Below are 576,716 nucleotides of genomic sequence, written 5' to 3'. Positions count from 1 at the left end.
CCCTTAAGTCCACAAGCAATTGTAACAACGACTGTATCGCTTCCGTGAAAGTGCATACAAGTCTCGTGTTGTAGAAACACTCCCGGGGACCAGTGTTCGGAGATAAGATAACCATCCCCTGTTAGTCATCACTTCAAACTTAACTGTCGTACTTGGGGGGGGGGGGGGGGGCTTATCGCCTGTGGACTTTCGTTTCGCATTTCTGCCTTCTAACTAACATCCTAAAAACGAAAAAAAGGTTAACTCCTATTTACTCACCATATAACTTAATTACATGTTATAATATAACTATGTTATATTATATATAACTCATTATTTACGAATATTCTTCAAACCAAGAAATACGCTGTGATGGTAAAATGAAATTAGATCGCACTAAACAAACAATTGAAATTGTCATTTTCTTGGTTTTTACAAACACATTTCAGGTTAAGGCAAATCTCCTGTTTTACGCGTCCCTTATTTGAATGAATACGAAGTCATCAACACCTCATTTACTTGAATCTCCTGCAATTTTTGACAAAGTGAAACATGTCTTCAGCGCCTCTGAAGTTTCTCAAGTCTAGTCAATAGACTAACATAGTTTCGCCTGAGTAAAATCCTTACTTTTAAAGTTTAAGTTATATAGATAGCATTTCCAATTCATTTCACTTGGATGTTTGTCTCGTATGGCTTTAGCTGAACTACCTCGAGTTGTTCCAGTATTGCACTATGAAGATTAGGGCTTTCTCAAGAGGGATTTATATCCAGATTTATCTCCACGTTAATAATAAAATTGAATTAGACTAAAGTAACTGATAATATCACCCTCAAAGGCATTTTGCAGACAAATAAATTTCAAATTTTAAAAAATGTTCTTTTCATCTACGAACCAACAATTTAATCTGCTTTTCTAGTCACGGTAAAAAGTCCGAGCACATACTCCTAACATCACCCCGTAGAGAGGTCTGATGTCACAATAAAACTTTGTCGTGACTTGCTTCAATGATCAACTAAAATCAATATCACGAAATCAGATCTAAACAAAGGCCCAGTAACTCTGCTTTTCTGATGAAATACATCAGAACAAACCAAATAATAGCAATATGCGTCATACTATTAGCTTATTATAATTGGTTGTTACATACATGTATAATAGAAATAAAGAGAGCATCCAGAAACGCAAGTTACGTTTTAGACGCATGTGCAACTGATAAAAATGTTAGTAATAAGTTATAATATTTTGGTCTATACACTTCAGCAAATGTGGATGCACACATGATAAAATATAACATATATGGGAAAAGCATAATTCAGAATTATATATTATTTTTGTTCACGCTATTGTCGATCCTGTACGTAACTGAAAATGGCCACATGTGATTAAATGTGTATTTGGAGTAGACTGAAGTTTGCAATGGGAAGAAAGTTAAACATATTTGACAACTATCCGGAGGATCTCGGCAAGACAGCATACAGACCAACGTTGCCAAAATAATTTGAAAGAAATCTACCTATCATCGCGTGGAATGTCGATTTGATACTTAAGAAAGATATAAAAGAAAGCTTATAATATGTAATAATTAGTCAACTAATTATTACGTATTATCTCTTGGCTTAAATATCTAGACACAATTCCGCACTCGATCCAGGTCACGTTAAAACTGTGCCGTACCAAGTCATCAATCAGAAAGTAAGATTGAATGCAATACAAAAAAAAAGCTATATTTCGCATTTTGTAAGATATATTTGTATAAAGATCTACAATATCATCTAAAACAAAATAATTCCGAAACCAAATCTTTTACTTCACATCCGTTTCTCACAAGCTAAAAATAAATAAATAAAATAAAAAATGTTATTAATAAAGCAGATAAAGACGACAATACTGTCATTATTACAGTAATGTCGTAAACGTCAATAATGGAAACGTTATGATGTTTTGTTGTGATGACAGTAAACGTCATCATAACAAAATACCCTAAGATGTCAATTATCTCAATACTCATAAAAAAAATGATCAGTCCCTACTCCCGACATTATTAAATTAATCGAAAAAATTACTAAATCAGCTTAAAAGTGAAGACAAAATACATAAGTACACAATAAAAATCACTCCCATATACCAACTGACTTGACACTATTTTTGGACAAGTGAAAATACATGAAGGCAGTTACCTCATACGTCCCATAATCTCATATAAGCACCACAACGCCGTTCTTTCCCAATATAATCTATGAAGAGATCAGATTGTCAGTCTTCCCTTGGACCAAAGTATCAGCGGTCAGTTCGCTGAACTTCTCTTTCATGTGGAGTCATATTTCTAAATCTTCCCGCGTCCTTCCATATCAGCACCTCTTACTACGGTATAAGCTGACGATGTCTTGTGTACTGGTAACGAGAATGCGATATAAGAACTATTTTAATTTTTGAACTTCTTTAGTTCAAATATTAAAATTGTAATCCACAGATTGCAATTCTCCATCGAACACGAAGAGAAAAAAATTCTTTTTTTTTTTTTTAACTCTAACTAGGCCAGATTATCATTAACAAACCGGTAATTACATTTTCTTCGTATCGTGTTCATTTATATTAAAAAATCTGTTATATTAATACAGTTCCTTTAAGCCTGCAAAGAATCATCCTAACCCACTGCTTTAAACGAAAAAAAAAAAAAAAATATCACACCTTATCTTCGTAACAGCTAATAGATTATGCGATTATTCATTTGACCAAACGTCATGTGCCCTCATTCCACAAAAATCAAATACCCATACCATTTCAATAATTCCCATATATTCATAACATCCACAAAGCCATCAAAAGATATCTTTAAATATTCAAATTGCAAAACCGTATTTACCACAGCTAATAAACCACAAAACTTATCAAAATCATAACAACACAGATCGACGTAAAATATGGCATCACGTTGTTTACAAATTTACCTGTCAGCCCGGATGCAATACCTTTTACATTAGATCCACTATTTGTTGTTTAAAATCGCATTTATCTGAACATTCCTAAGATGGTAACATCCCCATACATGACTATCTACATCCCACTAAAACCAACTCAACTAATTAAAGATGTCGCACACCACACGGCAAGCTCTCAATAGCTTTATCTGACGACGATCAACCTAAACGGCCAGCACACCGTCAATAATGCTTGGTGGTTTTCTTTACTTCTTGTTTTGTGTGTTTGGCTCATAATTTTAGATATTATAATCTTTAAATCCATCCCCTTTTAAAATTTATTCTGTTTTTATATCTATCTTTTGATATATCGCTATTTATGTGTTTGGTTTTCGCTTTCATTGTTTCATCTAAATATCATCATCCTAATCTCCATCTTACAAATTAGAAGTCACACGACAGTCTTCAGAATATTTCCAGGTTTCATTGTGATGTTTGCCGACTATTTCTTACTGCTCTACCAACAAAATGAATTGCATAGTTTTAGTTTCAATTCCTGTACTGATAAACTAATATTTGTTTGTCAATCCTGCATAGTTACTGGCATATTTTGAAAGTCGTTAAACACGAATAGATCAATGTAATTAAATGCTAAAACATAAAGCAAGAAAAAAGTTGCTTAGCGGTGAACTAGAGAGCATAAAAAAGCCATATTATTATTTATTCCGACCCTAATACGCATGTGTGGATGTCATCCATTAATTCATCGTTTTAATGATTCCACTCATATTCCAGGTCTTCTATTAAATTTAATATATAACTTATTGTTTCAGAAATCATAAATTAAAATTTTAACGACAAATTTAGTCCATATGTCAATTTTATTTTCCCTTAACCTACACATTGCAACACTTGGGGTTGTGTGTTTTGGTTATTAATTACTGGCCATGTACAGAAACAGAAGTTAATTGCCAACCAATTACTCGAACAACCTTAATCTGGCGTGATATCAAATGATATCCAAACACTCAAATTATAGACGCTATTAATTTTATGGGTTAATAACCTTTCTCGGGTCAACTTTCTCCTTCCCAATAGCTCAGAATCTATTAAATTTATTTCTTAAACTGAATTTTCCTTCAAATGAAATTCTGCGGACTATTTGCAATATCTGTGATTTAAATGTGAAGGAAGAATTATTTACCATTTGGCTAAGCTGATAATATTTAAAACTAACCGAACTCACCTTTAATAATCTTAAAATGTTATTTGAAATTGGAGCAATTAGAATGGGAAGAATACATTTCAGATCTCTCCATAGATGAGAAGAGAGAAGCAATAACATAGTCTGACAATTTTCGAAGAAAAAGAAATCCTAAGAATGAAAGAAATGAAGACAGTAAAGGCATCCGCGTCAAGGTGACATTCATACAACGAAAAAAGCCCTTGAAGAAATGTAATAGATGATAAGAAGGTTTAAGTACATTTATGAACGCAGGTATTGCTGTCAAGTCAGGAATTTCATCTTCAAAAACATCCGGGGGAAAAAAAAGGGGGGGGGGGGGAATTGACTATAAAGACTGCAATAAGCAACAGAAAACTATAAGAATTATATCGGAAAGAATAAAAATAAAGAAAGTTGAATGTGGATTTATGAAAATTAGAGAAACAAGAGGGAGTATCTTCAATATCAGAATTATGCCAGAAAGAAAAAAGAACATGCAGAACGATACTGTATGGATTGCTGAGAGAGAAGTCGTGAAAAATAATAGAGCAAATATACATGCGAAAGACAAATAAATATATATAGATTACATTAAATTTCAACTAGTTACGATGGCAAGTAGATCAAAAACATGCCCCCAAGTTAAAAATTATTAAAGCGAAATAATCGAACAGGTCAAATCGTGTATGTATTATTATATATAATCGTGTATTACTATTTATTCAAAAGGAAGAATAGAAATTGCAACGTCGTCCTGTAATAGAATGAAACTATGCTAACTTCAAGATAATAAAAACTAGTCCAAAAATGGCTACATACAGTACATATGTTTTGGAAATGTGGACATGAAGAGAATTTAAAATCTTGTGTGTCCACACAAAAAAAAAGAAACAGAGAGAGAAAAGAAAAAGGCTTATATGAGACATGAAAGTTAAAAAAAAAAAAAATCACAAGGAAGAATAGATGGAAAGCAAAACGGCACTTGCAGGTTCATAAAATAAAGAACAAGCTCAGCCAGAAAACTACACAGAGAGTAAAGAACAGCCCAAAACAGCAAATCCACGATGGTCACCTTCCTAGATATTTGGAATATCTACACCGTATTTGCATCTTCTTTTTACTGCATTTGGATAAATGCAGTAAAAAAAGTATTTTCACCAGGGTCATAGTTAACTTCGGTCTTTTTGCCTCCCAGTGACACCTCGCAAAATTATTAGTGCATACTTTTCTATATCACCCCCTTTTACACACCTACACACACACGAGAGGGCTTAGAATTCCTACAGCAAACTGATGCCGTTTGTCTGTGTGTGTGTGTGAAGAAAATAAGAGAGGGGGGATTTCTTTTTCTTGAAGATCTGAGAATTGTAGTTCTTATGGACTACGTCATGGGAAAAAAAAACTGTTCCAGAAAAAAGAGGTAATTGCAATGAAAGATAAACGGGGTGACAGGCTTGGTGGGTCAATTTACAGGTCAATGGCTTTATAGCCATTGACCTGTAAATTGATTAGACATCTATTGCTCGTGATAATGTAGATTTAGCAGAATTGGCGGAAGGGTAATGGATGCCCTTTCTGCCTTTCAGTGCAATACAGAAGTAGATCGTCTGTGAGGCAAGAGTTGAAAAGTCTATGAGGTAAAGATCATCGATTAGCCGATTGTTCCCTTTCGGATGGTGGACAAAAATTTTTGTCGTTTTTTTTTTTTTTTTTTTTTTTTTTTTTTTTTTTTTTTTTTTTTGTACGCCATTCCATGTTATCACGTAAAAATACAATAAAGAATTGGTTGACGGTCACAATATGTGGCCAATAAATTTGCCAATGTACATTTACACCCTAAAAGTGGATGTGTCACGTGTAGCAGAGATGAATCAAGGTATACACAGCCATTTTGAACTTTCCTCAATATTTATCTATTTTTTTTAGTTCTCTTTGACTAGAAAGTCAAGAATTTCGTTCTACTCCATCCGAAGGCAAATATGCTTCAGTGTACGCACTTGTAGCTTTGGAAACAGTCTGCCTTCAATGCACTTTGTGGTGCATTTATTAACAAGCACATGGTGAGTAGCATTTTAATTCTATTGTGATCGTTCAGCGAGATACATATTTAACAAATCTTACAATTTTTACGCCCCATCTATATGACACACTCACTGCAATACATTGCAGATTCTTTGTTCAATTCGCGTATTAAGAAAAAAAAGGTCCACTCATAAGGAAATCCCGCTACCTAGAGGCAAAACGTAATGAAGACAAACTGCGCTGTTTTAAGAGATAACAGACACTCCCACCACCAAACGACTTCTACCGCATTCACCAGGGTAGCAATTTCACTCATAAAACAATGGTCAAACAGTTAAGTTCCATTATAGCCAATATTATTGGCAACCTACCTACAGCAACTCTTTTCTCTACTGCGTTAGACAATCATTGACTTTAAGTCCGTAATTTTCAAACACGCCAATAATAAACTCGATGGATTTCCTCTACAATCAATTTTATTTTATGACCATTGAAAACTGTTATTTGGCCATCTCAAATAATATTTCAGATTTTTTTTTTAAAACCCAATCGATGATTTTTTTTTTACGTGCGAGCTTCCTATGAGAAAATCTAGGACGACGAACAAAACTGCAAGCGCGCACACACGTAAGAAAAGGATTGATGAAAACAAGCAGTCGTAGAAGATGGAGCCAGTAACGTGCCCTGTTCTGATAATATTCCGAATCATTTTAAGCTGAATTGCGGACTGTGCAAGCAGATATTGAACACACTAAACTTTACCTGAGAGTGCTTAACCGGCTAATCTCAATATATGCTGATAAATACCTTGAACAGATTTATTTCTCGAGACAGTTATCTAAGAAAGCGGTTTATTTTTATTCCTAAGACAGTTAAAAAATTCTCATGTTTATTGAACACGACATCCTCAGGATTAACATTCTTAACTCAAGAGAAAGACAAGTCAGTCAATGTTCGTGATATCTGCATTGCCATGAGTCAGAAGTACCATGACAAACATCCGGGGAATCAGACTCAAAAAACGTCAACTCACAACTCAAAAAAGAGTCAACGAAAACCATAGTGTGAGGAACAAACAGCCATGGCTGTTTGATCCTCACACTATTGGACAAACAGCAATGGCGCCCACCTTAATACGATGTAGGACCTCCTTTCGCTACGATGATTGCAGCAGTCCGACGGGGTAAATTTCCACAAACGTACGATAGCGATCAGTGGGAATTTTGGACCATTCTTCCTGTAAAAATGTAATGAGGTCCTGGACTGTTGTGTCGCGGACGTCTCTTGTCAACCGACGCTCCAGTTCATCCCACCCATGTTCAATAGGGTTGAGATCAGAGCCCTGTTGAGGCCAGTCCAGTGCGGTGACGTTCATGTCTTGCTTAAAGAGGCGATAGTTAGCTCTGTACAAACGCCACAAGGTAGGAAGCATTGCAATATCAATATTCTTTAGATAACGCTCGGAGTTCAATGTTCGTGGCATCACAAACAGAGGTCTGAGGCCAAACCACGAAAAACAGGACCATACCATCACACTGCCACTTCCGAATTTCATAGCCGGGGTTACGCACTCTGGCAAGAGACGTTCAGCGGACATTTTCCCCACCCACACCCGTCTATCTGCTCAGTAGGAGTGTAGCGTGCGTGAATCATTACCCAGCTTTAGAATCTTCCAAGTCCCACTCTACACGCTCTTTGCACCACTGAAGACGATGCTGCATGTTGGTTCGGGTAATGTGAGGCTCGCATATGGCGGTTCTACCATGGAAATCCATGTTGTGAGCCTCAGTTCTGAATGTTTTTGTGCAGATTCGTGATCCAGTCGATGCACGGAACTTCGCATTCAACGTGTCTCCCGACGAATGGCGATTTTTGCATATTATCCTTCAGAGCACCCTACGGTCACGTTCGATGACTGTGGTGAGTCGTCCACTGCGGATAGCAATTGCAATTTGACTCCCTGCACTTCCATTTTTGTATGGTATCGCTGATTGTTGACCTAGAATGACCCAATTAGTCAACAATTTGCCGAACAGACAGGTCTGCAACATGGCATCCTATCGCAACGCCTCATTCAAACTTCGTCAGTTCCCTTCTCAGCCATGCCACTTGGACGCAGTTGCACTGACTTGGGTGAATCATATTTCTCCAAACCGGCTACAAACACGCGTCACGTTTTCGTAGCCGGTATAAAAAGGGAGATAAAAAATTAATCATTCTGGTATTATTTCTGGGAAGATTCCCGTTAATCTTTGTGAAAAGATGGAACAGCAGCACTGATTTGGAAGAAATCTGGGTCCAACACAATTTGGCACATAATAAATAATAACTAAATAAATAAGGGGATTGCTTAGGACTGATAAGGTGGGGGGGGGGGGAGATGACACAAAACTTTATGATCACCATTTCGCCTCAACCTTATAATCAAACCAGCCATGAGACTCATTCAAGTAATCTCTTCGAAATAACTGCGCTTCTGTTTACTGAATTTATTAAGAGTGTTTTCAAGTTGATCAACAAATACTTGACATATTTACGAAACTGAAATTTTCGAATAATTAAAATATTGTTGTTTCCTAATTCAGCTAATCTAGACCTTGAAAAGAACTGTTTATCAAATGATCATTCTACGGTGCGATGGGTTTGACATACGAGCAACGGTATTTTGCACCTATCTGGAAATTTGAGCTTTATTTAAAATTATCAGTTTTTTTAATCTGACGTAGTTTTAATAATTATATTCAAGCATAATGCCTGCGTATTCATGTGGTAACTTTTTAAGACTTTGGGTCCGCAAAGAAAGAAAGAATAGCACACTGGATTCAATTCAAGTACTGTACAACTCCAAATCACTATATAAATCCCAAATCTGCTCACTCTTGGAACATGTTTTCGCATTTCGGGATGGTGTAGGATGAACTTCTCTAAAAATGCTTAATAGTACATCTAAGAAGACATTCTGCCTAATAGATTCACTCCAATCATTTTCTGACAGACGACGCTATATTTCTACGTTTTGTCATCTTGAAGGTATTTCCTGAATGCAACGTAAAACATTAAAAGAGCTGCTGATTAATATCCTTACAGTCTACCCAGCTGAAAGTTACTTAGCCGACTTCTCATTCTACTCTTTCATTTACGTTTGTTCACTCCTAAGGGCTTTCCCTCAAGATTAAGTATTTCTGTTCAAGAAACAAGAACAGAATTTCTCCTTAACCACTTACCTACACATGTCACGGGAGTTACAACCCCTCTTTGGCAAATTGATTAAAAAAATTGGACCAACTGTGTTCAAAGCAGATTAGTGCTGCTCATTCGGTAGAATGAATACTAAAATTACGTAAATATTTTCATTGGGTATTCTGGATTGTTAATAATACTAAAATGCTCTATGAATAATGACGGTTAAATGATGTTAGTTGAATAATGATGGCATTCATTGCAACGGCATCCATGGGACGAGTAGAAATGCATCGAATAAATTCGGTTTACTCTAAATTTTCGTATTCAAAACGACGTGTTGATCTTGTACACATTTCAGCTCCACACAGGAAAGATTGTTAAAGCTCTTGCATATTGTTGGCCTGTGTGGGGAAGTGGTCAGGAGAAAAGAATAAATTCTGTTGATGTGCCAAGGACAGACGGTGTGGGAAAGGCAGTCCAAAATGAAAAATCAATTTTTCGTTTTTGGAACTGCCTTTCAAAATTTCTCAGTAGCAACAGAACACAAACTATTCCGACAATCCAAACTTCACCTCCATCTTACTCGCCATATCCATACCGGAGGAACAGCAAAGACTTGCGATATTTCTGTGGTATTCTTGAGATGTCAAGTCAAGCGACATTTATCAGCAGGTGTGGAGAGAGGTTATTACATTCTGCGATTAAATAGTGTTAATATGCATTTAGACAGACGAGCCAAGAGCTTCGCATCAGTCAAGACTGGTACCGTGAATGCTGCTCTACAAAGCAACTTAATTACTTGTAAATTATCGATATACTTGTAATCTTAATTTTTAAGTTTACAAATATAGCGAACGTATATTTAGTTACCAAATGAAATTATTGACAACAAAACAATAACTATTTTTCCAATGCAATTTACAAATTCATCTTTGTATTCTGTGCCAAACGACTACATACTCCAAGTTAAAGAGTATGCGGACTAACGAGAAGGATAAATTCTATTAAACGCGTCTGTAAGAAGGCCCGACGTAAAATGAGTTCCAACGCAGGTGAAGTCATTTGGTGTTTTGCTTGTTTATCGTGCATGTACGTACAAGCATTCATTGCAACGGCATCCATGAGACGAGTGGAAATGCATCGAATAAAACACAACGTAATACATCGTACAACATTTGCGGAATTTCTGTCTCTATGGGTGTGTGCCGTCATTTGTCCTCCAATCTGCTCTGTCACCTCGTTGACCTGCACGATTCGGCACAGCAAAGTCAAAGACCGTAGCAGTATCTTCCTGCCTCTCAGAATCCCTCACCTAGCCTCCTGGAGCATCGATCATCATCAAAGTCTCGTTACGTTTTCATTTATCCCCCGATGCCGCTCGCTTGTCGCCTCCGGAGCTGGCTGCACACTTAAATTACCTGCTAGCTAATGGGCCCAGAGTTTATTCAATATCGCACCCTTCTCTGCCAACTGCTCAACAGCAAGAGCGACCAAATTAAATTTGTCCTCTGTATTTTTTCGGATAACATTTTCCATCGGGCCTTCTCTGCTGCACATCTCACTCTACAAGATGGCCTAAAAGATAGTAGTTGAACGCAGCGACATCTAGCGAACGTTCTCGAAAGGCACTTGACTGAAGTCAAACAGGCTTTTCTTTGGTATCAATTGGTCCGTGAGTGTTCAGTTTTCGCCGGTAATTTAAATATAAAGGTGTGCTGATATTAAGAGATAACAGTACTGGGATTACATATTTAAAAAGCAATTCCTAATGATGCTTATTTAGCAAAACTAAGTAACTGTATGCGAAGATGGCGAACCGTCATGTCCAAAGTGGTGACAGAGATGATTATATAAAATGATTTTAGAGATAAATATTATTACAATTATTCATAACAAACGAATGAATAGCATAATCGCTCTATTGACATAGAAAGGGACAATATATTTTGGTTAGCACGATTACTGCAGAATTTTAAAGCTGGATTAAAAACTGCTCAGGGCTGCACGTGCATTACAACTAAGTTGACCGGATGAATACCGAGACAGCAAACATTAACTACTATAAGTCTACTGATTATGTTTCGCTATGAGGGAGAAAATTCTATAAGACAAACTATTCTAAGTACCCTAAGAGTGGATGTTTGTGAATAAGTCTTTCAATGGTAGATGATTTTCATTACACGGTGCGATACAACCACATGTCGCTTATTGGAAGCCTGAAGTAACGTGAAAAAAATTCCACATTTGGTCTCACCGCTTTGTAGTCCAGTGTATTTAGATTTAATTTAAATCGGTAATGTTCGGCGTGAGATTTACAATATATATTACAAAATGGGAAAACACCCTCTCTCTTGAAGTAAGCATTGAAAGAAACTTTTAGAGAAAACTAAAGTGCACACACACAACAAGAGCGTATCAGCCCTCATCTGCATCAATTAAACACTTTTCGCCTATCTAGATCAACTTGCTACTAGTTTTGAAAATAACGGCATGTTATGATGTGCTAGCTTCCTCAATCGTCCTGTGCGTTTCTTGGTTAAGATGTCGACGTCATTATCAGCCGATAAAAATACGACATAGCTGAGGTATACATTTCCATTGGCTAATAATGTCTGAATACATTTATATTTGAAAGATAAGAATGTTTTGCCAAACTGAAGAACAGAATAGGCCTTTGTTATGCTTTCTGTGATAGCATCTGTTTAACATTCCAATAAGTTATTCAGCACTTGCAACTGATAGGATACAACTAAATAGTGAGCTGTAGCGGGGGAATATCTGCCTGCCTTATAAAGCAATATTAATCACATGCGATGACTTGAACATACCTTTACGTATCTATCAGTGTATGTCTCACTATAACACAGGAGATATTTCAATACTTATTTCAAAGGCTGTATATAGTACATTACTGATAAATTCTGTAATATATTTCTGTCTTTTCCACCAAGAACGCGCATGCGTAACAAAATATAAACCGACAGATCACAAGTGACTTGTTTGATCATTTATGTACTCGTGTATCGTTTTTGACTTTTTATTAAGTGTAGAATGTTATGTAATCAAACATGCTTGATATCGTGTCATAATAAACAAATTTACTTTAAGATTTTATCCAATTATATTAAAAAAATACGCGATATTACGCACAATACTTTTATTAAATAATAGCTGCAGCTTTTTTTCATCCCATAAACCTTAAAAAAAAGGGAACTCATCTATTAATGCAAATTAAAATAATTAATAGCTTCTGTATTCTAGTTAGGCACACCGCAATCGTCACTTGAGGAATCTGATTATGTGAATATGCTTTGTGTTCCTATAATTCATGAGAGGGCCTGCATCTAGGACCCCGCAAACATCTTCGATCTAAACCAGGACATTTTTACCAGAATTTTTTTCCTCACAAATGGAGAAATTAAAGCATTTGGTGAACCCACTGAAATGGATGATTGGCAGGTCACAAGTTCGAAAAACTGTTGTCGTAGTTATTTGCGTAATTCACACAATTCTACGAGAGGAGGAGGAGACAGAATTTTAATGACGTCAATACGTAAACTTCTGCATACATAAAATCTGAACATGCTTATAATCAATGTTTGTTTCACGCTTCTTTTCGTCCCAGAAAAGTTCACGGAAAGTCCCAGAGACTTTCCGGGAACTTAACTTTATTTTTCTTGGCAGTTAAAAATTGGGGGGAGGGATTGCTTAAATACGATTACAGCGATGAAAACAAATATTGACATTTAGGTATCAGGTAACTCTAACGTCATAGTTTCTAACTTGTGAAAGTTATAGATTATTAACAAACAAACCAGATAAACTGACTTCTGTGTGTTGAAACCTTTCATGAGCGACTCGAAAGAAACATTTTACCCCTTCCTATCCTAAAAAAAAATTAACAAATAAATAAATATTAATTTTAATGAAATTTTGAGCATATCGTTTTAAAGTTGAATCTTTTTACACTGACGTTAGCGTTTGTTTCAAAATAACTTATAAAACATTCGGAAGAATATTCTACTACTAATCTTTTCAAGTGAAAAATTTAAATGATTCGGATACTAAAAAATCAAACAGGAATATTCATAACCAGTCAATATTTGAACAGATATTTTGAAACGCTCTGTGTATATTTTGCTCCCACATCTCATAATATGGCTACTGAAGTTGTCGTATGATGAGGGGATACGAACAAGACATACGTCTGTTATATTATCTGACACTGGTTTCGATTCTTCCTCCATAATGCCATTTGTGTGTTCCAGAGGTAAGAATGAGTCTTTCCTCCAACTGCGGGAGGCTGCTTTCTACCCCAGGGATTTAGCTTAGCATACTAGGCCTTACCTAGTATGCTAAACACACACACACGGAAGAAGACAATGACTGTATATAATTTACTAAATAAATTTTATGAAGATGGGACACCCGGGTCGGAAGGTATCGAAATGGCTACAGGGGAGGAGCAGAGAGGCTGTTCCAATGAAATTAACAACAATAGTACTATTTTATGAACTATTTACATAAAATAATACCATAGAAAATTGGAGCTGATAAAGAAAGAAAACGGGGAATTCAAGATTTAAGGAATTAGTGAACCGAGATGGACAGGAATGAGTCACTTTGATGCAGACGATAACCGTGATGCGTTACTTTGGACATGAAATTCTTAGAAGAAATATGGAAAACGCCATTTGGGTTACAACGCAGTGTGTGACAGGATGATCCTAATGAGAATAAAGGCATCCAAAGAATGTCACACTCATACAGGTGTAGGTGCATACTACAGATGCAAGTGAAGATGAAGTTGAAGAATTTCACAGTAGATTGCGAGTAGTAGCATTGATAAAACAGATTTTCTCTTGATATTAGGTGATTGGAATGCAAAAATTGGAGAAAAAGAAATACGAGGCATCACTGGAAAATTTGATTTAAGACTGAGGAATGAAGCAGGAGAAAGGATGTTGGAGTTTTGTGTCGAGAACATTTCTTTATTGCAAACACTCATTTGCAGTGACATAAAAGAAGATTGTACACATAGCATTCATCACATGGAGAATAAAGAAATCAGATAGATTATATTGTTGCCTGTAGAAGGCGGAGAGGTGCTATCAAAGCAACAAACATACTACCTGGTGCAGACTGTGGGACAGATCATGAATTACTGATAGCTGAAGTTAAATTGAAAATAAGGGCTAAGAAAAAATACAAAATGATAATATCAAATTTTATTTAAATCATATAAACAACGCATTTAAAGTAAAATTCGGAAAGAAATTAAAAAGTTTGGAGAGGACAGGAAGAGCTGTGAGAAGAAACGAAATACACAGTACTTTAAGAAGAATTGTAAATAGCTCTCACAAGAATTCAATTAGGAGAAAGAAGAAAAATGAAACTTAAGAGAAACAAAGAATGGTTAGACAAGTACAGATTTCCAGAGACAGGCTAGGAAAGTTTAAAGAAAGACATCTAAAATAAAAGATGCTTACAGGTAAAACACGATATCTGTTTAGAAAGACAAATGAAGTTATAGGGAAGCTTATCCTTAGACTAATAGTAAAAAGTAATTCGGGAATAAGTTTGATGGAAGAAGTTGAAAGGACAGAATTTGTTGAGGAATCCATGATAATGAAAAGCAAATGATATCAGAATGGAACAGCTGCGAAAATGAAAAATCTTGGAGCTGGAGTGTCGGTGGATTTATCGAGAGCAGCGGGGGATGAAATAGTTGTATACATTGACTGAAATTTGTCAACGGGTTTGGAAGAACATACACTGGCCTAGATATTGGAAAACATAAGTATTCACCCCAGTATCAAACAAATCTCGAGGATTGTGAGAATTATAGAACTATCTCTTAAATTTTACATGCAAGTAAAGTTATGCTGAAAGTGATCCAACAAGGTTGGAGCCATATGTGAATTGAGAAATGCCACAAGAACAGGAAGGCTTTAAGAGAGGTCGAGGAACTGGAGACTAGATAGCAAACATGAGATGGATTATGGAAAGAACAAGAGAATTTCAGAAGGAAATATTCATATATTGTTTTTTATTATTATTATAAGAAAGATTTTGATTGTGTGGATCACAACAGATTGTGGATTGTAATGAGATCAATGGGAATATCTGTGCATCTAATTCTCTTGATAACACAACTGTATGACAATGAAGAAGCTTCAGTAAAAACAGTCTTTGAAAAAACAGTGTTCGAATAGAAAAAGGGGTGTAGCAGGGTTGTTCTCATAAAAATATATTTTGAGAATGGCTGATTTAGATGAAGATCCAGCTGGAATTAATATTGGTGGCAGAAAAATAAATAATTTAAGATACACAGATGACACAACTCTCATAGCAGAAACTAAGAAAGATGTGGAATGGTTAATTCTTTTGGTTAAGTCGGGCTTGATCTAAACATAATCAAACCAAAAGTGATGGCTTCTGGCAATTTACATTAATTTATAATAGAGAGAGAGAGAGATAAAATAGAGATGGTTGAAAGTTATGATTTACTGGGTCCAGAATCAGAAATGATGTTAAATGTCAAGATGAAATTGAAAGGAGGATAGGCATAGAAAAAAAGCGATGATAAACCTGACAAATTATGAAAGAAAGAGGTGTGAGTAAGGCCACGGAAGTTAGAATTGTTAAAGCAATGGTATTTTCAGTAGTAATGTATGGTTGTGAAAGCTGGATTATGAAGACGAAAGATGGAAAGCAAATTGGTTCATTTGAATTATGGGTGTGGAAGAGACTATTAAGAATCCCATGGACTGCAACAATGGCTAATAAGAAAGTTTTAGGGAATATAAACAAAGAATATTCCTTGGAGGCGATGATTGCTAAACAGAAGTTGATGTACTTCGGTCATATTATGCGAGAAGATGAATCATTGGAAAAGGCAGTTGTGTTGGGAAAGATTAAGGGAATGAGAAGGAAAGGAAGACCGCAAAAGAGTTGGATGAACAGCATAAAGGAACTTACCAACTTGAACTTACAATTGCTGAAAGAAAGGACAAGAGGTCAAAGCAATCTAAAGATATACAATAACATATCCTTAGATTGCTTAACTTTAAATTCAATGCAATGTCTTTGGTCTTTATTCCTAAACCCGACACTGCTACTGAGAATCCAATCTGATGATGTTACAACTCCAGAGGATTGTAACATCAAAGTGTTTTAGTTGAAAAGGCTGCTTAATATGGAATAAAGCGGACTTTTTTTTTTCCTGTCTGGAAACTGAATTGCAAATTATTACCAAGATCCACAAAATTTTTAATATTGATGCCACTAAATGTCTTCTTGGTGACTCACCTTTTCTGTCTTATTCAAGATTAAACCTTGAATAAAAAAAAATAATAAATAAAACGATCCCCATTCTGTCGTTAGATATGCTTTCAATTCATTTGGAAATATGATCACCAAAATAAAAAAATAAAACATTTAATAATGGTAATGTGTCATCATATTATTAAGAAATGGTCTTCACGAAACGCATCTTAATATCTCAGACGTGTCTACAATGTTTATGAAGTTCTAAGCACATTTCCTTTTTTTTTTTTCTTTCCAAGTGTCTTAAATTATAAAAAAAAGTTAACGTTAGCAAACTGCCTTATAGTGCACTGAATACTGCTGGCTTTACATTTAAAATATCGTCTTACATTAAGAACAACAACAAAAAAAGTATTTGTTTTCAGTCACTCACTTATTACGCATTAGCAGACAATACCCGTTCTAAGTACAGGTTTCAACAAAACCATCTATCCAAAGTTCCTTAAAAAAGCCATCAACCCTCCCTTCTTTATACTTCTTGACGTATCTGAGATTTTCTTCAAAGTCACTTTTGTTATGAGCATCAAGCAGGTCGCCAGCAGAGGGCACTGATCCGCTATAAATTAACACCGGTAGCTGGTCTTTTGGAGTGATGACAATTCAGGGTGAGCAACCATCACGCGATTAGTTCTAGCTAAGCGTCGCATACCACCTGTTATCGAGAACACGGGAACAAACCACTTTTCCTTATTATGAGGCCTTCTAAGAAGTACATTTTCAACCCCCTCATTATCTCCGGGAAAAAAAAAAAAAAGGCAGATTATATGTCATTATTTTACTTTCTTTTTCTTTTAATTAGCTCGTCCATATTCAAACAGTTTCGTTTACTTGGATTAAACTTATCTGGATTAAAATCCTTATTAAACTAAATAAAAGACAGGAAAGTTTAGAGCATATTTCATATACTAGTTTATTAGGCTTAACTTCAAAAGGCGTTGTCTGGTATCGCACCATTATCGAAAAATATTTTCCAGGCAGGTTGGAGTATCTGGATTCTGTCAATAATTTGTTTATTTCTTTAAGGGAAACAAACATATTCAAAACAGACCTTAATCACACTGTTCATACAAGTAAATTGAATACCATTTCAACGCCCACTTTTCTTTTGCCGGTTTTAAATATAAAGTGTTAAATAGAGTAATCATATAAGTATTATTACTAAATTATATTTATAATAGCACTATAAAACAGCTGTTGTATCAATATCAATTCGTCATTTGTTTTTATTATTTTTTTAACATTTCTCTGACGAATAGCAGCAATAAAATACAATCTACGCACATAAAACAACATTAGCAGACGAAAGTTGGTATCACTGCTGAATTGTGGGTATGAGCGTGCATAGTGTTCATAGCAATTGTTTCCCCAGTAACAAAGCCGTTGCTATGCAAGACGACATCTAGGCTTTCAGTTATTTATATTTTTTAACTGTTCTCGATATACTTTAAATTGAAACTTTAAATGGATAAAATCATTCCTCTATAAGCGAGGAAGAATACACTGGAAGGAGACTCTTATGACTACAGTAAACCATGAAATACTAATTAGTCATTAAAGCTGAAGAATCAAAATTATTGCTTTTAAAAAAACAAAAAAAAATTTTTTTTGGTGTCCCACTTCTTTGCTAGCTTGCATGATATTAATTATGAAAAATGGCGACATCCACCAATTATTTTTTTGTTAAATTTTTGACTGTTTTTTTTAATTTTTTATATATATATATATATATATATATACATTTTTTTGCCATCATTTCTCATTTGTTTATCTCTATTTAATCAAACTATTTTTTATTTATTATTCATAAAATTTCTATCTTAATTCACTTAAATTTATTTTAACTTAAACACCAGGCAGCTACTCTCCCTTGCCTGCCATTCGCTTACTTGTATTTCGACATTAACACAAGTTCCGTACATTCTTTCCTTCTTCAATTGTAAGCTGGCCTAGCTCACCGTTTGGGATATCGCAAACAAGGCAAATGCAATTTTCGTGTTGAGTCATAAAATACACAGAAACAAACATAGTTTTGCAAGAATCAGAATTACTTGGACAGTAGCACGCTTAGTTCGAGTATTTCCATAGATTTAAAACACCCTGGAATGCATTCTAAATAAATTACCTATTCTTTCTGTTACAGCCATTCGCTTGTCTCAAAATAATTCGGGAAGCAGTGAGTGAGCTAAGTGAATGCAGTCAAAGTGAAGGACAAGAAGAAGAAAAGAAAAAGAAAGAAAAAGGGCCAGTAAGGCTACTAGCAGGGGTGGTTTACAAACAGCCGTTCTACGGAATGGCCTCGTACTGCAGACGAAATAGCATCTATACTTCATAAGATGTGGGGGGAAAGAGACACACACAGAAAGCCAGGAAGAGTACATGCCGTGCGGTAACTGGATAGAGACGGGCTTCCAATTCCTCCTGATATGGCCACGGACCTAATTCTATTATCCAGGCACCAAAAATCATCTTCGGAGGCGTGCGTTTTGTTCCAACGTAGTCGTTATACAATGGCACCTTGGGGACCTTGGGAGCGGGCTATTGGGAACAAAGAAATAATTATGAATGAAATAAACTGAGAGTCCCCGCGTGCTGCAGGCGCACACCGTCTGCGACAGCCTCCTTTGGTATCGGTATGGATTTATTGAAATGGTGTGGCTTTTGTGGAGCCGCCAATACCCGTTGTGGGCGAGGATTGAAAAAAAGTAAGATGTGGGACAGTAGGGGAATGAAGGGATTTCACTGTCATGGAACCCCGTCGAGGCACAGTCGGAAAAGAAACGTATACAGAATAAAAAAAAATAAATAAAAAGTGGTTCGGGCTCGTATAGACAAACGAAAAAGTAGATCTTTATTTCAGATTTATAGACAGATCGCCAAAGGTAAGAAAGAGACAGCCGATTGTCAATAAAAATGAGTGACAGTAATTTAGGAGGAAACAAAGAAAATAATGGCTTGTTGGTTTTAGATATCTATCAAAGAGCACTTTGTACATCGAATATATTCTGTTGCTATTCTGTAAGAAATATATGTAAATAGTTTCGATGTTGGCAACAGTACATTCAAGTTAGGTACACACTGGAGAGTTGGATAAACAAAAACGGTTACACCAGAATGTCTGATATACAGTGGAATCGTGGACTTGAGTCAGAAACGTACTGAACAATAAAATCATCGGTTGTCATTCATAACTGGATTTAGCACTTTCCTTTGCTTCCACCGAAAGAAGTTGAGTGGCGCTCAGATCGCAGTCAACATAATTTAAGTTTACCAGTGTTAAATTTAACACACTCGATGTTCGGGCATTATCGAATGTGCATTTGACTTTAATAATATATCAAATATTATTAAAGTCAAAAATTATCCTATTATTTTTTTCGTTTATTATCCTTTAAATTAAATTAAGGATTTAATTCAAATCATTTTTAACTAAGGGATTTATTTTTTTTTTTTCGAAAAAGAATCGCTCTCTCTTCTTGTGTGTAAATGTAGTGAATTTATATGATGAACAAGATTACGATAAACAGATTTTTATCCCAATTAACATGTTATGCAAATTTATTGTTCATTCCATACTTGACCCAAGAAACATTAACACAGTCTACTGCACGTTGCTTCTTCTCAAGTAAATAAATAAAAGTTTATTATTTATTAGCTAATATTCTTTTTTAAAGCAACACACGGACCAACGCGAACAACAGCAAATTAAAAAAAAAAAAAAAATAGAAGACTTAATGGAAAATGTAAAACACGTGCTTCCAATAAATTTTAAAATGTAGCAAAGACAGAAAAAAAAAAACTTATGAAATAAAAGTTCATGTCATTATTTTAGTAATCTTTAATTTCGAAATATTTCTGATTTGGAGTTGACTACCGAAACTAACTTCAACGTAAATGGGACAGCCTTAACCAAATAGTGTGTGTGTGTGGCATCTATCAGAACCTGACTCACTGCATTGCACACATATCAATACGCGGCATTAGTTGCCTTAATCCTTTCATAGGATTCTCTTTATACTCATCTAATGTTCTTCCTGGCTCATCTAAACATGACCCCATAAATCTTGAACTGCTTCCTCCACATGGTGAATGATAAGCTTGACCGCATAGGTCTTACAAGACGCGAAGATTACACCCGAGGAATAATGCTTCATGCGTTTCCAAATAAAGAAGTACATTTATATAACATCATAAAACAGCTGATCTCGCGCGCGCGCGTCCCCCACACACCTCAATCACTATGAAAATGATTACCTCTGTTTCCGGTCATTATCTCTTAATAACCCTCTGAAATGGGTGGAGGCACAGAAAGAGAAAGAATGACCAAACCACCGGGAAATAACGAGAGAGAGAGAGAAAAAAAAACAAAGCAGGAAAAGTGCATAACGTTCAATATGGACAAACTCCAGATGAAGTTTGTGATAGTACAGGTATATGAAACAGAAACAATGAAAAAGATTACTAGAAAATGATCTCGTCAAAGAAAAAAAAAAAAAGATAAATTACATCCACCATGTTAATGGTCTTCTCCATAACTAAAACATCAACATTACGGGCAATGGCACAAGCTATTATGCAAGACAATCATTGCTACAATCAGCAAGCAACATAAATAATGACCTAAAACGAAAATTAAATTTTATTTATTTTCATTTAGCATTTTTGTAAGGAAACGTATGTAAAAGGAACGCATATATTAACTAAATATTAATTTTCATCAATAATAATATAGAAGTATTAATAATACAGTAGTTGAAGTTAAAAATGCTTATTCATTTAATAAAAATAATATTTATTAATGGAATGTTTCTTATTGGTAGAAGCCTGCGCATGCGCAGACACTGGCTTTATTTTGAACTCAACATTAAACTTATGAATATGCGCACTACCAATGATATCTCACATACGCAATGATATCCCTTATCTTCACATTTGATATTAAATTCATTCTCCTTGTATATATACAATTAATATTCTAATTTAGCGAACAAACATTAGATGACAAATGAGCAAAAACAAATTTTAAATCACGAAACACGTAATATGGAATGCAATCAAATAAATAAATGGAATGAAAAAAGTAAACATGTGACAGACGACTCAGTCTGCCAGCAATTTCAAGAAATATACTTATCCATCAAATGAATGCAGAGAAATTACACAATTTCTCAAGCAAACAAAGAAAATGCACACTTAATGATATCTTGAAACGATGTTACCTAATACCTATATCTTGTTCACCGTAGAATTCTATAATTGCAAAACAGTAATATTCAACAGTGAAATTTATATTTGCATCGCAATGCTATCAGAAATACTTTTGACTTTTCCCTATTTAGTTATATTTAAATTTAACACTTTAAACTAGCAGATTGTTGGGATCTCTTGCTTTCCAAATTATATTATTTTTGTATCGTTTAAAGATATTTGAGTAAATGCCATTATAACATGCATTTAACTTAAATTACGTAAATTATTGAAATCAAAATGAATAGGGAATATATGTAAATTATTTAAATATAAAAAATAATTTATACATTTTAAATAATGAATAAATATCTTCAACTATTGGTGAAATTTATTCTGAAACCATTTAGAAATTTGAAAGCTAAACAGTTGAATTTAACATTCCAAACACCAAAGTATAGGTTTTTAGTAGGGTGATAATGACATAAATTGCAATGCACGACATTCAACTTGATATGCAAAAGAAGCTTAGGCGCTTTCATCATATTCCTGATATGTTCTCTCAGGGGTGAACAGAATAATTATGATAGTACTACATGAAAAATTTACACCAATACTAACTTCCGCTCAACAATTTTCCTCCAAATCAGTCTGTTACCTGTCAAGACTCCAACATTATCAGATCTTATATTTCTATCTTCTAAGACACTTTTTACCTTATCAATCGACCTATATCTTGGTCTTCCTCTGGGTCTTTTTTCCTGTCAACCCGGCAGAGAACACTTGTTCTCCATTCACGATGCAGTTGATATTTTCAATGTTTCTGCCTATCTTCATTGTCTTTTTAATGCTGATTTTCATACCAAATTTATCACAACAGTCATTTAGTTTAGTAAGGGAATCTTGCAAACTAGTACTGGATTTATTTAAAAGTATAACATCATCTGCATAAAGTAAAGAGCTCAGATTAGCAACTCCAATTTTTATATCGGATTTAATACCGCTTTCCTTCATAATGTGATCCATATTGATGATGAATAACAATACAGATAATGTGCATCCTTGTCACAAACTCGACTTATCAAACCATCTTCCTGTACCTACTTCAATTCTAACTGCTGATTTAAACTCATATAAAGACTAAGTATGCTTGACATAATGTCCCATTTACACTATATGACGATAGTGTTTTGAATAGCTTCTCTCTTGGCACCTTATCATTTGCCTCTTCTAGATCTATGAAACTTGAATACAGATCTTTGTTAACATACTCATGATTTCTCAACTGTTTATCTTAAAGTGGAAATGTGATATTGACGGCCTCTATTTGGTCTGAATCCAACTCGTTCTTCACCAAGTTCCCTTCCACAATTTTCCTCGGCCATTTCTCAAGTACGCTTGCATAAATCTTACCAAGAACACTTGGTAAGATTTATGCAAGTAGTGAAATAGCTCTCTAATTTTCACAATGTTTTATTTCCCTTTTTATATATGGGTACTACGAGAGCTCTACTCCAATTATCTGGAATTCGACCCTCTGACCACGCCTTCTGAATTACGCAATGTAACCACTGCGAGACTTATACAGTAACTCCATATTTTAACATTTCTGGTCGAATATCATCTACTCCTGCTGCCTTTCCACATTTCAGGTTTGTGATAACTTACTTCAAGTACAGATATATATTCAAGATGGCATTCTTCTTGGGAGTTTGCTACCAACGTGCTGACACTGCTTGTTTCATTTAGCAGTCTTTCAAAGTAAGTACTGCAGACATCTAGAACATCTTTATCTTCAGTTTTTTTCATGTCATCTTTAATCATCTACAATTCTTTTTACAGCACTCTTTATTCCATTTCTGAGCTTTTCAACAGCTTCCATAATATTTTTGCACCTTCCTGATATTTATTTTCTATGTTCTTACCAAACAAAACTCAGGGGAAGGCCCCCTGAGTTTTGTTTCGCTTTCTTACATTTGTCTCTGTATTCTCTAAGAGCACAAGCTGACTTATTCGCCAGGAACTTTCAATATGCTTACTTCTGTTCCTTCACTGCCTCTTTAACTTCTTGTGTCCACCACGGAGTTCCATCATTGCAAACCTCACCACATGTCTCTCAGCTGAATCAATCAGGGCTTTCTTCATGGCTTGTCACTGAATCTCCAAGGTTTGGTTCATGTTCTCTTTCATTTTTTCTTGAATAATCTTTGTGTATTTTAGTCTACAGTTCACATCTGAAAGCTGCGCAACTCTGATGCGTTTTAAAACTTTCTTACACACTTTTCTTTTCAATATGAAATTCAATTTTATCCTGCTCATAACTAAATAGTGATCACTTTCTAATTCTATCCTTCGTACTTGTACCCTCTAGCACCAGGGAGAAAACATCACTATCAACAATAACATAGTCAATGAGACTTTTCTTATTCCTTGTTTCTTCTCTCCATGTGAATTTGAGCACATTTTTATGTTGGAAAATAGTGTTAGTAATAACCAGTCCATGTCCTGAGCAGAAATCCAACAGGTATTTGTCATTATCATTAGTTTTGCTCTTTTCTCCAAATTTTCACAAAATATTTTTGTATGTCTGCCAATCATTTCCTACTCTGTGGGACCATAGGCACAAAGAAGTCTCATTGTCCAGTTCCCCATTCTGATATTTGCCCGCATCGCTCTACTTGATATTGCATGTCATTCAAGATTATCATCCTCATATTTAGTGTTCAATACTATAGCTACTCCCTCTTTTCCCTGAATATGACATTTTGCATTTATTGCTTAGAAAGATCTCACCAGTTTTGTCTTTTTTGCTTCAGTCACCCCTATTATGTCGATCTGGTACTTAATACCGACTAACTATTTTATTGTGTATTTTATAAGATATCGTGAAATGGCAAATTTCTGTGTTATTCTGCATGAGTTAGTTCTCAAATAGAGTTTTATTTAATTATTTATTTTAAATTTATTTTAATGCTTTTATTTCTTTATTCTTTTTATTTCTACTTTTAGATCTACTTCTCTTTCTTTGTCACATACAAAACAAACCCAATCAAAAATACATACACAGATTCTGATAGTTTCATTTAAAGAGATACTGAAATAAAATTATTTCAGTATCTAAAATCTCATGATATGAATTAAAATGCATTTAATGATAAAAATTTTAATTATTTTCATTAAAATAATATAAATGCTAATAGCAGTGATTCATGCTTTAAAATTATCAAATCAATTTTTAAATTATAAATAATTATTTATTTTCGTATCTAAATATTTATCTTTCCAAGAACATTTAAATCATGATTATGTTATTTTGAACTGCAAGTTCATTTCCTACTTCTGTCTGCAACGATATAGGCGTTTCATTTTGGGGTTGATTTTATGAATAAAATACGCATGCGCTATTTGATCCATAGAAGTGAAGTAAAATATGTTTGTTGATAGGGGGGGGGCATGGGAATAGGATTCTTTCCGATGTTTAAATTTGCATGAAATTGCTAAGAATATTTTAATTTCCGTCCCAGCTTTCTAACCTACATAGTATTCATTAAGTCAGCAAACCATGAATCCGTCAGATTACGTTAGAAATATGTCACGTGATCATTTTATTAGACCAATACGCACGTTTATTGCATTTTGTTTCAAGTTCATCATTCCAAGAAGCATCTTTAACTGCAATAAAGCTGGTGCTGGTTAGAAACACATCGTAAAGGCTGCATCATTTTTTCCCTGCTGTCGCTTTTTTTTTTTTTTTTTCACGCACTATTCCTCCGGCAGATTTGCTATCTTCGGACGAGCAAAGAGGGGCACATTTCTGGGACAGTCGGCCAACTCATCGATAACGCATTAATTTTTATGATCCCGGAGTCAAAGCACTGTCGGCCTCCTGGGAATAGGCCTATTAATTTCTGTATATGTGGGCTGGCGGGGTTTGGCTACATCTCTACTCTCCGCTCGCCGCAGTGATACATTAAGGGGAGGGGGGGAAGCGGACGTTCGTCCAGACGCGGACATCAACTCACGAGGGAGCAGAGATCTGGAATCACGCCTGAAGCCAAATGACACGTCCGCCATGCCGCGTTATGCTCGCCGGCGACTGAATTATGCTCGGTTCAACGCGAAAAGCTAAGTTCGGAGGCTCCTGGAAGCGCGAAAGTGACATCATTTCGAGCGTTAATGGACGCCCAAAGTCTACCCACGCGCGAGAGTGAGCTTTGGTCCACGCGATCTGGTGGGCGCGAGGCAAAGATCTGCCGAAATCTGTCCACCTCAGAGCTCAGCTAAGCGTGCACATCGTCATGTCGCTAGGAGGATGTCGAACATATCGCTGTCACTTGATTCGCCCGGTGCTGGATGACCCAGCGGGGCGGTGCTATCGGACGCTATTATCTCTAGAAGAAAAGGATTGCACTGATAAGTCCTTTTGGGTGATGGCGACTCTCATCTCTCCGACAATGCGCTCTTTTCAACGAGTCTGTTGGAGCACAGCAAATAGCTAGTCGATAGATTTCGGAATGAGATAAGGGAGGACGGAGGGAAAAAGAAAAGGAGACGGCACTAAGGCTTCGTACATAGCGCTCTCTCTCTCCCCCCTCATGTGACGTGATTACAATTTATTTTTGAACATTACCAAATTTATTATTTTAGCCAATAAGAAAAGAACAAAAAATTAAATCTGCGTAGAAGAAAAATGCGCACCGTTGTGTAGCAAATAATTTCGATCAGACCCTATTTCATCGCTGCACTATTCTGATGAAATTAAAACAAATAATTATTTTCACAGCTGAATAGCGAACAAAGAATCTAAAAAAAAAAAAAAATCAGTAGAGAATTTCTGTTTAAGACAGAAAAAAAAATCTCCCTAAAATAGAAATTGTTTATAATTTTTCTAGAAATGCAATAAATATTGCACATGAATGCCAGTTGCAACGTCTTTTAAGTGCTTCATGAGCTCTATTTAATGATTTTGTGAAGCATGTGCGCATTCTAAAATCATTGGAATTAGTTTGACTTACTTCCGGAATAATCGGCAACTCTTTCCAAAATAAATAATTGTAGGCGAATAATCTCAGGTTGCGACTGGTTGGAAATTTTAACTTTTTAAAAATTTCATCAAAATTAAAAGTAAAAAATATATTAAAAATCTATTATCAGCACGTGCAAGGAAGAACAAGTTTGGTGAGTTACGCATATAAAGTCAGTAGTAATTTTACACGTAATGTAAATAATTACATTTAGGAAACTTTTTTTTTATCTGAATTGCCTACTTCAATAAAATGATGTGCACGCAAAAAAGCGATTGAAAAATAATAACATAATGAGATCTCAAACGAAAGATTTCAGACAAATTAAATACTAAATAAAATACACTAAAAGAAAACCAAGAAAAGGTGGAAGTTTTTAAATAAAGGAAGGACGCACTACAAACGGGGGGGGGGGGAATGCACAGCAGAGAGACAACAGTGGTAATAGTAAGTTGATGAAAGGAATGATAGAAACTTAAGATTAAATACTCTCGCAGACAGTGTTATTTCCTCGTCGAATGCATGCGAACACCCTTTAACAGACGCACACCTCCAATCCCAACCATTTGTTTGCGATGACGAAGAATCAGATGAGCTTAGCGAAGACACAAACAGTTGGGAAGGGCACCCGCAGGGGAACGTGGTGCGCCAGCAAATTGGAAAGACGGGTGGTAGGATTTTCGTATACCCAACAAACCATACTAACAACAGGGACGTCGCAAGATCTCCCTAATCCTCGGCGCGTTCTAAACACGATCTGGAGCAGGGTATTTTGCCGGCCGTTTAACATGTGGCCATATGCAGTCGCCAAGCTTAAGTGACTGATAGCGGATGGATCCTAATAAAATAATCTTGTTTGGAGCGAAAGAATCATCATTTGTTTTGTAAACCAGCTACACTCCGACAGTATTGTCAGCGATAGTGGCGTGATTTGATGTGATTACCGTGTTTCTTTCCCCTCCAGCCCACCCATCCCCCCTTCCTTTCGCTCGCTCTCTCGTACTTCTCGCCCCGCGCCCGGTATTAATTCCGCATTTGATTACAAAGCGATCGATCCAAGGGGCCTCGGTCGTGTGTTGCCTCGTGACCCACGCGGGAATACCGTCGTTCAGATGCGGCCAGTGCTTCGGGCCAAAGACCATCGAAATAAGCCCATTTTCGATAACGCCGTAAGGATGAGGCGGGCCTGCTCTTTTATGTATGACATTCGGCGGGCAATCTTGTCACTCTAGACCTAAGCACCCAGGGATTGTCAGAGAAAATGGATTCGCAATACAGATTCGGAGGATCGAGAAGACGAACTCCCCGATATTTCCATTCTTCGGAAGCGGTAAATGTAATGTCGGAACATTATAATACATGACTTGTAAAGGCTATCAGATTCCACATGCTCCATGAATAACAATGGTTTGAAAATGTAGACAACTGAATATATCTCGTTTTGCGGTCTCCTGGTAACCGATATGTCTGTACCCTCGACTTGAAACATGGCTGTGTGGTTCCTTCCTGTCTACAGCAAGCAGGGAGGGAGTTTCAGTTTTTACAATATCTCCATTATCTCTTAGGAATAGTGCACTTAAGGAGATGTTTCTGACGACATCTTTACCAAATAAATGTCTCAGACGAAATTCCCGATTCAAACTGCTCTATACTCTTACTAGGATGTTTTCTATTCTTTTTTTCTTTCTTTCACAGAAAAAGACGAATATATATAAGTCGAAGTTACAGATATGTAACTATGGAAATGGAATCAACATTAAAAAATAAGAATGCGTATATGTTTATGAGTTTCCAGTAAACAGAAAGCCTTGCTGCTGATTCAGGATTTCATTCTGTCATCTATTGCATGAAGGTAGAGTTCTGAGATAATGCTTTTTTTTCCTTCTTTTTAAGACAGTCTTGGAGACTACATGGAGATTAAGAATTTCGAAACCTTCAAGAAAATTCACTCAATAGTCTGAAACATGAGGCAGTTCTGATACGGTGAAGAGATATGGTAGACTCTCACAGTCATTCGTAGAAATAGGTCTTATGTTTATATATTTATATATATAAACTATATTGAAAAAAAAACATTCATAATTCTTATATTCTTATAATAACTGGGCGATGGACTGAGTCCTTGACTCTTTATCCCGTCATCTGAATGAAGTAAATCTGTGTGGATGGAGTGTTATTGAGCTAAAAAGCTGTAGTCATGGCTGGATAACGGCAATAGCCGAGCCTCAGTTAGAACTTCATTGGCTACAGCATTGCATTTGTTACCCTGGAAGTCCTAAAAAGGACTTTTTTCATTCAATCTCAAGCTCCTTCAAAAAGTTAATATTGAAATAAATTTATTAGAATTTATTAGAAAATCTAAATGGTGTTGTTTGGATTACTAATTTTTTAAAAAAATAAATTGCTTTTCACATTTTGTTCTGTTTTGTTGGAATTATTAAATTAAACGTCTTTTTTCTATTAAAAATATTTTTGGTGGTCTAGTCTAATTTCTTTAAACAATATTTATATCAATAAATGCTCCTTCAGAGTCTAAAAAGATATGCTAAAACGGCCTTGCTCACCCCTATAATGAAATTAAAGGCATTAAAAATGCTCAGCTTTTTTTTTTTTTAAATACGATTCTAAAAAGAAAAAAATTAGTAAGTGACCACTTTTCAGGTTTGAAAAAAAAAAAGAAAAAAAAGAAAAATCGTTATTTCCATGAAGAAAAACTGGGGTGATATAAATGAAAAAAGGGGCACAATTCGTGATTGGAGGGCGGAGGATTGTTATTGGAGTTAACTATTACAGGAAATTAACATTTTAAAATGAAGAAGGCATGCAAAATTTGGTGTTGATAATTCCAACGGTCAACGTGTGTGTGGTAATACAAAACGCTTCTATCTGCATCGTCATCATTTAACATGGGAAAAGATGACCTCCCATGCGAAATAATCGTGCAAACTTAGTATAACAGAAATGACAGTTCAATTGAACGGAAAACAAACAAAAACACGAAAACTCCGCCGATCACACACACACACACACCTCGAAACATCCCGAAAGTTCACCTCACTCAGTGGTGGCTTAACGCCTTTTCAACATTTCGTACGCGTGTAGTTATAGGGCAATAATAAACACAGGGTGATTAATCCTCACGCGCTCACCTGCAACAAATAACACATTTTGAAGCGTCCATGCATCATCTCGCGCTGTTAAACAGTGAATGAAAGAAAGGATTTTGAGAAGACTTTTGACAAATGGATACACTTACGACTAGAGCAAAGATAAATTACTTGGATGCATACATTCATTATCTCCCAGCATCCCCTCTGGGTAATTATTGAACCTTTCACGGTTCCTTTTGTCTATTAGGGTTACCAGTTCAACCAGAAAAGTCGAGATCTGTAAATATTTCTTTTGTAGCTAACAGGAAGATAAGTGGTTGTTGCCTCAATTCTCATCGGTTTTACTTTTGGAAGTTTAAACTAACTGCGTAAGTTATTCCAACTCAATTCAAATATGGTCTACGCATCGGCATGATAACACACACATGCAAAGTTGTTAGAGGCACATAAGGCAACATTTCCTTCCGAGTTGTTTGTAAATTAAAAATAACATTTAAAGAGAGGTCCTTTTAGATCAATAAACAGCTTCTTGTCAATCATTTATATCTGCGGATTCAAACAAACAAACTTCTTGTACCATTCATATTAATTTTTATAAAATAATTCTGGAATCTTAAACAAATGCATAAATAAAATATAACTGCAATCTGTGAACTCATAATGCATAGTTTTAAATAGTATAGTCATACACCAATTTATAGCGAGGATGATGTCATTTCATATTTTAAAAATATGAATTTCTTTAGACTAGCAAGTCATCCTTGTATTGGCTTGATTACAAATGTTTTTTTATTTTTCCTGAATTTTTAATAGTTGCCTTAGTAATAATGTGAAAGAGATAATATCTCATGTGTTTTGTTCGCTATTTCACTAGCAAACGAAACCACGAAAATGCAAAAAACAATATACAATACAACATATTTCCTTTACTCAAAGACTTCACAATTTGCCATACGTAAGATATTAAAATTTTCGAAACTTGAAATTTTTCTATATTTAGCTATAAAATATAGGTGGATCCGTAATATTCACTATATAAATACAATACATTTTGTACATCCTAGTCTAAATACGGAACTGAGAATTAGTACAGAAAAAAAAAAACATCCACGATACTAAATAAGTACTAGTTATTAGCATCCATGTAATAACGTGGGCACGCAAACCCATACAGTCTTTTTTACGTAGGCGTTGAATTAATATAAGAATACAAAAACATCTATTCGTGTTTCTTCTGCATGGGTAAGTAAATATAGTGAGTAAATTTAATACAATGTTCTCAAAATGAAAACAAGCATTAGAATGATGTGGCCACACCTCGTATTCACACAGCAAACTGGTTCCGGTACCTTGTCATTCGGATGTAACTCAACTAGTTAACAAATTACTTGCAACCATGTCATGAAGAAGGAACAATGCAAAAAGAAAGCTGACAAAAAAGGGGGATTGTGAAGAATAAAAGAGGTCAAAAAGCCATAGAATAAATGCTTGCCTTGTTGCAAATGTGCCGGAGGCCTCTATCTCTATTAGTCATGAGGGTGAGAGGGAGATGATAGATCGCGGTGTGGCGGCTAGGTTGTATCATTTATCTTTGACTTTACAAAGGTAGGTAGGGTGTCTCCCGCTCCTCCAGTTAATAAGGTGATGAGATTACCTTCGAACGATCCGATCTACGGCAGCAACGGACTCGGCAAAGTGGTTAGAAGTTTAAAAAAGTTCACTTTATTGAAGTTGACGTAGAAATTAAGATATCCTTTCATAGTACTGATGGAAGTGGAAGAAGATAAGCGAAGTACTTTTTCCCTTGACGTGGTGGGTGGAATTTTAACTACGCGGGAACAAATACAGACGATTGGGCGAAACAGGAGGATAATGTCGCCTTTCATCGGGTGCAGAGGAGAAGAAAAGTTTCAACCAACGCCAAAATATCACCTTTGCACGAATAGGAGAATATAAAAGCTATTGCTTACCTGAGGTGTGAATATGCCAATTAATAAACAGTAAAGAAAAGTTTAAGATATGATAAAATGCGTGAAAATGCGTTCTCTATCTCTGTATTATTTCAATAAAAATGACAGAGTGGGTATTGAGGTCGATGGTCTGGATGGCAGTGGTTCAGTGAGACTCCAAATAGGAACTTTACACTTGCGCCATTATATTTGCCGATACAAAACTCGATTGATTCTTAAGATAACTGATATGTTCAAGTATAAAAGAACACACTTGACACTTCATACAAAATATATTGTTTCTGGAAAGTTAATTAAACGATTAAGTTTAAAGTAATTAAAAAATTAATTGGTAGACTATGTATTTATAATTGAGTCATCGCGATCTAGATCATCTCTATGGCAGGAAATGTTCAAATGTCACTGTTATTGCGTAGGCACATACATCAGTAACTCGTGCAAGTTTGCAGAACGCCTTCAACAACAATCAAAGCAGATCTACAACAGGAGGGAACAGTTCATCTCCAAACCGTCTGTTTATGATTGATTCCATTCAGACCTTTGATTAATGTTGACTTGGTTGAAGGGAACGTGAACAGTAATTTAGACAATTATCCGGAAAGACATCCAAGATGCGTCCTAATTATGCCAAACTCTGTAGAATTATAAAACTGTAATTAGAGTAGACTGCATGCTACCAACTAACTTTTGGCATTCTGTATTTATTCGAAGTTATCTTCCAGTTATAAACAAGTTAGAAAAGAGGGATGACTTATCAAAACAGTGAATACTATTAGTTTTCTTAAAATTTTCTCCAAATTTCAATAATTATACAATCGCTGAGAAAACTTTTAAAAGAAGTATTACGTTACGTTCGTCTTAAGTCTTCTATAAAGAGAACTTCCAAATTTTCATTAAAAAAAATCTCGGAAGCAGTAACCTCTTTAGCATTTACCGCACACAAAGCAGATATCCGCGGTGTTTTAAAACGCGTGTACAATCCTGTTGGAAACTATATCCACACGTTAATTCACACAGTTCCCTTTACAAGTGCTAGAGTGCAAAGGACCAAGTAAATATTAAGTGACGTCTTTAGAATGAATTAAGAGTTGCCACTCTAAAGCCTCAATTAAATGACCGATGATCTTGCTAAGAAGTGTCTGATTTCACACGGAGTATGTACAAGTAATATTTCACTATCAGATGCATGAACAGTAAAATTAATTCATCTGACGGGTTTCATGCGTGATGCTTGCTTTGTTGAGACCCCTCCCCTGTTAAGGTTACCATTCAGATTTGACCCGTCTGCATCTAATCTGATGTTATTAATTGCAGGTGCCAAAATGGATACTTCTCTTTATTAATAAAATGGGCCGTTTTAAAATAATTTGGTTCAATTTATTTTTTTTAAAGTGTCGTCACTTTTTGATAGTCTTCATATTCTTAAAATTTCCTCGAGTCGAAGGATTTGCTTTGGAATTAATTTCATCGTTAACCATTCATTTCTCTCTTAATAGTACATGCTGTTTCGCTACCTGTTATACCGGAACATGCCATCTGTTTTTTTTTTGTTTTTTTTTCATCTGCCCCATTTGGGATCTCGCGGTGGATTTCGAAGGTGAATAACGGTTAATACTAGAGTGCATCCCCACACATACGTACACATAGTGATTTGGCCGAGTTCCCGAAAATGTGAGAAAATAACGTCCAATTAAGTACAATAGCTTCGGGTCTAGATAGCCTTTACTGAATGGAACATGTGATTTCCGGTCATCTCCCCTCCGGAGTATTGCAGTACACGGGAAGAGGCACTCACGAAAGCCGGTTTGGCTAAAGTGTTCCTCTGCTGATATCCAAGGATGCTTATTAGGGGAATTCCTCGCTGTGAGAATTACTGTGATTAGATGCCACTCGAGCAGCAGGCAAGCTGGCTGGCAGAAGGCAGGGTAAATATCATGCATGACAATGCGGACGATTGTCATGTAATAGTCGTTCTTGTTTACTTTTATTGGGAAAACGATATATCTCTCCTTAATAAATGCGTGTCACTTGGAAAGGAGTCCGGGCGCCCTCTGTCGGGGAAAATGTACAAGCATTTGTATTGTTGAGGCTGAACAGAGATCATTGGATAATCGCAAACAGCCGATAGCCCTTTGCGTGTTGAATGTAGAGCTTTCATATTGTTGTAGAACAACGCCACCTACTGGTGAAGTCCACGTTCATATTTATTATAAATAAATATATTTATTTATAATATATAAATATATACTTATAATAATATTATTATATGCTATATTATATTATTATTATAGTAACATTTTAATGTTATTTTTAAATAATGAAATGCTAAGTGTTTTAATCCAATGCTTTCAACACGTCACTACTATTGACATGCTTGCATTATTTGGGGGGAGGGGTCAGAAACTATCTTCGCAATAAATTACAGAAAGTGTAAATTATGCTTTTAGAACCTTTAGCTGTTTTTAAAAGTTGGGTTATTTATAAAAGGGGAAAAGGAATGCCTGTTTCACACTCGTATCAAGTCAACTAAGGCAGTAAGGGAAAGGATAAAATGCCTGTTAATTGTGTGTGCTCTTTCTAGAAGGGTCTCATGTTTTGCGGGGACAAAAAAAATTATCGACCTTATTTTAATTGGTTAGCCACGAAATTAATCACGTGATTTAAGGACAATTCAATACAACTTCGCAACTGAAAAAGAAAGAATAACTGTGCCGTCGTTATCCAACGGAAATCACAATCATCATTAGAAAGAACGGTGGAGCGACAAGAAACGATTGTAAGAAGGTCTTCTGGCTAAGTGAAATGGAGAGTGGACAAGCCTTTCCTCTGTTCATGGCGAAAAGGCATTTACGACCGGTCACGTGCTTAACTGAAGAGCAAGTCAGAAGACCGTAGCGGCAATCAACGAAGTGGTTGTTGCGGACAAACGCACTCCCAATGAAATTTGTCATTTTTAGTGGTGACCACATTTACAACGACACCTGGTGGCAATGAATATTAGCATCCATATAACGAGGAATTTAGCCTTCACTGAACAAACTTTCACTATGATCAGAGTATGTGAAATCTTCAACAAAATGCGTTCCGAAATGTTTTAATTACGTTGTGGAAGGGTGAATTATTACCAGAAGTGTGTCAAAGCAATCCCAAAAGAATGATCTTAGGACATTAAAAAAGTCAGAAGTTTCCCAGTTAATTTTAGTTGCTTTTATTATTTGTAATTTATTGCTGAACTATTTCTGTACTCTTTTTGTTTTTTTTTCGATTTTCCCCCTTCAACTTTTATAATAAAATCGCACTTTTTTTATAAGTAAGATTTTGAAAACATGGAAAAGGAAAAAAAAAAAAACGTTGCCACACAGTAAATGATTCCTCCCCCCCCCTTCCGTAGACAATCATAGAAAGGCGCATTCTTTAATATCATTGATCATTATCTCAACAATTACTATCGATATATAAATTTGCTTCGTCTAATTTTGCTAGCAAACTGATTAAATAAAATCGAACTTGAGAGGCCCTGAAAATACAGTAGAGATCTTAACAATAAATATCTTCGGAGAGAACGAAGTTATTCCTTCGTATCTTTTGTTTTGTCGAACTTTTTTTTACTCTTGACATGGATTCTGTTTAAACGAAAACTGAGCTGGCCTGATAATATTTTTTGTGAAGATCTCAAATACCAAATTTTATTGAAATTAGACCATCCAGAAAAAAAAATCATATACATGCGTACGGACAGACAAAGTACCAAAAACGAATTTAACAAAATGCGTAAACATTTGAAATGCACCTAAAAAGCATAAATTACCCAAGGAAATAAAAAAAAAAGAAATCACTAATGTCATCAGAAGGTACAGAAGAGTCAACTGTAATAAGCAAATGGGGGGGGGGGGTAACGGCGTCTTATCTCATCTTTCAAAGTGTCAGGTTTCTCGTAACATAATTTCTGTCGAGAAAGCCGTGTTTACAGCTCCGAAACAAACGAGAGAAGAGAACACCAACGAGGTCTTCCAGTATCGCGTTCCCACTCTTTGTTCTAGGGATGAACACCCAAGTGTGTGTGTGTGAACGGAAACAGAAAAACTTTAATAGCTAATTTCCGTTTGTAATTCGGGTTATTAATATGGAGCCAAGGATATGTAGCGCTGAACGAAGTATTCTTTGCAGCGATGTGTAGCGCTAAATCGCCTACGGGAGCGTTTTATTCATTGGCCACAAGCAACAGGTGTGATGCCTCCCAACAACACAAAGGTGCTTAACGGATGCTGTCGTTACAAGAAGTCATCGGAGCGTAAGAAGCTGCTTTCTTTCTAATTTATTCAAGGTGAAAACGTCTCTAGTATATATTTCTTACCATCAGTCTGTCTTAAGGGTTAAATCTGCTTTCCCCCCAATACCCGAGAGTAAGATGATATAAGGAATAACTTCACAACAGTTCAATAGCGATCTTTTCCTTTTCTCCCAATAGAAAAAAATCCACAGTTGTGACGTCACTTCCTGAAATCTATGCACTCAGAATCAGATAATGTGCAGGATGTCCAGCGAACGCATTACTCGCCAAATTATAAACACCGCCTAAAATATGACCTTGTCCTAAGGCAACACGGGCTATAATTACTCATTAATAAACTTGTTACTTTTCTGATTTATAGGGTGAACCCTCGGCTACGTTAAACACCAATTATGGGAAGGGATACACACTTCACGTGGCTAGCATGAGAACTGCAAAATTAACTGAGCCAGCGTATTCTCCTCTTACGAGCAAATCATTTTTGCGAAATTTATTAAACATCTCTAGGAGCAGCTGTAGATTTCGCGGTGATCTCAGACTTATTTGCATAACCGGACAACCAATTATTCCTCTAACGGAGGTGCAAATATTATTGATGAAAGATCTTTTCATCAACAATCCATCTCAGCTTATTATCCCTTTAAATCATTCCTGTTCTTTGCGAAGTACTCTACTTTATAATGAACTATCAGTGCGCCTTCACCCAATGCATCCGTAGTTCAATTGCCAGTGATGACGTGACGCCAGTGATGGAAAGACCAGGGTTCGAATCCCTCATATACGAGGCGAGAAACGCAGACTTTTTATTTTACAAAACGGATAAACTGATTTACAAACAGTAACGGCGTGTAATTATTTTTTGCTTCACGTGTGCAGAAACTGCAGCGTCGGTCCTGAATAAGCAATTTATTATCATTTGGCTTATAACCAATTAAAATATGCGAATGGTGATGGAAAAGCACTTCATAATAACTAATGCAGTTAGGTCTGTGCGATCTCCAGACTTTTTCATTCTTGTGAAGTGGTGGAATCAGTGCGTGCCAGAATCGCGTGCTTGTTTCAGTACGTACGTAAGTCCTGTCTCTTCTGTTAGATGTGCATTTTCAAACTTTATGCAAAAGTATTGTTGATTCGGTGCGAGGCAACAATGAATCAATACTGTATAGTTTATTCATTGTTATTAGATAGCATATGCTAATATTATATGCAGATCAGTTGGTTAGCATTATACAAGTGAGACCGTTTATTGAGATTGTTGAGGAGATGCATTCACACTTAGCATTCATTCTCGGTTGGTGTGTGTGTGTGGGGGGGGATTTAAAAAGGAAATGATAATAAATGGAGATACAAAGTTAACACTGTCTAATGACGTTAAATATCCGGATATCTTTTACACCACCGTTAAGGGAGGGCAGGTGCGATTAGGGAGAGTTGATTTTTTACGAAAGAAGCCGATCGCTCTTCACTTTTCAATAGAAGGGAGGCGTTGAAACACGTTTCGCGAAAATTTACAATCTTTCCAGATAAGGTCACTTCACACCTGCGCCATTTCGTAAGCCTGGCAGTGAAAAACGCCACGCGCTCAAGCCAGAATATATTTCAGCGAACGAAACCACTTCCTCCCAAGTCGTGACCGATTTTGGACACCAACCAGCCTAATGAACTTTTTTTTTTTTTTTTTTTAAGCACCAATACCGAAGGGATGGAGTAATGCTGGAGGCTGTATCGACAGCAATCAAACTACGTCTTGGATCGGATGGCGAGGAGATAAATGGAGAAAATACTTTATTCGTGTTAATGATCATAAAAACCATTAGCTTGGACCCTTAAACGTTGGCAACCGAAAATTAATGACGTTTAAAAAAAATTGAATTTGTACGTAAGAACAGCAGTTTTATCTAGAACTTGTTCGTTGAGTTCCTACACAACTTCGTTTGAAAATTTACATAAGCGATCTAAATTTGGAAAGTAACTTGGGGGAAAAATAAATATTAAATCAGTTATGATTTGTCTTATACGCATTCAGATAGTCTATTAGTTGAACTTTTAAAAATTCGAGGTGGCAGGAGAGAGTGTTTGATGATTGTCGGCAGCTAATTTATTTCAGGACTTGAAAGGTGGAGTCAGACATACATTAAATTTTCAGTTTTCTATATTTATTTATATCTTTTTGGTTATTTTCTTTTCTCCTGCTTGCGATTTATATTTCAAAATATAACACGAACTAAGTAAACACTCATTACTCTAAGAATTACACGTTACCGTTCAATTCTTATACAGAATATAACGGTGCTTTTGGTTAAGTTATAAAATTATTTGATGATTTATCTAACGATGGAGAAGCAAAATTATAAAAAGTAGATGTTACTTTGATGAATCCATAGAATAAAAAAAGATACAAAAGAAATTATATTTTAGCGTGTGAACAATTGTTTGATTATTTTTTTCTTTTCTCATAGAATGACAGTTAGTATATCAACGATTCCTCTCACGAATCGTCTTGCAACAGATTTTTTTCCAGCGAAAACTACTAACAATAGTCCAGAAAAAAAATATACGAACAATTGTTCATTTCATTCCTATTGTTGATGACTGCGGTACTATTTCAACAATGAAATTCCCAATAATGCAATAGTTTTTAATTGTTGAAACTATGTCAAAAACCAGACATCAAAATTCTTTAATTGTTCAAAGTATGCCAAATTACACGTTTTTAATTGTTGAACGTAAATATACAAAAGTATATTTTTGTATACTTTTACTAATTTATGCTAACTACCGAAAGTATAAGAGAACGTTATAAATCTGGTAGGGGGGAAAAATCTGTTTAAAACGGCGGAAATTTTTGCAATACAAGAAACAAAAATTAAACTGGTGTACAATAACCTTCCCTCACCCCACCAAAAAAAAAAAACATAATAAATTCAACTTATGTAAGCATGACTAATCACAAATATTGTTAAATCTATGTAATAGTTCCGAAAACCGCAGTAAAAGTTTTTTTCTTTTTTTTTTTTGCTTCGAAAAATGTAATTCTCTATCATAAAGAGAGAATATAAAAATCTTATCCCTACACGATCTTTGAACCTATCTCGTCATTCTCCTAGCGGTCATAGGACAGCTGTATTTCAATTATTATACATTGTAACATAAGGATTGCTGTTGTTAGCGATGATGATGTCTGTATTTAATCTTCACAATAGCCGCGATGGTGGCTTGTAACATGAGGAAAACCATAAGTTCTACCCCAATGCTTCCGAAACAGGTTATTCAAGAAGAGTAATAACAAATCATACTTGTACTTTATAAGATACAAGCACGCAACATGAGGTCACTGGGAACAGCCGTTTACTTACTACTGTGTGCGCTACTGAATTTGACCAACTACGAATATATTCCTGTAATACATTTTTAAATATTTTTTTACAGTAAACCGTTCTGACAAACGAGTTTGTTTGTGTGTGGAAGAAGTCAGACAAAACGTGTAACAATTATTAGAAAATTGGCACATTTTTATTTACTGGGACTAATTCGATGTACACTTAGCGATGTAGCAATGCTAGCTGATGAGGATCAATGTTTGAAAGTACATAGTTCGTTATTATTAATATTTTCTATTATAACACGATCTGAGATGCTTTCCTGTAGATATTTCAGGAGTCTAACACGCCGTATGTATCTGCCAATAGCAAAAATCTTAATGCTAACGAGTATGAGGGGAGAAGGGGGGGGGCGACAGCGAGATTAGGACAACAGCTGCTTGCAGCTGTTGTCACGACACCAAAACCGCTGCCTCCGTGATTCTTATCTTCCTAATTGCTGTTGACATAATTGTTTTGCAGCCTCCAGGGAGATGGAGCTGTGTATTAAAATCTTTTAGAAATGTTGATCTCGCATATACCAGGCTACGATCTAGTTTCCTTTTACCACAACTTACTATTCATTTAAGAAATGTTATATTAGTATTTACATCGCAGGCCGTTTTCAGACGGTTATCCAAACAACAACACAACTGCCATACTAATCGCCGAGTGTAATAGGATTTTTTTTTTTTTTTCTCTCTGCTATGTAGCTTATTAATATGTTGTTCCATGCTACAATAGGGATTTGATGTAGGAGAAGGAGAAATGTGTTGCGAATGCTTTTATAAACGCTTCTGTGTTTGTGAGAATTAGGCTTAGCAAATCGTTTATTCACGTTTGTGAATAATCATTTCGTTGGGTGTACAGAAAGTTTCTAAAACGTTTACATAAGCAATTTTGGGGGGGGGGGGGCATGGAGTTAGAGAATGTATTAGAATAGAAACAGCTGTTTATACACACACACAATTAGGAAAGATTTAAGAACTTGTCCATAAATTGTGGTTTAGGATCACAATGCAGACGTTTATGTCGGGAAGGAATATGTACGCCAGGGCGAAAAGGAAGAGGGTAATCTAGAATCATGTCACGCGTCACTAGACGAAGCATATTAATTTTTGATCCCCCTGCATATTAGGTCATCCGAAAATCCACATTTAAAAATCTTAAACCATTTTACCCTCTCCCGCACTGATGAAGTATAGATTCTTGTACGTCTGGTGTTTGAGATAAATATATAAATATTTAAATTATTAAATTCAAGACATCGTTGACTAGGTTGATCTCACAACAGTAGTATAGTTATTATAAAATGTAAATGATCGAAGACACTAAAATATAAATCAAATTTGTACGTATTTCATTTTTATTTTGTGACATGACAGAGAGTGTGGAGGAGGATGACAATTCGTATGCAGAACTGTCATCTCAGGGGAGAAAATCCCCAAAACGTGTAACAATTTCTGCTTTGTTTCTGTTACGGAATTATTTTAAAATAGAATACAGGTACTCCTCGTATAACGCGGAACTTATACAACGCGATTTTGACAAAAACACAGTCTAGAAATTGTAGTAACCCTTTATCTTTTCGTATATTTTTCGCCGTGCGACTTAAAAATCAAATTTTATCTTCCTTAAATTTGTGTGTGCCCGTATCCCGCATGTAGTTATAGTAGCGAATTTATATTAGGGGAAATACCCTTTTAGCACGCATGTACGCCAATTGTTTACCCTAGAAAGTGTTAATTATTGTTGAATGTCTTCGTTTTCTGCCAGGAAAGTGTATTAACAATCATGTTAGTCTTTATTTTCTGATTATTTCTGGTGAGTTACATACAATATGTAATGCTTTTTTTTACGTAAAAAAAAAAGTATTTTTATAGTGGCCATTTAGAGCGCTTTTGCGATATGGTTGAAAACGAAATTAGTGAATTAATTGATGGGGAAATAGATTTAAATAAGGAGGAACTGGTATAATTAATAAATGACGTCGAACCAAATGGCGGGGAAAGTTCTGCCGAAGATTCTGATTGTGATGAATACATTAAAAAATCCAGTTTAAAGAAATTAGCAGAAGGATTGGACTTGGCAAGAAAGTTAGGAAGTTATTTTAGGGTTAATGATCCCTCAATAGAGAGCTCCGGAAAATTCACGAGACAAATGGATATTTGTTTAGCTCCGTATTATGAACTTAATAAAATATTGCAGCATAGTGGTAAGCAAGGTCTTATTACTGATTTCTTGATAATTAAACCAGCCGAAGTATGCAATGAGAATTATACAAACGATGTCCGGCCACTCGTAAATAAAGAACATTTACGAAATGTTCGTTTTGAAGAGAGTAATGACAGTTAAAATATGAACTTTATTTTATTTTGCCGAAAACATTTATGCATTATGTGCAATGAAGTTTACGTACAATTTGTAATTTTTATAATTTCATACTATGTATTTGTTTCATAGTTTATATGTTTTCTTAAGTTACATGAATTACAAGAATTAAATAAAAAGATATTTTTGTTGGGTATGCCATTGTTGTTTATTTAATAATAATATAAAAAAAACACGATTTCGGAACATAACCCTACTTTTTCTATGTGATCTGAATCTTATATAACGCGCCATTTCTATGGAACCTAACATCCGCGTTATACGAGGGTTACCTGTAACTGATTTTAGGCCTTTTTTAACAAAAAAAAATTCGTCTGTTTTTTTAATCGATTGTTATCCTGTCTACAAAAAGAGAAAGACATTAAAAATATTTCCCGTCATTTTTTTAATTTTTTTTCAATACGATAATTAGAAGCCCCCTTCCATCTTTCCCAGATTAGGAGTGCAAACTTTTCTTCTAATAACAGTTTAAAAGAGAAACTCATCAAAACTGAACGATTCAAAAAAATAAAATAAAAATAAAAACATTCTATTCGATTTATCCCCACATGTCCTCCTGGTCGTTTCCATTATCAGCAGTGGAATTGTAAGAAGCTTTAAGATGACAAACGTTTATGTATATGTACCACGCATTAATTTGAATGCTCCAAAGTGGGGTAGGATCTGACAGCGCGTGATGGTTCGTGGGGATCTCAATAATGGAAGAGGAGCCAATATATCACAAAGCGCCAACTCGTTTGAATACGGTTCAGCATCATACTAATGAGATCATTGCTGTTATGTCTCCATTACCATTCCTGCAAGCTGCCACGGAGTCTTAGGCTTAAACACGAGTCAAACGTAAAGACGTACGAGCAATCTGATTCCCACTCATTATGGATCACTCGCTCGAATGTTAAGTACTACTAAAGACAATGCGCATCCCCACCCCCCCTTCCTTTTCGTGCGCGTGCCTTTCTCTAAAACTGCCCGCGAGGCCACAGAACATCGCTCGATATCGGAAAACCAAGTGACGGGATGACACGAAGAATTTTTACTCGGTAATTATGTTATCAAAAAGATGCGACTCGAATATTAAAGGCCCCTTTGAATGTTAAAAGGTGATTAAAGGATAGAATAGCGCTAAATCTTTTGTATTACAAGTTCCGTATGTACGACTGTTAATTCTCTTCGAGGATTTCGGTGATGCTCTGTCGATGGAGATTTCCGATTTATTTAATCTGCAAGAAATTTTAGGGATTATCATAATGGGTGGAGAATGCATTAAGGAAAACGAATAATAGCATTCCCGTGCACGCTAATTTATCATAATGTGTGTATTTATTAACAGGTCACCAGTGTACTGAGGGCTTCTCTCACATTTCGATGATTTTTTTTTTTTATATAATTCTTTTAGTTATGGCGTATTTATGTAATTAAAAACTCGCAGTATAACCTGATGAAGCTTTTTACACCCTTTCTACAAGAAAATGCATTTGTGCTTAATCCAATATGCTCCAGTTGATAGGCTTTTATAATACCCGATTGTTGCCATAATCATACTAAAAGAACGATATCTACATATCGTCTGCTCATTTAATTAACGTTACAACAATGAAATGAACAATTGTGCTTATTATATAATTCGCTTAATTCTTGTCATCATGTTAGATGCGCTGTCCAAAGGTTATGTTTTGATGTACTACAAAAAGTTTATGATACTATGGGCAAAGTCAGTTCATCTACTTATCACAAACAAACGCATTTTTTTTTATCCGCCCCATTTCACAGTTTATCAAATGAATCTTTTTAAAAACATTTATTGTATTCATATATCGACTTAATATTGTCTTCGGGACTTATACGTCGTACCTTCACTGTTAGTTTGTTTCCAACTGTGGTATCAATGAATACTTTCTACTCAGTCTGTTTACAGATGAAGCACCTGGTCGTTTTCAGAATAATGAACTAGGAAATTAAGAAAAAAATAATTAAATCTCGCTGTGAAACCATGCAGAAGCTACATTCCATCTCATAGCCAAGGTTATTCCTTCTTTCTCACACACAAAACTCACCAAACAACTCCTCCTAATTTTATTTGTTGAGATTCTTTATGATGGCAGTCGTCAGATAAAAAAATAAAATATAATAAAATTTCAGAGCAATTTCAACAGCAAAAGACCTTCAAAACTACACTCATCGAATTAATAAACAAGTCAATGAAATATTCATAAATGTATTGGACATGAGAGCCAGTCAAGAATGTTCTCTGCAGCTGTAATTATAATTTGTGCGTCTGGAGTCTAAGCTATGTAAACGGTGTAAGAAAACGAACCACTTTTGAACAGACGCTGGCGAGTATATGATCTTTAACGGTTTATGTCTTCTAAATGACATTTTCAAAGGTCAGGATGAGCATATCGGCTCTATTTTAAGGAGGTATAAACTATAAAGAACCTCCATAGCTCAGCTGGTATAGACGAATCCCTTTTTGTTGGAAAGATCCGGGTTCGAATCCCGTTTTTTTTTTTTTTTTGTTTTCATAGTCTGTCTCTTGCGGAGGTAAAGGCATTTCCCCCTGACGGAAATACACAGATCTACAGCACGAATACTTGTCCTTAGGGGATGCAGAAGAGGAATGATATGCGGGCTGTATTAATTCGTCGTGACCCCTAATTGTCCGGAGAAACGGATGAATTTAAGAAGAAGAAACTATAATAGCACTCAGCAGGAAACAAACAAAACTGGGGATCCCCAATAATTTCAAGTGACTCGAGTACTATATATCGCATCAGTCTTCATTCCTGCTCCCCCTCCCCCCCCCCCAAAAAAAAAAGATATAGATCAGTTTCATCTGCCGTGAAGGTTAATTTTTAATATAATGTAAATCATTTCAAGCCACCAGCTATATCTGGGGAAAAAAAAAAAAAAACCTCTATCAACTATACTGTATAATAAGTCAATGGACCATCGATGATCCTTTCTGCGCAGGCGTAGAAAACCAAACGCATCGAGTTAGGCATCATCATCATGCATATCAAGGATTTTGGCCTGGCGTGGCCTGTTCCGGCCTTATAAGTCATCGTTGAATCTCTTAAGAGGACGTCCTGGTTTTCTTTTTCCTAATGGCTTGTACTTTAAGGCTTGTTTTGGTAATCTTTCTGTTTTCATTCTTTGAACGTGTTCCATCCATTTATGTTTATATTTTTTATTTTTTTCTATTACTGATTCTTGGTTTAATTCTTTCATAATTTCTTCGTTTCTTTTGTGATCAAATAGGGTATACTTTGCAGTTTTTCTCATAAACTTCATTTCTGCTGTTGTTAATCTTTGTTCGTCTCTTTGTTTTATTGTCCAGATTTCGCTTCCATACATTAAGACCGGTAGGGCTAATGTATTGTATACTTTTAGTGTGGTTTGTTTTTAAACTAGGTTTGATTTAAATATAGAGTTAATTACACCTGTTATTTTTACATATTTTGCAATTTTTACGTTAATATATCTCTTTCATTTTCATATGTGATCATACATCCTAGGTAGTTAAATGAATTCACCTGTTCTAAGATCTTGTTATCTATTACTATTTTAGTTCTTGCTGGATCTTGTCCTTTAAAGGCCATAGTTTTTGATATTATCATACCATAATCTTTGGATTGCTCATTTAGATCTAAAATAGCTTTCTGTAAGTTATCTTCAGAATTTGTAATCATTATTTGGTCGTCGGCAAAAATTCCTTGATGTACATTTTTATTCCATTTTATTATTATTTCATTTAAGTAGATATTAAAAAGAGTTGCTGAGAGGGGACTCCTTGGTTTATCTCTCTCGTATATGATAGCTCGTGATTTAATCTTACTTGTATTTGATTATTTTCATATATACTTATGATAGCTTTTAGAAAAGGTAGTAGAGATGACCCTAAAAACTATAGAGATTATAAATATACTAATGTATACTTTTAGGATATTATTTGGTTTTTGTCTTTCTTTCAATATGTTAAATAATGTTTCTTTTAACTTTGTCAAATGCTTTTTCAAAGTAAATATGTGTTTCTAAATTGTATTCTCTTCTTTTCTCTATTATTAATTTTAGGCAGAAGGCCGGGTCTATACATGATCGTCCTTTTCTAAATCCATTCTGTACTTCTAGAATAAAGTTTTCGGAATATTTCATTAGTTTGCTATTTAAGATTCTGCTATATATTTTGTAACAGGAATTTAGTATACTGATACCTTTATAGTTTTTAGGGTCATCTCTATTACCTTTTTTAAAGATAGGAATCGCAATTGGTTTTTTCCATTCAATTGGGGGGGGGGGTTACCAATTGAATAGATTACGCATCGAGTTAGGCGTAAATTCTATTAACTGCAGACAAGAGATTCTGAGAATAATTTATCGTCCACTCCCCTTATAAACTAAAATTCTTACTGAATATTTACTCCAAGTGCCAAAGTGTTCTGTAATGAATTTTGTGGACTGGACTGGCGAAGATGAAATCAATTTTTCGGAACCAAATTTGTGTTGAAAAAAACTAACAAGTCTAAAAAAAATAGAAGAAAAGAACTTTTGACTCCCCTACCACGGAAAGATTATGCATTGTCCGTGAAAAGTAAATGAAATAAAGTCCTTGAACTGCAATTAGATTGCCGATTATTTTTATTTATTTATTTTTTTTTTTTACTCAGGTATGAAATTAAACCAGGGACCATTTAAACACACAAATGCAGCAAAGCCAGAATACCAAAAAAGATGAAGCAAAACCTGTGCCGTTCTTCGTTCTTTCTTTCCTCTGTCGTTCTCTCCACGCTTAGCGCTTTTAAAAGATAAACTCGCATTCCACGATATAGCTATCAGACTTGTATTGTTATCTATCGGGATCCTATCGCTGGCGCGAATTTGTATTGTTGCCTCGTGCCATCAGCGCACGCTCCCATTGTTACAAATCACATGACACACAATAGCACGAAGGCAACAGGCGCTGGCCTTTATATGCTAAGTAATAGTGAATGCAGTAGGTCGGCGTTAGATAAGATTAACGACAAAAAGGCACAACGCCGGTCAGGAGAAAGGAGACTCATCTCAGTCATCTTTTGTGGAGTCCGAATGGCAAACACGTGTAGCGACACGCGGCGGATATCCCGGGCGCCTGTATTGTGTCAACACCGTGTGGGAGAATAAAGCAGACCTTCGTAAAGCCAGAAAGTTTAGCCTGACGGAAGTTGGTTGGGTTCCGACGTTTATTTTGGTCATTCCGGATGTTATGAAACCATAACAGTCCATTCAACTTTATATTAGCTTGAGAGATTATTAGAAAGAGGTCTTCTTTCTCCACCATAGTGTTTATAGCGTCTTAAAATAAGAATAAAAAAAAAATCAATCGAAAATAAACTACAAATTTCGTTGTTAGATGATGTATTTAGTATGCACTAATCAAACACTAGTCTTGAGCTGTTCGTGAGATCTGATGGCAGCTCTGATGACCCTTTACCATCACTGGTTTAAGCCACTCCAAAATGCGTCGAAATTGCGATTAAAAAAAAAAAAAAGTCGATGCTTACATGGCTTAACTTCCAGGTGGTAAAAATATATAAATCTACAGGCATACGAAAGCATGCGCATCTTTGAACAAAGCACTGCAAAACCAGAGGGCGTTGTGATCTGAAACAATACTGTTGTACATTGTTATGTCAATTTTAATAAACACGCTGGATAATGTAAGGTCGTCAGGTTTCGTAGGTAAGATGACCATCAGATATACGAAGTGCTCCTACTTAAAGCTACCGGACTCATTTCTAACTTATTTATACGTCGCATCTCCCGACAAGGACATGAAAACCACGTCAACCTAACCGTGTTCAACCATAGTTCACCTCTTCCTTTACAACTTCTCGTTCTCCTTCCTATTTTATTTCGATTCGGGTCCCCTGTCGCTCCGAAGCTCCTCCAGATGGCCAACAGCTACTCGGGGACATTCGCAGATTGCCGATGCAAAGTGGCCATCCGAATTCCTGGTCGTCACACATGTACTTGATATATGACCTTCGCATTGCTCTCCGGGGATTGCGGCAACGTGGTTCACGGCCCGCAGCCATTCTGAACTTTGACAGGTTACGATATTTACGGCTTCACGGCCGGCCCAGTGAGAAATGGGGTTGCGACACCTAAGATCGGGTAGTACCTCCGCAGTACAACTTAGCCATGGTTGATGTCCGGGACAATTAAGCCACAAAAGAAATTATCATTAAGGAGAACGGATGTTGGTCGCTAAAGGAAGAGGGGGCTTATAGAGTGGGAGGGCAGGGATCTTCAAACATGTATAGACGACAATGAAAGGAATCGAGGCGAAATTACAAAGCAGGTCGAGATATCAAGCACGAACAACAGTAGAACCCAATTCAGTGTCGATGGTTCGTCTGGAACTGTTTCGGATTTTTTTTAAAATTATTATTATCCGTTTTAATATCCTGATTTATGGGGGTTTTTTTGACATCCTTGTGTAAGACATTTCGAAACGTGTTAAGTGGAAATTAAACAAGGCTCAGGATTTCTCCATCTTCCGACTACAATTGTGAACCTCAGACAATTCCTACGATTAGGATTATCCAAATAATCCATATTTATTTAGAATAATTTGAGTTTTTTTAATAAATTATTCTCTATATTTTCATTAACTGCCTTCCCCACTCACGAAATGAAGAGGTCTTTATATATTTTACGAGGTATTCTCGAGTCAGAATACACTAAACTTTTATGCTAATATCGACATGTGGATGTCTGAGAGAGAGAAAAAAAGTCTTCATACTTTTTTTTATGCGACTCCCATTGACGAAAGATTGTAAACCTATAAAACATTAATACCCGTATGGTGGAGTAAGGACATTTTCCTATTTTATTAAATTTCATATATTTTTATTTATTTTTCACACAGTCCGGACCTTACCAAGCCACTTCAAGCCTCCAATAACACGGGATTCGAACCCGCGACCTGTAGGTTGGAGAACGCTAACTACTCCGACAACCAAGCCCACAAAGTTCTTCATTTCAAAAATATTTTGAAGGTACTCACAAACGTGGTAACGGTCTTCATAAGTGGAGAAAGCACAATTAGTAATACTCGCTTATAAACTGCGTCATCGTAACCATAATAATTAATATTAGTTCTATAGCTAACACGTGCATTCTGTTGTCCTATTTCAGCAATTATGTCGATGAAATTATTGGCTGGATTCCTCTGTTCGAAGCACCGACAGAGTCATTATGATTCATTTATCGCAGAATGCAGAAAAGTTCGGATAGCCTGCCAACAACAGTTTGGGGAACTGTTGGTAGGAATGAACTGAGTCCATCCCAAAGTTCAACAGAAGAATGCATCTCTTAGGCAGAATGAATCTTTTTTTATAAGCTTAGAGCAAAGTGAAAGAATGATATCAATTCAGCAGAAGAGATGTTGCTATTCCTCCCACCCCCTTTTTTTTTAGTCTTATTGTAGTGAACCTTTGTAACGTGGTCAAAAGAATGATCGTTCGGTTTTTGATTGGAAAGATCTGACATCGAATATTGTGAATAATCTGACATTGACTCATCTGGCATTGTTATTGCATCTTGGGCTTAAAGCATACCTTTCTAAGCACTGCATTCCTCAGATAGCCGGGCTTATACAGAGGTGGTCGTGTATTGGTTGCTTGGTATTGATCGTAATGCAATTACAGTTGAAGCAACTAAAGGTATGAGGGCTTGTGTATAGTGTCTGTTGTTACTGCGTATGTTCACTAGCTGGTTTGTTCTTTGAGAAATTCAAACCACTTATGTGACCGACTAATTCATACACCTCATCAGGGATCATCACGTCACGAACAATGCGAACTTGATGGACACGTAAACAGTAGACATAAATATTTGCTTCATAGTCTTAAGTGCACTGAAGTGATTCTGAATAATGACTGGTCGTTGACATCAACTTAAACATTAAAAGTGAAGTCCTATTCTTACAGATCAAAGTAGCCTGGAAAGTATTCTAAGTGCTATATATATTAATTCCGTCACAATCGATCAGATCCAAATACAAGTTCATAAAGAAGGTTAAATACTACTACTTCCGTCGCTGTGCTAGCCGAAGAAAAGGTGATCACATGTTGGAACTTTGTATCCCTTTCAATATGGTATTATAAACAACCGATGGCGATCCGATCATTTCTTATCTCAGCTTCAAATATTATTTCCTTTTGAGAGTAATATACGCATCCTTCAATTGGATCTAAGTTAATTCTATCCACTTTGAAAAGTGTATCACAGGTTTAATTAGTTTAAAGAAACTGACAATGTTCAGAAAGATAGGTCTACAGGAATTCAAAGAACTCTTGAGTTCAATACTCGCATCTGACAATGGACAACCTAGATGAAAAGGATCTTCCCAGAAAATTCGTACTCACTGGATCTCTGCGTTGGAGGATCACATGGCAAGAGTGGAATTACCACTCTTGCCATGTGAATTACCATTGGATGTATGCCGAGCTACACTGAACTAGTTTACTCCCCGCAAATAAAACGCTTTACGATAGTCAATTATATATATTCAGATGTTTACAGTCGAACTAAAAAAGGATGTTGAGCAGCTGCTGCTAGGCTTGTTAAAACAAGTTCTCTCCCAACGAAATCAAGAGGAATGATAGTTGCCAGTTCAAGTGGAGCACTTGTAAAAATGAGACAGAGCTGGAACACTACATCCATGAAAAAGAGGTTGAAATGAGTCACTGAGGGAAGGATCATCTATGTTGAATCGCATTCCTCTGGAAAACAAAACATTTGGGACATTTGCACCCTAAACATGTGAACGGTACATTCTACAAACGACTGAAGTTGGGATTTGAGCAGTTTTACTTACTGGGTGGATGAAAATTATGTGCTGACCGGGAGAGAAAGCCTTTTTTTTTTTTTTTTTTTTTTTTTTTTTTTTTTTTTTTTTTTAAGACGCTGAAGAAGAAGTTCATTGGATGTTTTATGCCAATAGAGAATGGAGATAAATATCAGGCCAAGAAGTGAGGTATGGTCAAGTCTAGTAATTCTGTATTATTGAGGGTAAGGGGTAGGTGAGCCTAATCCCTTTTGCGGAAAAAACAAGATTGAGTTTAGGTGGCATTGAAGGTGATCAGTTATCCTTGCCTCCACTGAAGAGTGGAAATTAGCGTTTGATGTATTGGTTGCAGACGATCTTGAAGTTTGGAATGTCTAAACACATCCCTGGTGAACAAGTAGAAGTAACAGAACAGAGCTTGAGGCACTCTTACATTAAGGGAGAAGTGCAAAGACTGGGAGATATCATGACATACAGTGAAATACACCAGTAGGCTAAAGGACAGTGGCAGCTCGTGGCTTGAAATCGTGCTGGTGCTGCAACTTTCAAAATATACATACACGCCGTAAGTGCAGTGTATATGTGTTCGGATAAAATATCAAAATTATGGGAAAAATTTTAAAAAAAATTTTAACATGAAAAAAATATTGTTTATTATCGATAAAATTATACAGTTTGGTATAATTCAAAATTACTTAAAAATAAAATCCATTCCTTTAATTGTAATTAACATAATTACGAACGCTCTATTACTGCACACACCGCATATAAACAACAGTGGAACTGCACGACGGACAGTGCCGCATTACGCTAATAGCTCCCATCTCACTATGACGTGCATATGCTTGCGCGCGTAGTAATATGATGCTGTGGTAAATACAGTGTTGCTAGCGTCCTTCGCCCTCCTAAGTGCTACAAGATGGATTTTTATTATTATTTTTATACAAAATAAGAGAATTGTTGATGATAAAATTAAATATTACAAGCAAATATAAATAAATTAATAAATATATTTATATCTCGAGAAAATGGCGGAGCTGTAGTCCCGCAGTGCCTATGCACAAGCCGCCCCTGCTAAAGGACAGCAATTAACTGAGTACATCTCGATTCTAAACACGATCAAATGCTCGGGAAATGTCAAGAAAGAATCCACATGTTTCTCCAAATTTGCCATGGCATATGTCCATGACAAAGTGTGGAATCCATTGTGAGTGACGTAGGTTATGAGATCAGCCGTGGATCTAGAGTAGTGTAATTCATACTGATGGTAGTTGTTGATTAATTGGAAGGCCTCTAAGTGGATAAGTTAACTGGTTGTGACTTTCTGTATTATATTTACTTTGGAAAGAACTGGGGGTGATGGTGATATATCGGTAGTTTGGCAGAAGTCCAATCTCCCTTTTTTGAAATAGGTTGGATATATGCTTGCTTCCACCCACTAGGATAAGTGCCAGATGAGTATAAAAGATTGTGGAGAGGATACAGAACTGCATAGCATTCAAGTATTATTGGATAGATGCCATCTGGTCCAAAGACTTTTTAGTGTAAGTCGTTGTATATTTTCATTTTGTCGAAAACCACAGGATGCACATAGTGTTCTGTTTCTGGTATGGTAGGAGTTAAATTGGTTCTGTTCCTGAGTTGGAAGAAAAGAACGATACCAGAAGATCAGAGCGATTTTTAGGTGGTGTAGGAGTTGTGCCATCCGAATGAAAGAGAGAAGTGGACGTGCGGGTGAGCATTGCAGGCTGACAGAAGGCACGAGTTTTATTTGGACAAAGGGTGAGGTTTTTGCTATTGGTGATTGTTAAGTCAGATTTAGATTTGCTAATGGTTCTTTTGGATTTACTATGGTCTTCAGTGCATGCTAAGTAAGAAGCCATAGTTCTTGTGGCAAGCCTTTTGTTGATTTTTTTTTCTTTACTCTCCTGGCTTATTGAAAATATTTTTCATCTCGTCCATCTTGTTAAGTGGTGTAGTTTCCGAAAAGGAAAATCGGACCAAGGTTACCTAAGGATGATGATTTCAAACTGGAATGGCTGGTTCACAGAGAGTCGATCTTCGAAGATAGGAGAATGAAGAGTCTGAGAGAGGTAAATGTTATTGAATTAAGCAAGGAAGTCTTAAATCAGAGATGATAAAAAAACAGAGGATTCTAAATTTGATATTCTGTGACGTCGGGTGTCACCCTTTTGGCGAAAGGAATCATGCAGGGTGTAATTTGGACGGTGATTGTGGACTGTGGTGGTTGGAGCTGCAATTTCGGTCAAGAATAGGAGGTGTGGTCCAGATATTTGGATGTGATAGTGTTGGTCATTTATGACAAGGTAGTCTGTGAAGCGGAAGCGTTTTTGTGTGCGCGCGCGCAGAGATGTTTGTATGTTATGTACATTTCGTTTGGTTTGTCATTTTTGCTCAAATCACTTTTAGCGCGATTTTTCTTTTAATCGTAGTGACACTATCAATGTTTGTTACTGTTACGTTTCCTTTTGTTTATGAAATAAACGAAAAGACAAAAAAAAAAAAAAAAAAGAACATTTAGTGAGAGGAGAGGATTTTGAACATGACGTCGAACAGAGGGCAACCATTCTCCTTGCTATAAAGACTCGCTAATGCTTCCACCGAGTCGAGGATAGGCAGTCCTCCCCAACAAGAAACAGACTACACCACAAAAAGGTAGAAGGCTGACAATTGACGGGGGGGGGGGGGGGGGCTGTTTATTGCTTGTCCATTAGCGATCCAAACTAGCAGTACCAATGCTGTATGCTAGTGATGTGCTTTGCTTTTATTTTTTATTTTTTTATTTTATATTATATATTAATTTTATTTCATTATTTTTCCCCCCACGCGTAGTCTTATTTGCTAATAATTATGATATGCCAGTAGGGAATGCAATCATCTTCATCGCGCAGTGTAGAGATGGCGAGCTACACACAATCGAAAACCAAAAATTACTGGGAAAAATATTTTTTTTTTTCCTCTCACAATTCTTGGGCCAAATAATTAATTATTGTAAAAAACGTAAGTTTATTGCAACAACAAAATTACTTCCACCAGTTCTAAAGCACACGATTAGCCTTTTCCCATATATCCACAATGAAGTTTCCTTTTCACAACATAATAAAATTTCCCTTAATTTAATTTTGCAGCAACTTCCGTATTTATTTAAATTTTGATTTTTCCTATTCTACTTTTCTTGGAAAATAGCCGCGCATATTTGAATAACAGATAAACTTCATTTATTTCTACTCAGCCTTTTTTTAGACAACATATTTGATTTCAAAATTGCACTAATAACGGAATTGAGAAAGCAAATAAACAAAAAGTGATACTTCGTAATGAATTTCGGCAATGTTATTATTTGGAAAAAGATACGATTTTTTTTTTTTTTTTTTGGTCTAATTCTCGCATGCACAGAAGAATTAAGAATTTCGACATGCTCCGCAACACTAATTCGGGTGGATATTAATAAGGGGATCATATGTCACGCTAAACAGCGGCAGAAGCCAGCAACAGTGGCGTAACGAGCCACCATAAAAGATGGATGGGTAAAAAGAGTGAATAAATTAGCCTTATATCTTTACGTCTGCAAATTTTACAATGGTAAGAGACACGAAGCGCAACAAAGAGAGATGGAAAGAAAGAAAGAAAAAAAAAAAAAGTCTAACCATTAGATACACGACATTAATGCCCTACAGCACGCGGAACATAGCTGTACGCGTATTCCTAGATACATCGGCTCGAGCCCATGGGACTGAGCGCGTGCCCAACACTCTCTTCAAAACCTCCGCGCGCGTCCATTAGCGCAGCCACAAGGAGCCACTTTACAGCGGACGTGTGTTATGTATTTTCTGCGCTGCTGCATACACTTTCACGCGCCACATGTGAGCGGCGGGAGGGCAAAGCGTCACCAGCTGGGCTAGGGACTTGGGGAGTTCGTCGGTGACCTCTCCTTTTGCCCAGGCAGATGGGCAGAGCCGTAGGGCGTAACATTTTACGCAGTACTCTGACATGCATGACCAGACTTCGGTGAAGGATGATCACACATAGGTGACGTGTTATTTCTCTTTCTTACGCCTCCTGCAAGTTTCTTGTATGAGTTTTATGCAGATCTCGTACCGATCTCTTGCTTTGATTTCTTTTGAGGATCGTACGCATTCGGAAATAAAAATCTTTTTCTACCGAACCTTGAAAATTAATTGATTACATTTTGGACTTAACAAAATTCAATAATATCCCTCGGAAGTTGCTTATATTCAAAACAGACAGTCACTCAATGTTGTCTAAACATCACTGCGTCTCATAAGCCTGTCAAAGATTTAAACTAACTTCTCTCAAACATACAGGTTATTATAACACCGAATACGCGTTATTGTAAATTATCTTGTAATTTTTTGTTTATTCAAACAAATTAGGCTTAATCGACTTAAAATTCGTAGACTTGGTAATTTTAAGTTAGTGGCTTTGGAGTATTTTCCTTCAGTTAGAGAACCTATTGGGGCTGAGGCCGGAAAAAAAAAAACACTTAAAAAGCAGCACAATGCCCTGAAATTATTATAATAGTTCATGCTTTCCCCCCCCCCCCATTCCGACATCAGATCTTGCATGTTTTGGGCGCATATTAATGATACAAATGATATAATATGTAAATATTATATCATTAATATTTACATATATAATAATAACATATTTATATAAATCAAGTGGATATTAAATCCAGCATTATTTCAAAGCCGAATGCAGAAACTATAAAAGTTTCGCATGAAATTTGACCAGAGAGCTTACGGGAATACACTCGCCGGTGTTTACGTTGCCTTAGCCGGACCTTATAGCAGACATGCCCGCTATGACAGCGTCCATATATTCGCCTCCCATTGGTCCATTTTTGATAAGTTTTCACTGGCCTGACAGCTGTTTCAAACTGGTTGGTTTTCATCAGAGACCAGGCAGAAACCTAAGGAACTTGAAACATCGAAAAGGTGTATTTGCCGTAAGCGTACTCTCGGTTGGTGCGTAAAAGTATTTACTAAAATAGTTTCTCTATTCGGCTTTGAAATAATGCTGGTTTTAATACCGAAGTGAAGCCTTTTGGCTCTTTATTTTAGTAAATAATAGTATGTTTTGTTCATAAAGATCATGTACAAAATTTTGTTCAGACTATTTTTGTTACATAAACACGTAATCACCATTAAATAAATTATTACAGATAAATCAAAAATTGACCTCTTGTCTCCACATCAAAAATTGCTTTGGACTGGCTTGGTCGGCTGATAGCGCATCTACCTTTCTAGATTTAATTAAAAAATCTCTATTCCCCCACAAACATTTTATTTTAGTAGGACGCCGATCAAGATATTAAATAGACATTGACCTTAACGTTTTTCTTGTCTCCTAGTAATTTTATTACCGCTACTGTACCTTAAGTAATTAACCTCCTGTCTCCGAGTCAGAGGGATAAAAGACATTCATAGCGTTTACGATATCCCTTGTCTTCGCTATAGAATTCGCCTTGATCTGAATGCTAGGAAGTGGTCGATCATTGTCTTGGCCAAGATAAGTCATTGGGTGTTGCTTTGTGTAGATTCATTACGAGAACGAAAGCGTGCGAGTTCATTTTACGTCTTTTGTTTTGTCGGAATTCTATCAGTGGCTCGTCGCCTTGAGTTTCGTTTGATAGCGAGTAACAGCTAATTGTGGAAAAGGGTTTCATTAAGGGACCCAAGAATTTTTTTTTATTATTATTCTGATTGTTGATTTGCTTTCCACAGAAGTTCCCGAAGACGATGGAAGGTACGTTTTAAGAGTGACTGAGTCTGGAATTTATGGAAAAAAAAAAAAAAAAAAAAAAACGCATGCTATAATGAGTCCTCCTTAAATTGTCAAGTTCAAAAAAATCACATTTTCTCGTTCACATTTTCAATAAAATATTAGTACAGTATTGTAAAAAAAAAAAAAAAAAAAAAAAAAAAAATCAGTAAGTAACTCTCCCTAAAGAACTCTGTTGCTGCTTAAGACAACCTCAAAAATCCAGCAAGAGACTTCTAATACTGAAATTACCAAACTGAAAGACGTCAGTTCGAATAAGAAATAAAACGAAGGAATTAAAAATTGCAACAATTTTTGAAGTACCAAAAGTTGACTTAAATGCGATGGTTTCAGAAAGGAACAAATTTCAATTTGGATTCAACTGATTTATCTGCTTATTCGGTATTCTCGTGTAGATAGCAACTATGCAAAACAGCCAAATAATAATAGTAAAATAGTAGTACGAAGGGTCATTCAGTTGCATTCAAAACAAACCTTCAAAGTCTTACATTCAGAAGGTACAAGGGATGATGTTGTTGTAAACAGTTCAGTTCTTAGAAGGTACGGACGCGTAGATATGATGATCGCTTATGCCTTACTTACAGCAAGTAGTTCAAATCAAAAATAAATGTTCTTTAGGAAAGCACTCGGCTCATTAAGATCAAAAACATGAAAATGATTCGACCATTCTCTAGCATAGTTACTGTTAGCACTGTCGTAGGTGCTAAATCCACCTCGTGAAAAACTCGAAGTCGGTTGTGGAAGAAAATTCTGTTGGATGTTAACTGTTATATAAGTCTGTTTAAATAGATGATAAATTTTATAAAAAGAGCTCAATATCTTGCCTCGCCATGACAATGTATTTCTGGTTGGCCTTAAAGGACTAACTAATGCTGGTTGGCAACAATCAATAAAGTGGCCACGCGATGTGTTTAATTCTATTAGTCTTGTAAGAATCAATGATTCCATTTTTATTTCAAATGAGATATCAGAAGGAAGACGGGTTTCTTTCTTTTTCTTTTCATTGCAAATTGAAAACTAGATACAAGAAACAATCCGTCCAGTCGTAAAAGATAATTCAACAACCACTAATTAGTGAATTGTACAATAATTCTACAAAAGGCTAATAATTGTTTCCTAAGGATAAAATCAAGTCAACTAATTACTAGAATGGCTTTCTAATTTCTTTGTACGTCCAAGAGCCTGAAGGATTTCAGATAACTCAGAATGATTCGGGCCCATAAATCATGTAAACATTTCATAAGTCAAGTAAATATTGTCCTCGGTGACCCTCCCTTACACAGAGACAAACAAATGATACTTCTAATAAGTACTAACTAATTTTTGGGGTTATTATTTTCGTCTGCAGTACGCTTATAATCCAGCGTTCATAACAGTTATCTGATACACGGAAATGACATTTCCCTGCACGCTGTCACGAGGGCCGGGCAGGGATGTTCATTAGCCAATAGAGATCTCTACACGCTGACAGGCTTTACGAGTGTGACTCAAGTAGTTTATCTGCAGTCTTATCTCACGCTTGTTCCTCCTAATGTCTGGCCAACACAAACAATGCAGCATTCTGTGTCCAATATATCAAATGCGCAGACAGCCAGCCCAATTAGGATTTCTGTTGCCGTAAGGAATGGACTTACATCTGCTTACAGATTCCTCCATTTGGGCTCGACTGGGCAATAAAGATTGCCTCGCAGACTAATACTCCAAGTAATTTAGAAATCATGACCCCGACCTTACAGATAGCTCGGCACGTTCCGGAGATGCAGGACATAACAAAGTTATTACGTCTGCCAGGTGTTTTTATGATTGCACTCCGAAGCAATAGTTCGGCGGTTGTTTCTCATTCTCGGTCGACGGTGGGAAAAACAAATTCGTCGTGTGTGTGTGTGTACCCAGTAACCTTAGCTTCTCTCCGAACGTATCTTCGGTGCTAGTAGTTGATTCGTACGACCACCGCAAACCCTCGCTTATGCTACAGATAAAACCCCACACATACGATGAATCTTATTGGTAGGCAGTAGCCAAATGCTGATGATTCCAGTCATGAAACGGAGAAGCCTATTTAATATGCCGACCTTTCCATTCCGTCCTCTTTCTTCTCTTATCCCCCACTCCCCTCCCATCCGATTCCCCCTACTCATTCTCGTGTTGTAGCTGATGCCCATGTCGGGGATTCGATGCACGCGCGCGCCGCCGAGATAAACGCGAACGTGAATTAGCAAAGTCACTTTAAAACGTGGGACGAATCTAGTTGGCGGGTGGTCGTGCACTGCCTTATTTATATGAAAACAAATCTGAGACTGAATTTACACACCGCTCACGAGATTCTCGAAAACTTCTTCAAATGTCTACGGGATTTACGAACACGACCAGATTATCGTAATACAGTAGCTCGTGGAGTAAAAATTTCCAATTGCTGTTCTATAAACACAGCTATCAACACCGACTTCGTGAGGAGAGCAGAGGATTGTGGCCTCCACCCCCCATCCAACGCAGCCCTTTTTATCTTAAATTTAAGATTAACTTTTCTCTCTAGCATAAATTCATTTTTTTTTTTTTTTTTGGAAGAAAATGCCCGACTCGATTTTTAAGGTGAAGATAGGCTTACAAACATAACTTATGCAAATATCGTGTCAGAATTATATGTAATCTTTATATTTGCCTCATTCCACCGTGTGTATACATCCACACTGTATTGTATCTGGAAATACCGTTTTTAAACTTAATTATTGTTTCAACTGGTATATAAACTGTCAGTAAAAATATTCGCTATTTTTACTGGTATGAGATACTGATTATAGCTTAATTTTCTTCACTGACAGATTATATACGATGTATTCGAATTTCTATATTTTCTGAGGATTCCCCCCCCCCCCCAAAGAACGGGATGCGGATCACACTTTGGGATATGCTGATCTAGATTATACAAATAAGTTTATATAATTAAAACATGATGATATACATGTAAAATCAGAAGCATTGTATTAAACGGCTAAAAAAGTTGGACTTAAAATATGAATAAAATAAAAGTTTTTAAAGTGAACAGCAAATGCCACGAAGAAATTAAAAATGACTAGTAAAAAGTAACAGAAGGTAAGAATTTTATATACTTAAAGAGAAGGGAAAGCGTACTCATTGGGAGTGCATTTTTGTTGTGCGAGAGGGATGTGAATGTTGAAGTTTAAGGAAGCAAGAGAGATGATGGGACATCCAACCCAATGTAATAAAAACCAGGATCTACTATTAAATCAACTTTTCATAGCATACATAAATAAATGCATTAGGTTGTGAGCAAGATATATTTCGTAACAATGAATAGCACTCATGATATCTCATTTCTGCAGCGCTGCGTTTTAAAATTGTATCCCAACTGTGACGTCTGCCTGATGGCAACCAATCAAAAAAAAAATCCAATTTCTTGCTTTAAATAAATTTTATTCGATCTCATAAAGAGTAATTTATTCGTAGAGTTCACAAATTTAGGTGAACTGCACAAGTAAAAACTTAATGATTGAGTTGGTAATGCAAGCACACTTCACTTGAGTATTCTTTAATTGCCAATTTCCGTTTCCATTAGTTAAGTTTGTAGCGCCAAGGACTTATCTGTGGAAAGTCCTAAGTAGCACGATTTCCGGTTAACCATCGGCCCATTTATGTCCTAATGTGCTATGGGTTTTTACAAAACTTTCGTAGGAAGTACAGACATTATAAATGGAAGGGGAAGACGTTCTCCACTTTTGCAGGCTGGAAAAACCATGCTTGAAACAGGAAAAATAAAAACAAACTTGGCAATGCTTTTTAACACGTGTCATCAATGTATGTATTTATTCCTTCATAAATTTCAGCAAGAAATTTAGAGCGAGAATGTTGGGAAACAGCCCGCATCTTCCGTATATTAATTCATATTGAACATCTTCACACTGTAGATAGGAACTACACCAAGCAACTGATTCAATACCTACAAGACAAAAATAAATAAATAAAATCTCGAGGGCATATTTTAATCGTCTGCGACTTTTCGTGTTTTAAAAATCAGATTCAAACTGCTGCTTTTCGTATGACGTCATGTCTCAAAGCAAACCCTTCTATGAGCGAATAGCTCTTTGTCCCACTTATAAAAAAAATTTTTTTTTTGTTTCATTAATCTCCGAGTGGCAGTTTCCACTTTGATAACATGTTTGTACAGGGACATACACGCACGAAGAGACAACTTTTGTTTCATAAAACAATTCAACAAAATATAAGTTTTTATCTCGTTCTCACTCTTCCCACGTTGAGGTCTATTTAATTCGGTTTACGAAAACCCAATCGAAATTCGGGAGCACTAAGAAGCAATTACAAATGCTTCTGACATCAAATCTCACTTAATTTGGATTACACACACACACCGCACTTCGAGTATTTTATTTTTATTTTTTTTCCTGCCCAAACAGTAGCCGAAGTCAGTCGATTGCATCCGTACAACGCACTTAAACGAACGACCAGATGGATAACAGCTTGTTATTTAAATCACCAGGGGAATTTAACGCCCCAAACACGTATTGGCGTCCGTATACCGCGCACTGACGTGCTTTGCTTTCCAAACTAAGTCGACGTCAATAGTTTTTTTTTTGAAATTCAAGAAATTGTTGCGTTTCTTCATCCACAGATAAACAGCATTTTATCTTTATCCATAAGCTTACGTTCCTTCTTTGAAAACCGTGCTGAGTAGCAACTCGATTATTATGCAGTTATTAATTGGTAGAACTCGATGCTTAGAGAAGTGAATAGGTTACTTGGTGAATAAGAAACTAGCAAATATACTTCGGGGAAAACGATGAAAAAACTGCTCAAAAGACGAACTAGATAACCCAAACGAATTAGATTTCTTCTTCTCCAAGAAATTCAAATTCTCCATCCTGTAAAAAGAGGCCAGAAGAATACAATATAACTCGTACAGACAGGAGAGTAGAGGAATGAGGATTAACCATCCTATTCCATCGGATCTGTTATCGAAAGCTTGCATGGTACGGTGTGGGGCTATGCGTAAGCATAAAACAAGACAGAAGAGATAGTTCGAGAATTAAAAAAAACCAACATCTTGTTGGAGATTGACAACCGAACATCACAATCGACACAGATGAACTAGTGCAAAGAGGAAAACTGGACGAACAGCCAGAAATGAACAGTAAGATAATTTATTATACTTAAGTGATTTTTGGCTGTTGACAGGTATTTAAATTGAATTGCAGGACGTTTCCGGTAATGCTATTTTATGTTACTTTTAACTGACAGTCAAAAGTTCGGATGTGTACTAAAGGTTAGTTTGCTGTCTTTAGCACACTAGCAGGGGTATGACTGAAGAAAAAAATAAAAAATAAAAAATTGCAAGACCTAAAAATATTTCGAAAATTAATAAATAAAAAAATAATGGACTGCTCGTTAGACCATTACAGAGAACTTTCACTGCAATAAAAACAACAAAAAAAAACTCCCTTCTGTTTTGTACTTTCTGAATTTATTCGCACGATCTTGTTGCATACACACCCACCCACCACCCCTCAAAGTGCCCTACGTGACAACTGAAAATGAATAATACACCGTTAACGAACAACAGCCGTAGTCAATAAATACACACCTCTGCTGACAAAAGATAGGCCGGGCTGTCGCCATGGTGTTGTTTATGACGTCACGAGTGACATAAATATTTTCTTTAAGAGGGGAAAAAAAAGGAACAACAGTTTAGAGGTGTTGCACGATATTTCCTAGAAGATAACTTCCCTATAAATAAGCTCCTACCACTCATGGCCTCGTAACCTTAACTCATTCCCTGACAAGAAGCGACCATATTTTGCCGCCACGATGAAGGCGGCATTTCCAACAGAAGGTCACCCTAATCCGATTCTTTATTCATTAGTGTGTCCTTGTAGTTTCACACCAGCTTCTCGCTTAAGTGAGTCGTACGGAACGATATATGATAATATGTTACACACTTCGTCAGATCGGATGAAATATGCCGGCTATGCACTCTTGCAACCTCAGCCGTTAACTATCAGCAGTGTATACTTTCTATCCGTGTACGAGCAGGTGCTTGTCACAAGGGAATACACGCACACAAACAGCATTAGGCTGCTGAATTGGAAATTCATTTTTCGCTAGCAAGACACTTGTCTACACACAAAAGAATTTAAAGCCGCGATAATCACTTAAGCTCTGCTTTATTGTTGAGCATCTTTCAGTATTAATGAAAAGCTGAAATTACCAGAAACATGTCCCTAGGTGAGAAGTACCGATGTAGGAAAAATTTATCGAATTGGAATAACTATCCATAAGATAAGATAAAGAATGAGGATATCACTCTTTACATCAGCATTTTTTATTAACTTGTGAAAACCTTATCCTTATAAGGATAAGGACTGGCTTAAAGGGGCGAAGCAAGAATGCTTTTCATCTTCCCCGTTATCTGTAGAGGACTGTGTAGGGATAATGTGTTATTGAGCTATTAAAGCTCTGATCATGGCAGGAGGGTAACAGCAATAGCCGAGCCTCAGTTAGAACTTCATTGGCTACAGCATTGCCATCCGTTACCCTCCAAGGGTATTAATCACCGCCCTCCATTTAACTTGTGAAAGCGATATTGAGAAGGGACAGATAAAGAAAGAATATCGATAAAATGATATGGTGTATTGATAAAGATCACAAAAATGGCTAATAAAGAAATCTAAAAAGCGCAAAAATATCTCATTTGTATAAAATAATTATGAAAGGTATAAAACATAATATATTACTTCAAATATGATAAGCATGAAAATAATTATTCTTCCATTTTACGTACACATTCTTCACAAAAATATCGTATGCATATTATGCGTAATATGATTTTAGATGAAGGCAAAGAAATATCGGACAAGAACGTAACAAGAAGTCTCTTCCTTATTCTATTTCGATAGTTATGAGGTGACCCAGAAAATACTATAATTTTGTCTTACCAACACGTACAAAACTATTACACTGGAAATAGAAAGGTATTTACTATCTACTCCTGTCCGCCATAAGGCCGGTGGTTCATGGGGCTAATTTATCCTACACCACCATTTATCCAATCGGAACTACCACGAGACAATTTTGAAGTTGACGAAATCGTAGCTGTTGGCACAAAGAGAACTCTACGGTATGGGGAGAGATTTAAGTCTACCAAACGATTCTATACTAATCCCAGTTCTCATAAGGTCAGTTGAGAAATCATGACAACAGCTAAAATGCCAGTGACACGTCAGCATTAAAATAAACATGAAAGCCTCTCAACTTCCACACAAGATTTCAACACAGTTCTTGCCATTCAACTGATTTGTTGATCAATGAGATCATTTAAACCAAACAGCTGCGTTTCTCTAAATAATTTCAGGTTAGAGAAGTGCACCTTTGTGATCCTAAAGCCAAGAAAAAGACCATGTTAATAATGCACTAAACCATTACTGTGATATTAACTATTTTTAAGTAAATAAGCTTGCTTTTCCATCATTATCCTGGCATAAGCACATCACATCAAAAACAGTCTTACAGCCTGCAAAACGTGGAATTCTTTTTCATTGAAAACACTTCTCATCTGCACAATTCCCAACCCGTCCGATATAAGAATATTGCTTTCACATTTCGGGATGAAACCAAAATATCTCTGATTATCTTAACTGCATCTAAAAGAGGGCAATCAGTTGAATAGACGATCTCTTTCATGGACTTCATTTGCTTTCTCATAAAGCATTGTCTTTTTTTACAGACATTTTCTTGTGTTTTGTTCCACTAAGCTGACTACAACCCTTCCTCTAACCATGAAAGAAGAAATATCATTCAACACGAACTTCCGCTGTTCAACATATAACCTTCAAACATCGAACCATTAACTCTATTTTCTTAGGACCTACCTCTCCCCCCCTCCCCGTTCGTTTTCCCCAATGAGGACAACCCCCCCCACCTCAAGAACTCATTACATATTCCTTCTTCCTCCCTAATCATTTGTCTACACACAGCACTTCATCATTAAAAAAAAAAGTTTTTTTGAAGGATAAAGAAACCGCACGTGAAGTGCTACAGGTATAAAGAAATGCTAGGTGTAAAGTCAACTCAAGAAAATAATTAATTTCACCTGGAGATCTGAGTATTATCAAACGTAAGGGAAGGCGAAGGATCTTTGTTTTGTAAAGATGAAATCTTCGTGAAGTGTAACGTCTTCCTTACTTCTCTGCGTAAAACAAAATATATTAGTGTTTTAAAGGCACCACATGGTTGGCTTGTCAAAGGAAGCAGAATGTACTGTCATCGACTGTCAAACAATTATAGGATTTTAAGCTAGCGAGAAATGGTCCTTTATGCATAGATGGAACTGCTTGAGAAGCCTTGGTGAAGAAATATGAAGGGAGAAAGTCCTCTACCATAACACGCATCGAAAGATCAAAGAGGAAACTAATGACCCAACTGCAAAAGCAGACAAATAAGTATGCCTCTATGCTACACAAATAAAATTCTGGAAAATGCCAACTGAATGGTACAGTCGCAAAGGATGGAAAAGTAGACCAATAAATGTGTCTCTATGATAGATCGAAAAAAAAAAAAATCAAATTCTCTCGAAGCTATTTAACTTAACACTTCAGATGCGACGATAAATTTCAATCTACAGTATTTGTATACACAAGTCCTCTCCAATTTATTCAAATCATCCGAACAATGAACTATTTTACTCAGCTTCTCGCCGTGAAGCTAGGTGGCGCTAAGTCCTAATTGAATCTGAATTACTGTATTATTGAACACATTAAACGGCGAGCAATTAAAATTAAACCCTGGAATATTTCACTTTCACTCTCGAGGCCTCAAAATGTTCTGGGAATAATCAAACAAAATGTATCCGATTGCCGATCCTAACAAGGCAAACAGGTGCATTTTTTATTTTACGTTTCAAGACGACACAGTGGCAGTTACACCGTGACGTCATCCGCCATTTATTTTCCTACTCGGTCCTGCAGGTAGACACATTAATGGCACAAGACCGTAACTTAATAAACATAAGCTCTCCAGTTTGCGAGAATAAATTGTTGCATGCTCTCCGTCAGCCAATACGGCAACAGCAGATAAAATTACGAGCAATTTAGACTTCGTTTTTGTTTTGTGAACTCGAGGGGTCCTATTTAAATGTGCGTGAAAATCGTGCATGGCAACTCACGCTCTCAAATTGCTACATGGAGCAGCCATAATGGCATGGAGAAGAACCGAGCGGGCAGATTTGGGCAAATAAACCCGTGCCCTTTAGATACAATGGCCCACTAAGAGTCGGTGTTACTCTTTCTCACGCTCAAAACCCGAGAGATTCTGGAAGAAACAGGCTGCGTTATTACTTCTGCTCTCTATCCGGACATATAAAGGACACGACCTATTCAGAGGAAAAAAGTGATGTAATCTCAAAAATAAAAATAAAAATAAAAATAAATAAATAAAAATAATAAAAAATCCCGCATCAATATTTTTTTCACATTCAAAATAAAAAAAATTATGTTAGTTACACGGAGCTGAACGAAAGTCACTTTGCATACTCTGTGCACATCGTCCTTTCATTTGTAAAATCTACACTTTATGTTAGGAATCAGTCAATAGCAATAACATTTATTTTCTTTTATTTATTTAAAAATTACGTGTTGCATAATTTTTAATTATAACTTGTGCAAGAACAGATTTCCATATAAACATATGGGGGGAAAAAAAAAAGTGACACAATCTGCGCAAGTACGGGTTTTGCCATTTTAATAGCAAGAATTTTTTCAACCCTCCCCCCTGGGCATATGTTGCAGCTGACCCAGAAAAAAAAATTGTAATTAGTGATGCTATTTTAACGATGCGATGGCTCTTGGGAAGTGATCAACAACCATGCGAATGACCTTTACTGAGAAAAATATGGTTAAGATAGAAGGTACTAAGTAGATTAGCATTTATTTCTTGTAAAGGAGAGAAGGTACTGCTTCCCACTGACATAAGAACCAATATGAGAGTGAATCCTAATATTTACCGAAACTGTTTTCGAAATTTGCGTATGAAACATGAGCGTAAACCGGCAGGCGGCGACACTGAACTCGAGTTAAAATATTCGAAACTCATTTCCTCGGAGACCATCACACGTGCTGGATATGTTCAAGTGCAGAAGTAGAGATACCGTAAAAATAAAACGGCATAGCAGCCTCAATAATAAGATAGCTAAAACATGGTAGTATATTCCAAAACATGGAATATTATTTATGAGCTTTAGCAATATGAAGGAGCTCCTACATAAGTCAAAAAGACAAATCACTGCCGATCAGAAGACACCAAACAGATACGTATTACATGGAGGAAGAGGTCCTGCCTATCAAATCGCGATAATTATTAGATGACTTACGGTTAACATGAGCATTCGTTTTATAAGGTAAACCATTTTATATGAGGTTATTTTTTTATATAAAAAAATCAACCCCATATGAGAGAAGGTGGCTTACTGAAAAGTCTGAAGCATCGTTCGGAATCCCATCTGAAATGCAGCAATGAAAAAATGCCCAATAAAGGAATTCGGCTATCCGAATATATTGTAGTAATAATTCCGGGTGGATTAGGCACATCATTGGTATTAATTTTTGCCGTTTGAATATTTTACAATATGCAAATCCATGAAGGTTTATGGAATAGCGATCTGATTAGAAAGAGGTAAAAATAAAATAACAGAAGAATTGTAAACTTGCTTTGGAAATTTCTGCCATAAAGGCGTAACATTTGGTATTATTGCTGGGAAAATTCCCATGTTACTCCTCCAAAATAAACTATTATTTTAATGGTTAATATAGTACATTCGTTTAGGAGTGCCCCTTTCTTACAATGTCATTGGCTTTTTACTCGAGAAGAATAATATAGGAGGAAATTCGGACATACCCCGTTTGGATGTTGTTTTCTGTCTCCTTATCCCGGCGATATGCATTTACCTGCTGTTAAAGGTAGGTTTTTTTTTTTGGGGGGGGGTAAAGTAATGTGGGAGAATTATTTGAAAAAACCCGGGTTTTTTTTATATGTATAATAATAATGTTATTATTATTAAGGGTGGGTTGAGAGCGTTTGGGGAGGGGGGAGTGAGAGAAGGATCTGAAGATAGAAATCCTTTTTTGGGGAAGAGGAGGGATTGATGGGAAAAAGTCAAGATATGTCCGAATTTTCCTCCTATATTATTCTTCATATATTAGTTTCATAACACTTCAGTAATGCCCTAAGATTTGAGTAAAGAGCTAATGACACTGTAAAAAAAGGGGCACTCCTAAACGAAAGTAGGCTATATTAGCCATTAAAATAATAAGCGTAATATTTGTTCAGCGATGATGGCATTCCACATACCATAAGAGCAACCAAAACCATTCTTTTATGATTAGCGAGCATAGTAATTGGCACATTTTTTAAAACATATTGTAGAATTGGTTCAGTAAGTTGTTTCATTATGATATTAATAACATTGTTTAAACTGTCGAATGACTTCAGGCTTTTATTTATGAAGAGCGAGCTGAAGTAGAGAGACTACGACAGTGTGTTCCATCACTAAAACTGGTCATGTTTGCTTCGTCTCCCATGAAGAGTCTAGTTTTCGTAATTTTTATTAATCCGCGGGTGTTAAAATAACACTAATGTTATTGAATGTGAATAGAATCTAACTGAATAGGATTTATGGTCACGAAACGGGTGCGTTTTTGGGAAAGCACACTGTTTCACCTTGAAAGTCGCCAATGAGCGACTTGTCAAGTGAGCATTTATAAGTTGAAACAATATCATGCGATATCTTGAGTGTCGGTAATCTCAGCACAGTTCGGGATGCATTCTATCTATTCGCCAAGTGCAAGAAGAATGACATCGCATTTCTGAAATTATCAACATTACATGCAACACCTGCTAAAATGTGCTATTGGATATTCTGATCAACGATGATCAGTTTCAATAAAACATATTTTCAGAAGGTCCATTTAACGCGAATTCAATCCTCTTTTTTATTTTAAAACTGGAACGAATCGCCTCTTTCTTATTCCCCCCCCCCTCAATGAAACAATCTTATTCTGTATCAATTGAGACTTTAATCATAAAACGCTTCTGCATTATCACAACATTCTTAATCCTCTCCCCAATTCCTTTAGATCTTTGTTTGTTGTTTACCTTAATGAATCCCACATAAGTCTCGGGTCTGCACTGAGTAAGTCATTTAACAGTACAAGCACCTCTTCAAATTCATCTTCTCGGAGTCACCCAAACGCACGATGCATGAGAAATCAGGATGGTTTCCCACTGAGCCAGTTGTCATTAATTTCCATATTTTATTTCACGATCTAAATTCTATTCAACCAAGTAGCTGAATGGATGCCATTTTTCCCTGCCACTGTGGCCGAACCTGAAAACAAAATCACTGTTCTATGGTGGGCAATAGCTCCCATTCTTCTTGCATCGCAGATGGTGCAAATAACAGTTGAGATTCAATGTCCAGCTATGAACTCACCGAATCTGCTTCTTATCTATCTTCAGGAATAGATAAACTCGTGCGCGTGATCCTTACTCAACAGGTTCCATCTCTCTTTAATACCTCTACCCCACGGACTGATATATAAAGTCATAAACTCATACTATACCATTATATTACCATGTATAAGCGTCACCCGCAACCTCAGTTCGTCCAGGAAGAGATATGTGAGAATAACACGACGTACCGTGGATCGCACAAATTATTCGCATAATGGTTGCCTTCAGCTCCGATGTGGTTCCGCAGATCGGTGTTCGTAATGTTTTGGACGCATAACAAATGTGTGTCTTTGCGACTCGAAGGTATTACCTGGAATAGTTAAACGATAGGGTGTGTGGGGGGGGGAGTTCGCACCTCGATTGACAACTTGGCTTTTACCATCCTGCTCCCTGATGAACAGGGGTTTTCACGAAGCACATGCAATCAGGGTCATGGATAAATTATTCTGGATTATAGATGAAATATTTTGCATGAGATATTTCATCTGTAATTAACAGGTCACTGATATTACAGCATAGTAGCAATGAATTATTAGACATATGAAGAGCCAAAGGCTTCAATTCGGCGACATATAACTTCTTTAACTATATGGGATATGGGATATAATATCCCTTAACTTAAACAAGTCATATGTCGCCGATTTGAAGCCTTTGGCTCTTCATATGTCTAATAATTTATTAGGACACCTCTCGGCAATACTCGTAGAAGGGTTGTAAGTTCTGTTCCCTACAAACTTGATATTAACTAGATCTACCTACTGATGAGTTCCAGTTCACAATCCAGTTTGTGAGGAGTGCCCGATCCAGCGAATCTGAAAGAGAGCTGCATGTCCCAGTCCTGCTGCCAGAAGCTTCCAGCCTTGGTGAGAATTTTTTTTTTTTTTAGTTAGATTTTTTGTCCTTTCTTTTTGCCTGGTGCCTGCTTGTAGGCTTCCGCCTCTACGTAGTGTAACAGGAGATTTCTGCAAACGGGGAACGCTTGGCCCATGTTTAAAGGTCTATCCACTTTTTCGGGACTTAATTCATAGTGAGATATTTTTCTCTCTTCCAAATGACTTCATTTCTGCCGCGAGTGAAGACCCTCGGTATAGAGGCAGGCGTCAACGTACCGAAGAGGAAGTTAGCGAGAGCTTTCGCCGACATAGAAGGGGCACAAAAGATATTTGGTTTTACCCCTTATGGAGTAGGTAGATACCAGGTAGTTGTGAAAGATATAGAAACCAGGAATAAGTTAATGGCAGGTGTAGAATGTGAAGGGAAAATGATCTATCCCTTCGTAGTAGGAAGTCTACTGAAGACACTACGAATAGAAAGGTTCCCTGTAGAATATCTCGAGGAAGGGAGTGAGATAATAAAAAAGGTTTTCTCAAAATGGGGAGACGTACGGGACGTCAAAATCACCAACGATGCCGACTACCCCGACTGGAAGACTGGCGAGGTGACCTTCCTTATGGAGATGAAGGCCGAGATCCCCAACTTTGTTTTTCTAGGCTCTGCCAGGGTAGTAGTCCCCTGGTGTAAGAAAGCAATGTTTTCGGTGCGGATCACTCGAACACTTAGGTGCAGACTGCCCCAACATAACGCAAGGAAAACTCGCATCGAGACGGAAGAGACCACAGAAGTAGAAGAAATGGAAGCCAGCAACAACACAGAAAAAACCAATCAGCCCTGAAGAAGGAGAAACGAAGAGAACAAAACCAGATAATAGATGCCCAGAAGTATCTGACTCTGAGGAAGAGAAAGAAAGGGAGATCAGAATAGAAAACCAAGAAGAGACTGAGGAATCAAGAAAAGGCAATATTACCTTAGCCGAGGAATCGGAGGAAGAATTCATTCCCGCCGTGGACGCCCAAAGGGTTCTAATGCGTTTAATCCCAGAAGACTCGGAGGTAATCCTCCAAAGGGCAATAGTCAAAACAGGAGCACCTATACTCCTCCTCACAAGTCCTGAGACCATAAGCTTCGAATGAGGAGACCTCTATATAGAAAGATTAAGTGAACTAAACCCAGCACAGCTAAAAGGAATCCCTGAACTAAACGAAGACACGGAAAGGAGGCTGTATAAAGCTCTTCACCAAATAATAAATGGCCGGGAAAAAACAGTAGCTTCTCAAATCTTACAGAAACATACAACAAAAAAAGAGTTAAGGGCAAACTAAAAACTTCTCCTTTCTCCTCCTTTCAGGACCAACTAAATACTTAATTCTATTGTACAACTTATTGGTTCTCTAGTCCACTAAGGAGGGGGTAAACCTGAGAACCCGGGCTGCGAAGGCTTACGTCGAGACTGTGCAGCTCCTTGTGGGGTGCATCACTCGGGTCGGGTTCTTCCCCAACTCTCGGTTCTCTGGTTGATAAAGTCCACCTGAATATGGATCCCGCTATCGCAGTTTTTTTTTTTTTTTTTTTTCAGTTGTAAGGCATAGTTTAAGAATAATCTAAGTTCCAAATTTTAACAAACATTTTTCTTTTTTTTAGGAGTTACGAGATGACGTCTCCAGACACCTTGATTAATGTAATCTAAAGTTATCTTTTTCGTATAAAGTGAAGTGTAAATTTTAATTTTTTTTTTTAGAACAGGTGTAAGGTGATTATGTTTTACAGACCTTTTAGCCACAACCTCTGGGTTATTATATAGCTAAACAGGTTGACGAGGCCTCTTTTTATCTCATACTATCCTACTCTACCTTTCTTTAACTTCCCCTATTACTACCTGCTGACCCTCAGCAATCTTTATACTCCAAAGGCCGATGATGAAAGACATGAACTCCCATTCTACCTACTCACTGATGAGACCTCAATAAAGGTTGAAACTGGTCTGGGTAGTGACCTCTCTTCATAATGTAAAGCAGTACTACATCTCCTAGGAGCTAAGTTCACATTATGGGTACCAAGAATAGTGATCGGAGCTTGCTTCACCTTAGACATGAGTTGCCTCAGCTTGCACTACCTTAAGGGTCAGTTGCTGCAGTATCCAGGTATTTGCTTACGCTTGGAATCGCCGAATTATTCAGAATGAAACTCTTTGAGTTTCTTATTCGGCTATGTAGCAATGAATATTTAATATGTTGGCAGTGAACAGTTACAGCAAGTCTTACGTGGTCACTATATATATATTTATATTCTTGTTTCGCACTCCTTAGCTGATGTAAGCAGCCAAGGGCGCAAATAACGAAATATCCATTATCTTACCATTTCGTCTAGTAATATGAAACATTCAACTTGCTGTTATTAAACTTCCCCCACTAGAAAGCTTGTTCCAGTTTTTCTGGTTACTCCGAGAAAATATTTCAACACCTGTATTTCTAGCAACAGAATACAACAATGACGGAAAATGTTACTAAGGAGAAGTATTTAAATTGTAGCCATAATTAGCATATTGTTGCACGTTAAATAAACAGAGCTGTCGACTCATAATTAATGTCATTATTATCATTATAAATACTGCATATAAATATTTAACAAACCTGAAGCTTTTTAGAGGTTCTTAATTCCAGAATATTTACATTTCGAAGTTTTGTTTATTTCACACAAATTTCAACATACTATCCCGTTAAAATTCCAGTACCACACCTTACCAACAATTCTGAAACACAACTCCCAACCCCTAGCGGTGAATTCAGTCTCTCTTTCATTTAGTATTATCTTCAAAAACTCCACGTTCGCATAGCAAATAATATGAAATTCTTTCAATATTTTAAATTGAGAACATTTTGACCTAATAATTCTTATACTTTCAACTATGAATTGCTGATAGAGAGAGAGAGAGAGAGAGAGAGAGAACTGAATATCAAAGAATATTATTATTAATATAATAATGCTAAGTTTTTTAGCTTTAAAGAATTCTATTTTTGAACAATTGCATTTAGAATTTTTCTAACTTAAAAGGTAAACTTTAAAAAATATATAAAAAAATTCCGCCACTATTAATGTCTTATGTACTTTCTTTTCATTCCATTCTCATAAATTCTTCATTTAAAATAATTTGTACAATTGAATACTATTTTAATAATTTAAGTTTAACACTTAAAAGAAAAAAAAAAAAACGTCCTCAAAGTAAGCAGATCGTATTCCCAACTGGCAGAAAGCTACTAATGTAGACGCTTTCCTTTATCTATAGCATGGATGTTATAGATAAAGAAAGCCCAAAGCAGATTTGGATCATTCATATGTTGATAAACTGCGTTTCATAGGTAAATAAACTGTGATAATCCCTACGGAGCAGAATTTTATTATTGCGAGTACTAGAACGTGTCAACTTGGAATAAACTCGGTAATAAACTACTACAGGTCTGTTTCTATAAGTGCATCGTGCCATAATTACATTGCTATCAGTAATGTTTATGAATAGTTTACAATGTAATTCACAAACTCAAATTCTGTGCAACATTCATCACAATACTGATACGCCTTTCATAAAAAATATCTCGATTTTCTGTTTTCCTTTTAAATCGAAATAACATTGGCTTCTAGAACGTTTAGGTTCCAACCGTGTTTGATGATATTTGGTATCATATTAATTCATTATTCTTCGAGGATGCATACAAGTTCGATAGGCTCTGTAGCGCAGTCGGGAGCAACGATGCCCTTCAAATGAAAAGATGAGGACATGATTCTATAGTATAATTATGAGAAGAATTTAGAAGGAGGAGCAGGACTTTCCGTCCCAAAATATACTCAATTAATAGACATTAAAAACCATTCCACAGTCTTAATTGCTTTGGGGATAATTTGAGCAACCATATATAGGTTCAGTGATAGATTGGGACTGTGGATGAGTTCAAGTATCTAGCGCAGAGTTCCACCCAAGGGGGAATCTGTACTAACCGTGATATATCTAAAGCACCAATATCTTTTGAAATTAAAATTTTGAAATTCACTTTTAGTATATTTTACTAAAAGCTATCAACCTGGTGAACGCAACATTGAGCTCATTTCTACCTCTTCACTGGAAGAAGAAACTTTAGTGTATGAGCATTTGCAGCATGGCAGACTGTTGCATAAATTGGAAAATATGGGTTTGGGTTACAGAATTGTAGCGTGGATAAGAGAATGGCTGACTGACAGATATCAAAAAGTGGTATACGGGGGATGTGAGTCTACAAAAGGTAACTAGTGATGTACCACTAGGATCAGTGCTTTGTTCATTGATATTCAATCTATACATTAATGATATTGGGAAGGATTTGACAAGCGACATACAGTTATTTGCTGATGATGCAAAGATAGGTAGGGTAATCAGGAATGCTGATTCTGCAATTATTGATATACAGTACTTGCAGAAGGATTCGAATAGGCTGGAACTGTGGGCATGGGAAAATGGCTGTCAGTTCAATGTCAGTAAATGTCAAATCATTCACTTCGGAGTGATTAGATATCCAATGTCGTATTATATTGGCGGGATTATGCTTGAAGAAACTGATGAGGCTAGGGATCTTGGAGTGTTCATAGATAGAAAGTTGAAGTTTAGTGGCCATGTGGCAAAGATTCAAATACAACTCAAAAGATAATTGGACTGCTGAAATGAACGTTCATATGTAAAGATAAGGATGCCATTTTGCCTCTTTACAAGGCCTTGATAAGACCTCACTTAGACTAGTGTGCGCAGGTTTGGTCTCCTGGTTTCCGTTGTGATTCTGATATTTTGGAGAGAGTGCAAAGGAGAGTGTTAAAAATCATATGGGGATTGTGGAATACTGATTATGAAGACAGGTTGAGAATTTGTAGACTGCACACACTAGCAAACAGGAGAAAGAGGGGTGATATGATTGAGACTTACCAACTTCTGAAAGGGTCATACAGGATTTCAACTGATGGAATTTTTCAATTTATGGAGGGTGGGGAAAGGACGAGAGAACATCCTTGGAAACTGAGAATGAAGGCTGCCAAGAAGAGTGTGAGGGCTAGATTTTTCTCTCATAGGGTGGTGCGTGATTGGAATGGATTTCCATTGGATGTTGTGAGTGCAAGAAGTGAGAGTGAATTCAAGAACAGGTATGACAGTTGGTGCGAATAGTATGGTCTTCTTCGATGAGTTCCTGAGTTCGTGGAGGTCTCTCTCTCTCTCTCTTAACAACAACAGCAAGAACAACAATTATTATTATTATTATTATTATTATTATTATTGCTGTTGTTGTTTTCATTGTAGTGAGGGCTAGTTAAATTAAGGCCGAGTCTAGGAATAAAATTTGATCTATGTTGGACCACCTGGCAATACTTTGCGTTTTTTTTCACATTCGATTGTTTCTGGCAATAACCTACACCCCTCCTCTCCTTTTTTTTTAGCGATTGTAAAATGTTTTTTACAACCTCTAGAAAGTCTAAAAAAAAATTGTTCGTCTTGACCTCTTTGTTATGGTGATTTGGTATTCTGAGAAACGGCTTGCATCTCGTGCAATGATAAACTTCGCTTCCTCCCTTTCTGAAATTACGTAACACATTCAGTGGGAGGAGAGGGGAAAGTTCAGTCTTTTTTGAGTGGGCCAGAAATCCATATGGATAATACGTATAGCATTTTGTAACCGGAAGAGATGTATAAAAATCCGAAATGTAACATCGTTTGATTTATGGATGGATGAGAAGACCTTCGAATTTCATCCGTACAGGCGAAAGCTTTTGTCGCGTTGAAACTAAACTGTGTCAGCTAAGGAGGAGAAATAACGAAATATCATTTGTAACAAAAATTGTTGAAAAATTTCGGTTTGAAAGATCCACTGAAAAACAAAACTTAAATGATTATTAATAAATAAATAATAAAAAGACAAAAAAAAGTAGAAACAACTTGAGAGATTTAATATAATTTTTATCTTAATTACCACTGTACTATTTATTAACGTTATTGTTGCAAACAATCAGCAGCCAAGAGAGTTTCGATAAACGAGATTATTCACTCGCGTCAACAATGATATTGTTAGTATTAATTTCAACTAAATCAGTACTTGCAGTTTTCTTTCTTTAAAAAAATTAACTTAAACCGACAAAAAAAAATAAAACTGGACAAAAAATTAACTTAATGGACAAACATTAATTTAGTCAAAAATTAAATTAAATCAAATTGGGCAAAAAAAAAAAATTAACAATATGAAAGCATTATGAACTTAAATTGAGCAATTGTACGTAATTTTGTCCACAAAACGTTTATCTACTGTTATTACGAGCCTAGTAATTTATAGCAATATGCTGTGTGGTTCCTTTGTGGACAAAATTACGTACAATTGCCCAATTTAAGTTCATAATGCTTTCATATTGTTAATTTTTTTTGCCCAATTTGATTTGATTTAATTTAATTTTAAAATAATCAGCAGAATTGGCATTCAAAATTAACAATTCCAACCAACGATGATGTTTGCATTTTTATTAATTTCAAGTATTAGTACTTACAGTTTCCTGTTTAAATATTGAAATTAAATTGGACAATGGTATCTAAAATTATTTTTCAAAGATTTTTTCTTCATTACGAACTCCAGCAAATATACGGAAATGTGCTGAGTACCTCAGCACATCGCTATTATAAGGAAAAATACTCCGTGAAGTGCTTACATTATAAGTCGCGAGATGAGAATGATTTCAAACGTTGGTTCATGGATAAATAAAAAGAGTTTAGAACTTCGCCCTATAGTTTTGGTTAGTCAGTGTACACACGAAAAATTCTCAGTATTGAGATGTAAAACTATTGTGAGAACATCAGTGCGCTGCTGTGTCGCATCAGTTGAACCTCTGACCTAAGCTAAGTAGGATTGTTAAGTCTTCAAATGTAATAAATCCTCCATTGTTACTTGTGGTGTAATTTGCTTTGCGTTTCGATATACTAGATGTGATAGCGCATGACATTTAAACCAGTTCAGCGCTCCTAGAACGAGAACAACAATCAGAGAACGAGACTGAGTGCAACATTCAGTCTCGTTCTCTGATTGTTGTAATCAGTAGGCCTTGTAAGAGAAAGGCCTAAGTACGTAACATCAAAGAACAAAATCTACTTGCTCCAAGAAAATTTTAATAGGAATGAAAGAAGAAATTAATGAATTCAAAAGACAGAAACAATATAAAAGGATTCGTCCATTCTGTTGAGTAATTAAAATAATTGTTTAGCGTGGAATCATTTTTGATGAAATACGTCTTTTATAAGAAAAAAAAATAATAGTAAACTAAATGCTGAATACGATTGCATATTCAGCATTTAGTTTACCATTAATAGTTAACCAGTTCAGTAATAACTAACAACATCGAACGAAACTACACGCCGTGTTCTTTGTATGAAAACACCGCAGCGAGTTCCATCTGTTTCATTTTCTCCCGTGTTTGTCCATCCGAATTCTGCATATGCTTTACATTTCTCGTTGCCTATTTTTCATGCACGAGCCGGGCCCTAATTCCGAACGCCGGGCACGTTCCAAGGTCTGTGGTTATGCCCCGGTGCCAGTTACTTCTACGCTGTCTGGATGGCGAACCCCTAATCTTAGCCGTTCCCACACACACCGTGCAACAAAGGTATTACCGGCAGCGTCGCTCAAGCGGCCGACCGAGAGGGAATATCTCTCTCCTTCTCTCCGCCCGAAATCCACACTAATCCAGCTACGGTCGAATCGGCTCCGTTCTCTGACAATGACGACGATGGTTGGTGAGCGTGTCGACTGGGCTCATCCCAACCGCAACACGAACGACGCGCTTTCTCATGCATAGCGTCCGAACATTAATTCTCCCCCCCCCCCCTACTACCACACACCACCTTTTCTTTATAGGGATTGTGACGTCATCGGTGTGTGGATTTGTGCATTGGCCTTCCGATATAAGTGGATTAATATCGCCCTTAGTGTTACTAATGGGAGAGTGGAAAAGACTTTGCGTCCTGCTTTAGAGCATGCTATCAGTTCGGCACATCTTCAGATCCATAATGGGGGATGTCCACAAACCCATTTGTCTTATTTTGTATTACAATAGTCTCGAAAGAGGAAGTGTTCAAGTTGTTGAAAAGCAACTTCCTTTGGATAACTTGAAAACAAGTTCCAAATTAACCCTTTTAGAGATTCACTTCTAGACATTTTTCTCGGAGATTTGTTGCCTAATTTCTTTATTTATTATTTTTTCCTTTATTTTCGTGCGGTTCCCAGCCACGAAAGTTACAAATTTATAGCAAATTATTAGTACTATGGGGTGAATAAGGATTTTTATTAATTTTATTTATATTTTTGAATTATTTGCTTTAGTTTTTGTTAGTTGAATTTAGACAAAGTATCTAGCATTTCTATCATTGTAATGTAAAATAAAATAAGAATGTAAAATAAGTATGTATACTTAGGAAAACTATTAACAATGAAGAATGGAAGAAGAGAAAAAAAAAGAATAGGAATGGGATGGGCAGCTTTTGGAAAATTGAAGAGATTTTTAAACAGCAAAATAAAACCTGAAAACAGAGCAAGAATGTTCAACCAATGTGTATTGCCTGTTATGATATATGGAGCAGAAATCTGGCCAATCAAAAAAGGAAATAATAGATAAAGTGCAAAAAACAGAAAGAAGAATGGAAAGATGTCTGCTAAACATAAGACTCAAAGATAAAATCAAAAATGAAGAAATAAGAGCTAAAACAAAATTTTTAGATATTGGAGAAAACATACTACGAAAGAAACGGAAATGGGGAAATACACCGCAAGACTCAAGGATAATAGATGGACAAAGGTTTTACTGCAGTGGCGGCCATATGAAGGTAAAAGATCAGCTGGAAGACCTGAAAGAAGATGGTCAGATGGTATAAGAAAATGGCACACCAACAAGCTCAGGATAGAAACAGATGGGGAGAATTGGGAGACACCTATAGCCAGAAGTGGCTATAAAAAGGATAAGAAGAATAGGTTATTATTATCATTGATTGGCTTTTGCGCAATTTTATCATATTAAACAGCAGTAAATCTCAACTCATCATATTAGAAACCTTCGGATGGCCACCGATCTCTCACACTATAAAAAACTTGTCCTTGCCCAACAATCCAGGAAGTTACAAACATGAAATGCTGGTTAGACCTACACCACGGAACACGTAACTATATACACAGAAAACTGCTTATTACATGTAATTATTTATTCACATAATTGATACACAGTCAAAACAAGATTTAAGCAACAAATATTATTTAAACAACAATTGGACTGGTGATACAGAACAATTCAGATTCTACCCAAGAATCTATAATAGTCTGTCATGTAGCGTCGTGAAATATGGACTGTTCCAAGTAATGCTGTTTTTTGTAGGTCATATGGGGTCACTTCGTTGATGTTTAATTGCTGTAAATAGTTAAATAGCTTCTTTGAAATTTCTTTGATAATGTTGTTATCTGGGTACTGCAATATCGATAATCCAAACCTATCAATGTTCGATAATTGCGATGTCAGGTCTATTGTGTTCCAAATGCCGATCCGTTTGTATCCTAAAGTCCCAGAGAATTTTTGCTGTTCCGTTTTCCAATACTGTCTCTATTTTATGCTGCCACCAGTTATCAGAAGTTGGAAAGCCATATTTTTTGCACTCATGCCAATGAACTATTTTGGCCACTTGATCATGGCGGTATTTATAGTCAGTTTGAGCTATTTTGCTGCAGGCACTGATTAGATGCTCTACAGTCTCATCTTTCTGAACGCATAATCTGTATTTGCTGTTATTATTGATGTTCAAAATTTTTGCTTTCATCACATGAGTTTGTAATACCTGTTCTTGAGCTGCTAGAATAAATCTTTCTGCTTCTTTTTTAATATGTCCATATTGTAGCCATTTCCACATCTTGTTCACGTCAATTTTTTTCTCAGTATCTCTAACAAATTGGCCATGGAAAGGTTTATTTTTCCAGAGCACATATCGGTTATTTTGCTGTTCCTTTTTGAAATCGCATTTGTTTCCTGTTGATTTTAGAATACTCTATTGTTTATTCACATAATTGTTACAGAGTCAAAACAAGATTTAAACATTATCATACAAGATTATATAAACAACAAATATTATGAAAACTGATTATTATTATTATTATTATTATTATTATTATTATTATTATTATTATTATTATTATTATTATTATTATTATTATTACTGATGACACTAAAATACTCTTATAAATATATCTTTTTTTGCAGCAAAGTACAATTCCAAGTAGCTTTTGTTGCGACTTTTGCACATGCGTATTGTTAGATTCATTTAATGGTTATGTATTGTTGGTGAAGCCTAACAATACATGGGCAGGACTAACTGTAAAAAGATAAATACTAGATTTTTGTGTTTCGTATCAAAAGACTTCTAAGAGTGCGCACGCAGCTAAGCCACAACTGCTAGAATCGATAAATGAAATAAATCATAACATCCGAGGACGGGGAAGTGCTTTTTTTCTGTAATTATTTTTCATATGAAATAACGTGTAAACGTCACATTAATCTGGCGTAGTATACATTTGTTTCCAAGAAAAAGCAGCTTAATTTTTAGAGTTGGACTTCGAAAATAACTACAGAAACAAAGAAGTGTAACGAAAACAATACAAACGATGCCGTCGACTTCCCTATTTATTCTTTTTTGTGGGTTTTACTGATTAAAAAATTAAAAAGAGGACAATTTTAGAAGATTGAATTTAACAAAAAGCATTGATTTGCAGAAATTGTACTGATTAGACCCACCAAGATCGTTTCGCCACACAAGTAGCATCTACATCTACAGCATTCTCTCAACATCTTTGAGAAGATGTTGTAGATGTAATAGCATTGCAAAAGTTACCATCTTTCTTGATAAATGGCATTCTGCAATTTATATTAAGTGTTCAAATGATGATTAAAAAAAAATAATAAAATAAAATGTTGTCATTTAAACAATTTTTGTCCTGAAATTTTTGTTTATACTCAGACTGAACTGCAACCAGTTTCCCATTTTGAAATTAAAAAAAAAAGTTCTAAATTATAATTTTCAAACTGCACTTAGCAGTTGAACAAGTCATTCAACTTATGCATCTATTCCGTCGTGAATAGATGCATAAGTTGGAAATGCCTTTCTCCCATGTTTAGCTTTTTTTCGGGATAATATTTTATTCCCGTTTGATTAATTTTGCCTCTACAAGTATAGTATCAATAGTGCTCCTTCATTTCTTTTTCTTCAAGGAACGACTCGTTTCTATGACAAACTCGTTCCTATGACGAATTATTATGCTAGGTAGATTGTACTTAGAAAAGTATTTCAGCCATTCTAGAAATATTATCAAGAAAAATAGTACTATCTGATAGAAAGAGCACGCAAGTACCTACATTTCAAGACAAATATTTATATTTCTAAAAAAAACAAAAAAGAGTAACAGAATGAAATGGACTCTTTTTACATTGGATACCTGATATATATACTTTTATGTTTAACTCACGCTTGAAAGGTTGTAAACCTATACCATATTTAATATTTTTCGTGGTCCGGGACCAAACGTTACTTCTTTTGAAGTCACTATTGCCACGCTTTCAATAAGCAGGGCGATAATTTCACACAGACGATGAAATTTATCCACTACATTCACAGATATCGATGTCGCAGTTGGACTCACTACCACAGCCATTAGGTTGCAAGTGAAGATATCTGTTCTGCCAATCAGACTGGAATATAAGAGTAAAAGGTTTTATTTTATTTTTTCAACAAATGTCCAACCCCAAAATTATAACGTTTACTTATTTTGCTATCAATATGAATATCGGAAACCAGCACTCGGAGATAACATGTGCTATGACTGATTTGTATTGTTGGCATCTCACATGAGGTAAACACAACAGCGATGAACTATAGGATTTAGCGGATACCTAACTACTGTTGTCTCAAAAACCTATTAAGAAATGTGAGACAGGGCATCCTAGTAGGAATAATTGTAGTAAAGATAAAATACCGCAAGGGAGGAAGCACTATCGAGAATATTTGAACAGACCAAGGCAGTTAGGTCATTGAAATTTCTCTATAAAAACCAATCCCAAGCAAAAGAGAAATGCTGTTACTCTATCAGTTAATCATTTATTTTGGAAACAAAGACAATATCTTCCCCTTAGTCGGGTGGTGATGATGGCGATGTTATATTTGTTTTATGAAGAACGATTTTGTTGGCGAATGAGGTCATCCAGCAAGACGTCATTACTCACGTTGTTGTTGTATGCATAACACTGATTCAGAGCTTTTAATCTGAGACGATAGAGCCTGTATATCGAGACGTAGCTATGAGCTGTTCATATCAAATTTTTGATATAAAAGTATGGGGCTTCGATGAGTCTAAAATCAAGCTTCCGTCTTTTAGAATTTTGTGATAGGATTGTTGTGCGGTAGTTGACACCGATGAGTTCATTTTCTGAAATAGTTTTTGAGATATAAATGTGAAAATGAACGCTTAATATCAACCATGTTAAAATTAAAAAAAAAAAAGTCTTCGGCATAAAATTAGGCACAAAAAAAATTAAAAAGATATTCGCAAATAACCAATTGTAGTGCATTGTTTTTCGATTAAAGTGTAAACTCAATTGAAGAATTACGTCATAACGATGCTTGCTTTATACAGTAATTGTAAGTACATTATAAATGGGCTTTAGTTAGTGGGAGATTTCGCGAGTGTTTGCACGGGTCGAGGGCACTGGTGCTCATTTCAAAATTGCTCTACCAATGCGGACAACTCTTTTAGGTTTTGTTCGTAAAATTAGCAAAAGTTTATCTAGTTACTGATACAAGTTCATACGTAGGCGCAAAATGCAATCTGTTCAGGATTTTCTCGGATTAATTCCATACTAGTTCGAGTATTAGCCTCAGCCGGATATTCTGTTTATTCATTATCATTTGTTTAATATCATTTCGAATTGTTTTACGCAGTTTTGAACTAAAAATGGACCCATTTGAGCAAAAAAGCAACTTTAGTAAACATTCCGAATACCAAATTTCATTACATCTTGTCTACTGCAGAGGAGCTGATGTATACATGTAGACAGACGGATGGGGGGGGGGAGGCAACATAACATTACTAGGCGCTTATGTATTGTTGCAAAATATACTAAAACGAGCTGCATATATAAAAGCAAGCAGTTTTCATCTAGAATAAATTAAAAAAAAAAAAAACTCGTATTTAATATCAGTTTCGTTTAGTTTCGTTTAGAAGCTCTGCCCTAAAGAGCCAAAACATGACCGCCTATCCTGTTTCCGGCCAATCAGATTATGTGGTTAGCTGGAAAGAGTCCAGTGTTGGTATGGGAATTGTTCACATGGACATCACCGAGTCATTAATCTCCATCTCATCATCTTGATGGCTAATTCTTACCTGTGGATTGTTTTGGACCAGGTATTGTCCACCAGGCCCGGACTCTTCCATCAAGACAATATTCCTTGCCACAAGCCTCGTATTGTGCAAGCAGGATTCGAAGAGCATATCCAAGCATTCTGTCTACTCCTCTGGTCGCCTAATTCTTCTGATTTGATTCCCATTGAACATTTGTGGGATCACGCGGAATGCGCCGGTTGACGCTACTTCCTCTCTCGGTAGCCGACCTCCCGAAAGTTATTCTACCTACTTGGTCCAGAATACCTCAGGTCCCTTCAGTAGTGTAGTGAAGTCAATGTCAAGACAGGTGCAAGCGGTTATCTCGGCCAAAGGAGGCACACTATATTAGGTGTTGGTCGTAATGTTTTGGCTCTTGAGTATATATATCCCTATATATAGGGATTATATTGATTAACTTTTTACAAAAGAAATTATTCAAGTAAATATTTCATTCTGTTGCATGTTTTTATACGGTGATGCGGGCTGTTCGACAAAGCAAACGCCATTCATCTTCCTGTCACTTTTCAGTTTCAGACAACACTTTGTCAACATGATGAATTAATGGCAAAATGCCAAATTCGATGAAAGAAAAAAAAAAAACCAAAGAAATTTCATTTTCTTATATTGCTGAAAAATATTGCAAAAACATAAAGGGTAGGGGTGGAAAACATTACATTTCACCCAAGAATATTTGTTTGAACAGACAAAGGCCAAACGAGTTTAGAAGTAGAAAAATTGCGTGTCTTCCCACCGTAAATAAATCACCGTTCTCTACTACCTTAGGAGATTAAGGTGTATTACTTGGTAAGAATGGTAAGTCAGTTCTTTTCTCTAAACGCGAAGACCCGGTGTTACCCTCCTGATACACGCTCACCTCAGTCTAACATAAGATTTTTTTTTCTTTCTTTTTCTCTTTGCAAACGTACGTATCCACAGATGGCTCTTAGCAGTTCTCTGTCTTCCCTAAGATACCGTGACGGCCGCATAAGAAGTGTAGACAAACCATAACAAGTGTAATCGGGAGTTTTAAGTTGCGTGTGAGCTCTCGGAAGCTAAACAACATTTGGGATTTGCATATAAATCGGCTCCTTCCTTCCTGCCCACTTCCACCGATAAATGCGAACAGCAGTTCTTCCTTTTCTGCCGAAGCATTTGCGACTTGTCTTCCTTGCATCAAACGAAATGCAATTTGCCTACTGGATTCTGTTGAGTTATCTCTTCTCGAGACAAACAAAAGCATCTCTTGACATCTGCGCATTACTGCAAATTCTCATGCATCGTTTAAACTTATGAAAGATGCGTTCTGTCTGCAAAACGATGAGAAAATGTGTAATGCATGCAGTCAAGATGTGTTCAACTAAACTCTCGTAATGATGCCGTTTACATTATCCTACTAATATCTATAAGGACCGACATAATTCTAGTTAAATCTTGAAAACACAGTAATCGCATCCCGGTAGACTTGAAATATTACTAACATGAACTTTGAAATAATATTTCATAAACCATCAAAAAAAAAGAACATTAACTGTCGATTATATCTCAAGAACTTCTAAATGGATGCAGCCATTTGAAGTTTGTTTTCCAAAATATATCCCAATTATTCTAAATATAATTTAAAAGTTTGTGCTAAGATATATTTTGCAATGAACACTTCGCACTGATTCGAAAACATTCCAATTCTTTTCTTGGTTAGATGGGTGAAGCAAGAATGCTTTTCATATTCCCCGTATCTGTAGAAGAAAATGTATGGATGGGGTATTTTTGGCGCTATAAGCTCAGATCATGGCAGGAAGGTAACAGCAATAGCCGAGCCTCAGTTAAAACTTCATTGGCTACAGCATTACCATCCATTACCGTCCCTGAGTACCCATTTTAGCCTCGTAAGACATGCATGGGCTACATTGGGGCTATTCTTATCCCGGCTACCACACGAGGTTTCCAATTTATACATGAAAACAGTACACTAGTATACAAATTATTAATATTCGTAAGAGGTGTTTCATTATATTTTTTATTTTTTAAATTAAATTAAATATATTTAGTTAATAATTAAATAAATAATAGAAGTTTATTAAATAAATAATTTTAATTAACTTTAATTCCGGTATCAGTTTATTAATTGTTTTTAATAAATTTCACATTATTAACTCATAGGCTTAGGCAACTCATGAACATACGAGTACTTGATTAGGTGTCAATGGTTATGGATTTAAAATATCTACCAAATATAAATAAAAATTACTTAACCAGAAAAATAAAATTATGTATCTACTGCACATCTAAACTAGAAATCTTTCCAGCTTTTATATTACCACGTAAATAATTGTAAACTTTTTATTTTTTACTTTAATCAACTCCACAAGCCAGGAAAATTTGCAGAAAACAAATACACTAGTTTAAACATTAAATAAGTACATTATAATTATAATTTTACTTTGTTTCTTCCCTAGAGAATGAATGATCGTGAGAGGAATTAGAGGTCGGTGGCGATTTTTATGAGAACGGACGTGTTAGACTGAGCCTGATTACATTGCATACAAGGTTTCTCAGTAATCTCACATTGCACTGGTGCTAACACAGTGTGATTCCTACTGTCTCCCCCTCTGCATGAAATGTGCAAGAGGTCAAATGGCCGGCAGGCCCCACCCGCAATGAGGACCAGTGGTGGTATTAAGGTTTTATAGGGTGGTAGGTTTCTAACTGTGGCCAAGTGAGATATTGATACTCCTTTTTCCAAATTAGTAGGTTCTAAGAAAACTTTGCTAGTAGACCAACTCAGTCTACAGGACATTTGCTGGCAGGCTTCAAGCCCTGCGGGATTATACATTGCTAGTAGTCCGTCTAGGTCTACAGGATACTTTGCTGGTAGGCCCCCGGCCCTGCGGGATTATTATTCTGCTTTTAATCCATTTCTGCTGGCAGGAAATCGCCATTTTGACATGGACTACATCAAAGATCACATCCAGATCCTTAACAAGGAGCAGTCTCTAGAGGTACTCAAACTCATAATAAGCAAATTAGAAACTGACTGGCCAGGATTTATAAAAGAATATATTCACTCTAATGATCAGGATGGAGAGGAGGAGAAGAATGAGATCTCACAAGAGGATCTCATTGCTGCTCTGTCACCAAAATCCCCCTGTCAAAACATCTCTCAAGGGGAGCACTCTAACAAAAGAAGAAGAATCATAGAAGACCAGATGGATGAAGACATACCAACATTAGAAGTCCCAAGGAACACCGAAAAGGTTCCACCAGTAATACTAAGGGACCGGGACAAATGGACCACTGTCACAACAGCCCTTAGGGAACACAAAATTGCATATTCCTGGGATAAAAATCAAGATGAAGGAGTCAAAATCCAACCAGCCTCAGTCACTGGCTACAGACAGCTGACAAGATTAATGGATAACAAGAGTCTTCTATATCATACGTTTGCTTTACCCAGTGAGAAAAATCTCAAGGTTGTGCTTCGCGGAGTGACTGAGAGTGTCACCTGTGAAGAAATCACCACTGATCTTATGAGTCGGTGAAAGTGAGCAGGATGCTCAGGGCAGATAAACGGCCAATGCCACTGATACTCGTAGAAATTGATAAGACACAGAAAGAGATTTATGAACTAACAACGATATGTGCTCTCAGAATTTCTACTGAACCACTAAGGAAGAAGTCGACAGCTGGGCAGTTCCATAGGTGCCAAAGGTTTGGCCATGCCCAAAAACTTTGCAAAGCAAATTACAGGTGTTTAAAATGTGGCGAGGGCCACCAGACTGTCATGTGTACAAAACCAAGATCCACTCCAGCTAAATGCACCAATTGTGGAGGACCTCACCCCTCAAACTACAAGGGATGCATTACACACCCAAATAACCGAGGGTTACGAAAAATTACCCTTCCAACACAATTCAGCGATGCTCAAGACAGCCGTGCTAGTCACACCCCCAGTCCAAACTATCTCTAGCCCGACAACTCAAGAAAGGAAACAAATGCCTAAAACTTATGCAGAGGCAGCACGAACAAAGGCTACTCCATCTTATGACCATATAGGCTCAAATCTAACATCAGTACTAACTGCCTCACTAGCTACCATGTTACAAGAATTCAGTATGACGAATCCTTCGCCGTCCTCCACGAAAAGATTCCTACAAGGTACCACTCAATTCTGACAGCCCTCAACAATGAATAGAAGAAAATTCCATCCCAACTCTCTCATGATCACTGCATGGAATGCCAACGGACTCAAAAACAAAATTCTAGAACTACAAGAATTCTCTCACAGGCATAATCCTGATAAATAAAGCACATCTCAGACCAGCTAATAATCCCAAATTACGGAACTATACTATGTACAAAACAGATAGACTCACCAGCAGCGGAGGAGGAACAGCTATATACATTAAAAACTACCTAAGCCACAATGTTCTGACCAATCCCCAAACCAAGAATCTAGAGATAACAGGCATTGAAATTTAATACCAACAATGCTGGCTTTATCAAAATCTATGCAGTACATAATCCACCCAGCATTCCATTGCTAGTATCTGACTTGGACTCCGTTCTCGGCTTCACAGACTCCATCATCATGGCTGGTGACTTTAATGCCAAACATACAGCCTGGCATAACTCCACAATCAACGACAAAGGTTGAACTCTAAATCATTACTCAACGCAACATTCTATTGTTGTAACTGGACCCACAGAGCTCACCCATCACAGCACAACTGGAAGTTCAGATCTACTTGACACAGTCGTCCTCAAAAACATCAGATACCAATATCAGCTGGAAACAATAAATGAACTTTCATCAGATCACAACCCTATTCTGCTTCAACTTAGTACACAAGAACAATTCTCCCCCCCCCCACTCTTTCATATCTTGGGACAAACTCACCAGAATCCTACCTGATCACATTGGCCCAGTCCCTACTATTCTCACTAAAGAGGAGATAAAAATGGCTGCAAACAACTTTACCAGTCAAATCAAAAATGCAATAAAGTCAATTACCCAAACTACAGTCTTTCACCCTAGTGGACGGATCCCCGAGGAAATTATGGATTTAATTAGACTGAAAAACAAAACCAGAAAGAGGTATCATAACACAAGAGCCCCTCAAGATAAAGCAAATTTGAATAAATTAAACAGACAAGTCCGTGAAGCCCTCCAAAAACATCGAAACCAAGAATGGGAATCTAAGCTAACGAAATTAAACCTTGAAGACAACTCCATATGGAAGTTTCTAAGAACCTTCCGTACCAAAAGACAACTTTTACCCCCAATTCCAACCTCGAAAGGAATAGCTCACACTAATAAAGAAAAGGCAGAGGCTCTGGCCGACAGCTCGGAAACTCAATGCAACCCCTCATATGAAAATTTGAACATCAATCTCATCTACAAGATTCACCGCCGAGTTAGACAGGCCATAACACAACAAAAAGATGACCTAGAACATCTCACCTACTTCTCCAACAGAAGTTATAAACATTATAACCCACCTGAACAACAATAAGCTCCAGGCTCAGATGGAATTACAAACAAAATAATTAAACTACTCCCCAGAAAAGCCATTGTATATCTAATCAACATAATTAATGCCATCCTCAGACTCCAGTATTTCCCTTTAACATGGAAAATAGCAGATGTCACACCAATCAAAAAAGATGGGAAAAAACGCTCGACTCCCTGAAAGCTACAGACCTATCAGTCTTCTGTCTAACCTTGGAAAGATCGCAGAAAAAGTAATCCTTAATAGGCTTCAATCACAAACGGACCAACTACATATAATTCTAAATGAGCAATTTGGATTCAGAAAAAACCACTCCACCGTTCAGCAGATCCACAGGCTGATCGAATACATCTCCGAAGGCTTCAACCGGAACCTTCATACAGCTGCAGTCTTTTTAGATGCTGCAAAGGCTTTAGATAAGGTGTGGCATCAGGGTCTTCTCTACAAGCTCATCACATTCAATATGCCTACTAATCTAGTTAACATATTTCACTCTTACCTCAGAGACAGATACATGCAAGTCAAAATAAATGAAACTGTATCAACAGACGCAAGGTTCTGGCGGGAGTGCCGCAGGGCTCACTCTTGGCCCCCTTGCTGTTTTCTATCTATATTGCTGATATCCCTTAAAACCCAAGCTCAACAATCACTGCATTATATGCTGATGACACTGCATTATTAGCAAGATCTCTCTCAGCCCCAAACTAGCTATTAACAGACTCCAAAGCAGCATTCACACGCTGGAAAGATGGTTTATGGACTGGAGAATTCAAACTAATCCACAGAAGAGCTCAGCCATACTGTTCACTAGATAAAACCTCAAATCAAGGAAGATATACATTTACTAGGTGTTAAAATCCCATGGCAGAATACAGTCAAATATCTCGGAGTAATTCTGGATAAAAAACTACAATTCACCAACCATATAGAACACATAAGTTCAAAGACATCCAAAGCAATAGCAGCTCTACCCCATGATCAACAGAAAAAGTAAATTCGATACTCAGAACAAACTGCTCATATACAAGATCGTAATACGCCCAGTCATAACTTACGCATCTCCTGCGTGGAGTCATACATCGAAAACAAATATTCAAAAGCTGCAGAGAATACAAAACAAATGTCTGAGATACTCCGTGGATGCTCCGTGGTTTATCAGAAACTCCCAAATTCACAGAGACGTCAGCATTCCCTACATCACAACTCTTCTTCATGACCTAGCTGAAAAGTTCTTCGTCAAGACAATTAATCATCCGAACCCATTGATCAAGCAAGCTTCAGACTATAATGAAGCAGATTTCTGCAAATACAAGAGAGCCAAATCAATTCTGTGCTCAGCTGAACACAGTTAATCTCACTGCCCTTTCAGGGCGAGCATAAAGCGCAATAATTCTCCACCCAAAGAACTTAGGAGGGGAATATGAAAGGCATTTATGCTTCACCCATCAAAACAGTATCGTTCTGCGTTCTTCCCTAGAAACTTGTTACAGCAAATGCAGGATATACATCTGCTCGGTATCTCGAAGGACTCCCCCCCCCCTAGTGTCGAAATCAAATTTTTAAACCTCTCAGCAAATCTTTGTTAATCTCGTTTCCATAATACTGCAGAGCAGCTAACGATTCTTTACAACTTAATCAGTTTCAACATTCCTCATTTGTTGTGTATGCTCTAATATTTAGCATGAAAATTATCCGCTAATAATTCAGAGTTTCAGCTTCGTAATGACCAACTATTTCACTGTTCCAATTAACATTTCTAAGATTAAATTTTCTCAATATCAATATTATAACTTCTGTGCGCTTCGAGTAGTTAGGCCTATAATGCCGTGTTTGTCATCACCATTACAGTAATGTGTATACGCTCTCTGCTGTTCCATTTAAATTAACTACACACTGAAACTCCTCACGAGAATAAGCATTTAATAAACTTTATGCCTCGCTATTTCCCAGCCGGTGGCTTGAGAAGCGGCGACAGTCAAATGTTATTTTAGGTCTCCAACGAGAAGCATATTTAAGGTCGTTGTTGTTCCCCCACCTACTATCTTTAAAACCTTGTCTGTGTGTGTGTGTGTGTGTGTGTAGGCGGGGGGGGGGAATAGCCTGTCTTTTTGTTTCAGTGATTTATATTATATGACTCGACACATTTCAATAGATTAACTTTATTATTATTATTATCATTATTTTAGTCAGGTCAGATTGTTTTTCCTCTGTAAAAATGATCCAATTGAACCAGAATTGAATCGCTTAGTATCTCTTTTGTGTCCATCTAATCCACGTGTGATTAAATTCCATTTGGACAGACCACCATTACTACAATGAACATTTCAACATTTACGTGCACACGAAGAGCCTTTGTATGACAAAAAAAAAAAAAAAAAAAAAACTGCATACGAATGAACAGACAAATCATATGTATTAGCTGCATACTTATTTTGCAAAATTCACCTTAAAATACTTGAAAATCATATCCCCCCCGCCCCCACTACTACTACTACTACTACTCTACAGCCAGAACGATATGCACTATGCGGTTGTCTCATTGCTTGTTATCTCATCCACATCACAGTGCAGATGGGATGACTGCAATGCCTTTTACCATCAACCTACCTAACAATACTTCAGTTGTTGGGCAAGATGAATGCGAAATTATATCGCATTCATCTTTAAAATAAAAAATTGAAAAAGCGAAAAAAAATGTTCGAACTAAAGGTGAATTGCTAGTAGTAGAGTTTTTGCTCTGCAAAACTGGTGTATTTAATTAATTTTTTTTTTTTTTTATTCATGCAACAGGCAAACCGACCGAAAAACACTTAATTGTTATAATATGCTGGCTTCATAGCCTTCATTACTTCCCTTAATTTTAGAAAACGAATTTCGAGTGCCTTCATGCAACTAACCATGGCATCCTCCCTCTCAAGCCTGGCTGCAATACGAAATAATACTGTTAGGCTTAATATGATGTTCAAATAATTCTTTCGTTAACTTTTTGTCAATAAAAATAATACGACGGAAACCGAAATTGAGTTATACATGCCTCTTCTTGGTAAATTCCAAATTTTATTACATGGTAAGTATCGTAGATAATTATTGTAATATATACATTCGACATGTTCTGTCCCTTTACGCAAATAATCCGACTGAAACAAAAATTGGGATAACTCGACAAGCTTTTGTTAGATTTCCAAATACCAAATCGCAATAAAATCTGTTCAGCCAGAGTCCGAGAATAAGTAACTTGCATACGCACGGACAGACCAAACATAGTCTAATAAGTGCTTATACATTTTGCGAATATATGTATATAATTCTAGTCAGGATTAAGAAAGAGATGGCAGCGGTTGTTTGTATTATTCTGGTGTCATCTTCCGCCTATCACACACCAACAACAAATCATCTAAAAAAGACAGCCGATTTCCAAAAAAAAAAAAAAAAAAAAAAAGTGACTAAAATTAGTCACAATAATAAATACAAAAAGAGTGTGTTTATTATTGTAATTTATTAGAATAGAACAGGAGCGACGCCAACGGATATGTTCTAATTGCCTTTTGAGGACAGCTGATCTCTTTCCACACATAGTCGCAGTTTTTTTTTTTTTCTTTCACAAAACATCTGTTGGTACACGAACCATTTCAATCACTATATGATTTTGTTAAATGTTTGCAATTCATCTCTTAATATCCATCTGTGGACATCAACGCCCTATGATATCAGCTAGGCTAATTATCAGAATGAAACAGAATTTTTTTGCGATGTAAAAAGAAACGGACATTCGGTTTTATTAGACCGTAATAGTACTGAAGATTATACCAACTAGTTTCGCCACATATCCTTCTGGGTTAGGGGAAAAAATACAATAAAATGGTAAACATGAACCATCACATAACTAAAAGAACAGAACATATTGAAAATCGTTACACAAAAGCAAAAAACAGAAAACACGTGGAACGTGGAAGCTGGCACGGATCAGTCATTGTTCAGTAAGTGTACGCGACAGTTCGCAGAAGAGTTAGTCTGACTTGCGGAAAAATCTAATAAGCAACTTTCGAATATCACAGAGAATCATTCTTTGGTTTCTGTTGAGTTGGTCCCATTCAATATTGTGGTGAGTGCGGAGAAGTGGAAAGCTGGGCATGAACTGTCTTCTCTGTTGTTAATCACGTCTCCGATATGCTCTTTTTGTTTATTTCCAAACTTCTAATACTTGCCTTAGGTAAGAAAGGTCACAAGAATATTGAACATTGTAAACTCCAGGATGTTTGTTGAAAGGGTTTTGGTCCTTCTACGCTCGTATAATCACAATGGAACTAAAGCCATTTGAAAGAATAGTATTCTTTGTGCCATTTTCTTAGATCATCTATTTCTCACCAGTAGTTGAAATAGAGACCGTAATTCTGCTTTCGTTTTTTCTTCATCTCTTGTAATAGAGATCGCCGTTGGTGCCATGAGGAGGAATGAAGGTAATGATCTATATGAGTGGGCTTACAGTGCACACTAAGAATGCGGCTTCCTTCTGCTTTTTTTTTCATTTTGAAGTTACAAAGTGAATTTAATTTTATGATGGAGAAAGTTGATGGACGAAAAAAAATCGTGCAACTCAGCGACACTATTTTCAGATAATAAATACGCTACCTACGTATCTCCACCAAAGTGAAGCTTTTGATTTGTAGATGCGAGGAAATGGTTTTCGAAATTTCAAATGAACAACTCAGCACATGGAAGACATAAGGCTTCCTATTGCAAGGCCAGGTAGCTGTTTGTAAAATTTCCCATTCCATCTGAAATAATTTGACTGGAGACAATGCCTAAATAGTTGAGAGATCTCAGAAGTAAACAGATTGTCTATAAGTGCCATAACTTCATCCACAGGTCATCTGCACTATTAGGGTTTAATGAAACCCAATGTCAGATATTTAAGATCACATTTGTTTTTTGATCGCAAATTCTACCTACTCCACAAACTTTCTGCATTGGTGAATATTATTTGATTGTTCAAATGAGAATGGTAATTTAAACTGGTAATTAAAAAAAAATCTCAATTGCTTATCTCATAGAATGGTAATTAGAATAAGTTGTAATTCAAAAGTTATCTTCAGTATTGACGAATTCCATTATGGCCGGCCTGGTTGGTAACATGGAGAGCATTTTCGCTCGTAGCAATAAATCATCAAGTTCGAAAACGTCACTGAATGGTTTTCAGTGTTTTCCTGTTTTTTCAGTTTTTTCCTGTTTTCCACTGTAAGCCTACACATGGGTATTTGTGAATGGTTTTGTTTGTGGTTGGAGAAGTTCGGATGAAATTCATCGTCCGGTGTGAGACCACCACATTGTTTACTGGAGGCTTGAAGAAACCTGAAAGGAAGGGTCTGTGTTTGGGTGTTGAATTGCTCGATTACAATAAACCTTAGTCCACCCACGATACCAATGTGCGAAAGGAACTTCTGAAGATTGAACTAAATTTTCATAGGTTTTCTCTAATACTTAAGCAAGATATGATTGTGATAATACTATTGTATAAAAGAAATTTACAGTTGACAATTATTTGACATGAAGTAATCCAATATTTAAACTAACGCTATTCATCACCACATAAAAATACTTCGCAAACCTAATAGACTATTGGTTATCCAGAATAAATCGTACTCTCTGCAACTGTTAATAGATATAGCACAGTAGCTGTTTGTGGATCGCGTATTAACGCCCAAGAAAGTTTTCCTTCCCGTCCTAGGTATATCTTAATGGTCTCTGGCTTCATACGACCTCCGTAATACTACAGCTCTAGCTCACGCATCAGCAACAACTCGCGAAGCAGAAGCCGACACGGACGCTGCACTGGAAGCGGTAGCCATATAATCACTTCTGCGCCACGTAAAATTCGTTTTCAATCAGTCGCTGGCGGACTGTATTTCGATTTCCTAAAGCTTAGCAAGGAAGGCTGCGTTAATACCCTTGGCCCAAGCAACGTTAGGGTTGCTGCGATTTGAGGAGAAGTTATCACGGCTCGAACACGGTTTCTTCCGCTAGGTGGCCTGCTGATAGATGAGCCTGTCACAGTCTGTTAGCAGCAGACCGTGAGACGGGATGATTCGGGGCTGACTGGTACATGTGTAGAGAGGCAGTTATGATTAAAATTTTAATGGAATCCCAGCTGCTGGACGGGTAAATATTGTTTATGAAGTGTGAAATTAAGGCAATGAAATGGCTTTCGATATAGAGGAATTCTATTACTGAAGCCATCAGGAGTCTTAGAGTGTCTCTTTTCGGATTCAACAGAGATAATAGAGAAATGGAGTAATTCGATTAAGAAACCTCTCGGGAACTACAGGCGTTCCATGGCTAGAAAAGAGAAATAGAAATCTTTTGCCGTTAGAGAGCGCTTTATTCAATATTTGCAGATCAGATAAATTTGAATATTAGTTCCAACAAACGAGGAGAACAATTCACGTTCAGGCAATTTTCTCTTCTTATATTACAATTCGAATACTGCGAGAAAATATTCCAAGAAACATTTTTTTCAGATATTCATAAGTTTCTTTGGTATTAGTGGGTGTTTTTTTGGTATGTTTAATTTTTAATAAGCGTGATAAATCACAGATCAATATAAAAGCTTTGGCATCATCATTTTCTGGAATGTTCTTGAAGGAGGTGTAACCGTTAAGATCAACCAGTACGATGAACATTTTATTAGCTTATTTTCTTTTAGCAATTCCTAATAAATTATTTTGTTATTATTTCTTAGGATGTTTGTAATCTGAACTACATTTATGTTTGTACCTTTTAAAATAAACTGCATCGATATCTTTGTCTTTCTTTGATTTTTTTTCTGTCCCTCAAACACCTGTTTTGCATTTCTTCCGTCAATCCCACTGCCTAGTTTTGCCCCACTTATACTTTCAGGAATATTAATAAGGTCAGGTTCTTTCTAGAATCTTCATGTTAAATGTTATTCTATCAGTGGTGACATCTTGTCATTCCCATTATTTTCTTTCGGACTCCGGTGGTCCTTGTTTTGAACACACCATTTTATTTTGGTAACTCTCTCTGGTTTTATACAAGTGTTTAACTGACCATCCACCATAGTAGCCTTGACAAATCTTATTTCGATATTTAATTCGTCCATTCTTGTTCACCGAGAATCCAAGTGATAATTTTCTTGTTCATTTTTCAAAATATGTATTGTTGATCACTTTGACAAATTCAGTTGAGATAACTTAGAGAATTCACATTATGATATCAGTACAGTTTAGTGTATCATCGTCATCATCACAACATCTAGTTTAATACTGCTTTCTTTAGTAAGGTATTCTTAAATACCTTATAAAGAGGAACAGTGACAATACTTGAGTTCGCAATGAATCATGTCCGATATATATACCAATTAAATATCTTATATATGACTTAATATGTATTTCTGTTTATACTGCTCTATATCCCTTTCTTGACAATTGATTGACGCTTCCGTATCATAGCTGTAAGGATGAACGACGTTGCCCTTTCATTAAAAACGTTTATCTACCTTCGAATCGTGTAAACAAGATTAGTACCTAGGTTTTCTACTTAGTTCTTTTTTTATATTTTCAGCAAATAGCCTTTATGAGGACGAGGACTCTGCTCTCCAATCAATAGGTTGCGGGTTCGAATCCCACCGTGAGCATAGATGGTTTATCTTTAGGTGGGAGATGATTTCATCATCCGGCGTGAGCCCACCGCCTAGCTTATTAGAGGACTGAAGCAGCTTGAAAAAGTTCCATGTTTGGTCTGTAAAGCATTGATTATGTAAAAAAAAACATATACAAAAAAAAATAATAAATTTATACAAAAATTCCTTAACCTGCGGTACTGATGTAAACCTATGTGCCAGGTTGTAAACCTAGTACATAGTTTACAACCTATAAACATATCAGTCGATATTTTAAATTTGCCTCATAGCATTGCCTAATTCATGAACATTTTCAAACAACTAGCTTGGTACTTAAGATATTATCTTTTACCGGTTTCTTGTTGGTCTGAAGTAGCTTGAAAAAATTCCATGTTTGGTCTCTAGAGCATGCTTCCTGAATGATCTAACCCGTGGTATTAATTCACCCGTCGTAGATGGGGGTTCACATTAAAGTTATGTGCTAACTCACGATCAATTATAAGTGTTTCTTAGAGCAGATTTGTTTGCTGAATTGAAGTAAAAATTTGGATTATTATTCCTTCTCTTTGACCTGATTTTAGCGCCTCATCACTAAATCTGCTATTGACTAATTTTTCTTTTCTTCAGATGCGTTTTTTTAGAATTAAGTGTGTACTGGTGCTCCTGTCACAGAAATTTCTTTTTTAATTTTCATATTCGTTTTTTTTTCCTTTTTTGAAGTTTGATATCTCGCAAGCTAGACTCAGATCATAAGGACCTTCTGAATGATGTCCCGTAACTACTGCAAAACTTTATTTCCGTATTTAAATCATATTTATACCTATCATCTACTTCGGTTGACGTCATATTTCAGATTTTTTTTCTCTCTTAAACTTCCAATACTAAGATATACTGTAGTTCAGAATATTCTTCTGGCTTCCAGATATTCATCTTCTATGTTCATTCTGAAATCTTCGCATTGTTTTTATTTAGATCATTTTGGAAAACAGAACCGTAAAAAAATAAGTTTTATTATGATGAAATGAATTCTCCTGATATTGCATGAATTCAAAACAGTGTTGTGACGAACACTTCGAAATATCAAAATACGTAAAAAAAAAAAAAAAGTTTTTTTTCCCCGCCTAGTTGGTCGAGTGATTATTGTATCCACTCTCTAAACAACAGGCAGCGGGTTCGAATCCAGCAGTGGGCATGCAGTAGTTTATTGGAGGGACCTGAAAAAGTTCCATGTTTGGTCTCTAAAACAGGTTTCCAGACTGTGAAAAATTAAAGATAAAATATACGTATAAAAAGAAAATCCTTTGCTCACTCACTGTGCTAACGTACTTCAGGTTTGCAGAAACCTTGCGAGGGTGGAAGGGAATTAAAAAAAAAAAAATACAAGGAAAAGTTGGGTTTTTAAAGATCATGTCATTCAAGATCAAGAAAACCCATGCTGAAAATCGTACATGCGACATAGGCATGCATTGACTGTCAATCTTAGAAACAACGTTATTTTTTTTTTACAGCGTAACCATCGTGTGACAATTTTGCAAAGAAATTAATAAACATAAAAAATTGAATCCAATATCTAACATCTGGCTTATTATAAATTCTCTTTAATAGGAAAGCCACAGGTTCAAATCCTCTATCTCAAAAGGAGACTTTCACAATCCTGCTCGATAAGCTTATTTTAAGCTTCTTGAATTATAAGAAAAGAAATAAAACTAAAACTAAAATAAGATCGGATTTAATATGTGTTTACCACATAAGCATTATTATCATTGTCCACGCCAGCACGAGTTCTTCCGGTTGTGAACTGCTTGCTAAGAGAACGAAATAAGGAAGCTGAATAAGTGTTCAGCCGGCCTTTATCCTGGAGTTAGAATCAGTATTTTAAAAATAGCTGACCATATTTCTGAGAGATCAAAGAAAAGTTCAGAAAATTAGAATGATAACAAAATAAAAAAGCTATTAACAAAGGTAATAGCGAATACGTTGCTTGTCCGTCTTCTTGGGTTAAGAAGGTTTTCACAAAAGCCTTCTAACACAACACCAAATCTTGTTATAGCACTTCTCAAATAAACAAAATATTGAAATTCTTATTTAAAATAATAATAATAATAAAAAGGATTCTTCGCATTGTCGCCTCACCAGTTTCTCTGTCTCTGCAAATCACGCATTATATTTCAGTCTCCCTTCGCTGATCATCGGAGCATCATGGGGAAATCGTCACTTGGCTGCTGCTCAAGCAAAAATGACACTCTGCGAACATGAAGTAGTTATGATTTTTTCTCCGTCCCCTTGCAACAAACGCCGAACCATGAAACCTCGCTCACCTCGTTGTGAGGTTTTGCGGTATGATAGTTTGAAAAGAACCATTCAGACCGGACCGTGCCATTCCTCTTTCGTTTGTCTTTTTGAAGCATGGTGTTCCTTGCTCTCTCTCACTTTTTTTTTATACATATATTTTTTAAAGCTTAACTGTACTATTTCATTTCATGGTCATGGGCTGACTTGAGCATATCAACAAACGGTGGAATGCTCAAGTTAGCCCATTCGATTAATTGGCTAAACCTGGGGAAGCGTATTTTATATATATATATATATATAAATTCTTAGCCCGCCCACAGTATGAGTACATTTTAGGTTCATAAAAAAAAACTTTTCGTGAGTGGGAGCCACTTAAAAAAAAAAAAACTTTTTTGACGAGGTTGTTCGAGACCGTAAAGTTAAGGAAGTAGAAGCAGGGCCGGGGGAAGCGGGCATGCAGAGCATGCGTGCGCCGCTACGAAAGGGGCGCTGCCGCCGGGGCACTGTTCATAAGTTCATTTTTAACAAAACAAAATTCATGAAAACAAAATATTCTTAGAATGACCAATATTAAAATAAATAAGGCCGGATACACCGAATAAAAATTAAAAAAAAATTGTATATTGCCGCCTCTTTGATCAGCCGGCTGTTTACAATTTTGCAGTGAGAGCAGGCTAAATGCAGAATGTTGTACCTACTGCAGTCTATCTAAAGTGAAATGGTGAACGGTTCTTATGTGCAGAAACGAACTTTCGTACAAAACATTTGTTGCTAGTTAACCAGTCATATGGTAGGCATCTCAGTAGGCTACTGACAGTAGCGCAGTGCGGACTATTATTTCGTCTTTGTGTCGTGTTGTGTAATAATTTCTTGTGGGTATAACATAGAAATGGAATCAAACATTTAAAAAAAAAGTTATCCGGTGCACAAAATCGTAAGCGTCATGCTGCGAAAGAAGCAGATATTAAGAAACGAACTGGGGCTCTTAATAAATTTGTTAAAATATTAAAATATTCTGATGCAGATTGTAACCAACTCGATACATCAGAAATCAGAGTTGAAGAACTATGCACATCATCCAGTTTGCATGAAACTACTATTGCAACTATTGAATAAGATAACAAGACGCATGATTTAAATGAGAAACAGTTAGAAGAAGATTTAGTTGTAGTTGACCACGAAACTAACACATTGTTAGTCTCTGTAAATTTAGAAGATCCGGGTGAATGGGGAAATATTGATGAAAAATTACGAGTTGTTTTAATTGAAATGGGGCCTGTTCAAAAGAAAAATATAATATATCCTAGAAATACATATGGTCATAAATTTGGCGACACGTATTATAATAGAAAAATGATAAACGGTGAGCTCGTGCCAAGAACATGGCTCATTTATTCCGAAATTTTAAATTCTGTTTTTTGCTTTTGTTGCAAACCTTTCGCACCTACCGAATCAAGTAGTCTTGTAGAAGGTTATAACGATTGGAGAAATGTAAGTACAACTTTGCATAGACATGAGACTAGTTTAACTCACATGAAAAATTTCTTAAATTGGAAAGAACTTGATAAAATTTAAAACAACAAAACTACTATTGATTGCCAGACTCAAAGCACGTATGAAATGGAAAAGAAACATTGGACGAGTGTTTTAGAACGCTTGGTTGAAATTATAAAATTCCTTGGTAGCCAAAATTTAGCTTTTCGCGGATCATCTGATAAATTATATGAAAGGAATAACGGCAATTTTTTAAAATTAGTCGAACTGTTTGCGAAGTTTGATCCCGTTATGGAAAATCATGTTGAAAGAACCCTACAACGAAACAATAGAGTACACTCTTTGAGTAAAGACGTCAAAATGAAATATTGGAAACTTTAAGTAACGCAATCAGATATAAAATTTTATTATCAATTCGAAAATCTAAATATTATTCCATAATTTTAGACTGCACACCTGATGTAAGTAAAACAGAACAAATGACCGTTATTATTCGCTTTCTTTCCTGTGACAATGGAATTGTCGAGATCAGGGAAAACTCTAGGTTTTGCAGATATATCAGATTCCACAGGACGTGGTTTATGTGCAACAATAATGGAACAACTGGAAAAATGGAACATTCCCATTGAAGACATGCGAGGTCAAGGGTATGACAATGGGGCAAATATGAAAGGGAAAAAATATGGGCTTCAAAATTGCTTTTAAACAAAAATCCTCGAGCTTTTTACGTGCCATGTGCTGCTCATACTCTAAATTTAATCATTAACGATGCAGCCAAAGTGAATGCAGATACAATTAGTTTCTTTGCAATTATTCAAGAAATATTCAATTTCTTTTCATTCTCTTACAAACGTTGGGCAATCTTTTTAAAGTTCGTAAAAAAATTAACATTGAAACAGTAATCAGAAACGCGATGGGAAAGTAAAATTAATGCAATCCGCTCTCTACGATATCAGTTACGAGAAATTTACGATGCACTTTTTGAAATTTTAAATAATGAAAATTTTAATAAAGAAACTCAGCATGAAGCACAAACATTATGTGGTAAAATAAAGGACTACAAATTTATTTGCTCTCTTATAACTGGGCATGATTTACTTAACAGAATAAATCCTGTGAGTAAAATGCTTCAAGACAAAAAGATGAATATTACACTTGCTTTAGAATCTATCGAAAACTTAAAAATATTCTTACAAGCGTATCGATCAGATGCAAATTTTAAAGAAGTTCTAAAACGGCTAAAGAACTGAGTTAAGAGGTGGACGAAGAAAAAGAATTTAAAACTGGTACGGAAAAAACCGACGACGAAAGAAGACACGACAATTTGACTACGAGCATCATGACGAAACGTCACAATCGCCAGAAGATAAATTTAGAGTGAATGTGTTTTATACACTTCTAGATGTTGCAATGTGTTCGTTAATAGAACGTTTTGAACAACTAAAAACATATGATAATTTCAATTTCTTGTATAGATTACTACAAATTAATAACGAAGATTTACGAAAAAATTGTAACGATTTAGAGATTCTCTTGAAGGACTGCGACAATAAAGACGTAAATGCAATATTACTATATGACGAGTTATGTGCTTTTCGGAAGGATAATTTAAATATTCAAAACCCTTTCGATATTCTTAATTTTATTGTGTCCAATAATTTATCTTTCCCTAACTTTTCAATTGCTTTAAGAATACTATTAACCTTACCTGTTAGTGTAGCGAGCAGTAAACGTTCCTTTTCCAAGTTGAAATTGATTAAAACCTACTTAAGAACAAGTATGTCACAAAAAAGGCTTGTTAGTTTGGCGTTAATAGCTATTGAAAATGATATATGTGCGGAATTAGACGTTAAGACCATTATTTCTAATTTTATGAATATGAAATCAAAAACCCTAAAATTTTAATTAAAAAAATTGCAAGTATATTTATGTAATTTAATTTATTTTCTGTTATTCTGTAAAGATATTATTTTTTGAATACTTATATTAAATGTTCTAATTATTTCTGAATTCATTTCTTATTTTCTCATCTATCTTGAGTTTCTTTTATTTCCCTAAAAGATAGTTCCACTTACAAAAATTGTTAAAAATTTTTACGAGTTACTAAGAATTTAGTAATTTGTAAAATGCAAGAATTTTTAAACTTCAGTTAAAATAAATTTTAACTTTAATTAAAATTCATTTTAATTTTGTTAGCGATTCGGGTTGGTGAGAAGGCTATAATCCCTGTATCATTATATTCAACGATTAAAGTGAAGTGGCTTTAACAAAATTTTCTTTAACTTTTGAGAATTTTTTGAATATTTGGGTTTTTAACGATTATCCTGCCTAGTCAACACCTCCAGTTCGTTACATTTAGCGAACCAACGTGTGGCTGTTCTGTCAAAAATTATTTAAGAAATTTGAAATAATTTCAATTTTTATTATCGTAAAAGAACCATACACGCCCGGATCGTTTCAGGGGCGCTTAGATAGACATTGCATGCGGGCAACAAAGACCCTAGCGCCGGCTCTGAGTAGAAGTATACCTCTGATACATATAAATAAAAATACAGAGAAATATCTAACTTGCCAGCAATGAAATATCACAAATAAACAAAATAAAAAAAAGAATAAAAATGAACATGAAATCTGCGACAAATTTGATCAGATGATTGACTTGTCTTAATTATTAATACATACAGTGACTTATGAACTTTACACAGAGCAAGCATATCCCCGCCCTCTGGTGAACTAATCACGAGAGAGAGAGAAAAAAATATATATCACTCAAAAATCTGAGTGATATAAAATTTTACATTACAGTACAGATTGGGTAGATCAGTATCGCTCATGATTCTTTGTACTTTCATAATTTACAACTTTTTGACTATTTCTTTTATGTCCGTGAAGGTTCTTTATTATTATTTTTTAAAAAGTTTCTTTCCTATCATTTTACATTTCTCCTCTTCTCTCTTACCTAAGTGTATGTCCTCTTGGCTGTCTATCTCCCGAAGGTCTGCTTTTTCCCTGTTACACTTTTTAATCACTTCGAGGGTGCAAAGTTGCATAAAGTGTCAAGTAATTCCATAGCCGGTCGATACAAACTGCATTTTGATCGTTTAGGTAATCTCAGTAGATATTAGTATGCACAACGCTCGACTGCAAAAATTTAAACGGGGAAAAAAAAGTGAACCAAAAAATCTCAATCATCCAGTGAGTTTTAGAAGAAGAAAAAATTCAATTAAAATACAGCAAAATAAGCACAGTAAATACATTCAGTCGTTAGTCAACAGCTTAATTAATTTAATTAAAGACAAAAGTTTAAGTAACACAGATTCAAAATTATAACAATTCTGTGCTTGCCTTCCTGGTTTTCACAATGATCAAAAAGTCTCAGAAGAATAGGCAAGTTAAATGAGCAACAAAGCATCTAATCACCTGTAGAGTTATAGTTTATCTTTATTATTACAGTATTAATATTGTGAGAAATTTTCGTCGGCTTTCCGCGATTAGTCTACAGACTCCATGGGGGGCACGCTGTAACAATAGTAACGCAAATTAGACAAATTTCAAGGTAATCCCCCCTTCCTCCAACATGGGGTAGATATCGCTTTTCAAATAGTGGTCAAATACATTCATAAATATTTGCATTTATTTACAAATCTGATAAACAAAAATCATCTTAAGAGAGTTCTATACAGTTCTATTTTTCTAACACCGTGAGCAATTCTGAGGTCATAGGCATACCTCGGTCACACGACACGTTAGCTTCCAGACCACTCTCATATAGCGAATCGATGCCTTTCACTCTCACTTGTTTAATAAACCGTCATTTATGTGCATGAATTACGTAAATAAAGCATTTATTTACTTCAAATATGCAAACGAAAAATTTAGAATAACTATTTATAGTTATTGATAACTAACTGAAGGATATGACCAGTTTGGTCATCAATCCACCAGCGAAAGTTTTGGCATTTCGGCAATAAGATTGTCGCGTTTACGGATAACTGTGGAATTAACCAGTGCAATCAATTTCACTTTATCTTTGTTTCTAACAACTGCGAGATGCGTAACAGTAGTGCGAGGTCAGTTTATCCTGCGGCTCATCTCAGCGTTTAATACACCGTCGTCACTATCTAATACAGGTGTGTCCTACCTTAGGTAATCCGAGGGTCGCATTAAAAAAAAAAAAGATTTATCCGAGGCCCGCATCCCAATTTGTATCTAGTAATTTGGTGAGCAGCAGCGACACAACCTCGATAGCTGAGCAAATGAACAACACTAATCGCGCGCTCACGTTCCCCATGAGAGGCCAAAGCATGCGCGTCGGAACAAATCCAATATTTGATAAATACGTAGGTATATAGTGATATAAAAACACCAAATAAATTACCAACATCGAGATTATCGATTAGTGATAGAATTAAAATATCTAATACGCATTTGATTCGGATTATTTTATTTTTCTCTCGTGAAAATCAAAACCCACAAGGGAGTCGACCGCACAAAATCGCACCACGGGCCGCATCCGGCACGCGGGTAGTGCATTAGATCAGGGCAGTACTTGAACAGCCCTGATCTAATGTAATAAATTTACACGTCTTCTTTTTACAGGAAGCAACAGTACCCTTACTCTGAATTTTATCTGCCATTATTAACAACAATAAAAATTAAGGATTAGTTATAAACACATTTTGGAAAATTATGGAGACATCTACCTTGTTTGAGTAAAACTTTAGTTTAATATAAATCAAAACATAAATTAAACTAAAGTTTTACTCAAACAAGGTAGTTGTCTCCATAATCTTCCAAAATGTATTCGAATCACCATGTAAGCCTAAAAGAAATAATAGTTATAAACAGTTTATGATTGGCAGAAACACACGAAGTCGTAAACAACCCGTCCACAAAAACTAAGCATCGGCTGATTCACGGGATGTCATTTCGCTAACACCGTCGTATGAGTGGATCGTAGCAAAGCAAAGAGTCGTACGGAGGAGTACTTCGATATGCACTACTTAAAGACAAACTCCAAATACTCAACATATTTATTATTGTTCCTTTGATTCTAATCATTACTGTTTCCGACTATTAATAACCCTCAGAGACCAAACAAGACCCCGAAATACTTGCAATATTGTGTACTTGAAAGCTATATCTTTATAAACAATCGTTCACTTTTGAAACGTTTACTAAATGGATATATATCCCTTATTCTAATAAGATTCACCTAACTGAAGAGTTCTAGGTTTCTTCTTTATTATGTATGGTTTACATATAGTTCATTTCTGGAAATATAACTCTCAGATATAAGGTGCTGCAAATATTTTGGGTTCTTGCTTCTTGGTTTCCAGAGTTAGCAGGCTGGAGTCAAGCTGGCAAGTTAGTGGAAGCGCCCCCCCCCCCACATTAAAAGTACCAGAAAGGCCAAATTTCATGCTTTATTTGATTAGCAGCAAAGGTTGGTCGATTGGTAGAGCCTCTGCTACTAATGGCGCACGCAAAACGTTAAGCAAGTTTGAGCGCGGTTAGTAGTTGAAAGGATTTAAATTGTTCGATGCTGTTGGCACACTCTCCCTCGATGAGTCTTTGGACTCCCTGGAGGTGTCACATAATAATAATAATAACACAATACGAAGATTATGTAATTTCAGGCAATATTATTCGCTTTCAAAACAAACAGGTTTTCAGACAGAAAAACACACGCAGTGAACAGACATAACACGCATTGTCCTCGGCCTTATTTGTTTCCGCCGCCAACAACTTTCAAAAACAACATTAATTTCAGAGTACATATTCTCCAGTTTTATCCATTTCATCTATAACACAAATATATATTTTGTACGAATATATTGTGTATTCTATAAGAAAGAAAAAGAGACTTTTAAACTCTTTCCGCATTGAAGATTACATAAGAAGTGTTGAGGCAGAATTCGATTAATGTGTGATCAATGATGGATATAAAGATCCGATAAGTGTTGAAGCAACATGACTCTTAGAACAACGAACGATTTCGCTTCTGGTTAAAGACTAGTTGTGGATTCGAATCCTATGATATGGATACTGCAAATCTTTTTGGTAAATGACTTTCATTGCCCAATGCGGAGCTGAAAAAAAGGCTATGGCTGATCTCCACTGAAGAGTTTTTAGATTATATCAGCCACAGTCCACTTAACATACTAATGTGCGAAAGGTATAAACCTTTTGTGAATAGGATAATCATAAAAAAATATTAAATTATATTTTTAAATCTCCCAAAAGGAAGATTGCTAGAGACGCTCCGCAATAACTAATGGTTTACAGAAAACATCTTATAATACATTCTTCACACAAGCTCTTGAAAGTCCAAATTACAAAGTCACTGATAAGGTTAACGTTTTCTTTGGCCACCTTTAAAGTTTAGTCGATCTTTGGAACAGGCAAGCAGGATGTTTTTTTCAAAGAGACTCTGTTAATACTTCTTGTTCCTCCTCTTGTGCCTTATTCCATCTATTTGGGGTTGGCCTTCTTATGTGATGTGACCTTACGTGCATCACGTAAATGTGGAAAACAATCCCAACCGACTTGTCGCAGAGAATGATGTTTTTTGGAGGGAGGGGGAGAGAGAAGAGTATTTTTGTCTGTAGATCCATGTGGGTGTGTTCACAGAGCCGGTTTGCCTGTTCAGAGGGATGAAAAACCTGAGTTTCCGACAGAAAAAACCTTCACCTCTGTATGAGACCGGCTAACTCACCTTTAGTCAAAAGAGACCAGATAAAGATTCCTCATGTCATGAATGGAAATCGAACCCAGGTCTTTCTGCCCAAAGGGCTTCATCTATACTGACTGAGCTACGAAGGCACTTCTGTTAATACACACTAGTACATACAAATACAAATAAGCACTAGTAATTTGGGGGAAGCAATGCCTCTTATTTAACATAGTGAGAATGAACTGAAATCCAGCAATGACAGGTGGGGACTAGCAGCTAATCCAATCTATTTTAGAAGCATCCTTTTGTTTTCCATATAATAATATCCATGCAATGGGTAATGTTCAGTGCGGCCTCCTGCTCAATGAGAAATGTATTCACAACTATTACATCCAGCAGTCTAATTCTCTGTTTATTACTCTTCAAGCAAAAATGGCTATTTCTCACATCCTTACTAACTTTTTCTATTTTCATGTCATATTCTGAAATTCTTCTGCATATATTCTGTAAAATGCCACAATACCTCATGCTTCTATCCAATTGAATCTTTTCTGTATATCAACTCAAATTTGTAATCCATACACCTTCAGTCTATTCTCATATGAGGGGAATTCCACAAAATGTTACTATTTTTGGTCTGCCATTTCTTCATTCCCGACAACATGAATTGTTTATGCAACAACCTGAGTGCTGTGTTTTACACTGCTTTAATTGGAGATCTGAAGTTGTCAGTCTCAAATCCAGTAAAATATTAGTAACTGAACAAATTTTTTTATTTTGTTCTTTTGGTGTGTTTATACTATAAACTACTATTAAAAATATTCAAAAACACTGAAACCAAGCAATACATCTAAGCAGAGTAATCAAGATGAAGTCCTATCAGCCTGGTTGGCAAAATGGTTAGAACACTAGATCCAACCAACAGGCTGTGGGTTTGAATCTGTAGTAGCCATGCAACTAAAAATGTAGGAGATGAATTTCATCATGTAGTATGAGACCGAAAGCCTCCATAGCTCAGTCAGTATAGATGAAGCCCTTTGGTTGGAAAGACATGGGTTGGATTCCCATCCATAACATGAGAAACTTTATCTGGTCTCATAGGTAGGTAGGGATTTTTTTCACCTGGAAACTCGGGGTTTTTTGTTCCCCAGAACAGGCAAACTAGCCCTGTGAACACACACGAATTTACAGCCATGAATATTTAAGATAATATGTGGAAGAGATAGGGTCCTCACCACATGCTGTAAAACCCATAGCTAACCATGAGTTACATCATAGTAGTCAACCAACTGGATAAGAGATGGCACTTTAATGGGATGGGAGTGTGAGACCACCATCCCATTTATTGTGAAGTCCTGAAGTGGCTCCAAAATGTCTCCACATTCAGTTTCTAAAGCAGAGTTTCTGGAGTATGTAAAAAATAAATAAGAAACACACAAAAAAAGTAATAAAAAATTCTTTTCACACTCATGGTACTAACGTACTATACATTTATCAAGTTCCTAGGCAGGAGTCATAAAAAAAGTACTGTTCCTACTATATAAATCTTAAATTCATCCCAAACTTGAGGGGAGAGCATCAAAAACCTCCCTAGAAATGACTCTTTCCATAAGAGAACAAGCTGAATAGGGGGGGGGGGAATCTCTCTCTCTCTCAAAGATACTCCGATCACTGTCTCACAGATATTCTGTTTCTTCCCGTGCCTTTACTACAAGTATTTTCATGGGTGTTGCTTCACCATCATTACTTTAGTTTCCTCTAAGCATACAAAAACACGGGTAGCTGCTATTCAACAAAGTTCAACTTCAACCTTACTAAACTAACTTTTCTAATCCATCTACTTCTGTTGTTTGGAACAAACATTCTTCCTCACACTGTTCTTCCAAAGGACTATGACTTCTGGCTGTTCAAGAAACACATCAATAGGTTCCTTCTTTTTTTTTTTTTTTCCCTAACCACTTGCCCACAATAGACTGTGTTATAGGTTTTGTGATTTATCTTGTGCAGAATTGTACATAAAGTCTTATAAAAATGGACAATAACTTCCTTAATGGCAAGATAACAGCTTGTAATCATAGCTCTGCCACTATTATCCTTTGTTCATAATGTCAATCTATTCAAATCAATTTACAGGATATCAACCATCTTTGTTTACTACTGTCCTAGTTCAGTATCATCAACAAAAAATTGGATTTTTTTTTTCAGATCATCCCCATCCTCTGTACTTGGACCACTGTTGATTAAACAACAGTGGTCCAAGTACAGAGCTCTGTGGTCCAGTGCCTTCTGGATTCAGCTCTACCATATACTACCATGATATCTCTTATCGTGTGGTCTGCTTCATAGCCATCACCATTTGTTCCAATTTATGTAACAGATTTTTATTATTCGACAATACCTCTGTAAAGTCTAGCAATATTATGATGCAGCCACTTCCTTTATCCAACTCAGCTGTCACAAATACTTTACACATTACTGAATATCCAGATTTAAGCATTTCCATATATACATCTGATACAAATTAGGATAAAAACTGAAATTGGTTTCTATTCTTATCTGTTATTATTGATTGTAAAAATCAAAATATTTTTCATATTAACACTTCTTCAGAATAGCATAGAAACTGTAACAATAAAATCATCCAAATGGATATTACTTTGAAAGAACTGTTGTCAAAATACTGGAATGAAAGCAGTTCACACACAAACAGAAAACTGTTTTCATTACTGGTTTAAGAGATCAACATTTATGGGTTTGCTTATACTTAACTTGCACAAAGAAAGGTAAATCCTTATTTTCTGTAATAATTTCTTTTTTATTATACAAACCAAGCTAAAGCCAACATAAACATAAGTAAGTGAAGACCTAAACTGGCATTCATAGCAACCTTTTAATAATTTTTAGTTAATAGCCATCACCATGAGTAGCTCGAATTAAAAATTTATGTAAAAGTTCAGTCAGGTATGACAATACCCTTTGGTAAGACATGGGTTTGAATTCCATTAAGGCCATGAATAAGATCAGTTAGCTAGTCTCATAAGGAGATGGCAGCATTTTTCCTATTGGAGAACCTGAGTTTTTCACCCCACAAAATAGGCAAACTGGCAAGAAATACATGCAACTGATAGACAATTTGCTATGCAAAGATTAAATACTTTATCATATTTGAGCATTAATTAGGTTTCTAAGAATATAACTTACTAGGTCATGACAGGGATATGATGACAATTTAATTGTCATCATATCCCTGTCAATTGCAATTTTAATGCAAAATTGAATTCAATCATGTTGAATGCAACTAGAAATCCTACACATAAAAGGTCAAAGGTAATAATATCTGTAACTTAATTATATAACTTTAAAGCTATTAATGGTCATATATTTTTGTTTGCTGTTCAATGAGATTTAACAGACATACAAACATCACACAAAATGGAATTTCTTTGCGCATTAAAACTCTGCATTTACAGGTTTTCAACAAAATTTGTTAGAAAGGTTAGTCATATTCTTTAGCCATTAGTAATTTATTTTTTTCCCACTTATTCAACAGCTTTCAGGATGTCGAAATATTTTGGTTAATCAGAAAAGAAATTTTTCTTTTTAAATTTGTTTGAGTTTAATATTAATATGCTTAATGAGAATTTCAAAGACTTGTATCCTATATAATAAAACACATTCGTATATCTTTATCTAAATGTAGATTCTAATGCAGCAGATGGAATTATTAAAAATGCTGCCCTTAATGTCCCCACCTCATTAAATCAAATTAGACATACTAAGGTTTGATAAAAACATTAATTCTGTAACTGTTAGAAAGCAAGATAAAATGACTTTTTTTTTTTGCTCTAATTACTTTGATTTCCGTTTTTAATGTAAAAACTACATTCTTCATATCTGAAATATGTCTACATACACTTAGCAGCCCATTTTCTGTATACAACTACTTGCAAGAAAGTTCTTTTGCAAATTTCCTTTGGGCATTTTCCTTAATAGATAGCATCATACGATAAAGTGCATGCTAATTACAAGTTTATTAGAGAATCCTAAAAACACTAATCTGACTGGTAAGGCTAAGTAAATGAATCCCTGCTTAACTCACTGACAGGTATTGATCACCATTATTGATTGCCCAACTTCACACTCTTGCTCATCTGGCTGCCATTAACTTTTTTCATGGCTCATTACTTATTAAATGGAAGAAGGGTAATTAATTACAAAACTTTGTCCCAAGACTCTGATTACCAAGTGTCCTTTTTTTTAAGCATTAAAAATTTAGCTAATTTTTCACTGCTTCAGTAATCTTTCAGATAGTCTGCTGTACAATCTGGTTTCTTGTAACTTTTGCCTCTTGAGACACTATTGAGTTGCTTGTAATCTTTTCCAGATAATGTGCTGATTCTTTTTAGGTTCCATATACGTTAATGCAATTCTAATTTTGATCATGTCCTTTTAGATACAGTTTAATTATTGATTTTTTTTTTTTTTTAATGGAATAGCATATATCGGTGTGGGCATGTCATTTTAACATCATATATAACTAGAAATATCATTGTACATTAAAGAATTGAAGTGTTTACTTTAAATTAATAGATATCCTGGACATGATTTATTTGAAAATCATAAAATGTATTGTATCATAAAATGCAATTGATACAAGGTTTTAATAAATTCAATTACTGACTTCAAAGTACTATATTCTTGTTTTCTAAATCATGTGAGCTCATTGACTTTATTTCTTAAAACTAGGTAATATTGCTGAATAACAATGATGTGCAATATTTATCACAGTCCAGTTTTTATTACAAATATAAATAGCATACTCTTTTTTTTTATTTTTATGCTATTACCTCTCCCCTCTCTTTATATAATCCAACTTCTTCAGTGACAATCTGTAGAAAACCATTAACAAAATCTTCAACTGTTAAAATTGGCTCAAAAAAAAAAAAGTAGTCCCTATGTAAATACAGATGTCAAATTACTATTGATCTTTTGCTGTTACTTTTGTTTTCTAAAGTAACGGAGATCATTATCATATCATCAGTCAATTTTTTTTTTGATATCTGGAGAACTGCCAGCTAATCAGTGACCAACAATATAGATTCTACCAAACAAGATCCATATAGACCTCCTTGCCTATATTATCCATCACCAGAATACATACAGTGGAAAAGTCTAGAGAAACCTGCACTCTTGCACTTTACATTTTTCCAAGGCATTTGATAGAGTTAGCATCAAGATCTTCTCAGCAATTTTCATTCTTTTATGGACTGCCTTCCTCCCTTTGTAACTGGATTGCCAATCTTCTGTCTGGTCATTCCTTTGTGTTGTAGTGGAAGAATACTGTCTCTTCAGATATTCCTGTTAGTGCAGGTGTCTCTCAGGGCTGTGCTATTTCATCTGGTCTCTTCTTTTTTACATATATAAATGACTTGCTCTTATTGACCTCAAACTTTATTCACAGTTTTGCTGATGACAGCACTCTCCACTCATACTTCAAGTCTTGCAATACTCAAACATCTCAAGTTTCAACATCACCTATAGTAAGTAAACTGTGATTTCCAGTGTTTTGAATAACTTTTGATCTTGCAGTGGGACAATAAAAACCTACTCATCACCTTCAAAACACATTCTGTCTGTCTTCTCTCAAAGAAGACTTTAGTTTTTTTTGTAATAGATTTCATGGTTTGATATGAACACAGATGGATAAGAAAATAACTATTTATTAACTTAAAAGCTAATATTTTGCTGGTATTATATCCAGCATCTTCAGAGCACACAACACAAATGCAAAACAACCACAATCCAGTGTAACAGTGGGGCTATCAAAAGTAATTGCAGCGTGCAACACAAGACTAAAGTCCTAATATGGCACCATCTAGGTTAAAAAAAAAAAATTCAAAGTTTTGAAATAGTAGTCCAAATGATAGTCTTAGAAAGTTTGAAAAAATGAAATAAAATAAAAGTAATAAATATTAATTTGGTCTTAAGATGACTGTCTCCCAAATCTTTGGTAGATTTATACAGCCATACTTGTTAAGGTTTGGAGTATGTTTTAAGGCTTCTGTTGATTCCAGGAACAACCTCTCTGACTTGTAGAAGCTTCTGTGCATTACTTTTGTTTCTTTCCAATTGATCCTGTGTGCAGGGGTATCCAAAGCATGGTCTGCTAGACCCGACTTGCCATAGCGAAAGTGTCGGATATATTTTTTGTGTTCACTGAGGCGGATGTCCAGAGTTCTTCCTGTCTATCCGTAGTAGGCTTGATGGCAAGAACAGGGCACTTCATAGACTCCTGGATGTGATAAAGGAGTGCATTTGTCCTTAGGTGAATGGATGAGAGTTGCTAATTTTACATAAGGTTTAAATACTGTGCGTAGTTGTTGTTTGTTAAGCACCCTAGATATCTTTTCCGATGTGCCTTTAATGTATGGGATGGTGATAGTTTTGTTGTAGTCTTCTGTGGTAGATAGAGGGGATTTCTGGGTAGCATTTAGTATGTTATCTATTTTATGGGGATTATAACCACTGGTTAAGAAGGTGTGTCATAGGTGAGAAAGTTCAGCAGTGAGAGCAATGTCATTGGAACAGATTGCTCTACCTCTATGGGTTAGTGTTTTTAAAATACCATATTGTTGAGAAGGGTGATGGTGTGATTGTTTGTAAGTATCTCTCTGTATGTATGGGTTTTCTATAAACCGAAAATGATAAGGAACCTTCTGGAAGACGTGTGATCAGTGTGTCCAGGAAGGGTAGGCAGCCATTGGCTTCTAGTTCCATTGTAAAGTGGATTTTAGGGTGCTGGCTATTTAGATGCACTAAAAATGTATTCAATGTGTCTGGGCCATGTGGCCAAATAGCAAACACATCATCAACATTGCGTAGCTATCAACATAGCCACTCTCCACTAATTTTTCCAGATGTTCTATGTAGAAATTGGCTAAGGGGGGAAAGGGGCAAACCCATATCTGTCCCATCTAATTGTTTGTATATTTTCCCTTTCCAAGTAAAATAACCTGCCTGTACTGTGAATTTAAATAGCTGAAATATATCTGGGGGAAATTGTGAATTTAGTGAGTTAAGTATTTCGATCAGTGGTACATTAGTGAATAATGAGGTGATATCAAAACTCACCATTAGGTCTGAACTATTTAAAGGTGTGGTTTTCTAAAATACCTTTTAGGTGGGTAGAATTTTTAATAAAAGAGGAAGAATTGTTTGTGTAAGTGGTTAGTAATTTGGCTAAATGTTTAGCTAGTTTATATGTAGGACTGTTTATACTATCTACAATAGGACGCAAAGGTGTATCTTGTTTGTGTATTTTAGGAGCACCACATATTCTGGGTGTTTTAACGTGCAAGGGTTTGAGTTTTTTTTTGGCCAGGAAGTGACTTTGTTCAATAACTTGCACACCTTATTCTTTTGTGAGTTGGTGGGATCTCGATTTATGATTTGATATGTAGACCGGTCTTGGAGCAATGTATGCATTTTGCTTTCATATTCTGTTGTATCCATTACTACAGTGGCATTACCTTTGTCTGATTTTGTTATTGTAATGTGGTTATTATTGCGTAGTTCTTTTAGAGCTATTATTTCTTTATGTGGGATATTATTTTTGGGAGGCTTAGAATGGATAAGGATATTGGCCATGTCTAACCTAATATTATTGGCTATAGCTGGAGACAAGTAGTCAATCCCACGTTCAATGGAAGCCATTATTGACTTTATTTATTCTCCATTATTTCTGATAATGTTAAACTTAACAATCAAAACCAGATATCTCTCTCTCTCTTCTTGAACTAACTCTTACTTTTCCTGAACATCTTCAGGAAATGCTCTTTTCAGGAGATGCTCAGGAAAATAACACCCCCCCCCCTCCAGGGATACTACTTTTCTGGATAGTTACTTGTTTCTTCTATATAATTCCCAAACCTGGCTAACTTTTGAATAATGTTCTTACATCCGGAGTGATGTACCTATTTGATGCTGTTCAGAAGTGAGCAATTCAGTTGACTGATGACTCCTCTTCTCACAAACTCTCTTCAGTTGCTGTCTTAGATCTCATCAGTGGGTGCTTTTCAGCAGAACTAGCATCTATATATGTCCTCCACTCCCCATTTCTACTAAACCTACAGCAACACAAGGAACCACTATCCAACATCCTTTTACAACTGAACTAACTCACCAAACCTGCTATTTGTCTTTCATTCCACCTACCCTAGTTCTGTGGAATGGCATTGATGTATTTCCCATGAAGTATTTCTCAAGGACTACACCCTCCAGCTCTTCAAGAAGAATATTAACAGATTACTTTGGTATTGACACCAGCCTAAAAATAGCATTTATTTGCTATAGAAGCTTTGCAGCCTCTAGTGTGGGTGTGATTTTTATACATACCCATCCACCCACACGCACACATAAAAGAGCCAATAATCCAAAGTACTGCTAACCCAAAGCATACATATCTGATTTATTTTGCATTGGTTTCTGTTTAAAAGAATTGATAACTGCAGCTCTTTACTGTTTAACATGATTTTTTAAAATTCATTTGTTTGAGAGGCTACTCTTATATTCTAAATTGAAAATTGAATTTCATTCAGTGTGCCATTAAAAATGCATAAACACTTATGTAAAATATCTGAATTTGTATATTGACTTGCCATAGCGAAAGTGTCGGATATATTTTTTGTGTTCACTGAGGCGGATGTCCAGAGTTCTTCCTGTCTGTCCGTAGTAGGCTTGATGGCAAGAACAGGGCACTTCATAGACTCCTGGATGTGATAAAGGAGTGCATTTGTTCTTAGGTGAATGGATGAGAGTTGCTAATTTTACATAAGGTTTAAATACTGTGCGTAGTTGGTGTTTGTTAAGCACCCTAGATATCTTTTCCGATGTGCCTTTAATGTATGGGATGGTAATAGTTTTGTTGTAGTCTTCTGTGGTAGATAGAGGGGATTTCTGGGTAGGGGATTTCTGAGTTTATGCTTACATGCATAAACCATGTAAGCATAAACATGATTAAAAATCATTTGGAAACTGCTAAGATAGTGAACTAAACAAGATGCTCATAACTATATATGCAATTACAGTAGAGGTCTGTTATAATGAGAGAACACTAGAGAGGGAAAAAATATCATAAGAAATATTTATTTTAACTTTTTAATTATCTTGAATAAAAGCCATTTCAGAATTCAAGCAGCATATTATTATTATTTAGTACCTTCATGAAGTCCTGAGACTCATTATGAGAAGTGCACTTGAGACAGATCTCTCATAATCACTGATCTCATACTCTTGGGGCAATGCATTCCATGATCCTTTACGATCATGGCTGGCTGAGTGGTTAGCATATCAACTCTCTAACCAACAGGCTACAAGTTTGAATTTCACTGTGGGCATGGATTTATGTAATTGTCTTTAAGTGGCAGATGAATTTCATTACCCAGTGTACGACCATCACTTCATTTACTGGCAGGACCGGCCTTCTCTATAAAGGGGCCCAGGTACAAGAAACCTTTTGGGGCCCTAAAATATTTTTCAAAGGTAAAAATTAAAGGATTCGAAATAAACGTATTGTAAAACCTCGTACCTGCAAATGATTTCGGCACAGGAAAACAAAAAAAACACATTCGAAATATAATACATTTCCGCAAATGTGTATCAACTGTGCCCACTTGATCGTGGGGACCGGGTGCATTCCACTGCAACCCCCCCCCCCCCCCCCCGAGATGGCCGGCCCTGTTTACTGGAAGCATGAAGTAGCTTGAAAAAATTCCACGTTTGGATTCTAGATGTTTGTTTTGTAGACCAGATTAAAAAATAAAAAAAATCCTTAGCCTATCCATTGTACTAATGTACTCTAGGTTTACAACCTTTTGTGAATGGAATTCATGTAATAAATGCTCTTATCACTCTCTTCTTCTGCAACTTCCAGTGATAGCCACTTGTCCCCTTGCCTTATTTTATCATATTAAAAATCTCCACAATGTCCATAAGGTAAATATCTACCTACAACTTATCTGTCTCAATTATATCATCCCTTCATTTTCTATTCACCAAGCTCTGCAGATTACATGCCTTCAATAATCGAAGTTCTGCAGTTCTGATATATTTGCGACCCAAATAGGTACCCTCTCTACAGTTGTTTATTTCCTTTCAGGTCCTAGAAACAGATGTGAGTGCAGTAATCCAGATGTAGTCTAATAAAGGCATACAATAGAACCACCATTTATCTCTACTGGTAATCATCCTTCTCAGTATTGAAGACAGCTGCTACAGCAACTGTCTTCCCAACCACAGCAATATGTTCCATGAACACTAAATTTCTATTCACCATCATCATCATTGGGAGGTTCCTCCCACATAGTTTCATCAATATGCAGTTGCTAATCTGTGGATCATGATTTTCAAAACCTTATACTTAGCTAAAACTGATCTTATAATTCGTTCATCCACCTTTCCACATTATTTAAATTCTCCTAATGAGCAACACACTGGCACAATTACTAATAATCCTTCCCCAGCTTCACATCTCTGCAATCCAAAGACAATAACATTGAGATAAAGGCTGACAGTAATGGTGCTAGTATTGAGCTCTGTGGAGCCCCACTAATAAGCTTGTTTTGTTCCAATAACTGATAACTATCATCCCATTTCTAATCCAATCCACTAACCACCCAATATCTAAATCCAATGTACTGCAACTTAAATATCAGCTTTTCAGACTTCACTGAAACCTAATTAATGCAATGACAGGATTTTCAATCCTACCAACATAACAGTATACGTATGATTAGTGGAGTCAATGTTTTTTTTTTCTTCAAATTTTATGATTTAAAGTGATGTTTATTTTCATATATTAAAATTTAAATGTATGTTCTTGGTAGGATATGAGGTTTTTTAATACAAATCAACATTTATTTTACTGGGAGATTTTCAATTAATGTGAACGTATGGAAGTTTGACTTTCTATCATAAGCACCGATGCTAGAGATTTGACACACATTATAAGCATTTTGAATTTATATATGAAAATAACATTATCAGCTAAAATAACTTAAAACCAAAATAATACTAGGTGTTAAAAATTACCCACAGAATAGACATTTTTCAGAATTAGATAAATTAAATTAAATTGGCTCTTTAATGTGACAGTTTACGTAAAATAAAACTATGTTCATTTTATGTTACTGTATTTAATTTTTTAATGAAATTATCTGATTAACATAATTCATGTTATTAACAGTCACTAGTCTATGTTTTTTAAATAATATATTACTTTTATATTACATTTTATACTACACTAATATATTACTTTTAGCACATTCAATTTGCAATAAAAAAGTTAGGCAATTCTAATAAAAACTAATTTCCCTCCAATTTTGATTCAATGCATGGTGGCCAAGAATAAAATTCAATACTACTGGTAACTTCAGAATTATTTCCATATATGAAGAAAAATTCATACTGTCACAAAAAAGCATGTGATAATGGCAATGAAACATGTAGAAAAATTATAACTCACTTATTCACTTTCTGAACAACTTGATGTGTCATAATCTATTAATTTCTAGTTACACTGGAATTCATAGTCTGAACTGAAATTTTTCACCAAATCTTTTTTAAAACAGAGTATCATTAAGTCTGTCTAGGATTTCATCAGAAAGGCATCATCATTCACCTTGAACTTAGTGAAATTGTCTATTGTGTTTCAAATTTCTTTATGAAATGCAGTTATTTCTTTCTTTATCATGCTATGGTCTACAGTACCCACTGTCTTTAAATAAAGTTTCAGCCATACCCTCTTCTACCTCCAGGTAATTAATTAATTAAATCCATATTAAGTAAACTGTAAACTTTATGGACAAATAGAGCACTTCAGCAAAGAATAGTTTTCTAGATTGCATGCTATACTACAAAGTAAAGTTTAATGAAAGATCCCCTTTTACCTTTTTTAAATTTGCATTAATTGTTTTGGTTTCTTTCTGAAAAGATTGGTAGATTCATCTGAAAAGATGAATCTATGACAAGAATATTTTCCGAATTGTTATTCATATATTTCAGCAGCAATCCATGTAAACCAAACCATATTTTTAGTTTTATTTTAAGTGAATTCAAAGTTCCTTCAAGAACTCCATTATTCTGACAGATATTGAAAAAAAGAACCTTTCTTTGTTCATTGGTAGCGAGGGAAAAGTCTGAAAAACTCTTCAGATTTAAGATCAAAATGAATCACAAAATGTGTGAGATAGGATACACAAGAAATATGAAGAGTTTTTAGACCTCATCAAGTTGAGATGTATTTGTCTTATATCTGCTGCAAGATACCAAATGTATTTATTATTATTATTATTATTTACGTAATCTCCATAGAGTCTGGAGGCTCAATGTGGGAAACCCAAATCAACCATCGTACACACAAATCCTATCATACCGCTCCTTGAATCCATTCACCATCAGGGAACTCACAACCAATTCTGGCAATCGATTCCACTCACTCACTATACTCCATGCGAAAAATCTGGTCCATACACCCTTACTAACCACACTCTTACACAGCTTCCATGGATGAGTCACCATCTTGGTCACTCATCTCTGAATCTTTTCGATACCTCCTGGTCCCCAAGAAACTCAGGTGACCAAATCTGTGTTCAGTAGTCAAGATGTGGCCAAATCATAGCCTTATAAAGAGGGATAATAACTTCTTATCTTTACTTGCTAGCATGTTTTTCAACATCCAAGTAATTCGTTGAACTACTTTACCAACTTTTGCAATATGCCCTCTGAACTTTTAACTCTTTGTCCACCATTATCCCTAAGTCCCTAGCCTCATCAATTTCCTGCAAACCAATACCATCAAATATGATACACCATATGCAACCTTTTCAACCTGAAGTGCAAAACCATACATTTTGCAACATTAAACTGACCATCATTATCCTTGAATGATGGTCAGTGTATATCATCCTGCAGAATATATATCATCATCTTTACCAACTATTGCACTGCCCAGTTTTGCATTATCAGCAAACAACTGAATATCTACTCTCAAATCTTTTCCTATGTCATTGATATTCAAATTAAAGAGTAGTGGCCCAAGTACCAAACCCTGAGGTATTCCACTGGTCACCATCATTCTCGTAGACTCCACTTCACCATACACTACTCTCTGGTGTCTGTCTGTCTGTCAGCCATCCTCCTATCCATGCTACTAACCAGAAAAAGCAATAAAACTGATACAGTGAATTGTGTTAGGGCTAATGATTTAAGAAGTATTTCTACATTTTTAAGATTTACTACAAAAGTATGATGCAATTAAATTTACATCACGTTGCCCTCCAAGTCTGGGACTTTCATCCACAATTAAAGAAATGTGCTGGTTTACATGCAATTAATTTTTATCCTTCCATGATGGTCAACAAAAAAAAAAAAATTGTCATTCAGGGGAGATCTCTATGTAGGTACATATTTCTGTAAAAGAGTAAACAAGAAATCTCCTTGTTCATAATTAAAAGATGACCTCAAAGCATAACGTGCATTAAGCATGACAAAACTAGCTCATTTCTTCCTCCAACACACACACACACCTCAAATTAAAATAAAAGTGCACATGCCAGTGAAGCTTGTAATATCTGACAAAAAACATCACAAACCAATCAAAATGCAGCGAACTTGTTTCATGGGCTAAATGTTCTGCTTTTTTTCTTCCAACAGAGACTGATTCTTCTGATCCTCATTTTTTGTTCTGTTTTCTACAAAGCCATCAGCTGTTTTTCCTGCCCTCTACCGCCACCCAGTCAAGATCCAGATATTTTTCTGCAAAATGACAGCTCTGCCAGCCATAAAACACTTGCTAATAATAAATTGATTAAGTATATGCCTAGTAGGTGAGCGAATTAAACTTAATTAAATTGGAAGTAAACGATTAAAAGTGTATCATCATTGAACAAAGTTTTAATTTTTATTAAACAAATAAATAATATAATTACGTTAATGTATGTATAATTATGTTACTGTTTACTTTTAATGAGATGGTTGAGCTTCTTGGCCCTTGCAGAGTTGCTGTATATCTGGCTCAATATTGGTCAAGTTCGGTCGAAGATCGGCACACACTAAGACGATTTTTGTATTTTGTTTTTATTTGAAGGAGCGATGAAAATCCTTTCTCACAAAGATAGGTTGTATAAAATTGCATGACGATTTTCAATGCTTCTTCAGATAATTCAAGAAATTTGCTTCTCACTGAAGGTGAGATCAAGAATTGAGCCAAACCAAGATCACGGAATTGCATTTTAAAAGCACTATCACTTGAAAGCTCAATTAACTGTTCTTTTTTCTATAACGAAAGGTCATTCTCGTGACCGTAAGCCTGAAACAGATCAAGAACCCACAGAAATTTCTCATCAAAGTTATTCAGAAAATCATCATCATCATCAAATTCCTGCCATGTACCCTCAAGGGGTGTACAGGATATGACAGTACTACATGAAAAAATTACATCATTACTAACTTCCTATCTACAATTTTCCTCCAAATCAGTCTGTTACTTGTCAAGACTCCAACATTATCAGATCTTATATTTCTATCGTCTAAGGCACTTTGTACCGTATCAATCCACCTATATCTTGGTATTCCTCTGGGTCGTTTTCCTGCCAACCTGGCAGAGAACACTTGTTTTGCTAATCTTTCCTCTCCCATTCTATTTAAGTGACCATACCATCTGAGATTAGCTCTGCTAACGCATTCCTGGATGCTGACAATGTCAAGTTTTTTCCTAATATCCTCATTTTTAATATGATATTGCCATTGATGCCATCTGTTCACGCCTAATCTTTCTCAGGACTCTCATATCTGCGGTCTCTAGTCTTTGGTCAAGTGTTTTACTTCTGACCCAGCTCTCAGATCCATAAGTTAAAATTGGTTTGAACACAGTCTTGTATACAGCTAATTTAGTGTTCCGACTAATTTCTTTCTTATTCCATATGAATTTATTCAATTGACTTCCCACGATACCAGCTTTGCTGATTCTGTTGTCTATTTCTATATTTAGTTTACCATCTTCAGTAAAAATTGTGCCTAAGTAGCTGAAATGTTTTACTTGTTCCACAGGTTCTCCATTCACAACACAGTTGACATTTTCAATGATTCTGCCTATTTTCATTGTCTTTGTCTTTTTATTGCTGACCTTCATACCATATCTATTACAACAGCTATTCAATTTAGTCAGAGAATCTTGCAGACTTGTAGCGGATTTATTTAGAAGTATAACATCATCTGCATAAAGCAAAGAGCTGACATTAACATCTCCAATTTTGATATCAGGTTTAATACCACATTCCTTCATAATGTGATCCATATAGATAATGAATAACAGAGGGGATAATGTACATCCTTGTCTCACACCAGATTTAACATTAAACCATCTTACTGTACTTCCTTCAATTCTAACTGCTGACTCACAACTCAAATAAAGACTAAGTATTGCTTGATATAATGCCCCATTGACACCATATAACTGTAGCATATTGAATAGCTTCTCTCTTGGCACCTTGTCATATGCCTTTTCCAAATCGACAAAACTTAAATACAGATGTTTGTTATATTCCCATGCTTTCTCGACTATTTGTCGTAAAGTGAAGATCTCATCCTGACAGCCTCTATTTGGCTTGAATCCAGCTTGTTCTTCATCAAGCTTTTCTTCCACAATTCTTCTCAACCGTTTCTCAAGTATACTTGCATAGATCTTGCCAGGAACATTCAGTAGGGAAATACCTCTGTAATTCTCACATTCAGTTTTATTTCCCTTTTTATATATGGGTACTATGAGAGCTCTACTCCAATCATCGGGAATTCGTCCCTCTGTCCAGGCTTTCTGAACTATGCAGTGCAGCCACAGTAAGACTCTTATACCACCATACTTCAGCATTTCTGGTCGAATATCATCTACTCCTGCTGCCTTTCCACATTTCAAGCCTTTGATGGCTTTTTCTACTTCAAGTATGGATATGTATTCCTGACTGTATGCCTGGTCAGTGTTTTTTATCACTGTGCTGTCATCACTGCTTGTTTCATTTAGCAGTTTTTCAAAGTAATTACTCCATACTTCAAGGATATCTTTTTCTCCTGTTTTCATTTCACCTTTATCATCTCTAATTCCTTTTACGGCACTCTTTCCTCCATTCCTAAGCTTCTTCAACAACCTCCAAAATATTTTGCCACCTTCTTGATATTTATTTTCTATATTCTTGCCAAAGTCCTCCCATGACTTTTGTTTAGCTAGTTTTACACACTGTTTAGCTTTTTTACATTTGTCTCTGTATTCTGTAAGAGTAAAAGCTGACTTATTTGCCAGGAACTTTTGATATGCTTTCTTCTTTTCCTTCACTGCCTCTTTAACTTCCTGTGTCCACCAGGGAGTTCTGATTTTTTTATCTTTGCACACAACCTCACCACATGCCTCTCTGGCAGAATCAATCAACGTTTCCTTCAGAGTTTGCCACTGAATCTCCAAGGTTTGATTCCTGTTCTCAAACTCTTTCATTTTCTTTTCAATAATATTTCTGTATTTTAGTCTACAGTTTACATCTGAGAGCTGCTCAACTTTTATTCGCTTTAAAACTTTCTTACATGTTATTCTTTTCAATATGAAATTCAATTTTATTCTGCTCAAGACTAAATAGTGATCACTTCCAATTTCAAATCCTCTGTACACTCTGGTGTCCTGCACCAGGGAGAAAACATCACTATCAACAATAACATAGTCAATGAGACTTTTCTTATTCCTAGCCTCTTCTCTCCATGTGAATTTGTGCACATTTTTATGTTGGAACATGGTGTTAGTAATAACCAGTCCATGTCCTGAGCAGAAATCCAACAGATATTTGCCATTATTATTAGCTTTGCTCTTTTCTCCAAATTTTCCCAAAATATTTTTGTATGTCTCACAATCATTTCCTACTCTACTATTTAGATCCCCAACAAGGACCAACTTTTCCTTTTTCATTGTGTCAGTTGCTTTTTCTAAAGCCTCAAAAAATTCCTCCACTTCTACCTTAGTAGAACCTTCTGTGGGACCATAGGCACAAATAAGTCTCATTGTCCAGTTCCCCATTCTCATATTTGCCCACATTACTCTACTTGAGACTGACTGCCATTCAAGAAGATTAGCCTCGTATTTTGTGTTGAATACTATGGCTACTCCTTCTTTTCCTTGATTGTTATTGCCTGAATATAACATTTTGTATTTATTGCTCAGAAAGATCTCACCAGTTTTGGTCTTTTTTGTTTCAGTCACCCCTATTATGTCGATCTGGTACTTATCTAATTCCTCAGCTAGCTCCATTTCTTTGCCATTCAGGCTTCTTACGTTGATAGTACCGATCTTTAACTCTGGTGATGTTGAGTTGGGGTTTGTTTTCAGATTTGTTCCAGTAGCTGACTTTTCGCTGTTCGCCCTGGTTCCCTGGTGAAAACAACGGGGGCCTTGTTTAACCGGGCGACGCCCCAGCCGGCATGAAATTTTGTCATGTTGTACCATCATTTTTTATTTTGGTTTAACCAATAAGAATACAATTTGGTCGGCTAAATCCCAAATTGCCAGCCCATCCTCGTTCGTTCAGTATCAAAGTAGATACCCAACAGGGTGCACCACGAGAAGGTGAGGATTGGACATTAGGTCAGAAGCCCTGGTCGGTTCTCCGCATTCCTTTAAAGGCTATGTGGAGGTCTCCTCTCAGTTATACAGCTTTGACCCTTAAGCACCCCGGAAAATATTCGGAAAATATGTTTCAAAATTCCATTTCAGAGTTTTGAGGTGGTCACAAACACTTTCCAGAAACTCAGAATCAACAAAAATATAATTTTCCACTAAAAAGGATTTCAATGTTGGAAAAGATGCAAATTGTCTGTCTTTTACATAACTAATCCATAGCACCAGTTTTTTCTCGGATGCCTTTATTGTCATAGGCATCAATAACAGTTAAAGAATTTCCCTGAAGGGAGAGATTCAGTTCATTTAATTTTGAAAAAAATGTCTGAAAGATAGGATAGTGTTGAGAACCATGCTTCATCAACAAGGAGTGATGCAAAATCAGAATTACGTTCATTTACAAACAGTAAAAAATTTCGTGCCTGAAATAACCTTGTTAAAGCCAGCGAATTTCAGAATGAAGCAAAAGATGTATATATTCAATGACCATTTCATCACAGAGATTTATTTAATGGTCGAGCCCTAATAAAATTAACTAGCTTTACAGCATTGTATAGCACAGTTTCAAATTCTGGTGGCATTCCTTTGGAGACTAACGCTTCACTATGTATAAAACAATGTACCCAATTTATATCTGGAGCTACTTCCTAGACCTTAGAAACAACCCCACTGTGCCTGCCTGTAAGGGCGTGAGCTCCATCCGAACAGAAGCCCATACATTTTTCCCACTGGATCCCTTTGTGTATTATGTAATTATTGAGAGTGTGAAATATTTCTTCTCCAGTTGTTTGGGATGACAAAGTTCTACAAAACAGAATATCGTCATGAATGTTATCATGTGCATATCTTACGTAGCATATTAACTGCACATTATTTGTAACATCAACAGTCTCTTCTATTTGCAATGCATAACAAGGGCTCTTCTTAACTCTTTTGATTAACTCAGACCCTACGTCACCTGCCATATCATTAATTCTGCAACTGACAGTGTCATTTGAAAGAGGAATCAAATCAACATCATTTAGTAACTTGTTGCCAAACATAGTTTTTACCACATCTTTTATAGCTGGAAGTAGTAAATTTTTCCAAATAGAATGAGGTTTACCTATTTTCGCTATGCACAAACTTAAGAGATAGGATGCTTCCAGTGCCTTGCTATTAATCGAACCCATGGCCAAAAGTATATCTTTCCCATGATTTAATGTCCCTAAGCGTTGCTGAAAAAATTCAATTGGCTTATTTTTCAATCACAATGTTTAGTTTCTAAATGCAGTTGGAGTTTTGCAGGTTTCATGCACTCGTTCAACAACACTTCATAAGACGAAACACATTCAGGTTTCTGTACTTTCATCTCCACACCAGGTAAACCCGAATTCCAAATATCAACTGTTATATTTCCTATTTCTTTGAACTGCTTGTGTCTTCTATTTTAATTTCTACTGTTAATTAGGATTAGCATCACCTGATTCATTTGCTTTTCTTTTCAAAGTCGTAGTTCTAAGCCCTTTTCCATTTTTAAAAAACGTTTCCGAAAAATATATAAATACTGGGGTTAACTCATGACGCACTTTGTCAAAGTATCACTTAGCACTTCTGAAGATATACTGAGCCATGGTTGAAGGAGAAAATCCTTCAATAATAAAAATCAATAAACAACAAGCAGTTGGTTGAAATGTGGATAACACATCTTTACTTCAAATCTGAAAAAACAGCAAGGGAACACAGAAGCAATAAAACCATATTGTTGTTCACTTCACCCTTCTTTATTACTCGTCATTCTGCAGCTATGTACATGGAATGAACATTCTGCCGCTATTTGTTGGTTTTTTTTAAGTCTCCATTTAATTTCAATAATTTTTACTTATTTAATTTTAATTTGTTTTGTTTGGATAATTAAAAAATATATATTTATTTAATTCAAGTCTGCCTGCAGACCACCTGTCCCACTGTCATAGACCACAGGTTGAGAAACACTGTATTAAAGTATACAATGGGTAGGATTCATATTAAAAAAATTTCCTACTGTACAGAAACATAAGCAGCAGGTGTCACAATCCACATACAGTCCGATTTTAGGGAAAGACAATGTATATTAGAATATTAATTAAAAACTTTAATTAATACTTACTATATTTCGGTAATGTTACATTACTATCTTCAGGGATTACAAAATAATGATATGAGCACGCAGGCACTAAGCAAATATGGCTGAAGAAAACAACTGAAGTCGGTCCTAAAGTCTGAAAGGTGCCCCCTAGTGGGCTAAATTGGGTTGTCTTGGCTTTTGGGCTGATGTTCGTAGAATGCAAGCTTCCCATATTTGGGACAGTCTCATGCATCTAAATTTGTTGAGATTTTGGGAGTTTTTTTTAGAGCTGAGGCTGATTCCAGGAATAATCTCTCATATTTATACTTGGTGCAGTGGAGTAAAGTGGCTTTCTTCCAGCATATTTTGTGGCAGTTGTCCAAGCACGGTCAGCAAGTCCTGAGTGACTTTATTGGTGGAACTGGACATTGTCCTTATGTTCAGACATCCTGATATTACCTGCCCTGCTTGTTTGTCCTTTTTGTCTATTAATAGGAAGTATTAATTAAAGTTTTTAATTAATATTCAAGTATATGTTGTTGGAAGTTTTTTTTTTTTTGTCCTTCCCTAAAATCTGACAATTATATATTACCAATATATAAGTTTATCTACAAGAATTGCATATAGTCCATTTCAAAAATCCACAGAACCAGTTATCAATAGCAGAAATGAGCTGTCTGCAGTATGAGTTAGAATGAAAAGACTTGAGTTTGAATCTTGTCATAATATGAGGAATTTTTCAAATGAAGGTGAGTTAGTTAATTTTGTATGGAGACAGTTAATTTTATGTGTTTGAAAGCAAAATAAGTAAACCAGTCAGAATACATGCAATTAATAGACAAAAAAATACATTTGATAGTCGGAATAGTATGGCCTCACACAATGAGTTAACCTCAGTAGGTGACAGGTACCAGTACCTTGTGGGAACAGGTTGGAAAACTAGGTACCATCCTGGTGCCTAGTTCTCTCACCTGTTCTGAGAAATTTCCTCTGTATTAATCTTGTAAAAACCCTTGAGTAATTTGTATTTCTCAATCATATCACCCCTTTTCCACATGTCAACTAATTTCTGTAACCCACAAATCTTCAACCTGTCCTCTAAGGTTCATTCTGTAGACCTACTTATATGGCATGCTAATAATGGTATTCCATACCATCTTGGTCACTTTTCTCTGGATCCTCTCCACCTTCCCCTCATTGCCAAGAAACCCAGGTTGACTAGATCTGTGTGCAGTAGTTGAGATGGGATCTTATCAAGGCTTGGATAAAGAGGTATAATAACTTGCTTGTCTCTGTTCATCAGGGTATTTTCTCAGTAACTAACTAATCTGATGAGTTGCTTTAGCCACTAACCTCTAAACTTCAACTCCCTATCAACTAACACCTCCAATTCCAACAGAAAGTAACATTCCAGTTTTCCAGATCAATATCCAGATCTGATATCATAGAAATATATCTTATTCTAATTACTGAACAGTCTCCACTACTTCAACAGAAAGTGAAACTCTTTAATATAGATAATGTAGAGCCTATATCTTTGTGTACACAGCATTATAGAAACATAATGTCACATCCTTCTCAAACAAAAAAATAACTTTTTTTAAATATACTGAGTACCACTGTAATTACTGGTGCAAAGTTTATCACAATATGAGAGGAACCTTTCTAAGGCGAGCCAGCCAATCTTATATAGCAAGGTTGGACCCCCCCCCCCCACCACAAGGAATCCAGGATATTGCTCCTATTTTCCTCCTAAATCAAATTAACAGAACAGCCACTGGCCAACAGCCATACACTGTCCAACTCCAAAATACCAATCAAACTTCCCATCATCTTCTTTCATTCTATCCACCTCAATTCTTTGAAACAACCTCCTACTGTTTTTCTCAACTCATTAACAAACATATGAATAGGCTATTTCTTTTTCCTTACCTGGAGAAAGAAGGCCCATGACCTTTCAAGTGTGGGATCATCATAAAAAAAAATGATAAACAGGCTGGACAACACAAATAATTAACACCAATACATTTCAGTGGAATATAGCTGAGTGGATATATGATAGCAAAGTGACCTTCGACAGTGAGTCATATAATAATAACAATCTTATATGTATATAATTAAGATATATATATACCATAAAAATACTAATGTTGTGAGCTGTTGGAGGTTTTTTCACTTGATTATGCTATAAATTAAATATACCAAGAAATATATTTGTTTAATCCTTTATTCAAGTGTAAGCAAACAAAGTTTGCGCCTGAAGTATTTTCAGGACTGGGGCAACTCGTGGTAAAGGTGGCATTGACTTCACATCACTTGCCTTAGTATCCCATAATGCAAAGCACATCTCCTTGCAGACATGTATAATGCTATGCATTATGGGAAGGGTCACTACCCAGACCGGTTTCAACCTTCATTGAGGAGGCAAGTGATGTGAAGTCATACCACCTTTACCATAAGTTGCCACAGTCCTGAAACTACCTTCAGGTGCAAACATATGAATAGGCTTACACTTGGATAAAGGATTAAATCAAGTATATAATTTCTTGGTATCTTTAATTTAATGTTGTGAGCAACAGGAAAGATGCATGCCATTTATCCATGATAGTATTATATGACTATAGATGTTAACACGCGCAGTCTGGATGAACGATATGGAAGGAATGTACATGCCACTTATCTCCACCTTTAACAATACTTATGGTACTACATTTCACAAGGCAGTTACACATTCAAAATGTTTAACTGTGATTTATCATATAATTTAGCATATTCAAATATTTGAAGAATTATATCCATTTATAATGAATGGAATTCATTCTGTAGAATCGAAATTAATACTGTTCAGTATACTGTCATGAATTTATAAATCGGACCTTATTAATTTATAGAGTCCAGTTTATAAATGTTTGAACATGAATTACAGATTGAAATTTGCTCATGAATGTGCAAGATGGTAACCTTTAATGCATCACTTATATAAGAGAAAGTGCCAATGTAACCTCACTGGAGTATGCAGGTAAGGTTTGACCATTAAATACAAGAACTGCCTTCATAATGTAAAATTCACAACATAAAATGTAAATCCAATAGTGAGGAGAGAAAACTGCACTCATGTTGATTTGACTTGCACAACAATTGCTCCTTCCTATGTTTTCACTGAATGTTTATCATTCATTCAAAAAATTTAAAAAGGGATTTTTTGAAATGCAGCATCCAGCCATTAAGTTTTATTTTAAAGAAGGTGAAACGACAACAGAAATGATAAATGAGAATTGCATGTGGAAAATTCTGAGTAGTACTCTTATTTTAAAAATGAATATAATTCAGTGGCCAAAGTCTTAAACATTTCATCTGATACATGGAAGAAAACAAACTTTTAACGAAAATCACAATATAAGGCATATGGCAGCAAAATGTTTTCCAAAAGTTCTTGCAGATTGAAAACCTCATCTTGAGGTGCTTAAAGAAATGGTAACTTGGCCTAGTGTTTTATAGCTATAATCATCATCATCATCAAATTCCTGCCATGTACCCTCAAGGAGTGTACAGGTTATGATAGTAATAAATGAAAAATTTACATCATTACTAACTTCCTATCTACAATTTTCCTCCAAATCAGTCTATTACCTGTCAAGACGCCAACATTATCAGATCTTATGTTTCTATCTTCTAAGGCACGTTTTAAATCAATCCATCAATGGGTTTTGGCCCATTCTGTTTAAGTGACAATACTACCTGAGATTAGCTCTGCTAACACATTCTTGGATGCTGACAAGTTCAAGTTCTTTCCTAATATCCTGTGATGCCATCACAGGATATTAGGCAAATTTCCTAATATTATGATGCCATCTGCTCGTGCCCCATCTTTCTCAGGACTCTCATATCTGCTGTCTCTAGTCTTTGGTCAAGTGTTTTACTTCTGACCCAGCTCTCAGATCCATAAGTTAAAACTGGTTTGAACACTGTCTTGTATACAGCTAATTTAGTGTTCCAACTAATTTCTCTCTTATTCCATATGAATTTATTCAATTGAATTCCTACCATGCCAGCTTTGTTGATTCTGATGTCTATTTCCATATTTACCATCTTCACTAAAAATCGTGCCTAAATAGCTGAAATGTTTTACTTGTTCCACAGGTTCTCCGTTCACAATGCAGTTGACATTTTCAATGCGTCTGCTTATTTTCATTGTCTTGTTATTGCTGATCTTCATACCATATCTATTACAACAGTTATTCAATTTAGTCATGGAATCTTGCAGACTTGTACAGATTTATTTAGTAGTATAACATCATCCACATAAAGCAAAGAGCTGACATTAACATCTCCAATTTTAATATCACGTTTAATACCTCTTACCTTCATAATGTGATCCATATAGATAATGAATAACAGAGGAGGCCAATGTACATCCTTGTCTGACACCAGATTTAACATCAAACCATCTTCCTGTACTTCCTTCAATTCTAACTGCTAACACAAAACTCAAATAAAGACAAAGTATTGCTTGATATAATGCCCAATTGACACCATATAACTGTAGTGTTTGGAATAACTTCTCTCTTGGCACCTTGTCATATGCCTTTTCCAGATCTACAAAACTTAAATACAGATCTTTGTTATATTCACATGATTTCTCAACTATTTGTTGTTAAGTGAAGATCTTATCCTGAAGTCTCTTTGGCCTGAATCCAGCTTGTTCTTCCCCAAGCTTTTCTTCCACAATTCTTCTGAACTGTTTCTCAAGTATACTTGCATAAATCTTACCAGGAACACTCAGTAGGGAAATACCTCTGTAATTTTCACATTCAGTTTTATTTCCCTTTTTATATATGGGTACTATGAGAGCTCTACTCCAATCATCTGGAATTAGTCCCTCTGTCCAGGCTTTCTGAACTATGCAGTGCAGCCACTGTAAGACTTTTACACCTCCATACTTGAGCATTTCTGGTTGAATATCATCCACACCAGCAGCCCTTCCACATTTCGGGCTTTTGATGGTTTTTTCTACTTCAAGTATGGATATGTATTCCTGACTGTATGCCTGTTGAGTGTTTTTTTATCACTGTATTATAGCTGTTTGTTTCATTTAGCAATTTTTCAAAGTAATTACTCCATACTTAAAGGATATCATTTTCTCCAGTTTTTATATTACCTTTATCATCTCTAATTCCTTTTACAATGCTCTTTCCTCCATTCTTGAGCTTTTTCTACAACCTACAGAATATCTTGCCACCTTCTTGATATTTTCTATGTTCTTACCAAAGTCTTCCGATGACTTTTGTTTAGCTAATTTTGCACAGTGTTTAGTTTTCTTACATTTGTCTCTGTATTCTCTAAGAGCACTAGCTGACTTATTTGCCAGGAACTTTTGATATGCTTTCTTTTCCTTCACTGCCTCTTTAACTTCCTTTCCACCATGGAGTTCTGATTTTTCTATCTTTGCAGACAACCTCACCACATGCCTCTCTGGCTGAATCAATCAGGGTTTTCTTCAAGGCTTGTAACTGAATCTCCAAGGTTTGGTTCCTGTTCTCAAACTCTTTTTTTTTTCTTCAATAATCTTTGTGTATTTTAGTCTACAGTTCGCATCTGAGAGCTGCTCAACTTTTATTCACTTTAAAACTTTCTTACATGTTATTCTTTTCAAAATGAAATTCAATTTTATCCTGCTCAAGACTAAATAGTGATCACTTCCAATTTCAAATCCTCTGTACACTCTGGGGTCCTGCACTAGGGAGAAAACATCACTATCAACAATAACATAGTCATTAATAATATAATAAATTTAGTTTAATCCTTTTACTGAGATAGGAGTGATGTTAGCTTGCTCCACCTTTGCAATGAGTTGCCTGGTGTTATACCACCGTACCCCAGTCCTGAAGATACTTTCAGGCACAAACTTTGTTTGCTCACACTTGGATAAAGGATTAAACTAAATTTATTATAGTCTAACCAAAAAAAAAGATGTTGAAAAATAAACTTTCAACATCTTTCTCTAAATCCAGAGTAATTTAATAAAAAGGTGGCACACTGTTTGGCAACTCCTATAGGTAGAGATGACCTCGCTAATGCTTCTGCCTGGTATCTCCACTTGGGCCTCGTTCCCACTGAAGAGACCTCAATAAAGGTCGAAACTAGTCTGAGTAGTGGCCCTTCCCTTAATGCATAACATTATACATATCCGCAAGGAGATGTGTTTTGCATTATGGGAGATACTGAGATAGGAGTGATGTTACCAACGTTTTCTTGTTGCTTACAGCTACTTGTATTTGCTATATAGTTCTGTTTTGGGGGTTTCATAAATCCAATCTTTAACCAATGATCCATACGTAAGAATTTGAAAGCTAAAAAAAATACTGTATTTACTCGAATATAGCTCTAACTTTTTTCCCAAAATTAAAGCTGAAAAATCATGTTGCGAGATACGTCCGGAAATTTTCAGACACAAAATTTTTCCGAAAAAAACTGAAAATGGTGCGACTTACCAAGAAGCTCCTACTCGCTATCACTACTTTTGGCATCAAGAACAGTTTCTTTGTGTGCATCATCAACGTCATCTACCCAAATAGCGTCATCTTCTTTCCCATTATTTCAAGCAAAAATTATCAGTAATTTACAAGACTTAAGATACGCAGAGCAGGGAAGAACTGCATATGATTAGTGCGGTATTAACAAAAGATTGCGTGAACCAAAGACAAATTAACATTCCAACAATTGAGTTGAAATGCTAATTCCCTTCAACCGAATTCCATAATATCTGAAACACATTCACTATATATTTCTTAGTTTTAACATGTTAACGACGGGGGTGGTATCAAGCAAAACCATATGTTCCACCAGCAGCATATGGTTTTGCTTGAGCAGTTTCTGCTGGGGGGGGGGGGGATGTGATTCATTAGTTAGTGCCGTTTTATCCCAGTTGTACCTAATTGCACTGTTTGTTGAAAAATATAATGAATCCTTTAATTATGCATAGCCAAAAATTGACACATACCCCCTAACGGCCTTTCACGTGCCCCCGGGGGTACGTGTACTACACTTTGAGAAACACTGCTATAGAGTATCATATCCTGATCCACCCATTCTTGAATTTTGTCTTTAACCAACTTTTCCAATACTTTTACCACTACTCCTGAGACTGCGATTGGTCTGTAATTAACTACTGCCGTTTTGGAGCCACCTTTATGCAAAGGAACTAATCTGCCTTCCTTCCATTCCCTAGGGACCATACAGAATTCAAACTTAAGTTAAATAACCAAGTAAGAGGCGTTGACAATTCCTTTGCACATTCATGCAACACCCGAGCTGATATTCCATCTAAACCTACAGCAGTGTTCGCATTTAAATTCTGCAATGTACTAAGTACTTTTGATTTCTTAACTTCAATTCTCACATTAGTTATTGCTACAGGTACAGAGATATTCTCACACTTGGGTGATAGACTTTTGAAAAGTGATCACTCAGTAACTCTACTATTACATCTGAATTGGTCACCTCGATACCATCAGCACCACTAAGGTTATCCTTCCGAAGTCATTCTTCCTTTTACTTGTCACATAGTGGAAGAAGTCTTTGGGATTACTCTTGATCTCCTTGGCTAAGGTCTTCTCATAATCTGATTTAGCTTTTCTTACTATACTGGTAACCTTCCTAGCTTGAGCCTTGTACTGCTCATGGGTGTACTGATCACCTTTCTCTTTGTAAATTCTCCATAACATTTTCTTTTTTTGCAGATCAAGCTTGATACTACTGCTCATCCAGCTAATGCCTACCTTGTTTGTCTTCCTGACCATGGGGACACAATTTGATATTGCCTTCCTCAGATACCCGTGATTTCATTGCATGCACTGCTAACATCTTTCCCCTGCAATATGTTCTGCCATGGGACTGCTGCGAGCTCACTCCGAAGCTTGTTATAATTGCGTAACTTGTAGTTTCGTATATACCCCTTCTTAAGAGAGAAATCCACAAATTTTGCAACCTCCCAATCAATACCACATGATCGCTTTCACCAATTGGAGGTAACGACACCTTACTTATGCATATATCCTCTGGAACCAATGATCAGGTCCAACACGCTCACACCATGAGTCCCTTCAGTTATGTGCTGTTTCAAGTAATTATCTCGTAGAAGATGTATGAATTCTATTTCCTTTTTGCCATGTAATATTTCCTCCTTCCAATTGATATCATCATAATTAAAATCCCCCATAATAATCACTAACCCTGCACTCATTGCACTAATTTGCTGATGCATGAATTCAATATCACCCCCTATACCCCCTGCCCTATAGCAGCAACAAACTGTATATTTGGTTGTGTTGGTCACTATTTCACACCAGTCTGCCTCAAATGTATTATCATTCACATGTCTGTCATCTTGATATACTACTTTCTTTGGCTGGAACTCATCAGCTATCATCAACAGTACTCCCCCCCCCCCATTTTATCTTCTCTATCCTCCCTGAAAATACTGTACCCATCACATTCAATTCCAGTGACCACATCTTCTGCTGACAGCCAAGTTTCACTAATGCCTACAACTTTTGGTGAGATTGCACTGACTAATGCCAAAAATTCTTCCCTCTTATTTTCGAATGCTTCTTGCATTTGTATACAAAAATTGCAGATTCCCTTAAGTTCTTGTACCAGCTTTAGAATTGATATACATGTCACTAATTTCAGTAGTCCCTTGCATTTTTATTCTCTCTATTCTGCAATTTATTCCATGAATAAGGATCAACAATTATACAATCACTGCTTAAGTTTCTCCCTCTTACACTCAACCTTTTCAATTTTAGTTTCCTTGCCCAATTACTTCAACTTGTTCGGAAAACAGTAACTTCTTCAATCGCTTATGACCTTCCATGTTCAGATGCAACCCATCTCTTGCATACAGCTGTCTTTTTCCTTCAAACACACTCCAAACATGAACAAATTCCAGACCTCTTTTTTTGCACATTCTTGCAATCATATCATTCATTATCATCGCTCGTCTACTTAATTCATAATTGTCAAAACGAGGCATCTCACACACACACTATCCTCCACTGACACTTTTCTTCTTCACGATATCTAACAATGTTCTTAAATATTTTGCTACCTGATTTATGCTACCACTCAGGTCATTTATACCCACCATAACCATCATCTTTTCTGCATCATGCCCTCTCTTTATTGCTAAAGCATTTTACCACTCGTAACTTCATTCAAGTCCAAACAAGAGTCACTCACGGCCTCATTTTCTATGCTATTCAGCATGACTCTCCCAGTTTCATTACTCAATGCTCTTTTACTTACTCCCTCACTCTCACAACATCTCGTTTCTTTCAGGCCTCTTGTGCTTTCATTCTGTTGACTCCCAATCATTCCCATACTATTTATTTCTTCATCAATCACCAAAGACTCTATCATACTTAATCCTGTTCTAGTTACTTCAGCTAGAGTAATGTCCATAGTCCTAATTTCTCTATTCAACCCATTTAACTCTGATTTAATTTCCAGAACCCCCCCTTACCGAGCACTTCCAATTCCTCTTGCAAAAGATAAAGGTTACTTTTCATTTTCCCGAACTCCTGCCGAAGTTCATCCGCTACAGTCCCGACGTCTGCTTCCATGCCTAATCACTCCAGCCTATCCTGACACTTCTCACATATGGCGACGTTTTCATTCTTCTCATTTAGCCAAACAGTCCACAGATCCTTCGCATTCCTTGGTGCATACATATAACAGTTTCCGCAACGCATCTACTGTGAAAAATCCAACGCAGAGCCAGACTTTCATAGAGAAGTTCTGCGAGCTGCTGACGCACATTTCTTGTTGGAAGCCATCTTTAGTCGCTGAAGCAATGAAACAAACAGCAGCGAAAACACAATACATACAACAGAATTCCAAACAATTACACCACTGAAGGACACTTGTATCCAACCGAAGCACAATTTGAGACAAAAAGGCACACTGTACTTTAATTTAAAAAAAACATTTTCAAGCACAATTCAACACGGCCGCCATGCTCACCAACGACACTAGCGCCACTCCCAAATTCTATGGCTACTCCTTCTTTTCTTTGATTGTCATTGCCTGAGTATAACATTTTGTATGTATTGCTCAGAAAGATCTCACCAGTTTTTGTCTTTTTTGTTTCAGTCACCCCTATTATGTCGATCAGATACTTATCTAATTCCTCAGCTAGCTCCATTTCTTTGCCATTCGGGCTTCTTATGTTGACAGTACCGATCTTTAACTCTGGTGATGTTGAGTTGGGGTGTGATTTCAGATTTGTTCCAGTAGCTGACCTTTTGCTGTTTGTCCTGGCTCCCTGGCAAAAACAATGGGGGCCTTGTTTAACCGGGCAACACCCCAGCCAGCATGAAATTCTGTCAAGTTGTACCATCATGTTGTATTTTGGTTTAAGCCAATAAGAATAAAATTTGGTCAGCTAAATCCCAAATTGCCAGCCCATCCTTGTTTGTTCAGTATCCAGGTAGATACCTAACATGGTGACCATGAGAAGGTGAGGATTGGACACTGGATCAGAAGCCCTGGTCGGTTCTCCGCATTCCTTTAAAGGCTATGTGGAGGTCTCCTCTCAGTTATACAGCTTTGACCCTTAAGCACACATATATTCTGGAAATGAAACTGAAACAATTGCATTGCAAGTATTCTGTTTCCACTATTTGCTAAAAAAAAAAAAAAAAAAGCACGATAAGTGAAATCAAGCGAAGATCATCATGGTTACATTTTTCAACATTATATATTATGTACTTTTTCCTCAAGGAGAGTCAACTAGACAATTTTACATTACTGTGTTAGGTAGATTGTGTGAAGCTATTAGGATAAAAACATTGTTGCATTCTTCCTATCATGTTAAGGAACTGGACTTTCTCATTACTCATTACATTTCAATGTTAAAACTTCTATACTCACGGGACCTATTATGCAGAGACTCCTAAAAAGAAGCACATTTTGAAGCTGTTGAAGACATTATTATTATTATTATTATTATTATGATTATGATTATCACAAGATCTCATGGAGTCAAAGACTCATTTGGGAGGTCCTTTTATCACACACACACAGCTCATCATACTGTGACTTGAACACATTCAAACTCCTTACAGACACCACACTCTTAAGCAAGGTATTCCAATCATTCAAAACTCTGCATGAAAAAAACCTGCCTCTCACTCTCCTACTCACACCCTCTTTATACAGTTTCCAGGGATGACCTCTGGTTCTCCTCGGTCTCCCACTATTTTCTGTAGAACTTCTCCAGCATTGATCCTATAACAACCCCTCACCAACTGCAAATTACATCTTCTCAATCTTTCCTCATACTCGACATTCCAGAGGGAGAAACTACCTTAGTCAATCGCCTTTGGAACCTTTCCAACATCTCCTCATCCTTCTGAAAATCAGATGACCAAATCTAGGCACAATAGCCAATGTGTGGCCTAATCAAAGTCTTATACAACGGAACAAGAATCTCCCTACTTCTACAAGTCAATGTCCTCCGCATCATTCCCAGAAGCCTTTGTGTTGTCTTCACAATTTTGGCTGTGTCCCCTAAATTTCAGATCCTTATGCACTATCACCCCCAAGATCTCTTATTTCTTCCACCTCCAACAATATACCCTCACTGAGCATAAATTCTGCATCCCATCTTGTTTTCCAAATTTTAAAACCTTACATTTTGCAACATTGAACTCACATCCCCATTCCCGTGCCCAATTATTCAATTTATTCAAGTCTTCTTGTAAGGCCACAACATCTTCACTACTCTTCATGGTTCATCCCAACTTTGCATCATCTGCAAACAACTGAATCTCCATCCAAATCTTCACCTATATTGTTAATATACAAGTTAAACAGTAATGGCCCCAAAACAGACCCCTGAGGCACTCCACTAGTGACTTTCCTTTTCCTGGATATCGCTTCCCCATACACAATTTGTTGATACCTATATGATAGCCAGTCTCCAATCCAATGCACGAATCTAATATCCAACCCCATCTGCTCTAGTTTGACTATCAATTTATCATGAGATACTCTATCAAAAGCCTTTGCAAAATCTAAGTATATTACTGTGCATCTTTCTCCTCTGTCCAAGGAAGCAGTCACTTTATTGTAATAAGTAAGTAGATTACTAAAACATGACCTCCCTTTAGTAAATCCATGCTGTCCATCAAAGATAATACCATTGTTGTCAACCCAACTCTGGATCCTAGTTCTCACAAGCTTCTCCAACAACTTAACCATAACACCTGACACACAGATAGGCCTATAGTTTGACGCTTGAGTTCGATCACCTCCTTTATGAAGTGGCACAATCTTGCCCTCCTTCCACTCCTTAGAAACTTGACCCAGTGCAAGACTTGTATTAAAAAAATATGTCAAGACAGGTGTCAACTCCCTGGCACATTCCTTCAGAATGCGTGGAGATATATTATCAAGTCCCACAGCCTTATTAACATCTAGTTTACTCAACTCCCCATACACCTCTTGCTCACTTACGGTCAGTCTCTCCTCCCCATCATCTACTGCTCTCAATCTCTCTCCATGAAGTCATATTCACATGATTGAAAGACCTTTATGAATTGCTCATTAAGTATCTCCACCACACATTCTGCAACAGCTAGAAAGGAGTACAGCAAGAATGATTTCCAAAATATTTTTGCAAATATTTCCAGATCTGCAACTAGTTCATTTATACCAAAGGGGAGCATTATGAAGTTGATGTTACACTGTTAGAATAAAAAAAATAAAAATTTCGTGGTTAGAAATCATACTTATTAATCAAATATTATACTGTATACATAAAAATATGGAAGGCAAATATTTCAAATAAGGGAAAATGTTTTAGTTTATGAGAGTAGTGCTATTTAGCATATTAGAACTAAGTAGTACTAAAGAAAAACAGTGAAATAAAGTCTAACAAAACACATTTATTTGCAACAATATCTACAATTCATGATTTCCTTTATAAACCTGTCTGAATGGCAATTTTATGCTTTTTTAACTTAATGATGTATACCATTTCACATTTTAAGATTATATATTTCTAACAAAGCATCAGGTGTGGGATCTCGACCCCTGAATCTTCTAAATGCTTCAGAAGAATGACATCCACCACCTAAATTTAAAAATGTCTGACGGAATCTAAAGGGGGGTGGGAAACAGAGAAAAGTGATTAACATGCTATACATCTAGTTTATAATAAACTAAAAATTTTATTTACAGTACTACTAAAATAATTTTTATTGCAAAAAAATTGCACCAATCTTATTTACTAGTTGTAATTAAATATCTAACATCGTGCTGTTTCATGCAAATCTATTCACCAACCATTTGATAAAATAACTTATTATAGCATTTATAATATAGCACACAGATTATAGCATTTATTAACTAAAACATTAAGTCAGGAAACTGACTGTGTGTTCTAGAAATTCAGAACAGTTCACATTCACAACTTCGTCTTCTGCAAACGATAGTCACTGAAATAATATTAAGGTACCTGGCAATTTTTTTATATTAAACTGTACATCCAGCATTCTTTATCTTTATTTTGTTTTTTATTAGGTTTCAGGTGAAAGAACTGTTCAAAAATAGCCACATAAATTTATCAAAATACTTGACAACATTTACTACGGATGGTTCTTAATGTGACACCAAAATGTTAAACATATGCACAGTAAATGGGAGGAAGGTATGATAGGTCCATTGTACAAGGGCGGTGTAAAAACTGATGTGTCTAACTATCGAGCTATAAGTATCTTTGGTGTGGTTTTAAAACATGGTTTTATAAAGTGAGTATTCCAGATACCTACTTCATTGTTAGTATTGAGATCGACTTGTACACCACTATGTCTATCTGTAAATTTAAGTATTGGTACCTTGGCTTTTATTAGATATTATTATTATTATTTTCTTTTTTTAACTATGAAAAGGTCGCATATGTTAGCCAATATATGCAACTGTCAATTATTAAATAAGTTCACACTGCTAATTATTAACCCTAAAAATAGTTTCTAGTTCTTGACTCTCTTTTAAACCCAGCCAGCTAAACCTAAAAACTGCAAGGATCCTTTGGAAAGATGCTTCATCGTAAACAGTACATGCAGTGTTTGTACGATCAAAAGGTTCTTCTAAACATATGTATTTCCAATGGCCGCTCTTGTTCTTTATTGTCTGGAAATTCATAGGTATTTGCTTTGGTAGACAGCAACCCAACCTTACTGATGCTGCTGCTTTCTCAAAATCAAATCTGTTGCTATAGTAACCAAGAAAGATTAATAACAGTTCTCCTAGGGAGAACTGTTATTAAGTATGTGCAAATTGTTTTCTATATAAAGAATGCTTAAAGTGATTACAGGCTAGTCTGTGTTTCTGGAGTAATAGTTAAGGTGTTGAGTAAGTTAGGCAGGGGACAGGATCCAAGCCTTAAACTCCCCAGAGATTATAGCTCTGGACAGAAATGGAGATATCAGACCAGACATGTTACATTGAAACAAAATGACAAAAATAAATGCAAAAAACTAATATCATGATTCCTACATACAGTGTGAAAACAGTGATGAAAACGTTAAAGAATTGCAATATGAAATAAGTAGAATGAATTGGCATATTCACAGTGCAGAAAAAAGAAAATCAGAAGAATGTAACACTAAAATTGGGAAATGCTTATCTGAAGAGGACTAAATTATGTCAAACAGTGAGGAGTTCTCTTCCTATTAAACAAAAGCACAGCAAACAAAGTTACTAAATATATAAGGATATCAGTTCGGATAGCATATATAATAGTGCAAACATACATCAAGGAAAACAATTAAAATCATACCCATATATGCACCAACAAGCAGTTGTGAAGAAGTTGAAAAATTCTATGATGGTGTACAGAGCAATACAAGATCTTATAGCCAACATAACAAAAACAGAAAATTTTGAAGCATAACTGCGAAAAAAATAAAAATGAACAAGAAAAGTATATGGAAAAAAATGGAATAGAAGAATGAAATGAAAGAGGAAATATGATGAACTTCGTGATAAGGAAACAACTGAATACTATATACTATAAACATATTTTATAAGCCAAAACCAAACTGAAAAGACCAAAATGAATAAGCTCAAATGGATAAACAAAATGTAAACTATTATTTTATCATTTCATGTAAGAATATTTAAAGATCTTTCATTCATCAAGCAGGTATAGGAAGTAATCATAAAATAGTTATACAGGAAAGAACAACCACAATTAACCAGATGAAACAGGATAAAGCAAAACATATAAAGATAAATATTTTTAGTCAACAAAAAATTACCAGAAAGAAATTGCAAAAAACTAACAAAGAAATAACATGGATGAAAATGGACATCTACAACTGGATAATATTCTGAAAAATCTTAGCATAATCATTATAGAAAGTGCATATATTAAAAATAAAAACATATCAGAGAAAATCAAAAAAATCTATTGGAAAAAGATTAAAATCCCACTTCTTGGGAGAAAATATCTGGCCACATTCACATGAGACTGATTAAGTAGAAAGGGCCAGCCAATATTTTTAAGAATTGTAACAACACTACAAGCAATATTAAAAACCTGATTACATAGAAACCACAAGAACAAAAAAAAGAAAGTATTCAGAAATACCAAAAGTCTGAAATAGAACAAGCAATGAAAGTTATGAAAAATAAAAAAAAGCCAAGAGATCAAACTGTAATAGATATGATGAAAGCGAAAGGAATATTTTTAATGGAATTTAAAAAGCTGTTTAATAACTTATCATTATTATTACATGACACCTCAGGACTTGTTACAGCACACAATTCCACACAACCTGTCATTCATACTATTCAGTCCTCCATCTACACACACATCACCACTATTCATCATCTACTCATAACACCAGTGGCGCACCCAGAGGGGGGGGGGAAGACACTCCCCCAAAGAAAAGGGAAAAAACACTAGAAAAATTTCCAAAAATCGTTTCCTAATTAAAATTCATTTTTTTTAAATTTATATTGTGTGCTACTTATGAATTAGCGATCACTGCAGATGCTCAGTTATAGGTCGTATGCGACGTGTAGTGCGTATTTGCAAAACGTCTACTCAACTCCCCCCCCCCAAAGGTTAAATCCTGAGTGCGCCACTGCATAACACCAATTACTACTCAGTAGTAGTATTTTTTTTTTTTGCCTGTAAATTGTGTGTTCTCTGGCCAATTTACCCATATGTAATATGAAAAACCCAAGTTTCCAGGAGAGAGGGAGAGAACCTGCTACCTCTACATGAGATAGGCTAACTCACCTACAAATGAAAAAGTCTATATAAAGATTCATCTTACCAATGATGAGAATCATCCTCAGGCCTTTTCCAAAGTGCTATCTTCCCATGCAAGGAAAGTAGTCCAGTCAAACTGAAAGCCTACGATCATCGTCAAATTCCTACCATGTAGCAAGGGTCAGAACTGACTCCAATGCTGTCAAGATGTTAATTTCAGTCTCTAAGGCACTTCAAACTACATCAATGCTTCCTCTGGGTCATACTCTGTCACACTAACATCAACCTTCCTTCTCCCAAAGTGACCGCCTTAGATTAGTTCTGCTCACACATTCCCGAATGTTAATAATATTAAGTTCCTTCTTAAATTTATTCATTTTTAACATGATTCTGGGAGACTGTGCCACATGTTTGCTCCTCTAATTTTTCTCAGAACTGTCATATCTGTGGTTTTTAGTTTTTTGATCAACTGTTTCTAATCCAGTTCTCAAGTTCAGTGCTTTGACTCATTTCTTTATTATTCTATGTGAATTTATTCAGCTGAGTCCCCCATCATATTGGCTGGCTGTTATCAATTACAAAATTTAATTTCATATATCTGAAAATTGTGCCTGAAATATTTTACTTATTCTATAGGTTCTCCATTTGAGATACAGCAGATATTTTCATTTTCACTTCCTGTTTTCATAATCCTTGTTTTTTATTGCTCGCCAAATTTGTTAAAGCACTTATTTCATTTAGTTAAGGAATCCTACAGAGTGATATTGGATTTATTTAGGAGAATAACATCATCTACATAAAGTAAAAAGCTAAGATTAACATAGTCAATTCTGATATCAGGTTCAATGCCACTTTCTTTCATAATGTGATCCATATAGATGATGAATATCAGTGGAGAGAGTGTGCAGGATGAATCATGCACATTTAAATTCCACATATAAAGCTATAGATGTTATGCTTTTAAATTGCAATAATATTAGAAGTACTACTAATACCTGGAAATGCAAAACATGTTGACCAGCTGCTGGAAGTCTGGTTAACTATACTTTGCTAAAACATTAAAAACTGTTTTCATTACAGGGTGTCTTTTTCTGGTACATTATGAAACACCATTCTTCTTCTTAAGCAACTTTATTCCAACAAGAGAGAGTCATTTCTCAAAAATTCTGAAGGACTGGAATTTCACTTTTAGTGGGCGAAACCACTAAAAGCAGAGAAAAAAAAAGAAGCTTTTGTTAAGGATCACACTATAAGGCGTAAAAGAATATCTGTGTTCTTTTACCTCTTTTTTTTTTTTTATGAATTCCATACAAGACAGGTTTGTGAACCTATAATATATCAGTAGTTAAAGTGTATACTGTGAATGGGCTTAGGATTAGATAATCTGGAAACATTGCTCTGGAGACTAAGCAGAACTTTTTCAAGTCACTTCAGGCCTACAATAAGTATGTGGTGGTAGTCATACATTCTTCTTCTTACTGTGCTATCTTCTATCGAAGGTCAGCGACCATCTTGGCGAACAAACTGCGCTCTTGTGCTAATCTGAGCAGTTGTGCACTGCTCTTTCCTGTCCACGTCTTGATGTTGTCAAACCATGATATTCTTTTTCTTCCTCTAGTTCCTTTGCCACCAATTCTTCCCATCAAAATAGTTTGTAGAAGTTGGTATTTGCTGATTCTCATGATGTGACCAAGATATGATGTTTTTCGTTTCTTGATTATTTGTACAAGATGTTTAGCTTTGCCAATGGATTTTAAGACATCTTCATTGGTAATTTTTTCTGTCCATGATATCTTTAGCATTCTTCTGTACAGCCACATCTCAAAGGATTCGATTTTCTTGATGGTTGTCGCCTTCAATTTCCATGTTTCAACTCCATAGAGCAGAATAGACCACACGTAGCATTTCAGCATTCGGCATTTGACTTCCATGTTTAGGTCTTTATTGAAGAATAGTGTTCTCATTTTCATGAAGGACTGCTGTGCAACTTCAATCCTTGTCTTTATATCTATTTCTGGATCCCACCGTTCATTAAGCCAGTCTTACATTAAGTAATGGAATTCATCTACCACTAAAAAGATAAACTTTTAAATGCCTAAAAGAGCAAGATATACCAAACTGGAACATATACCTAACATGAATCTCTTATTGAAAAAGAGTAATAAGAAAAAAAAAAAAAAGAACAAAAGTACAGGACAATTAGGTTTTATAGACAATATATATATAGTCACTCTACAAGGTAGGTCCATTTGAAATAAAGGTGTGCATCCAAGGAGATACTATTTCACCTAAATTATTCAATACAGCATGGACAAGGTACGTGTAATGAGTCATTATTATTATTATTACCCAAGACCCCCATGGAGTCAAAGACTCATCTAGGAGGTCCTTTTATCATACACACAGCTCATCATACCGTGCCTTAAACACACTCAAATTCTCTGCAGACATCACACTCTTAGGTAAGGCATTCCAATCATTCAAAACTCTGCACGAAAAAAACCTGCCTCTCACTCTCCTACTCACACCCTCTTTATACAGTTTCCAGGGATGACCTCTGGTTCTCCTCGGTCTCCCACTATTTTCTGTAGAACTTCTCCAGCATTAATCCTATAACAACCCCTCACCAACTTGTAGGTCTTTATCATATCTCTCCCTCTTCCTCCTGTCCACCAGACTCTGCAAGTTGCATCTTCTCAATCTTTTCTCATACTCGACATTCCAGAGGTTAGAAACTACCTTAGTCAGTTGCCTTTGGACCCTTTCCAACATATCTCCATCCTTCTGAAAACCAGGTGACCAAATCTGGACACAATAGTCCATGTGAAGCCTAATTAAAGCCTTACACAATGGAACAAGAATCTCCCTACTTCTACAAATCAGTGTCCTCCACATTATTCCCAGAAGCCTTTGTGTTGTCTTCACAATTTTGGCTGTGTCCCCCTAAATTTCAGATCCTTATCCACTATCACCCCCAGATCTCTTATTTCCTCCACCTCTGACAATATATCCTCACCAAGCATAAATTCTGCATCCCAATTTTGTTTTCCAAATTTTAAAACCTTAAATTTTGCAACATTGAACTCACATCCCCATTCCCGTGCCCAATTACTCAATTTATTCAAGTCTTCTTGTAAGGCCACAACATCTTCTCCGTTCTTCATGGTTCGTGCCAACTTTGCATCATCTGCAAACAACTGAATATCTCCATCCAAATCTTCACCAATATCATTAATATACAAGTTAAACAGCAATGGCCCTAAAACAGACCCCTGAGGCACTCCACTAATGACTTTCCTTTTCCTGGATATCGCTCCCCCATACACAACTTGTTGATACCTATCAGATAGCCAGTCTCCAATCAAATGCACCAATCTAATATCCAACCCCATCCACTCCAGTTTGACTATCAACTTATCATGCGGTAATCTATCAAAAGCCTCTGCATAATCTAAGTATATTACTGTGTATCCTTCTCCTCTGTCCAAGGAAGCAGTCACTTTATTGTAATACGTAGATTACTAAAACATAACCTCCCTTTAGTAAATCCATGCTATCCATGAAAGATAATACCATTGTTGTCAACCCAATTCTGAATCATAGTTCTCACAAGCTTCTCCAAAAATTTAGCTACAACACCTGACACACAGATAGGCCTATAGTTTGATGCTTGAGTTCTATCACCTCCATTATGAAGTGGTACAATCTTGCCCTCCTTAGGAACTTGACCCAGTGCAAGACTCATATTAAAAAAATATGTCAAGGCTGGCATCAACTCCCTGGCACATTCCTTCAGAATATGTGGTGATATATTATCAAGTCCCACAGCCTTATTTACATCTAGTTTACTCAACTCCCCATATACCTCTTGCTCACTTATAGTCAGTCTCTCTTTCCCCATCATCAACTGCTCTCAATCTCTCCATGAAGTCACATTCACAAGATTGAAAGACCTTTATGAACAGCTCATTAAGTATCTCCACCACACCTTCTGCAACAGCTGTCTTTATACCATTTTCTCCAATCAATGTCATCCTTCCATAATCATTCTTTCTTTTGCTGGCAACATATCGAAAGAACTCCTTAGGATGCTTTTTGGCTTCATTAGCTAACTGCTGTTCACACCTCTCATTAGCTACCCTCACCAACCAAGTCACCCACCTTGCCTGGTCTTTGTAGTCCTCATGGAATTGATTATTTCCACTTCTCTTATGCTGCCTCCATAATGCCCTTTTTTCTCTGTATCGCATGCTTAATCTCTTTATTCATCCATTTCACACCTACCTTATTTAACCTTCTCACCCTTGGAATACATTTAGACATTACATCTACTAGATAGTTTTTGAAAATCCCCAAGCTACATTTGATCTCTTTTCCATATAACCCCTCATTCCATGCTACACCTGCAGGCTGTCTCCTGGGCTCTTCATAATTACCTCCTCCTTGTAGTTCCACATATACCCTTTTCTTACAAAGGTCCTCACACTGCTGGCAACCACCCAGGTAATTACCTCATGGTCACTCTCACCAATTGGTGGGTGATTTGACACTTCATTTATAATTACATCCTCTGATGAAATGACCAAATCAAAGACTCTCAATCCTCATGTTCCCTCTGTTACATACTGCCTCAGGTAGTTATCCCTCAAAAACTCACACCAATATCATGTAAGTAGATTACTAACTGAGATTCAAGAAACTCATTTTCTTTACTTCCAGTTGCTATCTCATCATTCCAGTCTATATTGCCATAATTCAAATTGCCCATAATGATCACTCTTTTCTTATTTACTTGGCTAATTTGATTATACATTTCATAGTCACTACCATCCACATTTCCTGGTCTATAACAACATCCAACCAAGTATTTCATTCCATTCACCTCTATCTCACACCGTACTGCCTCAAAACCACTGACACTATTTCCCTCTTGCATCTCTACTTTGTACGGACATAACTCTTTCTCTATCATCAATAGCACTCCCTTTTTTCCCCTTCTATTCTCACGAAACACATCATATCCTTCCATCTCTATTCCTGTCAGGATGTCATCCTCATCTAACCATGTCTCACTTATTCCAACAATTTTTGGGTGAGCAGGCTCAATTAGTGCAACCATTTCATCTGCCTTGTTTCTTACAGTTCTAGTATTTGTATATAAACACAACAGCTCATTTCTGGATCTACAGCTAGTTCCACTGATAACACTCATTCAATATGATCTCTCCATGCTTGACTGGGGACATTTCGCCTTCTTACAGAGTCAATTCTAACTGTTTCCTCTTGATCTCAGGTCATCCCATTCCTTTCCTGTCTACACATGCTCTCTCACATCCTCCTTTCTCACACTGTGTGCAGCTGTCCACCCTGAGCCTCTGCGTTTTTTCTCTGTTCATCTTGCACACCCATTCTCTCATTTTCCATACTCATGCCACTTACTTCCTCATTCATAACCACCTCTTCAATCTCTCCTGTCGTACGCTCCTGCTCTTCCACATCACTTCCCACTTGACTTGATTCATTCTCTATACTCACCTCTCTACATTCCAGCAATAGTCACTCCATGTGACTCACACCATAACTACTCAAATGTAGTCCATTGCTCCCATACAGTTCACTTCATCCTTCAAACTCATTCCACACATTAACAAATTGTACTCCCCTCTCCTCACACATTTCAGCCAACATACCATTCATAATCCTTGCTCTCCACCTCATCGCACCACAATCATACCTAGGAAACACGCTTACTACCCTTCCTGTCACACTATTCTCTTTTATCTGTCTAAGCAGCCTCTTGATATCCATTCTGACGTGCTCTTTGTCTTCTGGCAAGTCATTCGTACCTATTAAAACCATCAACTCCTTTGCTAGCTCCCTCCTCATATCCAATGCCTCAATCACTCATTTTATTGCCTGGAAAACATACCTCGTGCATCCTCTCATCCAGCACACCTTTAATAATGGAGTTGCCATACAATGCCACTCGCTCGTCTTTCGTTAACTCTTTCGTACCTATTTGATTTGTTTTAATCATTTTCACCTGAATTTTCTTAATTTCACTCCACATTCACTTCATCTCTTGCCTCATCCAACCTAATTCAGCTTTCGAAAATCTCACATCACATTCTCTCTATCATTCAATCTTTCTAATTATGGAACTCTCGACTCCCGCTTCACACTTTCACTCTAATTCATCCTTTTGAGTTTCTGTACTTTTGGTCCATGCATCCAACTTTCGCTTTCATTCATTCTTTCGATTTTTCCCACTTTCGATCCTTTCGTCACACTATTTCCGGTTTCTTTTGTTCTCTCAATTTTGTTTCCTTCCACCACATTTGCCTCGCTTTTTTTCTTTTTACCATCCATTACGGTTTTCAAATCACTTGTTTTCTTTTTCAATACTTTCTTAACAATTTTTCGTCTTTCTTTCACACCATGCTTCTTTTTTCGAACAAGCACTCATTCTTCCCGTGACATTCTACTACTAACACTTTCTATCATCAAATCCTCGTTTAGCTCACACTTCACACACACCTTCCCTTCCATCAGCCCTAAATGTCCAAACCATCTATGTAATCAAACAAATACATGTAGCACAGCTTGCACTTCACGAAACGACTGAAGTCTAAGTTAAAGTCCTGCACTGACAAAGCTGCCACCATCTTTCTTCTGCCGGTTACTACTCTAAGGGCCAAAAACAACGAATTTGTAATTCAGTTTAAGCAAATCCCACACACTAATAATACTAGTAGCGCACAACTTTTATAACAGCTCTTACTCAAACAGTCACTCATATACAATTAATTATTTCAAGAATAACTTATCTGAATCTGGAGCTCTTCTTACACGCTGCCACTACTGGAGCTCTTTTTACACACATTGTCTCACGAGCGCCTCTCAAGCGTCATGTCTTTGTAGTCAGTATAAATTGGAGGAATATGACGCTTCCAAGTCAGTGAAACACCATGTCCTGGTGAAATTTGAAAAGGGAAATAATGGAGTTTGAAAGAGGCATTACGATACAATGTCATGTAGCAGGTCTATCCATTCAGAAAATTGTTGAAAAATTGGGCCACACAGTTCAACAATCAGTGATAATGAAATGGAAGTGCAGGGCATCAACTGCAAGTGCTACCAACAGTGGATGATCGCACCATACTAACTGAATGTGACTGTAGGGTGCTATGAAGGAAAATATATAAAAACGACGGATAATATATAAATATATATAAAATTCATCAATTGACACTTTGAGAATGTGGAGTTCCGGGTGTCAACTGGAACATGAATATGCACATAAACATTCAGAACTGATGCTCACAACATGGGATTTTCACAGTAGGACTGCAACATGCAAACCCTACATCGCCCGAACCAACATGCATCACATCATCTTTAGTGGTACAAAGAGCATGTACAGTGGCATGTGGAAGCTTGGAAAGTTGTGCTATGGAGCAACGAATCACACTACACCCTCTACTTAAAAAAAAAAAAGTTAGATGAGTGTGGAAAATGCCCAATGAGCATTTCTTACTAGAGGTGCAGGACTCCAAGAATGAAATTCAGAGGTGGTGGTGTGATGGTATGGGTCTATTTTTCCTGGTTTCTCTCTGACCTTTGTCTGTAGTGCCATGTAAACTGAACTCTGAGCGGTAACTGATAATTCTGAATGATGCAATGCTTCCTGCTTTGTGGCATTTCTATAGAACTGATCATTGTCTCTTTCAGTATGGCAATGCACCATGTCAATAAGGCTGTAACTGTGTGGTTTGCAGACATGAATGTCACCATGCTTTACTGGATTCTACAGAAACCTGATCTCAACCCTATTGAACATCTGTGGAATGAACTGGAGCATCGAGTGAGGTCAAGAGGACATCCGCACCCACAACAGTACAGGACCTCATTACATGCTTACAGGAAGAATGGTCCAAAATTTCCGTTGATCGTTATCATATGCTTGTGGATGGTATACGCTATGGGAATGCTGCAATCATCACAGCAAAAAGGGGAGGGGTGTTTTACATCCCATTAACGTGGGTACTATGGCTGTTTGTTTCTCACACTATGGTGTCTGTTGACTTCTTCTGAAGCAGTGTATATAAACTAGGCGAAAACTAAAAATTATGACATATACTGAATAAAAACAGAAGAACAAATAACAATAGACAATAATAAGTAAAAGGATATGTATACTTTGGAAAAACTTTTACATTAGGGAAAAAAATTAAAAATGAGAAAGAATTCAGCTAGACTTGATAGTATTTGGCAAGGCTGAAAAATTTCTGGTGTAGTAAAATACGACCCTAAAAAAGAGCTAAACTTTTCAACCATTGTATCATCATGGTTGTGATATAGAGGAGACATGAGCAATCACAAACAACTACCGAACCAAATGAAAAAACTGAGAATAAATGGAGAAAGCCAAGCTAAGCATCAAATACTACAAGATAAAATTAAGAATGAAGATATAAGAAAAGAAACAAATGGACAGAACATGTTACATGGATGAAAAGTGATCAGTGATAACCCAGTAGATGGAAGGATGACCTAATGAAGATTGTTGGAGAATGCTATATCAGGAGGCCTTCAACAAAAATGAAGACCTATAAACCAAAAATGGTTTAAATCCTTTTTATTAAAGAAGGGTTTAAAAGAATAAAGATCCACAAATGAACTCCTCTTACGTCTTTTAGTCATGGATTTTTTTTTTTTTAAATACACTGTGTTTTAGTATCAGTATTATTTCTAGTTTCCATACCTTCATGGAGTTGCAAAGCTCATTATAGAAAGACAGATTCTTTATGGACCACAATACCTTTATGAATGAAATTAGTGTTAGTACACTCTTACCATCAATTCTGTAATCCCATATGACTTTTCTTTTAATCTCATAACGAGGTGATATAATTTACCTCTAATTTTCAGGCCCCCAATGTGTGCATGAAAAACATATTGAGTGAAAGTTTCCAGTCACATACACTCAATGTGTGTGTGCTAGCCTATGCTCAGAATAATGAAGGTCACAAGCCACAAACTCGTAATATGATATGACTAAAATTGTTGAAAACATCTTTGCCAAAGTTTTTTCCCACTTTTATTTTGCAGTGATATTCTAAGGTTTAACATACTAAAACATTAATGTAATACTTCTCATATGCTGCCCTTTTTTTTATCTAGTTTTACAACTAGACAAAATTACAAATAAAATTACAAGCACTAAATTAATTCACTTAAATCTATGTAGCTAAAAAAAAATCCATGACCGTTTGCACAAGTTCAAGTCCTGTCTCTAGACAGTAGGTATTCTAAACAGATATGCCTCTGCAACTTGTTGATGTCAGGTCAGTTCCCATTATTAACTTCCATGTACATTAGTCATGAAGATATTCACATGCCAACTTTTGTTTGTTAACACTTGGATAAAGGATTAACACAAGAATATAATTTCTTGAGCCTGTGGTCAGTATCTATGATGTCCCATTAGTTGGAAAGACCTAGGTTTGAGTCCTATTTAGGATTCGAAGAATCTTTATCAGGGCTTTTCAATTGATGATGAGTTAGCCAATCTCATACAGAGGTGAAAGGGTTCTTTCTCCTAAAAACTGAGGTCTTTCTTTCCACAAAATGGAAAACAGGCCAGAAGAACACACTCAATTTACAGACAGAGACATAGCGAATACTGCAGATATGATTAATCACCATATAACAAGCAATAACTATATTCAAATAAGCCAAGTTGCTTGGCTGTGACAAACCACTTGAGCCTAACACACAAAAAAGGAAGAGTGAATGGAATGGGATATAATTTCCTGTCTTGTATAATCCTTGTATCCAGAGTAAGAATGACTAAACCCATCCCCTTCAACTGAAGGTGAGTTAGCCAGATTTTTCTTTCAGAAGCTCAGGTTTTTCATCTTATAAAGCAGGCAAACTGGCAGAAAGAACACACAATTTACAGACATAACACACTGGTCTCATAGCCTAAAATTGCTTTGATTGTAAATCAACCCCCCTCCCCCATCCAGGAACCTAACTGGACACCAGGATCATAATTCTCTCATATGCATTTGCAAAATCCAGAACAATTACTTGTATGCATAATCTCTGTTCAACATAATTGTCACCCTATTATAAAATGTAACTAGGTCACTGAAACAATGCCATCTTAAACAGTGGTGTGTTGGTAAATTTTTAACAACCGGCTGGCTTTATGAAAAATTTGATTCTTCAACAAAGTTCTATTGTATCATCAGATGTCTTTGTTTCTGCTTCACATTTTGTCCTTTAAATGTTTAAGAAGTTTCATTCTATTTCATTTTTTCAACTAACGGCTATTTGCTTTTTCGACTGCAAAACTCTAACCCTGATTAAAATTATTTTAATTATTAAAGAAAAAAGAAAAAACCAAAATAAAAACATATATTAAAGAAAATTTTCCCATATTACCTACAACTTACCTATTATCAAATGAAATCCTGAACAAAAAAAATGTAACACTAATATACCCGTAGTCGATCAAATGACCAGAGACTGTAGCCATTGCGATAAATATCGATATCGATAAATACAAATTTTTGTATTTATCGATAGTGCAACAATGTTGCATTTCCAGGAACTTAATGTTGCAAGTTCTTGGAAATTTGCTAAAAATAAGACATTATTGTTTATTCAAATACCCAGTTTGGGAGTTTTGATAACGTGTTTGTGTTTTAATGAATACAGACATTGTTTAGTAAATAAAATTGTTTCCAAATTCCCGTTCATAAATTGAGTTTGTGTTTTGTGAATTCTCCTTTATGCATTTATTTTTGATGATGATAATAATAATGATAATAATAATATATGTAAGTGTTTATTATACAATTTCAAAATATTTATGAGAAAAAGTATATACCACCATTCATCATCTATCCTTTCATAAAGAATTTTAATAACCGGCTCTCCTGACTTAAAAACATTAACAACCGGCTCGCTAAATTTGAAAAATCCCAACACACCATGACCTTAAAGTTGACAAAACTCTGCTGCCCTCTGAAGAGATTATTATTTCCATCAATTTTGTATTCGATCTCTAACCAACATCTTTACTACTATCTCAGAAGTAGTAGTTAAAGTATTTGAAAAGTTAATTAAAGGTAAAATTTAATTTTGCCTTTAATTGTGGATAGGATTATAATTTCTTGAAATTATATTCTTGTTTTAATATGATCTCTATGATAGGTAGCACCGTTTATTCATATTTTATGATAAAGTGACAATGGATTGGATAAACAGAAATAGGTAACCACGATATTGCTGGACTTTACAAAGGCATGGATTAGGAGGGGGGGGGGGAGATGACAAACATCAGAGAGTAGTATATGGTGGTGTGGAATCAAGGTGAATGACTAGTGGAGTTCTTCAGGGTAGCACTTCATTTGTATATTAATGATATAGGGAATGATTAAGTGGGGATATCCAGTTGTTTGCTGATGATGCAAACTGGAGAGGAAAGTTGATAAAGTGATATAGATATCTGCAAGATGATTTAAATAAATTGGCAGTATGGGCAAAAGACAACGGTTGTCAATTTAATGTTGCAAAACATAAGGCTATGGACTTTGGGATGAAAGATTACATATTATCTATCATAATAATGGTACTAGATTGCAGGAAATTGACAGGGCTAAGGATTTAGGGGTAATGGGGGACAGACAGTTGAAGTTCATTCAACTCTCTGTCCACCTCTCTATTTTTAGTTGACACTAACAAGCAAAGAGAGGAAGTTATTATCCCTCTTTATAAGGCTATAAAGAGGGATAATAACTATGATTTTGTCACATCTTTACTACTGTGCACAGGTTTGGTCACCCAAGTTTCTTGGGAGATCAAAGGGTGGTGAGAGGATTCAGAGATGAGCAACCAAGCTGATGATGTGTATGGAACATTCCTTATAAGGACAGATCGAATGTGTGTATGTGTGTGAGTTGCAGAGTTTAGTTAACAGGTAGAAGACAGGGGAAGATGATGGAAACTTATAAGTTACTAAAGAGATCCTACAAGATTGACACACAAGAAATTTCTCAATACAAGATGTGTAGGGAGAGAACAAGGGCACCTCTGCAAGTTGTGACTGCCCAACATGAATGAGTTTAAAAAGAGGTATGATAAGCATTGTGTGAATAAGGATTAATCTGAGTCTCCTGATGAGTCTTTTGACTTCACGGAGATACCTGTATAATAATAATCTGATACACAAACTGGCTTATAGTTTGTTACCATTGTCATGGAATGGCTGTTCCTTAGTTTCTTGAGTTGCCTAGACCAACTCGAAGAACTGAGGAACTCATTCTTCTTACTCTTCAAGTAGTGAAGAAGTTGACTTTTAATTACCTTCTCCATTATTTTGGAAAGATCTGAGAGTGACTGGTTGGTAGTTTGATAGCAGACTTCTATTTGATTTTTTTGGGGGGGGGGGGGGTTGGATATATGCTTACTTCTATATACTGGGATAAGTGAGTATAAAAGATTGTAGAGACAATACAGGACCAGTATTAGTACCGAACCACAACTTCTGAGTACAAATGAAGAGATGTCATGACCACTAAAATTTTGGTGTGTATGTTATTTAAGTTTCTTATGAGTTGTTCTTGCCAAAAGACAACAGGTGCCATGTGGTGCACTATTTCAGGTATGGCAGGAGATGCTTTGCCTCATCATCTACACAGAAAAAAAATTGATGCAAGGAGGCAACTTTATCTTTAGGTGGTATAACAGTGGTCTTCTATTCTCCTACTCTGATCTGAATTTCTTGATGGCTGTTTTGCATTTATTATTTGTTTCAGTATATGGTGAGTATTATTATTATCATCCTAAGACCCCATGGAGTCACAGACTCATCTAGGAGGTCCCTTCTGTCATGCACACTGCTCATCATGTTGTGTCTTAAACACATTCAAATTCTCTGAAGACACTACACTCTCAGGCAATGCATTCCAATCACAACTCTCCATGCAAAAAACCTGCTTCTCACTCCCCTGTTCACACCCTACAAACCTTATACAATCTCCCACCATTTTATAAAAAAAACTCTTCATACCAAGTTGGTAAGGGGTTGTTAATTCTATAACAACCCCCTTACCAACTTGTATGTCTCTATTATATCACTCCTCTTCCTCCTATCCACTAGACTCTGCAAACTGCACTGTCTTAACCTTTCTTCATATTCAATATTCCAGAGATTGAAAACTATTTTGGTCAATCACCTCAGGACCTTCTACAGCAGAGGTCGGCAACACAGTGCTCACGGGCACCATGGCGCCCGCAGTGAATTTTTAGTGCGCCCTCAGAGAAATTATTGTAAACTGCTTTGGAGCTCATAGTGATAATTTTGCAGCGTAGTTTGCAGTATATCTGAGAGATACATTCATTACTAGTATGTGCTAAAATGCAAGAAAACATAAAAAAAAACACTGCAAATATAATACATGATGGTACAAATTAAGTGAATAGTCAATCCAACATTATTTCATAGCCAAATATAGTTTCTATATTGGTTTCTATATTTCTATACTACAAAAGTTTTGTGCCGAATATATAGAAACTAAAAGTTTCGGCGGATGCAAGCATAAGTAGTGCCTTATGGGCAACTCGTAGTAAAGGTGGAGCCAGCTCCAGACCAGTTTCCTTAGTATTTTCCATAAATGTAAAGCACATCTTGCAGATGTCAGCAACCGTTTTAATATGAAGACTGCAATATAAAATTTGAAAATTACAGAGGGCTCATGACATCCATTATTAAGGGTTAGAAATATCTTTGTAAACCAAAGTATTTGCACTGATAGTGGGAGTGATTCAACAAACACACATACTAAAAAACAAAGGGTTCTAACAACATTTAGAAATGGTATGAAGGTAGTGAGAGCGGTCACATTGATAACTAGATGATGTCAACAACTTAACTACTTATGATCAGAGGTCTCTCGTCCACTAGGGCACCTGCATCTGATCTGACAGATACATGCTAATTGTTAACATGAATATTCTTTAACCATTAAAGAATATTCATGTTAACAATTAGCATGTATCTGTCAGATCAGATGCGAGCGCCTTGCTTAATCAATCATAATGGCAAATGTATTTGTTTATTATGCAATAATAGTGTGGCTATTTCTAAAAAAAAAGTAATATAGAAAGACATTACAAAACCATTCATGCCAAATGTAATTTTAAGTTTATTTAAATCAGGAGGAGTCAGAAACGTAGCGCCTGCGAGCGTCATGGCACCCTTCATATTAAAAAGGTTGCCAACCACTGTTCTACAGTATCTCTTCATCCTTTTGAAAACTAAGTCACCAAATATGTGCACAACAGTCCATATATAGCATAATCAGAACCTTATACATCGAGGAGGTCCCTTCTGTCATACACATTGCTCATTCAACCAGAATTCCTTACTTCTACAAGTCAGTGTCCTCTGCATCACTGCCAGAATTAGATGTGTTATCCCCACAATTGTGGCAGTATGTCCTCAAAGTTTTAGATCCTTATCTACCATCACCCTAAGATCTTTTATTTTGTCCACCTCCAACAATATAACCCCACGAAGAGAAAATTCTATACCCCATCTATGTTTTCCAAATTTTAAAACTTTATATTTTACAACATTGAACTCTCATCCCCCACTCATGTGCCCATTCACTCAGTCTATTCGAATCTTCCATTTTAGAATCCTTTCTTTTAGTATTACACGGTGATCAGCATTCATTTTAGAAATTATGGACTTTACAACCATGTTATAAATAACGCTTTTAATATCCCAATGTTTCAATCTTCATATTAGGATCATCATCATCTGGATCACATACAAATATACAGGACAAGCTAGGTTACATTACATATAGTAAGTTAAGAAACAATGAATTGATCACAAGTTATTCTACTGGCATGACCTCATGCCAGTAGAATAACAATAGAAAAAAAAATAATTAATTATTTATAAACTACATCAAGCTAAGTAGAAAGTATTTTACCTTGGGTATAATAAATGTTAAAGATACCAAGCTATTTTAAACCTGGTTTTACTCCATTTCCCAAGTAAGCAGACAGACAAACAAGTCAAGTTTGCACCTGCACGTATATACTCGCAATACGTGCAGGCGCAAACTTGACTTGTTTGTCTGTTTGCTTACTTGGGAAATGGAGTAAAACCAGGTTTAAAATAGCTTGGTATCTTTAACATTTACATCAAGCTAAATTCTATTTATCATAACATGAATAAACATTCTTTCTTACAGATAGTTTTCTTTCAGTAACAATGATGTCCTATTTTTAGGATTACAATTGTTATTTTTGATTTAGGATCCTGGATTTTCTACAGTTCTGTTTAGTTGCTCTTAGAGAGGACGGTTCCATGGGTCGAATATATGCCTTCTATATGTTTGGGATTTTTAGACCATCATTATTGTTCAGATTGGGGGGTGGTTGGTAATAATCTCACAGGCTTCCTTAAATTTGCGTTCATACCATGTTTTGGTGTGATGTAGACAACTAGTGCTTTTCCAGTCAATTCTGTGTAAGGTGTTCAGGGCATGATCAGAAAGGCCATGAGAGTGAGGATGAGAGTTCAATGTTGTAAAATGTAAGGTTTTAAAATTTGAAAAACATAGATGGGGTATAGAATTTTCTCTTGGTGGGGTTATATTGTTGGAGGTGGATGAAATAAAGGATCTTGGGGTGATGGTAGAAAATGATCTAAAACTTTGAGGACATACTACCACAATTGTGGGGATAACACAACTAATTCTGGCAATGATGCAGAGAACATTGACTTGTAGAAGTAAGGAATTCTGGCTGAATGAGCAGTGTGTATGAAAGAAGGGATAACTATTCAAATTTTCTTTTAAGGCCACAATATCTGCTCTACTCCTCATAGTTTGTCCCAACTTTGCATCATCTGCAAACAACTGTATATCCCCATTCAAATCTTCCCCAATATCATTAACATACAGGTTAAACAGCAATAGCCCTAAACACAGACCCTGAGACACCACTAGTGATTTTCCTCTGCAAAGTCTAAGCATATTACTGTGCTTCCATCTCCCACATCCAATGTTGCTGTCACCTTATTGTAATAAGCATGCAGATTACTATAACATGATTCCCCCTCCCTCCCCTTTAGCAAACCTGTGTTGCCCCACAAGATAATACCACTGTTGTCAACCCAATTCTGGATCCTGATTCTCACCAGCCTTTCTAATACTTTAAATACTACACCTGACACACAGATTGGCATATAATTTGATTCTAGTGACAGAATAGAATTCTGTCACCTCTTTTATTGTCACTCCTTTCAAACTTGATTCAACATAAGACTCATATTAAAGGAATATGTCAAGGCAGATGTCAACTCCTTGGCACATTCCTTCAAAATATATGGTGATATATCATCAAGTCTCACAGCCTCATTAATATCAAGTTTGCTTAATTCCCTATATACCTCTTCCTCACTCACAATCAGTCTCTCCTCCTCATCATCCACTGCTATCAAACTCTCCATGATGTCATATTCACAAGGATGAAAGACCTTTATGAACTGCTCATTAAATATCCCAACTATATTCTCAGCAATTATCCTTATACCATTTTCTCCTATCATTGCCATTCTACCATAATCATCCTTTTTTTGCTGGCTACATATTGAATGTTTTTCTTGCACACTTGTTCTCTTATTCTCTACACTTATGCTACCCACTTCTTCATTCATAAGCACTGCATCACTTCAGTCTCTCCTTCCTAACTTTCCCACTCTTTCATATTGCTTCTTACTTGCTTAGATTCATTCTCTGCACTCATTACTCTCCCTTTCAGCATGCATCTATGAACCGTAATATGCTCATTAAATATCTCAACTATACAGTCTGCAGCAGTTGTACTTGTACCATTTTCTCCAATCAATGCCATCCTGCCATAATCATTTTTTTGCTGGCTACATATCGGAAGAAATAAGAAGTATGAAGCTGGAATTCTTGTCACCTGCCACCTGTAGTATGGTGAATTTTTTTTTTTTTTTTTTTTGAACCACCTCAATACACCTGTTATTAAATCATGACCAAGAAAGTGGGACAAGAATGAAGGCTTTCATGCCAGTGAGAATAACTTCCCTGGTATCAAGGATATTGGAAGAGTGCAGACTATTATCACATATTAGGGTTTGTAGATGTAGGATTTGCTTTTGATCATACAGCGAATTTAAATGATACCTGAAATGATATCCTATCTTTTCTTACTTCCATCTAACATGCAAAAAAAAAATATTATTATGTCACTTTTTTTGCAGTAAAACTGCAAAAAACTAACCTGAACATCAAATTCCATGCTAAACTTTCAAAAGGTTTGAAGGTTTTCAGAAAAGTTGAAACCACCCAATCCACTCGGCCCATTGGATTACCACGAGAATAAGATAAGTAGTTTACAATCTTGAGACAAGAAAAAACTGGTTACTCATGCCTCATTTTTTCATAAATTATTAATGATTTATCTGAGATTTGCTTTATTTTGTCTCTTTTTATCTTCATTCTTACTCTGTAGAAGACCAGCCATTAGGTGCAAAACTAGCAGATCTGATTAATAACTATTATAACACAATACATCCCAATTTTATATCACAAATATTCATGCTACTGTAAAGTACTCTACAAAAAATAGGTAAGCAATTCTAAAATTTGAGAATTCACACCCAGTAAATCTACTATTATTACTTAAGTAGTTCGAAATATTCAAATTTCACATCTAAACACGATTCTTCTTTTTTAAAAGCACTAGCTCATCATTCATTTTATGTAAATTTAAGACTATTTTGAAGTGTCACATATACTAGAACTGTTTGTGTTGAAATCTAAGGTAACAGGATTCTTAATCATTTTGTGAAAAGTAGTTAAGGTCATTCAAATTTGAAACATTGCAGATTCTTTTTTTAGACTTGTAATAATAGTAGTAAGTTTCTGCAATGTCTCTTTTCTCAAATGAGATAGCTCCACATTTTAGAAATGGTTACCAGACATTATGAGAATAAACAAAGTTCCATAAACACTAAGCAACTGACTGACACACAATAACGATGATAAAATAATTTTCACTATTTATTGAACCAATCAAAATTTTAATCAAAAATAATAACAATACCTTTTGCCTACTTCTTTCACTTTATCCTCATTATTTATACCTACTTCAAGAAATGCCTTGAACACATCTGCTGCTATCATCTGAAACCAGATAATCATTTACTCTTCAGTAAGATAAATATTAAAACTAATAAAAGAGTAATATGATTGAAATATTCTGTGAATTAAAAAAAAAAACATGATCAGTGCAGTTGGAGAATAAATTTATAATGATTACTGATATTTCTGTTATTTTTAAAATTTATATATTTTCACTTTAAAAACATACATGTACATAATATTTAAACAAAGTTTTTATGCAGCTAAAGAAACAAAGGCAGATAACTGAGAGGAGATATCCACAGTCTGTTCATGAATGGACTGGAGCTTCCTACTTAATGTCTATATGTGCAGAAAGGGTTAGGTGTCTTTCATTATTCATAATAATGCTTAAATTATTATGAATAATGAAATAAACAACATGGTATAAACAACACCAAGAGAGAAAAAAAAATTTATTAAACTTACAAATATTTCAGTGGTTTTCTAACCAGCATCAGCAGAGCACAATTATAACTGTGACAGGCACACAGCACTGAACTAAGTAACTGTAGAAAACAAATGAAATTGTAACTAAAAACAGAACTAATGTCCTTATATGACACCCTCAATGGATCAGATAACCATAAAGGTAATTTACAGAAGTCAAGCTATTAGGTCTTAAAATGATAGTCTCTCAGATCTTTAGTAAATTAATGCAACCATTCTTGTTGAGGTTGGGAGAGTGCTTTATAGCTGATGCTATGAACAGCTCTCAGACCTATAACGACTTTTATGTAATACAGATGGTTTCCTCCATTTAATCCTATGTGAAGGATTATATCCAGAGCATAGTGTGCCAATCCTGACTTAACATACAGATGGCTGCAGATGTAATTTTTGTGTTCTTCAAAGTGGATATTAATTGATCTCTCAGTCTGTCCAAAATAGGAATGAGGAACTTTATATACTTCAGGAAATTCAAGAGAATGCAGTTAATCTTTAGGAGAACATATGAAGGTAGCTAGCTCAATGAAAGGTTTGAAAGTGGCATGGAGATTGTATTTGCTATTTTGGCTATTTTTTCTGATGTACCCAGGACATATGGGATGGAAATGGTTTTGCTATAATCCTGTGTGTTGGGTTTAGAAGGGATGGGGGGGGGGGGGGGTACATGCAGTATTTTAATTATTTTATATGGGCTGTGGCCACTGGCTAAAAAAGGTGTTGCACAAGTCCCTGAGCTCAGTTTTAAGGGCTGTGTGTCATTTGAACAAATAGAGCTGGATCAGCAAATAAATATTTTGAGGATGCCATATTGTTGGGAAGGGTGGTGGTGTGACTGCTTATGTAAATAACTTCCTGTATGGATGGGTTTCTGTAAATGGAGAAATATAATGAGACATTAGGCAGTCTTGTTACTAGCATATCTAGAAAGGGGAGGCAATCAGTACTTTCTTTTTCTATGGTGAAGTTTATTTTAGGATATTGGCTGTTAAGATGTGCCTGAAACATACCTAACATATTTGGGTCATGAGACCAAATAGCAAAATCACAACATCAAAATTGTGAAGCCAGGCTATTGGTTTAAGTGAGACTGTGTTGAGTGCTTCATTTTCAAAATGTTCCATACAAAAGTTAGCGGGGGGGGGGGGGGGGGGGGGGAGGTGAAAGAGAGGGACCCATAGCAGTTCCATCCAGCTGATTGTATATTTTTCCTTTCCATAAGAAATAACCTGCATAATATAGTGAATCTGAATAATGGATTCAATTATATCAGGAAGGGGAGGAAGGGGATGTGGCTTAATGAGATCAAGGCATCTGTCAAAGATCCATTAGTGAAGTAATATGAAAACTGATAATGATGTCAGTCTGCCAAGGTTAGATTTTTTTTATTAATATTTTAAAGTATAAAGAGTTTTTAATAGATAAGGGAAAGTTTCCTGTAAGGCAGTGTTTCTCAATGTGAGGCATACACCCCCACAGGGGGACAATTAGAAAATGGTGTTACATTCGTCACCTCATCACTGATATACTCAAAACACTCACCATTGTCAGCAAGGGGGGGACATCAAAATCTTTGAGGCGTTGAGGTGGGGGCATGATCCAAAAAAAGTTCGGAAATACTGCTGTAAAGGAAGTAAGAGAATTGGATAACTGTTTGGCCAGTTTGTAGATGCGGCGGTCTATGTTGTCTACTATTGAATGGAAGGGATATTAGATTTGTGAATATTAGGTTTGACATGATAAGGTTTAAGCTTTTGTTTTTTTAGGCCAAGATGGAACTTTCTGTAATAATTTATTCACTTTTTTTTTCTTTTGGAATTTTTTTCTACAATTGTTTTCTCCAATTATTTAGTTCAGTTATCTCCAATTATCTTGTCACAGTTATAATTGTGCTCTGATGATACTGGGTAGAAAAATAGCAAAATATTAGTGAGCTGAATCATTTTTTCCCCTCTCTTTGTGTTTTTATACCATGAAGCATTATTATGAATACTTGATGTGATAATAATATTTTTGGTTTACAGATCAAGTGTTGATCAATTTTATTAACTTAACCAACTAGTTTCGCCAAACTTTAACTGTTGGCGTCTTCAGGGCACTTACATATAGGTTGAAACAATCTCACAATTATGTGTAACTATAAAACTTACAAGAATAATTACAAATAAAATAGTAAATTCTAACTACTTTTCATAGAAAAATAAGATCTACCAACAATTAACAGGCTTGGGGATGGGGAGCCCGCTCTCACCTTCATGTGCTGACCTCTTTATGGAAGACTTAGAAAATAAAATCCTATCCCAAATTATTCCCAAACCTAAAATTTGGTTCAGATATGTGGACAATATCTTCATCGTGTGGAACAACAGCAAAGATGACCTATATGATTTTCTCAAAAAGATCAACTCCTTCCATCATTCTATTAAATTTACTATGGAACTTGAAAGAGAAAAACAACTACCATTTTTAGACATCTTAATCAAAAAACAAATTGATGGCAGTAAAAATCTATCGGTGTACAGAACACCGACCAATACAGGTCACTACCTACATTTCAGCTCCTCTCACCACATCTCACATAAACTCAGCATTGTACACATGTTAAAGAAGAGAGCGATTCACATCACAACAGACAACGAGACCCTTCAAGATGAGTTGACATTAATTTCCAACAATCTGTACTTGAACGGCTATCCAAGAAGACTAGTCAACAAAGTCCTTTTCTCTGAACCACCACAAAAAGAACAAGAAGATATTCAATATATAAAAACTATTGCAATTCCGTTTGTAAGTGGCATCTCCTACAAGCTCACCAGCCTCCTCAAACAACACAAAATAAGAGTAACATTTAAACCAATAGAATCTATTCATAAACTACTAAGATCTCCAAAAGACAATCACCCTTTCTATAAATATACTGGAGTTTATAATATTCCATGCTCGTGTGGCTTTAGTTACATCGGACAGACTTCGAGAAGCCTTGAAATCAGGCAAAAAGAGCACATTGGCTATGTCAAAAATAACAGACAGGACATTTCTGTCCTATCGTCCTTAACAGAAATCAAGGCCTAATACTCCCAGAGATATGGAAAACCCTAATCAAATCTTTAAAAACAAAAGAAATGAACTTTAATACAAACTACAGAAAGTTCCTCAGCAACAGCTAGCTAATCTTGTACATGTAATACGTGTTTCACGCACATTCGATACTATTTTATTTGTAATTATTGTAGTCAGTTTTTCACAGTTATTCTTGTCAGTTTTATAGTTACACATAATTGTGAGATTGTTTCAACCTATATATAAGTGCCCTGAAGATGCCAACAGTTAAAGTTTGGCGAAACTAGTTGGTTAAGTTAATAAAATTGATCAACAGTTGATCTGTAAACCAAAAATATTATTACTAATTCTCAGGATCAAGAAAATAAACCTTTATTACTTAATGTGATAGTCATCTGGGTACTGAACAAATAAGGATTGGCTGACAATTTGGGATTTAGCCAACCAAATTGTATTCTGTACTGACTTAGACCAAAGGAAAGTGATAGTATAACAAGATTTTCATGTCAGCTGGGGTGTTTCCTGGTACTTTCAACAGGGAACCATGGCAAAGTGTCAACTACTGGAAAAAAATGCAGGAAATTTCAATTAGAATAACATAAGCAAACAACAAAATGGGGAATTGGATAATGAGATTTCTTTGTGCCTATCATCTTACTAATGTTCCATTAATGAAGATTCTACTAATGAAGAAGAAGGGAAAAATGTATCAAGCGATTAAGGAAAGCAACTGACAAAGAGAGAGAGAGAGAGAAATCAGTCCTTATTAGAGATCAAAACAGCAGAGAAGGAAATGAATACCAGACATACACAAATGTGCTGGAAAATTTGGAAAGAAAAGAGCAAAGCTAATAATAATGGTTCCTGCATTTCTGTTCAGAGTATACAGTGTATTATATTATTATTATTATTATTATTATTCGTGACACCTCCAAGGAGTCCGAAGACTCATCGAGGGAGGACACCCATTGTACAACTCTCCGTCTCCACCACTACGCCGATCCTCTACTACCAATCATCTACATCTACTGCCCACCACCACAGCTAGTATTTTTCGTCTGTAAATTGCATTTCTTTCAGTCTGAAGGGCTGATTTGTCTGTATGCAGGATGAAAAACCCTGCTACCTCTGTATGAGATTGGCTAACTCACCTTCAATTGAAAAAGTCCATATAAAAATTCCTCCCATCATGACGAGAATTGAACTTAGGCCTTTTCCAATCGCGCTACAGAGGCGCTACATATACTCTGAACAGAATCCAGAGTATAGTTTAGTTCTGAAGAGAATAAAACTGAATATCATATTGAAAAGAAAAACACAGAAGAAAGTTTTAAAAAGAATTAAAGTAAATCAGATGCTCTCAGAGGTGAACTGCAGACTCAAATATACAAATATTATTTAAGAAAACAATGAATTAGTTTGAAAATTGAAACTATACCTCGAAGACTCTGAAGAAAAAATTGACTGATTCAGCCAGAGGGGCAAGTGGCAAAGTTGCTTGCAAGGATAAAAAAATCAGAACTCCATGGTGGGCTCAAGAAGTTAGAGGTATTCATAGAAAAGAAGAAACCATGCCAAATGCTCCAAAGTCACCATGTGCTCTAAGAGAATACAAAGAAAAATGTAAGAAAGCAAAGTAGTGTGTAAACAAAAGTGATGGAATGACTATGGCAAGAATATAGAAGAAATATATTATTATTATGTGACACCTCAGGGAGTCCAAGGACTCATCGCTCGCTCTATCCACTACTTAATTTTCCCACTATGACACTACTACCATCAATGCCATCTACCACCCATCATCACCAATAATTGTATGTTTTGTCTGTAAATTGTGAGTGTTCTGAAGGCTGATTTGTATGTATGCGGGATGAAAAACCCAAGTTCCTGGGAGAAAAAAACCTGCTACCTCCGTATGAGATCGGTTAACTCATATATATTCAAACATAAAGGTGGCAAAATGTATCGGAGGCTGTTGAAAACAGCTTAGAAATGGAGGCAAAGTAACGTAAAGGAAATCAGAGATAATAAACATGACATGAAAACTGAATATAACAATATTATTATTATCATTACACTGGCCAACAAAAAATTTTTTTTCCTTGCTGATTATGATCTGACACTTGTTTTTTACTAATTTGGGTGCGCTGATTTCAAATATCAAACCCATTTTTCTCTATCACATCAGGTTTTTCCTCTATGGCATTTTCTTTTTGCTATTTGTAATATTTGTAATTTGTAAGTTTTTGATAGTTTTAAGGAGGCAGTACTATTTAGAGGAACAAAAAAATCGTTTTTTTAATATTATTTTCTGAAAGTATGTACTTTTAAAAATCTGTTCCTAACTTTTTATCAAGAAATTCAAAAAATTCCCGAAGATATATCCTATTATTCAAAGCGGTGCGCAGATCAGAATTGGAGCACTCACCACTCTCGCTTGTTGGTAAATGAATAAATGCGTAAGAACCTGCAACAGCATGTACTGGCGTTTTGAATGCGAGAGAGGGCAATAACCGACCTAATACATTTAGGTGATGAAAAGTAGGCGATGACAACTGCCTAAAACAAATGTATGCATATGCATCATAGCGGACAAAGAACAATCGAAATCAGTCAATCGTTAATCGATCGTGAAAGTATGATGAGTGCTTATAACGTTTCAATAAAGTCTCTGGTTTTTTTTGTCTTGTTAATTGCATGTTAGTCGGCAGTGAAGAAAATACATCATGTCTACTACTCGAAATTGTGTTCAATAGTGTAGATTCCTTCTGCTACATTTGTGGCAGCTTTACTGTTCCCAGTCAAAGAACAAATATCACTGATTTCGTTAAGAAAGTGTACTTTGCATACTTTGATGTAAAAATTGCAGATCAGGACAAGTCATGGGCTCCAAATAAAGTGTGTAAGTCATGTGTAGAAAATTTACGACAGTGGAGCAAGGGAAAACGCCAAAAATTAGCTTTTGGCATTCCAATGATTTGGTGTGAACTGAAAAATCACGTAGACGATTGCTATTTTTGTTTAGTTCAGACTTCTGGTTATAATAAGAAGAATAAGAAAAAAATTGTGTATCCAAATCCCGACTCAGCAATTCGGCCAGTTGCTCATTCCGATGAAATAGCCATGCCAATTTATAAAGGACTTCCTTTACTTGAGAACGATTATGATCGGGATATGCCAGATGTTCTTGAGGAGCAAGACCCGGATGTTGATTTAGACAATGAAAATTTAATTTCTAGTTCTGGACCGCAACGTTTTACTCAAGCGGAATTGAATGACTTAGTAAGAGATTTGGGCTTATCAAAGGAATCATCGGAATTGTTAGCTTCAAGATTAAATGAAAAAAACTTACTGGAGCAAGATACGAAGATAACTTTTTATCGTAGCAGGGAAAGTAATCTTGTACAATATTTTAAACACGAGTGTGGGTTTGTTTACCATAACAATGTCAGGTTTACTAACTGAAATGAGTGTTGTACAATATCATCCAAATGAGTGGCGTTTATTTATCGACAGTTCAAGCAGAAGTCTCAAGTGTGTCTTACTACACAATGGGAATGTATATGGCTCAATTCCTATTGGCTATTCAGTCCACTTAAAGGAAACATATGAGGACATTAAAAAGGTTCTGAAGTTATTAAAATATACAGACCATAACTGGATCATCTGTGTGGATCTTAAAATGGTGAACTTTTTACTTGGCTTTCAAAGAGGATATACAAAGTTTCCGTGTTTTCTATGTTTCTGGGATAGTCAAGCTAGAAACCAACACTGGAGTCAGAAACATTGGCCTCTTAGAATATCCTTAAATGTTGGAGAACAGAAAGTTATAAATCAACCTTTAATCGACAGAGAAAAAATCATTTTTCCACCTCTACACATCAAACTAGGTTTTATGAAGCAGTATGTTAAAGCTTTAGATTTACAAGGTGACTGTTTCCAATACATATGTGAAAAATTTCCACGACTTAGTTATGAAAAAATTAAAGCCGGTGTATTTGATGGACTGCAAATTAGAACTTTAATGAGAGACCCAAATTTCATCAACTCTATGAACAAAATTGAGAAAGAGGCCTGGACTTCCTTTACGATGGTTGCGAATAATTTTCTTGGAAACAAAAAAGCATGCAATTACAAAGATCTAGTGGAAACAATGCTTGAAAATTTCCAGTGCCTAGGTTGCAACATGAGCATAAAGCTTCATTTCCTATACAGTCATCTTGATAGATTTCCCGAGAATTTAGGTGCTGTAAGTGATGAACAAGGCGAAAGATTTCATCAAGACTTAAAAACTATGGAATATCGGTACCAAAGAAGATGGGATTCTCACATGATGGCCGACTACTGTTGGAGTATTCAAAGGGATTGCCAAAACAGAACACACAGCAGAAATTGCTACAAACAAAAATTTATTCCCTGAAACTCATGTGTAAATAAAATTGTTATTTTTTTATAAATATTCTTGTAATTTTTAATGATTATTATTAAATAGTTATATATCTAATTATCGGCCTCTCTCGCATTCAAAGTGCCAGCACGTGCCGTTGCAGGTTCTTATGCGTTTATTTGTTTACTAACAAGCGAGAGCGGTGAGTGTTCCGATTCTGATCTGCGCACCGCTTTGAATAATATGCTATATCTTCGGGAATTTTTCGAATTACTTGATAAAAAGTTAGGAACAGATTTTTAAAAGTATATACTTTCAGAAAATAATATTAAAAAATCGATTTTTTTGATCCTCTAAATAGTACTGCCTCCTTAAAACTATCAAAAACTTACAAATTAGCAAAAAGAAAATGCCATAGAGGAAAAACCTGACGTGATAGAGAAAAATGGGTTTGATATTTGAAATCAGCACACCCAAATTAGTAAAAAACAAGTCTCATATAAAAGTCAGCAAAAATTGTGTTGGACTGTGTTATCATAGACCACTAAGGATTGGTGTGTTAATTGACTTCTGGTACCTTGTTATTTTTTCAGATAACTGGAGGATTGCCCAGTTATCTGAATTACCCCTTCTTCAAACTCCTTAATTTTTTTTTTCTTTATATATGTTGGTGGGTGCAGTCTAGCATGGTCTTGTTGGAGGATTGTCCAATTTTGATTGATTATTGTCAGCTAGTATACTCAGACAGAACAAAAAAAGCATTTACTTTAGTTGCCTTTAGGTGTATTAAACATTCAAAATTCCCACAAAGACAAAACATAATGTTTTTTTACATTGACCTCTTGCTGGGATCAGAAGTGCTGTTTCACTCAGGCTGATCTATTCATTTCATGTGCTTGAATTGTCATATAACCAATTTTCAACAAATTCATTTGACAAAATATTTCTCTGAGAATTGGCAAGCAATTTTCTAGAAATATCAATATGATACTACTGCGCTCGTTTTGGTGTTACTTTTTGAGATCTTTCTATTTAGATTTCCAACCTAATGAAGATGACACTGAATAATTTTCCTTGTGGTTTGGCCAACACCCTGGAGAGGTGCATTTTTGATGGATAGGTGACAGCCAGATACCCCTCTCAGGATTGAATGGGAGAGCTCATCTGAAATGATGCTTGTCTTCAAAAGTTATGTTACAACCTTCAAATTTTTGAACTAGTCTAATACAGTTTTTCTTTACAGCATTTTGACCTATCAATATGCATATGTTTCGAACTTTATATTATTATATAGAAATGTATATAGAAATATATTATTACAGAAATGATTATGAAGAGAAAATGATTTTCTATTCGACTGGTTCAGACCTAATAAGCATGTGCAAAAATGTTGAAAGTTTTTTCCACTTGGTTATTATTATTATTCGTGACACCTCCAAGGAGTCCAAAGACTCATCGCAGGAGGACACCTATTGTACAACTCTCCTTCTCCACCACTATACCGATCCTCTACTACCAATCATCTACATCAGCACCATCTACTACCTACCACCACAGCTAGTATTTTTTGTCTGTAAATTGCATGTGTTCTGAAGGGCCAATTTGTCTGTATGCAGGATGAAATACCCGAGTTTCCGGGAGAAAAAGCCCTGCTACTTCCGTATGAGATCAGTATGTCTTAGTATCTCCCATAATGCAAAGCACATCTCCTTGCAGACATGTATAATACTATGCATTAAAGGAAGGGCCACTACCCAGACGGGTTTCGACCTTTATTGAGGTCTCGTCAGTGGGAGCCAGACCTAGAGGTGGGTATACTAAGGTGGAAGCAATGGAGAAGTCATATTTACCTACATGAGATGCCAAAGGGTGTCTCACCTTATTACTAAATTACTCTGGATTTAGAGAAAATGTTGGAATGTTATAATATATGTAAATATGACTTCTCCGTTGCTTCCACTTTAGTATCCCCACCTCTGGGTTTGGATCCCACTGACGAGACCTCAATAGAGGTCGAAACCCGTCTGGGTAGTGGCCCTTCCCTTAATGCATAGCTTTATTCTGCAAGGAGATGTGCTTTGCATTATGGGAGATGCTAAGACAAGGAGTGATAATCCACCTTTACCACGAGTTGCTTCAGTCCTGAAGAAACTTTGTTTGCTTACATTTGGATAAAGGATTAAACTAAATTTATTATAGTCTAACCAAGTGGGAAAAAACTTCCAACATTTTCTCTAAATCCAGAGTAATTTAATAATAAGGTGAGACACCTTTTGGCAACTTGTATAGGTAAATATGACTTCTCCATAGCTTCCACCTTAGTACCCGCACTTCTGGGTCTGGCTCCCACTGATGAGACCTCAATGAAGGTCAAAACCGGTTGGAAGCTTGGGTGATGAATGGCACTGCTGTAGCCCATGAAGTTAACTGAGGCACGGCTGTTGTTGTTACCCCCTCAGATGACATATGAGCAAATGAGTGGCCCTGCTCGGTGGTGGAGTGAGCCTGCCATCGGGTAGAGCCAACGCTGAGAGTTCTTCTCAGTGGCAGGGTGAGCCTGTTACTGAAGAGAACAATGCTGAGTTTTTGGAGTTTGACCTGTAGTTGAACATTCAATAAAGGTTGAAACCGGTCTGGGTAGTGACCCTTCCCTTAATGCATAGCATTATACATGTCTGCAAGGAGATGTGCTTTGCATTATGGGAGATACTAAGACAAGGTGTGGTGAGAGCTTGGTCCATCTTTACCACGAGTTGCCTCAGTCCTGAGGATACTTCAGGAGCAAACTTTGTTTGCTTACACTTAGATAAAGGATTAAACTAAATTTATCATGTGCAAAAATGTCTGCACAAGTAAGGAACTAGATAAGAACAGAGATCTGCAAGTTGTCAAACTGTGTCATGCAGACTACAGACAAGAGCATACAAAAGAACATGCAGGTAGTTTATTATGTCTGTGCACGAATGCTAGGATTATCAGAAACAAAGGGATAAAGTTTGTTACCTTGGTCAATATGTTGACCAAGGCAACAAATGTTGGGATCTGAGTGTCTGATTCTGATAGCCAGGTCTCACTAATTCCTGAGAATCTCTCAGGAATTAGTGAGACCTGGCTATCAGAATCAGACATACTAACTGGTATCGCATGTAGAGGGTACAGAATTTTTAGGAAGGACAGACAGTATAGGAGAGGAGGGGATATGCTGCTAATGATATTAGATGACCTGAATCCATTTAATGTTAAGACCTATGATTGTAATATTAGTAACAGTTTTTCATGTGGCAGTGAGTTTGAAGCTGTCTGGTGTGAGGTGGAATCTAACAAGATCAAATACATGGTGGGGGTGTTGTTACAGACCTGGTGGATTGGTTGCTAGTGATGAAGAAATGCATCACCAATGCATCCACACTGACTGCATAGCAGTAAACTCTCATGAGAAGAATGAAACTGAATTTATTGAGCTGTTGCAAGACAACTTCCTCAAGTAGCATGCGGCAGAAGGAACTCAAGATCAAAGAGTGTTAGATTTGATTATAGTGTCAGAGGGTGTTTCAGTTAAAGACATAACTATTCTGCCTCCAGTTGCTGAACATGATCATGTGGCACTCACTTGGGAAGTGGTTAAGTTTATGAATGTTCCATTCAGAAAAGGTTAAAACAAAGCAGGAAATTATGACCAACTGAGGAGTACATCGAGTTCAGCACAATGGTATTGGTTGTTGGATGGGAAGAATATCATGGGAAGCATTTAGAAAATAATTAAATGATGCAATATCAAAATGTGTCCCAAGAGTTGAAAGAATAAATAGGATAGGAGTCATAATATGTAATTAAGAAAGAGATTCATAAGAAAAAAAAGATGATGTGAAAAGAATATCTGTACATAAGGATGATGTCAATTATGATAATCATAAGCGGCAGGCCAGAAGAGTCACAAGTGTTTTATGGAAAGCTAAGTCTGAGTATGAAAATAAACTGGCTCCATAAGTTAAAGACAACCCAAAAGAATTCTATCGTTATGCTGAAAGTAAAAGAAAGAATAAATTTGAAAGAATAACTCTTCTGAATGCAGATAGTGTGAGGGTGACAGATACAGAAAGATTGTTCAACCAAGGAGTGCCCATTTTGTTAAAAGCTATCAACCTCCTGTACACAACATTGAGCTCACTGCTGCCTCTTCACTGTATGAGAAATTCATGTATATGAGGAGGAAGTACTAGAGCTACTGCACAAATTAAATAAGAATTCTGCAATAGGAACTGATGGGATATCAGCATGAATGCTAAAAGAATGTTCAGCTGAACTGGCTATTCCTTTGACCAAGCTAAATAATTTGAGTCTCAGAACAGGGAAGATTCCAAAGGAGTGGAAAGAATGTAGGGTAATCCAATTGCACAAGGGTGGTGAAAAGGCTGACATATCCAACTGTTGACCAATCAGTATCTCAGGAATGGTAGTGAAGATTTTGGAAAGTTGGTCAGGGGTTGCATACAGAAATTGGTTGACAGAGAATCTCTACTTTGCAATGAACAGCATGGGCTTACTAAGGAAAGGTCATGTTTTAGCAACTTGCTCACATTTAATAATAATGTTATCTGAGTTAGACAAGGGGAATTAATACACCATGATACTTTTGGATTTTGACATGGCTTTAGACAGAATATAAGAGCATGGAAGATGTTGGATAAATTGGAGAATATGGGATTGGATTATGAAATATTGGCATGGATAAGAGGATGGCTGACTGTCAGTTATCCAATGTTGTAATATATGGGTGTGTGTGTGAATCTGCAGGGATTCAAGGTAGCCAGAGGTGTGACTCAAGGATTAGTCCTTGGTCCAGTTACTCAATTTGTACATTAATGACATTTGGAAAGTGTGACATGAGACATGCAGCTATTTGCTGATGATGATGCAAAGATAGGTAAGGTAGGTAAGATCAGTGGCGCACCCAGAGAGGGGGCCAAGGGGACCTGCCCCCCCCCCCCCCCCAAAAAAAAAAGAAAAAGGAAAAAACACCAGAAAATTTTCCAAATATCTTTATCTAATTAAAATTCATTTTTTTAAAATTTATATTGTATCTTCTATTTCTATACTACTTATGAATTAGCGGCCACATAAGGCGGAAATACCGTATAGCTCTTGGGAATCACAGCCGCTGTGAACGCAAGGCGAACGAAGTAGTGCTCTTGAGGACCAAGCGCTACTTTGCTTGCCCGAGTCGGGCCAAAGAAGATCACTGGTATCATGTATTGGCGATCACTGCAGATGCTCAGTCATAGTCGTATGCAATGCAGTGTGCATTCCCCCTGCCTCCCCAAGATTAAATCTTAAGTGCTCAGCCCCCTCCAAGATTAAATCCTGAGTGTGCTACTGGGTAAGATAATCAGGAATGCGGCTGATATGCAGTATTTACTGAATGATTTGAATAGGCTGGAACTGTGGGTATGTGAAAACAGCCATCAGTTCAATGTGAATAAATGTCAGGTCATGCACTTTAGTGTGATTAGATATCCAATGCTGTATTATATTGGTGGGATTATGCTAGAATAAACTGATCAGACCAGGGATCTTGAAGTTTTAGTAGAAAGAAATACTATTCACAGGAGGCCATACTATTCACAGCTGGTGTGAACAGTATGGCCTCCCTCAATGAGGAAATTAAAGTTCAAAGGTCAGCAAAAATTGTAAATACAATTCAGAGAATAATTGCAATGCAGAAATGAACCTTGACATGTAAACATAAGGAACTTATTTTGCCTCTTTACAATGACTTGATAAGACCTCACTTGGATTATTGTGCGCAGATCTGGCCTCCTGGTTTCTGTGGTGATTCTGATACAGTAGAGAGAGAGTACAAAGGAGTGTTAAAAATGATATCAGGATTATGGAATACTTATGAAGATAGATTGAGAATTTGTAGGCTGCAGACGCTAGCAAACGGGTGAAAGAGGAGTGATATGATTGAGGCTTTTGAAAGAGTTATACAGAATTTCAGTAGATGGAATTTTTCATTTTATGGAGGATGGAAAAAGGATGCGAGGACATCCTTGGAAGTTGAGAATGCTGTCAAGAAGGGGATGAGGGCTAGATTTTTCTCCCCTATAGTGGTGTGATTGGAATGGAGTGCCAATGGATGTTCTTTGTGCAAGTAATGTGAATAAATTTAAGAACAGGTATGACAGCTGGTGTGAATAGTATGGCCTTCCTCGATGAGTTCCTGACTCTCTGGAGGTCTCTTAATAATAATCATAGTAGTAGTAGTTTCAGTAGTACTACACCTCCATGGAGTCAATGACTCATTACACACAGTTCATCATACTGCGACTTGAATGCATTCACTTCCAAGCAATGCATTACAACTGCCCATAACTCTCCACACAAAACACATACTCCTCACTCCCTTCCTTATACAGCTTCGAAGGATGGCCTCTTGTTCTTCGACCCATTCCATAAATCTAATCCATATTAATCCGGTAATAACCCCTTAACAAATGACATGTCCCCCCCCCATCCATCGTGCATTCCCGCAATCTGTCTTCACATTCTACATTTCAGAAACCATCTTGGTCAATTGTTGCTAAATATGTTCCAACATCTCTTCATCCTCTTGAAAATTCTGTGACCAAATCATAGCCTTATACAAGGGAATCATAACATCCTTACTTCTACATGTGAGCATTTTTCGCATCATTCCCATAACATGCTGTGCTGTCCTCACAATTTTCATAAAATGTCCTTGAAATTTCAGGTCTTTATCCACCAACATTCCCCACCTCCTCTAAGATATCCTTCCTCAATGTTATACTCTACATTCCATCTGTTCCAAACTTTAAAATGCAATACTTTGCTACACTGAACTGGTAGCCTCATTCATTTGCCCATTCAGAAAGTCTATTCAACTCCCCTTGTAAGGCTAGTCCACTTGTAGTTCTTCCCAACTTTGCATCATCTACAAACAACTGTATATCACCATTCAAGCCATTCCCAATATCATTTGCATGTGCAAATTAAACAGCAATGATCCCAAAACAGACCCACAGGACACACCAATGGTGATGGCCTTCCTCCAGGATATCACTCTCGCACACATAACTGTCTGATACCTATCAGACAGCCAATCTCTAATCCAGTGACAATTTATGTTGCTGTTTAATTACCAGCTTGCCATGTGGCAATCTATCAAAGGCTTTAGCAAAATCTAAATATACCGCCATGTATGCTTCTTCTTTATCCAATGCACCTGTCACCTTGTTACTGCAACTCCAGACACACACATGTTTACAGTAAATACTTATTTATATACTTGTGATTTATTCTTAGGAAAATTAAACCTGTTAAACTTTGAAGTCAATGCACCATCACAGTTATGCATCAAACATTCTAACCAATCAATAACAAAAATAAAATCATACATAAAAATAGATAACTTACTCTTCCCAACTGATTTTAACATAATAGGTATGATAATGAAATAATGAATCATATTTTAAATAAGTAGAAAAACTTAAAAAGAAATAGGAAAATGTCCAGAATTTCATTTGTTAAAACCTTAGAAATAAGTCAGCAGGGAAGGCAAAAACGTTTACCAGCTTTATCGATTCTGTTGTCTATTTCCATATTTAGTTTACCATTTTCACTAAAAATCGTGCCTAAGTAGCTGAAATGTTTTACTTGTTTACTATAGGTTCTCCATTCACAATACATTTGATATTTTCAATGCTTCTGTCTATTTTTATTTAGAAGTATAACATCATCCTCATAAAGCAAAGAGCTGAGATTAACATCTCCAATTTTGATATCAGGTTTAATACCACTTTCCTTCATAATGTGATCCATATAGATAATGTACATCCTTGTCTGACATCAGATTTAACATTAAACCATCTTCCTCTACTCCCTTCATTTCTAACTGCTGACTTACAACTCAAATAAAGAATAAACATTATTTGATATAATGCCCCATTGACACCATATAACTGTAGTGTTTTGAATAGATTTTCTCTTGGTGCCCTGTCATGAGCTTTTCCGAGATCTACAAAACTTAAATACAGATCATTGTTATATTCACATGATTTCTCAACTATTTGTTGTAACGTGAAAATTTGATCCAGACATTTGGCCTGAATCCAGCTTGTTCTTCACAAAGCTTCCCTTCCACAATTCTCAACTGTTTCTCAAGTATACTTGAATAAATCTTACCAGGACCACTCAGTAGGGAAGTACGTCTGTAATTCTCACATTCAGTTTTATTTCCCTTTTTTATATATGGGTACTATGAGAACTCTACTAAAATCATCTGGAATTCGTCCTTCTGTCCAGGCCTTCTGAACTATACACAGCAGCCACTGTAAGACTTTTACACCTCCATACTTGAGCATTTCTGGTCAAATATCATCCACATTTCAGGCTTTTGATGGCTTTTTCTACTTCAAGTATGGATATGTATTCCTGACTGCATCCCTGTTGAGTGTTTTTTACCACTGTGCTATAACTGCTTGTTTCATTTAGCAATTTCACAAAATAATTACTCCATACTTCAAGGATATCTTTTACTCCAGTTTTCATGTCATTATTTTTATTTATTTTCTATGTTCTTACCAAAGTCTTCCCATGACTTTTATTTAGCTATTTTTGCACAGTGCTTTCTTATATTTGTCTCTGTATTTTCTAAGAGCACAAGCTGATTTATTTGCCAGGAACTTTTGATATGCTTTCTTCTTTTCCTTCACTGCCTCTCTAACTTCTTGTGTCCACCATGGAGTTCTGATTTTTCTATCTTTGCGGACAACCTCACCACATGCCTCTCTGGCTGAATCAATTAACGTTTTCTTCAGGACTTGCCACTGAATCTCCAAGATTTGGTTCCTATTCTCAAACTCTTTCATTTTTTCTTGAATAATCTTTGTGTATTTTAGTCTACAGTTCACATCTGAGAGCTGCTCAACTTTTATTCACTTTAAAACTTTCTTACATGTTCTTCTTTTCAATACGAAATTCTATTTTATTTTGCTCAAGACTAAATGGTTATCACTTCCAATTTCAAATCCTCTGTACACTCTGGTGTTCTGCACCAGGTAGAAAACATCACTATCAACAATAACGTAGTCAATGAAACTTTTCTTATTCCTTGCACTTTCTCTCCATGTAAATTTGTGTAAATTTTTTTGTTGGAACATGGTGTTAGTAATAATCAGTCCATGTCCTGAGCAGAAATCCAACAGGTATTTGCCATTATTATTAGCTTTGCTCTTTTCTCCAAATTTTTCCAAAATATTTTTGTATGTCTGACAATCATTTCCTACTCTGCTATTTAGATCCCCAACAAGGACCAGCTTTTCCTTTTACATTGTGTCAGTTGCTTTCTCTAAAGCCTCAAAACATTCCTCCACTTCTACCTTAGTAGAACCTTCTGTGGGACCATAGGCACAAATAAGTCTCATTGTCCAGTTCCCCATTCTCATATTTGCCTACATTACTCTACTTGAGACTGACTGCCATTCAAGAAGATTAGCCTCGTATTTTGTGTTGAATACTATGGCTACTTCTTCTTTTCCTTGATTGTCATTGCCTGAATATAACATTTTGTATTTATTGCTCAGAAAGATCTCACCAGTTTTTGTCATTTTTGTTTCAGTCACCCCTATTATGTCGATCTGGTACTTATCGACTTCCTCAGCTAGCTCCATTTCTTTGCCATTCATGCTTCTTACGTTGATAGCACCAATCTTTAACTCTGGTGATGTTGAGTTGGGGTTTGTTTTCAGATTTGTTCCAGTAGCTGACTTTTCGCTGTTTGCCCTGGTTCCCTGGCTAAAACAACGGGGGCCTTGTTTAACCGAGCGACGCCCCAACACGAAATTCTCTCATGTTGTACCATCATTATATATTTTGGTTTAAGCTAATAAGAATACAATTTGGTCAGCTAAATCCCAAATTGGCAGCCCATCCTGATTCGTTCAGTATCCAGGTAGATACTTAACAGGGTACACTATGAGAAGGTGAGGATTGAATATTAGGTCAGAAGCCCTGGTCAGTTCTCCGTATTCCTTTAAAGGCTATGTGAAGGTCTCCTCTCAGTTATACAGCTTTGACCCTTAAGCACCCCTAATTCAAATACAGTATTAGTAAAAACACTTATCCGCAACTATTTACTTACCTACAAACTTATCTGCCAGCCTGGTTGGCCAAGTGGTTAGCATATCTGCTCTCCAACCAACAGGTGGTGGGTTCAAATCCCAACATATGCATGAATATTTGTAATTGTCTTTGTCTTTAGGTTGGAGATGAACTTTGTCGCCCAGTGTGAGACCACTACGCAACTTACTGGCGGTCTGAAGTGGCTTGAAAAACCATTTCAGCCTTTTAAACAATCCAGAAACCCTGTTATAGAGACCGAACATGGTTTCTGGACTATGTAAAAATAAATTTAAAAAATATAAAATATATATAAAGAATTAATAAAAATAGGGGAAATATTTTCTTAATTCATCAGAGCTATGAATGCACTTTAGGTTTACAAAATCCTTTCATGTGTCCCCCCCCCAAAAAAAAAGAATCAATTAAAAAGAATATCACATATTAAAAATACTGGAGCAAGAGAATTCTAAAACTAAGATTACAAAGATGTGGCTTCTTGCCCATTTCCTATACCAATTAGGATATTTCAAGCTTTAACTATTGATATATTGGGACCCTTACTCACAACAAAACAAGGAAATAAATGCATCCTTGTGACTTGATATGCTATCATGATATTGGGCTTCTTGCCCATTTCCTATACCAATTAGGACATTTCAAGCTTTAACTATTGATATATTGGGACCCTTACTCACAACAAAACAAGGAACTAAATGCATCCTTGTGACCTGATATGCTATCATGCTTTCTAGATGCAGTGACTATAAAGGATCAGTCTGCTAAAACTGTAGCTAATAAATTTTTGAATTTGATAAATTCAAAGTATGATACCACTCAAATACTTTTATCTCACCAAGAAGCAAATTTTACAGGAACTTATGCTGCGATTATGTAATTATCATATATAATGAAACTCTTTTATTACACCTTACAATCATCAAAGTCATGGCTTATGTGACAGGCTTTAAAACAGACTAGCTGATGCTAAGATGTGTGATTGGGACCCTTATTTACTTACTTGTAGAACAGCAATCCATTCTGTTATAAAGGAAAAAGAAAAATACTGCTTTTGTGTTATATAGTTATGATCATAACTTTCCAAATGTGTTATCAACAAATATTAACTCAGGTTTTCTTGATGTCAATGAATATCTTGAGGATGCAGTAGAAAGAAACTCAGTTGTTCATGAAATTACAGCAGAAACTAGTAAACTTAGTCTCCAGAAAATGAGAGCATTCATAAACAGATATAGAAAAGATGATATTCTTACTCCTGGTGATTTAGTGCTTTTAGATAGTAAGATTAGTCTTAAAAATATTGGTAAATTAGTTAAAAAGGCATCAAGTCCATTAAAGGATATTAGAAAAGTTGTCTCCAATAAATTATATAAGATATAGAATCCAATTAAAATACTAAATATGCATTCTGATAGGCTAAGATTATTACCTATTAAGGAATGATATACAGCTTAATATGTTTTGGAAGATAACTTAAATAATAAAGTAAAATAAAATATAAAAATAATAAAATAAAAAAGCAAACGCGGGTGTCCTCCCGCGATGAGTCTTCGGACTCCTTGGAGGTATCAGGAATAATAATAATAATAATAAATCTTATAATAATAAAACAAGATGCCAGTTTAATTATTTTTCAGAAAATTCAAGAAGACAAATCCATAATAATAATTACAAAAGTTCATGGGGTTGAAAGGGGATGGATGTGCAATATATGATCCTCTCAATAGGATCACTGAGACTCTCTTTTCCAGTTCAACTCTCATCCATGTAGTGAACACTGGAACTTAAGCAACCAGGTGGAAGATTGAGTACTAATCCCAATGGGAGCTTGGTCAGGTACAAACAAAGGAAGGGAAACTTGGGGCAAGTTTGGAGGCTCTAAGGTGGCAGCTCTATCACCAAACTAGGCTGTGGATGGCTCGTAACCAACCCAGCTGAATCTTCCTCTTACTCCAAAGTCTCAGAGCAGGTCAAAGACTAGCCAAAACTCTAATAAAAAGAAATATCATATTAGCAGTAATAACAGAAAAAAATTAAAAACAAAAAAAAGGTTCAGATAAATACATCCATATTTATACAGTGGAATCAAAAAGTAAGAAAGAGCAAAAGCAGGAATAATGATTTTTATTCGTAAATCAATTGCGAAGATGTCACATATTACAAATACTGGAGTGAGAGAATTCTAGAACTAAGATTACAAATAGGTCTTGGCTTTGTAGCTATTACTGATGACTATGCCCCAGATGAAGGAAGATAACAATGCCTTCTATTCAGATTTACAAAAAAAAAAAAAGATAAAATCAGCCCCAAATGATTATCTATTAATAATGGGAGATTTTAATGCAAGAGTAGGAAACATTCGACTTGGTACAAATATAGGAACTAATGGTGAAACTACATGCAACAGATTTATTTATTTAACGTATGGCTCACACATGAAAAGTTATATTACATTAATCCTTAATATATATGGACATAGTAATAGACATATGTACAATAATAAGACATAATACAGTCATAAAAGAGACACTCAAGAATAGGCTACAACTGAATGTCTAGGTTGATTATCCAGTAAACTGCACTTGGTGTAGCACGGATGAAGTCTGACAGGTTTCCACTGTATGCACGTTGGACATATTCTGCAGTAATATGATTAATTGTCTGGCAGGGTGATCAACAGTCACACCTGGGTGAGGCAATCATGCCCCATTTGTAAAGGTGGTCTGCATATCTGCCATGGTCAGTGTGGATTCGGTTAAGGGCCGACCAAGTTTTCCGAGGTAGATCAAAACCCGAAGGTATCTGTGTTGGGTCCACCAATTCATGGAAGATCCCTGTTGAAGTGTTACACCAGGGCTCTTTCCACTTCTCCTTCATGTTGAAACTTGTCTCTGCAAGATTTTTTGCTGTTAAGATTGGAGGGTGCCTTGACTTTAGCCTATTTATTTCTACGGTGGGATGTCTTCATGGATTGGAAGATTTTGGATTTCCATGATTTTGCTGTATTCATTTAGAAGAAAGTTGGACCTGTGGATGTGTGGAGGCAGGATGTTGCTTAGCACTGGGAGCCAGTAGGTCGGGGTTGATTTTACAGTTCCAGAAATAAGGAACATAATGGTGTTAAGCAGGGCATCAAGCAAATACACATGGGCACTGTTCAGCCATGAGGGTGAGAAATATTCAGCTGTAGAGTAAATGAGGCCAACAGCAGTGCAGTGGACTTAGGGTTTTCTCCACATGTAATTATTTAAAAATTACTAATATATTTTTCAAGCATAAAAATTTCCATAAATTTGCTTGTGAAAGAAACCTAAAAATTATAATAAGCTATACAGTAGCTAATAGAAAAACAGCTAATATGATACTAGATAGCTGAGGATTTAGAAGTGCAGAAATAGAATCAGATCATTACCTATTACAAGGAAAATTAAGTATTTTTCTGTACTAAGCAACTGCTGTACTAAACAGCCATTGTGTCACTTGAGTTTAACTTTGAATCTCAGTAATGAGCGGCATTCATGTTAATTGTGAGTTTATCAAACAGCTGTCACCAGGAAATGAGTATGGCAGCCAGGGAGCCAGCAAGCAAGAGAATAGTGAAAGAAGGAGAGCTGAAAAGGGAAAAAAAAAATGTCGAGTTAATCTTTATCTACTTTCTAAGGTGGAAATGTGAAGTTAATATTAAAGGAAGTGAAATCAAGCCTTCATATATTAATGAGAATGTTACAGCTCAATTGGAAAGCATGTGCCATATGATCGATGAAGTAAGATGGAATCGGCAGTAAAGTCCTTTTTCTTGGAACTGCTCAATTAAATGTATTCTTATTTTTTGTGAGAGTGATTATTTTTCAGGGAACTTGCTCGATAAAAGATACATACAAGTCAAATGAGAATCTACTTCTTTTATGGCGATCTAAGGAATCTGAGAAGCAAGACAGGATGAATCTGAGAAGGAAGACAAGAATGAATGAATGCATAGAAATAAAAAATCAAATAAATTAAATAAAAGAAGATAAACAGGGACAACGATGAGATAAATGCTGCATATGAAATTTCCATACAGTAAAGTGAAATTGCAATTTTTACCTGAATATTGTATGTTTCTTGAATAGTTATTCAAGTATATTATACATTCCATATTTATGTTGTGAAATATTGTAAATAATATTTTGGTCAAGAATTAATGAAAAGTATATATAATTATAAGTGCATATACTGACAATTTTCTCTGCCCTCACATTAAATAAGAATTTAAAAGTTACAGGTATACAGAATATTAGAAATTATTTACTAATTGTAATTATATAGAAAAAATGAGTTCATGTCTCCTTAGAGAGATAAAAAAACTGTATCTACTGTATATATGTTTAAATTTTTTTTAATACTTGAGCTTCATTCTTTGGAAAACAAGTGCTGATCTCTGAAGACAATGCACCATCATAGATATGAATCTAAAACATTCTAACCAACCAATAAACAAAAATAAAATCATATATAAATATAGCTGACTTACTCTTCACAACTTTTCTTTTCCTTTAATCCTTTCCTTAAATGAATACTCTTCACAACTAATTTTAACATAAAGGTTAAATACAGACAAAGGTGGGGTTAATACTATTAATGTGCATAAAGTTTTATGCAGCCATTCACCTGTGTAGTTAATATTGTAAAAAAAAGAAGAAATGTAAAAATTTGTATTAAAATATTTTTACCTCTGCCCACTGAAAAGAGTAGTAGGAAGCTGGATATCCATCACAAAAAATGAGTGGAAAATTACACAGATGATAATCTTTTTTGTCTAACTGAAAAGGAATAAATTCTTCCCAAACCTTCTTCATCGCATCCAACCAGAAATCTCGTCTAAAAAAGAAAAAAGTGTATATATATATATATATATATATATATATATATATATATATATATATATATATATATATATATATATATATATATAATAGAATATATTTAAATTTATAGAATCTTACAGCAAATCATTTATATTATGAATACACTAAACTGCAAAATATCTTGGAACCTTCAAACCAGAAGCACTGAATATAATTTGATTTCCATATTGATCATATTTATTTGGAGGATGTGGAAATACTTATAAGAAATCTTAAACTGGAAATAACTTGTTCAGAAAATATAGGAAGAACTATTTCAGACTGCATTTCTGTTTTCTTCTATATCTCTGAGTTTAAGCACATTAAGATTGGTCTATTTTCATTGTCAGTGGTTACAGTCCACTAATTTTAACTCTTCAAGTTATTTATGATAATGTAAAATAATCATAATGACTTCATATAATATAATAACAATAATACAAGCATCTCCATGGAGTCTGAAGATGGATCATGGGAGGCCCACACTAATATTATATGCATAATACCTATCATATCACTTCTTAGACTCAACTAATGACAAAGCACTCATGACCACTTCTGGCAATCCATTCAAAAATCTAAGTGAAAAATTTGGTCTTCATGCTCTTTTTAGGTGTGTTCATACACAACTTCCAGGTTGACTCCTTGTTCTTTAGTCTTTGTCATGTATTGAACAATTTCTCTGCATCAATTTTATAAAATTTCCTCTAGTAACTTGTATGTTTATATCATATCTTCTCTTTTCTGCCTGTCAACCAAATTTTGTATTCCACAAATTTTCAATCTATCCTCAGATGGAGGATTTCACAGTTCTGTCACCTCTTTTATAATTTATTTCAGAATCTTCTATGCTACTTCCTGATAGATGTGGCCATATCAAAGCTTTATAAACAGGAAGAACTAAATTCTTATTTCTACTTGTCAGTGTTTTCCTCAACATCTAAGTGATATGTTAAGCTATTTTGTCCATTTTTGCAATATGTATACCCCTGTGAACTGGGGTAATGACATCACTTTCAAAATCTCTAACTTCACCAATTTCCTCAAAAACAAATAATAAATATTATAAATAATATTTATATTTATATTTTGGTTGACATGTATTTATGACTGCTTTTCTACTAAATTAGGTGAATTTTTTAATGAGAGAGAGTCAGTGTAGCTATTGTTATTCTTTAGAGCAGTGTTTCTTAAAGTGTGGTTTGGACCCCCAGGGGGTCTGCGAAAGGTCTTCAGGGGGTCCGTAGCAATTTTCAGCTATCCATCATTAATGCATGGAATAAAATTTAAGTTTGAGATCGTAAAACGTTCCTATTGTATCATTGAATAAGGTACAGAGACATCTGCAGGCTGTGTAATATGTTTCTCGACAAACAGTGCAATTAGAGACAACTGGGATAAAAACGAAACTAATGAATCGCATGACCCCTCCCACATAAAATGCTGTATAGTAGACAATCAAAACCATATGGTTCACCGGCAACATATGGTTTTGTTTGAGTGAACGTGTTAAAACTAAGAAATATATACTGAATGTGTTTCAGATATTATATAAGGAATTCGGTTGAAGAGAATTAGCATTTCAACTGAATTGTCAGCTTGTCTTTGTCAATTAGTAGTGCGATCTTTTGTTAATACCACACCAATCATATGAATGCCTTCATAGCTGCTTTATCTCTACTGGCTTACCATTGCTGTCTGTTTCGAGTTCTGCTTTCACTAGCCATTTGTTGAAGGACTGTTCGATAAATACGGTAATTTTTTTTAGCTTTCAAATTCTTAAGGATCATGGGTTAAAGACTGGATTTTTAAAACGCGCAAAAGAGAGGAACATAGTAGATACAAGTAGCTGTCAGCAACAAGAAAATGTTGATATTGTATCTGGATCAAGTGAAATTGATAAGTGTGTGTCGATTGACATCTCCAAAGAACCAACTAGGAAGAAGATGAGAAAACTTCGTAAGTACGATATAAATTACTTGAAATGTGGATTTTCATGGACGGGAAATGAAGAGGAACCTATTCCATTATGTGTAATTTGCGGTGAAACTTTAAAAAATGAAAGCATGAAATCATGTAATTTAAATTGCCATTTTGAATCGAAATATAATGAATGCAAGGACAAACTTGTCAAATTTTTTCAAAATAAACTAAAAAATTTAAAAGAATCTCAAAAAGTGATGTCGATCGTGTCAGGAGGTGAAAACATGAAGGCTTCAGAAGCTTCATATTGTGTGTCGCTATTAATAGCAAAAAGTGGTGCAGCGGAAACAATTGGTGAAACTTTGGCCAAGCCTGCTGCAAAAATAATAGTGGAAATTATGATCAGAGATAATGCAAAAAGATCTTTTGATCGGATTTGCCTTTCAAATAGTACCGTTCATCGAAGAATCACTGAAATGGCTGAAAATATAAAACAAACATTGTTATCCGATATACAGGGTGTTCGGGATAAATTTGACATATTTATAATTAATTATATTTTTCCGTAAGTTACATGTATTAACACACACTTCTCTTCATTTAAAAGTTTGGACCCTTCTTCATTCATATACAAGATGTCAGAAAGGATGGATAGCTGGAACCCACCTGAATCATGGAAGAGAATAACTTGTATCATGATGATTCGTGCCCGCCATCAAAATAAGGATATTACGACTGCTGCCCAATGCTCCCTGAATACAGTAAAAACAATCAGGCATGAACTAGAGACTTGCAATGGTGACTACGAGGATGTAGCAAGAAGAAAGATCCCTAGCAGACGATCTGATTGCGTTCGTACAGCAGAATTCCTCGCAAATCTGCAGGAACAGGTGTTGAAGAACCCTGGCATTGGAATTCGGGCTTTGTTCGTGGAGTTGCTAACTGTAGTCAAGCCCTGGATAACAAGGGTAGCCAATGGTAGGCCGTATGTATGGCAGCAGGATTCGGCCCCTTGCCACACCTCTGGGAAAAGTCAAAAATGGTTGTCTGAAATTTTCTACGACTTCACCAGTCCAAATGTTTGGCCTCCAAACTCCCCAGACCTTAACCCCATGGATTATTTTGTATGGGGCGCAGTTGAAAAAGACACCAATCGCACTTCCAGTAATACAAAAGCCCAGTTAATGGATAAAATTAAAACAGTTTTTGCGGCCCTTCCCAGGGAGACTGTAGCATCAGCTTGTTCGAGGTTCCGAAGCAGAATTGAAGCTGTGATCGATGCTAATGGTGGTTATTTTGAGTAAATCTTGTTGATAGTATTGTAATTAACTCTGCCTGTAATGTTTTTTTGTCAATTCATTAAATTTAATAGATACAAAGAAGATTTTCTTTTTCCTTACAAAACTGTCAAATTTATCCCGAACACCCTGTACATAAGAGTCGTTATTATGCGTTGCAGGTAGATGAATCCACCGACATTACAAATTTTGCAAATCTTCTAGTGTTCATTAGGAACAAAAAAAAATCAAAAAATTCATGACGACCTTTTATATTGCCAACCCTTGCCAGAACATACAACAGGAGAAGAAATATTCAACAGTATAAATACCTTTATGCATCAAAACAAGCTTGATTGGAAAAGTTGTGTTGGAATAAGCATGGACAGAGCGAAATCCATGGTCGAATCTAAACAAGGGCTTGTTTAAAAAGGATTCAAGCTGTTGCACCAAATGCAAAGTCGACACACTGCTGCATACACAGGGAGGTTTTGGCTACACATATGATGTCTACGGACCTCAGAAAAGTTCTTGATGAAGCTGTAAAAATCATAAATTATATTAAAGGCTGTCCTCTAAACGCCTGACTTTTCTCTCAACTTTGCAAAGAAATGGAAAGCAACTATACACAACTTCTTTTCCGTACTGACGTTCGTTGGCTTTCTCGTGGAAAAGTCCTCACTTGTTTATTTGAACTTTGGAATAAACTACAAGTTTTTCTTGATGAAAAGTTTGAATTGAAAAAGCATTTACATAATTGGAAATGGCTCAGTCAATTAACATACCTGGCAGATATATTTACTGTATTAAATAGTCTTAATTTATCTTTGCAAGGCAAGGAAATTTCTATATTTCATGTCCAAGATAAAGTGAACGCCATGTTGGCAAAAATGAAGTTATGGCAAAAGCAGGTTGGTGATGGAGAATTTGACGCGTTTCCATCGCTTCATGAATTGCTCACAAGTTCAAATGAACAAATTGATGATGATGTGAAAATTATTATCATGCAGCATTTAAAAAGCTTACAAAAGAATCTAGAAAAGTATTTTCCTGAATTGGACATTAATATTGAGTGGATAAGATACCCTTTCAATAAAAACAAATTTATGGCAAAGGGTCTATCATCAATAGAAGAACAACAACTTTTAGAACTAGCTTCTGATGGTTTCCTAAAAAATAAATACAGTGAGAATACATTATCATCATTTTGACTACAAATACAGAATTAATTTCCTGAATTAACAGATGAAGCTCTAAGGTTCATTTTTCTATTTCCAAGTTCATATCTGTGCGAAGTTGGATTTTCGGCCCATGTAGATATTAAGACAAAGAAGAGGAATCGCATTATAGATGTTGAACCGCATCTGAGATTGAAATTAACAACTATAGAGCCAAATTTTGCTGAAATTTTATCTCATCATAAGCAATTTCATTCCTCTCATTGATGATAAATTATTTCAAGTAAGTAAAACTTTATAGTATCTTTATAAAGTTTGTTCTATTAAAAATAAATCATATTTTTTGTTTACATGAACATATAAATTCATATAAAATAGATATTTAATTTTTTAATATTTTAACTTAATTTATTCATTTTAATTAATTACTTAATTTATTTTTAATTAATTAATGAGGAGTACTTGGTAATAATGAAAATTTAAGAAGGGGTCCGCGGATATCTGAAGTTTGAGAAACACTGCTTTAGAAGTTTCACTATCATTTCCCAATGATATTATCTGAGAGGAACTGTTCGTTTATTTGCTAATGATGCAAAGTTGGGTAGAGCAATAGTGAATGCACATGATGTCAAAATTTTGCAGGATGATTTGGATAGATTGGCAGTCTGGGCTAATGAGAATGGATGTCAGTTTAATGTAGCAAAGTGTAAGTTTATGCATTTTGTGGTGAAAAAATTAGCAGCAGTATATCACATTGGTGGAACTGTACTCCAGGAGGTTGACGAAGCCAGAGATTTGGGTGTGTTGGTGGATAGGGAGTTGAAGTTTAGGGGGCACATAGCAACAGTGGCTAAATCAGCTCATCAGATTACCTGGTTACTGAAGAATACTTTGACGAGCAGAGGCAAGCAAGTTATTGTTCCTCTTTATCATGCCTTAATAAGATCCCATCTTGACTACTGTGCCCAGATCTGGGACCCTGGGTTTCTTCTTGATAGGAAGGAGGTAGAGAGGATCCAGAGGGGGATGACCAAGATGATAGCTTATTTATGGAATGAACCTTACGAGAACAGGTTGAAGATCTGTGGGTTACAGAAATTGGTTGATAGGTGGAAAAGGGGGTGATATGATTGAGACATTCAAATTACTGAAGGGTTTTTACAAGATTAATTGAGAGAATATTTTTCAGAACAGGTCTGGTGATGGGAGAACTAGGGGCCATCCATGGAAACTGAGTAAGAGTGTAGTTAGCAAGGGTGTTAGAACTAGGTTTTTTGCTTGGAGGGTGGTGAATGAGTGGAATAAGCTGCCAGAGTTTGTTGTGGGTGCCATGACTGTAAATGATTTCAAAGAAAAGTATGATATGAAAAATGCAAATGCCGAATAGTTGTTCTTGATATGATGTTTAAGGCCTTCCTCGATGAGTCTAAGGACTCCTTGGAGTTGCCAGTAATAATAATAATAAAGAAGATTTTTTTTAATCCCACAATTCAAGAAAATTGACCATACAACTCACATTATTTCAGACAATATATATAGGGTTAAGTTGGGGACCAAGAGGTAGTAGCAGTTGTCTGCCATACTCTCTTCCCTGAATGCCAATTAAAATCATGGATGGATAGTCTTGGACTAGCTATCAGTGATTGGCTAAGGGTGGATATTGGCTTCCTCCACCTCCTCAAAGTTTCCAAAACTTAGGGTTGACCAGCCTCACCTACTCCCTTTGCTTTGGGGAATAACAGGCTTTAACAGAAAGTTGGTCATATCATGATAAATTATGATATAGATTTATTTCTTATGTGAACTCTAATCTTTAAATCTCCTTAAAAAATCTCCCTCTGTACTTCAGTTGGTTTCAACAGAGTATTGTAGTTGGAAAGACTTGAGTTTGAATCCCGTCTACGATACAAGGAGCCTTAACAGGACTTTTCAAATCCAAGTTGAGTTAGCCATCTCAACTTGGATTTGAAAAGTTCATCAGTCATATACAGACATTGCAGGGTTATTCCTCCCAGAAACTCTGATTTTTCTTTCCATAACCAGGCAGACTAGCCATTTAAGCTAGTCTGCCTGGAAGAAGAAAAACCCTCTACCTCGTATGGAGGTAGAGGGTTTTTCTTTCAGAAACTCTGATTTTTTATCCCTCATAACAGACAAAACCAGTCTTCATCAATACACATAACTAAAGACATAGGATAGTAACTGCAAGATGGAAGAGATTAGAACCTCACCATCTTTCTACTGCACATTATGGATCTCAGGTAGAGTGTTTCTGTTTTGAAACAGAAACAGACTCTAATAATTATTAGAGTCTGTTTTTGTAACATAGGCCTTTAAGGCCAATAACCTGTAGATTGGCTTTCAGAACTCCAGTTTTAAGATAAGCTAGTTAACCTAACCAGCTTAAATGGCTAGTCTGCCTGGTTATGGAAAGAAAAATCAGAGTTTCTGGGAGGAATAACCCTGCAATGTCTGTATATGACTGATGAACTTACCTTCATATGAAAAGCTCTGATTTATTTCATATCCTAGACAGGATTCGAACTCAGATCTTTCCAGCCAAAGGGCTTTGTCAAAATTGACTGTCACCTCTATGAATGCTCCTCCAATGTCCCTTGCAAACAAGTATGTGGAGAAATATGAAGCAGCATCCTTAACAGGAGCTGTTTCTGATTGAATGGTGGCATTATATCTATATTGTAGATGCACACTATAGTGAACACCACTATAACAAAATGATGCATTATAATGAATTAAGGAAAAGACCTGGAATCAGCTGGAATCATACATAAAAACACAAAATGACAACATGAAAAGTACAAATGCAAACAATAATAGTCAACATAATAGTAAATCCCCTGGGTGTGATAATATCCCAGCTGAGCTGCTGAAAGCTTTGACTGGCAATAATAACAACTACTAGTGGAATTCATTCAGGACATCTATAAAACAATACAATTACTTGAAGTTTTTACAACATCTATCTGCATACCAATTCCAAAGAAAAATAATGTAAAATTGCGACGATTACAGAACTGTGAGCCTAATATCCCATGCATCTAAAATTATTTTAATCATTGTTAACAAACAAATTGAAAGAGCCTTAAGCGGTGAATTGAGTGAACAACAGAAAGGCTCTTCAGAAGAGGAATGGGAACCATTAATGCTATCCTGAAACTAAAAATACTAACAGAAAGATCACTTGAAAGAAACAGGAACATTTACATATGCTTCATAGACTTTCAGAAGGCTTTTGACCAGGTAAAATATAATAAAATGTTAAATATATTAGATAAATATATAAATTAATCATTAGACATAGAAGATCATGTACTTAAGATTATAAAAATACAACAATCTTAGATATGCTGATGATACCATTCTAATAGCAGAAAACAGAAACAAATTAATCAAATTACTGTAGCTACTAATTGAAGAAGGTAAAGAATTTGGATTAGATATAAATGCAAAAAAGACCAAATTTATGAAAATCTCAAAAGAAAACAGATCCAAGCCAGAAATAATCATAAACAATATGAAAATTGAACATACAACAGAATACAAATATTTAGGCACCTACTTTACTGCAGATGGAAAGCGAGATAAAGAAATAAAAATAAAAACAGCCATAGCTAAAGATGCCTTCTGGAAAACTAAAGATCTGCTCAACAGTTCTGTGGGTATCGAGACAAAGAAAAGAATGATAAGAACATTAATTTGGCCAGTTTTTACATATTGAAGTGAGACCTGGATATTCAAGAAGAGAGTAAGACAACAGGCCTTTGAAAAGTGGTGCTATAGGAGAGCTCTGAAAATGTCATGGACAGAACATGTGACAAATACAGATGTCCTACAGAGAATGAGACCACAGAGATCTTTATTACAGGAAATGATCCAGAAAAAGATAAGGTTGGCAGGACATGTAGTGAGAGGTTCAGCAGGTCAGAGGATACTAACAGTTTTAGAAGGAAAAATAATGGGAAAAGGATCAAGAGGCAAAAAACGAAGGACATGGCTATGCAGAAACAAAAAGGAAAGCCACCAACAGAGAGAACTGGAAGGCCATGGTGCTGCACCCTCTCACTGAGGAAGCTACATGAAGAAGAAAAATAGTCAACATAAGAAGGAACTAGAAGAGCCGGAAATTATAAAAATCTAGAATTAGTGTTTCAATTTCAAAAGGTTAAATTAGCTTAAATTAATGTCACTCACCTGAAATCTTCATAATGAACTATTGTAAATATGTGCAGACTGTAAAAATTTAGCTCGAAAACTCAAAAATTCTAAATCATAAACTTGGAATTTTTCCACTCACCACACAAAAAAAGTGCTCTTTACTATTCTGCTCACACCCTCCTTATAAACTTCAGGAATAGCTTCTTGTTCTATTTGTATTTTCCTCCATTCCATGAAAGATATCTTTCACATTAATCTAGGAACACCCTTTACCAATTTAGTATCAATCATATGACTCCTGTTGCTCTTCTTATCCACTGGTTCTGCAAATGACACCCCTTCAGACACCACCTTAGTTTCTCTTTTCTAGACTCTTTCCAAAATGCTTTCATTCCTTGAAAATTAGATGATCAAATCTTTGCAGACTAATCTATACTGCCCTGGTTGGCCAAATGGTTAGCATATCATCTATGCAACAAACAGGCTATGGGTTCGAATCCTGCCAAGGGCATGTATATTTGTGATTATCTTTAGGTGGAAGATGAATTTCACTGCTTAGTATGGAACTACTGCCCTGTCATTGGAGGCCTGAAGTGGTTTGAAAAAGTTTCTATGTTAAGTCTCTACAGTAGGGTTTCTGGAATATATAAAAAAATAAATGAAAAAATACAAAAAATTAATAAAAACAGAAAAAATCCTTAGCCCACCGATGCTATAGGTTTACATAATCCTTTTGTGGGTGGAAGCCACATAAACAAGCATGTCAATGCCCTCCTCATGATTACTATAACATGCTGTGTCATTCTCATATTCTAGTAATGTGGTCCTGAAATAATCAGATCCTTGTCTATCATCACCCACTTAATCTCTTGTCTCCTCTCATTCCAAATTTCAAACCTTATGGTTTGAAATTTCATAATTCATAACATTGAATTGGCAGCCATTTATTTGCTTGGATAGAAAATCTTTTTTTTTTTTTTTTTTTTTTGCATTCTGTAGAGCCACAACACCTGCTCCATTTCTCATATCAAATCAGTATTTGGAATTATTACTAAACTAAAACACAGAGCTATTCATATTTTTTTGTAAAATATGATAATAGTTATCAAAAGAGAACTGTCTATAAATTATTAGACCACAAAAAAAAAACCATCACAGTGAATTAAGATACAATAAGAACTATTTCTCCATACTTAGATACCTTCAAACACAATGCATCTATATTACAAGACATGGTTATCAAAGTCTCTTATGAATATGTAATACAGCTCCTCAATACACCTTCACCATTCACCTCCAAACTTACAAAACAGATTTTTCCCCCCTCTTGTTTTATTCCTTCCACTGTTGTCTGCTGAAACAATCTCCCTCTTATGTAATTCCTAAAGAATAGAATCTGAAAATTATTAATATGGATGTTAACCAAGTTTCTTCTTTCTCATACTTTCTGTCCTTTGATGGTATTATAAGTTGAATTACTGATCCAGTACAGAATTAACATAAAAATACATATACATTTTTTAATAATTAAAAATATTTATAAGTCATTTATATAAAAATTAGAAAGAAGAGACATTAAAATTAAATCAACCTATCCAGAGGGAGGAAGTATTAAATAATTTTATGTATCAACCACCCAGGAAAGGTGTCAAGACCTGAAACATGACAGTATACCGTGTGCAGGAAAGTGATTAGAAAGAACAAATTAATTTATTAATGTGTTGGTATGAGGAAGAGGTCGAGCAGCTGGTTTTGCAAGTATGGAGCTGAATGGTAGATGTTGACCAGCAGCTGCCTGTCTTTGTACATGATTAGAGGGAAGTGGAGTAATATCAGTGGCCAGTTCAGTATAGTAGCGTCCACAGAAATATACAGAAAATGCAGAAACAGATTATCTCTATGAGAAAGGCATTGGAGAAAGTCAGAGAAGAGCTATCATGTAAACAGCTCTCTTCTGGATACAATTAAGCACTCTGAAGGAGATTTTTGATGCACCACCCCCAGATGTGAGAACAACATTCTAAGGTTGCATGGATTTGGAGTTTATAAAGTTAGTAGTTGAACAGAATAGAAGTTTGTGCAAAATTTCATTTGTTTAGAATGAAAAAGAATACCAAGCTTTCTGGACAATGAAAGAGACTATGGATGTTATATGTTTATGCCAGGATAAGCCAGATATGAAAGTCATCTCAGGAAACAGAAAAACTGACCTTTGGTTGGGGGAGAGGAATGTTACTGAAAGGGAGAGAGAGTGAAGCATGGGCTTCTGTAAATAGAGCAGGATTATGTTTTAGTAGCATTAAAATTTAATGCTACCAAATCATAATACTGCCATTCTCACCCATTTGAAAATGGCTAGAAGATCTGTATTTATGACATAACAGATCATGCTGCTTGAGTCATCTTAGTACCACAAGGTTTTATGAATGAAGAAGCAGCGAGAAGTGTACCGATGCCACTGATGATGACTTATAATTTTCGAGTTGAAATATTTGGCTGTTAAAAGTGTATTATTCACTTTTCCTTGTATTATTGTGTTAATTAATTAAACAGATCATTACTGAGAGCAAACAAATGATAGAAGAGTGAAATGATAAATTTGAAACTTCTGATTTACACTATCCCAAAGATGTCTCTAAATCTAAATAACGGCAGATGAATATGCACATGCATGTATAAAAAAAAATAATAATAATAAAAATTATAATAATCCTGATATGTGTACAGCTAAAAGAACATATTTTAAATCTTAAACATTTCAGTAATACTCACGTTGTATATAATTCCAAATCAACTGCACTGTAATATAATTCCTTAGTTAAATGGAATCCTGTCATATGACAACGGACTGAAAGGAAATAATGAAACTATATCATTTTAGAGTATTTTTTAAATACTTTTTACATTAAATACATATGAACAGTAACACAGGCATATCACTGATAACTGTAAAATGATATGCAGAAAACTTGCATAGCTTATTAATGGTGCAAAATAACATCAAGGGCCATCAGAAAAATTAATATAAGTTATAAATTATAAACATAAATTAATAAAAGTAATATTAAAATGCATATAAGACACACTGAGTGTAATTCTATTTTTTCCATCTCTTTATAATTCTCCCATTAGCTCAAACAGTTCCCACTGCCACCTGGCACAAAAACAGGTTATCATCAAATTATTAAAAGAGAGAGCCATATGAAATGATAATAAAAGAAACAATAAAATAACTCAGACATTCTAAAAAATAAAAACGTTATAATATCAAAACTATTAATAACGTATTGAATAAACTATCATAGTACAAGACGACAACAACAACCAGATAACTACAAAGGTGCAACTTCTTTAACTCACATCAAGAATGTCACAGGCAAATTACAAAAGTCCTACAATAATATAACTTAAAAGTTGCTTTTAGACCTCTACAAAAAATCTCCATGATGTCAAGATCACCAAAATAACCATATCATTGAGAAATCCATCAAAAAGAACATATCAGAGATGTGGAAGAAAAAAAAAGAGCATATAAATTTGGATTAGCCCTTCACATTACCAACAAAAAACATCAAGTTAATTGGTAAATAACATAAATACTGCATATAGAATTTAATATTTACATACACATATTTAAAGAGGCTAGTGAGATGATACAATGTCTGACCCTGATATTAAATGAGCTTAAATGAAACTAATATTAAATGAACTCCAGGCTGCATACATAAGAGATAAGTATTGATGAATTACACTATGAGACAATATGTTTTATTGTAAGTGGAGGTTTCTGTGGTTTAGAAGTTGACATGGCATATTCCGGTAATTGGACCACATTTTTTTAATAAGCTATATAAAACACAATGAATTAATAAAAGACCCGACAAGTTTCGTAAGTCGTTTGACTTACATCTTCAGGGGTAAAAGGTAACTGAAAGTTAAAACAACAAAAAAGAGATTAATTCTCGTGGGAAGGCTTAGACTTAGACGTTGGTTATGCATTTTTTACTAAATGATTTAAGGAAATTACAACGTCAACTAGGATATACATTAAAATAAATTTTAATATACTTCAATATTTTGCCAACATCACGTTGCCATTTTCAAGAAACTTAAGAACAAGACACGTGCAGGCAGGCACAACAAACATTAAGTGAGGAAGAAGCAGGAAGCTATTATTTCTCCTAAAGTCCTAATGGTGCCCCCTAGTTAGAGCTTTCAGCTTACCTGTGTAAACTGAAAGCTCAGGTAAGCTACACAGGTAAGCTGAAAGCTCAGGTAAGCTACACAGGTAAGCTGAAAGCTCTATTGTTAGATCGGGCTACTTACCTCCCTATCGAGTACAATCCCACCAACTCACAAATTAGAAAACTCCACAAGCTCCTTAAGAAGGTCACTTCTTGGCCTGTGGAAATCACTAATAAATTAAAACCATTTACCCCCCCCCCCCCATATTTATGGACTCCCAAAAATACATAAGGAAAATGTGCCATTACATCCCATAGTGGATGGCACTGATTTCCCCCACATACAAACTAGCTAAACATTTGGCGAAAGCACTCTCACACTATATTGGCAACACACCTTCACACATAAAAAAACTCAGCCCACTTAAAAGTCAGCATAGAAAAATTTACACTCAAACACACTGAATAATGGCCAGTTTTGATGTCTCCTCCTTATTTACAAATGTCCCCTCAAAGAATCCTTAGAGCTAATCCAAGCTAAATTTCCTCCCGATATTACAGCCCTATTTCAGTTCACAATGAACTCAGGCTATTTTGTTTGGCAAGGAAAATTCTACAAACAAATAGAGGGGACAGCCATGGGTTCTCCACTCTCCCCACCCTTGGCCAACTTTTATATGGAGACTTTTGAAGAGAAAGCCTTAACCTCTGCCCCACAAAACCCAACCATTTGGCTTCGTCCGAAGCACTCCTCTCCTTCCTAACACACTTAAACAACCAACACCCCAGAATCAAATTCACCCTGGAAGAAGAAAAAAACAACTGTCTTCCTTTCTCAGACACACTAGTCACCTGCCAGCCCGATGGAACCTTGGTTTTCTCAGTCTATAGAAAACCCACCCATACAGGCAGATCCATTCACCAACAATCCCACCACCCCTCCTCACAACAATATGGAGTTATTAAGACACTACACAACAGGGCTAAACTTATCTGTTCAAATGACAATGCCCTAACCACAGAACTCAACCACATTCTCAACACTTTCTCAGCCAATGGCTACCCCCCCCAAAAAATATTGAAACCAGTAAACCACATCCCCCCCCTCCCCCCCTCACAACAAGGATTACTCTAAATCCATCACCATACCCTATATCCGAGGCACCTCGGAAAAAATTACAAAAATCCTAAAAAAACATGACTTAATTTCTTGTTACAGACCATATAAAAAATTGGCATCACTTATCCGCTCTACTAAATACCAACCCCCCCCACCCAGACCTACCTGGTGTATACCAGGTCCCTTGTAGCTGTAAGCTGTCCTACTTTGGCCAAACAGGCAGGACAGCCAATATCAGAATCTCAGAACACAAAGACTACACCCAGTTTCACCAATACAGCCACTCTGGTCTTGCTGACCACGCGCTGGATACCTGCCAGAGAATACGGTGGAAGAAAGCCACGATAATACACCGTAGTAATACACCACGATAATACACAAATATGAAAGGCTTTTCATGGAATCAGCTTCAGCCCTAAGAAACAATCCAAACCTAACAAATTTGGCTGCATGAGACTGCCTCAAATTTCGGAAACCTACATCAGAAGACCTTTAGCCCAATCGCCATACCAGCACTGCCCACCTAGGGGGCACCATTAGAACTTTAGGAGAAATAACAGCTTCCTGCTTCTTCCTCACTTACTGTTTGTTGTGCCTGCGTGCACGTGTCTTGTTCTTAACTTTCTTGAAAATGGCAATGTAACATCGTTGAAATATTGAAGTATATTAAAATTTATTTTAATGTATATCCTAGTTGACATTGTAATTTCCTTAAATCATTTAGTAAAAAAAGAGATTAATAGTTCATACTATACAGTTGTAGCCATCTGACTATTCATAAAATTAAAAATCAGAATGCAGATTCAAAGCAGTGCTGGGTTTAAAAATTCTGGATGATGCCATGTTCTGTTGTTATTCATGTTCATAACGTCCTAGGTCTGACTGAGGTATATTTTTTATTAAAGCTGACCAAACTTGGTGCAGAATTAATCCTTGATTTTTATTGCATTGTGTTGGTATTTTAAGCATGTTTGCAGCTTCTTTAAATTTCCTTATGTAACAGTTTTTTTCTATGTACAACATGTTTGTATTCTGCCATAGGTACATTGTGGCCAGTGGAAGTGGTATGGAAAGTTAGTCCTGATTTTTGTTCTCTTCTGTTTTGCACCTCCTTTTGGTGTTCTTTCATGCGAATTTCCCCAGATCTTCCTGTTTGTCCTACGTAGCAGAAGCCCCAAGAACAATAAATTTTGAAAACACCTGGTTTTTTTACAAGATGAGGTGGTGGTTTCGGGGGATGTAGAAATCTCGAAATTTTTTCCAGCAGCAGAAAGGGTACTTTGATGTTACATTTGTTAAGTAATTTAGCCATCTTGTCTGTAACATTTTTGATATATGGAAGCATGATAGCGTTTTTGAAATCTGGTTTCTGAGAGATGCTTGTAGGAGGTGTGTGGATGATTTTTTGATAGTCTTGGTTTCATAACCATTCTTTTGAAAGATTTGTGTTAGATATTCTAATTCTTTGTTCCTCTGTGCTGGAAATGTTATATGCTCTGTCCCTTAGGGTTTTTATTAGACCTATTTTTTGCAAAAGGTGGTGGTGGTGTGAGGCCGCATTAAGAAATCTTCCTGTGTTGGTGGGTTTTCTATATATTGAGAAAGAAAGTTTATTATCCTTTACATTGACTTCTAATAGAATGTCTAGAAAAGGCAGTTTCCTAAGTTCTTCTTGTTCTAAAGTAAATTTTATATTATAATGCAAATTATTTAGGTAATCTTTGAAAGCAATGAGTTCATCTGTTGTTCCTGGCCATATGATGAATATATCATCAACATAGCGTAGCCATATTTTTAGTTTTTGATGATAATTGTTTAAAGCATTATTTTCAAAGTTTTCCATAAATAGGTTAGCTAAAGCCAGAGAGAGGGAAGAGCCCACAGCCAATCCTTCTTTTTTGTTCTCAAAATTTGTCTTGATACATGAAAAAAGTATTATTTATACAATGTTTATAAAGATTTACAATGTCCGGAGGAAAAAGGTCTTCTAGGAGATTCACAGTTTCGTTTCTTGGAACATTTGTAAATAGGCTGATAACATCCAAACTTCCTAAGATGTCTGAAGGTCCAATATAATTATGTTTTACTTTTTCAATAAAATGTGTACTGTTCTTGATGAAAGAAGATGTTTTTCCTGTATGAGGTAAAATTGTTTTGGTGAGATGTTTTGGTAAATTAGAGGTCGGAGAGCTTCTACCATCTACTATTGGTCTTAAGGGAATACCTATCTTATGAATTTTTGGTACACCATAAATTCTTGGAACTAATGGGTGTTTTGAATGTAGAGTTCTTTTGAGTTCTTCAGTCCAATTAGTATCTTTTTGATTAGATCATTGGTTTTATTGTGAGTGCACCAAGTGGGATCTCTGTCTAAAGGTTTATAGGTATTAGAATCTTCAAGAAGAGTTTTCATTTTATTATTATAATCTTCAGAGTTAAAAACTACTGTTGCATTCCCTTTATCTGCTTTGATTATAACGATATTTTTGTCTGATTTTAATTCTTTAAGGGAAGTGTATCTCGTGTAAGGAAGACTCCTTTGAGGTAATTTACTTTGCAATAGTAATGCCGTGGTTGTATGCGGATGAGATCTGATGTATTATGTATTACCGGGTAAATTTCTTATTCCTTTTTGTATTTGAGCCATTATGTCAATTTTTGGGATGAAAGATGGTATTAAGGCAAAGTTAAAACCTTTTAGGAGTAGATTAGTTTCTTCTCTTGATAGGACTCTTGAAGAAAGGTTGATAACTACTTTGGCATAACATCAAAGTAGCCTTTCTGCCACTGGAAAAAATTTTGAGATTTCTACATCCCCCGAAACTTCCTCATCATCCTTTAAAAAAAACAGGTGTTTAGAAAATTTATTGTACTTGCGGCATCTGCTACATAGGATAGACAGGAAGATCTGGGGAAATTCGTATGAACGAACACCAAAAGGATGTGCAAAACAGAAGAGAACAAAAATCAGGTCTATCTTTCCTACATAGAAACATACATAGAAAAAAAAACTGCTACATAAGGAAATTTAAAGAAGTTGCAAACATGCTTAAAATACCAACACAATGCAATAAAAATGAAGGATTAATTCTCCACCAAGTTGGTCAGCTTTAATAAAAAATATACCTGTCAGACTTCGGATATTATGAACGTGAACAACAGAATGTGGCATCATCCAGCATTGTTTAAACCTAGCACTGCTTTGAATCTGCATTCTGATTTTTAATTTTATGAATAGTCACAGGCTACAACTGTATAGTATGAACTATTAATCTCTTTTTTGTTGTTTTAACTTTCGGTTACCTTTTACCCCTGAAGATGTAAGTCAAACGACTTACAAAACTTGTCAGGTCTTTGATTAATTCATTGTGTTTTATATAGCTTATTAAAAAAAATGTGGTGCAATTACCAGAATATGCCTTGTGAACTTCTAAACTACAGAAATCTTCACTTACAATTAAACACTTATGGTGAGTGCTTTTAGTATAAAGTTACGCAACTAGAGAAATTATCTATTAAACATCTTAATTTCATCAACTGCCTTATATTCTTAATCCGATGCAGAGATAGTGAAATCATTCCTAAGTTCATCCAAATCAAACGTGCATTCCATACAAATAAAGAGAACAGAATTTACAGAAGAATGGAACTAGCTATTCTGAGAGAAAGGACTGCAGCCACTAGATCAGAATTAGCAAACATTAGCCAAGATACAGTTTCTCTACATGATTAGTTAGCCACATCTCTTCCGTCCGACTTGTGGAACAACACAGATATCATCACATATAACACGGCTACGGCAATCTCTGATCGGAAGAAGCATACTTTAATCAGAAAATTCAACTTACTTCTTCAAGGAAAAACAAAAATAAAGAAAACGCCCAGATTATGCCAAAGTAGTTATCAACCTTTCTTCAAGAGGCCTATCAGGAGAAGAAAATAATCTACTCCTAAAAGGTTTTAACTTTGCCTTAATGCCACGTTTCATCCCAAAAATTGACATAATGGCTCAAATAGAAAAATGAATAAGAAATTTACCTGGTAATACATCAGATCTCATCCGCATACATTTACTTTGCAATAGTAATACCACGGCATTACTATTGCAAAGTAAATTACCTCAAAGGAATCTTCCTTACATGGAATACACTTCCCTCAAAGAATTAAAATCAGACAAAAATATCGGTATAATCAAAGTAGATAAAGGGAATGCAACAGTAGTTTTTAACTCTGAAGATTATAATAATAAAATGAAAACTCTTCTTGAAGATTCTAATACCTATAAACCTTTAGACAGAGATCCCACTTGATGCACTTACAATAAAACCAATGATCTAATCAAAAAGATACCTAATTGGACTGAAGAATGCAAAATAACTTTACATTCAAAACACCCATTAGTTCCAAGAATTTATGGTGTACCAAAAATTCATAAGACAGGTATTCCCTTAAGACCAATAGTAGATGGTAGAGGCTCTCAGACCTCCAATTTAGCAAAACATCTCACCAAAATGATTTTACCTCATACAGGAAAAACATCTTCTTTCATCAAGAACAGTACACATTTTATTGAAAAAGTAAAACATAATTATATAGGACCTTCAGACATCTTAGGAAGTTTGGATGTTATCAGCCTATTTACAAATGTTCCAAGAAACGAAACTGTGAATCTCCTAGAAGACCCTTTTTCCTCTGGACATCGTAGATAAACATTGAATAAATACTTTTTTCATGTATCAAGACAAATTTTGGGAGCAAAAAGAAAGATTGGCTATGGGTTCTTCCCTCTCTCTGGCTTTAGCTAACCTATTTATGGAAAACTTTGAAAATAATGTTTTAAACAATTATCATCAAAAACCAAAAATATGGCTACGCTATGTCGATGATATATTCATCATATGGCCAGGAACAACAGATGAACTCATTGCTTTCAAAGATTACCTAAATAATTTGCATTATAATATAAAATTTACTTTAGAACAAGAAGAACTTAGGAAACTACCTTTTCTAGACATTCTATTAGAAGTCGATGAAAAGGATAATAAACTTTCTTTCTTAATATATAGAAAACCCACCAACACAGGAAGATTTCTTAATGTGGCCTCACACTACCACCCTTTGCAAAAAATAGGTCTAATAAAAACCCTAAGGGACAGAGCGTATAACATTTCCAGCACAGAAAAATGTAGAATTAGAATAATCTAACACAATTATTAAAAACAACACATAAGTCCATAGTAATAACTTAATAGATAGTAATAATTAATAAATAAGGTAGATATTTCATACTAAAACTAACACTACATCTTCAGTGTTACAAACATAAAAATAGAATACAAGTAATGAACATTTGGTGGATCACCTATTAAAATACAATGTTGTCGCGAGCTAGGAAATGAAAGAAATTAATAAATAATTAATATTTAAGATAATTAGTTTTTTGATGATTACATAAAATAAGTCTCCCAGATCTTCGAGAGAGAGAGAGGCAATGATTTCGATTTAAATTCGGTCAGTGTAAAAAAGCTTCACAACTTTTTTTAAAGAGGCGTTCATATTTGAACCTGCATCTATGAAGGAGAATAGCTTTATCCCACTGGATATTATGGGTAGTGATAATACTGTGTTGTGCTAGACTAGACTTCTGAGGTTTGTTGTAATCAATATAATATTGATGTTCTTTAATTCTTTTTTCCACAGAACGGCCAGTTTGTCCAAAATAAGAAACATCACATTCACAAGGAATTTTGTAAACGCCAGCCAAAGACAGAGATGACAGTTTATCTTTTGTAGAAGGCAATAAGGAAGAAACGTCGATGTCGATGATGTTTTTGCCATTTGGTCACATACTGAAGATGAGCTTTCCACCTTTCTACAACAGATAAATAGCATTCATCCTCGTATCCAATTCAAGATGGAAAAGGAAAATTCTGGAACTTTATCATTTTTGGACATCCTGCTTACTCGAACTTCTTCTAGAACCTTATCTACAAGCGTCTTTCGAAACCCACATTTACTGGCAGATAGATTCTGCCAGTAAATGTGTGAGCAGATAAAAAGTCTGCTCACCATATATCTCAAAAATTTGGCATTCTTAAATCTCTAATTAATAGGGTACATAAAGTTTGCTCTTCTCCAGAAATCTTACAACAAGAACTTTCTATCATTAAAAAGTTAATGGTATCTAATAACTACCACTCTAACCAAATCCAACAGATAATTGAATCTTATGTTCCAATACCTAAAGGTTCTTCAACAGTCTGCAGAGTTCCAATCCCCTACAATCCAGGGATCTCAGAACCTACAGGTAGAATTTTAAAAAGTACCAACTGATTTGCACTTATATTCCTATCAACAAAATTTCTTCCTTATTGCCTTGTACAAAAGATAAACTGTCATCTCTGTCTTTGGTGGGCATTTATAAAATTCCTTGTGAATGCCATGTTTCTTATTTTGGACAAACTGGCCATTCTGTGGAAAAATGAATTAAAGAACATCAATATTATATTGATTAAAACCTCAGAATTCTGGTCTAGCACAGTATTACCACTACTCATAATATCCAGTGGAATAAAGCTATTCTCCTTCATAGATGCAAGTTCAAATATGAACGCCTCTTTAAAGAAAGTTGTGAAGCTTTTTTACACCGACCGAATTTAAATCGAAATGATTGCCTCTCTCTCTCTCTCTCGAAGATCTGGGAGACTTTTATTTTATGTAATCATTAAAAAACTAATTATCTTAATTATTAATTATTTATTCATTTCTTTCATTTCCTAGCTCGCGACAACATTGTATTTTAATAGGTGATCCACCAAATGTTCGTTACTTGTATTCTATTCCTATCTGTTTGTAACACTGAAGATGTACTATTAATTTTAGTACAAAATGTCTACCTTATTTATTAATTAAAGTTATTACTGTGGACTCACGTGTTGTTTTTAATAATTATGCTATGCCACAGGCCCCTCTAAAAATTAAAATATCTACCACGAATCTTTCAAAAGAATGGTTATGAAACCAAGACTATCAAAAAAATCCTCCACACACCTCCTACAAGCACCTCTCAGAAACAAGATTTCAAAAACGCTATCACACTTCCATATATCAAAAATATTACAGACAAGATGGCTAAATTACTTAACAAATATAACATCAAAGTATCCTTTCTGCCGCTGGAAAAAATTTCGAGATTTCTACATCCCCCAAAACTACCTCCTCATCTTGTAAAAAAACCAGGTGTTTTCAAAATTTATTGTTCTTGGGGCTTCTGCTACATAGGACAGACAGGAAAATCTGGGGAAATTCGCATGAAAGAACACCAAAAGGATGTGCAAAACAGAAGAGAACAAAAATCAGGTCTAGCTTTCCATACCACTTCCACCTGCCACAATGTACTATGGCAGAATACAAACATGTAGTAGATAGAAAAAACTGCTACATAAGGAAAGTTAAAGAAGCTGCAAACATGCTTAAAATACCAACACAATGCAATAAAAATCAAGGATTAATTCTGCACCAAGTTTGGTCAGCTTTAATAAAAAATATACCTCAGTAGGACCTCGGACATTATGAACGTGAACAACAGAACGTGGCATCATCCAGAATTTTTAAACCCAGCACTGCTTTGAATCTGCATTCTGATTTTTCATTTATGAATAGTCAGAAAGTTAAAACAACTCTTTTTTGTTGTTTTAACTTTCAGTTACCTTTTACCCCTGAATAAGTAAGTCAAACGACTTACGAAACTTGCTGGGTCTTTTATTAATTCATTGTGTTATATATAGCTTATTAAAAAATTGTGGTCTAATTACCGGAATATGCCATGTGAATATGTTTTATATCCTGCAACAATGACCCATGGTCATGATATCTCATTCCTGCGTTCAACGTATGTCGTGTGTTCAATGAATTAAAAAAAAAAAAATGATGGTTTGTTATTTAGAAATCTTCATATTAATACCTCTTTATATTTGGGTTTATTGTATCAATCAAGAATTACACAATAGTGTTGTATTGAATTTACATATAATTACAGTAATCATCATCATGTAATGCCTGATATGTATCCAAAAGGGATGTACAGTTAGGTAATCATATATTAAAATTTTAAATGCATCACTTCAAAATCAAAACATGATGACTAAAAAGGATGTATAGATCTTTTTTTTTTATTATCATAACTGAAAAAAGCACACATCATCAATTCTAAAATAAACTTCTTTCTCTCTCTCTCTCTCTCTCTCTCAAGACACAATGTATGTATTACTTTTGTTATTATATGTTTCTCAATCCACTTAATAATCTGTCATACAAGGGGAGGTTTTGAGGAAAATTTCAGTCAATAAATAACATTACTACAAAACAGTGGGAGGTGAAAATTCTGTTACTTTGTAGTTCTAAAAGGTTCACTTTTATTGATATAATTATTATTAAACTTTTAAAGGAAGCTGGGCAACTGGTATCTGGCCAATGGACTGTGTAAAGACAATCTTTATCTCTAAAGAAACAAGTGTTAAGCACTGAAATCAATAAATCATAGAAAAAGGTGTATTTAACACAAACCCATTACTGTGTGTATCCACATACACATACAATAAATAATAACAATAATATGTGCCTGTGTGCACATATTGTTTTTCGTGATATCTGATGATGGCAATGTAATGTTGCCAAAATATAGGAAAGTATTAATTCAATTTTATAATTAATATTTTAATATAAGTTGTTACTTCCTGAAAATTAATAGTTATGAGTAACCAATATATAAGCCTATCTACTAGAATTATTTCACGTGCATGACAATTAAACTAATTGCCAGTGAAAATATGCCAGAGTTAATCTGTCATTGAGAGAATAATATTATATTTTAAAACTGAACTTTGCTGGCTTAAAGCTAGTGAACAATTGTATAATCCAATGGTGGGCAAACTGCAGCTCGCGAGCCGCATGCACTCCCAAAACTACTCCGTGTGGCTCCAGAGACAATATTGTTTTCGTTGCCATTTTCCTTAAACTTTTATTTTAATAATCTATAGTAGTATAGTATGTACCAATATTAGAATATTTTATTTTGTAAATGCTTTAAAGATAAGTAAAATACAGATATTTTGAAACTTTAAATTTTTGGCTTTTAAATGGTACCGGTCAAAAGGGTTAATGTGGATTTTATTATCATAATTGGTTGATAAAAAGTTTCGACATTTGATGGCATGTGTCGCTCCCGTGAAAATTAGTTCCAAAAGTGACTACTATGATCACTACATTACTGACCGCCTCCATTGCTTGGACTCTGCGTCATCACTCTTCATGTACTCTTCAGTACACAAGTTATGCACTCGTGGTGGTAGCAGAACATAACCAGTGTAGTGTAGTGTAGATAAGTACTTTTCTGATTAATAAATACTTAAGAGTGATTTTTGTGAAAGTTATAAAACCCTTGTTTAAAATGAATGAGCAACAGAAAAATATAAAACGGATATGAACGAGAAAAGAGTGTGTTTTAACCAACAATGGGAGGATGATTTTGCTTTTACTGTTAAGGGTGAAAAGGCTCTGTGTCTTATCTGCAGCTCTTGAACATTCAAAAATATATGAAAAGTGTTATATGTGGCTCTTATTACTGAAGAACTTGTCCACCCCTGGTATAATCTATATATATATATGTCCATTTTCGATGCTTGCTTATAACTCGGGAATGAAATGACCAATTTTGATGATGTCTTCGCCAATAGATAAATGTTCCAAAGATGGCTTATGTGCCTTTTCATCGATATACACCACCAGATTATGGAGCAGTGATTAATTTTTTTTTTTTACCTCTCTCCAAGGCCCATCCACATATGTTCAACTAAATGTACTGGCTGAACTGTAGAAAATAGGCATATATTATGTGTGACAAAAATGTAGATCTTAATGAGATCTACATTTTTGTCACGCTCCATGACAGAATATAAAAAACTCCATGACAGAATATGTCTATCTTCTACAGATGATTTACGATATGCAAAAAATCATATCACCGATTCTAAAATAAACTTCTCTTTCTCTCTCTTCAGTAGCATGTCAAAGTGTGACATGCTACTGAAGCAAATGAAGTGGCTGAGGCACATTGGTAGGTGCTCTATGGAGGGGAGAGGCTCGCCATGCTCAGGTGACAAACCATGGCCTAACACGAGAGCTGCTGTAAGTCAGAAGCATCCTGTTCATGGTATACGCACAGTGAATGGCTTGCCTTACTGTACTGCAGTTTAACAATATCTGGCCACTAGTGTGAAGATCTTTTGTTATTACCATTATCATTACTATCATTATATTAATATCAGTGTTCATTAGTAGTTTTTAAAATTATTAGTAGGTATTTTATTTTTTTTCCAATATGTCACAACAAAGAGCAAGTTCTATAAGTCCCTCGACTCCTGTGGCAAGGTGTATGACGCTAAATAGACAGAGTGAAATTATTGAGGTTTCTTGGAATAATAAGGAATGGTAAGCTTTGTCTTACAATTGTAATATAAGATATTCCACTGATTTAAATGTGTGATAGGTACTATGACTGTAGTGTGTCAGCACTGTACAGCACTCAAATACAAACATGAATCTCCCAGAAGGTGTTGTTTGAATGGAAAAGTGAAACTAAATGAAATTACAGCTCCTCTTGAATGATTATTATCACTTATTACAATGCAGTATCCACAGTCTCATCAATTTATTGAAACTATTCGAGCTTACAATTCTGCATTTCAAATGACATCATTTGGTGTGAAGCAAATAGTTGAAGGGGGGGGGGGTTCCACCTACTTTCAAGGTGCAAGGTCAAGTTACCATTAGGCTGGACGTTTGTTGCCAGTTAAACTAAATGATCATAAATTTTTGCAAATTTATTTTGCTTCAAACCTACAGGAACAAGCAGTTTCCGTTATAGCCAATCACAGAGTTGAACTCAGAAAATGATTTACAAGGAATGCTACATGAGCATAACATTTACATGAGGGTGGTCTGAAAAGTTCTCGGCCTAACAATGAAAAAACAAATTTATAATTTCAAAATTATTTTCATATTTCAACATAATCTCCTTATCTCCTTTAAGACTAATACATTTATTCCAGGGATGCTCCAGCCTCATTATCCTGTCCCTATAGTGGTTCAGAGTAAGATCTACAAAATACCCCTCTACAGCTGCACACCAGAATCCAAACTAAAGCTCTTCCTCGCTGATCAGCAAGGAAGAGTTTTAGTTTTGGGAAGAGATACAAGTTTGAGGGAGCCAGATCTGGGGAATAGGGTAGATGTTCTAACAATTCACAGTGCAGATTAATTTTAGATTCCTTAAATTTCCCTTAATTTTCCCATTGCCAAAACACCTTTGTGGGCAGGTGCATTGTCCTAATGAAAGATGATTTTTTTCTTCTGCAAACCAGGCCTTTTCTCACAAATTTTTTCGTCTAGTCTGGTTAAAAGATCGGAATAATATTTGCCGATTATTGTTTTAGCCTTTTCAAGATAATTAATAAACAAAATGTCTTTAGCAGTGCCTATTCTTTAGCGCTGAATAAACGACTTCTGTCCACAATTTTGACTGCTGTTTGGATTCTGGTGTGTAATGGTGAATCCAAGTCTCATCCATAGTGATAAATCGACGCACAAAATTGGTTTTATTCTTGTTAAACTGTTCCAAGCACTGCTCAGAGATTTTAATATGAGTGCGTTTTTGATCTGCTGTGAGCAAGCATGGCACCCATCTTGCGCAAAACATTTTCATTTGCAATTCTTCATGCAAAATATATCCTACACGTTCTTTTGAAATGCCTATAATCTCAGCAATTTCATGCACTTTGACTCGCCAGTACCATATTGTGCACTCAATCAATGATTTCTGGTATTGTTACACTTTTTGTACGTCCTTCAGATGGATCATCTTCAAGACTGGTATGGTCATGTTTAAACTCGGCAGCCCATTTCTTAATTGTCAAAAACAAAGGAGAAGAGTGTCCATAAACTTTTATGAACTTCGAATGAATTTCTCTTTGGGTTAAATCTTCTTTTACAAAGAATTTTATAACTGCACGACACTCAATTTTATCCATTTCAAGGGAAACAGACAACAATTTTGCTTCAGACAGCTGTACAAAACAAACTACTTGATAGAATATAATAAATTTAGTTTAATCCTTTAACCAAGTGTAAGCAAACAAAGTTTGCACCTGAAAATATCTTCAGGACTGAGATAAGGTAGTGCAACACCAGGCAACTCTGAGCAAAGGCAGACCAAACTCTCATCACTCCTTGTCTCAGTATCTCCCATAATGCAAAGTACATCTCCTTGCGGACATGTATACTGCTATGCATTAAGGGAAGGGCCACTACCCAGACCGGTTTCAACCTTTATTGAGGTCTCGTCAGTGGGAGGCAGACCCAAACATGGAGATACTAAGGCAGAAGCAATAGGCGAGATCATATTTATCTATAGAAGTTGCCTGGTATTGCACTACCTTATCTCAGTCCTGAAGATATTTTCAGGCGGAAACTTTGTTTGCTTACACTTGGATAAAGGATTAAACTAAATTTATTATAGTCTAACCGAAAAATAAACTTCCAACTACTTGATAGAATGATTTGCAATTTCACATGGATGCTTATGACAGATGTACCAACTTAGAAAAAAAATCTTGCCGATAGTGCTGCAATCTATGGCCAAGGCCGAGAACTTTTCAGACCACCATTGTATACAAACTTTTAAGTCAGCTAGAATTTAACCACACAGACATAATCTTACATGGTCGCAACAACAGACTGAAATTATCAGAAGAGAGGATGGATATTGCATTCATTTACCACAAATGAATCCAGGCAGTGGAGAACCTACAAGTAGAAAAACCATTTCAGCAATGAATTTTACACATAAGGCATGATGATATCGATGGAAAATTTAAATCCACTACATAGATATGGTCAACTCATCAATCAACACTGGGGTGATGTATGCTAAAATTGAGTCCAAGCATCTTGCATACACATGTTTGAAACAGCATTTCTGATGAAAATGCTTCAAACATTGGCCAAATTCAAATCTTGCTGCCTTCTTCTTTCATGGGAAGCCTCTGTTATTTCCACAAAAAGACACAGGTTGCAATGGTCTATGTTAGAGAGTATGGTGGTGCTGACCATTTCATTACCTTTACTTGCAACTGGCCAGAGATTGAAAAATTTGCTACCCAGTAATAAGACTTATGACAGGCACGACATCATTGCAAGTGTTTTTCACAGCAAGCTGAAGAAATTGATGAACCTCATCACAAAGCACAAGATTTTTGGAAGATGGAGGTGCTACATGTATTCAGCAGAATAGCAAAAATGGGGATTGCCACATGCTCACATATTGAAATGGCAGGAAGATAAAATCATCATCAACATCATCCAATACTCTCAACGGGGTGTATAGGATATGATAGTACTACATGAAAAATTTACATAATTACTAACTTCCTATCTACAATTTTCCAAATCGGTCTGTTACCTGTCAAGACGCCAATATTATCAGGTCATATTTCTGTCTTCTAAGGCACTTTTTACTTTATCAATCCACTTATATCTTGGTCTTCCTCTGGATCTTTTTCCTGCCAACCTTGAAGAGAACTGTTTTGCTAATCTTTCCTCTCCCATACTGCTTAAGTGACCTTACTACCTAAGATTAGCTCTGCTAACGCATTCCTGGATGCTGACAAGGTCAAGTTCTTTCCTAATATCCTCGTTTTTAATATGATATTGACATTGATGCCATCTGTCACGCCTCTAATCTTTCTCAGGACTCTCTCATATCTGCGGTCTCTAGTCTTTGGTCAAGTGTTTTACTTTTGACCCAGCTCTCAGAACCATAAGTTAAAACTGGTTTGAACACAGTCTTGTATACAGATAATTTAGTGTTCCAACTAATTTCTCCCTTATTCCATATGAATTTATTCAATTGACTTCCTACCATACCAGCTTTGTTGATTCTGTTGTCTATTTCCATATTTAATTTACCATCTTCATTAAAAATCGTGCCTAAGTAGTGTTTTACTTGTTTTACAATGTTTTACTTGTTCCACAGGTTCCCTGTTCACAACACAGTTGACATTTTCAACAATTCTACCTATTTTCATTGTCTTTGTCTTTTTAATGCTGACCTTCATACCATATCTATTACACCCATTATTCAATTTAGTCAAGGAATCTTGCAAACTTGTAGCGGATTTATTTAGAAGTATAACATCATCCGCATAAAGCAAAGATCAGATATTAACATCTGCAATTTTGATATCAGGTTTAATACCACTTTCCTTCATAATGTGATCCATATAGATAATGAATAAGAGAGGGGATAATGTACATCCTTGTCTGACACCAGATTTAACACTAAACCACCTTCCTGTACTTACTTCAATTCGAACTGCTGACTTACAACTCAAATAAAGACTAAGTATTGCTTGATATAATGCCCCATTAACACCATATAACTATAGCATTTTGAATAGCTTCTCTCTTGACACCTTGTCATATGCCTTTTCCAGATCTACAATACAGATCTTTGTTATATTCCCATGATTTCTCAATTATCTGTCATAAAGTGAAAATATGATCCTGACAATCCTTCTCGACTGTTTCTCAAGTATACTTGCATATATCTTACAGGAACACTCAGTAATGAAATATCTCTGTAATTCTCGCATTCAGTTTTATTTCCCTTTTTATATATGAGTACTATGAGAGTTCTACTCCGATCATCTGGAATTCGTCCCTCTGTCTAGGCCTTCTGAACCATGCAGTACAGTCACTGTAAGACTTTTATACCTCCATACTTGAGAATTTCTGGTCGAATACCATCTGCTCCTGCTGCCTTTCCACATTTCAGGCTTTTGATGGCTTTTTCTACTTCAAGTATGGATAAGTATTCCCGCCTGCATCCCCTGTTGAGTGTTTTTTACCACTGTGCTATCACTGCTTGTTTCATTTAGCAATTTTTCAAAATAATTACTCCATACTTCAAGGATATATTTTTCTCCAGTTTTCATGTCACCTTTCTCATCTCTAATTCCTTTTAGAGCACTCTTTCTTCCATTTCTGAGCTTCTTAAACAACCTCACAGAATATCTTGCCATCTTCTTGATATTTATTTTCTATGTTCTTGTCAAAGTCCTCCCATGACATTTTTTAGCCAGTTTTACAAAGTGTTTAGCTTTCTTACATTTGTATCTGCATTCTCTAAGAGCACAAGGAACAGTGTCATGAAATCAATTCCATTATAAGCACCAAGATATCTTCTCCTCAATGTGACAAAGTACTGTTCGATATCATAACAAAATATATGGTGAAAGTTCCATGTGGACCTGTTAATCCAAACTCTTTGTGCATGAAGAGATATCCATGATATTTTCAATGTGTTCATCAGATAGTGGCTGAATTGCTACCATACATAATAACCAAGGAATGTTTGAAATTGATAATAGGCATATAGTACCTTATAATCCAGTTTTGTCACAAACCTTTAATGTACACTTAATGTCGAAATTTGCAGTTCCTTGAAATTCATCAAATATGTATGTAAGTATATCAACAAGGGCTCAAGACCAAGCTACGTTTTGTTCGCGAAATGAACATAGTGAAGTAGATCTATACCAAACTGGACAATACATCAGTACCTCTGAAGCTGTTTAGTGAATTTTCTCCTTTGATATATATTCATGAGCACCATGCAACCATAGTTCAACTTGAAAATGGTCAAAGAGTATACTTCATATAAAGTAACACACCCAGCATAATGGAATCACCAAGGAACACAACATCAACAATCTTTTTTAAGCTATGCATTGAAGATAATTTTCACCTGGCATCAAAACAAATTTCAATGAAGATCGATGTTCTAGGTCAGTGTTTCTCAAAGTGTGGTATGCGTACCCCCCCAGGGGTATGCGAAAGGTCTTTAGGGGGTACGTGGGAATTTTCGGCTATGCATAATTAAAGGAGTCATTACATTTTTCAACAAACAGTGCAATTAGAGACAACCAGCATAAAAATGGCACTAACTAATGAATCACATTCCCCCCTCCAACAGAAACTGCTTTACAGACCAAGCAAAATCACATTGTCGGTGGAAATGGTTTTGCTTGACACCACCCTGTCATTAATGTGTTAAAACTAAGAAACATATAGTGAATGTTATGACCTTTTTCTTGACCACTAGTATTAATAAATTAAAGACTTAATTCTGTATGGTTAGTCAAGTAAATAGTATATTTACTTGACTAACATACAGAATTAAGTCTTTAATTTATTAATATAATGAACGTGTTGCAGATATTATGGAATTCGGTTGAAGGGAATTAGCATTTCAACTCAACTGTTGAAATGCTAATTTGTCTTTGGTTCACGCGATCTTTTGTTAATACCGCACCAATCATATGCAGTTCTTCGCTGCTCTATGTACCTCAAGTCTTGTAAATTACTGGTAATTTTTGCTTGAAATAATGGGAAAGAAGATGATGCTATTTGGGTAGATGACTTTGATGATGCACACAAAGAAACTGTTCTCGATGCCAAAAGTAGTGATAGCAAGTAGAAGCTTCTTGGTAAGTCGCACCATTTTCATTTTTTTTCTGAAAACTTTAGTTTTCGAAAATCCCCACACATATCTCGCAACACGATTTTTTAGCTTTAATTTCGGGAAAAAAGTTAGAGTTATATTTGAGTAAATACGGTATTTATTTTTTTTTAGCTTTCCAATTCTTACATATGGATCATTGGTTAAAGATTGGATTTATAAAACCCACAAAAGAGAGCAATATAGCAAATACAAGTAGCTGTAAGCAACAAGAAAACATTGATATTGCATCTGGATCAAATGAAATTGATAAGAGTGTGTCGCCTGACATCTCTAGAGAACCAACTAGGAAGAGGATGAAAACTCTTCGTAAGTATGATATGAATTACTTGAAATGTGGATTTTCATGGACGGAAATGAAGAGGAACCTATTCCAAATTTTGTTCTATTAAAAATAAATCATATTTTTTTGTTTACATGAACCTATAAATTCAAATAAAATAGATATTTAATTTTTAATTAATATTTTAAATTAATTTATTTGTTTTTAATTAATTAATTAGGGGTATTTGGTAATAATGAAAATTTAAGAAGGGGTATATGGATATCTGAAGTTTGAGAAATACTGTTCTAGGTCATTGGTTCCCAACTGGTGGTATGCATACCCTGGGGGTACAAGTTATTGACTTTAGACGTTATTGACGCATTATTAGTTTGGTTATTGATTGAGTTTAAGATAGGCACTGAACAAAAGTGTCAGACAGCTATTTTAAAAACAAGGGTACAATTTAAAGAAATGGGTTTAAAAGGGATAAACAAGTGAAAAAAGGTTGGGAACCACTGCTCTAGGTCATGTTTATAATGTAAATCCCAATAATGTCGAATGCTTTTATTTACGAATGCTCTTGATGCATATGAAATTACCAATATCATTCAGTGACCTAAGAGCAGTAAATCGTGTAGTATATCTGACATACCGGGGATGCATGTAAGGCTTTGAATTTGATAGAAGTTGATGCTCACAGGTCCAATTATCTTAGCAATGCAATAATTTCAAACTCACTGTCATCTTGGTGCCTTTTTTGTTCACTGCAACATGACTGACCCTCTATCGCTATGGTCAATTTACAAAAATAATTTTTTAGAAGATATCTTACACCAAGAATGTTCTACTCATTCTCAGGCTCAGTTTAATGAAGTAATATAAAATGAGCCATTACTCAGACTTGAATCAATTGTTAAGTCAATAAGTGTTAAAGATTTCAGTCTTCTGATACCAAACAATCCTTTGCCTCTAGATACAGATGTAATCTGGGAAACCTAATACAACTTCAATGAACTTTGAGATTTATTAAGTCAGCATGAACAATCACCAACTTCAGATCAAGCTGAAGTTTTTCACAATGTTTTAACAAGCTGAAAATCAATCAGGGAAACTGTTTTTCTTGGATGCTCCAGGTGGTACTGGGAAAACATTTTTACTAAATTTATTATTACCTAAGTTGAGAAGCCAAGGTAAAATCGCTCTGGCTGTGGCATCTATATTGCAAGGTGGTTGAACTGCTCATTCTACTTTCAAAGTACCACTTACAAATGTGACGAATGATACGCCTATGTGCAATATATATCAAAACAAAGTCATTTGTCAAAATTATTACAAAAGGTTTCTTTGTTTTGTTTGGGATGAATGTACAATTATTATTATTATTAAGAGAGACCTCCAGGGAGTCAGAGACTCATCGAGAGAGGCCACATACTAAACACAATAGCTATCATAATTATTCTTGAACTCATTCACACTGCTTCCACTCACAACATTTAATGGTAATCCATTCCAATCACACACCACCCTCTGAGAGAAAAATCTAGTCCTCACCCCCTTCTTAGCGGCCTTCATTCTCAGCTTCTAAGGATGTCCTCTCGTCCTTTCAACAATGTCCCATAAAACATATGTTGAAGTGGTCGATGACAGAGCACTGACGGATATCAGATCAGACAATTGAAGAATGGGTGGAATAACTGTTGTATCCCATGAAACCAGGGCAGACGAAGTGAATGCCTGCCTTAAGAAATCGTCACTATGGCAAGATATAGAGAAGTTTCCCTCTCAAAACCAATATGTGTGTTTACCAACATGTTGACTCTAATGCACATTCCTTCTCCTCAAAATCTATTAAAAATTGGCAGTGGCAAAGTACAGCAAAGAGACAACAAAATTATATTAACACTCCTAAATATTGGGAAAATTGTCTGAACTGCAGATGAACTGTTGTGCCATGTCTACCACCTATTGAGAACATAAGAGAAAGGTCACCTTCTTGGTTCAGAGAGAGTTATCCTTGCACCTCAAAATGACGGCATGTCAATAATTATTGAACCAACTCATTCATTATAATGAATGAGTTGGTTCTTCTCCTTCTCTTCTCCCTTCTATGTGTTAAGCCTAATGGTCTGTTACAGAGCTATCTTAAGCTCTTCTAAGTTGTACCCATCCCGAGGATAAGGAGACTAGCCCTATGCCTTCCGGTATATTTATGGCTGTAGCTGTGTGTGTTCACAGGGCTGGTTTGTCTGCTTGTGAGAGGAAAAGCCCCAGATAAACTGGGGAGAAAAATCCTGCTGTCCACGCCCAAGACCGGCAAACTTGGCTATGTCTGAGAAAGATCCTTAAGCTCCTCATCTTGGCGATGGGAATTGAACCCAGGACACTCTTTTCCCAGGCATATGGTTGTGAAGCACATAGCCACTAGGCTAACTGCACAGACGAGTTGGTTCTTAATAGGGTTAATTTTATCTATTAGTGTTTACAAATCAGTAGATACTCCTGTGGATGTAGATGATGCAGTTAATTTTCTCATGGAATTTTTAAATTTGCTTAATCTGCCTGATGATGAAATTAAATTGAAAATAGGTATTCCTATTATATTGATCTGAAACCTGCACTCCCCCCCCCTCCCCAAATCTTTGCAATGGAACCAAGCTTCAAGTAAAATTATTAAAACTGAATATGATAGAAGCTGTGATATTTACAGTCCTGGTATTGGAGAAATTGTCTTCATTCCTCGGATAACCCTTATTCCTTCAGACTATCCATTTGCATTCAAACAGTTACAATTTCCAATAAGAGTTTGCTTTGCAATGACGATTAATAAAGCCCAAGGACAGACCCTTAGATATGCAGGTTTAGATTTATGAGGTGAATGTTTTGGACATGGGCAGTTATATGTAGCATGCTCTCAAATTACCAGTCCTGAGAATTTAATTATTTTTGTTGATGACGATGAAACTTCTAATGCTGTTTACAAAGAAGTGTAAATACCCTGAAGTGAAACGCTTGACAGTATAAGTTCACCTCGACAAAGTGGAAGAGCTCAGCTAGTTACTCCATAAAATATGGAAACTCAGCAGATCTATTTGAAACAAAACGTTCACCATCTCAATATGTTAACAGTTTCTTGTCAATTATAGTCTAGTGAAGCTCTTCTAGATGTGAAGATAGGAGCCTAAGGGCTCACAGAATAGTGCTATCTGGGTGCAGTCCATTCTTTTACATCTCATTTACTTAAAATTGCTATAAACACTGTGATCCTCAAGAACATAAAATACATAGATCTGAAAGCGATTGTGGAATTCATGAACACTTTGCAGGACCAGTTGTCTATGCTCATTAGCTACCAAAAATCTTAATATAAGAGGTTTACAGAGATTGTAGGTCAAAATCGGGATGCTTTGGGTATTAATCTCTGCATGAGGCATGTGATCACTGCAGTATTCGGGACTTACCTGTTAATGTGTTATAACACAGTACAGAATTGCCAAAGTTAAATAGGAGGCGGAAGACCTTCAAGGAGAGATGAAGTCTAACTATTTCCTGAGGAAATAGACACAATGGAAGTGCATAAGACTGTCAGTGAGGAGGTACAGTTGACATATTGAAAAAGAACCTCAGTTAAATGTACAGAAAACAATAACAGACAGTTTATTTGTATCATCCGATAGTCAGCACCAATGTGTTATGTTAATTTCAGTTACAAATTAGTTGCCTATTCTTAACACTGTTGGAGTGGTTGACACTGAACCTCATCTCACGGAATCAGAGGCATGCAGAAAAAGTCAAGTATTAGTTCTCTTCTACCTGAGTTATCCACACCCCAGTCAAAGTGCTTGAAGTATGACAGACATCGAAACATTATTATTATTACATAACACCTCTAGGGAGTCCAAAGACTCACTGGGGAAGGGCACCTGCTCTACAACTCTCTCTCTCCACCAACCACAACTACCTTCATCATCTATACCAGCACCATCTACCGCTGACCACCACCACCATTTTCACAGACAATCACAAACATCCATACCCATGGCGGGATTTGAACCCACGGCCTTTGGCTGGAGAGCGGATACGCTAACTGCTCAGCCAACCAGGCCGGCCATATAACGGATACTGCCCTAGATTATACACAAGACCTAGGATTCATATTATGGAAAATAAGGAGTCTAAGGAGTGAATTAATGTGGGTACAGAATGAGTAAAACCAATTAGGAGGGGGGGGGAGTGACTGCTGGAAGAAGAACGGCACCAGTAAATGAGAACTTAAAGGTGACTAACTGTAGTAATAATTTGAAATGTAGAATAGTAGATGAGAGAGAGAGAGAGAGAGAGAGAGAGAGAGAAAATAATGTTGTTTAGGGGATTTGATCATAAAAAATATAAAAGCTGAATAGGTGCTGAAAATGTGTTTGCTAAGGGGGTACAAGTGATAGAGTAACTGAGACTGTGGAGAGATGAAATGCAGATGAACTAGTTGGAATGAATGATTTGTGGGGTAGCATAAATGAGTATGAAATCTGAGGATGTTATCAGAAGCTGTGAAGTGCAGAAGTGTTAAGTGCGGAGTTGTAAATATATCACACAAGTATGATATGATATCAGAATGGGATGGCCAGTACAAGGTGTAGGGGTGGTTGTGGGTTCAAAAAGCAACTAGTCTTTATGTATGCTAATGCAAGTAGCATTCAGAACAAGAGGGAGGCGTTTTTTTGCTTGATTAGCTCTTTTGGAAGTTATTGGTATTAACAAGACGTGGTTAACAGAAGATAATATAGTTACTTGTACAGAATGTGAAGGCTATAGTGTTTTCAGGACAGATAGAGCAAGATGGTGACAGAGTATTACTGATGATAGCAGATGAACTGCAACCAAATACAAAAAAAAAAAGAGCCAAAGTTCAGGGGATCAGTGAAATGGAAAGCAGTACATTTGAGGCTATCTGGTGTGAGATAGAGGCTATCAGAGGAAAATTACTTAGTTGCTGCTGTAGGCCAGGGAATGTGAGGGATGATGCAAATGGCAGGCATCAGCAAATACACTCAATGAGTGGAGGGTGGATAATTATGATGAGAGACTTCGATTATTGGCCAATAGATTGTAAGAAAGGAAAAGTCATATAGGCAAAAGGAAATGGAATTTATGCAGATACTATGGAATAATTACTTAAAGCAGCATGTGACAGAAGGTACTAGGGGATTGAGAGTGCTGGATTTTGTGACTGCATAAGATTTGTCTATAATGAAGGTTGATCCATTGCTGCCAACTGGTATAACTGATCACATAGTTTTGATGGGAGAGATGGCCAAATGTGTGGATTATTGCCAAAGAAGAGTTACAAGTGGAATTACAGAGCTGGTAATTATGACAAACTCAGGAAACTGCTTGAAAAGATGCCATGGGATAGCAAACTAGAGAGGAAGGATGTTAGTAGGTCAAGGGATGTTTCAAGGAAGGAAAAACAGAGTACATACTTAGAGTCAATAGGATAAATAAAGTAGGAATTAAATGGATGAGTATTTCGCATCATTAAAGAGTTAGGGGAGAAAAAAGGCTTGCGGAAGACATTGAAAGAGAATATGATTAATAATCTCATGAGCAATATAAAGAGTGCATCATGATGTTGGAAAGTTTGAGGCATAGATAAAAGTTCAGAATACTGATCAGCCTGGTGGTTGGCTATCATGAGTACATTAATGCCAAAGGCAATAAAGATGGGAAGTTCTTAGCACTGGTAGATGAAGAGAACAAAAAAATGATTAGCATTAGCAAAACATGGTTGACAGAGGAGAATATCAGCATGATTAAACAGAATTAAAGGGGCTCAATATATTCATGAGAGGATAGACAAAAATAGGGAAGGCAGGGAAGTACTGCTAATGACTGCAGAGGAATTAAATCCATCCAGAGCAGAAAATTTCAATCCTGATGGTAACAGCATTAATAATAAAGGAAAGGAGTTCAGGTTGTTAGGTATGAGACAGAAGTTAACATGACAAACAGGCGTGGGATAGATGTTAACAAGACAAGCTGAATGCTGAAACAGCTCAAGGCAGTTGCCCAAAGAAGAATGCAAACTGCATGGACAGAAAATCTTTATGGATACAAGGAGGACTATAAATTGGGTAATTTCAACTATGTGAATATAGACTGGAGGAAAAAGAAATCATGCAAGACAAAGGAAACAGAATTTAGAGATTGACAAACACCTTAAACAGCAGATGATGGGACTAGCAGTTCACTAACATCGGATATATTACCAGCATCTGAGAATCTGGCTATAGCTAAGTTGATTGTGAAGCCTCATGTTAAACATGAAGAAAAACTTCTTGATTGGAAGGCAGTTTCAAGTAGAGTTATGTGAGTAAACTTCAAAATACAGAAATGGACAATGAAACTTATTTGTGACTATGGTCCCAAAGAACTTTGCTCTTTGCACCAAAATTTGGCGAAAAGAGCAAAGCTAATAATAATGGTAAGTATTTACTAGACTTCTGCTCAGCACACTGATTACTCATTACTAATACCATGTTTCAATATGGTGTTAGTAATGGATAGAAGACACAAGAAATAGGAACAGCCTCTTTGACTATGTCATTCTTGACAGTAATATCATCATGCTAGTTCAGGATACAAGAGTGTATGGAATGGCATTTAAGGAAGTTTTAAAAAGAATTAAAGTTGAGCAGCTTTTACAGGTAAACTGTAGACTCAACTATACAAATATTATTGAAGAAAAAATGAAACAAACTAAAAACAAGAACCAACACTTGGAGTCTCAGTGGAAAACTCTAAAGAAGACACTGAATGATTCAGCTAGGGAGGTACTCGATAAGGATTACACCATCCATATCCAAAAAAAAAAAAAAAAAAAAAACAGCAATAACTTTCCCTTCTCACTTTTGGGTTCTGAACTTCTTGAGCCATGGGTTCTTTGTATCTCCATTCCATTGACTGTTGTTTGGTCTCTGGGTCACAGTGATGAAGACATGTTTCATCAACAGTCAAAATACAAGCCAAAAAATTTGCACCTAATTTCTCAAAATGACCAAAATCTCTTGAGATGACAGCTCACTTTCTCTCTTTTGGTTGGCATTCAAACATGTGCATGTCCAGATATTGGTGGATAAAGACCCAACTCGTTCCCTGGATATTCCCAGAGTCTTTTCAATGTTTTTGGCTGGTATTCATCTATCATCAAGGAAGGATCATGGAATGCACTGCATTGATGTTTTCAAGTGTGATAGATGTGGAAGGTCTTCCTGATCTGGGAAGCATCTGTTAACTTAGGGTGTCCAGTTTCAAGTTTGAAACTGGACATCCTAAGATAACAGAAGATTTGGATCATAACCGTAGAACCGACAACTTTTGGCTACCCACCTGGCAACTATTGAAGATGCTGGTGCACAGTCCCCTAAAGTGTCATACAAAGTTTGGTGAATTTCAGTTGCAGACTTTTCTTGCAGCATGAGAAACTTGATGCCAGCCCACACCTGTCTTTGAATTTCTCCAAAACCTCTGACATATCTTCTTATATGAGAGCATATCCCAAAATAACCAGAATTTTTTTTTTATTTTTTACATTTATTAAAGTTTATAATACCATATTCTAGTCTCCTTCAAAGTACTCTCCATGTGATTCAATGCACTTGTCCCAACGTTTTTTCCACTGCTGGAACTTTTTAACTGGAATACCATTTATGGCCTCCAGCAATTTTTCTTTTACTTCGTCCATATCAATGAATTGCTGCCCTTTCATGATTTTCTTTATCCGTGGGAATAAAAAAAAAGTCACATGGAGAGAGAAAGAGAGGTCAGGCAAGTAGAGAGGGTGGGGACAACCACCATGTTGTTTTTCATCAGAAACTGTCGGACAGACAAGGCCATGTTTCTGGATCATAACCGTAGCACCAAGACTGATCCTGGTCACAACTTTGGAAAGAATATCATGGTCATTAAGAACTTGCACTCTTAAATTGTGCAAAGCATTCATATGATTTTATTTCGGTCAGCCAGATCATGTATGAGCTTCTACTAACATGTTTCTATTTTTGAAATAGGAAAAACACTCAGAGACATGCATTTTACCTAAAGCATTATTTTTAAAGGGTTGCCGAAGCATAACAATAGTTTCAGCTGCAATTTTACCCAAATGAAAACAAAATTTCATGCGCACTCTCTGTTCCTTGTGGTCAGCCATCACAAAATTGCCAAACTTGCTTGTAAGCACTAACAAAAAAGCAGCCAGAACAACAAATCAGTTCATACAGGATGATACCACTTGCCAGACTGGTGCAGAAAACTGCACACTCCCAATGCTTGAAGGCATCATCCATAACTAGAAAATGCACAAGTTCAGATTCTGGTAATTTTTGGGTATCCCCTCATATATCATAAAAGAAAAAGAACAAATTATTACGATTTGATGAATCATAGGAGTTAAAGGGTTTTAAGATAGGTTTTTTTTTGTAATTAGATCAGCTTCTTTAACATCATTTCTGTCCTAGGTGTTTATCAGAACTTTTCATTCCCCCCCTCCACCCCCTTGTAAGTTGTCAGTCAGCAGTTTGAATTGAAGGAAATACAGGAAGATGGTTTGATATAAAATCAAGAGAAAGACAAGAATGCCCATTATCTCCATTCTTATTCATCATCTATAAGGATCACATTATGAAAGAAAGTGGCATTAGGCCTGATATTAGAATTGGAGATATCAAACTCAGCTCTTTGTTTTATGCAGATGATGCTGCATAAAACAAACGCCTAGTGCAAGTCTCCAGGATTCTCTAAGTTGTTCTCTAAGCAGCTGTAAACGAATAACAGTTGTAGCAAATTTGGTATGAAAATCAGCAATAAAAAGACCAAACTATTAAAATAGGCAGGAGAATAGAAAACTACAGCTGCATTCTGAATGGAGATCCTATAGAACAAGTAAAATATTTCAGTATTTAGACACAAAAAAAAAACACAGTTTTTTTATTGAAGATGTAGGTTAAATCTGGAAATAGACAACAGAATAAGCAAAGCTGTTATGGTGGGTAGCCAGCTGAATAAATGTATATGGAATAAATGAGAAATTAGTCAAAAAGAAACCAAACTAGCAGTATACAAGGTAGTGTTCAAACAAGTTTTAACTTATGGATCTAAGAGTTAGGTTAGAAATAAAGCACTTGATCAAAGACTAGAAACCACTAATATAAGGATTCCAAGAAAAATCAGGGGAGTGAACTGATGCTATTAATGACACAATGATATTAAAAATGAAGATATTAGAAAGGAACATGACATTATTAGCATTCAAGAATGTGTCAGCAGAGCGAACCTAAAGGTGGTATATGGGCACTTAAATAGAATGGTGAGGAAAGGTTAGCAAAACAGTTTGATGCCAAGATGACAGGAAAGAGACCCATGATAGCTTTTTTTTTCTCCATGACTATCCTTCTTTTAATTTCGTCTTCATATTTACCATCATTTCTGATTATGGACCTTAGTAAATCATAACTTTCAATGATCTCTATTTTATCTCCCTCTATTATAAATTCATCTAAATTACTACAAGCCATCACTTTTGATTTTCTGATGTTTAAATTAAGTCCAGCCTTGTTACCAACCACTTCAGATCTTCCTTAGTTTCTGCTATGAGGGTAGTATCATCTGCATATTTTTAATTATTTATTTTTCTGTCACCAATCTTAATTTCAGCTGGGTCTTTGTCTAATTCAGCCATTCTCATAACATATTCATTATAAAGATTAGAAAGATAGGGCTACAGCATACAAACCTGCCGCAACCCTTTTTCCACTCAAACACTGTCTGTTTCTCCAAAACTTCTTGCTGGTCATACAGCTGTCTTATCACGAGAATTAGATGCTCAAGTATTCCCATTGATCTCATCACAATCCGCAGTCTGTGGTGATCCATGCAATCAAAAGTTTTCTTATAATTAATAAAACAGATGAATACTCCCTTCTGAAATTCTCTTGTTCTTTCCATAATCCATCTCATGTTTGCTATCTGGTCTGTAGTTCCTCTATCTCTCCTAAAGCCTGTCTGTACTTGTGGAATTTCTCTATTTACTGTAAGGTAGGTGAGTATTATTAGCTGAGAAGGCAGCATTCCTTAGCATGAGGAACTGCATGGTTTAGGAATCAACACTAAATCAACAGGAATGTAATCAAATAGTATCTGAAGGACATCTGACTGCATCCCCAGAGTTAGAATAAATCGTAGAAGAAGTGGATGAATAATGCATTTAAAAAAGAGAATGTTGTGCATATGATATTGTGAGAAGTGTGATAATGATGAGGCTCAGCAACAGAATAAATTGCAGGTCAGAAGAGTGATAGCCATGATAAGGAAAACAAAATCAGATTATGAAGTGAAGTTTTCCATATAGGTAAATCTGAGCCAATTTTATTGCTATGCAGCAAATAAAGGAAAGAATACCCATGGAAGAATAATCGTAGTGAATGTGGATGGAAGGAAAGTGTCAGATGCACTAAAAATAGCTGAGTTGTTAACTGCTCACTCCAGTAATGTAATACAGTAAGATAATACACTCTGGGAAGACCCATTAGCAATTCTGATGCTGAGAGGGAACTAAATGACAAATAGAGTTAGAAGTATTAACGCTATTACAACAGCTTGATTTGAATATAGCAAACAGCACTGTTAACTCTCATGGGTGATGAGAGTTAACAGTGCTGATTATACAATTGTTCAACATGGGTTTCAGCACATGCATGACTGCTAATGAGTAGAAGAAGAGCAAGATATTCCATTATACAAGGGTGGAGTAGGATTGATACAGCCATTATAGATCAATCAGGGTCTCTGATGTGATCATCAAGGTAATGGAGATGATGTCTGGGAACTGTTTTATAACAGAGTGACAGCAGAATGGGATAGGAGTAATGGATATACCACAATACTTTTGGATATAGCCAAAGCATCTGACAGGATTCCACATGAGGTTTGTTATTTATTTTGTACACAAAATAAACTTGGGAAATGGATAAAAGAGCAGCTGACTGATAGTTAGTCAGCTACTCTGTAATCTATGGAGGTTCTGAGTCAAAGAGAAGGAGGGTGACTAGTGGTGGTGAAATATACAGATCCATACTTGAGCCATTGTTATTTAACTTATATGTGAATGATATTCAGTATGATCTAGAGCAGTGTTTTTCAAAACTTTTCTCACTGTGACCCGCGATAAGAAAGATTTTCACCGTGACCCCCCACTGTTTTACTCGTCATCGTCATCCGGTAGCATCCTCTAGCAAGAGGGTTGCAGCAGATGAGCAGTACTGTTTTACTAGGTTAAATAAAATGTTAGAATTCATGAACTTGAAAAAATGTCACACTCAACGTTGGCTTTTTTTCCAAAAATGCACTGATAATTTGTAACTGACATTAGTCTTACATCTAAATGGATTCTTTTTTTTTTTTTTGGAATACTTATGAGGACAGATGTCACAGGAGGTCCCTAACAAAGGCAAGCATCACACTTCCCTCACCTATTTTTGAAGCGTTTACAATTTTGTAAGCATGGTGTTCATTTGTGTTTTAAAGTCAGATTAGAACTTGTGCAAAATCAGAGTGTTTTAAACTATCTTGGATATTTTCTATTCTATTTTATTAAAAAAGCTGGGTCATGATCCACTAAACTAATTTCACATCCCACTAATGGGCTGCAACCCTCAGTTTGAAAAATGCTGATCTAGAAGATGCTATCCAATTATCTGCTAAATATTATATGTTGGAGAGAGAATAAGGAGAGACAGTTAATAGAGAATCCTTGCAGATGACTTGAACAGACTGGATGGGAAAATGAATGCCAGTTCAATGCTGCCAAGGGTAAAGTTATGCATTTTGGACATTGAACATTATAGGCAGAACATTATATTAATGGGAAATTGCTGCCAAGTAGTCAAAGGAAGTAGAGGTCTAAGGGGAGAGATGTGTGTGTGTGTGGGAGGGATCTAGTGAACAGAAAATTAAGTTTAGAGGCCATATTGCTAAGATGGTTAAGCTATTGGATTGCAATGTTGAAAGGAACACTAACTTGTAAGAAAAAAAGGAATTTATTCTTTTACTTTACAAGGCCGTGAGAAGACCATATCTAGCTACTGTGCACAGATATTGTTACCTGGTTCTGAAGAGACAGGGATAGTGTTGACAAGATCCGGTAGCTAGAAACCAAGATAATACCTGGCCAACGAAATTGTACATATAAGGACAAATTGAGAGGGGAATGTGTTCTTCAAAGTTTGTGGAGTAGATGGAGGAGAGGAGATATGATAGAAACATATGTATAGAAGTGCGATTTTGCAGCTTATGGCTGATGGAAGTAAAAGTAAAATGTAGATCATCCTTGGAAACTGGCAAAGATGCAGTCAGATGTAGTGTGTGCATCTTTGCTTAAGGAGAAAGAAACAATGGATATTTAATATCAGTAACTTAAGGAGCTGGATCTCTCAATAAGTCCTTTGACTCCTTTGAGGAGTATGAAAAATAACTGCAACTGTTCCGCAAATATAATGCAATTGTATAATTAGCTTTAATGGTGAAACTGGAAAAAAAACTTACTATTACATAATTTTTTATGCATATCTAAAGGAAGTGGCTCTTTTGTATTTACATGGCTACTAAGAGAAGTTGCAGCTTCATAATGATACAGCCAGTGCACCATGAATTTTGGACAAATTTCTATAGCATCCCATTCAACATTGTTTAATCCAGCTACTTCACTATATGGAACAGTTGAGAGACAGTGTTGCAAGAGACTTCCAAACTAAAAGAAATGAAAGACATTAATTTTAGTTGATGAAATTCTAAACAAATATATTCTTGATACCAAAAATTTTAATCTAATATCAATATATAGTAAATGAATCCACCCCTCCAACACTTTTTTTCCCCCAAATAACAAAATACACTAGATATTTATAATGGCTTTTCACTTATTAATAATAAAAGTTCTTTAATAGTGAAACTGATATATGAGGGATTCATAACCAAAGTGGACTAAGTCCATCTAGAATCATTTTGAGAAACTGCATCTTCAAGTTTATGGCCGCTCAAAATTAAATCAGAGAAATCCTTTCTTTTAGTGTTACATGGTGATCAGCATTCATTTAAAAATTTTATGGAATTTACAATCATTTAAAAAACTTTTTTATTATCCCAACGTTTCGATCTTCATATCAAGATCATCATCTGGAGCATACATAAATATACAAAACAAGCTGAGTTACATTATTAACTGTAAGCTAGAAAAACAATGATTTGATCACATGTTATTCTACTGGCATTACCTCTAGTGAAAAATAATATATATTTATAAATTACATCAAGCTAAATTCTATTTATGATGACAGGATAAAACATTCTTTCTTGGAGATGGTTTTTTTCAGAAACAATGATGTCCTATTTTTAGTATTACAATTGTTATTTAAGATACTGGATTTTCTACAGTCCTGTTTATAGTTGTTCTTAGTGAGGAAGGTTCTGTGGGTCGAATATATGCCTTCCATATATTTGGGATTTTTAGACCATCATTATTGTTCAGATTGGGATGGTTGATAATGATCTCACAGGCTTCCTTAAATTTCCATTCATACCATTAATACAAAATTAATAACGAAAAAAACTCGCATACAAAGATTATTTAATAGTATAATTTTTGCCTGTGTGTCACAGGCATCTTCAGTACATTAAGCTCAAATTAAACAATAACTGACAATTCCAAAAAGCGCCATCTAAGTAGCTGGTGTAAGATAACTAAAAAGGTCAATAAGTTTCCTAAAAATAAAAAAAAAAAATAAAAAAATATTAATACAATAAAAAGTTAGGAAAGATTAGTTGATTTGTAAAGTACTATCTCCCATAAAGAGGATAGACGTAAGCCGTCGGATCTGTTTTAAGTAAGGAGAATGAAGTAGAGTTTCACGTTTCTTTATAAAGGTGTTCCACGAGAAACTGACTTTTGTGAAGAACTCTTGTCTTTCTCCAATGAACTCTTTGTCTAGTGAAGATGGCATGTTCTGCAAGTCCAGACTTTTCAGGTTTAAAGTATTCAATATAAGATTGGTGTTCTTCTAGCCAAATAGAGGCAGAGCTTCCCGTTTGTCCTAAATGAGATAATCCACAAGAGCACGGAATCTGGTAGACACCTGGATGATTAAGATGTGGAAGCTTGTCCTTAGGAGAAGTGAGAAAGGTGGAGATTTTTCTAAACGGTTGAAAGGCAGCAAAAATATTCACTGGTTTTAAAACTTTTGCTATACGTTCGCTGATGCCTTGTACATAAGGGATAGTAATGTGCGTTATTTCTTCTGTGTTTGAAGAGGAAGACATATTAAAACTGCTCAAAGTTCTTTTAATGAAGCAATTCTTATAACCATTAGATAGAAAGGAAGAAGTTATATATTGTAGTTCTTTCTGTAAAAGATCGTCTGAAGAACAAAAGGAGTGGGCCCAATGAACCGGTGTTTTAATAGTTCCTACCTTTTGACTGGGATGGTGATGAGATTCAGCATGGATATAATGGCCTGGATGAGTCTTCTTTCTATAAACTGAGAAATGTAGGTTACCATCTGGTTGGCAAAGAATTAGAAGATCTAAAAAGGCTAACTGCTTATTTGATTCTACTTATAGGGTAAACTTGATCCTAGGATGAAATGCGTTTAACTTAGTGAGAAATTGTTGAAGTTCATCCGAAGAGCCATTCCATACAGCAAAAATGTCATCGACATATCTGAAGATGCCTGTGACACACAGGTGAAAATCATACTATTAAATAATCTTTGTACATGAGTTTTTTCCATTATTAATTTTGTATCGATATGTCTACTCACGGTATACCTCTTTTAAAACTTATCGTTCATACCATGTTTTAGTGCGATGTAGACAGCTAGTGCTTTTCCAGACAATTCTGTGTAAGGTATTCAGGGCATGATCCGAAAGGCCAGCTTCACCATAATTATTATATCTAATGTGTTGTATATGTTCTTTTTGTCTGATAGGAATTGTGCATCCTGTTTCTCCTATATATGGTATGTTGCAAGTACAATAAATACGGCATACTCCAGGGTGGGCTAGTGGAGGGAGTGGGTCTTTGGATGAGTTGAGTAAGCTTTTTAATTTTGTGGGAGGTTTAAAGGTGGCTTTGAGGTTGTATTTTTGTAGTACTCTGTTTATTTTGTCTGATGTTCCTTTAATGTAGGGAATGGTTATAGTTTTACTGTAGTGTGGTTTGTCTTTGTTTTTTTTTTTTTGAGGTTTTGTAGAGAATTTTGTTAAGTGTTTTGGCTGTATCCGTTTTTTTGGAAAGTATTGCTGATAATTTTAAATTCGTCTTTCAGTCCTGTTCACTGGAACAGATCATCTGAGCCCTGTTTTTTCGAGTGTTGATGACACCTAGTTTTGGTGTTGGGTGGTGGTAGGAGTTTATGTGTATATATTGTCCCGTATATGTCGGTTTCCAGTAAACAGTGAAGGAAAGATTGCCAGAGGGAAAAAGTGTGATAAGTGTATCTAGAATAACATAACACACTTCCGTTTCTAGATGCACTTGTCACACGTTTTCCCTCTGGCAATCTTTCCTTCACTGTTAAGTGAAGGAAAGATTGCCTATAAAGATAAAAATATAAAAGATAAAGCTAAAAAAATAAAAATAGCTATATCAAAAACAGTAAAAAAATAGAAAGACACTCCAACTCTAATGAAACAACAGATTTATTCAAGAAAGTTAAGGATATAACCAAATAATTCAAACCAAAACTTAACATAATTACAGAGGAAAATGGCAAGATCTAAAATGACACTAATGACACAGCCAGAAGATGGAAAGAATATTGCGGTGAGCTTTACAAGGACTCAGCTATTCAACAAGAAGATGAAGGAGCTATGGAAAACAAAGAAATGGAACCAGAGATCCTCAGAAGTGAAGTAGAACAAGCAATCAAAAAATTAAGGAATAACAAAGCCCCGGGTCCTGATTCAATACCGGCTGAAATGCTGAAAAACCTTGGAGAGAATGCAGTCAACTGGATACATGATTTATGCAATAAAATCTGGAAGATGGCAAATAACTGGACTAGTTCCACCATTATCCCAATCTACAAGAAAGGCAATCACAACAAATGTGAAAACTACCACACCATTGCCCTTATCTCACATACCAGCAAATTTTACTACACATTATTAAGGAAAGATAACAAACTTTTATAGACCATCAGATCTCAGAAGAACAATCAGGATTCAGAAAAGGTGGAAGAACTAAAGATCATATATCTAATCAGACAAATAATCGAAAAAGGAGGTAATTCAACTTAAGCCTTTATCTATGCCTTATAGATTACTCCAAGGCCTTTGACTGTATGAGATGGGATATTTTATGAGACATCATGCAAGAATCAGGAATACCAAACCATCTAGTAACCCTCATAAAGTTAAAGATACCAAGCAATTTTAAACCTGGTTTTACTCCATTTTTTCCAAGTAAGCAAACAGACAAAATGTCAAGTTTGCGCCTGCAATTTATGCAAGACTAGCTGATCCCACAGGTAGTGCAAGACCAAGGCAACTCGTGGTAGAAGTGGAGCAAGCTCTGATCACTAATCTTAAGATTTACCCTTAATGCCAAAACACATCTCCAAGAAGGGGATGTATGATGTTTTGTATTAAACGCAAGGGGCCACTACCCAGACCGGTTTCGACCTTTATTGAGGTCTCATCAGTGGGGAGCCAGGCTAGAAATACCAAGATTTAGTAATGCAGAGCTTGTAAGTATTTTACCAAAACGAGTTACCATAAGGTGTTATAACCTTATTAAATAAAAATTTCAGGAGGAGATATAGATGTAGAAAGTATTTTTAACTTGGGTATAGTTATGTTAAAGATACCAAGCAATTTTAAACCTGGTTTTACTCCATTTTTTCCAAGTAAGCAAACAGACAAAATGTCAAGTTTGCGCCTGCAATTTATGCAAGACTAGCTGATCAAAATTGCTTGGTATCTTTAACATAACTATACCCAAGTTAAAAATATTTTCTACAACCCTCATAAAGAACTAATATCAACAAAATCAAGCAACAGTAAGAATTGAAAACTCAGTGTCCCCTGCATTCCAATTTGAAAAAGGTTCAAGACAAGGATGCATACTCTCACCATTACTATTCAACCTTTACAGCAAAACTATAATGAAAAGATCTCTAGAAAAGTGGAATGGAAGCATTAAATTAGGTGGCCAAACAATCATTAACTTAAGATACACAGATGACACAGTGATAACAGCAACAAATGAACAGGAATTAAAATCCAGCCTAAATCAATTAGAATAGGAAAGCTTAAGCCATGGTTTACGAATAAATCCAGACAAAACCAAAATAATGGTTATAAACAACACAGAAGAGATAGATGTAGAAGGAATTGAAATTGTCAACAATTTATATAAATTGTCGACGATTTCTGTAAATAATACCAAAAAATGATGGATGTAAAAAAGGGATAAGAAGAAGAACAGCACAAGCTAAGAAAGCGATGAACGATTTAACTAAGATCTGGAAAGACAGGCACATCTCCAAAAAGACCAAAATTAAGCTTGTAGAAACATTAGTTTATTCGATCTTTCTCTATGCTTCTGAATCTTGGACAATGACAAAAGATAACAGAAGAAGAATTGAGGCATTCGAGCTCTGGTGCTGAAGAAGATTGTTAAGAGTGTCTTGGACAGAAAAACAAACAAAAAAAAGTATCCTAGAAGAACTGAATATCCACACAAGACTGATAAATATAATTGACAAGAGAATAGTGCAATATGTTGAATTTTTTTCTTGACAATTATTCATAAGACTATTACACTTTTTTTATAATCTTTGTCAAGTAGCTTTATTTTATCCTCCTACATGTTTCGCCAATCTTTTTCTATTGGCATCCTCGGGGAATACAAACTAGTAAGCTAAAATGAAGGTTACGGACTAGGTTATAACTGATGGTTCTAATTCATACAAAAAAATGGTATTGTGCGTGACAATGTGCGTGTCTTGTTAACGTGATTGATTCGTTATGGCTCATTACGTAATTGTTATGAAAGTTAATTTCTTTGATGTTTAATGATCTGATAAAAGTTTTCCAAATTTCTGGTAAAATTAGACCTTGATTCTTGTTTAGGTTTTCAGTTTTACGGGCGACTGTTGCTGCTTCTTTAAAGGTTCTTGAATGGTAGTTATCTTCTATGTATGGCATAAGGCTCTTATCCCACTCAATATGATGGTTAGTAGAGGCAAAGTGGCATGAAAGGCCTGAAATGTCTTGTCTGTTATTTCTGACATATCCTATGTGTTCTTTCTTTCTCGTTTCAAAGCTTCTAGAGGTCTGACCTACGTAACTAATACCACATGAGCAAGGTATATTATATACTCCAGAATGGGTGAGGATCTTTCGGTGATCTTAAAAATTTCCAAATAGTGTTGATTGGTTTGAATGCCACTCTGATCTTATGTGGTTTTAGTCCGTAACCTTCATTTTAGCTTACTAGTTTGTATTCCCTGAGGATGCCAATAGAAAAAGATTGGCGAAACATGTAGGAGAATAAAATAAAGCTACTTGACAAAGATTATAAAAAAAGTGTAATAGTCTTAAGAATAGTGCAATATTTTGGACACACACATGTAGAAGGGAAGGCAACTGCCTGGAAAAAATAATCACCCAGGGTAAACAGTGTGGGAAAAGAAAAAGAGGAAAGCCACCCTACAAGTGGATTGACCAAATATCAAGAATCACTGGACTTAAACTAGAACAAGCAATAAGAGAAGCACAGGAGAGAAAGAAATGGTGAAGCATCATCAAGACGGTGGTGTCCACTTGGACTGGAATACTTGGAAAAGCCTCAACAGACTGAGAACGATAGGACGTTGCAAACAAAACCTCATCAAATGGGGCTACCTCACTGACCCAGATAATTGTGAGTGTGGGACAACCCAGTCCATGGAACACCTTTTTTCTTGCCCCTTTCTTCCATCACCTTGCATAAAAGAGGACCTTATATCCTGCACAGAAAGAGCAGTTGATTGTGCAAGATACTGGAGGAACATGTGACCATATTTATTGTATATAAGTTATGTATAGTTTCCTTTTTTCATATTTAATTATCATTTCCCTGTATAATTCACCTACCAAATCTAAGATGATCTCATTGTAATGTATCCTAATTTGTTGTAAATCATGTTGCACCACTTACTACTGTATCACTTGTGTTTGGATACGAAATAAATAAATCAGGAAGGCCTGCAGAAAGTCTGTAAATAAAGCTGTAGAAAGCTGACTGGCAATCCAGAATGAATGTTATCACATGAATTGTTACATGCAATGAAAAGGGAATATCAACAATCCAAACACTTAAAATCAATGGATCAACCTGCATGAAGCAACACTTCCAGTATCAATAAGAGATACATTTTGAGAGCCATAGTTAATTTGGCTAATTCTAGAAAAGACTGACATCAGCATCAACTTCTATTCTCAATAACTGAGGCAAGATCTCCACTATCAAGATCAAACTAGACACTAACTACATATATAACAGTTTGGATTCAAGAAAATATCAAGGAGCTGGAGTTTCTCCCTTGCTCAGCACAGTGTTTAGATAGGTCTGACTGTCACCTTCTTAAACAACAACAATGGCACACTTGCTACATAGACAGTGCTTTGTCAATTTGACTAAGAGAAGAATTTGTTGACCCAAGGATCAGATCTGGTATTGCAGGATTGATCTCTGTGAGGAAATGGATCAAGAACACAGAAAAGAATAGCTTATATTTTGATAGTGTTTTAAATTATAATTTTATGAAGTGTTAAAATAAAAACGACAGAATTCCAAAGAACTTTTATTTCAGTCATGTTCCCATAACAAATGCAAAATGCCTAATTTGATTCAATCACCTCTTTATTATCCATCTGAATTCACTATTGTTTCAATGTGAATTTAGAGACATATTGCTATGCTTGCTGCAATTTGTGCATCAAGAGCCCCTCTCCTTGATGGCAGAATTTCAAAAATTGGTTTTTATACACTGTAAAGTGGGGACTCTCCAAGAGCATTACAAGTTTAAGATAAAATGGTATGACATTTTTGCATCTCATATCAGCATTACAAGTCAAAATACATGACTACAGTCATGTATTTTGACTTGTAATGCTGATATGTAATGCTATCCGTCAGTATCTCATGCACAGAACAGCAAACTATGCCAGTTTTTGAACATCTCATTAATGCTCTTCAGAGGACATTCAACAGCAGTAAGGTGACTACATAAAATTGAAGTTAGCATGATAGTTCTCATTTTTATTTAAATGTTCTTAGTTTGGCATGACAATGAAATAATCGGTCAGAGAAAGTGTTTTAATATATAACATATAAGAATAGTGGTTTATAGATGGATAAAAGAGGAGTCATAAATCAGTTCCGAACAAGAAGTGATCATAGACTAGTAAGAGCTAAAGTTATGCTACCCATCAAATCAGAAAGAAAGAAATTAGTAAATACAACCAAAAAACTTGACTCTAAGACAATAACTGAAAAACAAAAAGAATATAGAAACATAATAAATAAAAAATTAGATAAAAGAAACATTTTTGAAGAGGATGCAGATAAACTAAATCAAACAAGAACAGATATCACAGTAATATCTGCAAATAATTTTAAGAGTACATCAGCAAAGAATAAAGAAAAATTTTCACAGGAAATCATAAACATGATGAAAAAGAGAAGAGATATGAAACAAGATAAAAATTCTACTTCAAAAATAGAATGCTCAGAATTATGTAAAACTATACAGAAAATAGTAAGATATGAAATCAGAGTTTATAAACTAGCACAATCAAACAAATAATAGAAAGTAACAAAAATATGAAAAGTCTAAGAAGAAGCCTGATAATTGGAAACAAACACTTAACAGCAATAAAAGAAAAGAATGGTAGAGTAGCAAGAAATCCAAAAGGAATTATCAAGAGACTGGAAGAATTTTACAAAGAACTTTACAGAGATGAGTGAGATAAAATTATACAGAATAATAGCAGCAACTCCACTACTGACGATAATTTTGAACTACTGATAACCTAAAAAGAAATACATGAAGCTATATACTAAATGAAAAATGGAAAAGCTCTAGGAGAAGATGAAATCAAAATTGGGTTAATAAAGATTGGTGAATAATTAATAAAACATCTAACAAACCATATCAAACGTATATACTGATAAAGGGAAAATACTTACAATCTGGAATAATACAATATTAACATTAATTTATAAAAAAGGAGATAAAGAAGAAGCCAAAAATTATAGACCAATTAGCTTGTTATCAGTTCTGTATAAAATACTTATAAAAATTAACTAACAGAATAACACCTATTCTGGATTTAAAACAAACAATAGAGCAGACTGGATTCTGAAAAGGATATAGTGCAATTGACCACAAACATGCACTGAGGCAAACCATGAAAAAAAAAAAAAACAATAAGAATATCAAAAACTTCTTTGTTTAGCATTTATAGATTATGAAAGGCCTTTGACAGTATCAAAACTTCTGCAATAACAGAAACCCAAGAATATGTTATAATTGAATATGTTTTAACACGTTCATTGCCAAGCTGAAAATTTGAATTTCGTGTGGTGGCCAAATTTTTTATATTTTTTTATTTAGTTTTTATTGTGCTCAAAATAAGTTAATATATTATTTATATGCTTTTATTATTATGTACATAGGATTTATGTACTCTAAATATCTATTACGCGATATCGCGTGATATGTAATTCGGTCAAATAAGTTATATATTTTACAAATAAAAAACATTTAAATATAATAATTATAACTTTAATTATCAGTCTTTTATAATCACATAGAATTTTTAAAAATAACATACAAATAGAAAAAAATAATTATCAAAAATCAACATTTATAGGGAACTTACTAAAAAAAACAAACAAAAACAATACTCAAAATAAATAAAAGCCAAACTTCAAGCACGCTAAATCAACGAATAACTAAACAAAATCGTTGCGTCGTCGCCTTGTCCGAACGGCGCCACTGTGCGCACTGGACAATGGCTGGCGGCCATCCCCACTCCATGAAAGTCGATCCCTTCCCTAGTGGCCAATATAAATATTACGCATCGTCTCGCTGTGGCCCCTATACTATTCTGCTTAGAAACTTGATAGCGACATCCACGCGATAACACGTGATCGGCCGTCTGGTGAGAACTCGCATCACGTGATATCGTGTGATTGGCAATGAACGTGTTAAAAGAGGTATCGATATGTGGAGCTGTTAAAAGTGGAATTTTAAAACTGTTACAAAAATGGAACAGTAGCTATAAGACAACAGATAGAAAAACAACAAGATCCCTATACAAAAGGGGATAAGGCAGGGAGATTTTATATCGTCTAAATTTTTACACCATTTCAGAGGATGATTCTAAAAATTAACTGGAGAAAGGCATGGCAGTAAAAAGTGAAGAATTAACCAATTTAAGATAAGCAGATGATATTGTATTTCAGAATCAGAAAATCAGGAAAAGATAATTATATTGAGCATAGAAAGCAAGAAGATAGGTCTTAAAATAAATAGAAAAAAACAACAAAAGTTATATTTGATAAGTACTTAAGAGCAAATTAAATTACAAACCATTAGGAAATAGAAAACTAGGACGTCCTCTTAAGAGATTCAACGATGACTTCTAAGGCCGGAACAGGCCTAAATCCTTGACAAGCATGATGATGAGCCAATAGAAATGGTCTCCTCTTATGTGTACTTGGGGAAACTTTTTGACATTGAAAATGGATTACAGAGTGAAATTAAAAGAAGAATACAGCTAGCCTGGTATTCATTTGGGAAACTGAACTACATTTTAAAAATATCTTACCCATCTGCCTGAAAAGCAAAGTAGTCAACCAATGCATATAACCAGTACTCACCTGTGGCTCAGAAACCTGGGCACTAACTAAACAAATGGGAAAACAAATACTGTTTACAGAAAGAAGCATGGAGAGAATCATCCCAGGGTAAGTAATTTTTGAAGATTTCCCAAATGAATTCAGTTTCACAAATGAGTACCAGGCTAACTGTATTCTTCTTTTAATTTCGCTCTGTAATCCACTTTCAATGGATAACACTAATGGATAAAAAGAGGAAGGAATGGATAAGATCACAGAGAAAAGTCTTGGATACAATAGAAATTGTAAAAGCATCCAAATGAAGATGGGCAGAACATCTGGCTTGAGGAATGGACAATAGATGGACCAGAAAAGTAACAGAATAGATACCAACTGGAAAGAGAAGATAAGGACACCCAAAAACAAGATGGGTAGATGAAATAGAAAAACTGGCTGGAAAGAGATGGATGGCAGAAGCAGAAAACTGAAAAAATTTGAAGATCATGTAGGAGACCTTCATTCAGCAGTGAATCAAAAATGGCTAAGAAAGAAGAAAAGAGGAGTGACTGGTCTTAGATTTGTAAATAAAAGATGCTGGTTTCCTAATAGGTATGTATGAAGATTGTGATTTAGTCACACTTTTGTAGATTTTACACTTTTTTCCCCACAAAGTGTCCCCATACATATGGAAATTGAGGAAAGATAACATTCTACAGTCTCTGGTAAAGAGGCAGCATTCTATGGCTTCTGTTTGTTAGAGTTAAAGGGAGGTGAGGGGAGAAGATTTGGAGTTTTGATTTTATTGCTAATTGAGATTTAAGATTAATTGAGATTGACAATTGGAAAGCGATATATTTCTAGCAGTGTTAGTGATTTCTTAAGGAGTTCTTCAATGGAAAAATGGATCTTGCTCTGTGAGTAAGTCAAGGGCCTCTGTTTGTTGAATGTGGAGTGGAGACTTCTGTTTTAATTTATAAATTTTTTAAAATTATTTTATTTGTGTGTGTTGGCTCAGATAAACTGTGTGGAATGACTTTTTTTTTTCAATAGCAAAACTGATTCCAGTATGCTGATTATCAGGTGCATGAAAAATATTTATTTATTTTTTTATTTTTTGAGTCAGCCTTTATTCCAAGGTTTTTTTCCCACTGCAGTTTCAGGCTCATCAAATTAAAAAAATCTAGTAAAACAAAAAGTAAGCATGGTACAAAGGAATTTTTTCAAAGAAGCCAATAAGAAAGAGAGATAACAAACCTAAAACAAAAGTAAAAATATTTTGAAGTAGGAAAGAAAAAGCTAGGCTATTTATAGCGATGGAGCAGTCTCTTTTTAACATCTAGACTTAAATGTTAACTTTAATGAGGTTTTAATTGAAGGATATTGATTTACATACTTGTGTAAAGTCTTGAAGACAAAGATGGTAAAAATTTAACTAAAAACTTGATCAGAGATGAGATGGTATGCAGTTAAAAGTGGTGAGCATTAGACAGCGATAACTGAGTGCATAGAATATATCTAGATAAACAAAAACTTTTGTAAAAATCAATGATAAAAGAAATTAACACCGAAAAGATGAATTATGCAACTTTTAGATTTCAAAGAACTGAGAATAAAAAACCTGTTATATACATAATAAGTCAGCAACAAAAATGATAGATGCTGGCCATTTTGTTAAAATATCATAGATGAGAAAAGCCAAAAAATGACTGTAAGCTAGCTGCATGTTTTTTTTTTTTTGTAAAATGTGTCAGGAAGTGTTTGATTCGAAAGTAATCAGGAATTGGGCTGGTTTGAGAGTACAGGGAAGTAATTTATTTTGTTTAATTGCCATGGGGGGGGGGAAATAAATGATGAATGTCTCTTACTAGAGTAACCCCAACTATGAAATTCAAAGGTGGCAGTGTGAGGGTATGGTACTATTTTTCCTGGTTTGGCCTCGGACCTCTGTTTGTGGTACCAAGAACACTGAACTCCGAGAGGTATCTAAACATTCTGGACAATGCAATGTTTCCTACTTTGTGGTATGGAACTGAACTACTGTCTCTTTCAGCAAGAAAATACACAGTGTTATAAGTCTGCTGCTATAATTGTGTGGTTTATTGACAATGAACGTCACCACACTTGACTGGCTTCCACAGAGCCCTGATCTAACCCTACTGAACATCTGTAGACTGAACTGGAGCATTGGATGAGGTCAAGGGATGTTCACTTTACAATAGTCCAAAATTCCCAAAGATTGCTATTGTCATAGGATTGCTGCAGTCATTGCAGCAAAAAAAAAAAAAGTTCCTACAACTTATTAAGGTGGCAGCCATGGCTGTTTGTTCCTCACATTATGGTGTCCGTTGACTTCTTTCCAAACAGTGTATATATACAGTTATGCATACGTTGGTTACAAACTTTTAACCCAATAGTTGGTTACTACTGGGCTAAAAATAAAATAAAATTGGATAATTTTGAGTTTTTTTTTTTAAACAACTTGAGAATATAGAGTTAAAGATGAAAATTTCCAACACTTTAGGAATGGTGAGGCAGTCATTATGATTGAGGTCAGGTCAATGAATTGGGGTAAACTTGCTCTCAAGGTTTTTCATCAAATAAAATGAGAAAACTTCAACTGATTACACAAAAAAACATATTCAAGAAAACAAGAGGATATTCATTGAGTCACTGTCAGAGCTGAAGCACCAGCAAACATATTCCTAACATAAGAAATATGGGGTTGCCAAAAAAAAGTTTCAAAAATGTTACTACTTACTACTATAAGTAGCTGATAAACCAAACAAAGAGAAACCCTCAGAGGTCAGACCAATCAGGATACTAATGAGTATATTTGTGTATGTACACATATGTGACTTCCACGCATGAAATGTTGTCAACCTATAGTGCATTGATACAGTGGATGGACTAAGGTTGTTTTTCTTGTTTCTCATTTATTTATTTATTCTCATTTACTCTTGTTTCTCATTTATTTATAATCTCATTTATTCTCAATTGAGTTTGAGGATATTTGGTAAATGTCATTGATTCATAATGCTGCAAAAGATAAGTAATTTTTTTTTCAAATTCTTGCTAATAATACCAAGTTAATTTATTGTATTTGTTTGTTTTCTACTGGTTATTACTAACACCATGTTCCAACATAAAAATGTGCACAAATTCACATGGAGAGAAGAGGCTAGGAATAAGAAAAGTCTCATTGACTATGTTATTGTTGATAGTGATGTTTTCTCCCTGGTGCAGGACACCAGAGTGTACAGAGGATTTGAAATTGGAAGTGATCACTATTTAGTCTTGAGCAGGATAAAATTGAATTTCATATTGAAAAGAATAACATGTAAGAAAGTTTTAAAGCGAATAAAAGTTGAGCAGCTCTCAGATATGAACTGTAGACTAAAATACAGAAATATTATTGAAAAGAAAATGAAAGAGTTTGAGAACAGGAATCAAACCTTGGAGATTCAGTGGCAAACTCTGAAGGAAACATTGATTGATTCTGCCAGAGAGGCATGTGGTGAGGTTGTGTGCAAGGATAAAAAAATCAGAACTCCCTGGTGGACACAGGAAGTTAAAGAGGCAGTGAAGGAAAAGAAGAAAGCATATCAAAAGTTCCTGGCAAATAAGTCAGCTTTTACTCTTACAGAATACAGAGACAAATGTAAGAATGCTAAACACTGTGTAAAACTAGCTAAACAAAAGTCATGGGAGGACTTTGGCAAGAATATAGAAAATAAATATCAAGAAGGTGGCAAAATATTCTGGAGGTTGATGAAGAAGCTTAGGAATGGAGGAAAGAGTGCTGTAAAAGGAATTAGAGATGATAAAGGTGAAATGAAAACAGGAGAAAAAGATATCCTTGAAGTATGGAGTAATTACTTTGAAAAACTGCTAAATGAAACAAGCAGTGATGACAGCACAGTGATAAAAAACACTGACCAGGCATGCAGTCAGGAATACATATCCACTTGAAGTAGAAAAAGCCATCAAAGGCTTGAAATGTGGAAAGGCAGCAGGAGTAGATGATATTCGACCAGAAATGCTGAAGTATGGTGGTATAAGAGTCTTACAGTGGCTGCATTGCATAGTTCAGAAAGCCTGGACAGAGGGACGAATTCCCGATGATTGGAGTAGAGCACTCATAGTACCCATACATAAAAAGGGAAATAAAACTGAATGTGAGAATTACAGAGGTATTTCCCTACTGAGTGTTCCTGGCAAGATCTATGCAAGTATACTTGAGAAACGGTTGAGAAGAATTGTGGAAGAAAAGCTTGGTGAAGAACAAGCTGGATTCAGGCCAAATAGAGGCTGTCAGGATCAGATCTTCACTTTACGACAAATAGTCGAGAAAGCATGGGAATATAACAAAGATCTGTATTTAAGTTTTGTCGATTTGGAAAAGGCATATGACAAGGTGCCAAGAGAGAAGCTATTCAATACGCTGCAGTTATATGGTGTCAATGGGGCATTATATCAAGCAATACTTAGTCTTTATTGGAGTTGTGAGTCAGCAGTTAGAATTGAAGAAATACAGGAAGATGGTTTAATGTTAAATCTGGTGTGAGACAAGGATGTAGATTATCTCCTCTGTTATTCATTATCTATATTGATCACATTATGAAGGAATGTGGTATTAAACCTGATATCAAAATTGGAGATGTTAATGTCAGCTCTTTGCTTTATGTGGATGATGTTATACTTCTAAATAAATCCGCTACAAGTCTGCAAGATTCTCTGACTAAATTGAATAGCTGTTGTAATAGATATGGTATGAAGGTCAGCAATAAAAAGACAAAGACAATGAAAATAGGCAGAATCATTGAAAATGTCAACTGTGTTGTGAATGGAGAACCTGTGGAACAAGTAAAACATTTCAGCTACTTAGGCACAATTTTTACTGAAGATGGTAAACTAAATATAGAAATAGACAACAGAATCAGCAAAGCTGGTATCGTGGGAAGTCAATTGAATAAATTCATATGGAATAAGAAAGAAATTAGTCGGAACACTAAATTAGCTGTATACAAGACTGTGTTCAAACCAATTTTAACTTATGGATCTGAGAGCTGGGTCAGAAGTAAAACACTTGACCAAAGACTAGAGACCACAGATATGAGAGTCCTGAGAAAGATTAGAGGCGTGAACAGATGGCATCAATGGCAATATCATATTAAAAATGAGGATATTAGGAAAGAACTTGACATTGTCAGCATCCAAGAATGCGTTAGCAGAGCTAATCTCAGATGGTATGGTCACTTAAATAGAATGGGAGAGGAAAGATTAGCAAAAGAAGTGTTCTCTGCCAGGTTGGCAGGAAAACGACCCAGAGGAAGACCAAGATATAGGTGGATTGATACGGTACAAAGTGCCTTAGATGATAGAAATATAAGATCTGATAATGTTGGAGTCTTGACAAGTAACAGACTGATTTGGAGGAAAATTGTAGATAGGAAGTTAGTAATGATGTAATTTTTTCATGTAGTACTGTCATATCCTGTACACCCCTTGAGGGTACATGGCAGGAATTTGATGATGATGATGATGATGATGTTTGTTTTCTAAGTGTGTGAGATACTAAATTATTTAGACTTAAGTAAAACATGTATATTTCCTTAAATTATATATTGTTCATATGGCAGCTATGTACAGCAGAACAATGGCAAAGAAGATGTCTTTGATGGGCAAGCAAAATTTGCATGATTTTCTCAAGGGCAAAGTGCAAGATTGAAAGGCTGCAGATACAGCAAGAAATTTCCATTGTGCATAGCATTATACATGACTGAAAGGGTGTGTGCTTTGCATTACAGGATACTAAGTCATTATATATGACTTAGTATCCTGGGCTACTTGTATATAACCTCTATATACAAGTAGCCCAGTCGTGAAGATACTTCATGTGTAAACATTGTTTGCTCACATTTGGATACAGGATTAAAGCCAGAATATAATTTCTTGGCATATTTAATTTATAGTATAACCAAGTGAAAAAGGTTTCAACATCAGAAGACCTGTCCGCACTAAAGTGGCTACACTGCCTTCAATTATGTGGAAATTCCAGTTAAGAAGGAGTAAATGTAGAACTACAAGGCAGGCGACTATGATACATAGTGGAAGTAGCTTGAAGCAGTACCATGGCATAAAGATCTGAAAGGGAAGGATGTTCACATTGCAAGGGGGGGGGAATAGTCAAGGTGTATCTGGAGAAAACAATATCACAGTGTATACCCAAGATCAGGAGGGTAAAATGGGTAAGAATTAGATGGTTAAGTAGTATCATTAAGCATGGGTTACAAAAAAAGAAAATGTGGAGGATATATAAGGAGAAAGGTGACCAGCTAACTCATCAACAGTATAAGGATCAGGCAAGAAAGGTGACGAGCATGGTAGGGAAGACAAAATCAGATTATGAGAAGAAAATATTAGCTGAGCAGGTGAAAGAAATCCCTCCAATTTTCTTTTTCGTTATGTGGCAAGTAGGAGGAAAAAGGAACATAGAAGGATAACTTTAATGAGTGCAGCTGGTAGAGAGGTGACAGAGGAAGACAAAATTGTTCAGCTATTGAGTGATTGAGTTATCATCGAAGTGAAGATACTGTTATGGAAGAGATGACAGGAACTGATGTGAGAACAGAGTTTGATGAATTGGAGGTAGTTAGGATGTTGCAAAATTTGAATACAAATACAGCTGTGGGATTGGATAGGATATCAACTCATGTTTTAAGAGAATGTGCAGGAGAACTAGTGATGCCCTTAAAAAAATCTTTTATTCTTTTGCATAAAAGAGGATGCTGATGGTCAAAAAAAGAATTCAGGGATGGACGGATAAGAATATGATACTCGATGAGGAGCAGAATGGTTTCATGTAAGGTCAGTCATGCATTAGTAATCAACTAACTTTTTATAATAGAGTGAGAGCTTCGTTGGATAAAGGGAATGGCTACACACGATGATATTGCTGGATCTTGCAAAGGTGTTTGACTTTTTTTTTTTTTTTTTTATAAGCATATGATGATACAACAGCCATGAAAACCCTTTTATGGGGAAATAAGACTATCTCAATCTCCTACATTTTTATCCAGCCTTGGGACCGGCATATAGCTGATGAATCAGGCCTATGGCTGTGTCTTAAGTATTCCCAACTGTAATCCGTGTGTATTTCATGGGGCTGGTTTGCCTGTTCTGGGGGATGAAAAACCCAAGTTTCCAGGTGAAAAAACCTCCCTACCTCTGTATTAGACTGACTAACTCACCTTTAGTCAAAGAGACCAGATAAAGGTTCCTCACATCATGGATGGTAATCAAATCCAGGCCTTTCCGACCAAAGAGCTTCGTCTATACCGACTGAACTATGGAGACTCAGGCATCTGACATAGAACTCTGTTATGCAAACTGAAACAAATGGGGATGGATATGAAACTGGTGATATGGATAAAAGGGTGGCTGATGGATAGATACTAAAAATAAGTACATGGAGGAGCAGAATCCAGGAGAAGGCAGGTGACTAGTGGTGTGCCACAGGACTCTGTGCTTGGACTACTGCTGTTTAATTTTATATAAATGATATTAGAAGAAAATGGGATACTGTATCGGGGACAGCATGGTTTTGTGAAGGGTAGGTCATGCCTCAGTAACTTGCTCACGTATTATAACACAGTGACGGCTGAACTGGATAAGGGTAATGGGTTTACAGTGATTCTACTGGACCTTGCTAAGGCCTTTGACAGGATACCACATGGAATTCTAATCAGTAAATTGCAGCATATGGGAATAGACATAGGGTTGGTGAGATGGATAGGAGGGTGGTTGAAGGAGAGATATCAGAGAGTGGTTTACTCAGGAGTAGAGTCCACAAGACGGCCTGTGACTAGTGGTGTGCCACAAGGATCTGTTCTTGGACCACTGCTGTTTAATTTGTTCATAAATGATATAGGAAAGGATCTGAGAGGAACAGTTCATTTGTTTGCAGATGATGCGAAGTTGGGTAGGGCAATAGTGAATGCAGATGACGTCAAAATTTTGCAGGATGATTTGGATAGATTGGAGGTCTGGGCTAGGGAGAATGGATGTCAATTTAATGTGGCAAAATGTAAGGTTATGCATTTTGGGGTGAAAAGATTGGAGGCAATTTACTGCATTGGTGGAACCGTGCTCCAGGAAATTGATGAGGCACGAGATTTAGGAGTGTTGGTGGATAAGGAATTGAAATTTAGGGGACACGTTGCAAAAGTGGCCAAATCAGCTCATCAAATCACTTGGTTGCTGAAGAATACGTTGACAAGCAGAGACAAGCAGGTTATTGTTCCTCTGTATCGAGCCTTGATAAGACCCCATCTCGACTACTGTGCTCAGATTTGGTCACCTAGGTTTCTTCTTGATGGGGAGGAGGTGGAGAGGATCCAGAGGAGAGTGACCAAGATGATAGCAGGTCTGTGGAATGAACCGTATGAGAACAGGTTGAGGATTTGTGGGTTGCAAAAATTGGTTGATAGGCAGAGGAGGGGAGATATGATTGAGACATTCAAATTACTGAAGGGTTTCTATAAAATTAATTCAGAAGATATTTTTGAGAACAGGGCTGGTTGTGGGAGGACTAGGGGACATCCATGGAAACTGGGCAAAAGTGTGGTTAGTAAAGGTGTTAGAGCTGGGTTCTTTACTTTTAGAGTAGTGAATGAGTGGAATGCGCTCCCTGAGTCTGTGGTGGATGCTGTGACAGTGAATGAGTTTAAGGCGAGGTATGATAGATACTGTATGAATGTCGAATAGTTGTGATGAAAATGATTGGGGCCTCCCTCGATGAGTCTAATGACTCCCTGGAGTTGCCCGTAATAATAGTAATAGTAATAATAGTAATAGTAATATAGGAAATAATCTGAAAGGAAATATTCAGTTGTTTGCTGATGATACAAAGTTGGGTAGTAGGGTATTAATTAATCAAGGTGATGTCGAGTGGACTTGCAGGATGATTAAAATAGCCTGATAGTATGGGCAAAACATAATGGATGTCAATTTATTCTGGAAAAGTATAAAGTTATACATTTTAGGATACAAAGATTACAAGCTATGTACCACACTGAAGGAAATGTAATCCAAGAAATGGATGATGCCAGGGATTTGAGGAGTAGTAGTAGTAGATAGAGAGTTGAAATTTACACCTCACATTACTTGGATATTGAAGAGCACACTAACAAGCAGAGAGATAAGGGAGTTATCATTCCTCTTTATAAAGCCTTGATATGATCACATCTGGATTACTGTGCTCAGGTCTGGTCATCTGGGTTTCTTGGGGATGGAGAAGTTGGAGAGGATCCAGAGGCAAGTGACCAAGATGATGAGTGGTCTGTGGAATGCTCCCTATGAGGATAGACTGAAGGTTTGTGGATTGCAAAAGTTAGTTTATAGGTGAAAAGGAAGGGGGGGGGATACATTAGAAACTTTAAGTTACTTAAAGGATTTTATAGAAGTGATGCAGGGGAAATGTTTCAGCACTTGGCTAGACAAGACAGAATAAGGGGTCATCCTTGGAAGTTGGATAAGAGTGTGGTTATCAAGGGCACGAGAACTAGATTTTTTACTTGGAGAATGGTGAATAAATAAAATTGGTTGTCTGAGTCAGCTGTGAGTGCTTTTTCTGTTAATGGTTTCAGGAAAGGTATGACAGATATTGTGTTGATAGTTTGTATCTCCTGTAATGAGTCACAGGACTCCATAGAGATGCCCATGCAATAATAATAATAATAATAATATTTTTTTAAAACTTTTCTTATTTATATTCATATAATCCAGAAGCTCTGCTTTTAGAGACTAAAATGGAACTTTTCTCCATCACTTCAGGTCTCCAATTCATGGGGTAGTGGTCTCACACATTATGATGAAATTTATCCCCCCCACTTAAAGACATTCACAAACATCCATATTCACAGTGAAATTTGAATCTGCATCCTTCTGGTTGGAGAGCAGATATGATATCCACTCAGCCAAGTAGGATGACGATATATGACAAGAATCATAATGATCAGCTTTGCAATGATTCTTGAAGATCTCCATGTGAACTAAATTGAGATTTAATTAAAGATTACTGTATGCTTACGGACTTAATTATTTAATGCCTTATTAACACGTTCACTGCCACGGCTCAGGCATAGTTTGTTCTGCACGGCAAGCGCTTTCGTGTCTTCAAGGTCACTATGAGTAATCTCATAGCCGGCTTATCAGACAGAATTTTGTTTCATATGCCAACTATGAATAATCTCGTAGCACTCCAATCTTCAAGGTCACTATGAGTAAACTCGTAGCCGGCTTATCAGACAGAATTTTGTTTCATAGGCCAACTACGAGTAATCTCGTATGACTTCCACCTATATATTACATGCGCTGACGACGGTGTTTATTGCGTCCAGTCTAGGTTTAGTTTCTAGTCTCTAAGAACCTTCAATTTTACCATGGCCAGTAAAAGAAAACTTACTGATACAGAAGTAGAAGCTTATGCTAATATGAGCGATGATGAATTTCATGAAATATTTGGTTCCGATTCCGAAGATGATCCTACCAACGACTCTAGCAGTGACTCAGATGATGAAGAAACTTTTGAAGATGAAGTTAGCATCCAGCCAAATACATCAACATCTACTTATTGGGAAAATTCAGAACAAGAGCTCCCACAATTTGACTTCGTTGAAACGGCAGGTTTTAAAATTGATAAAATACGCATTTTTGAGGTATACATTCAAAATGCGCATAAATTTTATAACATGATTACTGGAAATGCAATGACTGCATTAAAATTTAGAGATCAATTTATCTCAGTTTTTGTTGGAATGGATGAGCTTACAGCATCAGAGAATATCAGGAAGAATCGGGATTTTCATTATTTTGAAATTTTATCCCAACAGAAAAAAAGAATCGCCCGACAAAGCCATGCCCTGTGTGTACATGAAACACGTTATTATTGTCCTGTTTGCCAGGAAAACCACCATTGTGCGTGAAATTGAATAAATTGAAACAATTTGAATAAATTGTTTTTTTATTTTATTGATTGGTTTTTATTTTTATTGATTTTATTAGTTTTAAATTGATTTACAAATTACTAGTTATACTACAGATTAACTCGCGCTTGGCATAGAAGGTTGGTAATCGACATACAAGTATATTCATAGTTGGCTTCTGAGGTACATATATAATATACTATATTTTAATTGAAATTATTTCCCTTCTACCAAGCCCCCCAGACATGCTCTCCGCTTTATTCAGAATCCAAGGGTCCAAATTAAGGTAATTATACTAAGGGTTAACTTGTGTTTGGCATAGGAGGTTGGTAAATCGACATACGAGTATACTCGTAGTTGGCTTGTGAAGCTCATATACGAACTACGAGTATACTCGTAGTTGACAGCGAACGTGTTAATTATAATAAATTTAATTAATATTTCCGATATTTCAGCATTGTCAAATTATCATCATCAGGGAACAGAGTATAATACGATGTGTATACAAGCACTAAGAATGGATAATTGAAGGTGAAGCATGGCAACCAAAGTTGAACTTGAAGTCCTAAACAGTTCCTCCTAGTGGGCTAATGGGTGATCTTGGCTACTTGGTGGATGAGTGCTTACCAAATTTGGGCTGTTTCATATGACCAAACTTACTGAGGTTTGGGTAGTTTCTGAAGCAAATTCTAGAAATAATTTCTCATAATAAGTGGCTGCAGTGGTGGAACTGGATGTAGTCCTTGTGTTTGGCAATTCATTGCTGATTTTAGGCTTATTTTTTGAACTTAGGTTCAACTTTGGTTGCCATGCCATGCATCAGTCTCATTCAATCACTCTTAGTGCTAGCATGCACATATCAAACTGTGCTGTGTTCCCTGATGATGGCAATTTGACTGCCAAAATATTGGAAATGTTCATTAATAATCAATCTATGTTGTAATTTCCTTAAAAAACAGTAATGAATAGCCAATGTCTTTCTAAAAGAATTAATTAAACATTGTTAATAACCAAAACACAAACACTTGAGTAGTCAGTTACCAAAAACAGTAACAGAACTTGAAATTTAGAGAGTTGGATTTTGATGCACTTACACAGGAAATTTCAGAAAGCAATCTGAAAATAAATTTTCAAGCAGCACATAGAAAACCAGAAATACCTGAAGAACAATCTATACAACAAATATAAGTCACTCTGTTGTAGAAACTTATGCACGACATGTATATTAGCTCAATTGGCTGAGTGATTAACATACAACAGGTCAACTCGCACTGTGGGCAAAGATGTTTGCAATTGTCTTTAAATGGAAATGAATTCCAGCATTCAGTGTGAGACCAACACTCCACTTACTGGAGATACAAAGTAGATTGAAAAAGCTCCATGTTGTCTCATAAGCAGGATTTACAAACTATGTAAAAAATGTATTTTTTAATTTTATTTTGTATTTTTTTGTACCAATAAAAAATTCCCCAACCACAGTGCAGATATATATATCTTGCAACGTAGGACTAGTATGATTTAGCACCTGCAGAAAGAATGAGAAGCAGCTGTTAGTACACAGTTTAACAGGAACACTGATGACAGAGACCACAGAGGTTGCTCTAAACGTGATATAGAGCTGCTCTGAGATATCAATCTAGTGAAAAAGGGGCATTGTTATCAAAGAATAAAACTGGAGGGATGGATGGATGCATATAAATTCAATGTGTATGTTGTGAAATCAAGTAGTCCACAGTGCAAAATGAAATAAGACAGCAAAAGAAAACAAATTATGCGCACAGTTATGTGAGATAAAAGCAACATTTATCTGGTAAAAGAACATGAGGGAAAATTCAAGGGGCAGATTATTATAAATAGGTTGTTCTATATATGTCAAAGAATCCTTACAGTGGCAGTGGCTGCATATTCAGTCATGAAATACCCTCTTGTAGGTTGTTCAGCAATCAAGAAATCATCTTTTTATTTATTTATTTTTTTTTTTTGGAATCAAGGAATGATGGTTTGCAAGGATAATTTTTTTTTCAGGTTTCCACGTTGCATATATATCAACTCAAAATCATTTTTATTTCATTTTTTACTTGACAGATTTTAAACTTCAGTATCTGATTTAACAGTGAAAAATGTTGATTAATTTTAATGGTATAACACAGACTAATAACAAAATAACTATTTATTAACTTATTGCTGATATTCCGCTGGTATTCTATCCAGCATCTTCAGAGCACAAAAACAGTTTGCATAGTACACAAAACAAACAACAATCCAGTATAACAATTGTAATATACAACACAAAGACTAAAGTCCTAATTAGGCAAAAAAAAAAAAAAAAAAAAAAAAAAAAAAAAAAAAAAAAAAAAACAGAGAGAGCAGGTATTAATTAGGTCTAAGATGACTGCCTCTTTGGCAAATTTATACAGCTGTACTTGTTGAGGTTTGGAGTATGTTCAAGGCTTCTGTTGATTAAAAGAACAATCGCTCTAACTTATACCAACTTCTGTGCAGCATTTTTGTTTTTTATCCAATTGATCATGTGTGCAGGGATATCCAAGGCATGGTCTGCTAGAACGGACTTGCCACAGCAATGGTGCAAGATATATTTTTTATGTTCACTGAGGTGGATATCCACAGTTCTTCCTGTCTGTCCATAGTAGCTCGATCACACGAACAGAGCATCACTTCATAGACTCCTCGATGTGATAAAGAAGAGATTCTGTTCTTGGGTGAACGGATGAGAGTTGCCAGTTTAACATATGGTTTAAATATGGTGTGTATTTGATGTTTATTAAGCACTCTAGATATCTTTTCAGATGTGCCTTGGATGTATGAGATGGTGACAGTTTTGTTGTAGTCTTCTGTGGTAGACAGTGGGGGGTGGGAATTTGAAGGGAGCATTTAGTATTTTTTCTATCCTATGGGGATTATAGCCATTGGCTAAGAAGGTGTGATGTGAGTGAGTTCAGCAGTGAGAGCATTGTCATTACAATAAATTGTTCTAGCTCTGTGGATTAGTGTTTTTAAGGATACCATACTGTTGAGATGGTATCCTTAAAAATGATGTGATTGTTTGTGCAAATATTTTCCTGTATGCATAGGTTTTCAATAAACTGAAAATGATAAGGAACCATCTGGAAGACATATGATTAGTGTATCGGGTATGGGCAGACAGTTATGCACTAGCTCCTTAGAAAATTCCAGCAGAAGAAATAATGATACAAGTTGAATGACATATTCTCAGCCTTCCTACCCATATTACCAACATCAGATTGGATGTAGCAGTGTACTTGCCCAAAAATCACAAAAAAAGCAATCTCTCAAAGAAGGAATATGAAGCTTTACAAGAAATTAAAAAAAACAACAATAGAATAGTAATTACCAAAGCAGATAAGGGGAATGCTAAGTGGTTTTAAACCAAAAATATTACACAGGTAAGCTTGCTTGCTTGCTTACTTCAAAATTGCTCTGCCAAACTTCCTTTAGAATATGATCCCACTAATACATAGATCAGAATACCTCAGAGGTTCCTTTAAAAGGTCACCTCTTGGCCTGTAGAAGTCACCAACAAACTAAGACCGTTTAATTCTAGACCCCCTTCACCACGGATATATGGGCTACCAAAAATCCATAAACAAAATGTGTCACTGTGGATGGCATTGATTCTCCCACACACAAATTAGCCAAACATTTAGCTAACACTCTCACAATGTGCTGCCAACACTCCTTCACACATAAAAAACTTAGCTCACTTTAAAGCCAGTACAGAAAACCCCACATTCCCACACACTGACATAATGGTCAGTTTTCATGTCTCCTTTCTATTCACTAATGTCCAACTCAAATTTCCTATTCCCCAGATTTGGCTCCCTCTGACTTCTATCTCTTCCCAAAACTAAAACTCTTCCTAGCTGATCAGCATTTTTCTTCAAATCAAGAGGTGATTGCTGCTGTAGAGGGGTATTTTGCAGATCTTACTGAGAACCATTACAGGGATGGGATAATGGCACTGAAGCATTGCTGGAATAAATGTATGTTCATAAACTTTTATGAACTTCGAATAAATTTCTTTTACTGTTAAACCTTCTTTTACAAAGAATTTTATAACTTTTACACAATACTCAATTTTATCCATTTCAAGGAATACTTGCAATTTCACATGGATGCTTATGACAGATGCACCAACTTAGAAAAAAAATCGTGCCGATAGTGTTGCCATCTATGGTCGAGTCAAAGAACTTTTCAGACCACCCTCATACATCATTTTTATTAACTACTGCCTTCCAATGTTGCATCATCTGCACACAACTGGAAATTCTCCTTCAAATCATCTCTATATTATTTATGTGCCAATTAAACAGCAATAGCAAAGTACTGAGCTCAGTGATAGACATCATTAGTCACCAGCCTTCTCTTGGATTATACTCCATCATATATTATTTCTTGGACTAACACCAAGAAATATATGATGGAGTAAAATTTAACTCGCTTCCCACTATACCAGCTTTTCTTATTCTGCTGTCTATTTCCATATTTAATTTGCCATGTCTCCAGTTCTGCTCCAAGTGACATAACAAAGTTCCATGATATTCTGTCAAATACTTCTGCAAAATCTATTAGTATCATGCTGTAGCTATTTCCTTCACCCAACCCAACCGTTACTACTTTATTAATGAAAAATTAACATATTACTAAATAAAGACTTTCCTCTTTTGAAAACTTTTTCTCCACCATTATTATATTTCTATACATCTATTCCTGAATTTGCCCTTTACTCAACTTTTAATACCACTCCTGAGATGTGATTTATCAGTAATTTGCTACTTCTGTCTTGAAATTATTACAAGTAATGGAACCTATTTCGCCCTCTTTCTGCTTCCTTGGTACTTCCTGTCAAAGCTGAGACTTAAACAGCTTGGTCAGAGGTAGTGCTTTTTCTCTTGCATCTTCTTATAACACATGGCCTGATATCCTATCCATCCAACAGGAACTATTCAGCAAACAGTTCCAGATTGAAACGATCATATATGTTTTAAAGAAAAGGAACAGAGTGAAATAAACTCTTTCGATGAAGACTAATGATAAAAATTACAAAACTGATTGTGACTCTTACCTCAATCAGCAGAAATAACACTTTATTATTTCACAGATAGAACAGATAACTTCACACTTTTGTTAAACAATGCCAACAGGGTGACATGTTGGAGGCTACTCAATAACAAATTAAATGATATTAAGAAGGTGCTTTCACAATTTTGTTTGGCACCTATATGTAAACATTAATCAGAAAATACATATGATTCTTGTTTTAAGTATTCAAAACATTAATAAAATTCTGATACAAAACTAATCAAGTTTTCAACTTACTTTCTCAAGTAATACACACACATCTCTGAAAGAAAGAAGTGATGGACTTCCCATAACAGGCTTTGGGAAGTTAAATATTAAGTATGCTACAGGATTGATACTCAATAGAGCACTTTTACCTTGGTGGGAAAAAAATGAAAAAGAATTAGAGTGACAACTAGGGTTGATAAAAATGTTGTTTCTCATTTCTATGCAATTTTACAATTAATTTCTAATACAGTACAAATATCATTATTACTAATGATAATGATTACTGATTATTATTATTACCAATTACTTATTATTATTATTATTATAATGTGACACCTCCAAGGAGTCCAAGGACTCATCATGGGAGGGCACTCCACTCTACTCTACTACATACATCTCTTGCATCTCACCTAATTCTTAATTAATTCTCCAATTACAACACGATGTCACTACCACTATCAAATCAACTACTATCACTGCTACCATCATCAATTTTTAGATACATCTGCAATAACAGATAATTATATGCAGATAACTATCTATCTGTCTGTTCATCCTTATCAACTGTACTCTGTTTAGGTAGACTTCGTGAAGTTTAGTTTTTGGAAATTATATCAAGATTTGTTGAATTGCTTTAATTTTAAATAATCAAACAAGTTTTACGGTCAAAATTAATTATAGTGCTATGAATGAATATGAAGTTATTATTATGTTACTATTATTACAAGTGATGCTTTGTAAAGTAGATAATCACTGTGATAATGAATGATTTATTTCAATGAAATGAAACAAAAGTATTCATTTAAATAAAAGCTAATAATGGAACACCTACATTACAATTTTAATTGCAAAAAGTTTTGCCCAAGTATCAAGGGCATTTTCAAGTATGAATTCAAAATTAAACAAAGCAAGAGTAACAAAATGAACAATAAAAAATGAGAATATGCGATCCACATGTGAATAAAACAGAAACATGGTGTGAACTGCTCTAAAATCCTAATGCCATTTTTTATACATGTTATAAAAAATTAACTAGGGAAGGCTATGTGAAGAAGAGCAATTTCATAAAGGGATAATTAAACTCATCAGATCAATTACAGATTTCACAGCTTTCTTTATACAACTGCTCCACAAAAGAAGAACTTTTATATAAGATTTCAGTCTTCTCTAAAGAATCCTATTTTATTTATTTAGTATATGATACAACAGCCTCGAGTCCCATATGGGGATATGGCCCATCCTATGAAACCAATATAATGAACATTTTATCTGTAAATTCCTTGTATTCTCTGATCAGCTGGTCTTTGTGATGAATAAAAAACCCTCCACCTCTGTAAGAGACTGATTAACTCACCTTTAGTTCAAAAGCACTTCTAAATATTCTTTCTGTCCTATATCATATTCAAACTCAGGTCTTTGCAACCAAAGGGCAATACTGCCAACAAGTAAATAAGGAGGCTCAAGAATTCTATGTTAGGAGTGGCATGTTCAGCAAGTCCACAACTATACAATTTAGTATAGTCCAGATGTTGATAAGAGTTCTACCAGTTTGACTGAAGCATAATAAACCACAGGCACCTTCTACATTCTGCAGTGTCTAACAAATTCCACAGAAAAGTTGACAGACATCAGGGTAGGCTAAAGGGAGAAAGTTCATCTTTCTCCCTTTAGGTAGAAAGATAAACTTTCTTTCCCTAAAGGGAGAAAGACAAATCTTTCTCCCTTTAGCCTACCCTTTCTAAGCTCTACACTTTATCACTGTAGAGCTTAGAAAAGGGGAAAGTTTATTAATCAGGCAAAAATCACTCTGAGACCAATGCATTTATGCAATTTGGAGATTGACTCAGAGACACCTCTGACATATGGGACAGTGATATAATTGAGTGAGAGACTGGTGATGGGAAAAACTCCATAACTGTTAATGATGTTCTTTAGAAAAAATACAGAGTTAAGCCATCAGAGAAAAAGAGATGCATTTCTTTTTCTCAGTAAAGTAAGCGATCTTGATGAATAAGTTTTAATGGTGCCTGATTCTGAACAAGGATAAAAAGTTCGGTGTGGGTTCTCTGAAGACAGAAAACTGAAGATACCTCTGACTGATGAAGAATAAGGTAGTCTAGGAAAGAATATATTGATCCTTTTCAATTTAGATAGCGGTATATGGTGTATTAATCAGGACATGAGACAAGTCATAAAAATGGAGTATCTTACTTACTCAGGAAAAAGATGGCCAGGTATATATTAGGTTATAATCCAGTGAGTGACAGAATCATTTCTCTCAGAGTGAGTGGACAACCAATGAATATGACCATCATTCATTGACTCACCAACCCACTACAGAGGCACCAGAAGAAGACATTGAAGAATTTTATGGCAAGCTATAAGAAGTGATAGATGCAACACCAAAGTGAGATTTATGGCTACTTACTGGAGATTGGAACGCAAAAGTGGGAGAGACTGAGGAACAAGGAATAACAGGTCGTTTTCGTTTAGATATTCGTAACACTGCAGGGAAGAAACTAGTTGAGTTTTGTGCAGAGAATTCTTTATTTGTTACTAACACCTGCTTTAAACAGCACAAAAGAAGATGGTACACATGGATATCACCTGATGGACAATAGAGAAATCAAATTGACTATATACTTGGACAAAGAAGATGGAGAAGTGAAATTTTCCAGGTGCAGACTGTGGAACAGACCATGAGTTATTAGTTGTTATGATACATATGAAATTACAGAAACTAAAAACAACACAAATGTCAATCAGATATGATCTTGGAAACATACCAGCTGAATACAATATTAATATACAGAACAGATTCAACATACTCAATTTGTGTGAAAGAGAACCAGATGAACTGTGGGAAGAGATTAAAGATATAATTAAAATAGAAGCAAAGAAGAATATTCCAACAGTTTGTAAGAAAAATGGCTGTCAGAAGATGCCATCAAAAATGCTTAGGAAAGGAGGAAAATGAAGGCCACAGGAAATTTGCAGGAAGTACGGCATTTGAATGCAGAGTTTCAACGACAAGCCAGAAGAGACAAGGAAAAATACTTTAACCAGGAATGCTAACAAATAGAAGACTAAAAACAAGAAAGGAAAAACAAGAGATCTTTTCAAAAAGATTAGAGAACTAACAGGGAAGTTTAGTGAAAAGGTGACAATATTGAAAAGTAAACACAAAGGATATCTTACAGAAGCTGCAGACATCAAAGAAAGATGGAAAGAGTATACAGAAGCCCTTTACAGAAAGGACCCCAAAATTACTGAGAAATTTGAAGAGCAGGATTATACACAGGAGCCAGTACCACTGGAGAGTGAAGTGAGGTGGGCATTGCAACAGCTATCCAGTAAGAAAGCACCAGGAGAAGATGGAATACCTACTGAGCTGCTCAAAGCCCTGGGAGAAGAGGCAGTTAAAATTTTAACAGCTCTATGTCAGCAAATTTGGATCACAACTATATGGCCTAGGGAATGGAAAAAATCAGTTTATATACCTTTATCGAAGAAAGGCGATGCAAGAGAGTGCGAAAATTACAGAACTATAGTACTGATTTCTCATGCAAGTAAAGTCTTACTTAAGATCATTCAGAAAAGACTGGAACCATTCATGGAGAGAGAAATGCCAGATGAACAGGCAAGATTTCGAAAAGGCAGAGGAATAAGAGATCAAAATCGCCAATGTGAGATGGATAATAGAAAGAGCACAGGAATATCAAAAGAATGCCTATCTTTGTTTCCATAACTATAGCAAAGCTTTTGACTCTGTAGATCATGTGAAACTGTGGAATGTATTAAGAACAATGGAGTACCAGAGCATTTCATTATCCTTCTGAGGAATCTTTATTATGAACAAGAAGCTACTGTCCAAACAGATCTTGGAGAAACTGAGTATTTCACTATAGGTAAAGGGGTGTGACAAGGATGTATTTTATCTCTGTACCTGTTTAACTTGTATAGCGAATACATTTTAAGAATGGCAGGGCCAGAGGAGTCTTCAGTTGGAATTAAAATTGGTGGAAAAAATATTAATAATTTGAGGTATGCAGATGATACCACCTTGCTAGCAGAATGCAAAGAAGATCTGAAGGAACTTATTATGAAAGTTAAAGAAGAAAGTGCTAAATATGGTCTTAAACTTAACCTCAAAAAGACAAAAGTTATGGCAACATGTGAACTTAATGATTTTGAAGTAGATAGGGAGAAAATGGAAGCAGTTAACAATTTTGTGTTCCTAGGATCTCGAATTGATAAAGATGGTTATTGTACCAAAGAAGTTAGAAGAAGATTATGACTCGGAAAAAAAGCAATGACAAATTTAAGCAAGATCTTCAAAGATAAAGAAACTAGCCTCACAACAAAAATCAGAATCGTGAAAGCAATGGTATTCCTTGTGGTGCTGTATGGATGTGAAAGTTGAACCCTGAGAAAGAGTGAAAGAAGGAAGATAGATGCATTTGAATTATGGATTTGGAGATGCTTACTAAGAATACCATGGACTGCAATAGAAAGCAAACCAATAGATCAGATAGAATAAAGCCAGATTGCTCCCTCGAAGCTATGATCATCAAGCAAAAAATTGTCATACTTCAGACATATTATGCGAGCAAATGACAGTCTGGAGAAGATGATGATGCTTACAAAAGTTGATGGAAGCAGGAGAAGAGGAAGACCAAGAATTAGATGGGTGGATGGAGTTAAAGAAGCAACTGGAATGTGCTTGGAAATTCTGAAAGATATGTCCAAGGACAGATCTGAATGCAGAATGTAAGTTCATAGAATCACCAGGAGTCAAAAATGACTCGATGGAACATAACAACAAATCTATACCATGCAAAGGGTTTACACAGCAGTTGTTTTTGAAATCATTCCGTAATTCAGAAGGGTGGGAGGAAGAGGACTATCCATGGTGATGCTTTCTATTTGATGCTAGTAAAATTAGTTTTGAGAAGTGGTTTGCCTGAGTGGATAACAAAATCAGAGACAATATCTGTGGGAACATTAGAGTTACTTTGACAATATCTTGTAACTCTAATGTTTCATCCAAAAAATCATATACAAAGAGATACATGATATCAAGACTGATTAAGACATCATTTGGGCTAAGACAAAGCACAAATTTTTTTCTTTAAAATGGATCCTGATTTTGATTAGAGACAGAGATTTACATGTGTAGGATGTTAGTAAATTAGAGAGCTGCTTTGCAACTTTGTAACAAAGTGAACCTATGCATTCAAAAGCAGATTGTAACAGAATTTGGGAGCACTTTCATGTACCCAAATTTGTTGAGGTTTGGAAAGTTTTTCAGGAATGGGGTAGATTTCAGGAATAGCCTCTCATATTTGCATTTGCTGCAGTGCATGGTGTTCTTCCAGTGTAAATGTAAACTGTGGTGGGTGTCCATAATACTGTCAACAAGAGTCCACAGTGGCTGTAATGATAGAACTGGATGTGGTCCTTGTGTTCAAAAATTCTGATTTGGCTGTCCTCCCTGCTTGGTCACAGTAGGACAGTTTGCAACTGCAAGGGACCTGGTAAACACCTGGAAGATCTAGGGAATGTGGCTGCTCTTTGATAGAGCAGATAAAGGATGCGAAGTTCTACAGAACCACGTTAATTGCAGCAGAACTGATGGTGTGATCTTACATAAATTTTGGCACACCATCTTATCTATCAATCAGCAATAATGATGAAGATCACTATGAAAAGCACCACTCACTGCATATGTGACACTGCAAATGTGATGCTGTCATTAATACCTCTATCTCAGCATTCACTTTGAGCGATATTTTATTTACATTCCTGTCCTATGTCAATTTGTTTTCCTCAAGAAAAACTGACTTGGATGAATACAAAGGCTGTGGAAATCTGAATATGAAACAAAGTGTGTATATGGTGAAACACATCTGCATATAATTTCTAAATCATTTTCATACTTATTAACTCTATAAAGTAATAAACTTACTTCTGCAAGAATTCATCCATGCACCATACAATTTTTCTTCAGGTCTATAGTATGGATCAAGATAAAAATATGCTACACAGGTATCTGGAAAGACAATTTTCAAGGAATTTTTGCATTTACTTAATTTTATTATTTATTCATATATATATATATAAATATTATTTATGCTATAAACTTTTGCTATAAAGTTTTTATTGTTCATTTTACATTTTAAGCACTGTCCCCTTCAAAGTAGTCCCCTCTACTGGTGATACACATTTCCAACATTTCTTCCATTGTTGGAATGCTTCCTGGAATTCACTTTCTGCGATGGCACAGTTCTCTTATTCCATTTTCCTGAATTACCTCAATGATTTGGAAACAAAGTCCTTTCAAAGTGGTTTTAAATTTTGGAAACAGGAAAAATCTACTGGGACTAAGTCTGGAGAATAGGGTTGATGGGGCATAATGGTTAGTTCCTGACTGATTTCAACATGGTTCTCTTTCTGATCGTCAGTCAACAAACACAGCATGAATTTTGCACTGATGCCCATTTCACCAGCAACTTCTCAGATAGTTAAATGACGATTTCCATAAATCACATCACAAACTCTCTCGACATGGTCTTCACCTATCGATGTGGAAGGTTGTCTAAGCCTGGGATCTTCACCAACTGATGTTCTGCCTTTTTAAAATGCTTAAACTGGTCATACAGTCCTCTCCATATTCTTGGTTAAGAATTGAAATGTCTCTGTAAAATTTTTACCAAGTTTGCAGCAAAATTTCACACACACACACACACACATTGTTCTTCAAGCTCTTTCACTGTCACTTTGTCACTAATCCCAAGAACAGCTTATGCACATGCTCATTTCAGCAGATGTAACTCGAAGACAAATGTTCATAGCAGAATGAGGCAAATGGCAGTTTGTTGTCAAAACCTGCAGCTAGGTGCACTCAGTAGCTGCAGTGTGCTCTCTCTGCTGGTTGTGCTATTTAAAAAAGTTTGGTCTTTTTTTGAACATGCCCCGTACATTAACACTAAAGATAAAAGCTAATGTTCATTTTTTATAATATTTTTATATTCTGTTTACATAATGCAGAAACCCTACTCTAGAGACTAAATATGTAACTTTTTCAAGATACATCAGGGTTTGCAAAAATTGGATGGAGGTCTCACACCAGGTGATGAAATTCGTCACCTACCTAAAGACATTTACAAACATCCATGTTCGTGTGATGATGTGAACTTGCTGTTAGATGGTAGGAGAGCAAACCACAGGACCAACCAGGCAAATAAAGTTACAGTGAACAAGTTTGCTACTGTGAGAGTTGACAATAACTTGAAGATATTCAGTGTACTGTCAGTTCAGTCAAGATAAGGTACAATGGAAATATATATTTTAAAAATACTTCTTAATCTAATACTGTTTAAAATAAGTCTTCGAGTCCATACATTTGATATGAGAAACATCATCATTATCATCAAATTCCTGATATGTACCATCAAGGGGTATACAGGATATGATAGTACTAAATGAAAAACTTACAACATTATTAACTTCATATCTACAATTTTCCTCCAAATCAATCTGTTACCTGTCAAGACTCCAATATTATCAGATCTTATAATTTCTGTCTTCTAAGGCACTTTATACCATATCAATCCACCTATATCTTGGGCTTCTTCTGGTTCTTTTTCATGCCAAACTGGCAGAGAACACTTGTTTTGCTAATCTTTCCTCTTTGATTCTGCTCACATGACCATACCATGAGATTAGTTCTGCTAACACATTCCTGGATGCTAACAATGTTAAGTTCTTTCCTAATATTCTCATTTTAAATATGATATTGCCATTGATGCAATCTTATCACACCTCTAATCTTTCTCAGGACTCTCACATTTGTGGTCTCTAGTCTTTGGTCAAGTGTTTTATTTCTAACCATAAATTATTTCAGATCCATAAGTTAAAATGGGTTTGAACACTGCCTTGTATACAGCTAATTTAGTGTTTTGACTAATTTCTCTCTTATTCTATATAAATTTATTCAGTTGACTTCCTACCATACCAGCTTTACTGATTCTGTTGTCTATTTCCATATTTATTGAAAGTTTATTTTTCACTTGGTCAGACTATAATAAATTTAGTTTAATCCTTTATCCAAGTGTGTGCAAACAAAGTTTGTGCCTGAAAGTATCTTCAGGACTGGGGTAAAGTGGTACAACACCGGGCAACCCCTTGCAAAGGTGGAGCAAGCTACCAACACTCTTATCTCAGTATCTCCCATAATGCAAAACACATCTCCTTGCAGATATGTATAATGTTATGCATTAAGGGAAAGGCCACTACCTAGACTAGTTTGACCTTTATTGAGGTCTCTTCAGTGGGAGCCAGGCCCAAGTGGAGATACCAGGCAGAAGCATTGGCAAGGTCATCTCCTCCTATACTGCCAAACAGTGTGCCACCTTTTTATTAAATTACTCTGGATTTAGAGAAAGATGTTGAAAGTTTATTTTTCACTTGGTCAGACTATAATAAATTTAGTTTAATCCAAGTGCGTGCAAACAAAGTTTGTGCCTGAAAGTATCTTCAGGACTGGGTAAAGTGGTACAACACCGGGAAACTCCTCGCAAAGGTGGAGCAAGCTACCAACACTCTTATCTCAGTATCTCCCATAATGCAAAATACATCTCCTTGCAGATATGTATAATGTTATGCATTAAGGGAAGGGCCTTTCAAGCCCTTCCCTTAATGCATAACTGTTGAAAGGATGATACCTTCAGGTGCAAACTTTGTTTGCACACACTTGGATAAAGGATTAAACTAAAGTTATTATTTCCATATTTAATTTACCATTTTCACTAAAAATCATGTCTAAGTAGCTGAAATGTTTTACTTGTTTTCTATAGGTTCTTCATTCACAATACAGTTCATATTTTCAATTCTTCTGTCTATTTTTATTTAGAAGTATAACATCATCAGCATAAAGCAAAGAGCTGACATTAACATTTCCAATTTTGATATCAGATTTAATACCACTTCCTTCATAATGTGATCCATACAGATAATAAATAACAGAGGGGATAATGTACATTCTTGTCTGACATAAGATTTGACATAAAACCATCTTCCTGTACTTTCCTTCAATTCTAACTGCTGACTTACAACTCAAATAAAGACTAAGTATTGCTTGATATAATGCTCCATTGACAACATACGACTGTAGTGTTTTGAATAGCTTTTCTCCTGACACCGTGCAGTGGTGTAGCTAGAACTTTTGCTGCCTGGGGGTGGTCCCTGAGTTTGTCGCCCCTCTCAATACACACCAAAAATACTACAAAAAGTCAAAATGACGTATAGGGAAATAAATTAAAACATTATGTTTATTTTTGAAGTAAAACTTTAATTTTGAACGTTCTAAAATATTATTTTTTTTGCTTTTCTGTTAGGAAAATCGTCAATGACATTGGCAAAGTCTATTTCATAGTAATGTAGGTAATTCTTAATCAATTTTATTTAGAAAAAATTCTCTCTCAACTAGCAACACTTAGAGGAAATTGTGAGGAAAATTCGCAGTAGTATTACAATATTTGAAAATTAGTTCTCGAGACTGTATTTTAGAATTAACTGGAAAAGTTCAAAAAGGTTCGAAGTGCCCCCTCCCCCTCCCCAGCTATACCTCTGACACCATGCCATGTGCCTTTTGCAGGTTCTACAAAACTTAAATAGAGATCTTTGTTATATTCCCTCAATTTCTCAACTATTTGTTGTAAAGTGAAAATCTGATCCTGACAGCTTCTATTTGGCCTGAATCCAGCTTGTTCTTCACCAAGCTTCCCTTCCACAATCCTTCTCAACCGTTTATCAAATATACTTGCATAAATCTTACCAGGAACACTCATAAGGAAATACCTCTGTAATTCTCACATTCAATTTTATTTCCCCTTTTTTATATATGTGTACTATGAAAGCTCTACTCCAATCATCTATTCATCCCTCTGTCCAGGCCTTCTGAACTATGCAGTGCAAACGTTTTATGCCTCCATACTTGAGCATTTCTGGTCAAATATCATCTACTTCTCCAGCCTTGCTTTGGATAGCTTTTTCTACTTCAAGTACGGATAGGTATTCCTGATTGCATGTCTGTTGAGTGTTTTTTACCACTGTGTTATCACTGCTTGTTTCATTTAGCAATATTTCAAAATAATTACTCCATACTTCAAGGATATCTCTTTCTCCAGTTTTCATGTCACTTTATCATCTCTAATTCCTTTTACAGCACTCTTTCTTCCATTTCTGAACTTTTACAACAGCTTCCAGAATATCTTGCCACCTTCCTGATATTTATTTTCTATGTTCATGCCAAAGTCTTCCCATAACTTTTGTTTAGCTAGTTTTACAGTGTGTAGCTTTCTTACATTTGTCTCTATTCTCCAAGAGCACAAGCTGACTTATTCACCAGGAACTTTTGATATGCTTTCTTTTCCTTCACTGCCTCTTTATCTTTCTGTGTCCACCATGGAGTTATGATTTTTATATCCTTGCAGACAACCTCACAACATGCCTCTCTGGCTGAATCAATCAATGTTTTCTTCAGGGCTTGCCACTAAATTTTGATGTTCAGTTGTGCTGAATTTCCAGCCACATTGGAATTAAAGGAAATGAAACTGCAGCTGCAAGATCAGCTCATACTTTTTCAGTGTACTGTTTGACAGTTCCCTATACAGACTCGATATTTTATAAGATTAAAGCTAATTGCTCAGTGGCAGTTGTCATGCCAGGAAGCATTGACGAACAAATTGCACAATATTTAGCCAGAAATGAAGCACTCGCAGTCTAGTCAATAAAGAAACAGAAGAGAGGAAGTTGTTCTTGCTAGGATCTATATAGGTCACAGTCATCTTACACATTCTTATTTACTGAGGGCTGATAATTTACCTATATGTGAAAAATGCAACACACATCTTACCATTTCTCATATTCTGGTAGAGCGTCAGCACTTCACGAGAGAGAGAGAGAGAGGGAAGGGAGAAATGAAATTTTTACTTATCTGATTAAGCCATATACACTCCAACAGATATTATCACTCTCAAGCAAATTGCATGACATTTTTAACTTTTACAAGGAATTAATTTATACAAATGTATTTAATTATTAATTCTGTTTATATGTACATACTGCATTGACTTAATTTTCTGTACATATATATTATTTACTAATTTATCCCTTTATGACTATTTATTAACACTTGCATACTGCTGTAACTTTTGCTATGGTGCAGTATGACCTTTACTATCCTTGCACCAATAAAACTTAAATCAACCAACCATAAAAGTACTGTATATGCTACCCACCCTTTAGTCATTTAGTACAGCATGGATACACTGAACAAAAGGAATGATTCATGTCCTGGGTAGGACAGTGTGAGATTTCATCACACTACTCAGAACGGTGCTCAATACATATGAACTGTACATTTCTGGAATTTTCCATTTAATATTTTTGGACCAGGATTGACTGCGTGTAACTGAAACTGCAAAAAGTGAAACCACAGTTAACATTTAATTTCATTCCTGCATGCTATGCTTTATTTCTATTAGATTGCCAGCATGAGCTATAACTAACACTTAGGCCTACATATTATTCTAGACAGGATTTGAACTTGGGTTTCCACCTGAAGAGCAAGAATCACACTGTAGCATAGTTGCTTTGAATGGGATGGCCACTAAAGCATGCAGAGGTATCTATAGACCTAAGAGATGAATATCATTCTTATCATAATGACAGAGGCATTGAGAACAATGAGAAGTTCTTGGAATTAACACCGGTTTGGCTTATCCAAAATTAGAGAAAAAAAATCATATGCTGAGGATGCTAAGATTTCATTCACATTCACATAACTTTTATTAGAGTATATTGTTATAAATGTTCTATTTTGTTATTAGTTATTGTTACTCTCATCCTGTGCCTAATTTATAAATTAAACTTTATCATAGGTATGTATGTATAGGAAAAACATAGTATATATATATATATATAGGGGTCAGTACTATCTGCAGTTTCAGTATCTGCTGAGGGTCTTGGAACATATCCCCTGCAGATAAGCAAGGGGGGGTGGGGGCGCTACTGTATTTTGTCTATGTCACACACATGCACATCCTAGAGATATGATATAAAACTAACACACTCAGGTAACACTAAGGAAATGGAAATGCTTTAGTCTTAAAGTATTATGTTCCAGAAATGTTGTCCGAGAATGGGTGTTAGCTGGTAGTCTTAATTATGTAAGCATTAAAATTATCCTTTCCCATATCTTCAATAATTTGGGAGTATCTGTAATATTTATTTAGGTTAAACTGACTTTTCCAAGCAAACTGCCAATTTCAAAACAAAGTCAATTATTTTTATACCTGTTGCAATGAAGCATAGTAGTTTTTTTTTTTGTGTGGCATGGTCTAGACTTTATTGCTCATAGTTGTGGCAATGGATATATTTGTTTTTATCATCCATAATAAGCTAACTTGAAGGAACTTTGTATACACCTTAAACAAACAGGAGAGGGAGAGAAGAGTTTTTCTTTTTTTCTTTTTTCTTTTTTAAAGGGAGTGGTTAAAATAGCAAGCTTAATATAGGATTTGAAGGAATCTTTACCTTCAAAGGCCCTTTGCCTATATTTTAAGGATATATATTTCTTAAAAGTTCTGGTTAATTTTTCTCAGGTACCCCAGAGGAAAAAGTAACAGCATTACTATAATTTGTAAGTTACAGGTGTTGTAGATGAAAATTAAGTATTTTAATATTTCTGTTCTCGGTGGGGGGATCCTGTAACCCCCTAAGGAGCGTGTGTCCCCTGCGTGGCGGATAAGGGAGCCCACCATGTATGTGTGTGTATATACATCTGTGTGTGTGTATATGTATATATGGTGGGGTGGTCCGAATATAATGAATAAGGATTCGTGGACCAACAGGGCCATAAGGGGCAATCATCTTGATTGTAAGGGAAGTGGCACTCTCATGGATCCCTAGCTGGATCTATCCTCTTCTTCATCTACTTTGAGGAAGAACCACTCACTTTAATCTTTCCTATAAGGCCTAATCAGCCAACTCTTCTTATTTTATGACCCTTATGCTACAGGGCCATGGGATCTTTCCATTTCTGGCCTTACAACTATGTCCCCTCTATAAACCTTTACTATAATTCTGCTCTATTCTCCTATAATCTACTCTTTACCCTTCAATATACCCTATTCCTCCTATGGGTTTAAATTTGGAAGAAGGCTAGTTCAGAAGCCTTAAGGTAGCAGCCCTACCACTGAACTATTCCATCGTCAGGCTAGTCACCTGACATGGAGAACATAATTCTACTTTTAAGCTGACAGAAAAAGGTAATTGGAATGAATCTATGGAAAATGATCCTGGAATGGAAAAGGAATGAAAATGGAAACGAAAAAATATAATAAATATAGCAAACTGGAATGTAAGAGGAATAGCATATAAAGAAATAGAATTAGACCAGATATTAAATGAAAGGAATTTTAAAATAGCAGTAATCACTGAAACAAAAAAGAACTGAAAATTTTAATGTGATATAATGTGATATACAGTGGAGTTGACAGAGACCAAAGAGCACAAGCAGGAGTCATGCAGGAGTCACTCCCTTTCTAAACAGTTGAAACATTATAAATTATGGAATGAAAGAATAATAGAAGCTAGAATAAAAATAGATAGAGGTTATTTAACAATAATTGGTTTATATGCCCCAGAAGAAGGAAGAGAACAGGATAATATTGATTTTTATAATCAGCTACAAAACATATATAATAAAATAAATAAAAATGATTATGTAATTTTAGCAGGAGATAAATGGAAGAATTGGAAACACGAAAATTAACAATAATATAGGAATATATGGAGAACATACTCTAAACAGGAATGGTAAAAAATTGATTGACTTTGCAGTTTATAATAATCTAAAAATAATGAATTCTTTCTATAAACATAAAGGCATACATAAATATACTTGGGAAGCAAGAGGATGGAAATCAATATTAGATTATTTTATCTTAAATGAAAAGACATCAAAGTTTTCGTTAGATGTTAGAGTTCACAGAGGATATGAAATAAGCAGGGACCACTTCCTCGTTAAAATAAAATTAAGATTACCACCTAAATGGCTACAAGTAACAAGAACAGAAAGAAAATTTAAAACATTTGTTTATAAAACTAGACTATTAAATGACACAAATATACAATGGCTATATGAACAAAGAATTAACCAATATCTAGATAAAATAAAACAAAATTAAGAAATAGAAATAGAATGGCTTAATATAAAAATGATACAAATGCAGCAGCAGCAAATGAAAGCTTAGGAAAGACCAAAAATTCAATAAAAGGAAAAAAAATGAACATATGGGATGATACAAGCAAAGAAATAATCAAAATGAAACAAGAAGCCTATCTTAAATGGCTAAGCAGTAAAAGATTAGAAGATGAAATAGAATATAAAAGAATAAGAGCCATAACTAAAAGAGAAGTCAGAAAAAAATATAGAGAATAATGGAACAAATTTGTTTCAAATTTAGAACAAGAATTATATAAAATAAGACCCAATGTATATAAGATATTGAAACACCTAAATGCAGATACGAAAGAAAACATAAATTAAACACCGAATTGAAATTCTAAATTTCAATTCGGTGGACAGATAAATATTTTAAAAAAGACAACTGGCAAACACTTAATGAAAAGGAAATAACTAAAGAAGAATTAGAAATCAGCCTGGAAGAAACAAGAAACGGAAAATCACCTGGAGAAGATAAGCTAGGTTCAGAACTTTATAAATATGCAGGAACAAGATTCAAAGAAAGACTCCTATTATTTTTAAATAAAATTTATACAACTGGTAACCCCCCCCCAATAGAATGGAAAAAAGAAATTGTGATTCCTATCTTTAAAAAAAAAAGGTAATAGAGATGACCCTAAAAACTATAGAGGTATAAGCATACTAAATTCCTGTTACAAAATATATAGCAGAATTTTAAATAGAAAAATAATGAAATATTCTGAAAACTTTATTTTAGAAGTACAGAATGTACAGTATGGGTTTAGAAAAGGACGATCATGTATAAACCCAGCCTTTTGCCTAAAATTAATCATAGAGAAAGAAGAGAATACAATTTAGAAACACATATTGCATTTACTGACTTTGAAAAAGCATTTGACAAAGTTAAAAGAAGCATTTTATTTAACATATTAAAAGAAAGACAAATACCAAATAATATCCTAAAAGCTATCACAAGTATATATGAAAATAATCAAATACAAATAAGATTAAATCATAAGCTATCATATACGAGAGAGATAAACCAAGGGGTCCGACAGGGATGTCCTCTCTCAGCAACTCTTTTTAATATTTACCTAAATGAAATAATAATAAAATGGAATAAAAATTTACATCAAGGTATTAAACTTTCTCCTACTGTGAACTTAAAAAACTCTCCTTTTTGCCGACGACCAAATAACAATAAATTCTGAAGATAACTTACAGAAAGCTATTTTAGATCTAAATGAGATAGCCAAAGATTATGGTATGATAATATCAACAGAAAAATCAAAAACCATGGCATTTAACGGACAAGATCCAGCAAGAACTGAGATAGTAATAGAATAACAAGATCTTAGAACAGGTGAATTCATTTACCTACCTAGGATGTATGATCACATATGAAAATGAAAAAGATATAAACATAAAAATTGCAAAATATTTAAAAATAACAGGTGTAATTAATTCTATATTTAAACGAAACCTAGTTCAAAAACAAACCAGACTAAAAGTATACAATACATTAGCCTTACCAGTCTTTTTGTATGGAAGTGAAATCTGGACAATAAAACAAAAAGACAAACAAAGATTAATAACAGCAGAAATAAAGTTTTAAAAAAAACTTCATTCAGAGTATACTTTGATCACAAAAGAAACGAAGAAATTATGAAAGAATTAAAGCAAGAATCAGTAATAGAAAAAATTATAAAATATAAACATAAATGGATGGAACACATTCAAAGAATGAAAACAGAAAGATTACCAAAACAAGCCATTAGGAAAAAGAAAACCAGGATGTCCTCTTAAATGATTCAACAATGACTTCCAAGGTCGGAACGGGACACGCTAGGCCTAAATCCTTGATATGCATGATGATGATGAATATTTCTGTTGGGATTACAGCCATTAGATATGAAGGAAGGTAAATATGGATAAGTCCTGCTGTGAGGAATATTGGTTACAACAAAGATTGATGGCTCTTTTAGCTAGTGTTTTATAATACAATACTGTCAGAAGAAAGGGTCTGATGAGAATGTCTGTGACTGTATTTACATGCATGAACAAGTTTTCTGTGTGATATGAAAGAATGGGTACTATTGAGAGAAAGAAAAGTAGTCTGGAAAAAAAAAAATGCAAAGTGGTAAAATGGTTTCTGGGATGCGACTGTTAAGACTGGGGAGAAATGTCTACTATGTTCTGGGCCACAAGCCTAAAGAGAGAGAGAACACATTTTATCTTAACCAGACTGCAGGTCTAAGAGGAACTGTGTTAAAAGGTGTGGTAGAAATTGGTTGGAGGAATTAGAGAGGTTGGTGTATCCTCTGTTATTTAAAGTAAATAACAGATATTAAGGTAAAATTGAAGAGATCTGTCTATGATGTCACAGGGGAAGACTTCTCACTGAAAACTGATGTCGAAGGTAGTGTCCCTATGATGGAAGGGATTAGCTATCTGGTGAGCTGAAGGCGGGGGGGGGGGGGGGTCAATAGCATCCCCTGTGGACCAGAGAGTTTATTGATAAATTTTAATCTAATATCTGTATACCTGTGGTAGTAGTGGTGGCGGGGGTTGACAGTTTTGTTGTTTTTTCCAGATTAATTTCCGAATCCAAGAAGGTAGTTTTTCAAATAACTGTTTTACTGTGAGTTGGTGGGACTGTAATCTAATAGCGTGAAAGTGGTGTGCAGTCCCTAAATGTTCATTTTTGGCTATAGCATTATCCATTATCATAATGACCTTTTTTAAAAATCTTTTCATAGATTTTTGAGAGCAGAGAGTGAGCTTATGGAGAAGTTTTTTCAGAGAGAGAGTGAAGTTTGCATAAAATTGTCAGCTAAATCAGTAGTTGGCAACCTTTGCTAAGTTGCAGATGCCCAGATGCAGAGGCTGCAGCTTTTTAAAAAGTGTCACCCAAGGATTTTGATGACACCTTGAAGAAGCTACAGCAAGACTCTAGCAAGCAATGATCTGGTTCATAAATGACGGTTACTTATTTTTTTAAAATAACTGTATACTTGTTCAAATCCCCATATCCAGTTTGTATCCTTTCTACTCCCCCAAGAGCAGATATATACACACAATTCCCTATACCTGAAAGTTAGCTAATTTTAAAAATAGACTTGAAGATTTGCCAACATCTGTATGGAAGACCATAATGAATCTGCTACCTCAACTTAAGTCACACAGGTCTAGCAGATTATGTTATGGACACTATCCACAAAGTGAAAGTCAAACTGAAAAACTATGCCCAAACATAAAAACTTTACTTTTTTGTTAATGACAACTATTCTTAAGAAGCAATCTCCTCTTCTTCTTCTTATTGTGCTATCTTCTATCGAAGGTCAGCGACCATCTTGGCGAACAAACTGCGCTCTTGTGTTAATCTGAGCAGTTGTGCACTGCTCTTTCCTGTCCACGTCTTGATGTTGTCAAACCATGATATTCTTTTTCTTCCTCTAGTTCCTTTGCCATCAATTCTTCCTACCAAAATAGTTTGTAGAAGTTGGTATTTGCTGTTTCTCATGATGTGTCCAAGATATGATGTTTTTCGTTTCTTGATTATTTGTACAAGATGTTTAGCTTTGCCAATGGATTTTAAGACATCTTCATTGGTAATTTTTTCTGTCCATGATATCTTTAGCATTCTTCTGTATAGCCACATCTCAAAGGCTTCGATTTTCTTGATGGTTGTCGCCTTCAATGTCCATGTTTCAACTCCATAGAGCAGAATAGACCACACGTAACATTTCAGCATTCGGCATCTGACTTCCATGTTTAGGTCTTTATTGCAGAATAGTGTTCTCATTTTCATGAAGGACTGCCGTGCAACTTCAATCCTTGTCTTTATATCTATTTCTGGATCCCACCGTTCATTAAGCCAGCTACCAAGATATTTATATCTTGACACTTGATCAATATTTTTCCCATTGAGTGTCAGTTTCATTGATGAGGCTGGATGTTTGCTGATGATCATGTATTTTGTCTTGTTGATGTTTATATTTATTCCCATTCTTTGGCTTTCTATGTATACTCTGTCAACGAGTTTTTGGAGATCCATAATGTTATCTGCAATTAGCACGGTGTCATCTGCATATCGTAGGTTGTTAACAATCTTTCCATTTATTGCGATTCCCTCTGGACATTCTTCCAATGCTTTTTTAAAGATTACCTCTGCATATATGTTGAACAGGAGTGGTGAGAGCACACATCCTTGTCTCACTCCTCTTTTGATGTTAATATCACTGGTGGTAATGTTGTCTAATTGAACGGTAGCTGACTGATTCCAATACAGATTTGTTATTAGTCTTATGTCTTGTTCGTCTAGCCTTATTTGGTGAAGGATTTCTATTAAGTTGGTGTGTCTGACTTTGTCGAATGCTTTTTCAAAATCTATGAAACACATAAAGACAGATTTCTGTTTTTCTATGCATTTTTGTATCAATATTTGGGTACAGAAAAGGGCCTCTCTAGTACCAAAACCATTCCGAAAGCCGAATTGTGTTTCACTTAGAGTTTCTTCACTTTTTCTATAAATGTGATTCTGAATTACTTTCAAAAATATTTTTAATGTTTGGCTCATTAGACTAATAAGTCGAAAGTCACCACAGGAATTCGCTTTGGGTTTCTTTGGGATAGTGATAAATGTAGATTTGAGCCAATCTGATGGAAATTCATCACTTTCATATATTTTATTAAATAGTTTTCCAAGAAGTTTGATGTTATCTGGTTCGATTAATTTTAAAAATTCTGTTTGCACACCATCTGGTCCACTGGCTTTTCCTGTTTTACTTGTTTGTATAGCATTCTCTATTTCGCATTTCATGATTGCTGGTCCTTGAATGTTATCTTTTATATTTATAGGCTTCTGTCTAGTATCATTGAAAAGTTCTGTTACATATTTTATCCAAATCTGTGCTTTATTCTCTTCTTCTAGAACTATTTTTCCATTTTCGTCTCTTAGATACACTATTTGCTTTTTCCTCAGTTTTCCAGAAATTTCGTTGATTTTCTTATACAGAATGAAATTATCATGTTGTTTCTGAAGCAGTTCAATTTCAGTACATAAATTTTGGATCCAATTTTCCTTGGCTTCTTTTATTTTTTTCTTGATGATGTTATGTGTTTCTGTATACCTGGCTAGGTCTTTGTTTTTATACATTCTTCTTGTATCAATAAGAGAAAGAATCTCATCTGTCATCCATTCCTGTTGTTTTATATTATTCACATAACCTACTTCTTCAATACTTGTTGTTACGATGGCATTCTTTAAGCTATTCCAAAGAGATTCCACACTTTTATTTTCTTCTATGTTAACCTGTTGTAATCGCAGGTTAAGCTGTGTCTTGGCACTTTTATTTATGTTCGGGTCTTTCAGTTTTTCTACATCAATTTTCTTTTTCTTCTTTTGTGATTTTTTAGCTGATTTTAATCTAAGACGTACTTCTGCAACTATGGGATTGTGGTCTGATGAGATATCTGCTCCAGGATAAGTCTTTGCACTCTTTATACTACTGTGGAATCTTTTATTTATCAGTATATAATCAATTTGATTTCTGACAATATTATGTTGGTTATCTTGAGGCGATTTCCAAGTGTACAGTCTTCTTGGTGGAAGTTTAAACCAGGTATTTGCTATTGTTAGATCTTCTTCCTGACAGAATTGGACTAGGCGATCTCCTCTGTCATTTCTGGTGCCTAAGCCATGTTCGCCAACAATTTCTCCATCACCCCCTCTTCCCACTTTTGCATTGAAGTCACCCATCACTATGTTTATATCATGTTTCTTTGTTAGGTTTTTAATCTCTTTTAGGTGTTCATAAAACTCTTCAACATCTTCTTCGCTTTTGTCAGCTGTGGGTGCATAAGCTTGGATGATATTTATGTTAACGGGGTTTCCCTTAAGTTGTAACAGCATTATCCTTTCAGAAAATGGAATCCAATTTATTACTGATTTTTTGATTTCTTCATCTACTATTACAGCTACACCATGTCGATGTTTGTTCTCATCATTCCCAGAGTAATACATTGTCATATTATCTTGTTGACACTTTCCAGATCCTGGCCATCTTGTCTCGCAAATTCCCAAAATCTGGATGCCCAGCCTCTTCATTTCTCTTGTGGCATTTCTTAATTTGCCAGCTTCATACAGTGTTCTGACATTCCAAGTTGCAATTTTAAAAGTGGACACCATTTTGAGCCCAGAGATTCTTCGCACCCCCTGTCCCATTTAAGGGACGCCGGGAACTTGGGGCCAATTGTAAGGGTTTGCTCGCCATGGTGGTTGTTCTGGAGATAAGGTAGAGCAGTAGTTTCTCCATTTGCTTTCTGCTCCGCAGTATTACAGATGTACACAATATAATCATATTGCCATCTGCAAATCTCTGATCACAAGCTCCGTCATCATTTGGCTTCAACCTTGTGTCAGTACTGACAATGCTGCTTCCCAATGTCAGGGGCGGTGACCCCAGTAGGTACTTATTTAATGGCGGCACCACTCGCCATGTCACCGAGTTGTCATTGGGCTTTGTGAGGTTTTAAGTGAGACAGAGTTACCACTTCTGCTCCCCCACGCCCTGATAGCTCAGTCGCTGTTGGTCCACGGCTGCTTATTCGCCAGATTGCTCTGCTTATATCGCAGCTAACCTCCATATCTGAAGGCTGTTCCCCGATCCGCCACCTGGGGACGCACCCGGTAGTAGTCAGCTCTGCCCCGGGCAATCTCCTCACCAAAATAAATAAGCATATGTAAAACTTCCCAGGATATGGGAAACTGTACTGCTGACAGTGTCTCTGTGACATTGACAAAATGATTATTATTCCACAATGAAGTCACACTCATTGTGAGGCCCATCCTAGATAACACTTAAGTCTACTATACTGCTCCTTAAACTCAATCACCATTTGTGCTCTCACTACCCAATCAGGCAATGTATTCTATGATCCACACACCCTCCATGCAAAAAAGCCACTCATCCTTTGCTCACCACTTCCATTTATAACTCCCAGGGATGGGCACCCTTGTCCTCAGTTCCTCCCCTTTATTCTACCTTACAAAAGATCTCCTTAGTGGCAACCCTTTAAATATTCCTCAATGGTTTAAACACCTCAATCATATAAACTCTCTTTTTTCTATCAGACTCTACAGTCATATACCCTCAATCTATCCTCATAACTAGCATTGTGCAGTCCTGATATCATTTTTGTTATCTGCCTTTGCACCCTCACCAAAGTTAATTTATCCCCTATAAATCCTGGTGACTAAATCTGAGCACAATAATCAGGATGCAGACTGATCAAGACTTTGTTCAATGGACTCAACACTCTTCTATCAGCCAGTAGATGGGTAGCATCCATCTCAGTATTGCAGCAATCTTCTGAGTTACCCTCACCATGTTTGCGATATGTCCCCTAAACTTGAAGTTTCTATCAATCATCACCCCAAGGTCTATAGCCTCCTCCACTTCCTCTAGTATATACAGCTTCCTATTGATAGATCCCAAACTTCAAGACTTTACATTTAGCCACATTAACTGATAGCCTGATTTGTTTGCTCATCTATTCAGTTTATTCAAATCCTTCTGAAGGGCTATCACATCAGCACTATTACTAATAACACTCCCCAGCTTCATATCTGCAAGTAACTGAAGATCCTCCTGCAGTCTATTCTTCTTGCAATACCTTCCTAGACACATCTGCTTTCATATCATCTCTCTATTCCTATTTCCTACATCTCTCTCTCTCTATCATTCCCATAACTCTCTCTCACTACTACTCTTGTTTGCTACACAACAGTTAGCCTTTCAAGTTTCTTAATCTCTTCTTGCATACTTGTGAATTAATTTTTCATATGGTTAATTTGGAGTTATTCAATTTCCTTCTTCTTCTTCTGCACTATGCTTCATTTCCATTAAACTGTCAACAGAATCCATTTAGTATGTACAGAATTCTCATAAGGACAACTAATCTGAGATGGCAGGCTTTCACTCCTGCTGCAAATAGCAGACATAACATACTGGCAATGATAACATGCCAATATCTTCATTTTCCTTTTCTGGTTATTACCAAAGAATGAAACAGATGACAGGAAACTATTAACATCCAAAATTAATTTTGAAGGGGCTGAAAAGTAGGAAAGTTGCATCATGGCAATCATCTTTTCTGGTCGATAATACTGACCAATACTTTTTGTCTAACCCACCCTGCTTCCATCCCTTTGGATAGTTCTACTGAATCACCATCAACAGGGAAAAAACTCACAGCTTCTTACTTTGTTTCAAATTCTGCAATAATTTCTTTTTCTTATTGCAGATTTTGACTGAAAAACCTTGATTGAAAATCGAACTTTAAATAAAACAGATATATTGGTAAGCTTTGACATCACCTCATTGTTTACCAATATTCCCTTAAATGACACCTTAACACTCTCAAAAAAATTTCTTTTCTGATATCTTAGATATTTTTTCCTTTGCCATCAATTCTGGTTATTTTTCTTGGAAGGATAAAATTTACAAACAGATAGAGGGAATTGCTATGATTTTCCCCCCCCCACTCCATTTGCCAATTTTTATATGGAAAATTTTGAAAAATCTGCCATCCATAGACTCAGCCCCTCTGAAACCTCTCAAATCAGGCCAAGATATGTAGACAATGTGTTCTCTATTTGGCCTCATGGTGCAGACACATTAGATTCTTTTCTCAGTCACCTCAATAGTCTACTTCCAAGAATCTAGTTTATGACGGTAAAGGAAAATTAACAATAGTTTACCCTTCCTAGACACATTAGTGACATGCCTTTCGAATGGTAAACTCTCCTTCAACTGTGTATAGAAAACCCACTCACATAGGCATATATATTCAGAAATTTTCCCACCACCAATGATCTCAACAACACAGTATCATTAAAACTCTAACAAATAGAGCCTATAATCTGTTTCCAGTATGACCTACCTTTCAGCAGAACTCAACTATATACATAACGCCTTCCTATCCAATGGCCACAGTACTACTTACAGAAGTAAAAAATATAATCAGTTCTTCCCTTGTTCCTTGGCCATGCCTTCAGAAGAATTTCAGAAATGCCATCACCATCCCATACGTCTGGAGCACATTGGAAAAAAATTAAAGGTTTTTAAAAAAGTACAACCTCCACTGAGCTTTTAAGCCCCAATGGAAACTTACTACCATTATCCGTTCTACCATAAATCAACTCCCTCCTCTCTAAGTGCCTGGAGTATATAAAGCATCATGCTCCTGAAAGTTGGCTTACTTCAGAGAGACAGGTAGGTCAGTCTATATCCCTTTAGCTGAACACAAATCTTACATCTGCAATCACGACTATGGTAAATCTGGCCTTGCAGACCATGTATTCGACTCAACTCACATGATCACATGATCTTCTGGAAGAAAACCAGCATGCTCCATGATTGAAAATTTAAAAAGGAAAGACTGTTTCTGGAATCTGGAGTGGCACTCAGAAATCAACCTAATTTAAACAAATACGGATGCATAAAACTTCCCAAACTTAGGGAAACAATAATTGTGAGAGTTCCCAGTTTACATCCTAGACCACCTACAAATGTCCAGAGAGGGCACGCCACCTACGACAAAATATTGGAAGCATTAAAATTAATTTATAATCATTTCCTAGTGCTATCAATACTCCATTAAACCTCCAACATGATGAACACCCATGTCTCTAAGATAAGATGAGGGCTCTCTTCTTGGGATTACTCTAACATCCAATTTCTCATGGCATAAACATACGAGGATGGTCTGAAAAGTTCTCGGCCTAACAATGAAAAAACGAATTTATAATTTCGAAATTATTTTTATTTTTCAACATAATCTCCTTTAAGACTAATACATTTATTCCTGCAATGCTCCAGTGCCATTGTGCCATCCAAGTAATGGTTCTCAGTAAGATCTGCAAAATAACCCTCTACATGGTTATTTATCTGTAATCACCTCTTGATTCAAAGAAAAATGCTCACCAGCGAGGAAGAGTTTTAGTTTTGGGAAGAGGTAGAAGTCAGAGAGAGTCAAATCTGTGGAATAGGATGGATGTTCCAACAATTCATAGTGCAGATCCCTTAATTTTCCCATTGCCAAAACACCTTTGTGTGCAGGTGCATTGTCCTGATGAAAGGTGATTTTTATCTTCTGCAAACCGGGTCTTTTCTCATGAATTTTTTCATCTAGTCTGGTTAAAAGATCAGAATAATATTCCCATGTTATTGTTTTACCCTTTTCAAGATAATTAATAAACAAAATGCCTTTAGCATCCCAAAACACCAATGTCATGACCTTTCCTGCTGATGGAACCGACTTTGTCTTTTTTGGTGCTGAACAACCAGCTTCTGTCCACTGTTTTGACTGCTGTTTGGATTCTGGTGTGCAATGGTGAATCCAAGTCTCATCCATAGTAATAAATCGATGCATGAAGGAGAAGAGTGAAATTCATTTGAAATTCATAAACTTTTATTAATTTCAAATGAATTTCTTTTGGTGTTAAACCTTCATTTACAAAGAATTTTATAACTGCACGATACTCAATTTTATCCATTTCAAGGAATGCAGACATTTGCTTCAGACAGTTATAAAAACAAACTACTTAATAGAATGACTTGCAATTTCACATGAATGCTTATGACAGATGTACCAACTTAGGAAAAAAAAAATCATGCCGATGGTGTTGTCATCTATGGTCGAGGCTGAGAACTTTTCAGACCACCCTCATATTAATATCATCTTCTCAATATCAAAAAAAAAATAAATTTTCACTTTTTCTTAAGGTGTTACTAGACCCCTGACCAGCTATTAACTGTATACATATTACAAATCCATCCAACCATTGGATACTGTGAATTTGGAATTATGTCCTTAAGAGTTCCCTATAAATACTTGACTTAGAAGAGAAGAGAGTTTCAGTTTCTGCTAAATGCATTTTCTACAAATATTTCCATGGACACTGAATTGACATCAATAATTCTGCTGATGTAAATCTGTTAAAACATGCAGCAGCTATTCAAGGCCACTTTAATCCTGTGGAGGTCGTGGTCGAAAAAGTTGCAGCGTAGGTCATGTGTATCTGAGAGATACATTTATTACAAGTATGTGCTAAAATAATGCGATAAAACTTAAAAAAAAAAACACTGCAAATATAATACATGATGGTTTACTTATTTTCAGATTGAACAAAGAAAAAAAACAAAAAACTAAACCAATACTATACTGACATTGGAGTTCACGGTATTTCTCAGATACAATTTATTATCAAATATCACTTTCACATTCGACTCTAGCATTCTCATCATTGGACTCCAGTAACATTCGCTGAATCTCTTCAACATCTGATGGATTATCCAATCGATATATTTTTCCAGCCATTTTCAACAGTAAATAAATAAATAAATAAATAAAAAAAACCAATACTTAACTGACATCGGAGTTCGTGGTATCTCTCAGATACAATTTACTATCAAATATCATACACCTTTACATAACACATATTAAACCAAAACTGACTGCATAAACAGTGTGGAATATCACTCATAATATATGCATGCACAGCTAGTCATGACCTCCAAACTATACACTGGATCCTGTCCTGTTCTGTCAGGTGTCTTCTCCCTCCAGGAGAATGACTACCATGTGTCTCCACCATGTCCTATTCTGCGCCTCTCTGCTACATTCCTCATATGAGAGATAGGTCCAGTCTTCTTTATTTTTCATCCACTCCAGTCTTTGTCTTCCTCTTTCCCTCAACAGTTCCTTGGAGAAGTGTCCTTTGTAGGCAGTTATGTCTCAGAATATGTCCAAAATATCTGACTTTTCTCTTTTTAATTTCTTTCATCAGGCTCCTGCTTATGCCTGCCATCTCTAGTACCTCTTCATTTGACTTTTCTTGATATTTTCATAATTCTTCGCAGCATCCACATTTCAAAGGCCTCCAAATTTTTTCACACTCAGATTGGAGAGTGTCCATGTCTCTACTCCATATAATAATGTAGATCATATGTAGCATTTGGAGATTCTTAGTCTTGTTTTCAGATTTAATTCTCTAGATGTTAGATTTTTCATACTGTTGAAAGTTGACCTTGCAATCTCAATCCTTTTTCTAATTTCACCTTCTGTCCTGCCATTCCCTGTGATCAAGTGTCCGAGGTATATGTATTTTTGCACCTGTTCTAATTTATTTCCTTTTATATTGATGCATATTTTTGGTATTTTCTTTTCTCTTGAAATTATCATGATTTCTGTTTTTTTTAAGTTGAAACTGAGGCCATACTTTTCGCTATACTTGAGGGTTTTCATCTATAAGAGTTTTGAGGTCATATTTGTTTTCAGCTAGAAGAACCGTGTCATCTGCATATCTTAGGTTATTAATATTTCTGCCCCCTACAGCAATTCCTTTGAGGTTACTAATTTTATTAAATATTTCTTCTGTGTACAGGTTAAAGAGAATCGGAGAAAAGACACAGCCTTATACTCCTTTCTGAATTGGGAATTCTTCTGAGGTCTCTCTATTTATTCTCAAAGATGCAGTTGTTCCCAGTAAAGATTAGTTAATAGCCTACTGTCTTTTCCATCCATGCCTATTTTTGAAAGGATTTCAATTAATTGTTCACGTGCGCCATTGTCAAATGCCTTTTTGTAATCTATGAAGCAGAGGTACACATCTTTTTGTTTTTCTAGATATCTTTCTATGATGGTTCTGACGTTGAAAATACCTTCTCTTGTACCTACATTTTCCTTGAAGCCGCTTTGTGTATCATTTATTTCTATGTTTATTTTTCTTTTATTTCTTTCAAGAATAACGTATAGGAGGACTTTTGATACTTGACTGATGAGGCTGATTGTCCTGTTGTGTCGGAAAAAAGTGATGATTCACTTTTAATGAGTCATCCTATTTCCGACCCAACATAAGGTGACATTAAAAGCCATGGATATGGACATGCTTATGCCTACCAGAAGAAAATGCGCATCTTAGTAACTCAGAACCGTGTCAAAACATTTTTTAGATATTAAGTGAATTTTGACTAACCCATAATTTAAGTAGATAATGTTTGTGAATTATTTAACAAAGGAAGAATATGTATAAATTACTGAAATAAGTATATAAGATAATACATGTATTGAGCCATGTCAAAAACAGTTCGGAGCTGCGGCAACCAATCGGCCGCCGCTATGTACGTGATGTAGCCACCAAGAGATGGCGCTCATATGAGGTATATAGGTTTCGGCACCGAATTCAATCAGCCTCTTGTTTGTCTGTTCCTGGTTCCTGATCGAAGTGCTGGATAGCTGTGAAGCTTGCCGCCGTGCACAGCAACATTTCCCGTTGCTGTACGTGCCGCGTCGACCGTGGCCATCACTGAGGAATGCGACCAGAGTTCCAGAAAAGGGCCGTTGGTTAGCCATGCCAACGTATAAATCAGTGAAGAGGTGAATCTCTTTCGAAAAGAATGTGTTGCAGACGCCATAAGACATATACGGTGAGGGAACCTGAAGGTCTAGTTCAGGAAATTTCAACAACTACCAGAAAAGCAAGAACGGTAAGATGCAAGCTTTCGTATTAAAATTGAATAGTAATCAAAGAGGGTATAAAAAACAGAACATTAAGGAGCTCCATATAGTCAACTTCTACTTTGTATCTAAAGAACTGTAATCTTTTGGACATTCTGTCTATGTCTAAAGAGCAAGTGACACCCTAAGCTTAAGCTGAGCTGAGAACCAAGGCTTCGGACTGTTTATGTTAGAAGAAACATTGTTATCATTGTACTAAATTTGAATTTAAATATTAACTGAATTTTGGGGGAGGATAAAGTCAGGATATAAGAGAGAATATTGTCTCGTGAATTTTGCAGGACGGAGCACGTCTGGCATGCTTCACACTAGGATTGTAGAATGTATCTATGTATATGTGTTATTCCCATGAATGAGAACTGAGCGACTCAGTAGAAATTAACCGAGCCTGAATATAGTTATACAAAGAAGAGTGTGAGATTGATACTATAAGATTTTAGAGTAAACCTTTTTTTTGGATATGTAAATTTAAGAGGGGGGGGAGAAATTCAGGCTCTTTAGGATTAAAAATTCTGACTAAAGTGTATATATGTGTTTTGTCTAAATAAATGTATTTCTTTAATTCAAACCACATGAGTCTATCATTGTTCTGAGAATTGAGTTACCACTTGTTAAAATTCGGACCATGCATAATTAGTAGGGGAATCCATTAGTAACTAAGAAAAGGGGACCACAACTGCATACCACTTGATCCCTATATTGTTTTCAGTAGCTTAAGATTGTGTCTCAGACTTCAGTTGCCGGCTGGCGCAGTCAACTTAAAGAATATAAATTTGTCGGCAACGGAAGAGCTGAAAATAAATAAGATAAGTGAAGAATAATATAGAACAAAAATAATAAATAACAGGGAGTACCCGACATAACAGTCCTGAACTCTTCTCATCTTGTAGCTTTTGTTTTTTTGGGAATTGGAACAAAAATTGAGTGATTAATATCTTTGAGTAGAAATCCAGTCTCGTATATTTTATTGCATAATTTTGTTAGAAATTTCAGTCCTCCTTCATCGATAGCCCTCAACCATTCTGCCAAGATGTTATCTATTCCTGCAGCTTTATGTGGTTTTAGTTTTCTGATGGTATTTTCAACTTCACAGAGTAAAATGGATGGTCCTTCTAAATCAGTCTGTTGAGGAATATCATTTCTTTGTTGTTCATATAATTTCCTTGTGTATTCAATCCATCTTTCCATGATTTCTTTTTTATCCATTAGAATATGGTCTCTTGAGTCTCTAATGACACTTGCATGGTTTGCTATTTGTCGTGTGTCATTTCTCTGATCTTTTCATGCATTTCTCTGCTTCTGTGTTTTCTATATCTATACATTTATATTTAATCCATTCCTCTTTGGCTTTCCTGCATTCTTTTTTATTTCTTTATTCATGCTTTTATATTCAGGTTTGTTCTTTAACTTTTTTCTTTGTTCCATAACGTCAGTATTTTTTCATTCATCCAAGGTTTATTCCTTTTCCTTTTTACTTGTGGGAGTGTATTTTTGGCTGCTTCATTGATGCTATTCTTGAATGTTTGCCAGTTCATGTTAATTTCATCAACTGGTGTTCTATTTTCTGTGTGAGTTGTGGTGTCAGACTTGTTAAGAGATTTTGTGAATTCTTTTATAAAGCAGTCTTTAACTTCTTGGTTGTTAAGTGAGTCTGAATTATAAGTTTCTCTCATGAATGGTTGGCTTGGTATCTTAAGTTTTATTTTGATTTTTGCAATCACTGGGTTGTGGTCCGATCCTATGTCTGCTCCAGGATATGTTTTTGTTTGTGTTATTGCATTTTGGAATCTTTTGCTTATTATTATATAGTCAATTTGGTTTCTATAGATGTCCCCCCAGGGCTTTTCCAGGTATTAGTCTTCTGGGAGGATGTTTAAACAGTGTATTGGCAATTATTAGGTTATCAGTTTCACAGAATTGAATTAATCTTTCACCTCTTTCATTTCTGATTCCAAGCCCTTGGTTTCCCATGCAAAATGAGATTTTTTCTGAGCCCACTTTTGCATTTAGGTCACCCATCATTATAATAACATCATCTGACTTAGCACTGCAGTTTGGATGTCTTCATAAAATTGTTCCAACTCTTCATCTGGGTGGGTTGGTGCATATGCTTGGATAATATACAGGTTGAATGGTTGTGCAGTTATTTTGGCTGTTTTGATTCTGTCATTTATGGGCCAATATCCCTGTAGAGATTTTGCAATTACTTAGGACAAGCGCTACTCCATTAAGGTGTAAGTCACTGCCAGAGTAGATTATAGTGTGATATTTTCTTCTTATTATGCCTGTATCTGTCCACCTCACTTCATTGATACCTGCAATATCAGCCTTCATCATTTCTAATTCCTGGAGTAGGTTATCTAATTTGCCTGCCTCGTAGAATGTTCCGATGTTCCACGTTACTATTTTCAAGAGATTGCTCCTGGTTTTCAGACAAGGGACATCTGAGAATATTCTCCCTGGAGGGTTTGGGATATTATCTTCATACACTACCTTAGTAGCTTGTCTTACAATTCCCGGTTTCAAGCTCTTCTTCCCTGTAGCTATAAGAGCTGATGGTTGCAGGGGTCTCAACTACATCTCTAACTTCATATTGTGACATGGTGCGTGTGTGTTTCATGGTTGACAATGGATAAATACGTGGTGAGGCTCCGATCTCTTCCACGACGGCAGGCAACAAGTCCCTTAGATGTCAGGAGTGTACCCTCGATGTGCCGCACATCGTGCTGTCATGCCCTTGATCAGTCAGTGTTGATTCTTCTGCCATCTTGGCCATTCCAGACTTTCTGCACATAAAGGGTGACATTCCCTATTTACAGTATTCTATATTGATGATACCCTCACTTAGTTTAGTCCACCAGCCGAGGCAGTTTACCATACACCGGATATGTATAAGAATATTTATATTAAACAATTTGTTTGTATCCATCAGATCAGCAGTGACCTCTACAGGATTAAAATTCAGTTACAAACTGGCTGAATTTTTGATTCCTCTTGCTATCTTTTGGTTCTGTCTTCCATCTTATATATTTCCTTGTCTTCCTAAAGAATAAAATGCACAGCTATTTAAATACTCAGTTTTCTACTACCCTTAGTACTAGATAACATACTTCAAGTTGAAGAACTTCTCATGGATTGGATTACCACAAAAAAAAAACAATAATAAATTAATAAGTATACATTACAAGCGATGAAGTTTTAATCTAATAAATCAGTTTTTATAGTTTCTAGTCTCCATGCATCAGTTGATATCCATACTGGATATCAACTGATAGGTATACCAACCACAGAAACCTTAGATATAAGTAAATTTTATTTATTTGCAGCAATTAATTATTCAGAATGTTTTACTATAAAAGAATACATATTTTTATATCAAATTATTATTATTATTATTATTGTTGTTCCGGGCAACTCCAAGGAGTCGACAGACTCATCGAGGGAGGCCCTAACATCATGTCAAGAACAACTATTCGACATTCACACAGTATCTATCATACCTTGCCTTGAACTCATTTATGGTCATAGCACCCACAACAGACTCTGGAAGCTTATTCCACTCATTCACTACTCTCCAAGTAAAAAACCTAGCTCTAACACCCTTGTCAACCACGCTCTTGCCCAGCTTCCATTCATGGCCTCTAGTCCTCCTACCACCAGTCATATTTTCAAAAATATCTTCTGGATCAATCTTATAAAAACCCTTCAGTAATTTGAATGTCTCAATCACATCACCCCTCCTTCGCCTATCGACCAATTTCTACAACCCACAAATCTTCAACCTATTCTCATAAGGTTCATTCCACAGACCTGCTATCATCTTGGTCACTCGTCTCTGGATCCTCTCCACTTCCTCCCCATCAAGAAGAAACCCTGGTGCCCATAACTGGGCACAGTAGTCCAGATGGGGTCTTATCAAGGCTCGATACAGAGGAACAACAACTTGTTTGTCTCTGCATGTTAAAGTATTTTTCAGAAGCCAAGTGATTTGGTGAGCTGTTTTAGTCACTTTTGCAATGTGCCCCCTAAACTTCAATTCCTTATCCACCAACACTCCCAAATCCCTGGCCTCATCAATCTCCTGGAGTACGGTTCCACCAATGCGATATACTGCTGCTATTCTTTTCACCCCAAAGTGCATTACCTTACACTTTGGCACAATAAATTGCCATCCATTTTTCCTAGCCCAGTCCTCCAAACTATCCAAATCATCCTGTAAAATTTTGACATCCTGTGCACTCATAATTGCTCTACCCAACTTGGCATCATCAGCAAACAAGTGAACACTTCCTCTCAGATACTTTCCTATATCATTGATGAACAAATTGAAAAGTAGTGGTCCAAGAACAGAGCCCTGCGGCACACCACTAGTCACAAGCTGTCTTTTAGACTCAACTCCTGAATAAACCACTCTCTGATATCTCTCCTTCAACCACCCTCCTATCCATCTCACCAACCCTATATCTATCCCCATCTGCTGCAGTTTACTGATTAGGGTTCTATGTGGTATCCTATCAAAAGCCTTGGCAAGGTCCAGTAGTATTACTGTAAACCCATTACCCCTATCCAGTTCAGTCGTCATTGTGTTATAAAACATGAGCAAGTTACTGAGGCATGATCTACCCTTCACAAAACCATGTTGTCCCCCATACAATATCCCATTTTCATCTATCCAATCCTGTATTCTTTTCTTGACTAATTTCTCTAAGACCTTGACAATGATTCCTGATATGCTAATCGGTCGGTAATTTACAACAGCAGTCTTGGAACCACCTTTATGCAGTGGAACTATTTTCCCCTCTTTCCACCCCCTCGGGACTAACCCAGACCCGAGACTCAAATTAAACAAAATGGTCAAGGGTACTGACAATTCTTTACTTGCTTCTCGTACAACACAAGCTGGTATACCATCTAATCCCACAGATGTATTGACATTGAGGTTATGCAATAGACTACTCATCTCCATTTCATTCACCACAATTCCCGTATAATCTACTGGTACATTCGTTTCTGCAATGTCACCACCTGGATGATATATTCTTGCAAAGTGCTCACTCAGTAACTCAACTATATCAACTGATTCGGTTACCTCCCTACCATCGGCATTCAAATCATTCTGCCAAGTACATTTTTCCTTTTACTTGCTACATATCTAAAAAACCATTTAGGATTCTCTTTAGCCTGCATGGCCAATGTTCTTTCGTAATCCTTTTTTGCTTTTCTTACCACACTCGTTACCCTTCTTGCCTGCACTTTATACCATTCGTGTGCCTGACGGTCACATTTCTCCTTAAATTCCCTCCATAGTAGTTTATTTTTTTGCAGCTGAAGCTTAATGGTGTTATTCATCCATTTAACCCCTAGTTGATTTATTATTCAGACTCTAGGTATACAGTCATCCATTGCTTCATGCAAACACTTCTTAACTACCTCCCATGCACTATCGACTTCTAGTCCTTGCAGTTGTACATGCCATGGCACTGAACCAATCAAACTCCTAAGCTTGTCATACTTTCCAGCCCGTTAATTCCACATGCACCCTATCTTAATTGAAAATTCTACACCTTTAGCCACCTCCCAAGTCAAGACCCTATGATCACTCTCACCGATTGGTGGCAATGTGGTCATATTTGTTACAGCCAAATCCTCAGATGTAATTACTAGGTCAAGCACTCTCTGACCCCTAGTATTTTCCATTACATGCTGTCGCAGATAGTTATCCCTTAATAACCGCATAAAATCCAATTCCTTCCTCCTGTGTGTCCTCTCCTCACTCCAATCAATGCAACCATAGTTGAAATCTCCCATAATAATCAGACTCCTTCCACTCATTTCTTCTATTTGCTTGTGCATACTGTCACCACCATCTTTTCCATCACCTGGTCTATAGCAGCACCCAATTGTATATTTAGTTCTGCTAGCCACAATCTCACACCAAATGGCCTCAAATGTGCTCTTTTCTCTATCCTGCAATTCAACTTCTATATTCTCGTTGGCTGCAGCTCATCAGCTATCATCAACAATACTCCCCCCCCCCCATTTTATTCTCCCTGTCATTCCTGAACACACTATACCCATCACATTCAATCCCACTAGCTATATCATCTACAGTCAGCCATGTTTCACTAATACCAATAACCTGTGGTCTGGAAGTGCCAACCATGGCTAAAAACTCTTCCTTCTTGTTCCTAATACTCCTAGCATTAGCGTACATGAATTTAAGACCCCCCATTAGCCCCAACCCTGCCTCGATGCCTTATATTAACTATCCCACTCTGATTTGTTGTCCTTATTTGCTCGGACATATTATATTCATTCTTACATTCGACTGCCTCCCTAAGGACTGTATATCTACACCCCCCCCCCCCCCAATCAATCTAGTTTCCCTGAATTTGCACATCCACCACATTCAGCAACACTTTCTCAAGTCTTCTTACACCGTAACCATTCAAATGCAAGCCATCCATCTTATATAGATCCTTTCGCCCAGGAAGGGCCATAATTGCTTAAAATTAATTTACATTCCTTTCAAAACAAGATTAATGCAGTACAACTTATAAATGAAGCTGTGGATCTGAGGTAACTGCAGATATTCTCTTGAATCAGCCAAAACAGAGAGAGAGAGACTGTAAGACCTACAGCACTTAGTTAGGCTTAGTCTAGGAAGCCTGAAATGCTAATATTCAAAGGCACAAGTGTAATACCAAACATTAATTAAGTCTAACTGGTTTGCAGCAGCCTTTAACTAAATCTTCATCTAAATCTTCTTGATGGTGGAATGCCTGTTTTGACATTCCACCACCAGACCAGATTCCATTTGGGAGTGACTAAAACTGAGTTGTATTGAGCCTGAAGAAAATTCACCTTCTTCATTTTTTTTACTATTTGGCATACAGTTAACTGTCAATCCTTTGAAGTAAATTGTACACTTTTTCCATAGTTCCACCATGTCTTGACTGATGTTCTAAAAAGTGGATCATTTTTTAATCAAGGCTCCTCTCTTTAAATTGATGACCATTTCAAAGATCAAACCAATTCACAGCAGCTTTTCTAATTACTTTCAGGAAATCATGTTTCACTAACCACTTACCAATATTAAAAATGAAATTAGATATTAACACATTGATCTATACTTTCATATATTACAAAATTGTTATAAAAAAGTATCTTTATTGACAGGTCACAGTAGATGAACACACACACATCAACTAGTATATATATATTAACTTGTTTAAACCTTAGAGAATTGTTAGTATATGGAGGAGCAGAATCCAGGTGACTAGTGGTGTACCACAGGGCTCTGTGCTGAGATCAATGTTGTTAAATTTGTATATAAATGATATAAGAAATAGTTTGAAGGGAGATATTCAGTTGTTTTCTGATGATGCAAAGTTGGGTAGGGTAACAGTTAACCAAAGTGATGTAGAGAACTTGCAGGATGATCTAAATAAGCAGACAGTATAGGCAAAACATAATGGATGTCAATTTAATGTGGAAAAGTGTAAAGTTATGCGTTTTGGGATACAAAGATTTCAAGCTGTGTGCTGCATTGAGGAAATTGTACTCCAGGAAACTGATAAAGTCAGGAAGCTGGGGGATTATAGTAGATAGAGAGCTGAAGTTTAGGGAGCATATTGCTAAAGTCACCAGAGTAGCTCACAGAATTACTTGGTTATTGAAGAACACACTAACAAGCAGAGACAGAGAGAGAGAGAGAGATAAGGAAGTTATCATTCCTCTTTATAAAGCCTTGATATTATCACATTTGGATTACTGTGCTCAGGTCTGGTCACTTGAGTTTCTTGGAGATGAGGAAATGGTGGAGAGGATCCAGAGGCGAGTGACCTGTGAAAGAGGATAGATTGAGGGTTGGTGGATTGCAAAAGTTGGTTAATAGGCAAAAAAAAAAAAAGGGGGGGGAATATGATAGAAACATTTAAGTTACTAAAAGAGTTTTATAGGATTGATGCAGGGGAAATGTTTCCACATTGGCTAGTGAGAGCAGAACAAGAGATCACCCCTGGAAGTTGGGTAAGAGTGTGGTTTGCAAGGGCATGAGGATTAGATTTTTCACGTGGAGAGTGGTGAATGAATGGAATGGGTTGTCCGAGTTATTTGTGAGTGCTTGTCTGTTAATCATTTCAAGGAAAGGTATGACAGATATTGTGTTGATAGTTTGGGTCTCCCACGATGAGTTTTAGGATTCCACAGAGGTGCCTGTGCAACAATAATAATGTTCAACACTTCCATAATAATGAGCATACAACTGACATCAAAATACATATCTGATTCACATATTTAGTAAGTAGATCTTACATGTAATATATAATATCTTACAATGTAATATATACTGCATTTGCCGCATATAAAATGCACTTTTTTTTCTTTGAAAATAGGTCTGAAAAACAGGGTGCATCTTATACGCTGATACTCAGTTTTTTATTACTTTCATTTCTGGAAATTTTCTCTGTTCCGAGTTATACAATTTCTTTCTTGCTTCCTTGTGGTGTATGAGAGCATTCCAAGTACGTAGAGTTCAGTGGATGCGCATGAGCTGTCATCGACGATCACAGCATGTTCCTGTTCGGTTAAACTTTGCAATTGTTGTCATGGTTGTTGTGAATGGTGATAAAATTCTGCGTTAAATTTTTTGGCAAATTATGGCTGAAAAACGTCGGCATTGCTACAATTTTGCATACAAGCTACGTGTGATTGCATATGCTAAAGAACATGGAAACAGGGCTGCAGAGAGGCATTTCGGACCACCCCCAACTGAGAAAATTATAAGAACTTGGAATCAGGAAGAGGATCTAAAAATAGCAACTCACAGTAAACATAACCTATGAAGTGGAACTACAAAATGCCAGAACTTGACGCAGAACTGAATATTTGGATTTTAGACCACAGAAAAGCAGGACTTTGTGTCTACAAAAATAATTATTCATCAAGAGAAAGCGATAGCCACTAATAGAGGGATCACCAACTTTACTGGATCAACATCATGATTTTCAAGATTCATGAAGAGAAACCAGCTATGTATGCGGACTAAAACAAAAATATTACAAAAGATGCCAGCCGAATATGAAGAAAAAATTATTGAATTTCATCAATTTGTCATTAAAGCAAAGAAATAAGAAAATTTTGAACTTGCACAAATAGGAAACATGGACGAGATTCTGCTGACTTTTGATGTGCCCTCAAACAAAACTGTAGATTCCAAGGGCCCAAAAAGTGTTACTGTTAAAACTTCAGGTCATGAAAAAACTCACTACACGGTTGTTTTATCCTGCTGTGCTGATGGGACAAAATTGCCGCCACTATTGATTTTTAAAAGGAAGATGCTACCCAAAGAAAAACTGCTTAAATGAGTGTTTGTACATGTTCACGCAAAAGGCTGAATGGATGGAGGAGGAATGAAATTATGGATAGATAAAATTTGGTCTAGGCGCCCTAACATACTGTTGAAGAAGCCTGCCCTGCTAGTATGGGATCAGTTTCATTCTCACAGAACAGAAGATATTAAAAATAAACTCAAGAAATTGAAAACTCAGTTAGCTGTAATTTCAGGGGGTCTAACTAGTCAGCTTCAACCTTTAGATGTCTGTATTAATAAACCATTTAAGGGATTTATGAAGGATAAGTGGAACAGCTTTATGCAGTCTTCAGATTTTGAGGTTATGCTATCAGGAAAAAGTCTAGCATTTCACAAGTTTGTGAGTGGGTCAAAAGCTTCATGGGATGCTGTGAAAACTGAGACAGTGGTTAAATCATTTAAGAAGTGTGGTATTAATAATGAATGCACTGGATGGTACAGAGGACAATTTGTTGCATTAGGACTCAGATTCTGATTTAGAAAAGGTTTCAAGCGTCTCTTCATTGAGCTCTGGAGATGAATTTCTGGGTTTTGATGAAGAAGATTAAAAGGTGGGTACTCCTTCCTAGTTAGATTAAGTATTTGTTGAAAGTAGACCTACTTATTACTTTATCTTTGAAATACTGTAAATTCATTATAATATTCAGTGTATTATAAAGTATTTTTCCTAAAAATGTGTACAAAACAGGGGGTGTGCCTTATAGGTCAGTGCGTCTTATACACCGGCAAATACGGTAATTTGGATATTGCAGTATTAATACTGGTTCAGTCCCTCATACCAATTCTTGAATAGTTTAGTGACTCTGACTCTGGGAACAGCACTATGTAACCTATTCATTTAACTGTATTCTCAGTTAAATGACCAACATAACAATTTCTAAGCACAATGATAGTTTAGAGATTACTGTAATTACTAAAGGTTTTATTTTTGTATACTTTTAACATGTGCACATGCAAGGTTTCCGTATGTGATGATGTGATTCCATTCAATGCAGCTTTCCATTTTTATTTGGTTAAAACAAAATGATATTTCACATCTGCTATCATCAGAACTTATATTATTATGTACTATCTTTCTACACTCTAAATGTATTGTAAGTGTCAATTTAAACTATTAACTAGAAATGCTAATGGGACAGTCAATCACAAAAGGTGAAATTCTAAGCAATATATATTATTATCTACTACTCTAAAACATGAAAGTAACTTTTATATTTCTAAAAGATTAAACATGAAAGAATATTATTAATTGCTGATAAGAACAATAGCATTTAAACATAATGAAATCAAACATGTAATGGAAAAATAAAGGTATAGTATTCCTGATATCTCACTAGCAATGCCGGGTATCATCAGATTACACTGATCCCATAACAACACTACCAATATGAATAAGACTGAAGAAACATACGTCTGCTATACCTGCATATTTAAGTTCAAGTTAGGATACATACTGTCTCAGTAGTTTCTTGAAGTCTCCTGATAAGAAATTATAACAGTAATTTCTTTGGTCCATAATTACTGAATGATCAACTAGTCTCGACTTTTTTTTAGTGTATAAACCAAAGTATCTCATATATATTTAACTAATTTGATGATATAAATTTTTCCCAAAATACATAACTGTAATTACAGTGAAAACGAAAAACATTAGAGCAGGGTGGCTTGTATCAATCTTTTGTGTAACAAATGAATGAAAATAGTTTTGAAAGCTTTTTTAACAATAATTATTAAGTGCTTTACTTCATCTGCTACACCACGTAATATGTAAGACAGGTGACAGTTCCTTTATGATCTATTTTATTGATGATTCTGTTCATATCAATGAACTATTTTAATTTGGAAACCAAATTTTCCAAGATATTTAAAATAGTGCCTTTTTCAGAGCAGTGTCCAGAGACATGGGTATCATCTATTATTATAGTTTCATATTGCCTGTATTTTTTGTTAATTATTATTATTATGGGCTACTCCAAGGAGTCCTTAGACTCATCGAGGGAGGCCCTAAACATCATGTCAAGAACTATCCAAAATTTGTTTTCAACTCATTCATAGTCATGGCACCCACAACAGACTCTGGCACCTGTTCCACTCATTCACTACTCTCCAAGCAAAAAAACTAGTTTTAACACCCTTGCTAACCACACTCTTACTCAGTTTCCATGGATGGCCCCTAGTTTTCACACCACCAGACCTATTCTGAAAAATTTCCTCTGAATTAATCTTGTAAAAAACCCTCAGTAATTTGTATGTCTCAATCATATCACTCCTTTTCTGCCTATCAACCAGTTCTGTAATCCACAAATCTTCAACCTATTCTCGTAAGGTTCATTTCAAAGACCTGCTACCATCTTGGTCACTCGCGTCTGGATCCTCTCCACCTCCTTCTCATCACCAAGAAAACCTGGCACCCAGATCTGCATGCAGCAGTCAAGATGGGGTCCTATCAAGGCTCAATAAAGAGGAACAATAACTTGCTTGTCTCTGCTAGTCAAAGTTAACAATTATGAGATGGCTTTTGGAGATGTGTGTGTATATGCTGGCAAAATGCTAAATCTCCTAGAAGGATTTTTCTGAATAAAGACATCAAGGAGGAGGAGAATTTTAGTTTTTCAATAAAATGTGAACTTATATGTATACAGGGTGTTCGGGATAAATTTGACAGTTTCGTAAGGAAAAAGAAAATCTTCTTTGTATCTATTAAATTTAATGAATTGACAAAAAAACATTACAGGCAGAGTTAATTACAATACTATCAACAAGATTTACTCAAAATAACCACCATTAGCATCGATCACAGCTTCAATTCTGCTTCGGAACCTCGAACAAGCTGATGCTACAGTCTCCCTGGGAAGGGCCGCAAAAACTGTTTTAATTTTATCCATTAACTGGGCTTTTGTATTACTGGAAGTGCGATTGGTGTCTTTTTCAACTGCGCCCCATACAAAATAATCCATGGGGTTAAGGTCTGGGGAGTTTGGAGGCCAAACATTTGGACTGGTGAAGTCGTAGAAATTTTCAGACAACCATTTTTGACTTTTCCCAGAGGTGTGGCAAGGGGCCGAATCCTGCTGCCATACATACGGCCTACCATTGGCTACCCTTGTTATCCAGGGCTTGACTACAGTTAGCAACTCCACGAACAAAGCCCGAATTCCAATGCCAGGGTTCTTCAACACCTGTTCCTGCAGATTTGCGAGGAATTCTGCTGTAAACGCAATCAGATCGTCTGCTAGGGATCTTTCTTCTTGCTACATCCTCGTAGTCACCATTGCAAGTCTCTAGTTCATGCCTGATTGTTTTTACTGTATTCAGGGAGCATTGGGCAGCAGTCGTAATATCCTTATTTTGATGGCGGGCACGAATCATCATGATACAAGTTATTCTCTTCCATGATTCAGGTGGGTTCCAGCTATCCATCCTTTCTGACATCTTGTATATGAATGAAGAAGGGTCCAAACTTTTAAATGAAGAGAAGTGTGTGTTAATACATGTAACTTACGGAAAAATATAATTAATTATAAATATGTCAAATTTATCCCGAACACCCTGTATATGTATTTTTTGGTAGGACTGGAAAATCTGAAAAGCATATATTCAACATATCTTCTTAGTTTTAAAATAAGGCTAGCCTTTATATTACACAAAAATCTGACACATATCATGCCTTCAAAATGGAAAATACAAAATGTGGCGCCATCTATTGGTCAAGAGGAAAACTATTAATTATAACCAAAAATTAATGTGACTTCACTGGCAGCAAATGAAAAACAATTATTGCATCATCTAGCAGACAAGAGGCAAACTGTAATCTCTACTTGCTTACTTTTTTCCCTAAAACACACACACACACACACACACACACACACACACACACACACACACACACACACACACACACACACACACCACATCTACAGAGAAGAGGCTACAAAGACTGTAGCAGAGGTCAAGAGAAAGCAACTCGTTCATATTCTTTTGAAGAACTGGAGGTGATAGTCTTTGGGGAATATTTCACAATTGTTCCACAAAACCGAGGTAGAGATAGTAGAAGGTTCACCAAGTCAACAATTCAACTGTAAAAGGATGTAGCAGATCAGATGCTTGTATTATTGTTGTTTTAGCAGAAATATGGACATGATAATGCCAGTTCTGCTGACCAGCATCCATGAAAATATCTGCAAAAAAAGACACAATGTGTAAACACTGTCTGTAATTCTGTGAGAGAGTGTCGCCAATTAGCCAAACTACTCTCTTCTGGACAGAATTGAAAATTTTCAGAGATCTTAGGTGTACTTGCAAAAACCTAGGCATGATCAACGGCAAAAGGGGAAGAAATGAGATCATTTTTGTGAGAACAAAGACAAAATCATGTACTGGAAGCATTAAGGATACTAGGCTATCATCATCCCATCAAAGAAGGTATGGAGATCAGTGTTTAAAAGGACAGAGATAATAGATGATCCTGAAGCTTGAGATGTCTGCATGCAACAAAGTTTGCATATAAATAGGAGGAATGAAGAGTGCTAAGTGCTATCATCAGCTAAACTATGAACAGGTAATGAGACCAATGAAAGAAGGTTATTTATGTATATGAGAAAGAGGATGGATGAAATAACAGAGATCTGAGGAACACCATTATTAATCACAAAATATGAAGAGTGAATACCTTCCAACATAACACAAAGTGAACAATCTGAGAGAAAACTGGCAATCTAATTATAAAGGATGGAAGGTAGACATACTATAAGAATGCAATTTAGTGAGAAGTCCTTGTTGCCAAATCCTATCAAACATCTTGAAAATGTTAATTGCAACATCACAAGTTTCTTCCAACCTTTTTATGGCATGCATCTGGAGGTGGGTAGACAAGGAAATCTGCTGTGGATCTCAACTGGCAGAATCCATACTGGTGATCAATGATTAGCTGAATGTTCTCTAGGTGCTGAAGAAGTTGACTGCTGATGATCGTCTCCATTACTTTAGAAGCACTGACATGAGAGCAGTGAAAGGCTACAATCATTTGAAGGAGGTGTAATCTTTTCTCTTCACCCCCATGCTGTGGAGTAGTATCTAAGAATAATATACTTAGAAATAATAAAGGACAGGCATTATCTCAGGAGCACATCTCTTGGGCATTATTACCAGTGGGATGAAGAACCAGATGTCTTCATCTTGGTTGTTCAAGACTCACAAAAGCAGTTAGGTAAAAAAAAAAAAGTGTCTAGGGACTGGCCAGCATCAAAGATACAATGAGGTTTCTAGTTATTCAAAATTTTACATTAAGAAATGGCTGAAGCAATCACAATTTCTTAATTTTTGTATGCAAAAAATTCTGTTCCAAATGAAATGACTATGCTATAAGATATCAAAACTTATAGTGAATATGCCTGGTAGTAATTTTTCCATTACATGCATAGTTCATTCTGTAAATAAGCCATCATCAAAACTGTCCATGCATCATTAGGGGTTGCCGCTAGAGGGCCACAGTGTGTAGTGTTTTCAGAGAGCTCTCGAATGCTAAGTATAATTTTGAGTGAAAATTGGAATATTGGTTTAAATTTTAACGTAGTATTGTTTATTTTTGGTAGCTTGTTGTGTCTGTGTGATTTTGGTGTGAATTCCGTTTTATATAACTTAGTATTTTAACAATATGTTTCATAGAATAGCACATGGCGCCAATGCGACGTAAGATAATGGCATCCAAAAATACGATGCCTTTGTTCAAAAATTGTAATGTGAGGGAGTTTGTCCAATGTGATGTGTGTGTGGGATGTATGCATTCCCTAAGGAGGCTGGAGTTTGGATGGAAAGTGAGTGGTGGGAGAATGTGCAGAAAGTGTAAGCAAAGTGAGGAAATTAAGTATGTGTCAGGTCGTGAGATAGTTATGGTTGAAGAAAGCCAGAATGTGAGTGAAAATAGTGGCTTGATAGGGAATTGCGATGTTGTACAAAATGGCAATGAGAGCAGTGATCAAAGAGAGAGTGAAAGCAACTATACAGAGAGATAAAATGGTTTAAATGATGAAAAAAAATGAGAAATTATTTGTAGGGAGTGAGATCGCTAGGTTGCGCACAGTGATACACACAGTGCACAGCGAGAGTTGGAGCACCTGCAAAACTCTTTCCAGAGTGCCTCGGCTAATGGAAATAAATAAGTGTTTCAAAGAAAAAATAAGCGTAAGAGTGGGAGAGTTTCTGAAATGAAGGAAAGAGTGTTCTATGGTGACTCGTATTAAGAGGAGTGATAGACGGGAGTTTAACTAAATCGTACTTACCGGGTGTGAAATTTAAGGATGTAAGTGAGAGTATTAGAGCGCAAAAACAGAGGGTGAAAGAATTGATAGTTGTGGCAGGTAAGAATGAATTGAAAGGAGATAAATTTTTTATGAGAGAGGACTTTAAAGGTAGCAAAAGAAAAGAGTGACAGAGTTAGGATGGTGAGTCTGTTGCGCAGGAATGACAGAGAGGAGTTTAGAAGGAGGGCCATAATCGCAAATGACTTTATGCGGACGTTATGCAGACGGTGTGGTGTGGAATTTGTGGATGTGTGGAATGAGTTTGATTGGCGAAAGGATTTATACAAGATGGATGGCCTGCATTTGAATGGATTTGGTGTGCAGAGACTGGAAAAAATGTTGCTGAATGGAGTGAAAATGGATGTGCAGAACCAGGGAAACTAGAACTACCAAGGAGGGGGGGGAATGGATATGCAGACATCAGTGAGTGTTAAGAATGTATATAATGTACCCGAGCCAGTACTAAGGACAAGAAATCGGAATGGGATAGTTAGAATAATGCATCAAGATAGGGGTGGGACAAAGGGACCTCTGCATTTCGTGTTTACTAATGCCAGGAGTATTAGGAACAAGAAGGAAGAATTTCTGGCCTTGATTGGCTCTTCCTGGCCACAGGTTATTGGCATTAGTAAAACATGGCTGATGGAAGATGATATAGTTAGTGGGATAGAATGTGTAGGTTATAGTTGTGTTTAGGAGGGACATAGAGAATAAAATGGGGGGAGGAATGTTATTGATGATAGCTGATGAACTGCAGCCAAGGAGAATTGAAGTTGTATTGCAGGATAGTGAAAAGAGCTCATTTGAGGCTATTTGGTGTGAGATTGAGACTGGCAGAACAAAATATATAGTTGGGTGCTGCTATAGACCAGGTGATAGAATAAATGGTGGAGATAGTAGGCATAAAAAGTGGAAGGAGGGTAATTATTATGGGGGATTTCAACTATGGTAACATTGATTGGAAGGAGGAGAGGACACACGTGAGGAAGGAAATGGATTTTATTCAATTATTAAGGGATAACTATCTGAGACAGCATGTAATTGAAAATACTAGGGGTGTGAGAGTGCTTGACCTGGTAATAGCATCTGAGAATTTGACTGTAATGAATATGACCATGTTGCCACCTATTGGTGAGAGTGATCATAAGGTCGCTCTGAGGTGGCTAAAGGTGTGGAATTTTCAATTAAGACAGGGTATATGTGGAATTACCTTGCTGGCAAGTATGACAAGCTTAGGAGATTGCTTGGATCAGCGGCATGGCATGTAAAACTGCAAGGGCTAGATGTCGAAAGAGCATGGGAAGTGGTCAAGGAGCATTTATAGGAGGTTATGGCTGATTTTATACAGAGGGGTCCAAATAGTAAAACAAGTAGAGATTAAATGGATAAATAATACCATTAAGCTTGAGCTGCAAAAAAAGAAACAACTGCGGAGGGAATTTAAAGAGAAAGGTGACCTGCAGGCACACGAACGGTATAAAGCGCAAGCCAGAAGGGTAACGAGTGTGGTAAAAAAAAAAGCAAAAGCGGATTATAAAAGAAAACTAGCTATGCAAGCTAAAGAGATTAACAAACAGTTCTTTCAATATGCTGCAAGCAAAAAAACCTGTAAATGGCAGAATGATTTTAAGGAATGACGATGGTAAGGTCACTGAATAAGTCTATATAGTGGAATTACTGAGCGAGCACTTTGGAAGAGTATATCATCCAGGTGGTGACATTGAAAAAATGAAGGAACCATTAGTTTATATGGGAATTGTGATGAATGAAGTGGAGGTGAATAGTCTATTACAGAACTTTAATGTGAATACATCTGTGGGACTGGATGGTATACCGGCACAGGTCTTACGTGAAGCGGCTAAAGAATTATCGATGCCCTTGACCATGTTGTTTAATCTAAGTCTTGGGGGTCTGGTTTAGTCCCGAAGGTGTGGAAAGAGGGGAAAATAGTTCCACTGCATAAAGGAGGATCCAAGACTACTGTTGCAAATTACCGACCGATCAGTATATCAGGAGTCGTTGTCAAGGTCTTGGAGAAAGTAGTCAAGGGAAAAATACAGGAATGGATTGATGAAAATGAGATACTGTATGGGGGACAGCATGGCTTTGTGAAGGGTAGATCATGCCTCAGTAACTTGCTCAAGTTTTATAACACAGTGATGGTTGAACTGGATAAGGGTAATGGTTACTGCTGAAGCTGGCTAAGGCATTTGACAGGATAAAGCATGGAATTCTAATCCATAAACTACAACATATGGGAATGGATATAAGGTTGGTGAGATGGATAGGTGGGTGGTTGATGGAGAGACATCAGAGAGTAGTTTATTCAGGAGTAGAGTCCAAAAGATGGCATATGACTAGTGGTGTGCCACAGGGTTCTGTTCTTGGACCACTGCTGTTTAATTTGTTCATTAATGATATAGGGAAGGATCTAAGAGGAACAGTTCATTTGTTCGCTGATGATACAAAGTTAGGTAGGGCAATAGTGAATGCAGAAGATGTCAAAGTTTTGCAGGAAGACTTGGATAGATTGGAGTTCTGGGCTAAGGAGAATGGATGTCAATTTAATGTGACAAAATGTAAGATTATGCATTTTGGGATGAAAAGATTAGCAGTATACGACACTGGTGGAACTGTACTCCAGGAGATTGATGAGGCCAGGGACTTGGGAGTTGGTGGATAGGGAGTTGAAGTTTAGGGGGCACATCGCAAAAGTGGCTAAATCAGGTCATCACATCACTTGGATGTTGAAGAATACTTTGATGAGCAGAGATAAGCAAGTTATTGTTCCTTTTCATTGAGCCTTGATAAGACCCCATCTTGGCTCTGTGCCCAGATCTGGGTGCCAGGATTTCTTCTTGATGGAGAGGAGGTGGAGAGGATCCAGAGGCGAGTGACCAAGATGATAGCAGGTCTATGGAATGAACCTTATGAGAACTTTGAAGATTCGTGGGTTGCAGAAATTAGTTGATAGGCAGAAAAGGGGAGATATGATTGAGACATTCAAATTGCTCAAGGGTTTCTATAGGATTAATTCAGAGGATATTTTGGAGATCAGGACTGGTGGTGGGAGAACTAGGGGACATTATGGAAGCTGGGCAAAAGTGTGGTTAGCAAGAGTGTTAGAGCTGGGTTCTTTACTTTTAGAGTGGTAAATGAGTGGAATAAGTTTTAAAAGAGGTATACCGTGAGTAGACATATCGATACAAAATTAATAATGAAAAAAACTCACGTACAAAATTATTTAATAGTATAATTTTCGCCTAGCCGAAAATTATACTATTAAATAATCTTTGTACGTGAGTTTTTTCCGTTATTAATTTTGTATTGAGTGGAATAAGCTGCCAGAGTCTGTTGTGGGTGCTATGACAGTGAATGAGTTCAAGGCAAGGTATGATAGATACTGTGAGAATGTCGAATAGTTGTGTGGACATGATGTTTAGGGCCTCCTTCGATGAGTCTAAGGACTCCCTGGAGTTGCCCATAATAATAATAATAATAATAATAATCATATAAAAGAATTAAAGATTTAAAACCTTGCCTTTTTCATCATAAATTTTGTAAAACTGAACATCTTCATGCCATACTTCTACTTCACCAGTAGCATCCTACATGACCAAGAAATTAAATCTGTATTTATATCATATTAAAATATTTCAATTATTATGCAACTGAAATTTTCAACATAATAAAGCATACATACAGTATTATACTTAAGTAATTCAATATATAACTTTTTTTCCCTCCTGTGTATAAATGCCAATGGTGTTTACTAACAGATAACTGAATCAGAAATAAGTGTAGAATTTTTCATGTAATAATTTGTTTTTAGAAATGAATGAAATTTATGATTAGTTTTAATATTACTTTCCACAACAGCCATAAGTCTGACATGTTAAGAGGAAGATATTAAAAATTACTGGTTATTAATATTAAAAATAATTGGTTTCATATAAATCTAATCAGTGTCCTGATAGAGCAGTAGATAAGACTATCTGCATAATCTCATGCCCAAATATGTATGCATTCTCTGGTCAGTTTGTTCTGTAGAATATTTTAAAAAATAAACCGGTGTTTCCAGGTGGAAAATCCAGCCATCTTCAATTCACACAAGACTAGTTAAATCACCTTCAGATTGAAAAGCTTTTATTAATAGTTTATTGAACCAAGATCTTTCCAATGTCAGGACATTATCAATACTGAATGAATGGCAGAGGCATGATCACTTTCAAATGTTATTTCATTAATGTATTTAAAAAATGTTAAAGCATGCAGTTCTGCCTTCCATTTGTAAATGAAGTCTGAAATGTTAGCAAGGATGATAATCAATTAAACAAAGTAAAAGATAAAGCATAGAATATAAAAGCAGTAAATTACTGGGATTCCATCTTCCCTCAAGTTTTTTTTCATATAAGAAATAACTAAAAAGTGAACCTTTTTCCAGACTCATCACTGACCACTCAAAGTTTATTTGTGGGGGTAGGAGGAACAGAAATGTAGAAAATATAATTTAAAGACAGTTTACAACTTTGTTTTTTAATTTAATCTTTCAACATCACTTACAAGATAAACATAATTTTTGCCTTTAACAATTAAAAAAAAATTGCCTTCACATATCCATAAACTTCCTCAAGAATTCTCTTCCTAACTTTATTTAGATACTCGTCACATTTTCTGTTTTCATAATCTTTCAGTTTATTGAGTAATAAATATTCTGTTCTTGAAGAGATCTCACTTTTTCTAGGAAATTTCAACTGCATTTTTTTTTCTTGGAATGTCTCCAATATCTCGAAATCCAGCAGAGCATTCTTACTTTTATGTTTTTTTTTTACTCACTACATGATTCCTGCCCAACTCTATCACAAGATGTTCTTCAGATTTTGACATTATCTCTTAAAGTTAGTTTTCTCTTGCTCAAATTCTTCAACTTTTCTTTAATAATATTTGTATAGCTGAATATACAACTCATATTTGAAAGCTGCTCAACTCTGATTCCTTTTAAAAATTTATTATACATCTGTAATTTCAATGTGACAATAATTTATCTTACTCAAAAATATATGGCACCACTTCCCAATTCAAATCTACTGTGCACTCTTGTATTCCTGAAAAATCAAATCATATTAATGTGAATAAAACTGTAATAAATAAATAAGATGTTTTTTATGCGAAACTTTCTTGTGAATTGTACATCTTTATGCTGGAACATGGTTTTAGTAATGACTAATCCAAGTCCCAAGTCAGAAATTTAGAAAGCATTTCTTCACCAATGGCACCTTCAGTGGACTCACAGGCACAGATTACGCACAATATCTAAATTACCAGTTTGAATCTGTCCATGCTGCTCAGGCTACTTGTAAATGGCTCCCATTTATTTTCATGTGTAAGGTTCAATTATTAATATAACTACTTACTCTTTTTTTTCCCTGACTGCTGCCTGAAAATACTCGATCCTTATTATTTAAAAAGCTCTATTCCCAATGCTTTTTTTGAGATGGTATTCAACAGTACAGGATACTGACATCTTTATTAACAGTGAGGGGACACCAAATGGGCAGGAATGCTCAACATACAGCCTCTCCCTGTCATCAACTCCACCTTCCCATGGTGTGGCCTGTTTCCAGAAAAGGGGCTCTGATATTTGCAATGAGCATTCCCCCTGCAAAAGGATATCTTCCTAGTAGGAGTATAACATATAGACACATTTACGCAAGAATATTATATTTTAATTTGCCAAATATTTCAGTCTGAAAATAACAGACTATCTTCGGTGGCTACATAGGAACAGTTTTAACAAGGTGGAATACCAATAATTGATCATTCAAAAGTAGAACAAGCCGTGTGATGTTATATCGTTAAGCAATAAAGAGAGGAAAACATTTTTTATCAGAATAATGATTAAATTAATAATCTGCTCATCATCTTTATCAAAAAACAGGAATCATAAAATGTTTAATCCGACAAGCCAGAACTAATTGTTCAACTCCTTGTGAATTACAGAAAGAACTTTCAACTATCAAACACCACATGAAATTAAATGGCTTCTCCAAAAAGAGTACACAACATCTGTTCGATTCTTACAAGCCAATCCAAAACAATAAAGATTCAATATGTCGAGTTCCAATTCCTTATATTTCCGGGATTTCAGAACCAATTTCAAGAATTCTGAAGAAATATGATTTAACAACCACTTATATACCTATTAACAAAATATCCACCTATTTCCCCCCTCTTCTAAAGATAAATACTCAACTATGTCTCTGCTTGGTGTGTATCAAGTTCCTTGTAACTGCAATCTGTCCTACTTTGAACAAACAGGATGCTCTATAGAAAAAAGAATTCAAGAACATCAATCATACATTCAGCACAACAAATCCGATAACTCTAGATTGGCTCAGCATGGAACAGAGACAAGGCACATCCTCTGGCCCAAGACTCGCCTCCTACACAGATGTCGCTATAAATTTGAACGTTTATTTAAAGAAAGTGCCGAGGCCTTACTTCAACGCCCTACCTTGAATCGAATGTATATCTTTATTAAAAATATGGGAAAGTTTAATCAGGATAACACATTAATATATATATAATTTTTTTTTAAATTAAGACTTTAATTTTACATTAGTCTAATGTTATTTATAAATTAATATCTTTAATTTAATCATTACTCTGATAAAAAATGTTTCCCTCTCTTTAATGCTTAGCGATATAACATCAAGAAGCTTGTTCTACTTTTGAATGATCAATTGTTGGTATTCCACCTTGTTAAAAACTGTTCTTATGTAGCCACTGAAGACAGTCTGTTATTTTCAGACTGAAATATTTGGCAAATTAAAATATAATATCCTTGTGTAAAGGTGTCTATATATTATAATCTTAATGTTACAAGTTTCTCTAAAGAATCAAATTCCTAGTAGGAGGAAATACCAATTAGACCACCAGGTAGTAGATGACCTTCATTGCCCATTGCCCCGAGCACAGGTTCAGGCTTCCCCCCCCCCCCACTACCATGCAGTGTGAGTGATACCCTTCAAAGGAATGGCTAACGTGCTTAAAGACCCAGACCCTCTTCCATTTCAAGGGTACAGCAGTTAAAATGGTGGTAACACAGGCTGGCACCAGACAGTATTTACATCTAGCAGCCAGACTGTATTGTACAGGATACTGACATTTTCTTCTACAGGTACTGTAGAAGAAACACAGTGACCACCAGTATGGAGAGCAATTTGGCTCAGAGATGCCACCTTTCCTCACAGGCTCACTTCAACCTCTATCTCACAGATGCAATGTTTCAGCTCTGTGTTTCTTCTACTGGTACTTCCATGGTCACGACTCCAGAAATTTCGCAAACATCATTCCTCCATATGCTGTCAGGCCTGTTAGAACAAGAGAAATTGCTCTCCAACATCCTTTTACAGTACAACTGCAAACTCATCAAACCTACTTCTCCTCTTCCTCATTTATTCCACCTACCTCTATCCTCTGGAACAGCCATTCTCATGATGTTGTTCCTAGTAACCTACAGCTCTTTAAGAAGAATGTCAACAGGTTTCTTCTTTTTCAACCCTCATCTCCACCTCACACATGGTACTAATATGCTATAGGTTCTGTACCTCTCATGTGTAGGATTATTATTACTATTACGTGACACCTGCAGGGAGTCCAAAGACTCATCAAAGGAGGGCACCTACTCTCTGTACAATCCACCAACTACAACTAACTGAAACCACACCAACGGCATCTATACCCACCACCTCCACAATCACTAATATTTCCACAGACAATCACAAACATCCATGTCCACAGCAGAATTTGAACCTGCAGCCTTTTGGCTGTACAGCGGATAGCTAACCACTTGGCAAACCAGACGGGCTCTCAGATAAATATATATAGAAATTTGAAGAACATTCAGTCATTTTTACATTCATCTAGTATGCAAATAAGCTTAGTTACTAAATAAAATTTGCATTTTCCACTACATCTATTTTTATGGAACTTATTAAATATGCAGACATCCTATTCATCAAAACAACTTTTAAAATTATTTAGCAATATCTGGCAGCAAGGAAAAATATCAGAAAGTTGGAATAAGGCAATCATCATTCCAATATATAAAAAAGGCAATAAGTGCAACTATGAAAACTACAGCAGAATAAGTTTCCTAAATACTGGTTATAAGTAATATGCACAAATATTAACTTCAAAACTCAAATCATATGTCGAAGATCAACTTTTTGAAGAGCAAAATGGCTTCCGAAAAGGACAGTCATGCAATGACCCAGCTTTTACATTAAAAATCTTAATGGAAAAACACTACATATTCACTATAAAAATCCACACATAGAATTTTTAGATGACCAGAAAGTCTTTGACAGGGTCTTAAGGAACAAAGTGTGGACCATACTCAAGAATCTAAATATTCTAAATCAGTTGCTTGCTGCAATAACTAGCATGTACCAAAACAAACAGCTATAAGAATCAATCAAAAAGTTGTAGAATGGAAATCAATAAACAGATGGGTTCCATGAAGGTTGTCCAATGTCACTACTCTTATTCATCTATATAGATGAAAGGGTAAAGAATTGGAAGAAAAATATAAAATCAGCATTTAAACAGGATCATGGAACTATACTTAATACCTTTTTGTTTGCAGATAACCAGAATATGTAAAAAAATGTAAAATAAATAAAAACAAATCACAAAAAAATAATAAAATTGACAAAAATGGGGGGGAGGGGGAATCCTTAGCACACCCACAGTATAAATGCACTATAGGTTTAGTAATAACCTTTCATGGGTGGTAACCACATAAAAAAAAGATAATCATATCAAGAAGTGAAGATGAACTCCAAAGATCAATATACTCCTTAAACATAATTATTAAACATTTATTTTTCACTTGGTTAGACTATAATAAATTTAGTTTAATCCTTTATCCAAGTGTGAGCAAACAAAGTTTGCACCTGAAAATATCTTCAGGACTGAGGTAAGGTAGTACAACACTGGATAACTTGTAGCAAAGGTGGACCAAGCTAACATCACTCCTATCTCAGTATCTCCCATAATTCAAAATACATCTCCTTGCAGATATGTATAATGTTATGCATTAAGGGAAGGGTCACTACCCAGACCAGTTTCGACTTTTATTGAGGTCTCTTCAGTGGGAGCCAGGCCCAGAAGTGGAGATACCAGGCAGAGTAGTGGCCCTTCCCTTAATGCATAACATTATACATATCTGCAAGGAGATGTGTTTTGAATTATGGGAGATACTGAGATAGGAGTGATGTTAGCTTGGTTCACCTTTGCTACGAGTTTCCCAGTGTTGTACTACCTTACCCCAGTCCTGAAGATATTTTCAGGCGCAAACTTTGTTTGCTCACACTTGGATAAAGGATTAAACTAAATTTATTATAGTCTGACCAAGTGAAAAATAAACTTTCAACATCTTTCTCTAAATCCAGAGTAATTTAATAAAAAGGTGGCACACCTTTTGGCAACTCCTATAGGTAAAGATGACCTCACCATTGCTTCTGCCTGGTATCTCCACTTCTGGGCCTGGCTCCCACTGAAGAGAACTCAATAGTGGCCCTTCCCTTAATGCATTATTCATATCTGCAAGGAGATGTGTTTTGCATTATGGGAGATACTGAGATAGGAGCGATGTTAGCATGGTCCACCTTTGCTACGAGTTGCACTACCTTACCTCAGTCCTGAAGATATTTTCAGGTGCAAACTTTGTTTGCTCACACTTGGATAAAGGATTAAACTAAATTTATTATAATTATTAAAAAATTCAAAATGCAAATATCAACAGGAAAACAAAAACCATGGCTTTTAAAGGACCATCTCCAGTCAGAAGTAAAATCATGATTCAAAACCAAATGAACTACTTTTAAATACCTTAGATGTGCTGTATCATATACAAAAGAAGAAGACATTAATATAAAAATTTCTAAAGATAACAAGAATGATCAATAATATTTTCAAACCTAACCAAGTTCAAAGTATACAAAAATAAGAGTTTATAAAGTTTTGGGAAGACCTCCTCTACTGTATACAAAAGTGAATTATGGATCATAAAAACTGGAGAAGAAAAAAGAATAGAATGTGAAGATATGAAATTCCTGTGAAAGACAGCAGTTACACGCTCTGGAACAAAAAAAAAAAAAAAAAAAAAGAGAGAGAGAGAGGCACAGAAATACATGAAGAACTAAAAATAGAGTACTGGACAAAGTATATGAATACTGAAAGAAGTGGATTGAACATATCAAAAGAATGTACATCCAAAAAAATACTCCAATACTACCTAGTTGGAAGATATAGAAGTCAGGGACAACCAAGGAAAAGATGGAATGAGACCAGAACAGGCCATTGGGGCCCAAATCCTTGAAGGATGATGATGATGACTATGATAATGATCTATTGTTAAGATATTTATTAAACAAAACCTTAAAGATGAGAAAGATTATAAAACCTTTTTTTTTATATGTGCTAAGAAAATTATCATAAACATTTTATTTATTTTTTATATACTTGTACAATAAATTTATGCTTAATAAACTGTGTTATATACTTAATTTTGCTATTTTTATTACAAAAACATTATCACACTATGATAAGAGTAAATAATTTTGGTTTTCTTTTCATATTCTCTTAATTTTATCTTTTTCTTCCTAGGAAAAAATGTTTTGCAAAAAGAGAGATGTCTTTTCCCATATGTAAATATGGTACAGAAGTAACAAATGGAACAAAGGAAGATTTACATCCTCCTTTGTTCCATTTGACACTAAGTAATAGGGTTAGAAGCCCCTACTGAAATCTTTGCAAATTATGTGGTATCCTTGGAGTTAACTTAGCTTCAACTGATCAAACCTAAAACCCAAATGTATTAAAACATAGACCATAAAAAAAGAAAAATGAATTTAAACTGCTACTTTGAAATTTCTTGGGAAAGCAGTTAGATATACCCATGTAAGACAATAAAGCAAATGAAGAAATTTTACAATCTTTGAATATAAAGCCAATAAATTATTACATAAGTAAATACAATAAAAATTGTTACAATGTCAAAATCAAATGGAGAATAACACACCACCAAAATTATTACACAGATATAAAATACATGAAAAAAAAAAGAACTAGAAGAATAAGAAAGCAATAGAATGAGATCAAAATAGGCCACTAGACATAAAACTGTGGCAGAAAGACATAGAATATAAGCCTAGATTTTTTTATGTTCTAACAAGCTAGTCCTCGAGCATATATTTCTAAATTCTTCCAGCACAAGAAGGATTAAACCTCTTAAAGATGCTGCTACTATCAGTGCTCATTGCAAAAACACATTGTAAAGATCACAAATCAAACACAGTCACCTTTAAAATTATCCAATAATTATCACCTTTAAAATTACCCAATAATTATCACATTCTGATAACCCACAATGTGGTAATTATTGTGGTATCTTTCTTTATTTTTGCTAATTAACTGCTTAAAAAAATTTCCAGTCTAAGTACAGTTTTAGGCCATCCCAGGTATAAAATGGCCCAATCTTCACTGCGCAACTCCAAGAGAAATGTTGTGAACAAAACTAACTCCAATTTGTATGTAATTTACTAATCTAATCTAATCAAAGACTTTCAACTCTGTCAACTAGGATGCTCTTTAGCAAATTCTATTGGAGACAATGACACTAAAATTCATTTGTACATAATGTTGTTTCAGGAAATTAACAATGTAGATGATATAATGACTAAATAAATTTTCTTATTATTTTCAATATTTTGCAAAGTTAAATAAGCATCTTCAGGGAAATATCAACACATACATGCAGGCACACATCAGTCAATGAGAATGAACTGAAGACCCAGTCTTAAAATTATGCTACCTATTGGTTTTAGTTGAGTGTTCCTGGCCATTGGACTGCTTGTCTGCAGATGAGAGTTTTCCATATGAAAGACAGTTTGATGCAACTATATCTCTGTTCAGGTTAGAATAGTTTGTGAGGGGCAGAAATAGATTAGAAGAATAGCCTCTCAAATTTAAATTTATTTCAGTTGTGCAAGGTGGCTTTTTTCCATCAGATCTGTGAAAGATATCCAGGTCATCATCTGCTAAACCTAAGTGGCTGCAGTGATGGAAATAGATATAGTCTTGGTGCACTGATATTTTGATGTTGGCGGTCCTGCTCATTTGGCCATATTATGAATGGCTGCATCTACCAGGTACCATCTAGCTGGGTTGATGCAGCCTCTGTATTTATACTATGGATAAATACAGAGGTTGCGGCTGGTCTTTGGGAGCTGTCTCAAAAGAGAAAGTCACAAATTAATTTAAGTTTTGAGACAGCTACATGACATGTATACAATGATGAGCAATAGCCATTTGGGAGACCTACTCATAGTGAAAACAGGCAAGAAGCAAGGCAGTATCTTAGTATCTGAGCTCTTTCCTATTTTTTTTTGCAACAATTCTCCATTCACTGATTGAAAACCATTAAGCATTAAGAGACTCCAATCCAAAACAAATATAACTAAAAAGTCACTTGTGGAACTTCAGCATGCTAAAAACAATGTTATTTTTGACTCATCCTGAAACTGAACTTCAAATCAGTGGCAGCATTTTCAAAGAAGCTTATGAATGCTAAATGTAAACACTAATAAGATACAAGTGTTTTGCCTGCTTGCTCTCGATCAGAGTGCAAGTACATCTGATTCAGGTATATGAGGTTGCTCAGCAAAATGTAAACCATTTTCCCACTTAAGCCATTTTCGCATGTTTGCAGTGTGTGATCCACATTTCACAGCTACATAGTGGCTGTGAAATGTGGATCACATACAGGAAACACATGAAAAAAAATCCCACCTACACTGTATTCTGAAGAAGAAGATTCGCTGCCGCACACTAACATCAGCATTTTGACTAAAGATAGCTGAATGAGGCAATGATCTGGTATATGTGTGACATAACCACTCCAACTTTGCTAGACTGATTATGTCACCCATGTGCCAGATATCCAACTCATAAAACAAATCTTGGAACTGAAAGAGGGCCAAAGAACTGACAAGGACACAGGATGAACTTCAAGGATAGACTCAAAATAAATATTCAGAAATATAACACTTATATAAACAGATGATAAATTTAGGCTACAGACTTGACAAATCACAGAAAAGCAGTCTTTATAGATCTCTGTATTTTGACGCTGTGTGACATGTCAGAGAGAATGAGAAGAAAAGAATAAAAAAAATTAAGGTAAAGGTCAAAAGCTTAATGTAAAGATCAAAAACTCTGAAGTTGTCTCTGATTAATTGTATTTAATTCCTCAAGTAAATAACCAACACAAATTTGAGTTAGATAAAATCTAAAGCAAAATCAAGTGTATGCACATATATATATATATATATAAGCAAATGAAAAAAAGAAAAACACCAATATTGTTTTAGAACTATTTTCACTGCTACTTGATTAACTTATTTTAAATCTAAAATGTGATAATACTGCACATGCAAGAGATGTCTCTTACATGTGTAAGAGAAGATATCATTTTTATTAATAAGAGAGGCATCTAGGAAGTCAGGGACTCAACAAGGGAGGCCAGATACTATCTGCACCAGCTGTCTTACCTTCTTACCTTCACACTGCTTACACACATCATCTTCAATGACAATCCATTCTAGTCATTCACCACTCTATGGAAGAAAAATATAGTCCTCACCCCATTCTTGACAGCATTTATTCTCAACTTCTAAGGATGCCCTTGTGTCCTCTCCCCACCCTTCATAAAATTAAAAATTCCATCTACTGAAATCCTGTATGACTCTTTAAGAAGTTTGTAAGCTTCAAATACAATACAATACAATACAATCTCATAACACCGAAGTGTATAACTTTACATTTACTAACATTGAACTCACAGCTATTCATATTATTCAGCAAGTACTCATTTCATTTCATTCATATCATTCAGCTGCACTCCTATCCTACCTATCTTTGCATCATCAGCAAATAGCTGTATATTGCATGTCAAATCCTTTGCAATGTTATTATTGTACAGATTGAATAACAATGGAACGAGGACTAATCCTTGAGGCGCAACAATGGTTACCTTGAATGCAGATTTATTCCCCCCCCCCCATATATGACTTTTTGATATCTGTCAGTCAGCTATCCTCTTATCCATGCCAATATTTCATAATCCAATCCCATATTCTCCAATTTATAAAACAGACATCAATGCTGTAGTCTGTCAAAAGCTTCAGCAAAATCCAAAAGTATCATGGTGTATCCATTTCCCTTGTCTAATTCAAAGGTAACATTACTATCATGGAATGCTCAAACATGACCTTCCCTTAGTAAACCCATGCTGCTCACCGCAAAGTATAGTTTCTTTGTCAACCCATTTCTATATGAGAGCCCTAACTAAGATCCAAAATCTTCACCACTCCTGCAATACTGATTGGTCAACAGATATGTCAGTCTTTGCACCACTTTTGTGCAATGGGATTACCATACATTCTTTCCACTCCTGTGAAATTTTCTCTGTTCTGAGACTCAAATTATATATCCTGGTCAAAGGTATAGCCACTTCAGCTGACCCATCAATTCCTATTGCAGAATTCTTATTCAGTTTGTGCAACAGCTCTAGTATTTCCTCCTCATGCACATGAGTTATCTCATACAGTGAAGCGGTAGCAGCGAGTTGAGTTCAATGTTGCATATACTAGACTGATAGCTTTTAGCAAAATGGCTACTCATTAGTTGAACAATTACTTCTGCATCAGTCACCTGTCACCTGCATACCTGTATTCAGCAGAGTTATTCTTTCCAATTCGTTTTTCTTTTACTTGCAGCATAATAATAGAATTCTTTTGGGTTTTCTTTAACTTGCAGAGCCATTTCTTTTTTCAGACTGCTTTGTATAAAAACACTTGTTACTCTTCTGGCATGTTATACTTATAATATTCATAACTGACAACATCCTTATGCACACAGTATTCTTTCCACATAATCTTTTTCTTACAAATTTCTTGCTTAATTAGATTCCACATCTATTTCGCTCCTACTCTATTTATTCTTCAAACTCGAGGTATACATTCTAATATTGCATCATTTAAGTATTTTTTAATGACTTCCCATACACCATTGATATCCTTCCCATCAAACAACTGATATCATGGCACAGAACCCAGTATACTCCTCAGGCGGTCATAATTTCCTGCTTTGGAGTTCAGCATGTAACTTTTCCTGGATGGAACATTCATAAACTTAGTCAGTTCCAAAGTAAGTACTATGCAATCACTGTCACCAACCAGAGGCAGGATAGTTATATTTTTAATTCTTCTGAAACTATAATCAAATCTGACACTCTGACCTCAAGTTCATTCTGTCACATGCTGCCTGAGGAAGCTGTTTCACAACAGCTCAATAAATTCAATTTCATTCTTCTCATGAGATTTCATAACTACCCAATCAATGTTTGGATGATTATAGTATCTCATTATGATTACTCATTTCTCACTCATCATCTTCATTTGGTAATATGTTTCTTCATCATTAGCTATGGATCCACTTGCTCTGTAAAAACACATCACTATGTATTTGAGCTTGGACTCCACCTCACACCAGATGGCTTCAAACTTACAGCTACATGAAAAACTGTACTAGTATTGCAGTCACAGGGCTCAGCTCAACTTAACTGGATTCAAATCATCTGATAGCATTAGCCTAAACACCTCTTGGGGGAAGGGGGTACATATCTGGAAATTGATGATGATGATGATGATGTTATTATCAGCACACTCCTTCTTCTCCTATCCAGTCTATCCTTCTTAAAAATACTGCACCCTTCACACTCAACATGTTAGTATGTCTGCCTCTGAGATCTAGGTCTCACTAATGCCTAAAATCTGAGGTCCCAATGTACTGACCAAGGCAACAGACTCAATCCCTTTTCTTATATTTCTAGAATTCATGTACAAACATAATAAGTTACCGGCATGCTTTTTTTTGTATATGCTTCTCTGTAGTCTGCATGACATCATTGGACTTGAGGATCTCTATTCTTATCTAGTGCCATACTTATACAGACATCCTTGAAACATGAAAAGTCTGAAGTGAACCACAAATTCATTCTTTCCTCATAATCATTTTCATGATAATGCCCATTCTCTTATCTATCTTTATCTCCAATAAACCCAGGTGGCCTGGGTTTGCTATAGTGAGAGTTGACTGTAAAAGAGTTTTACAGCACTGATATAAAGGACAATTTTCAACATTTGGCTAAAAGAGACAGAATATGGAGATCATCCCTAGAAATTGGATAAGAGTATGGTTAGTAAAGGCTTCAAGAACTAGGTAGTTTTTTTTTCTAATGGAGAATGGTGAATGAATAGCCAGTGATGCAGTGAGTGCTCTTTCAATGCATTTAAGGAGAGGTAGAGTTACTGTGTGGATTGTCAGGCTTCTCAAGTGTTTAAACTGAATGGAGATTGCCATACAATACTACTACTACTAATGATAATAATAAACACTAAATACTTACCTTCACTGATATGTCAAACAGTTTATTGCACAAACTGAAAAGTCCTTGTAACACAGATGGAAGAGGAAAATATTGCCTACATAAATAATCATCTACACTAAAAAAAAAAAAAAATCCCTCAATGGTAAATCAGAAATTTGCAGTTATAAATGAAAATAAACAATTTAAGACAAAAATTATTATATTGATCAGAATATCTACCCCCCCCCCCCCCACACACACACACCTTACATGAAAAATAAGCTCACATATATATTTCTAAAAGCAATTCTCTACCAATAGTAATTTCCATACTTGATACTAAAATGACATAATCAAATAATTATAATTATATTAAAAATGAAAATATAAGAGAAGAAATATACAGCCGTGATAGTTAAAATACTACTGTACCAATATTTAACTATCAGGTAGCCAAAAAGGTTTTTGCAAAGTTAATATTGTGATAAAAAATTATGTGGAAGTTATTGTATGATTATGATTATTGATCAATGTGCTTTGAAATCATAAGTGATACCAATCTGAAAGATACCTAGGAAATGTAAAGTGCAGTTTGGTTAAACAGCGAAACAATAAATAGAAAGTTACTCTATTTCTTCTTCAGTTTTTTTTTTTTTTTTTTTACTTTATAATACAGCAGTGAGTTTGAGGCTATCTGGTGTGAAGTTGAGGCTAATGGGATGAAATGTATGGTAGGGTGTTGCTACAGACCTGGTAGTTCAGCCAGTGGGGAAAATGAAATGCATAGCAAAATTACTAAGTGATTTAATAAGTGAGTAATACTAAGTAATACTCATGATAAGAATAACTGAGAATTTATTAGTCTGTTGCAAGATAACTTTCTCAAGCAACATGTGAAAAAAGGAACTCAAGGTCAAAGAATGTTAGATTTGATCACAGTGTGAGAAGGGGTCTCAGTAAGAGTTGAATGCTTTGCCACTGTGACAGAAATTATACTGTACTGTCCTGGGAATGTAGATGAATATATGGATGTTCGAATTAGGACAGGTTACATGTTAAAGTACAAAACTGAAAATTACGACAAACTCAAGAGATTATTACCTTTAGTTGAATGGTATCAGTTACACTGAATAGGAAGGATATCAACAATGCATGAGAAGATTTTAAAAGGGAGGCTTAAATGAGGCAGTAATATCTGAATGTGTCCCTAGAGTTTAAAGAACAAATAGGACGAGAGTGAAATGGATGTGCAACCTTATTAAGCAAGAGACTCATAAGAAGATTATGTGGAAGGAATATGGTGAGAAAGTTATGAAATACATCAAGTGCAGAGAGAAAAATCATGAGTATTGTATGGAAAGCTAAACTGGAGGGAAAAGAAATTGGTTGTGCAAGCTAAAGGCAACCCAAAAAGAAAGTAAAAGTAAAAGAAAAATGAACATGAAAGAATAACTTTAGTGAATGCAGATGGTACGCTTTTGTCAGAAGCAGACAAGATTGTTCAAATAATGAGTGCTCACTTCATTAAGATCTCTCAACCAGGAGTATGTAACATGGCGCAAATTGGTACCAGTACCCTGCATGAAGAGATAAAGGGGCATAAGAATGAAGTTTTAGAGCTGATCTATAACCAGGATATCAATTTAACAGCAGGGTTAGATAGGTAATCAGCATGTGTGCTAAAAGAGTGTTCAGCTGAAATGGCTTGGCTCTTGACATGTTTATAGCAGTGCTGAAGATTTTAGAGAAGTTGGTAAAAACTTGCATATAGAAATGGACTGACAGACAAGCTAAAGTAGCTCATGTTTTAGCAATTTGCTCATATTTTATAACAACGTTACGGCTTACTTAGATAAAGGGAATAGATACGCTATGATACTGTTGGATGTTGTGAAAACATTTGATCGGATATCACATGAAGAATTGTTGTTACCAGAAAATACGGGATTGGAATATAAACTATTGAAATAATACATTTAGTTTAATCTTTTATCCAAGTGTAAGCAAAAAAAGTTTGCACCTGAAGTATCGTCAGGACTGAGGCAACTCGTGGTAAAGATGGACCAAGCTCTCATCACTCCTTGTCATAGTATTTCCCATAATGCAAAGCACATTTTGCGGACAAGTATAATGCTATGAAAAAAAAAAAAAAAACTATTGACTTAGTTAAGTGGATTGCTGGATAGGTATCAGAAAGTGGTATGTGGTGAGCATCACTCAACCAGATTTAAGGTGATCGGTGGTGTATCCCAGGGATCAGTTCTTACACTATTGTTGTTCAATTTACACATATTGGGAAGGACAATTTTTTTTACTGACATGAGATGTTCAACTGTTTGTTGATGAAGCATAGATAGATAGGACAATCAGGGATGCTACTGATAGACAGTGCATACAGAATGATTTGAATAAGCTGGAACAATTGGCAAAGGATAATGGCTGTCAATTCAAAGTTAGTAAGTGTAAAGTTATACTTACTAACATTGGGATGAGATTTCCAATGGCATATTATATTGGTGGGGTTATGTTACAAGGAGTTAATTAGGCTAAGAATCTTGGAGTTATAGCAGATAGGAAACTGAAATTCAAGGGTCATATAGCAAAGAATACAAATATAATTGATATAGGGGATGCCCGCTAGAGAGCCAGACGAATGGTTGTGTTTTCAGAGAGCTCCCGAAAGCTAAGTACAATTTTGAGTAAAAATTAGAATATAGGTTAAAATCATAACGTAATATTGCCTAATTTTGGTAGCTTGTTGTGTCTGTGGGATTTTGGTGTGAATTACGTTATTTAATTTAGTATATAACGTTACGTTTTCATAGATTTGAATATGGCGCCAATGCGACGTAAGATAATGGCGTCCAAAAATACGACGCCATTGTACAAAAACTATAATGTGAGAGAGTTTGTCCAATGTGATGTGTGTGGAATGTATGCATTCCCGAACGAGGCTGGAATTTGGATTGAAAGTGATAGTGGTGGGAGAATGTGCAGAAAGTGTAAGCAAAGTGAGGAGTTGGAAGTATGTGTCAGGTAGTGAGATAGTTATGGTTGAAGAAAGCCAGAATTGCCAGAATGTGAGTGAAAATAGTGGCTTGATAGAGAATTGCGATGTACAAGATGGCAATGAGAGCAGTGATCTACGAAAGAGTGAAAGTACTGAGAGAGAAAATGGTTTAAATGATAAAAATAATGAGGAATTATTTGTAGGAAGTGAGATCGCTAGGTTGCATGCAGTGATACAAAATGCGCAGCGGCAATTAGAGCACCTGCAAAACTCTTTCCAGAGTGATTGGGCTAACGTAAAAAAACAGTGCAAGAATGAGAGAGTTTCTGAAATGAAGGAAAGAGTGTTGTATGGTGACTCGTTATTAAGAGGGGTGATAGATGGCAGTGTAACTAAATCGTACTTACCGAGTGCGAAATTTAAGGATGTAAGTGAGAGTATTAGAGTGCAAAAACAGAGGGTGAAAGAATTAATAATTGTGGCGGGTACGAATGAATTGAAAGGTGATAAATTTTTTATGAGAGAGGACTTGAAAGTATTGTTAAAGGTAGCGAAAGAAAAGAGTGACGGAGTAAGAATGGTTAGTCTGTTGCCACGGTATGACAGAGAGGAGTTTAGGAGGAGGGCCAAAATCGCAAATGACATTATGCGTAGGTTATGCAGACGGTGTGTTGTGGAATTTGTGGACGTGTGGAATGAGTTTGAAGGGCGAAAGGACTTATACAAGATGGATGGCCTGCATTTGAATGGACTTGGTGTGCGGAGACTGGAAAGAGTGTTGCTGAATGAAGTGAAAATGGATGTGCAAAACCAGGGAAACTAGAACTACCAAGGAGGGGGGGGAATGGATATGCAGACATCAGTGAGACAAATGAGTGTAAGAATGTATATAATGTACCCAAGCCAGCACTAAGGACAAAAAATGGGAATGGGTCATTTAGAAAAACGTATCAATATAGGGGTGGGACTAAGGGATCACTGCATTTCATGTATACTAATGCCAGGAGTATTAGGAACAAGAAGGAAGAATTTTTGGCCTTGATTGGCTCTTCCTGGCCGCAGGTTATTGGCATTAGTGAAACATGGCTGATGGAAGAAGATATAGTTAGTGGGATAGAATGTGTAGGTTATAGTGTGTTTAGGAGGGACAGAGAGAATAAAATGGGGGGGAGGGGTATTATTGATGATAGCTGATGAACTGCAGCCAAGGAGAATTGAAGTTGTATCGCAGGATAGTGAAAGGAGCTCATTTGAGGCTATTTGGTGTGAGATTGAGACTGGCAGAATAAAATATACAGTTGGGTGCTGCTATAGACCAGGTGATGGAATAGATGGTGGAGATAGTATGCATAGGGAAATTGATGAAATGAGTGGAAGGAGGGTAATTATTATGGGAGATTTCAACTATGATAACATTGATTGGAAGGAGGAGAGGACACATGTGAGGAAGGAAATGGATTTTATTCAATTATTAAGGGATAACTATCTGAGACAGCATGTAATTGAAAATACTAGGGGTGTGAGAGTGCTTGACCTGGTAATAGCATCTGAGAATTTGACTGTAATGAATATGACCATGTTGCCACCAAATGGTGAGAGTGATCATAGCGTCTTGACCTGGGAGGTGGCTAAAGGTGTGGAATTTTCGATTAAGACAAGGTATATGTGGAATTACCATGCTGGCAAGTATGACAAGCTTAGGAGATTGCTTGGATCAGTGCCATGGCATGTACAACTGCAAGGGCTGGACGTCGATAGAGCATGGGACGTGGTCAAGGAGCATTTACAGGAGGTAATGGCTGATTGTATACTTGGGTCCGAATAGTAAAACAAGTAGGGGTTAAATGGATGAATAACACCATTAAGCTTGAGCTGCAAAAAAAGAAACAACTGTGGAGGGAATTTAAAGAAAGGGGTGACCTGCAGGCACACGAACGGTATAAAGTGCAGGCCAGAAAGGTAACGAGTGTGGTAAAAAAAGCAAAAGTGGATTATGAAAGGAAACTAGCTTTGCAAGCAAAAGAGAATCCAAAACAGTTCTTTCAATATGCTGCAAGCAAGAAAAAAACTGTACAGTAACTGTGGAGGGAATTTAAAGAAAGGGGTGACCTGCAGGCACACGAACGGTATAAAGTGCAGGCCAGAAAGGTAACGAGTGTGGTAAAAAAAGCAAAAGTGGATTATGAAAGGAAACTAGCTTTGCAAGCAAAAGAGAATCCAAAACAGTTCTTTCAATATGCTGCAAGCAAGAAAAAAACTGTACACGGCAAAATGATTTTAAGGAATGACGATGGTAAGGAGGTCACTAAATCAGTCGATATAGTGGAGTTACTGAGCGCGCACTTTGCAAAAGCATATCATCCAGGTAGTGACATTGAAAAAGTGAAGGAACCATTAGTTTATATGGTTCCTTCACTTATGTGAACACATCTGTGGGATTGGATGGTATACCGGCACGGGTCTTGCGTGAAGCGGCTAAAGAATTATCAATGCCCTTGACCATGTTGTTTAATCTGAGTCTCAGGTCTGGCTTAGTCCCGAAGGTGTGGAAAGAGGGGAAAATAGTTTCACTGCACAAAGGAGGATCCAAGACTACGGTTGCAAATTACCGACCGATCAGCATATCAGGAGTCGTTGTCAAGGTCTTAGAGAAAGTAGTCAAGGGAAAAATACAGGAATGGATCGATGAAAACGAGATACTGTACAGGGGACAGCATGGCTTTGTGAAGGGTAGATCATGCTTCAGTAACTTGCTCAAGTTTTATAACAAGGTGACGGCTGAACTGGATAAGGGAAATGGATTTACAGTGATACTGCTGGACCTGGCAAAGGCGTTTGACAGGATACCACATGGAATACTAATCCGTAAACTACAACATATGGGAATGGATATAGTGTTGGTGAGATGGATAGGTGCTTGGTTGATGGAGAGATATCAAAGAGTAGTTTATTCAGGAGTAGAGTCCAAAAGACGGCCTGTGACTAGTGGTGTGCCGCAGGGTTCTGTTCTTGGACCACTGCTGTTTAATCTGTTCATTAACGATATAGGGAAGGATCTAAGTGGAACAATTCATTTGTTCGCTGATGATGCAAAGTTGGGTAGGGCAATAGTGAATGCAGAAGATGTCAAAGTCTTGCAGGATGACTTAGATAGATTGGAGTTCTTGGCTAAGGAGAATGGATGTCAATTTAATGTGACAAAATGTAAGGTTATGCATTTTGGGGTGAAAAGATTAGCAGCAGTATAGCACATCGGTGGAACTGTACTCCAAGAGATTGATGAGGCCAGGGACTTGGGAGTGTTGGTGGATAAGGAGATGAAGTTTAGGGGGGGGCACACTGCAAAAGTAGCTAAATCAGCTCATCAACTCACTTGGTTGTTGAAAAATACCTTGACGAGCAGAGACAAGCAAGTTATTGTACCTCTGTACCGAGCCTTGATAAGACCTCATCTCGATTACTGTGCCCAGATTTGGTCACCTCGGTTCCTTCTTGATGGGGAGGAGGTGGAGAGGATCCAGAGGCGAGTGACTAAGATGATAACAGGTCTATGGAATGAACCATATGAGAACAGGTTGAAGATTTGTGGGTTGCAGAAACTAGTTGATAGGCGAAGGAGGGGAGATATGATTGAGACATTCAAATTGCTAAAGGGATTCTATAGGATTAATTCAGAGGATATTTTTGAGATTAGGACTGGTGGTGGGAGAACTAGGGGACACCTATGGAAGCTGGGCAAGAGTGTGGTTAGCAGGGGTGTTAGAGCTGGGTTCTTTACTTTTAGAGTGGTAAATGAGTGGAATAAGCTGCCAGAGTCTGTTGTGGGTGCTATGACGGTGAACGAGTTCAAGACAAGGTATGATAGATACTGTGAGAATGTAATCGCATAGTTGCATGGACATGATGTTTAGGGCCTCCCTCGATGAGTCTAAGGACTCCTGGAGTCGCCCGAAATAATAATAATAATAATAATAATAATAATTCAGAGGATAATTGTAATGCTGAAATGAGCCTTGACATGTAAAGAGAAGGAAGTCATAGTTGCATGGACATGATGTTTAGGGCCTCCCTCGATGAGTCTAAGGACTCCTGGAGTCGCCCGAAATAATAATAATAATAATTCAGAGGATAATTGTAATGCTGAAATGAGCCTTGACATGTAAAGAGAAGGAAGTCATTTTGCCTCTTGACATGTAAAGAGAAGGAAGTCATTTTGCCTCTTTACAAGGCCTTGATATGACCACACCTGGATGCATGCAGATTTGGTCTCCTTGATTCAGAATGGATAAAGAAGCTGTGGAAAGAATGAAAAGAAGAACAAAGAAGATACTGGGATACTGAAATGTAAATTACAACAGAAAATTGAGAGTATGTGGACTGCAGACACTGGTAAACAGGAGAAAAAGCGAGGTGATATGATAAAGATCTATGAACTTCTGAAAGGGTGTTATAAGTTATCAACTGATGAAATTTTTCGTTATGTAGAAGGTGGGGAGAAGACAAGGGGACCTTCATGGATGTTAACTTTGCGTGTGGTTAGGAAAGGGTGAGAGCTAGATTTTTCTCTCACAGAATGGTGAGAGAGTGTAACAAGATGTCTGTTAAAGGATTGAGTTCATCCAGTGTGAATGACTTTAAGAGAAGGTAGACCTCTGGTCTGAGTGATCCACAACCTCTGTCGATGAGGCCTTGACTTCCTAGAGGTCTCAGATAACAATAATAATAATTTTTCACAGAATGTTTACTTTAAGAATAAACTGGACACATGCTATACAAGCAACTGACAACATATTCATGGCATTCAGAGAAAATAGTCGTGAAAGGAGAGCATAAAGTGACTGACGGGTCACCTGTTCATGCATCAAGTACATCAACAAATGACTCATCAGTCATTTGCTGAATGTACTTGGTGAGAATTACCAAGGCAACCATTAAGTTGGATTCATGACAAATATGTCAGGTACTTACATTTTCATCAACAGAATAAGCTAGTACAAGGTCAGCAAATGGATTCCACACAATTTATAACAAAAATAAACTTCAGAGATAGCTATTTTTGGATGAGTTGTTAACATGTAATGAAAAATGGCTTATGTAACCATCATCAAATGAATGATATCAACAGTTACTTTCCCGTAAACTTGTGATACACATAGTGATTCTCACAATTCACCAACAGAAACTCAAATTCCAGATGACTGGAGTGAGGTTGTATAGCACTTATCAATAAAAAATGGAAATAAAAGTGAATGCGAGAAGTACTGAGGAATTTCCCTTTGAGGATTCCAGCTAAGATTTATGCAAGCATGCCTGACAAGAGGTTAAGAAAAACTGTGAAAGAGAAACCTGCGGAAGAAAAACAATATAGCTGGGTTTGGGCAAAACAGAGGTTGTAAAAATCAGATTTTCACTTTAAAACAAATAGTTGAGAAATCATGGAAATATAATAAGGATGATATTTTAAGTTTTAAAGATCTGGAAAAAGCATATTTCAAAGTTCTAAGAAAAAAGTTGTTCAAAATGCTACATATATATGGTGTAAACAAGACATTATACAGAGCAATGCATATTCCAGCTGAAATCAACAGTTAGAATTGAAGGAGATATATATATATATATATATAAAGATAGTTTGTTGTAAAAAACACTATCTCTATGTGGATCACATTGTGAAAGAAAGCAACATTAAACCTGATATCAAAATTTGAGATGTTTTATTTTATGCACATGATGTTGTACTCTTAAATAAGTCCAGTACAAATTGCAGGATTCCTTAACGAAAAACTGAATAACCACCGTAAAAAATTTGGCATGGGCATCAGCAAATAAAAAGAACAAAGAATATGAAATTATACTGATAGAAAAATGGAAAACATAGCTGCATCCTAAATAGAGAATGTATAGAGTGAATAGGCACAATTTAGGCATAATTAGGCTATAAACTAGTATTTTACAACTATTTCTGTCATTAATTTACTATTTCTAGGTTTGTATATGTCACCAAATTTAGGTTTAGAGATAAAGGTATTAAACTGGCATTAAAAGTGTGTGCTGCTCAGGTTGCAAAATCAGCCACTGGAACTTCTCTAACTGGGTAGTGGCGAAGGTCACTGCCATAGGTTAGAGAGAATTCATGTGTGCAATGAGCATAGCAAACTAATCTTAATCCTCTGCCTATAGCAAGTAGTCTGTCATTTGAGGTGTTTATGCATAATATATACCTAAAGAGTTACTACTAGACATGTGCATTAATGAATGGACAAAGTGATGATACTGCTAAAGGAAAATTTTGAAACAGGTAACCACCAACAGAACTGACTGACTAAGTAAACCTTCACTGTCATTATTATTAGACCTCTAGGAAGTCAAGGATTCATCAAGAGAGGTCATATATATCACTCACACCAGCTGTCATACCTTTTCTTACACGCATTCACACTAGATGAACTTGCTACTTCAACAAGCAAACTGTTCTACTCACTCACAGTGCTGTGAGAGAAAAATCTAGTTTTTAGCTCTTTCTTAACTGGACAAACTTATCTTCCATGGACACCACTTCGTCTTCTACTCACCTTCCATATAATGAAAAATTTTATCACCAATATCCTCTAATGTCCTCTCAAAAAGTTTACAGCCCTCTATCATATCATGCCTCTTTCTTTTGTCTACCAGTGTCTGCAGTCAGCATACTCTTAATCTATCTTCATAATCTACATTCCATAATCCCGATATCATCTATGTAACTCTTCTTTGCATTTTATCCACAGCTTCTTTATACCTTTAGAACCCAGGAGTCCAAACTGCATACAGTAGTCCAGGAGTAGTCATATCAAGGCCTTGTAAAGAGGCAAAATGACTTCCATGTCCTTATATGTCAATGTTAGTTTCAACATTACAATTGTCATTTGATTTATATTTTCGATTTTTGTTATGTGACTTTTGAACTTCAATTTTCTATCCACTATAACTCCAATATCTCTAGCCTCGTTAGTTATTCCAATATAATCCCACCAATATAATATACTGTTGAACATAGCATATGCCAAAGTGCATAACTTTATACTTATGGAAAGTTTTTTTTCTGTTGCACCCAACATACGGGATGGAAACGGTTTTGTGTGATCCTGTGTGTTGAGTGTAGGAGGAATGGGGGAGTGCATGCCCTTAAAACAGCTCAGGGACCTCTGCAACACGTTTTTAGCAAATGGCTACAGCCCATATAAATAGATAAAATAATACATGGACCTCCAATCCCTCCAATACCCATCACATCTCCAATTCCAATATCTGTTTTAATGCCACTTTCTTTCATAATGCAATCCATATAGATGACAACCCATCACACTTACCAAACATGACTGAAGGGTACTAACAATGGATAATAAGTAAAACCACCAGTTGTTGGCCGACACATTGAATGCAGAGTTCCAAGCATTAACTGGAACACCCTTTAAACATGACACAAATCTGCACAAAAACATTCAGAACCAGGGCTCACAACATGAGTTTCCATGATAGGACTGCAATATGCAAGTTCCACATTACCTGAAACAACATGCACCATCATCGTTGGTGGTACAAAGAGTACGTACAATGGAACATGGAAGTTTGGGAAGTTGTGTTATGGAGCGATGAACCACATTACACCCTCTACCAAGCAGATGAACCGGTGCGGGTGGGTTGGATGTCCAGAGAACGTCTTTTACTAGAATGTGTAACCTCAACTATGAAATTCGGAGATTGCGGTGTGATGGTACATTCCTGTTTTTGCCTCGACCTCCGATTGTGATGCCACAAACACTGAACTCTGAGAGGAATCTGAACATTCTGAACAATGCAATGCTTCCTACTTTATGGTGTTTCTATGGAACCGGCCATTGTCTCTTTCAGCAAGACAATACACCATGTCATAAAACTGCTGCTACTGCAACTGCATGGTTTGTGGACATGAACATCACTGCACTTGACTGGCATTCATGGATCACAACCCTATTGAACATCTGTGGGATGTTCAATAGGGTTGTGATCCATGGATGCCAGACATCCCTTAACCTCAAATGAGGTTAAGGGATGTCTGCCATACAACAGTCCAGGACTTACTTCCCATGCGGTGTGTGTGTATATATATATATATAGTTTAGTACCAAGAAAGTTAACACAATTTCATAGAAATTAACAATTAAAATTGTAGTCATTAAAAATTGCAGAAAAAAATCTACATAATTTTTAATGCCAAAATTCAGATCAATTCAGGTTAATCATACTTATCAGTGTTGGATTCTGAATGAAGAGAAATGGAAATGTTAATATATCATTCAGAGTCCAACATAATCTACCATTCCCTGAGCAACATTTCTTTTTTTTTTTTAAACTAATAGTCTCATAATTTGCTATTTATGTAATTTCTTAAAGTCATGTTAATCGATATTTATTTATTTATATATATTTGGGATAAATTACAGTCATGAAAGGCTGTGTATTAAAATATCATTAATTTTGTGAATTTAATTCCTTTAATATAATGTTAGAAACTGTAATATATGTAATTTTGATATATCCAGAAGATTCTTTGTGGTATCACTTGATTTGTTGCTATGAGAAATTATGTTATTTTTAGTTAGCGCATGTTGACTCTGTACTATGCACAAGGCGAAGTTGATGTGAGCTAATCCGGTGAGAACCAGTTTTTGGCGAGAAAAAGGAAGGAGTAGATATGAAAACCTAAGTAAAAACAGAATCGAGTAGGGAAGTATAGAGAACGGTAGCTGGAGACTGGAGGGGAATTTTGACGTGACGAAAATGGTATTTAAAGGACAGGGAATCGCTTGATATTTTAACTTACCTTTTTCTGAGTTGGATTTTTACCAAAACTTCCTAACGCCTAGCAGTGAAATAGTGCAAGAAATAGGTTAATACGTATAAGAAAACGAAGAAATAAGTAGATAACTTAAACCAAATAATTTAAAATATCTTATTTAAAATAAACAAGAAAAGTGATGATATGTCAGCCTACAACTAATTAAATACTAACGAGAGAGAGTTATTGACGATAAAACATGACTGAGAAGAAGTTACAATCCAACAAAATGGCGCAGTTGACAGGATGTTGATTCACGAATATTAATTGAGAGATTAAGTTTTTTTTTATATTTAACTAGAGGAACTATTTCCTAAAACTTAGTGGTGAAGTTAAGTGAATCATGGTGAGTTGGTTGTGAAACAAATCAGGCAAAGAATTACATTTTGAATAGTTTTAAACTTGAAGTTGTGAGAATTAAACTAGTAAATGATAATCCAATATGGCTCTTGCATCTAGCACAGGAATGGAAGACAGTGAATTCTTCAGAACTGTGAACCCCCAACAGGTCTTTCCTCAATTTTCAGGAGAGGAATCAGATGATGTATTGTCATTTTTTACCTTTATTGAAAAACTCAGAGAGACAGCAAATTGGACTAACTTTCAGTTATTGATATTGCTCAGAAACAAATTGAATGGTAAAGCAAAAACATTTTTATACTCAAAATTTAAGGAAATTTTATTATCTCAATTTTCTAAACTGAGAAGTGTTGGACCAAATCTGTGGAAACTACAAAGGATCACACAGAAGGATAAGGAGTGTGTTGCCGAATTCTACAATTGCTTGTTAACTCTTTCTAACAGTCTGAATGTATCCAATGCAGATAAACCTTATTTGGATTGGGAAGTCTATCAACAGTTTCGACAAGGTGTTAAGCCAGAACTAAGGGAAACAGCCTATAAAAAGAAGATAACCACACTAGAGGAATGCCTTATAGCTGTCAAAGAAAAAGAATAGATGATAGGAGACCTTTGTCCCTCATCCAATGTAGGGCATGTAAACATCATAGAAAAGATTGATTGTTCCCTAGGCCTAAATGAAACCTCAAAGGAGAATAAAAAGAAAGAGGAAGAGAAGAAAATTAATAAGGAGAATTCCATAATTTATAACCGCTTATCTAAGAGTAATGAACAATCCAACAAGAAGTTAATGAAAGAAGTACAAACCTTAGTTCACCAGGAAGTAGAGAAGTTGCAACAACTAATAATGAATAGTTTTGATGAAGTGATAAAACAGTTAGCTGCAATCACTGAAAAATCACAAGAAGACTACAACCCCACAGCAGATAAAATTAGCGAGATGATCAAACTGGAAGTAGATAGACAAAATAAACCCATTTTGGCTAATCTGGATAAGGTAGTGCAAGCTCTAGAGAATGTTAAACAACAGATGTCCATTGTTTCTCAACCTCAGACAAGGAGAGAATATCTCATTGATTATAGAGATCCTCCTAAGTGTTTTAGTTGCAATAAAGTTAGACATATTGCTAGAAATTGCTCCTTAAATAAAAGAAATTACTCTAACAACAAATGGAATTCTAGTTTTGGACATATTCCTCACAGAGAGTATAATAAGTTTTGAAATTTCCCTAGATTGAGAGAATCAATGATGAGGATTACAGGAAATGTCCAAGGTCATAAATGTAACATTCTGTTTGACACAGGTTGTAATGCTTCAACCATCAGTAAGCAATATTTCCTAAAAATAAGAGATAAATTATGGAAAAACGTTACCAATTTAAGGAGACCTGTAAGAATTACCACTCTCTCTCTCTGATTCAAACTCTACAGCATATGAGAAAGTTCGCACAAAAATTTATCTAACAGATATTAGACTGTGTGTATACCAAGATTTACTTATTGTCCCTTTCATACCTAGCTTGGGCCCTCACATAATATTAAGAACAAATTTTATGGAGAAGCATCACTTCTCTTGTGACTTTTCAAGAGGTGAAATATCCTAATGAATAGAAAAATACATGTTAAAAGAAACAATAAGTCTGTATGCACAGGAAGGAAGCGACTAACAAGAAGATTTTGTATACTTAATGAAGAAGAACTAACAAGAAGATTTTGTGTACCTAATGAAGAAGAACCACTTAATAGAGTGCAATCATCTGTAGATAAACCAACTGTGAAAGATAGTGATACAAACTCTATTGTACTTGATCAGCCTGTAACACAACTTAACACTGACTTGTAATCAAAACTTCAAGTGTCTAATCCTGAACAAGAAATTGGTGCTGGAAATCAACTGTCAGTTGAAATTAATTTTGCTAAAGTAACTGCTTTACATATCAGAGCTAAAAATATGAGAAGAGGAAGGAATTACAAAGGAATGAGTGATCACAAAGGGATTACTAATAGAACAAATCACCCAGTCATGAGACAACTAAAACTTAATTCTAGTGACAGAGAACAGAACTTCTGCCCTGAAAGGACATTATCACACTATAAGTGTAGCAATCAAAATTCTAGGCACTATCTGAAACCTCCAGAAAGAAGTAGAAGGTCTGAATCCTCTGTAGGAGTGACCTGTGTGAAAAATTTTTTTCTTAAGAAAAATTTTTTCAGAGGAAGAGTAAGCCTTTGTTGGATTCTGAATTAAGAGAAATGGAAATTGTTAATATATCATTCAGAGTCCAACATAATCTACCATTCCCTGAGCAACATTTCTTTTTTTTGTTTAAACTAATAGTCTCATACTCATAATTTGCTATTTATGTAATTTCTTCAAGTTATGTTAATCGATATTAATTTATTTATATATGTTTGGGATAAATTACAGTTATGAAAGGATGTGTATTAAAATATCATTAATTTTGTGAATTTAATTCCATTAATATAATGTTAGAAACTGTAATATATGTAATTTTGATATATTCAGAAGATTCTTTGTGGTATCACTTGATTTGTTGCTATGAGAAATTATGTTATTTTTAGTTAGCGCATGTTTACTCTGTACTATGCACAAGGCAAAGTTGATGTGAGCTAAACCGGTGAGAACCAGTTTTTGGCAGGAAAAAGGAAGGAGTAGATACGAAAACGTAAGTAAAAACAGAATCGAGTAGGGAAGTATAGAGAACAATAGCTGGAGACTGGAGGGGAATTTTGACGTGCCGAAAATGGTATTTAAAGGACCGGGAATCGCTTGGTATTTTAACTTACCTTTTTCTGAGTTGGATTTTTACCAAAACTTCCTAATGCCTAGCAGTGAAATAGTGCAAGAAATAGGTTAATACATATAAGAAAACGAAGAAATAAGTAAATAACTAAAACCAAGTGCAAAAAGATTATACTCTCCCAAGTCTATAAATCAGTCGCAGAAATGGAAGATTCTTTTAAGTTTGTGCTACTACATAGTAAAAGTCAGTAAGGACTAAAAAAATTGTTGTTCAATCTACTTATGATGTGTTGAAGCTATATCCTGGTAAGATTATTAAAACACTTAAGGAATAGAACAACGTAGTTAAGAATATAAATTACATTAAACTTTAATAAATATTTTCCGATATTTCGGCAATGTCACATTGCCGAAATATCGGAAAATATTTATTAAAGTTTAATTTAATTTATATTCTTAACTACGTTGTTCTATTCCTTAAGTGTTTTAATAATGCATAACCAACGTATAAGCCTGTCTACGAGAAACCTGGTAAGATTACTTTACTATACTTAGCAAGAGGTAAAGAAAATTAATTCCTACGAAAGTAAATCATTCCTAGTATTCAGCGAGTCAAGATTTAATATGTGATGTGCTAAGCCTTTTCCCTCCTCAAATGATAAATGCTATGTTATTGAATTAAGTATTCATTAACTGAATGAGAATACTGTGAAGCCTATTCATTGTGATTTAGGAATCTTGAACTTACATGAACTAAAATTGATTAACTGAGCCTAGAGAATTACAAACTGAATGTTCATATGTTGTATTCTTCTGAATATCTTAAACTGATTTGATATTTAAAATTGTTTTGAAATGTAACCTTAGTCAGAGTAGAGTTACGATATAAGCTCTTTGTAATAAGAAGGATAAGATCCGTATAATATAATCTTTAATTATAAAGTTTAAGCTCAGCTGAGTAGTACGCTGGTGACTTAATGAGAGCTCTATATTCATTTAATTGTAATGTCTCTGTTGTTTGAATTGAATCTTGTATTTGCCTGATTGTTTCATTGCACTGCTCATTAAAATAATTTGAATTTCAGCGGGAACCTTATGTAGTAAAAATAGAGAACCTCGGCCTAAAATCAGTTTTATAATAACCTCATACAGTTGAAAGTTGATTTATCAAAATTGCTCATGGAATTCAGAACATGGAGTTGCGCAGTATAACATAAATTTTCTTCGTGTTCGGATGATATGTCAGCCTACAACTAGTTAAATACTAACGAGAGAGTTATAGACGATAAAACGTGATTGAGAAGAAGTTACAATCCAACATCAGGTTTAACTAATAATTTACTATGATTCTATTAATCAATTTTATAATTGAAGAAAAAGGTCCTAAAATGCTTCAAACTGAATTCAAACCTTATTTCAAGGAAGGATAATTATCAAAAATAAATATTTCACCAAGTGTTCAAACAATGTCTGACTACTTCGAGGATTGTAATATCAATGATGATAGACAGGAATGGACAGGGGAGTGTGTGGAGGAGTCAGGTCCGAGAAGTAAGGTTAGTGGGACTTGTTATAGAATCAGAAATGAGCTAATGTGTATGTTTACGAATGCTAGTAGTATTTGAAACAAGGGGAATGAAACTGTAGCATTTATAGAGTTCAATCACCCTCAAAATTGTTGGCATAAGGGAGACATGGTTGAATGAGGATGACTTTCTGACAGGAATAGAGTTGGAAGGATATGTAGTCTTTTGTGATGACAGACAAAGCAAAAAGGGAGGAGGAGTGTTGTTGATGATGGCAGAGGAGTTGTGCCCATTTAGGGTGGAGATGAAGGAGCAAATACTGAGTGGTTTTGAAGCAGCATGGTGTGAAGTGGAGGTGGACAGATAAAATATTTAGTAGGGTGTTGGTATAGACCTTGGTAATGTGGGAGGCAGTGAGAAGGAAACATTTAGACAAACTGTGATCATTATGGGCTATTTCAATTATGGTAATATAGACTGGAATGAAAAGACAGCATCAGGAACCAAAGAGAATGAATTTCTTGGATTTGTAAGAGACAGCTACCTTAAGCAATATGTAAAAGAGGCTATACATGAATCGATAGTCTAAGATTTCATTATCTGATAAGAAGGTAATGTTGTAAACAAAGTGTCACATCATTTTTAAGTTAGTGAAAGTGATGACGAAGTGATCACTTGGGTGGTGGCTAGCCATATCAAGACTTTTGTGAGAAAGGGTTATATGTGGAACTATAAGGCAGGTAATTATAGCAAACTCAGGTGGTGGTTTGCAGCGATATCATAGAATGAGGAATTCCACAGGAAGGAAATCAATGCTGCTTTGTCTCTACTCGGGAAGTGGAAGTATCTTGCAGAGGCAATGACTGAGTGTTATTCCAAAGGTTAGGAGATAAAAAAAAAAAAGGTAGATGTAAAATGGATGACTGAAGAGATGAAGCAAGTTAAGTAAGTTAAGTAAGTTTGAGCGCGGTTAGTAGTTAGAAGGGGACCAATCGTTCGAAGCTGTTGGCACACTCTCCCTCGATGAGTCTTTGGACTCCCTGGAGGTGTATAATAATAATAATAATAATAATAATAAAGGAAGGTAACTCACTTAGTAATGGTAACAAAAGCGTGGTATGCTATAAGTAGTAGTTAGCTACTTATAGCTTACCACGAAAAAAGAAACTCTAGGGAGTTCTTCTGATATGTGATCAATAGACGGAAGAATGATAAACACTGAGGAGGATATAGTAGAGGTGTTTAATAAGTTCATTAAAGTATTCCATCCTTGAGATTATAACATAATTCAGAACTTGAGAGCAGTGGGCATGAGGGAGGAAGCACCACTGATGGTGAGTGAGCAGGAGGAAACTTGATGTTAATAAGGCCATGGAACTTGATGGTATATCACTGTGTCAGAGAATATTCCAGGGAGTTAGCAACAGCTTTAATATATATTTTTTAAATGAGTCTTAGATTAGCCCACATGATTGGAAAGATGGCAAATTTGTTCTGCTTCATAAAGGGGGTGATAAAACTAAGGCTTCGAATTATTTTGTGGTCAAGATATTGGAGAAGCTAGTATTCAGAACTGGATAGACAGCAGTTGAATTCTCTTTAATGGACAGCATGTGCTAAAGGAAGATTATGTTTTAGTAATCTGCTTACTTATTATAACAAGGTGACAAATACACTGGACAAGGGGGAATGACATATACAGTAGTATATTTAGATTTTGCAAAGACTTTCAATAGATTGCCACATGTCAAACTAGTAGTTAAATTGGAAAAGATCATGTTGGAGAGTAGCTGAGTGCACTGGATTGGAGCCTCGCTGTCTGATAGGTATCAGCAGGTTGTGTATGGGGGAGTGATATCCCAGAAGAGGAAAGTCACTAGTGGAATGCCCCACAGGGATCTGTTTTAGTACCATTGTTGTTTAATTTATATGTAAATAACATTGGAAAGGGCTTAAATGATAATATAAAGTTGTTTGCAGATGATGCAAAGTTGGGAGAGTTATGAGAAGTAGAACAGATATTGTAGCTTTGCATGAATACCTAAATACTTGTACACTGTCTGAATGAGCGATATCAATTTAATGTTGCAGAGTGTAAGATTTTAAAATTTGGGAAGCAAAGATGGGATGTAGAGTATAGGATTGGTGGGGATATTTTAGAGGAGGTGGAGGAGATGAAAGATTTAGGGGTTATGGTGGTTAGGGACTTGAAATTTCATGGACTTTTTGCTAAAATATTGAAGAAAACACAGATTATGAGAATGATGCAGAGAACTGACGTGTAGAAGTAAGGATGTTTTGATTCCATTGTGATCAGGCCACATAGATTACTGTGCACAGATGTGGTTGCCAGGTTTTTAAAAGAATGATGAGGTGGTTCAGAGATGAGTGACTAAATTGGTTTCTGGTCTCTGGAGTGTTTTATGAGGATGATTGAGAAAATGCACATTACAGAGCTTAGTGGATAGAAAGAAGAGGGAAGACATAATAGAGACATATAAGTTGGTAAGGGGTAATTACCAGATTAGCATGGATGAGATTTTTCATAGAATATCTGGGGGGAAGAATAAGAGGCCATCCCTGGAAGCTGTATAAGATGGATATGAACAAGGAGGTGAGGAGTAGATTTCCTGCATGGAGATTATAGATGATTGGAATGCACTGCCTCAGAGTGTGGTGAGTACAGGGACAGTGAATGTATTTAAGTCAAGGTATGATGAGCTGTGCATGTGAGAGTGGGACCTCCCAAGATGGGTCTCTTAACTCCATGGAGGTTTGTTGATAATAATAATGAAGTTGCAAAATCATCTTTTTTTTTTTTTCTTTTTTGCACTCTTGCCATAATATAGTAATCATCATCATCATCATCATACGTATCAAGGATTTAGGCCTAGTATGTCCTTAGAAGTCATCGTTGAATCGTTTAAGAGGACGTCCTGGTTTTCTTTTTCCTAATGGCTTGTACTTTAAGGCTTGTTTTGGTAATCTTTCTGTTTTCATTCTTTGAACGTGTTCCATCCATCTATGTTTATATTTTTTTATTTTTTCTATTACTGGTTCTTGGTTTAATTCTTTCATCATATCTTTGTTTCATTTGTGATCAAATAGGGTATACTTTGCAGTTTTTCTCATAAACTTCATTTCTGCTATTGTTAATTTTTGTTTGTCTTTTTGTTTTATTGTCCAGATTTCGCTTCCATACATTAAGACCGGTAGGGCTAATGTATTGTATACTTTTAGCCTGGTTTGTTTTTGAACTAGGTTTGATTTAAATATAGAGGTAATTACTCCTGTTATTTTTAAATATTTTGCAATTTTTATGTTTATATCTTTTTCATTTTCATAAGTGATCATACATCCTAGGTAGTTAAATGAATTCACCTGTTCTAAGATCTTGTTATCTAATACTATTTTAGTTCTTGCTGGATCTTGTCCTTTAATGGCCATAGTTTTTGATTTTTCCGTTGATATTATCATACAATAATCTTTGGATATCTCATTTAGATTTAAAATAGCTTTCTGTAAGTTATCTTCAGAATTTGTAATTATTATTTGGTCGTCTGCAAAGAGGAGAGTGTTTAAGTTAACTGTAGGTGAAAGTTTAATTCCTTGATGTAAATTTTTACTCCATTTTATTATTATTTCATTTAAGTAGATATTAAAAAGAGTTGCTGAGAGGGGACATCCCTGTCGATCCCTTGGTTTATCTCTCTTGTATATGATAGCTTATGATTTAATCTTATTTGTATTTGATTATTTTTATATATACTTTGACAGCTTTTAGGATATTATTTGATATTTGTCTTTCTTTTAATATGTTAAATAATATGTTTCTTTTAACTTTGTCAAATGCTTTTTCAAAGTCAATAAATGCAATATGTGTTTCTACATTATATTCTCTTCTTTTCTCTATTATTAATTTTAGGCAAAAAGCTGGGTCTATACATGATCGTCCTTTTCTAAATCCATTCTGTACTTCTAAAATAAAGTTTTCAGAATATTTCATTAGTTTGCTATTTAAAATTCTGCTATATATTTTGTAACAGGAATTTAGTACTGATACCTCTATAGCTTTTAGGGTCATCTCTATTACCTTTCTTAAAGATAGGAATCACAATTGCTTTTTTCCATTCTATTGGGGGGGATACCAGTTGAGTAAATTTTATTTAAAAATAATAAGAGTCTTCCTTTGAATCTTGTTCCTGCGTATTTATATAGTTCTGAACTTAGCTTATCTTCTCCAGGTGATTTTCCGTTTCTTGTTTCTTTCAGGCTGATTTCTAATTCTTCTTCAGTTATTTCCTTTTCATTTTCGTTAATTGTTTGCCAGTTGTCTTTTTTAAAATATTTGTCTGTCCACAGTTCTGTGTAGTAATTTAAAAATTCTTCTAATTTCAATTCAGTGTTTAATTTTATGTTTTCTTTAGTATCTGCATTTAGGTGTTTCAAAATCTTATATACATTGGGTCTTATTTTATATAAATCATGTTCTAAATTAGAAACAACTTTATTCCATGATTCTCTATGTCTTTTCTGACTTCTCTTTTAGCTATGGCTCTTATTCTTTTATATTCTATTTCATCTTCTAATCTTTTACTGCTTAACCATTTGTGATAGGCTTCTTTTTTCTTTTTGATTATTTCTTTGATTGTATCATCCCAGATCTTCAGTTTTTTTCTGTTATTGAATTTTTTGGTCTTTCCTAAGCTTTCATTTGCTGCTGCATTTAGTATCGTTTTTATATGAAGCCATTCTATTTCTATTTCTTCATTTTATCTAGATATTGGTTAATTCTTTGTTCATATAGCCATTGTACATTTGTGTCATTCAATAGTCTAGTTTTATAAACAAATGTTTCAATTTTTCTTTCTGTTCTTGTTACTTGTAGCCATTTAGGTGGTAATCTTAATTTTATTTTAACAAGAAAGTGGTCACTGCTTATTTCATATCCTCTGTGAACTCTAACATCTAGTGAAAATTTTGATGTCTTTTCATTTAATATGAAGTAATCTAATATTGATTTCCATCCTCTTGCTGCCCAAGTATATTTATGTATGTCTTTATGTTTATAGAAGGAATTCATTATTTTTAGGTTATTATAAACTACAAAGTCAATCAATTTTTTACCATTTCTGTTTAGAGTGTGTTCTCCATGTATTCCTATATTATTATTAATTTTCATGTTTCCAATTCTTGCATTTAAGTCTCCTGCTAAAATTATGTAATCATTTTTATTTATTTTATTATATATGTTTTGTAGCTGATTATAAAAATCAATATTATCCTGTTCTCTTCCTTCTTCTGGGGCATATAAACCAATTATTGTTAAATAGCTTCTATCTATTTTTATTCTAGCCTCTATTATTCTTTCATTCCATAATTTATAATGTTTTAACTGTTTTGAAAGGGAGTTATGAATCCAAATCATGACTCCTGCTTGTGCTCTTTGGACTCTGTAGACTCCACTGTATATCACATTAAAATTTTCAGTTCTCATAGATCCTTTTAATTTCTTTTTTGTTTCAGTGATTACTGCTATTTTAAAATCTCTTTCATTTAATAACTGGTCTAATTCTATTTCTTTATATACTATTCCTCTTACATTCCAGTTTGCTATGTGTATTATATTTTGTCGTTTCCATTTTCGTTTTCCCTTTTCCATTCCAGGGTCGTTTCCCATAGATTCAATCCGAATATAGTAATATAATTATCAAATCATATCAATTCAGATAACTTGCTTGTTAACCTGCATCTTAATGATATTCAATTGTTTGCAGATGATGAAAAGCTGTGAAGAATTATGAGGAGTAGACGAGATGTAGCTTTACAAGAATACTTGAACAGACTGAGTACATGTGCTAGGAGTGGGATTAAGTTCAATGTTGCAAAATGTAAGATTTTAAAATTTGGAAAACATGGGATGTAGAGTATACATTTGTTGAAGACATATTGGAGGTGGTGGTGGAGAAAATAAGTGAGGATGTGATGGTGGATAGGGATTTAAAATTTAGAAAAAACATTGCTAAAACTGTAAGGATAACACAAGGAATTCTGTCAATGATGTGCAGGCACTGACTTGTAAAAGTAAGAATATTCTGGTTTTGCTGTATAAGACCTTGATTAGGCCACATATGGACTACTGTGCACAGATCTGGTCATCTGGTTTTCAAAATGATGAAGAGATATTGTAAAGGGTCCAGAAACAACTGACTAAGGTGGTTTTTGGTCTCTGAAATGTTTTGAAAGAAAGGTTGAGAAGATGCAAGTGACAGAATCTAATGGAAAGGAGGAAGTGAAGGGGGTGATATGATAGAGATGTACACTATTTACCAATAATTGTCTGGACACATGAGCAATTTACAATTGATACGAGCAGGCGAATCCTAATGTTGGGTATGTCCACCTTTGGCTTTGATCATCTCCTGCAGTCTTCGAGGGAGATGATCCTTACCACCAATGTGCAGCAGACATTAAGTGTAATTTGTCACCATTTCTCCATCAAAGCAGCACTGAGTTCAGTGACAGATCGAGGACGTGTTGATCCGAACCTCAATCGCCGCTTCAATTTGTCCACAAGTTTGATAGGTTTAAGGTCAGGCCTCTATGCAGTCCAGGGAAATCATTTAACATCCATCTCTTCATACTATTCCATAACAGCATGGAATAGAATGAAGCTTTGTGGCATGAGACTTTGTTGTCTTGATAGTAACACAGGTCTGTTCCATAAAAACTCCACAGAGTAGGGAGCACCTGATTATCCAGAATATCAAGGTACTGAGTGCCTTCATGAAACCATGGACAACGACCAGTGGTCCCACTCCAAACCAGCTGAATGCACCCTACACCATTACTTCTCCACCACTAAACTTTACTGTGGGTACAACACACTGTGGTAACAAGTATTCTCCACATCCACACCACTGTGCTCCAGAGTACAGTTTTCTACTGGTCTATTATCCAGTTCACATGCTCTTTGCATCAGGCCAGACAAGCCACCTTGTTTGTTGTTGTGATGTTCAGCTTGTGTGCCTCTGCTCTTCCATGGAAAACCAGTAAATGGAGTTATTTTCATACAGTATTAGTGCTCACCATGGTGTTACTGGCATTCTTAAACTCATCACTGATAGTCTGTGCCGAATGTAGCCAGTTTTTGCATGTCATCTGTTTTAACACCCTCCTGTCCGTGTCAGTCATTTTCGGCAGCCACCCTTGGTGTTTTCCTGCACTAGTGATACCAGAAAATCTCCATTTGTTGATCATATCACCAACTGTTGATTTTGGATGCTCCAGTTGAGCGGCAATGGCACCTATTGGACATGCCACCAATGTGACAGTCCATGATGACACCTCTCTCGAAGTCATTAAGTTCATGTTGTGTTGCCATACCAACTGTATTCAACTGCTATGATGAAATCCTGTTTCCTACTATCTATACACCGGATTTTATGTTATTAACAAACCTGGAATGTTCCATAACTTCAAATAACAGAGGTTTCCAGACAATTATTGGTAGATAATGTATAAGTTAATAAGGAGGTTCATTCCAGATTAACATTGAAGAGATTAACGGTGAAGACATTTTTCATAGAAGTGGGGGATGGGAGGGAGAACAAGAGGTCATCTTGGAAGCTGTATAAGGATAGTGTTAGCAAAGGAGTGAGAAGCAGGCTTTTTTTTCATGGAGAGTGGTGAATGGAATTCATTATCTGAGAGTGTGTGCTGTCTGTGGAGAATATGAATGTATTTAAGGTATGGTGCAATGAGCTGTGTGCATAATAGGGGGGGAGATCTCCCATGATTAGTCTGATTATATGGAGGTCTGAGGATAATATTATTATTTGTATGAGCACTCCATGGAGTTAAAAGACTCATCGCGAAAGACCCACTCTATTCATTAACACAATACTATCATACATCTTCTTAAGCCTATTCACTGTTGAGGCACTCACAACCACCTCTGGTAATCCATTCCCTTCATTCACTGTTCAAGAAAATAACCTAGTCTGCACACCCTTACTAATTACCTCTTAGACAGCTTCCAAGCATGACCCCTTGTTTTCCCATTACTCCCCATGTATTGAAAAATTTCTTCTGTGTGAATTTTATAGTATCCCTTCAATAACTTACAGGGTTCTATCATATCCCCTCTCCTTCACCTGTAAACCAAACTCTGCAATCCACATACACACACACACACTCATAATAAGTAAGCAAGCAGTAGTAATATAGTAGGTGCTTTTTGCACTTAATTTGAATCCCACTCACAAAAAGATGTCAGTCAACAGTATATTAGTACCATGGTGAGAAGGGGGATGAAGGTAGGGGGAGCAGAACATACATATACAGTTAACTCACTATAGCAAACAGCATTATAACAAATTCACTCACCACAACAACAAACTAATGAGAAATCCAAACAAGAGTCCTAGATGCACAATATTATTCCAAAAGAAATTCATTATAGCACACTACACATTAAAACAAACTGTCCTTAGAGTCCCTACAGGTCTGCTGTAGTGAGAGTTGACTGTGTGTGTATATATATATATATGATGAATACTATTATTAAAGAACAAAATTTCAAATAAAATGTACTTTCTACTATCTCACTGTGTAAACTCTGGCTATTTTGAATTCGAAGGTAAACTATATAAACAGGTTAAAGGATTAGCTATGGGAAGCCCCCTCTCTCTCTCCTATATTAGCCAACATTTTTTTCGAGGATTTTGAACAAAAGGCAATCTCCTCTTTTAGTTTAAAACCAAGAATTTGGCTTAGATATGTGGACAATATATTCCTCCTCATATGGGAGCATGGCATTGAGAATCTTCACAGGTTTCTCAACCATTTAAACAACCTCCATCAGGATATAAAATTAACCATGGAGATTGAAGAAAATAGTTGGCTCTGTTTCCTTGATGTTAAGCTCACCAAGACGCCTGAATCAATAAAAGTCTCTATATTTAGAAAGCCAACACACACGGACAGATATTTGCATGCGTCCTCACATCACCATCCAGCGCAAAAGTTGGGTATTATATCAACTCTTGCGAATCGTGCAAGATCTGTACTGTCAGATGAAGAATAACTAAAAAAAGAACTACAACATCTTAAATGGACCTTTAAAAGCAATGGCTACTCTTTAAACAGTATCAACAAACAATTATCCAACCATCAACGTAGAGACACAGAACGACTCCAAAGGTTATATCTCTTTGCCATATATCAGCACACTATCCAAAAAACTGAGTAGAATCTTAAAGAAATTCAACATACAAATGTGCTTCTCGACTCTTCCAAAAATAAGATCAAGTTTCAGAAACTATAAACAACCGCACAACCTTCTACAATTTCCAGGTGTATACAAGGTCACATGTGAGTGCGGAAAACCTTACTATGGTCAAACGGAGAAATCTATCCTCCTACGTCTCGAAGAACACCAGAGAGACATTGTTTACAAGAGAACCAGAGCTACTGCCCTATCAGGACATGTCCTGTTTTCAATAAACACGAACAACGAAAGCCGCCAACATGAAGTAAATTGGACAACAACTTCAAACCTACACATTTGCCATGATGAGGTAGAACGCTGCGTTGTAGAGTCAAAAGAAATCACCTTGGACCCTCTTCATATGAACAATAATCTCAGCTATAATTTGCCTAACTCTTTCAGCTCTACTATCAGATACTGGAGATCGCGTGGTTCCACACACGCACAAGTGTACAACAACAGAACTTTAACACGGACTATAGCACAAGTTCATAATAACTGTAATTTACAGATAAATCTCAATTTGTTATAATTCTCGGGTTTATAGTCAGTTTATATTAAAAATGAATATATATATATAGAAGAATAAATAAGACATGCAAAAAAAAATTTGATTAACAAAATAAAAATTATACATGTTTGGAATATGAATTTCGTATCCTTAAAATAAATTTACAGTGCATATAACAGATACAAGAAAACTGAGGTAGAGGCAGGAACAACAGAATTAAGAAAACAAAACTTCAATAGCAAATTGATGTGCTTCTATCTTCATGCCTTTAACAAAGTAACAGCAAATGAAAGTTTACACTGTGAAGTGAGATCTCCCTATTGCAATAATGCACAAATGGCAGACATTGGTCATAACTTGTCAATATTAGCTATATGCAATGATGAAAAAGAATACAGGACAGAATAATCATAGGAAATTCAGAAATGAACACTGCCAATTCATTAATTTAGGTCAATTTCACTAAATATAAATGGTGAAATTTTATATTACTAACTGCCATAACTGCATCTAATTCCGAAGAAAAACTTTTTTTTAAAAATATACATATTTTAAAGCCTATGATTTCATTTTACAGGAAAACCTCGCTTAACGTGAATTCGTTATGTACATTAATCAGTCAGTGCAATTGAGTGAAATTAAAGTACTTCCCACTTTAAGCAAGTGATTAATCAGTTAATGCGATTTTTTTACATTATGTGAAATTTTACATTACGCAAAATTTTTTGTTGTTTCTGCATTGGGCAGAAAAGTTGGAAGTCATTAAGAGACATGAAAGTGGCACTAGTACAACAATGATTGTGTGAGACCTGGGATACAGCGAGTATACAGTTCAGACTATATTAAATAAGATCATAGAATACAAAGAACAAGGAAAAGCTGCTATTGCTTCTTTAAGCATACAGATCACCTGAAATAGAAGCCGTTTAATGATCGAGTTGGAGAATCTTCTATAACTCTGGATTGAGGATTATAACCAAAAAAAAAAAAAATCTCTCTTAGTACAGAGAATATTCAGGCAAAAACTCAATATTTTTACCTCATTGAAAGAGACTATATTTCAAGAGGAATGTAAAAGCTGTACTGAGTTTAGGATGGTTTGACCATTTTAAAAATTGAACTGGACTGCATAACGTAAGAATATCTGGGGAATCTACTATTGCTGATAAAGATTCTGTGACTAAGTTTCCCGAAGAATTGCAAAGCATAATTCAGGAGGGTGATTATGACGATCGGCAAATATTCAACGTTGATGAAATTGGTCTCTTATGGAAGCAAATGCAAACAAAAACTTTTCTAGCTAAAACTGAAGCATCTCAACCAGGATACAAAGTATCTAAAGATCGTCTTACACTTTTATTAGGAGGCAATGCAGAAGGCAACTTTAAACTGAAGCCTATGTTAGTTTATCGTGCGCAAAATCCAAGATCTAACATTATTGAAGAAATCAGCACAACTGGAAAAGAATTTGGATTTAACGAACTGCATGATGAAGATGTGAGACACTTCCTCAATTCCCATTCAGAACACTTAAGCGAGAATGATCTCCTTCAACTAGAAGAACAGCATGCATATGAAGAAGAAGATAAGGAGTGCAAACAAGAAGAGAATGTTACAACTAAGAAGCTAACTGCAAAAGAACTTGAGCTAGATTTCAATCACATTGAGTATGCTAAGGAAATTTTGTTTGATGCTGATCCTGATATCGAATGAAGCTTCAGTCTAATGAATTCTTGAGAAAGTGATTGCCAGCTATCGTAAATTGCATGATAAGATGAAAAAGTCGAGCACGATTCAAACATATTTACTTAATTTTTTTGTAAAAAAAGTAGCTTTAGATGTTTATTTAATGTTTAGACATTAAATAAAAATTTAAGCAATTGATTTTTATTAACTTTGATAATTTTATCCTCTAATATAGCTTTCGAAATTTACAATAACTGAATTATAATTATTCCTATTGTTTATTGTATTCGTTTAACGTGATGTTTTCCTGTATTTGCAGCAGTCATGATGTTTTCTTTAATTTTTTTTTTTATCATATATAGTGTAATCTTGATTATCCAGGCTAAAAGGAGAGGAGGAAATGCACATATTACAAACTTAATATTTTATGTTTTACAAATATAAGAACTTATTCTAACTATAGTAGCTCTTACTATATATTTGTAGATATTATTTAATCAAGACAATCTGTACATTATGCTTATTGTAATGAAAGGTTTGAATCTCGATGAACGTTTTTCTGCAAACCTTTGTTACAGATTTAACTGAAGCTTTTCTTTTATAGTGAGCACAGTTTTCTTATATTTATGCAAACATTTTCATACTGTGTACATCTTGAAAAAATTATATATAACAAGATATTATATTGATAAATTACCACAGTAAGAAATACCTTGACCACTCCTTTAGCTAGATGCAGACTGAGAAATGTTCCTCTTGAGCATCTCCCACTTTGCTTGTGCACTTACCAAAAGAATATTAATTAAATATTCTATATATACAATTGTAGTGCATAATTTTATAAATACAATACTTAGTATTAAAGAAAGTGTCATGCACAAATGGTCTCAACTATATAATTACTATACTGTATGTGTTTAATCCCTTCATGTTATATTACATTTCAAAGTACTTAAAGAGATAAAAAAAAAATGTTAATAATCAATATAAAAAACATATAAATTAATTTTTTTTTATTTTAATGAAGTTTGCAAGTCTGACAGACAGGACTGAAAGCACCTGTATTTTATATTTTATAGGAATTGTATATGAATTTAAGCAGAAATATGATAGGCACTATGAGAACAATGGTCAGTCTGAATAATGAGAATATAATGCAAAAAATAATGATGTGAAGAAGTCCTCGGACTCTACAGAAGTTGTTATATAATATTTTTTCAAAATTATTCCTACAGTTTAATTTGTCATTCGTATGTAAAAGTTTAACATTCTAAACAATGAGACAAGAAAAGAAAAAAACAATATTACCTGTATAGATATTTCCTTTGTCTCTGCTCCCAGTATGGCACATCCCATAATTCTAAAGGTGCATTAAATCCATGCTCATCTGCAAATTTCTGAAGACAGGATAATTCTTTATGTGCTGCTTGTTTGCTGGCAACTGAAAGGCTTTAAATATAATCATAATAATAATAAATTAATAACTTTTATGATCAAAGGTTTACGTTACTTTGCAGAAATGATTTCCATATTTCATTTTTATACATACTTGCATATAACATGGTTGAAGTAACAAATATGCACACACACATGCACAAAATGAAACTGGGATATGATATTCATTTGCTTATTTCTAACTAGCTGCTAAACATCTATAAATAAAGAAATATGCTTTCTTGTGTAGCTAAAATTTGTTTGAACAATTTGTGAATAACAACAATTCTACTTTGTGTTTACCATCAATAATGTCTACAATTTAACCACTGCCACACATTAGCCATTAAAACATATAACACTATACCAAGAAAATGATTGTAGAAAAACATTAAAAAAAATTTAATGACATGTACATCATCATTAAATTCCTGACATATACCCTCAGCAGATGTACAGGCTATTCTGATAGTACTACATGAAAAATTTACATCATTTTTAACATCATATTGACAACTTTCCTCCAAATTATTATATCTGTAATCTGTCATGACTCCCATATTATCTGATTATATATTTCTTCTAAGGAACTTTTTAGTGTATCAGTCCACCTAGATCCTGGCCCTCATCTGGACCTTTTTTCTGCCATCCTAGCAAAGAGCACTTGTTTTGCTATTCTTTCTCTCATTCTGTTTAAGTGACCATACCATCTGCTAACGCATTCCTGAATGCCAACAATGGTAAGTTCTTTCCTAATATCTTCATTTTAATAAGATACTGCACTTGATGCCATCTGTACACTCCACTAATCTTTTTCTGAACTCTCTTATCTATGGTCTCCAGTCTTTGATCAAGTTATGGATCTGGGTTATATCTAACCCAGATCCATAAGTTAAAATTGGTTTGAACACTGTCTTTTGTACAGCTAGTATGGTCTTTTGACTAATTTCTCTCTTATTCCATATAAATTTATTCAGTTAACTTCGTACCATACCAGCTTTGCTAATTTCTGCTATTTATTTCTATATTTAATATGCCATCTTTACTGAAAACTAGCTGAAATCTTTTACTTTTTCTACAGATGTTTTCCATTCAGGAAGCAAGAGATGGTTTCAATATTTCTACTTCTTTTCACTGTCATTGCTTTTTATTACAGTAGTAATTCAATTTAGTCAGGGAATCCTGCACACTAGTAATGGATTTGCTTATAAGATCTGCATAACATAAAGAGCTAAAGTTAAGATCTCCAAAACAACAAACATTACATAATAACCATAGTCTTCTTCTGCAGCTTCTCCCACTTAAGTGGGGTCACTGTTTGTAATGAGTCTCCTCCACACCTTCCTGTCTTGGGCTGTCACCACATCCAAGTTCTTCATCTTCATGTCCTCTTCTACCAGCTCCCTCCATCTCTTCTTTGGCCGCCCACGCTTCCGCCTTCCTTGCACATCCATCTGCATGACCCTTCTTCCCACATATTCGTCCTCCCTCCTCATCACATGACCAAACCATCTCAACCTTGCCTCCTGTATTTTTGCTCCTAAGTTCGTAACTTTCACTGTTCCCCTGACATAGTCATTTCTCAGACGATCCTTTCTGGTCACACCGCACATCCACCTAAGCATTCTCATCTCTGCTACTTCCATCCTGCTAATGTTATTTTTCCTCAGGGCTACAGTTTCTATAGCATATGTCATAGCTGGCCTCACTACTGTCCTATAAATTTTGCCTTTCAGATTGATCGGCACCCTCTTATCGCATAACACTCCAGCCATCTCCCTCCAGTTCCTCCAACCCACTTGTATCCTGCATCCCACTTCCTTCTCAGCTCCTCCATCTTCTTCCACTGTTGAACCTAAGTATCTAAAGTCTCTCACCTTCCTGACGACATTTCCTTCCAGCTCCAGATCTGTCTCCTGGCCGCCGCCGACTGCGCAACACATATACTCTGTCTTACTTCTGTTCAGTCTCATACCTCTCTCTTCCAGTACTTTTCTCCATCTTTCCAGTTTAGTTCCAGCTTCTTCTCTTGAATCTACACACAACAAGATGTCATCTGCATACAACATTGTCCAAGGCGCACCTTCTCTCACCTCCTCTGTTACCACCTCTATCACAATATTAAACAGAAACGGACTTAATGCTGACCCTTGATGCAAGCCAACTTCGGTCCCAAACAGGTCCGAACACTTGTCTTCACATTTCTGTACATTTCCCGCACCAACCTGACATATTTCTCCGGCACCTTCTTCTCCCTCAGACACCTGCAGACTTCTTGCCTTGGCATTCTATCGTATGTTTTCTCCAGATCAATAAATACCAGATGTAGCTCCCTTTGTTTCTCTCGATATTTTTCCATCATCTGCCGTAACCCAAAGATAGCATCTGTTGTTGATCTACAAGAGTACTTGTAGATCAACAACAGATCAACGTGGGGACAAGAGTACTCTCCCTCCATTCCTCGGGTATATTTTCCAGTTGGCAAACTTTCATGAACAGGTCCCGCAGCAGGTCAATTCCCTCTTCCCCCAGTGCCTTCCATGCCTCCACTGGAATTCTGTCGGGGCCCACCAATTTTCCATTCCTCATCCTCTTCATGGCCTCCGTCACTTCCACTCTACTGATGTTCTGCACCATCCCCTCAGAAGGCTGCCCATCTCCTCTGAGAGTCCTTGCATTTTCCTCATTCAAAAGTCCCTCAAAGTATATTTTCCATCTGTTTCTTATGTCCACATCCCTCCATAATACTCTTCCTTCAGCATCTTTGATCTGCCTCACATGTAAGATGTCCTTTGCTGCTTTATTTCTACATTTCGCTAGTTGGTAAATTTTTCTCTGTCCTTCCTTTGTTTCTAATTGATCATACAGATCTTGATATGCCATGGCCTTCGCCTGTGCCACAACTCTCTTGGCTTCTTGCTTTCTCTCTTTGTACACCTCTCTGTCCTCTTCCACTCTTGACTCATCCCACTTCTGTTTTGCCTTCCTCTTAGCTGTCACTGCCACTTGTACATCATTATTCCACCACCAACCCTCCTTCTGCTCTCTAAACTTTCCAGATGTCTCACCAAGCACACCTCGATTGCACAGCTCAGGATTACTTTTGAATTATGGTTATTGAATTATTATTTTGAATTACTATGGTTATTACATAATAACCATAGTAATAAACTTTAATCAAAAGTACAAATATTTCATAATGAAAATAACAGTACATTATCAGTATGTGGAAACAGCAAGCAAATCAAAGAACAAGAAAACAAGATACATAGAATAATCGGTTTACCAATTAAAAACAGTTGTTGCATGCTAGAAATTAATATATATAAAAATAATAATAATAACATTAAAACTATGTTTGATATTTACATAAGATGAGAATCTCCGAAACTCTGGAAGAGGGTGATAATCGTTCCGATTCATGTTTGGCTGATGTAAAAGAACAGGATACCATCTTCAGTATTAATATTATGATGTGCCAGACCACACTTTGAGGTTTCAGGTATTCAATGTAGTACTTATGTCATTTATTCTTTTTTCTGCAGAACAGCATGTCAGCCAAAGGTATGTCAAATTACATTCTGATGTTTACCAGGTCCTTTGTTGTTTTATAGGCATGCCACAGGAACCTTTCAAAATTAGATTAACATTTCCAATTCTAATATCAGCAGGAATATCACTTTTCTTCGTAATGTGAACCATATAGATGGTCAATGAGTGGAGATAGTGTGCATCCTTGTCTTACACCTGATTTTACATCAAACGATCTTCCTGTATTGCCTTCAATTCCAACTGCTGACTAACAACTCAAATATATACTAAATATTGCTTGATATATATTGTACAATTTAGGACATATGACTGTAGCATTTTGAACAGCTTTTCTCTTTGCACCTTGTCACATGCCTTTTCCAGATCTAAAAAAAAAACTTAAACAAGTCCTTGTTATAATTCCCTTATTTCTCAATTATTTGTCTCAAATGAAAATCTGATCCTGACAAACTCTATTTGGTCTGAATCCAACTTGTTCTTCTCCAAACTTCTGTTCCAATAAATTTCTTAGCCATTTCATAAGAATAAATCTCAGGGACACTCAGTAGAGAAATTCCAATAGAATTCTCACATTCAGTTTTATTTCCCTTTTTACAGATGGGTACTATAAGAGCTCAACTCCATCATCTGGAATTCTTCTGTCTGACCAGGCCTTCTGAAGTATGCAGCATAGTCACTGCAAAACTTTCATTACTCCACAGTTATCCCATGTGCCGTAAACATAATTATGCTTTTCCAATTTTGCTGAAGTGACTCTTAAACAAATTTTAACAGTGATTCTAAATAGCAAATTTGATCAGAGAGGAAATATTTATCATTTGACATTGTTTACCACATATAAACAGTCCATTTATAGTAAACAAAGCAAAACAACACATGCAAAAAAAATATTTTCATTATCATCGATTTCCTGATATGTACCTTAAAAGGGTGTATAGGCTACTATGGATACTACATGATTAAGTTCACATTATTAAATACTAATCTCCTATCAACAATTTTTCTCCCAATTAATCTGCTACTTATCAGCACTCTAATATTGTTATATCTATTATTTTGGTCTGCTAGAACACTTCTAATTGAATCAATTCACCCAGATTATGGTCTTTATCTTTTTTTTTTTTTTTTAACTGCTATATTAGCATGAAATGCCTGTTGCAGTTAACCTTCCTAACTTATTCTATTTAAGTGACCATGCCACCTTAGATTACCATTGCTCACATTCTTGAATGCTAACAATGTCAAGTTTATTTACAATCTCTTCATTTTTAAGATGATTCTGCCATTAATACCATCTCTTCATTTCCCTATTTTTTTCAAAATTCTTACATCTATGGTCTCCAGTGTTTCGTCAAAAGCTTTATTTTAAATCCAACTCTAAGATCCATAACTTAAAATTGTTTGAATGATGTCTTGTATATGCTAGTTCAGTGTTTTGGCTAATATCTCTCCTATTCCAAATAAATTTATTCAACTGACTCCAACAACATACCACTTTGGTAATTAATTTACGGAATTAACAACGCATATAAAGTATATTAATTAAAGATAACTTTAATGAATCACTTCTATATTTCGGCAATGTCACATTGCCATCTTCAGGAACATAAAGATATGGTATGTGCACTAAGGAACTAACAAAGCAAATGAGGAAGAAAGTAAGAAACTAATTTTGTTCCTAAAGTCCTAATGGTGCCCTCTGCGGGCTAATTTGGTAGTCTTGGCAGTTGGGCTGAAGTTCTCATAATGAAAGTCTCCCAAATTTGGGGCAGTTTCATGCACCCAAATTTGTTGAGGTTAGGAACGTTTTTTAGAGCTGCTGAAGATTCTTTGAATAATCTTTCGTATTTAAACTTGCTGCGATGGATTATTTTTGTTTTCTTCCAACAAATTTTATGGTGGGTATCTAAGGCATGGTCTGCCAGCCCAGAGCGGCTGTACGGCTGTACTTTTATCCTGCTCAAGACTAAATAGTGATCACTTCCAATTTCAAATCCTCTGTACACTCTGATGTCCTGCACCAGGGAGAAAACATTACTATCAACAATAATATAGTCAATGAGACTTTTCTTATTCCATGCCTCTTCTCTCCATGTGAATTTGTGCACATTTTTATGTTGGAACATGGTGTTAGTAATAACCAGTCCATGTCTTGAGCAGAAATCCAACCGATATTTGCCATTATTATTAGCTTTGCTCTTTTCTCCAAATTTTCCCAAAATATTTTTGTATGTCTCACAATCATTTCCTACCTACTCTGCTATTTAAATCCCCAACAAGGACCAACTTTTCCTTTTTCATTGTGTCTGTTGCTTTTTCTAAAGTCTCAAAAAAAAAATTCCTCCACTTCTACCTCAGTAGAACCTATAGGCACAAATAAGTCTCATTGTCCAGTTCCCCATTCTCATATTTGCCCACATTACTCTACTTGAGACTGCCTGCCATTCAAGAAGTTAGACTATGGCTACTCCTTTTCCTTGTTTGTCATTGCCTGAATATAACATTTTGTATTTATTGCCCAGAAAGATCTCACCAATTTTTGTATTTTTTGTTTCAGTCACCCCTATTATGTCGATCTTATACTTATCTAATTCCTCAGCTAGCTCCATTTCTTTGCCATTCAGGCTTCTTATGTTGATAGTACCGATCAGTAGCTGACTTTTCGCTGTTCGCCCTGGTTTCCTGGCAAAAACAATGGGGGGAGGACCTTGTTTAATCAGGCAATGCCCCAGCCGGCACGAAATTTTGTCATATTGTACCATCATTTTTTATTTTGGTTTAACCAATAAGAATACAATTTGGTCAGCTAAATCCCAAATTGCCAGCCCATCCTCGTTTGTTCAGTATCCAAGCAGATACCCAACAGGGTGCACCACGAGAAGGTGAGGATTGGACATTAGGTCAGAAGCCCTGGTCGGTTCTCTGCATTCCTTTAAAGGCTATGTGGAGGTCTCCTCTCAGTTATACAGCTTTGACCTTTTAGGAATTGATAATTTAGAAATAGAACTGATCAAATTTAAAAGTTCAGTTATATAAACTAATAAATTTAAAGAAATGTGCATGGAGTTAGAGAAACACACCAAAAATCAAAATCAAATTATAGCAATATGTTGTATCAATTTTCTTCAGCATTTATAGCAATGAAAAAAACCACAGCAGCTATTTTATCCATATTTGGTTCATCATATGTATGCATGCAAATATTTTCTCAGATGAATTATATTTTAAATCCATTGCAAAGTAATATGTGAAAATTCTGATTCATGTGGCCGTGCAAACTTTCCCATTATGAACCAAATTTAGATATCCTGTGCAAAGATAAACAAAACCAAGAAAGTCAAAACTACTGTTTAAAATAATATTATTTTTTTATTGTTTATGTATATACATTTTTTATAATTATTTACATATATTTATTATTATTTATGTTATGTTCATTATTTATATACTTTTGTTATTTAAATATGTTTGTTTATTTTGAGAGGTTCTGTGTAGTAGTGTAGACGGAGAGTTGTACAGTAGGTGTCCTCCCACGATGAGTCTTCAGACTCCTTGCAGGTGTCAGGAATAATAATAATAATAATAATTTGTGTTTGCAATATTGAAATAGTATTTAACAGAGTTTTGTACTATTTTTTCATTTTCATTTATTATAAGAAGAATAAAAGTTTTGTTTTTCTGCAATGCTTATTAGTACTTTGTTTATAAATTCTATTTTTTTTTTTTACAAACATTCCCTCCCACACACACACATGACCAGCACATTAAGTGATGAACATACAAATTGTAAAATTTGACCAGTGGTGAAAAAAATGTTACCCAAATATAGACTGTGTATTGCTCAGAACAATGTCCCATTTTAGCCATATAACTGTAGCATTTTGAACAACTTTTTTCTTGCACCCTGTTATATGTCTTTTACAGATCAACAAAACTTAAATACAGACTGGTGTTATGTTCCTGTGATTTCTCGACTATTTGCCTTATAGTTAAACTCAGATCTTGACAATCTCTATTTGGCCTGAACCCAGCTTGTTCTTCTCCAAATTTCTCTTTCACATTTTATTAGCTTCTTCTCAAGTATGCTTGTGTAAGACTTTCCTGGAAACTTAATAGACAAATACCTCTCCAATTCTGACATTGCTTTTTTCCCCTTTTTATAGATGGGAACTATGATGAGTCTTCTCCAATCAATCAGAATTAAGACTTTCTCGATTATGCAGTATATATACAGTTCAAAACTTTTATATCCCCATCTTTTGGCATTTTAAATATTATCTGCTCCACTTGCCTTTCCACATTGTAGGCTTTTGATAGCTGTTTGTTCCTCAAGTACTGATTACTCCTCATTGCATTCCTCTTGAATATTTCCTACATTATTCTATTACTGCTCTTCTTCTTTCATTAAACAGTCTTTCAAAGTAATTACTCCAGATATCCAGAATATCTTTAGTTTCAGTTTTCATGTCATCTTTATCATCTCTGATTCCTTTTACTGCACTTTTTCCTAGAGATCTTGGCTTTTTTTTTTCTTTTTTCAATAGCCTGCAGAATATTTTGCTATCTTCCTAATATTTACTACTTTAATATATTCTTATCAGTCTTCCAGTGATTTTTGTTTAGTGACTTTTACACATAGTTTAGCTCTCTTACATTTTTTTCTGCATCCTCTTAGAGCATCTTCCATCTTAATTGCTAGGAACTTTTGATATACTTTCTTCTTTTCCAGTACTGCTTCTTTAATTTCTTGTATTCATCATTCTCAAGTAGGGTGAGGATAACCTGTTGATTTTTAATGAAACCAAAATGCAATTCAGTCTCACCTCCAAGAAGGAAGACCATGCTCCACTCTCATTCACTTTTGACAATAATCTGGTCACCAACAAGGATCAGTTTTCTCTTCTTGTGTTAAATTTCACATCTAACCTATTCTGGCATAAGCAAATCAGGTCCACAGCCTCTGCATCCTCATGGTATTCTTTTTCTTTTTAAACAGTATTCTCCTACTCAACTACTGATATTTATCTCCATATATAAAGTTGAAATCCACTCAACATCAAAATACTGTTTCTACATTTGGAATGATGCTCCTAAGACCTCCCCTAGAATGCTTGATTGTATTCAGAAGCATATTTGCTTAACTGATGCTCTCTCTCTCTCCAGCAGCCTCTTCACTCTCTCCAGTAGGTTTCCTTTTCATTTTCAAAACCCATTTCCCATAGATGCTCTGTTGCTACATTATATGTCTTCTAAAGGTATTTCCATGAGCCATGCTCTGCTGAACTGGTCTTACCATCCCTCCACTTTCTTCTAATCATGTATGAACATAAAAATTTGCTGGTCAACACCAAACATTCAACTCCAAAATCATCAAACTAGCTTCTCATCTTCAGCCTTCACTCCCTACATCTCTGCACAGTCTTCACAAATGATCACAACCCCTCAAGTCTTCAAGAAATGCATCAACGAATTCCTTTCTTCATTCTAACTACTTGCCCACATGCAGTACTGCTGTGTCATAGGTCTAGGGACCTCTCATGTGTGGGGTTGATATTTAAAAAAAAAAAGTTAACTCCATTATACACTGAAAGAGTGTGTAATGGAACTAAATAAGGCCATTGAATGGCCTCAATGCATGAAATTAAGATTTTATTTTAATTTCATGCATTAAGGGTCACAGCATTATATATAATATATTGAAGTGTCATTTTTTTTTTCTGAGAAAAAGCAGAATATTTTATTTATGACCAAGGACTTGGAAACAAATTTATAAAAAAGCAATGATAAGTCTTCGTTCAGAAGTGTGAACCTTTCTGGCAGGGAAATAAGTACTTTCTGAAGTACTCATTGCAGCTGTTACTTACTTTAGGTTTTCTTTGCTAACAGAAAATATACAGAGTGTATTTATTTATTGCTTCTTTAGGTATGCTCAGAGAAGAAACGTCTTCATTTGCTTTTTACTACATGAATATGAACGATGTACTAATTCATTTGAAACGATCATTTACAATGTATATATAAAAATTATGTATCTAAAATACTTTATTTTTATTAGGAAAGAATTTAGTCTGTGTGATCATTATTAAACAACAATTTAGGATTTTTTACCTTATTGATAAAGAATTAACCTGTCAAAGATGAGCTGACACCCAAGCACACGTCATGACTTAATTAAACTTTTGATTAAGGAAATATTGTATATTATACCATATTTTTTTTAATTTACATTTTCACGAGAATTGAACTTATCCATTACTGGATCTCCCTTTTCACTGCATGATTTAATTCTGTTCATTTGAAGGCTGACTTTCTGCACAGAAAAGTGGCAGACACCAACTATGTATTGCTCCCCCCCCCCTCCTTGTGTAAGTGATGCAACTCATGAACACTACCTGTTCATCACTTGTGTCCCTTCCTCTGCATGAGCGAAGGCGACCAATTATGAAGTTCAGTGGTTGCTGAAGTTTACTTACCTGAGCTACAGTTTTCTCCCCAAATTCATCACTCTTCAATGGCCTTAAAATAGATCATGTTGTCTTGGCTATGATACTGGATGCTGGTTAGTGATTGCTGAAATAGGCTGCAGGGTAGATGTTTTGTGAATATCTTTAGGTGAGAGATCAGTTTCATTGTCGGGTGTGATACCACTACCGACAGATCTATAGAAGGGTTTCTTGCATTGTGTTAAAAAATAAAAAAAATTTTTAAATATTTTTAAAATCCTAGTCCACCCATGGTACTAATGTACTATAGGTTTACAACCTTCCATGGATGGCAGTCTTTTAAAAAAAAGTTTTTCCCCCAAGTAGGAGTTCATTGTAAAATTGAAGTGGTCAAAATTTGGTATGCTATTGAATGTTTTTTTTATTTTTTACTCTTTTTCTACTATAGCTAACAAAATGTTTTTTCCTTATCAGTCTTTATAAAGTTGATTCAGAATATCAATTTAATTTAGCTTCTGACAATGCAATAAAAAAAAAAAAACATTTCTCTATAAAGTGACCAGTTTTGAGCTTTTATTTTCTAATTGTAATGCAAAACATATGACTTATAAGGACTTATATTTCTCACAGCTGTCTTTTTAGTATCCCCATCAATGTAAACATTACACTGAACTCATCTACCCTCTAAAGCAGCTTGAGCTCCTTTCATATCGCTTTTCAGCTAAGCAGATTAAGTTAATAAATATGCATCTCTGCTAAGCAAAAAAAAAGGGGGGAGGGGAGGGGAAAGAATTATGACATCATTTGCTAGGAAATTCAGTTCGCAACCATGAAGGATTTGAAGTTTCACTCTTTGGAAGAGTGAGCCTAAAACAAAAGTGGCCTATGGGACTAAGGCCAGGATTTTTATGTAGTTTATTATAGTGCATTATTTCATTACAGCAGTGTTCGCTATGGTGAATGTATAACATCTTACAAGTTATTTAAAAGAATTGAACTTGTTTCTGTCCTCTCAGTATCAGCAATACCAATTCATGTGAACATGGCACTAATCTAATTCTTTCACCAGTTCCACTTCTTTTCCATTGATACTTCTTAAGGTTGATGATAGCACCATCAACAATGATACTTCTTAATGTTGATGGTGCTATCATGAAGTCCATTGATGTCAATTCTATATATGTTTCAGAAGCTGACTTTTCACCATTCATTCTGGTTTCCTGACAAAAACAGCTGGGTCTGGTTCAACTATGTGATAGTCATCCTCTCAACACATACCCTTAACATTCTTTGAGGCATACCTACATTCTTTACATCCTTTCATCCTTGAAAAATCCATGCTTCTTAAATTATTAAACCCATAATGCAAGGATAACTTTACTGTTACTGCTAACTATGTTTGCATGTACTAACAATGGTTTCTTTAGGTAACAATTTCTACAATTCAAATGCCACTTTCATCAACATAAACACAAACATTCATACTAATCGATGTACAAAAATAGCACTCCTACAGTCAATTAACCAATAAAGCCCCATCTCCCACTTCCATCACTGTGACAGCTACTCTACATAACCCTTCCCCTCATATGCTGTTTTCAGCTTTAAATCTAACTCATATTCAACAGTCTCAAATTCACTACATAGTCCTTTTCTGGAATCCCCTTTTCTGACAAGCATTTTTTCTGTTTTCATCAATAATACTCCTGTATCCATTCTCTCGTCACTTTTTTTTTTTTTTTTAAGAAAATAGCATGCCTTCATATTCTTTATCAACTAAGTCCTACTTAAACTGAAATTTTGGACAAATTACAATGAATAATCTCACTTTCTTTATTCATTAAAAAAAAAAACTTCAAGCACTAGCTTGAATTTTTTTTTTTTAACGAATAAAAGTGTTTTTAATGAATAATGTGTTTTCTTAATTTAAGAATAACAATCAACTTTAAGACTCACTAGTACCTCACCGAGTAATTTCTCTATTCTGCAGCCCAGTTATATTTCTCATGACATCCAAATATTATCTCAGTTGATCACACCTTAACCAACTGCCTTTCACATGGAAACCTAACCTTTCTCCCAATAAAATCATTCCCACATTTACATAGTGAACAATTCAGCAATTATAACCTTGTCTAACTAACCCTTATGATAATGTGATAGTATTTCCACAATTTTACTCATATTCGCTCTTCTGTTTGCCAACTTCCAATACTTTATATATATATATATCATCATTATCACCAGCCATTGTCAATCCACTGCTGGATGAAGGCCTTTCCAAGATTACTCTAAAAGTGTCTGTTCAAGGCTCTCCTTTCCCATGTCACTCCTGCAAATTTGATGTTATCATCAATCCATCGTGATTTAGGTCGGCATCGTGGTTGTTTTTCCTCTCGTGGAATCCAATCCAGTACTTCTTTTGTCCATCGCTGATCTTGTCTTCAAGCAATATGCTCAGCCCATTGCCACTTCAGATGTTTCACTCTTTGTATGATGTCAGAGACTTTGGTTTGATTTCTTATCCACGTATTCCTTTTGTGATCCAGTCTGTGATACCAAGCATACTTCTTGATATCACAAGAAGTATGCTCCACACCAAATTGTGTTTTCTTAATTTTTGAATTTCTTTTGCATTTAGTGTCCTCCATGTTTTACAGCCATATGTCAATATAGGAAGAATACATTGATTAAAAACTTTTCTCTTCAGGCATAATGGCTTTTGAATATTGAATGTAATTTTCCAAATACTTTCCGCCCAAGCATTGTGCATCTTTTAATTTCATCCATGATATTTTGTTTCATTGATACCTGTTGTCTTAAGTATATGTAATGATCTACTTGTTTAATTTCATCATTATTGATTTTTATTATTTTTGGTTGGATATAGCTATTGAACATAACTTGGATCTTCTTTAGGTTTATCTTTAGGCCAGCTGTTTTGCTAGCAATTTGGAGTTCATGAATACGAGTCTGTAATTCAGATCTTTCTCTTCCCAATCAAGAAGTTTGAATATTTCTTCTAGGCATGATGTGAATAATTTTGGAGATATTGTGTCACCCTCTCTGTATTTCCACAGTAGAGACGTTTCCATTGAAATGAATAGATGCTGTGGCATTTGGTGTATGCTGATATGATGGTCCTGACATATGGCTCCTTCACTTGTTTGTTTTGTAATGCTTTAAGTATCGCATAAGTTTTTACTGAATCAAAGGATTTCTCATAATCAATAAAACCAAGACACAATGGTAGTTGATATTCATTACACCATTCAATAATCTGTTGTACAACTTGAATATGGTCCATTGTACTAAAGCTACTTTGAAAGCCTACCTGTTCTTTTGGTTGTGCTAAGTCTAAAGGCATACAAAGCCTATGAGCTAAGATTTTTGTAAACACTTTGTAAACTACTGATAGTAGACTAATGTGTCAGTAGTTTGTCAAGTCTTCTACCTCACCTTTTTTGTGTATCAGAATTAGGGTAGCCTTCTTCCATGTTCTTGGTACATCATTTTTCTTCAGATATATGGTAAATAGTTTTGCTAAGAATTTGTAGATCATTTCTCCACCTGCTTTTAGAAGTTCAGCTATAACTCCATCCTCAACTGCAGCTTTTCCATTTTGCAAGCTTTAGATGCTCCACATAACTTCTTCCGGTAGAATCTGTGGTACTTCAGCTTTTCATAGTTGTCTTCTTCATTTAATTCATCATTCTGATATAATACTGAGTAAAATTCTTCAATTTTGCTATATAGCATATCTATCTCTGGTTATGGTCTCTTCTTATAGTTTGACTGCAACCATCTGTTTATTGCTGTTTGGCTTTTTTAAGACTAAAGTTATTTTCAATTGTTTGTTGTATGAATTTACAATTGAATTTTCTTATTTCTTCTGTGATATGTTTTCTGCTTGTTTTGCACAATTCGGTGTATTCAATTTTATTCTGTAGGTTATTTGATTGTTTCATTTCTCTTCATTTCTTCATCAGCTGTTTTGTTTCTTCAGAAATTTTGTCTTGTTTCTGTTCTGTGGTACCAACTATTTCAAGTGATCATTGTAGAAAGTATTGGGCAATAATGTCATTACTTTCTGATGGATCAGCATTATTCTTTAATAAGATTTTTAAATCTATTGTTTAGTTCATGTTGGAATATATCTTTTTTAATGATGAGTTTGTGTACATCTATGTACACAAACTCAACATTAAAATGCTTTGCTTTGATCTTTGAAACATTTTTCTTCATTATTTTTGGCAGTTTATGTGAATCTTACTGCATACCATATGATGGTCACTTTCAACATTGAAGGAGTGTTTATACCAGAGCAGTCTTGAAAGATGTTTTTCTTATTGTTGAGGATAAAGTCAATTTCAATAATTTTTCCATTTGGACTTTCCATGTCCACTTCCTGTGTGTTTTTTTCTTGAAAAAAAGAATTCATGATGTACAGGTTTTCTTTTTCTGCAAATTCTATTAACCTTGCTCCTCTATCATCTCTCAATGTCATATCCAAAATTTCCCATTGAGTTTCATCTGATTGTTGTATACCAATTCTAGCATTAAAGTGCCCCATTACAATTCTGAAATGATGTTTTCCTTTATTGTAAAGTTGGGATACATTATGATAGAAGGCTTCAATTTCTTCATCAGTATGACTTATTGTTGGTGCATAAACTTGGACGATCTTACAACAACAATACTTGCTATTCAATCAGATATATTGTCAAATTCTATTATGTTGTTCTTCAATTTTTTGTTGATCATGAATCCAACTCCACTGATTCTTTCCTTATCTTGGCCTCTATAATACAGCATGTCTCCATTTTAGACAAATTATGGATTTACAACCATGTCAGAAATAATAATTTTAATTTCCCTACGTTTCGACCTTCATATTAAGGTCATCATCTGGAATATATACATACATATACAGAGACAAGATATATTACATTTCACACAGTATGCTAAAGAGACAATGATTTGATCAACAGTTATTCTACTGGCCTGACCTCTAGTGAAAAGTCAGATTAAATTAAATTAAATAAATGAAATAAAATACAATAATTGCATCAAAGCTATATTCTATTTAAGAAAGCATCAGGGAAAATTTTTTTCCTATAGATAGTTTAATTACAGCAAAAATGATGTCCTAATTTAACATGAGAATTGTTATATTAGATTTAAGGTCCTGGATTACCTATAGTCTTATTTATAATTAACTCTTAGGGAGAAAGGTTATGTGGGGAGGATATGTGCCTTCCATGTTCTTGGGATTTTTAGACCATCCTTATTGTTACGATTAGGGTGGTTGATAAGAATCTCACAGGCCTCCTTAAATTTACGTTCATGCCACATTTTGATGTGATGTAAACAACAGGTACTTTTCCAGTCATTTCTATGCAAAGTATTTAGGGCATGATCAGAAAGGCCAGCTTCACCATAGTTATTAAATTTAATGTGCAGTTTATGTTCCTTTTGTCTGATAGGAATTGTGTGTCCTGTTTCTCCTATATAGGGCAAATTACAGGTGCAGTGAATACGGTATACTCCAGGGTGGGCCAATGGAGGGAGTGGATCCTTGGATGAGTTGAGTAAGTTTTTTAATTTTGCAGCAGGTTTAAAGGTAGCTTTAAAGTTGTATTTCTATAGAATTCTGTTTATTTTATCTGACAGATACATGCAAATTGTTAACATGAATATTCTTTAACCTATCTATTGTATAGGTTGAAGATCATGAGTAGCTGCACGTGAGTATAATACAAGTGCTATTTCGCACTTTTTTTACTGTCAGTTTGGTTTAACATGTGTTATGCAAAGATTTGTGGCAATTGACTCTGGCAGGTACCAGCAGATCTGATAGATAATTGCTAATTGACATAGATATTTTCTCGCATAGGTTGAAGGTCATGACTAGCTGTGCATGCGTATGTTACCAGTGATATTCCACACTGGGTTTTTTTTGCTATCAGTTTGGTTGAACAAGTTATTTGTAAAGGTTTGTGATATTTGACAGCAAATTTTATCTGAGAGATACTGCGAGCTCCGATATCAGTATAGCATTGGTTTAGTTGTTTTATTTACTGCTGAAAATGGCTGGAAAAATACGTGTATATCAATTGGATAATCCATCAGATGTTGAAGAGATTCGGCGAATGTTACTGGAGTCCGATGATGAGTATGATAGATTCAAATGCGGAAGTGAAAGTGATTTAGAAGATGATGATTATGTGAAAGTTGGTTCAGAAGATTCGGATACGAAACAAGATTTTTCTAGTGAAGAAAGTGAAGATGAATTAGACATGAATGAAAAGTGTTTTCTTGGAAAGGTTAAAGCATCAAAATGGAGCAAAAATCCAATAAGAAAACAAATTAGAAGACAGTGGCAGAATATTTTGCATCAGCTTCCATTAGTTCAGCCAAACACAAAAAAAATGAGAAGACAGAACTTGAAACTTGGAATTGCTTTATCACAGGTGATATTTTAGATCTAATCTTATCATCATCATCATCATCATCATCAAATTCCTGCAATGTACCCTCAAGGGGTGCACAGGATATGATAGTACTACATGAAAAATTTACATCATTACTAACTTCCTATCTACAATTTTCCTCCAAATCAGTCTGTTACTTGTCAAGACTCCAACATTACCAGATCTTATATTTCTATCGTCTAAGGCACTTTGTACCGTATCAATCCACCTATATCTTGGTCTTCCTCTAGGTCGTTTTCCTGCTAACCTGGCAGAGAACACTTGTTTTGCTAATCTTTCTTCGCCCATTCAGTTTAAGTGACCATACCACCTGAGATTAGCTCTGCTAACGCATTCCTGGATGCTGACAAGGTCAAGTTCTTTCCTAATATCCTCGTTTTTAATATGATATTGCAATTGATGCCATCTGTTCACACCCTAATCTTTCTCAGGACTCTCATATCTGCGGTTTCTACTCTTTGGTCAAGTGTTTTACTTTTGACCCAGCTCTCAGATCCATAAGTTAAAACTGGTTTGAATACTATCTTGTATACAGCTAATTTAGTGTTCTGACTAATTTCTCTCTTATTCCATATGAATTTATTCAATTGACTTCCTACCATACCAGCTTTGTTGATTCTGTTGTCTATTTCCATATTTAATTTACCATCTTCACTAAAAATTGTGCCTAAGTAGCTGAAATGTTTTACTTATTCCACAAGTTCTCCATTCACAACACAGTTGACATTTTCAATGATTCTGCCTATTTCATTTCATATATATGTAATAGATATGGTATTTCATACCATATCTATTACAACAGTTATTCAATTTAGTTAGAGAATCTTGCAGACTTGTAGCGGATTTATTTAGAAGTATAACATCATCCGCATAAAGCAAAGAGCTGACATTAACATCTCCAATTTTGATATCATGTTTAATAACACTTTCCTTCATAATGTGATCCATATAGATAATGAATAACAGAGGGGATAATGTACATCCTTGTCTCACACCAGATTTAACATTAAACCATCTTCCTGTACTTCCTTCAATTCTAACTGCTGACTCACAACTCAAATAAAGACTAAGTATTGCTTGATATAATGTCCCAGTGACACCATATAACTGTAGCGTATTGAATAGCTTCTCTTTTGGCACCTTGTCAAAAGATGGTTTCCAAATCGACAAAACTTAAATACAGATCTTTGTTATATTCCCATGATTTCTCCACTATTTGTCGTAAAGTGAAGATCTGATCCTGACAGCCTCTATTTGACCTGAATCCAGCTTGTTCTTCAACAAGCTTTTCTTCCACAATTCTTCTCAACCGTTTCTCAAGTATACTTAAATATATTTTACCAGGAACACTCAATAGGGATATACCTCTGTAATTCTCACATTCAGTTTTATTTCCCTTTTTATATATAGGTACTATGAGAGCTCTACTCCAATCATTGGGAATTCGTCCCTCTGTCCAGGCATTCTGAACTATGCAGTGCAGCCACTGTAAGACTTTTATACCACCATACTTCAGCATTTCTGGTCGAATATCATCTACTCCTGCTGCCTTTCCACATTTCATGCCTCTGATGGTTTTTTCTACTTCAAGTATGGATATGTATTCCTGACTGCATGCCTGGTCAGTGTTTTTTATCACTGTGCTGTCATCACTGCTTGTTTCATTTAGCAAATTTTCTAAGTAATTACTCCATACTTCAAGGATATCTTTTTCTCCTGTTTTCATTTCATCTTTATCATCTCTAACTCCTTTTACAGCACTCTTTCCTCCATTCCTAAGCTTCTTCAACAACCTCCAGAATATTTTGTAACCTTCTTGATATTTATTTTCTATATTCTTGCCAAAGTCCTCCCATGACTTTTGTTTAGCTAGTTTTACACACTGTTTAGCTTTCTTACATTTGTCTCTGTATTCTGTAAGAGTAAAAGCTGACTTATTTGCCAGGAACTTTTGATATGCTTTCTTCTTTTCCTTCACTGCCTCTTTAACTTCCTGTGTCCACCATAGAGTTCTAATTTTTCTATCCTTGCAGACAACTTCACCACATGCCTGATGGTACAACATGACAAAATCTAATCTTATTATATACCAATAAATACATCGATTCTATTTTGAACCGGTATTCAAGAGAAAGAGATGCTAAACTAATAGACAAAACAGAATTCAAAGCATTTTTAGACCTCTTATATCTAGCTGGTTTACATCGCAACAATCGGCTAAATTTGCAGGATTTATGGGCTACAGATGGTAGTGGGATTGAACTTTTTAGACTTACAATGGTTTTAGCGAGATTTATATTTATTCACAATTGTTTATTTATTCACATTTTCTCGCTATTTGTAGAAAATTGTAAATTATGGGACATATGGGACAGAATGTAACAACAGATGAAATGTTACTTAGGTTTAGAGGCAAATGTGAGTTTATACAATATATTCCATCAAAGAACTGTAAATATGAAATAAAAATTTTTGTTATTGTCGATTCGAAAGTGTTTTACACAGGAAGTCTTGAAGTATATGCAGGTAAGCAGCCCGAAGGACCTTACTTGATTAGTAATAAACCAGTAGATGTAATCAAGAGACTTGCAGAATCCATTTACTCTTTAGGACGTAACATTACAGCCGATAATTGGTTCACTGATATAAATCTTATCGCTGACTTGAAAAAGAAGCGACTTTCATATATAGGTACTGTTCGTAAGAATAAACCTCAATTACCACCTGAATTGGTGTCTCCTAAAAAGAGGTCCGAAAAATCCAACATATTTGCTTTTGGTGCAGATTGCACACTTGTATCTCATATACCAAAAAAGGGAAAAAACGTAATTTTAGTTTCAAGTATGCACTTTGATAGCACCGTGAATTTAGATTCCCAAAAGCCTGATATAATAGAATATTACAATCAAACTAAGACAGGAGTTGACACTGTGGACAAAATGATTGGTGCATATAATGTAGCCAGGAACACCAGAAGATGGCCTATGGTTATATTATTATTATTACATAACATCTTCAGGGAATCCAAAGACTCACCAAGGGAGGTCTACAGCTCTCCGCCTCCATCACTCCACTAACCTCAACTACCTTCATCATCTACACCAGCGCCATCTACCACCCATTGTCACCACTAATATTTTCACAGATAATCACAAACATCGATGCCCACGGCAGGATTCGAACCCACAGTCTTTTGGCTGAAGAGCAGATACGCTAACCATTCGTCCAACCAGGCTGGCATTTTCTACACAATTTTGAATATTGCAGGAATAAATGCTCAGATTATTCATATGCTGAACAACAATGTGAAAATACGGCACAGAACATTTATTAGAAATTTCGTAATGCAGTTAGTGTCAGAACAAATAAAAAGGCGTACGGAAATCTCTACAGGTGTGAATGGGCCTTTACACCTGAAACTTCATCAATTTCAGACGCAATTTGAAGGAAATTTTAATGATAACATAAATACGGCTCCCTTGACAAACAGAAAAAGACGTTTTATGTGCTATGCATCCAAAACGAGTCACTTATCAAAATATTTTTGCAAGAATTGTAAAAAGTATTTATGCCTTCAGCATAGCAATATTGTTTGCGATGACTATTATGACAGTTTCGTAAATCCAACTATTGAGGATTCTGATTAATTAATGTTAAATGCATTTGTTTAGTTTTATTTTCTTTCATTATTGATGTTTGCGTTATTTTGTAACAAAAATTTTTATTCTTTATATTTCTTCGTTTCAATAATTTCTAGATTGTAACTGAAAATAAATAAACCATCATGTATTACTGAAATTTTTATCATACATGTCCTCTAGAACAGCGCTTCACAAACTGTGGGTCATGGCCCCCCCTTGGGGGCCATAGGTTTTGTTGAGGGGGGGGGGCAGTGAAATAATGAAAACAAATTTAAAATGTTTTAAGACTAAGTAGATTTTTTTTATCTTAAAAGAAACCTATTTAATTTTTATTTATTATTTCTTTTTTATATTTTAATGGAAAAAAAATCACACATTGGCGGGTTCACAAATTTTGCTTCCTGCATATTTCAGCGCTTAATGAATATTAGTAAATATATCATATAAGTTTCATTTCAAAGCAGAAATCTAAGAATTGCAGTTTCAAATATTTCACCTGATATTGACTTTTTGTGTATCAGTATTGAAACACATCCATCACATTAAATTGTTATTAAACTTTTTATGTTTTTAATTCTTTCTTTATTACTAATCGTTTTACGTTTCACGTGCTTGTACTGCAAATGTACAATAACAATAAATCTATCTATATAAAAATATGAGATAATGTGCCATGTCAAATGTGTCTGTAAGATGCTAAAAATGTAATATTTGCATTTGATTTTTGCAATATTCGCTGCATATCAGCAAACCTTCCTAAAAATGGCTACAGCCAAAATACTATCAAGACTACGAGTTGCCCATAAGGCAACTCGTAGTAAAGGTGAAGCAAGCTCCAGACCACTTTCCTTAGTATTTTCCATAAATGTAAAGCACATCTTCTAGAGCAGTGCTTCCCAAACTTCTGGATGCCAGGGCCACCTTTGGAAAAATTAAAATATTTCACCCCCGCCCCGAAAAAAAATTGTAATATAGACATATAATATTATAAGACCACTTTCCTTAGTATTTTCCATAAATGTAAAGCACATCTTCTAGAGCAGTGCTTCCCAAACTTCTGGATGCCAGGGCCACCATTGGAAAAATTAAAATATTTCACCCCCCGCCCTGAAAAAAAATTTTAATATAGACATATAATATTATAATATTTATTGTTTTGTATTGAATATAAATACAATAAATATTATAATATTATATGTCTATATTACAATTTTTTTTCGGGGCGGGGGGTGAAATATTTTAATTTTTCCAAAGGTGGCCCTGGCATCCAGAAGTTTGGGAAGCACTGCTCTAGAAGATGTGCTTTACATTTATGGAAAATACTAAGGAAAGTGGTCTGGAGCTTGCTTCACCTTTACTACGAGTTGCCCATAAGGCAACTCATAGTCTTGATAGTATTTTGGCTGTAGCCATTTTTAGGAAGGTTTGCTGATAACTTTTAATTCATCTGTTTAATGCTTGTTCATTGGAGAAAATCTTCAAAGCTCTGTTTTTCAGTGTGTTAATGACATCTAGTTTTTTTGTGTTGGGTGATGGTAGGAGTTTATGTGTATATATTAGCCGTGTGTGTAGGTTTCCGGTAAACAGTGAACGAAAGACTGCCAGAAGGAAGGCGTTAACAAGTGTATCTGGAAACAGAAGTGTGTTCTGCTTTTCAATCCCAATCGTGAATTGTATGCATTTGTGTTGTTTGTTTAGGTGGCTGAGGAAAGTGTCTAATGTCTGGCGGCCATGGGGTCAGATAGCAAAAACATCATCAACGCATCTAAGAGCCAGACTTTGGGTTTTAAAGGAGAGGAATCTAGAGCATGTTGCTCAAAATATTCCATGTAAAAGTTAGCAGTGCGTGTGTGTGGGGGGGGGGGTACTACTCACTTAGTAGAGTATAACTCTACTAAGTGAGTATGAAGCATCCCTTTTGTGGATCCCAAATTTTAAAACCTTACATTTAGTTAAATTAAACTGACATTCCCATGTCTTTGCCTACCTTTTCAAGTTATTCAAATCCTCTTGAATAAAAAAAAAAAAACATCAGCAGTATTACTAATAACCCTTCCAAGCTTCAAACAACTGAACATCTTCCTGTAGTCTTGTGACAATATCATTGACATAAAGACTGAGCAGCAATGGTCCATATAGAACTCCCCTTGTAATCTTCCTACTCCCTGATGCTGCTCCCCCCCATATATAACTCTATATCTATTAGATATAGAGAGCCAATCACAATCCAATTCACTAACCTATATCTATACTGATATGATGGAACTTAAAAATCAACTTGTCATGTGGCACCCTATCAAAGGCCTTGGAAAAATCCAAAAAAAACAACAGTGTAACCTTACCTTCATCCACTACTCTTGTTACTCTATTATAAAAACTAACCAGATTACTAAAACAACAGTGCCCTATAACAAATTCATGCTGGCTTGCATAAATAATATTACCCTCATCTGTCCAATTTTGTACATGAGTTCTTAAAAATTTCTCCAAAGTCTTAACAACTACAGAAGAAATACAAGCAGGCCCATAGTTTAATACCTCCATTTTACCATCACCCTTATGCAATGGTACTATTTTGCCCTCTTTCCTCTGTAGGAACCTACCCCATTGTAATATTTCATAAACAGTCAAGTTAACAGCACAGCTAGTTCCACAGCACAAATTCTCTTAAAACACATGGTGAAATTCCATCTAGTCCCCCTGCATTATTAAAATTTAGTGCACTCAGTAAATGGAATTTCCTCTTCATTCACTTCTAACACTCATTCTAACTTCTAACTTCTCATTATCCTTCTAGGAATAAAGCCTGTAGTACCAGGATGGAGCACACTAATAAAGTGATCATTAAATAGCACAACTATGTCATCTGCTTTGGTCACCCAATTCCCATCTCCACTCAACAAGATAATCCATCAACTATCATTTTTCCTATTACTTACCACATAGCAAAAAAAAAAAAAAAAAAAAAAAAAAAAAAAAAAAAAAAAAAAAACCTCCTTGGGATTCTCCTTCGATTGCAGTGCCACTCTCCTCTCATATTCTAATTTTTCTCTCCTCACAATACTAATAATTTTCCTACCTGAGCCTTATATTCCTAATGCAACTGTTTTCCACCTCATGTTATATTTGTGAGAAGGTAGGACCAACATACAGGTTAAGGTTCCTGTTGACACATTCATTACAGTTATCTTGTCAATGTATAAGGATTTACCAGATGTTGCTACTTTTGTGGTATACAGTCTCTTCACTTTCTCATAGGGGATTACTCTGCCCAGTCTTTTTTTTGTATCTCCTTTTCATCCTTCCATCTCTGGCATGCTCAGGAGTAATCTCACACTTAGGTATTTTTGCATTTTACAGTTTATCTTTGTTCTTATGATCTTAACTGACAAACTGGGTGCAGATAGCAGCACCAAAATAGGCAGTATGAGAATGATCATACTTCAACATTAAAAGCAGTTCAAAGGGTATGGGATGAAAAGCCAATACCATTCACATCTATTTTTTATAATCAATTACCCTGCATTTGGCTAAAAGAGGAGAATAAGAGGTCATCTCTGGATGTTGGGTAAGAGTGTGGTTAGCAAGGGTGTGAGGATTAGATTTTTCACTTCAAGAGTGGTGAATGAATTGAATGGGTTGCTTGAGTCAGTTATAAGTGTTTTGTCTGTTAATGGTTTCAAGGAGAGGTGTGATCAATACTGTGTTGATAGTTTGTGTCTCCCACGATGAGCCTTAGGACTCCAAGGAGATGCCCTGCAATAATAATAATGTCAATACTGTTTTATATTACAAGTACAAATCTGTAAGCATCCTAGGATAATTTTCTATTTTCACATTTTTAACATTCTCCTCTTCTATCACCTTTAAAATAATATCTCTTCTTACACAATCTTGCACCACCACCCTTTCTTTTAATCCCAAAGCCTACTTATATTCTTTAATGAATATATGAGAGTGGTCTGAAAAGTTCTCGGCCTAACAATGAAAAAACGAATTAATAATTTCAAAATAATTTTTATTTATCAACATAATTTCCCTTGAGACTAATACATTTATTGCAGCGATGCTCCAGTGCCATTATCCCATCCCTGTAGTGGTTCTCAGTAAGATCTGCAAAATACCTCTCTACAGCTGTGATCACCTCTTGATTTGAATTAAAACACTGACCAGCGAGGAAGAGTTTTAGTTTTGGGAAGAGACAGAAGACAGAAGGAGCCAAATCTGGGGAACAGGATGGATGTTCCAACAATTCATAGTGCAGATTCCTTAATTTTCCCATTGCCAAAACACTTTTGTGGGAGGTGCATTGTCCTGATGAAAGATGATTTTTTTCTTCTGCAAACCAGATCTTTTCTCATGAATTTTTTCATCTAGTCTGGTTAAGAGATCGAAATAATATTCCTCGGTTATTGTTTTACCCTTTTCAAGATAATTAATAAACAAAATGCCTTAGCATCCCAAAACACCGATGCCCATGACCTTTCCTGCTGATGGAACCGACTTTGTCTTCTTTGGCAAAAAACAAATGGCTTCTGTCCACTGTTTTGACTGCTGTTTGGATTCTGATGTATAATGGTGAATCCAAGTTTCGCTCATAGTCGAAATTAATGCACAAAATTAGTTTTATTCTTGTTAAAATGCTCCAAGCACCTGTTCAGAGATTTTCATGCGAGTGCATTTTTGATCAGTTGTGAGCAAGTGCGGCACCCATCTTGCACAGAGCTTTTTCATTTGCAATTCTTCAATCAAAATATATCCTACACGTTCTTTTGAAATGCCTATAGTCTCAGCAATTTCATGCACTTGGACTTGCCTGTTAACCAATACCATATCGTGCACTTGATCAATGATTTCTGGTGTTGTTACACTTTTCTGGACGTCCTTCATGTGGATCATCTTCAAGACTGGTATTGGCCACACTTAAACTCGGCAGCCCATTTCTTAATTATCGAAAAAAAAGGAGAAGAGTGCCGATAAACTTTTATGAACTTCGAATGAATTTCTTTTGCCATTAAACTTTCTTTTACAAAGAATTTCATAACCGCACGATATACAATTTTATCCATTTCAAGGGATACAGACAACACTTTTGCTTCAGACAGCTGTATAAAACAAACTGCTTGATAGAATGACTTGCAATTTCACATGAATGCTTATGACAGATGTACCAACTTAGAAAAAAAAAATCTTGCCGATAGTGTTGACATCTATGGTCGAGGCCGAGAACTTTTCAGACCATCCTCGTACATATGGCATTCCTAATATACAAGAATGCTAATCAAGTCCAACTGGTTCAACAGTTTCCATTCCATAATTTTGTCATGTATAACATGTTTACTGAAGACATGAAAATTGCTTTTGTTGCTAGAAGCAGCCTATGTTACATAATTTTTTTTAATTAAAAAAAGATTAACAGAATATGTGAGACACTTACGTAGCTATCATTGAATGTACATTTTCTAAACTTCGAGCCATTTTTGTCTCCATAGACATTTCTGCAAAATTTTCATAACCTAGTAGTTTGGCTTGATCATGTCTAGAAGAGATGAAAGGAAATTGAGAAACCTATTCAATCAGAAACTTTAACAACATAAAATTCATTGTGTAGAAAAGAGCTTCCCTTTTTTCTCCAAAATTAATAATACATACATATATACACACACACATATATATGGATGCCTACAACACAAACTACAGTACAATGCACATAAATATACTATAGTATAACTGTGTCGAGTCTTCAAAATTCGAGTCATCAGAATTCAAGGAGAACTGGCCTACCAGTCTGGAACATGGGGGGATTGGGTACTGTAGGTGCCAGGGGCCGGAACCCCCTAGTAAAAATATAACAAAGTATAATAACATAATATACAAATGATAAAAAAATATATTAAAAGTGGAACTACATCAAATGCATCTCTACATTCCTATTATTTTCAGATTTTCTCATGTTGAGGTTCTGCATCATGTTCTTCTGAATACTATATGGGTTGCAGATGGGGCTTCCAAATTCTTGGAATTGCTAATCCATCATTTATGTTTTGATTAGGATGATCAATAACCATCTCACATGCTTCTTAAATTTTCTTTCAAACCAAGTTTTGGTGCAGTGTAGGGAATTAGTGTCCTTCCAATTAATTCTGTGACCAGTTTGGATATAATGGTCGGAAAGGCCTGTTTTACCATAATGAAGGAATATAATGAAACCTATTCAATCAGAAAATTTAACAACATAAAATGCATTCATTAGAAAAGAGCTTTGCTTTTTTTCTCCAAAATTAGAAATACATACATATACATATACAGTAACACCCCGAAGTTGCGCGGTAGGTGGGAACAACAAAAAGCACGTAAGTCGGATTTGCGTACTCGGGGTATAATTTTGCATGTAATTTATATATACAAACATATAATTGGGACCAAAGGTTTACAAAAACACCTATATTTTTTAAGAAATATAATCATAATTGTAGTTTTTCTACATAAAAAAAGAAAGTTATTTCGATGTCGATGGTTTCATAAAATCTAATAGATTCGTCTGTCAGCATAATGTCTTTTTCTTGTCACGCAAAATTTCTTCATAGCAAGCTAATGTTTTTTTATTCCTTGCCTTGTGGCTACAATTCGTTTCTCGTTAGAATCTATGTCCTCCAAAATATGTAAACCTTTCTTTTATGATTGCTCTTACTGTGGATTCCTGTAGATCAAACTTCTTTGCTAGCTCACAAATTTTCATTCCGTCTTCAAAATCCTTAATAATGTTGAGTTTTGTTTCCAAAGTCAATGTTTTTCTTTTCTTGCTAGCAGTAGAAGAATCGGACCTGCTTCTTTTGGATGACATTATTATTTTTTATGTGGTAAAATTTTTATCACATAAAAATCGCCGCAAGGTTTGTAGACTATAAAAATCATGTATGAATGGAGACCACGTGAAACACGTCAGTGCTTGTTCACAGCATGTGCGACACTGGCGAATGCGGCCGGCGCCTGAAAGATATGACTAGTGGTGAGGCGTGAAGCAGGACGGGAATACGTACATATAAGAAACCGCGTAACTCCGGATTCGCGTAAGTTGGGGTATGATTGTGTATGTATGTGTGTGTGTGTGTGTATATATATATATATATATATATGTTAAAGATACCAAGTAATTTTAAAACCTGGTTTTACTCCATTTCCCAAGTAAGCAAACAGACTAAAAGTCAAGTTTGCGCCTGCAATTGATGCAAGTCTAACTGATCCCACAGGTAGTGCAGAACCAGGGTAACTCGTGGCAAAGGTGGAACAAGCTCCGATCACTAATCTTAATATTTACCCTTAATGCCAAAACACATCTCCAAGAAGGGGATGTATGATGTTTTGTATTAAAGGCAAGGGGCCACTACCCAGACCGGTTTCGACCTTTATTAAGGTCTCGTCAGTGGGAGCTAGGCTAGAATTAGAAATACCAAGATTTAGTAATACAGAGCTTGTAAGTATTTCGCCAAAACAAGTTACCATAAGGTGTTTTAACCTTATTAAATAAAAATCTCTGGAGGAGATATAAATGTAGAAAGTATTTTTACCTTGGGTATAAATATGTTAAAGATACCAAGTAATTTTAAAACCTGGTTTTACTCCATTTCCCAAGTAAGCAAACAGACTAAAAGTCTGTTTGCACTACCTGTGGGATCAGTTAGACTTGCATCAATTGCAGGCGCAAACTTGACTTTTAGTCTGTTTGCTTACTTGGGAAATGGAGTAAAACCAGGTTTTAAAATTACTTGGTATCTTTAACATATTTATACCCAAGGTAAAAATACTTTCTACATATATATATATATATATATATATATATATATATATATATATATATATAAACACACACACACATATATATATAGCATTTGTATTCATCTTTTCTTATTGGAATTGGGCACCTTTAAATGCCCAATTCCAATAAGAAAGTTACAGGTGCATTAGATTTTGTAAACCCCTGGGTGGGCAATGTAAGGTAAGGAAGGGGATCTTTCGATGAACTAAGTATACTTTTTAATTTTGCAGGAGGTTTGAAAGTTTCCTTAATATTGCATTTCTGTAGTGTTTATCTATTTTTTCTGATAATCCTCTAATGTATGGCATGGCTATGGTATTTTTATAACCTTTTTTTACCTTTCATGGCATTATTTTGGAGGATCTTGTGAATTTTTTTTGATATAGCCATTCTTTATAAAGGCATGGCTAATAATAATATATTCATTCTCAGTACCTGTTCACTGGCACAAACTGTTATGGATCTATGTTGGAGGGTATGTTGATCCCTAGTTTCTCTGTTGGATCATCAGCACCCTCAGGGGGTCATCAGCATCCTCAAAGCCTTACATTACCAATTTCTCATGGCTTTTTTTATCCTCAAGTATTGATAGTACAGCATATATATATATATACACACACACACACACTTCCACATGTGACAGGTTGCAGAACCTTAGTGCAATTAGCGTGTGTGTATGTTGGACAATTTTTTTTAAAATCAATTCCACCAAAAAAGGCTGTTTGCCTATACATCAGTATTAATACCATGGGTGGGTTATGGATTATATAATTTGGAAAACCCTGCTCTAGAGACCAAATACACAACTTTCTGAAGCCACTTCAGGACTCTGATAAGCAGGGTAGCGGTTTCACTCAGGGTGATGAAATTCATCTCCTAACTTTGAATCACTAAACTAAGCTTAAATTACTGCAGACATCCAAAATATTCTCATTTTCAGTTTTTATATCACCTATATGATCTCTGATACCTGTTGTATTAAAAATTCTTCAACTTCTAAACTTTCTTAATAGTCACAAATTCATTTTTCAATATTTTATATCCCCTCCAAAATATCCATGACTTTTGTTTAACTACTTTAATTCATCATTTAGCTTTTTCTCTATATATTATTATTATTATGAATTATTAGTTAGGAACTTTTTATATGATTTCTTCTTTTCACATAATTTTCTTTAACTTCCTGCATCTATCATAAGAGTTTATACAGTCAACTCTCATTAGCAAATCCACAGGTGGCAGAGAAAAAGTTTGTTGCAGTGAATAGTGGTATAGAGATTTTTTTAAAAAATAGCACTGAGTCAAAAGTAATTCTATCATTATAGACAACTTCATCATTTTTCTGACTATGTATTCAGTTGTCTTCAAACTGTGTCACTCTATTTTTGGTTTAAGGTTTGGTTCTTGTTTTCAAACTTCACTATTTCTCCATTAACATGCATATGTGTGAGTTTCATATTTTTCTTCAGACTGATATTTTTCAAATTCTCAGTACACATTTCTTTATAATGAGACTTGTTTGTATTGTGCTGAACGCACTTGTATCTTAGATTAACCTAATCACCAGAAACACAGTAAGATGTTTTTTTTTTTTTTTTCTGCTTTTTCACATGCTCTCTCCAAGTGAAATGATAGACATTTTTCTGCTGGAATACAGTGTCAGTAATTAATAGTTCATATTTTGAGTAGATTTCTAGATGATATTTACCATCATTATTAGCACTGTTCCTTACTCTAAATTTTCCCAAAACATTTTGGTGCATTTTAAGACTGATTTTCTACTTTGCTCCAACAAGAACTACATTTTCCTTTTCCTTTTAATTGACTTTCCTCTTTTATAACTCAAAACATTCCTTGCCTTCTTTTCTAACAAAAACATTTTAAGAGAAGAACAAGCCACAAATGAGTCTAAATGCCCACTTTGCCATTGCCCACATCAAGGAGAGCCAGCTTCCAATCAATAAGCTTATTGTCATGTTTAATGTAAAGCAGCTTCACCTTCCATTTCCTAATCTTGTTTTAACTGAATAAATAATCTTATATTTATTATTCAGTAAGATCTCAACTGTTTTGGATTTCTTCTTCTCAGTAACATCAACTATGTCAATATGGCATTTCTCTAATTCCTCTGGCAATTAGAGGGTAAGACTTATATGTTTGCTATTTTTAATTGTATTTTTTAAGAAAATAATAACAGGCTAATATATTAACTAAAATAAATTTAATTAATATTTCCAATATGAAGTCTAACTGCCATCATCATCATCAGAGAATAAAACATAATAAGATATGTACATGCAGGCAATATACTATGTAATGAAGTTGAAGCATGCCAACTGACAGCAGGTTTAAAGTCCCAAATAGTGTCCCTTAGTGGGCTAAATTGATTAAATTGACATTATGATCCGTTTCGATGTCTCCTCTCTGTTCACCAATGTCCAGCTTAAAGACATTTTACACCTTATTCAAGCGGAATTTCCTCCTGATATTTTAGTCTTATCTAAGTAGGTTACTATGAACTTGGGCCATTTCATCTGGCAAGGAAAATTCTACAAACAAACAGAGGGAACAGCCATGCGCTCTCTGCTTTCTCTCCTCCACTCCCAAATAATTTCTTTATGGAAACATTTGAAGAAAAAGCTCTGAACTCTGCCCCCATACAGACCCACTGTTTGGCTATGCTTTACTAATGATGTGTTTTCCATTTGGCCAAATACTCTCAACATATTCACAGAAAATCCACCCACACACCAAAATATATAGTCACAAACAGACATGCCATCCTACCAATAATATAAGATTATGAAAACTTCATATAACAAGGCTAAATTAATTACTTAAATAAAAGAGCCAATAGGCTTCACTTTATTTAAATTAAGGGGATATTAAATCCCACATTATTTCAAAGCTGAATAAGAAACTCAAAGATCGGAATCAAAGAGTTTCATGCCGAATATAGTAAACTATAAAAGTTTCGGCGGATTGTAGCATAAGCTAAAGCATGTAGTTCAACACTATGGCAACTCGTTGCAAAGTTCTGATCAATATTCTTAGTGTAAAGTTCTGATCACTATTCTTAGTATTACCCATAATGTAAAAACACATCTCCTAGGAGATGTATGATGTTATACATTATGGTGGAAGGTCATTACCCAGACCAGTTTCAACCTTTATTGAGGTCTCATCAGTGAGGTAGACCAGGTAATACTGCCGTTATAGTGAAAAGAAATTATGTACTTTGCTTTATGAGTTGTCAAAAAGGTGCACCCAAAAATAACTTAAATAAAAGAGCCAATAGGCTTTACTTCAGTGATGTAACATTATTTAAATTAAGGGGATATTAAATCCCACATTATTTCAAAGTTGAATAAGAAACTCAAAGATTGGAATCAAAGAGTTTCATGCCAAATATAGCAAACTATAAAAATTTTGGCAGATTGTAGAGTAATCTAAAGCATGAAGTTCAACACTAGGGCAACTCATTGCAAAGGTGGGTAAAGTTCTGATCACTATTCTTAGTATTACCCATAATGTAAAACATATCTCCTAGGAGATGTACGATGTTATACATTATGGTGGAAGGTCACTACCCAGACCAGATGAAACAGGTCTGGGTAGAGACATTTAAATTAATATCCCCTTAATTTAAATTATGTTATATTGCCAAAGTGAAGCCTATTGGCTCTTTTATTTAAGTAATTTTTGGGTGCACCCTTTTGACAACTTGTATAGCGAAGTTCATAAGTTCTTTTCGCTATAACAGCAGTATTACCTGGTCTACTTACTCACTGATGAGACCTCATAAAGGTTGAAACCGGTCTGGGTAGTGACTTTCCACCATAACGTATAACATCACACATCTCCTAGGAGATGAGTTTTACATTATGGGTAATACTAAGAATAGTGATCCGAACTTTACCTACCTTTGCAACGAGTTGCCCTAGTGTTTAACTACATGCTTTAGCTTACATTACAATCCACTGAAACTTTTATAGTTTACTATATTCAGCATGAAACTCTTTGAGTCTGATCTGTGAGTTTCTTATTCGGCTTTGAAATAATGTGGGATTTAATATCCCCTTAAGAGAGGGCACTGTTATGTGAATTTAGATTGACAGAACTTGACCACCTCATAAAACTTTCTTAGCCAATGGCTACAATTCCTACCATATCTAAAAATATTTAATCACCCCCCCCCCCCTTCCCCTGCAGAACAGAGAATACACGAAAGCTATCACTATTCCATGTACCAAAAGCCCATCTGAAAAATTTAAAAAAAAAATACATTTCAATCACTTACACACCACTGCTGCAAAGACCAGCCATAGTCTCTACACCTGCCAGGTGTTTATTAGGTCCCTTGTTGTTGTGAACTATCCTACTCTGGTCAAACAGAAAAGACAACATCAGAATTGCTGAACATAAGGACTATATCCATTGCCAACACTACAGCCACTCAGGACTAAATATGAAAGGCTTTTCCTTGAATCTGCTTCAAGAAACTACTCTAACCTCAACAAATTTAGTTACATTAAATTGCACCAAATTTGGGAAGCTCTCATCCTCCATACTTCAGCCAAGGATGCCAAATTTAGGGGACATTATTTAGGACTTTAGGCTTACACTCAGCTGACATGCTTCAACTTCAATACTCAGTATAGTACCAGAGTGCATATATCTTATTATATTTTGTTCCCTGATGATGCCAATTTGACTTTATATTGGAAGTATTTATTAAATTCTAAGACTAAAATATTAAATTAATATTTTAGTCTACATTGCAATTTCCTTAAAAAATACAGTTATTTAATTCCTTTGCTAGCCACAATTGTTCACTAATTCTTCTTATGCTGATGGTACCTAAGTTCAGTTCTGTTCTGGTAGATGATTTTTCACTGTGTGACCTAGTTCCCTAATAACAATACTAGGGCCTTGTATAATCAGACATAGCCTACATGATATCTAATTATGTTGTATCATTATACTGTAAATGTAATTTTAACCAATACTAAATACAATTTGGTTGGTTAAGTTCCAAATTGGCAGCTCATCCTAATTTGTTCAGCATCCAAATAGATACCTAGTTGTTTCAAGGATACTTGCGACATAAGACTGAATGATATAATCACGTAATCACAAGAAAGATATTTATTTAACCAAATATTTCGGTCTGGAAATAGCAGACCATCGTCAGTGGTATTACAAGAACAGTTTAAAAAATACAAGCTAGAATATTAACAATAGATCGTTAAAATTAGAACATGCCGCGTGATGTTATATCACTAAGTATGAAACGGAATATTTTGAAGTAGAAACATGATTGAATTTGCTATTAAAAAAAAAAAGAGTAAAACCAACATTCACAGGTCGTTATATTCTTAAAGAATCAGCCCATCATCCATGTCAAAACACAGGAATTATAAAATGCCTCATCAGAAGAGCCAAAACTAATTGTTCTAGTTTTGATTATCTACAGAAAGAACTTTCTACTATCCAACAACACATGAAACTCAATAGCTTTTCTGAAAAAAGTACTCAACGACTTCTCAATTCTTATAATCCTCCACAAAACAACAAAGTTTCAATATGTCGAGTGCCTATTCCTTATATCTTCGGTATTTCAGAACCTATCGCAAGAATTTTAAAGAAATATGATTTAACAACTACGTATTCACCTATTAACAAATTGTCTTCTCATTTTCTTTCTCCTAAAGACAAACGCTCAACTTTATCTCTTCCTGGAGTTTATCAAATTCCGTGCAACTATGATCTCTCTTATTCTGGACAAACTGGATGTTCTCTTGAGAAAAGAATCCAAGAACATCAATCATCCATTCTTCACAACAAACCTGAAAAGTCTGGATTGGCTCAACAGGGGATTGAAACTGACCACAGTATCCTTTGGTCCAGGACTCGCTTCTTACATAGATCCGGTTATAGGTTCGAACGTTTGTTCAAGGAAAGCGTGTAGGCCTTGCTCCATCGCCCCAACCTGAATCGTAATGACTGTATATCATCATCAAATTCCTGCCATGTACCCTCAAGGGGAGTGTACAGGATACGACAGTACTACATGAAAAAATTACATCATTACTAACTTCCTATCTACAATTTTCCTCCAAATCAGTCTGTTACTTGTCAAGACTCCAACATCATCTTATATTTCTATCATCTAAGGCACTTTGTACCATATCAATCCACCTATATCTTGGTCTTCCTCTGGGTCGTTTTCCTGCCAACCTGGCAGAGAACACTTGTTTTGCTGATCTTTCCTCTCCCATTCTATTTAAGTTGAGATTAGCTCTGCTATCACATTCCTGGATGCTGACAATGTCAAGTTCTTTCCTAATATCCTCATTTTTAATATGATATTGCCATTGATGCCATCTGTTCACGCCTCTAATCTTTCTCAGGACTCTCATATCTGCGGTCTCTAGTCTTTGGTCAAGTGTTTTACTTCTGACCCAGCTCTCAGATCCATAAGTTAAAACTGGTTTGAACACTGTCTTGTATACAGCTAATTTAGTGTTCTGACTAATTTCTCTCTTATTCCATATGAATTAATTCAATTGACTTCCCACCATACCAGCTTTGCTGATTCTGTTGTCTATTTCTATATTTAATTTACCATCTTCAGTAAAAATCGTGCCTAAGTAGCTGAAATGTTTTACTTGTTCCACAGGTTCTCCATTCACAACACAGTTGACATTTTCAATGATTCTGCCTATTTTCCTTGTCTTTGTCTTTTTGTTGCTGACCTTTATACCATATCTATTACAACAGCAATTGAGTTTAGTCAGAGAATCTTGCAGACTTGTAGCAGATTTATTTAGAAGTATAACATCATCCGCAAAGCAAAGAGCTGACATTAAAATCTCCAATTTTGATATCAGGTTTAATACCACTTTCCTTCATAATGTGATCCATATAGATAATGAATAACAGAGAGGATAATGTACATCCTTGTCTCACACCAGATTTAACATTAAACCATCTTCCTGTACTTCCTTCAATTCTAAATGCTGACTTACAACTCAAATAAAGACTAAGTATTGTTTGATATAATGCCCCATTGACACCATATAACTGCAGCATATTGAATAGCTTCTCTCTTGGCACCTTGTCATATGCCTTTTCCAAATCGACAAAACTTAAATACAGATCTTTGTTATATTCCCATGCTTTCTCGACTATTTGTCGTAAAGTGAAGATCTCATCCTGACAGCCTCTATTTGGCTTGAATCCAGCTTGTTCTTCATCAAGCTTTTCTTCCACAATTCTTCTCAACCGTTTCTCAAGTATACTTGCATAGATCTTGCCAGGAACACTCAGTAGGGAAATACCTCTGTAATTCTCACATTCAGTTTTATTTCCCTTTTTATATATGGGTACTATAAGAGCTCTACTCCAATCATCGGGAATTCGTCCCTCTGTCCAGGCTTTCTGAACTATGCAGTGCAGCCATTGTAAGACTTTTATACCACCATACTTCAGCATTTCTGGTCGAATATCATCTACTCCTGCTGCCTTTCCACATTTCAAGCCTTTGATGGCTTTTTCTACTTCGAGTATGGATATGTATTCCTGACTGCATGCCTGGTCAGTGTTTTTTATCACTGTGCTGTCATCACTGCTTGTTTCATTTAGCAGTTTTTCAAAGTAATTACTCCATACTTCAAGGATATCTTTTTTTCCTGTTTTCATGTCACCTTTATCATCTCTAACTCCTTTTACAGCACTCTTTCCTCCATTCCTAAGCTTCTTCAACAACCTCCAGAATATTTTGTAACCTTCTTGATATTTATTTTCTATATTCTTGCCAAAGTCCTCCCATGACTTTTGATTAGCTAGTTTTACACACTGTTTAGCTTTCTTACATTTGTCTCTGTATTCTGTAAGAGTAAAAGCTGACTTATTTGCCAGGAACTTTTGATATGCTTTCTTCTTTTCCTTCACTGCCTCTTTAAGTTCCTATGTCCACCAGGGAGTTCTGATTTTTTTATTCTTGCACACAACCTCACCACATGCCTCTCTTGCAGAATCAATCAATGTTTTCTTCAGAGTTTGCCACTGAATCTCCAAGGTTTGATTCCTGTTCTCAAACTCTTTCATTTTCTTTTCAAATATCTTTCTGTATTTTAGTCTACAGTTCACATCTGAGAGCTGCTCAACTTTTATTCGCTTTAAAACTTTCTTACATGTTATTCTTTTCAATATGAAATTCAATTTTATCCTGCTCAAGACTAAATAGTGATCACTTCCAATTTCAAATCCTCTGTACACTCTGGTGTCCTGCACCAGGGAGAAAACATCACTATCAACAATAACATAGTGAATGAGACTTTTCTTATTCCTAGCCTCTTCTCTCCATGTGAATTTGTGCACATTTTTATGTTGGAACATGGTGTTAGTAATAACCAGTCCATGTCCTGCGCAGAAATCCAACAGATATTTGCCATTATTATTAGCTGTGCTCTTTTCTCCAAATTTTCCCAAAATATTTTTGTATGTCTCACAATCATTTCCTACTCTGCTATTTAGATCCCCAACAAGGACCAACTTTTTCTTTTTCATTGTGTCAGTTGCTTTTTCTAAAGCGTCAAAAAATTCCTCCACTTCTACCTTAGAACCTTCTGTGGGACCATAGGCACAAATAAGTCTCATTGTCCAGTTCCCCATTCTCATATTTGTCCACATTACTCTACTTGAGACTGACTGCCATTCAAGAAGATTAGCCTCATATTTTGTGTTGAATCCTATGGCTACTCCATTACTATGGAGTAGCCATAGTAATGACTGTATATCTATATCAAAAATCTGGGAAAGTCTAATCAAGATTACTCATTAATTAATTTTTTTTTTTTTTTTAAATTTTTTTTAATAGCAAATTCAATCATGTTTCTACTTCAAAATATTCTGTTTCATACTTAGTGATATAAAATCATGCGGCATGTTCTAATTTTAACGATCTATTGTTAGTATTCTAGCTTGTATTTTTTAAACTGTTCTTGTAATACCACTGACGATGGTTTGCTATTTCCAGACCGAAATATTTGGTTAAATAAATATCTTTCTTGTGATTACGTGATTATATCATTCAAATAGATACCTAGTAACAGAGTACACATGTAAAAGTAAGGGGTGATTTCAAATCACCAGTCTCTGTCAGTTTTCAAACTTTCCTTACAGGCTACGTGGAGGTTTCCTCCATTAGCCAGCATTGATATCCTTTAGTAACACTATGAATTAATATCCACATACTAATTTATTAATCTGTGGGAAAAAACTATTTTACATAAAAACATCAACAACGTATCTTTTCTAATGTGCATTAAAAGGTCCTCTCAAAGAGATAGATGTTCAAGTGAGAAGTAGATCACTAAAAACAAACTATTACTTTCAACTATAAATGGAACTCATGTACCTGTTAAATCGTAGTTCTTCGATTTCAATGCTGTTATTAAACTTATCATCAAGAGAGGATGCTCGGGTATTATAAGCAAACCAAATGTTCCATCGCAGTAAGCTGTCATCACAATATTCCAAAAATGGGTAATAAATGTATGGATTTAGAGTAACAGTCCAAGGTCCAGCAGAGGGATTTGTACTATAAAAAAAATAATAAAAAAATTAACATTTTATTGTATTGTTCCTCAGTTGCTCCCGATGACGAAGTGATATTTGGAGCAACTGAAGACAATCTCCAAAAAGCTGTATATATATATATATATATATATATATTGAATTTAATTATAAAACAATATAATATGTCAATAACTCAAGGTTAAAAAAAAAATCACCAAATCAATGGCATTCCAAGGGAAAATATCTATCTCAACTAAAATAGTAATAGACAATAAAATAATTTAACTAGTCAATCACTTTAAGAAATTTTCCAAAGTAAATGGAATAATATACTAAACATGAAGGTGAAAAACAGAAATGAAGAGACATTTGAAAGAACTAAACCAAACAACAAAAAAATACATAATTAAATGGAAAGAACATCTAAAAACATAACATCGAGAATACCCAGGAAGGAGATGAAGTGCAAACCAAAGGATCAAAGAAACAGAAGTAGCCTGATGAACTGTTGGTCTGAGACCAAAAGAGACCACCTGACATAGATTAGTGATAGAACAAAAGACAGCAACATTTCCAATAACAGTAATTTGAACAACTGAAGTTAGCATTTATAGTATTTTGGAAAAATGTCACAAAGAAGACTGTTACAAAGTTAGATGGAATGAAAGAGGAAACAAGAAATTGGTTTGGTGTGACTGAAGCTGTAGAGTGGGTGGATTATTTTGACCAGACGCTGCTAACGTGTTCAAAAGCTTAAAAAAGACTAGAGGAATGGTAACTAATTCAGCAACAAAGCTCTCATGAAAATAATGATGCAAAAAAAGATGCATGAAGAGGACACAAGATGCCTATGAGAAAATGACTAGAGTGAGTGTGGGAGAGGATCATCAAAGACTTCCTCTTCTGGAAAACATCATCATGGATTTTAGGTGGATTTTTGGTGCAGCACTGAAACTGTGAAACAATATTTGAAGGTAAAGTAGATTTGGGACTTGTACAATGTCAGAAGTTTGAGAAGTACTGTCTTGAGCAGAAAAGCACATGCAGATTTTTAGAAATTATGAAGAAATTATGGATGTATTTATATCAGGTAAAGCTACACGTGTAAATCAGTCAAAGAAAAAGAAATTATTATGCAGGGAAATCTAGGTCTTATCACAGGCAAATAGAGATAAATGTGATCTTTCTTGCAATAATAAGAAAGGAGGGTGTTTTAGTAACAGAGAAGTTCACTTGCTACTGCAATATGGCAAGGAAAATCAGTGTTTAAGACAGTGGTTATGGATAATCTTGCAGATTGGATGTTTAAATATTATAAAGTCTGACAAATGAAAAAGGACAACAGAGTATAATGTCAACAGCAAAACTATAGATAAGATTTAAAGCTAGTGAGAGAAGGTCATTTATGGATAGGAGAAGGGCATGGGTAAAAGTGTAGAGACTTTGGATACTCTGGCAGTGAGTCAAGTATCAAACTTTCTCTGTTCAAAGATGGAGGAGCAGGTGAATATCTACCGTGGCTTTAATGATGGTGGAATCCAATACTGGTAGTTAACGATTAACTGATAGGTTTCTAGATTCTAAAGAAGTTATCAAGTCGCCTAGTCATCAGGATCAGATGACTTGTTGTTATCCAAGCTAGTCAGGATTCTTCAGATAACTTTCTTATGATATCTAGAGGAAGAATGCAGTTTCTAGGCATCTGTACAAAAGTTGGAGGAGGAGGAAAAAAAAATATTATGATGAGAAGAAAGTAGCCTAGTTTTTTGGTGATGTTACTTTTGTATACTATCTGCATATGAGAGGTGAGACAAAGATCAGAAGAATTTGCATTAGTGAACAAGGCCATTGAGTGTAACTTTTACCAAGTACTAACAGGCTTAACTGCCATTTAAGCAGAAAGCATATTTTCTGACTTTAATTTGTTGATGGTTTCTTTTTACAGCTGTGAATTTTGGTTTCAAACCACTTAATGTGATGTTTTATTTATATATTTTTTTTATTATTATTTATTACTTTTGTGGACTGCTGTAATAAACCTTTTTTGGTGAACCAAGATTTGGATAATGGTCTGTGGATTTTAAGGGAAAGTGGTAGTGGTGGGGAAGGATGGAGACCTTCAGTTCAGTAAGACTTAATTATTTCAGTTATTCTGTTGGAGCAGAAGAGCAAAGACATTAACGAGTCCAAGGAAAGGAGGAGTAAAAATCACGAAGGGCATTCCATTTGGCATCAGTAGCACACCAAAGCTGGGAGAAAGAACTTTTGTAGAGAAAGAATACTAGAATGAGGTTATGGTCTTAGTCATCCACAGTACATATGGAAGGAAAACTGGTTATGAAGAGTTGAAGGTGATGAAAGGGTGAAGAGGATTATCCAGTATCCTGGTGAAAGATAATTGCCAACATCAAATATTTTGGCATTTTGTCATCATTAGTTAAACTAGCTTAGTTTCTCCAATTCTGATTATCCGATGTACACAATGGAATCCCCAAAGAAGATAATCACACTATTTGATTATGTGGAGTGCAAAAATTAATCTTCAAAGACAAATAATGAAAAAGTTTAAACTGGTTATCAAAATATGAAGAACAGCATAGAAAGCACATGAATGAAACTGAAAGATGCAAGGAAATATTAAGTGAGAGCAGATCAAAAAGAGAGAATCCAATATTTAGCTGCATGGTTCATTTTAACTACAATGTAACATTCTGGACTTATGCATGAGCAATAACTTGATTATTAATATATTTCTTTCACTACAGCAGAGTCAAAGACAAATGAAGTCTAACAAATAAGACATACACAGTTAACACAAACACACACAAAAAAAGAACTAAAGAACTTGCAGAGAACATATGAAATATTCTCTTTTCTTTTGCCTATTTACTGATTATTTTGGTACATGTAAAATAATCAGTAAAGAGACAAAATTAAACCTGAAGTAAATAACACACACATGAAAAGTTTAATATGACTCAGCAGGATGAGAACTACTGTTAAATTTAAAATTATTATTATAAAGTAAAAAATGTAAATCAAAATATGTATATTTACATTAAAAATTATTATTTAATGCAAAATAACAGATAAAAAATGTTACCCTGTAAAAAACATTAAAAGAACTGCTATTATGTACTGTTTGTGCCATTTGTTTAAATATTACTTAAATTACAGGTGAACAGGTTACAAACTTTCAAGATACAAACAATTCACATTTATAAACATCAAACAGACTAACTGACTAACAGACTAATAACTGTGACAATGGTATATGTAAATAAACTGTTCTATTTTTATTTTTTCTTACTCTTGAAATATGGAAAAAAGATGGAAAAGTAGTGATCGGAGAAGCGTTAAAAGTGGTAAAAAACTTCTTTTAATTTCAATAAAAACTGGACATGATTAAGTGATGAGAAAGCAGCAAATTGCTTGTTAAAACTGGTCATATATCATCATCATCAAATTCCTGATTTGCCCTCAAGGGGGGTGTACAGGATATGATAGTACTACATGAAAAATTTACATCATTAATAACTTCCTATCTACAATTTTCCTCCAAATCAGTCTCTTACTTGTCAAGACTCCAATATTATCAGATCTTATATTTCTATCGTCTAAGGCACTTTGTACTGTATCAATCCACCTATTTCTTGGTCTTCCTCTGGGTCGTTTTCCTGCTAACCTGGCATATCACTTGGTGCTAAGCATGGTACTATATTGTGAGAGTTTCAATGCAGTTTGGGTTGGACATATTCCATACAGGAAAACCTCGCTTTTCGCGATTAAGTAATCCATCAATTAATGCGCGCTAAGAGAAATCATGTTAAACAAATACAGTAAACAATATGAATAATTATAATTCATCCATCAGCTAGCATAAATTTGAAAAAAAAAATTATAAGCTATATTAGAGGGCAAAATCATCAAAGTTAATAAATATCAATTACTTAAATTTTTATTTAATGTCTAAACATTTGATTGAACTACTTTTTTTAAAAAAACATTAATTAAAGATGTTCGAATCGTGCTCTGTATTTTCATCTTGTCATACAATTTGCAATAGCTGGTGATCGCTTGATCAAGATTTCGGCAAACTTTTAAGCTTTGTTGTATATCAGGATCAGCATGAAACAAAATTTCCTTAGCATACTCAATGTGGTTGAAAACTAGCTCAAGTTCTTTAGCAGTTAGCTTCATAGTTGTAACATTCTCTTCTTGTTTGCACTCCTAATCTTCTTCATATGCACACTGTTCTTCGAGTTGAAAGAGATCATTCTTCTTCAACTGTTCTGAAAGGGAAGGCTTGAGTTTAAAGTCGCCTTCTACCTTGCCTCCTAATTAAAGCATAACACGATCTTTAGATAATTTGTATCCTGGTTGAGATGCTTCAGTTTTTAGCTAGGAAAGGTTTTGTTGGCATATGCTTCCAAAAGAGACCAATTTCGTGGATGTTGAGTATTTGCCAATCATCATAATTACCCTCCTGAATTAAACTTTGCAATTCTTCAGGGAACTTGACCACAGAATCCATATCAACACTAGCAGATTCCCCAGTTATTCTTACTTTATGCAGTTCAGCAAAATTTTTAAAATGGTCAAACCATCCTAAACTTGCAGTAAAGCTTTATCATTCCTCTTGAAATTTGGTCTCTTTCAATGATGTGAAAATATTCAGAGCTTTTGCCTGAATATTCCTTGTACCAAGATGTATTCTTTTTTTTGGTTACAATCCTCAATCCAGAGTGATAGAAGATGATCCATCTCAATCATTAAATGGCATCTATTTTGGGTGATCTGCATGCTTAAAAAAGCAATAGCAACTTTTCCTTGTTCTTTGTATTCTTTGCTCTTATTTAATATAGTCTGAACTGTAGACTTGCTATATCGCAGGTCTCACACAATCATTGCATTACTAGTGCCACTTTCATGTCTCTTAATGACTTCCAGCTTTTCCTCTAATGCAATTACTTTTCTTCTCTTTTTATTACCATTTCTTTATCAGTCTCTCTTTTCTATATCATGGGTTGAATATAATAAAGTCTTATAGGTATTTAAATTAAAGCAAAATGAAGGAAAAGCGATTGAGCAAGAAAACAGAGTTTGCACGTGCACTTGTGCTGATAGCTTTGAGTCAACTTGCTGAGTGTCGCCAGCCATTGCCTGCAGCACTGCCACTATCCACTGGCTGCAACACTGAAAAGTGCTGCCGCTCACTGCAAATTGGTGGCAAGAAATTTCGCATAACATAAAAAAAAAATCGCGTTAACTGATTAATCACTTGCTTAAAAACAGGAAATAATAATTCGCATATCACTCAATCACACATATCGATTTCACGTAAAGCAAGGTTTTCCTGCACTGAAACGTCTCTCTGCAATTTTCTGTAAGCACCGTACATTAATTCCTTAACTATGTTCTTAGAAATTTGTAACTTTTGCCAAAAATGTATTGCAATTTAATTTGTATGAAATTTATACTGCATTTTTTGTGTAATATAATTTATTAGTATGCTGGCAATAAATTTATGTCCACATTTGGGGTGTAAAATTTTTTTTTAATTTTTTCATATACAGGTAAAAATGTAGTTCGACCTTACCTTTTGGACACTGGTGTACCTTGCTAAGTAGTGGATGTATTATGAGAGACTAACACAAGATTTCATGACTAGATTCTGATCAAGAACTTTCTTACAACTGGTTTATTATTTGTCAGGTTTCCAGTTAACTCATACTGGATGCACTTCTTAAGTACATCAACTCCCCTGCATCTTGGTCTTCCAAAACATTAAGCTAGCAGTATATAAGTCAGTGTTGAAACAAATTTTAATATATGGGAGAGTGAGGTCAAAAATATAACAGGTGATCACAAACCAGAGATCATAGATATTAGTGTTTCTGAAGAAATTAGAAGAGTGAATGGATAGCATCAATGGCAAGTCATATTAAAAATGAAGATATCAACAAAGAAAATGACATAACTAATACTTGAGAATATAATAAATTTAGTTGAATCATTTTATCCAAGTGTAAGCACAAAGTTTGCCCCTGAAGTATTTTCAGGAATGAGGCAACTCGTGCTAAAGGTGGACTAAGCTCTCATCACTTGTCTTAGTATCTCCAATAATGCAAAGCACATCTCCTTGCAGACTTGTATAATGCTATGCATTAAGGGAAGGGCCAGTACCCAGACCGGTTTCGACCTTTTTTGAGGTCTCGTCAGTGGGAGCCAGGCCCAGAGGTGGTGATACTAAGGTGGAAGTAATGGAGAAGTCATATTTACCTATACGAGTTGCCAAAAGGTGTCTCACCTTCCATAACCCCTCACTATAGATGCCATCCCTGTTAATACTACTCGGTAGTGGCTTTCAACATAATACTCAAGAATGTTGAAGAAGGGAATATCTAATTATATGATCACATAAATAGAATGGAAAAGAAAAAGATTAACAAAACAGGTGTTTGATACAAAACTGGCAGGAAGAAGACCTAGAGGAAGACTGAGATCTATGTGGATTCATGCAGTTGGTGATACCTTTGAAGACCAGAATGTAAGAGCCAACAGTACTGGAGAGCTAACAAATAAAATTCATTTAACATATCAAGGTCTTTATCTTTTAATGAAACATATGCCCTTGCATATGTCCTTTAGGACACAATTTTGCGAGTCATATATATATATATATATATATGTCAAAGTGATTGAATACTTTTTTCAAAACACATACAATTTTTTAGTCTTCATGCACAACAGAATAAAACATTTTGTGCCTCTCGTGATGATGCCAACAAACTCTGAAGTAGCATCTCTTTGATTAAAGATCAAACTTTTCACTTGTAAATATTTCTGCTGGCAAACTTCACACTGTCCAGGCTCTTAAAAACAATGTTATCTCGAAAGTGGATAAAGGGAAAGGTGTTGCTGTTATGGATAGATTATATTATTATAATAAAAAAATTATACTCTTTTTACAGAAGAGAATGACTATCATTAAGAGATTAGCCACAGTCCTACCAACATCCAAATAAAGACACTGAATGCATTGTTAAATAAAATCACTATTTGGGCGCCAAAGAACAGTAACAGAAATTTGAATACAAAAGATCAGAATAAAATTCAATGTTATTACTCCCAGCACTTTCTCCTGAAAGCATTATGCAATATATGGATAATTCGACACCTTTCTGTTATTTTCGAAATGAAGTTTGTATCTCCTTGTAGTGTTTATTTATACATCAAATAGTATCCTATCCTATCCCAATGGCTTTAACAGGCCTTTAAGGCCCACAACCTTCCAAGCATGCTTGGATTTCGTAACCGAAATACGAGGATAGAATGGTCACTCCTATGCCTCAAGGTATTCTTGGCTGTATCCCTGTGTGTTCAAGGGGCCGGTTTGTCTGCTCGCGGGATGAAAAACACCAGATAAACTGGCGGAAAAAACTTACTAGCGGAGGGAAGTGCGTCAGCGACCGGAAGGACTCTGGCCCTAGCCCGGCCTGGCGCGGTCTGTCGTTCAGACCGACACCAGCCCAACTTCCACTGACTGAATCCCCCCGCTTTTGGCTTTCGAGGGCCCACCCGTTTGCCTCTGAGCGGTTTCACGTACTCTTGAACTCTCTCTTCAAAGTTCTTTGCAACTTTCCCTCACGGTACTTGTTTGCTATCGGTCTCACGGACGTATTTAGCCTTAGGTGGAGTTTACCACCCACTTAGGGCTGCACTCCCAAGCAACCCGACTCCAAGGATACATCAAATAGTATGAATCTCAAAAATAAAGGACGTGTCATGCTCATTAATAACTTACATAACATTTATTTAACTTCCACAGTGATCACTTCTTTGCATGGTACTGTACTTGTATTTTCAATTAATGTCACGCATTTTGGAGTGAAAAGATTATTGGTTTATTATACAGTTATCACTAGAAGTGTACCACATTAATAGAACTGTATGCCAGGATACCGATTAAGCCAGGGATTTGGGGGTATTAGTGGATAGGGAGTTGAAGTTCATAAGGCATATTGAAAAAAATTGGTTAAACAGCCCAACAGGATTACTTGGTTATTGAAGAACACCCTGATATAACCAGGTTATTATTCCTCTTTATAAGACTTTGATAAGGTCTCATCTGGACTGCTGTGCACAGATCTGATTGCCTGGGTTTCATGGAGATGTGGACAAACTGAAGTAGATTAAGAGGCAAGTGATCAAGATGGTGGCAAATTTGTACGATGCCCCATATGAGGAAAAATTGAAAATTTGCAGGTTACAGAGGCTGGTTGATTGGTAGATGGGAGAGGGAGATATGATAGAGACATATAAGTTGCTTAGGGTAGTTTATAGGATTGATGTAAACGAAATATTTCAGTACATGAATAATGTGAGGAAAACTAGAGGTGATCCAAGGAAAATTAATAAGAGTGTGGTTAGCAAGGCGTGAGATCTAGATTTTTTGCCTGGAGATTGGTGAATGAGCATAAGATATTGTCAGAGTCAGTTCTGTGCTTTGTCAGTGAATGATTTCAAGCAAAAATATGATAGGTATTGTACAGGTATTGATATTTAATGTTTATATAATGGACCTTCTGTGATGAGTCTATGGACTCTATGTAATAATAATAGTTATAATAATTACTTCAATGAGAAAAGAATGACTTTTGTATACCCTACTTGCTTGGGAATAAAAATCTAAAGAAGAGGATAACAAGTTCTGGGCTTCCTCACTTGGGAAAGCATATCAATCTTTCAGAATCTAAACATAGAGACAGCAACTTTATATTTGTTGATTAAAGAATGCAGTGAAGTCATTGATGCTAGCTTTTATTGGATTGTTTAGATTCACGATAAGGCAGCTAAGGATATGTATTTTGCAAGTGCATTCTATCTTTTAACTGTTTCAGAATGTCAATGTCTTGTGAGAATCATTTTCAGAATGTCTTGTGAGAATCAAATATTCTTTGATTCTCACAAGACACAAGAGGAGTATGTTTTATTTTTAGAGCATTTCTAATAAAACTGTCAATTTTTCCAATATATAAATGGAGAAATTGCTTTTGAATACACTGAAGGTGAATTTAAATATTTTATTATATTTATTATATTATATTATAAATAAGTACAAGAACTTCAAAATCCCATTCTTTGATGAAGTGATAACTGTATAAAATCTATTATAATAAGAATACATATCCACAGTAAAGAAGTTTAATTAAAGATAAAAAGTAGACAAATATTTTGGCTTAAACTTCTCAAGTGATAAAAAAATTAATAAATACAATTCTGAATAAAAATTTCCCATCTTTTTGGCAAAGAAAGTCCATCTTTGAGGTAGAAATTTGAATGATGAAGAACTTCGGCACTTTATGAAAGGATGTTGAAATTTGTAAGTGATTGTATGCAGATGCATAGCAATATTTCAAAAGATCTTACTGCTAGTGTTATCAATTTCATGCTCTTCAAGGCCAGATTTATGATGCCTATTTAGCTCAATATAGGATAAATGTTCAGAAATACATTTTGTGAGAGAGCAGCCTGTTTGCCTGAAATAGAATAAGTTGCGGTTACAAGGAATTTGATAGATTAGTTAGCAAAAGCAGTTATACTTTATCATTTGGAGAAGGTAAAAGGAAATTGATTTGATTGATCGGATTGCATGTGACTTAAAAGATAAAAATTTCTTTAGTTTATGAGTAATATTCAATGCTTCCCTAAATATAAAGAAGAAACATCCTAATGGAAGCCATCTCTCCTTGTAGAACTGGAAGAAAATAGAGGATGAATTTGTCTATGATTCTTAGGTTGTAGCTAGAAGAGGTTTCTTGATGATGATAGAGATTTCTTGTTGAAAAGATACTGCTGAAGAACAGACTACACGAGCTTCTTCTCAGGCCATTATATCCATTAGATATCAGCTTGCAATCTTTTACAGAAATATCATATTATCAATTCATTACTATCAAGAGCCAACAGTCTCTTCAGCAGCATATTTTTAACAAGAAATTCTCCCTCATCAAAAAAAAAAAAAAACCTCATATTAAACGATATTTTTTCTTGACCACAGTAGCTATGTGAATTGACTATTTGGGAAATGTTGATCAAGTATCTGAGAAAAAACTATTTTAATACCAACTAGTTTCACCAACTTAAACTGTTGGCATCTTCAGGGTACAGGACTGATGATAGGAACTAAAGCTAACAAAACATGTTACAGACAAGACATTAACAGTCATTTAAAAAAAAAAAAAAACTCTTCTCTAAGGCCTACAACCAAAGAATTATAGCCAAAATCAATTTTCTCCCAGTTCTACAAAGGATGACTCCCATGATACACTGTATATTGCTTGCATTCAACTGACAGACTCTTGAATGGATTAGTATGTCAAATGATATCTGCTATAGCACCATGTAAATGTACTTTCAGTTATCCAACCTTCCATCTGACAAACTGCTCTCCCACTGTGGTTGGACAATTGAAGAATTACTGTAGTATAATAGCTTTTCACTTTTTTCAATGCTGAGATAACAGAAGCCATTCAAACTCTCCTTGCGGACTTATTTTCACAATTTTTTTTATAATTCAAATTTTAAAAATAACATGCAAAACTTAGGCTAGTTGCTTTCAAATCAGAGTTAACCAAAATACTGGTAAATTATGTTTTATTGAAAATGATTACTATTTTATACAATACTGATTATTATTATGCAACACCTCCATTGTTTTCAAAAATTTAGCCAGCGTGATATTTTTAGACACAGGGAATATACGAGAGTTGTTTGAAAAGTCTGGTAAAAAAAACAAGTTAAACACATTTTTTTTTTGGAAAAAATCACCTTTATTTCTCAACATAGTCTCCATCAAGGTCTACATATTTGGTCCGGCGAGTTTCTAATTTTTTCATCCCATCTAAAAAGTAGGATTTGTCAAATTATGCAAAATAGTCATTGACAGTCTTGATGACATCCTCATTCAAAGAAAATTTTTTCCCACCAAGCCAAATTTTTAAGTTTGGGAACAAGAAGTCACATAGGGCCAAGTCTGGAGAATATGGTGGATGTAGAACTAATTCAAACCTCAATTTGTGCAATTTTATCATTGAGATGCCCAATGTGTAGGATGGTGCATTGTCTCGATGAAAGAGTATCTTTTTGTATGCCAATCTTGGCTATCTTTTCTTTGGTTCTTCTTTTAAACAGTCCAACAATGATGCATAATAGACTCCTGTTATCGTCTTACCCTTTTCAAAATAGTCTATCATGATAATTCCTTGGGAATCCCAAAAACAACAGCCATCACCTTCCCAGATGACAAAACAGTCTTTGCTTTTTTCAATGCTTTTTCACTGGCCATTGTCCACTGTTCTGACTGCTGCTAGGACTCAGGTGTGTGGTGGTGGATCCTAAGTTTCATCTACAGTCATGAATCGACGCAAAAAATCCTGTGAATTGCAATTAAACATCACCAAACACTGCGTTGAAATGTGTTTTCGCATGCGTTTTTGATCAACAGTCAACTATCATGGCACCCATCACACACACAGCTTTTTCATGTGCAATTTTTCATGCAGGATATTATACACCCGTTCAGATAAGATGCCTACAATCTCAGCAATCGCACACACTTTCACTCGGTAGTCTTCCATAACGATACCATGGATTTTGTCAATCATTTCCTTCGTAGTGACTTCAGTCGGGCATATGGAGTGTGCTTCATCTTCAATGGACTTATGAACATGTTCAAACTCATTTATCCAAACATAAATAGTCTTTAATGCTGGTGCAAAGTCCCCATGAGCTGTATCTAACTTGGCTTTGACCTGCAGCCATCCACTTCTTCAAATAAGTATTTTATCAATACACGAAAACTGTTCGCATTTTTATGAAAAATGCAAACACAGGCATTTTAAATGTTTGCCAAACAAGAACTATGCATCACAGGTGGCTAAAATTTTGCCACAGGTCATGAAAAAGATGATACAAGCTGACATTGGTATGAATGAACGAACTGTGTTGTCATCTAGTGAAAATTTACCAAACTTTTCAAACAACCCTCATACACATAGAGTAACCCAACACTGTCACATATATATATATATATCTGCTCTCTCTCTCTCTCTACCCTTTTTCTCTCTTCAAGCAAAGTGATTGATTACACATTGTGATATCTAGTAGGATTTTTTTTTTTTTTTTTTTTTTTTTTTTAGTGCAGCTAAAAACTGGAGATGAGAAATGTTTTTCTTTCAATGTGAGGCATTAGTCACTAGGTGATGAACATCCCATTTTGGTAGTTGCTCTTGGTGTATGGAGATTTTTAAAAATTTCTCTTGGGAAAGTCAGTTGAAAATCTGCAAATATTATATTTTTCACTCTTTTTAAATTGTATCTCATATGAGAATGCAGAACTGTTATAAGTCCAGGATGTGAAAACAAACACTCTGTACAGCTTCAAGGATTTATCACATGTTCAACAGAACTTATCACCTCTGACCTGTCAACTTCACCCATATTCTTATTTTATTCTAGTAACGCAATGAGATTTCATTACTGGCTGATTAATATGTCTATTTCTTTTTCCTGATGATTTCATGACATTTTAATGGTGTGTGGTCTGCATTCACACTCCTCAATATCTTTATTGTCTCTGGGAAGACATGGACCATATGACATGTTGACCACAAAATTGCCTCTGCTATGTACACCAGTGCTTCCCAAACTTCTGAATGTCAGGGGCCCCTTTGGAAAAATTAAAATATTTCACGGCCCCCCCTCATAAAAAAATCGTAATATAGATATATTATTATAATATTTATTGTCTTTATATTCAATACAAAACATACACAGGGAATATTGCATTTTTAGCATCTTACATACGCATTTGACATGGCACACTATCTCATATTTCATCATATTTTTTCTCATCATTCTCATCATATTTTATATAGATAGATATATTGTTATTGTACAATGCAGTACAAGCACATGAAATGTAAAACGATTAGTAATAAAGAAAGAATTAAAAACATAAAAGTTAATAACAATTTAATGTGATGGACATGTTTCAATACTGCTACTCAAAAAGTCAATATCGGGTGAAATATTTGGAACTGCAATTCTTAGATTTCTGCTTTGAAATGAAACTTATATGAATAAGCAGATATTTACTAATATTCATTAAGCGCCGAAATAAGCAGGAAGCAAAATTAATGAACCTGCACCAATGTGTGATTTTTTTTCCATTAAAATATAAAAAATAACAAAAAAGAAATAATAAATAATAATAATTAAATACATTTCTTTTAAGATAAAAAAATTATTTAGTCTTAAAAGATTTTAAATTTGTTTTCATTATTTCACGACACCCCCCCCCCTCAACAAAACCTACGGTCCCCAAGGGAGCCGCGGCCCACAGTTTGGGAAGCACTGATGTACACCAATACAAATATTTTCCTCCAGATAAAAGATGTAAACAGAGAATTGCTTGAATCGAAATGAATTATATTCATACCAGATATTATCATATGCTCACAAAATTCAAACATATTTTAAAGTTGTTTCAGTAGAAATTTTTTTAATACTCATGCATGCCCGGATAGCATACCAGCAGAAATAGTAAAGTTATTAGAAGGTGACAACATTAATATATTAGTAAAACTATTTAATAAGATCTACGATACAGGCATAATCCCTCAAGACTGGTTACAGTTGACCATCATGCTACCTAAAAAAAAGCAAATGTGAAAACTTGTAATGACTATAGAATGATCAGCCTAATCAGTCAAGTTCTCAAAATGTTTCTGAAAATAATTCAAAAAAGAATACACAGAAAACGTAAGACACCATCAGTGATACCCAATTCGGCTTTAGAAATGGTTTGGGAACAAGAGAAACTTTTTTTTTGTTCTCAGATCTTATTCCAAAAATGTATTGACCAAAACAAGGAAATATTCATTTGCTTCATCGATTTCGAGAAAGCATTTGACAAAGTCCAACATGCAAAATGATTGCACTATTCAAAAGAATTGGATTAGATGGTAAAGACATCAGGATCGTTAAAAACTTATATTGGAACCAAAAGGCATCTGTTCAAAAAAAAGGCACAAACTTTGTTTGCACACACTTGGATAAAGGATTAAACTAAATTTATTATAGTCTGACCAAGTGAAAAATAAACTTTCAACATCTTTCTCTAAATCCAGAGTAATTTAATTAAAAGGTGGCACACCGTTTGGCAGCTCCTATAGGAGGAGATGACCTTGCTAATGCCTCTGCCTTGGTATCTCCACTAGGGCCTGGCTCCCACTGAAGAGACCTCAATAAAGGTCAAAACTAGTCTGGGTAGTGGCCCTTCCCTTAATGCATAACATTATACAGATCTGCAAGGAGATGTGTTTTGCATTATGAGAGATACTGAGATAAGAGGGTTGGTAGCTTGCTCCACCTTTGCAAGGAGTTGCCTGGTGTTGTACCACTTTACCCCAGTCCTGAAGATACTTTCAGGCACAAACTTTGTTTGCACACACTTGGATAAAGGATTAAACTAAATTTATTATAGGATGAAAAATAAATATCACCAAAACTAAATTCACGGTCATAGGCAAGAAACCAATTCTTAATTCATCATTTTCTTTAAATGGGAAATGAATATAAAGAGTGACAAAGTTTAAATATCTTGAATGCTGATTAAATGAAGAATGCAATCCAGAAATGGAAATAAAAGTTAGAATTGAAATGGCAAGAAAACATTTTCTCCTGATGAAATCAACACTGTGTAACCGCAGTTTAAATTTAGAGCTTAGAGTATGCATGGTTAAATGCTATGTATGGTCTGTACAAGGTGCAGAAACTTGGACCTTGAAGACAACATCAATAAAAAGACTTGAAGCCTTTGAGATGTGGTTATACAGACGAATGTTAAAAATCCCATGGGCAGCAAAAACATCCAATCAGGAAGTACTGAAACAAATGGGGAAATCATGTGAACTTTTAGATACCATAAAAAGAAGGAGAACTACATATCTTGGTCACCTATTTTGTAATGAAAAATATAAGATACTTCAATTGGTTATAAAAGGGAAGATAAATGGAAGAAGAGGACAAGGAAGATGAAGAAAATCTTGCCTGGCAGACATCAGACAGTGGACTGGCATGAACTCTGAGAGACTGCTCAGAGTGGCTGAGAATCGCTCAAAATTTGCCAAGGTGGTCACCGACCTCCGATGGTACTCAAAGAAGAAGATGCATGCATTTACATGATCAAATATTCTCAAGCTCTGAAAGGATGCAGTTTTTAAAGTGCTCAAGATAACCTGGGCTTGGCAGTGTAAAGGTTAATTTGAAATGCTTGTTATTACACACAAAAATATACCACTCTCTATACACTTACATTGTTATTTTTGAATTTTTTTTTTAACATTCTTTCACAATGATGACAGTTTAATTTTTCTTGAAATGAAATATTTTTATCTAATTTTTACCTTTAAGTCTTTATTGGAAATACATGTTCTCATACTAATGAAAAAAATTCAAAATCCTATGTACATATTTGTGCTGACTATAACATGTTTGTGTGTTTGTATCCATTTTCACTCCTAATTAACCAAGTGTAAGATCGAAAACAATGGCTTGATAGTGGGACAAGGTCATCTTGTATTTGAGTACAATCATTCACACACATAACATACTTCTATTACTAGCCTAAAAATATTGATACCAAAAAAGGTTAAGTTACACATTATCCTACTTACGGATCATTTGCCATCAACCTAATTATTTCATCAGGAAATTTTCTTACTACCTCGGGATTTGTAATCTGATGATAAAATGCTCCAACAGAGTGCTTGATTTTTGACCTATAGAAAAGGTTTTTAAATGGTACACAAATGTTGTAATGAAAATTATATATATATATACAAAATTGATTAAATGTAGAACTACAATTTTTTTTTGTTTTTTCTAGAGCTTATAAATAATGCTAAGTAAATACATACTTCAACAGCATACTAAATGAACAAAATTTAAAGACACAGGTTTATGCATTTTCTCTCTTGTCTATGGACTTGGGAAAAATTATCACTAGATTGGCACTTCAGTCTAAGGCCTCCACAGAACAGAAAATGCATGCACTTAATACATTTAATGTATGGAACTATACTGATATAGTTTCCATTGGTCACTGTATAACACATTTTTGAAAATGTCTCTGCAATAAGTAATAATAATTACTTATTGTGTCACTACTCAGTATCAGGTGACGTGCGACCAAGGAGAAAGGTATCTATATAGCATGATTTATCCATCTTACCATTTATTTCTCATTCTTTTTTGGCATGTCACTGTTTCACTTGGAAGTAGTTGTCAGTGTGCTCACTCTAAGGGAATTTCAGCTTTTAGCATGTTTCAGATTTCAACTTCCTTGCTTGGAAAGGACAGGGGAAAGTATTAAGTTTCAAGAAAATACATCTACTCCCTCCACTTTTCAAGTGTTTTTTAGAGAATTCCTGGCTATTAATTCATGAGTCTTTCATCTGGTTAGGAACTAAAACCACAGCTTGGCATCTATTCTGTCTGAACTATAAACTTTTTTTAAATACATATATTAGTAAACAATAAGATGATATCAGGAACCAGTGAAACATCTGGTAGATACATCATCAGACAGCTAAATATCAGATAGTCTTACAATTTTTCTGTACACTACATCATGAGAAAAAGAATCATTACTGATATTAAGTAATTTTTTTGTGAAGATATGATCAGGTATAATGAATTCCTCATTTTTCTACTCAAGCAAATAGTGACATCTGCTCAAATAAACTAACATTCACATCTTAAATGCAGAACTCATTTTGCAGGAACAGCAAGAAATGCATGGAATCACCCCTTATTACCTCTAATGAAAAATACAAAGCAGTATTGTGTTTTCAACATCTGGTTGGCAACATCTGCTAATCTATACCTGAGATGTCACACTTTTTTTTTTTTAATCTTCCTTCTTCCTATCATGGATTTTAAGTTGCATGGCCTGTTCTGGAATCACACCATTACTTTCTTTGTTTTTCAATACTTTATTTTATATCTGTACAGAGTCTTTTTGGCAGTCTGCTAATGACTATTTGATTTAGATGTTCTATCCATTTTTGTTTATATTTACTAATGTAATAATTCATTCATTCAGAAATTCATTAATTCATTATATCCAGAGATTGTAAAATGCTTCAATTTGTTTTATGGTCCAATTTGGTATATTCAGCTCGTTTTCTGAGAAATTTCATTTCCCTTTGAATCCATTTTTCATCTTTTTTTTTTATATGGTTCACATTTCACTTCTATATAATAAATTGGTTTGGACAGAACATTAGTCTGATTCTGATATGTCTTTATTACCAGTTAAGAATATCTTAAATAAATGCCATTTACTTTAAGAAAATTTGATATTTTAATGTCTATATCTTTTTCATCTTCATATGATAAATCAGATCCTAGGTATTATTATTATTATAATTATTATTATTAAGGACAACTCCAAGGAGTCCTTAGACTCATCAAGGAAGGCCCTAAACATCATGTCAAGAACAACTATTCACAATTCACACAGTATCTATCAGACTTTGCCTTGAACTCATTCACTGTCACAGCACCCACAACAGACTCTGGAAGCTTATTCCACTCATTCACCACTCTAAAAGTAAAAAACCCAGCACTAACACCCTTACTAACTACACACTTGCCCAGCTTCCATGGATGCCACCTAGCCCTCCCACCACCAGTCCTGTTCTCAAAAATATCATCTAAATTAATCCTATAGAAACCCTTCAGCAATTTGAATATCTCAATCATATCTCCCCTTTTCCGCCTATCACCCAATTTCTGCAACCCACAAATCTTCAACCTGTTTTCATAAGGTTCATTCCATAGACCTGCTATCATCTTGGTCACTCGTCTGTGGATCCTTTCAACATCCTCCCCCATCAAGAAGAAACCTAGGTGACCATATCTGGGCACAATAATCAAGATGGGATCTTATCAAGGCTCGGTATAGAGGAACAATAACTTGCTTATCTCTGCTCGTCAAAGTATTCTTCAGCATCCATGTGATTTGATGAGCTGATTTAGCCACTTTTGCGATGTGCCCCCTAAACTTCAACTCCCTATCCACCAACACTCCCAAGTCCCTGGCCTCATCAATCTCCTGGAGTACAATTCCACCAATGTGATATACTGCTGCTAATCTTTTCACCCCAAAATGCATAACCTTACATTTTGCCACATTAAATTGACATCCATTCTCCTTAGCCCAGTCTTCCAAACTATCCAAATCAGCAAATTTTTGACATCCTGTGCACTCATTATTGCTCTACCCAACTTTTCATCATCAGCAAACAAACGAACAGTTCCTCTCAGATCCTTTCCTATATCGTTAATGAATAAATTGAACAGTAGTGGTCCAAGAACAGAACTCTGCAGCAAATCACTAGTCACAGGCCATCTTTTGGACTCTACTTCTGAGTAAACTACTCTCTGGTATCTCTCCATCAACCACCTCCTATCCATCTCACCAACCCTATATCCATTCCCATATGTTGTAGTTTACGGATTAGACTTCCATGTGGTATCCCGTCAAAGATCTTAGCCAGCAGTATCACTGTAAACCTATTACCCTTATCCAGTTCAGCCGTCACTGTGTTATAAAACCTGAGCAAGTCACTGAGACATGATCTACCCTTCACAAAACCATGCTGTCCCCCATACAGTATCTCATTTTGATTAATCCATTCCTGTATTTTACCCTTAACTACTTTCTCCAAGACTTTGACAACGACTCCTGATATGCTGATCGGTTAGTAATTTGCAATAGTAGTCTTAGATCCTCCTTTACGCAGTGGAATTATTTTCCCCTCTTTCCACCCCTATGGGACTAAACCAGACCCAAGACTCAGATTAAACAATAAGGTCAAGGGCACTGACAATTCTTTAGCCGCTTCACGTAAGACCCGTGCTGATATACCATCCAATCCCACAGATGTATTCAGATTAAGGTTCTGTAATAGATTATTCACCTCCACTTCATTCACCACAATTCCCATATAAACTAATGGTTCCTTCATTCCCTCAACGTCACCACCTGGATGATATACTCTTGCAAAGTGCTCACTCAATAATTCCACTATATCGACTGATTCAGTGCCCTCCCTAACAAGAGCGTTCCTTAAAATTAGTCTGCCATGTACAGTTTTTCTTTTACTAGCAGCATATTGAAAGAACTGTTTGGGATTCTCTTTAGTTGCATGGCTAATTTCCTTTCATAATCCGTTTTTGCCTTTCACACCTGAAAGTATTTACTTTTATTATATTATATTATCTATCACAATTTTACTGTTTATTGGGTTTTCTCCTGTGGCCTTTGAAAGCCATTACTTTTTTGTTTTATGAATTTACTGATCTTTATAAATCATTTTCTGATGTATCTAATACAATCTGATCTGCAAATCATAGGGTGTCTACCTTTAATTGCAGGTTTATTTGTATACCAAATGGATTATGCTGTTTCTAAATTGTTATAATGTTACTTATATATATATATATATATATATATATATATTATTATTATTATTTCGGGCGACTCCAGGGAGTCCTCGACTCGTCGAGGGAGGCCATAAACATCATGTCCACAAAACTATGCGACATTCTCACAGTATCTATCAAACCTTGCCTTGAACTCGCTCACCGTCATAGCACCCACAACAGACTCTGGCAGCTTATTCCACTCATTTACCACTCTAAAAGTAAAGAACCCAGCTCTAACTTCCCTGCTAACCACACTCTTGCCCAGCTTCCATAGGTGTCCCCTAGTTCTCCCACTACCAGTCCTGATCTCAAAAATATCCTCTGAATTAATCCTATAGAATCCCTTTAGCAATTTGAATGTCTCAATCATATCTCCCCTTTTCTGCCTATCAACTAGTTTCTGCAACCCACAAATCTGTTCTTATATGGTTCATTCCATAGACCTGCTATCATCTTAGTCACTCGCCTCTGGATCCTCTCCACCTCCTCCCCATCAAGAAGGAACTGAGGTGACTTGATAAGACCTCATCTCATCTACTGTGCCCAGTAGATGAGATGAGGTCTTATCAAGGCTCAGTACAGAGGTACAATAACTTGCTTGTCTCTGCATTTTTTCAAGGTATTTTTCAACAACCAAGTGAGTTGATGAGCCGATTTAACTACTTTTGCAATGTGCCCCCTAAACTTCATCTCCCTATCCACCAACACTCCCAAGTCCCTGGCCTCATCAATCTCCTGGAGTACAGTTCCACCAATGTGGTATACTGCTGCTAATCTTTTCACCCCAAAATGCATAACCTTACATTTTGTCACATTAAATTGACATCCATTCTCCTAAGCCCAGAGCTCCAATCTATCCAAGTCATCCTGCAAGATTTTGACATCTTCTGCATTCACTATCGCCCTACCCTTTGCATCATCAGCGAACAAATGAACTGTTCCACTTAGATCCTTCCGAAAAAAGGGAATATAATAAGAAGTAGAGGTGATAGGGTATATCCCTGTCATACTCCTCTTAATATGTCTTTCTGTTCTGATATTTGTTCTACTTTGATATTTTGTTCTATTTTATTTCCTGCATATATTTTTTGAATAGACTGTAAGGGTAGGTTTGTTATATTTAAACTGGCTAATATTTTAAACAATGTCTGTTAATTTTATAAAGAGCTTTTCCGTAATTAAACTAAAGTTTAATCCTACGCCAAGTTTGATCTGCATTCATTAAAAATCTAAAACCATGGAACTGGGATATGACATACATTATGCCACATAATGTGATAGCGACAGCTGGCACTGTCCAATGCTTTTATATTAGTTATGGGGGATGCCAGTTCAATGTTGCAAAATGTAAGGTTTTAAAATTTGGGAAACAAAGATGAGATGTAGAATTTACACTTGGTGGGGATATATTGTCGGAGAAAATAAGAGATCTTGGGGGTGAAAGTGGATAAGGATCAAAATTTAGAAGACACATTACCAAAATTGTGAGGACAAATCAACGAATTCAGGAATGATGCAAAGGACACTGACTTGTAGAAGTAAGGAGATTCTTGTTCCATTGTATAAGGCTCTGATTAGCTTATTGTGCAAACACTGTAAAACAGTGGTTCTTATTTGGCTACAAACAACTATAAACATATTTGGGATTTACACAAAGATTAAAGTTTCCTTTTCTTTTTTCCTGTCATTTCTTCTAAACTGCAGAACCTTTACTTACTATTATTATTATTATCTGAGACCTCAAGGGAGTCAAGGACTCATTGCAGGAGGCTATAAATCACCCAAACCAGCTGTCATGCCTTCCCTTAAATTCATTCACACTAGATGCACTCATGATCCCTAAAGGCAAACTATTCCACTCACTCACTGCTCTCTGGGAGAAAAACTGAGCTCTTACCCTTTCTTGACTGCAAATAAATTTAACTTCCATGGATGCCCTCATGTTCTCTCCTCACCTTCCATATAATGAAAAATTTTTAGATGATATCCTATAACACTCATTCAAAAGTTTATAAACCTCTATCATATCACCCCTCTTTCTCCTATTAACCAGCATCTGCAATCCACATACTTGCAATCCGTCCTCATAATCTAAATCCCATAACCCTGATATAATCTTTGTAGCCCTTCTTTGCACCTTTTCCACAGCTTCTTTATCCCCTTGGAACCCAAGAGACCAATTCTGTGCAAAATAATCTAAGGGTGGTCTTATCAAAGCCTTATAAAAAGGCAAAAGGGCTCCCTTATCCTTACATGTCAAGGTTCACTTCAACATCACAATTATCCTCAAAGTTGTATTTGCAACTTTTGCTATGTGACATCTGAACTTCAAATTCCTATCCAGCAATATGTCAAGATCCCCAGCTTCCTCAGTTTCTTGTAGCATAACCCTGCTAATATAATATGCTGCTGGAACTCTAATCATGCCAAAGTGCATAACTTTACACTTACGAACATTAAACTGACAGCCATTTTCGTCTGCCCAAATTTCCAGCATATTCAAAATATTTTGTAAGTGCTGAATACCAGTAGCATTTCTGATTGTCTTGCCTATCTTTGCATCATTGGCAAACAATTGAAGATCTAGTATTAGACCATGCCTGATGTCATTAATGTACACACTGAACAATAATGGCCCAAAGACTGAACTCTGAGGTACACCACTGGTCACCTTAAATCTGACAGATTCACATTCACTGTACACCACTTTTTAATATCTGTCTGTCAACCACCCCCTGATCCAAGTCAAGGGAAGTCCAATCTATCCACAAAATCTATCATACTTTCCTTGAACCCATTAACAGACAAAACACTCACAATTGACTCTGGCAACCCATTCCACTCATTCACAACTCTCCAAACAAAACATCTAGTCCTCATACCCCTACTAACCACACCTTTATTCAACTTCCAGGGATGACTCCTTGTTCTGGTCCATCTAGCCAAGTGTTGAAGTATTTCTCCCTGATCTATCCTATAAAACCCTTTAAGCAACTTAAATGTTTATCATATCTCCTCTTTTTCTCCTATCAACCAAATTCTGCAATCCAAACACCTTCAATCTGTCCTCCTAGGGAACATTTCACAGGCCACTCACCATCTTGGTCACTTGCATTTGAATCCTCTCCACTGCCTCCCAATCCCCAAAAAATCCAGGGCACCAGACACATGCATCTGTATTACTGTGCTAAAGTCTGGTGCCCTGGATTTCTTGGGGATTGGGAGGCGTGGAGAGGATTCAAATGCAAGTGACCAAGATGGTGAGTGGCCTGTGGAACGTTCCCTAGGAGGGCAGATTGAAGGTGTGTGGATTGCAGAAGTTGGCCTTATAAAGAGTAATGACAACTTCGTTTACTTGTTAATGTGTTCTTCAATAGTCAAGTACTCTTATGGGCTACCTTAATTGCAAGTAGTCCAGGAGGTTTGGAAACCTTTGGACACCTTGTTTGAGACATTAGCTTCGTGTTGCCTGTGATTCATTTGGAGCTTCTTTTGTTTGAAGCACCAACAATGTACCACAAAGCAACACTACTGGTGGCGGGGGGCACAGGAATTTAATAAAGCAGTGTGAGCAACCCACTCCTCTGCCCCTACATCAGACTCTCATAAACCCACCTAGACTAAGCCTCAAATCTAGAAAGCCTCTCTGGTCCATGGACGAACTCTCTTCAGCTGCGCTGCCATCAATATCTGACATATGGAGAGAACACTGGTCCAACAATCTGCCAACAAACAGCTTCCTGGTAGAAGATCCCTGTGCTCTGCAGTCTGGTTTTGATCTTCCTAGGAAGATTTGATCATCAATAAACAGAATCAGAACTAGTCAGGGCAGATGTGGCTACCTTCTACATAAATGGGGGCTGTCAGATCACCCTTATTGTGATTGTTCTCCCGTGGCTCAGATGATTACTCATATTGTGTACGACTGCCCAAGGCACCAATTTCACGGTGGTGGCCTACAGGACATCCACAAAGTGACGGATGAGGCCTTGAATTGGCTTTCCATTCTGGACCTTGACCTGTAGTTGGTGTGGCAGTTGTTATGGAGGAAACAGAAGCTCACGGTCCCATCTCACCACGAAGATGTTATTCTCATAGTCATCTCATAGTCCTCGTCATGGTATCAACAGAGCTCCTCCTCATGTTAGAAGATGATGATGTAATGTGAAATGGGCCCCTTCTAATGGATCAAGTTTTCTCACACGACACAACTGCTCTCTAATTAAACCTAGGATACAGCTACATTTATGTTGTGAAGTGTTGTGAGAACATGCAGCCTTGTCATTCTTGTTACAGTAGGACGATAATTGTCCCTGGCTTGATTATGACAACTTACTTTTGCTTTATTTAAAAAAAAAAAAAAAGAAAAGACTTATTTATGTACAAATTAAACAGGAATGGTCCCAGAACTGAACCTTGTTGCATACCACTAGCTAGTTATCTTTTTTTTTGCCTGAATTCTGCGCCTCCATATACCACTTTTTGATATCTGTCCAGCAAGCACGCTCTTATCCATTTAACCAGTGTCATATCCATCACTATTTGTTCTAATTTGCATAACATAGTTCCATGTAGTATTCTGTCAAATGCCTTTGCAAACTCAGAATACTACAAAAATACAACCTCAAAGCCACCTTTAAACCTCCTGAAAAACTACAAAGCTTACTCAACTCATCCAAAGACCCACTCCCTCCACTGGCCCTACCGTATTTATTGCACCTGTAACATAGGAGAAACAGGACGCACAATTCCTATCAGACAAAAAGAACATAAACGACACATTAAATATAATAATTATGGTGAAGCTGACCTTTCTGATCATGCCCTGAACACCTTACATAGAATTGACTGGAAAAGCACTAGTTGTCTACATCACACCAAAACATGGTATGAACGCAAATTTAAGGAAGCCTGTGAGATTATTACCAACCACCCCAATCTGAACAACAACGATGGTCTAAAAATCCCAACCATATGGAAGGCATATATTCGACCCACGGGGAAAAAATAACAACTGTAATGCTAAAAATAGGACATCATTGTTACTGAAAGAAAACTATCTGTAAGAAAGAATGTTTATTCATGCTATCATAAATAGAATTTAGCTTGATATAGTTTACAAATAATTTATTTTTATTATTTTTATTTTATTTTTTTCCACTAGAGATCATGCCATTAGAATAACTTGTAATCAATTCATTGTTTCTTTAGCTTACTGTATGTAATGTACTTAGCTTGTCCTGTATATTTGTATATGCTCCAGATGATCTTAATATGAAGATCAAAACGCTGGGATATTAAAAGAGTTATTTATAACATTTGTAAAGTCCATAATTTCTAAAATGAATGTTGATCACCGTGTAACACTAAAAGAAAGCATCATGTATGCTATTTCTTTTATCCAAATCTACTGTTACTCTATTATAAAAAAGATAGTAAATTACTAAGGCATGACCGAACTTCAAAAAGCAATGCTTCCCCTCATATAGTATCATATTTTTATCTACCCATTCTTGAATTCTCTTTTTGATCAATTTGTCCGAAACTTTTACAACCACACATGATATACTAATTGGTCTATAATTGCTACTGCAGTTTTAGAATCTCTCTTATGCAAGAGAATTATTTTGGCCTTTTTCCACTTCCTTGGAATTCAACTGGAGATGAGATTTAAATTAAAGAGCCTAGTCAAAAGGTATCACCAGTTCTCTTGTACATTCTTGCAAAACCCTAGCTGATATCCCATCTAATCCCACAGCTGTATTTACATTGAGATTCTGCAATATCCTAAGAACCTCCAATTCATCCACCTCTGTTCCCACGTCGGTGTCTGTAAAATATTATTCCCCAAGTGAGGCTCAGTCTTATTCAAGACCGAGCAATAATTTGTTATAAACATGCTCATTTTTCTGTCCCTAGCTCTGGAGGTTTATTCAGTCAGCTCAGCAATACCATAAGAATGACATCATGTATTGCTTTGGTATCCATTTAGTTATTCTTGAAAGAAGAACAAATCTGTATATGATGGACATTACGGCACACTGCTTGGGTCCATACTGACATCACAGTTATTGTCTGTTTTTGTAGGCCAATGCATAAGCTTCTTTACCATTCCTTTGCTAAAATTACTGCCATCATCTGTTAACTCACTCCAGTTCATAAACTTTATTCTGACCATATACCTACAGAATTTTTTCATAACTAAGCTGGCAGAAGGAAGAGACATCATTCCAATATATACTCTGAGATTAAGAAGAGGCCTTATTTCACAGAAAAATATTGAAGGATTAAATCACATGACACTGATATGTCAGTCAATTAATTGGAGGAGGTTTTCTTTCCATGCAAACAGTCATTAGCTTCAAGATGATATATTTGAGAGAATAAAGAAATTGCCTCCACACACTGCCACCCATAAAATAAGAAATTTGTCATAGTAATAACCACATAAAGATTTCTAAAAGGACTTGTAAAAGTTTCAATATGCATGAAATGCAAATTAAAAGAAGCTACAAGTGAATGTAATTTTATTTTCTCAATGCAAGTTGTTGTTGTTACCATCATCAAAACTGCTAGCTTTTGAGCAGTTAAATATACAGTGATGGTTGCATCACTGTATATTTAACTATATATATTACTATATTCTATACTATATTACTATATATATTACTATATTACATAGTAATATATATATATATATACATATATATATTACTATGTCAGCACTAAATTGAACTATAGCTTTTGTTTAGGTTACTGAAAATTAAATCAACATATTCATGATTTTAATATTCCATGGCATGTTAAATTGTTTACCTTATCTGTTATGCCACAGGAGCTAATGAAGTTACAAATGAAAGCATTCCATTTTAAGTAATTGGATTTCATTCAATTTCTTGCAGTTTGAAGTAGACTTTTACTTATTTTTATTTTATTGAAAACATATTTCTATATTCCTCTCAGAAAATTTTACAAATATTCCACAGTGTTCTAGAACTGAGTGGCATATGTAAAAGGCATTATTGAATTATGGATGAGTATATAGTGATCACAAATTTTAACTATGATTGCTATGTACCATTCTAATTCAAATGCAATTCCTGATAGTTTATGTTTGTACTAAATGGTGCTCATTGACTTACTGCATCTACCATTAATCTCATGTACCTGACAAATTAAAATTGTGATTTATGCTGTGGCATTACTTGGAGTAGAGGTCGGAACATTTAAGAATTTGCTTTCTGTGAATGTTACTGATGTGTCCCACTCAAAACCCAATTCTTTGTCTGTCCTTGTAGAGGGACATCACAATGGTGGCAGTGTCTGCAAACATTTGGGTATTTCATAGCTCTATGTTTTGGCTTGGCTGACCAAAACAGATATCACTTGTTGAATGAAAATCTGATGTAGTCTAGTCCTGTGGAACTTAATTGTATCAATTTCACAGGAACTTGTTACATTTATACTGTATTCTATACAGTATAAATTGTATACATTTATACCATATATATATAGATCATTTATACACTGCAGTTCTTCATGGGAAGGTTTTTCTCTGAATAAAAAAAGTTGGAATTTCTTTCTCATTAAACCAGAAAATGAAATTGGAACAAGAAGCTCCAACAAGAAATTGGAACATATAACCTTCATAAACAATGGATATCAAAATAAAACCATCAAGAAATTACTTCATCCAGAATAACATCTCTCTCTGAAGAACCACACACACAAATAAAAATAACATATATTTCTCTTCATATGTAAGACCATCTTCCCGTAAATTAGTGGGAGTGCAAAATTAGAACCAACTTTTATTCATTCATTTATTCATCAAAGTCTGATCTCCATTCTGATGAATCAAGCCAAAACATGGAGCTATGAAATACTACTGTATTCAAGATAAACCAAAAATTCAATTCAGTTACAAACATGCACGTTGTAAGCATATTTTTCTGATGTGCATGTTTGTAACTGAATTGAATTTTTGGTTTATCTTGAATATTACAATATTACATCACTTTTAAGCCATGTCCAGTAGAGTGAGTGTGAGTGAGAGAGAGAGAGAGAGAGAAAGGACAAAAATTATTGAATTTATAAAAATCCTTCATTACAGAAATGCAACATAAATCCAGTTTCAATATATTCATCATATATGAAGTCAGTTATATAAGAACAGAATATTTTGGAAGAATAGTAGTAGTAAATGTGTTAGTAGTTTTATGTATCCATAACTAAATTAGTGGTGCTTAATGACTTGATAAAGATCAGGCTCTCTCTCTCTCTCTCACACACACAAACAAAAAAATTTACCAGAATTCAAGGCACACGTCTTCATTCACAGGGTTTAATAATGTTTTGTCCTACATTTTCTCATAATAACTATTTTTATGTATTGTGGAAGATAGTCTACTAATTTCTATACTTGTGATCTTTCTTTGAATCATTAGCAAGCTCCACTAATGAGAGGAGAGACATCAATGATCTAATACTGCATTTTAGGTCATTGCAGAAATGTTTTACTGGGTTAAGGGAAGAGGGCTGCACTGGCCATTTCAATATTACTATGCGATTCGATTTATGCCAAGTGCTTACGCTCCTTAATACGTAGATGGTCTTAAAAGTTCTTGGCCTAACAATAAAAAAAAACAAATTTATAATTTCAAAATTATTTTTATTTTTCAACATTATCCCTCTTAAGCTGACAATAAAACCATAGCCATCCCATAAATTAAAGGGTTATCAGAAAAAATTAATAGAATCCTACACTGTTATAATCTTAATGCCACTTTTAAACCACCTATAAAATTAAAAAACATATTCAACTCCTCTAAATATCCTCTCCTCCCACTTGAACATCCTAGAGTTTATTGCATCTATTGCACCTGTAACTTACCTTTTATTGGTAAAACTGAACGTACAATCCCTACATGTAAAAAAAAAACACAAGCGGCACATTAAATTCAACAATTTTGGTGAAACAGGCCTCTCAGATCATGCTTTCAACACCCTACACCAAACTGAAAAAGGACCTGCTCTTTACATCATACAAAAACCTGGCATGAAAGAAAATTTAAAGCAGCCTGTGAAATTCTGATTAACCACCCTAATCTCAACAATAATGGTAGCATAAAAATTCCAAGAATTTGGATGGCACATATTCAGCCTACTTAGTTTCCAGCATACTTTAGGACTCTAAACAAACAGAAGCAATTTTCTGCTTGTATTGAAAACTATTCAATACCAATTGGTTGAAATTTATATGTATAATCACATAGTTTATATATATATATATTATTATATAAGGGGTGCTTAAGGGTCAAAGCTATATAACTGAGAGGAGACCTCCACATAGCCTTTAAAGGAATGAGGAAAACCGACCAGGGCTTCTGACCTAATGCCCAATCCTCGCCTTCTCGTGGGTATCTCCTTAAATACTAAACGAACGAGGATGGGCTGGCAATTTGGGATTAGCCGACCAAATTGTATTCTTATTGGTTAAACCAATATAAAAAATGATGGTACAAGAAGACAAAATTTCATTCCGACTGGGGTGTCGCCCAGTTAACCAAAGCCCTAATTATTATTAGCCCAAAGCCCTAATTACGTTAGCCCAAAGATTAGCTTCTTTGGGCTAACGATTAGCCCAAAGAGGCTAATCTTCTTGAATGGCAGTCAGTCTCAAGTAGAGTAATGTGGGCAAATATGAGAATGGGGAACTGGACAATGAGACTTATTTGTGCCTATGGTCCTAGGATTAAATACAAAAAAAAATACAAAGTATTTTTTTTTGTATTTAATTTAATAAAAAGAAACTTAAATACAAAGATCTGTATTTAAGTTTTGTCGATTTGGAAAAGGAATGTGACAATTTGCCAAGAGAGAAGCTATTCAATATGCTACAGCTATATGGTATCAATGGGGCATTACATCAAGCAATACTTGGTTTTTATTTGAATTGTAAGTCAGCAGTTAGAATTGAAGGAAGTACAGGAAGATGATTTAATGTTAAATCTGGTGTGAGACAAGGATGTATATTATCCCCTCTGTTATTCATTATCTATATGGATCACATTATGAAGGAAAGTGATATTAAACATGATATGAAAATTGGAGATATCAGCTCTTTGCTTTATGCGGATGATGTTATACTTCTAACTATAAGTCTGCAAGATTCTCTGACTAAATTGAATAACTGTTGTAATAGATATGGTATGAAGGGTAGCAATAAAAAGACAAAGACAATGAAAATAGGCAGAATCATTGAAAATGTCAACTGTGCTGTGAATGGAGAACCCGTGGAACAAGTAAAACATTTCAGCTACTTAGGCACAATTTTTAGTGTAGATTGTAAATTAAATATAGAAATAGACAACAGAATCAGCAAAGCTGGTATGGTAGGAAGTCAACTGAAGAAATTCATATGAAATAAGAGAGAAATTAGTCGGAACACTAAATTAGATGTATACAAGACAGTGTTCAAACCAGTTTTAACTTATGGATCTGAGAGCTGGGTCAGAAGTAAAACACTTGACCAAAGACTAGAGACCGCAGATATGAGAGTCCTGAGAAAGATTATAGGCGTGAACAGATGGCATCAATGGCAATATCATATTAGAAATGAGGATATTAGGAAAGAACTTGACATTGTCAGCATCCCGGAATGCATTAGCAGAGCTAATTTCAGGTGGCATGGTGACTTAAACAGAATGGGCGAAGAAAGATTAGCAAAACAAGTGTTCTCTGCCAGGTTGACAGCAAAACAACCCAGAGGAAGACCAAGATATAGGTGGATCGATACAATACAAAAGTGCCTTATAGAAATATAAGATCTGATAATGTTAGAGTCTTGTCAAATAACAGACTGATTTGGAGGAAAACTGTAGATAGGAAGGTAGTAATGATGTAATTTTTTTTTTCATGTAGTACTATCATATCCAGCACACCCTTTGAGGGTACACAGCAGGAATTTGATTATTATTATTATTATTATTATTATTAAAGAACATCTCCAGGGAGTCCAAAGACTCATCGAGGAAGGGTACCTACTCTACAACTCTGTTGCCACATCTATACCAATATTTTTTGAAATTTATATGTATAATCACATGGTTTATATATATATAAATATATATATATATATTATTATTATTATTATTATTACATGACACCTCCAGGGAGTCCAAAGACTTATCGAGGAAGGGTACCTACTCTACAACTCTGTTGCTGCCACTCAATTCACCAACTACAACAAACCGCAACTATCTTCATCATCTATACCAACACCATCTACTAGTATTTTTAGAATCACAAACATCCATGCCCATGGTGAGATTCAAACCTGCAGCCTTTTGACTGGAGAGCGGACACACTTATCACTAGGCCAACCAGGCTGGCTTTTATATATATACAGCAATCCCTCGATTAATGCATCCCCGATTCGTGTGTTTTCGATTAGTGCGTCATTCTTTTTTCGATGCCCAAATTCGATTAGTGTGCCTATATACATCTTAAAAATAAATGTTAGAGATTTTAAAAATTTTCAATCTATACATTTTTTATGGCTAACTATTTTAAAAAATCACTCACCAGGATGAAATAATTTAGTTACCGATTTGAAACATTTTACAAAGTTATTTTTTAATGGCATACTACACTATTTCCATGTACACTACATTCCAAATTTACTGCCAAAAAATATGTCGTCTGCTTTACATAGCATTTTGCTGATCATATCTCATGCAATTGTTTTCCTTACTTTTTTGTTTTAAATTATTTTCCTAAGCTTTAATCATGAGTAAAAGAATTAGTGAGCAAAAAATAGAAGTGTGAAAATGATTCAAAAAGAAATCTCGTTGGTAGAAAAACTTGAAATAATAAAGAAAAATGAACAAGAGGAGTCCAGAGCAAAGATAGGACAAAAACATAAAAAATGGGTGAATCAACTGCTGAATACAAAGAGAAAGGTAAGGCTGCTTCGAGTTTATCATTCATTCACGCAAAATCTGGCACTTCTTTTTACATGGATCGAAGATTGGAACTAAAAACGGATCCTGCTAAACACCATCATCATCATCAAATTCCTGCCATGTACCCTCAATGGGTGTACAGGATATGACAGTACTACATGAAAAAATTACATCATTACTAACTTCCTATCTACAATTTTCCTCCAAATCAATCTGTTACTTGTCAAGACTCCAACATTATCAGATCTTATATTTCTATCGTCTAAGGCACTTTGTACCCTATCAATCCACCTATATCTTGGTCTTCCTCTGGGTCGTTTTCCTGCCAACCTGGCAGAGAACACTTGTTTTGCTAATCTTTCATCTCCCATTCTATTTAAGTGACCATACCACCTGAGATTAGCTCTGCTAACGCATTCCTGGATGCTGACAACGTCAAGTTCTTTCCTAATATCCTCGTTTTTAATATGATATTGCCATTGATGCCATCTGTTCATGCCTATAATCTTTCTCAGAACTCTCATATCTGCGGTCTCTAGTCTTTGGTCAAGTGTTTTACTTCTGACCCAGCTCTCAGATCCATAAGTTAAAACTGGTTTGAACACTGTCTTGTATACAGCTAATTTAGTGTTCCGACTAATTTCTCTCTTATTCCATATGAATTAATTCAATTGACTTCCCACCATACCAGCTTTGTTGATTCTGTTGTCTATTTCTATATTTAATTTACCATCTTCAGTAAAAATCGTGCCTAAGTAGCTGAAATGTTTTACTTGTTCCACAAGTTCGCCATTCACAACACAGTTGACATTTTCAATGATTCTGCCTATTTTCATTGTCTTTGTCTTTTTATTGCTGACCTTCATACCATATCTATTACAACAGCTATTCAATTTAGTCAGAGAATCTTGCAGACTTGTAGCGGATTTATTTAGAAGTATAACATCATCTGCATAAAGCAAAGAGCTGACATTAACATCTCCAATTTTGATATCAGGTTTAATACCACATTCCTTCATAATGTGATCCATATAGATAATGAATAACAGAGGGGATAATGTACATCTTTGTCTCACACCAGATTTAACATTAAACCATCTTCCTGTACTTCCTTCAATTCTAAATGCTGACTTATAACTCAAATAAAGACTAAGTATTGCTTGATATAATGCCCCATTGACACCATATAACTGCAGCATATTGAATAGCTTCTCTCTTGGCACCTTGTCATATGCCTTTTCCAAATCGACAAAACTTAAATACAGATCTTTATTATATTCCCATGCTTTCTCGACTATTTGTCGTAAAGTGAAGATCTCATCCTGACAGCCTCTATTTGGCTTGAATCCAGCTTGTTCTTCACCAAGCTTTTCTTCCACAATTCTTCTCAACCGTTTCTCAAGTATACTTGCATAGATCTTGCCAGGAACACTCAGTAGGGAAATACCTCTGTAATTCTCACATTCAGTTTTATTTCCCTTTTTATATATGGGTACTATGAGAGCTCTACTCAATCATCGGGAATTCGTCCCTCTGTCCAGGCTTTCTGAACTATGCAGTGCAGCCACTGTAAGACTTTTATACCACCATACTTCAGCATTTCTGGTCGAATATCATCTACTCCTGCTGCCTTTCCACATTTCAAGCCTTTGATGGCTTTTTCTACTTCAAGTATGGATATCTATTCCTGACTGCATGCCTGGTCAGTGTTTTTTATCACTGTGCTGTCATCACTGCTTGTTTAATTTAGCAGTTTTTCAAAGTAATTACTCCATACTTCAAGGATATCTTTTTCTCCTGTTTTCATGTCACCTTTATCATCTCTAATTCCTTTTAGAGCACTCTTTCCTCCATTCCTAAGCTTCTTCAACAACCTCCAGAATATTTTGCCACCTTCTTGATATTTATTTTCTATATTCTTGCCAAAGTCCTCCCATGACTTTTGTTTAGCTAGTTTTACACACTGTTTAGCTTTCTTACATTTGTCTCTGTATTCTGTAAGAGTAAAAGCTGACTTATTTGGCAGGAACTTTTGATATGCTTTCTTCTTTTCCTTCACTGCCTCTTTAAGTTCCTATGTCCACCAGGGAGTTCTGATTTTTTTATTCTTGCACACAACCTCACCACATGCCTCTCTGGCAGAATCAATCAATGTTTTCTTCAGAGTTTGCCACTGAATCTCCAAGGTTTGATTCCTGTTCTCAAACTCTTCCATTTTCTTTTCGATAATCTTTCTGTATTTTAGTCTACAGTTCACGTCTGAGAGCTGCTCAACTTTTATTCGCTTTAAAACTTTCTTACATGTTATTCTTTTCAATATGAAATTCAATTTTATCCTGCTCAAGACTAAATAGTGATCACTTCCAATTTCAAATCCTCTGTACACTCTGGTGTCCTGCACCAGGGAGAAAACATCACTATCAACAATAACATAGTCAATGAGACTTTTCTTATTCCTAGCCTCTTCTCTCCATGTGAATTTGTGCACATTTTTATGTTGTAACATTGTGTTAGTAATAACCAGTCCATGTCCTGAGCAGAAATCCAACAGATATTTGCCATTATTATTAGCTTTGCTCTTTTCTCCAAATTTTCCCAAAATATTTTTGTATGTCTCACAATCATTTCCTACTCTGCTATTTAGATCCCCAACAAGGACCAACTTTTCCCTTTTCATTGTGTAAGTTGCTTTTTCTAAAGCCTCAAAAAATTCCTCCACTTCTACCTTAGTAGAACCTTCTGTGGGACCATAGGCACAAATAAGTCTCATTGTCCAGTTCCCCATTCTCATATTTGCCTACATTACTCTACTTGAGACTGACTGCCATTCAAGAAGATTAGCCTCGTATTTTGTGTTGAATACTATGGCTACTCCTTTTCCTTGATTGTCATTGCCTGAATATAACACTTTGTATTTATTGCTCAGAAAGATCTCACCAGTTTTGGTCTTTTTTGTTTCAGTCACCCCTATTATGTCGATCTGGTACTTATCTAATTCCTCAGCTAGCTCATTTTCTTTGCCATTCAGGCTTCTTACGTTGATAGTACCAATCTTTAACTCTGGTGATGTTGAGTTGGGGTTTGTTTTCAGATTTGTTCCAGTAGCTGACTTTTCGCTGTTCGCCCTGGTTCCCTGGCGAAAACAACAGGGGCCTTGTTTAACCGGGCGATGCCCCAGCCGGCATGAAATTTTGTCATGTTGTACCATCATTTTTTATTTTGGTTTAACTAATAAGAATACAATTTGGTTGGCTAAATCCCAAACTGCCAGCCCATCCTCGTTTGTTCAGTATCAAAGTAGATACCCAACAGGGTACACCACGAGAAGGTGAGGATTAGACATTAGGTCAGAAGCCCTGGTCGGTTCTCCGCATTCCTTTAAATGCTATGTGGAGGTCTCCTCTCAGTTATACAGCTTTGACCCTTAAGCACCCCCCCTGCTAAACACTGGCCTTATTAAATCAAAAGCACTTTCTCTTTGTAACCTGGAAAGAAAGGGCTATCAATGATGGAAAAGAAGAAGAATTCCTCGTTAGCTGAGTGATTTGAGTGTTTCAAAAAGAGAAATAGCCTACATAATGTTCTAATCACAGGCAAAGCTGCAAGTGCAGATAAGGAGATATCTAGAGATTTTGAAGAAAATTGTGTAAGAAGGGGACAATTGTGATCAACAAATATTTAATGTCGATGAAACTGGCCTTTTATTGGAAGCTAATGCCTTCCAATACTTTTCTAGCCAAATCAGAAAAATCTCAACCTAGTTATAAAGTCGCAAAGCCGAATGAAAGTACTGCTAGCAATATGAGAGCAATTTGGAAGCACATTCTTCCACATTGCGCAAATGATTTTAGAGGCTTTTCAAATGAATCTAAGTTAATTAAATCTCATTCTGAGAAGTTGAGTGATTCCAACCTGCTAATTTTAGATGCACAGGGGGAAAGAAAATTTAATCTACAGAATACCACAGAAACAATTTGAAAATAGTTTTCGTACAATCAAAGTTTTTAAGCAGCAATGCATAGAAAGCGACCCTTGTGAAGACTGAACCAGTAAAATTTGCAGAAGAGGCAATAGGGCCATACAGCCAGTTGTATGAAAAAAAGAAACAGAATACTTGCCAAACTACATTAGCTAAATTCATTGTTAACGCAAAGCAGAATAAGAAGCAGAATAATAAATTTATATTCTGAATATGTTTTATTGTCTTTCAGCTTCATGGTTTTCTTTTAACTAGGCCCTGAAATTTAATCAAATAATAAAATCAAATAATTAAACTAATCAAATTAGGGTATCCTTAGCATTCTCTAATTCTTTTATAAAAAAATTAAGGGTCAAAAAAAAAATCTGAGGAACGAATTATACATTTTAACATAGGTTATTATATTCGATTAGTGTGTTTCAGATTAATTCGCCTGTTTTAAAGAATGCATTAATCGAGGGATTGCTGTATAAAACATGCTCTCCAGCCCAATTTAATTTTGTAACCTAATAGATGATAATAATAATAATAGGACTCTAGCTTTGATGTAGTAAAGGTTGTTTTTTTTCTCACCAGAGGTCAGGCCAATAATTGTTGTAACAGTTAGTCAGTAACTTTAGTAAACCATGTAGATTGTAGTGCAGCTTGTTTCTTTGTATATATGTGCATGCTCCAGACGATGACCTTGATATGAAGGTCGAAAGATGGAGTGTTCATTTTGGTTTATATTAAACTAAAGTTTTGCTCTAACACGGTAGTTGTCTCCATAATTTTTCATGATGTATTAAGACTAATACATTTATTTCGGCGGTATTATCCTCCCTGTAATGGTTCTCATTAAGATCTGCAAAATACTCCACTACAGCAGCAATCAGCTCTTGAATAGAAGAAAAAGGCTAGCCAGCGAGGAAGAATTTTAAATAATAAAGCAACACGTAAAAACCACCAGTGATACCTTTTTAGTAAAAGGACAAATATTTCGTACTAAAATTAATAGTACATCTTCAGTGTCTGTAATAGGAATGGAATACAAGCAAAACATTCGGTGGACACCTATTAAAATACAATTGTTACCGCGTGCTAGGAAATAATAGAAATTAAATGGTTTTTTACATAAGATAAAAGTCTCCCAGATCTTTGAGAGAGACATATAGTCATTTCTATTTAAATTGGGTCGGTGTAAAATAGTTTCACAACTCTCTTTGAATAAGCATTCATATTTGAATCTGTATCTATGGAGGAGAACTGCTTTATCACACTGGACACTAGGAGTAGAGTCAATACTGTGCTGCGCCAGACCAGACTTCAGAGGTTTGTTATAATCAATGTAATGTTGATGTTCTTTTATTCTTTTTTCCAAAGAACAGCCAGTTTGTCCAAAATAAGAGACATCGCATTCGCAAGATATTTGGTAAATGTGAGCCAAAGATAGAGAAGGCAGTTTATCCTTTGTAGAAGGTAATAAAGAAGAAATTTTGGTGATAGGAATATATGTTGGAATCAATTGATACTTTTTCAGAATTCTACCTATTGGTTCTGAGATTCCTGGAATGTATGGAATAGGAACTCTGCGGACTGTTGAAGACACTGTAGGTGTTGGAACATAAGAGTCAAGTATCTGTTGGATTTGATTTGAGTTGTAATCATTTGATTCCATTAACTTTTTAATAATGTAAAGTTCTTGTTATAAGATTATTGGGGAAGAGCAAACTTCATGTACTCTATGAATTAGAGATTTAAGAATGCCAAATTTTTGAGACATGTGGTGCACAGACTATTTGTGAATGCCAGTAAATGTGGGTTTTCGAAAGACGCTTGTAGATAAGATACCAGAAGACGTTCTAGTAAGGAGGATGTCCAAAAATGGTAAAGTACCAGAGTTTTCTTTTTCCATGGTGAATTGAATGCGTGGGTGAAGGTTATTTATCCATTGTAGAAAGGTGGAAAGTTCATCTTCAGTGTGTGGCCAAACAGCAAAAACATCATCGACTTAATGGTACCAAAGAGATTTTTGAGGATGAATAATAAGGGCGATAAAGGAAAAGCTATTGTAATCATGAATAAGACTGACTATGAGACAAAAGTATCCAGCCCATTAGAAGACACCACGACCTACCAAGAGATCACACGTAATCCTACTAATTTACAAATTAAACAACTAAATAAATTACTTGATGAGGTTATGTTGGGATCCTAACTACGTGGATAAAATACGCACTTACTTTGGAAGAACTCCTCATCTTTATGGATTCCCAAAAATCCATAAAGAAGGCTGTCCTGTATGATCTATCGTAAATTGCATTGATTCTCTAACTTATCGGATTGCAAAAGTATTATCACGTTCTTTAAGTGCTCTCACTGGTCATTCCAGATTCTATATAAAAAACTCAACAGATTTTCTTGAAAAAATCAAGGATATTAAAATTACAGATTCTGAAATATTAGTCAGTTTTGACATCATTTCTCTGTTCACCAATATCCCATTAACTGACACAGTCAATTCTTTATATGAAGATTACCCTCCAGATATCGCAAGGATATTCGAATATGTCATCCACTCAGGTTATTTCAGTTGGAAAAACAAAATCTACAAACAAATTGAAGGTACTGCGATGGGTAGGCCTCTGTCTCCACCATTGGCAAACTACTATTTGAAACAATTCGAAGATATTATGTTCTCATCCATTCATCCTCAACCATCTCTTTGGTACCGTTACGTCGATGATGTTTTCGCTGTTTGGCCACACACTGAAGATGAACTTTCCACCTTTCTACAACGGATAAATAACCTTCACTCATGCATCCAATTCACCATAAAAAAAGAAAACTCTGGTACTTTACCATTTTTGGACATCCTCCTCACTAGAACGTCTTCTGGTACATTATCTACAAGTGTCTTTCGAAAACCTACATTTACTGGCATTCACAAATAGTCTGCGCACCACGTCTCAAAAATTTGGCATTCTTAAATCTCTAATTCATAGAGTACATAAAGTTTGCTCTTCCCCAATAATCTTACAACAAGAACTTTACATTATTAAAAATGTTAATGGAATCAAATGATTACAACTCAAATCAAATCCAACAGATACTTGATTCTTATGCTCCAACATCTACAGTTTCTTCAACAGTCCGCAGAGTTCCTATTCCATACATTCCAGGAATCTCAGAACCTATAGGTAGAATTCGGAAAAAGTATCGATTGATTCCAACATATATTCCTATCACCAAAATTTCTTCTTTATTACCTTCTACAAAGGATAAACTGCCTTCTCTATCTTTGGCTCGCATTTACCAAATATCTTGCGAATGCGATGTCTCTTATTTTGGACAAACTGGCTGTTCTTTGGAAAAAAGAATAAAAGAACATCAACATTATATTGATTATAACAAACCTCTGAAGTCTGGTCTGGCGCAGCACAGTATTGACTCTACTCCTAGTGTCCAGTGTGATAAAGCAGTTCTCCTCCATAGATACAGATTCAAATATGAACGCTTATTCAAAGAGAGTTGTGAAACTATCTTACACCGACCGAATTTAAATAGAAATGACTGTATGTCTCTCTCAAAGATCTGGGAGACTTTTATCTTATGTAAAAAAGCCATTTAATTTCTATTATTTCCTAGCACGCGGTAACAATTGCATTTTAATAGGTGATCCACCGAACGATTTGCTTGTATTCCATTCCTATTACAGACACCTGAAGATGTACTATTAATTTTAGTACGAAATATTTGTCCTTTTACTAATTAAAGATATCACTGTGGTTTTTACGTGTTGCTTTATTATTTAATTACTATGCCACAGGTTCCACTAAAAATCAGAAGAATTTTAGTTTTGGGAAGAGACAGAAGTCAGAGGGAGCCAAATCTGGGGAAAATAGTGTAGATGTTCCAACAATTCATAGTGCAGATCCCTTAATTTTCCCATTGTCAAAACACCTTTGTGGTCAGGTGCATTGTCTGGATGAAAGATGATTTTTTTCTTCTGTGAACTGGGTCTTTTCTCACGAATTTTTTCATCTAGTCTGGTTAAAAGATCGGAATAATATTCCCTGGTTATTGTTCTACCCTTTTCAAGATAATTAATAAACAAAATGCCTTTAGCATCCCGAAACACCGATGCAATGACCTGCTGATGGAACCGACTTTGTCTTCTTTGGCACTGAACAACCAACTTCTGTCCACTGCTTTGACTGCTGTTTGGATTCTGGTGTGTACTGGTGAATGCAAGTTTCATCCATAGTAAAAAAACCATGCACAAAATCAGTTTTATTCTTGTTAAAACACTCCAAGCACTGTTCAGAGATTTTCGTGCAAGTGTGTTTTTGATCTGCTGTGAACAAGCGTGGCACCCATCTTGTGCAAAGCTTTTTCATTTGCAATTCTTCATGCAAAATATATCCTGCACGTTCTTTTGAAATGCCTATAGTCTCAGCAATTTCACACACTTTGACTCACCGGTCATCTTCATGGCTGATAGGACCACGTTTAAACTCAGCAGGCCATTTCTTAATTGTCAAAAACAAAGGAGAAGAGGTCCATAAACTTTTATGAAGTTCGAATGAATCTCTTTTGCCGTGAAACCTTCTTTTACAAAGAATTTTATAACTGCACAATTTTATCCATTTCAAGGGATGCAACCAACACTTTTGCTTCAGACAGCTATATAAAACAAACTACTTGATAGAATGACTTGCAATTTCACATGGATGCTTATGATAGATGTATATCAACTTAGAAAAAAAATCTCTTGCTGAGAACTTTTCAGACCATCCTCGTACGCGTGTATAATTATAATTATAAACAAAATTTATATAAAACTATAAAATTTTATATTAAAGTTTTATAAAATACTCATTTAATATCTTAAAAGTTTCTGTCATGTCTCCTCTTTTCTATTTATCAACTAAACTTTGCAACCCACAAACCTTCAACCTATCCTTATAGGGAGTGTTCACAGACCTATCACTATCTTGGTCACTCATCTCTGAATCGTCTCTACCATCTCTTGGTCCCCAAGAAACCCAGATGAGGCTAAATCATGGCCTTTTGAAGAGGGATATTAACTTCCTTATCTTTACTTGCTAGCATGTTTTTCACATCCAAGTAATCCTTTGAGCTATTTTATCAACTATTGCAATATGCCCTCTGAATTTCAACTCTTTGTCCACCATTATCCCTAAGTCCCTGGCCTCATCAATTTCCTGTAATCCAATACCATCAATATGATATAACATATAACAACCTTTCAACCTGAAGTCCATAACCTTACATTTTGCAACATTCAATTGACAATCATCCTACAAGATATCTACATCACCTTTATCAACTATTCCGTTTCCCCAGTTTTGCATTATCAGCAAACAGCTGAACAATCCTCTTAAATCTTTACCTATGTCATTGATATACAAATTAAAGAGTAGTGGTCCTAGTAATGAACCCTGAGGTACTGCACTAGTCACCATTCTCCTAGATTCCACTCCATACAATTATATGGAGTGGAATCTAGGAAATTATATGAAATGTATTAAGAATTCTATTGGCTGTCTTGGATTCATAACCATTCAGGGTGAGGTTAGGCCCCAGGTAGTGCAGTTCTTCATTCCTGTTAGCTGACATACTGGACATATTCTATCTCATAATGTTTTAATCATGCCTATCTTTTGTAATGGAAGATGGCTTGAAGCGGCATATAAAAAGAAGAATTTAAAAAAATATTTAGCATCAAAACATCTATTAGTCACAAGAATTTATGGGACATCAAAAATACACACAAAAAAAATATGTCGTTATGATCAATTGTAGACGAGAGAGTTTTCCGATCGCAAACTTGGTATGTTTCCTATGTGTGAACCTGGTAGCTCCACACAAATTTTCACTAATGTACCTAGGGATGAAACAGTGGATCTGCTTCTGAACCCTTTCCCACCAAACACAGACAGACTATTCAAACACTATGTGGAAAACACTTTTTTTTTTTTTTTAAATATTTCAAGATAAATATTGGGAACAAAAAGAAGGACTTGCCATGGGTTCTCCCCCCCCCCCTTTATATCTCCAGCTATATGTGGCCAACCTCTATGTGGAAAATTTTGAAATAAATGCTATTAAAAACTATCACAAGAAACCAAAAACTTGGTTACATTACACTGATGATATTTTTGTTGTTTAGCACCAGTGTAGCTCAGTGGAAGTGGTGTGTACTGTCCACGGCGATAGACTGCTGTGGACAGTACATCGCTAGTTCTATTCTAGTCGCCGACTAGAGGAACTTTTACTAAGCCTTTTTTCGACAGGCTCCCAATTTTGTCAATTTCTGAGGTTGGGCAAACAATTTTTTCGTTCTGTAAACTCAAGAAAATCAACCATAGAACCCACAATGTTTTCAGATAGCAAAACATAGTGTTAAGATTAAGGACCATAAGATGGCGTCATTTGTCAGCTGCATGGTGCCATGTATAATTAGTGATAATCCTGGGCTGGCTATCTCTGACTGGCTACTGATGGGGATTGAACTGCCCCCCTCATTCTCCAAATGTTAGATAGGGATAAAATGGCATCATTTACTCCCTATAAGGGAATAAAAGGTATTAGATGATTTTTTTTTTGATTTGTTGTTGGGTCAGGAACAATGGATCATTCAATTAATTTTAAAGATTATCTGAACAGTTTGCAGCCCAACATAAAATTCTCTTGAGCTGCAAGATTACAAAAAATTGATGTTCTTGATATTTTCATCAAAGTAAACAAAGAATAAAAAAAAGATTGACCTTTTCAGGATACAGTAAACCTAACGTAACTGGAAGATTTCTACATACCACTTCACACCATCATCCATTACAAAATATAGGCATTATTAAAACATTATGAGACAGAGTATATGATATATCCAGTATGTCAGTTAACAGGAATGAAGAACTGCATTACCTGAACCGAAGACAATCAACAGCCTCCAGCAACTCCTTTACTTAAACAAGATTTTAAGAATAAAATCACGCCACCTCACATCAAGAATTGTACCAACAAAGTGACAATGTCACACTGTGAGTTACAACATTTATATAGCTTTTTTAGCATTGCATAAAATCTCTAGGTTCTTACATTCGCTAAAACCTCAATATCATCCCATGAAAAAAAACCAGGTGTTTATGAGATTCACTGCTCTTGTGGCATTTGCTATAGGTCAGACAGGAAGGTTTGGGGGAAATTTTTGTGTCTGAACACGAAAAGGTATTGAAAAAAGAAGACAACATAAATCAGGTTTGGCATTCCATACAACTAACAAAGGCCATCAAGTAGTTTGACAATGAACAAAAATATTGCTTCATATTAATCATAATTGTTTTACAAGAAAGTGTCTGAAATGCTAAGGATCCGCTCACAATGTAACAAAAATTAAGACTTAATTTTTGTTACACTCCTGCACCAAGTTTGATGTGCTTTCGTTAAAAATCCAACTACCACGGACCTAGGAAATGACACACACAGTTACAGAATGTGTCAACAACAACTGGCATTGTTCCAACATAATCTGCACACCGGAGGTAAAGGGCACTATGTCTATTTTTTTTACGGAATTGAGTTTAAGGTATATTTTAATGCTTTGTTTTGCACTCTTTTCAGTTGTGCAAAAGTACTATCTCCTGTGTGTAATAATAAGCAGATTAGCCAGTTGGAAAGGGCATTGTGCCATCATAGTATCGAGGAAAGAGCACTAAGTGGACAAGTAACCATGGACATAGTGCTCTTTACCTCCGGTGTACAAAATACAATGATTAATTTGATGTTTTTTATTCTGGTTAATTATTTGTATGTACCTATTGTGAAGTTCTGATTTTAATTACAATTAAAATCAGAACAATTAATTATACATATGAACATGTCATATGTGTAATTAATTGTTTCTAGTCTTTTTTGTATATAACTTTTGCCAGTCTTCCTGACTATGTAGGTCTGACAACTGATGAAACTTGTACAGTTATATTTGTTTGTTTTATTAAACTTGTTATTTATCTAAAATCATGGTAGTCCCAATACTAGAAGCTTTCTGCAAAAAATTTCTGTTCTGCTTTATTTATACAAAAGTAAAAGTACAAAAAAAAAAAAATTATATATATACTTATATGACTTTTGATGCTTTGTAATATTTCTCCATGTAGTATTCAGATGATCTAAATCAGATCCAGTAAGTTCACCCCCATTTAATTTTGCTTCTAGTAACTGCTTATCTATCAATCGTTGCATTGCTTCTGATTCTGTTGTCTGATTTGCTCTAAGTTCCTATGGTTTGGAAAGTACCAGAAAATAAATTAGATAAGATGAAGAGTAAATAATATGTTATTTATAACTGATGAAATTATTATTTCTAAATAATACTCAAAATCAACTGAAAACAATGCTTAGTTTAAGGTTTATTGTTGTAAGAACAGCAAAGGTCATACTGCACAAAATCAAAGGCTACAGCAGTACACAAGGTAATAATAATAATAATAAAGAGATAAATTAGTAAATAACATGTACAAAAAGCAAATTTTAAAAATTAAGTTAAGCAATGTAATATCTAAACATACACAAAATTTATAATCAAATATAATGGTATAAATCAATTATTATTATTATTATTATTATTCAGGCCTCCATGGAGTCAAAAGATGGTTTCAGTCCTGAAACCATTGTTATCTGCCTTTGTACCCTTTCCACAGTTGGTTTATCCCCTTCAAATTCTGGGGACCAAATCTGAGAACAATAGTCCAAGTGTGGTCCGATCAGGGTCTTATACAACGGAACGATAACTGTTTTATCTCTGCAGGTCAGAGTCCTTCTCATTATTGCAGCAATCCTCTGTGTTACCTTCACCACCTTTGCAATATGTCCCCTAAATTTCAGGTTTCTATCAATCATCAACCCCAAATGTTTTCTTTGTAAAAAGTTAAAAACTTCATGCAGTTTGTGTGATTCTGATAAGCTCTGTCTGTGTGTATATGGCTCAGTCAGATTAGTAAAGGTTTCATTCCTCTCATGAGTGAAGTGCTGGCATTCCATCAGAACATGATAAATGGGTGAGACATGTGTTACATGGTTCAGATATAAGTGGGTCATCAGTAAATAAGAATATGTAAGATGACTGTAACCTATGCAGAGCCTAGCTACTTCCCACTAATGTAAGGAACGATCACCGTCATCAACTGGTGGTAAAACAGTCATATTCTTAGACAACTCGTATATGAAATATGACTTCGGCATTACTTCAACCTTAGTATTACCTCTGGGTCTGGCTCCAACTGACGAGACCTCAATATAAAGGTTAAAATTGGTCTGGGTAGTGACCCTTTCCATAATGCATAGCATTATATATGCCCATAAGGATATATGCTTTGCATTATGGGATACTAAGGCAAGTGATGTGAGGTGATTAGCTTCTATATACGAGTTGTCCCAGTCCTGATTATATTTCAGATGCAAACTTTGTTTGCTTACACTTGGATAAAGGACTGAACCAAGTATATAATTTCTTGGAATCTTTAATTTAAGTCATATTCTTAATTGAGACCCCCTTTTCTTGCTATGATCAAATCTAACACTCTTTGACCTTGAGTTGCTTCTTTCACATGCTTCTTGAGAAAGTTGTCATGTAATAGCTCAATAAATTCTTCTTCATCCTTATGAAAAGTTTTCTTTGCTACCAAATGAATGTTCAAATAATGTAAGTCACCCATAATGATTGTTTATTTAGTAGCCATCAGGATAATTTGATGATGTAATTCTTCATCCCCAGCAACTGAATCATGAGGTTTATAGCAAATACACCACCATATATTTCATCTTGTTGGCTTCAAATTTAAACAGATAGTCTCAAACTCACTGTTACTTGGTTCATTATTACAATTATTGTTTTCATGAGTTTCTGCCCCAATTGGATTCAGATCATCTCATATCATTAGTATTTCTTCCATTTCTTCTGTCATTCCTAAATTTTTCCTAAATGGAATACTACTTACCATAACACTAATATGATTATTCCATACATTTCTGTCCTCTGACACAATACTAAGTGACCATATAAATTATGTTCCTTCTTTGGATTTCCTTTGCATTTCTGCTTCATATACCTATTTTTCTAATCTTTCTTCAGTTCGATTTATGTGAATATATCATCATAAATTAGCTCTGCTTGTGCATTCTTGAATACAATGTTCAGTTTCTTTTTAATATCTTCATCTTAATATGGTTATTATTATATGAGTATCTCCATAGTCAGAAGACACATCATGGGTGACTCCACTAACTTTTATACATATAATAATAATACCTATCATGCCTCTCCTTAAATTCATTCATGGTATTCAACTAATTCTTGTAATCCATTTCATTCACTCACCACTCTCCAAGTAAAAAATCCAGTTCACACACCATTACTAACCACTGACTCTTACTAATAGTTCTCCCATTTAATTTTATCCTTTCATTTTCATAACAATTCTGATATCTTTAACCTCATAATTTGGTAAACTGTTTTTTATTTTACCCAGCTCTCAGCTTTAAACCAGATCTCTCACGTGTTAGATCTCATATGAACACTTTTTAGTATACTGTCACTTTGATGTTTTGACTGGTTTTGCCAAAGGTTAACAAAGATGAAATCTATTGACACATTTTTTAAATACATGGAGGTTATAATCCTTGGTGAACTCTTTGCAAAGTCTGTTCCAGAAAATGACTGGCTTAGCTGGAGATATGCAGCAGTTTGTCAATGATGCAAAGTTCAGAAAAACTATGAGAAGTAGAGGAGATGTTGTGACCTTGCTAGAGGATATCAATAGATTAAGTGAGTGGACAAGGTCATGAAATCTGGTAGGCAAGGTTGGGATGCAGAGTGTACAATTAATAGGCAAATTTTGAAGGAGGTGGAAGAGATCTGGGAGTGATAATGCACAGAAATGAAGTTTAGGGGTCACATTGCTAAAATTGCAAGACCATCACAATGGATTATTTTGATAAATTGAAATGCACATAAACATTTATATATCACTCCATAAGGAAATGTTTTCTATATAGAGGACTTCTTTATTTCCAAAGAACTAAATAAGTATTTATCACAAGTGACTTTAAAATAAGGAGGGTGTGAGCAAAGGAGGGTTTTTGCATGGAGAGAGAGAGATGGTAAATGATGGGACATTGGCTAAGAGTGTGGTAAATGGCTGAAATGCATTGATGAGAATGTGGTAAATCACTAAACTGCATTGTCTGAGGGTTTGGTGATTGCAGAAATTATGAATGGATTTAAGCGCTGTATGATGAGCTGTATGGGTGTGTGTGTGTAACAGTGGGACCTGCCATGATGAGTTCGAGTCCAAGGAATTCTGAAGATGATGATGATGACGACGATAATAAATACCATATTTACTCGAATATAACTTGCACTTTTTTCCCTGCAATTAAAGTTAAAAAAATCGTGGTGTGAGATATATGCGGGAATTTTCGGAAACTAAAGTTTTTCAGGGAAAAAAAAAAAAAACACTAAACCAACATTCATAATTAAACAATCAGTATTCATTATAATTTATAATTGCTCACATTATTTATAAAATGAATGCATTTAAATTTTATTCATAAACGTTATTTAGGCGATTGGCTTATCACCTTCTTCAAGCTATATATTTGAATCTCTTTAGCAACAATGCTTCTGTAATTAAAACAAACAGTTATCTACTCAAATAGTCATCTTTACTCCCATCCTGGGCATTAGAGATGTCGGTTTTAAAAAAACTCTTGGCAATTATTTCTTGCAAAATCATGTCCCAATTTGTCAAAATTCAGTTGCACAACAGATCCCTGCCAGAGTCAGGATGTAGCCACCGGCTGCCATCCACTCCGTGTAAAACCTAAATTTCACCCCTGCACAATCCAAGATTGAGTAGGTCAGTGATCTCACTCCCACATTTCCTCTACGGTTGCTTCCATCTCTATGCATATGATTAACGTGGTATTAACAAAAGATCACACGACTTAATGACAAAGGCAAACCGATGACTGTTGAGTTGAAATGCTGATTCTCTTCAACAGAATTCCAAAATATTTAAAACTGCCATAACAACAACATCATCTATTTTTTTTTCAAGTTTTAAACTTTTTTTTGTGTGCAAGTTATATGGCAAAACTTTTAATTTATTTTTTTCATAAAGTAAAATCATGAGTGCGAGATATATGCGAGGGCGAGTTATATTCGAGTAAAACCAGTACTATACCCTTTACTAAATCCAGAAATACAAAATTAAAAAATATAAACATAAATGGATGGAACATGTTCAAAGAATGAAAACAGAAAGATAACTAAAACAAGCCTTAAAGTACAAACCATTAGGAAAAAGAAAACCAGGATATCCTCTTAAACGATTCAATGATGACTTCTAAGGCCGGAACAGGCCATGCTAGGCCTAAATCCTTCATACGCATGATGATGATGACATCTAACTCTCACAGCCAGGTTTCATCAATCTTAGGCCACAACATATTCACCAAAGCAACAAATTCAACCCCTTTGTTTCTGGCATTTGTGTATAGACGTAAGTTATTGTTATTATTATTATTATGACACCTCCAAGGAGTCCAAAGACTAATTGAGGGAGGGCACCTCCTCTACAACTCTCCGTCTCCACCACTCGATCCACCAACTACAGGGAACTGCACCATCTGCACCGACAGCATCCACTGCTCACCACCACTAGCATTTTCACAGACAATCACAAACATTCATGCCCACAGCAGGATTCGAGAATGCAGCCACTCAGCTAACCAGGCCAGCTTCTGGCTTTTTTGTCAACTTAGATCTGCAGGTATACTTGGCCCAGTTAGGCAACTTTCTTTTTTTCTCTCACTAGATACACTCAATAAGTCCAAACTCAAAGCATATGGGTCTGTCACCCCTTCACACAATTCCTATGCTCATCGATATTAAGTTAGCTGAACTTATGCACAAATATTCGGTGTTCCTCTCAATATGATCTAGTTTCCTGACTCACTGTATTAGATCTGACCCCAATAAATAATTTCTCCAGGCTCCTGATGCCAAATTCATTCAAGTGTAGGCTCTCTCTTATAGTCTTTTCTGCCATCAAACTCACTCCACACATTAAAATGCTCACACCCGTTTTGTACACAGAGCATGTGCATTGAATCATCTGCTATCAAAACCCTCCTTCTGAACTTTGTACTTCCATATCTTGTTAATAAACGATTTTCACACTTTCTTTCTCTGTCTTTCTATCTCTCTCTTTTTTTTCTCACTTCTTCCAGCATTCCTTTCATATGCTCTCTTTTGCACTATATCAGTATACTTATATCATTTGTGATTACAAACACTACTATTTTTCAAATTTATATTATTCAATTTTATTCATATTCTTTGAAAATTCTGCTATACATTAGCCCTACCGGTCTTAATGTATGGAAGCGAAATCTGGACAATAAAACAAAAAGACAAACAAAGATTAACAACAGCAGAAATGAAGTTTATGAGAAAAACTGCAAAGTATACCCTATTTGATCACAAAAGAAACGAAGATATTATGAAAGAATTAAACCAAGAACCAGTAATTGAAAAAATTAAAAAATATAAACATAGATGGATGGAACATGTTCAAAGAATGAAAACAGAAAGATTACCAAAACAAGCCTTAAAGTACAAGCCATTAGGAAAAAGAAAACCAGGACATCCTCTTAAATGATTCAACGATGACTTCTAAGGCCGGAACAGGCCATACTAGGCCTAAATCCTTGATACGTCTAAGGCCGGAACAGGCAATACTAGGCCTAAATCCTTGATACGTATGATGATGATGATGATGAAAATTCTGCTATCCTAAAGAGGAAGAACAAAAGTGCAATCTGGGAGTAATATTAATTAAATTAATTACCAAAATATATATTATTATTTTTTTAAGTGACTCCCAAGCACGAAGGTTTGTGACATGTAGTTCATAAGTACTGGGGTGGACTAAGGATGTTTTTTCAATTTTTATTTACTTTTTTGCATAAACCAAAAGCCCTGCTCTAGAGAACAAACATGAATTTTTTTTTTTTCAAGTTCCTTCAAGGCTTGAATTAGCAGGACATCAGTATCATTCTGGAGCAATGAAATTCATCTCCCACCTAAAGACAGTTATTGGAAGTATTTCCACTTGGCTATACTATAAATTAAAGATGCCAAGAAATTATATTCTTGGTTTAATCCTTTATGCAAGTACAAGCAAACAAAGTTTGCACCTGAAGTATTTTCAGGACTGGCAACTCATATATAAAAGCTAATAACTTCACATCACTTGCCTTAGAATCCCATAATACAAAGCACATATCCTTATGGACATGTATAATGCTACACATTACGGGAAGGGTTACTACCCAGACCGGTTTTGAGGTCTCATCAGCAGGAGTTTTTTTAATTAAATAGTGTGAAACCTGTTGGCTACTCATATAAGAAAGTATGACTTCTGCATTACTTCAACTTTGGTATCACCTCTGAGTCTGGCTCCCACTGATGAGACCTCAATAAAGATCAAAACTAGTTTGGGTAGTGACTCTTCCCATAATGCTTACATTATACATGTCTGTAAGGATATGTGTTTTCATGTCACCTTTATCATCTCTAACTCCTTTTACAGCACTCTTTCCTCCATTTCTAAGCTTCTTCAACAACCTCCAGAATATCTTACCACCTTCTTGATAATTATTTTCTATGTTCTTGCCAAAGTCCTCCCATGACTTTTGTTTAGCTAGTTTTGCACAGTGTTTAGCTTTCTTACATTTGTCTCTGTATTCACTAAGAGCAAAAACTTACTTATTTGCCAGGAACTTTTGATATGCTTTCTTCTTTTCCTTCACTGCCTCTTTAACTTCCTGTGTCCACCATCGAGTTCTGATTTTTTTATCCTTGCACACAACCTCACCACATGCCTCTCTGGCAGAATCAATCAATGTTTCCTTCAGAGTTTGCCACTGAATCTCCAAGGTTTGATTCCTGTTCTCAAACTCTTTCATTTTCTTTTCAATAATATTTCTGTATTTTAGTCTACAATTCACATCTGAGAGCTGCTCAACTTTTATTCACTTTAAAACTTTCTTACATGTCATTCTTTCAATATGAAATTCAATTTTATCCTGCTCAAGACTAAATAGTGATCGGTTCCAATTTTAAAAACATCACTATCAACAATAACGTAGTCAATGAGACTTTTCTTATTCCTTGCCTCTTCTCTCCATGTGAATATGTGCACATTTTTATGTTGGAACATGGTGTTAGTAATAACCAGTCCATGTCATGAGTAGAAATCCAACAGGTATTTGTCATTATTATTAGCTTTGCTCTTTTCCCCAAATTTTCCCAAAATATTTTTCTTTTGTCTGACAATCACTTCCTGTTTCTATTTACTTATTCTATTATATCTATTTGCTTATTATTTTTTTATTTACTTATTTTTTGATTTGGGTTAATTTCATTTAATCTTTATACAGGATTCCATTTTAAAAAAAGTATCTACACATATTGGGATTATTATAAACAAAGGATAATGATCTGTTATTCTTGGTAGATAACCAATAATTGTTGAATAAATTAAATACAGGTGCTTAGATGCAGTAAATAAATAATTTATTATGATTTATAAATTACACAGCATTTACAGAAATATATAACAGCATCATCAACAATATTGTGTTACCATTATTATAACACTGCTAAACATTGTTACTTCTTTTAATTATGTTGCTATTCCTGTAAGTACTGATGGCAGTTCTGCTTTTGATCATTATTACTTTGCTGAACATCATCCAATTATTTCAGTCTTCTGACTAATCTAATCTAAGCTTACTAATTTCAATTAATCATAACTTATTTTTCATGGTATTAACAACATCACACAATTTTATCAAAGAGATGTTTTATTAACTTATATTTTGTTGATTTTCAACTCAGCATCATCAGAGCACAACACACTTGTACATGCGACAATGAGTGAGTGAAACAATGTAATTGCAAAGGACAATCCCAAATTTTTGGCAAATTAATTCAACCATATTTGTTAAGGTTGGGAGAATCTTTCAAAGCCATTGCTGACTCAAAAAATGCTCTCAGCCTAGGGCATAACTTTACCGTCATGCCTAAACTAGAAATTATGATGAAAGGAACAGGGTATCCATGATCTTCTGCTGGCGATGGCCAATAACGTGAGACTAGATATAGCAAGTATTCTAAACAAGGCTAAGCCTCCAAAAAGCAATATGCCACGTAATCAAATAACTGCCCTAAAAAGTTATATAATAATAAAAATATTATTATTACAAAAGCCGATAAAGGAAATACAACAGTTGTCATGAATCAAGAAGAGTATAACAGAAAAATGCAAGATCTCCTATGTGACAGTTCCATGCATCAAATTATACATCGAGACCCTACGATGTCTCAAAAGAAAAAAGTCCGAAAATTACTGAAAAAAGTGACGTCATAGATGAAGAAATCATCAGGAAAATAAAACCAATTCATGTTAAACCACCCCGTATTTATGGATTACCAAAAATCCACAAAACTAATATTCCCCTACGCCCCATAGTCGATAGCATAGATAGTCCAACACATAAACTGGCCCGGCATTTAGCCAAGTCGCTTGTCCCCCCCCCCCCCCTTACTGGCAACTCCTCTACTTTTGTAAAAAATTCAGTCCATTTCAAAACACTAGTTAAAAATCTTATCCTAAAAAATTCAGACAAAATGGTTAGTTTTGATGTCACCTCTTTATTTACCAATGTACCACTTATAGACACTCTTGATTTAATGAAGTCTAAATTTCCCCCTGATATTTTTGAATTATTTAAATTTATCATGAATGGGTTACTTTACATGGGGAGGAAAATTCTACAAACAGATTAATGGTACTGCTATGGGTTCCATTTCGTTAGAGGGCACCAAAAATAGGACTTTAGATCTTTTGTCCTTTGCAATTATATTATTTCACTCACTCACTGTCGTGTGTACAAATGTGTTGTGCTCTGATGATGCTGAGTTGAAAATCAGCAAAATATAAGTTAATAAAACATCTCTTTGATAAAATTGTGTGGTGTTGTTAATATCATGAAAAATAAGGCATGAATAACCGTCAACACCTAAGCTTATCTGTTAGATTAATTTCAATTAAACAAATACAACTAAAGTATCACACAACTATTTCTTGAATGGTATAAGTCATTCATCTGAAGCTAAAGGGGGAGGGAAACATGGGTTTTGCAATGAGTTAACATGATAGGCTTATGTTAATTCATTACGTGGAATTTACTGATGGATTTTAGATCTCATAATAGATGATTAACAGCTTCTACTTTGCATCCATTTTATTTCAGCAATATGGTAAGTTCTGAATGAACTTTGCAATTACATCTTATAATGTTAAAAATACCCTGGGTTGTTACTTACTTTATGTAAACTGATGCATCTGATTTAACAGTTCTTATGTAAAGTGAAACTGTTTTTTTTTTCCCCTTCCACTCTGTTGGCACTTTCTCCATTGCAAGACGTTTATTAAACTAAGCTAAATTTGCTGTTAATTCCTTAATTCCCTTAAAATAGGGGAATGTACTAATACTGATATGTCATCCAATGCTACTTCTTCACCAACATTAAGTTTACTTAACATCTTATTTACCTCAGCTGATTCTTATCTATACTATTCTCTTGCTTAATCCTTTAAGCAATGAACAAAATCACTTTTACTCAGAATGAAATATTGTAATGAAGTCTCATTGAACAAATATATTTTATCTTCTGCAGCAGTTACAAACTAGTCATTACTAACATGATGTTCCAATTTAAAGATAGCACAAGTTTACGTAGAGAGAAGACACAAGAAATAAGAAAATTCTCATTGACTATGTCATTGTTGATAATGATATCTTCATGCAGGTGCAGGATGCAAGAGTGTACAGATGATTTGAAACTGGAAGTGACCATTACTCAGTGCTAAGTAGGATAAAAAATTAATATCACATTGAAAAGAACAGTATGTAGAAAAGTTTTAAAAAGAATTAAAGCTGAGCAGCTTTCACAGGTAAACTATAAACTCAACTGTACAAACACTATTAAAGAACACATGAAGTAGTTTGAAAAAAGAACCAAACCTTGGAGTCTCAATGGCAAACTCTGAGGAAACTAGTGATTTAGCTAGGGGAGGTATGCGGTGAAGTTGTCTACAAGGACAGAAAAATAAAAACACCATGGTGGACTCAAGATGCTGAAGTAGCAATCTTGAACAAGATGAAAGTATACCAAAAGTTACTAGCAAATAATTCAGCAGATGCCCTAAAGGAATACAGAGCAAAATGTAAGACAGGTAAGCTATGTGTATAAGTAGCAAAGCAAAAGTAATGAGAAGACTTCAGTAAGAATATACAAAATCAATATCAGAAAGAGGCAAAAATGTTCTGGAGGCTAATGAGAAAGCTTAGAAATAGAAAAAAAAAAAGAATACTGTAAAAGGAATCAAAGATGATAAAGGTGACATAAAAACTGAACATAAGAATATCTTAGATGTCTGTAGTAATTACTTTGTTAAATGAACCAAGCAGTGATAGAACCATATTAGAAAATTTTCAAGAGGAAGTGAGCAAAGAGGAGTACATATCAGTACTTAAGGTAGCAAGCTGTCAAAAATTGAAATGTGGAAAGGCAGTTAAAGTAGATTGTGTTTGACCTGAAATGCTCAAATATGGATGTATAAAAGTTTGACTGTGGGTGCACTGCATAATTCAGAAGGCCTGGTCAGAGGGTCAAATTCCAGATGATTAGAGCAGAGCTCTCATACTACCTATCTATGCAAAGGGAAACAAAACTGAATGTGAAAATTACAAAGGTATTTCCCTAATGAGTGTTCCTGGTAAGATTTATGCAAGTATACTTGAGAAAAGGTTAAGAAAAATTGTGGAAGGGAAACGTTAAGAAGAAGAACAAGCTGAGTTCAAGGCAAACAAAGGTTGTCAAGATCAGATTTTCACCTTATGACAAATAGTTGAGGAATCATGGGAATACGACAAGGATCTGTACTAAGTTTTGCAGATGTGCAAAAGGCACATGACAAAGGTGCCCTGATGAAAGCTTTTCAAAACACTACAATTACATTGAGTAAAGTTATAAATCAGATGTTAGAACTGAAGGAAATACAGGAAGATAGTTTGATGTAAAATCAGGAATAAGACAATTATGTACATTATCTCCACCCTTATTCATCATCTATATGGATCACATTATGAAAGAAAGTGGCATTAAACCTGATATTAGGATTGGAGTTGTCAAACTCGTCTCTTTGCTTTATACAGATAATGATGTATTCCTAAACACATACAGAACAGGTGTCGTTCTCTAACTAAATTGCATAACAGCTGTAACAAATTTGGCATGAAAATCAGCAATAACTGATTTCCAAAACTAAATGAAGGCAGAAACATAGAAAACTTCAACTGCATTCTGAATGGAGATCCTATAGAGCAAGTAAAATATTTCAGCTATTTAGGCATAGTTTTTAATTAAGATGGCAGGTTAAATCTGGAAATAGACAACAGAATAAACATAGCTGGTATGGTGGGTAGCCAACTGAATAAATTTATATGGAATAAGAGAGAAATTAGCCAAAACACCAAACTAGCAGTATACAAGACTATGCACAAATCAGTTCTAATTTATGGATCTGAGTTTGGAGGTCTGAGAAAAATTAGAGGAGTGAACAGATGGCATCAATGGCAGAAAGATATTAAAAATGAAGATATTAGAAAGGAATTTGACATTGTTAGCATTAAAAGAATGTGTGAGCAGAGCTAATCTAAGGTGGTAAGGCCACTTAAATAGAATGAATGAGGAAAGTTTAGCAAAGCAGGTGTTTGATGCCAAGATGGTAGGGTAGGAAAGAGACCTAGAGGAAGACCAAGGGCTAGATGGATTGATTCAGTCAGAAGTGCCTTAGAAGCTCGAAATGTTAGATATGATAATATTGGCATCCTGACAAGTAGTAGAACAATAGAGGAAAATGTTTTATAGGAGATTAATAATAATGAAACTTAATCATGAAGCACTGTCATAGTAGCCTGAACACCCATTTAGGATGTTCAGCCTACACTTGATATGTACCCCTTTAGGGTACATATCAAGAAATTAATGATTATAATGATCAAATGCTGAGAGAGAGAAAAAAACAGCAAACTCTTCTCTATATAGCATGCTCTCATTATTGTCCTCATATGAATTGTCCTTTCAGGTAAAATCTCATCAAATGAGCAGTACCTAGATTCTACAGCTGAAATGGTTTTTAAAATATTACTTTTAAATAAATTATTAAGTTGCTATCCCTTAGTGATGGGTCTGCAGATTCAGTTTCATCTTATACATGCGCTCAAATGGAAATGTATTACTCTAAGTCACCAATTATATCAGAACCCTAACTGTATCACACATTACAAAAGATATTCATATCATACAACAAAAGGGAAGGGAAGGGGAAAGAGAAAGAAAGCAAAAGTTCTGTTACCAAAGAAGAATAGATATATATATACTCACTTGAAAAGCATGATAAATAGGTAAACTCTGATACCTTTTGACTCTTGCCTGCTGAATACGAGAATGAAGCTAAAAAAATTGCAAAAAAAAAAAAAAAGTAAACTATCGCATTTATTTTATAACAAAACAAAATTTAAATATATGAAATAATATGTACTTACAATTTCTAAAAAGAATGTGTATGCGTGCATGCATGCTTACAACCTAGCTTAGTATATTCAAAAGAGAGATAAAAAAGTTAATCAGTTAAGACATTTTGTATTTTTTTTCTTTTTTATTGCTTTGCTTACCACTGTCCTTTGCCTTTATTACTACCACTGATAATACATTATTGGCTAGAATTAAACTTTCACGTACCATATGACTGATTATTACCTTTCATATCATATATAATAAAAATAATTGAAATATACAACCTTATCGTTTATATTATTTTATCATATCATTAAACAGGGATGATGATGATGCTTTATAGTGATAGATATCATACAAACTAACTTTCTCTGCTTAACAGCTTTATTTGATTAAACATGCCTTGGGAAGGAGGAGGGTAAAAGCTAGATAACTTGGAGACTGCTGCAGAGCTTGTAAGGAATGTAGAGAAATATCTAGGACTTCAGACTAATACACAATGAATAAGTCCAGGCAATTTGGACTTAAACTGCACATACAATACAATGTTGCAACATAATAATATGTTAAGGCAGTTTAGTCATGGTCCAGTTAAACAAGGATTTTACCAGGTGTATAATTCAACAATGAATAAGATGTTCCACTTCTTGAATAGCAGGCAAGTTCAAGTACAGTGGTGATGATGGAAATTTCAAAATGGAAAATGTGACTTACTTCCATCTCTGATACCAAAGTACCAGTGTGAATATATGAAAGCCTCTCAGTAACTAGAGACACCATGGTTGACACAAAATAAAGAAAAGCTGGTTCTTATTGGATAACAAAATGGTAGAGTAGCAAAAAAAGATGGACCAACAAGAATGGTACATAACTGCTGGATTTCTGTTTGAAAAATTGACTAATTTATTACAGATAATATGTTTCAACAAAAATATACATAAAAGAGAACACATAAGAAACAAAAAAAGCTTTGTTGATTAGATTATTAATTTCTTCAGAAGTATGGGACAGAGAAAATTTGAAATATGAAGATCACCATTTAGTGTTAACCAGGATAAAAAATAATAAGTAATGCATTGAAAATAAAAATGTATATGTAAGTTTTAATATGCAAGAAACTCGAGCAGCTTTCAGTGATGAAGTTTGGTGGATTCAATCATATAAATGTTGGTGAACGAGTTTGGATGAAAAAAATAAATCTTAGTTATTTAATGCCAGAATTGGAAAAAAACTGTGAAGCTTTACTATATGCATCTTGGTTGAAGTACTCAGCCAGGAAACCTGTGGTAAAAGTTGTCTGCAAAGAGAGAAAAATCAGAATCTCCTGGTAGGCTCAAAATGTTAGAACTTAAAAATAAAAAAATGAAACGTTCCTGGCAAGTGAGTCAGCTTGGGCACATACAAAATCTCAACAGAAACGTAACAAATTAGATATAAAAAAAAAAAAAGCTTCTTCTTTTTTCTTTAAGCTTCAGTTTGTTGTATTACCAATAATTCAATGCAGGAAGTCTGTCCATTGCTTTCCTGGTCTACCAAATGGTCATTTTGTATTTGGTTTCCAGTCTCTTGGATCCATCCTATTAACATGTTCATTCCAATCTTCTCTTTTTCACCCAAGTGTTAGTCTATCGAATTTTTTTTTGTTAACCACTTTTCTTAATATTTCATTTAACGTGGTGATTTTATGTGTTGTATTTTTGATGATTCTATTCTCCTTTCTAATGCATATGTCAATACTGACAGGACTACTGATTTATATGAGGATGGTCTGAAAAGTTCTCAGCCTCGACCATCGATGGCAACACTATCAGCACGATTTTTTTTTCCAAGTCGGTACATCTGTCATAACCATCTATGTGAAATTGCAAGTCATTCTATCAAGTAGTTTGTTTTATATAGCTGTCGGAAGCAAAAGTGTTGTCTGCATCCCTTGAAATTAATAAAATTGAGTATTGTGAGGTTATAAAATTCTTTGTAAAAGGTTTCACGGCAAAAGAAATTCATTCAAACTTCATAAAAGTTTATGGGCACTCTTCTCCTTCGTTTTTGACAATTAGGAAATTGGCTGCTGAGTTTAAACGTAGCCGTAGCAGCCTTGAAGATGATTTATGTGATGGATGTCTAAAAAGTGTAACAACACCAGAAATCAACGATCAAGAGTACGATATGGTATTGGATGACCGGCGAGTCGAAGTGTGTGAACTTGCTGAGACTATTGGCATTTCAAAAGAACATGTAGGATATATTTTGCATGAAGAATTGCAAATGAAAAGCTTTGCACAAGATGGGTGCCATGCTTGCTCACAGCAGATCAAAAATGCGCTCGCATGAAAATTTCTGAACAGTGCTTGGAGCGTTTTAACAAGAATAAAACTGATTTTCTGCGTAGATTTATTACTATGGATGAGACTTGGATTCACCATTACACACCAGAATCCAAACAGCAGTCAAAGCAGTGGACGGAAGTCGGTTGTTCAGTGCCAAAGAAGACAAAGTCGGTTTCATCAGCAGGAAAGATCATGGCATCGGTGTTTTGGGATGCTAAAGGCATTTTATTTATTAATTATCTTGAAAAGTAAAACAATAACTGGGAAATATTATTCTGATCTTTTAACCAGACTAGATGAATAAATTCATGAGAAAAGACCCAGTTTACAGAAGAATGAAATCATTTTTCATCAGGACAATGCACCTGTCCACAAAGATGTTTTGGCAATGGAAAAATTAAGGGATCTGAACTATGAATTGTTGGAACATCCATGCTATTCCCCAGATCTGGCTCCCTCTAACTTCTATCTCTTCCCAAAACTAAAACTCTTCCTCACTGGTCAGTGTTTTTCTTTGAATCAAGAGGTGATTGCAGCTGTTGAGGGGTATTTTGCAGATCTTACTGAGAACCATTACAGGGACGGGATAATGGTGTGGAGCATCACTGGAATAAATGAAAAGCAGTGGACGGAAGGGAGTCTTAAGGGAGGTTATGTTGAAAAATAAAAATTATTTTGAAATTATAAATTCATTTTTTCATTGTTAGGCCAAGAACTTTTCAGACCACCCTCGTATATTCTTACTTTTGTGTTTGTCAGATCTTTATTTTTTCATATACAGTAGTGCCTTGTAGTTCGTATTTAATTCGTTCCAGAAACTCGTTCGAACTATGAATTGTTCAAAGTCCGAATCAAGATTTTACATAATAAATAATGGAAAGCAAAATTATCTGTTCCCATAGCCAAAAAATTTCAATAATTTTTTTATTTTATCTATTTTAGGCTTTTTAATGTTAATAACTTAACATTAAAATGTTAAGTTATTAACATTTTAATAACTTAACTTAAATTTTGATAGAAGTGGTATTGGGTGGCAAAAACTTTATCTTGATGAAACTGAATTCACCAACTAAATCCTCCTCTAAATCTGGGGGATGAGCAGGAGAACTGTCCATATTTATTTTATTAATTTTAATTATTACAACACAAAAATAACAGTGAAGAATATTTTTTTAATATAAAAATCACAAAGACGAAAATAATGCCCCCATTGTAAGCGTCTTCTTTCTGCTTCTGAGCTGGAATCAAGAATGCCGATTCATATTCTCTTTTTTCTGCAGAGAAGAATCTATTTAATGTTGTTTGGCGCTGTTGATTTTCTTTGATATTTTCAAAATAACCCATCATGTTGTCATCGAATAAGTTGATATTCCTGGTCACTACTGTCTCATTAGGGTGCCATTTTTCCACAATAGTTTGTGTTCTAACCCAAACAGAGAATAATTCTTGAAGGTCAACATTGGAAATGCATCCTTTGGCATCCTTCTCTTCCATAAAAATTTCTTTTTCCACTTCTTTTTGTTGTTGATCGTGAAGATATTGAAGTTCTTATGTGCTGAGTTCAATTTTATGATTATCTATTAACTCCTCTACATCCTCATCACTCATCTCTAATCCCATAGCTTTACCCAAAGACACAATTTCATTTACAACAGACTCTTCTTCACAGTTTACCACTTCACTGACTGAAATACAATCTGGTTAGAGTTTTTTCCAAGCAGAAATCATTGTTTTAATAGAAACTTCTTTCCATGCCTTATTGACGATCCTTAAGAAATGAAGAATGTTGTAATGCTCTTTCCAAAATTCTTTAAGAGTCAGTTCTGTGGCATTGGTTATTTCGAAGCACTTTTGAAGCATAACCTTAATATACAGTTTTTTGAATTTTGAAATCACTTGCTGGTCCATGGGTTGTATGATAGAAGTGGTATTGGGTGGCAAAAACTTTATCTTGATGAAACTGAATTCACCAACTAAATCCTCCTCTAAATTTGGGGGATAAGCAGGAGCATTGTCCATCACTAAAAGAGCTTTTAATGGTAGATTTTGTTTCAGTAAGATAAGCTTTTACAGTGGGAGCAAATTCTTGATAAATCCACTCAGTGAAAAACTCTCTGGTAACCCACGCTTTCGTGTTAGCCCTCCACATAACACCGAATTTGCTCTTTATGACATTGTTCTTTTTAAAAACGTGTGGATTTTCAGAATGGTAAATGAGCAAAGGCTTTATCTTACAGTGCATTACCACAAAGCAGCAAAGTCATTCTAACTTTCATAGGTGCTGTCTTTTCTTCTATTGTGATATAAGTCCTTTTGGACATTTTTTTCCAAAAAAGACCTGTTTCATCACAATTAAAAACCTGTTGGGATACAAATCCCTCACTATCCACGTACTCCTTAAAGGTTTTTACAAATTTGTCTGCTTCTTCTACATCGGCACTCACCCGTGCATAACAACACTATGGATCCCAGTTTCGTTTTTTGAATTTATAGAACCAGCCTCTACTTCCTTTAAACTCCCCATTTTCAGTACTGGTCTCAGGTGTGCGTTTCTTAAGTTCACTATGCAGATGTTTGGCTTTCTCACAAATAATTCTCTGAGTAATAATGTCACCACATAATCGCTTCTTGTTTATCCACACTAAAAGGAGTTTTTCCATCTCTTCAATAACATGTGATCTCCTGGAAGTCGATGTTGTCACACCTTTAGCCACATTTGCTGCTTTTATTGCTTCCTTATTCTTAAGAATGCTACTTATTGGTGACTTTGACATTTTAAACATCGTCGCCAGATCTGTCAAACGTGTACTGCTTTCGTGTTTCATGATAATTTCTTTTTTCATCTCAATTGTCGACACTACAACTTTTCTTTTAGGTTTTGTTCTTTCTACATTCTTGGATGCCATGGGCAATAAAAAAATTGCCAAAAACAGTTAAAAATTCTCTGCACAAACATATCACGCAATGACTAGGTCGTATCAAGTAAGGGACAACACACAGCAGACTGAGACACACACACTGCGCAGGAACAGGGAAATGAGTGAGGGAAATTAGTGGGGGAGAAGCATGCCCAATGGTGTGCCAAAACTGTCTAATGCTATATGACTCTGAGTTCCTGGACTATAGTCTGAACTTAGAAATGGCATTCTAACTGCAAATCAAATTTCTTGCATATTCTCAAGCATTTGAACTCTGGAACGTTCGAAGCACGAGGCACCACTGTAATTGAATATAGACATCCTGATATTTTATTAGCCTTAATAGATTGTTCTTTTACTTCATCCTGTATTATAGAGGGTAATTGTAAAGTCGTGCACCCAAATGTTTGAATTTGTACCAACTGTTTCCATATTGTTATAATCATTCCTTATGTCACTATCATATTATTACAAACTATCAGAGACACCGAGTTCACTGTGACATGTACAGGTTGTTTCTCAGTGCAGCTTTGTTCATTGTGGAAGTGAAATGTCTTTTCCCTAGCCAAAATGAGTTTTCATTTTGAAAAGTTATTTCACTAATCATTCTTACACATGTGTTGCTGAGGAATTTTGTGAGAAATATCTGGGTACAGTAGTCCCCTCAGAAGTCAACAATAACGAGATTAGTGCACCATTTTGGAGAAACTGGATCTGTTGCAGATAGGAATCACTCCTTAAGACCCTTCATTTTGACTGATGATAAAATGGAGGGGGTAAAGAGAGCACTGCAGTGGTCTCCAATAAAAAGCTTCAGGAAATTTGCCATGCAATCATCAATGTTATATGTTGTGCTCGGAAAGCTGCACGATCGTTACACCTTCATCCATATTGTGTGCACTCAGTCTGTGAACTGAAGAACCCAGATAAAGGCAAATGAATAATCTTCTGCAGATGGTTACGCTCATTCGTTGAAGAATGTGGTACAGAGATGCTTGATACAGTTTTCTTCAGTGACGAGGCCTGGTTTAACCTCAGTGGGTATAAGAATAGTCAAACAATAGGATTTGTTCAAGTGAAAATCCATTTTCTATAAACAAAAAGGTTTTGTATTCCAAAAAATTGGAGTTTGGTATTCGATATCATGCTATCATATAGTGGGACCCATTTTCTTTGAAATGATGGTAAACAGTTCTACCAAGAAATCATGACACAGTTCACGGTACTCCTTGATGTCAGCAAACACCATTGTTGCTTCCAGCAAAACAGTGCTGCCATGTAGCATATGTCAAACAATACTGTAGATTTTTTTGCAAGAATTTTTCAGTGATTGTCTCATCTCAAAAGAATAACTGTGGCCTCCAAGATCACCAGATTTTTCCTTTGGGGATTTCTCAAAGGTGTTGTTTATCGAAATAATCCTCACACACTAGATGAACTAAAAATGAACGTTTCAACAGCGATTGAAAACGTGCTTCACAAGGTGGCATCAAACCTGGTAAAAAGGTTGCTGGTTTGCATTCAGAAAGGAGGTGGCCACTTTCAACATATGTTATAATGAGGTTCCTATTTTTCTTTTGTTATAAAGGTCCAATTATACTTGTATTTGTAGCTGTCTCATTTTTCATATACTTGTAATTAATCTCAAAACAGATATGTATTATTTCTGGGCTGTGCAACATTACAATTAACCTGTTCAAAGTTATCCCTATGTATTTAAATTTCATTACTTGTTCCAGGTTTTTTCCATTTAGTTCTAATTTACATCTGATTGGTTCTTTTGTAATTACCACTGTTTTTGATTTCTCTGTTTAATATTTGCATGTTGAAGCTGCTGCATATCTGTTGGAGTTTGAATAATTGCTTTTTGAGATCATCTTCATTTTCTGCACGTAACGCTATATTATCTGCATATTCAACCAAATTTAAATGGATTTACTTTTATTGTTTTTTATTCCATTTAATTTCTATTCCTTTAATTCTGTCATTATTTCATCCATGAGTATGTTAAATAAACATGGACTTCTTGAATCATCTTATATGTGTTGCTAGAATGCTTTCTGGCATTGCTATTCCTGTGTGTCCATTAGTTAGTCTGTAGAGAGCTAAAGCACTGAATCTAACTGCTTAACTTTACTTTCTGAATTGTTTCCATTAGGATCTTTGTTGGCTTTCTTCAAGAACAGTGTTGGAAATTCTGTCATGTATATCCCAATGTTGATCAAAGACATGTTATTCCAAAGCTACTGATAACATTAAATGTGAACTGAGTAGTAATGTTCTGTCTCTAGAAAACAAATAAATAAATATGGCTTCACTGGTGGTTTACAGAAGAATTCGTGTTGATGAGTTTGGATTTATTATCACTATTATTGTGTGGACACCTCCATGGCATCTGAAGACTCATCACAGGAGACCCAAACTATCCACACAATCTATCACACTTCTCCTTGAACCCATTAACAGATAAAGCATTCACAACTGACTCTGGCAACCCATTACACTCATTCACAACTCTCCATACAAAAAATCTAGTCCTCACATCCCTACTAACCACACCTTTACTCAAATTCCAGGGATGACACCTTGTTGTGGTGTCATCCCTGGAAGTTGAATAAAGGCAAGTGCTGAAACATTTCCCCTGTATCAGTCCTATAAAAATCCTTTAAGCAACTTAAATGTTCCTATCATATCCCCTCTCTTTCTCATATCAACCAACTTCTGCAATCCACACACCCTCAATCTATCTTCAAAGGGAATATTCCACAGCCCACTCACCATCTTGGTCACTCGCCTTTGAATCTTCTCCACCACTTCCTCATCCCCAAGAAACAAAGGAGACCAGAAGTGAGCACAGTAATCCAGACATGGATGTATCAAGGCCTTATAAAGAGAAATAACAAGTTCCTTATCTCTACTTGCTAACATGTTCTTCAATAGCCAAGTAATTTTATGGGCTACCTTAGCAATATGTCCTCTAAACTTTAACTCTCTTCTATCACCACACCTAAATCTCTAGCTTCATCTATTTCCTGGAATACAGTGCCATCAATGTGATACACATCTTGTAATCTAGTTATTCCAAAATGCATAATTTTACATTTCTCCACATTAAAATGACATACATTATCTTTTGCCCATACTCACAGCCTATTTAAATCATCTTGCAAACTCTCCACATCACTTTGATTAACCACTCTACCTAATTTTGCATCATTAGCAAACAACTGAATATTTCCTATATCATTTGTACATAAATGCACAAATGTACAGAAATTAAGCAGCAATGGTCCCAGTACCAAACTTTGCAACACACCACTAGTCACTTACTTTTGCCTCGAATCTGCCCCTCCATATACCACTTTTTCATCAGTCCAACAACTCCTCTTATCCATTTAACCAGCATTATAATCATCTCCATTTGTTTTAATTTGCATAACAGAGTTCAATGTGATATTCTGTCAAATGCCTTTGCAAAATTCAGCAAAATCATCATACATGCCATTTCCTTTATCCAAATCTACTGTTATTCTATTATAAAAAGATAGTAAATTACTAAGGCATGACCGACCTTCAAAAAGCAATGCTACCCCTCATATAGTATCATATTTTTATCTACCCATTCTTGAATTCTCTTTTTGACCAATTTTTCCATTACTTTTACCACCACACATGAGATACTGATTGGTCTATAATTTGCTATTGCAGTTTTAGAACCTCACTTATGCAAGAAATTTTGCCCTCTTTCCATTCCCTTGGAACTCTACTGGAGCTGATGTCCCATCTAATCCCACAGCTGTATTTACATTGAGATTCTGCAATATCCTAAGAACCTCCAATTCATCCACCTCTGTTCCCAAATCAGTGCCTATCACATATATTAAAGCAGTAACCTCACTAGAATAATATACCCTAGTAAAGTGGTCACTCAGTAACTTGACTATTTTATCTGCTTCTGTCACCACCGTGATCACTCATTAAGGTTAGTCTTCCATAGTCATTCTTCCTCTTACTTGCCACATAACAAAAGAACTCATTGGGATTTCCTTTGGCCTGCTTGGCTAGATTCTTCTGATAATCTGATTTTGCTTTCCTCACCATGCTGGTCACATTCCACATTATTTTCTTCTTCTGTAGCTCGTGCTTAATGATATTACTCATCCATCTAACTCCTACCCAATTAACCCTCCTTACCCTAGGAATACAATTTAATACTGCTTCCTTTAGATGACCCATATCTCTATCCCATGCACTACTAACATCCTTACCCTGCAGTGTTTTTTGCCCCACACAGATTTAAGCTTCTTCTGAAGCTTGTCATATTCACCTGTCTTGTATTTCCACATATACCCCCTTCTTGACAGAATATTCTTTACACTGCACAATCTTCCAAGTCAAGACCACATGGTCACTTCCAACAACTGGAGGCAATGTTGTCACCTTGGTTATGGATAGCTCTTCTTATCCTATGACCAAGTCCAATACTCTCATACCATTAGTCCATTCCATCACATGCTGCCTCAAGTAATTATCTCTTAGTAGGTGTATAAATTCCATTTCCTTCATGCCATGTGATTTTTCATCTTTCCAGTCTATATCTCCATAATAATCACTCAACCTGTACTCGTTGTACTAATATGCCAATGCATATCTTCCAGATCTGTGGACTCCCGGCCTACAGCAACAACCAACTGTATATTTTGTCTTACTGACCTTAATCTCACACCAGACTGCTTCAAATCTATCTCCTATTCTTTTTGGCTGCAATTCATCTGTTATCATCATCAGCAGTACCTCTTCCCCATCCTGTCTTCCCTGAAATTACTACATCATTCATATTCTATCCCTGTATCTACATCATCAGCTGTTAGCCAAGTCTTACTAATGTCTGTAACTTTTGGCAGGGTTGCACTAACCAATGCTGAAACATCTTGTTCCTGGTAACTTTTGGCATTAGTATATAGAAACTGCAGCATCCCTTTAGGCCCACACCCACGTTTAGTTCTTGAACTGACTACTCTATTCAATATTTTGGCTTGAGAGACTAGATTCCACAGTTGGTCATTCTCACACTCACTCACCTCATGGGTGCCTTAACACAAACTCACCTGCTTACACCATAATTGTTTAAGTTTTCCTGAATTTGTGCTTCAGTATGCTCGGTGAACAAAGCTCTCTCTCACTAGACCTGATAACAACAAAAAACATTTAGATGCAGTCCATCAGCATTGTACAAATCCTTCTTTCCGTCAAACACAGACCACAGCTCCACAAAACCTACATCCTTACTTCTGCACAATTTACATATAGACTCATTAGCTAGCAACACCTTCCTCCTCCTCAGTTCGCCTCTATCATAGCATGGTAGGAGACATAATCTTCACTCACTCTTCAGTTTTGCCTCTTCTAGCAACTCCTTTACATTCTCTCTCTCTCTCTCTCTCACAGAATACTTCTCACCTCTCAAATCGTTTGTGCTAACTAAGACAATCATTTCCTTCGACTTACCTTTTCCCACCTGGATAGCATGATTAATATCACGAATTTTTGCACCAGGGAGAAGTCAGTTAACAAACCAACCATACTTGTCAAAAAAAATTGACAAGAGTGTGAATTGTCAAAAAAGGGTGTGAATTCACCACTAGCCTTAATAACAGGCTTCAGAATCATAATTCTATCTCACAGCAGCCTGAAAGCAATCAGTTAATAGGAAGAACTAAGAGGTACTTTCACAATTTCCAGATATTAGTTAGACTTTCATGGAAATGAAACGTTTTGTGCCTGCTTTTTGCTGTCAGTGCATCAATATAAGAACTAATGTACCAAAAATCTTTTCCTTATTCAAGAATGTGGCCAATTCACTTAATGTTCCTTCAGTTTTGTTTTTTAGTACTTCAGTTTCATTTTGGTTGACAGCTGTTGACAATGCTTCATCTTTACACAGATTATCTAGGTGGTTTTGAGAAGTATGAATGTTACAGTCAATTAGCACATCATCATTATCATCTGCCAAGCAGAGTTTGCTGCGGGTTTGGCCTGCTAAGCTTTAAAGAGCTATTCTGTACCCATTTCCTGTAAGTCTGAAAACAGTCAAGGGTAACAACAATACAAATATATAGTTCTAAAGAGTCTCCCTGAAGAACTCCAGAGTGGAAACAGAAAATCTGATGGTCATCTCTGCATTAACCATTACTCTTGCATGGTAATTCTGGTAGAGTTCTGCTACTGCTTTAATTTTTCAAGGATATGCCATAATAATTGTTAACTAGAAAGAATATAAAATATAAATATCACAAATGTAACAAAATATTTCGAAGACAATTGTGCTAAATATTTTAAGCTACTGTTAGAGCTAAAAAATGTGAAGAAACGAAAGAGTGCTACAAAATGAATAATATGATAAACATGACATAAAAACTGAAATTTACAATATTATGGATGACTGAATAATTTGAAATAATAAATTAGATAATCAGTGAGAGAACAATAGCAGGAGACATACAGAAGGAATGAAATCATGATTACACTTGAGTATTGAAAGTAAGAAAAAAAAAATAATAGAAATCTGAAAATGTAGAAAGGCAGTTGAAGCAGATACTATTATTATCATCGTCATTATTATTATTATTAGGGGCTACTCTGGGGATATATCAGGGGATATTATTAAGGAATACATTGATGGGAGGCTGCATACTCTGTTGGTGGAACTGTACTGGAGGAAGTGTGGGAGGAAGGGAATCTGGCAGTGGTGATTGTTGGAAACCTGAAATTCAGAGAACATATTGCAAAGATGGTGAAGGTAACCCAGAGGACTGCTGCAATACTGAGAAGGATGCTGACCTGCAGAGAAAAAAAAAGAGTTGTCATTCCATTGTATAAAGACCACACCTGAACAATTGTGCTCAAATTTGGTCTCTAGAATTTGAAGGGGATAAATTAACCATGGAAAGAGTGTAGACACAGATAACAAGGATGATATTAGGACTGCACAATGTTATTTATGAGGATAACATGAGGGGAAATGTGGACTGCAATTTGGTAGAAAGAAGAAGGAGAGGTAATATGACTGAGACACCAGGGAGTTTTTTTTTTCATTTAGTGAAACATGTCGAAAGAGAAACAACAGGGGGAGGGACCCTGAAAGTTCTGAAAGGAAGTTGTTAGAAAGAAGGTAAGGGATGGTTTCTTTGCATGGAGGGTGGTTGAAAGATGGAATGCATTGCCTGACAGAGTTGTGATAGCATGAACAGTCAATGGGTTCAAAGGACAGCACAATGGGTGGGATAATAGACTGTGTTTTCTACGGTGGGCCTCCCACAATGAGTCCTGTAACTCCATGGAGGCCTGAATCATAAGAATAATAATTTGTATGTCTCAATCATATCACCCCTTTTCCACATGAACCAATTTCTGTAATAACCTGTCCTCATAAGATTCATTCCATAGGCATGATATCATCTTGGTCACTCACCTCTGGATCATCTCAACCTCTTTCTTATCCCCAAGAAACCCAGGTGACTAGATCTGTGTGCGGTAGTCAAGATATTATCGTCAAGTATCTTCAGGACTGGGGTAAGGTGGTACACCTTACCCCCAGTCCTGAAGATACTTACCTTTGCAAGGAGTGCCCTGGTGTTGTATACAACCTTACCCCAGTCCTGAAGATACTTTCAAGAGCAAACTTTGTTTGCTCACACTTGGATAAAGGATTAAACTAAATTTATTATACTCTAACCAAGTGAAAAATAAACTTTCAACATCTTTCTCTAAATCCAGAGTAATTTATTAAAAAAGGGTGGCACACCATTTGGCAACTCCTATAGGTAGAGATGACCTGCTAATGCTTCTGCCTGGCATCTCCACTTGGGCCTGGCTCCCACTGAAGAGACCTCAATAAAGGTCGAAACTAGTCCGGGTTGTGGCCCTTCCCGGAATGCATAACATTAGACATATCCGCAAGGAGATGTGTTTTGCATTATGGGAGATACTGAGATAGGAGTGTTGGTAGCTTGCTCCACCTTTGCAAGGAGTGCCCTGGTGTTGTACCACTTTACCCCAGTCCTGAAGATACTTTCAGGCGCAAACTTTGTTTGCTCACACTTGGATAAAGGATTAAACTAAATTTATTATATGCAAAGGCTGGATGTTGATAGTGCATGTGAAGTTGTTAAGGAGCGTTTGCAAAAGGTAATGGCTGACTGCATACCTAGAGTCAGGATAGTAAATCAAGTGGGGATTAAATGGATGAATAACACCATTAAGCTTGAGCTGCAAAGAAAGAAACAACTGTGGAGGGAATTTAAGAAGAAAGGTGACCTGCAGGCACAAGAAAAGTATAAAGCACAGGCCAGAAGGGTAACTAGTGTGGTAAGAAAAGCAAAAGCAGATTATGAAAGGAAATTAGCAATGCAAGCTAAAGAGAATCCCAAACAGTTTTTTTGACATGCTGGAAGTAAAAGAAAAAATGTATACGGCAGAATGATTTTAAGGAATGCCGATGGCAGGGAGGTAACTGAATCAGTTGAAATAGTGGAATTACTGAGCGAGCACTTTGCAAGAGTATATCATCCAGATGGTGATATTGCAGGAATGAAGGAACCAATAGCCTATACAGGAATTGAGTTGAATGAAATGGAGGTTAATAGTATATTACAAAACCTTAATGTGACTACATCTGTGGGATTGGATGGTATACCAGCTCGGGTCTTACGTGAAGTGGCAAAAGAATTGTCAGTGCTCTTCACCATTTTGTTTAATTTGAGTCTCAGGTCTGGGTTAGTCCCAAAGGGGTGGAAGGACGGGGAAATAGTTTCATTGCATAAAGGAGGTTCCAAGACTGCTGTTGCAAATTACTGACCGATCAGCATATCAGGAGTCATTGTCAAGGTTTTGAAGAAAGTAGTCAAGCGAAAAATACAGGAATGGATATATGATAATGGGATACTGTATGGGGGACAGCATGGTTTCGTCAAGGGTAGATCATGTCTCAGTAACTTGTTCATATTTTATAACACAGTGACAGCTGAACTGGATAAGGGTAATGGGTTTACAGTGATACTGCTGGACCTTGTAAGGCCTTTGACTTTGACGGGATACCACATGGAATTCTAATCAGTAAACTGTGGCATATGGGGATGGATATAGGGTTGGTGAGATGGATAGGAGGGTGGTTGATGGAGAGATATCAGAGAGTAGTTTATTCAGGAGTAGAGTCCAAAAGAAGACCTGTGACTAGTGGTGTGCTACAGGGTTCTGTTTTTGGACCACTGCTGTTTAATTTGTTCATTAACGATATAGGAAAGGATCTGAGAGGAACTATTCATTTGTTTGCTGATGATGCAAAGTTGGGTAGAGCAATAGTGAATCCACATGATGTCAAAATTTTGCAGGATGATTTGGTTAGATTGGAAGACTGGGCTAAGGAGAATGGATGTCAGTTTAATGTGGCAAAGTGTAAGGTTATGCATTTTGGGGTGAGAAGAATAGCAGCAGTATACCACATTGGTGGAACTGTACTCCAGGAGATTGACGAGACCAGATATTTGAGGATAGGGAGTTGAAGTTTAGGGGGAACATTTCAAAAGTAGCTAAATCAGCTCATCAGATCACTTGGTTACTGAAGAATACTTTGACGAGTAGAGAAAAGCAAGTTATTGTTCCTCTTCATTGAGCCTTGATAAGACCCCATCTTGGCTACTGTGTCCAGATCTGGGTGCCAGGGTTTCTTCTTGATGGGGAGGAGGTAGAGAGGATCCAGAGGCAAGTGACCAAGATGACAGCTGGTCTATGGAATGAACCTTATGAGAACAGGTTGAAGATCTGTGGGTTGCAGAAATTCGTTGATAGGCAGAAGAGGGGTGACATGATTGAGACATTCAAATTACTGAAGGGTTTCTACAAGATTAATTCAGAGAAAATTTTTCAGAACAGGTCTGGTGGTGAGAGAACTAAGGGCCATCCATGGAAACTGGGCTAGAGTGTGGTTAGCAAGGGTTTTAAAACTATATTTTTTGCTTGGAGAGTGGTGAATGAGTGGAATAAGCTGCCAGTGTCTGTTGTGGGTGCCATGACTGTGAGTGAATTCAAAGCAAAGTATGATAGATACTGTGTGGATGCTGAATAGTTGTTCTGAACATGATGTTCAGCGCCTCCCTCGATGAGTCTAAGGACTCCTTGGAGTTGGCCGTAATAATAATGATGATAATAATAATATATATTAACTACTGCTGTACCCAATTTTGCATCATCAGTAAACAACTGAATAGTTTCCATCAGATCCTTTACTATATTGTTAATGTACAAATTAATTAGTAGTGACCCAAGAACAGAGCTTGTGGCATGCCACTAGTTACAGGCTTTCTACTGGACTCTATTCCTGAATAAAGTACTGCCTGATATCTCTCCATCAACCCCCCCCCCTCTTTATCCACTTCACCAAATTTCTATCCATTCCCCATGTGCTGCAATTTACTGATTAGAATTCCATGCGGTATTCTGTCAAAAGCTTTTGCAAAATCCAGCAGTATCACTGCAAACCTTTATCCAGCACAGCTGTCACTGTATTATAAAACATGAGCAAGTTACAGAAGCATGACTTACCCTTCACAAAACAATGTTATCCCTCCCATACAGTATCCCATTTCTGTCTATTCATTCTTGTATTTTGCTCTTGACCAACTTCTTCAGCACTCTGACAACAACTTGATATGCTGATTGGGCAGTAATTTGCTCCATCAGTCTTGGTGCCTCCTTTATGCAATGGAACTATTTCTCCTCTCTTTCCACTGCCTTGGGACTAACCCAGAGCTGAAAATTAGATTAAATAATGTGGTGAAAGGCACTGCTAATTCCCTATCATTTTCTCATAAAACTAGAGCTGGTATATCATGTAATCCGATAGCTGAATTCTCATCAAAGTTCTATAATATGCTAATCACCTCCAGTTCATTTAGCTCAGTTTCCATGTAACCCTGTGTCTCTCTTGTCACTGCCATATCTCCACCTGGATGATATACTATTGCAAAATGTTCACTTAGTAGTTCTACTATTTCACCTGATTCAGTTACCTCCCTATCACTAGCATTCATTAAAATCATTCTGCCATAAGCAATCTTCCTTTTACTTGCAACATACCAACATAACTCTTTTCAGATTATCTTTGGATGCACAGCTAATTCATTCCATACTCTGCTTTTGCCTTTCTTACCACATTTGTTACCCTTCGATACTGTGCTTGGTACTGTTCATGCAGTACCTACTGGTCACCTTTCTCCTTGAATTCACTCCACAAATTTTTCTTTTTTTATAGCTCCAGCTTAATGGTGATATTCATTCATTTAACTCCTGCTTGATTTATTCTCCTGACTCGAGGTATGCAGTCTACTATTACTTCCTTCAAATACTCCTTTACCACTTTCCATGCACTATTAACATCCAGCCCATGCAGTTTCGCATGCCACGGCACTGATCCAAGCAATCTCCTAAGGATTGTCATACCTATAAGCCCTATAATTCTACATATACCCCCCACACACACCCCTTATCTGAAAATTCACACATTTAGCCACCTCCCAGGTCAAGACCATATGATCACTCTCTCTCTCACCAATCAGTGGCAATGTGGTCGTATTGGTTATTAACAAGCTGTCTGATGCAGTTACTAGATCTGACACTCTCAAGCCCCTAGTACATTCCATCACAAACTGCCTCAGGTAATTATTACTTAGCAACTGCATAAATTCCTTCCATGTGTCCTTTCCTCCTCACAATCTATAGTTCCACAGAATAATCACCTTCCCTCCACTCACTGGCTTGTTTGCCAATCCATACTATTTGTATCATCCATTACATCCTATAATCTATAGAAGAAAGCAAGCAACTGTATATTTTGTTTGGCAGGCTTCTATTTCCCACGAGATATCCTCAAATGCACTATTTTCATTGGCCTTCAGTTGAACTTCTTCTTCTCTTTGATTGCAGTTCTTTGGCTATCACTGATAACACTCCCCCCCCCCATTCTTTTCTGTCTATCCTCCCCCAAACACACTATACCCTTCACATTCTATCCCACTAACTATATCATCTTCTGTCAGTCATGTCTCACTAATGCGAATAACCTTTGAGCAGAATGAACTAACCAATGGCAAAAATTCCTCCTCTTTATTTCAAATGCTCCTGGCATTAGGCACTATGCATTGCCCCATTCGCTATAATGGCCCTCCTTCTCATCTCAACTCTGTCATAGCATGGCAACGGATTCACTATCTTAACTCTCTCACTCTTATTTTTTGCTACTTCCAGTAACTCTTTTATGTCTTCCCTCATACCACACTTTCTTCCTTTCAAATCATTCATTCCATCAAAATAATCAACTCTTTTGCTTCACCCTTTTGCATTCTAATAGCCTCACTAACATCGTTAATTTCTGCACCAGGGAAGTATGATTTTTTTAGTACCTCTTTGTGATAGAATCACCATACTCTTTCCTTAATTTTTCCTTCTCTCTTAGTCAAAGCCTTCCTTTCTCTTTTCTCACACCTCTTTCTTACTTTCTGTTATCAGCTGAACCACTTGTGAGATGTTTCTGTATTCACTGTAGCTCATGCTTCTTCCTGTGTATCACTGAACGTAACCACTATCTCCCTCATTATGGCCAACTCTTCAATCTTTACATTAATCATACTACTATTTTTTCTATCACCACTTTTACTCTCTCTCAATCCTATCTTTAATTACACTGTTACACACATTTTCTCACACATTCTCTGTTCCGTCCACCTCTTCAATCTCGTGACCTTCACTTTCATAGCATTTTCAGCACACTCTCCCACCAATATCACTTTCAAACCAAAGTCCATTTGTCTTTGGTAATGTGTACACCTCCCAGACATTGCACACTACAAAGTCCCTCTTGTTGAATTCTTGAAACAATGATGCCTTGGATGCCATTCTGCTTTGCATCAGTAATATCTGACTTACTATGCAGAAAGACTATATTGACTATATTTAAATAAAACTTTTAACTTAAATCTAATTACTACCAGAATACAATCTAATTCTAACGCAATTTGTGGCAGGTGAGAGAAGGGGGAAAACATATATGCGCAAAATGCAGGCAATGAGAGGAACTTGGTGAGTTAGAGATTAGAGATGACTATAACTGACCTCGTTGAGTCAGAGACGGGAGATTCTCCATGTAGAGAGATGAGTGGTATGGTAGAGGACGAGAGAAATATGAATAAAATAATGAGAGTGGGGAAATAATGAAAGGTTGAATGATTGTGAAGTTTTAGGGGATCGTCTCAATTGGGAGGATGAATGGCAAATAAGAGTGGCTGACTTACAGAGAGAGAGATAGATGAGCTGAAAGAGCAAGTGGAATGTCTAGGGAATGAGAAGTGTAAAAGATGAGATTAGGCGAATGGAAGAGACGAATGCAAGGCAAATCAGAGTAGGAGTGAGAGAGTTATGGGAATGATAGAAGAGGAGAGAATAGGAACAGTATAAGAGAGGGAATGAGAGAAAAATATGGGAATGATAGAAGAGGAGAGAATAGGAATAGTGGTAGAGAAGGAGATAGAAGAGGAGAGAATGGAAACAGTAGGGAAGGGAGAGAGAGAGAGAGAGGGGGGGGGGGAAATGAGAGGAATGCAAGGGAGCACTAGAACCAGGAATAAAGTGATGTCAGGAAGGCAGGAAAGTAGGAGAGCACAGAGAGAAAGTGTTAGAGGAGAGAGAGTGAGGGATGCATGTGAGCAATCGAGGAATAGGGTGGTAAGAGGTGTAATGTATGGGGACTCAATGATTCGTGGTGTTCAAGATAGGATGTGTGAGGAGTGTTTGCCTGGAGGAACGATAGAAAGTGTGGCTATGGCAATTAAGAGGGGTGAAAGGGTGGATGAGATGATTGTGATGGTAGGAACAAATGACTCGAGTGGTAATGTAAATTGGTAATGTAAATTTCACTGGGAAGTGAGAGATATGAGATTCTTGATTGAGGTTGTACGAAAGAAGACACAGAGAGGAAAGATAGTATGCGTGTTGCCTAGGTATGATAGTGACGAGCTGAGTAGAAGAGCAGTAATATTGAATAACATAATAGCTAGAATGTGTCAGAAGAGAGGATTGGAATATGTGGATGCTTGGAGGGCATTTGAGGACAGAGAGGAATTGTATGCGAGAGACCGCTTGACATTTGAATGAGGAAGGACGTAGGCATCTGGAGAGATTGCTGTTCTGAACGAGTCGGTGTGTCGCAGGATGGATGGTAGCAGGGGGTGGCCTCTTGTGGGAATTGGTACTTGGGAGAAGGGGGACGACATCAGGAAACGCCGAGCCCAGCCTGGCCAAAGATTACTGGGATCACTGAGACATCGTTGACAGAAGAGGATATAATAACAGGAATAGAAGTAGCTGGGTACAGCATTTTTCGGCAGGATAGGATGGGAAAGCATGGTGGTGGAGTACTGCTTATGATAAGTGACAACATGTCCTCTAAGAGTTGAGGCTTTGGAAGGCTGTGACACTAATGATTTTGGAAGTATATGGTGTGAAGTAGAGGTGGGCAAGACAGGATATTTAGTGGGGTGTTGCTACAGACCAAGGACCACAGAGGATGGGGACCAAGAGATGTTTAGACAGTTGAGTGTGGCAAGTGTAAGAACGATTGTTATGGGAGATTTTAACTTCTTCTTCAAGTGTCATCTCCTAGAAGGAGGTTGGCAACCATGTCACGGAACCTTTTTCTTTCTTTTGCTGCTCTGGAACATTTATGGTAATTCAAGCCAGTCGAGTCCTTAATGTCTTCAAACCACATTCTCCTGGGTCTACCTCTCCCTCTTTTCCATCCAATTTCCCTTCTAATATTAATCTCTGAATGCCTTCTTGTCTAGTTAGATGTCCAAAATATTTAAGTTTTCGCTCTTTCTTTCGCTTTCGAAATGTGGTCCACATTTCGAAAGCTTCTCATTTTTTCTCTGCTTCTTTATTTAGAGTCCAAGTTTCACTGTTGTAGAGAAGGCTTGACCAGATACAGCATTTTATTAATCTTTTTCTTGTGTCTATATTGTCTCTGGATGTTAGAACAGTTTTCATATCAGTAAAGGCTTTTCTTGCTATTTCTATTCTTCTTTTTATTTCTTTAAGGAAATTTCCTCTGTCTGTAAACATTTGTCCCAAATATATAAAAGACTGAACCTGTTCAATTTTCTTTTTGCTAACAGTTATGTTCCGTTTCTTATTTATTGGTTCTTTTGAAATAATCTTGCACTTTGTTTTCTTCAGGTTAATAATTAGTCCCATGTCTAAGCTTCTGTTGTAAATTTCTGTGATTAAGTTATAAGAACTGTGTCATCTGCATACCTGAAGTTGTTGAAGTTCCTACCTCCGACTTTTACACCCTTCAGTTCTGAAATATTTTTAAAAACTTGCTCACTATATATATTGTACAGTAAGGGTGATAAGCAACTTCCTTGCCTTACTCCTTTTTTGATTGCAAAGTTGCCAGAATATGTATTTTTATATCTTATTGAAGCCATTGATTCCAGTATATATTTGTAATTATATGTAGATCTTTTCCTTTTAACCCATTATTCTGTAGGATATGTATTAATTTCTTGTGATCTATTGAATTAAATGCTTTGGTGTAATCAATAAAACAAAGATATATGCTTTTCTGGTTGTCAAGGCTTCTTTCACATAATAAAATAAAAAATAAAAGGCTGACAAAGTGCCTTTTATTCTTTCTAGAATTATTCTCAGTAGTAATTTTGTAACATGGCTTGTTAAACTTATTAGTCTATATTCTGTACATTCAAAAGTTCTTGGAATTTTGGGAATAGTAACAAAGATGGATTTTCTTTTATACAAGGATTATGGTTGAAATTTTTCTTTTTATTTGTCAGGGCTTGGATTGATTTATGTATTTCTTTACTATTGTGTTTCTTGTCCAGTTCCTCTATTTCTTTACATTTTTCATTTAGCCACTTGTCTTTAGCCTTCCTGCATTCATTTTTTATAATTTTACTGAGTATTCTATACTGTTATGTACTTTTCTTTTTTCGTCTTTCATTCATAAGTTCTAGTATTGATTCAGTCATCCAGGGTTTTTTCTTATTGTATTTAATTTTTGGGATAACCTCATTTAGCTGTCTTATATATTGCACTTCTAAAATTTGACCACCTGTTTTCAATTTCCTCTGTGTTACAAAGTATGTTGTCTTCTGTTTTATATTCTACATGATCTAATTTCTTCCTAATTTCTGAGTTAAACACCATTATGTTGTCAGGTATATTCAGAGCTGTGAAGTCAAGTCTTTCAGTATGATTGTTTTTAGAAATGTTTTTTTAGTTTAATTTTTAAAGTGGACACAACAGGGTTATGGTCTGAACCTATATCAGCACCTGGGTATGTTTTTATTGTTGGTTATATTATTTTTGTATCTATTATTTATCATTATGAAATCTATTTGGTTTTAACTACAGCACTATAAATTGGGGAGAGGAAGATGCTGTAGCAATAAGGGAATGGAATTTCTAATATTCTTGAGGGACAAATGTCTTAGGTAACAAGTAATAGAGGGAACAAGAGGTTCAAGAGTTTTGGATTTGGTCATAGCATCAGATCAAAGAGTTGATAACTGAGATGACATCTCTTCCACCAGTTGGAGAGAGTGACCATATGGTTTTGACTTGGAAGATGAATAGACATGCAGGAGTATCAAAGAGACAGGAACGTATTTGGAATCATAAGACAGGTGATAATAATAGCCTTAGACATCAACTTGGGGAAGTTTCATGGAGGGAGGAATTAGATGGATGGGATATCATTAGTGCTTGGAAAATTGTGAAGGAATATTTGTTAGCAGCAATAGTAAGCTGTATTCCACGAGTGAAGAAGAGGACACAATTTGGAGTAAAGTGGATGACAACCAATATTAAACAGGAAACTGCATGTGAAAAAGAGGCTATGGAAGAGATAAGGAGACAGGTGAAGAGAAGATGCATGAAGAACAAAAGACACAGGCCAGGAGAGTGACTAGTATGATAAGGAAGGCAAAACTGGTATATGAGAAGAGATTGGCCTTTAGATCCAAAGAAAATCCTAGGGAATTTTTTAGCCATGTGGCCAGTAGGAGGAGAAATGACTGTGGAAGAATGACATTGTGAGATAAAAATGGGAATACAGTGAGTGATGCAGAGGACATACATAGTGGAGTATTTCATCCTGGAGGAGTAAATTTTAATACTAGAGGGGATAGGGCAGGTTCGAGGTTTAGATCTGCAGGAGGAGAGTGTGTTCCAAATACTGAGTACTCTGGATGTCAGTAAAGCAGTGGGACTGGATACTATTTCACCACGAGTTTTGAGAGAATGTGCTAAAGAACTGACAGTGCCTTTGAACCGGCTTTTCAATGAAAGCCTGGCTGTGGGAAAGGTGCCCAGGGAATGGAAGGAAGGTAGTGCCATTGCATAAGGGCAGTAGAATTAATTAGACACTGGAAGTGTTTAATTATAGGCCAGTTTGTGTGTCATCAGTAGTTGTTAAGATCTTGGAGAAATTAGTGAGGGACCGTATACAGCACTGGGAAGATGAGGGTAATGTTATCCGTGAGAGCCAACATGGATTTGTGAAGGGACGTTCTTGTTTTAGCAATATGCTAGCCTTTTATAATAAAATTACAAGAGCAGAAGATGAGGGAAAAGCATAACTGCCATTTTCTTGGACTTAACAAAGGCATTTGACAGGGTACCACATGATAAGCTGATATTTAAGTTGCAGCACATGGGTCTGGATGTCAGGTTGGTCAACTGGATTCAGGATGATTGGCTGTCCGATAGGTATCAGAGAGTTGTGTATGGTGGCAGGCAGTTTCAAGGAGGCAGAGGGTTACAAGTGGGGTCCCACAGGGCTCAGTACTGGGACTTATATTGTTTAACCTTTATATCAATGACATTGTCAGTGGATTGCAGAGGGATATTCAGTTGTTTGCAGATGATGCAAAGCTGGGAAGGGTTGTTATTAGTAATAGTGCAGATGTGGTAGCCCTGCAAGAGGATTTGAATAAGCTAGAAATCTGGGCAAATGAATGGGTGTATCAGTTTAATGCAGCAAAATGTAAGGTCTTGAGGTTTGGGACATATCGACAGGATGCTGCATACTCTATGGGAGGAGCTATTATTATTATTATTATTAAGGGCAACTCCAAGGAGTCCATAGACTCATCGAGGGAGGCCCTAACATCATGTCAAGAACAACTATTCGATATTCACACAATATCTATCATACTTCAACTTGAACTCATTTACAGTCATGGCACCCACAACAGACTCTGGCAGCTTATTCCACTTGTTCACCACTCTCCAAGCAAAAAACCTAGCTCTAACACCCTTGCTAACCACACTCTTGCCCAGCTTCCATGTATGGCACCTAGTCCTCCCACCACCATTCCTATTCTCAAAAATATCTTCTGAATTAATCTTATAGAAACCCTTCAGTAATTTGAATGTCTCAATCATATCACCCCCCTTTTCCGCCTATCAATCAATTTCTGCAATCCACAAATCTTCAACCTGTTCTCATAAGGTTCATTCCATAGACCTGTTATCATCTTGGTCACTCGTCTCTGGATCCTCTTCACCTCCTCCCCATCAAGAAGAAACCCTGGCGCCTATATCTGGGCACAGTAGTCTAGATGGGGTCTTATCAAGGCTTGATACAGAGGAATAATAACCTGTTTGTGTCTGCTTGTTAAAGTATTTTTCAGTAACCAAGTGATTTGATGAGCTGATTTAGTCACTTTTGCAACATGCCCCCTAAACTTCAACTCCCTATCCACCAACACTCCCAAATCCCTGGCCTCATCAATCTCCTGGAGTACAGTTCCATCGATGTGATATACTGCTAATCTTTTCACCCCAAAATGTATAACCTTACATTTTGCCACATTAAATTGACATCCATTCTCCTTAGCCCAGTCCTCCAAACTATCCAAATCAGCAAATTTTTGACATCCTGTGCACTCATTATTGCTCTACCCAACTTTTCATCATCAGCAAACAAACGAACAGTTCCTCTCAGATCCTTTCCTATATCGTTAATGAATAAATTGAACAGTAGTGGTCCAAGAACAGAACCCTGCAGCAAATCACTAGTCACGGGCCATCTTTTAGACTCTACTCCTGAATAAACCACTCTCTGATATCTCCCCATCAACCACCCTCCTATTCATCTCACCAACCCTATATCCATCCCCATATGCTGCAGTTTACTGATTAGAATTCCATGTGGTATCCTGTCAAAGGCCTTAGCAAGGTCCAGTAGAATCACTGTAAACCCATTACCCTTATCAAGTTCAGCCGTTACTGTGTTATAAAATGTGAGCAAGTTACTGAGGCATGATCTACCCTTCACGAAACCATACTGTCCCCCATACAGTATCCCATTTTAATCTATCCAATCCTGTATTTTCCTCTTGACTATTTTCTCCAAGACCTTGACAACGATTCCTGATATGCTGATCAGTCAGTAATTTACAATGGAAAATAGTTGGAAAATAAATGGAAAATAGTTAGAACATAAATGGAAAATAGTTCCATTTATGCAATGGAACTATTTTCCCCTCTTTTCACCCACTTGGGACTAACCCTGACCCGAGACTCAAATTAAACAAAATGGTCAAGATGATGCTATACTGGAGGAAGTAGGGGATACAAGAGATCTGGGGTTGATGATTGATAGAAACCTGAAATTTACGGGACATATTGCAAAGGTGGTGAAGGTAACACAGAGGATTGCTGCTGCAAGAAGGACACTGACCTGCAGAAGGACACCAACCTGCAGAGATAAAAGAGTTATCATTCTGTTGTATAAGACTCTGATCAGACCACGCTTTGACTACTGTTCTCAGATTTCGTCCCCAGGATTTGAAGGTGATAAATTAACTGTGGAAAGGGTACAAAGGTAGATAACAAAGATAGTTTCAGGACTGTACAATGTTAGTTATGAGGATCAGCTGAGGGAATGTGAACTGCAGAGTTTGGTGGATAGAAGAAGGAGAGATGATATGATTGAGACTTTTAAACTGTTGAGAGGTGGTTACATTGTTGACACTTGGGAGTTCTTTCGCTTGGTTGAACAGCGGAAAGGAGTGATGACAAGGGGCCATCCCTGGAAGTTATAAAAGGAAAGTGTGAGCAAGAGGGTGAGAAGTGGTTTCTTTGCATGGAGGGTAGTTGAACCATGGAATGCATTGCCTGATAGAGTGGGGAGAGTGAGAACGGTCAATGAGTTTAAGGAGTGGTATGATAGACTTTGTGTTTTCTAGGAGGGATCTCCCACACTGAGTCTTGATAAACTTTGTGTTTCTTAGGAAGGCCCTCCCGTGAAGTCTTTTGACTCCATGGAGGCCTGAATAATAATAATAATAATAATATCGCAAATTTTTCTAAACTAAACAAATTAGCTTTCAGAGCTCTCCAAATATACATCTATCAAAAGATAACACCTATATTCAACTAGAAATGCTCAAAAATGGAATTATAAGAATTTTATTATGGTATACATGCTAAATGACTTGAATTTCAACCTTTTTAAAACATGTACAGAAGTTTTTTTTTAGTATGAAATTCAATTTTATCTTGCTCAAAAAAACTAAATGTTAATCATTTCTTGTTTCAAATTCCTTGTATGCTCTGAACCAGCATCATGGGGCTGGGTTGGATGGTTGAATTATGGTTTGTTGGCAGAAGAACAACAAAGGTCACAAAGTGCCATATCAAAGATTACAGCACTACACAACGTATTAATAAACAGTCATAAAGCAATACATTAGTGAATAATATGCATATGCTATATGATGTATTCACAAAAAATTAAGTTAAGCAATGCAATTTCTATATATAAATAGAATTTATGATCAAATGTGTTTGTATAAATTAATTCTTAGTAAAAAGTTAAAAACATCATGCAGATTGTTCAAGTCTCATAACATATACCTGAACGTATGTGACTTAGGCAGATAAATCGTTTCTCTCTCTCATGGAAATGCTGGCACTCCACCATAACACAACAAATGATGAGAGATGTGTTGCATATTTGTGTGCACAGGTTAACCCTCAGTAACTAAGACTGTGACCCATGTGGAGTCTAGCAAGAGCAACTTCCTCTCTTCTGTTTCTACGTTGACTAGACTGCCAAGACTCCTACCATTGGGCAATTAGCTCTGATCTTATAAACTGTCTGTAGTTTGTATACAGTACTCCCAAAAAATATGTTGAAAAAGTATTAGCTGATCTAGAAGATGCACCTGCAGTCTCATTTCTCTTAATTTCAATGCGGCTAGGAATCCAGCACAACCAAACTTCAAAATTAAGGATCTTCATTTTGTACAAAAGTTGTCAAACCTCACAGAGCAGTGGATAGAGACTGTACATAGAAGAAAAGATAGCCTGTAAAGAACTCAGTGAGTCTGTCATTTATACACTTTTGATAGTGATTTTCTTTTAAATGCACAAGTGCAAGTTAAATTGCATGCAACTCTGCTGTATAATTACTGCAATCAAATGGGATCTGGTTAGTGATAGTAAAATCAAGAAGCACAGCAATGCAGCTAATTGAGGTCTCAGATCTAGAACCATCATTACAGATGGACAAGAAATCAGAGTGGACTGCTCTGTATGCATTAAACAATTGCAGGTAGACAGATGGTGGAGTATGGGACTTCTGTAGTTAACAAAATGAGAAGTTGTAGGATGGAATGTAAACCTGACATGGAGGGATGCTGTTATGTTTGGTGTAGGCAATGTTGTCAACATTCACGCTGACAACTTGCATAGTCTCTTTAATAAGCATACTAAAAGGATGTACGAGAGTCTGAGGTGTGAAATTTTAGCTTCCCAACGTAGAGAAAAGAGACTAGTCCATGTAGGATAATCTGGAAGAGATAAGGATTTCAGGACAGGTGCGGTGGTGACTAATTTCATTTTTTGCATCCTGACACGATATATTTTGTTCTGTTTTAAACTTTTGTATTTCTTTTTTCATCTATCCACTTCTGACATGCACAGGTGTGCCTGGATGATCTCTCCGACAACTGTCACATTTAGATTTCTTTGCAGAGCAAGATTTGTTATCATGCCAAAGTTCTTTACTACCATATAGGGCACAGGTGGTAGAGCCAGAACAGACAGTGTCTGGGCATGTCCATATTTCTCCAACATTTGTAAAAGCAAGGTTAGGTGTATGAAAAATAAGGATGAGTGAGGATGAAAAGTAAGGATGATGATCAAAACCAGTTGACCATCCATACATATCAGGATGTGACTCATACCTGTCTCTCCCCAATCATTAGGCTCTGAGCATATCTCCTCATTAGGAACATCAAAGGAGATCGCATTCTAATAAAACTCCTGTACAAGAATTGAATGTTATACAAGGTGTTACTATGACTGTTATTCCAACCACTGATGTTGGAATAATATCAGTGGCTGGAATAAGGATGCTTTCTGCATCCTTTCCTTCATGCTTACATGGTGATCAGAATACATTAAGAAAATTATGGAACAAACTACTGCATTAGAGTAAAACCTTAGTTTAATATAAACCAAAATAAACACTCGATGTTTCAACCTTTGCATTAAGGTCATCATCTGGAGTATACATATATATATAGAAACAAGCTGCACAATAATCTACATGGAATGCTAAAGTTACTGATCAACCGTTATAACTATTGGCATGACCCCTGGTGTAAAAAAAAAAAATTCTTACTACATCAAAACTAGAATCCAGTTTTTATTTATCCTTTATTTTATTAATCCTTTATCCTTTATTCAGGCGCAAACTTTGTTTGCACACACTTGGATATAAAGGATTAAACTAAATTTATTATAGTCTGACCAAGTGAAAAATAAACTTTCAACATCTTTCTCTAAATCCAGAGTAATTTAATAAAAAGGTGGCACACCATTTGGCAGCTCCTATAGGAGGAGATGACCTTGCTAATGCTTCTGCCTGGTGTCTCCACTTGGGCCTGGCTCCCACTGAAGAGACCTCAATAAAGGTCGAAACTAGTCTGGGTAGTGGCCCTTCCCTTAATGCATAACATTATACATATCCGCAAGGAGATGTGTTTTGCATTATGGGAGATACTGAGATAGGAGTGTTGGTAGCTTGCTCCACCTTTGCAAGGAGTTGCCCGGTGTTGTACCACTTTACCCCAGTCCTGAAGATACTTTCAGGCACAAACTTTGTTTGCACACACTTGGATAAAGGATTAAACTAAATTTATTATGGAGAGTAACATGTTCACACCAAAAAATTGGCTTATATATATAAGTATACATATAAATTAAAACAAAACAGTATGGATAGTAGCCAATAAAAGCTGAAAACTGCTTAGAGTTCTAAAGTCAGGTGTGATGTAAAGAAGAAATACTTTTCCAATCAGTTTGGTATTAAGAGCATGATCTGCAAGGCCTGCTTCTCCAAAATTATTGAATTTAATGTGCTACTTGTGTTCTTTTTTTACAGATAGGGATTGTATGTCCAGTTTTTCCAATATAAGATAAGTTACAGGTGCAATAGATGCAATAAACTCCACGGTGTGGGGGTGGCCCCAGTTACAAAGAGCAGAGCCGAGATCCAAGCGTCTAAAGAGCAAAGGTGAAGCGCTGTTACCAAGAAGAGCCAGAGCCAGTCGGTGGCAGTCATCAGCGATTAGTAGCAGAAGTGGCGGCAATTAGAAGCAGAAGTTCCCGAAGTAAGGATTCAGAGGAGAATTTGCTTGTATGCTAAAACCTCTTGTATATGTGCTATTTGAGTACCACAGATTGCAGTCAAAAAGCTTGCTAACATCCCAAAATGATACCGCTGTAGCAAGATACTCCTGAAGGAAGCCTAAAAGCCTAAAAGGAAGCCAAGAAACTCAAGATGAAAGAAAAGCCATAAAGATTTTATTAAAAGACTGTTGACTGAATGTGTGATACAGAGTCTCTGTAAGTTATATCGTTATGTATATTTTCACTTATAATCTAGGAAATATATTGTTTATGGACTGTTAAGAGTTAGTTTTTTAGTAATGGGAAGTGTCCATAAGAGAGTCAATTGGCATGCTAGAAGTTGATACAAGATCTGTAAAAATAACTTAACAGAGAGTTAGCTAACCTCTTTGCGAGTAAACTAGAAGTTTAATAAGTTGAATTTGTAAGCAGAGAGTAAATAAGTTTTTGAGTTAAAGAAATTATTTAGTGTTGAAGTGAAAATGTTTTAATCGTATGCTAAAGATTTTATAGATGGGTAGAGAAAGCAATCTCCCTGTCTTGAGTCATGTATATTTCAATTTAATGTAAATAAATGTGTTTTATTTATTTGTTAAAAGAGTGCTGCCTGATCCTTTATTTTTCAACTGCACTGTTGCTAAATAAAATCGGACTTGTGAGCGGGAAACAATAAAGCACAGTTTAGTTATTTACGAACCACGACTGTTTATGTAAACTTTGTTGAAGGAATTTACACCAGTAGGAGAGCAAGAGATCTACCGGAAGTTTTATTGAGTCTTATGCCGAATATTTGATATACTGATGGTGCAGTCTTACAAATAAATTTTCAGTGTTCATAGGCATACGGCTAATAAATATGGAAGGTGGATAAACATAAAATGCAGTCGAGTAAGTGAGTAAGGTTAAAAGAAGAGTAAAGATAAAGAGATTACATATAAAAAAAAAAAAACATACGTTTTACAGTATAACCAAGTGAAAAAACTTCCAACAACCTTTCTCTAATCCAGAGTAATTTAATAATAAGATATGACACCTTTTGGCAACTCGCATATAAAAATATGACTCCTGCATTACTTCAACCTTAGTATCAACCCTAGGTATGGCTCCCACTAAAAAGACCTCAATAAAGGTTGAAACCAGTCTGGGTAGTAATCCTTTCCACAATGCATAGCATTATGCATGTCTGCAAGGAGATGTGCTTTGCATTATGGGATACTAAGGCAAGTGATGTGAAGTCATACCACCTTACCACAAGCTGCCCCAGTCCTGAAAATACTTCAGGCGGCACAAACTTTGTTTGCTTACACTTGGATAAAGGATTAAACCATTATGATTATGTTATTATGTGATTAAACCATTACCATTATGTTAAATTATGATTGGCAAAGGACTTCTATATGACTGATGGACTGAATATTTCAATGGTTTTGTAGTTAGATGTTCGGAGAAAGTATTGTTCAGCTAGAGTTTGGAAGTACAAAAATCAGGAGAAACTAGAGATAATAGGAGCAGGGGGGGGGGGGGTCAAGCATGTATCTAGACACCCTTGCAACAGATAAGTGTAAGTAGTATAGAAATGAATGTGAACTTCTGGTGCAGTTTCTCAGGTTTTGAACCTGAATGGGTTGGTAATGACATTATGCAAGGTGACTGTGGACCCTGAGGGGAGGGGTGTCAAAATGCATGTACATGAATGTCAGGAGTATCAAAAAAAAAAAAGAGAGGAGTTTTGGTGTTCATCAGCTTGACTTGGCCAAATATTATCAACATCAGTAAGATCTGGTTGAAAGAGAATGATGTACTTACAGGGACAGAATATCACATATATTGTATTTTCAGAGGAGATAGATCTGAGGGAAATGGTTCACCTGAGGCTATCTGGTATGAGATAGAGGCCAATAGGACAAAATATACTGTTGGTTGCTCTATAGATCTGAGGGGGGGGGGGATCTAGAAGATGTGGATGCTGTGCATTAGCGATTAGCACAAATAAGTGCAGGCTGAGCAATTATCATGGAGAACTTCATCTATGGGGGGATAGAGATTAGGAGGAGGGAAACAAATATGGCAAGATGGAAATGGAATTTATACAGTTACTAAGGAACAATTACCTGAAATACCATGTGATGGAAGGGAGCATGGGTTTGAGGAGTGCCAGAACTGATAACAGCCACAGAAGATCTATCCATACTACAGTGGAATTCTCAGTCAAGAAAGAGTTTATGTGGTACTACAAAGCTGACAATCATGACAAACTTAAGTGGCAGCTTGGAGCAGCAGCATGGCATAATTGCACAAGGAAAGAATGTCAGTGGTGCATGGGAAGCGGTCAGGAACTGTTTGAGAGAAAGATAGTATCAGACTGCATACTCAGGATCAGGAGGTTAAACCAAGTAGGGATTAATTAGTTAAGTACAGATATAAAGCAGAAGCTGAAAAAAAAAGAAAGCATTATTAGAGGAAATATAAAAAAAAAGATGATCAGCATGCTCATGAGCAATTAAAAGAACAGGCAAGAAGGATGATTAAGCATGTTAAGGAGGACTAAAATCAGATTATGAGAGAAAATTAGCTAAGAACAACAAACTAAATCTATGTTTGTTTGTTTTGCTATGAAGCAAGTAAAAGGAAGAATGATTATGGAAGGATGACTTTAATCAATGTTCAAACCAGTTTTAAGTTATAGATCTGAGAGCTGAGTTAGAAACAAAGCACTTGATCAAAGATTAGGAACCACAGATGAGAGTTCTGAGAAAAATTAGGGGAATGAACAGATTGCATCAATGGCCAAATCATACCAAAAATGAAGATATTAGAAAGGAATTTGCATTGTTAACATTCAAGAATGTATGAGCAGAGCTAATCTAAGGTGGTATAGCCCACTTAAATAGAATGGGTGAGGAAAGGTTAGCAAAACAGGTAGTTCATTGCCAAGATGGCAGGAAAGAGACCCAGAGGTAGACCAAAGTCTAAGTAAACTGATTTAGTCAAAAGTGCCTTAGATGCACGAAATGTTAGATACAACAATATCGGAATGCTCCCAAGTAATAGACTAATTTGGAGGAAAACTGCTGATAGAAGATTAATAATAATATAAACTTAATTATGTAGTGTTGTCAAAGTAGCCTGAATATCCCCTGATGGTGCATATTAGGAAATTAATGACTTTAAACAATGCTGATGGTAGGAAGATGACAGAAGCAGAAGAAATAGTTAAGCTAGTAAACAATCACTTTGCAAGGGTATATCACCTAGCTGGAGACTGTGGTTACCGATGTGACAGAGACAGATGTGAGAACTGAGATAGATGAATTAGAGGTGCTTAGCATATTGAAAAATATCAGTGTGAATACAGCAGTGGGACTAGATAGTATGTCAGCTGGTGTGTTGCAAGAATGGGTAAGATAACTGGCAGTGCTTCTGACAAAGTTGTTTAATCTATGCCTCAGTTCTGGCAAGGTTCCAAGGGAGTGGAAAGAGGATAAGAAAATTTCGTTACATAAAGTGGATAGTTTATTAGAGTGAATTTCTTTCAGTATAGCACTGTGGTTGTGAGGCCTTTGGTTGAGACTTTTGGCAATTTGTTACAGCAAGTAAGCAAGTTTATTATAGTAAGAGTTAGCTGTAATTCCATATTTATCATCTCTTTCAGATGTTTTTTCATTTTTCATTTTTGGGTCACTGCAAGTAAAGTCATCACAGGACTGAAGATGCATAATTTTTGCTTCTAATGAAAGCGAGTTATGTTTGTCACCTCCTCTGTTTTACATGTAAGAAAACATTTCCCCCTTACATCATATTATGGTAGCCATTATTATTATCATATGATTTCCATGCCTCCAAGGAGGGCATACTACTCCACTATAACTCGCCTTCTCCCTTACTTAACCTTCAACTACATGACTAACGTACAGCATCATCTACTGCCCACCACCACCATTATTATTATAATACACCGTCTGTAAATCGTGTGTATTCATGGCTGATTTGCCTGATGTGGAATGAAAAATCCAGGTTTTTGTATTTTTATTCAATGGATCAACAGAATTTCTGCAATTTAAAATAAATTACAGCATATTTCCGGACTAATATCTAATTATTTTTACAGCAAATCTAAAGCTCAAGGTCTATACTTTTTGGTTTTAGATTTGCAATTTTCACACACACACTAATTTTTTTCAAGATGCGGCCACCTGCTTTGGGTCTGAGTGCTCTTTTAATCCATTTTGTAGTCTACCTTATAGGGCCTAAGACTCACAGTCTGATTGTTTGTGTTTTATGTATACACGTAGTTGAATACGTATGCCCAAATTTACCTTGATCAAAGTGTTTCTTCTATGAAAAAACTGCCTCAAAATTTGCAAAAATTGAAGAAGAACACCAATCTTATATTGAATACTTTAAACCTAAAAAGTCTGGACTTGCAGAACATGCCATCTTCACTAGACATAGAGTTCATTGGAGAAAGACAAGAGTTCTTCACAAAAGTCAGTTCCTTATGGAACGCCGTTATAAAGAAACATGTGAAACTCTACTTCATTCTCCTAACTTAAACAGATCCGGCGGCTTACGTCTATCCCCTTTATGGGAGATAGTACTTGACAAATCAGCTAATCTTTCCTAACTTTTTATTGTACTGATTTTTTTTTTTTTTTTAGGAAATTTATTGACCTTTTTAGTTATCTTACACCAGCTACTTAGGTGGTGCTCTTTGGAATTGTCAGTTATTGTTTAATTTGAGCTTAATATGTACTGAAGATGCCTGTGACACACTGAGGCGAAAAGGATACTATTAAATAATCTTTGTATGCGAGTTTTTTCCATTATTAATTTTGTATCGATATGTCTACTTATGGTATACCTCTTTTAAAACCCACACTACTACTCTCATCCATTAGTTGTCTGGCATTTTAAGAATGCCAAATAGGCATTCTATAACCCATTTCCAGTGTTAGATTACTGAAATCATGAAACATGGTAGAGAAACATTTATTCCCTACTGTTCTTTAAACTCATGTCTTTATGTAAGGTGGCTTTCCAGATACATGCCAAAGCTGTAGTACAAGAGAAGAATCAAGCAAGTCACACTCTGCTTTCAGTGAAATTTCTACCTTCTATTTTTACTTCCTCAAAACAGTTCCAAATTATCAACATACCCAAAATCTGTAGGTTCTTGTGCAGGTTCTTTATTTTATGGCCAAAATAAAGAACCTTAAGGCCTCATATTCAAATGTCAGAGTATGTTTTGTCCAACCCTTATTCCACCTCTTTTGAACTCGAAAAGCTCTATTGCATTGTTACCTACAGAAAAAAACAATCATGTGTAAGCTTACTTTTCTTCCAGTCTTGCACTGTTATTCTTGGTAAATGTCCTCTTATCATTTCAATTTATAAATCTAATATCCACATTACTGTGATACAGTAATACAGTTTTTGTGGATTCTGTACTTTAAATGGCATCCATGCAGTACTGCTAGGTGTAATAAGTACATTTAAGCAATAGCACAGGAATGCATCTCACATAGTTACTATTAAAGAATAAGTGGAAAGCATATAAAAATTAGAATGAACTAAATATGAAGAATTTCCAACTTGTATTACATATAAAAATTCTGTGTTGAAAATAGAGTTCTGCAATGAATTCGAACAATGGCCTGCAATTCACATACCTAAAATCTTCAGAAATTTAAAATCCACATAATACTTGACTCAAAAAACATGCATGTTCTTTTATCCCCTACAAGCATGTGACAATCAAAACATAGAGTATAATTAAATTTGAAAACTTCAAAAATATATTATATGTATGCAAATATATATGATTAAATATATATATATATATATATAGAGAGAGAGAGAGAGAGAGAGAGAGAGAGCTTCCGTAGCCGTCAGTTTAGACGAAGCTCTTTGGTCGGAAAGACCTGGGTTAGATTCCCATCATGACGTGAGGAACCTTTATCTGGTCTCTTTTGACTAAAAGTAAGTTAGCCGGTCTCACGTGGAGATAGGGTTTTTTTTTTTCACCCAGAAACTCGGGTTTTTTGTTCCCCCAGAACAGGAAAACTGGTCTGTGAACACAAGCATCTACAGACACAGAACTAACCACCTTATCCTTGATACAGTAGTAGTTAAATGAATAGAAAATCTCGACACTGCAAGGTAAAAGAGGAGGGAAGGAATAATAATAATAATAATAATAAGGATATATATATATATATATATATATAATAAATAAATATATGCTTACTCTTTCATAAACATGAGAAATGCTCTGATTATTTTTCACAACAAACAAATTTCTTAATGTGCTCCATGTGCAGTCAAGTGGTACTGAAAGCTTTTCCAAAGTTTCAGCAAGTAATGGAAAGGTTTTTTCATTATTTGGATCTAAAAAAATATATATATATATATATATATATATATATATATAAAATAGCCAGTTTATATATTATATAAGCTGGCTATTTTATGTTTCATATGAAAATCAACACTTGTGCTAACAAGTACAAAATATTCATTCATAAATTATTTTTTTATTTTCAGTTCAGTAATTATTTTGAATGTAATATAACTAAAATAATTATCATTTTAGTTATATTACATTCTAAATATAATATAACTAAAAGCAGTATTATTAAAAATTATACTTTTCATGATGAAAAGTCAAGTGCACTGAGAGGCATCACTGGCACATCGAGTAATGCATGTATAATTCTGCTCTTCTCTCTCCCCTCCATATCCATGCACAAGAGTTTACAGAACCTATAGCAAACTAATGCTGCATGTGAATTAGTTAAGAGGAGAGAATGAATTTGCTGCCCTTTTCTAAATGTATGTTGGTGTTATATGGTGATGCTGATATCTATGCCTATAGATATCAATATTTTTAATACATGAGCTGCTATTAAAAAGTCTGTACTAGCTGAACCTATATTATATATATTATATATGACTTCTCCATTATTTCCACCTTACTATCAGCACCTCTGGGTCCAGCTCCCACTGACAAGACCTCAACAAAGGTCGAAACCGGTCTGGGTAGTGGCCCTTCCCTTGATGCATAGCATTATACATGTCCGCAAGGAGATGTGCTTTGCATTGTGGGAGATACTAAGACAAGTGATGAGAGCCATCCACCTTTACCACATGTTGCCTCAATCCTGAAGATACTTCAGGTGCAATACACTTGGATAAAGGATTAAACTAAATTTATTATTACGGTTGAGAAAATGTTGAAGATGACGAAAGACAGGGTCACCCTATCACGGCAGGAAATGAACAAAATGTTACAAAAATTAATGAAATTGTCTGCAACGATCGCCGATTAAGCATTCTGATGATAATAGACATGGTGCACATTGATAAGGAGACTGTATGACAAATTTTGCATGAGCAATTGAACATGAACAAAGTCTGTGCCAAAATGGTTCTCAAAAACTTGTGTCAGGAGCAGAAAGACATCCAGAAACAAATTTGCACAGAACCTTCTCCCAACCAATCTCTGCTTAGTACCTATGGTAAACAATGGTACCAATTAGGATGACCTTCAGAATTTCTATGTCTCTTTTTTTATGGTCTCAATTATTCTTCCTAGGATGAATCTCTTTATTCCCCATTCTATTGAAAATCCCTGACCCAATCTAAACTTTGGTCATTAAACAAATGTGTCAAAGCAATCTGAGATAAAAATGCAGCATACACTCAATGGCTCAAGTTAAAAACTGTTGCATCTCACTCAGCTTACAGCTGAAAAAAAAATTAAATAAAATAAATAATAATAATAATTAAAGCAGTCTTTGTAAGTGACAAATGCATTAAGATTGCATCCTGCTCAAATTACAATCAAGCCTTCCAGTCCCTTGCTATGGCTCTTGGACAAAACTTTGCACTACTATGCTTTCACTTCTCTCTCTCTCATAATAATGGTACCCCCCCCCCCCACCTAACTAAGAGCTTAGCATTTAGCACCTATCCAACAGCATGGAAGCAAGCTTTATCTGGCTTGCTTCCTTAAAACCAGCCATCAAACCATCATCCCATTGCCCTCACCTGAATGCTCAAAGTAATGATTGCATGTATTCTGTGTTCTTATGGCTGGTTTGTCTGCTTTACAGATGAAAAAAAGAAGTTTCCAAGAGGAGAAACTGTGTCACCTGCATATGAGACTGGCTAACTCACCTTCACCTGAAAAGGCCTGATAAAGGTTCTTAGAGTTCTGGATGGGATTTGAACCCAGGTTTTTCTAACTGAAGAAAGATAAATTCCTAATCCTTGATGGGGGGGAAAATAAACCCATCTGACCAGATGGCGATAGAAAAGCAGTTAAATTAGAAATATTACAATTATATGGTATAAAATAGGACATTATATCAAACAATACATCTATTGTTAATTCTCATAATTTACAATTATCAGAATTAATAACCATACCAACCATATGGTTGGTATGGTTATTAATTCATATGTTATTAAAAATATGAATGCAAAATGTTGATTGAAACTGAAAGGACATTTGGATACCACTGTAACAACACGGATAAGAAGCATAAAATATTTGATACATTTCATCCATATGATTACTTGGATGGTTAAAGAAGTACAGGAAGATGATGTAAAATCAGATATGAAACAGGTATGCACATTACTGATCATATGGATAATGCTATGAATGAAAGTGGGGTGAAAGTGACATTAGGCCTGGTATCAAAATTGGAGATGTTAATCTCAGCCAAAACAGTTAAACTTAGCTGACCAAATTTTATGTGAATGATGTTATATAAAGAAGATAAATAAGGACCTACTGTTTTCATCAGGAAATTAGGACAACGAAAAGTCAGCTGCTGAAAAAAACCAAACAGAAGAAATGAAGATAGGAATCATCAATACAAGGAGTCAATGGATAAGAAATTGAACTAGCAGAATAGCAGTACAAAATAGTATGAGGAATGCAAACAGGAGTACAAATGAATATGAGAGGTAGAAAAGGCAACCAAATGCCTGACATATGGAAAGACAGAATGCTCAAATATGGAGGTATAAAAGTTTTGCAGTGCCTATGCTGTATAATTCCAAAGGCCAAGTCAGATGGTTGAATTCCAAATGACTAGAATAGAGCTCTCAGAGTTTGCATCTGTAATAAGGGGAATAAAACCGAATGTGAAAATTATAGAGGAATTTCTCTACTAGGTGTTCTAGGTGAAATTTATACAAGCATACCTAAGAAGAGGCTAAAAAAATTGTAGAAGTGAAACTTAGAGAAGAACAAACTAGGTTCAAGTAAAACAGAGATTGTCAAGATCATATTTTCACTTTACAACAAATAGTTGAGAAATCATATGAATATAATAGGCTCCGTACTTGAAGTTTTGTAGATCTGGAAAAGATATATGACAAGATACCCAGAGAAAAGCTTTTCAGAATACTAAATTATATATGGTAAGGGGAACAATACACAGATCAATATATTTAAATGTCAGCAGTTGGAATAGAAGGAAATACAAGAAGACAGACAGTCTGATGTAAAATTAGGTGTAAAACAAATGTGCATGTTATCTCTACTCTTACTCATCATCTATATAAATCACATAATTAAAGTGGCATTAAATCTTTTACATCAGATTTGGAGATATCAAACTTATCTTTTTATCCCTGCCTATTTTCATAGTTTTGGTCATTTTATTGCTGATTTTCATGCCAAATTTGTTACAGCTGTTATTCAGTTTAGTTAGAGAATCTTGGATATGTGCACTGGATTTGCTTAGTAGATAACGTACTCCTAAGCAAATCCAGTGCAAACATCAAAGATTATCTAACTAAACTGAATAACAGCTGTAACAAATTTGGCTTGAAAATCAGCAATAACATGACCAAAACTATGACAATTGGCAGGGACATAGAAAACTTTAACTACATTCTCAATAAACAATCTGTAGAACAAGTAAGATATTTCAGCTATTTAGGCACAGTTTTTAGTGAGGATGGCAAATTAAATATTGAAATTACTTAATAATAACCTCAGATCTCAATGAAGTCAAAAGCCTCACCACAAGGGGTCTGCACTCTTATGTAATAAAGATCATTAAACAGTCAGTTAAATGCCTTAAATTCATTCACAGTTTCTGCACTCACACTTTCAGGCAATGCATTCCATTCACCAAAGAACCTGCTCCTCAATCCCATGCTCACCTTCTTATATCCTCACCATCCCTAGAAGCTGTATACAGCTTCTAGAGATGGTCTCTTGTTGTACTCTTTTCTCCTTCTCTATGAAAAAACTCATCCGCATTAGTACGGTAACAACCTCCCTCACCAACTTGTAAATTTCAATCGTATCCCCCCCCCCCATTCTATTAACAAGGCTCTGCAAGCTGCATTCCTTCAATCTCCACATATACCACATTCCACAGACTTGAAACCCACTTAGTAAACCTTCTCTGGACTCTCTCTAATATAGTCTCATCTCATTGAAAACCAGGTGATCAAATCTACACACAGTAGTCTACATGTAGCCTGATTAAGGCCTTATACAAGGGAATCATAACCTCTTTACTGTCAGTGTCCACATGATTAATGCCATAATCCATTGTGATGTTCTTACAGTTTTAGTAATGTGGCCCCTAAACTTCAAGTCTCTGTCTACCATCATTCTGAGATCTCTCATCTCTCTCTTCCAGCTATTTCAAAATCTTTGCAACATTTCATATTCCCAATAAGTCTGTTCCAATATCATTAACATACAAGTTAAATAATAATGGCCCCAAGACAGACTGCTGCAGTACTCTGTTAGTGACCTTACTCTTTTGAAATATCACTCACCCCATACACAATCCACTGATACCTATCTGACAGCCAATTCACTACCCTACTCACTAGTTTCTAATCTAATCCCATCCATTTCAATTTAGTTACCAGCTTGTCATGTGGCAATCTATCAAAAGCCCAAGTATACCACTGTATATACATGTATATACATCGTCTCCTCATCTAATTAATTTGTCACTGTAGTACATAAGCAGAATGCTAAAACATGATCTCTTCCCTAACAAACTCATGCTGACCATCAAAGAGAATCTCCTACTATTATCATTCCAATTCTGAATCCTAGTCCTTGTCAACCTTTCTAGAACCTTAACAATAACTCCATATGCAAAAATTGGTCTATAATTTGTAGCCTTAGTCTTACCACTTTTGTGAAGTGGAACAAGTTTTCCTGCTTTCCACACTTTTGGACTTGCTCTTTTGCAAACTTCATGTTAAAACAGGTGTGCCAAGAGTGCATTTAATTCCCTAGAGCATTCCAATCATTTTGGTGATACACTGTCAAGTCCTACTGACACACACCATCAGTCCCTCCTAAACTATACCCTCTACACTCCAGATGTAGAGTATTCAGGGCATGATCAGAAAGGCCAGTTTACCACAGTTATTAAATTTCTGATCATGCCCTGAATATTCCACATAGAACTGACACAAAAGGCACCTGTTGTTTACATCACACCAAAATGTGATATGAGCATAAATTTAAGGAAGCTTGTGAAATTCTTATCAATCCTAGTCTTAACAATAATGGTGGTCTAACATTGTGTGTGTGTGTGTGTGTGTGTGTGTGTGTGTGTGTGTGTGTGTGTGTGTGTGTGTGTGTGTGTGTGTGTGTGTGTGTGTGTGTGTGTGTGTGTGTGTTGCGTACTTCAAATGATGACCTTAATATGAAGGTTGAAATGTTGGGAAATTGTAAATCAGGTGCTTTCTATTATAGGATACTTGTGTTTCTTGGAAATGACTCCACTTTTCCTACATAACAAAAAAAGATTTTGAAGGTTATTGTTTTGCAGGACTGGTTTAAAACTATATGTGCACCTCTGAGTAACTATATTAAAGAAAATGATGGTAAAATTATATAACTCCTTTCACAACATAAATCACAGCTAAGGCAAAATTCCCATCTGTTGCTGAAATACTAATCTTCACCTTATTTCCCAATACTAATATTTTATGAAACAATGAAATTTTAAAATTGATATCTGATATTTGTCTTCTTCACTGAAGAAAAAAAAATGTATAAGTGCATGCCTCTAAAGTGAAATATATAGTTAATTAATTTTCCTGTGAGAATTAACTATGTGGTTGCAGAGTGGGTATGTTAACCACTTGGCCAACCAGGCCAACAATTACAACAACTCCAGATATTTGTGATGACAGTTTATGTTCAAACCAATCAAAGATAATTATTTCATTTTGGGAACATGCACTTATAAATTTTTTTTTGATTAAGAAGACAAATATTATCAAATATTAATTTTAAAATTCCTTTAAAATGCTACTTTTTTAAAATTACATAAAATACTAATATTGGGAAATAAGGTGAAGATTAGTATTTCAGTTGAAAATGGGAATTCTGCCTTAAGCTGATTTACATCATGAAAGGATTTATGTAATTTCACCATCATTTTCTTTAATATAATTACTCAAAAGTCGCATATAGTCTTACCCTATCCCTGTGGAACAGTAATAGCCTTCAAAATCTCTTTTCTATGCAGGAAAAGTCAGTTTCAAAAAAAAAAAATATATATATATATATATACACAAACACACACACATGCAAGGATATGGATATAGTATGCCCACAGACAGGAGACCCTTCGACACTTTTGCGCATGTCAAAAGAAGGAGAATCCATTCCGATAATAGGGTAATCAATCCGTATTGTGGGGAGTGTTTATTATTACACGTCGGAAAATTAACTTCTCTTTTATGATCATTGTAGTTTTTAAAGTGGTAACTATTTTGCTTGTATAACAGTTGAAAACTTTAACGTATAAAGAGTAATTTCGCGTGTTGGTGTACATCGCGTTATTTCTTTCTCCCCTTCAACATGAATTGACTCTTTTTTGGCAGTCTGCCAACGACAGCTCTCGCTTATGTGGTCAGACTATATCCTATAATTGAAAGCATCTCATCATCTGAATTAGTTCTGTAATAATAATATCACATCTGGATGAGTGGCATAAGTGTGAAGGAAAATAGTGAAAGGCTACAAAAATAAATAAACATCCTTAAATTTAGTGCCCTCACTCCCTAACTACCCTATCAAGCTTTTGTCAAATATTAAGATTCCTCATCTACAGAGTCTGTAGTATCTAAATTAAAATAATAATAATAATAATAACATTTTAAGAAATAAACAGAAACTGGGGAACTCACTGATTAGTAAAACACGAAATATTCATTTCACTTTATGCATAATAAATATATTATAAAAAAAAGTTCAATAAAATCTATTTAAATACAAAAAGAAACTATATTTTCTAAAATATTTCTTGTATTGCTGTTTTTCCTACATGTGTATCATTACAATATTATTTCAATTTACATTTTTTGAAGAATTTTCTCTGTGATGATGTGTCGGCAAAGAATTTTCCACGAACCAATCTAAGGTGGTATGGTTTTAAACAGAATGGAAGAGGAAAGGTTAACATAACAGATGTCTGATGAAAAGATAGCAGGGAAAAGACCCAGAGGAATATCAAAATATTAGATATAATATTGTTGGAGTGATCATAAGTGATAGACTAATTACAAGAAAAAATGTTGATTAGGAGATTGGTAATAATGTAAACTTAATCATGTAGTACTGTCATAGTATCCTGTACACTCCATGAGGGTATATATATCAGGAAGTTGATGATGACAATGAATGAGAATTGATCTCATTTCCATTTCCCAGGATAATGACTGCTGACTACTGTGAATGCTTTTATTGCAGGTGATGAACAAGTACCAAGAACAACACTCTTTTTAATTTTTTTGAAAAAATTCTTTTTTAAATTACTTTGTTGAAAAAAAAATTCCAATGTTAAAAGAATGAAAAGTTGCAATAACACTGCATTGATTTCTGGAGGATCTGGCCTGTAGATATGACAAAGGTATATCTGAAGGACAAGAGAAAAACTGTTCAAAAATGCTACAATTATGTAGTGTAAACAGGAATAACAGATCATGTATACAGAGCAAGTTGCATATTTAAGTTTTAAGTCAGCAGTTAGAATTGAAATAGGTACTGGAAGATAACCTGATATACAGTCTAGTGTAAGACAAGGGTGTACACTATTATTCATCATCTAAAGTATAAAGATCACATCATGCAGGAAAGTGAAATTAAACCTGATATCAAAATTTGAGAAGTCAATCTCAGCTCTTTTCTTCATGCAAATGATGTTGCACTCTTAAATAAATCCAGTACAGGTTTACAAATTACTGATTTTCATGACAAATTTGTCATGAAAATCAGTAATAAAAAGACAAAGATTCAAAATATATAAGAATATGGAAAATCAACTGTATACTGAATAGAGAACATATAGAAATAAAATATTTCAGCTATTTAGACACAATTTTTTGTGAATATGGCAAATTACATATGGTAGTACTCAACAGACTAAGCAAATCTGGTATGGTAGGGAATTGGCAAAATACATTCATATGAAATACAAGAGAAATTAATTAAAAATAATAATAATTTTTAACTCATGAATCTGAGAGCTGGATTAGAAATCAAACAACTGATCAGACACTACAAAGAGATTACTACAGATATGAGAGTTCTAATAAAAATCAGAAGCGCAAAAAGATTGTATCAATGGAAAAATCATATTCAAAATGAAGATATTAAGAAGGAACTTAACATGGTTAGCATTCAGAAACATATGAGCTGATGTAAAGTGGTAAAAACACTTAAACAGAATTAGAGAGAAAAGGTTATAAAAAAAAAAAAAAAAGAAAGAAAGAGTCCACAATCTGGGTGAACTGATGCAGATAGCAGTACCGTTAAGATATGACAATATAGAGTCATGACTGATAACTGACTAATCTGTAGAAAAACTGTCAACAGCAAGGTAGTAATTATTATTATTATTATTATTTGACACCTCCAGGGAGTATAAGGACTCATCGAGGGAGGGTACCAAGTCTATAACTCCGTCTCCACCACAATCTCAGTCACAACTGACCACAACTACACCAACGCCATCTACCACCTACCACCACTGGTATTTTAATATCAGTGGTGGTAGGTGGCGTCACAAACATCACAATCATCCATGCCCACGGCAGAATACGAACCTGCAGCCCTTTGACTGGAGAGCAGATACGCTATCCACTCTGTAGTACTAGTTTCTGTCATGAGAAAAAAACATTTGAGGCTTGAGAGTTGAGACTTTTCATAAATTTATTGACAAATCTGCAACAAATTTGTAAATTTAATTTCATTAGTTGTAAGTTTCATTAATTTTAGTAAAATGAGTATTGTATCATATTGCAGATGATGAAAATTTTATTATGCATTAATGGAACTATACAATGAATGCAATAAATATAATGTTATTTGTTATTTTATACATTTATTTGTGTTCCCTTTAAGTATAATACAATACTATCATTATATGACTAATGTGACTATAAATCAAGTGCAATGAACATTATATTACACTTAGCTGCTCCATAGTCGGGTCTTTTGCAACATTATTCCTCTTATCAGTTGGTTCATTAGTTAAATATGAAAGAGGAGGGGGGGGGAAATCACTAGCAGTAGATAACAGACTTTTATATTGTAATGTATAGTGAAGTTATTATTTTTAATTTTTAATTTTAAATGTGAATAAAACTGGATAACCATTTAAGGTAAAAATTCTTAATGTGTAATTATAATTTTTCTTAATTTTGTAATTTTAATATGAAAAATGGAAAATTCTATTGATCTATTCATATTTTATTGCCAGATACAGAAAGAAACTTTAAAAAGTTTTGAAATTTATTACAGAGATAAGAAGAGAAATTAGCAGAATCAGATCCCTGTTTTCGTCTTACTTTGGATGAGTGGTCCAATATTGGAAATAAAATATATTTTTATTCTTCAAATGATGCAAACATTTTTAATTCAGGATCTTATATATCTGAAAAAATATTCATCAGCTGATATGAAGAGAATTTGGAATAATTCTGAAAAATATACTGGAACAACAGATGGATGCAGAAATTTGGATGTGACACAGCTTAGTTGAAAATTTACTCTGTCTTAATCATTCAATTGTTGAATGATTATGGTTGATGATGAATGAACAGTTTATAAAAATTTATAAAATGCATTTAGAAAAATGTATTTATAATACATTTTCATTTTAATATATATATACACACACACACACACATATATATATAGTACAAAGTTAAATATATTAAAAACACATATTACAAAGTTTATATATATTTGAAAAGGTCTAAGTTTGATTCTCGTTGTGAAAAGAGGAATCTTTATATGGGTGAATTGAAGGTGAGTTAGCCGATCCACTACAGAGGTAGCAACATTTTTTCTCCTGAAAGATTCAATATAGTAAATTTCCATTAGATCAGCACTGATGATATAACACTTTGGTATAGTAAATAATAAACAAATGACTTGTTTGTTAATTACTATATGTAAATTTTCTTTACATAGCATTGATGCTATAAGGCCTCAGTGAGACTTTTATTTAATACTTGTAAGTTTATCATATTGTAAACTGACTGCACATATATATATACAGTATATATACAGTTGATTCTCTAGACATACAGGGTCCATAGGAATAGTTTATTATAGTAAATAGTTTACTATAGTGAATTTTTCTTTTAGTAATGCATTGTAGTTGTGGGCTTTGAGCTAGATTTTTATAGTAATAGTCAGCAAGTTTGTTATAGTTGTGTTTGAAATAGTAAGAATCACATTATCGGTATATCTCACACCTTGTACTTATAATAACTGGAGCAGGTGTATAAAAATATAAAATAAATAACCGAATAGATGAGAAACATCACCGTTTAACCTTAAATAGTCAAATTACCTTTTAGAATTTCTTCCTGTTCAGAAATTCCAGTTTCATAATCAATTATAAGTTTTCCAATGGCATTTATACATTTTACACTATCCAGTTCTGAAAACTGGGGAAACTGGCATGTTCTAAGCAGTGGATTATTTTCAGGAGAATCTTCTGGCACTTCAGGAATTCTATTAAAAATTGCAAAAATATGAAATGATTACATAAGTATCTTATAATAATATCATTCTAAGCTATAGTATTTAAACATATTTCAAATTTTGTAAGCTGAGCTAATCCCTGGTAATAGAATCATTCATTTAGTGAATACAAGATGAAAGATCAGGTATCTGAAGCCCAAAATATAGAGTAAAGGTCCATAGAAAGATCAAAAAAACAAAATGGATTTGATGCATTTATTAAAATTTTTTATTTTTGGTAATCTCACAAACATGACTTGGCAGCTTTACAGGGTGTCCCTGAATTCATGGCCCACACGTGAGGGGATGGTAGTACACACCAAAACCACCAATATTCGTCATTGAACATGCGGCCACAAATGCAGCCCAGTAGGGGGCACAGACGCTCGACTGTCTGTAGCAGCCGGCAATGTGCGCGACAAGCCCAGTGATTACGAGTAGGTACGCCGAACACTACTCTGCCGTTGTGCCGCGTGCATCAACATTGGTGGGTGGACTTTGAGCATTTGTTGTAACGATCTCCAATAAATGTGACTCTGGAAACCTGTGTCTGTCCTTCATTTCCAATTCCTCACTGTGTTTACAGCCGCATATTCTATGACAAATATTGCTGGTTTCAGTGTATACTACCATCCCATCACGTTTGGGCCATGAATTCAGGAACACCCTGTATAACACCATACTGAATGGATGGAAAATTAAGAAATAACAACAAACTGGTTACTGTGACATTTGAAAAATTGAAGATTGTACTTTTTAGGAAAGGCATAAGAAGTGAGGTTGTTTCTGCCAGCTTATTTTCTAAAACAGTAGTAGAAAGAATAAATGAACAAGGAAAATTTGTACAATGAATATGATTTTGATGCTAGTTGAAATATAAAAGGGTAGTGACTAGCTACTGCATATGTTTTAACAGATTAGGACAGATTGTTCTTTTTTTTTTTTTCCCTTCTTCCTGCTGCCAAATGGAGTCTGGGTTTGGCACATGGTAGGCCATGAAAGGGGGTAAGGGATAATTTTCTTTGCAAGGAATTATTCCAGGGTAAAGATATATGCAATACATCTCTATTATAGAGACCTATCCTCTTCTTTACCAAGACCGCACTGCATGGCGAAGAGTCACATCCTTCCAGAGGTGCCCCCGTTTTCACAGAACAGTGCAGATCTAGACTGGAAAGTCAAAAAATATTTCGGAGGAAGGCAATGGCAAACCACCTCTGTACTTTGCCAAGAACATTCCATGAACATGCCAAAAATGAGAAAGTACGATATGGTGCTGGATGGTAAGACCCCCGGGCCTGAAGGCATCCAACATGCAACTGGGGAAGAACAGAGGGCTTCCACAAGTAGAACTAATTTTTATGATGTGTCCAGGTCAAACCCGGAAGGAAGCTTGGTCACGGATGTTGCTGGTTGGAAAAGGGAGGCTCCCTGTTTCACAAAAAAACCACAGGACTGGAACTTGGAATGTTAGAAGTATGAACCAAGGTAAGCTGGGATAATTTTCTTTGCAGGGAATTATTCCAGGGTAAATAAATGGAAATAATAAAGATGGAAATGGAGCACAAGAAGCTGGATATATTGTGAATAAGTGAACTCAGATGGACAGGAATGGGTCATTTTCAGTCAGGGGACTATATAGTGTATTACTCAGGGCATGAGACAAGTCGAAAAAATGGAGTATCTTTCTTACTCAGGAAAAAGATGGCTAGGTATGTATTGGATTATAATCTAGTGAGTGATAGAATCATTTCTCTCAGAGTGAGTGGACATCCAATGAATATGACCATCATTCAGGTTTATGCACCTACTACAGAGGCATCAGAAGACGACATTGAAGAATTTTATGGCAAGTTACAAGAAGCGATAGATGCAGCACCAAAGCGAGATGTATGGCTACATATTGGAGATTGGAATGCAAAAGTGGGAGAGACTGAGGAACAAGGAATAACAGGTCATTTTGGTTTAGGTATTCGAAACACTGCAGAGAAGAGACTAGTTGAGTTTTGTGCAGAAAATTCTTTGTTTGTGCTGTTTAAGGTGTTGCTAACACCTTAAACAGCACAAAAGAAGATTGTACATATGGGTATCACCAGATGGACAACACAGAAATCAAACTGACTATATACTTGGACAAAGAAGATGGAGAAGTGCAATTCAGTCTGTCAAGACTTTTCCAGGTGCAGACTGTGGAACAGACCACGAGTTATTAGTGGCTATGATACAAGTGAAACTACGGAAACTGAAAACATCACAAATGTCTATCAGATATGATCTTGGAAACATACCAGCTGAATACAATATAAGCATACAGAACAGATTCAACACACTCAATTTCTGTGAAAGAGAACCAGATGAACTATGAGAAGAGATTAAAGATATAATTAAAACAGAAGCAAAGAAGAATATCCCAACAGTTTGTAAGAAGAAGAAGTCCAAATAGCTGTCAGAAGATGCCATCAAAACTGCTCAGGAAAGGAGGAAAACGAAGGCCACAGGAAATTTGCAGCAAGTACAGCATTTGAATGCAGAGTTTCAACAACAAGCCAGAAGAGACAAGGAAAATACTTTAACCAGGAATGCCAACAAATAGAAGACCAAAACAAGAGATCTTTTCAAAAAGATCAGGGAACCAATAAGAAAGTTTAGTGCTAAGGTGACAATATTGAAAAGTAAACACAAAGGATATCTTACAGAAGCTGCAGACATCAAAGAAAGTTGGAAAGAGTATACAGAAGCCCTTTACAGAAAGGACTCCAAAATTACTGAGAAATTTGAAGAGCAGGATTATACACAGGAGCCAGTACCACTGGAGAGTTTAGTGAGGTGGGCACTGCAACAGCTATCCAGTAAGAAAGCACCAAGAGGAGATGGAATACCTATTGAGCTGCTCAAAGCCCTGGGAGAAGAGGCAGTTAAAATTTTAATGGCTCTATGTCAGCGAATTTGGATCACAACTATATGGCCTAAGGAATGGAAAAAATCAGTTTATATACTGTAGAAAGTTTTATTTTTATTTTATTTTTTATTTTTTTTTACCTTGGGTATAATATATGTTAAAGATATCAAGTTATTTTAAATATAAACCTGGTTTTATTTACTCCATTTCCCAAGTAAGCAAACAGACAAGTCAGTCAAGTTTGCGCCCGCAAGACTTACAGGTGCAAACTTGACTGACTTGTCTGTTTGCTTACTTGGGAAATGGAGTAAATAAAACCAGGTTTATATTTAAAATAACTTGGTATCTTTAACACAGTTTATATACCTTTATCGAAGAAAGGCGATGCAAGAGAGTGCGAAAATTACATAACTATAGCACTGATTTCTTATGCAAGTAAAGTTTTACTTAAGATCATTCAGAAAAGACTGGGACCATTCATGGAGAGAGAAATGCCAGATGAACAGGCAGGATTTCAAAAAGGCAGAGGAACAAGAGATCAAATCGCCAATGTGAGATGGATAATAGAAAGAGCACAGGAATATCAAAAGAATGCCTATCTTTGTTTCCATAACTATAGCAAAGCTTTTGACTCTGTAGATCATGTGAAACTGTGGAATGTATTAAGAACAATGGAGTACCAGAGCATTTCATTATCCTTCTGAGGAATCTTTATTATGAACAAGAAGCTACTGTCCAAACAGATCTTGGAGAAACTGAGTATTTCACTATAGGTAAAGGGGTGTGACAAGGATGTATTTTATCTCTGTACCTGTTTAACTTGTATAGCGAATACATTTTAAGAATGGCAGGGCCAGAGGAGTCTTCAGTTGGAATTAAAATTGGTGGAAAAAATATTAATAATTTGAGGTATGCAGATGATACCACCTTGCTAGCAGAATGCAAAGAAGATCTGAAGGAACTTATTATGAAAGTTAAAGAAAGTGCTAAATATGGTCTTAAACTTAACCTCAAAAAGACAAAAGTTATGGCAACATGTGAACTTAATGATTTTGAAGTAGATAGGGAGAAAATGGAAGCAGTTAACAATTTTGTGTTCCTAGGATCTCGAAATGATAAAGATGGTTATTGTACCAAAGAAGTTAGAAGATTATGACTCGGAAAAAAAGCAATGACAAATTTAAGCAAGATCTTTAACGATAAAGATATTAGCCTCACAACAAAAATCAGAATCGTGAAAACAATGGTATTCCCTGTGGTGTTGTATGGATGTGAAAGTTGGACCCTGAGAAAAAGTGAAAGAAGAAAGATAGATGCATTTGAATTAAGGGTTTGGAGACGCTTACTAAGAATACCATGGACTGCAATAGAAAGAAAAACAATAGATCAATGATAGACAGAAAAAAGCCAGATTGCTCCCTTGAAGCTATGATCATCAAGCAAAAATTGTCATACTTCGGACATATTATGTGAGCAAATAACAGTCTGGAGAAGATGATAATGCTTGCTTAAAGTTGATGGAAGCAGGAGAAGAGGAAGACCAAGAATTAAATGGGTGGATGGAGTTAAAGAAGCAACTGGAGTGCACTTGGAGGTTCTGAAAGACATGGTCACGGACAGATCGGAATTGAGAGTGTATGTTCATGGAGTCGCCAGGAGTGGAAAACAACTCGATGGATCATAACACACACACACACACAGGCCATAAAAATTGGAATTTTTAAGTCCTGATGTTTCTCCAAACTTTTCCCTGTAGACTGAAAATAGTAGAACATAAGCAATTTATAATAGCAATCACTGATTAGTTAGTGTGCTCACAAAGCAGTGAACACACTAGCTATTATTATTTTTTTTTTTTGAGGACTGAAGTGTGAACACAATAAGCTAATTTCAAAAATGAGGTAGATACTTGTGACAATGCAGAGATTAGTTACAGACTGAAAATTTTTAGCAAAATTGCATGATGTTATCTGGATGTCAAGAAAATTCATGAGCAGTGTGGGTGCAGTGTCGAAGTCCATATTACAAATTATTTAACAGCCAACAATCCCCTAAGAGTTGATATGGAATTAGAAAGCTGGAAAATATAACAAACTTAGGTGGCAGCTTGGAGCAGTGCCATAAGAAGAAGCTACAAAGAAAAAATGTCAACAGTGAATGGAAGTGGTCAGGAATTTTTGGAGAGAAACAATATTGGATTGCATGTTCAGATACAAGAGGATAAATCAAATAAGGATTAAATGGATGATTAGTGATTCAAGTAGGAACTGCTCATGAATTGGTTGTGAGCATTCTGGAGGAAATATAAACAAAAAGGAGACTGGAATCATTGTGAATGATACACAGCAGAGACAAAAAGATTGATGACTAGTTAGAAGTGTAAATTTAGCCTATCAGATTATCGGAGTAAATTAGCTAAGCAGGCCAAATTAAATCCAAATTTTTTTTTTTTTTTCATTTTGTAGTAAGAGGAAGAATTTATGGTAGAAAACTTTACTCAGTATTGATGGCAGTAAAGTGATAGAAAAAATGAATCAACTAAGTAATCACCTTGAAAGGATGTATCACCCAAGTGGAAACTTTCAATTACCAATGTGACAGAGACTGATGTCAGAATTGAGACAGATGAACTGGTGCTGCTCAGCAAATTGAAAAATATCAGTGTGAATACATTAGTAGGATGATGGTATGTTGGCCCATGTGCCATGAAAAAATGTGCAAGAGAAGTGGCAGTGCCTATGAAGAAATTGTTTAATCTAAACTCTGGCAAGGTTCCAAGGAGGTGGAAACAGAGAAGTTAGTTCCATTACATAAAGACAGCTTCAAGATAGAAGCAGCAAATTAAAGACTGATTTATATCTCAGGAGTGATGGTTTAAGTATTGGAAAATTGGTTAAAGGTAAAATTCGGTAACAGGCAGACAGGAATATGGTGACATCAGAATTAGAGAAAGGAAATAGAAACACCAATATGCTGTTGGACTTTACATAGGTACATCATTAAGTTGGAGCTACAATAAAAATGGAAAATTTTATGAAGGGAATTCAAGGAGAAAGATGACTAGTAGGCAGATGAGCAGTACAGAGCACAAGCCAGAAGGGTAACCAGTGTGGTAAGAAAGGCAAAAACAGAGTATGAAAGGAAATTAGCAGCGCAAGCCAAAGATAATCTGAAACAGTTCTTTCAATATGTTGCAAGTAAAAGGAAGAGTGTTTATGGCAAAATGATTTTAATGAATGCCGAGGGAGGCAATTGAATCAGTCAAAATAGTAGAATTACTAAGTGAACACTTTGCAAGAATATATCATCCACAAGGAGTTATTGTAGTAACAAGAGAAGCAAAGAGTTTTATGGAAACTGATATAAATGAAATGGAGGTGCACAGCATGTTACAGAACCTTGATGTGAATACAGCTATGGGATTAGATGGTATACCAGCTTGAGTTTTATGTGTAGGTGCTAGGTAATTGTTAGTGCCTTTGACCACATTGTTTAACCTAAGTCTCAGCTCTGGGTAAGTCCCAAGGGGATGGAAAGAAGGCAGAATAGTTCCACTGCATAAAGGTGGCTCCAAGACTGATGTAATAAATTACTGACCAATCAGCATATCAGAAGTCATTGTCAAGGTACTGAAGAAGTTGGTCAAGAGCAAAATACAGGAATGGATAGACGTAAATAGGATACTGTATGGGGGGGGGGGATCAACATGGTTTTGTGAAGAGTAGGTCATGCTTATGTTACATAATTGCACATGTTTTATAATACAGTGACAGCTGAGCTGGATAAAAGTAATAGGTTTGCAGTGATACTGCTGGATTTTGCAAAAGCCTTTGATAGGATACTGCATGGAATTGGAATCAATAAACTGCAGCACAGGGGGTTGAACATAAAGTTGGTGAAGCGAATAACAGGGTGGTTTGCAAATGAGAGATATAAAAGAGCAGTTTATTCAAAAGTAGAGTCCAGTAGAAGACCTGTGACTAGTGACATCCCACAGGGTTCTGTTCTTGGGACACTACTAATTAATTTGTACATTAGTGATATAGAAATGGATAAGGAACTGTTCAGTTGTTTGCCGATGATGCAAATTAGGCAGAGAAATACTTAATACAGATTATGTTAAATTTTTGCACAATGATGGGTGATCCATTCTCCTTTGCCCAAACTGGCAGTCTAAGCAAAGGAGAATGGATGTCAGTTTAATGTCACCCAGTGTAAAATTATGCATTTTGGGGTGAAAACATTACCAGCTATATACCACAGTGATGGAACTGTACTCCAGGAAATTGACAAAGTCAGAGATTTGGAAGTGTTAGTGGATAGGAAGTCAAAGTTTAGAGAACCAGTGCCAAAAGTGGCTAAAAAAAGCTCATCAGATTACTTGGATACTGAAGAATATTTTGACAAGCAGAGACAAGCAGGTTATTCTCTTTATCAAGTCTTGATAAGACACCATCTTGACTACTGCATGCAGGTCTTGTTACCTGGGTTTTTTGGAGATAAGGAAGAGGTGTAGAGGATCCAGAGGCGAGTGACTAAGATGGTAACAGGTATATGGAATGAATTTTACGAGTATAGGTTGAAGATTCGTGGATTACAGAAATTGATTGGAAGGCAGAAAAATGGTGATATGATTGAGACATACAAATAACTGAAGGATTTTCATCATCATCAAATTCCTGCCATGTACCCTCAAGAAGTGTACAGGTTAAGATAGTACTACTCTATGGGAGGAGTTATACTGGAGAAAGTAGGGGAGACAAGAGATCTGGGGTTGATGATTGATAGAAACCTGAAATTTACGGGACATATTGCAAAGGTGGTGAAGGTAACACAGAAGATTGCTGCAATAATGAGAAGGATGCTGACCTGCAGAGATAAAACAGTTATCATTCCGTTGTATAAGACCCTAATCAGACCACACTTGGACTACTGTTCTCAGATTTGGTCCCCAGGATTTGAAGGGGATAAATTAACTGTGGAAAGGGTACAAAGGTGGATAACAAAGATGGTTTCAGGACTGTACAATGATAGTTATGAGGATCGGCTAAGGGAATGTGGACTGCAGAGTTTAGTGGATAGAAGGAGAGGTGATATTATTGAGACTTTTAAACTGTTGAGTGGTGGTGGTTACTGGGTTGATAATGGGGAGTTCTTTTGCTTGGTTGAACAGTGGGAAAGAGTGATGACAAGAGGCCAACCCTGGAAGTTACGAAAGGAAACTGTGAGCAAGAGGTTGAGGAGTGGTTTCTTTGCATGGAGGGTGGTTGAACCATGGAATGCATTGCCTGATGGAGTGGTGGGAGTGAGAACGGTCAATGAGTTTAAGGAGTGGTATGATAGACTTTGTGTTTCTTAAGAAGAACTTTTTTGACTCCATGGAGGCCTGGATAATAATAATACTTGCATAAATCTTACCAGGAACACTCGGTAGAGAAATACCTCTTTAATTCTCACAACAATGGGAGCTCTACTCCAAATATCTGGAATTTGTCCCTCTATCCAGGCCTTCTGAACTATGCAGTGCAGCCAGTGTAAGACTTTTATACCTTTTATACCTCCATACTTGAGTATTTCTGGTCAAATATCATCTACTCCTGCTGCCTTTCCACATTTCAGGTCTTTGATGGCTTTTTCTACTTCAAATATGGATATGTATTCCTAACTGCATCCCTGCTGAGTGTTTTTTACCACTGTGTTATCACTACTTTTCATTTAACAATTTTTCAAAGTAATTACTCCATACTTCCAGGATATACTTCAAGTATATACTCCTTACTTCAAGGCTGGCTGAGTGGTTAGCTTATCTGCTCTGCAGCCAAAAGGCTGCGGGTTCGAATCTCAACATGGGCATGGATGTTTGTGATTGTCTGTGAAAATGCTAGTAGTGGTAATGGTGGGTGGATGGCGCTGGTGAATATGATGATGATAGTAATGGTTCATTGCAGCTGGGGGATTGAGTGGTGAAGACAGAGTTGTAGAGTAAGTGCCCTCTTACCAGGAACTTTTGATATGCTTTCTTCTTCTTTTCCTTCACTGCCTCTTTAAGTTCCTGTGTCCACCATGAAGTTCTGACTTTTCTAAGCTTGCAGACAACCTCACCACATACCTCTCTGGCTGAATCAATCAGTGTTTTCTTCAGGGCTTGCCACTAAATTTTTTGTTGAATAATGTTTGTGTATTTTAGTCTACAATTCACATCTGAGAGCTGCTCAACTTTTATTTATTCGTTTAATTTTATTCACCTTAAAACTTTCTTACATGTTCTTCTTTTCAATATGAAATTCAATTTTATTACTGCTCAAGACTAAATGGTCATCACTTCCAATTTCAAATCCTCTGAAGGGTTTTCATAATCTTGATACAGAGGAAATTTTTTGGAACAGGGCTGGTGTTGGGAAAACTAGGAGTCATCCTTGGAAACTGAGCAAGAGTATAGTTAGCAAAGGTGTTAAAACTACACTTTTTGATTTGGAGGGTGGTGAATTAGTGGAATAGGATGTTGAAGTCTGTTGTGGGTGCCATGACTGTGAATGAGTTCAAAGCAAAGTATGAAGGATATTGCACAAATGTTGGATAGTGCTTGGAATGATGCTTAGGGCCTCCTTCAATGAGTCTACAGACGCCAAGGAGGAGCACGTAATAATAATAATAATATTACATAAGTTGGAGCAAATGAGAATGGATATGAAGCTGACGGTATGGATGGGAGTGAGTACTGCAGACAAAAATCAGAGTAGGATATTAATAATATATGGAATGATTTAAGGAGGGACATTAACTGTTGTTTATTGATGATGCAGGGCAACACTGATAAAGGTGATGCAGATATCCTACAAGCTGATTTAAATAAATTGGCAGTGCAAGCAAAGGACAATATTGCAAAATGTAAGTTATGCACTTCAGGATGAAAAGATTATATTTGTATCATAGTGATGGTACTGGACTGTAGGAAATTAACAAAACTAGAGATACTCAGTCATGGTGGACAGAGAGTGAAGTTCAGAGGCATATTGCCAAAGTTGGCAAAATAGCTCAAAGTTACTTGGATGTTGTAGAACATATTGACAAATAAAGATAGGGAGGTTATTATTTTTCTTTATAAGGCTGTGATTTGGCTGCATATTGACTACTGTGCACTTATTTGGTCACCTGCATTTCTTGAATATCAGGAGATGGTGCAGAAGATTCAGAGATAAGTGATCAAGATGGTAACATCTTTGGAATGCTCCCCATGAAGACAGACTGAAGGTGTATGAGTTGCAGAGTATGGTTGGGAAATGGAGAAAAGGAGATGTGATAGAAACTCACCAGTTACTAAAGAGATTTTGTAAGATGGATACAAAAGAAATTTTTCAATACATGACAAAGAGAAAAAGAGAGAGAGAGAGAACAAGGGGGGGGGGGGGTAACACCCCTGGAAGCTATGTAAGGATGTGCAAACTAAATTTTTTGATTATATATTTTTCACGGTGCGGCTTAATAAGGGCACTCTCGTTCAGCCATATTGCGGTAGGCACCATCGCTATACTAACAATTCCTGTTAGCTTAGCAAGTGCAGAAAGTTTTTCCAAGCTTGAACTGATTAAAAATTATTCGCACACAGCAGTGACCCAAGAAAGATTAGTTTGGTCTAGCAACTATATCGATAGAGAAAGACATAGCTTATAATTTAAATTTAAAAGAGCTTATAAACAGTTTTATTGTGCAATATCACAATAGAGCAAATGTTTAATTAATATTATTATTTAATGGTTTTGCATTAATGTTTCTCTTGTAATAAAAACAAAATAGCAATTGGAGGTTTGCTTATATTTTTGTCTTATAATCCATCAGTGACAATATCATTATTCACAGACGTGTGAATAATGATAGCATGGATCTCCTGCAATGACACCCTGGAAATACCTGTATAATAATAATAAAAGGATAGTAATGGTCTGGATCACATCGAAAGAGGTTTGCATATAATTTGTGTCAATAAAGTAGGTGTTTATTTTTCCATAATTGCAGGTAAAAACACCAAGTTTATAGAAGAAAACTGCCATTACTATATAATTCCAGTAAACTCACCTTCAACTGATCTCTACAGCCAAAAAAAACACTCATCACTTCAGCATTAAGAAGATAATTCAAAACAAAACAGTTATAATAACTGATGATTCCAATGCACATTCATGTCTTTAAGTCTCCGCTGTGCAATGGAAGAATGATGCACCATCGACTAAGTTAGATAATGTTACTAATGGCTAAACCATGATGATAACGATGAACTAAACAAATGCATCTGATAGAATACTGCAAAATTCTATTACGTAAACTGGAGCTAACAGGGATGGATATGAAGCTGGTGACATGGACAAAAGGATAACTAAGAAACAGCCATCAGAATAGCAGTATTGAACCTAAAAGGCAGGTGATGAGTGGTGTGACACACAGCCAAGTTTCTTGAATCACTACTGTTTAATCTGTATATCAGTTATAATAAGAATGATTTGAAGAGGATTATCCAGTTATCATTACATAACATTCCTATGGAGTCCAACAAGTCAGTGTCAAAAGGCATTCCCATCAAACACCCCACTGTTTACACTACTTTAATCTGCTATCCACACAATATACTATGCAATGTCCACTAATAAATATTTTGTTTGTCAACTGTGTGCATTCTCTGGTCCATTTGCCTATATGTGGGATGAAGACATTGTGCAACCTCCATACAAGACATTAACTTACCTTCAAATGAAAAAATCTTTCCTTTGAGAACCATAATCTTTGTCTTATTAGGATTCTGTCTTTGCTAATCTCATTAACTTTGTTAAGGATTCATCCTAGTTCTTCCTTGTCATTACAAAGGAGTACTGAATCATTGCTGTACCTCAGATTACTGATTAATCTACCACCTATCACAATTCCTCTCTTAAGCTCATCCAATGTTATATGAACAATGTCCTCAGCATAGATACTAAACAGATGAGGAGAAAGTAGGCATCCTTGACAACCTGATGCCAATCAGGAAATCCAACACCTGTTGTTACTGTGGCTTCTTGCTAACTGGTAAAGTTGGCTATCGATATGATAACGTGTTGAGGAAAACCCATTATTTTCATTACATCCCACAACTTCAACATGCTGAACCAAGTCAAAAGCTTTGGAGTAGTTTTCAACGATCTGCATAAGGCAAAGGATCTGATCTGTGTGTCCTTGCCTTTCCTGAAATGTGCTTCTTCCTCAGGCATCTCTGCTTCAACTTTGGGCCATCCTATTTAGAATGAGCTTTAATAAAATCTTGTTTGCATGAGAGATTAAACTAATAGTTCTTTACTTCTTGTAATTCTTCATATCTCATTTCTTGTGTAGTGGTATGAAAACTGACTTCGTCCACTTTCTAGGCCATAAGTCTGCCTTTCTATATCCTTGTCATCAATCTACAAAACACTCTCATTGCTCCAATGTCTTAATTAATCCTGCTAGGATCCTGCTGCACCTGGGAGCCTTAAATTATACCACAAATTAAAATTTGTAATTAACTTTTATTGGTGAAAAAACATAAATTACAGAAGAATTAAAGATTTTAAATAATGTTAAGTATTTCTTAATAATTGTTCCTCCAAAAACTAAAAAGAAAGGTGATCAGGAAACTCTAGATTGGCCACTGGTACAAGTAATAATTTTACAGATTGTGCATAATTATAATATCTGGCATAATTATAATATCTGGCATAATTATAATATCTGGCATAATTATAATATCTGACAGATATAAATTCTAAGTAATATTATAAATTCAATCTGTAGGGAACCTTATCCTACAGATTGGCAGCACAGACATCACCATACTTTTTTTATGCTATTTGTTGATATGGTAAATATGCTTAATAATTTAGCATCTTTTAATTAAATTTTTATTTAAATTATTCTTTATGCTCACTCTAGATGGGCATTTATTAGTAAAAATTATTGTTCAAAAAGCAAAAATCAGATTTTTCAGAACTAATATCAGATGTTAGTTGAAACCACTAGTAACGTCACATCTGGATATATCGGGAAGAGCAATACCTTGCATATGTTTCAATATATTAGTCAACTGTTTTATATGAATCCACTAACAGAAAGTTATAAACCTATAGTGCATTAGTACAGTATTAATACATAAACATGCTAAGATTTTCTCCAGAGACCAAACATGGTACTTTTTTTAAGCCTGTTCAGGTTTCTACTAAGCAAAGTGATGGTCACACACAATGAGTTATAAGAATCAACAATCACCTAAAGCTTTCAAAAACACTCATGTTCATTGCATGAATCAAACCCATAGTCTGCTAGTTAGAGAGAGGACATAAGATCTGCTCATGATCAGAAGGTTATAAACCTATAGTACATTAGTACAGTATTAATACATGAACAGGCTAAGATTTTCTCCAGAGACCAAACATGGTACTTTTTTAAGCCTGTTCAGGTTTCTACTAAGCAAAGTGGTGGTCACACACAATGAGTTATAAGAATCAACAATCACTTGAAGCTTTCAGAAACACTCATGCTCATGGCATGAATCAAACCCATAGCCTGCTGGTTAGAGAAAGGACATAAGATCTGCTCAGCCAATACCAGATCAGCATTTATTTAAGTGATTACCAAGAGGCCAATTGTAATGAGTATGACAATGACCAAAAACTGAGGAAATATAGTCACTCTGGTAACAAATCTGAATGGGATAGTCAGTACAAGAGGTAAGCATAAGGTGATATTGCAGTTCATGAATAAGAATAATGCCAGAAACATCAAAAATAAGAGGAAGGAGTTTTTGACATTGGTTGATGCAACCTGGTTAGAAGTTACAAGGATTAGTGTGAAGTGACTGAAAGAAGTTGAAGTAATGACAAGGATAGAATGTGAGGGGTATGGTATATTCAAGAAGGATAGAGAATGGATTGGGGAAGGAGCAATGCTGATGTTTGGTGAACTTCAGCCAAAATGATTATCAGGTTGGCAGGAGGAAAGAGATGTAGATGTCATACAACAGTAAATTGGCACAATGAGCACAGCTAAAGTAATTGTTATGGAGGACTTCAATGACAGAGGCATAGAATGGAAGGAAATGGAATTTATACAAGTATGAAAAGATGTTTACTTCAAACAGTATATAATAAAAGGGACTTGGGTTTGAGAGAGCTAGTTCAGGTGACTGCATCAGATGATCTGTTCATAACCAAGGTTAGCCACAAGCTACACTTGGGAAGTACCAACCATTGAATTTTCAATTATGAAAAGTATGTGGAATGATACACAGCAGGTGACTATGACAAACTTAGGAAGCAGCTTGAAGCAGTGCACTACCATAAGAATCTGCAAGGGAAGGATGTTATCAGAGCATGGAAGCTGGTCAAGGATTTCTGAAAAAAGCAATATCAAACTATATGCCCAGTCAGGAAAATAATAAGGTGGGGGTTAGATGAATGAGTAGAATCAATAACGAGAGAAGAAAAAAAAAAATGTTGTGAAGGTGATCCAAACACTTGCTGGCATTACAAGGAGGCACAGACAAAAAAGATTACTGGACTGCTAAAGAAGAAATTATGTATAAGAGGAAATTAGCCAAACAGGTCCTAGTCTTTCACTAGGTGGTCAATAAAATGAATATGGTCATAGAACTATAACTTTAGTGAAAGCCAATGCTGTAGGGTGATGACACCAGGCAAAACAGTTGAGTTGCTAATTATTTTGAAAGCGTATACCATCCATTTAGAGGTGTTGCAGCGAGAAAGATGTGACAGGAACTGATGTGGGAACATCGGATGAAGCAGTGAAGTTCTTATGATATCACACAATCTTAATGTGACCATTGGATGAGATAGAATATCAGCCTGTGTATTATGAGAATGTGCAAAGGAACTGGTATTGCCTCTGAGAATGCTGTTAAACTTATGTTAGAGCTCTGCAAGGTCCCAAGGGGAAGAAAGGCAAAATAGGTCCACTGGATAAAGGGATTCCAAGAGAGAAAGGTAGAAAAACAAACCACAGTATTTTGAGAGTGGAGATAAAGGTACTGGAAAGGTTGGCCAAGGGCATAATTCAGCAATGGGCATATATGATATTCCATGAGGGACAGCATGGCTTCATGAAGGATGGGTCATGCCTTAGTAATTTACTCACATTTTATAATGCTGAGATGGCTACATGCTGACACTGCTGGACTTTGTAAAGATGTCTGACAAGATACTACATGAAACTCTTAAACTGTAGTAAATGAGAATGGATCTGAAACTGGTGATATGGATACAAGTGGCAGATGGACACTTTACAAATGGTTATGTGTGTGTAGTAGCAAAATCCAAGAGAAGGTTTAATCTGTCAACTGATAAAAGCAATGAATGATCTGAAGGGAAATATTCAGTTCTTTGCTGATGATGCAAAACTGGATAATGTAATAGTTAATAAAAGTGACACAGAGAGCTTGCAGATTTTAATAAGTCACAGCATTGGCAAGGGATAATGAATATAAGCTTAATGCAGAAAAGTGTAAATTTATGCATTCTGGGATGAAAAGATAAGAAGTTGTGTATTAATATAACAGAAATGCTCAAGGAAATTGATAAATCAAGAGATTTGGGATTTTTGTGAACTGGGAACAGAAATTCAACAGGCATATAACATAACTGGCTAAAAGTGGCTTATGGTGATTAGCCAACATACCAGCCTTTACATATATACACGTCAGATGGATGCAATGTGTCCAATGCAAATTGCTATAGTCTCTGTCAGTAGTTCAGTTGGCAGAATAGTGAACTGTAGTTGATAATTCGGTAATCCATAGGTCAGCAGTTCAAATCCACCTTGATGGAAATTATTTTGTTAGCGTGGTTGGCTGAGTGGTTAGCGTATCTGTTCTCCAACCAAAAGGCTACGGATTCAAATCCCACTGTGAGAATGGATGTTTCTGATTGTCTGTGCAAATACTAGTAGTGGTGGTGGTGGTGGATGTTAGATGGCATTGGTGTAGTTGCAGTTCATTACGGTTGTTGGATTGAGTGGTGGAGACAGAGTTGTAGAGTAGGTGCCACCCTCAATGAGTCTCTGGCCTCCCTGGAGGTGTCAAATAATAAAAATAATAATAATATTTTATCCATGTGGAAGTTTTAAAGAACACTCTACAAGAGATAAGGAAGTTATCGTTTCTTTATAAGGCTTCAATATGGCCACATCTGGATTACAATACAATGATATGGATATAAGGAAGTAGGAGATAAGTTGGAGTTAAGGAAGTAGTAGGGAATTAGAGGCAGGTGACAAAGATTCCCCTTTTAAGGTGCATCTTTGCAACCTTACAAGGGGATGCAAACCTCACAATAAAATGTGGCTTTGCAACCCACAGTCTATTTGGTTATAAGGCAGAAAATTAATGATATGATAGAAGTATTTTACTGGAATGATAGAAGAAATCTTTCAGTAGTGAACTAGAGATGCAGAACATGATATCATCCTGGAAAACTGAATAAATATGGACTTGGCATCAGTGCTAGATTTATCACTTGGGAATGGTGAATGAATAAACTTGGCTGCTAGAATCAGTTGTAAGTGCTTTATTGGTGAGAATGTGTTCAAAGTGAGGTTTAATAGCTATGTGGATAAAGTTAGCAAGGGTCTCCTGAAACTCCATGGAGATGCAGTCCAATAATAATAATAATGTTTCAACTATATGCACTACTAACTAACACTTTGACATCCATAAGTTCTGAATGCTGATAAACCACACCTTAAAACGATACACCAACTCCAAGCCATTATTAGAAAAGCTTTAATTTTTCAATATTTTAGCCATTTATTACATTAAGAGCAACCATGTGTCAGTGTATGCACAATAAAGTGAGAATTTAAGTAACCTACAATGTCTAAAAAATGATAAACCAAATAAATAATAATAAAAAATTGTGTGATGTTGTTTTAAATCCTACGATGAGTAACAAGACTCCTTGGAGGTGCCTGTGCATTAATATCTTTTCAGTGGCAGTTTTCACAGAGCGTTTAATCATAACATGTTTATCATCGAGGAAAAAAAAAAAAAAGGCTACATAGCATCGGTTTCTTTGACTTTAATTCGCAATAACTAGTAATGTTAACAATGCAAAAGCTTAAAACTCATGCTCTTTCTCCTTCTACTAATCTGTACCTACAAGACGATATACTTGTTTCTTCGAAATATAAGATTTCTAAAAGAAATCGCACTTCGCAACAACAGCCTACGTTCGAACATCAACATAATACGAACATACATGACAAAAAAAAAAAAAACACCAACCACAACAGTTAAACCACGTGGTCAAAACTCACTATCCGAACAACAAAGGCTCCCCTGCATATAAATAATAATAATAATAAATAAAAATAAAATAAAAATGATATCTTATGAGAATATATTATTCATATTCACTTAATTCTAATTGATAAATAATCTAGCCCTCCTTATAAAAACAAATAAACTAAATGCTAAGGGATTATAAATTCGAGTAAAGAAATCCTATCTCAGTGATACTACTGGACTTTGCAGAGGCATTTGACAGGATTCCACGCGGAACTCTGCTGCATAAATTAGAAAAATTGGGTATGGATCCGATGCTAGTGATTTGGATTAGAGGATATCTAGTGGATAGATATCAAAGAGTGGTTTATTGAGGAGTTAAGTCCAGGAGAAGGCAGGTGACTAGTGGTGTACCTTAGGGCTCAGTGCTTGGTCTTCTGTTGTTTAATTTGTACATCGATGATACTGGGAATACTTTGAAAGGAAATATCCACTTCTTTGTTGATGATGCAAAATTAGAAGAGCGATAATCACTTCAGATGTAGATGTCTTGCAGGATGACTTAAATAGGCTGACGGTATGGACTTGGGTAAATGGTCGTAAGTTTAACGTGGCTAAGTGTAAGGTGATGCACTTCGGGAGGATGAGATCACATGTTGTTTACCATAATAATTGAACTGAACTGCAAGAAGTTGACGAGGCAAGAGATTTGGGAGTTATTGTGGACAGAGAACTTAAGTTTAAAGGGTATATTGCAGAGATTGCCAAAGCATCACATCAACTTACATGGTTGTTGAAGAACACCCTAACAAACAAGGATAAGGAAGTTATTGTTCCACTTTATAAGGCATTAATAAGACCGCATTTGGACTATTGCGCACAGATCTGGTCACCTGGATTTCTTGGTGATGAAGAAATGGTGGAGAGGATTCAGAGGCGAGTTACAAATATTGTTGCAGGTCTGTGCGATGTTCCCTATGAGGATAGATTTAAGATCTGTGAGCTCTAAAATCTAGCTGATACACATAGGAGAGGAGATATGATTGATAGAGGCATATAAATTATTAAAGCGATTTTATAGGATTGATCATCATAATCATCATCATACTTATCAAGGATTTAGGCCTAGTATGGCCTGTTCCGGCTTTAAAAGTCATCGTTGAATCGTATAAGAGGACGTCCTGGTTTTCTTTTTCCTAATGGCTTGTACTTTAAGGCTTGTTTTGGTAATCTTTCTGTTTTCATTCTTTGAACGTGTTCCATCCATCTATGTTTATATTTTTTTATTTTTTCTATTACAGGTTCTTGGTTTAATTCTTTCATCATATCTTCGTTTCTTTTGTGATCAAATAGGGTATACTTTGCAGTTTTTCTCATAAACTTCATTTCTGCTGTTGTTAATCTTTGTTTGTCTTTTTGTTTTATTGTCCAGATTTCGCTTCCATACATTAAGACCGGTAGGGCTAATGTATTGTATACTTTTAGCCTGGTTTGTTTTTGAACTAGGTTTGTTTTAAATATAGAGTTAATTACACCTGTTATTTTTAAATATTTTGCAATTTTTATGTTTATATCTTTTTCATTTTCTTAAGTGATCATACATCCTAGGTAGTTAAATGAATTCACCTGTTCTAAGATCTTGTTATCTAATACTATTTTAGTTCTTGCTGGATCTTGTCCTTTAATGGCCATAGTTTTTGATTTTTCCGTTGATATATCCAAAGATCATACTATAACTTTGGATATCTCATTTAGATTTAAAATAGCTTTCTGTAAGTTATCTTCAGAATTTGTAATTATTATTTGGTCATCTGCAAAGAGGAGAGTGTTTAAGTTTACTGTAGGTGAAAGTTTAATTCCTTGATGTAAATTTTTATTCCATTTTATTATTATTTCATTTAAGTAGATATTAAAAAGAGTTGCTGAGAAGGGACATCCCTGTCGACCCCTTGGTTTATCTCTCTTGTATATGATAGCTCGTGATTTAATCTTATTTGTATTTGATTATTTTCATATATACTTGTGATAGCTATTAGGATATTATTTGGTATTTGTCTTTCTTTTAATATGTTAAATAATATGTTTCTTTTAACTTTGTCAAATGCTTTTTCAAAGTCAATAAAAGCAATATGTGTTTCTAAGTTATATTCTCTTCTTTTTTCTCTATTATTAATTTTAGGCAAAAGGCTGGGTCTATACATGATCGTCCTTTTCTAAATCCATTTTGGACCCCTAGAATAAAGTTTTCGGAATATTTCATTAGTTTGTTATTTAAGATTCTGCTATATATTTTGTAACAGGAATTTAGTATACTGATACCTCTATAGTTTATAGGGTCATCTCTATTACCTTTCTTAAAGATAGGAATCAAAATTGCTTTTTTCCATTCTATTGGGGGGATACCAGTTGAGTAAATTTTATTTAAAAATAATAAGAGTCTTCCTTTGAATCTTGTTCCTGCGTATTTCTATAGTTCTGAACCTAGCTTGTCTTCTCCAGGTGATTTTCCGTTTCTTGTTTCTTTCAGGCTGATTTCTAATTCTTCTTCAGTTATTTCCTTTTCATTTTCGTTAATTGTTTGCCAGTTGTCTTTTTTAAAATATTTGTCTGTCCACAGTTCTGTGTAGTAATTTAGAAATTCTTCTAATTTCAATTTAGTGTTTAATTTAATGGTTTCTTTGGTATCTGCATTTAGATGTTTCAAAATCTTATATACATTTGGTCTTATTTTATATAAATCATGTTCTAAATTAGAAACAAATTTATTCCATAATTCTCTATGTCTTTTTCTTACTTCTTTTTTAGCTATGGCTCTTATTCATTTATATTCTATTTCATCTTCTAATCTTTTACTGCTTAACTATTTGTGATGGGCTTCTTTTTTCTTTTTGATTATTTCTTTGATTGCATCATCCCAGGTATTCAATTTTTTTCTTTTAGTGAATTTTTTGGTCTTTCCAATGCTTTCATTTGCTGCTGCATTTAGTATCGTTTTTATATTAAGCCATTCTATTTCTATTTCCTCATTTTGTTTTATTTTATCTAGATATTGGTTAATTCTTTGTTCATATAGCCATTGTACATTTGTGTCATTCAATAGTCTAGTTTTATAAACAAATGTTTCAATTTTTCTTTCTGTTCTTGTTACTTGTAGCCATTTAGGTAGTAATCTTAATTTTATTTTAACAAGGAAGTGGTCACTGCTTATTTCATATCCTCTGTGAACTCTAACATCTAGTGAAAATTTTGATGTCTTTTCATTTAATATGAAGTAATCTAATATTGATTTCCATCCTCTTGCTGCCCAAGTATATTTATGTATGTCTTTATGTTTACAGAAGGAATTCATTATTTTTAGATTATTATAAACTACAAAGAATCAATTTTTTACCATTTCTGTTTAGAGTGTGTTCTCCATGTATTCCTATATTATTATTAATTTTCGTGTTTCCAATTCTTGCATTTAGGTCTCCTGCTAAAATTATGTAATCAGTTTTATTTATTTTATTATATATGTTTTGTAGCTGATTATAAAAATCAATATTATCCTGTTCTCTTCCTTCTTCTGGGGCATATAAACCAATTATTGTTAAATAGCCTCTATCTATTTTTATTCTAGCTTCTATTATTCTTTCATTCCATAATTTATAATGTTTTAACTGTTTTGAAAGGGAGTTATGAATCCAAATCATGACTCCTGCTTGCGCTCTTTGGTCTCTGTCGACTCCATTGTGTATCACATTAAAATTTTCGGTTCTCATAGTTCCTTTTAATTTCTTTTTTGTTTCAGTGATTACTGCTATTTTAAAATTTCTTTCATTGTAGGATTGATACTGATGACATTTTTAACACCAGTGCGGGAAGGGAGAGAACGAGAGGCCATCCCTAGAGATTATGCAAGAGTGTGGTTAATAAGGATGTTAGAACTAGTTATTTTGCTTGGAGAGTTCTGAGTGGGTGGAATGCGTTGCTAGAGGTGGTTGTGAATGCTTCGTCTGTGAATGAATTTAAGAAGCATTGTAGGAATTGTGTAAATAATGGTTAGTGTGTCAATATAGGGTCTCCTGCGATGAGTCTTTTGATTCCATGGAGACAGCATTATAATAATAATAATAAATTGTGGATATTATATAATTATAACAGTGGATATTTCTTGCGTGAAACTTGAACTGTTCATGAGTTTGCTGGTCACCTTTCTCTTTATATACCCTCGACAGAATTTTCTTCTTCTTCAGCTCATGCTTAATGATATTACTCATCAATCTAACTCCTACTCGATTAACTTTCCTGCTTAATACTGCTTCCTCTAGAAGTCCCTTAACTGTATCCCACACGTTACTAACATCGTTACCTTGCAATATTTTATATCATGGTACAGAATTGAGATTTTTCCTAAACATGCAATAATCACCTGCCATGTACTTCCACAAATACCCCCTTTCTTGATAGAATATTTTTCATGTTTACAATCTCCCAAGTCAAGACCGCATGGTCTATTTCATCAGTTCGAATCAGCGTTGTCACGTTGGTTATGGATAGCTCTTCGAATCCCATGACCACGTTCAATACTTTACCGCATCTAATCCTTCCATCACATGCTGCCTTAAGTAATTATCCCTCAGCAAGTGTATAAATTCTCTATCCTTTCTAACATATCATATTTCTTCCTTCCAGTCTATATCTTCATAGTTGAAGTCCCCATAATAATCACTCGACCTGTATTCATTGTACTATTTGGCGATGCATGCCTTCGAGGTCATCTGCAGAACACCCTGACATATAACAATAATCAACGTATATTTTATCTTATTGGTCTTAATCTCACACCAGTTTGCTTCAAATGAACTGCCACCCATCTCCTATTTTTTTGGTTGCAATTCATCCACCAATCATCAACAATACCCCTCCCATCTTCTGTTCTCCATCTTCCATGAAAATATTAAACCCTTTATATTCTATTCCTGTAACTACATCATTTGCTGTTGGCCTCACTAATAACTATAATGTTTGGCGAGGTTGCACTAATCAATGCCAAAAACTCCCATCTCTTCTTGTTGATATTTCTGGCATTAGTATACAGAAACGGCAACATTTCTTTATTCTCTCACCCACATTTACTTTATGAATTAACTACACTATTCAATATTTTTGCTCGAGAGAATAGATTCCACAGTTGGTCATTCTCGCACTCATTCACCTCATGGGTGACTTCACACAAACTCACCTGATTCCATCATAATTGTTTAAGTTTTTCTGAATTTGTGCTACAGGCTGATCAGTGAACTTTCTCTCTCTCACTTGACGTCCTAACCCCAAAAACCATTTACATGCAGTCCATCATCATTATACAGATCCTTATTTTCGTCAAACACTGACCACAGCTTCACGAAACCTGCACCATTCCTTCTGCACAAAAAACACATAGACTAATTAGTTAGCAACACCCAATTTCCTCAGTTCGCTCTATCATAGCATGGCAGCAGACTTTTAGTCTTCACCTTTTCACTCTTCGGTTTTGCCTCTTCTACTAACTCCTTTACATCTTCCCTCAAAGAATCCGTCTTTTCTCTTCTCTCAAATCGTTTGTATCAACCAAAACAATCATTTTCTTTTACTTACCTTTTTGCGTCCAGATGGCATGGCTAATATAGTAAATTTTGCTTCCGGGCAACACGATTTTGTCATATTTTTGTTAAGTATTTCCCTGATTATTAAGTCTCCCCACACATATAATTTTATCCTTAACTTGTTTTTCTTGTTTGTTCGGTCGTTCTTTATTATTCTTTCGGATCACTTGCTTCTTTCTATCTTCAGCCCTGCTTTACTCTTGCTGCTTCTGCAGTTTTTTAATTTCGCGCTTTGTCCTATGAAGGTAACATGTAAGCGCACAATTTGTTTATTGATATCCATTTCGTTCTCCCATATTTCAATGGGCGCGCGTTTGAGGTTATTAACATCATTTTCCATTTTTCATCACATTCACTTTTAAAAAACTTAATACATACTCCCTCTCTCGATCTCTCCAGTTTCAATTTCCTTATGCATATAATTTAATTTTCTCGAAACATACATTGCACTGAATAATATCCTGCAAATTCAAATCGTCGGTCAATGTGGTCTGTGCTTCCACCGATCGTCGCGTTGGTGCCATGACGACAATATTACAATAAATATCACAATAAGAATGTTGTAAATAAAAAAAATATATATAAATAAAATAAGGGTGCCTGTGTAACTCAGTGGATGTTGCATTTGCATACTATGGCGCTTGGCTGCACGAAGGAAGACTTTGTTTGGAATCTAGTCGTCGAATAGAGGAAATTTTTCTAAGACTTTTTTCGACCGGTTCCCGAGATAGTCGATCTCTGGCACGGGCAAGCGGGTTTTTTTCTCCCGAAAACTGGGGTTTTTCGTCCCGTAAACTCAAGAAAATCGACCGTAGAACCCACATTAATTTAGACATTAAATACGAGTGTTAGGGTTATGGACCACGAGATGGCGGCGCCTGTAGAGCCGTCTCTCTTCACTCCGTGCCGCTTATTTGGTGATAGCCTTAGGACAGCTACCTCTGATTGGGTACCAGTTGAGATTGAACTGCTCACACAGTCTCCAAAAGTTAGGGCTAAAAACGGCCTCACCTACTCCCTGTATATACGGGAATAAAAAGGCGTTAGCTTATTTTTGATTCTGATATATAAAGTAATACTCTAAAAACACGAAAAGATACACTAATTTACTATACGCATGTATATGCTCTAATTTTCTGATGCATAAACACACAATGCAGATAAAATCGCTAATTTCGCATTTGATTATTCATTGGAATTTGCTACAAGCTAGAAACCCAGAAGCAATGGCTGACATGTGGTTTAAAGTTTACTGGCCAGATAACCTACAAAAAAAAAAAAATCAGCTAACCCCTTTTATTCCCTTATAGAGAGTAGGCAAGGCCTTTATATCCTATCTAGCTTTTGGAGACTGAATGGGCAGTTCAATCTCCACCGGTAGCCAATCAGAGATAGCTGGCCAATGTCTATCACTAATTATAGCAGCCACCGATGAAAAGGCTGGCAAACAAGTGCTGCCATCTCTTGGTACCTAACCATAACAAGATATGTTACTGTCTGAAATAATGTGAGTGCTACGGTCGATTTTCTTGAGTTTATGGGACTAAAAACCCGAGTTTCCGGGAGGAAAAACCCGCTTGCCTGTGCCAGAGATCAACTAACTTGGGAACTGGTCGAAGAAAGGCTTAGAAAATGCTCCTGCAATCAGCGACTAGACTTGAACTTGAGTCTAACTTCGAGCGGCCAAGCGCAGAGGACGCAAGAGCCACTTCCACTGAGCTACACAGGCCTAGATAACTTACATGGTGAAAATATTATATTACTGCATTGTTGAAAACAACACCAACTTCTTGGAATAAGAAAGTTATTCTTCCACTTTATAGAGCCTTGTAATTAACTACTGATAACCCTTCACTATTATTACCAGTATGGTAACCTGAGCTACATGAGATGAAGAAACAATGGAAAAGTCCACCACTGGCGGATTTGTTTAACGTTGCATTGGAAGAGGAACTTCTCATACCTTACAATATAAGGGAAGTTTTGTAGCCATGATTGAACTCAGGGACAATACAGAAGTTTGAATAAGGGTGAGCAGGAAGAACATGAGGAATAAGTTCTCCTCAGGACATTTAGTAATGTTTCGAACCTTTGGAAAATCACTCAGTGCTCGGTGAGCAGGAAGAACATGAGGAATAAGTTCTCCTCAGGACATTTAGTAATGTTTCGAACCTTTGGAAAATCACTCAGTGCTGGATTTTCTGGTACATTAGTGCCCTCAGTATTACAGAGAAAGGCACTTATGACATTTAAGAACAATATATGAACACGCAGACACAAGACAGATTATTTACATATATTAAGAATATATGTAAACAAATTTGCGATCTGAGACTTGAATAACTCGTGAACACGATCAGGAAACCCATACAAACTCTGACAATAACATGCAATATTAGTGTTAGGGACCATGAAATGGCGGAACCCATTTGCTTCTCTGCACTGAACACTGTTTATAATTAGTGAGAGTCGTTGGCCAGCTGTCGATGATTGCTATGATTTGAAATTGAATAGTCTGCTCAGTGTAATTTCAACAAAATTCACTGTAGACCCGCCGTATTTCCCAGATAAAGTTAGGGTTAGGGACCATGAGATGGCAGCACTTCTTTGCCAGTTTCCTCACTAGATACCACTTAAAATTAGATAGTCTTGGGCCTGCTATCTCTGGTTAGCTACCGGAGCTCAGCAGATTCGATCTGTATACAGTCTCCAAAATTTAGTCAGGGCTATAACAGCCTCGCATACTCCTTGTAAAAATCAGTGTTAGCTGATTTTTTAATTAATAATTAGACAAAATATCAGTTTCTGTTCTCTGGGAGGATATGCATGAGGGTACTTCTGTGTTTTGGATGTGGTCTGTAGTTGCTGTTAGATCTGCCTGTCCAGGGCGTTAGGTAGCAGCCTTGCCACTGGACCTATCCAGCGACAGGTTAGTAACCTACCCTGGGGGAGTTCAAAATACTTTCAAGTGTCATCCAAAGAAAAGCTGGACGGACTATCAGGGAAATGACCACAATTCAGGAAATGGTATACGAAATTGGAAAAGGAACACACAATAAAGATTGCACCATGGAATGTTAGAAGAACTTGATAAACAACTAAACCAAGCTAACATAAAGATATGTATAGTAACAGAAACAAAGAAAAAACAAAAAGGTATAAAAAAAAAGAAACAACTATATACAAATCTGTAGTGGGGTAAAAAACGATGAAAGAGCAAAAGCAGGTATGATGATTATGGTACATAAATCCCTAAAGAATAATATTGTATTATTATTATTATTATTTATTATTATTATTCCTGACACCTCCAAGGAGTCCGAAGACTCATCGCGGGAGGACACCTACAACTGTCTCAACCACTACACCGCCGAACCTGTACTACGAATCATCTCCATCAACACCATCTATCGCCCAACACCATCATCACCACAACTAGTATTTTTTTGGTCTGTAAATTGCGTGTGTTCTGAAAGGCCGAAGCACCAGAAGAGGGAAAAGAAGAATACAGTAATATATTTTATAAATAATTACTGAATGCCATAGCTAAAACAAACAAAACTGACTATTTACTACTAGCAGGAGATTTAAATGTTAAAATAGGAAACAAAAATTACAAAACAAACAGGTAAATTTGGCGAAGATACAAGTAATCAAAATGGTCGCATACTGTGCGATTTAGTCATTTATAATAATATGAGAATAATGAATTAAGTGCTTAAACACAAGGAAATACATAAATATACTTAATCAGCCAGAGGATACAAATCAATAGTTGACTACGTTATCGCAAATTTTAAATTAGAGGAGTCAATTTTAGACGTAAGAGCATAAGCATATTGAGGCTTTGAATTAAACTTTGATCATTATATGGTATCACCAAAAATTCGATTTAAACCAAAGTGGCTAAAAGCAAATAAAATTGAAAATTCTTACGAACCACATTACAAAATTCTTTACTATAGGATCTCCAATTAGACAACAATGTCAAAAATGCACAAACTTAAAAACAGAAACCACACATGAATCAAGTGACATTGAAGATGAATGGGAAAATCTGAAACAACTTCTCACAAAAGCATCAACAGTCTTGGGCCGCTATCTCTGGTTAGCTACCGGAACTAACCAGATTCGAACTGTATACGGTCTCCAAAATTAGGGCTATAACAGCCTCGTATACTCCTTATAAAAGTCAGTGTTATACGGTGTTTTAATTAATAATTAGACAAAATATCAGTTTTGGATGTCAGAATTTAGGGAAAAAAGCGTAAATGGATTATTAAAAGAGGACTACGAGACTGGAATAAAGAAAGAGAAATAATAACACAAACAAAAAAGGACAGTTACCAGAAATGGCTAAATTCCAAAACAATAGAAGCAGAAATAGAGTATAAAAGAAACAGTTCAATAGCAAAACGAGAAGTAAGAAAATAACATAGAGAGAGAGAGAGAGAGAGACATGGAACAACTTTGTAACAGAAATAGAAAAGAATTTATTTAAGCCACAACTCAAAACCTATAAAGTAATAAAGTACATGAATAAAGAATAAAACAAAAGAGAAAAATACAAACAACAGATTGAGAAAAATGGGTGACCTATTTCCAAAATCTCTGGACATATGAGTACAATGAAATAAAAATTTTTAAAACAAATAATGACCTAATAAAAAATATGACAAGGCTAGACCTGGAAAATATAATAAAGAAGATGAAAAATAGGAAAACACCAAGATAGCAGATTATAAACTTAGACCTATACAAAATATACAGGTGAAAATTTTAATGAAAGACTTCTGAAATTTTTTAATAAGGTTTTCTGGAAAAATTCCTAACTCTTGGAAAAAGCACTGATTATCCCAATCTATAAAACAAGTAAATAAAGATGATAGCAATAACTATGGGGGAATTAGTTTGCTGAATAGAGAATATAAAATATATGCAGAAATATTAAAAAAGAAGCTAAGCAGTATTCTAGAGATAAAACTACCAGAAGAATAAAATGGTTTCCGAAAAGGCCGATCTTGCATAAATCCAATTTTTACTCTAAAATTATTAATAGAAAAGAGAAGAGAATATCAAAAAGAAACACACGTGGCCTTTATTGATTATGAAAAAGCCTTTGACAAAATTTGTAGACAAAAATTGTTTAAAATATTAACCGATATATATATATATATATATATATATATATATATATATATATATCGGGCTGGAAACAGTATATCCCATTTGAAAAACAAATAATAATCCCACAAACGAAGATACATACGCTACTATTTGCAGATGATCAAATAGTATAAGCTACATCAGAAGATGATTTATAAAGATCATTAAAATCATTAAATGATATCTCAAAACAATATAACATGACTATATCTAAAGAAAATACAAAAATAATGATATTCAAAGGAGAAAATCCAATAAGAAGTAAAACATTGATAGATAATAAAATATTAGAACATGTAAATATTTTCTAATACTTGGGATGTAATTTATCACACGAAGAAGAAAAGACTTTGAGACCAAAATATAAAACCGTGATGACCCCCTGCAGCTCTCTCAATAATAATAATAATAATAATATATTTTTTGTTCTTTCAAATATTTACATATGTATAATGATCATCTATTCAGTATATTATTTTTACAAGGTTCAGCACTTTGTGCTACATATAATGGGATTTAAATAGTAATGATGATAACAGTTTTTTTTTATATAACAATCATAATAATAATTTACAATTATATTGTTCTTCAGAGTTACATAAGTTGTATAATATTACATGTTGTAGTTTACTATTTTTTTTTCAAGTTTGAAAAGGTGTGATTATACAACAGTATTTACACATATGCAATTATATTTCCTTATTCTCGCAAACATACAGTGTAAACTCATGATTTACATTTAAAAGAATTTTTTTTTTACATTGCATACATTTGTTACAGTTATTATATACATTACATACATTTGTTTACATATGATACATTACTTACATTTGTTTACATGTGATATTTACATTACGTACATTGGTTTACATATAATACATACGTTACATACATTGGTTTTCATGTGATACGTACATTACATGCATTTGGTTACATATGATACATTTTGGATGAGAACTAATTTCTTTGCTTTCATCCTCGAAGCTAATATGTAAGCTTATCTGAGGATGATACCAGTTGGTTATTATGTATTGTTTTTTTTTTTCTGTGTTTGGGAAGCTACGAAATCTATGATTGAGAAATTCGCGCGCGCACGCACGTACACACACACACACACACACACACACACACACACACACACACACACACACACACACACACACACACACACACACACACACACACACACACACACACACACACACACACACACACACACACACACACACACACACACACACACACACACACACACACACACACACACACACACACACACACACACACACACACACACACACACACACACACACACACACACACACACACACACACACACACACACACACACACACACACACACACACACACACACACACACACACACACACACACACACAGTAACTTGGAATGTACTGATGCGTCGTTGAACTGGAAGCCTGAGCGAATATATTGTGTTTCACTAAGTTTGTATGGTATTTTGGGTGCGTGTTTCTTGTTCATAGTATGTCCTTAGAGCTCTTTTCAGGCTATTGTAGTTTGTATGGTTTCTATATTCAAAAGGTAATTTGTTTATCATGTCTGGGATGTAGAAGTTTTGCGTGGCCTTTCCGTAGTGATTATTGTATTTATATGTGATGTAATTAGTAGTCTGTGGTCTTGTTATACGGTATGTATTTCTAACTGTCCTGTAGTTGGCATCGAAGTAATGTTTTAGCAAGGCTGCATAGTAACATAAATGTTTTGCTGTCAGTATTTTGTGTTCTGACATTTCGATGTTTATAAGGTCGTGATTTTCTCTTTTTTCCCAAAAGATCAGTTTTGTCATTTTGTACTGTAGCGACATTAATCTATTTAATTTGTAAGGTGCACAGAAAGCATACGTTGTTATAGCGTATCTTAGTATATTTTGGCATAGTTCTTTGTATATTAGTGTTTTAGGCGTATGGGAACTATAATGTATGGGAATAATAATAATAATAATAATAATAATAATAATAATAATAATAATAATAATAATAATAATAATAATAATAATAATAATAATAAGATTGAATAGAATGATAAGATTATATTTTTATTATTTATATGTTAACAATAAATTATTGAAAAAAAGAACCAAAAGGTTTCACTTCGGCAATGCAAAATTATTCAAATTAAGTGGATCCATATTGAATCCAACATTATTTCATAGCCGAAACTCTTGTAGTTTCTATATTCAGCTATTAAATAATGTTGGATTCAATATCCACTTAATTTGAACAATAAATTATATTTATTTATAAATTTTGCTGCTTTAATGTATTTAAGTGCTGTAACTGCAGTACTTAAATATAACAATTTTTTTTTGTGTTGATGTTGGTTGAGATGCAATGTTTCACCTTGCATCCCCAATGCTTTTTAGTAAGCTTATCTGAGGATGACACCACTTAGTTATTGCTTATTGGTTTGATTGCTTTGTTGGAAATTGGATGATGTTTGCAATATCTGACATCTGCTACAGCCATAGGATGTGAAATTCATTCGCAGGGACGCCCGCGCGGGCACACACACTTATATTTGGAACGTCATCATGCGTCACTGAACAGGAAATCCTGAACTAGTATATTGTGTTTCATTAAGTTTGTAAGATGTGTAGAGTGCTTATTGTTTGTTCATAGTATGTCCTGAAGGCTCTTTTCAGGCAGTGTTAGTTTGTAAAAATAAAAAAAATCAGCTAATGCCTTTTATTCCCTAATAGGGAGTAGGCGAGCCTTTATACCCTATCTAGCTTTTGGAGACTGTGTGGGCAGTTCAATCTCCACCGGTAACCAATCAGAGATAGCTGGCCCATGTCTGTCACTAATTATAGGCAGCTACTGATGCAGAGACCAGAACACAAGTGCTGCCATCTTTTGATGCCTAACCCTATCAGAATATGTTACTTTCTGAACTAACCTGGGTACTCAGGTCGATTTTCTTATGTTTATGGGGCGAAAAACTCGAATTTATGAGAGTAAAAATGCACTTTCCCGAGATCGACTAACTCCGGAACCGGTCGAAGATAGGCTTAGAAAAGGTTTTCTTCCAATCTGCAACTAGACTCAAAGTCTAACTTCGAGCGACCAAGTGCAGAGGACGCAAGCGCCACGTCCACTGAGCTATACTGGCCTTACTTATTTATATTATACATATAATACATAACATAAATTTATACAATACATACAATTTATCCCTGTGTGGTGGCTGGGAGGGTAATGGATGGTAATGCTGTAGCCAAGGAAGTTTTAACTGCGGCTATTAATGGGGAATATCAAAAGCATTTTTGCTTCACCCATTTATCCCCCCCCCCCAAAATACCATTTAATGTAATTTCATACAAGTTGAGAAATAATATTACAATTTTTGACATTTCGTTCAATTCAGATTCCAATTTATCTCATTCTCTGTATAGTGCGCCAGTCATATAGTACAACAATTCGTGTCTTATTAGTAGTAATAACGGTTTTAGTAATAGCTTACAATAAATTATAGTTCCGTTACTCAGGATAGATTCCACGATTTATATAATTTTTTTTCAGTACAAAATGCTAGGAAAATATCTTATTTAAATTGCATAAATAATGATATTAATGATGTGTTTTACATTTTTTTTCACATTGATTTATTTAAATTTACAATGATTCACTTTTATTAATTCGATTATAATATTTACTTGTTTCTTTGTGGCAGGGGGGGGATTTCTGATTTCTTCCTCAAAGCTTTGCAGACCTTATCTGAGGAAAATAACAGATGGCGGTGGTTTCTGGTGTTGTTTCTATTTCCGTCGCAAGCCAGGTGTTGATTTTACTGTTTGTAGGCACGTGCTTGGAGGACTACTTGTGCACAGTTTAAATGTTTTGCAAGTGGAGTTTGGATTTAGATGTGGTGTGTTTGTGTCCTTGTAGTGGTGTTTTTTTGAGAGTGGTTTGTTATAGGTTTTGTCTGTGGGTAAGGGAGAGAGAGAGAGAGAGAGAGAGAGAGAGAGAGAGAGAGAGAGAGAGAGAGAGGAATTTGTCTAATTTTCATTCTCTCTATAATATTTATTTAACGCCTGAATCAGCTCCTTGTATGTCCTTGGGTTTCTGTCGTTGAACAGCAGTTTGTTTATCATGTCAGGTACGTATAAGTTTCGGGTGGCTTTGCCAATTGTCATGTAGTTTGTGGACTGTTGTCTTGTTGTCTGGTATGTTGTTCTAGTTACTCTGTAGGTTGGACGAAGTAATATTTTAACATGACTGTGTAGTGGATTCACGTTAAATATTTGGTGTTCTGTCCATGCTGTCCGCATAAGTGTGGGTTGTTCTCAGAATATCCGTTTTATCATTTTATTTTGCAACCATTGTAACTAACCTGCGAAGTTTGCAGTCTGCGCAGAATGCGTATGATGCGCAATCGCACCATACACATTCTGATTTTATAGATTACTATTTTTGTGTGTCTGGGAAATGTCTTTTAATCAATATAGTTGACTTGCTATTATCCTGAGTTTGTTTTGTAGGTAGTTTATTTGGCTATTCCAACTTTGATGAGGAGCCTGTGTAGCTCAGTGGATGTGCCGTTTGCCAACCACGGCGCTTGGCCGCACGAAGGAAGACTTGGTTTCGAGTCTAGTCGGCGACTAGAGGAAATTTTTCTAAGCCTTTTTTCGACCTGTTCCCGAGTTAGTCGATCTCTGGCACGGGCAAGCAGGTTTTTCCTCCCGGGAACTCGGGTTTTTCGTCCTGTAAACTCAAGGAAATCGACCGTAGAACCCACATTATTTCAGACATTAGATATATTGTGTTAGGGTTAGGGACCACGAGATGGCGGCACATTTGAGCCGTCTCTCTTCACTGAGTACCCCTTAATTAGTGAGAGCCTTGGGCCATCTATCTCTGATTGGTACCAGTGGAGATTGAACTGCCCACTCAGTCTCCAAAAGTTAGATAGGGCTAAATGGCCTCGCCTACTCCCCGTATACGGGAATAAAAAGGCGTTAGCTGATTAATTTTATTTTTATTTAACTTTGATGAGCATCGAGGTAAAGTCCATGATAGCGCGTTTTTTTTCACCTGTGTGATGGTTGTGGTTTTAGAATCAGAGCTTGTGTGTATAGGAGGATGGATGTCGGATAGTGAGATATTTAGTTTCTACGGATAGGATTTAGGGTTTTTTGAATATCATTAGCTTTGTTTTTCCAGGATTTATATGTATGCCGTTTTCGTTAACTAGTTAGTGATTTGATTGATGTCGTGTTGCATATTTGTGTAAGCGATATTTGCGTTGTCGTTAATAGATACTATGGCTGTGTCGTCTGCGTATTGGAAGATTTTACTTTTTAGGGGAAGTTGGCTTATGTCGTACGTTTATATGTTAAATAGAAAGGGAGAATGTACAGCTCCTTGGAGAATGAACGGTACTCCACAGGTTGCCGTTGCTTTTTTGCTGTATGCTGATCCTATACGTGTGATGTGATTCCTGTTTTTCATGTATGCTTTAAACCACTGGAGTAGATGACCTCCGATTCCCATATTTGTTAGTTTTGTTAACAAAGTTTTATGTGTTAGTGTGTCAAATGCTTTTATTTGTTCAATGAAAACGACTAATACTATACTGTTTTTCTCCAAACCAGAGTTTAAAAGGTCTGTGAAATCTTCCAGGAGTGTTGTTGTTCCTTTATTTTTTTGAAAACTATATTGTGTTTTGGGGATGATTTGGAATTTTTCAACATATGTGGAGAGTTGGTAATACACATTGAGTTCCATGATTTGTTTGACTCCAGAAAATGTGGCGATGGGTCTGTAATTACTTATATTTCTTTTTGCATGTTTATGTATGGGTGTGATTAATGCCGTCTCTAGTGTTTCAGGTATGTGCTCAGTTTCGAAGATTTCATTGAACAGTTTTAGCATAAATGGACATAGGTTGGTTGAGTGTTTCTTGATGTCTTTTCATCTGATTCGGTCTATCGCTGGTCCTTTGTTAAGGTTAATTTGCTGAATTGCAAATGATAGTTCTTATGTTATGTGGGGAACGTCATCGACTGGGTTGCTCGTCTGTGTTTGGCGTTGATTTGAATCGATCAAGTACCGTGATTTGTGAAAAATGAATGAGAAAGAATTTCTTGTAGTGATTAAACATTACTTTTTGAAAGACAAAACGGCTCAGGAAACCAAAGCTAAGCTTTATAAACATTATGGTGAGTCTGCACCTTCAATTAGAACAATTTTTAAGTCGTTTAATAACTCTAGAAGTGGCCATATGAGCACAAGTGACGCTGAACGTTCTGGACGCCTGTTGAGGTCATTACTCCAGAAATTATTGAAAAAAAAAATCCATGATATGGTGATGGACGATAGAAGAGTGAAGGTGCGTGAAATTACTAAAGCTGTGAGCATCTCAAATGACCGGGTACATAATATTCTACATGAAATTTACATTATTAGAAAACTATCTGCAAGATGGGTGCCCCGTTTGCTCACACTGGATCAAAAGCGTTAACATGTGAACTGTTGCAAGGACAGCTTGTAGCTGTTTTGATAGCAGTCCCAGGGAGCCAAATCTGGAGATTTGGCTCTCTCGGAGTATTATCTGTTTCCAAACATGAAACAATGGTTGATAGGAAAGAGGTTTTCATCAAACGATGAGGTGATTACCGAAACAACTGCCTATTTTGAAGAGTTGGACAAAACATGCTATATGGATGGGATCAAAAAACTCGAGCATCGTTGGACAAAACATGCTATATGGATGGGATCAAAAAACTCGAGCATCGTTGGACTAAGTGTATTGACCTCAAAGGAGACTATGTTGAAAAATAAAAAATGTTTGTCCCAAAAAAATTGTTTTCTTTATTTTTGCTTGGAATTATCGAACAACCTTCGTAGTGATAGACATGGCCCAGCTATCTCTGATTGACTACCAGTGAGACTGAACTGCCCACTCAGTCTCCAAAAGCTAGATAGGATATAATGCCTCGCCTACTCCCTATTTTATCTCTAATCAACCGTTCAATGCCAGTAGTAATGTTTCATGATCAGCAGGAAACGCTGTTTATGAAATGGGTAGGCAACCATTCTCTACTTGTTTTGACTATGAGGTGTACAGTCCATTTTCACAGTTTCTAAAGACAAAACATATTTGATAAACCTAGATTTGTTTTTGAAAATAAAAAAAATGATCTGGAATGTTTTGCCTTTTCCTTTCGTGATAAAAATATATTTCTCTTATTTTGAAGAAGGTTTGAATCCAGTTGTGTTTCACAACAAAGTCGTAGCAAAAACAATCGCACAGTCGAGTATGATTTTCGTATCGCTGCAGTTGTGACAGCTCAGTTGTTTATAATTTTGTCGGTAGGTGGTGGATTTTATCAAACAGTCAATTTTTCTTGGTGGTTACAGCTCTTCTCTTAATGAATGTTGAAAGAATCCGTCTACTTATTTATTCTTGTTTAGTTCTGGAGGGTAATTCGTGATGTGCCTACAGTAGTCAAAATGGCAGACCTTCTTCTGTCATGTTCGTGTCTGTTGAGATTGAAATATGGACCAGAAGAAATGGAACAGCTCCATCGAAGCAAACGTATTGACAAAATGCTTGAAAGAGATAAACACATTATTCGAAGGCAAGTCAAGTTGCTTTTGTTGGGTGCAGGCGAGAGTGGCAAGAGCACATTTTTAAAGCAGATGAAAATTATTCACGGACACAATTTCGAAGAAGAGACAATATTAGAATACAGGACGATTGTGTATCAAAACATTGTGAAGGGTATGAAAGTTTTGATTGATGCCCGAAGTAAACTTGACATTCCATGGGAGCATCCTGATAATTCTCGGTATGCTTCGCACGTAATGGATTATAACAATGCCACTATGTTAGATATTAATCTGTTTCGTGATTATTCTTTTTCTGTTCAACAACTTTGGCAAGATCAAGGAATAAGAACTGCTTTTAATCGGCGTAGAGAGTATCAGTTGGTAAGTAATATTTTGAATACTTGCTGAAAGCAAATGACAAGTCGGATCTTTAACGTTTTGAATAAAGAGATTCGTGCACTAAAAAGAATTTCGTACATCACCGAAATATATTCGGAACTGTTGACATCGAAAAAAAAAAAAATTGTAGAATAATCTCAGCGAAGAACAGTTGAAGCAGTGGTCTCTTGTGTTTTAGTTTAGTTTCATTAAGCTTCTGTTTTTTTTTTTTACAGTTCAGTATCGGGCGCAACTAAAAAAAAAAGAAAGTTATAAAAATATCTGAGTCGTGTCTTAAGTAAAATTATGTATGTATTAACAAAACATTTTATTATTAATGGGCAAGCGAACACACATTTGAGTTTATGAATGTGTATAATATGCCCGAGCAAGTACGAAGGACAACAAATCAGATTGGGATAGTATAAGGCATCAGGATTGGGGTGGGACTAACTGGTTTCTGCATTTCATGTATAACTAATGTCAGGAGTATTAGGAACAAGGAAGAAAGAATTTTTGGTCTTGGTTGGCTCTTCCAGGCCATAGGTTATTGGCATTAGTGAAACATGGCTGACAGAAGATGATATAGCTAGTGGGATAAAATGTGAGGGGTATAATGTGTTTAGGAGGGACAGAGAGAATAAAATGGGGGGAGGAGTGTTATTGATGATAGCTGATGAACTGCAGCCAAGGAGAATAGAAGTAGAACTGCAGGATAGAGAAAAGAGCACATTTGAGGCTATTTGGTGTGAGATTGTGAGCAGCAGAACAAAATATACAGTAGGGTGCTGCAATAGACCAGGTGATGGAATAGATGGTGGCGATAATATGCATACGCAAATAGAAGCAATGAGTGGAAGGAGGGTAATTATTATGGGGGATTTCAACTATGGTAACATTGATTGGAAGGAGGAGAGGACACATGGGAGGAGGAATTGGATTTTATTCAGTTATTAAGGGATAACTATCTGTGACTGCATGTAATGGAAAATACTAGGGATCAGAGAGTGCTTGACCTGGTACTTGCATCCGAGAATTTGGCTGTAAAGAATATGACCACGTTGCCACCAAATGGTGAGAGTGATCATAGGGTCTTGACTGGGAGGTGGCTAAATGTGTAGAATTTTCAATTAAGACAGGGTACATGTGGAATTACCAGGCTGGTAATTCCACATGTATGACAAGCTTAGGAGATTGCTTGGTTCAGTGCCATGGCATGTAAAACTTAAAGGGCTGGATGTTGATAGTGGGAGGTGGTTAAGGTTAAGGAGTGTTTGCAGGAGGCAATGGCAGACTGTACACCTAGAGTCCGAATAGTAAATCAAGTAGGGGTTAAATGGATAAATAACACCATTATGCTTGAGCTGCAAAAAAAGAAACAACTGTGGAGGGAATTTAAGGAGAAAGGTGATCTGCAGGCATGAACGGTATAAAGTGCACTTTAGAAGGGTAACGAGTGGGGTAAGAAAAGCAAAAGTGGATTATGAAAGAAAATTAGCCATGCAGGCTAAAGAGAATCCCAAACAGTTTTCGATATGTTGCAAGTAAAAGAAAAATGTATACAGCAGAATGATTTTAAAGAATGCCGATGGTAGGGAGGTAACCAAATGAGTTGATATAGTGGAATTACTGAGTGAGCACTTTGTAAGAGTATACCATCCAGGTGGTGATATTGCAGGAAGGAACCAACAGCTTATATTGGAATTGTGGTGAATGAAGTGGAGGTGAATAGTCTATTACAAAACCTCAATGTGAATACATCTGTGGGATTGGATGGTATACCAGCTCGTGTCATATGTGAAGCTGCTAAAGAATTGTCAGTGCCCTTGACCATTTTGTTTAATTTGAGTCTCGGGTCTGGATTAGTCCCAAGGGGATGGAAAGAGGGGAAAATATTTCCACTGCATAAAGGAGGTTTCAAGACTGCTGTTGAAAATTAACGACCGATCAACAGATCAGGAGTCGTTGTCAAGATTTTGGAGAAAGTAGTCAAGAGGAAAATACAGGAATGGATAGATGAAAATGGGATACTGTATGGGGGACAGCACAGCATGGTTTTGTGAAGGGTAGATCATGCCTCAGTAACTTGCTCACGTTTTAAACTGGATAAGGGTAATGGGTTTACAGTGATTCTGCTGGACCTTTCTAAGGCCTTTGACAAGATACCACATGGAATTCTAATCAGTAAACTGCAGCATATGAGGATGGATATAGGGTTGGTGAGATGGATAGGAGGGTGGTTGATGGAGAGATAACAGAGAGTAGTTTATTCAGGAGTAGAGTCCGAAAGATGGACTATGACTAGTGGTTTGCCGCAGGGTTCTGTTCTTGGACCACTGCTGTTTAATTTGTTCATTAACAATATAGGAAAGGATCTGAGAGGAACTGTTCATTTGTTTGCTGATGATGCAAAGTTGGGTAGAGCAATAGTGAATGCACAGGATGTCAAAATTTTGCAGGATGATTTGAATAGTTTGGAGTACTGGGCTAAGGAGAATGGATGTCAATTTAATGTGGCAAAATGTAAGATTATGCATTTTGGGGTGAAAAAATTAACAGCAGTATACTACATTGGTGGAACTGTACTCCAAGAGATTGACGAGGCCAGGGATTTGGGAGTGTTGGTGGATAGGGAGTTTAGGGGGGGCACATTGCAAAAGTTTAGGGGGGGCACATTGCTAAATCAGCTCATCAAATCACTTGGTTACTGAAGAATACTTTGACGAGCAGAGACAAGCAAGTTATTGTTCCTCTGTATCGAGCCTTGATAAGACTCCATCTAGGCTATTGTTGTAAACCCTGGCACCGAGATTTGGGTGCCAGGGTTTATTTTTGATGGAGAGGATCCAGAGACGAGTGACCAAGATGATAGTAGGTCTATGGAATGAACCTTATGAGAACGAGTTGAAGATTTGTGGGTTGCAGAAATTGGTTGATAGATGGAAGAGGGGTGATATGATTGAGATATTCAAATTACTGAAGGGTTTCTATGGGATTAATTCAGGTTAGCAAGGGTGTTAGAGCTAGGTTTTTTACTTGGAGAGTGGTGAATAAATGCAATAAGCTGCCAGACTCTGTTATGGGTGCCATGACTGTGAATGAGTTCAAGGCGAAGTATGATAGATACTGTGTGAATGTTGAATAGTTGTTCTTGAAATGATGTTAGGGCCACCCCTCGATGAGTTTAAGGACTCCTTAGAATTGCCCATAATAATAACAACAACATATAGGACCAGTAAATTGGGAAAAGAACCTTGGTGCACTTATCCAGATATAAATTAACTTTTAATCCATTGAAAAGCCCGGAGAAACAAACAGGTTTTGGTTATTCATGACCAAAACCTGTTTTGGTTATGAATAACCAAAACAGAATAACCAAAACGTATTGGTGGGTTAATGCTTTTTTTTTTTTTTTTTTTAAGTATGGTCTTAGGAACGTTAACTTCACTGTCAGTAAATTCTAAATTTAGTTTTTCTTAACCCTCCATTAATATATTTATGCTGTCTCCCATTATATATATTTTTTCTACAAGAAATATTCTACTATTCTGTACAGCAGAAAGTTTTCAACAATAACAACTTATGCTGAAACCAGTATATACTAAGCTCTAAAACTTAATGGTAGTAATGAAAGTACTAAGGAATCTTCTAAAACTTTAAATGGCTCATGGTACACTGAAATACTGGGGATATGGAGGGAACAAAACAATATAGATATACCACTGAGTATCAAGAAGTTATTCAGCAGACCTTTGTTTAGAAACAAATAAGAGTTTGGGTTAAAAGTTTTAAATCGTCACATTACTGCATTTGTCTGTTTTAAGTGATTAGATGTGTTTAGAATATGTATTCATATTAAAATATCTTAAATGACAGGTAAAACTCGAATTTTTGACTGACTCCTGCAACAATTTAGTATTCTTATTTCACACATCTTGTTCCATGCCAGGGTTATTATTATTATTATTGTTCCGGGAAACTCCAAGGAGTCGACAGACTCATCGAGGGAGGCCCTAACATCATGTCTGGAATAACTATTCAACATTCACACAGTATCTATCATATCTTGCCTTGAACTCATTCATGGTGGTAGCACCCACAACAGACTCTGGAAGCTTATTCCAATCATTCACCACTCTCCAAGTAAAAAACCTAGCTCTTAACACCCTTGTCAACCATGCTCTTGCCCAGCTTCCATGCATGGACCCTAGTCCTCCCACCACCAGTCATATTTTCAAAAATATCTTCTGGATCAATCTTATAAAAACCCTTCAGTAATATGAATGTCTCAATCATATCACTCCTTCTTCGCCTATCGTCCAATTTCTGCAACCTACAAATCCTCAACCTATTCTCATAAGGTTCATTCCATAGACCTGTTATCATCTTGGTCACTTGTCTCTGGACCCTCTTCACCTCCTCCCCATCAAGAAGAAACCCTGGCGCCTATATCTGGGCACAGTAGTCTAGATGGGGTCTTATCAAGGCTTGATACAGAGGAATAATAACCTGTTTGTGTTTGCTTGTTAAAGTATTTTTCAGTAACCAAGTGATTTGATGAGCTGATTTAGTCACTTTTGCAACATGCCCCCTAAACTTCAACTCCCTATCCACCAACACTCCCAAATCCCTGGCCTCATCAATCTCCTGGAGTATGGTTCCACCTATGCGATATACTGCTGCTATTCTTTTCACCCCAAAGTGCATAACCTTACACTTTGCCACATTAAACTGATATCCATTTTTCCTAGCCCAGTCCTCCAAACTATCCAAATCATCCTGTAAAATTTTGACATCCTGTGCACTCACAATTGCTCTACCCAACTTTGCATCATCAGCAAACAAGTGAACACTTCCTCTCAAATCCTTTCCAATATCGTTGATGAACAAATTGAAAAGCAGTGGTCCAAGAACAGAGCCCTGCGGCACTCCACTAGTCACAAGACGTCTTTTTGACTCCACTCCTGAATAAACCACTCTCTGGTATCTCTCCTTCAACCACCCTCCTATCCATCTTACCAACCCTATATCTATCCCCATCTGCTCCAGTTTACTGATTAGGGTTCCATGTGGTATCCTGTCAATGGCCTTGGCAAGGTCCAGTAGTATCACTGTAAACCCATTACCCCTATCCAGTTCAGCTGTCACTGTGTTATAAAACGTGAGCAAGTTACTGAGGCATGATCTACCCTTCACAAAACCATGTTGTCCCCCATACAATATCCCATTTTCATCTATCCAATCCTGTATTCTTTTCTTGACTAATTTCTCTAAGACCTTGACAATGATTCCTGATATGCTAATCGGTCGGTAATTTACAACAGCGGTCTTGGAACCACCTTTATGCAGTGGAACTATTTTCCCCTCCTTCCACCCGCTCGGGACTAACCCAGACCTGAGACTCAAATTAAACAAAATGGTCAAGGGTACTGACAATTCATTAGCTGCTTCTCGTACTACACGAGCTGGTATACCATCCAACCCCACAGATGTATTGACATTGAGGTTATGCAATAGACTACTCACCTCCACTTCATTCACCACATTTCCCGTATAATCTACTGGTTTATTCATTTCTGCAATGTCACCACCTGGATGATATATTCTTGCAAAGTGCTCACTCAGTAACTCAGCTATCTCAACTGATTCAGTTACCTTCCTACCATCGGCATTCTTTAAAATCATTGACATGTACATTTTTCCTTTTACTTGCTACATATCTAAAAAACTGTTTAGGATTCTCTTTAGCCTGCATGGCCAATGTTCTTTCGTAATCCTTTTTTGCTTTTCTTACCACACTCATCACCCTTCTGGTCTGCGCTTTATACCGTTCGTGTGCCTGCCGGTCACCTTTCTCCTTAAATTCCCATCATAGTTGTTTCTTTTTTTGCAGCTCAAGCTTAATGGTGTTATTCATCCATTTAACCCCTACTTGATTTATTATTCGGACTCTAGGTATACAGTCAGCCATTGCTTCATGCAAGCACTTCTTAACCACCTCCCATGCACTATCAACTTCTAGTCCTTGCAGTTATACATGCCATGGCACTGAGCCAATCAAACTCCTAAGCTTGTCATACTTTCCAGCCCGATAATTCCACATGTACCCTGTCTTAATTGAAAATTCTACACCTTTAGTTACCTCCCAAGTCAAGACCCTATGATCACTCTCACCAATTGGTGGCAATGTGGTCATATTTGTTACAGCCAAATCCTCAGATGTAATTACTAGGTCAAGCACTCTGACCCCTAGTATTTTCCATTACATGCTGTCGCAGATAGTTATCCCTTAATAACCGCATAAAATCCAATTCCTTCCTCCCGTGTGTCCTCTCCTCACTCCAATCAATGCGACCATAGTTGAAATCTCCCATAATAATCACCCTCCTTCCACTCATTTCTTCTATTTGCTTGTGCATACTGTCAACACCATCTTTTCCATCGCCTGGTCTATAGCAGCACCCAATTGTATATTTAGTTCTGCTAGCCACAATCTCACACCAAATGGCCTCAAATGTGCTCTTTTCTCTATCCTGCAATTCAACTTCTATTCTTCGTGGCTGTAGCTCATCAGCTATCATCAACAATACTCCTCCCCCCATTTTATTCTCTCTGTCATTCCTGAACACACTATACCCATCACATTCAATCCCACTAGCTATATCATCTACAATCAGCCATGTTTCACTAATACCAATAACCTGTGGTCTGGAAGTGCCAACCATGGCCAAAAATTCTTCCTTCTTGTTCCTAATACTCCTAGTATTAGTGTATATGAATTTAAGACCCCCATTAGCCCCAACCCTACCTTGATGCCTTATATTAACTATCCCACTCTGGTTTGTTGTCCTTATTTGCTCTAGCATATTATATTCATTCTTACATTCAACTGCCTCCCTAAGGACTGTATATCTACTCCCCCCCCCCTTAATGAATCTAGTTTCCCTGAATTTGCACATCCACTACATTCAGCAACACTTTCTCAAGTCTTCTTACACCATAACCATTCAAATGCAAGCCATCCATCTTACATAGATCCTTTCGCCCATCAAACTCACTCCACACGGTCCCAAATTCCACACCACTCATTCAGGTCTTCTATCATTTCCATTTTATCTCCTTTCAAATCATTCGTACCTGCCACAACAATCATTTCTTTCACCCTTTCCTTTTGCTCTCTAATAGACTCAGTCACATCCTTTATGGTCGCACCAGGTTGGTACGATTTTGTCAAATCCTCGACTAACACACCTCGTACTAACGAGTCTCCATACAGCACTCTATCCTTCATTTTGTTCATGTTCACATTCATACGCCTATTTTTCCTGTCATACCCTCTATTATTGGTTGGTTCATTCAGTCGACTTTTGTTCTTGCACTCTAGCTGCTGTTTTGCCCTTTCTATCGCACCATTCAACAATGCGATCTCATTCAATGCATCTATCCCATCTTTTTTTATTCTCTGATAAACCATTAATACTATCATTCTCACTTTCTACATTCACACTCTCATAATTCTCATGTACAACCTTGCCGTTTCTTGTCATATCGCTATTTTCTTCATTCTGAAGGTTGACAAAAATATCACACTCACGATCCGAAATACACTTCAATTCCTCATTCTCCCTACATTTTCTACACACATTCAATCCTTTATTATCATCTATCCACACTCCGACTGCACTCCGTAAAGCGTACACTTCACAGCTAGTACACTGACTCATTTCTTTTATACTACTGTTCTTTGATAACGATGGCGAACCATCATTACTGGCCACCATTTTCCTTCGTGCAGGTGCCATAATTATTGCAACGTGTTTTATCAAATAATAAGTTATACACACCAAAAACACACAAACAGACGCACTAAAATACGCAAGGCAAACAAAACTACGCAATATTAACTAATTTTATCAACCATAACTGAAAATAATACTTACCTTATCAGGAGCTTGCATGAACGGGTTCTGTACTATTGTAGTTATTTTATTACATGCATATAAAGGTGTTAAATGTAACACTAACAATGAACAGCAGCAGAACTGGACTGATATTAGGCACTAGAATTAAATTTAGTTAAAATTTAAGTACTGCATAAAATTTAGAATATGCACATAAAGGTTGGAAATTAGAACATTTTAAATTTGACATTTGACACATGACCTCTGTACAGTTTCCAGGTATGGTCTCTTTCCCACCATCCATTATCCTATGCAATAATTCCCATATATATCTGTCTGATAAGCTCTTCCCACTAATTTATGTGTCACAATGACATCACTTATCCTCTTCCTATCTACCGAATTCTGCAGACCACATTCCCTTAATCTCTCCTCCAGCTCAACATTCCAGAGTCCTGAGAGAGTCTCTGTGTTTTATCTGTTGTTTCCGTATCTGGCCACCTGGCTATATTGGTGATAGGGAAACAACAGATAAAACACAGAGACTCTCTCAGGACTCAGGAATATTGAGCTGGAGGAGAGATTAAAGGAATGTGGTGACCACAGAATTTGGTAGACCAAATGGGGCTTGATTAGTGCTGTATACAGTCAGATTACCATCTCCTTATTATCATCATCATTCTCCTTTTGCAATGTTTTGTCTGAACATTAATTCCTATCCATCAAGATTCCCAGATTCATAATACAACATCATGTGAGAACTTCCTGCCATCTCTTCCTAATTTAGAATCATCACAAATATCAGAATATTTCCTCTCACACCCTAAATTATATCACTGATACATATAAATTAAATAACAGTGGTTCTAACACAGAACCCTGTGGTATCCTAGTAGTCAATTTTGTTTTTTTTTTTGGACACAATTGACCCACATACACAACTTGCTTGCTCCTATCAATCAACCATCTAACCAAGATGCCTACTGACTATTCATTCCCATTCTGCCCAATTTCACTGGAAGTTTATCATATGGTACTTGATCAGATGCTGTAGTCAAGTCCAGTATACACTTTATAAGCATCTCCTCTGTCCAATACGCTAATCACTGTTATAAAATGTAACCAAGCTAAAGCAAGACTTCCCTTGAACAAATCCATGTTGTTCTTGAAAGATTTCTCTTCTCATCAATCCAGGTTTTGTATTTTTCTCTAACCCACCTTTCTAACATTACACTTGATATACACAATGGTCTGTAATTAGACACCACTTACTTTAGGTTTCTGTTATGTGACACTATTTTTCTTTCTTTCCCTTTATCTTCTGGGACTGTTTCTATTGCCATACTCCTGTTTAACTATCAAATCAAGAGCATTGGCAACTCTTTTGCACATTCCTGTGATATACATGGTGATATTCCATCCAGCCCTGCATGGTTACTTTTTTTTTTTTTTTTACTTTTTTAACATTTCAAATGTTTTTCATTCTTGAAATGTCAGTTTTCTGTCCTTTTTGTTGTTATTCAACACTACTCCCCCTCCCCTTCTTCCCATACACATACTAATGAAATATCAGTTGAACATTTCCACTACATCTTAAGTGAATGTGACCTGTATTCCATCTCAGAAACTAAAGGAAATCTTTCATATTTACCTTTTATTCTACTAGTAATATAACTAGAAAGAAGGGTGAGAAAAGATAAAGTTTTGCTTTGCCGCTTCAATTAGTCTAATTTCATATACAAATTTCTTCTCACTCACTACATGCATCACTTTCCTAGCCTTTGCCTCATACCCTGTTATTTATATATTCTCTGTAACATCCTCTTTCTCAGAAGCTCCTTCATAATTTTTTATGTAGGACTAGGGGACATCCATGGAAGCTGGGCAAAAGTGTGGTTAGTAAGGGTGTTAGAGCTGGGTTCTTTACTTTTAGAGTGGTGAATGAGTGGAATGGGCTGCCAGAGTCTGTGGTGGATGCTGTGACAGTGAATGAGTTTAAGGCAAGGTATGATAGATACTGTATGAATGTCGAATAGTTGTGATGAACATGATTTGAGGCCTCCCTTGATGAGTCTAAGGACTCCCTGGAGTTGCCCGTAATAATAATAATTCCAAGATCCAGCATGGTTGCTGGAGTGATACACAGAATAGAGCATGAACTAGAATAAATACAGAAACATCTGGTGAGTGGTTCAGCTGAGAAAGAAAGAAGGGTGAGAAAAGAGAAAGGAATGCTTGAATAAGAGAGAAGGAAAAATTAAGGAATCTCATACAGCGAGTCTGTTATAAGAGGTGTGCTTGGCCAGAGAGTGACACAATCATGCTTTACAGTTGCAAAAATGAAAGATGTTAGTGAGGCTATTAGAATGCAAAAGGATATAGTGAAAGAGTTAATTGATTTGGCTGGAACAACTGATTTGAAAGGAGACAAGCATAGTATCTAGGCGGATAAGAAAGAGTTACTGATAGTTTTTATTATTATTATTATTCAGGCCTCCATGGAGTCAAAAGACTCATCGTGGGAGGTCCTTCCTAAGAAACACAAAGTCTATCAAGACTCATCGGGGGGGGGGGGAGGTCCCCCCTAAGAAACACAAAGTCTATCATATACTACTCCTTGAACTCTTTGACCATTCTCACTCTCACCGCTCCATCAGGCAATGCATTCCATGGTTCAACCACCCTCCATGCAAAGAAACCACTCCTCACAAAAAAACTGAAAATCAGCAGCACCTTCCCAAGTACTGATAGTGAGTCTGTTGCCACAGTATGACAGTTGAGTTGAAGGTGCACCATGATGACAGCGAATTATGCAATGTGTAAGTTATGCAGGAGGAATGATGTGGTATTTGCAGATGTGTGTAGTGTAGTGAGACAGATGATGAAAGGACTTATACAAGATAGATGGTTTGCATTCAAATGGATTTAGTGTTAGTCTAGAAAATATGCTGAATGAATTGAAATTGGGCATGCAAACTCAGGGAAACTAGAGCTTTTAGGAAGGAAGCTGTTGAGCAAGTACACAGATACCAGTGAGGTAGTTGAGTGTCAGAATGTGCAGAAAATGCTTGAGCTAGTACCACTGTTAATAAATCAGAATGGGATGGTTAGTATAAAGCTTAATGACAGCAGTGAACCTAAAGTGCTATTGCATTTAATGTACACTAATGCCAGGAGCATTTGGAACGGGGGGGGGGTAGTTTTTGCCATTGGTTAGTTCATCCTGGCTGAAGATTATTGGTATTAGTGAAACATGGCCGACAGAAGATGATAGTTAGTGGGATAGAATGTGAAGGCTATAGTATTTTCAGGCAGGATAGAGAAAAAGGAATGAGGGGAGGATTGATGACCTGCAACCAACAATGAAAACAGTACATTTGAGGCCATCATGTGTGAAATAGAGGCCAGCAGAACAAAATATACAGTTGATTGCTTCTATAGACTAGGGGATGAAAGGATGATGGGATACTGTGCATTAGTAAATAAGCTGAATGAATGGAGGGAAGGTAATTATTATGCAAGCTTTAACTATAGATTGGAGGGAGGAAAGAACACATTGAAAAGAAGGAAATAGAATTTATGCAGTTACTAAGGAATAATTACCTGAGTAATTATATGATGGAATGTAATAGGGGTTGAGAGTGTCAGATCTAGTAACTGCATCAGAAAGCTTGTCAATAACCAATATTGACCACATTGCCACCAATTGTTGGTGGCAATGTGGTCAATATTGGTTATTGATATTGGCAATTGATATAGTATAACCAAGTGGAAAAACTTCCACTTGGTTATACTATAAATTAGAGATATCAAAAAATATATCTTTTGGTTTAATCCTTTATCCAAGTGTATGCAAACAGAGTTTGTGCCTGAGATATTTTCAGGACTGGAGTAACTTGTATACAGAAGCTAATGACTTCATATCACTTACCTTAATATCCCATTATACACATATCCTTATGAAAAGTATACTATGCATTATGGGAAGGGTCACTACCTAGGCTGGTTTCGACCTTGATTGAGGTCTCATTAGTGGGAGCCAGACGCAGAGGTGATACTAAGGTTGAAATAATGCAGAAGTCATATTTTCATATACTAGTAGCCAAAAGGTGTCATACCTTATTAAAATACTCAGGATTAGAGATAGTTGTTGGAAGTTTTTCCACTTGGTTATACTATAAATTAAGGATACCAAGACCCTTCCGTTTGTAAGGGAAAGGTCTCGGTCTGCAAGGATATGTGCTTTGCATCATGGGATACTAAGGCAAGTGATGTGAAGTCATTAGCTTCTATATACGCGTTGCCCCAGTCCTGAGGATGAAGGTGGTTGATAGAATGGCAGTTTATGGAGCAGGCTGAAATGCAAGATATGAACATGGATATATCACAGTAGCAACACATGTTCCTTTAGCCTGTTATTTATCAGGTCTGTGGTATTGTCAGATGTTGCATCTTGATCTAAGGTGCTATTAAATGCAGTCCACTGAGATTCTGGTCTCCTTTCAGGTTTTTTTTTTTTTTTTCATCAAATGCCTGATATGCCTTTCCTCTTTTCCTTATGATTAAGTGTGAACTTCCTTAGATTACATTTTCTCACACATTTTTGAATGCAGTTAATGTCAAGATCATTCTAATTTCTCCACTGTCATTCAAGAATGTGAGGATAGAGTTAATCAACTCACTACCTTAGAAGGCAGGCCATAAGGTGGTGACTTGATGATAATTTTACCTCTATACTCTGCATTGTAAATCAGCCTCTCTGCCAAACCTGATCAACTTCCTTGGAAGCATCTAGAGTAGTTACATGATTTTTCTTTAAACCTTTCAATGGCTTGTGTCCAAGTGAGCAAGGGTGATAAGGAGAGCCTATGGAATGAGAGAGACAAAATCTATATTGCTCATCTCTAATTGTTGGTGGAAAGTTTTTCTCTTTCTATTACAATACATTTTTTCATTGAAAAGAAATTATATTCTTGTTTTAACTCTATACCTAAGCATGAACATATTGAAAGTTTTTTCACTTGGTTATAAAGTAAATTAAACCTGCCAAGAAATTATATTCTCGGTTTGTTCTTTATCCAAGTGTAAGCAAATGAAGTTTGCATGTGAAGTATCTTCACTACCAAGCTACTTGTATATTGAGTCTAATGACTCCACATTAATTTCCTTACTATCCCAAAATGCAAAGCACACATCCTTTAGGGTGTGTGTGTAATGCTAAGCATTATGGGAAGGGACACTGCTTACACCGATTTCGACCTTTATTAAGGTCTCAGTGGGAACCAAACCCAGAAGTGATACCAAGGCTGAAGCAATGTGGAAGTAATATTTCCCCATACAAGTAGTGAAAAGGTGCATATAATGCTCTATATATAAGTAGCTCAGTCATGAAGATACTTCATGTCCCACCTTTTTTTGTTTACTCTTGGGTAAAGGATAAACCAAAAATATAATTTCTAGGCAGCTTTGATCCAGAATATGTTAATAAGGTGTGACACCATTTCATTACTTGTATATGGGAAATGTATGAATTCTGCATTACTTCAACCTTGGTTCACTTCTGGGTTTGGCTCCCATTGATGCAATGTTTATTAATGTTCATCTTTGGGGTAACTTGCTTTCTGGGGAGTAGAAAGATTCTGCTCAGTGGCAGTTTTGGTTTTTGCCTATCTCTTAGTGGAGCCACTGCTGAGTTTTCTGTCCTGGAGTTATTCAGGTCAGGAGTAATGAGCTCAGTAGTGATCCTAAAGGATCACTCAGTGAGATTTAGAGTGGTCTAGTAGATCACTAAATTTTTGGAGTGGTATCCTTGCACTTGAACATACCTCAATAAAAGTTGAAGCTAATCTGGGTAGTGGCCCTTCCTCTAATTCTTAGCATTATATACACCCAAAATGAAGTGTACTTTGCATTATGGAATACCAAGGCAATTAATGGGAAGTAATTAGCCTCATACAAGTGACTTAATTGTGAAGATACTTCACACTCAAACTTTGTTTGCTTACACCTGGATAAAGGATAAACCAGGAATATAATTTCTTGGCAGCTTTAATTTATGTATAAACATGCAGTAATTACCCAAGGAGATGGTCTCAGGTGCTATCTCTTTATCTTAATTACGAGAATTGAAATCACCTATAATGATTACCCTTTTTTTATTTACCCGACTTTGCTTATACATTTCATTGTCACTGCCTTCCATATTACTAGGTCTATAGCAACATCAAACTAAATACTTCATTCTATCCACTTCTACTTCACACAGTACTACTGTTATACCCTCCCTTGCATCTCTGCCTTGCATAGGCGACAAAACTCCTTTTCTATTATCAACTGCACTCCACCTCCCTTTTTTGCATTTATCTCTTAATGAGAAACATTTACTCCTAAATCTCTATACCTGTCAGGATGTTGTCATTATCCAACCATGTCTCACTTATTCCAATAATATTTGGGTGAATGAATTTGATCAGTTGAACGAGTTCATTCCCTTTATTTAAATACTATACTAACTTGTCTTGTGATGAATAAGAAAAATTTAGTAGCAGAAATGCAAGCTAGCTGATTTAATGTGTCCCCCCCTTTTTTTTTCCCCACATGATATTTAGGAAATTGACACCAAACTGTAATCACTCTAAGGAGTGTCTTATGACTTTTGATGCAGTCATGTTAATGAAGGGATTTCATAAGATAGATAAGGGAGATATATAAGTGCATGGTAAGAAGTAAAAGAATGAGGGGTTGATTACTGAAAGTTCAGTAAGATAAGTGGTTAGCAAGAGAAGTAGGTTTTTCCTTATAGGGAATGAATGAGTCTTTATAAAATATAATAATCATACACATGTTCAAGTGAGAGTGAAACCATCTAGTAGTTCCTACCCCATCCTCTGTCCCTATAATAGAAACAGCTTTATTTATTTCCAAGAACCACCTGTGCCAAACAGCAGCATATAAATTAAAGATACCAAGAAATTATATACTTGGTTTAATCATTTACCCAAGTGTAAGCAAACAAGTTTGCACCTGAACTATTTTCAGGACTCGGTCAACTTGTATAAAGGAGCTAATGACTTCACATCACTTGCCTTAGTATCCCATAATGCAAAGCACATCTCTTTGTGAATATGTATAATGCTATGAATAATGGGAAGGGTCACTACCCAGACTGGTTTCGACCTTTCTTGAAGTCTCATCAGTGGGTGCCTTCAGGCATAAACTTGTTTGCTTACACTTGGATAAAAGATTAAACCAGGTATATAAATCCCTGGTATCTTTAATTTATAGTATAACCAAGTGGAAAAACTTTCAACAACTATCTCTAATCCAGAGCATTTTAATAATAAGGTATGACACCTTTTGGCTACTCGTATATGAAAATATGACTTCTGCATTACTCCAACCTTAGTATCACCAATTGTCTGCTTTCAGGTGCTGGAGGAGAGGGAGGGCTCTGCTTTTGGCTTTTGATGAGAACGGATGTATTATTTTAGACAGAGCCTGATTTGATTGCATACAAGGTTTCTCAGAAATCTCACATTGCACTGCCGCTGACACAGTTTGATTCCTACTGTCTCCCCCTCTGCATGAAACATGCAAGAGGACAAATGGCTGGCAGGCCCCACCCGTAATGAGGACCAGTGGTGGATTTAAGGTTTTATAGGAAGGTAGGTTTCCAATCTGTGGCCAAGTGAGATACTGATACTCCTTTCCCCATTTAGCAGGATGCTACACGACTAAATATTGCTAGTAGAACAACTTGGTCTATAGGACTTTTGCTGGCAGGCCCCCTAGCCCTGCAGGATTATATATTGCTAGTAGACCACCTTGGTCTACAGGATTCTTTGCTGGCAGCCCCCTAGCCCTGTGGGATTACATATACTGCTGTCAAACAATTTCTGCCGGCAGGAGATCGCCACTCGGATATGGAAAACATCAAGGAGCAGATCCAGATCCTTAATAAGGAGCAGTCCCTAGAGGTACTGAAACTCATAATAGGCAATCTTGCATCTGACTGGCCAGGTTTTATAAAGCAGTACATTTAAACTAACGATCAGGATAGAGAGGAGGAGGAGATATCACAAGAAGAATTCATTACTGCTCTGTCACCAAAATCCCCATGTCAAAACAACTCACAGGGGAGCATTCTAACAAAAGATGTAGAACTACAGAGGACCAGATGGATGAAGACTCACCAACACCAGGTGACCTGAGGAACACTGAAAAGATTCCGCCTGTTTTACTAAGCGACAAGGACAAAATGGACCACTGTCACATCAGCCCTTAGGGAACATAAAATCTCATATCCCTGGGCTAAAAATCAAGATGGAGTCAAAATCCAGCCAGCCTCAGTCACTGACTACAGACAAATGACAAAACTAATGGATAACAAAAGTCTTCTTATCATGCATTTGCTTTATCCAGTGAAAAGAATCTCAAGGTATGGGGTAACCGAAGGTGTCACCTCTGAAGAAATCACTGCTGACCTTATGAGTCAGGGCCTAACCCCAGTAAAAGGTGAGCAGGATGCTCAGGTCAGATGCCAATGCTACTGGTGCTCGTAGAAATTGACAAGGCACAGGAAAAGATATATGAACTGACTGCTATCTGTGGCCTCAGAATTTCTACTGAACCACTAAGGAAAAAGTCATCAGCTGGGCAGTGCCATAGGTGCCATGCCCAAAAACTTTGCAAGGCAAATTTCAGGTGTTTAAAATGCAGTGAGAGCCACCAGACCATCATGTGCACCAAGCCAAGATCCACACTAGCTAAATGTGCCAACTGTGGAGGATCTCACCCTGCCAACTACAAGGGATGCATTACACAACCAAAGAACCACAGGTCAGCAAAAATTACCCTTCCAACACACTACAGCGATGCTCAAGGCAGCCATGCAGGTTGCACCCTGGTCCAGATAATCTCCAGCTCGACAACTTGGGAAAGAAAACAAACTGCAGCAATAACCAAAACTTATGCAGAGGCCGCACAAACTAAGGCTGTTCCATCTTGTGAACAAATCAGCTCTAATTTAACATCAGTATTAACTGCCTCACTAGCTACAATGTTATAAGAATTCAGCATGAAAAATCCTTCGCCATCCTCCACGAAAATATTCCTGCAAGGTACCCACTCAATTTTGACAGCCCTCGATAATGAATAAAAGAAAATTCCATCCCAACTCTCTCATGATCACTGCATGGAACACGAATGGGCTGAGTAACAGAATTCTAGAATTGCAAGAGTTCACTCACAGACACAATCCTGACATAATATTAGTAAATGAAACACATCTCAGGCCAGCTAATAACCCCAAATTACGGAATTATATTATGTACAAAATAGACAGACTCGCCAGCAGTGGAGGAGGTACAGCCATATACATTACAAACTATCTAAGCCACAATGTTCTGACCAATCCATAAACCAAGAACCTAGATGTAACAGGCATTGAAGTTCATACCAACAATGCCAGCAGTATCAAAATCTATGCTGTATACAATCCACCCAGCATTCTATTACTGGTATATGACTTGGACACCATTATCGGCTTCATAGACTCCATCATCATGGTTGGTGACTTTAATGCCAAACATGCAGCCTGGGATAGCTCCACAGTCAACGACAAAGGTTGAACTCTAAACCATTACTCAATACAAAATTCTATTGTTGTAGCTGGACCCACAGAGCCCACCCATCACAGCTCAGCTGAAAGCTCAGATGTACTTGACATAGTCATCCTCAAAAACATCAGATACCAGCATCAGTTGGAAACATTAAATGAACTTTCTTCCGAACACAACCCCATTCTGCTTAAACTCGGTTCACGAGCATTTCTCCCCTCCGCACTCTTTCATATCTTGGGACAAGCTCTCCAGAATTCTCCCTGACCACATTGGCCCAGTCCCTGTTATTCACACTAAAGAGGAGATAGAACTTTGCTGTAAACAACCTAACCAGTCAAATCAAAAAAGCAATAAAGTCAGTCACTCAAACTACAGTCTATCACCCTATTGGTCAGATATCCCCAAGGAAATCATGGATCTAATAAGATTGAAAAACAAAGCCAGAAAGAGGTACCATAACACAAGAGCCCCACAAGATAAAACAAATCTGAATAAACTAAATAGACAAGTCCGTGAAGCTCTCCAAAAACATCGAAACCAAGATTGGGAATCCAAGCTAACGAAGCTAAACCCAGAGGACAACTCCATTTGGAAGTTCTTGAGAACCCTCCGCACTAAAAGGCAGCTTTTACCCCCAGTTCAGACCAAGAGGGGAATAGCTCATACTGACAAGGAAAAGGCATTGTCTCTGGTAGACAGCTTGGAAACTCAATGTGTAACCCCTCTTATGAAAATTTGAACATTCAATCTTATCTACAAGATTCACCGCTGAGTCAAGCAGGCCATAACACAACAAAAGGATGATCCAGAACCTGTCACTCCCACTTCTCCAGCAGAAGTTATAAATATCATAACCCACCTGAACAACAATAATGCTACAGGTCCAGATGGAATCACAAACAAAATAATCAAACTACTTCCCAGAAAAGCCATTGTGCATCTAGTCAACATGATCAATGCCATCCTGAGACTCAAGTATTTTCCTTTAACATGGAACATGGCAGATATCATGCCAATCAAAAAGATTGGAAAGAACACCCAGCTCCCCGAAAGCTACAGTCCTATCAGTTTTCTGTCCAGCCTTGGAAAGACTGTGGAACAAGTCATCCTTACAAGGCTTCAATCAGAAACGGATAAACTAGGTATAATTCCTAATGAGCAATTCGGATTCAGAAAAAAACCACACTACCGTACAACAGATTTACAGACTGGTTCAATTCATCACCAAAGGCTTCAACTGGAACCTCCACACAGCTGCAGTCTTTATAGATGCTGCAAAGGCTTTTGATAAGGTGTGGCATCTCTACAAGCTCATCACATTCGATATACCAGCTAATCTTAGTAAAAAATAATTCACCCATACCTCAAAGACAGATTCATCCAAGTCGAAATAAATGAAGCTGTGTCAACCAGATGCAAGGTCCTGGCAGGTGTGCCATGGGGCTCACTCCTGCCCCCCCCCCCCTGCTATTTTCTGTCTACATAGCTGATATCCCTCAAAACCCAAGCTCAACAATCACTGCATTATTAGCAAGATCTCTCAGCCCCAAACTAGCCATCAAAGGACTTTAAAGTAGTATTCACACATTAGAGAAATGGTTGATGGACTGGAGGATCCAAGCAAACCCACAGAAGAGTTCAGCCATACTGTTCACTAGAAAGAAGTTTCAGACCAAGGAAGATATACATCTATTAGGAGTTAAGATCCCATGGCAGAGTGCAGTCAAATATCTCGGCGTAATGCTCGACAAAAAACTAAAATTCACCAGTCATATAAAACCCATAAGCTCAAAGACATCCAAAGTAATTGCACACTCTACCCCATGATCAACAGAAAAAGCAAATTGGACACTCAGAACAAACTACTCATATACAGTAATACGCCCAGTTATCACTTACGCATCTCCTGCATGGAGCCATTCCTCGAATACAAATATTCAAAAGCTGCAGAGAATACAGAACAAATGCCTGAGAATGAGTTTAGATGCCTCGTGGTTTATAGAAACTCCCAGATTCACAGAGAAGTCAACATTCCCTACATCTCATCCCTCCTCCATGACCTAGCGGTAAAGTTCTTCATCAAGACAAATAATCATCCAAACCCTTTGATCAAGCAAGCTTCAGACTATAATGAAGCAGAAATCTGCAAATACAAAAGACCCAAGTCAATTCTATGCTCAGCTGAACACAACTAAACCCACTGTCCTTTCAGGGCAAACTTAAAGCTCAATAATTCTCCACTCAAAGAACTTTCCTTCTCAGACAAAGGGGAATATGAAAAACATTTATGCTTCACCCATCAAACCAGTATTGTTCTGCGTTCTGCTTAGTATCACCTCCGGGTCTGGCTCCCACTGAAGAGACCTCAGTAAAGTTTGAAACTGGTCTGGGTAGTGAACCTTCCCATAATGCATAGCATTATATACATGGCTGTAAAGGAGATGTGTTTTTTATTATGGGATACTAAGGCAAGTGAGGCAAAGTCATTAACTTCTTTATATGAGTTGCCTGAGTTCTGAAAATAGTTTGGGTGCAAACTTATTTACTTACACTTGGATAAAGGATTAAACCATGGATATAATTTCTTCTTCTTCTTTGAGTGCCATCTCCTATTGGAGGTCGGCGACCACCTTGGCAAATTTTGAGACATTCTCAGCTATTCCGAGCATTTGGAAAAACTTCCAAAAAACAACAGCATGAGTTATAACTTGCATATATTTTGCATGCTTTAGTGCAAACAATTGCTTTTGCTATTAGTTTAATGTAGTTTTTAATGTAGAATTTAGTGTTTCATGGTGTTTATTGATATAGGTGATGAAAATACCATACTTATTAAATTATGATTCACACAGATATTCAACTTTGGTAATAATTATGACTGATTGTGAGGGACTCTAGTTAGTCCTAAATCTATAATATTTTCATAATGAATGTTAGTATATGTGTTTTGTTTTGATGCACTGCCTTCTTTTTTAGGTACATTGCATACTTATTTTTTCTTTATAAATGGGAAACAATAAAACAAATTTCTGAGTGCTTTTGAATGTTCAAGATGGCTGAAATAAATGTAGCAAGTAACACAGCACCAGTCACTATTTTTCTCCTGGTATAGCAAAAGTAATCTTGAAAGAATGCTTCAGATTTCTAAGGCTCCTAGGATATTGTTTAAACCTTTTGATTGATTTTATATGATTTTATATATTTCTCTTCTGCTTAACATGCTACTTTTGTATTATAACATGTCAATGTTCTGTATATTTTAATTGGAAATAGTTATCACTGTAATATCTAAGATTTGCATGATTGACTAGATTGGAAAAAAAAAAAACATGGCCAAAGTGTATGACAGCTGGGAATGTTTCTCTATATGTTACAATTTTAATGATAACTAATTTACACTGGTTTAACCACAAAATATTTGCTATATCAGAGTGATACACTTTTAAGTATTCCAAGTTCTCCTTCATTTCATGTTTGTGCAGTAATATATACATATAAAGATTTAAGAGATAAAAAAACAAGGCTAACCATAATTTTTAATGCAGGGTGACAGTGTGAAGTATTTTTTCGACAACCTTGATAGGATATCAAGTTTGGTAAGTAATGTTTTTAAATAGTGCTTAACAAAAAAAGATATGTTAAAAATTAAAAAAAAAATTCAGACTAGCTTTTCTTTTTTCAAAGTAATTCAAAGAAAGGAATAATTCTAAAACAAAACAAACATAAAAAGGATATACATTAACTGCTGCCCTGGTTTGGCTTGATTAGAAAGGCATTCTTCTTCCCTGATTTCACTCTTTTGTTTTGAGATGCAATCATCCTCCTGCGATGAGTCTTCGGATGCCTTGGATGTCACGAATAATGATAATAAAATTTATCTCCAAATTGTGAAGGAATAGCAATGGTCTCTTCACTCACTGCTGCTTGAAATTTTTTTTCTTGGAAACTTTTGGAGAAAAAGCAGTAAGCCCCCCACTTGGCCACATGGCCATGATACCTTTGATACATTTTTAGCAACTTGAATAATGAAACTCTAGAAAAAAAAATTGACTCTAGAACTTGAATGCAGCTGTTGTTTACTGTTTTTAGATACATTAGGTGCCAGACTTCCAGATAGTTATCTCTTATACTATCTACAGAAAACCTACACACTGTCTGTATACATTGGTAAACTTAGTAAATGATTATATGGAGGAAGTCATATCCATTGAATAATGTCGATGATATGATTCTCTAGGTATATGGCATGATTTATATGTATGTGGATGGAGTGCCAAGTTAGAAATTTATCCTGTGCAGTTTGTTGTGCTTGTTATATAGTACAACATACAGGTTCTGTTTTTTCTATTTATATTTTATTTTCTGTTTTCTAAGAAGAATTTTCTACTTAATAATGATCATTATGAACAGCTTACTTTTTTAAAAAGAGGTGATGTTTTTCACAACGCAGACATTTTCATTCATCTGCAGAAAGAATAGATATAGTGAAAAGGACTGCATCTGGATAATCTCTATCAAAATATTAGCATATCAGGGATGTATTACTATTTTAAAAAATATTTTGATAGAGATTATCCAGATGCAGTCCTTTTCACTATATCTATTCTTTCTGCAGATGAATGAAAATGTCTGCGTTGTGAAAAACATCACCTCTCCATCAAATCACAGATACAAGCAAAACGAAGTAGAAATTTTATTGTATCACTAATTATATATGCAGATGGAGGCTATGTACTATATTTAGTGAGTCAGTCATAAGTAATTTTAATTGCTTAAAAACAAAAGGAATGAAAACAACCCTAAATGACGAAAAACACCTCCCCTTCACAGACTCAATTTTGCATAGGTGCAAGCTATTTGAAATTTTCAATTTAAAAAAAAAAAATGTTGTTACACCTGTTCATATTGTCAGAAACCAACTGATTTATTTATGTAAACCAAATTTTCGAAACCAAATCATACAGAATTGCATTTGGGATTTTACTTATCATTAAGAAAGTTATGTGATGAATAAATTTCCTTTTAAAAAAAACTGTCATGCCAATATACACTGCTTGGAAAGAAGTCAACAGACAACCCCATGGACAAGGTACATTATGCCATGTAACAAATCACATGTTTGTAGCAGATCCATTGAATGCGGAGTTCTGGGCATCGACTGGAAAACAAATCTGCACAAAACCATTCAGAACTGAGGCACACAACATGCTTTTTATGGTAGAACTGCAATGTACAAACCACAACATCACCCAAATCAACATGCAGTGGTGTCTTCAGTGGTGCAAAGAGCATTTGGAAAGCTGTGTTATGGAGTGACAAATCATGCTACACCCCTCTACCTATTGTTAAATTATTTCTGATAATTAAATCTTATCTTATTAAATCGTTTGTCTGCTGCGCCTTTGTAAAATTTACGATATTATACTATTCAAAACTTATCTTCAAGAGATCTCTTTATTTTAACTTAAACATTAACTTATACAGTCATATTTCCGAGCATATAACCCATTGTTTTGATTTAATCTCTTAAATTTTAATCCTCTTTCCTTTTTGTCTCAAGGCTGCAAATATTGTTCACGTGTGCAAAACCTTCAGATCTAAGATTTTGCCTCTGGCTGTAGCAAATCTCTTCGTCTGAACAAATGGCGTTTTTCTAAATTGAATTTTGGAAATTTATTTCATTTCTAGCTGCGTGACCAAAATTCGTGGATAGGAGAATGAATATCCTTCCAAAGAAAAGCACACAGTAAAACATGGAACCTTTCTCTCTTACTTAATACTAAATCTAGCAACGTAAAACTTCTATACTACAGTAGTGGCTATTCAACTCTAGGACACACAGATTCGAATTTTATGAGCAGTGCATTGGTAAGTAGGAACCAGGCAAATTATTTAAACAAGAAAACAATTTATTCATATTCAAAGAAAGTACAAAAAGGTTAATATTAAAATTACAAATTAATTCTCTGGCTCTATACTTCTAGCAACTCATGAATACAAATACAATTAAACCTCTTAGGTAAACAATCCTTGCAAAACAACCTGTCTATGATATTTCTTTAGTTAACACTTAATCACTCACTCACTCGCACACACACACACACACACACACACAGAGCAATTCTTTCATTCTAAACAAAAGCAGGCTTAGCTAATACCAACAATATTAAGCACATAATATTTCACCTTAAATTATGCTAAGTTTTCTCTCATATACCTGAACAAGATAATTCAAAGATTAGCTTAATGCCAATAGTCCTCATTCATTATTACAAAGAAAAGTTCAGACAAATCACCATCACAATTCTGTCTCTAGTAAAAACAATATAAAGATTTTACTTTGAAATAGTAGTCTAGTCCACTATCATGGATTCTTGAATTCTCTTTCTTCTGTTACTTTCCAATCTTGGCTACGCACATGGGTACCTTTTTCCAGGAGTTTGGAGATCACTTCTTACTTTGCGAACATCAGAAACTTGGCTGCATGAAAATCCAGTAATAACCTTCTTCAAACACAACTCAAATTAGTTGTCTCGCACTTCTGGCATCTATCGGCTGGAACAGGACTCAGACCTTGAGTTGGGGCAGCTTTCCCAAACCTGGATCCAAAACGGAACGAAAACAAACTTATTCTGCCACACACATTGAATCGGCCTCTCTTTCTGCATGGCCTTCCACCTGAAGACGATCGGCAAAACTTCTTTGCAACTCTGTAACCTCTGACCTCCGTTGCCGTATCCACTCTCATCGTCTCTGTCAGCATAACCTCTCATCATGTCCCTGTCGTCGCAGCAACCCCCTTTTATCTGGCTCACTTGACCTTGGGTTCTGCTACATTTTAATCCCATGGCTATTTCGTGGGTCTGCACCACCACATTTTTCCGTCGTTGCATTAAGGCGGGAAACTCCTGTACATATTTGACCTTCGCGATTGTAATTGACCCAGGTCATAAGTTAATAAGATAATCCGTCTGGAAATATCTTCATCTGGAACTTTCTTTTGCCATAAATTATTTCACATTTAACTTTCTTTGTTCTTTTACTAAATTTTGGCGGTTACACTATTTAACAATTCACAAAAATTTATTTCTATATTACTAAACATAACAAATTTTGCTGATTAATCACAAGTATATTGTATAGAATTTCGTTTTTCAGTAAAATCAGTACATAAGGCATTTTTGTATAAAAATCCTTCTATACACGATTTTACACTAGCAGATGGACAGGTGTGGCAGACGTCCAGTGAATGTCTCTTATCAAGTGCATAACCTTACTCTAAAATTTGGATGTGGTTGTGTGATGGTATGGTCCTCTTTTTCCTGGTTTGGTCTCGGATCTCTGTTTGTGGTGCCATGAACATTGAACTCTGAGAGGTATCTGAACATCCTGCACAATGCAATGCTTCCTACTTTGTGGCATTTTTTTCTGTAAAGCTAATGCTAGACCTTATTACATGCCTACAAGATGAATGGTCCAAAATTCCCATCGATTGCTATCATATGTTAGTTGAAAGTATGTCCCATAGGATTGCTGCATTATAGAACTGACCATTGTCTCTTTCACAAGACAATGCACCATGTCAAAAGGCTGCTGCTGTAACTGTGTGGTTTGTGGACACGAACATCACCACACTTGACTGGCCTTCACAAAACATGATCTCCACCCTGTTGAACATCTGTAGGATGAAGTCAAGGGATGTCTCACCCACAACAGTCCAGGACCTTATCACATGCCTACAGGATGAATGGTTCAAAATTCCCATAGATTACTAACGTATGTTAGTTGAAAGTATGTCCCATAGGATTGCGTCAGTTATTGCAGTGAAAGGAGATCTTGCATCTTATTAAGGTGGGCCCCATGTCTGTTTGTTGATCACACTGTGGTATCCATTGACTTCTTTCCAAGCAGTGTATATTTCTCTTATATTAAGTACATGTACCTGCCAGCACATAAATGAAAGTTTCATTAGCTTTACAGAGCACTAGCTTGATACAAACTTTCAATATAATCATAATTTTGAATTGTCAGCATTTTCTTGGAAGTCATACAAGGTGATTAAAGAAATACACATTTCACACATTCATGCAATGGTTTGAGAAATGGTGCCAATATTGTTAAGAGGGTCTAGTGATGCTGAAATCTTAAGCATTTTGTGTTTATGCTGGTAGCAATAATGGACTATTAATGCACAGTTATCTTTTCAAATTTAAAAGCAAGGTATAAAAAAATAGTAAGAGATTTTAACGATTCACCTGCTGCATGCCCAAAATTACAATATTCAAACCAAATTAAATGTTAGCCATATAAAGTTAGTTCAAAATGCACTTGCTATCCATGTTGGAATGGAAACTTTCATTCCTCACTGTTCAAAATTCCCAATCCATATCTAAAACCACAGTTCTCCAGAAAGGATGGTCCAAGAAAAGCAAATAGTCTGTCACAAGTTGCTTGAAACTAAAACACCAGCTCCTTACAGATTATGCAGTTCTCCACGACACTCGTAAAACCACCTTGAAAAGGGCAAAGTTTAATTCAACAAGGATTAATGTAGAAAACTAGCTGCACATATGCCACTGGTAGTTGCACCTTCTGACTCCTTCACCAAAACTGTTGGGTGCAACTTTTGTCCATTTGTGCTAATCATAGAACACTGCATCTCGTGCCTCCTGTGGCCAGAAAGACAGAAGAATCATGAGTAACTTGGATACCATGATAGCATCTGGTCCTGTCTAAAGTAATGGAGAAGGTTATCAGTAGTCAACTTCTTGAACTGCTATCTAATTAACTGACTACCAGTATGGATTTCACCAATCTAGATACACAGGAGATCTTCTGACCTACAAAAAGACTTTCTCAACAAGTTAGCATCACTTGGACTGCCTCCATCCTTTAATTGGATTGCCAGTTTTCTCTCAGATCAATTCCTACATGTAATGGTAGATGGTGTTCTCTCTCCCTCTCTCTCTTCAGACTCCTGCCCATATGACATTTGTTTGCAATAGGCTCTTCTGCTTTCATGTGCAGGAATATAATATGAAAAAAAAAATGTGTAACTTGTATTTTTTATGTTACAACAAATAAGAACAACAAAAAAAAAGCATTAAATATCTGTACCATTGACAAAAATGTAAATGTGTTCATCTTAAATTAGTGGTCTTTAATGGAATCATTGCTGAATTTATTGGAGCCTTTCAAGGAAATTACCAAAACAATGAGTTCAAATGTATCTTTCATTTCAGAAATGTTCCAAACTGTAATTATAAAGATTACTTTGCATATCGAATGGAAATTTTAGAAACCTCTTCTAGAGGAGGATTTGGATGAAGGCCATAATTAATACCAAAATGATTAACAAAATAATTAATGATTATGGCCTTCATTCAAATCCTCCTCCTCTTCTAGAGGAGGATTTGGATGAAGTAAAGTATCAGAAAAAAGAATTGCAAGACTTCTTCAACAAATCAACCTACAAATTTCTTTCCATCCAGTTTGGAAATTAAATTCCTTTCTAGGATCTCTGAAACATAAGTATCTAATTTGTAATGTTCTTTTTGATCACTGATTATATACAAAAACACATAAACTGGGTTTCACTGGTTGGAGGTTTTTTTTATTTTAAAGTAATAGCTGATTTGACTGTTGCCTTTGTCTGGGCATACAAGGTGACGAAACAGCTTAAAGAAAGATCAAAAACATGCTAAGGATATCAGTTTAAAACAAAACAAATGTTAAATATTATCCAAATTCAAATAAAACACTACATCTAACGCATGGAGCATGTATGTTATACATGTGTGATCTATAATTGGCAGCAAAATTGAACACTGATGTATTGAGCGATCTTATGAGACTTTCCCATTTCTGTTCAGGCTACCTCTTGAACAGATAGCTACTGCAGCTTCTTTGATGTTGTGGGAACGAAAATCTTCTTCCAAATATGGCATAGTACTTTTATCCCATTTGATGTTATGATTGGTATTAGAAAAATGGAGCGCCAAGCAAAAAATTGTCTTCTCTGTTGTTATTAACATCCTTGATATGTTCTTTTTTTTTTTCTTATCTCTAGACTTCTAGATGGATGTTTATAAAAAGCATTTTTGTCCTTAGGTGATCTTAATAAGTTGCGAATTGTCTTTATTGGTTTGAAAGCCACTTGGATCTCATAAGGTTTGAGCATTTTAGCAGTTTTGAATATACCACTACAGATAAACTCAAGATACCACTACAGATCTTCAATCTGTAGTGGTATCTTGAGTTTATTGTTGGAAGGGGTTGGAAATAAGAATCTTATTTATATAATTTTTTGGATAGCCATTGTTTATTAGAGTTTAAAAGATGAGGTCTAATCAGTCTTTAAAAGTTTTGTCATCTCTTGTGATGCAAGATGCCTGTTTATCAACATATGTAAAATACTCAACTTTTGTGATGTGATGAAGAAAAATGCAGGTAACGGCCAGTGTGGATCGGTTTGCTGTAAACCTTTAGGTCAATATTGCCATCCATTTGTTTTGTGATTAAGACGTCTAGAAACGGTAATTTTCTTTCTCTTTTGAGTTCTAAGGTAAACTTGATATTTTGATGACACGAATTTATTTTAGTTAGGAATTCAAGTAGTTCTGCTTCTGTCATCTTCGCGACCACCGAAAAGAAACATCCCCCCCCTCCGAAAAAAGAGCACTAACAACTTTAAAGAAAAACAGTGGAATAATTATTCTTGAGGTGAACAAAGGAAACTCCACCGTAATATTAAACACCAGAGATTATAAATCAAAGATCTCAGAGTTGCTCTCAGACATATCCACTTATTGTGAATTAGATTCAGGCCCCATCCGGACGAACCACACAGAAACAAACAACCATATTATGCAATATGGACAATTGGCCGATAAATCTCAAAAAGAAATTGAAGTCATTACATCCACTGACACTGATTATATGGTTCACCGAAAGTTCACAAAAACGGAATACCTCTTTGTCCAATAGTAGATTGAATTAACTCTCCTACATACCTACTATACGAATATGTGCTTTCAATGTTACGAATATTGAAAGCACATATTCGTAATATGAACACATATATTAGAAATACACAACATTTCATTAAAAAGCTGAGAAACATCTCCATTCAGAAACAGATATTCTTGCTAGCCTGGATATTGTGTCCTTGTTTACCAATGTCCCAGTAGATGAAGTCATAACCATCATAGACAATCTATTTCCTCAAGATATTACTCATCTTTATAGACATTGTCTCACTTCAAACTACTTGAAATGGAGTGGAAAGATCTATAAACAACTATCAGGTCTTGCCATGGGTAGCCCTCTATCTTCCCCATGTGCTGATTTGTTTATGGAGAAGTTTGAAAAAGACATCTTGTCACAATTAGATCCAAAACCATCAATATGGTGGAGATACATGTATGATATTTTCATCATATGGACACATACAGAGAACAGAACTCGAAAGAGAAAGAAAATTACCGTTTCTAGACGTCTTAATCACAAAACAAATGGATGGCAATATTGACCTAAAGGTTTACTGTAAACTGACCCACACTGGTGTTACCTGCATTTTTCTACATCACATTCACCTTCACAAAAGTTGAGTATTTTACATACGTTGAAAAAGAGAGCATCTTGCATCACAAGAGATGACAAAACTTTTAAAGATGAATTAGACCTCATCTTTGAAACTGTAGTAAACAATGGCTATCGAAAAAATTTAATAAATAAGATTCTTTTCTCTAACCCTTCCCAACAACAAACTCAAGATACACACTACAGATCTTCAATTTCTATCCCTTTTGCTGGATCTGTTTCACAGAAAATTGCCAAAATGCTCAAACCTTATGAGATCCGAGTGGCTTTCAAGCCAATAAAGACAATCCGCAACTTGTTAAGATCACCTAAGGACAAAAATGCTTTCTATAAACTTCCTGGAGTTTACAACATTCCCTGCTCTTGTGGTTTCAATTATATAGGATGAACGTCTAGAAGTCTAGAGAGAAAAAGAACATGTTGGGGACGTTAATAACAACAGAGAAGACAATTCTGGCTTGGCGCTCCATTTTTCTAATACCAATCGTAACATCGAATGGGATGATAGTACTATGCCATACTTCGAAGAAGATTTTCGTTCCTGCAACATCAAAGAAGCTGAAGTAGTTATCCGTTCAAGAGGTAGCCTGAACAGAAACCAAGGGATGATCCTTTGTGACATGGAAGTTTCATAAGATCGCTCAACACATTGGAGTTCAATTTTGCTGCCAATTATAGATCATACATGTATAACTATGACTGATAAGATACACGCTCTGTGTGTTTGATGTAGTGTGTTATTTGAATGTAGATAATATTTAACATTCGTTTATGTTTTAAACTGATATCCTTAGTTTGTTTTTGATCTTTTTTAAGTTGTTTTTTCACCTTATATACCCAGACAAAGCCAACAGTCAAATCAGAAAAACTAGTAGGCTATTGCTTTAAAATAAAAAAAACCTCAGACCTGTTAAACCCAGTTTGTGTTTTTATATAAATATCATCTACTTTATTATCCTGGAATTGACAGAATCCTGTGCTCAAATGGCCTTTGTTGTTTTGGACAGACTGACTGTTCAGCTCAAATTCATCTTGAACATCAGGATTATATTTTCCTTCATGTCTGATAAGTCTGGTTTGGTCAGTCTTGCCTTATCTACTAGGCATAGAATTCACTGCAATAAAACTAGTCTTACCCAAAAGTTATTTTTACTTAAAAGATTATATAAAGGAAGTTGTGAAGCCCACATTTACAGACCGAGCCTTAGCAATAATAGCTATCTTAAACTTCCCAATTCTGGGAAGTCATCCAAGTTTTGTCTGCTTGCATCTCCATATTTAGTTCTCTTGGAAACAAAAACATCTGAAGAAAAGCATGCTGTGCAGTTATAGCCTTAGTGAGGACCAGAAGCCATTTGAGCAGGAGGGGCAAGTTTTCTGTATTTGGCATTTTCTGGATTTTTGAGTTTTTTAACTTTGGCTGTTTTAGATATGCTCGATTTTTTATCAGGGACCACTTTGGTCTGGTTGATATTAATGCTGAAACAAATACAGTTCTGAACAAGATATGACTGATATCCATGAGCAGCTCCTTGTATATAGAGGCTCTTTTACATCACTTGCTCAGTAGCATCCCGAAATGCACAGTATTTTTCCTTTTGGATGTGCATGTTGCTATACATTATGGGCTGGGTCATTACTCAGACAGATTTTGACCTTTATTGAGGTCTCATCAGTGGAAGCTAAACTCAAGAAGACATTGAGATTAAATCAGTGTTGAAGCCATATTTTATATAAGTAGTAAAATGGTGTATCACCATATTAAAATATTACATATAGTTGTAAAATGTTTTTTATGGTTGCTAGAATACTTGGCTACTAAAACAAAAATATATTTTGTCCAGTTAAAATGGACAAAAAATATTCTTGTTTGAATCCTTTACTCAAGTGTCAGCAAATAAGATTTGTTTGTGTGTTGAGTGGACAATTATAGACCAGTAATTCCTCTTAGTGTTATGAATCATATCCAGAATATGCAATGCACATGTGGTTTTGTTATGGGGAGATCTGTTATGGCCACATAAAAAGATGATGTAGTTTTTTTGTTTTTTTTCCCACTAGAGCACAGGTGATTATAATAGCAGTTGATCAAATTAATATTACTTTGGCATACTGTTTGAATTGTTGTGCAACTTGTTTCTGTGTGTGTGTGTCTAGATAACGACCTTAATATTAATGGTGAGAAATTAAAGTTATTATTCTTAACAGAGTAGCAGTCTCCACCATTTTTTAAAAATGAATGCAGATGTTATGATATACCTCCTTTCTTTTTTTGATGAATTCATGGGGGAAGTAGATCAAGGTAATGGCTTACTTGATATATTTGGATCATAGCAAAATATCTGATGTTACTCACAGAAGAACCTACTGATTAAAAATGTGCTATATAGGTATTGATCACTTAGATGGATAGTGAATTGGTTGACAGACAACATAAGATATCTAGTTTTTGTAGGCGAGTCTTCAAAGAACAAGATTCTAATGAGTGGGGTATATATATTACAATGCTTGTTGTTTAGTGTATTTACTGTTAAATTGGTTAGAGTAGTCACTAAGAATAATCTGAGTTCACTGCAGGATGACCTTGAAATATTAGAAGAGTAAATGGTGGCATTTAAAATTTAATATAAATGCAAGTATATTCAGCTTGGTAAGAAGATAATATTAGATGGATATAACTGTGCTTTAGAAAAAGTTAATGGATGCAAAGATTTGAGTATTTTGGTTGATAGGGAATTGAAGTTCAGAAACCTGGAAGTTACGAAAGGAAACTGTGAGCAAGAGGGTAAGGAGTGGTTTCTTTGTGTGGAGGGTGGTTGAGCCATGGAATGCATTGCCTGATGGAGTGGTGGGAGCGAGAACGGTCAGTGAGTTTAAAGAGTGGTATGATAGACTTTGTTTCTCAGGGGGGGACCTCTCCTCGATGAGTCTTGACAGACTTTATGTCTTAGGAAGGACCTCTCTCGATGAGTCTTTTGACTCCTTGGAGGCCTGAATAATAATAATAATAATAATAAAGACAATAATGAAGCTTAGTATATGAATTGACTTGCAGGAGAAAGAATGATGATGAAAATCAACCTGTAGATTCCCACTGTTGAATTAACTCCCCCCCCCCTCCTAATGTGAGAGGTTTGATTGATTGATTGATGGTTTATTGCCACAAGGATAACACATATCATACTGTTCCATATCAAAGATTACAGCAGTACAAGGTATTAATAAGTGGTCAAAAAGAGATAAATTAGCAAATATGTTATGTGCTTAAATTTAAGCAATGCAGAATCTACATATAAATAGAATTCATAACCAGGTGTATTTGAGAGGACAATTTAAAACCTGGGAAGAAGCACTGAATTCTTTTTAGAGATGATTTTAAAGAAGAAAGGCTTTAGCAGTTGTCATATGCCAGAACCAGATTTTTACATAACAAAACTAAATTCCAGTAGGTCATAATTGAATTTTTCAATTACCTGTTTCATTGCAATAGCAAAAAGTTACTTGTCATACAATTTGTCCAAGTCTGATAACATCTGCATTTTTCACACATAGGTGAGTCATCAGCCCTCACTAACTAAGATTGTAAGACAACTGTGACTTATGTGGAGTCTAGCAAGAACAACTTCCTCTCTTCTGTTTCTGCATTGACTAGACTGCCAATGCTAAATTTCAGGCGTAATCTCATGTTATTTGTTTGTCAATACTTCCTGCCATGATGATCTTATATCTTATAACCTTTGATCTTATAATGACTAGCTTTGATCTTATAATGTGTCTGTAGTCTGTATATGGTACTGTCAAACAGTATGCTAAAAAAAAGTATGAGCTAATCTAGGAGCTGCATCTACAATCGCATTTTCTTTCTCCCAATGTGGCTAGGAATTCAGCACAACTGAACCTCAAAAATTAAATGTTCTCATTTTGTACAGCAGTTGTAAAACTTTACAGTGTACTGGATGTGGATTACATACAGAAGATGAGATGGCTTGTAAAGAGTGTGTCTGTATAAATTATGCACTTCTGGTAGTGGTTTTCTTTTGATATACACAAGTGAAAGCTGAATGGCATGCAACTCTGCTGCATAATTGCTGTAATCGTAGTAATGCCAGGAAACAGCAGCACAACCAACAGAGATGTCAGATGTTGAACCATCAGTATAGATTAAGAAGAAAATCAGAGGGTATAGCACTGTGTACATTAAATATGGATGTAGATGGTTGGTGGATTATCTTAATAGACACAGTGTGAGGTTGCAGGATAGAGTACAAACTTACCATGAAGGAATGCTGTTAGGTAACTGTCAACATTCATGCTAATAGCTTGCATAATATCCTTATACTTGCATACCAAAGGGACAAAGGCAGTCTGACATGTTTAATATTCAGCTTCCTAATGCAGAGAAAAGATATTAGTTCATACAGATAGATGCTCCATATTAAGGCATAGTAAACAGACAACTGTTTTCGTCTAAGTGATAGAGCAGGTTCATTTGGTTGTTCAGTGTAAAGACTTTGAATGGTCAATGTGCAAAAAAAAAAAAAAAAAAAAAAAAAAAAAAAAAAAAAAAAAAAAAAAAAAAACACCAGTAGCCATTTGTATCCTCTGATGGATAAGGTCATACCATCGGAGCATACTCTCCCTTGCAGAACTGTAAACCTGGGACCCATAATCAAGCTTGGTACATACAAGTGCACAATAAAGGCAGAGCAAGGAACATTGATCTGCACTTCATTCTGTAGAAGATAGTGTGAAGGATATTGAATGCTTTATTGCACTTCCTAAGTTGATGAATGTGTGTAAGGAATGTCGGCTTTCTGTCAAAGATGAGCCCAAGAAGTTGGTCTTTGGTGCTACTGGAATGATTCTCGGTCCCATTCATAAATCAGGATTCGGATATAGGATAAGTTTTCAGCAGAAGTGTAAACAGTTTTTTTTCTGTTGAAAATCTGAACCCATTACTACGAGCCCATGAAGAGACACAATGTTTATGTTGTCTTTCATTTACCATCATATTGCAGCAATGACAGTAAATTATGAAGTCATCAACAGAGCATTGCTTACTTTGGGAGGAAGCTGTTCAGTGATTAAATGAACTTTGATAGCAAAGAGTATCACACTTAAGACAGAACTTTGAGAACACCCTCTTCTTGACGATATGGGCAAGATAATGTGCTTCCTACTTGGACTTGAAAGACTCAGCTAGATAGAAAGTTTTTAATAAAAATAGGGAGATGTTCCCTGAGAGCATGATTAAAGAAGTCTTTTAATGTACCATATCTACAGGCTGTGTCATGAGCTTTTTACATGTCAAAGAAGACTGAAACCAGATGTTCTTGCTTCAGGGAAGTGTCTCTTTATGCTCGTTTCCAAATGAATCAAATGGTTCAGTGTTGATTAATTTCTACAATTGCTAGTGTTGGAAAGAAGTTGTTGTTTTCTAAGTATCATAGAAGCCTTGCATTTACATTTTTTCCCAAGATCTTACAGACAGCTGGTCAGAGCAATAGGACAATAATTGTTTGTTTGTGTTGGATTCTCTCCTGGTTTTGGAATGGCAGTGACAAATGACTTATGCCAAGAATCTGGAAACTCTTCCTTTATAAGTATTCAGTTGTATATTAATAGGAGATTCATAGAAAATTATCGATAATGAAGATGTTTTATCATTTCATAATGGATGTCATCAAGATTTACTGTGCTAGAGTGAGCTGTTAAAAGAGCTCTTTTTTGTTTCTCCTTAACAAATGATTGTACAGCCCTAACTCATTTTTAGAAAAGCTTAGTCACTGTTTCTCTTGTAGCTCTTCCAATATTAAAAATCCAGGGGGGAATATGAAGCTGTTGGTGAGATTCTGGCAAAACATTTTCTCCAAGTCTCTGCAATAGCTTTGGGATCAGCAGCAATATATCAATTACACTTCAGGATAGACAAATGATGTGTTCTGTATCTACCTTTCATTTTTATCCCATACAATTTTTGCACTGGTTGTTTGTTTAATTGATGACTTAAATTGGATCCATGATTGTTTTTCACTCTAACATCTCATGCCACTTGTTTGGTCCAAGCACATTTAAAAGCTATTAAGTTTGTTGTGGTAAAGAAGATGTTTTATTATTTTGTAATGGATGTCATCAGGAGTTACTGTGCTAGAGTGAGACAGCAAAAGAGCTCTTTTTAGTTCCTCCTTATCTTGATCTATTTTGGCTGCCTGGCATTCTGGGTTTCAAGGCTTTGGATAGAGTAGAAATGAAGATGTTTATGGAATTGCAGAATGTTACTTCATGCACAATACAATGTTACATACCTAGGACTGCTTCACTGATAGGTGTTTGGCTGACTGCTTCAGCATTAAATTTTGTAAGATGGGAAAAAGTATTCCATTCAGCTTGGTCCTTTTTTTTCACATTGGCATCTGTGTAGGAGAACATTGTTCCTGTGAAGACATAAGTGAAAATTACAAGAAAATTATTGCTTCTTGTAATTATTGTAAATTATTGCGCCTTATGGTAAATGCATTTACCATAAGGCGCAAACTGGGGCCTCACTTTCTATGGGGCCACATTTTAAAACCTTACATTTGAACAAGCATTTCAAAATTTGTGAAAAAAAATTCTTCTGTATTGTCAGTAAAGTGAAAGAACATAAAGTTGTCTTGTTACGTTGCACTGATTTGAAGAATAAAATACACCAAATTTACTATTACCAAATAGATTCATTGTAAAGGCTGATCTCATTTTACGGTTGATTCATTTTGCACATGTGAAATTCGTTTTTATGTTTGGGACAATATATAAATTGCCTCACAATCAAACATTGTAGGACTATAAAGGAAATTCCAAGTAACAAAGTACATGTAAAGACAAGAAAAACAAAGGTCACTCCACCACAGTTAATCCCGTTAATGGCTCTAAAATCGCCATTCAGGGATTAATGATGGAGGGGGGGGAATAATTGCATGATAAAAGGTAGAATGCTGACAAAGTTTTGATCCATGAAAAATGCTGGGGTGGTCTGGCTATTTCATCCACCTCGGCCGTGTCATTCATATGCACGTGTAACAACTGATAGTTTAGTTACTGTTATTTGGCTAGTATTTCTAAAGCAGTATACAAGTGTATGTACCTGATTATATCGTTAAAGTTTTTGTCACAGTCTGTAAGAATATATTTTTCAATGAATTTATTATTCTTATTTTACTGTTACTCATTTATTTTTAACAAAACCAAGATACTACTGTTTCTATTTTTGTATTTTCTAGCTTTTAACGTAATTATTTATTTTTTTTGTATTGGATTTAATAAATATTTATTTTGCTTTTGATAGTACAATACACATAATGATGCCAAGAAAGTTAGAATCCAGAGCTAGTGAAAGAAAACGACTCAGAGAAAAGGAAAGACAGCTAATAGTCAAAAGGGAGCAATTTTGTCTTTCTTACGTTCTTCTGAAAATGAAGGAAGTGAAGATAGTTGTTGGAAGTTTTCCCCACTTGGTTATACAACAAATTAAAGATACCAAGAAATTTATACACTTGGTTTAATTCTTTATCCAAGTGTAAGCAAATAAAGTTTGCACTGAAGTATTTTCTGGTCTGGGGCAACTTGTATATAGAGGATAAGGACTTCACATCAAGTGATGCAATGTCATTAGCCTCTATATATGAGTTGCCCAGTCTTAAAAATACATTAGGTGCAAACTTTGTTTGCTTACACTTGGATAAAGGATTAAACCAAATATATAATTTCTTGGTATTTTTAATATAAAGGAAGTGAAGAATTTCATAGAACTGAAGTTGTACCTCAAGCTTCTCGAATGGAAGCGAAACATTGGTATCAGTATCAGGAGGAAACAAAAGTGAAAATGAAGAACATCAAAATAATGTGGAAAACATAGGAGGAGAGAAAGAAGTAAATGAAACAAATCATTTTGAAGAAAATATTCAATCGGAGTCTGTACTTACCAGCAAGCAAGCTATCTCTTATCCTACCGATATAGCAGTGTGGCCAATTAGTATTAATGAACAATTTATCGAACATATTTTAATAAATATGTCTCAGAATGTTGGTAAAATCGAAAATTAAATAATAATTAATAATAATAATAATAATAATAATACACAGAATGCATGTCAGAAATGTAAATGAATCACTTTTTTACTGTAAAAAGGCAAATGGAACAAAGGAGAAATGAGAGTGGCTAAGCAATTAACTGCTGTGTTTGTAAATTGTTTTCTAAGTCAAATAATAGCTTAATGAAGGGTTTTAATGACTGGAGTAATATAACGCAAACCTCATGTGATTACGAGTGAGCCTATACAAGCAATGTGCACATATCACAAATGAAAATCAAGTTCTGTAAATAATCAAATTGATTCTGAATTGATGAAACAAATAACTGTGGTTCTGGCAGATCAAATTATCTTTCTTACCACACTTGTGATGAATTCATAGCGTTATAGCTAATAAAACGAGAAATATTAATATCAGAAATCAAGAAAGCTGCTTATTTTGCAATAATACTCGATTCAATGCCAGACATTGCCCATATTGACCAATTAGCTATTATATTTAGGTATGTTACCACAAATTCTGACATTAGAGAAACATTTATCGGGTTCATCAATATTGCCCAACATGATTCCTTATATTTAGAAGAGATAGTATTAAAAGAATTAGAAGTTATTTTTGGAGATAAAAATGTGCAGAGGGCAAAGCTATAATAACGCTGCCAAATATGAAAGGTGTCTATACAGGTTTAAAGCTAGGCTGAATAAACATAGTCCCTCAGAACATTATATAGCATGCTCTAGTCATTCCTTAAATTTAATTGGCAACTATGCTGCGGAATCTTGTCCGGAAGCAGCAGAATATTTTTGTTTTATTCAAAATGCATATAATTACTTTTCATCTTCATCAAGAAGATAGGGTATACTCCTTAAACATTTAGAAAAAAAAATCTTTAACTGTTAAACGAGGTAGTCCACAAGAACTGATGCTATATTGGCTTTGAAACATGGTTATAAACAAATTAAAGACATTACTTGATCCATTTCTCTTAATGAAAGACCTATTTCTAAATTAGAGTAGAATAGAATAGAAATCATTGGCTGAACTTTGACAATTCAGAAACAGCAATTTTAAGTTGTATGGGACAAAATTTTACAACGAAAAATGATATTAGTAAATCTCTACAAGATCCCGATATGGTTTCTTGTTAGCTAATAATTTATTACAGTATTTAGTTGATTTTATTTTAGATATAAGAAATAGTTTTACTTATAATTAGTTAGCAAAACTTATAAATAGTTAGCAAAACAAGTGTTCTCTGCCATGTTGGCATCAAAACGACCCAGAGGAAGACCAAGATATAGGTGGATTGATACGGTACAAAGTGCTTTAGACGATAGAAATATAAGATCTGATAATGTTGGAGTGTTGACAAGTAACAGACTGATTTGGAGGAAAATTGTAGATAGGAAATTAATAATGATGTAATTTTTTTCATGTAGTATCTATCATATTCTGTACACCCCTTGAGGGTACATGGCAGGAATTTGATGATGATGATGAAATAGTTTTACTGCTTTAAATGAAGAAATCAATTTATTAACAGATGAGACAAAATTTAAAGATGAGAAGAAAAGAGTGAAAAAACGAAAAAAAAAAAAAAGTGTGACAAAGTTTCACAATCTAAAATTATATATTTAGTTTAATCCTTTATCCAAGTGTAAGAAAACAAAGTTTGCGCCTGAAGTATATCTTCAGGACTGGGGCAACTCGTGGCAAAGGTGGTATAAGTTCTCATCACTTGCCTTAGTATCCCATAATGCAAAGTACATTTCCTTGCAGACATGTATAATGCTATGCATTATGGGAAGGGTCACTACCCAGACCGGTTTTGACCTTTATTGAGGTCTCTTCAGTGGGAGCCAGACCCAGAGTTGATACCAAGGTTGAAGCAATGCAGAAGTCCTATATAAGGTCGAAACCCATCTGGGTAGTGACCCTTGCCACAATGCATAGTATTATACATGTCCACAAGGAGATGTGCTTTGCATTATGGGATACCAAGGCAGGTTATGTGAAGTCAGTCCACCTTTGCACTTCAGGCACAAACTTTGTTTGCTTACACTTGGATAAAGAATTAAACTAAATATATAATTTATAGTCTAACCAAGTGAAAAAACTTCCAACTTCTTTCACAATCTAATGATGAGATTATATTACATGGAAAAGAAAATTTCATTGAAATTACTTTTAATATCATTAGCAATAAGCTAATTTTGGAAAATAATGAAAGAGCAAAAAAGCTATTGAGATATACAGTATTAGATATGTTTGACATTTTTGAAGAAAGATATAGATCAAGACAAGTAGAAGATTAGTAATTACAAAATTTTACCAACTTATGGGACTGATGTGGGACAAAAAAAAAATATTGATGAAGTTAAGCAATTTTTAATAATGATAAAGGAAGAAAATTTTTCAATTAAAAATATGTACAAATTTATATACAATGGGATAAGGTCTACTTTTCCGATGTAGAAACAATATTTGTTATGATGCCTATTTCAAATGTAAGTGCTGAATGCTCATTTTCAGTGTTGAAATGAATAAAAAATTATTTAAGAAGCAACTTGCACCAAAATAAAAATTTAGTGACCTGTCGTTATTATGCATTGAATCAGATGTGATGGACTCATTATTATGCATTGAATCAGATGTGATTTCACTACTGCCTCCAGAACAGTATTAAGCTAGACATTGATGGAAATAAGTAGAACTGCCCGCTAGGCCTAATAGCTACTCTGCCATGAGCAGGACCATCTCCAATTCTGTCCTTGCATGCACCCCTCCCTGTTCGTTGTGCAGCTGCTACACTCAACAAAGCACTCACAATCATAAAGTTCAGGCATGTTGAAATAATGTTGAAAAATAAACATATAAGTTTGATTTGTTGACATTTAACTACCATCTTCTCAGCATAAGAGGATCCCAAGACAAATGTGTGGTGGTAGTGGACTTCTGTTTTGCGTTGCGTTATATTGTTCTATTTTAATATCTTATGTTTCTTTTTTGTATTTCTATTTCTGATATGCATGGTAGTAAGCTGGATGATCTCCCTGACAGGTGACAAATTTAGCTTTCTTTGCAAACCAAGATTTGCTATTATACTCCTTACTTCCACATCGGGTACAGGTGGTAGGTGCATGTCTACATTTAAAGCATCTTGGTGGATTAGAAATGTACAATTTAGCAGGACAGTTGAGATACCCTGCTTATACAGATGTTAGAAGATTAAGCATATGAAAAGTAAGGTTGATATTCCTGATGGTGCCAGGTGACCATCCCTATGTATTAGGATGTGCCTCATACCTGTCACTCCCTGATATTTAACCTTTGAACATACTCTATCTCTTCATCATGAACATCAAGAAGATCCCATTCTGATATCACTCGTCTTCAAAAATTGAGTGTTTTTATGAAGTTTTACTGTAATTGGTATTCCACCCACTGATGTTGTTCTCAGTAGTTTTTCAGAATGTTGATGACATGTTCCCATAGAGATATTACTAGAACTGTTTTGGAAGAGCCTGCTAATCCTAATATCTTTTGAAATAAGAAGGGTGATTGATATTCTTCTTATTGGCTTTTCATCTGTTGCATGGATGATAGGAAAAATTGGTACATTCATCCTGGCATTGCATCTTTTGTTATCAAGTGATGTATCTGCAGTATCAGTACTTGGTTAGGGTCCTAACAAAGGGTTAAGATTTCATGCTCAAGAGAATTTTGCTTTGGCACCAGAGATCCCTGCTCACTACAGAGCCACACATGGATGTCCACTGCTGACCGGCAAGCAGTAACTTCACCTGGGAGTGGAATGCCTGGGTTACCCTAGACTATACCAGCACCACAGCAAGCCTTGAGCCCTGTGCCTGGACCATGCAGTGGATTAGATTGCAACACTGTTAATCATTGCAGGCAAGCGCACTAGTTGATTGATTCCGGCTGGGCCATCTAGAACTGCCCATCTTGCAGAAGCGGAGGCCAAAATAATGCAAGCCTACCAGGATATCCCTTTTCAGATTCTTTGGATTTTACTCCATAGCAGGGCATTGGATTCCAGTGATGGTGGTCTGGAAGAAAGGATAGTAAAAAAAGGAAAAGGAGAGGTGAAGTGAAGAATATGGAACGGAAAGCAAAGAAAATGAAGAATGAAAAGGGCCAGTACCATCACTGGGAGGTCCCTTCTATTATGAACATGTGTCCCACGGAGAGGGAAATCTGAGTGGATTCGGTCTACTTCTTACATAAGCCAATCCATCTTGAGAGAGAGTGCATATTTTCATGTATGAAATTAGATGTGCTTAACCCCCTTGGCCAACCAGGCCAGCACATGGAAGAATACCATTATACAAATCTTAGGTAATATTGGATTATGGCTCCCAGTTTTACTTGATAAGGTTTTTAATGAATTTCAAATAATTTAAAAGTATTCAGAGAAGATTTATTAAGCATGTAGAGGGAATGTATAATATTACTTATGAGAATTATCTGGTTGGTTTTATAATCTGATGAATTTAACAGTGAAATTTAATTAAGTTTATATGGTTTAAGTGTTCAGGATATATATAAGATAGCAGTTTGATGCAGTTGAGTGAACTAAACTATACGAGAGGGCATAATAAGGAAGACTGTGAGGAAGAGAGAACAAATATATAAAATTCATTTTTTTTTTCTACTGTTAAGATAGATCTGTGGAACAGCCTTCATCAGCAAGTTATAATTTACTGCTTCTATAAAGAAGCAGTAAATTTATATAACTTTAAAGGTAGAATATGTCTAAAGGAAAGCTAATTAACATTTATGATATCTCATTGGCAGCAAGCATGTTGGTATTGTTGTGTATAAATATGTAAGGAAAAGGTGTGTAAAATATATAAAAACTTAAAAAATGGTAAGAGAATGAATTAGAAGACAAGCTGAGTAAATATGTGTAAGCTCTCCTGTATTTTGTGGTATACGTATCAGTTTTGCTACATTATTTGGTATACTTTTTTACCTTGCTGTTTGGGCTTTTTATTCCGTCATTGTCTGAATACATTTCTAGTAGTTTTATTTATTTGAAGGTTAATCCGTGTATGTGTGTATACATACACATGGATTAATGTGTCTTGGTGGAAGGCAAACTTATGTCATTTAAAAGGATGGAGGAGTTGTTACGCTATTCAGTTATTTGCCAGAAAGATGCCAGAAAACCTTTGGTATATAATTATAAATGAAATGTGGTTGGATGAGAATGATGTGCTCTCAGGAATAGGAGTGGTTTACTACAATGCTTTCTGTAATACAGTAGAATTTGCTTATTGTGATCACTATTATCAATTGGCTATTGTTATCAAAATTCTTGAATGTTTAGCCTTTTACGTCTTATTATTCTAAGAAATAAGGGTTAATCAGGAGAAAATTGGACTTTTTTTTTTTAATCTTCCTTTAATCTTATATCTTCCAGGCAAATGTAGGCGGGTAATCTTAATCTTCTGTGAATCTTAAATCTTCCAGGCAAATGGAAGATTTAATTTGACTTTAAGTGCTTGTTAAAACAGCCCTTGGCATTATGGCAGAAGCAAGTAAAAAACAAACATTTATTTTTTCAAGAAAAACAAAGAATTTTGGAGTGCTATGATGAGTTGCCCAAAATGAGTCAGCATAGTGCAGCTGTCCGTTTAAAAATTTCACAACCACTCTTGTGTAAGATCTTAAAAAAACAGATCAAACATTGCAACTTCAGTTCTTGCTAATGAAAACATGGATCGGAAGAGAGCCCAATCTGGTAAGGATACTCAAGTTGCATCAGCATTAAAAATTTGGTTTGGTAATGTTCATGAAAAGAATGCTTCGATTAATGGACCTTTGACAATGGACAAAGAAAATTTCAACGCAACTGATAGTGATGGTTTGACAGATGTAAAAGCGAGAGAATAGTGTACAAGCTTATTCATGGTTGAAGAAAAAAGTGCTGATCTTTTATCAGCTGATGCGTGGATTAAGACTGAGTGGCCAAAAATTATTGCTGAATGTTCTCCCGAGGATATTTTACAATGCAGAAGAAACAGGACTCTATTTTCCTGCAATGCCTGAGCATACTTATTTGTTTAAAATTGAAAGTACTAAAGGATTTAAATCTTCAAAAGAGCAAGTAAAAGTTCTTCGTTGTGCTAATATGGAAGGTGAGAAACGAGAGCTCCTAGTGACTGTAAGTAAAAAAGTAAAAATCCTTGTTGTTTTAAAGGTGTCAAAAGTTAGCCTGTTGACTACTATTCTAGTGCAAATGCTTGGATTTTCAACAATTGATTAGTTAAGTGGCATCTTAAAGCAAAAAATTGTCTTGTTAGTAGACAACTGCACTGCACACATAATTTATCGTTAAAGAACAAAGTAATTTTCTTGCCTTCGAACACTACATCGTTAATTCAACCATGTGACCAAGGCATCATACGAGCTTTTAAAGCTTATTATCGTGGGGAAGTTTGTGTGAGAATTACAGTTCTGAACTTGATTATTAAAATGCCAATCTGATACAAGTGCAGTTGTAAAAAAGATTTCCCTTTGCATTTGGTAGCAGTCATGGAAGACTATTGAAAACTGCTTCCAAAAAGGTGGATTTTTTTAAGAATTTGAATATCTTACAAATGAAATTTTTGATAAAACCCTAGACAGTATGTCAAAAGAAGAATTTGAAAATTGGCTGGATATTGACATCAGTGGTGAGCTATAAGGGGCTCATGCGAGCCCTTTGTTAATTTTTTCTCAAATTTGCAATCCTTGTTCTTATTTTTTCAAAAAAAAAAAAAAATGTAAACATATTAAGTGACAAGCTCATACAGTAACCTAACAAAAATTAGTCTATTCGGCAGTGTACAGATTATTTGGAATTATTGTTTCAAATGCCTCTATAACGAATGCGCCCAAGTTTGAAAATAAAATAAGCACATGCGCTATCTTTACCCTTCTCCCTTCTGGTAGACAATTGTATGGTAAAATCAGTAGCCAATCAAATGTTTTATAAAAGATTTCATTCTTCTTATATCTTGATAGTTAAAAAATGTTTTTCTTATGTAAGATAAATTAACACAGTTGATTGTGTGCAAATATTTCATGTTTAGATCATGAAATATTTGTTTAAAAATTATAGCCTTTAGAGGTTGATTGTCCTCTCACACTTTTTGATTGGAATTTGTACTCAAACTGTATTAATAAAAGTTTTTGTGTGAAATACTGTTTTTTTTTTTTTTTTTTTTTTTTTTTTTTGCTCGACGATGTGAGCCCTTTGTTAAAATTTCCATAGCTCACCACTGGCTACAATGACAGTAATTATGTCAAACTGCTTCAGATGAGAACTTTAAACTAATAGAAGAAAGTGAACCTAATACATACAAGTACAGAAGAACAAATTTTAGAATTTCCTCCAGCCCAGATGCAAGAAGCTCTACAAATACTTAGTCGCGGTGTTCAACATAGAACAACAAACTTTGAAAGGCATTATGAGTATGAGCAATTTATTCATGAACTACTACACTCAAAGACATGACAGACAACACTAGATAAGTTTTTAAAATAAATTTTATTGCTTATTAAAAAGTTGTTCATAACAATAAATTAAAATAAATGATGCAATTTTTTATTTCCTTTGCTAAATGTTATCAGCTGGTTATTGTTATAGAAAAGAGACTATCCCAAAGTGATCATAATAAGCAGTGTCTACTGTATTAGTTTTAGGTGGAGAAAATAGTGTCACTGATTTCGACAAACTATGATGTGAAGTGGAGGAAGGATGATCTGTTGCTTTTGCTGGGAAATGTAGTGGGTAATGAAAAGGAAATTTGATTTAGTAGGAGAGTGATCATTAGAGGTGGTTTTAATTAGAATCTATGAAAAAGAAATAAATAATTTCTTAAATTAAAGATGCTGATAAATTATATTCTTGTTTAATCCTTTATCCAAGTGTAAGTGAACAAAGTTGGTGCATGAATTGCACAAGGCTACTTGTATACAGATGATAATGTGAAGCACCTATAAGTAGCTCAGTCATGAAGATAATTCATGCTCAAACTTTATTTGCTAACACTTCGATAAAGGATTAAACAAGAATATAATTTCTTAGCATCTTTAATTTATAACCAAATACTACGTACCAAAGAATGAGTAATGATCAAGGGAGTGCAGGATTTTAACAGTGATTCAGATGTTAAATCTCTATACATTTGGTGTAAATTGATCATAAGATGATCACCTGGTAACTGGCTAGCTATATATGAACTTCTTTGAGGTATGGAAGTAGTAGGTGATTATAGAAAAGATAGGAAAAGCTCAATGTAATAGTATAGGGTGAAAAGAAGATTATTGCTGTTTGTGCACTCATCAAGTAATACTTAACAGCACTCTCAATGTATTCCAAATGTTAAGAGGTTAAACAGGGTAGTATGGAAGAAGATGACATGATTGATTGCAAAGTAACATAGTATTTTTTAGCAAATCAAACCAAGATCCTAGGGAGCTCTTTTGGTATGTTGCTGTAGAAGAAAGAAGGAATTATTGCAGAAGGATGATATCAGTTGATAAATTATAGAATTGATATATGCAATGAGCATTTTATCAAAATAATTTCTACTGTTGAGTGGGTGAAGGCCTAGTAATCTGAGCAAGTAAATATAAATGTTAGGGTTAACATGGTATTCCTCATGTAGAGCTGTTCGAGGATGACTCTTTCCTCCCAAACTGTAGTTTCCACTTTCTAATTAAAAAAAAGCAAGCCTAGTTGCCTTAAGGTGGCAGCACCACCACTAGCATATCTATCGTCATGCTAATAACTTGACATAGGGAAACATGATTTTTCTTGCTTTGCCTTGAACATGCATTTTGTTTGATCAAATGCTTGATTGTCTCAAGTCTACAGTTATGCAAAGAAGAGTATGTTGCAGTAGATGGTTATATCCTCTCCATCATCAGAGTATGCAAATAGCTACTGGTGCATTTTGCAAATTATCCATTCAAAGTCTTTATGATAGAACAAAAATAGTTCTCTTAACTATGTCCTGAAAATGAACTTCCTAAACATCCTATGTGAACTAGAATTTTTTTTTTTTTTTTTTTTTTTTTTGTGCTGCATTGGAAAGCTCAGTATTACATGTCATACTGCCATGTGTATGTAAAAGAAATTATCCCATTCTTGTGCTTGATACATGAAAGAAGATTACTACTATCAAAAATGTATAATTTATACAGACTAGTTGAGTTTTTTTACAAGTCACCTCCTCCCGTTTGTACAGTCCATATCCAGTGCTGTATGGTATTTGACAATTGTGGCATTAAATGCTTTTGATTTCGATGTTCATTTTTTGCTGGATTCTCAGTCACATTGGAATTTAGGGAAATAAAACTGCAGATGCAGCTGGTAGTTTAGCTCATTCTTTTTCCAACTACTGTTTGGAATTACCTTACACAGACAGTTAATTATAGAAAAGTTAATAAATCAGTGGTGGTCATCATTGCAAGAAGAAGAATTGACACACTGGATAAGATAAAGCATGAACAGAAGAGAGAAAGTTGTTCTTGCTAAGCTCTGCTTGTGTCATAGATATCTAACATAGTCTTATCTATTGAAGGCTGATGGCCCACCTAGGCAGTGGTGAGCTATGGAAGGTTTAACAAAGGGCTCGCATTGTTGAGCAAAAAAAAGCCGTATTTCACACAAAAACTATTATTAATACAGCTTGTGTACAAATGCCAATCAAAAAGTATGAGGTGACAATCAACCTGTAAAGGCTATCATTTTTAAACAAACATTTCTAAACATGAAATATTTGCACAACATCATCTGTGTTAATTCATATTACATAAGAAAAACATTTTTTAACTATCAAAATATATAAATAAAATAAAAAAATAAATCAGCTGACGCCTTTTATTCCCTTATAAGCAGTGGTGTTCAACCTTTTTTTACTACGCGAGTTACTTTTCTATAAAAAGCTATTCGGCGATCTACTCTCTTATATAGATCATGTTCTCCCAACCTGATATCTGATATCTGAAAAACTAAAAAAAAAATACACAACTAAAAACTTTATTTGTGTATTTAAAAATTTATTTATCACTTTTAATTATTTTAATACAACAACAAAAAAAAAAAATATTGGAATAAAATATTTATTTCTCTATTTTGGAAAACCATAGTTAGAAAAAACAACAGATTGATTACAAACTCACAAGTTACAGGAAATGCTGGTTGATTAAAAAAAAAAGTTAATGTCGAATTTGGCATTGTTTGGACCTCGCAATATTTTCATAGTTGAGTTGATATGAAGAAGTGGCCAATTGCAGACAATCATCCAAATGATCATTTGTAATTTGGTTTCTTAATTGATTTTTTATGATGGTCATATTTGAAAACGTGCATTCTGACAACTATGTTGATCCGAAACATGAGAGAATTTTTTGCGTAATATCAGTTAATATTGGGAATTTTTCATGTGCATACGTCCAAATGACTTGATTGTTTATTGATGTTAAATGTAAACTATTCTGAATGTTTATTATCTCAAGTTCTACTTCAGCTTGGTTTATATCAAACAGCCCACTAATTTTATTTGAAATTTCTGTGATGTTCACGTTTTCTTCAAATGGATTATCGATAAAAGATGCAATCATTTCAGTTTTATTAAAATCTTTAAATCTTGAATTTATTGATTCCTCAACTAATTCTATCTCACAAATAAATTCTTTTAAATCATAGCAAAGCATTTCTTGATTTTGTTCAAGAAATTTTAATAAATATGGGAGTTGTCTAAATTCATTTATATTTTTCTTTAATAAAAGTAAGTATTGTTGGAAAGTTTTTATTGAACTTAATGTCATTTAAATTTTTATCTCTACCTTGTAACGCTAAATTTAAATTGCTTAATTTCATACAGAAATCTACTAAAAATGATAAGTGTAACAACCATCTTTTATCACTTAATTGTGAATAAATATCTCCTTTTTCATCAAGAAAATTTTTTATATCGTTAATTAATACAAGAAATCTTTCTAAAAATTTGCTGAGCCAGTGAACGTTATTGTACAACAGAAGTTCCCTATCATCATCTGTCTGTAATTAAATAACCGCTGTTGCAGGGCTTTTCCTCGAACAGAATTTACAATTTTGAATGTAATATCCAAAACATCTTTTGTGTTTAATCTTTTACTACACAGTACTTGTTGGTGATTAATACAGTGGTACGTTAAAAAATCTGGATGTTTTTCATCGATTTTACATAATGAAATAAAGCCTGATTTATTACCTATCATTGCAGGAGCACCATCAGTAGTAATAGACACAAGTTTAAAAAGCTGAAGTTCATGTTGTTTCACAAATTCATCAAATGCCGAAAAAATGTCTTCTCCCCTAGTCCTTCCCAATAATGGTATAATTTTCAAAAGTTCTTTACTTGAATAATCTTGAAATACCATGCGAATAAATACCATTAACTGAGTAATATCAGTGAAGTCGTTTGATTCATCAAATTGTAATGAAAATGCAACACACTGGTGAATGTCTGACATTAACCTGGCCTGTAAAGTTTCTCTGGCAATTTCAACTCTTCCTTTCGGCAAGTTGAAACCTTGCCTGCGGCCTAGAAGTAGTCTCTCTCTAGTTATGCCTCGAACCGAGAAGCTCCTTTCTGGAAGCGGGAAACTCCTCTCTCAAGCAATGTGGATCTGGGCAGTCTCTCTGATGGCGACTTTGGACCGGGCGGCCTCCTCTCTGACAGCAATTCTGGAACCGGGATCCCTTCTGCTTGTTTCAGTCCTTTTTTATTAGGCCTCCTCTGAGACCTTGCATGAAGTTTGGCAACCTCCAAAAAATCGGTATGAGTCTTTTATCTTAAATTTCAAGTTCGGCACGCCTTTTGTTCTCCTCTGCTTTCTTTTGATTGTAAGTTGCTGGCCATTGGAAAGTTGTTTGAACTCTTTCTGACTGACTTCGGAGATGTTTACACTTAGAGCCTGCAAGCCTTTCTCATACATACAAGTTTCAATAACAATCTTTCTAATGCCGCCATGTACAGCTTCGGCGAAAAAAAAAACATTGCTTTTATTTTTAACACTCTAACATATTCTTATTAAAGCAGTATATACAGTTATTAGCTTCAAAAGAGATATTTACAAAAACATCTAATACAAACTATACCGAGACAAACAAAGTTTATTTTTTTACAATATTCACATGGGACTTAATCTAAGTAAAAAATCGATGTAATGTGCTTTGGAATATTTAATATTTAAGCTACAATCAAGTTTTTACACTTTGCTTATAATCGTATTCACTGGGCTCGCTGTTTGACTTCCACTGATCCAAATTAATTCATTTACCCAGACTTATAAGAAAATTACTGATTTGACAATTTTAACGAAAAATAAATAAACAATAGCAATATACTTGAAGCAAATTAAAAATAATACGAAATAATGATAAATAAAATATTATGTTTTCAGTATTAATTAAATTTTGTAAGTAAGGAGGACTACACAAGAGATCGACCAAAAATCGCTCCTTGATCGATGGGTTGAACACCCCTGGCTTATAGGGAGTAGGCGAGGCCCTTTTATAATCGCACATATGCAATAGTCCGCAAGTTTTATAAACAAAATAAATTTTTGTTTGCGCTAGAAGTTGTTATGACAAACAATCTATAAATAATAAATATTATCTAAACACAATAATATTGAAATACGTTATATTTCTCTTTTGTTTTTATACTACAAGTGATAATCAACGGTACCAATCAAGAGGCATTATTTTATAGTCCTATTTATTTATGTGTTTACTAAAAGTGAATTCTTATTTGTAAAATGGTAGTAACAATAACTATAATATTTTATTTAATAAAATCACTCTGTTAGGTTACCATATGAGTTTGTTGCTTATTATATTTCAAAAAAAAATTTTTTTTTATTTTATTTTTGAAAAAATAAAAAGTAAACAATAGGAACAAGGGACTTGCAAATTTGAGAAAAATTTAACAAAGGGCTTGGGCAAGCCCCTTGCCCATAGGCAAACATTGCAATACTCACCTTACCATTTGCTATGTTCTTGTGGAATGCCAACATATAACCCAAGAAAAGAATGCAGTTTTTACTAATCTGACTGATTACATGTTATTTACTGTAGTCATTTCTTATTTATTACTTTATGTACTGTTGTAACCATTGTAATGGCACAGTATGACATTTGCTATTCTTGTGTCAGTAAACTATAAATCAGTCAATTAGATAATAATGCTAATCTGTTAATGAAAGTATATTTAGATTCAAAGGATAACACCAGAATATGCACAATCTTATTATCATAGTAACATCTTATATTACACTATTGTAATTTTCTTATGATCATAATGAATTTCATTCCCAGATCCTCATAATGATTCTTTTGTTTTACTTTTAGCTCACCTTAAGTTTATGATTACTGTTTTGGTTACTTAATGCCTTCTTTGTCTTTCTTTCTTTCACTTTATCTTTGTTTTTCCTTTTTTAGTGTCCCCCCCCCCCCTTATCCTGTTATTTTATATTTATAATTGTAAGTTATGTTCCATTTTGTACAAAATTTTTTTTGTAAAGCACTTTTAAAATTTAATGAATCGAAAGATGAAGCTATTACTTCATTTGTAAACAATTATAAATTATTTCAAAAAATTAGTAATGTGAAAAAATTAATACACGTACTCAGTTCAATCTTAAATTTTGTGAACATGCAATAGAAAATGCTGCATTTTTCAAGAAAAAAAGTAAAATAGTAATGGTTATGATTATTAATTTTAATACATTAAATATGTACTAGATATAATAATTCTAATAAGGTCATTATCATTTGCTCTGAATTTGTAACAAAAGTAATGTTAAAGTAAAAGTAAAATTTATGATAGAAATATTATTTTCTGACAGGTATCTGTTTAAAAAAAATGTTAAAAAGGTATATTAATTATATACTGTTTTATTAAATGTACTACATATAATTCTAATGAGGTCATTATCGAATTTGTAACAAAAGTAATGTTTAAAATATATGATAGACAATTTTCTGACATAGCTGTTAAAAAAAAGTATACTGCCTTTCTGAAGAGTTCTTTGAATAACAACTTTGTATGTTGAATGGTTTATTTTATTCATGAATTTGAAAAATGAATAATCAGTGTTGTAGAGGAATAAATATGTGGGTGGCCAGTGATTTTCATTGTTAATCTTTGTTCAAGACTGCTTGATGAAAGATCCCCCCCGCTTCATTTTGTTAGTTGTTTTCTATAATAGTTTTATACCAAAACAATCTGCAATGTTTTCTTTCTGCCATTAATTAGATCAATTTAATGACAAAATGAAACGAAACTGTCAGAATACATACCCCCCCCCAAAAAGCTCTAGGTTCATTTGTTTATGAAATACTTTTTATTTGTATCTTTAATAATTTTCATACTTGTTTTATTTATAGTTTGTAGTAAGTGTTGTTTCCTTTCTCATTTTTAAATATTATAACTCTCCTTGACAAAATCAGTTGAGACTTCAGAAATAAAGTTGCTACAAATGTGCTGAAGCCTATTTTATGGTGCTTAATTTGATTCAAAATCCGTTTTTGTTATGAACTTGTCTAAAATAGTTCTGTAGTTTTATATCTGAATAATGGAATTTGTGCAGTATATCAAGCTGTCAAGAAGAGAAATAACTTAATTATTATTTCACTTATATTGCAGGAATATGTGCCATCAAATCAAGATATTCTACATGCACGCAAGGCTACAAAAGGCATAACTGAATTTACTATTCCTATAAATGAAATTCCTTTCCGATTTGTAGATGTGGGTGGCCAGAGATCCCAGAGACAAAAATGGTTTCAGTGTTTTGATAGTGTAACATCTATTCTGTTTTTAGTATCTTCTAGTGAATTTGACCAAGTTTTATTAGAGGATCGGAGCACAAATCGCCTTGTAGAATCTCAAAATATATTTGAAACAATTGTAAACAACCGTAATTTTTCTGAAGTGTCCATTATTCTTTTTTTGAATAAAACAGATCTGTTAAGAGATAAAGTGGAAACTAAAACAACTGACATTTCTACATTTTTTCCTGAATTTCAAGGAGATCCGCACAATCTGGATAATGCCCAGACATTTATTCTTAATATGTTTGATTCTGTGCGCAGGGACCGCAAAAAACCTCTCTTTCATCATTTCACCACTGCCATTGACACAGAAAACATCAAAGTTGTTTTTAATGCCGTCAGAGACACTATTCTGCAGAAAAATATTACACAACTCATGCTTCAGTGATGAATTAAGTTGTATTTAAGAACTAAATTTAAGGTTAGAATATTTAATTATGTACAGTATTTAATTGTTACTGTAAATGAAATATTTTTATGTTTGTATTGTGCATGTATACCAAAGGACTAAAATCATCTTTTTATTCATCCCTTCTGTACAGGAAAAATCCAGTGTAGCTATCAACATTATTTATGTTAGTGTACCTTAGTTAAAGAATTTTTTTCATACTTTGTCTCCTTTCAACAAATATGACGTTTTTAATATCAAAAATTGTCATTACCAGTTAACTGCTGAGAAAGAATACGATAACTCCGTAAATAAACAGAATAAATTTTAAACTTTTGCTTCTTGAATATCTTTTTAGCATTTATAATATAATGTTATAAAATAAGTAGTCACCATTATAATTTATTAATGAAGATGTTTTCTGTTATTCTATACACTAGAATAGGTTTAGCCAACCAGCAGCTATTTGGACTTTTTTCCTCTTATCCCCACAGATTCATTTACTGTGGAAGTTGCCACAGTGATGTGGCTGTTTGATGTATATATATCATTTTATAATACGTTATAATTCTTGTTAAGGCTGGCCATCACGAATATTGAATATGATGTACAGTGTATTGATGGAGATATAAAGCTGTTTAAAAATTGTTCAATGATAATGATAGTGTATACATATATACTTTCATATTGTTACAAGTGTTTTGACTGGATATAAATTTACATTTCTCATGTTACAAGTAATTCTCATTCGTTATGAAATGAAAGGGAAAAAAAAATTAGTGGCATGTGATTTTGAGGAATACTGGAAGACAGTGGAAAACAACAAAAAAAAAAAAAAAAACGTGTTTTATGAAGGCGAATAAAAAAATTGTTCAGGATAAGACTTCTATAATTTTTTTTTTTTTAAAGATTAACTCAGAATTTTTTAATGTCTAATTTGTTCATGTTCTACTTAACTTTCATTCTCTAATAGATTGGTTGGCTGAGTGCTATACCTTTGGTATGCAACTCTGGAATGACTTCAGATTGTAAGACCATTATAGTCACAGATGCATAGCGCTCTGTTTTTGGTTATGATTGTATGGCCAAGTTTGTTCCCAGTTTTACTTGTGATAAAATAATGGAACCCCATTTTCAATTCACCTTTGCATAACTGCATTCTCTTAATATTCATTATCATTATTATTTTTTATCTTATATGTAAATAGCATACTTCAAAAATCTGCTTAATTAAAAATTGTTTGTGAAAGAATCCACAATATAATTTTTTGTATTCTTCCTCAAGGACGGTGTCTGGATTCACAGTGAAAGGTTTATAGTTAAAACGCTACAGCCAACATTCAGCCACAGTGTGGAGGCTATATTCAAAAGAATATGGATCATTATGTATGAACACACAAGCATATAATAGTGACTATTAGCCTGTAAGAATTCTGTTCTCTGACTATACGACAAACAAATTAGCCTCCTAGTAGTTGGAATTTTAAAACACAAAATAGGAAAACAAAAGATTTTCTTTGAAGAATGGGAAAATATGTTTAAGGTTATATTATAGATATTATGGGAGAGTTTAGCTTTCTATAATAAGTTTTGCAACTCCATAGAAGATTGGCCTTAGAATTAATACTAAAGTACACCTGGTTGTTGACTTACGACCACAAAAAAAAAAAAAAAATTAATAATAAATCAGGCAGCTGTGCGTATGATAGTTATTGTACGATAACTATCTCTCACATACACTCAGCTTTCAAGCATATGTTGCGTGTGGTGTATTAAAATTCTACTGAAATACTACCCATAAAATGTCTAGTAAAAGGAAAATGCCTTCGTCTACAGATATGCCAGCTAAGAAGTCAAGGAAAACTATTGATTTAGAGTGTAAAATGAAAATTATCCAGAAGTATGAAGGCAGAAAGAAAGTGAATACGATAGCACGTGACTTGAAGTTATCACATTCCATGGTATTGACGATACTTAAGGACAAAGAAAGAATTCGGGAAGCTGTGAAAGGTTCTGCACCTATGAAGTCTACAATTTTAACCAAACGACAGGGACCATCCATGAAATGGAGAAATTGTTGTTTATGTGGATGGAAGATTTAATACAGAAAAATTCACCCATGAGTCTTTGCACAGTGCAAGCGAAGGCTAGAAGTCTGTTTCAGAGTTTAAAATCATGCGCCGGAGATGATTACGCAGAAGATTTTCATGCTAGTACTGAATGGTTTAAGCATTTTAAAAAAAGATTCGCTTCGCATAATGTACGTGTCACAGGAGGTGCAGATGAAGATGAAGCCCAAAAATTCATTGATAGTTTTGACTCTTTAATCAAGGAAGAACCAGCTTGCAATGGAAACACATGCCTAATCATACGTACATACACCAAGAAGCAAAAAGGATGACAGGATTCAAAGCTTTTAAGGATCGGTTGACTTTGTTGTGTGGTGGGAATGCCACGGGTTTTAAGCTGAGGCCTTTTCTCATTTATCGTTCAGAAACCCTTCGTGCATTTAAGCACATCAACAAGCACACACTGCCCGTTTACTACCGTTCAAACCCTAAAGCTTGGATGATTCGAAGACTGGTTTATGAACTGCTTTATTCCCCAGGCTCATGAATATTGTGCAGAGAGAGGTATCCCTTTCAAGATTTTGATTATGGACAATGCCTGCCTGGCCAACCTCCTCATCTGGACGACCTTCAACATGATGTTAGAGTGATTTTTATGCCACCTAACACAACCGCTCTCATTCATGGATCAGGGTGCTATTTCAGCATTCAAGACTCACTACCTCAGAACAACATTCGCACAAGCCATCGAAGTGATAGATTCTGATGCTAATTTATCTTTGCGAGACGTTTGGAAGCAGTACAACATTCTTCAGTGTATTAAGAATATTTCGACTGCATGGGAATGTGTAACAAAGAATTGTACGTCGGGACTTTGGAAAAAGTGTCTAAAATGTTATGCGAATACATTTGAAGGATTTGAAAAAGGAGAGGAACTGGAAGTGATTACAGAAAAAATAGTTAAACTTGCAAAAAATCTTAAATTAGAATGTGAAATAGAAGACGTAGAGTAGTTGCTAGATTGTGAAATAAAAGAACTTTCGGATGAAGAGTTGATTGAATTGGAAGCACAGAGAGTGTCAGAAGAAAAAGCGAGAGAGGAAGAAGAGGAGTCAGAAAAGAAATTCACTGCAAAGAGTTATCAGATTCTTTTTCGCAGCTGAATAAAGCTCTCGCCAGTTTCGAAGCAATGGACCCTAATGTCGAACGATTCACAAAGGTTGAACGTATCATTCAAGATGCTGTGTGTTGTTATCGTGAGATATATAAAGAAAAAAAGAAACAAAATGTTCAAACAAAGCTCAGCATGTTCCTCATCAAGAGAACATCTCCTACCTCAACACAAGAACATGACCCTGACGATCCACAACCCAGCACAAGCAAAGATTAAAAGTTGATTTTGTAAATTTCATTTGTATTAATTTTTACATTAATTTTAGATTGTATTCTTGTGTTTAAGTGCAGTATTATTTTTCACATTATGTATAATATACATAATTATAAATTTAAAAGATCATCATCAAATTCCTGCCATGTAACCTCAAGTGGTGTACAGGATATGATAGTACAACATGAAAAAAATTACATCATTACTAACTTGCTATCTACAATTTTCCTCCAAATCAGTCTGTTACTTGTCAAGACTCCAACATTATCAGATCTTATATTTCTATCATCTAAGGCACTTTGTACTGTATCAATTCACCTATATCTTGGTCTTCCTCTGGGTCGTTTTGCTGCCAACCTGGCAGAGAACACTTGTTTTGCTAATTTTTCTTCGCCCATTCTGTTTAAGTGACCATACCACCTGAGATTAGCTCTGCTAACACATTCCTGGATGTTGACAATGTGAAGTTCTTTCCTAATATCCTCGTTTTTAATATGATATTGCCATTGATGCCATCTGTTCATGCCTATAATCTTTCTCAGGGCTCTCATATCTGCAACCTCTAGTCTTTGGTCAAGTGTTTTGCTTCTGACCCAGCTCTCAGATCCACAAGTTAAAACTGGTTTGAACACTGTCTTGTATACAGCTAATTTAGTGTTCCGACTAATTTAAAAGATTATAAAAATAAATTATAAAGATGATAAAAAGATTAGAAAGGTTAAGGAATACTGTTAATAAATATATAGCTGACATACGACCAGATCGACTTACGGCCTGTCAGCCAGAACGGAAGTTGGTCGTAAGTTGACGACCAAGAGTAGTGAAATCACTTGTTGAACACTTGCTATATTTATAGCTACTAATTAGAATGGGTTAGGACATGAGGTATTATTATTACATGACATCTCCAGGGAGTCAACAGACTCATCGAGGGAGAGAGCACTTGCTTTACAACTCTGTCTCCACCATAATTCACCAACGCCATCTACCGACAACCACCACCACTAGTAGTTTCACAGACAATCGCAAAAATCCATGCTCAGGGTGGGATTCAAACCAACAGCCTTTTGGCTGGCATTGCATATCTCATTGTAAGGGAGGTTACTGAAGGTTAGAATCAGTTTGGTTTGAAAAATGTACATGTTTAAAATTTTGGCATTCTTTTCTGAAAACTCTAATTTCGGTTATAAAGCATGCGTAGCAAATAAT

General features: G+C 35.6%; 2 protein-coding genes across 2 annotated transcripts; one reads left to right on the top strand and one right to left on the bottom strand.

Moving 5' to 3' along the window:
* Nucleotides 1-139,786: 139,786 nt before the first annotated feature.
* LOC150103000 (uncharacterized) lies at nucleotides 139,787-500,792 on the bottom strand. Its single transcript, XM_090397703.1, has 18 exons — nucleotides 500,682-500,792; nucleotides 483,439-483,602; nucleotides 472,812-472,951; nucleotides 437,410-437,478; nucleotides 424,945-425,105; nucleotides 397,058-397,162; nucleotides 381,154-381,336; nucleotides 369,351-369,452; nucleotides 343,658-343,798; nucleotides 314,404-314,500; nucleotides 301,408-301,474; nucleotides 260,304-260,387; nucleotides 254,366-254,484; nucleotides 227,678-227,882; nucleotides 195,654-195,729; nucleotides 184,154-184,301; nucleotides 161,313-161,392; nucleotides 139,787-140,020 (listed from the first exon to the last, which is right to left on the bottom strand). Exons 1-18 carry the CDS (start codon nucleotides 500,780-500,782, stop codon nucleotides 139,900-139,902), a joined length of 2,163 nt encoding a protein of 720 aa, XP_090253829.1. The 5' UTR covers nucleotides 500,783-500,792; the 3' UTR covers nucleotides 139,787-139,899.
* An 18,214-nt stretch (nucleotides 500,793-519,006) lies between these two features.
* cta (Guanine nucleotide-binding protein subunit alpha cta) lies at nucleotides 519,007-572,699 on the top strand. Its single transcript, XM_090397868.1, has 3 exons — nucleotides 519,007-519,572; nucleotides 540,636-540,686; nucleotides 571,476-572,699. The coding sequence occupies exons 1-3, from the start codon at nucleotides 519,093-519,095 to the stop codon at nucleotides 572,049-572,051; spliced, it is 1,107 nt and encodes a 368-aa protein (XP_090253994.1). The 5' UTR covers nucleotides 519,007-519,092; the 3' UTR covers nucleotides 572,052-572,699.
* The last annotated feature ends 4,017 nt before the right edge of the window (nucleotides 572,700-576,716 follow it).

The sequence above is a fragment of the Typopeltis vanoorti genome, chromosome 9 (genome assembly GCF_054136105.1).
Source record: "Typopeltis vanoorti isolate ZY-2024b chromosome 9, IOZ_Tvanoo_1.0, whole genome shotgun sequence".
NCBI lineage: Eukaryota > Metazoa > Arthropoda > Arachnida > Uropygi > Thelyphonidae > Typopeltis > Typopeltis vanoorti.
Note: the sequence above shows the minus strand (reverse complement) of the source record. Positions and strands in the feature narration are given on the sequence as shown.

What these genes read in the sequence shown, in the direction of transcription:
- LOC150103000 (XM_090397703.1), bottom strand. Translation starts at nt 500,782, where the DNA reads ATGTATGTTCGTATTATGTTGATGTTCGAACGTAGGCTGTTGTTGCGA. An exon ending in CTATTTATCATGCTTTTCAA is followed by an intron (nt 425,106 to 437,409) that starts GTGAGTATATAT and finishes TCCAAACCATAG; the next exon opens with GAACTTAGAGCAAATCAGAC. An exon ending in GTGAAAGAAGTAGGCAAAAG is followed by an intron (nt 140,021 to 161,312) that starts GTATTGTTATTA and finishes ACCCCCCTTTAG; the next exon opens with ATTCCGTCAGACATTTTTAA.
- cta (XM_090397868.1), top strand. Translation starts at nt 519,093, where the DNA reads ATGGCAGACCTTCTTCTGTCATGTTCGTGTCTGTTGAGATTGAAATAT. An exon ending in GGCGTAGAGAGTATCAGTTG is followed by an intron (nt 519,573 to 540,635) that starts GTAAGTAATATT and finishes TTTTTAATGCAG; the next exon opens with GGTGACAGTGTGAAGTATTT. An exon ending in TTGATAGGATATCAAGTTTG is followed by an intron (nt 540,687 to 571,475) that starts GTAAGTAATGTT and finishes CTTATATTGCAG; the next exon opens with GAATATGTGCCATCAAATCA.